General features: G+C 37.5%; 1 protein-coding gene across 4 annotated transcripts; it reads right to left on the bottom strand.

Moving 5' to 3' along the window:
* Positions 1 to 132,043: 132,043 nt before the first annotated feature.
* CCDC91 (coiled-coil domain containing 91) lies at positions 132,044 to 504,025 on the bottom strand. Of its 4 annotated transcripts, none has more exons than XM_043880595.1 (14): positions 503,834 to 504,025; positions 503,052 to 503,142; positions 417,734 to 417,776; positions 414,463 to 414,541; positions 373,621 to 373,781; positions 372,152 to 372,355; positions 369,331 to 369,435; positions 311,098 to 311,175; positions 283,991 to 284,098; positions 241,964 to 242,056; positions 241,807 to 241,875; positions 230,962 to 231,138; positions 204,604 to 204,717; positions 132,044 to 133,161 (listed from the first exon to the last, which is right to left on the bottom strand). In XM_043880595.1, the coding sequence occupies exons 3-14, from the start codon at positions 417,761 to 417,763 to the stop codon at positions 133,051 to 133,053; spliced, it is 1,329 nt and encodes a 442-aa protein (XP_043736530.1). In that variant the 5' UTR covers positions 417,764 to 417,776; positions 503,052 to 503,142; positions 503,834 to 504,025; the 3' UTR covers positions 132,044 to 133,050. The 4 variants fall into 4 exon arrangements, with proteins under 4 accessions (XP_043736530.1, XP_043736532.1, XP_043736529.1 ...); XM_043880597.1 differs by having other exon boundaries at positions 372,152 to 372,287; XM_043880594.1 differs by lacking the exon at positions 503,052 to 503,142.
* Positions 504,026 to 576,716: the final 72,691 nt, after the last annotated feature.

The following is a 576,716-nucleotide window of genomic DNA, read 5'->3' as shown; positions in this document are numbered from 1 at the left end:
CATTTAAGAAAATATTTATATGCAACACTGCCACTTGAACAGTAATGTTATATATAAACTTTGAGAACATAAGGAAAATATCAAGTTTGAGGGATAAGATAATGTGTTGTATGTTGGAGAAAGTATATTTAAGGTGTTAGTCCTTCATTCAAAGGAGATGCTAATAGGGATTTTTAAATCTGAGTTGGATCTCTGTAGGGAGATCAATGCTGAAGACATAATTTGAGAAGTCAGCAATATTAAAAAGGGGTAGTAAAAAAGCTTGAAAAAGATGAGATAACAATAGAAAGCAAAGAACGACATTGTCCAGTTCACATTGTTCAGAAGGAAATATGTTTTCAATGCCTCTTAAAAATGGAGTCAAGACAAAAAATGTAGCTGGCCCCCAAAAGACAATAAATTATTAAAGAAGAGCTTGAATCCTATAAATTTTGCTATTTCCACCACGAATTTGTTGTTCAATTGCTAAGTCGTGTCTGACTCTTTGTGACCCCATGAACTGCTGCAGGCCAGTCTTCCCCATCTTTCACCATCTCCTGGAGTTTGCTCAAATAATAAATAATAATAACAATATAGTTGAGTAAACTATAGGTTATGTGGGCAACTAAAATGCAGAAGCAACTCTGATAGACAGTCAATATTTAAACTATCACTCAACTGTTATTTTTGTTCAAATGTTAGTTTCTAAAACCATACTCCCCCCACCACCCAAAAAAAGAAAAAATTTCCAGAAACCTTTAGGCAAAATCATTGTTAAATTTACTTCAACAATAAGAATATTGTCTTTTTGGAGAGTAAAAACTCAGAACCACACAAGTAGGGGTTCATTATCAAGTGAATGATCTAAAAATCATGACTTGTTATGAAGAAAGAAAATTCCAACAAGACAGACACTTCAGAAATCCAGCCAGCGGCATTCCAGGATTTTTTTTCTTTAACAATTTAAATTTTATTACAACAAACAAGAGTTAGTCCCATTTAATTCAATATCATGAAATGTTCCAGCCTTGAAATTTAAAACAAAACTGAGAGATTTAAAATACCAGGAAGAAAGAACTAAAATATTCACTATTTGGAGACAATATTTAAAAACTAAGAAAATTCTATCATATTAACTATTCTAATTCTTACTGCCTATTGCTTAGCAAGTTTATTTTTATAAGCTAATCTTTGTTCCAATTACATTGCTAAAAATCTGTTACCAGTTTTTTGTTTTGTTTTCTATCAAAGTATAGCTAATTTGCAATACTATATTAGTTCCAGGTGTACAAACTAGAGATCCAACTATTTTTATAGGTTATAGTCTATTAAAAGTTACTTTAAAAATAAGGTTATATTTGCCGGTGCTATACACTACATCCTTCTTTATTTTATACATAGAAGTATGTCTTGCCGCCTCCTCCTCTCCCCCCACGAGCAAGCACTAGTTTGTTTTCTGTCTGCAAGTCTGCTTCTATTCTGTAATATGCATCTATTTTATTTTTTAAATTGCACATGTAAGTGATAATCATATGAGCTTCCCTAGTGGCTCAGACGGTAAAGGATCTGCCTGCCATATGTGAGACCTGGGTTCAATCCCTGGATTGCACAGATCCCCGGAGGAGGGCATGGCAACCCACTCCAGTATCTTTGCCTGGAAAATCCCCATGGACAGAGGAGCCTGGTGGACTGCATGGGGTCACAAAAAGTTGGACACGACTGAGCAACTAAGCATACGTGCATGAAAGTGACAATATAGACTATCTGTCTTTGTCTGACATATTTCAGAATGCATGATACTTTTTAGGTCCACTTATGCTGTTGCAAATAGCAGAATTTCATTCTTTTTTATGGCTGAGCAATATTCCATTGTGTGTATATATACATCTTTATCCATTCATCTGTCGATGGACACAGATTGCTTCTATGTCTTGACTATTGTGAATAATGCTGTAATGAACATTGGGTGCACATATCTTTTTGAAATAGTGTTTTTGTCTTCAAATATATACCCAGAAGCAAAATTGCTGGGCCATATGGTAATTCTATTTTTAGATTTTTGAGGAACCTGAATAATATTTTTCCACAGTGGCTATGTCAATTTACATTCCCACCATCAGTGTACAAAGGTTCCCTTTTTTCCTCATCCTTATCAATATGTGTTATTTGTGGTCTTTTTGAAAATACCCATTCTGACAGGTGTTAGGTGATATCTCATTGTGGTTTTGATTTGCATTTCTTTGATAATTAGCCATGTTGAGCATTTTTCATATGCTTGTTGGCCATCTGCATGTATTCTTTGGAAAAATGTCTATACAGGTTTTCATTGGGCTGTTAGTTTTTCTTGTTGTTGTCACTATTCAGTTGTATGAACTACTTTTATACCTTGAATATTAACCTTTTATTGGTCATATCATTTGCAAGTATTTTCTCCCATTCAGCAGGTTGTCTTTTCATTTTGTCAATGGTTTTCTTTGCTATGGAAAAGCTTTTAAGTTTAATTAGGTCCAATTTTTTATTCTGTTTTTGGCTACACTGTGCAGCATGTGGGATCTTAGTCTCTGACCAGAAATCAAACCCATGCCCCTTGAATTTGAAGCATGGAGTCTTAAACACTGGACTGCCAGAGAAGTTTCCATTTGTTTATTTTTGTTTTTATTTCTTTTGCCTTAGAAGACAAATCTAAAAAAAAAAAATTGCTGATTTATGTCAGACTGTTCTGCCTATGTTCTCTGTTAGGAATTTTATGTTTTCAGGTCTTATATTTAGGTCTTAATTCATTCTGAGTTTATTTTTATAGATAGAGTGAGGAAATGTTCCAATTTCATCTCTTTACATGAAGCAGTCAAGTTTTCCCAGCACAACTTTGTGAAGAGATTGTCTTTTCTCCACTGTTCTTGCCACCTTTGGCATAGATTAATTGACCATAAGTGTATATATTTACTTCTGGGCTCTCTATTCTGTTCCATTGATCTATATTTCTGTTTCTGTACCAGTACTATGCTGTTTTGATTACTGTAGCTTTGTGTTTTAGTCTGAAGTCAAGCAGCACAAAACCTCTAGCTTTGTTATTTTTTGCAAGATTACTTTTGCTCTTTAGGCTCTTTTGTGGTTCCCAATATGCCACAATAGGATTAGTTGCTCTAGTTCTCTGAAAAATGCCATGGGTATTTTGACAGAGATTGCTTAAAATCTGTAGATCACTGAGGGTAGTATAAATATTTTAACAGTTTAAAATATTCCAATGTATGAATATGGAATATCTTTACATGTCTTTGTAGAATTCTCAAATTCCTTCACCAATGTTTTGCAGTTTTCAGGGTATAGATATTTGATACCTAGGTATTTTTTGATGTGATTTTAAATGAGAATATTTTCTTGCTTTTTTTCCCTGATAATCCATTATTAGTGTATAGAAATGCAATAGATTTCTCTATATTAATCTTGTATTATAAAGCTTTACTGAATTCATTAGTTCTAATAGTATTTTGGTGGAAACTCTAGGGTTTATATATGGTATCATGTCATCTGTAAATAGTGACAGTTTTACTTCTTCCCTTCCAATGTGGATGACTAATTTGTTTATCTTATCTAATTGTTGTGGCTAGGACTTCCAACATTGTACTGTATTAAATGGAAGTGGCAAAAGTGGACATCTTTGTCTTGGTCCTGATTTTAGAGGAAAGGTTTTCAGTTTCTCACCATTGTATATTATGTTAGCTATGCATTTATCATAAATTGCTCTTTATTATGCTGAGATATGTTCCCTCTATACCAACTTTGATGATAGTTTTCTTCATGAATGATGCTGAAACTTCAAATGCTTTTTCTGAGTCTATTGAGATGATCATTGATTTTTATCCTTTTTATTAATGTAGTGTATGACATTGATTGATTTGCAATTATTGAACAATCTTTGCATCCCTAGAATAAATCCCAGGTGATCACATTGTATGAGTCTTTTGATATATTGTTGGATTCATTTTGCTAATATTTTGTTGAGGATTTTTGTGTTAAGTATTCATCACAGTTATTGGCCTGTAATTTTATTAATTTGTAGTTTCTTTGTCTGATTTTGCTATCAGGATAATGCTGGCCTCTGTTTTCTGGAAATTTTTATGTTTTATTATGAATTATTTTGCTGGGAGGTTTTATATTTTATTATAAATTCAATTTCATTAGTAGTGATCAGTCTGTTTAGATTGTCTATTTCTTTCTGATTGAGTCTTAGAAGGTTGTATTTTTCTTGAAATTTGTCCATGTCTTTTAGTTTCTTTAATTTGTTGGCAGGTAACTATGGAGAAGGCAATGGCAACCTACTCCAGTACTCTCGCCTGGAGAATCCCATGGAAGGAGGAGCCTGGTAGCCTGCAGTCCATGGGGTCGCCAAGAGTCGGACACAACTGAAGTGACTTAGCAGCAGCAGCAGCAACTATTCATAGTATTATCTTATAACTTTTGTATCTCTGTGGTGTCAGTTATTTCTCTTCTTAAGTGTCCTCACTGTTTTTATTAGTGATTCTGGCTAAAAGCTTATCAATTTTATTTATCTTTTCATGAAACCAGCTTTTGATTTCATTAATCTTTTCTATTTGGAGGAGTCTCTATTTTATTTATTTCTTCTTTGATCCATATTACTTCCCTCTTTCTCTTAAGGGTTTGTTTGTCCTTCTTTTTATAACTCCTTTAGATGATAAGTTAGGTTGTTTATTGGAATTTTTCTTGTTTCTTGAGGTAGGCCTATATACTATAAACCCTCTTAGGACTCTATTTGTTGCATTTGATAAATTTTGGAAAGTCATTTTTCTATTTTCATCTATTTTGGTATTTTCTGCTTTCCTCTTCAATTTCTTCATTGACTCATTGATTTTTTTTAATAGCATGTTGTTTAGTTCACAGGTATTTGGGATTATTTCCCCATTTTTCTTCCTGTAATTGATTTCCAGTTTCATACTGTTGTTGTTGGGGAAAATGCTAGATATCATTTCTATCCTCTTAAATTTGTTAAGACATGTTTTGTCACATTGCATGTTATATATCCTGAAGAATGTTCCATGTGAACTTGAAAGGAATGTGTATTGTTTTAGGACGGAATGTTCTATAGATATCTAATTAGTCCAACTCATCTATTGTGTCATTTAAAACTACTGTTTTCTTATTGATTTTCTGTATGGATGATCTCTCCATTGGTGTAAGTGGAGTGTTCAAGTTCCTTACTTTTATTATGCTATTGTCAATTTCTCCTTTTATGTCTATGTTTGCTGCATATATTTTGGTGCTCTCTTCATTGATTGCATATATATGTTAACAAGTGTAATACCATCTTCTTACACTGATTCTTTTATATTATATAATACCTTTCTTTGTCTCTTGTTATTAAATTTGTTTTAAATTCTATTTTGTCTTATATGGGCATGGCTACCCCCACTTTCTTGTCATTTTTCTTTGTATGAAATATCTTTCTCAATACCCTCACTTTCAGTCTGAGTGTCTCTTTAGCTCTGAACTGAGTCTCTTGTAAGCAGCATGTTGAAATGTCTTATTTTTTAATTCCAATCAGCCATCTTATGACTTTGATTGGAGCATTTAGTTGACTGACATTTAAAGTATTGTACTTATTGATAATTATGTACTTATTGTCATTTGATTGCTGGTTTACCATTTGTTTTTGTATTTCTTCTCTGTTCCTTATTTATTTCTTCCCTTTTAGTTTTATGATAAACTCTTAGTTTTTCTAGTATTGATAAACTCTGTTTTTGCTTGTCTGAAAAGTTCTTTATCTTAAATTTTAAATAATAATTTTGCTGGATGGAGTGTCTTAGATTGCAGGCTCTTTCCTTTCAGCAGTTTGAATATATCATTCCACTTGCATCTGGACTGCAACATTTCTGCAGAAAAATCAGCTGATAGTCTCATGGGTGTTCCTTTGCATGACTTTTTTTTCCTTCTTGCTGCCTTTAGAATTCTCTCTTTAACTTTTGCCATTTAAGTTATGATCATGTCTTGGTTTGGGTCTGTTTGGGCCCATCTTGTTTGCAACTGTTCTTTCTGTGCTTAAATGTCTGTTTACTTATTCGTTTAGAGACTTTTTCAGCCAAAATGTCAACAAATACATACTTCTCTCTCTTTTCTCCTTTTGGGACTTCTATAATTTAAAAGTTGGTAAGCTTGATCCTGTCCCAGAGTTTCTTTAAGCTACTCTCTTTTCTTGTTTTTATTTTTATTTTTTTCTGTTCTGTTTGGGTGATTTCCATTATTCTATCTCCTTGATCACGTGTGCATTCTTTTGTGTCACATAATCGGTTAATAATTCCTCCAGTATGTCTTTTATCTCAGATGCTGTATTCTCAGTTCTGACTGGTTCTTTTTTATATCTACTAGTTAAAAAATTCTCAATGTTTTCATCTATTCTTTTCTCTCATTCAGTTATCATGCTTATTACTAAAGTTTTTAATTTTTATATTGTAAATTATTTATGTTTTCTTACTATTTTTCAGGAATGTTCTCTTGTTCTTTGAATTGAGACAAATTCAGGTCTTCTCACTTTGATTAACTTTCTCTCTATGAGATCAGGTGAAACCATTACCTTTTGCTGTCTTGAAAGGGTATCCTTATGTGGGAGCATTCCTATACAGTCTCCATGTACCCAGTGGCTTTGGTGGGAGGTATGGATCTGACATGAACACAGGTCATGTCTTTCTTCAGGGTTTACTGGCAGCTATCCTCTGAGTAGTAGATGGGCTGGAGATGGAGGGGCTATGTCCAAAACCAGGTATGAGCTGTGGCTTCCTCTCTGCTCAGTGACCTTTATGGTCCTGTTGGTGGCGTGGTCAGTTAGTAGAGCAAAAACCCTGAAGGTTGGATCTGAGCTGGCTCAGTTCCCATTAAGTGTGTGCTTCCCTCATATCCCCTGCTCCCAGCACTGACACTCTAGTCCCAGGGAGGAGAAGTGTAATAGCAACAGGATCTGGCAAGGGGTACCCGGCACAGGCCCAGGTATAGGCTATGGCTGTTCAGATAGGACCAGAGATCTGGGCTGTCCCTGATGCACTACCTGTGTAAGTGTCAGCAATGGCTGCCTCCACCTGCTCAGATTCTACTTTGTACCCTATAGCATATCTCTCCTCTAAACCCCTGCTGTCCTTACCCTGGTATGGAACTGCTCTGCAGGGCAGGTGGGGCCTCTGGCCACAGAGATCTGGGCTGCTTCTCCTGTGCTGCCCCTAAAGTGCCAGTAGTTGCTGCCCCATCCTGCTCAGCTGCCAGTTCAGGTCTGAGCCACCTCCATGTCTCACAGCGGAGCTCCCGAGCAGGGCTGAATAATTTACTTGGCTTGGAGTGGAGTGTATGGCAGTGTAGTCACGGGAAACCATCCAGCTACCCATATAATTTTCAACCCAACTTCTCCATCCTGCTTTGGGAACAAGAAAGCATGTGGTGTGCTCTTCATAAGCAGAGTCTAGGCTTCACATGCTGCTGCTGCTAAGTCACTTCAGTCGTGTCCGACTCTGTGTGACCCACCAGTCTCCCCTGTCCCTGGGATTCTCCAGGCAAGAACACTGAAGTGGGTTGCCATTTCCTTCTCCAATGCATGAAAGTGAAAAGTGAAAGTGAAGTCGCTCAGTTGTGTCTCACTCTTAGCGACCCCATGGACCGCAGCCTACCAGGGTCCTCCATCCATGGGATTTTCCAGGCAAGAGTACTGGAGTGGGGTGCCATTGCCTAGCCTCCTGTTAATCTCTCCTGTCCTACAACCAGCCAAGGGGGCTCATCTTCCTTGTGTCAGACCCTAGACCTGGGGCAGCCAATATATGGTTCTAACAATTCACTACCCAAGGAGTATCTCTATGTAATCTCCCTCATCCTCTGAGTCCCTTCCCAGAGACCCTGGTCCTGACCTGATTGCTTCTCTTCCCTTCCTACTCGATTCTGTGTGAATCTTTCTTACAGCCCTTGTAGTATGGGAGTCTGCCGCCAGTCTCCAGTTAGTTTTCAGTGAGAATTATTTCACATGTAGAAGTTTTCTTGAATGTTCATGTGAGCTGGTAAGTTCTGTGTCCTTCTAATCTGTCATCTTGGTCTCTTATCACTTACGAATTTGAATAGATTTTCAGTTGATTCTCTTGTACTTTCAAGCAAGTGGGGAGGCAACTTTATGAGATTGCCAAAATCATCTTATTTACCCCCTGGGCTCACATGGAGAATACTTTCCCTGCCTCACTTCCAGCAATGTGAGGCAATTGACCAGGTTTTGAATGTGACAATAGTTATGCACACCACTTCCAAGTTTCGTCATAAATCTCTCAAATTATCTCTCACATTCTTTCTTCTCTATTTGGCTATTGGATGATAAGACTCAGAGCAACCTTGGAATCTCTCATTGATGACACAGCACTTACGTCAGTCTAGGTTCCAAAATGACTGAATGAAGCAAAACACTACTTAACTTGGCCCGTGTTGTACAATGACATATGTAAGATCGGGGGGTTGTTTGTTGAGGCAGTTAAAGTAACTAACCTTCACCAACACATAAATTAACTTGACACATAGAAGATATTTATAGAGATAAAATTTTAAAAATTTACTCAAAAAGCTATACCCTATTAGAGATATAATGATTCTATATTTTAAAAAATATAAAATTAATAAAAGATTAATATATAAATCCATACAGTCTCAATCAAAATCTCAATATATTATGAAAATTTTAATGTTAAATAAGAAAGTCATATACGAGAATTAAATAGATAATTATGAAAAGACTGAGAAGGGGGAACATTTACCCTCCAGATATAAAACTGTACTTTAAAGCTATGCAAATTAATACAGGGCTGTGATTTTGTAGGATTATTCAGTGAAATAAAATATAAACCAAAGAAAATATGGCTGTGTATATAAAAGTTTAATTTATGATAATGTAGCATTTAAGTCAGCATGGACCAAAAGCTATTGGGGCAAAAGGCTAATTCTTTTAATAAAGAAATAAGGTTAGGTCACCTCACAACATTAAAACATTTATTTTAATTAAAAGTCAAAATGAAAAAGCAAAAGCTACAAAAATAAAATAAGAAAATACAGACAATGTTTATGACCTCAGGGTAGATAAAACCTGCTTAAATAAGTTATGAAACTTAAAAGGTATAAATAACTAATGTCCAGATTAAAAGCAAATTAAATCAAGGGAAAAAAGAAAGCCTTCCAACAAAAAATAGGTAGCAACAGATGTAAACTGGGAAAGTCATAGTAAAAGTAAAATATTAAATAAGCAAAAAGATGCTCAATCTCACATATGATCAGTAGTATACAAATTCAGGGGCTTCCTTGGTGACTCATATGGTAAATAACCTGCCTGCAATGCAGGAGATGTGGGTTCAGTCCCTGGGTTGGGAAGATCCCCTAGTGAAGGGAATAGCTACTCACTAGAGTAGAAGAGGAGCCTGGCGGGCTACAGTCTATGGGGTCACAAAGAGTTGAACACAACTTCAAACAAATTCAATCTATAAGGTGGAACATTTTACTCCTGAAACTAACAAGTTTTAACAAATTAATATATCAAGTGTTGGCAAGAATACATAAAATGTTGGTAAGGAAATAAAATCCCAAGAAACAGAATTACAAAATTTGTCTAGGCTTGCTAGATAGTATGGGTGAGAGAGTAAGTTGATATGGCAACTTAAGAAAGCCATTTAATAATCGAGTAGTATCTATTAAAACTAAAGATGAGCACTCTCTATGATTGCACTTGGTTGTTTTTATGTTGGGTAAAAGCTTTCAATATGCAATTGAGGTGGTCTGTACAAAGATGTTCATTTCAGTATTTTTTTATATTAAATAAAAAAAACAATCTAAATGTCTATCCATTCAGTTCAGTTCAGATGCTGAGTCGTGTCCAATTCTTTGTGACCCCATGGACTGCAGCACACCAGGCTTCCCTGTCTATTACCAACTCCCAGAGCTTGCTCAAACTCATGTCCATTGAGTCGGTGATACCATCCAACCATCTCATCCTCTGTTGTCCCCTTCTCTTCCCACATTCAATCTTCCCCAGCATCAGGGTCTTTTCCAATGAGTCAGTTCTTCACATCAGGTGGCCAAAGTATTGGAGTTTCAGCTTTAGCATCAGTCCTTTCAGTGAATATTCAGGACTGATTTCCTTTAGGATTGATTGACTGGATCTCTTTGCAGGCTAAGGGACTCTCAAGAGTCTTCTCCAATACCACAGTTCAAAAGCATCAATTCTTCAGTGCTCAGCTTTCTTTATAGTCCAACTCTCACATCCATACATGACTACTGGAAAAACCACAGCTTTGACTAGACGGACCTTTATTGGCCTTTGTCTGTCCTTTGGGACCTTTGTCTATCCTTTGGGCCTTTGTCTATCCTAGCAGACCTTTGTCTATCCAATGGGAGTAGTTAAATAAACTCTGCTCTATTGCTCCACATTGGTTGTAAAAAATGCCATTGGCCTAAATGTATTGCATAGACATAGGGCTAAAGTACCTTATTGAAAGGTAGAAGGTGGAAGTGAGATCCCACTTCTGCACCTGCAAGCACAAAGATATTTGCATTTTCTGCCCAGTGTCTGGTCACAGGGATTTATGCCTATTAAGAGGTGAATCAGGGCATCTGATTTTCTGGCATGGGCCATAGTTGCAGTGTTGAAATCCTGGAGCAACACTTGTAGCCGCAGATTTCTGATTTCCCAGCTAACCAACCACAATAGAAGCAACAACCTCCTTGGCAGGCCAATAGGGTAATGTTCTCCTGGGAATCCTTCATAGAAGCCCAGTTCATTGGCTTTTTCTAGATCATTCAGATATTTTGAAAGCATTTAATATTCTATATCTTTTTTCCCTTAAACTGGCTAGAGACATCTGTTATCTGCAGCTGGCCTTAACACATACAGTATTTGATACTAAAAAGTGGCTGTAAGAAACAGATTTTTAAGGTTGAGAATCTGTTTAGATTATTTATGTCTCACCTTTTGATTTTGAGCAGTGACAATCTGGGTAGTATTAAAGGATAAGATAGAGATAATCTAAGGAAATTTAAAGTATTACCTGTGTTCACCTGGAATAAAATGCTAATTAAAAGTGTGGTATTGGCAGGTCAAGTGGTGATGGCCTTTACATAATACATATGGCATGTGGAGTATAAGGACTATGAGAGATGGAGTGGTCACTTCCAAAACCCCCAGTGAAACTTTTTAAATTGCAGAATTGGGGTTTTAAATTCTTAGTAACAAGAATGATCAGAAAATGAGGAAGCTTTTATGACTGTCCAGAAAAATCTCTCTTTAATGACCCAGTATTAGAGTAATAAAAAATCAGAGGCATAACATTTGCAACAACACAAATGGACCTAGAGATTGTCATACTGAGTGAGGTAAGTCAGACAGAGATGGAGAAACACCATTTGACTTCCCTTATGAGTGGAATCTATACAGAAATGATACAAATGAACTTACCTGCAAAACAGAAACAGAATCACAGACAAGGAACGCATGGTTTCTAGGGGGAAGAAAGTGGGGAAGGAATACTTTGGGAGTTTGGAATGGACATGTACACACTGCTATATTTAAAATGGATAAACAACAAGGACCTACTGTGTAGCACATGAAACTCTGTTCAATGTTACGTGACAGCCTTGATTGGAGGGCTGTTTGAGGGAGAATAGATACATGTATATATATGGTTCGGGCTTCCCAGGGGCTCTAGTGATAAAGAATCTGCCTTCCAGTGCAGGAGACCTAAGAAACTCGAATTCAATCCCTAGGTTAGGAAGATCCCCATGAGTAGGAAATGGCAACTGCCCCAGTATTCTTACCTGGAAAATTCCACAGAGGAGCTTTGCAGGCTACAGTCCATGAGGTCACAAAGAGTCAGACACTGAGTGACCGAGCACACACATATGTATGATTAAAGCCCAATCACTCTTGGCCTGAAACTATCACAACACTGTTAACTGGCCATACCCCAGTACAAAATAAAAAGTTTAAAGAAAATCAGTCAGAAACAAATTTTCAAATACCTAACTTACAGTGAAGATTTAATCAGCTGAAAATTGTGAAAATTATGACACCAGGGAAAAAAATGAAACCCCAAGAAATAGAATTACAAATATTGCCAGATATGGAAGACAGAGAGTATCTTCAATTCCTAAATCCACGGAGTCTCCCTGGTGCTGTCTGACAAAACAAGTCCTTCCCAACTGGAAGACACAGACTAATCCTACTGGAGATTATTACTTCCAAGGAAATGCCACTTCTCCAGTACCTCATCCTTCCACCTGTCACCTCCACATCTAGGCTAAGAGTCAGACCTCAGCATTCCTCAGAGGATCAATCTGAAAGTCAAATGTGGGAGGAAAGGTTCAGACTCTAAAGGAATTTACTCTAAAGGATTTACTCATTCATATCAGAGGAGAAACTGGAGAATGTGTGCAGAAATGAATTCCAAGGATTTTGAGAACAGGGGTGGAATTTTTGCTTAAAGCTGAAGGTATCAACATTATGAGGGTGAAAGATGTTCAATGCCATCAGCTAACTTAAGAAGCTAGGGATATCTCTGTACACACAATTAAAACCTGGCTGCATGGTGAATATACGCTTTACATATGCTGACTTATTTATCTTTCTCAATAATCCAAATGATAATCACTAATATCATCTGCAGGATAGAGGTTAGATAATCTAAGCTGTAACAATACAGCCAGAAACCAGCAGAGACAGGACTTACCTAGAAAGAACACACCAATTCTACCCAGGGTTGTTTTACCCACGTTATTCACAGAATACCATTCTATAGAAACTGTCTAGGAAGACACATATTGCAAACATTAATGAAAATCAAAGAATACTTTTCACCTTTTTTTCCAAAGGAAAATTCACCCAAATAGACAATAAAAGGAGAACAATAATGAGAAAGCATTAAAATGGGGACAAAAAGTAGTAAAGAGAGGAACAGATATGAAAAACAGAAGCCAAAATAATAGAAAACTATAAGAAGATAATAAATGTAAAGCAGATGAACAGAAAAGATTATTCAATGTATTGGGTTTTTGGCCAAAAATTTTGTTTGACTTTTTCCATAATATCTTACAGAGAAACCCAAATGAACTTTTTGGTCAACCAAATACTTTCTTTTAAAATAATAATGTGACTGTATAAATTAAAAGCTCAGTCACCCAGCAGATAAATGATACTATGATGACCTCCAACCTTTCCCTTTGAGAATAAATTGGTGTTTACTACCTGTTAGAACCCTAAAATCTATGAGTAAGAGAGGACTTCATCTAATCCTTTGATGGTTTATATACAAAAGTGTTAAATAACCAGCTTTCTAACTCATTTTTAATAATCTGCTTTCAGGGTGGTTCAGGGAATTCTTGTAGACTATGAGCAAAGTTGGTACCATGTACTCCCAGATAGTATATAAGGGCTGAAATAATTGAAATTATTTTATGGTTAGGAATCTTGATGAAGAGGAAGAGATTGCCCTGTCTCAATGTTGGAAGAAAATAGTAGCCTAGAAATTATCTTCTTAAACAATGTGGACAATGGTATAAAATGTCTAAGAAAAAATAAACATATCATTGTTATGAGAACATTTGAATCATAAATATTTGGGGATCAAAGAAAGGAAACAACATCCCTTTTGGCCAAGGAGCAAATTGTTTAAATGTCTGCTTACTTAGTCATATTGGTTTATAGTGATTTTTCATCAAAACAGATTCCAGGGTTAATTTTGACATGTTTATTTCTGGTAATGGAATATTAATCAAGAAGATGTCATTTTTTCTTAAGACTGTTCATTTTGTTTACATACCCAGCTGGCACTTAGCTTTGCCTTACCACTTCATCTTTCATTTTCCAGATCTTGTCTCACTTCCATGTTTACAGTCCAATTAACTATAACTAACTGATTGGCTGGAAACTTTTATGAGAATGTGATTGTATAGTGTGATAGCAATACTGTCTAAATTTGACAAGAATATATTACTCAGTTAAAGAAATTCTGTTTAATGTATAAAAGTATGATTACCATAAAGCCCCATTTAATGTAAATCATCCAAGTTGCACTCAGTCTTTCTTGTAGACATGTCAATCAGAAGACAAAATGATTAAATAAGAATTTTGACCTGGATTGCAAAATAATGAGGAAAATGGGTAGTTGCACTGAGTGATGTATATTTGGGACACATATTAGCCCAAATAAATGGAGATGTAAGCTATGGTCCTACTTGATAATTTAAGGATGTAAATGTTCTCCCAAGCTAGTCTATAAAATCAATGCAATTCTAGTAAACTATCATTATTTTGTGTAAAATCTGACAAGATGATCCAAAAATTCATGTGGAAAGACCTAAACTAAAATACCTAAAAACATATTTTTAAGAACAAAGATGAAAAGACTTTGCAGATATGAAAAACTATTATAGATGCCTAGTAATTAAGACAGTGTATAAAGGGCAGAGGGATAGACATAAAGGCCAAGGCAACAGAATATGGAGTTCCAGATTTATGCATAAATTAAACAATGTTTACAGAGGTGCAATCATTATAAATGGAAAAAGATAGATTATTCAAAGTTATTAAAAGTGATTAATTATATTCAAAAGCATCTTAAATCACACAATATGCAAAAATAAATTCTAGGCAAATTTTAGACAGAATTAAAAGCAAACTTTAAAATGTTAGAAAAGCAAATAGCCATACATATACGACAATAAAGGAAGAAGGTCCTAAATGAGATACAGAAAACACAAACCATGAAGGAAAATTTAAATAAGTTAAATAGATTGAAATATAATTTAAAAAAAATAAGAGGCATCTTAAGAAAAGTTAAAATGAATCATGGTTTGGAAGAAAGCTAATTTATAGTACATATATGGCAAGACCAGAAATCCACAGCCACCAATTTCATTAAAAATTGAAGGTCTTAACTAGTTCAAAGAAGAATATAAGAAGATGCTTTTAAGAACAAGAGGTTGGAAAATAATTAGTAAAGCTGCTATTCACAGATGATATAACTGTGTGTATGAAAAGTTCAAAATAATTTACAAGCAATTAGAAATCATGAATATTTAGGAAGAAGGCTGGATACAAGGTGACTATATCCTGCTTTGTGTTCACCTCAGAGAGGCAGGATGTAACCCTTCCCAATGAACAGATAGGATGTTGAGGGAGATGACATTCCATATACCTAGGGAATTTGAGAGTGCATTACTCACACAAGCGACGGGAGTGAAGAGCAGGTAGGGCACAAACAGTCCAAGCGCGCTTAAGCATCGCAGAGAGAGTGGGTGGGCCTTTCTAGGGGCAAGGGAACAAAAGAGAGGCCTGGGGATTGGCCACATGTGCTGAAAGAAGGTGCTGCCCTGGGCTTTCTATCAGTTCTGTGCTGATGTGAAACAGAAGGGGAAGAGGCAATTGGGGCTTATAAGAAGTCAGGAGGCAAACATCAAAACATGGAGTCAGACTCCCTTAAGTAACCCAAATCAATCATATTTCTGTACACTGCTGCTGTGTGGTGCTCAATCGTGTCTGACTCTTTGCGACCTCATGGACTGCAGACCACCAGTCTCCTCTGTCCTTGGGATTTTCCAGGCAAGGTTGATTACTGGAGTGGGTTGATATTTCCTCCTCCAGGGCATCTTCCTGACTCAGGGATTGAACCTGCATCTCCTGAGTCTCCTGCATTGGCAGGCTAATTCTTTACCACTGAGCCCCCTGGAAAGCCCCATATTTCTGTACATCAGTAAAACAAACAGACAAACAAAACACATACAAATGAAATGTAAAAGGACTGCTAGTTTTAAGAGCATCAAAATGCATCAAAACATAGAATTAATCCAATGAAGAAAATGGAAAGATCTTTATATTGTGCAAGTTGTGTGTGTGTGTGTGTGTATGTGTTGTGTGTTGCTTCAGTCATGTCTAACTCTGTTATCCCAAGGACTGTAGCCCACCAGACTCCTCTGTCCATGGGATTCTCCAGGCAAGAATACTGGAATGGGTTGCCATGCCCTCCTCCAAGGCATCTTCCTTGGAGATTAGAAAAGCTCAACATTTCTAATCATCAGGGAAATGCAAATCAAAACCACAATGAAATATCTATCACCTCATGCCTGGGACTCTGGGACTGAACCCATGTCTCCTGCATTAGCAGGCAGGTTCTTTACCACTAGCACCACTGTGTAAGCTGCTGAACATTACTGGGGAAAATGAATGAAACTGCTATGCTACATGTTAATAGCTATTCAATGTTGTTAAGATGTACTTATGGTTAGTTAATCCACAACAAAAGAAGCGAGTATATACAACAGGGGAGAAAAGACTGTCTCTTCAGTAAATGGTTCAGGAAAAACTGGAAAGCTCCATATAAAAAGAATGTAATTAAAACATTCTCTAACATTATATACAAAACAAACTCAAAATGCAAAAGACCTAAATGTAAGACCAGAACCCATAGCATTCCTAGAGAAAAAGATAGGCAGAATACACTTTGATATAAATCATAGCAATTTTGGGGGGTGGGGTGGGGTGGGAATCTTTCTCCTAAAGCAAAGGAAATAAAAGCAAAACTATATAGTTCAATTCGGTTCAGTTCAGTCACTCAGTTGTGTCTGACTCTTTGCAACCCCATGGACTGCAGCATGCCAGGTCTCCCCATCCATCACCAACTCCCGAAGTTTACTAAAACTCATGTCCATTGAGTCGGTGATGCCATCCAACCATCTCATCCTCTGTTGTCCCCTTCTCCTCCCGCATTTAATCTTTCTTAGCATCAGGGTCTTTTCCAGTGAGTCAGTTCTTCACATCAGGTGGCCAAAGTACTGGAGTTTCAGCTTCAGCATCAGTCCTTCCAATGAATATTCAGGACTGATTTCCTTTAGGATTGACTAGTTGGATCGCTTTGCAGTCCATAAGACTCTCTCCAACACCACAGTTCAAAAGCATCAATTCTTCGGTGTTCAGCTTTCTCTATAGTCCAACTGTCACATCCATACATGACTACTGAAAAAACCATAGCTTTGACTAGACCGACCTTTGTTGGCAAAGTAATGTCTCTGCTCCTTAATATGCTGTCTAGGTTGGTCATAACTTTTCTTCCAAAGAGCAAGTGTCTTAATTTCATGGCTGCAGTCACCATTTGCAGTGACTTTGGAGCCCAAAAAAATAAAGTCTGTCATTGTTTCCACTGTTTCCCCATCTATTTGCCATGAAGTGATGGAACCAGATGCCAAGATCTTAGTTTTCTGAATGTTGAGTTTTAAGTCAACTTCTTCCCTAATTAAACCTAAAAACCTTTGTACAGCAAAGGAAACCATCAACAATGCAGAAAGACAGTTTACTTAATGGGCAAAAATATTTGCAAGTGATATGACAAATAGGGAGCTAATATCAGGATACAACACAACACCAAAAAAACCAAACAACCTAGTTGAAACGGGAGCATAAGACCTGAATAGACATTTTTCCAAAGAGGACTGCAGATGGCCAACAGGCACATGAAAAAATGCTCAACATTTGTAATCATCAGGGAAATGCAAATCAAAACCACAGTGAGATATCACCTCATGCCTGTCAGGGTGACTATCACTGAAGTCATTCAGTCGTGTCCAACTCTTTGGGATCCCATGGACTATAGCGCACCAGGCTCCTCCGTCCATGGGATTCTCCAGGCAAGAATACTGGAGTGGGTTGCCATTTCCTTCTCCAGGGGATCTTCCCAACCCAGGGATCAAACCCAGGTCTCCTGCATTGCAGACAGACGCTTTAACCTCTGAGCCACCAGGGGAGGCTGACTATCATTGAAGAGAACACAAATAACAAATGTTGGCAAGGATGTGGAGAAAAGGGAACCCTCATACACACTTGGTGGAAATGTAAATTGGTGCAACCACTGTGGAAAACAGTATTCAGATTTCTCAAAAAGCTAAAAATAGAACTGCCATATAACCCAGAAATTCCACTCCTGGGTGTATATTTGAAAAAAGCAAAAACACTAATTCAAAAAGATAATACACTCCAATGTTCAGAGCAGCATTATTTACAATTGACAAGATATGGAATCAAACTAGGTGTCCAACAACAGATGAATAGATGAAGAAGATGTGAGATATATATATGTATATGTGTTACACACACACACACAATGAAATTCTACTCAGTGATAAAAATCAATGGACTTGGAGGGTATTCTGCTAAATGAAATAAGTCAGAAAGAGAAAGGCAAATACTGTGCGATATCTCTGATATGTACACTCTAAAAACATTTCAAATGTAGAGAACAAACTAGTGGTTACCACTGGGGAAGGGGAAGAAGAGAAGGGCAATATAGGGACAGGGAATTAAGAAGAAGTACAAACAATTATGTAGCTTACAAAATAATCTACAAGGATATATTGTACAATACAAGGTATATTTTTTATAGCTTATAATTTATAGTTACCACTAAATATAGTTACATTTTGTGGTAACTACAAATGGAGTATAAGTTTGGAGACTGTGAATTGCTATGTTGTAAACTTGTGGTCATGTATGGATGTGAGAGTTGGACTGTGAGGAAAGCTGAGTGCCGAAAAATTGATGCTTTTGAACTGTGGTGTTGGAGAAGACTCTTGAGAGTCCCTTGGACTGCAAGGAGATCCAACCAGTCCATCGTAAAGGAGATCAGTCCTGGGTGTTCACTGGAAGGACTGATGCTGAAGCTGAAACTCCAATACTTTGGCCACCTCATGCGAAGAGTTGACTCATTGGAAAAGACCCTGGTGCTGGGAGGGATTGGGGTCAGGAGGAGAAGGGAATGACAGAGGATGAGATGGCTGGATGGCATCACTGACTCGAAGGGCATGAGTTTGAGTAAACTCCAGGAGTTGGTGACGGACAGGGAGGCCTGGCGTGCTGCGATTCATGGGGGTCACAAAGAGTCAGACATGACTGAGCAACTGAACTGAACTGAACTGAAACTTGTAGTTTATGTGATATTGTACCTCAACTATACTTCAATAAGAAAGAAAAAAAGACATAGATTACCATCAAATTGCTCTATGTGTTCATGTGTGCTCAGTCACTCCTGTCGTGTCTGACTCTTTGCAACCCTCTGGATTGTAGCCTGTCAGGCTCCTCTGTCCATGGGATTCTCCAGGCAAGAATACTAGAGTGGGTAGCCATACCCTTCTCCAGGGGATCTTCCTAACCCAGGGATCGAACCTATGCCTCCTGCATCTAATACACTGAAGGCAAATTCTTTATCCACTGAGACACCAGGGAAGCCCAAACTAATATACAGGTTTAATGTAATTCCAATAAAAAAACAATCTCAGCAAGCCCTTTAAGGAGACTGGCAAAACTGCTGATGAGTCTGCACTCTGAGTCAGAGGGTAGAACTGGGTTATCAAAATGGCAGGCATAATTAATCTGAAATTACCTGATGACTTTATCTTACATTGGGAAAAGCATTTCCAGAAAGGACAAATACTGTTACTTGTAGATCAGGTCACACTTTCTTCTACAGATACCACTGAAGATGCTATGCTCATGTTTGCTTCTCTATTCTTTTCTTCCATGGCAACTAATCTCCCATCTGATTGACATGTTGATCCCTTCCAAATTTGAATGCTATGCTCTGCAAACTCGGGGTGCAAACAAGGCCACATTGAATTCCAACTAATAATTCAACTTATTGCCCCCAACCACAATCTTATTAGCAGGAAGTCATTCTTCCAAGACTTTTCTTCTTCCTACTCATTTGCAAACTATCTAAGAATTTAAGACCTTTGGGGCTCACTCCATGCAACTAATTTGCTTCCAAAAACAATGCAAGCCATCAAAAGAACTAGAGGTCATCACTGCTGTCATTTCTGGCTGCCTTGTGATGCCCTACTTCAAAAGCAGTCCTGCAGTCAATATGCCCATAATTGCTGCATACTCAAGGGAAGGTTCACACCCAGGCTGCATAAGAGCCCATGAAGGGTGAAGACTATTTAAATTCACAGTCCAGATCTCAACAAAGTATTCCCCAAGCACAGTCATTGTGGAGGACAATTTGGAGAGTCTTCCAGCCTCAGACACACGTTGTGCTAAAATTGGGCCCCTCTGTTAAATCTTCGTGTCATGGTGTGAGCTTGAGTTACATTCCCAAACAAACACTGTAGTCCACCAGACTCCTCTGTCCACAGGGTTATCCAGGCAAGAATACTGGAGTGGGTAGACGTTCCCTTCTCCAGGGGATCTTTCCAACCCAGGATAGAACCCAGGTCTCCTGCATTGCATACAGATTCTTTATCATCTGAGTCACTAGGGAAGCCCAAAACAAATACTACTTAACCCCAACTGTTGATCTATCACCACTCCATTTCACCTCCTTCTTTCATTTTCTTGAACAAAAGCATTTTAAAGACACACTATTAAGATTGTGGTCCAAAAAAAAAAAAAAAGAGTGTGGTCCAAGTACCCACAGCATGTTAGTTTTTACCTAGGAGCCTATAGAAAATTCTCTTGCTTAACTAGTAACCTTTTTATTAAAAAAATTATTTTTATTTATTTATTTGGCTGCACTGGGTCTTAGTTGCAGCATATGAGATCTACTTCCCCAACCAGGGATTGAACCCAGGCCCCTTGCATTGTGAGTTCTGAGTCTCAGCCACTGGACCACAAGGAAGTGCTGCTAACCTTTGCAACTGCTAACCTTCTGACTGAAAAGCTCAAGAATAGAACTAAGAATCTATGTTGAACATGCTTTCCAAATGATTCTTAGGCACATTAGAGTTAGACTTGCTGTTTTAAGTTGTTTTAATATCTTTGCCTATAACAAGAACAGATGTTAGTATTTTCAAATAGGTTACAGTTCTCACTCGGCCGAGGAGCTATTCTGTTTCTTTAAGAGCCCATTTGTACTCTGTAATTCCTTAATTATGCTCTTAGCAGCAGGAAGATTGGAAAAGTGTAGCGATTTTCTGAAAGAAAATTTCACCCTTGGACAAACATGTATACACATGAAAATCCAAGAGATCGCACCAGAGAAAATTCACTTTTCCCTTGAGTCATTTATCAGTTTTCATTTCATCATTTCCTGGAGAAGGGAAAGGCTACCCACTCCAGTATTCTGGGCTGGAGAATTCCATGGACTGTGTAGTCCATGGGGTCACAAAGAGTCGGACACCACTGAGTGACTTTGACTTTCACTTGATTGCATCATTTGAGCATAAGTAATGGAAGCCATTACTCTTGATTGGACTGCCATCTTCCATTCTTTGCTGGAATCCTCTCAAGTCATTTTTTTTTTAAATCCTCACTTCTTCTGCCATGTATGCCCTGCCCTCTTATTGTCATCCTATATATATTGAGCATAAGTAATGGAAGCCATTACTCTTGATTGGACTGCCATCTTCCATTCTTTGCTGGAATCCTCTCAAGTCATTTTTTTTTAAATCCTCACTTCTTCTGCCATGTATGCCCTGCCCTCTTATTGTCATCCTATATATATTTAAAACAAAGAATATTTTGTGTAATACAATCTACCCCCTCCAGGAACCCAACAGAGCTTGATAAACCATAAATTTGGCATTTCTAACTCTCTCCATATTGTGCTCTTGGCTATTAGAACACAGCATTTTGGACAGCAATATGCATTTTAAAAGAGTTAGGGAAGGGATTTAAGCAGTTATAAAGATGTTCAGTCTTTGAGCATTCAGTACAAACAGATCATCTAAAAAACTGCAGGCTGCTGGGGGTACTGGGGGTTGTGAAGAGAGGGGCAGGAGCACTCCCTATCCTTAGCCATAAAAGCTAACAAAAGGCATGTCCTTGTGACATCCTTTGGAACAGATCTCCTTCTCTGGGAAGCACCAAATCCCTCCCTCCTCCACACTCATTTTGCTTTCCTAATGCAACTGAATCCATGAAAAAGTCCCAAATCCAGGCACCAAAAAAATGTCACTATGCCTCCACATGAAGTTAAAAACTGACTACCTCATTTTTCATAGACTTAAAGTGTTTTCCAAGGTGTCCTCATTTATCTCCTAATCCCAAGTCGAGAAGCCATGTGAGTGGCTACTGCATTTCAGACACATCCTCAAGTAAATCCCTCACTCCCCCAACCTCCACCCCTGCATCTTACTCTGCTCTCCACCAGAAAGCTGTTTGGCAAATTACAAAGAATAATGTGGTCTTTTCTGACAGTTTGGCTTGGGAGCCCCAAATGTAAACTCACATCACTGCTACCAATGAATGATTTTATTCATTTTTAGGTACTTCTTTTCTTTTTTTTATTCAAATACACTTTTTAAGACATGCAGTGCCCCAAGAGGAAGTGGAAGAGGTTTAATTTCAGGAGGCAGACTTACATGACGACCTTGACATGAAAAATATTAAAAATTACTCTGTCGAAAACTCCCATTGAGAACTGCATTCATTTGTTGCATATGCAGCCCCTCGAACATCAAGGTGTATGTGGGTGTGGGTGTGTTTGTGGTTGCGTGGGCCTGGTTTGTTTAGGGAGAGGTTCCACTTCACCATTGCCACCCACTCTGTCTCAAAACCCAAGGTATTTTGAGGTGCCCCTGGGTTACCTGGAAGTGAATTCACCATACTTTAGTACCAGCACGTCTCTCTTCAAAATGTGGCCCGGGAGTCACTAAAGGAAACCACACAGTGTTAAGACTAAACATTCTTGAGTAAGCCTCAGTTATGGCAAGTTCAACAGCCTGGCCGTTCAGAGAGCAGTTACCGAAATTTTCCAAATAAATAAAGCAAACAAGTTACTTCAGGAAGAAGTTCTCATCTATATGATTTATAATACTGGGAGTTGGCCCACTGAGGCAGAAGGAACCCAGTGAACCAGCAGTAAACCAGAGGCCACCCAGGCACTCGGGGCGGCCTCCAAGGTTTTAGTTCACGTTCAATCACCTACTGAATCCTCACCAGGAGGTGCTCTGTCTAGGGAGCTGATGGTGTCTTACAACATCCTGTGAGACTTATTGGCTTGAACTTTATCGTCCAGCCTTTAAATGGGTTAATATTAACAGGAAAAAAAATAGGGATCCTATTTAGAGGCTCCTGGCAGCAAGCAAATACAGAAAAAAAACTGCTCCTCCAAAATCAATGTTTGCTTTGCTGAGGGCCTCCTTAGGTGTACATTGGAAACAATTCTGTCTGTCTCCCACAGTTAAGTCACCCTGCAGCCTCCTATGCCAGCCAGGAGTACTTAGCAGTCCAGAATCAACAGGTTGCTGCTGTTGAGCAGAACCAGAACACAGAGGCAAAAAGAATGGAAAATGTCATATGTGACACAGTGGTCTTGATGGATAACGATGATAAAAGATGAGACGCACGTTGAAGTTCCTACCTCTTATGACCCCTGACCACCAACATCCCACTAGGCGCCGTCTTCAGTAATCATTCTGGCCATGAGGGCAATAACTGCTTCTCTGTAACTGGTCTCCATCTGTCATCCTCAGGCATTTCCAAATTCACACACACACACAGAGCATACTATGTATATTGCTATGCAGGAGGACATTATGCTATGATGGAGCTATTAACCCATGCTCAACATTCTTGCAATCACATCTACTTATCTCTCTGCCTTGGTGTATAGAATTATACAATAAAGCACATAAAGGGCATAAATTGTGTTTGATTAAATTACCCCACATGTGTTCTTCAGCAGAAGGCCTAAACTCCTTCTAGTGGACTGGAAATAAATTCAAAACACCTTTCAGTTGTTCAGTCTTAATATCTTATTCATATTATAAAGCATGTATTAAATGAAAAATAAATATTAGCTACATATATATATATATCTGAAAATAGCCAAGTGATCTATATTATTCTAATATAACTTTTTAATCAGCAAATTATAGCAGCAACATATCTTCCTGTCATTGGCCTGTTTCAGTTTCCAGGCAGGGATGTTCTGTCTTTGGTTCACGACTATATAATTAATACATTGATGCCATTTCTACAAAAAAATGCACATAATCAAACTGTAAGTTCTACTTTATTGAGAACTGAAAGTGTAAGTAGAGACAATGACCAGGAGAAGGACTATTTATAAACATTTTAAATATCACCCCAAATATTTATCTGAGTGAACCATTCTCAGAACACGTCAGGTACATGTGCATACCTTTGAGAATATCAAGATAAGTATTTATGTATTTATGCACACTGTGCTGTGCTTAGATGTTCAGTCATGTCCAACTCTTTGCAATCCCATGGACTGTAGCCCATCAGGCTTCTCTGTCCATTGGCATTCTCCAGGCAAGAATACTGGAGTGGGTTGCCATGACCTCCTCCAGGGGATCCTCCCAAAGCAGGGATCAAACCCAGGTCTCTTGCATTGCAGGCAATTTCTTACCATATGAGCTACAGGGAAGCCCATATTTATGCACACATAGCACTTATTATACATCATTCTGTTTATGACACTATGACAGTCTATAGTTGGAAAGAAACACCATTGGCTACAAAGAAGGAATCATTTCTAAAACAAGAAAAATTAATGATCATGAAGAAAGAACTAGGAACAAGCAATGATACCAAGAAATGGAAGCCATTATTTCATGAGGAAAAAGTCTAAGTATCAAAAAAGATTTTAGACTAACTGAATATTCTTCAATGGCACAATATTCAGGACATAAGAAAAATTTGTTCCAATTAGAACAAGAAGGTGGAAAAATAAAATAAAACATGTATCCTCATAAGGGTATAAATAATGAGAAAGTATTTATGCACAAAAGGATTGAAAAGCAAAAATTGTGATAATGTCAAAATATTTCATGACTTTAATAAACCAGATAGAGAAGAATATGGAAAGACCTTAAAAGAGAGACAAGGAAACATTTAAGATTCTAACAAAGCAAGACTGGAGTTTTTGTTTTCTTTTATAGCTGTATTTACATTATGAGAAAAGGTTAATAAAATGACTGCTGAATGAGGGAATCCTAAGGGATAGGGTGTAGGAAACAACTTTTGCAAAGGTAAGATTATATAAGCTATTTGCAAATTTAAACACAAGATCTCCAACAAGAATCACCACAGCAGTGCTCATTCTACTCCTTTTAGGTAAAATTATCACAACCAAAGCAGGTGTTTGGAGAGCTAGTGGATAATAGGAAGATTTCCTCAGATAATGTTGAGCAGAGCCCCTACATGGTCCTACATAGACATGCAGCATGAGCAAGAGAGAAACCTTTGTTTCTCTGAGCCTCTGAGACACAGGGGTTGCAACATCACTACAACAAAACTGGGCCTATCCTCACTGATACAACAAGAGTGAAGAATAATCTCTTTCCTATGAAGTGTTCTCACAGGAAGTAATTATATAGCGAAGAGAAAATATATGGCCACAGCTTCCGAATGCTGTTTACACTACAAAGTGAACAATTGGTTTCATTTTCTCTGGAGATTGTACGGTTTTGAAGAGACAAAGCAATGGGGGACGTTACCACTGTGTAGACAGCAGTGTTTATTGGCCTCATATTAAAACTTAGATTCTGCAATTGTAAAGAAAGGCACAGGAAGGGTCACAAAGTACAAGACATGAATACTGGAGTGGGTAGCCATTTCCTTTTCCTAGGGATCTTCCCCACCCAGGAACTGAACCCGGGTCTCCCACATTTAAAGTAGGCAGATTCTTTATCATATGAGCCAGCAGGGAAGCTCTAACAAGACATGAGTTCAAATACAATTCAAGCGAGGGTGTGCATGGTTGGGGACATGAACAGAGGAGGGCTCAGAGTAAAGACAAGAATAAACAAGAAAGTACAGCAGCAAAGGTGGAGATGAAGGCTGATCATGATTTTCTAATACAGAGACTATTCTATTTGAAAACTGAAGAACATCCCTTCAGAAGCCTGCCCACCATTTTCTGAAAGGCATAGGTCTCCAACTATAGCATCCAACCCGCAGACATTGGTAATCAGTTGTGGTGAGACAGGATCAGAGAGATAACCAAGGATGAGTCTGGAAAAAGTGTGTCCTAGAATTTCCAGAAGGAGCAGCAAAAGCAGACTTTTTAAAACCAAAAGTAAAGAAGCTCAACAAGTGGTCAAAGATGACATTACTGGTTTCTCATTTAATAGGTGAATAAAACAGCTCTGGAGGCCCCTCAAATCTCTTGTGGTTAGTTTTGATTGGAAAGTTCAAATGGAGTATTTGCTGTTTGTTTATTCCCTACTCATTTCCACAAATAATTTGAGGGCATAGAAAAATGATCCCTGTGAAACTACATGGGTACCCAAGTTGGTGAAGAAGGACTTCATGTTTTCCTTCCTTTTGCCTCGATGTTATTTGAAATTTGTACAAAGGGCATGTACTCATGTACTACTTTGGAATTTTAATTTTTAAAAACTTTAAAAGGCTACAAAGTAGACTTTTCTCCCTGTATTTGATTTTTCTCCTCATTTCTGAGAACAAGATGAGACATCGAATTGAACTAATTGGTAAAGTGAACAATTAGGAATCAAAGAAAGATAATAAGAGAAAAATGCAGCCAAGTAAAAACCTACACAATAGCAGAGAGAATACAGTTGGATTCACTCAAGTGTCTGTGGAAAGGTCAGAGGGTCACCACTGAACTTCAGGGGAAGAGTTTGCTTATAAACATTTCTGGTTGCACACGAGTCTTATCCGTTACAAGTGCACAGAAGCAGAGACTGGGGGTGGGCAGGTCTGGCTGTGACCCCCACTGCACTGCATTCTAGCCAGGAATCTTGGTAAGTATTTTGAGCATTCTGAACACATTTCTTCTCCTACAAAATAGCTATATTTAATATATATCTTGAGGAATGGCTGTGAGGAGCAAATATGGTGGTAAATACAAAACACAGAGATCATCAGTAAATGGTGTGTGTGTTACTCACTCAGTCGTATCCAACTCTTTGCAATCCCATGAACTCAAGCTTGCCAGGCTCCTCTGTCCATGGACTTCTCCAGACAAGAATACTGTAGTGGGTTGCCATGCACTTCTCCAGGGGAATCTTCCTGACCCAGAGATCGAACCCAGGTGTCCCGTATTACAGGTATATTCTTTACCATTTGAGCTACCCAAGAAGCCCTTAAATATAAAAACAGAGAAGATAATCAGTAAATGGCAACAATCCCCATAGAGAACCTCTTTGAGAAAGAAGGAGGAAGATTTAAAAAATCAAGTGGGCGTATATCCAGAGAAAACCACGATTTGAAAACATTCATGCACCCCAGTACAGCACTATTTATAATAGCCAAGACATGGAAGCAACATAAGTGTCCACTGAGAAAGGAATGGATAAAGATAAAGATATATATATATATATATATATCTTCCACACAATGGAATATTAGCCATAAAAAAGAATGAAATAATGCCATTTACAGCAATGTGGATGGCCTAGAGATTATCATACTAAGGGAAGTAAGTCAGATCAATAAAGGCAAATATATGATATCACTTGTATGTTGAATCTTTTTTTAAAAAAGATAAAAATGAACTTATTTACAAAATAGAACAGACTTCAAAAACAAAGTTACGGTTACAAAGGGGAAAAGGTAGGGGGAGGGATAAATTAAGAGTTTGGGATTGGCAGATATACACTACTTTATACAAAATAATCAACAAGGATCTATTGTGTAAGTACAGGGAACTGTACTTTATATTCTGTAATAACCTATATGGGAAAAGAATCTGAAAGAGTGGATATATGTATCATACCTGAAACCAACACAACACTGGAAATCAACTCTACTGAAACATAAAATAAAAATTACACTTAAAAGATCAAGTGAGATACAACCCTTTATTTTCAACACCTGTCTAGATTCTCTAAATATACACTATACAGTTTGAAACAGGAAATAAATTATGTGGCAAAAGGAAAAAAAAATGGAATCATCCTATGTGAAAAAGGCTAATTAAGAACTCTAATCACTCTCAAAATTTATAAATGGTATGGGAAAAGGAATGAAAAACCATTCCATGAATCTTTATGAGAAAATAGATTTAAGCTTAGGAAGAACACCTGAGTTTCTGAATATGAGAAGCTCTCATCATATGAATGAGTGATGCCTTGCAATCATTCTCTCAGGAACTTTTGAAATACTGAATAGACTGACATCTCTAGTCTTGATGGCATGGAGTTTGCAGAGTTCTATGCTAAAACAGCTCAAGTCCCAAGATAATCATGCAATTGAATTAGGGTGATTTTGAACAGCCTTGGGAGGAAGTGAAAAGAGAAAAGAAAGGAAGTCAGAATCAGGAGACCAAGGAAGGCATTCAAAGGGGAAGGAAAGAGGTCACAAACCACAAACCCAGAGGGGTAATGGTCATGATTCAGACAAATATCCCCTTATATCAAATTTATCTGGACATTTTAGTGACCATAAATGCATTTCAGTAGGTATAAGTTGAGGTGGAGAGAGATTTGAAAGTTAGGTTTAAGACAGAGCATTGAGGCAGTGACCACCATCCCACCCCACCCCCGCCAAGGGGACTCCTAGCAAGGGGACCAAGTCTCAAAGAGAAATGAATACTAAGGTCAATTGACAGCAGAAATTCCACCCTGAACGGCTCTGTATCATTCCCCCTCCTTCATGAGATAGAAAATTATGTTTTCTTCTTTTTGGTTGTTTTTAATTGACCCCCATCAGCGCACTTTCAAGAGCCGAGGGCTGTCGGGGTCATAACTCAACTTGAGAACCGTGTGAAGCAAGGTGAAAGTTTTCTCAACACTGGAAAATCTAAGAATTTGTCTCAAACACAGAACTTAGAGTGCCTGACTCTATGAAGAAATTGACGTTTTTACCTAAAATAACTGCTCAAACTGTACATTTGCTACGTTTTATAAACATCAGAAGGGCACCACTGACACCCAAGTGAAAAATCTCCACCTTGGCCAAAATGGTTTCACATAAAAACAACTTACCTACCAAGGAAAACTTTCTGCACTCCCTGTGCCCAAGGGGGTTGGGGGCAGGAGAGCCTGTGCAAAGATTTTAACCCCAGATGGGAAAGATGGGTTTAGGTTGCAAGGCAGCTAGCATTAGCATCTCTCCTTTTCTCCTGGGAGCTCAGTAGGTATCTCCCGAATTCACCCTTCCAGCAGCCCCACACAGCGATTTGTCTGCTCTCCACCTTTTAACTTGCTCTGTATAAACATTTCCCCTCCACCCTCAGACAGCCGCCCACCTCTGCCTGCCTCCCTGCCTGCTGGCCTCCCCTCCCCAGTTAAAGCTGGAGGAGCGCCTCAAAAACAACTCTCGCTTTGGGGCTCAGTGTTCTCCAAGCCTGCCAGTTCTTTCAGGAGGTCGTTTACACGCCTGGCTCTTACTTCAATGAGCTACTCTGGAACATCCAGTGAAAAGTGCTTTTGCTCCTGAAAAATATTGGAGTGCTTTGTTGCAAATGGTGGGTGAATCCACGGCCCCCAGTCATTAAAGATAAGAGCCAACCTAACCTGATCGAAGTGGTGGCTGCTTAGGGGTTGATTGCCTTTCCCTAAAGTGCAATATGACAATCTCAGCTCCCAGATTGTTTTGTCAATAACTTGTCATTTTCTCCTGATTCATCAAACTTCTGTTGGCTCTGCTTACCTGGTCACCCTCTTGTTTGTAAATTGCCATGGTGCATAACTCTTAATGGGCCAAACTAAGACACAAAGCTAACATTTACTCATTACATCCACATAGAGTGAGTGAAGAAAAACACCCCCTCGCACACACCCTTTAGAAAAGACATAAATTTTGACAGGGAAAATATTTCCAGGGGAGCTCTGTGTATTTCTTTGCTCAGTGTAATGGCAATATTATCGAATGAGTTTTCATTGCCTCCAACTTAATATTTTCATTTGGTTCTTTTTCCTCTTAATTGTACTGTAAAATGATGATTAATCAAAAAGGGAGGGTTACCTTTGATTAAGGAAGCTAATTATGAGTGGCTGACTTGATGTGGGTGGGCAGTTCCCCTCTGCCATTCTATTTTCCTCTCCATGGGAGAGCTAGAAAAAGGGGCCATAGGAAATACCACAAAGAAGGAACCACTGAAGAACCTTTAAAGTAAGAAAGTTTAAAGGAAATTTCAACTTCCACTGCCATCATCAATAAGCAATTTGAAAATGTTTCTTTGTCTACACTTTATAGCACATTTAATGGGCCTCCAAGTGCTATACCAGCATTAAATATGTTTCCAAAACTCCCATGATGGATTATATATAATATTATATATTATATATAATGTAACCACCCATGATGGTGATTATATTATGTATAATATATACCCATTTTAGGAAGGGGAAACTGAGTCAAACCTGAATTATAAGAAAGGAAACTGTCTTCATTATTGTTGTGTAAAAGTATTTAAGAAGAGGCAGTGTCCACAGCTTTGGAAACTGGATGCCTGGATTAGATTCTTCCTTCACATTAGATGAGTAAACACAAGAGAGTATTTAACTGCTTTATGCCTCAGTTTTCTCATTTGCAAAATGGGGATTATAATGATACTGTCAATAATTCATTTTGAAGATTGTGTTAATTTGTGAAAACTGCTTAGAAACCTTCCTTATGCAGTAAGTGTAGTATAGTAGCAGCTGTTGTTGTTATTTGTTATTATTATCATACTAACATTGTAATGTATAAACACTAAATGGAAAAAACAATGTTGAACAGAGAAAGCTCCCATGAGGCAGATACTTAGTCTCCTCAGCTCCTCTGCTTGTCTGTATCTGACTGGTCTTCAAGGGCCAGAGTGTGCTTCAGCTGGAACCCATCTTAAATTTTATCCCGAGATCCTCAGCTCCTGGGTATCCCTTTTTGGGTTTGCTCAAGGAAAGTTTTGGTATCAACCACTCTCTGCTTCCCCTAAAGAGCGAATCTAGCTGTCCTTCTACAAGGCCAGTCTAAAGAGCTGGAATTTCCATGACTCTTGGCCACAACTGTTTTCTCCTTGGTCAGGACTGAGGAGAAAAACCTAATGTTACAATTGGTTGATGGCCTTGTGGTAATTTTCTTGAGCTCCAAAATCACTCTGAATGGTGACTGCAGCCATGATAGTAAAAGATGCTTGCTCCTTGGAAGAAAAGCTATGACAAACCTAGACAGCATCTTAAAAAGCAGAGACATTACTTTGCCAACAAAGGTCCATCTAGTCAAAGCTATGGTTTTTCCAGTAGTCATGTATGGATGGGAGAGTTGGACCATAAGGAAGGCTGAGCACCAAAAAATTGATGCCTTCAAACAGTGGAGATGGAGAAGACTCTTGAGAGTCTTGTGGACTGCAAGGAGATCAAACCAGTCAATCCTAAAGGAGATCAACCCTGACTATACATTGGAAGGACTGATGCTGAAGCTGAAGCTCCAATACTCAGGCCACCTGATGTGAAGAGCCAACTCAATGGAAAAGACTCTGATGCTGGGAAAGATTGAGGGCAGGAGGAGAAGGGGCAACAGAAGATGACTTTGTTGAATGGCATCACCAACTCAATGGACATGAATTTGAGTAAACTCCAGGAGATAGTGAAGGGCAGGGAAGCTCGGCATGCTGCAGTCCATGGGGTCGCAAAGAGTCGGACATGACTTAGTGACTGAAAAACAGCAACAGCTTGTGAACTGACCCAGAAGACTGAAACACATTTCTGTTTTTAATGGTTGGAACTTTGCCCCCATGCCAGGCTCTGTGTCCTTCACACTCAGTGACCTCTCCTCATAACCTTGCCAGCGAGGGTGAAATGAACTAGCAAATACCATGTGGACACGTTTTCTCAGCCAAGTTACCCTGATGTGTCCAGCCAGCTCCTCAGAGACCCCCGAAGTTCTCCATCTGCCTGCATCCTTTGAAATATGATCTGTAAGTTTAGTAAAGCTATTCTTCAAATGTGCCCTGATTCACCTGTCCACATGTGGATCACTTAGAGGTAATTTTTATATTTTTTATAAGAATGGCCACAGGACCCACTGTCTCCAGCCTCACTTCTCCCATTTGTAAAATAGCTATAATAAACAGCATCCATCTCAGTTGCTGTGGGGATTAAGGAAGATAGAGCATCTTCTATACTTAAGACTATATATATTTTTGTTTGTGTCCTGATTTACTGTTTTGCAGCAGAGTGCCTGACATAAAACACAACTACACATATTCAACTGTGCAAAAGAGAAAGGACAATATTTTTAAATGCTTAGTAAATGCCTAACAAATGTTAGCTGTTATGTCTGTGTGCTTGTGCATTCTGAAATCAGATTACACAGTTGGTAACAACAGAACTCATATTTTCTAGCTTCTTTGTTTTCAACCAAAGTAGTCTATATACTGTGCTCTCATGAGATAATGTCCATTCCATTAAGCCTCTCTGCTTAAAAACATGCAGTTTTCTCTTTTCTCTTCCTGTAATGAAATTTCTTAGATTGTTTTTCTGTCTGTAAACACCTAGCCATTCTTCCATTCAGTCATCACTTTCTATATGGGTCAGTTCACTTGGTGTCCTCTCTTTAGGTCCTCTTAGTGCAGTTAACATTACGGTAGTTCCTGTGATTACTATTTATATATCCTATATAAATATATATATATGAAGCTCTTTTGCTTTTCTTGAATTTCTTTTCTACATGTGAATGATGGAATACAACTATTTTCCGACCTCCTGAGAAGACTTGAAAAATCAGCCCTCCTTACCCTAGAGTAAAGCGAAGCAGGTTTCCATTGGCCCCAGATGTGGCTCAGGGTTGGGGCAGGCTTCAAATCTTTTGTGAAAGATTCAGAAGATAAAGGAAGGTTTGCAAGGAGGAAGCAGGGCAGGCTGGGGGAATTTTTCCCTAATATCAGAGGAAAGGAAAAGAATTGAGGAGATGACAGAGGATTCCAGCAGAGCCCAGGAGGTTGCCCAAGAAGGAAGAGAGCTGTGCCCAGAAGAAAGGAAGTGGGAGGCATCCTTGGAGGACCCAGGAGCCTACGGTGCCCCATATCACCCAGCAAGGACTGGCGGGAGGTGGCGTCCATCCTGAGCCCAGGCTCTGCTCCAGATGAGCCTACCCCAGCAGCAGAGAGAAGGGCCTGGCTCCACATCCCCTCTTCTTGCCAGGTCAGTGGCCATGACTGCCAGACAGGCATCTAAAATCCACACAGAGCTCATCAGATGATATATCCTTTATAGGCCTTCCCACCTATAAAGGCCTTCCCACCAGGACTCTCACCTCAATCCCAGAGCCATATGCCTAAGGGAAGGGCAACCCCCCCAGGGCAGGGGAGCTTCACACTTAAGAAGGTGGGGGAACTGAATGACAGAGCTCCTGACACTTTGGTCACTTCATTATATTTATGGCCTTGTCACCTGTCCTCTGCCTCCTCATTCACTGGCCTGTAAGCAGGTAGGGGTGGGGTGAGGGGTAAGCAAGAAGATTGCCTTCCCCTCCCCTCACTCCTAGAACACTTCCTGGCCAATAGTAGGGGATTCTAGTTAACCGTTTGCTTTGGCAGAACAAATCACTTAAGCTAAATCAAATAAAGTATGGGAAGTTATACAGCTTCAGATGAGGCAACACAAGAAAAAGAAATCCCATGAGATTCCAAGAGCAGGAATCCTATATATCTCCGGTATTCCCATCCAGTCTGTGGACTGACTGAGACCACTACCAGTGCTGAATCCTGGTACCAGTAGTCATGATTAATGGGCAAGGTTATATGGGACTGGGCTTCCCTGGTGGCTCAGATGATAAAGAATCTGCCTGCAATGCAGGAGGTTTGGGTTTGATCCTTGGGTCAGGAAGATCCCCTGGAGAAGGGAATGGCAACCCACTCCAGCAATCTTGTCTGAAGAATTCCATGGATAGAGGAGCCTGGTGGGCTACAGTTCATGGGGTTGCAAAAAGTCAGACATGACTGAGTGACAAACACTTGATATGGGTGGCTAAAGGGCATTGACAGTTGTCATAGCTAGCTCCGTGCCACTTACCGCCCCCGATGGATGTTACCATCCCGACTGTCTCCATAGAGAATCTCCCATCCCTACTTCTTCGTGTCATTAGTTCCAGGTTCAAAACCCTAGGTGGACACATCTAATTAGCTGATGCTTATAGGAGAGGGAGAAATGAAAAACTGAGGTTTGGGGATTTCTTTGCACCCCACCAAAGCTCCTAGAGAAGGAATTTCCAAAATATGGTAAGTAAGTTCATAAAATGTCTTGGGGAGGGAGATAGAGAATGAGGAAGGAAGGAAGGTAAGGAAAGGAAAGGAAACAAGAAAGGAGAAGAAAAGTCTGGATGTGTTATTTTTTAAATAGCTCCTATAAAGGTGACACGTGAGTTAAAGGAAGGAAGAGGTTGCATTTTATTGCCCACACCACGATCTGAGAAGATACCCCTCCCTCCTAGATACTTGGTGATGGTATAGTCAGGAAACCAGGATGGAGCAGTAGCTATGCTGTCATATGCTTTCTAACTCCCTGTCTTTTGTAGGATTATGTTTGACTGCATAGGTCAACAAAACCCAAATAGGGAAACCAGATAAAAGTGTCCCTCCCATTTACTGGTGGTTTTACTAGCACCCTGTTCCTTTTTACTTGCTTCTCCATCATTCTTAGCATCCTTGGACGTTAAGGTGCAGGAGTGTATCCTTGTGATCCTCACCTTCTAATTTTTATATTCATATTTCAGGAAGGAGAAAGGAGATGATCAAGGAGTTCTCATGCTCTTTTTCCTTTCAAGAAAACTTCCTGGAACCCCCACACAACATGACCTGGTATTTCTTATTGGGTCCACAAATGGGGAGAACGATGCTGGGAAATCTAGGCTTTCAACTGGGCAAAATATCAAAAGGAATGGGAAATGAATGTTAGAGTAGCACATACCACTCCTGGCCACAACTCGTTTAACACTTTTCAGAGTATTTTAATGAGCAAACATACATGAAATGCAGTAACACAACTACTGGAAAAAATCTTATCACCTTCAGAAACATATACACCAAATTGCCTCAGCCAGCTCCCTGAGATGGTTTAGTCACTACTCTCAGATTCACCAGTAAGCTATAAACTGGATCTTTAAGCCTGCTGTTAACCTTTTTCTTGTTTTTCTAGATTCTGTTTTCCCAGAACTGAAGGAGGTGACAATGTTAAGTCTGACTCCTTGCAACCCAATCAAGAAGGATAAAAAAGAGTTTGTTTTTCTAAAGATGAAAGTGAAATTAGCAAAAATTAAACATGTTTATTTCATTTCAGTTTCTGCCAAGATGTACATTTGCTGTGGTATACATAAATGGTTCTCAAATTGTGATCTCAGGGCCACTGGTGGTCCTCTGTGTCCTAGGTGGTCCTGTGGCCAATTACAGATACATTCTAAAAATCAGCCTAAACTTGTGTTTCAAATTTATTTTAGTTTACTTGTTGTTTTTAAATCAAAATGTAAGAATCAATATTTTTAAATTGTAACCTCAGCAATGATTATTAATTTGAGAAAAGATATCTCAAGATTTGTGTGTGTGTGTGTGGTGGTAGAGTAGGTGGTCCAGTGGGCCTTTGCCCAATCTTCATGCTCTATGCTTGGAAAAAATTGAAAGCAGAGAGTTTATCCTCTTCAGCTTAGGGTGATCCAGGGCTATAAGACTAAAACTATCAGTTACAGAGGACTCAACAGTGAGCTTTATGTCAAAATTTGCGGCAAGATACAAAAGCCCAAGTAGGGTCTATAGGATGAGCTTTCTGCAGGAATGGACCGACAGACAGGCCATCTTGTACTGTGGCTTGGAGTCACCTAATGATGCAATATGCTGTACTTAGTTGCCCAGTCATGTCTGACTCTTTGCAACCCCATAGACTGTATAGAGGCCAACAGAGATGTCCTTTAAATGTAGCCAAGGTTAAGGAAGGTCAATTTATGCTTGAAAATTTTGATAGTACTACCACTGGGTAGCAGAAACACATGATTGGTTGATGGAGTTGTGAAATAGAAAAAAAACAAAAAAGAGCATTTGAGAGTAAGAAAATTTTAGATTGATATAGTTTTTTCCAGAGAAGAGGCCCAGAATGAGTCATACTGTGCATGTCAGATTGCTTGGTCTGTTAGTTAGCTTTTGTTTCACAGGCTTATTTCTTATATTAGCTAACTCTCTTCTAATTCTGGATTCACCAAATAATTTTCTAATTTTATTTGGTTTCACTAGTAGATACCAATTCTGATTGAAATATATGTGTTGGTGTTAGCTTGGCCCTTAGGTTTTAAAATTGGCTGCTTTAAATTCATTCTTTTATTCATTCCTGGTGCTTTACTGAGCATCTGCTTTGTGTTAAATAATATATTAGGTCCTGGAGATATACTATGTCAAGTGCAATAAATTCCCATGGATCAAATTTGCAATAGTTAAATAAATAAAAATACATTTCTGAACCATGAATGATCAACCTAGGTAGTGTCATTCTGTAAAGCCCCTCTTTAAACAGCTTTCCTGGCCTTAACCAGGTTCCCTTAAAAACTGAATCTAAAACAAAGGCTTATGATCAGGTATTAAATTATGGGATGTGATCCTAGGCTGTAGCAATAAAAAGCAGGAATAAAGGAGAGCAAGGAAGGAGAAAAAAAATCAGCTGAAGGATGTATTATTGAGTTGGCCTCCAGTGTGGGAAAATGGAACTTGATTCTGTGGAATTCTCTGAAGGAGCTTCATGAAATACATATCTGGGTGGCTTGCCCAAGAAGCAAAGTTAGAAAGCATTTATCCCATCAGTTTATATCCCCTTTTGATCAAGGATCACTCCATGGACGGTAACTTCCTTGCATTTCTGGAGTCTACACACAGAAGTACTAAGCCTAGGTCAATAAGCATCCCATGTGGCAGCATCAGAGAAGCCTCAGGACAGGAAGTCAAAGTAGGCAGGAAGATCCTATACAAAGTACTCTTGAATTACATCAAGTTATACTTGTAGGGTGTTAAAGCCTCCACGGAACTTATTGCTACAACAGTGGCTGGTTGCAGTAAAGAAGTTAACTCTGAGAGAGGATTTGAAAAGGTACATATGAAATAGCCTTGAAATGGTATTTCAAGGTATATGAAAAGGTAAATATGAAATAGTAACGAGAATATCTTCACCATCTCTAGCCACCACCTCCACCACTACCAGCCAGCCTTACCAGTCCTTCACCACCATCTATCTTTCTCACAACCACCTCCATCATCTCCCTTACCACTTCCACCACCTCTGCCGCTACCACCGCCTTCCAGCACCACCTCCACACCCCCAGTGAGGACCACCATCAGTGTCTTTGCCTCCACCAGCAATGCTACCACCACTACTGTTAGACTACACCACCATCTTCATCCCCCACCACCGTATGTAGCTGCACAGACATTGATAATGTCTCAAAACTCTCCTTTCTGAATGTTGCCTCTGAGTGTTTATACTTCTTAATAAACAGAGTCTTTAGTCCTGGACTAAAAGTTCTTGTGGTAACTTAAATTAGGGAAGACTTATTCATATCCTAAGTAACTGGAAAGTGTCTAAAAGGTTTTTATGCTTTGCTGCCTAATAACTTTAAACTGAAGAGAAAAAAAAAAAAAAGAAACCTTAAAGCTAGACTGTAAATTTCATATCATCAGCACCATAAGATAACAGGAAACTGTTAGAGGTTTAGATAAATTTTTATATAAGAATGTTAATTGCAGCATAAAACAAAGAATAACCTAATTGTCCAACAACTGGGGAATAGTAGTATGATAAATTACGGTGCATATTTGCAGGGAATGAATAATGATATGGGAAAATATTCATGTTACATTATCAATGAAAAGAGTGTGATATAAAGAGCTAACCACCCAATATGTATCTTCTCATTCCCCCTTCTTTCATATAAAAAAAGCCTTGACTTCATCAGGAATGGCAGTTCAGCACTCTCTATCTTCTGTTGTGGTGACTAGAGCTTTGGTAGCTAAATCAGTCTGGGTCCCAGAGACACAGACTCATGATAGAGCACAGATTCTAGCTGATCTAAGATGAATATGTACCATGAGTAAAAAATAAATCTTTGCTTATTTTTTGCTTACTGAGAATTTAAGATTGTTTTCTCATAGCAATATCACCTAGCCCATCCTGCCTGAAATGATATTACAAACTACAGCTATATCTTCATTTATTCAATCAAATTCATGTTGATTATCATTTTGTCTAGCTTTAGTTTTTCATATAATAAATGATACTAAACAGGATATTCTAGTATATTTATCTTTATGCATATTTCAATATTTTTTAGAATAGTCTTAGAGATAGAATTTCAAAATCAATGGACACACACACTTTATATTCTAATAGATATTATCTACTTGCTTCTTGGGGAAAAAGAAGACACTTGTTCCTCAGAAGAAAAGTTATGACAAATCTAGACAGTGTGTTAAAAAGCAGAGACATCACTATGCTGACAAACATCCATAAAGTCAAAGGTTTTTCCAGTAGTCATGTATGGATGTGAGATTTGGACTCTAAAGAAGGCCAACTGCTGAAAAATTCATGCTTTCAAACTGTAGTGCTGGAGAAGACTCTTGAGAGTCCCTTGGATGTCAAGGAAATCAAACTTGTCAATCCTAAAGGAAATCAACCCTGAATATTCATTGGAAGGACTGGTGCTGAAACTGAAGCTCTAATACTTTGGCCATTTGATGTAAAGGGCTGACTCATTGGAAAAGACCCTGATGCTGGGAAAGACTGTGGGCAAGAGAATGGGTTGACAGAGGATGAAATGGTTGGATGGCATCACTGACTCAATGGACATGAGTTTGCGCAAATTTTGGGAGATAGTGAAGGAGAAGGAAGCCTGGCGTGCTGCAGTCCATGGGGTCACAAATAGTCAGACACAGCAACTGAACAACAACAACTTACTTCCAAGGAAAGATTGTGAATATTCTCTCCGACAAGCAGAGAGTGCCTGTATCCAGCCATAAAAGCAATAATAGATAGCATTATTATCTTTACTTTTGATAATCTGATAGATAAAATATTTTATTGTGCTTAATAAGCTTCTCTGATTGATAATGAAATAGGGCATATCCGTATGCTGGGCAATTGAATGTCTTCTTTGTGAATTACTTGTTTCACTGAGAAGTGCTTACTTTGACCTTATGTTTTACCTCTTGGATTATTTATCTTTTCTTCCTGATTCAGAGGGGCTTTTACTGTGGTATGAATATTAACCTTTATATTATGTGATGCAGATTTTTTTTCAACTTAATCTGGCATTTTAAGTATAAGTACAGTGCTCTTAAAATATTTTGTAATTAAATCTATTATTTTATTTTACAAATTCTGAATTCTCTGTGTGGTAAGAATGCCTTTCCCCCACATGATTTAAAATTTTTTTCCATCTACTTTTAATTCTTCTATATTTTCATTTTTCACAGTGCTCATTTATAATTCATTTGGGTTTTTTAATAAGTGATGTGAGCTAGTTAAGATATCTTAATGTAGTGCTTTCCAAATAGACTATCAGTTTTTCCCATAGAATTATTAATCCTACAGATCCAAAATACCACCTTTGTCATAATCAAAATTAGTATGTGTAAAAATATTGATTATAAACATTGTTTTGTTTCAATGATCAATTTTCCTATTGCTATACCAGTACTCCCTGTTTTAATTAAGGAAGGCCTCCATAACTGTTCTACTTTTAAGTTTTTTTCTGTTAATTATTCTTGCACATATTCTCTTTCAGATAAATCTGAGAAACAACTCATAAAGCTCCATAAACTATTTGTTAGAATTTTGAGATTGTGTACAATTTACAGATTACTTTGGAGTCATTGAACATCTTTACAGTATTTGCATCTAAGAACACAACATGTCCCTCCACTAACTCAAGTCTTCTTAGTTCCCTTCCTATAGGTCTTGTACATTTTGATTGGCTTTTTTAATGGATTATTTTTGACATCTTATTTCCCCAGGTTACAAGACAAAATGAAGTCATTAGACTGAAGCAATTGCTTCAGTTCAAAAACTTTGGTTCCATTCTGGCATTTAACATTTGGAAAAACGTCTACTTATTTCTTCCTCTCTACTCAAGCAAAGCATTATCTTTCTGTTGTGACAGTTTGGAACAACCCATAGCATTTGACCTGCACATTTCCTTTCATCTGATCCAGATTTATGTTCTGCTGCACGAATGATGACAGGATAGCTGATCCCAATTGGCTCCACTCTCTATATCCAAATGGTTTTTGCCTTCTTATGCTGTTTTAAATAATGATTCCCTCTGAGCATGTTAGTTATTAAATCACAGTGAAATTCTTTTTGCACAACACAATGTTACATTTATATTAAACCTTTGGGAGCAGCAATATAGAACACATTGCACACATGGACCTTCAGGCAAAATTTAGGGCCTAATCATGTATAGGAAGGATTTCTTCAATGGCTCAGCAGGTAAAGAATCCACCTGCAATGCAGGGGACACAGGAGATGTGGGTGCAGTCCCTAGGTTGGAAAGATTTCCTGGAGGAAAAAATGGCAGCCCACTCCAATATTCTTGTCTGAAAAATCTCACGGACAGAGGAGCTTGGCAAGTTACAGTCCAAAGGGTGGCGAAGAATTGAACAAGACTGAACACCTAAGTACTCACACACACATGTATAGGAAGTGGAAGGCTAGACTCATTTTAGAAGAGGCATCGGCATGATTTGTTCAGATCCAACAGGTAAACTAGTAATGGTGAAACAGCCGTGACTGGAACCAAGTCCCATTCATCATTGTCATCCTTTTAACTGTTGGGCTTTCAGAGAAAGCGAAAATTCTAAAACATGCTTTGAATTTCCTATTATAGCCCAGAGGACTTTTGAAATGGTTGCAATGATTTTTATTGAGGACTTTTCCATCTTCTTTGTTTCAAATGTGTATTCGTTCCTGTATTTTTGGAGTTCTGTAAATCCAAGTAGAATATTAAGATTTTATTGACTTAATACAATATCTATAGCAAGAAAGTGTTTTAGAAGTTTTCATCTTTCTTTACTTTCCATCTGTTTTTTCCTTTTCTCTCTCTATTTTGTTTGTTTCTTCTCCTTTCTTCATTTTTCAAGTATAAATAGTAGGAGACATATTGATTCAGTATATTGATTCAGCTCATTGGAGACTAGAACAGCTTGAGATTTAAATTATGGCTGCATGGATAGAAGTGTGTGTTTTCTTAACTGTTGGCTATGACACAACTTCCCAGAGGTTTCTGTGTTTACCACTGACCTTGTTTCATGAGTTGAATTGAATCCCCCCCAAAAGACATGTTGAAGTAATGTCACCTCAAAATGTGACATTATTTGGAAATAGGGTAATTACAGATGTAACTAGTTAAGATGAGGTCATATTAGAGTTGAGTGGACCTAATCCTGTGTGACTGATATCCTTATAAGAAGACCTCTATGTGAAGACACCCTGTGAAGATGGAGGCAGAAACTGGAATGATGCTTCTACAAGTCAATGTATGCCAAGTTTTGTCAGCTGTCATCAGAAACTAAGAGGAAAGAATGGAATAGTCTCCTTCAGTGTCCTCAAAAGCACAAAACACTCTTAGCATCTTGATTTTAAATGCCTGGCACCCAGAAATATGAAAGAATAAACTCCTATTGCTTTAAGCTACCAGAGTGTGGTACTTTATTATAGCACATTAGGCAACAACTATACCCTGTTTAAGAGTGTAAATTTTGATCTTTTCCCTAGTGCGCAGGTTTGGAGCCCAAGTTCAGTTCTTCCTTTCTCCTCTGCATGCCTTCTCTTCACAGATGCATATCAGCATACTCTAGAACCAGACATTTTGAATATGCATTGTACTTTACTGCAGTTGGGTGCTTGTTGTTCAGTCGCTAAGTTCATCTGACTCTTTGAGACCCCATGGACTGCAGTATGCCAGGCTTTCCTGTCCTTCATTATCTCCCGGAGTTTGCTCAAATTCATGTCCATTGAGTCCAGGATGCTATCTAACCATCTCATCCTCTGCTGTCTCCTTCTGCTTTTGCCTTCAATCTTCCCCAGCATCAGGGTATTTTTCAGTGAGTCAGCTCTTTGCATCAGGTAGCCAAAGTATTGAAGTTTCAGCTTCAGCATCAATCCTTCCAATGAATATTCAGAGTTGATTTCCTTTAGGATTGACTGGCTTGATCCTGCAGGATAAGGACAAAGATATTGTTTAGGGATAAAAATATAAACCAATAGATGAGCTACAAGTTCTCGGTTAGTCATAAATCTAACTTGATATTCAATGTTACCTTTTATAGTTTATATCCCAAGCCAATGGTTCCCTCCTAGAAAAAACCTAGTTCTCTTTATTTGCTCGAAGTCTCATCTTCAACTCTAGACTGAACTATCCAGTCCTTATCTGTGTGACCCACCCACTAGGTCGCCTAGATTCTGAGCTTAGAACACTGTGAAATCTCTTTCCTTAGGTACAACATCATGGAAGGAAATCCATTGGTCAGATCTCACACCTTGGGCCACTTCCTAAAAAACTCATCTTTGCTGCATCCAATCATGCTCACTGTCATCTTCCATACTACTAGCTTTCTAACTGCCTGCCGCTTGCCTTGTTATTACAATCTCTTTCCCAAGTGCATGCTCAGTCACTTCTGTCATGTCTGAGTCTTTGCATCCCCATGGACCAGAGCCTTCCAGGTTCCTCTATCCATGGGATTCTCCAGGCAAGAATACTTGGGTGCATTGCCATGCCCTCTTTCAGAAGATCTTCCCAACCCAGGGATCAAATCCACATACCTTTTATCTTCTGCACTGGCAGGCAGGTTCTCTACCACCGGCACCACCTGGGAAGCCCAAGTATGTATTTGCAAATATGTAATTTTTAACTTGTTTAAACTCAGCCCAACATCCCATGTTCCTCCTTGAAGTCTTTTAACTGACCTCATAGCACTGTGTTCAAAAAGTGCACCATTTCTGGATCACTATAAAATTGATACCTACAAATCCCCTGTTTTATTCAACATGCATGATATTTGAGTTGAGGGAAAGGGCATACAGTTATTCCCTCCAGCACACATAGGATTGGGAAGGATCTTCTGGATCCTACAACTGGAACATATAAATATTTCATGTGCAGGCTTCTTTGTGGAAACATTATTTTATGATCTATATAACTCCATGGGGTACCGTTTGATCTAAGACACATATGTGGCATTTTTAGTGAAGTCAGTGGAAATCTACATGGATCTCCTGATGGGAGGAATTAAATTCAGATAGGGTGAGATAATTTCACCAGATGCTATATATTTTCTATGCAAAACTGAAAATTGTAAAATAGGAAGATTGGCAAAAGGGAAAACTACTTGCATCATCTGATGTCCTTCACTAGGAGCCCTTCACAGATAAGCAATAGGCTTTCTTGTCAGTAGAACCTTTCACAGAAAGAGGGACAGTGTGAGCATTTTAGAGTTATTTAGAGGTTGTTTTACAAAAGTGCTTTCTGTCTCTAAGAACTCAGACTACCAATCTGTTAGTTTTCATGATTTCATAGACTCTAGAAAGCAGGAAAATCACCAAAGAGAAACAACCATCCTGAGATAGATTTCCAGAACTTACATAATCCAGTAAGAATTGTATTATTTCGTCAAGTAGAGCAACTGACACATGAGTGGGCACCCAGGCCTGAAGTTTAGGATGTAACTAACAAGATAGCATGAAGGAGACAAACTGTGTGTACCTCTTGCCCTAGGCTTCCAAAACAAAAGTGAAGCTGACCAAAGGTTCCTATGAGGCCCTGCCTCCAAATGACTATGCTCCTCCTGCTCTGTCTCTCATCTTCCCCAACTTCTCAGCTTCCCTAAGCCTTCTGACGACAAGACCCTGAGGAGCCATCCTAGTGCTCATTTCCACAGCTCACGTGTGAAAACATTCCTTCCTGACAGATCCTTTCTGTTGAACTCCCACTTCATCCAGGAAGGTTGGTGAGGACAGTGCTTACAGTTTGATTGTTCAAGACTGTTGGGTTAAGAGTCTGAAGAAATTGCACGTCAATGCCAACGTGAACTCCAGTGCCTCACCACACCTAACACTAAGTGTGGAAATGACTGGATTCTTAACCTCTGGAAAAAAGGAAGCCCTGCTAAAGTCACCTCAGATACAAGGGGATTACTGATGGAAATATAGGAGTATCACTACAATCTGGTTTTGTAAATATACAACAAAACTATTCTATACATAAGGCTTGCCCTCAGGAAGAGGTCCATACTCAGCCATGGAAAAGCCTCACCTGTCTTCCCAGCTCAGACCTGGCTTCTCTGGCCCCTCCCACTCTGCTCTTCTGCCACACTGACCACTCACAGTTGGCCAAAAGTGTAGCTTCAGCCCTTCCTTGTACCTCCCTCTCACTCTAAGTAATCCTCACTCTTCCTTGGAAGCCAGAATTCCAGTTGTACAGCCCTTTCATTCTAAAATGTCCTCCTTGAGCTCCCAGAACTCATAGGGAGGTTCTGTGTTAACTTCAAGTCAAGCACTTACTGCTTTGTATTTCTGTTCACTTGCCTGCATCTCCCACTAACCCAACACCTCCTCAAAGACAAGTGCTGAGTCCAGGTCACCCTGGTATCCCTAGTACCCTGCCCAGTATCTAGCAACAGGAGGTACCAATTATTATGTTTCAAATGAAGACTCTCTCCCTCCTCCCCTTGGAACATTCACACAAACAACATCATGAGGCCAATTTTCTCAGTGTATTATATTATATCTTCCCAGTTAAAGAATGTTGTGACTTCCTGGTGTCTATGAGTCACCATATTCAAACCAAAACTTGGACTGGAAGCCACAGAGGTGAGGGGAAGTTCAGATTAAAACAAAAAACTCAACCAAAACAAAAGACTCACAACTGTGATTTTATTGTCTGTTAAATGAAAATACTGTACATAAGCATTTTCCCTCATAGACTCTCAGTGAGGTTCAGTGAGATAACCCACATTTATCCCTCCAGTGGAACACCTGGGACAAAGTAAACAATCAATGTTAGTTCAAGGAAGGGTAGTATAATAGAGTCTTAGAGGTCATTTCACAGAGCCTTGTCCTCCTGCCCACTGCAGGAAGGGCTTTGGCTGAGGGTTGGGCACCCAGCCTCTGTTAGACCACCCAATAGGCTCAAAGCAACCCGTTCCCAGTGTGAACAGTCATCCTTATTAAAAAACTCCTTCCTCCAACTGAGGTGAAATCTGCCTCCTGCACATCCATCCTCTCATTCTCTATGTAGAAGAGTCAGATTCATTTTCTTTTTACTGGTTTTATTTTCTGCATAAGTAACATGCAAATACATTCCCTTTCTTAAAACCTTAAAGCAGTACAATTGAAGTTCTGTTCCCTGCATGCTTTTTATCCCCACAGTCCACTTCCTTTGTATGTGGCAATTTTCTAAAATCTATACCTCTGTTTCTCTCCCCCTTCTCTGCCCTCTCTCTCTCCAACCCTTCTAGTCCTTCAGCTAAACTCCCATTTCCTTCCTAATCTTATAAGATTTCTGTTATGGAAATCTCTACCAGCCTAGGGGCTTCCTCTGACCATATTCAAATTCAAATTGTCAATGCTCACCTTTGCCTTGCATCGTCTTTTCTTAAGGGTTGTTGTGAAATGTCTATCCCTCCCCAAACCCAGAAAAGGGAGAAATAAAATTACTCTTTAACACAATCAGACAATATTAACCAAAATCTAAAATGCATAAATCCTTTGACTTAGCAATTATATTCACATAGGTACACTAAAAATATACATAATTCATACACACAGGTACACACTATTACTGAAAAACTAGATTCACTTCTTGGTGGGTGTCAAACCAAAAAATGATTGTGAGCCAAAGATTGGGAGAAGGAAGGATTTATTACTTGCAGTAAGTATGGAGAACACTGAGGCTGTTTCCCAAAGCAGGGTCTCCCCAAACAACAACAACAACAAAAAAAACTGGGGAAGTTTTAAGTTAAGTGTAGCATATTTATGAAGGGGTTTGGGCAGTCCACAGAAACCAAGATTTAGTTGATTGAAGTCAGGAGGGTCAGAAAAGGTCAACTTCATCTTCTCTTACGTTCCAGTCGACCTGGCAGTTGAGTGCTTCAGGCTAATCTTCACCTTTGGAGTGCTTCAGGCTAATCTTCACCTTTGACACAGAATCTTTGCTATTGTTTCTTCTGCCTGATGGAAGTCTTTTGTCTCTGCATTCTTTTGCTCCCTTAAGGTCATTAGTTACTGAGAACTGTTCAAGAGCAAGCACTGTGGTCAGGCTTAGATCACAAAATGGCTTACCCAAGAATGGTTTCTTTTAAGTCAAGAAAGCCATGTCTAGTTCTCTTTCTCTGGGGACCCCATACTCTATCTACTTACAAAATAGGTGTGTAGGTTTGTTTAAGTACTTATTTCAGTGTATATTCAAATGTTAGAGTAAAACACATTTGATAAAATAATGAAGTTGATATGATTGAGCTTATTTGGAATAATAGCCAGTGTATTAACGGAATGAAGAAATTTGCATTTTTAGACTACTCCTGTTTCTGTTAAGATCTGAAGTTATATAGAAATATATTTACTTGCATTTGCTTAGAAAATGTCTAGAAGACTACACAGAAATAGCTAACAGTTGTTATATTTGGGAAGACAGAATGAGGTATGGCAAAAGTGGGGAAGAGATGAACTTTTCTTTCTCATTTAATAATATAGTGTTTAATCTTTTGCCATGAGCACATACTACTTTTACAGTTTAAATTTATGTAACTAAAAATTATTTCTTAATAATTAGAAATCAATACTTAAGAGATGTAAGCAAAATGGTGCATATTCCTCCTAGATTATTCCTCTGATTAAGTGGATTAACATTTCTAAAGGACTATCTGTCACTCAGGAAAGGAAGGAGAAGGGTCAGCCAAAGAAGTTCACAAAAGTATCAAGGAGACAAACAATTACAATAAAGATCCAAAAATAATCAAAAGGAAATGAAGCTTCACCAGTGGACTTCAAATATCTGCGCCCCGCCCCCCCCCACTGGTAAAGTCATCTGCATACAAGTGATGTAGTTGGTGCCATGGCTCATAGATTTCAAAGAGTTGGGTCCATTGTGTGCATACTAAGTCGCTTCAGTCAGGTCCAACTCTTTGCTACTTTATGGATTGTAACCCACCAGGCTCCTTTAGCCATGGGATTTTCCAGGCATGAATACTGCCATGCCCTCCCCCAGGGGATCTTCCTGACCTAGGAATCAAGCCCACTTCTCTTACATCTCCTGCATTGGCAGGTGGGTCTTTACCACTAGTGCCACTTGGGTCCAATAATAAGACATAATTGTATTAGACTACTTTTGTCTGATAACACAATGATTATGGAGATACTGTAACCAAGAAAAGAGAGCAAAAGTATTAAGAAGTGAAGTATGTATATTTATCTTGGAGAGGGATGAGTGGAAAATTGAGAGATGAAGCATCCAAAATGATAGCTGTTTGAGTTGTCATATTCCCTCTTGTTTTAAATTAACCTTAGTTTCATCTCTCAAGCCACAATGTATATTTCTTAAAAGAAGAGCTCATATGCCTGCTGGTTGTTTACACAATTTCTCCTTAATCCTTAAACTGAAAATGTCTCAACTGTAAAGTTTTATACTTACTGTTATGGTCTTTGATGGGTCTGACATTTTGCTCTATTGGCAAGCTGAGTTGGCTTATTACTGTTTCATGGATGCTGGCATAAGACATGAAATTCAGAGATCAGAGATAAAGGACTTTATTACTTACTGCACAGTAAGAATCTTAAGCTTTGTATTGGTTTACATTGATTACCTGATGTGTGGTACAAGTGGGATTAGATGGATATCTATAAATGCATTTTGTTGGGTTTTGATGTTGTTCAGTTGCTAAGTCATGTCCGACTGTTTGCGACCCCATGGACTACAGCACACCAGGCTTCTCTGTCCTTTACCATCTTTCTGGAGCTTGCTCAGATTCATGTACATTGAGACGGCAATGTTATCTAACCATCTCACCCTCTGCCTACCTCCTTCTCTTTTTTCCTTCAGTCTTTCCCAGCATCAGGGTCTTTTCCAATGAGTCAGCTCTTCACATCGGGCAGCCAAAGTATTGGAGCTTCAACTTCAGCATCAGTTCTTCCAGTGAATATTCAGGGTTGATTTCCTTTAGGATTGACTGGTTTGATCTCTTTGATATTCAAGGGACCCTCAAGAGTCATCAGCACCACAATTCAAAAGCATCAATTCTTTGACACTCAGTCTTCTCTATGGTCCGACTCTCACATCCATACATGACTACTGGAAAAACCATAGCTTTGACTATACAGACCTTTGTCAGCAAAGTGATGTCTGCTTTTTAATATGCTGCCTAGGTTTGTGATAGCTTTCCTACCAAGGAACAAGTATCTTTTAATTTCATGGCTTCTGACACTGTGTGCAGTGATTTTGAAGCCCAAGAAAGTAAATCTGACACTGCTTCCACTTTTTTTTCCTTCTATTTGTCAAGATATTATGGGAGAGGTGATTGATGAGCTTTAGGAGAGGAAAAAATGAGCATGGGCTATTTATTGCTTTTATAGATAAGTAAGCCTACTCTTTGCCTGAAGGGAGGTGTTATCTCCTCCTTCAAGGTTACCACTGCAAACACAATCTTGAGACTACGCTCAATGAAAACACAGCTACAACACTAGACTATGAGAAAGTTGAAAAGTGGCCCAGGGAAAGAATGGCCAAATCTTTGTATTCTTGGCATAACTGGTGAGAATGTTCAGGGAAGTCAGGGCTGATGCGAGATTGCCTCTCCCAATACTTTCTAGTTGGAGAGCAGGTAAGGAAGTGAAACTACAACCAGCAATGCTCTACTTGTAACTCAATATTATAAGAAGATGGGTATTTAAAAGAAAGGGGGAAGGAGGGAGGAAGGAAAGGGGGGAAAAAATTTACCACCAAAGAATACCAGAGGTTTTGTTTACACATTATGATGACAGTTCAACCATACTTCAAGTCTCTAGAGCACCTCCAACAGTATCTCTGGTAGGGATGTCATTTCAGGTATTCAGAATCAAGGGAAGAGCATAGGGAGAGTGAGAAGACTTACGCCGAACTCAGTCTAGTCTCTGCCCATTCCCTGAATTTAAGGGTCCTCTGATATGGAAGCTTCTGCTGGCTTTCTGCTGGTGAACACTTTCTGTGTTTTCTTAGAGCAGTTCCAGTTGTTCATTACAACAACTAATACATATATAAAGCTAGTTCTTTATCGTTTTTTCATTGTGCACCCATTGATACTTGCCCTGAACATGCTTCTAGTATAGTATCTCTAACAATAATTTTTTAAAATTAATACATGATTCTCGAATATGGACTTCATCCTCCCAGAATAGTGAATTCCTCCCAGTGCCCTGAAATAACTTAGACTATTATTCATAATAATAGTAACCATAAAAATAGCTGACATGATGCAATGTCTACTGAACACCAGATACTCTTCTATAAACTGCAATCTTCCCAGCAGCCAAATGATGTAGATATTATTTACATTCCCATTTTGCAGGTGAATAAACTTCAGGAGGTGAAATAACTCATAACCCAGAGTCAGAATTCAAGCTCAGGAAGTTGGGATCAGGATTTGATTTCTTACATCAAGCAAAATGAAGCAAAAATTTAATTATACTATTTCCTCGAATTCTTTGTTATCATTTTCCTTTCTTTTTTCTTTTTAACTGAAAAATAACAATTAGAAAACAAGATCAGTGAACATTTTGACTTTTGTATGTGTGTTAAGTTGAAACAACTTTTGAAAATCATGAGATGTTTCTGAACAGTATAGATGTCTTTAATCTCTACCTCCTGGTGTTTGTCAGGTTCCTGGCACAAAATGGAACCTTAAGAAAGGAAGGGAAAATTGTAAAGGGTAGTGAGAGGAGAGAAGGGGAGGAGCAGGAAAAGGGCAGAGTGCAGAGATGGAAAGTATGAGACAGTAATCACCATATATTGCAATTATTGTTGTTTTGACCTGGTATCTGCAACAAAATGACCACATACACAATCTCTGCTCAAGAAAGGAAGTACTTGGTTCTTAGAATCAATTTGGCCATGGGCCCTGGGGTCTTTCATTTCATTCGGATGTTTCAAGATATCTTTTCCATTTTCTTTTTCCAATACACATAAATAAAAGTAGATGAGAAGATAAGAATATGTTATCCCATAAGACTAATACTTTGAAGTCAGAATATTTTGAACAAAGTCAGAAGTAACTGAATACTACCCAGAAAACTGCTTTTTCTGGGAGAAATATCAATAACCACAGATACACAGATGAACCACCCTATGGCAGAAAGTGAAGAACTAAAGAGCCTCTTGATGAAAGTGAAAGAGGAGAGTCAAAAAGTTGGCTTAAAAACTCAACATTCAGAAAACAAAGATCATGACATCCTGTCCCATCACTTCATGGCAAATAGATGGGGAACCAATGGAAACAGTGACAGACTTTATTTTGGGGGGCTCCAAAATCACTGCAGATGGTGACTGCAGCCATGAAATTAAAAGACACTTCCTCCTCGGAAGAAAAGCTATGACCACCTAAACAGCATATTAAAAAGCAGAGACATTACTTTCCAACAAAGGTCTGCCTAGTCAAAGCTGTGGTTTTTCCAGTAATCATGTATGGATGTGAGAGTTCGACTATAAAGAAAGCTGAGGGCCAAAGAATTGATGTTTTTGAACTATGGTGTTCGAGAAGACTCTTGAGAGTCCCTTGGACTACAAAGCGATCCAACCAGTCTATCCTAATGGAAATCAGTTGTAAATATTCATTGGAAGGACTGATGCTGAAGCTGAAGCTCCAATACTTTGGCCATTTGAAGTGAACTGACTCATTGGAAAAGACCCAAACGCCAGGAAAGAGTGAAGGCAGGAGGAGAAGGGGAGGACAGAGGATGAGATGGTTGGATGGCATCATCGACTCAATGGATGTGAGTTTGAGCAAGCTCTGGTGGTTGGTGATGGATAGGGAAGCCTGGCCTGCTGCAGTCCATGGGGTCTCAAAAAGTCATACATGACTGAGTGACTCAGACCCAGCAAATGGGCTTCCCAGTGCTAGTGGCAAAAAAATCTGCCTGCCAATGCAGGAGATACAGAAGACTTGGGTTTGATCTCTGGGTGGGAAAGATCCCCTGGAGAAGGAAAAGGCAACCAGTATTCCAGTATTCTTGACTGGAAAAATCCTATGAACAGAGAAGTTTTGCTGGCTACAGTTCATGGGGTCACAAAGAGTTGGACATGACTGAACATACATGCAGCTACGCACCCAGCAAATCTAGAAAAGAGCTTTTCTTGGCATTATACTTTATCCAATAGAGCCCATGTTTTAAAATAGGAGAGTAAAGAGATCTTATTCTAGATATGCATTTTAAAACACAAATGACTCATGGCTCCCTTAAAACAAATAAATAAATAAACAATGCCAGTACCCTAGCATCCATGAACAGCCCTACAACAACAAACCAGTGTGGGCAAATTTTAAAAAAAATTATTTGCAAGGAAATTAATTCATTCCCAGAGTTTCCAAGAGGTTAGTATAAAAAACAGTGACTACATGTTTTGTTCAGACAAGAAAAAATTGCCTTACCATGTTTATAACTATTTTCTAAAGGAAGTTGCATGGCCTAATGAACTGCATCTTGGATTAGGAGTCAGAAATTTCAAATTCTGCTCTTTCTCAAACACTGTCTGGCTGTGTGGCCTTGAATAAATTACTTACCCTCTCTGTGTTTCCTCATTTTTTTTAAGTGAGGATTACATTGACTCACTGCACAGAAGAGGTATTGTGCTTACCAATGAATTAGGGACTAGAATGAATCATTCAAATATGAACAAAGAAGCGCTATGTTTAACCTGAAACACACATTTTAAAGTAGTTGGGAACAGTTCCCTCATTAGGTAAATAAGGCTGTCCCACTTGTTAATTTTTGAAATAAATTCCAATTTTAAAAAACCAATTATTCTGAAAGCCACATTTCTTTAAAACTACCCTAGAAAATTCATAATTTATTTTGATATTGAAACTGCATACCTTTTTGCATAGTTTCTTAAAGAAGATCACCTATTTTTAAAAACTATGTTTTCAGGAAGCAGGATGAGAAAGAAATTACTTTAGCATCCGTGCCCGCGTCTACTTCTAGCAAATCTTATTAATCTTTGGAATCCTGACTCTGACTTATTAACTGAGGTGAGGCGAGGTTTAGTCACTCAGTCACGTACAACTCTTTGAGACCCATAGACTGTAGCCTGCCAGGTTCCTCTGTCCATGAGATTCTCCAGGCAGAAATGCTGGAGTGGGTTGCCATTTCCTTCTCAAGGACTTATTAATGACCCACAGTAAATAGTCAAATACAAAAGAACATAGGAAACCATTCATGATACCCTATGAAAGCCCACTAGAATAAGCCCATCATGTTCTGTACATTCTTTCTGATATGTCTGTTGCTCTGGTAGGTTACAAAATAATCCAGGAGGAAGACCCCCTTATCCATCTCTACACACACAATACCTAGCATAATGCTTGGTGTATGGACACTGTTTTTAAATAAATATCTGTTGAGCACAACTGAAATTGGAGTGGGTAAGTTGGTTTATTCAGGAAAATTTGAGTCAAAGTAAATTTCTTGAATTGACAGTTTTCTAACAGAATCACAGGTAAGCTTCAGAAGTTTCTTCTGTCAATTGCTATATAGGAGAATGCAATGAGGCATAGCTAATTTAATAATTTCTGTAACCTCCATGAACTTTCCACTGCTTCACAGATAATCTAAATTTAGCATGATGTGTGGGGCCCATGGTAGCTCTATCGCCATCCTTTTTGGGTAAAAATTCTCTCCATCTTCATTTCAACACAGGCAATTCTGCCCAATGCACTTTGCTCTAGCTGATTAAATGCCTTGCTAATTTGTAAACACATCAAGCCTTTCTCCATCTTTCCAGTTTCATAAGGATTTTCAAAGGGAATGCCTTTCTATGTGCAAATCCTTGAAACTAGCATTTCTCACTTTTCTTATACATAAACACCCACTCATCAGTAAGACCATACTTTGTGAAGTTCTCCCAAATCTCCTCCCCCTTTGAGGGGGTACATACCTCTACAATAACATATTTTAATCATTCATGTATACAAAAATCAAAGGCAGACACTGCATCTTATTTTTTTTTATGATCCCAATATTATCATGACACACGGCTTTTATTATGTGGTCGATACATTTTTATATAATGATTTGATATTATAGGGTCCTATTTTTTCAAATTAATGTTCTTTCTACAACTACTTTTTTTCTGAAATTAGTAGGCACTTAAGCTTTGGGGATTAATAATATATTGTGGTGGGAGAATGGTCTCACATGAGCTTGGAGGGCTTTCAGGATCCCTGGTAGAGAAACCCTCTCACTAAGCCAGTTTTGGTGACATGGGATGTACTGGGTTGGCCAAAGTTTCACTCTGATTTTTCTGATACATCTTAGGGAAAATCCTAAATGAAATTTTTGGCCAATTCAATAGATAACACTTGCAGTAAGCCTTAGGGACATCAGAGACTAAGTTTTTGAGGGTAAGGTTAGTCACATAGGCTTGCGTGACAACAAAAATAGCGATATGACAAATCGCTTTACAAAACAGAGTGAGTATATTTTGTTGTTGTTTTTCAGTTGCTCAGTCATGTCCAGCTCTTTACAACCCCATGAACTGTAGCACGCCAGGCTTCCCTATCCTTCACAATCTCCCAGAGTTTGCTCAAACTCACATTCACCGAGTCAGCAATTTCATCCAACCATCTCATCATCTGTCACCCCTTTCTCCTCCTGCCCACCTGAAGCAAAGAGCCAACTCACTGGAAAAGACCCTGATTCTGGAAAGATTGAGGGCAGGAGGAGCACATTTTACTGGTTGTTAAAAACAAGTAATCTCTCTCCAAAATGTGATTGAGACTATAGGGATTAGTGTTTCCATGAAGAAATTCTTTCCCAGCACTTCTCAGGACATTTTATGTATTTTTCCAAATCCCAATTCTCACCAGAATCAGTGGAGAAATTGAGAAAATGCAGAAAAGTGTCCTATTTCTCCTGTGAGAATTAAAATGACATAGAGAAGTGGCTTATTTGAGGGAATCCACTTATGTCAACTCAAAGACCAGAGTAAAAAGGGCTGTCATGTCTAGTAGACTGGAATAGTGGTGTGTAAGATTGAGAGAAGATAGATGGAGCCTGAAAGGAATTCTTGGGATTAAAAAGTGTGCTGTCACTTGAGGAAATACCCTGCTTTGTTCTGTGATGTTAGGTAGTGCTCCAACACCACAATAGCTGCCCTGAAGAGGCCTGATAAAGAGGTCATTTGATCAAGAATATACCCTTTCCTAGAGTGTTAGGTCTCATGCAAAAATAAAAGGAATGGGACATAAAATTGCCAACGAGAATGAGAAAAGTATAGGGCTTTGAGGAGAAAACTCTTTTTCTTTTCTATCCCATAGTAATTTTAGCAAAGATAGGCTGTAAATGGCTGCAAGATACTTTTACTAAAAATAACATGCTTCATATCAATATATCATAGTTCCTACAACTGTGCGTTTCCAAAATCCAAACATTCTACAGCTTGACCGCATTGCTTTGGTCCCTCTCTTGTAAAACTGTTAATTCACAAATCAATGGTTTTCAAGCTGTTAGTGTTACTTATTTTTTAGTGGCCTGTGGTATAACAAGGTCTTGTGCTTTAGTATAAATGATATAAGTATATATATATATATATACATATATATATATTAAGTATAAATGATATAAGTATAAAGCCCACTAGGTGGGCTTTAGTAACCTATTAACAGGCAATAGGTTACATTTATTGAACAATTACTATGTGCCAGACTGGGCTTGGTACTTTACATGTAGTATCTTTTTCACCTTCCCTAGTGGCTCAGATGATAAAGAATCTGCCTGCAATGCGGGAGACCCAGGTTTGATCCCTGGGTCAGGAAGATCCCCTAGAGACGGAAATGATTATTCACTCCAGTATTCTTGCCTGGAGAATTCCATGGACAGAGGAGGCTGGTGGGTATGGCAAAGAGTCAGATAGACTGAGTGACTAACACTTTCACTTCACATAGTATCTTATTTCATGTTTACAATAATTCTTGAGGTATGAGCTGTTAAAAGATAAAATGAGGCACATTAAAAATTTTAAGAGTTTATTTAAACAAAACTCTATTAGAAGGGGTGATCAGTGCTACACCTACAGAAACCAGGGTGAGACTTTTGCACATGGAAGCAAAGCAAAGAAATTGGCTATAGCTAAAGAAGCTGCCTCTTTTGGAAAAACTGAGTTAGCTGTTTGTGATTGTTGGTCCTTAGGTTTTGATTTCTTAAACTCGAAGGCATTACAGGCTTAAGTTTTGGTTTGCTTAAATAGACTGCTAAGGCATTAGAATCACCTCAAATGGCCCCTTATTTAATTAGTTTAACAATACTCTTTAATTATCTTCAATTTGCAGTTCAAAACACTGAATTTCAAGGTTACAGCTAGTAGGCATCATTGTTGCAATTCAAGCCCAGGTTTATTTGATGTCACAACAGTCTCTTCCCTAACATGCTGTCTTGCTTTTGATCATTGTTGCTCATCATTAGAGATCTTGTCTTTCTGCAGTAAAATCGGATACACAGGATGCTGTTGAACATGTTTGGGAAGTCAGATGCAAATGCGTCTATGCTCGGTTTGATTCTCTGTGTATGCCAGTGAGCCATGCCAACAAACCCACACTGAAAATGCCTCTACTTTTCTTCTTATCTGATTCAAAATGATGAATTAAGGCTACTAACATAGAGAGAGCTTAGAGACCATCCATTTCTCAAATTTTAGCTGCATCGGAATCACCATGAGGGTTTGATCACACAAAATTGATGAGCCCCACCCAGTTCCAAGGTTTCTGATTCAGTAGTTCATTTGTGGGACCCTAATTTACATGTCTCTGAAGTTCCAGATTCTGTTGCTTATCTGGGGACCACACTTTGAGGATCACTGATTTAATACAACCTCAGTTAATCTTCAGGTGAGAAAATGGAGGCCTGGGGAGATGAAGAGTTCTTTCAAAGACTCTTGACAACCAAGAAGAGGAAGGCAGAATAGAATATAATAGAAATAATAGAATATAAATTCTTTTCTCCTCATTATGTGGCCTCTGAAAATAACTAACAGTAAAAATAGCATTGCCTGGAGGAAGTAAGCTCATATGCTGCCAGTGGAAGCATAAATTGGCACAAAGGCTTATTGAAAGTTATTAGGCACAATACACTAGGCACTTTTAAGTGGTCACACCATTTGACCCCATCATTTCAGTTTCAGCAGACTAGCATTGGAAACAACCAGAGGTGGCTAAATAGTTTTGCACAAAGTTATATATCTTTGTGCAATATACATACTGAATATACATAACATTTTTGAGGGGAGGGTGGAGAGTATTCATGCTAAGATTCAGTTTTCTCCCCTTCCAAAGCTCACAGCATCAAATACAACACACAAATAGTAATAAATGTACTGTTGATGACTGGGGCAATAGTGGTCACCACTCCCCTGCCTCTGTCTACACTCACTTTGGTCAGGGTGAGGGTTCTTTGTGCTCTCACTATCCTGAGTGTTCAAGCAACTCTCTCTCTACCGGGAGTCTACAACTGTCCTTAGCTGTTGACAAGACAAAGAGGCATTAATTCAGACTGCATTGGCACTGTCAACAAAGCGTGCCTGTCAATGTCTCATCCTCGTTTCATGTACCAGGGTCTCTGTCCCTCATCCTCTTCATCAATACCTCGGTGTTTTTCAATCTGCTCGCTAGAGATTTAAAAACCAATAACGAATCTTGTTCTGAAAATATCACCTTAGTTGCATTACATTTAGAAAAGTGCCTATTGAAATTAACAAAACAGTATTTGCAGCCTTTGTTTTCTGTGTCCCATGTGAGTGACTTTAAGTCTAGTTGTTTAGGATGGTGGATGTCAAATTTCAGGGAGGGCGATTGTGGAAGGCAAATGGGGAAGTGATGGATGCCGGGGTACCAAGAAGAATTACAAGGGGCACAGAAAGAGTGAAAGCATTCTAATGATTACGTCAACATAAATTAGACTGCCAAATAAGCAGTTTGCTTAAACGCGAACAAATACATGAACAAAAGTTTAAACAGTAATAATGAGCCATAGTAAAGGGCAAAATTTCTCACATCTCCCTCTCCCCAAATCTTTCCCCAGAAGTGAAGTGTTCCACCTTTCAGCTTGTCCTCTCCAGGGCCATATTTTGGTTTTGTGGGGCCTGAAATGTACTCACTCTATGGGACTCTTCTAAAGGAAAATAATTCAGCTTACAATGTGTGTACATTCCCAGGCTTTGGAAGGGGCCTGGAGGAGTACGGAGTTCTGACACTTAAGTTTCATTAGTTTCATGCTTAATCTGCCCTTGGTTATCTCAGTAACTCCAGGTAACCTCTACCTATTCCACAAGGTACAGACTTAGCTCGCCCAAGACAACCTCTCCCTCCCTCTCTCCTCCATGTGTATGCTCGTTGGTCAGTCATGTCCAACTGTTTGTGATCCTAAGACTGTAGCCTGACAGAGGACACACTCTTCTGTCCGTGGGATTTCCCAGGCAAGAATGCTAGAGTGGGTAGCCACTCCCTTCTCCAGGGGATCTTCCTAACCAAGGGATTGAACCCGGGTCTCCTGCATTGCAGGCAGATTCTTTACCATCTCTCCTCTATGTCTAGTTGTATTTTTAGTTCTTTGGAGATGTTTTTATCTTTAGGTTTCAGTATATTTCAGTTAATATACTGAAACCTATTTGTACTTCTTCAAGAAGAGTTAGATAAAAGATTAAGAAATGAATTTTCCTATACTTCTCTTTCTCTTTTCTCTCTGTCCAAACTCCACTATCTTTGAATTTCTGTAAGCTATACCAATACTCCAAAAATACCAATTTAACAAATATGTATATATTTGTACATATATATATATATATATATATATATATATATATTTTGCTCAGTTTCCATAATTGAGTGTTTTGTACTATGTCAACAAAATGATTTTAAAAGCTAAAAATTCCCAAATGTCATTAATAACATTATGATCATGCAAATATGAATGACTGCAGAAATACATAGTATGATTAGAACTTGGAAGAGAAAATGTAATCTCATGACACAAAATCTGGACTTTTAAAGGAAACAACCTCAAAGGTAAAGTTCAAGTAAGCTCTCTTTGATTGCATTTTATTATGTGCTCAAAATTTTGTGATTTTTAGTTTCCTTTATATTTATACCATAACTTTCTTATACAGATTTTTTCTTAGTTTTTCAAATTATCTTGCATTTTTCTTTCTTTTTCTTTTCTTTTTTTTTTTTTTTTACAGTTCTCAAGACAGTAGATAATAATGTGTTTCTAGTGACTACTAACCACACTCAGGTCTTTGAAGCTGCTGTCTATTACAAAAAACCTGTTTCCTTCTTAAAGTCATGCTACCTAACTTTGGTTTCCTATTCTCATTTTGAGTGATTGCTTCCTAACCCCACTGCACAGCAGTCATGCTAAGAATTGTTTTCATAATATTTCTGTTTAGAGCAACTGGTCCTTGACTGTCATGTCTTACTCTTTGTTGGATCCATTTTTGATTTTGCAGTTATACATACATAATGAACCATTTTTAGAAAAAAGGGAGGAACATTTTCTAAGGACTTACATGTCTAAATATGTCATTACTTTGTCTTCAGTCTTGATTGACAATTTCACTGTTATTCAGTCACTTAGTCGTGTCTGACTCTTTGCGACCCCATGGACTGCAGCACACCAGGCTTCCCCATCCTTTACTATCTCCCAGAGTTTGCTCAAACTCATGTCTATTGAGTCAGTGATGCCATCCAACCATCTCATCCTCTGTTGTCCCCTCCTCCTCCTGCCCTCAATCTTTCCCAGTAACAGAGTCTTTTCCAGTGAGTCAGCTCTTCGCATCAGGTGGCCAGAATATTGGAGCTTCAGCTTCAGCATCAGTCCTTCCAATGACTGTTCAGGGTTTATTACCTTTAGCATTGACTTGTTTGATTTCTCTGCAGTCCAAGGGACTTTCAAAAGTCTTCTCCAGTACCACAGCTTGAAAGTATCAATTCTTTGGTGCTCAGCCTTCTTTATGGTCCAACTCTCACATCCATACATGACTACTGGAAAAACTGTGTAAATTAGTTTTAATTTAACTGTATAGATTTCTAATTTCAACATTTTTTTTCTCAGAATGTGAAGGCATTGAATCATTAATTCTAGCATCCCATATTTCTGAAAAAAATTTGATGCAAATCAAATTCTTATTCTTTTCCATATTGCCTGCTTCATTTTTCCCCCACTCTATAGATTTTTTTCTTTTCTTTTTTTCTTTTTTATTTATTTTTATTAATTGGAGGTGTAGATTTTTTTCTATAACTTCTTTCTATCATCAGTGTTTAAAAGCTTCAGTACTCTATACACAAGTATGAGTGCCTTTTCTTTCATTTCAGTTTGATCTATACTACCTTTCAATTAAAAAAAATAATGTCTTTCTCCAGCGTAGGAGAATTTCCTTCAGAAAAGTTAAAAAATTATTTCCTCTCCTCTATTTTCTCTGTTCTTTGATTCTGGAATTTCTCTTAGATATTTAATCTCCTGAATTAATCTTGTATGTCTCTAAGTGTTTATATTACATTTTCTTCTCTTGTCTTTTGCTCTGAATTCTGGATAATTTCCATGAGTTTCTTTCCAGACTTCTATTGAAAAACTTGGCCATTAGAGTTTTAAATTCAAATAAATCTTTCTTGTCCTTGGATTTAATAAATTTCCCAATTTATTAAAAACTCCTCTTCAGTTTTCTGAATTGTCTCTATTTTCTTTAGGGTTAAGACATCTCTTATCAGGCCTTCTCTGTCTGCTGTTTGCTTTTCTCAACTGTCTTGATTTTCCATTCATGTTGGAAATAAAGGAATTTACTTGACTGATATTAATAACTTGTGCAGATTTCCTCCTTTAAAGTCTAGTGTTCTTTCAGCAGACCTCCCAGCTGAGTGGAGGGCTGTTCTTGTGTGCACTGATCAGAGTAAGTCTCATGTCACCGGGGACAACTGGATGATAACCACTGGATAACTGGCCATTATTGACTAAGATGAGGAAAGATTAGCTATGGAGCATGCAATTCACACCTAAAGCCTACTTATGTCCAGGCAACTTGTTTAACTTCTTAAGAGCATCTCTTTGGTTGTGGTTTGTGGATGGTTATTGCTCTCAGCTACTCTATACATGCAGAGGTGGGGCAAGATAAGGGAGAGAGAGGGGGCGGGAGGGTCAGGCCTTCTATAGCTGACCTGCCATTAGTATCCAGAGGTAGCCCCACTCTATACTCCTGCCTTTTTCCTCTCTAATATCAAGCATGGAGTTTATTTGAGTTTCAACTAGGGAGCTGGATTTGGCCTTCGCCAATTTCCTCTTGTGACTGAAGTTTCCCCACAGTCCACCTGTTTTCTGTATTCCAGAAATTCATCAGCATGTCCTGTCTGCTGATCCATTCCCTCCCAAAGAGTTAAGAAATTGCTTCATTTTGTATTTCTTCAGTGTCATTTTGTACTATTTTGGACTTAAGTATCAGTTCAATGATGTTAATAGAATCAAACAAAATCTGCCTTGGAAAGGCCCATTTTTTTCTACTTCAGCTTTAACCTTAAAAAACAGAGCTTTCCTTTATAAGAATCTAGATCCATGTACACACACACACACACACACACACACACACACACTGCATATAAGAGATTGGAATAAAATGATTCTGTGAGGCAGAAGGAAGGGGAAAATCAGTAAATGCTCAATAAATACTCGACTGATTGATTATAAAACCTTGTCCAATAGAATACAATAATTTTTGTAATAGTATATGAAAAGAGCAACCTGGAAAGCTGTTATCCAGTTGGACACTAACTATCTAAGGCATTTCAGTAGTGCTGACTAGTGATTTCAAAAGCAGCAGAATATGCCAGGTGATAAGTTAGAACACAGCAATGTGCTCCTGATACTTAAAATGGAACACCTATAACCACTTTGTAAGTTTATCCTATAGACATGGCCATGAAAAGTTTTGCAAGTTTTATTGCAAATATACCTTGTAAGTGAAGTTACATGAAGCAATAAAATGTAGTAGTCCCTGCTTTACTAGGACACTCTGGAATTTACCAAAATGCTCCTTTTCTTATACAACAGCCATTAAGCAGGGAGCTATGACTTTGTGTAATGTAATGAAAATAGTAACAAACTTTTAACATTTTTTATGGGCTTATGAAATATTACTCCCCTGCATCTTTGAAACCTGAAAGCAGCAGCACATTGGCAACTTACAGTACTGAACATTCTTTTAATTAAGCACATGGCTTTGAATGGAAAAAACATTAAAGAAAAATTTAAACAATCAAAACCTTTTGCATTGTTTTGTTAAAGCATTGATTACTTTAGACAAGCTATGTGAGAGAATGTTAGAAATTGTCACTTCTGTGACCACTTGTGAATCTTCCAAGGTCTCCTTGACATTCTGGGTTTAGGTTTCTGTGCCTGTGTCAGCTATGTAACCATAAAATACAGTAGCTGGAAATAGCCTCTCTTCCTGCCATGTTCCCCCTCCATTCACCCCTCTTGAATTTTTCTCTTATTTTCTCTTTCGGAAACTTGAAAGATACAAAGAATTAAAAGGCAGACATTCTTACTGTCACCATTGACAATTAAATGCTATTAATATTTTGCTTTATTTTATCTCAATTTTCTTCCTATGAATACATGTTCAAAGAAATTAAACTACTATATGACTACATTGTCTTCTCAAAAGAAAAAAAACTTACAGATTTAAATAGAAGTGCTCTTTAAACTCTTCCCCTTTTTCAAAACAGTTCCCATTTCTAAGAGGCAATCATTATTATAAGTTGATGTATAGCCTTTAAATTTTTTTAAATTTACATATGTATGTACATACTCATGGAATAACTATGGTATTGTTTTGTATACATTTTTAAATTATGCATAAATTATGTTCATTTGTTAGGCAACTTGTATTATTTACTAAATATTAAGTTTTGGGGATCTATCTTTATTGCTAACATAGCTGTAATTCACTTGTTTAAATAGCTCTATTACAGCCCAACATTAAATTCTGTCTTGATAGGTATCAGTTCAGTTCAGTTCAGTTCAGTAGCTCAGTCATGTCCAACTCTTTGCCACCCCATGAATCGCAGCACACCAGGCCTCGCTGTCCATCACCAACTCCTGGAGTTTACTCAAACTCATGCCCATCGAGTTGGTGATGCCATCCAGCCATCTCATCCTCTGTCATCCCCTTCTCCTCCTGCCCCCAATCCCTCCCAGCATCAGGGTCTTTTCCAGTGAGTCAACTCTTCACATGAGGTGGCCAAAGTGCTGGAGCTTAAGCTTCAACATCAGTCCTTCCAATGAACACCCAGGACTAATCTCCTTTAGGATGGACTGGTTGAATCTCCTTGCAGGCCAAGGGGCTCTCAAGAGTCTTCTCCAACACCACAATTCAAAAGCATCAATTTTTTGGCGCTCAGCTTTCTCCACAGTCCAACTCTCACATCCATACATGACCACTGGAAAAACCATAGCCTTGACTAGACGGACTTTGTTGGCAAAGTAATGTCTCTACTTTTTAATATGCTATCTAGATTGGTCATAACTTTCCTTCCAAGGAGTAAGCATCTGTAAATTTCATGGCTGCAATCACCATCTGCAGTGATTTTGAAGCCCAAAAAAATAAAGTCTGACACTGCTTCCACTGTTTCACCATCTATTTCCCATGAAGTGATGAGACCAGATGCCATGATCTTAGTTTTCTGAATGTTAAGCTTTAAGCCAACTTTTTCACTTTCATCAAGAGGCTTTTTAGTTCCTGTTCACTTTCTGCCATAAGGGTGGTGTCATCTGCATATCTGAGGTTATTGATATCTCTCCCGGCAATCTTGATTCCAGTTTGTGCTTCTTCCAGCCCAATGTTTCTCATGATGCACTCTGCATATAAGTTAAATAAGCAGGGTAACAATATACAACCTTAACGTACTCCTTTTCCTATTTGGAACCAGTCTGTTGATAGGTATAGATATTATTAACATCAGATTAGAGGGTAGGGGTGAGTACATCTGCTATATCCTTGTCCATTTTTTATTTCCCTTTAATCATCTTATCAATAAGCATAGATAAGTGTTTCTTATCAATAGCATAGAACTAGATTCTTTTTTTTTTTTTTTTGTACTCTCCCTGGTCAAAAAGAGAACGGGGTCCTTTACTTTTTTCTTTTTTTTCTTTGTATATTTATTTATTTATTTGGCTGCACCTGCTGTTAGTTGCAGCATGCAGTATTTTTAGTTGTAGCATATGAACTCTTAGTTGCAGCATGTGAGATCTAGTTCCCTGACCAAGGGTAGAACCTGGGCCCCCTGCACTGGGAGTGCAGGGTCTTAGCTATTGGATCACCAGGGAAGTCCCAAGAGTTTGCCTCTCTAAATAGATAAACTTACCTCTTTTGAATTTATTGTGATTTCCCCCCTGACTTTTGGTTTTTATTTACCATGCTCTCTTTGTTTCCTCTACTTTAAATCTTCCTCCTTCTCTCTTCTAGTGAAATGATCACGTTTTCTTTGACCTGTTCTCCCATTTGCTGGATCTGAACTTATAACTCTATTTCTTTTATTCAGTGATTACCCTTAAACATTGAACAGGTGGTATAACCAATGTTTTCTTAACAGTCTCATATTTACCACTGAACCTGTCTCCTATTTAATTAAGATCTGTTTTGATTGCCCCCTGCACTCACTTTCTACATCTGCTTTGCTTTTTATTATCAAAAATATAAGAGAAATATTGGGGTTGTTGCTGTCTAATTACTTTTCATGGCCAACACTTATTTTTGCCTGCTGCTTTGTGGTGTGGGTCAGGGAACAGATCATGTCTTCTCATTGTGTGTGTTCACACAGGGCCACCAGCTTCTTGTTGGCCCGGCAGGGACCAGGTCTACCTATGAAAACTAGACTGTGGAGCCAGACATTTCCATTCTAGGGGTTGTATTAATAATACAAGCACATATTTGGCTTCATGTTTCAGCTCAATTCTACCGTATTTCTACAGAGAACTCCATGCTGGGATTACACAGTACTAACCCAAATTAGGGTTTCCCACATGGCTCAGTCAGTAAAAAATCTACCTGCAATGCAGGAAGATGCAGATTTGATCCCTAAGTTGGGAAGATCCCCTAGAGGAGTAAATGGCAACTCATTCTAGTATGCTTGCCTGGAGAATTCCCATGGACAGAGGAGCCTGGTGGGCTACAGTCCAAAAGGTCACAAAGAGTCAAATACGACTGAGCAACTGAGCACACACACAACCTGAATTAATCAAATCGGTATTGGTTTGTTTATTTAATGGACAGTGGACAGATGCAGGGACAGACGCTCTACTGGAAATATGGTTATACAAAGAATTCTATATGAATTAAAGTTAAACAGAAAGCAGGAACTGATCAGAGGAACTGGAGTAACAGATTTCTTTTTCTTGGGGAGTCACAGACATCTTCCAGTGAGATAGATTTCAATTCGGCCCTTGAGGGATGATGGACCATGAACCAGGTCAGACAGTGAAGAATGATATAAATTTAAAGTCAAGGAGTAGGGCCCATTCAGAAAATGCCACAAAGCTCCACACGACTGGGGAGAATGACATGAGAAGAAGTATGGAAGGGAAGATGGGAGAAGCAAGGGCAGTGGGCCAGAGTCAGGTACTGACCATCCTCCTATGCTACTTTATGGTACTTAGCACGTTGACTCATCTCCCTTCTCATCCCTGGCAACACTGAATTAGTCATCTAGTTGCTTCCCTAGTGGTTCAGATGTAAAGAACCTGCCTACAATGCAGGAGATCTTAGTTTGATCCCTGGGCTGGAAAGATCCTCTGGAGAAGGGAATGGCAACCCAGTCCAGTGTTCTTGCCTGGAGAATTCCACAGAGAGGAGCCTGGTGGGCTACAGTTCATGGGGTCACAAAGAGTCAGATATGATTGCATGACTAACACTTGCACTTTGCTTTCTTTTCCCCACTGAGCCTGAGTGGGGCCTTAGAAACCCTTTCAGCAGGACACTCTCAAGAAAAGTTTTGATTGAAAAGAGTTGGCATCTCTATTTGTCATCAGCGATATTAACACATCACTAACTGGAGACACATTAACACCACAGGTGTTAGATTCTGCAAAAATCTCCCAGTCAGTAGTCTGTTAACCATGAAAAGCCTCAAATACCTGATTCAGACTTTAGAAAGACAGTTTTGGTGAGTAGATGAACACAAAAGATGAAGGAGGAAGTGATTGAAGACCAGAGAGGATGAAGTGCAATCAAATAGATTAACCGACATACAGTAGAAGTAGTCATACTAAATTTGAGAACAAATTCAGTAGGTGGGTTCAATCCAGATTTGGCACTAAGAGGAGGAGGACAGAAGAGGGTGGAAACCAAGGGAAAATCATGGACAGCTCTATTTAGGAGGCTTTACCACTGGACAACCGGGAGGTGAGTGGGTGGTGCCTAGTTCCACATCCCCCTGCCCACCTGCGACTTGGGCTGCAGCTGTGATGAACACTTCCTGTGCATGCTGTCAGCCTCCTCCTTCAAGGACCTCCTAGATGCCTCTGTTTTGTTTTTTTTTTTTTTTGCCTCATGACTGTGGAACTTCCTAGCACAGAAATAGCCCAGAAATGGCGAGACATTTATGATGTTAGAGGTGAGGGGAGGTGGTGGGTAACATCAACCCAGAAGGAAAGCAAATTGGTGGATAAATGTCCCAGCCTCCTGTCCTCCAAAGGGAAAAATCTGAGGCATATTCTATGTGGTTCCTGAGGGTCCCCAGTGAGATTGAACCTCAGCCACTACGGTAATAATCAGACCAGTAGCTCACTTCCTCGGCCCCTCCTCCTTTCCAGGCTTTTCTGAACTCCTCACTCTTACTTCTGAAATGATCCCTCAGATAAGCCACCTGCATCTTAGTCCTTGTTTCACTTTGGGGTTATCCATAAAGACTTGTGAAAATGCCTGCATTTGAAAGGGATGGAGACTTCAAGAGAAGGCTAGGGACCTCCCTGGTTGAGGATCAGTCTGCCAATGCAGGGCACATGGGTTCATTCCCTGGTCCAGGAAGATTCCACATGCCAGGAGGCAACTAAGCCCATGCATGACAATCATTAAGCCCCAACTCTAGAGTCCACAAACTGGAGCCCATGCATCTAAAACCTGTGCTCTGCAACAAGAGAAGCCACCACAATAAGAAGCCCGCGCACCACATCTAGAGAGTAGCCCCTGCTACCCACAACTAAGGAAAGCCAGGGCACAGCAACATAGACCCAGCACAGCCACAAATAAACAATTATTTAAAGCCTTAAAAAAAAAAAAAAAAGCAGAAAGCTAGGACTGGAGACTGTAGGAGGGAAAATAAAGCGGTCAGTTTGGGAAACAGGAAATGTGAAGTTCCTGTGGGGATTCCAAGCATTAAGGAACGAGAACAGCAGGTGGAGGCTGCCAGTCATGGTAAGATGGCAAGTTAGTGGATAAAAAGAAATTATATTTTACTAGTCAGTGTCATCTATGTTGTATTTGAGTTGCTTTTTTTCTGTTATGTGATGAAAGGGTAGTAGTTGAAATCTGGAAGTAGATGAAATCTTATGGCAAAAGTCAATTCATGCTTTAAAAAAAGACCAAAGGCATGAACCTAAACTCCAAGACAGGTTTTTGGAGCCTGATGCCCTGCACAGTCTGCACACCCTTTGGTAAATTAATGAGGTTGCCAAGATGCAAATTAATGGAGAAAAAGAGATTATATTTTACTAGTCAGTATCATCTGTGTTTTATTTGAGCTGCTGTGTGTGTGTTTTTTTTCCTTTGAAGAACGTTACATTGAAGAAAAAAAGCTAAAAATTACAGGAAATAATTTGCAGATTTTGATGGCATCGGTGGAGATTTTGGGAGACCAAGGGCATGGTGGTAGGATCAGCTTCCCTTCCTCCTGTTCAGTGACTGTCACTGATCACTTGGGCAAAGGAGTTTCTGTATTTTGTGAAGCTGATGTGAAGAGCAGCTGACGAGTAAGCACTTTGTTTATAAAGTTTTACTGTCAAATACGTTAGCTACTAGCCACATGTGGCTATTGGGGACTGGAAATGGTGGCTAGTGTAATTGAGAAGTTTCACTGTGCGTGGGTGCTAAGACACTTGAGCCATGTCAAACTCTTTGCAACCCCATGGACTGTAGCCTACCAGGCTCCTCTGTCCATGGGGATTCTCCAGGCAAATATACTGGAGCTGGTTGCCATGCCCTCCTCCAGGGAATCTTCTGGACCCAGGGATGAAACCTGAGTCTCTTACATCTCCTGCATTGGCAGATGGGTTCTTTACCACTAGCACCACCTGGGAAGCCTGAAGCTTCTTTACTATAGTTTAATTAATTTAAATAAAGAAGCTTAAGCATTGTAAACTGTTTTTCCATGAAACACAACTTAGTTTTAGTAGGACTATAATACACTTAGTTGAAAATTTTTCATCTGAATGTTTATTTCTTAGACCTAGTATGATACTTTGTCTCATTAATAATGTTTAACTTGGGCTTCCCTGTGGCTCAGACAGTAAAGAATCTGCCTACAATGCGGGTGACCTGGGTTTGATTCCGGGGTTGGGAAGAGCCTCTGGAGGAGGCCATGGCAACCCACTCCAGTATTCTTGCCTGGAGAATCCACATGGATTCTCATGGACAGAGGCTCCCATGGACAGAGGAGCCTGGAGGGCTACAGCCCATGGGGTTGCAAAGAGTCAAACAGGACTGAGCGACTAAGCACACACAGAGTATGATATTTTTGTCTCATTAATAATGCTTAACTACTTTGTTGAGGTATAAATATCATAGATAAGACTTCACATAGTTAATGTACACAGTCTGATGAGTTTGGGTATATGCATACACCCGAGAAACCATCACCATCATCAGGGGGAACAGACATAGCCATCACCTCCGGAAGTTTCCTGGTGTTCACCCTTTTCTGTGTTTGCCCTTACCATGAGTCCTACCATCTTAAAGTTTTAAGTGCATGATACGGTATTTATTGTTGACTGTAGCCGATCCCTAGAGCTAATTCTTCTTGCTAATTCTCATGTAGCATTTTACAATGAGAATGTTTTGGAGATGTTGATTTAAAATATATTCATTTTTGGAGGGAGGAGCCAAGATGGCGGAGGAGTAGGACGGGGAGACCACTTTCTCTCCTACAAATTCATTGAAAGACTAACTAAACGCAGAGCAAACTTCACAGAACAACTTCTGATCGCTAGCTGAGGTCATCAGGCGCCCAGAAAAGCAGCCCATTGTCTTCCAAAGGAGATTTTTACGATTTTTTTAATTAGGGGGAAAAAAAAAAATTTTTTTCTTCTTCTTTCTTTTTTTTTTTTCTTTTTCTTCTTTTTTTTTCTTTTTCTTTCCTTTTTCTCTTCTATTTTCTATTTTTCTTTTCCTCTTATTTCTTTTAAAGTCCTCTAGTACTCCTCTACTACTCCTTAATTTTCATTTTCAACACACTATAACCTTACAAAAAAAAAAAAGAAGAGAAACCCTATTTTTAAACCGAAGATTATTCTCTCCCAATCTTGACTCTCTGTTTTCTACCTCAGAACACCTCTATTTCCTCCTTTCCCCTTCTCTTCCCAATCCAATTCTGTGAATCTTTGTAGGTGACTGGGCTACGGAGAACACTCTGGGAACAGACAGCTGCATAGATCTGTCTCTCTCCTCTTGAGTCCCCCTTTTACTCCTCCTGCTCATCTCTATCTCCCTCCTCCCTCTCCTCTTCTTCATGTAACTCTGTGAACCTCTCTGGGTATGCCTAGCAGGGGAGAATCTTTTCGCCATTAACCTAGAAGTTTCTTATCAGTGCTGTATAGCTGGAGAAGTCCTGAGACTACAGGAAGAATAAAACTGAAATCCAGAGGCAGGAGACTTAAGCCCAAAACCTGAGAACACCAGAGAACTCCTGACTACATGGAACTGTAAATAATAATTGACCGTCCAAAAGCCTCCATACCTACACTGAAACCAACCACCACCCAAGAGCCAATAAGTTATAGAGCAAGACATACCACGCAAATTCTCCAGCAACGCAGGAACATAGCCCTGAACGTCAACATACAGGCTGCCCAAGGTCACACCTAACACATAGACACATCTCAAAACTCATTACTGGGCACTCCATTGCTCTCCAAAGAGAAGAAATCAAGTTCCACGCACCAGAACACTGACGCAAGCTTCCCTAACCAGGAAACCTTGACAAGCCAATCGTCTAACCCCATCCACTGGGTAAACCTTCCACAATAAAAAGGAACCACAGACCTCCAGAATACAGAAAGCCCACTCCAGACACAGCAATCTAAACGAGATGAAAAGGCAGAGAAATACCCAACAGGTAAAGGAACATGAAAAATGCCCACCAAGTCAAACAAAAGAGGAGGAGACAGGGAATCTACCTGAAAAAGAATTTAGAATAATGATAATAAAAATGATCCAAAATCTTGAAAACAAAATGGAGTTACAGATAAATAGCCTGGAAACAAAAATTGAAAAGATACAAGAAATGTTTAATAAAGACCTAGAAGAAATAAAAAAGAGTCAATTAAAAATGAATAATGCAATGAATGAGATCAAAAACACTTTGGAGGGAACCAAGAGTAGAATAACGGAGGCAGAAGATAGGATAAGTGAGGTAGAAGATAAAATGGTGGAAATAAATGAAGCAGAGAGGAAAAAAGAAAAAAGGATCAAAAGAAATGAGGACAACCTCAGGGACCTCTGGGACACTGTGAAACGCCCCAACATTCGAATCATAGGAGTCCCAGAAGAAGAAGACAAAAAGAAAGGCCATGAGAAAATACTCGAGGAGATAATAGCTGGAAACTTCCCTAAAATGGGGAAGGAAATAGCCACCCAAGTCCAAGAAACCCAGAGAGTCCCAAACAGGATAAACCCAAGGCGAAACACCCCAAGACACATATTAATCAAATTAACAAAGATCAAACACAAAGAACAAATATTAAAAGCAGCAAGGGAGAAACAACAAATAACACACAAAGGGATTCCCATAAGGATAACAGCTGATCTATCAATAGAAACCCTCCAGGCCAGAAGGGAATGGCAAGACATACTGAAAGTAATGAAAGAGAATAACCTACAACCTAGATTACTGTATCCAGCAAGGATCTCATTCAGATATGAAGGAGAATTTAAAAGCTTTACAGATAAGCAAAAGCTGAGAGAATTCAGCACCACCAAACCAGCTCTTCAACAAATGCTAAAGGATCTTCTCTAGACAGGAAATGCAGAAAGGTTGTATAAACGTGAACCCAAAACAACAAAGTAAATGGCAACGGGACCACACCTATCAATAATTACCCTAAATGTAAATGGGTTGAATGCCCCAACCAAAAGACAAAGATTGGCTGAATGGATACAAAAACAAGACCCCTATATATGCTGTCTACAAGAGACCCACCTCAAAACAAGAGACACATACAGACTGAAAGTGAAGGGCTGGAAAAAAATATTTCATGCAAACGGAGACCAAAAGAAAGCAGGAGTCGCAGTACTCATATCAGATAAAATAGACTTTCAAATAAAGGATGTGAAAAGACACAAAGAAGGACACTACATAATGATCAAAGGATCAATCCAAGAAGAAGATATAACAATTATAAATATATATGCGCCGAACATAGGAGCACCACAATATGTACGGCAAACACTAACGAGTATGAAAGAGGAAATTAATAGTAACACAATAATAGTGGGAGACTTTAATACCCCACTCACAACTATGGATAGATCAACTAAACAGAAAATTAACAAGGAAACACAAACCTTAAATGACACAATGGACCAGCTAGACCTAATTGATATCTATAGGACATTTCACCCCAAAACAATCAACTTCACCTTTTTCTCAAGTGCACACGGAACCTTCTCCAGAATAGATCACATCCTGGGCCATAAATCTGGTCTTGGAAAATTCAAAAAAATTGAAATCATTCCAGTCATCTTTTCTGACCACAGTGCAGTAAGATTAGATCTCAATTACAGGAAAAAAATTGTTAAAAATTCAAACATATGGAGGCTAAATAACACGCTTCTGAATAACCAACAAATCATAGAAGAAATCAAAAAGAAATCAAAATATGTATAGAAATGAATGAAAGTGAAAACATAACAACCCAAAACCTATGGGACACTGTAAAAGCAGTGCTTAGGGGAAGGTTCATAGCATTACAGGCTTATATCAAGAAACAAGAAAAAAAACCAAATAAATAACCTAACTCTACACCTAAAGCAATTAGAGAAGGAAGAAATGAAGAACCCCAGGGTTAGCAGAAGGAAAGAAATCTTAAAAATCAGGGCAGAAATAAATGCAAAAGAAACTAAAGAGACCATAGCAAAAATCAACAAAGCTAAAAGCTGGTTTTTTGAAAAAATAAACAAAATTGACAAACCATTAGCAAGACTCATTAAGAAGCAAAGAGAGAAGAACCAAATTAACAAAATTAGAAATGAAAATGGAGAGATCACAACAGACAACACTGAAATACAAAGGATCATAAGAGACTACTACCAGCAGCTCTATGCCAATAAAATGGACAACTTGGATGAAATGGACAAATTCTTAGAAAAGTATAACCTTCCAAAACTGAACCAGGAAGAAATAGAAGATCTTAACAGACCCATCACAAGCAAGGAAATCGAAACTGTAATCAAAAATCTTCCAGCAAACAAAAGCCCAGGACCAGATGGCTTCACAGCTGAATTCTACCAAAAATTTAGAGAAGAGCTAACACCTATCTTACTCAAACTCTTCCAGAAAATTGCAGATGAAGGTAAGCTTCCAAACTCATTCTATGAGGCCACCATCACCCTTATTCCAAAATCAGACAAAGATGCCACAAAAAAAGAAAACTACAGGCCAATATCACTGATGAACATAGATGCAAAAATCCTTAACAAAATTCTAGCAAACAGAATCCAACAACATATTAAAAAAATCATACACCATGACCAAGTGGGCTTTATCCCAGGAATGCAAGGATTCTTTAATATCCGCAAATCAATCAATGTAATACACCACATTAACAAATTGAAAGATAAAAACCATATGATTATCTCAATAGATGCAGAGAAAGCCTTTGACAAAATTCAACACTCATTTATGATTAAAACTCTCCAAAAAGCAGGAATAGAAGGAACATACCTCAACATAATAAAAGCTATGTATGACAAACCCACAGCAAGCATCACCCTCAATGGTGAAAAATTGAAGGCATTTCCCCTGAAATCAGGAACAAGACAAGGGTGCCCACTCTCACCACTACTATTCAACATAGTGTTGGAAGTGTTGGCCACAGCAATCAGAGCAGAAAAAGAAGTAAAAGGAATCCAGATAGGAAAAGAAGAAGTGAAACTCTCACTGTTTGCAGATGACATGATCCTCTATATAGAAAACCCTAAAGACTCTACCAGAAAATTACTAGAGCTAATCAACGAATATAGTAAAGTTGCAGGATATAAAATTAACACACAGAAATCCCTTGCATTCCTATATACTAACAATGAAAAAACAGAAAGAGAAATTAAGGAAACAATACCATTCACCATTGCAACAAAAAGAATAAAATACTTAGGAGTATATCTACCTAAAGAAACAAAAGACCTATACATAGAAAACTATAAAACACTGATGAAAGAAATCAAAGAGGACACAAACAGATGGAGAAACATACCGTGTTCATGGATTGGAAGAATCAATATTGTCAAAATGGCTATTCTACCCAAAGCAATCTATAGATTCAATGCAATCCCTATCAAGCTACCAATGGTATTTTTCACAGAACTAGACCAAAGAATTTCACAATTTGTATGGAAATACAAAAAACCTCGAATAGCCAAAGTAATCTTGAGAAAGAAGAATGGAACTGGAGGAATCAACCTGCCTGACTTCAGACTCTACTACAAAGCCACAGTCATCAAGACAGTATGGTACTGGCACAAAGACAGAAATATAGATCAATGGAACAGAATAGAAAGCCCAGAGATAAATCCATGAACCTATGGACACCTTATCTTTGACAAAGGAGGCAAGGATATACAATGGAAAAAAGACAACCTCTTTAACAAGTGGTGCTGGGATAACTGGTCAACCACTTGTAAAAGAATGAAACTAGAACACTTTCTAACACCATACACAAAAATAAACTCAAAATGGATTAAAGATCTAAATGTAAGACCAGAAACTATAAAACTCCTAGAGGAGAACATAGGCAAAACACTCTCCGACATAAATCACAGCAAGATCCTCTATGACCCACCTCCCAGAATATTGGAAATAAAAGCAAAAATAAACAAATGGGACCTAATGAAACTTAAAAGCTTTTGCACTACAAAGGAAACTATAAGTAAGGTGAAAAGACAGCCCTCAGATTGGGAGAAAATAATAGCAAATGAAGAAACAGACAAAGGATTAATCTCAAAAATATACAAGCAACTCCTGCAGCTCAATTCCAGAAAAATAAATGACCCAATTCAAAAATGGGCCAAAGAACTAAACAGACATTTCTCCAAAGAAGACATACAGATGGCTAACAAACACATGAAAAGATGCTCAACATCACTCATTATTAGAGAAATGCAAATCAAAACCACAATGAGGTACCATTACACGCCAGTCAGGATGGCTGCTATCCAAAAGTCTACAAGCAATAAATGCTGGAGAGGGTGTGGAGAAAAGGGAACCCTCTTACACTGTTGGTGGGAATGCAAGCTAGTACAGCCGCTATGGAAAACAGTGTGGAGATTTCTTAAAAAACTGGAAATAGAACTGCCATATGACCCAGCAATCCCACTTCTGGGCATACACACTGAGGAAACCAGATCTGAAAGAGACACGTGCACCCCAATGTTCATTGCAGCACTGTTTATAATAGCCAGGACATGGAAGCAACCTAGATGCCCATCAGCAGATGAATGGATAAGGAAGCTGTGGTACATATACACCATGGAATATTACTCAGCCGTTAAAAAGAATTCATTTGAACCAGTCCTAATGAGATGGATGAAACTGGAGCCCATTATACAGAGTGAAGTAAGCCAGAAAGATAAAGAACATTACAGCATACTAACGCATATATATGGAATTTAGAAAGATGGTAACGATAACCCTATATGCAAAACAGAAAAAGAGACACAGAAATACAGAACAGACTATTGAACTCTGTGGGAGAAGGTGAGGGTGGGATATTTCAAAAGAACAGCATGTATACTATCTATGGTGAAACAGATCCCCAGCCCAGGTGGGATGCATGAGACAAGTGCTCGGGCCTGGTGCACTGGGAAGACACAGAGGAATCGGGTGGAGAGGGAGGTGGGAGGGGGGATCGGGATGGGGAATACGTGTAAATCTATGGCTGATTCATATCAATGTATGACAAAACCCACTGAAATGTTGTGAAGTAGTTAACCTCCAACTAATAAAAAATTTAAAAAATATATATATATTCATTTTTGAAAATATCTTTTTGCTTTTTTAAATGAGGCTATCAAAAAATAAAATTGTATATGTGGCTAACATCATAATGTTATTGACAATATTGGTATAAACTGCCCTAAAAGTATAAGGCACAAGACCTCTGGTGAAAGGCAGCATTTTCTGGGTACAGGGATGACAGCCGGGGTGCCCTCTACAGACTCTCTTTTGACCTGATCCTTCTCAAGTACCTGCTATACTAATTGCCTCTTAATACTTTGGCACCTGGGAATAAAAGGCACCGGTCCCAGTTACAGTTTTTTTAAGAAATCTTCATACTGTTCTGCATAGTGGCTATACCAAACAACCCAGCTATCACACTCTTAGGCATATATCCAGAGAAAACCATAATTCAAAAAGATATCTGTGCCCCAATGTTCATAGCAGCACTGTTTACCATAGCCAGGACATGGAAGCAACCTAAATGTCCATCAAAAGACGAGTGGATAAAGAAGAAGTGTTACATACACACAATGGAATATTACTCAGTCATAAAAAGATGAAGTAATGCCAGTTGCAGCTACATGGACAGATTTGGAGATTTTCATACTGAGTAAAGTAAGTCAGACATAAAAAGACAAGTATCATATGATATCACCCATGTGTGGAATCTAAAAAATAAAGAGTACAAATAAATTTATCTACAGAACAGAAATAGAGTCACAGTCGAAGAAAACAAAATTATGGTTACCAGGGAATGTGGGAGAGGGATAAATTGGGAGATTGGGATTGGCATATACACACTACTATGTATAAAATAGATAAGTAATAATGACCTATGTATAGCACATAGAACTCAATACTCTGTAACAGCCTACCTGAGAAAAGGATCTAAAAAAGAGCGGATGTGTGTGTATGAGTAACTGGTTCACTTTACCGTCCACCAGAAACTAACACAGCACTGTAAATCAACTATACTCCCCCATTTTCTTTTTTTTAAGGGCACAGGTCCTATAAGAAAAGAAAAAAAAAAAATTGTTAGGATTTAATTTTGATTTGTTTTGATTTTTGACACAGACTTTGGCTCTTCAATGTATCTGCCAGTTTGTTTGTTTTATTGATGCCTAGAGCCCTGGATTTTCTTTCCAAATGGCAGGAAGAGGGTGAGATCTGAGGAGGAAGCAAAACCAAACCAAAACAAGCCCACTGGCCCTGCAGAGAACTGAGGGGAGGCAGGGTGTGGCTGGAGCTGCCCTGGCACCTGGAAACAAGGGATCAGGTAGAGGGCAGCCCGGGGAGAAGCCCCTGAGGATTGGTAGGGAGGATGCTCAGCTAGGGAAGCAGTGCTGTTCCTGGGGCCGGTCCAAGAGAGGAGGTGGAGCCAATAGTCGCTGGTGCTGGGAATCACAATAAAGGCCCAGACCAATCACAACGGAGAAAGTCTCATAAACAAGCTGCTGGGGAAAACACAAGGGAGGGGTGTGGTTCGCGGGGTCCTCCCATGGTCCGCGTCACTCCCACCAGTGGAGATGCTTCACTGCACATCCCTCGTCTGGGACACTCTGCTGCCCAGCTGTGGACACATGTGTTTACTTCTCGGCCCTCACGATCAAAGCATACTCTGCTGCTCTCTCTTCAGATTAGTTGGTATTGTTGAGTTATTTTGCCTGTTCCACATTTCTCACCCAAAAGTCTAACTTATTTGTTTGTTTCTCTACCCTACTCGACTGGAAACACCTTATCACTCTATCACCAGTGCCCAGCAAGCTACCAGCTATGGAATGGAGGGTGGTGGACGTGGAATTAGAATTAGGAAACAATATCACTCCAGGATTCGTAAATCCCAGGGCTTTAACAAAAATTCCTCACAGATTCCTTTCAGCACAACACGCAGATATTTAAATATTCACATTTGCACATATATTAAAGCCCCGTGTATGTGAAAATAATCACTTTGATGTTGCTGGAGGTGAGGGGCCCCCGCCTTTAGAAGGGGTTGAGGAGGTTGTTTTTAAGAGCTTTCTTTGCAGCTGGATTGTTCACTAGCTCAATAGGGCTAAAACTCTCCCAAAGAAATGCACTGTCCTTCCGGAAATAGCGGAAAGAAACACACCAAATTTCTTGGCATGACGCAGCAAGGCAGGCTGCAATAGATTAGCTCTGCCCTTAACAACAAGTTTCACTGGGCCGATGAGAGATGTTATGGAAACATATCAAGGGAAAGCAGACTCCAACTTCAGCTGGCCAGCAGAGCATCAGATAATCACTGCAAGGGAAACACTGAACCGGCACCAAGACTCACAAAGCAGCTTATTATAAGGATTTAATATACAATATTTTGGAGATTCTGGAGAGCTCTTGTAATGAGATACGGAGCCTCACTCTTCTCAGCCCCTGGGTCAGATTTGGACAGGGGTCCATTTCAACTCAATTTAGTTGCCATTTGAGACAATTTGGAAGCCTTGGCAAAACAAAGTGGTCATCTCATCCTAGTGACCAGGAGAGCTGATCTCCCCAAAGTCAAGAATCCAATGACACTCCCCATTGTCAGGCCATAGATTCCCTTTCACAGCAGAGATACACATCCACTAACGTTATTTTAAAGATGCTCTAATCACAACTCCAGCTCTGTGACCAGAAGGGCCAGGTTCCAGGGAGTCAAGATTGCAGAGGTTTTTTTCTTTTGCTTGTTTAAAAAAAGAAAGTTTTATTTTTTTAAAGAATTCTTCCAGGATTTCCCTGGTGGTGAGGTGGATAAGAATCTGCCTGCCAACGCAGGGGACACGGATTCAATCCCTGGTATGGGAAGATTCCACATGCCTCAGAAAAACTAAGCCTGTGCACCGCAGCTAGAGTCCGAGCTGCGACAAGAGAAGCCACCGCAATGAAAATGTAGCCCCCGCTCGCCATAACTAGAGAAAGCCCGTACAGAGTAAGGAAGACCCAGCACAGTGAAAATAATTTTTTTTTAAAGGAACTCTTCTATGGCAAGGTTAATTCTTCCTTCAAGAAAGAAAATGGTGGCTTGACAGTGGTCAGCTACTGCAGCCATCAAGGGGTTGTTTTTCAGGGGCCAAGTCCACCCTGCTGCTGAGGATTCCAAGGAAGGCATCTTCCAGGGCTTTCACGAATGCCCCATCTGCCTGGATCTTGCTCTGCCCTTGCTTGTCTAGCTGCTACCTATAAAATGGTTTTGTTCGCACAGAAACAAGAATTAAGTTAGGTAAGCAAAGTCTTGCTATCTCCGTTTCTGACAGCTACATTCTGTTCTGCCATACCCTTGTTTCACAGAAGGTTAGGAAATAAGAGGTTATCAGAAAAATGCCTGTGAACTTCATGGTGACTGAGGAGGCTGAATTCGTGGGGTGGAGGTCTGGGGGTTTTCTGAAGGACACTGAGGCCCCCTAAGGATCGTTGTTAAGTATACAATCCAGAACCTGCTACTGTTTCATTGATGCAGACAAGGCAAGGCAAGAGAGATCTTGCCTTGTCTCAGCCAGAAAAAGAGTTGCAGATAAAGCTGGAGAAAAGATTGATGTTCCTAAAGCTTGTGGGCTCCCTGTCCCTCCTTCCTGGATGTTCCTATCTTCGCTGCCACCGTTTGGCATCTGGGACCCTTTTCGTGGCTCTAACCCCACAGAATATACACTGGTAACATGAACTTTCTCTGAGTGCAGTGTTCCAGTAAGCCGAAATCTAGATTGACACATGCTTTCAGATTTGTGCCGCCTGAAAACTATACAGAGGTGGGCAATCATGCAGTCCACACCTCTTCAAGTCTCTGGGTTTCTTTTCAATCTGTCATCTTCTTGAGAAAGAGCCATTGAAACATGAAGAGAGACAATCCAGAAGCACCTCTACCCTTCCTAACAAAGTTTTATTTGGTGGGCAGAGCATCAAAGACATCATTAGACACCAGAGAGCAGGAATAGTACAGTTCTCTATTTGGTCCTTAAGACCTTGTTCACTCTCTTTCACAAATCAACCAGAAATGAAATTCACAAGCAAAATGACTTATGGTCATTTGTGGATGCAAAAGGTCAATATATCATCCTGATGTAATGGAGTATGAAAAAGAAAGTAATTTACAATTAAGCATCCATTTCAATACATCTCTGCGCTCCACCTTCATGACGGAGGTAGTTGGAAGCGTGACCTGACTGAGGTGTGCTTTATTGGCAGTGTCCATACTGGGGGTGACAGGCGGTACTTCTTTAATGAAATTGTGGACAGTGCTTGTAAGTTCTGAGCAAAACAAAATGTAGTCTTCCATATTAGATGCACTCCTTGAAGATTCAATATATCCTCAACCTGAGCAAAACATACTTCATATAGATCTAAAACACAGAGTTAGAGTTTAGGCTTGAGCAATCACAAATAGATTTTTCACCTTTGTGATTGTCCAGTGAGGACTCAAAGATCATGAAGGGTGTCGGGAAATTTTCTGCATTGTGGGGCTGGGGATTGCAGTACAAGACATCCAGAGACCTTGCATCCTGATTCCCAGAGGCCAGTAGCTTCCCCTCTTCCCAGCATTATAACACCCCATAATATCCTCACTACTTTCCAAACTACCCCTCTTAAGAACCATGAGCCAGAATATCAATCTAGGGGCTTGGTGCAGATTTTTGGTGTGTCCCCCATAATTTACTGTTAATGTTTGTTGAATATCTGTCACACCTACTAAATTATGAGTTCTGAGAGAGCCAGGGATATGCTTGTCTTGATCACCACTGTATCACCTGACATGGTCTAGGTGCTCAATAATATTGGTTGAATGAATCAATGGGGAAATGAATAAATGAATGGGTACCATATAATCCTCAAACTTGCATAGTATATAAGCATGGGCTAAGTCTTATGCTGGGAGGGATTGGGGGCAGGAGGAGAAGGGGATGACAGAGGATGAGATTGCTGGATGGCATCACCAACTCGATGGGCATGAGTTTGAGTAAACTCCAGGAGTTTGTGATGAATAGGGAGGCCTGGTGTGCTGCGATTCATGGGGTCGCAAAGAGTCGGACACGACTGAGCGACTGAACTGAACTGAAGTCTATATTGCAATGCCTAAATTTTCCTTTAAAGATTTAACTTTAGATTTATTTACTTACATTAGATTCAAATGTAGTAACTCCCATGGCATCCTTATGAGGACATAAGAACATTCCTAGCTCTGCAACTAGAGATTATCATACTAAGTGAGGTCAAAAAGAGAAAGACAAATACCATATGCTATCACTTATATGTGGAATCTAAACTATGACACAAATGAACCTACCTATGAAACCAAAACAGAATCACAGACATAGAGAACTGACTGGTGGCTGCCAAGGAGCTGGGGGTTGAGGGAGGCATGGAGTGGGAGGCTGGGGTTAGCAGATGTAAGCTTTTATATATAAGACAGATAAACATCAAGGTCCTACTATCTAGCATGGGGAACTATACATAATATCCTGTTAAAAACCATAATGGAAAAGAATATAAAAATAGAATGTATAAATGGATCACTTTGCTATAAAGTAGTAATCAACACAACATTGTAAATCAACTATACTTTGTTAAAAAAAGAAGGAAAGAAAGAACGTTCAATATCCAAAGAGGGTCAGGATGATTTCTCGAGTCAGAATAATGGGACTTTGTTCCAGAGAGCCAATACTGAGAGGAAGCAAAGACTAGGACGCGTGGCCTGGGAGATCTAAAACCTCCGTCTGGTCCCATGTGTTCCTTTTTGTGGCTGCATTTAGAGCCCTCAGCTCCTCACTGCAGGAGGCCTGCAGTCACTGCTCCCATCTCAGGGAAGGCCTCGTGTCATGGGTAACATGTGAGGCCTCTCAACTACAAATTGGCACTTGCCGAAAGCATTGCCAGTGACTGAACAACAACAAGGCCATTTGCCATCTGCCTCTGCAGAGACTGAACCCTGCGCTCCTGCAGCTTCTAACCTTCAATGCTCCCTGAGGGGATTTCAGGGTGGAGAGTGAGGCACTCTGTGCTCCAGGGAAACTGGTGGAACAGGTCTTTAGATGGATATTTTCAGGAACCGATTTCATGATCTCAATCCTTTTATCTCTTCATATCTAATAAAGCAATAAATCCCTTCATGGTGATATTAGCTCCTCATGTAAAGTAAGAACTTGATTGCACTGAACTGTCCCTTCACCAAAATCTTATATATTGCCCTTCCCCCACTGACTCTTTGAGTCTCTCAGAGCTATCTGAGGTGCCGCCTCCTCGGCTGCAGTCCTCATTTTGCCCCCAATAAGACTCCACTTGCAACTCTCAAGTTCTGTGTCTTTTTTAGTAGACAAGCCCACCTTTGTTGGACTGGGAGTCGGGAAGGCCGACTTTCCATGCCAATCTTGCCATTAGCCAGCTGTGTGACTTAGGAAAGTCACTTCCCTTCTCTAAGTCTCTGTTTCCTTGTTCATAAAATGAAAGGATGACACTGAACCTTTCAGCTTTAATATTTGACATTCCAGTGATATTTCACAACTGGAAATAAATAGGTAGACCCAAAGTTGTGGAAAAGTTAGAACACGGCTTATGAAAAAGGCAATGGTTGGAACCAGCTTTGCTTAGTTAAGTGACAAAATACCCTGGGAACTTCACAGAATAAGAAGGAAAATAAGTCTGTTTAGACTGCAGTTTCTGTAAAGTGAACTTAACTAATTTCACTCTCCGTCTAAAAAGGATTTATATTTCCTTCTGCATTAGCTGGCAAACCTGCTACATGATGTATTCTTATTTTTCTTTACTTTTAGTGTTCAAAGAGGTCTGAGCAGTAGGTGGTAAACTGTCCAAAAACAGACCCCGCATTATGTCGGCAACTAGTAATATTGTTGATTCTCTTCCTTGCAGGATCCTCGAAACTCTGAGCTTCAGCTTAAAGATCAAACTCTATCATATTTAGGCCTCAGCACATGCAAGAATAATGCTGTAATTTTAAAGAGCTTTCATTTGGAGATTCTAAGATCATTTTAGGATTAGCCCATGAAATCAGGGAATTGCTTTTTTCTGGAGAGAAAGAATTAGGTGGTGTACACGTGTCACCTGTCCAGTTCCACTGATACAGAAACATCTCAATGGCCCCTCCTTAGGCACCGGGCTGGGCCCATTCTCCAAAGCATCTCCAGGTATCTGCTGATTAGCTTTCCTCCAAGGTTAAGGAGCATGGGAGTGGAATGAGAACTGTGGGTCCATAGCAAGGAGGAAAGCTGAGCAAGAATGAATGGACTCTACATACAGTACAGCCTTACTCCTTGTGCTGAAGGAATCAAAGGAAGAACAGGAGGCATTGATTGTTCAACTCTCTATATCCACCTGCCATAGAATCTTGACATGAGCATATGGCAGAGAATTCTATTTGAGAGCTTGATCCACCTTTAGTGACCTGAGGTGAGATACCTCAGTACTGTGCATGTGTGTGCGTGTGTGTGTGTGTGTGTGTGCACTTTTACTACAGAGCAACCTTAAATGTGGAGCTCCCACCTCTGTGACTGCCCACTCATCATCAGAGACTTGAGCCACATCCATGCTAGGTTTTAAGCAGTCAGAGGAGGAGGGAACATCAAAAATCATATGGAATGTGCACGCTGCTGTTGTTCAGTTATTAAGTCGTGTGCAACTCTTTGTGACCCCATGGACTGCAGCATATCAGGCTTCCTTGTCCTTCACTGTCTCCTGGAGTTTGCTCAAATTCACCTCCATTGCGTCAGTGATGCTATCTAACCATCTCATCCTCTGCTGCCCCCTTCTTTTTCTGCCCTAAGTCTTTACCAGCATTCCATGAAATGTGTATCAAGTAGGTCTTTCCTCCAATTCCTCAGAAAAAACAATGGAGTGAACAGATGGCCAAGGCCACAGAAGGACAAAAGTAGCAGCTTTGTCTCTGCCCATTAAAGTCTTTAAAAACTTAACAGTTATTTTTTTCAGCATTCATTCAAATCTAAAAGTCATCACCTCCGGCTTGAATTGACTCCTCCAAGAGCACCTTCCCTGCTATTATTAGTGGATAATTGCTTAACATTTCCTAGGGGTAATTCACCTTGCGTTTGAAATGAAAGAAATCCCTAAATTGAGCAATAAGATGAAAGCCATTCTTTCAGGTAATTTAGTCTCATCAGCCAATACCAACCATTAAGTACATCAATTTCTAGCTCAAAGGCAGCGCTGCAAAATAAGCAGTGGCAGTAGTTTAAAGAAAAAACTCAAGGTCTTAAGACTGTCCATCTCAGTTTCTTCAGAACAGGGTTCCCAAAGTGGCCACCTGATGGCAAGAGGCTTGTGTTTCTGTTTAAGCCCCACACAGTGACCTTGACAGAGGGCATCCGTTAGAATGAGTGCCTGTCAAGCTGACAGCAGAATGCTAGGGGTTGCCAGTGTACCTGAAGCCTCTGGAGGTTTACAGAGGACTGAGAATTCTGTGTTAAAATTTAATTTTTCTTAACATTTTTAGAAAAACCAGTCTGCCCTATGGCAAAGAACTCTGATATTCTATTTGTCAATCCCACCAGTATTTGTGTGCCTGCTTGTTTCAGGACTAACTGGGTAAGCATCTCCTTTCAGTTCCTAGATTTGGGGTTGTGAGACCCCCACAGGCAGTATTTTTTGTCCCTGCCTCCACCGCAGGTTCTGTCCAACTGCTTTCAGGCTGAGGGGTATCAGAATTTTCCTCTCGCCAAGAGAAAGACTTCCAAGATGGAGACTAAACAACATCCCCTAGGATCTCGTTCCAAAGGTTGGGAAAGTTCTGTGCCAGGAAACCACTTTGTGGTTGCATTAGACGCTCTCCGCCGCCCTGCGGTTAAGGGAAGTCAAGTTACCGCAGGGCTTTTATCACCCAGCGACTGCATGTAAGCTTTCTGGGTGACCCTGGCCCACACCCCAAACCAGAGGAAGGCCCTGAGGAGCTTTTTAAGGACCATCTAGAAACCCTCAGAGATGCAGGGGGGTCCATGCCAGATCCCAATCTACAGAAATAATACTCTTTTTAAAAAAGGACAATAACAAAAAAATAGAAAAAGAAAAAAAAAGGCGTGACGATCACTTTGGCGCCCTCTAGGGGCAACTTTTTGCCATCTTGTGATTGTGAAATAGTAAGCTTGGGGGCTTTCAGGTCAGTATAGAGACAAACATCTTGTTAGCTATTTCCTCATATGGCTTACCAGTACCCTTTCCTGCATTCTTTTTGTTGATTATTTTACATGACCGCAGGATCCCTTTTCTCATGGAAACTTCATCATAAAATCCAGTACCAAAGGGGGGGAAAAAAAACCAACAACAACAAAATTAAAGCCAGAGATTTTGATTGTGTCTATCAGTTCTGTTTATTTTGATGCAAGCATTGAAGGCAGCTCTTCAGCCATTCTTTTTAAATGTTTCCCTTTCACAAACATGTGATTTGAGTTGGTTTTTATCCCCCTTTAACAAATGGGGACCTCTGGCACGATGTATAATATTTAAAAGCATGGCGGTTAGCATCTGACTGTAATTCCCAGCACCACTTCTTAACTCTCTCTGGGTTAGCTGCCTAACTTCTCTGTGCTTCATCTTCCTCAAGTGTAAAACCAGTCACATAAGAGTGTTCCCCCTTTTGATTGATGTGAAAATTAAATGAAATAAGGCTCATAAAGCAGTCATCACCCTTTACCTGTATCCAGCGTGTCCAGGTGCTCAGGGCAGGGGAGTAGAGGAGACTCAGGGACCACATAACAAAGGCACAGCCACCTCATAGGGTGGCTGAAGGTGTTAAATATAGTTAATGAAGTCGAAAGCCTGAAATAATGCTAGTGTCTGTGTGTGTATATGTGTGGGCTTCATTTCGCCCAACTCTTTGGGACCCCATGGACTGTGTAGCATGCCAGGCTCCTCTGTCCATGGAATTTGCCAGACAAGAATACTGGAGTAGGTTGCCATTTCCTTCTCCAGGGATCTTCCCAACCCAGGGATCAAACCCATGTTTCTTACCTCTCCTGAATTGACATGTGTGTTCTTTACCACTAGTGCCACCTGGGAAATAATGTTTAGCCTGTAGTAAATACTTGAAATTGTTTGCTGATGTTGTTTTCCTTATTAATATCTCCATTTTAGTGGAGCAAACTAAACACAGAGTTAAATAACTTGCTTAGGAGACAGACAGTAAGCAGTGGAGTCAGAAACCTGTCTGCCTCTATGGTCCATGCTCTTGACCATGATGCTCTCTCTGTGTATAGTAAGTGTTACTCTCAGTATTATTTTGACAGGAGATATACATTTCAAATAGGCCTGCTGTCATCTTAGTGAAGAGGAGTTTTAATCCATCAGCCCATGAAGTATACACCCTGCAGCGTGAACCTGCTTACACTAAGACACCAAAATGCTGCTGCTGCTCAGTCGCTTCAGTTGTGTCTGACTCTGTGCAATCCCATGGACAGCAGCCCACCAGGCTCCTCTCTGTCCACGGGATTCTCTAGGCAAGAATACTGGAGTGGGTTGCCATTTCCTTCTCCACAAAAAATGCTGCTGCTAAGTCACTTCAGTTGTGTCCAACTCTGTGCGACCCCATAGACGGCAGTCCACCAGGCTCTGCCGTCCCTGAGATTCTCCAGGCAAGAACACTGGAGTGGATTGCCATTTCCTTCTCTAATGCATGAAAGTGAAAAATGGAAGTGAAGTCGCTCAGTCATGACCGACTCTTTGTGACCCCACGGACTGCAGCCCACCAGGCTCCTCCATCCATGGGATTTCCCAGGCAAGAGTACTGGAGTGGGGTGCCACTGCCTTCTCCACTAAAAATGCTACCACCCATCAGCTAGTCTTATGATGGCATAAGGCAGAAATCTTTACCTTTTTTGTTTTATATCAAGAAGTTATTTTCCTCTTGCTAAAATCTTCAAGTCCATCTGGAAGAGGTGAGACAGTTGATAAGGAATTTAAAGAGGAAATAGCCAGAGGAAAGCAGGAAAGTGTTCTTAGGGAGCCTTTCCACTAAGGTGAGTGGAGTTAAGCACCCTGGTAACTTCTGGCTTTTCTCTCAAAAAGGTTCCAGGCCACTCTACTTTCTGCTTAGAAATTTCTAGCATGGAGGATGTTCTTATTCCCCGGAGAAGTGATTTGAGAATTTTCATAACTTCTGTTGAACTTGGATAGAGATATTCTGTGCTTACAATTATTAGAGTGTTTCTAATGTGGTTATGGTTTTCTCCTCCTCCTTCTCCCTGCCTTCTCCATTCTCCTTCTTCTCCCTCCTCTCCCTCTTCCACTTCCTCTTCTTCTCCTTTTCTGTTAAACATAATTGACATCAGTTCAGTCAGTTCAGTAGCTCAGTCATGTCCGACTCTTAGCGACCCCATGAATCGCAGCACGCCAGGCCTCCCTGTCCATCACCAACTCCCGGAGTTCACCCAAACCCATGTCTATTGAGTTGGTGATGCCATCCAACCATGTCACCCTCTGTCGTCCCCTTCTCCTCCTGCCCCCAATCTTTCCCAGCATGAGGGTCTTTTCAAATAATTGACATACAGCAGTATATAAGTTCAAGGTGTACAATATAATCACTTGACTTACATACATCATGAAATGATAACCACAATAAGTTTAGTGAACATCCTTCATTTTATATAGATAAAAATAAAGAAAAAGAAAAGTGTGTTTTTCCTTGTGATGAGAATTCCGGATTCACTTTAACAACTTTCATATATAAGACAGAAGTTTTAATTATGTTTATTGTCTGGTACATTGCATCCCTAATAGTTGTTTATTTTATAACTGGAAGTTTGTGCTTTTAACTACCTGTAACCAATACTCCCTCTTACCAACCCATGCCTCTAACCCCCAATCTGATCTCTTTTCCTACGAGTGTATCTGTTTGTTTTTGAAGTATAACTGACTTGTAACACTATGTTAGTTCCTGGTGCACAACATAGTGATTCAATATTTCTATACATTTCAAAATGATCACCATGATGTCTAGTTACCATCTGCCTGGTTTTCACCACTCTCTTTGTTACCATTTTACCACTCTGCTAGCTAAGCTGCTAAACCTCAGAGTCTTCTCAAGTCAAGGATCTCCCATTGATTTTAGCTTCTAAAATGGGGCAATGAAACATTTATCACTAGATCATTACCACTGGTGAGAAGTCTCCTGCTAGTCTGCTTATTATCTACAACTGCTGAAGCTGTGGAAACACAAGTCTCTGAGGCCATTTTATTTTGTCTGGGGGCAGAGATAGTTTGTTGTTTTAGGGAAGGCACTCACTCCTTAGACATTTTCTAGCTCTTGGGCAGGAAAAATAACTATTGGAAATGACTTTTTCTGATATTGAGGTGCAAAAATATGTATATAAAAGAGGTGCTTTTTTCAGAGAAATTGCCAAGACGTACACTTACCTTTAAGTTCACTTAGGCCATGAGATTTCTTAGAACATTTTTCTCCCTTATTTAGGCAAGATGATAAAATACCCAATAGGTTAGTTTAATCTTTTATTCACATGCTATATAAGAAGGAAAGAGGCCCATTTACACTAAAGTAAAATCAGTTGAAAAAATACTTTCCCTGGATGTGCTAATAAGCAAGAGGAGGAAATTTTCAGGTTTAATATTAGTTTTGAAGATTCTCAAAGACGTCATACTGCCTGAAAGTTATCACTCCTAGATAATCACTATTAATAGTACAAGCAGTAAGACAACAATGACAATTTCACTTGGCATTTATTTTTATATAGGTGTTTCCCTGATAGCTCAGTTGGTAAAGAATCCACCTGCAATGCAGGAGACCCCAGTTTGATTCCTGGGTCAGGAAGATCCACTGGAGAAGGGACAGGTTACCCACTCCAGTATTCTTGGGCGTCTCTGGTAGCTCAGCTGGTAAAGAATCTGCCTGCAATGTGGGAGACTTGGGTTTGATCCCTGGTTGGGAAGATCCCCTGGAGAAGGGAAAGGCTACTCACTCCAGTATTTTGGCCTGGAGAATCCCGTGGACTGTACAGTCGCAGACTTGGATGTGACTGCTCACCTTTTACTTTCACTTTTCATGGAAAGTTCAAGTGTATGTCAGGTTGTAGATGCACTCTCAGGCGTGTTATTGCTCCCGTTAACAGATGTAAAAACTGAAATTGTAAAGATGGACAGGGAGGCCTAACGTGCTGCAGTTCACGGGGTCGCAAGGAGTCGGACACGGCTGAGTGACTGAACTGAACTGAACTGAACTGAAAGGTGTCTGTCTCATTCAAGGGCTCAGAATAAATCATTCAGTGGAGACAGAAGAAAACACAAATTTCTCTCAGTATGCAGTACTGCACCTTCTAATATACACTATAATTCCAAGTATAGGGTTGATTAGTGAGGCAGAGATACATGATGTTAGTATATTAATGCATTAATTTGACATCAGTGATTATTCATTACATGCTAGGTACTGCTCCAGGTAGTAGCAAGCAGAGTCCTTAATCTCACAGAGTTTATATTCTGCTGAGGCAAGGCTGGTAATAAATCAAAATAAAATACCAGGTGAAGGTAAGTGCTGTGGGAAAAATAAAACAAAGGAAGGGGGCTAGGGAATGCTGAACTTCTCTCTGGGTGTTATTTTATACAGTGTAGTCAAAGAGCTTTCATAAGAAAGTGGCATTTTGAGCAAGTATTAGAAGGAAATTGGGATTCAATGAGAGTTATTAAAAGTAAAATTTTCAAATAGTCAAAAAGTGACTCTTGCATGATTAGGAACTGAGCATATGTCAAAGATTTATTCTATTCACTAAGTAATAAGGAAACAATAAGATACCAGGAGTGGTTCAGGTATTTCCTCAGCAGTCCAGTGGTTAGGACTCTGCGCTTCCACTGCCGGGGGTGAAAGTGTGATCCCTGATCAGGGAACTAAGATCCCTCATGCCATGGATGCAACCAAAAAAAAAAAAAAAGTGGTTCAAAAGGCATTCAAGTATCTGATATTTAAACAAAATTTAATAACACAATGTTCAACTAAGAAAGACCAAACTGGTAAATGTCCCACAGGATAATAAACTATGTTCTTTGGAGTCATCTTTCCTAGTGGACAAAAATTATTGGATCTCTCATTAAAAAAAAAAAAAACTTTGTAAAAAAAAACTTTAGTAACTTTGCTACATCTGGGACTTTTAATCAATAGTAAACAGTAAGTCAAATAAAGTACAAAAGTACATCCCTTAAGTAATGAATACTATCTTGAGCCTATTAGACAATGTACCCATAAGACATTGAAAGGGCACGCTGATCACATATTCCTCTGTTTTCAAGTTTTGCTTTTCTTTTTTCTTTTTAAAAGAGCCATGGAGAGATGATTGGGCAAAGAACATTCTAGGCAGAGAGAAATGTAAAGGAGTCGGCCCATTTCCCTCCACTCATTCTTCATTCTTCCTACAGCCAAGGAAAGCCCTCCTGACACCCCTCTGTGCCCAGCCCTCCCCCCCCCCGCCCCCTCTGCAGACTCACACACTCACCTGGACCATTTTATAGTTTGATGTAAGTAAAGAGCTGGGGGCAATCTGGACAAACTAGAAAATTTATATTGGAAGGAGAGTGGGAATTGAGGTTGGGAGTTAAGAGTAGGGGAGGGTTTTAAAAAATATTAGAGAGTGGTGACTATGCAAAGTAGTGAAAGTAGAGAAGAATGGATTTTCATGTTTTGCTATTTTTCTATGGCATAAAAATGTCCTTCCCCTACCTCAGTCCCCACCTTTGACTGTGTCCTGAGAGACTGAGTGAAAATATGAATTTGTTCAGATTATATGTCCGTTGCTTGTCAGATTGTGTTCTACGTGAGGTGGGAATCAGACTGCTTTCCTGGTCTCATGTTTGTCTGGTACAACCTTGGTCTGTCTCTGAAATGATTCCATGTGTGATATGGAAACTGAGGAGGAAAGGAAATGGGAACTTTCTTTGAGTCTGGAGGGTTAGAGGAGCTATCTGCTCAAGGGAAGAAGTGTGCAACCTCCCTCCTCCCACTCATTAGAATTGGTGCTCCTTTTTCTCCTTCCACTGCCCTTCCCTAGCCCTGTAGCCTCCACACTAGCTGAGGTTTTCAGAAGTTACACTCAACCCTTCCTGCACAAAGCCCACACCTCAGTCCCTGTCTCCTGTCTTGCTTTGCATGCTACAGGCTATAATCAACCTCTGACTTCCAAAATATCTCCTCTCCCCACTATCTGTGTTCCATAAAAGCTCCCATGCCCTTATACTATTTTTAAATACCTCCTAGAGAATCAAGTATCTCCAAATTTTTCACTTGGCCAACTAGGACCACTGTCAGAGGTCCTTCCAGGTAAGGGCTTCCCTTGTGGCTCAGCTGGTAAAGAATCCGCCCACAATACGGGAGACCTGGGTTTGATCCCTGGATTGGGAAGATCCCCTGGAGAAGGGAAAGGCTACCCACTCCAGTAGTCTGGCCTGGAGAATTCCATGGACTGTATATGTCCATGTTGTTGGGAAGAGTCAGACACGACTGAGCAACTTTCACTTTCCAGGTAAGGAAAAGATACTGGGTATAGGGAGTGAATTTTTCAGACTTGTAATTTATAGTTCCTCTGAGACATTTAAGAAGAACTGCTCTCCTGTTACAGTCCATTACTAAAAGATGAAGTTAAGACAGAACAGTCTGAGCTTCAGACACTAGACTCGGATGTGATGGAAGAGGAATACAGCAGCGACAATGGGCATCCCTTATCCCCAGCCAAGAAGGAGATGTGAAAGGAGGTGGGGTGGTTCAGGGAGAAAAGAGAGAAAATGATAATAAATAAAAATGTGATCCTATCCTCTTTAAGGAGAAATCCTTCCTCCCCAAACACTTTCTCCATGCTGCTTAAAAGTCTACCAATTAAATTCATTTGGTTAATATTTAAATATCTCAAAATGAGACCATCATTCTTTCATCTCTTCCTGTAAATTGGTTTCATAAACGCTTCCTTCCTTGTTACATCAAGGTTTCTAAGAGAAGAACAGAACCACGCTCTTGGAACACTAGATTATAAAATCAATGCAAAAATGGTGGACTGAACAGAAAAAGATGCTGATAACTTTTTTCTGGTATCAATCTACAGCCATGACACCAAATGAAGGCCAGGACACTGATGTGAACTTGCATCTGAGCCCTGTCTTCAGGCATTACCTCCAGGGTTTCCCAAGTTCCAGATTTGTGATCTCTTACTGTAGAGGCTCCCTGGCTATCAGCTCCAGTTAGTCCTAGAAGTTGGCAGAAACAATAGAAATGCCTATATGTGTCCCCCTATTTATCCTGGGGGCTGTTTCAAGTTTCATTCGGCTTACTGGCATCAGGAAACATTCTGTTCTCTCTCCTATTTTCAAGGTCAAGAATTTGATTCCTGATTGTTGAGAAAGGCCAGACTTCTCCTAGGAAGGAAGCATCTTTGTTAGAGAAGTCTGTGTCAGATTATTTCATCTGTTAACAGCAGAACCAGAAGATAAAGAGGGCTATTTGAAAGGAACTAGCATTGACAAATGGTATACATTTTTGAACTCATTTCAAAGTACGAACTCTTGTTTCATTTCATTTTCTAAGACTCTGAGTAACTTACAGACAATTTAATTGCCTGTATTTGGAATAGAGAATTCCTAAAATGCTGAGCATAATATTTGGATTTAAAGAAAAAGACACCATAATAGAGGCCATTGTTCAAATAAGTACAGACAGGTTCATGTATTTCGAACCTTGGATAAAATATAAAGAAGATCATTGAGCTCTAATTTGAAAGAATTCTATTGAAAGGCTCAGAAAACAATCCAGTACAAGAATATGAGACAGAATTATAATATTTACTGGACAATTGTTTGCTAAGAAGCATATATTTTATATCACTTTTTAACAAGACTGGACTGTCAAATTGTTTAAAATTCCATTGGAAAAATTTGGATTATCATAAAAGTGTTTACTTTTTTATCCTTCCATGTATATTGAATTACTCATGGAAGACAACCGAAAGAATCTGAGAAATTCTAGTTTTAGTAGCAACTCAGACTGCATTTCAGAAATATTACAGACTGTGTAAATGAATGTGACTTTTCAACATGTATTAACATAGCTGCAATACTATTTGGGTGCTTTGTAGGCACAAAGAAATGAAAAATTATAGCATTATCAGCAGGGATGATTATTTGGAAGATGATGGGACAAATTAAACATTCTTCTCATGTGTATAGTGACCATGCTTGTGTAGGAAAAAAAGGATCATCTTTATTTTGTTTTGCTAAATACCATTAACTCCAGCAGCTATGATTCATAACTAGTACAAAAATATATGCCTTTTTAAACCAGGTCTAGAATTATGGAGTTATCATCTATGAAGGTATTGTAGTCATATATATCCTAGATCATTCACTGAACATACATCCATGTAAAAGCATATTTAGAACAATGCTGAACTTCTCTTGGTATTAAAATCACATTTGATTATTCATTATAATACCAAACAGGCATTTCCACCTTCTTTTATATCTGAGTTAAAGAGACATAGATAACATATATTTTTTTAATTTAAACTTTTTATTTTCCACTGAGGTATAGTTGATTAATAATATTGTAATAGCTTCAGGTGAACAGTAAAGGGACTCATCCATACATATACATGTATCCATTCTCCCCTCAACTCCCCCTCGCCCCATCTAGGCTGCCACATAACAAATGAGCAGAATTCCATGTGCTGTACAGTCTGTCCATGCTGGTTATCAATTTTAAATATAGCAGTGTAGACATGTCAATCCCAAACTCCATAACTATGCCTTCTCGCCATTCTTGCCCTGGGCAACCATAAGTTCATTCTCCAAGTCTGTGAGTCTCTTTCTATTTTGTAAGTAAGTTCATTTGTATCATTTCTTTTAGATTCCACATATAAGGGATGTCATACAATATTTCTGAGTCAGTACAGCTGAGGTGGGACATAAAATGTGTTTTTAGCAAACTCCACATGACAATGATGCCGCATTCCTGGAAACCGCACTTTGAGAACCACAGCAATAAAGGAATCTGGGTTCAATTCAGTTCAGTCGCTCAGTTGTGTCCGACTATTTGCGACCCCATGAAAGGCAGCACGCCAGGCCTCCCTGTCCATCATCAACTCCCAGAGTTCATGCAAACTCATGTCCATTGAGTCAGTGATGCCATCCAACCGTCTCATCCTCTGTCGTCCCCTTCTCCTCCTTGCCCTCAATCTTTCCCAGCATCAGGATCTTTTCCAATGAGTCAGTTCTTCACATCAGCTGGACAAAGTATTGGAGTTTGAACTTCAACTTCAACATCAGTCCCTCCAATGAACACCCAGGACTGATCTCCTTTAGGATGGACTGGTTGGATCTCCTTGCAGTCCAAGGGACTCTCAAGAGTCTTCTCCAGCACCATAGTTCAAAAGCATCAATTCTTCGGTGCTCGGCTTTCTTTATAGTCCAACTCTCACATCCATACATTACAACTGGAAAAATCACAGCCTTGACTAGATGGAACTTTGTTGACAAAGCAATGTCTCTGCTTTTTAAAATGCTGTCTAGGTTGGTCATAACTTTCCTTCCGAGGAGTAACCATCTTTTAATTTCAAGGCTGCAATCACCATCTGCAGTGATTTTGGAGCCCAAAAAAATGAAGTCAGCCACTGTTTCCACGGTTTCCCCATCTATTTGCCATGAAGTGATGGGACCAGATGCCATGATCTTAGTTTTCTGAGTGTTGAGCTTTAAGGCAACTTTTTCACTGTCCTATTTCACTTTCATCAAGAAGCTCTTTAGTTCTTCTTCACTTTCTGCCATAAGGATGGTGTTATCTGCATATCAGGTTATTGATATTTCTCCCGGCAATCTTAATTCCAGCTTGTGCTTCTTCCAGCCCAGCATTTCTCATGATATACTCTGCATGTAAGTTAAATAAGCAGGGTGACAATATACAGCTCTTCCAACCACACAGGAGAAGACTCTACATATGGTCATCACCAGATGGCCAACACCGAAATCAGATTGAATATATTCTTTGCAGCCAAAGTGAAGAAGCTCTATACAGGCAACAAAAACAAGACTGGGAGCTGACTGTGGCTCAGATCATGAACTCTTTATTGCCAAATTCAGACTTAAATTGAAGAAAGTGGGGAAAACCACTAGACCATTCAGGTATGACCTAAATCAAATCCCTTATGATAATCAGTGGAAATGAGAAATAGATTTAAGGGACAAGATCTGATAGACAGAGTACCTGATGAACTATGGACGGAGGTTCGTGACATTGTACAGGAATCTGGGTATCAGGGGCTAAAAGCAATTTGAAGAAAAAATACATGTGGATCAGGTTGATATTGTGCAAAGTGAGAAGAAATCTAAGCTTTCCCCTGAAGAACCAGCCTCCCTGTGGCCTCCAATCTCCACAAAGAGCCCTCTGCCTCCTGATTCTCCCAATTCTCTTTTTCTTACCTCCAGTTCTCAAAAGTGCTTGGAGATCTCTCTCTCTTAATTTACCCTAAAGTGTAAATCAAGCACAGTAGATATTCCTCTCAGAGAGCTTTCTGTTTTGGATCAAAACTGTAACCTCAAGAAATGAAATTTGAACAATGAAAAGGCACTAAAAATTTTTACCTTCACTCTTGCCTTCATTACAACAGTGACTTAAAAGTCAAATCTCTTCATGGTAATTTCTTATTCAAAGTCTTCAGTAACTGTCCTTCTACAGGCAAATATTAAATGCTTAGCCAGACTTCCAGGCCTTTCATTTCAGTTATTGTATTATTCAACTCTGTTCTTTAAATTTTCTAGCTCTTTGGTATACATTTCTTTTATCCTCTCAGTCTTTTTCTGAGATCTTATCCTCCATTCTTTTTCTGAGATCTTTGATCTTCATTATCATTACTCTGAATTCTCTTTACTATCTCCATTTCATTTAGTTGTTCTTCTTGGATTTTATCTTGTTCCTTTCTATAGTACATATTTATCTGCTGTCTCATTTTGTATTCATGCATGCTAAATTGCTTCAGTCATGTCCAACTCTGTGAGGCCCTATGGACTGTAGCCCACCAGGCTCCTCTGTCCATGGGATTCTCCAGGAAAGAATACTGCAGTGGGTTGCCATGCCCTCCTCCAGAGGAACTTACCTACCCAGGGATCGAACCCATGTCTCTTGCATTGGCAGGTGGATTCTTTACCACTAGTGCCACCTGGGAAACCCCCTCATTTTGTGTAACTTTCTGCATTGGTGGTTTCCATGCCATAGGCTGTAGGATTGTAGCTCCTCTTTCTTCTAGTGTCTGCCCCCTGGTTAGTGAGGTTGGTCCAAAAAGTTGTGCAGGCTTCCTGGTGTATGGACTGGTGCCTGCCCACTGGTGGGGGGAGCTGGGTCTTACCCCTCTGGTGGGCAAGACTGTGTCAAGAGGTGTGTCTAGAGGTGACTGTGAGCCCCGGATGACTTTAGGCAGCCTGTCTGTTGATGAGTGAGGCTGTGTTTCTGCCCTGTGGGTTGTTTGGTCTGACATGTCCCAGCAATGGAGCCTGCAGGCTGTTGAGTTGGGCCAGGACTCAGTACCAAAATGGTGGCCTCTAAGAGAGTTCAAAATGATAAATATCCCTGGGGACTTCTCCCACTAATGTCCTTGTCCCCACAGCCAGCCACAGCCAACCCTTGTCTCCCAGGAGGCCCTCCAAGACCTGCAGGTGGGTCTGGCCCAGGCTCCTATGAAGTCACTGCTCTGCCTTGGGCTCCAGGGCACATGAAACCTTGGGTGAGCCCTCCAAGAGTGGAGTCACTGTTTCCCCCAGCCTTGCAGACCTCCTGCACTCAAGCGCCACTGGCCCCCAAAACCAAATGCTCTGGGGTCCCCTCTTCCTGATGCCAGAGCTCCAGGCTGGGGAGCCTGACATGGGGACCAGAACTCTCACTCCTGTGGGAGAACCTCTGCAATAGAATTATTTTCTAGTTTGTGGGTCACCCACCCAGTGGTTATGAGATTTGATTATATTGTGAAAGTACCCCTCCTACCATCTCACCATGGCTTCTTTTCTGTCTTTGGATGTCAGATAACATATTTGGTAGGTCCCAGTCTTTTTCATCAGTGGTTGTTTGGCAGTTAGTTGTGATTTTGGTGTCTTCATAAAAGGATATGAGCTTAAGCACTTCTACTTTACCGTCTTGTCCTTTTCTCCTCCCAGACCTTCCAATACATGCCATAACCTACCTGTGACTTCATCAGTCACTTCTCCCTCCCTCTACTTTGTATACAACAAAACTGAACTGTTTCAAATCCTGTGAAAATGTCCTATTCTCGGGATCAGCTACATAATTTCCAGGCCCCAGTGAAATATGAAAGTGCAGGACACTTTGAACAAAAAGCATTAAAGACTTTCAAGGCAGGAACAACAGAGCTTTTGTTCAAGTGTAGAAGTCTGAACGTGGGGTCCTGTCGACTGCAGGTCACACACCCATGACTAATCTAGAGATATAATCCCTAAGTCCCTGGGCATATGTGTTGAGGCATCACAAAGAAAGAGTGAAAAGTTTTTATTTCCTTTTGCTCTGAATTAGTATCTTTAGACTTGCTGAACTTCGAGTGTAAGAAAGCTAATAAGCATTGCCAAGCAGTTTTTCATTTTCCCGGAAAACTCTTGTGCAGTCAGGGAGTACCCCCTCTTACTTTGATCATGGCACCACTGACTGTCCTTATACACTGCTGTGGTCTTCCCCTTTTGGGTATGTTTGGTACTACTTCCTCATCCTGCAATGCCATTCATCTGCTTCTCATCTGATAATCCCCACTCACATATCAGCTGCTCAGCCCAGGCTGCTCCTGGGCTGTGAGGCTTCTCACAAAGCTCAGGACACACCAGGCACTTGGGGCAGGCTTGACTTGAGAGGTGGGTTTGCTGGGTTTTGACATTGTTCACATGAATATCTTATTCACTGGACTCTAGGCAATTTCAACAAGGCCTTCCTCTTTGTACCTGAAAAATCTAGTACAATATCTGGATTTTGAGAGGGACTCAAAAATGCTTTTAAATGAAAGGATAGGTGAGCATGCATCCTAACATTTTCCACTAATTCAAAAATAGCTTCTTGGAAGAAAAACATTTCTGAAGCTGAGTGACAGCTTAAATGTGATTCGGTCTTCTGGAACTAGTAGATGAGTTTGTCAATTTGCTGCTGGTTACCACAAAAGTAGGACACTCTGGGAAAAGAATGAAACTCCTTGGTCTCAAGCCTAATCTATGTGGGTGTGGCCCCCAAATCTGTGTTCAGTCTTGCTCAGTGGAGGAATCTAACACAAGAGAGAGTCTATGAGAATCATCAAGAATGCCTTTCCAAGACTGGTTTCATGTGGGGACTTATAGTTTTAATTAAAATATCAGCACTTATCTGAGACCTACATTCAGCTTTCCAGGGCTGATGATCTCATCTGCGGTTGACAAGTCATTTGCCTCTCTTTCTCCTTCATTATTTCTGACTATTCACTGTTGCTCTAACATGAGTGGGTGGAGAAAAACCTTTTTACACACTGAAATTCAAACCAATAAAGTCTGCTTTTTGTGAGTGTATGCTCATCTACAAATTTCAGGTACCCCAGGTCTTCATCCCTAGCTACATGTAAAATTTGAGTGTTGGCAGGATATCATACTTACTTAGGTATATTTCTCTGACTTGCATATATATATATATATACTCTTCTAGGCATGTTTTGAAAGATAATTAGAAAAGCTTTTTTTGTTTGTTTTTAATATAATCATTTTAGATATCTTTTAGTGACTGATATGTACTTTGTCCTTGGAAACAGTCTAGGATTGAAGGGGCATCTGGGGGGATTTTTCTGGCTGAGCCATAAAGAAAGAGAGCTGATTGTGCAGCTTCTCAGTCTTTCTCTTTTTACCACTGTTTCATCTCTTGAAGGTGATGGGCTTCCATCCCTCAAGGTGCCTCAGCCCTGTGGACATCACGGATGAGCTGGGTCAAGTGGGTCTGGATTTATATCTCAAAAGACAAGGACATCACCAGGTTATATCCATCTTCAGGCAGGTGTATCTGCTACATGCTCTGAGACCAAATCCTGACTGCCTACACTAAGCCATTAGTTATGGAATGGCAGAGAATACATGTGCAAGTCTGCATTGAACCAGAAACTTATCTCAATAAAATGGCTTAGATGTGAATTGTTTTAATTTGATCCTGTTAGGGTGGACTTTTCAATCCTTTGCTCTAAGCTTTGTCACTGACACCATGCATTCCCAATCTGAGCCCTGTTTTCTTGGACACTTGATTTGTTTAAAAGCCTTAGAAGTTGCTTTTCTAGACTTAGAATTTGGACTCCAAGGTCGGGAGGGAGTTCAAAACGTTCTATAGTCTATACTCATCTAACACTTGAACCTGCCCTGCCATTGTCATACGCAGGGTGTGTATTACCTTTCCCTAGACACTTCCAAGCATGGAAAATTAACTGCTGCTTGAGGTCACCCACTTGATCCTGAGTAGCTCTTTTAGAAATATCTTCCCTTCATAAACCAGATGTCAGCTAAAGTCAACTTGCCCTTTTAGATTTAAATGAAATTGTTTTGAGTTCTCATGCCTTATGAGGTAAGCCATTTAGCAACTCTTTCAAACTCTGTTAATCTTTGGCATGTGGGCAGGAGGTTGTTTACAATTGTCCTGGCTGCCTCTGGTTAAAGCCAGACAGCTCCATGTATGGCTCCTTGCTTGTCTATGCCTGGTCTCCCTTCTGTTTTCCCTGTGCTGCCACACCAAGCAGCCTCCTGGTTCCTGTTTTGACATTTCTTGTTTCGTCTTAAACACAAAGTTGTGTAAGTGTGTGCACCACACTGTTATAGGAGAATAGGGGCAACTGTTTAGGTTTATAGAGCAGCAACCAACTTATGATTAAATGACATTCCTGGGCTTCCAAACTTTGCAGCAAGCTCATCACCAGGGACCTTGTTCCCAGGTCACCTTTATCTGTAACTTTCACCTCCCACCACGCTTGGTCCCTTCTCTTAACTCTTCCTCTTTTCTGTCTAACATTTTGCTTATATCTCAGATTCCAGTTAACTTCCTCTGGGGAGAAACTTGATGTTGCTTTTGTTCTTCTTCTAGACCTTGCCCTTGGGACCTCCTGTCCCACACCCAGGTCAGTTTATCAATATGTTTTTCCAAAAAGAGCCTTCTCCCTAAAAGTCTTGTGTCAGATGTTACCCTGTCCCCATGTGATTGCATAAAGCCCAGGTCTGACTCCCTAAAATTACTTCTATCCAATTCATTACAGCCTGCCCTGTCTTGGCTGACCCCTTTCTCTGAAGTCATTGCTATTGACAGAAAGAACACAGGCTTCAGAATGAAATCGCTTTAAAACCTGGATGTACTCCTCATCAATTTTGTGACACCTTTTCTAGACCATGTTCCTTAGCTCTGAAATTTTGATAATTATACCTTCTAAAGGATTTGTGTGAGAATTTGACTAGGTAGTATACCACATCTGACAGATAGTAGGCATTCCAAATTTTTATTTCCTTTTCTTAAAACAAAATAAAATGGAGAAAAGGCTTGAAAATCTCCAAAATCAACAAAACCACTTAAGTTATGTAATCAAAATTAAATCTAGCTTGTTTTATGAACATAAGCACAGCTTAACTTTGGTTATTTCTTATAAATGCCGCAGATAATCATAAAAGAAATGTAATTCATCTTCCTTAAATGGTTTAAGATAATGACTTGTAACCAATTTTCTGCCATCTGGAAACCACCACAGAAATAACCCATCACTGTGATGGGGAACACCTTCCTCATTTTCACATTATAAGCTTCTTGTAATGTCATGAATCTGCACCTTCAAACAAGTTTGGGGTTTGAAGTACCCCTGATCATGAACAATTTGTTCACCTAATAAAATATTCATATCAAGTAAATCTCTCTAGGTTTTCTTTTAACACTCCCCTCAGCAACCCCACCCTAAAATGGTATGGATGAAACTTCCTCAGCCTGGTTGGATACCTGTTTGTTTTGACCTCTGACCCCTACCTACTTGACATGTCAGCTCCCTTGGATGTTGAAGCTGGTCCCTGCTTTTGTCATTAGTCAGCCACTCCATCTCCATGCTCCAGATTTCTGGAACTACTCACTGTTTCCAAAATCACTCTGCCTCATCTCTGGAGCCCTGTGATACTATTCTCTGTCTTTTCACATGGGCCACTTCTATTCAAGTCTCACCTAAACATCATCCTCTCTTCCAGAAAGCCATCCTTGATTCTTTAAGTCTGAGTTGGGTGTCACTACTACCTGCTCCTCTGGCACTCTGTAATCATCCTCTTGACATCCCAAGTCCAGAGTTTTAAAATCACTTTTTACTTAGCTACCCCATAGACTATAAGCTTCATGAGCTACAGGTAGATTCTTATCAAAGTTTTATCCCAAGGCAGAGGAACATGGAAACCTTTCAAGAATGTTTGCATTTTCTTTGCCCTAGAGATAGGTCCAAAAAAGTACTGCTGTGATTTATGTCAAAGAGTGCTCTACCTATGTTCTCTTCTAGGAGTTTTATGGTTTCAGGTCTTACAATTCAGTCTTTAATCCATTTGGAGCTATCTCTTTTTTTTAATATGATGAAAGTGAAAGCCACTCAGTCATATCCGACTCTTTGCAACCCCATGGATTATACAGTCCATGGAATTCTCTGGGCCAGAATACTGGAGTGGGTAGCCTTTTCCTTCTCTGGGGGATCTTCCCAACCCAGAAATCAAACCCAGTTCTCCCGCATTGCAGGCAGATTCTTTACCAGCTGAGCTACCAGGGAAGCCCAAGAATACTGGAGTAGGTAGCCTATCCCTTCTCCAGAGGATCTTCCTGACCCAGGAATTGAACCAGGGTTGAGCTCTCAGGGAAGCCCCTAAAGCTGTTCAGTCATGTCCGACTCTTTGTGACCCCATGGACTACACCGTCCATGGAATTCTCCAGGCCAGAATGCTGGAGTGGGTAGCCTTTGCCTTCTCCAGGGGATCTTCCCAATCCAGGGATCGAACCCAGGTCTCCCACATTGCAGGTAGATTCTTTACCAGCTGAGCCACAAGGGAAGCCCAAGAATACTGGAGTGGGTAGCCTATCCCTTCTCCAGTGGATCTTCCTGACCTGGGAATTGAATCCCAACCTAGGTCTCCTGCATTGCAGGTGGATTCTTTACCAACTGAGCTATCAGGGAAGCCCCATATGATTAAAGGACATGTTCTAACTTCATTCTTTTACATGTAGCTGGCTGACTTTCCCAGCACCACTTATTGAAGAGACTGTCTTTCCTCTATTGTATATTCTTGCCTTCTTTGTCATAGATTAATTGGCCATAACTGTGTGGGTTTATTTCTGAGTTCTCTATTCTGTTTTATTGATTTATGCATTTGTTTTTATGCTAGTACTATGCTGCTTTGATTACTGTATCTTTGTAGTATAGTCTTCAGTCAGGGTGCATGACACCTCCGGTTTTGTTCTTTTTTTCTCAAGATTGCTTTGACAATTCAGGGTCTATTGCAGCAGCAGCAGTGGTTCCATAGAAATTTTAATGTTATTTGTTCTAGTCCTCTGAAAATTGTCATGGGTATTTTGATAGGGATTGCATTAAAATCTGTAGATTTCTTTGAGTAATATGGAGAGTATTACACTTAGTGAAATAAGCCAGACAAAGAAAGACAAATATTTTGTTATCATGTACATGTGAAATCTAAAAAATAAGGGAAATGAATGTATATAACAAAACAGAAAAACAGACTCACAGATATAGAGAACAAACTAGTGATTACCAGTGGGGAGGCAGGAGTGGGGAGGGGCAAAGTAGGGGCAAAAGATTAAGAAATACAAACTACTGTGTACAAAATAAATAGGCTATGAGGATACATTGTACATCACAGAAAAATATAGCTATTATTTTGTCATAACTTTAAGTGGAGTACAATCTAAAAAATATCGTCACTATGTTGTACACCTGAAACTAATATTATAAATCAACTACACTTCAATTTTTTTAAAAAAAGAATATTTGTAGTTGAATAAATGTATCCTGTCTTGCTTCCAAGTTGTGTGACCGCTCACAGTCCTGACAAGACAGACAATAAGCCTTACCTTTTAATCAGTTGAAAATAATTTTTATTCCCCCTTACTATCACTGCCCCTCAACCACAAATATGTTGCCATAAGAATATATTTCTCTGAGCAATGAAGAACTGTTGAAGAAAAAGAAATATAAGATCTGTATTTCACTTACTGTTGATAAAGGAAGTTGTATAAAATGGGTGAGATCTCTAAATAAAGACAATAAACTTCAAAAAGTCTGGTGAATGAGAGCTCAGATGCTCTAACTAAGTGGCATTTGATAATTTATAGACAACACTGAGAGGAGTGAGAAACATTTAATGAGACATTTTTCAGTTCAGTTGCTCAGTCATGTCTGACTCTTTGCAACCCCATGGACTGCAGCACGCCAGGCTTCCCTGTCCATCACCAACTCCTGGATCTTGCTCAGACTCATGTCTATCGAGTCGGTGATGCCATCCAACCATCTCATCCTCTGTCATCCTCCTCTCCTCCTGCCTTCAACCTTTCCCAGCATCAGGGTCTTTTCTAATGAGTCAGTTCTTCACATCAGGTGACCAAAGTATTGGAGCTTCAGCTTCAGCATCAGTCTTTCTAATGAATATTCAGGTTTGATTTCCTTTAGGATTGACTGGTTTGATCTTGCTGTCCAAGGGACTCTCAAGAGTCTTCTCCAGCACCACAGTTCAAAAGCATCAATTCTTCAGTGCTCAGAAATGGCAAAAGTAAAAGCATAAGTTTCTAAACACAGTGTTGATGCAAGGGTTTTTCCAATAATACAGTCAACAAAACACCTGACTTTTGTTGCACTCTATGGCTAACCAGTGCTTGCATATGCAGAAGCAAAGAAATTTCTCTCTCTGACTGTCAGTTTGTCTGCTTATATGATCCCACCTAACTTGGAAATAGCTTCAGGAATGACTGACATTCAATTATGGCTCAAAGATATAACTGAGCTGTCCTGCAGCTCTGGACTTAGACCAAGTCCAGAAATTTCCTAGTGGCATTAGAAGCACTGAGGTCACCATGAAGGTGCGAGAAAGCTGGTCAGAGATAACCAAGGGAGTGCTACTGTTTTAGCATCTCATATGTAGCCTCTGAGGCCCCCTGGAAGGAAATATATTAGAGATGCCATGAGAGGTCTCACTAACATGCAATGTTAACATTTTTTAACAAGTGAACAAATAAAATATCTTGGAATGAATTCTCTATTTTGGTGCTAAACAATTTCATTTTAACTATATAAAATTCCAAACCAAAGCACTTAAATGTAAAGTGTTAGTAATGATATTGGTACAAAGTAGAGATGATTAGGATTATGATGTATGGAACTACCATATGGATTATCTTCATTGCAAACTAACTCATCCTCTGATGTGATTGGAGTCCCAGGATAGAGGTTAACAGAGAGCACTGTTGCCCACTCACCCAGGGAGATGTTCCAGAACACATCCTTGCTTCAGACTATGACATTCCTCTTGGTGTGGGGAGAGAGCTGTATAATTACATTGGCATTTCCGTATCAGAGATGACATCTAAGAGAAAGCATCACATTTGAGTTGCTTGGAGGGACTGTTCTATAAGTGATTTTAGGGAAGTTATTTGCCTCTGAGGCTCAGATGATTATTTGTACAAAGGATATAAAAACGAACGCAAGCATTAGTTAGAAAACAGATCTGGCTACTGTAACAAAAGTTATAATAATTGTGGCTCAATGGAGGCAGGAGTTTCTCTCTCATGATACTGTTTGACCATAACCTGTCCAAGCTGAGAGAGGAGAACCACTGTTTCAGGACCAGTCTCCTCTGATCCTGTTTTGCATCTTAAACACTCAACTTTCATCTCAGGACTAAATTGTCTGTTCCCATCTCTTACTTTCACGTTTATGCTACAGTCAGTGGGAGAGGAGAGGGGGAAGTGAGGCATAATCCTTCCCTTTTCAAGGGCGCAAGTCGTTTGTATCTCTTCTGCTCACATGCTATTGTCAGTCACGAGGCCCCATCAGTCTGTAAGCATGCTAGAAGATGGAGTCTTTAGCTGGGGTGCTGTGTGCCCAGCTAAACTTCAGGGCATTTTTAGTAAGGAAGAAAGGAACAACTCAAGGGCAGCTAGCAATTATCCTAAGCATTTCTTGTGACTTCTTCTAAAATACCATACATAAAACATTTGATACAAAGTCACTGTTAAGTAAAAATTTCAGTTCAGTTCAATTCAGTTGCTCAGTCATGTCCAACTCTTTGAGAACCCATGGACTGTAGCACGCCAGGCTTCTCTGTCCATCACCAACACCCAGAGGCTGCTCAAACTCAAGTCCATCGAGTCAGTGATGCCATCTAACCATCTTATCCTCTGTCGTCCCCTTCTCCTCCTGCCTTTAATCTTTCCCAGCATCAGGGTCTTTTCCAATGAGTCAGCTCTTTGCATCAGGTGGCCAAAGTATTGGAGTTTCAGCCTCAGCACCAGTCCTTCCAATGAACACCCAGGACTGATCTCCTTTAGCATGGACTGGTTGGATCTCCTTGCAGTCCAAGGGACTCTCAAGAGTCTTCTCCAACATCACAATTCAAAAACATCAATTCTTTGGTGCTAAGCTTTCTTTATAGTACAACTCTCACATTCATACATGACTACGGGATAAACTATAGCTTTGACTAGACGGACAAAGTAATGTTGGCAAAGTAACGTCTCTGCTTTTTAAATATGCTATCTAGGTTGGTCATAACTTTTCTTCCAAGGAGCAAGAGTCTTTTAATTTCATGGCTGCAGTCAACGTATGCAGTGATTTTGGAGCCTAATAAAATAAAGTAGTCTGTCACTGTTTCCCCATCTATTTGCCATGGAGTGATGGGGCCAGATGCCATGATCTTAGTTTTCTGAGTGTTGAGTTTTAAGCCAGCTTTTTCACTCTCCTCTTTCACTCTCATGAGGAGGCTCTTTAGTTTTTCTTCCCTTTCTCCCATAAGGGAGGTGTCATCTGAGTATCTGAGGTTATTGACATTCCTCCTAGAAACTTTGATTCCAGCTTGTGCTTCATCCAGCCCGGCATTTTGCATGATGTACTCTGCATATAATTTAAATAAGTAGGGTGACAATATGCAGCCTTGACATATCCTTTCCCAATTTGGAACCAGTCTGTTGTTCCATGTAGGTTCTAACTGTTGCTTTTTCACCCTGCATACAGATTTCTCAGAAGGCAGGTAAGGTGGTCTGGCATTCCCATCTCTTCAAGGGTTTTCCACAGTTTGTTGTGATCCACACAGTCAAAGGTTTTGGTGTAGTCAATGAAACAGAAGTAGATGTTTTTCTGGAATTTTCTTGCTTTTCAAATGATCCAGTGGCTGTTGGCAATTTGATCTCTGGTTCCTCTGCCCTTTCTAAGTCCAGCTTGAAGATCTGGAAGTTCATGTTTCATGTACTGTTGAAGACTCACTTGGAGAATTTTGAGCATTACTTTGCTAGCGAGTGAGATGAGTGCAATTGTGTGGTAATTTGAATGTTTTTTGTCCATTGCCTTTCTTTGGGATTAGAACGTAAACTGACATTTTCCAGTCCTGTGGCCACTGCTGAGTTTTCCAAATTTGCTGGCATACTGAATGCAGCACTTTCACAGCATCATCTTTCAGTATTTGAAATAGCTCAACTAGAATTCCATCACCTCCACTAGCTTTGTTCATAGTGATGCTTCCTAAGGTCCACTTGGCTTCACATTCCAGGATGTCTGGTTCTAGGTGAGCGATCACACCATTGCGGTTATCTGGGTTATGAAGATCTTTTTTGTATAATTCTTCTAAACTATTTTAAGTTTTAAGTAAAAACTTAAATCAATTTGATTTTGTTCTTAATAAAGAGACGTAAGGTATATGTACCTCCACACAGACACAGTGTGGGTCAGATTAAGCACGACTGAACTTTGGAGATAAAATGACTTGTGCTGCCCTGGATTACTGGCCGTGCTCAGTTTTAGACAGGGAAGGCTTTACCTATGGGCCCAGCCTTGCCCAGTTCCTCAACCAATCCTGATCAGGTTATCAGGTTATCAACCAATCCTGATCAGGTTATCTAGCCAGTTTTATAGCTAGAGCTAGGTTCAGAATCAGGTGTGTCTTGGGTGAATCCAAATTGCAGCCCACCATGAATGCCTGATTTGTCTTATTATTTCCTGCATCTCAGCTCTTATGCCTCTTCTCCTCCATCTCCACTTGTCCAGACACACTCATGATCAGATTGATCCAAAATATGACACAAAGGAGTGTTACCAACAATGCTTATATACACTCTGCTATGATCATTACCTCTCATGCAGTGATTCTTTCTTCCCCGAGTTCCAAGAAAAGAAAAGGGATGAGATGATCAGAAGCACAGATGTCAGGAAACTATACCAGAGAGAGATGTAGCCAGAATAGAAACTCAGATGATAAAAATACACATGTGGTGGTGAGTGGTCACACGGCAGTCCTCCATAAACTCCAAATCACAGTATAGAAGAACATATGACAAGTCCTACTACACTGGACAGGAGCATTGGGGGCGGAGAGAAGGGGGAAGAGAGTGACTCATGCATCATTCCATGCTCAAATGACCCTCAGTTCAGTGGGATGTCCAAGGAGGATATAGTCACAAACTGAAGGAACAACTATTACTAGAGCGGGTTGCCATGCCCTTCTCCAGCGGACTTTCCTGACCCAGGGATCAACACATTTCTTATGTCTCCTGCATTAGCAGTCAGGTTCTTTACCGGTAATGTCACCTGGGAAGCCCATGGCACCCTGAAGGTTTGTTAAAGAATTACATTTTAAAGCAGGTGTCTTTGGGGCTTTCTCTGTCAAAAATACAACAGATCAATTAGAACAAGACTTGATGGGGGAGAGATCTCACATGGACACTTTGACTAACAGATGAAACAAGAATATAAGTATCCACGTAAGAGCTTCAAAAGATCTTGTGACCACTCTCACACACAGCATTTTATAGTTGAGAAGGCTATGTACCTGCCCAGCCCATACCAACTGACAGGGTCAAAAGTAAAACCTAAGTATTGGAATCTCCTGACCCAACAAGCCTCATCATATACTTCCTGACATCAGAGGAATCTCTTATTCTGAAAAGAAAATATCTCTTATGAGAAATCATGAAATTGTCCTTAAAAACATTTTTATCAAAAGGACAAGACCTGTGATGGTGAAACAAGTTCTAAGTGTATAAATAACGTCATCTGACTGTTGTAGGTTGACCACATTCCTGAGGAGTTTGCAGAGTGACCAATGAGTTCAAATAAACATTTGAGTCTGGCTGCACATTGTGTAAATGGCTTTAGAGGAAATATTGCTTCAAGAGCACAGAAGAGGCTGATGATCTCAATCAGCTGGGAATGAGGACCATCCTTGCTGAAAGAGCAGAGAACAAGGTCAGTGTTTATGAAAGAGCCTTTCCCATTGAGTGAGACAGGGCAGGCAGCCTTCACTGGGAGGATGCTCCCATGAGTGAAGGGCTACTCCTCGTTCACGAGGGAGACCTGAGCAGGGATCAGTGTCCATGGGGGAGGGTGGTAAGGAGCCGACTTTTTAGGTCAGTAACTAAAGCTGTAGGTGCTGGCAGGCATGTGGGAGCCTGGGAGGCAACAAGCTGAGGTGAGAAGTGCATTGCAGAAGGATTCAGAAGTCTTGGGGTCCAGCCCTAGCTTTGCCCCTGGCCGTCCTGGTCCTGTCACTTTGAGCTAGTTACTCCACCTAAGAGGTGAGTTCCAGCTTCCTTCTCTGTAAAAGAAGAGGGTAGCACAATACCTTTTGGGACACTTAAAGTTCTGTTGTCCAGGGATTCCTGCTCAAATACTGACAGTCATGGTTCCCAACCAGAGGCAATGTGGCCCCCCCGGGGAACATTGGCAATATCACCACTGGTTGTCACACAGACACAAACATGCTACCACTACGGGCCCCTGGCGGGCACAGGCCTGGACAGCTAAACTCCACAGGACAGACCCCTACAAGCAAGAGTTATGCAGCCCCCAATCTCAACAGTGCCAGGGTTGGAAAACATGAACTGAAAGGACAATATAATGATGAACTTGTTTCAGCCACTGAATGCCACGATGCCAGAACTTTTGGCTTTTTAAGTGAATCTGAACATTTGATTTTTTATGTAAAATACTCCAAATTTAAAATATAACAACAAGAATTTTTTTTTTTTTTTTTTTTTTTTTGAAACACTAGGGCAGCCACATAACACAGGCCTTCAGGGCAAATCCTGTCTGCAGGCTGTCAGTTTGTGAGATCTCATTTAGCCACCTACTGTCCAAGTAATTAGAACGGCTTAGCTGAAAGCATGGATTCTTTCATCTGTATCTGGTTATTTGAGCCAGAGCCAAGCAGGTCAATATTGATCCACATATGTGCTTACACACGCGCGTGTGTGTGTGATACTGTGGCAAAAACACAAAGTGAAAGTATCCAGAGACATGTACCACCTGTGAACCTGGTGGTGGGAATTCTGAAGTTCTTTGAATAGCAGGGTGTCCAGGGTGGCTGGCTCTCCCGGTTGTCACAGTATCATAGCACCCTGGAGCTGGAAGGAGCTTTAGAAATCACCTGTTGAGCAGCCACACCCAGAGAAGTGGTGTGACTTCGCCTTTGAACTCACGGTTAATCAGTGGTGGGGAACGGGGCTTAAAGCCAGGGTGTCCGGACACCCTGCCCCGAGCTTTCTGAAGAAAGTGATAGGGAGGAAGGTGGGGAGAGGAGAGCGCAGATGTGTCTCTCTACCCCGACTCTTACAGATGTGGTCCACCCGCGCCTGGCCTTCCAGATGTGCCTGAGCAGCACCAGATGTGATCCGAGGATTCAGGGAGAGGGGATATGAAAGCACGTGGGAGCCCGTCTCTCAAATAAATATAAGATTGGTGCCAGCATTAATTTGTCTCTGATGTGTGACCGCAGGCAAGTCTCTGGCCACCAGCAAGTCGAGCGCCTGATGTTTGTCCCAGGGCAGCCTCAACCCATCATGACACTCTACCCTTCCTAGAAAAACCATGCAGAAACGGATCAGCACCATGAGTGTGGTGCCAAGAGGCAGCAGTTTTGCTGTGCCCTTAGGATGGAAAATGCAGGTAAGTTGATGCAACTTATTAAGGGGAGCTAATGGCATTAGAAGAGAACTATCCATGGTCAACCCTGGTTTCAGACACTCAAAGCCATTCCCAGGCCTTCTCCAAGCCACTGCCTGCTTTCCTGTCTGAGACCTTGTTCCCTTACCTTCCCATCTCCTGCTGGCGCCTTTTCCCTCTCCTGCTTATCTAAGCCTCCACCTCTCACAATAGAACCAGGGTTTTGTGACTGAGAATTTGCTCCAGTGCAGAATATGCCCTACTGTCCCACAGCTGAATCTCCCATCTCATGCCAGGTCAGGGTCCAACCACCCCTTCTGCTCTGATGCTGTCCAAGCCAACTGTGGTCCAGCTCTAAGTTCTTAGCATCTGTTCCATCTTTGCTGAGCACGCTCTCTGCAATTCCACGGGAGAGAGGCCCAGGTTTGTTCATCAACATTCAGAGTTCTTTCCCTCCTTACATATTGTGCTTATTTAGGGCTGAAATGTCTCCCAAGACCACTGTGCATATGGCTCTCGGTTGAGCTGTCTGTGTGGGTGAGTCAGAACATGCTGGGGTGGCAGCTGCTGCTCCGCCAGGTTTTACGTTTTTAGTGTAATGATAGAGTTTCCAGTTACCACTAAGGCAGCAGCATTAGAAAGTTTGCAGCTGAGTTAGCTCTCACTGTTTTTTTTTTTCTTTTAATAAAAGACTTCTTTTTTTAAAGACAGTTTTAAATACAGAGCAAAATTGACAGGAAGGTACAGTTTCCCATATACTGCCTGCGTCCACACACACACGGCCTCTCCTGTAATCAACATTCCCCACCAGAGTGCTCCATTTGTTACAGCTGATGAACCTATATTGACACAACATCAACACCCAAGTCCTCGGTTTACAATAAGTTTCACTCTCTATGTTGTACACTCTACAAATTTGGACAAAGGTATCCACCACAGTAGTATCATTCAGAATATTTCTACTGCCCTAAAAATCCTCTGTGCTCCACTCATTTATCCCTCCTTCCACCCTAGATCCTGGTAACCACTATTATTTTTACTATATTCATAGTTTCACCTTTTCCAGAATGTAACATAGTTGGAATCAAACTATATGTAGCCATTTCAGCTTGGCTTTTTTCACTTAATAACATGCTTTTAAGTTTCCTTCCTGTCTTTTCATGATCAGATAGTTTATCTCCTTTTAGTGTTAAATAATATTCCATTGTTTGGATGTACCACAGTTTTTTTTTTTTTCCCATTGTTTCACCTTTTTTTTTTTTTTCATTTATATTTATTAGTTGGAGGCTAATTACTTTATAATATTGGAGTGGTTTTTGTCATACATTGACATGAATCAGCCATGGATTTCCATTATTTATCCATTCATCTATTGGAGGATATCTAGGTTGCTTCTAAGTTTGGGCAATTATAAATAAAGCTACCATAAACATCCATGTGCAAATTTTTGTGTGAATATAAGTTTTCAGCTTCTTTGGGTAAATACCAAGGAGTGGATTCACTGAACCATATAATAAGGGTTTGTCCAGTTTTGTAAGAAACCACTAAATTGTTTTCCACTAATTGCCATTTTGAATTTCCACTATTTAATATTTCCACCAGGAATAACTGAGAATTCCTATTGTTCCACATCTTCACCAGCATTTGGTATTGTCTATGTTCTACACTTTGGCTATTCTAAAAACGGTGTAGTGGTATCTTCTTGTTTTGATATGCATCTTTCTAATGACATATAAAGTGAAGCATCTTTTTATATGCTTATTTGTCATCTATATATGTTAAGGTGTTTAGACCATTTTTTTTTTTTTTTTACATTGGGTAGTTTGCTTCTGGTTAAGTTTTAAGAATTCTTTTTATATTTTGGATAAATGTCCTTTATCAGATGTTTCTTTTGTAAGTCTGTGGCTTGTCTTCTCATTTTCTTGACATAATTTTGGTTGGAATTACATTGAATCTATAGATCAAGTTGGGGAGAACTGATATCTTGACAATATTGAGTATTCCTATTCATGGGCATGGAATATCTATATTTATTTAGTTTTTTATTTTATTCATCAGAGTCTTACAGTTTGTTTATCCAGGTCTTGTGTATACTTGTTATATTTACACCTAAATATTTCATTTGGGGGGTGCTAATGTAGATGGTATTGTGCTTTTAACTTCAAATTCCATTTGTTCATTGCTGTTATATAGGAAAGCATTTGACTTTTGTATATTAACTTTGCATATTGCAACTTTGCTATGATTGGTTATTAGTTTCAAGATTTCTTTGCTGATTATTTCAGATTATCTACATAAAATATCATATCATCTGTGAATGAGGATGCTTTTGTTCTTGTTCCCAATAAGTATACCTTTTATTCCCTTTTCTTGTTTTATTGCATTAGCAAGGACTTCCAGTATGATGTTGAAAAGGAGATGTTGAAAGAGGAGACATCCTTACCTTATCCTGGTCAGAAAGATTTGAGTTTCTTGCTACTAAGTGTGATGTTAACTTTATGTTTATTATATACATTCTTTATCAAGTTGAATATCCTCTCTACACCAAGTTTGCTAAGAGTTTTCATTAAAAATGGGTGTTGGATTTTATCAAAGACTTATGCTATTGATATGATTAATGTTGATATCAACAACCTGTTGACTAATTTTTAAAATATTAAACCTGTTTACATACTTGGGGTAAATCCCACCTAGTGGTTGTGTTTAATTCTCTTCATACCTTTTTGGATTTGATTTGCTAAATTTTTGAGGATTTTTTCATCTATGCCATGAAAGATGTATGTAGATTTCTCTTATTGTCTTTGGTTTTGGTATCAGGGTAATGTTGGCATCATGAATGAATTAGGAAGCATTCCTTCTATTTCTATTCTCTGAAAGAGAGAGTAGAAAACTGGCATTATTTCTTCCCTGAATATATGGTAGGATTTACTAGTGAACCCATCTGGGCCTGGTGCTTTTTGTTTTGAAAGATCATTAGTTATTGATTCAATTTCTTAAATAAAGAGAGGACTATTCAGATTGCCTATTTCTTCTTGTGTTAGTTTTGGCAAATTGTGTCTTTCAGGGAATTGGACCATTTCATATATGCTATCATATTTGTGGATATAGACCTGTTCATATTAATAGGATTCTTTTATTGTCCTTTTAATATCCGCAGGATTGGTAATGATATCCCTATTTTCATTTCAGATATTAGCAGGTTGTATCCTCCCTTTTTCAAAGCCTGACTAGAAAAATTGATTTTATTGATCTTATCAAAGAACCATATTATTTGATTTTATTAATATTCTCTATTGGTTCTCTTTTCATTTTAATTGATTTCTGCTATAATTCTTATTAGTTCTTTACCTTTGATTATCTTGGATTTAATTATTTTATTTTTATTAGAGAATAGCTGTTGTACAATGTTGTGTTGGTTTCTGTTATACAACAATGTGAATCAGCTCTAAGAATACATATATCCCCTCCTTCTTTCAGTTTTCATTCCAATCCCAAAGAAGGGCAATGCCAAACGATGTTCAAACTACTGCACAATTGCACTCATTTCATGTGCTAGCAAAGTAATGCTCAAAATCCTCTAAGCTAGGCTTCAAACAGTACATGAACCAAGAACTTCCAGATGTATAAGCTGGATTTAGAAGAGGCAGAGGAACCAGAGATCAACTTGCCAACATCCATTGGATCATAGTAAAAAGCAAGACAATTCCAGAAAAACATCTACTTCTGCAAAAGCCTTTGACTGTGTGAATCACAACAAACTGGAAAATTCTCCAAGAGATGGGAATACCAGATCATCTTACCTGTCTCCTGCAAAACCTGTATGCAGGTCAAGAAGCAACAATTAGAACTGGACATGGAACAATGGACTGGTTCCAAATTGGGGTAGGGGGTGCATCAAAGCTGTATATTGTCATCCTGCTTATTTAACTTATATGCAAAGTACCTCATGCAAAATGCTGAGCTGGATGAAGCACAAGCTGGAATCAAAATTGCCAGGAGGAATATCAATAACCTCAGATACTCAGATGATACCTCCCTTATGGCAGAAAGGGAAGAAGAACCAAAGAATCTCTTGATGAAAGTGAAAGAGGAGAGTGAAAAGAGCGGGCTTAAAACTTGACATTCAAAAAATGAAGATCATGGCATTTGGTCCCATCACTTCATGGAAAGTAGATGGGGAAACAGTGGAAACAGTGGCTGACTTTATTTTTTTGGGCTTCAAAATCACTGCAGATGGTGACTGCAGCCATGAAGTTAAAAGATTCCTTGGGAAAAAAAGCTATGACCAACCTAGACAGAGTTATAAAAAGCAGAGACATCACTTTGCCAATGAAAGTCCATATAATAAAAGCTATGGTTTTTCTAGTAGTCATGTATGGATGTGAAAGTTGGACCATAACGAAGGCTGAGTGCGAAAGAACTGATGCTTTTGAACTGTGGTGTTGGAGAAGACTCTTTAGAGTCCCTTGGACTGCAAAAACATCAAACCAATTAATCCTAAAGGAGATCAGCCTTGAATATTCATTGGAAGGACAGATGCTGAAGCTGAAGCTCCAATGCTTTGGCCACCTGATGCGAAGAACTGACTCATTAGAAAAGACCCTGATGCTGGGAAAGATTGAGGGTGGAAGGAGAAAGGGATGACAGAGGACTAGATGGTTGGATGGCATCACTGACTCAATGGACATGAGTTTGAGCAAATTCCAGGAGATGGTGAAGGACAGGAAATCCTAGCATGCTGCAGTCCATAGTCTCGCAAAGAGTGGGACACAACTGAGCAACTGAACAACAAAGGTGAGAACTTCGGGGTCCCAGGTGGCTCAGTGGTAGAGAACCCACTTGCCAAGCAGGAGACGCAGGTTTAATCCCTGGGTCAGGAAGATTCCCTGGAGAAGGAAATGGCAACTTACTCTAGTATTCTTGCCTGTGATATCCCATGAACAGAGGAGCCTTGTGGGCTACCGTCCTTGGGGTCACAAAAGAGTTGGACATCAGTTCTAAAAACTTCCCTCTAAGCACTGCTTTTGCCGAAACCCATAAATTTTGCTATGTTTAGTTTCTTCTTCTTGTTTTTTTAGCAGTCAAGAGAAAACCTTAGACTTCAGGAAAGTACTGCTAAGGAGTTGAGTCCTGAGATGATAAACCTTTTGGATAATGACTGAAACTTTCCCAAAAGTAGGTTTTGTATTCAAATGGTAGAGGAATAAAAAAAATGGTGTTATAGCTTGGACAGAAAAGTGAGACTTGGGACAAGAAGTGAGGAGGTTAGGAACTCCTATAAGTGGCTATGCTGGTAAAGAATCTGGCTGCAATGCAGGAGACCTCAGTTCAATCCTTGGGTTGGAAAGATCCTCTGGAGGAGGACATGGCAACCCACTCCTGTATTCTTGTCTGGAGAAGCCCATGGACAGAAGAGCCTGGTGGGCTACAACCCATGGGGTTGCAAAGAGTCAGACACGACTGAGTGTAAGCACAGCACAAGGCATTGGTGGCTATATGATACTGGGTATAAGGAATTAAATTTGGGGATTTTAGATTATGGAAATACTAAGTGCTTGGTCAAAATTTTTTCTGCAAGAATTACAATTCTCTTTTGTTCTTTGTAGTGCTTAAGAACAGCCAGCAACATGTCCATAATCGTGAGATGGCAGTGATGAAGGCCATGACACAATCAAAGATAGAACTATCATATGATAACCCAGAAACCCCCCTTCTGGGTATTTATCCAAAAGATCTGAAATAAGGATCTCAAAGAGATACTTGTACTCCCATGTTCATTGCAGCATTATTCACGGTAACCAAGATATTGTGACAACCTAAATGTCCATTGACAAATGAATGGATAAAGAAAATGTGATAAAATAAATAAGAGTATTCAGCCTTGTAAAAGAAGGATATCTTACCATTTACAGCAACCCAGATAGATCTGGAGGAGACTATACTAAGTGAAGTAAGTCTAACACAGAAAGACAAATACTGTATGATCTCACTTATATTTATCGGTAAGTCACTTAGTTGTATCCAACTCTTTGTGACCCCATGGATTATAGAGTCCATGGAATTCTCCAGGCCAGAATACTGGAGTGGGTAGCCGTTCCCTTCTCCAGGGGATCTTCCCAATCCAGGGATCGAATCCAGGTCTCCTGCATTGCAGGTGGATTCTTTACCAGCTGAGCTACTATTGGTTTGGCCAAAAAGTTCATTCAACTTTTTCTGTAACATCTTACAGAAAAGTCCGAAAGAACTTTTTGGTTAACCCAATATAATCTAAAACAGTGAAACTCACAGAAGCACAGGGCACACTGGTGATTGCCAGGTGTAACTATGGGGATGTGGGGAATATTACAAAGTGTACAAAGTTGCAGTTATATACCATAAATTAGTTCAGGAGATCTGCTACACAGCATAGTGCCTATAGATTGCAATACTGTACTGTATACTTAAAATTCTCTAAGAGGGTAGAACTTATGTTATACGTTCTATAACAAAAATAATAAATTACTATTATTATTATAAAAAGGGAATGGGAGAAAACTTTGGGAGGTTATGGATATGTGTCTATTGGTGATGGTGCTGGTTTCATGGTGAATAGTTATCCTCAAACTCAGAAAGTTGCATATTACTAAATATGTGTAGCTTTTACACATCAATCATACCACAACAAAGTGGTTTTTTAAAAAAAGACTGAAATGACAAAACCATCAATAGAATTCAGGGCTATCTCATGCTCAGCCACCACTTGCTTGAGCATCTCCTGTTCTGTGGAATCCCTTGAAGAGCTGGCAGTGACACATCAAGAAGGAGAGATGAGAACCATATACCTCAAGTGAGTAGCAATCAGTGATGATTCAGAAATAAATATAAACTGTCATTTCTTTCCTAAATATACTGCAGGAAGGTGATTCTTTTTGTTTGTTTGTTTGTTTTTTTGATTTATTAAAATTTTATTTATTTTATTTTTTATTTATTTATTTTTTTTAAGGTGATTCTTAATGGGTAGAAAAGCCTGATTATTTGTGGGAAGGGCACTGCTACCTTCAAAATACAATTACCTATTTTATTTGCACATTATAGTTGGAGACATTCTATTCAATTTGCAGTTTTTTAAATAAACAAACATATATCTTAACTATCAGCCAAGTAAGGGATGCTTGGTGACTCTTTAATCATAGCATATTGCAGAATTACTTCTTTCCCCTAATTTCTGTTTCTATGAACAATTTGCAGAGTTGTGCAATGTGCAGATGACACATGGAAATCAGAATTATTACTTTTATGTAGACCATGTTGTTTGTTGCCTGTAAATTGTCTCCAAATGACTTGGAGCAAGAGTATTCTTTTACACTGTTTTCAACCAGGAAGAGCTACCTGAAATCATTTCCACTGACTATTCAGTGGAGCTTATTTTGTGTCCTCCTCCACCCTGTTACTCAGGTGGACTATATCAGTTTAGTGTTTCTTCTTAAGGAAAAATTCCACTGGGATACAGAAGAGTTTAGAAATCTTATGATGAAAGGTAGAGGAAGAAAATATAAAAGCACTTTGGAAGAAATCTGGAGCATCTTAAAAATCACTGTAATTAAAACACAACAGTTTTTAATTATTCCAAAGGGAGAAAAATTGCAAGAAATGCTCAAAAATGCTAAGTGCTTACCAGTGCTCTTCCATATTAGTTCAAATTGACTCGGACAGATACAATATCTTCAGATGAACTGAAAATTATTTGGAAGGCTTAAAACAAAAGAAAATGCAACATAATTGGGTGGAAAAGCAGTGGGTTTGGAGTCACTGGAGTATGGTTGGTTCTGCCATTGACTAACCGATTGAACTTTGGCAATTCATGGAACTCTGTGACTCAAATTTTGAAACTGCAAAACAGGATACCACCACTTAACCCTGGGTTAAAAGAATTTGTGTAAAGACAGTGTTTTGTTCTCAAATGCTACTCTCCACACCCTCTACTTGTCTCTGTTTCTCTTCTCTCCACCCAGGGGTAGACAACTGCTTGACTAACTACACTACACCACTCCCAGCCACCTGTTTCATTTTCATTTTTTATATTCCAATTCTTCCTTAGCATAAGTCTCCAAATTTATACATTTTGGCTTTTTTAATATTTCCTAAAGATAGCATTCAATGTCATATTTAAGATTAACCCATTAGTATACTTATGTTAAGTGTTTCTTCAAATTATTCTGCAAATTAAGAAAAAGTATTGGAGAAGGGGATGGCAACCCACTCCAGTATTCTTGCCTGGAGAATCCCCGTGGACAGAGGAGCCTGGTGGGCTGCAGTCCACAGCGTTGCAACAGTCGGACACTACTGAGCGACTAACACACATTCCTCTTGTTACCACTTACTCTTTGGTTACCACTGCATCTCTTTGGCCCCTACTACTAGCTAAACTGCATTCACTGTTCAGATTCTTGACACAGGTGAAGTGGTCAAACATAGGCAGCTTATTGAGGTGTTCTCATGATAAAATCAGTCACTTCTGTAAGGGTTGAGAGAGTCTCCCAGTTGTTTGGGAATGATTAAGTATGTCTCAGCAGTTCTCAAACTTTACTGTGTATTAGAGTCATCTGGAAAACAAGTAAAAAATGAAAATTTATGAAACCTTCTTTAGAAGATTTTGACTCATCAAGTTTAGGTAGGGGACTAGGAATCTGCATTATTAGCAAGTACCTCGGCTGACTCTGATGCAGGTGACCCATCATTAGTGCTCTAGAAATGCTGTTAGAGATTATTTAGGCACTTCTAGAGCAAACTGGAGTCTACCCTTGTGGCTTAGATGGTAAAGAGTCCACCCGCAATGTAGGAGACCTGGGTTCAATCCCTGGGTGGGGAAAATCCCCTGGAGGAGGGCATGGCAGTCCACTCCAGTATTCTTGCCTGGAGAATCCCATGGAAGAGAAGCCTAGTGGGCTACAGACCATGGGGTTGCAAGGAGTCAGACATGGCTTGAGCATGCCTGCACATTTGCAAATAGGATTTTTTATATTAAAAAATGTGATGACATATGTTAGCAGAGTACTGATCCAAGTTTGGATGATAGTTTGTTCACTTGATACCTGTGTGTCTTAAGATAGGTTAGTTAGTCCTACTTTTCTAATATGTGACATGAGAACACCATCAGCCACTCAAAGGAGGTACTGTAGGGTTGAAATACATGTTTTTAAAAACACTTAGTCATGAAAAGGATGATCAGTTCAGTTCAGTTGCTCAGTCATGTCTGACTCTTTGTGACCCCATGAACCTCAGCACGCCAGGCCTCCCTGTCCATCACCAACTCCTGGAGTCCACCCAAACCCATGTCCATCGAGTCAGTGATGCCATCCAACCATCTCATCCTCTGTCGTCCCCTTCTCCTTCTGCCCTCAATCTTTCCCAGCATCAGCGTCTTTTCAGATGAGTCAGCTCTTCACATCAGGTGGCCAAAGTATTGGAGTTTCAGCTTTAGCAACAGTCCTTCCAATGAACACTAAGGACTGATCTCCTTTAGGATGGACTGGTTGAATCTCCTTGCAGTCCAAGTGACTCTCAAGAGTCTTCTCCAACACCACGGTTCAAAAGCATCAATTCTTTGGTGCTCAGCTTTCTTTATAGTCCAACTCTCACAGCCATACATGACCACAGGAAAAACCATAGCCTTGACTAGACGGACCTTTGTTGACAAAGTAATGTCTCTGCTTTTTAATATGCTGTCTAGGTTGGTCATAACTTTCCTTCCAAGGAGTAAGCATCTTTCAATTTCATGGCTGCAATCATCATCTGCAGTGATTTTGGAGCCCAGAAAAATAAAGTCAGCCACTGTTTCCACTGTTTCTCCATCTATTTGCCATGAAGTGATGGGACCGGATGCCAGAAAAGGATGATAGAAATGTTAATAATAATCTCTTCATCGTTGATCATTTCAATAACTAGATTATTCAACTAAATAAAGAAAAGCTAAGGCCAGATTTTCCATAAGTTTCTTTCCCACAAATTAGTATTTTTACTTATGTGAATATGATGGGTATGTCACTGCCCAGTGGCATAGGTAATAGGTCAGAGGCAAGGTAAGGTGCAACTATGAAATGGTTATGTGACTGAACAGCAGTTCTTTGGCATTAATAGCAATTCAATAAAATCTACATTTAATTTAGGACAAAAAACTGCAACTAAGTGTACATACAATGTAATAATATGTACATAATATATACACTGGTTTCCCTGGTGGCTCAAGATGGTAAAGAATCTGCCTGCAATGAGGGAGACCTGGATTTGATCCCTGTGTTGGGAAGTTCTCCACTCCGGATTCATGCCTGGAGAATCCCATGGACAGATGAGCCTGGTGGGCTATAGTCCATGGGGTTGCAAAGAGTTGGACATGACTGAGTGACTAAGCACTCACAATGTAATAGTAAAAAATTATATATATATATATATTTATTTATTTATTGCACTAATTCATTTCAGACAATTTCAACCTGTTCTACAAAATAAAGAAAAAACAAACGAAATGACCAGTTAGACACTGGCTGGAAATAAAATATGTGATTTCCATGTTATCAGGGAACCATTTTTATTCTGTGCAAGACAGTGTCAAGTAGATCACAATTATACTGATTACAAATTTCTTCTGTCTGGCTTTTGGAATTTAGCAAAAGACCAAGTGAAGAATGTGGTGCCTTGTATCTTTCTCTCTCTCCCCTCTACTCCTTCAAATATATACATACACCTATGTTTAAAACATTCATGCAGACTGAGTGCATTAAGGATGTATGATGTGTACACACAATGTGTGTATGCACCATTTTCAGATAAACAAATTTCTTTTGGTAATAAAAAAAATGTTTTCAGTAAAGTTTCCCAACACTGAATGGCTCAACAAAACCCTAGGAAGTACTTCTATATGATCTAAAGTCAAGGGGTTGTATCCTCACAATCTTTCTCTCACAGGTATCTTGTGTAGTGTCTAGAAATATTAGATACTGAACCAACACTTGTTGTGGAAGTTGACTGATCTCTTTGAGACAAGGTCTAAATAGGTTATTAGTAAGAATCCCAAGGAAGTTAGTTTATCCTGAGATTTGTTTTATCTCTTTCTAGTTATATTAAGATAGATCAAGTTCTCCTGCAATAATAGAAAGCTCCCAGATCTCCAACTTAACATACAAAAAAAAAAAAAAGTTCATTTCTCATTCAGTTAAAACCAAGTGTGGACATAGGTCTCCTCCAACAACTGTCCTTCTTGAGGCAACTCAGTGATGTAGGCTGTTTTGATCTCGTGTCTCTACAATTTCAACACAAGGTTTCTTCCGTTGTCACTCAGCAGGGGAAGAGAGCTTTGGGCTGGTGGGTCTGGCAGCGGTAACTGAATGTTTTGGCTTGGACATGATACACTTCAGTTCTGTTCATCGTTCTTTAGTACCTCAGCAGTGCCTCACTGAACTGCCATGGCTTAGGGAAATACAACCCATCCTCTGTCTCAGAAACAGAGAACAATTGGAGAGAAGAAGAACAGAAGTCTCCACATACAGCTTGAATGGTTCCCAAGAAAACACACAACACAGCAATTCGTTTCTTTTGAGGGGAAAATGACTTTAGAAAATAAATAGATTGATGAAAAGACTATTTAATCATAAATGAAATGAACAGCTATTAGATGCTGATTATGAAGTATTCTACAATTTGAATACATTAAAAAAATGTAACTAAAGCGAAGTTTAAAATCAATGTGATTTTAAAATGTCATATATTTAATATTTTAAAGCAACATATCTTTGTCAACTTATAACTGAAAAATAATTCTAAATAATAATAGAAACTAGGAGGATAGAAGGTCCAATGGTTTTGAGGTAAATCTTCACTGTTATTGAATATATGCTATTCAATCATTGGGGCATTGATTAAAGCAAACTTTCCTTCCTTTGACCACATAAATTTTTTTTTCTTATGTAATTCTCACAAAAACATTAGAAAGTAATGTAGTTATAATTTAAATTCCTGTTGGGCCAAAGCTTCAGGTATTATGCTGGTAGAGTTTCTGGTCATTTCAAAATCCCTATAAAAGGACTGCCAGGATTGAGTTGATTATCTGAGAGTTCTTCAGAGTAGCTTTTCTCTGGGACTTTTCCAACACTGGATCCCTGATGGATTAACAAAAATTGACCAGTCCCAAACCTGACACATAAAGCTGACACAAAAATTTATAACTAAATTGTTAACATAATTTATGATATTTTGTTTCCTCCTTAGTCACAAAATGGTGATTAAACTTACTGGTCCAGACACTGGAATTGGCTAGAGATCCTTAAACAAGAAGACAAAATTACATGAATTTATAAGAAATGGAAGCCAAACTTAATGTTAACCTTTGTGAGAAAGTCTTTAATAATACAATTAATATTCTTATATGGATGTCATTTAGCATAGTTTGAGATACCATCTGTTATAAGAAAGTTCAAATGCAGTGTTTTCTGGATGTGCTGGACCAGGTCAAGTCTGAATTCCCCTCCAGACGTAGGATTTGATGTGTAGACAGAGCATGAAATTTTGCAATCTGCCGAGCCAGAAGAGGATTTAATACTGAGTTCAAAGCTGTATTCAAATTGTCAAAAAATGTTCAATAAAATAACATTGCAAATCATACTCAGTTAAACTAGCTGGCAAAGGTAGCATAACAAAATTGAGAATTAAAGCATATGAGACGTAGTGTTATTTACATGTTTTCAGGGCTTACGCACTGGGTGGCTCGCTATTTACAAGACAGCAGTTTCCACCCTTCCCCTCTGCTTTAAGGTTTGGTGTGAGGCCAAGTCCTCCATCTGACTTCATCTAAATGTGGTCTAGTTCAGATTAGGGTTTGTCACCACTCTTCACAGCAAACAGGAATTCAGCAGGCTGGGGGGGAGGAGGAGGAGAAGGAGGAGGAGGGGCTAAGTCTGTTGAAGGTAAACATACCTGAGACAATCATAGCAGTGAAATTTGGAGGTTGCATGGTGGTCAGATGTGCATGGCTTAATTTTAGATAACTGTTGAAGGAAAGAGTGTTTTAGAATTCTCAAAATTTTTGCTGCCACTGGAAAAAAAATCATTTGGGGAAGCATTATTTTCACCCTCTCTGAAGACAAAGTTTTACAGGATTCTAAGCTTCTTACTTGGAATCTAATGGGACATGTGGCTGAAAGATGACAGATCATAAATCTGTTTCAAATAAATAAAGACATGGTTTGACAGAAGAGAAAAACCATGAATCAGAACAAATGGGTCAAAATAATGCAAGTATTTTTAAAAGCTAAAAAATGACATTCAATCAATATGAAAAACATTAGCAAAAATAATAACAAAAAATTTTAAAGATAATAAAAATAGCAATTTTATTATTTATGAATACAGAAGATAAACTCTGAAATATGGGTCAGACAATATTTTAATGGCTTTACACATTAACCTAACAGGCTTATGAAATGAATTCTAGTCTAAAACTGAGGCAGAAAACAGGTTAAATATTAAGTTGGTAAATGATAGACCTGAGACTTGAACCCACACATCCAGGCTCCATCCTGCACAACCTGTGCTAAGTTACGAAAGGGAAGAATACAAACCTTCTCATTAAAGTTTTGCAATGGAAACAATACTCTCTTGCCTATTTCCAAATTACTTAATATGTGATGTAATTTCTGATGTTAATATCACTGGAGAGCTGTATCAATTTCAAATAATAGGTAAAATTGGAGAAAAGGAGCTAGTGGTTCTTGGCTCTGTGTTATGTGCTCTATGACTAAGATTTAGAAGAGAATTAAATTACTTTATTCAAACCTTTTCTATTTCCTTCTCCAAAAATGTAAGGTTATAATGCTCATCATACCATCAAGTTCTTATTGATTTGGACTGACAATTTCCCTTAAGAATTGATTAGAGCTTGGGAGAAGATTAGTCTTTTGGCAGACTCTTTACTGTTACATTATCTTAGCCAATACTGTAGAAGTTGATCTCTTGACTTTATATTCTTGTCATTTAGCTAATGTAACTCCAGGCTAAATCACAGTATTGATTTGCTTGAGCTGTGGAATGTAAATCTTTTCCCACCAGGTAAACAAGAGCAATTAAATGGAATTTGGCTTAGAAGGGAAATGATTTTCCCATAACTTTGCCCCATTAGCAGAAACCCTGGCACTCCAATAAGCTACAGGGTTTAGTGCCAGGTGTGATGACGCATCAGTCAGCATAGTCTGGTTGCCAAGAATCTAAGCCTGGAACTTGTAAATTCTTTAAGATCATCAGCATCCTTTGGTGGGAGATACATCACAAAAGTGAACCCAAACAAACTGAGTAGCTTGGTTAAATAAAATAGGTGAATGTAACTGGCAGAAGGAAATGTTTTGCCTTCTGATAAGCATGGACTTGTCATCAGGTAGACATGAGCTGGAATCTGGCTTTACACCTTATGAAGTGGTGCTTGTCAAGCCATGATCACTGGTGAGTTACTGACCTATTCTCAGCCTTATTTTCCTCTTCTAAAAAACAGCATAAATTAGCTGTATTTGCCAAACACAATGCATGACACACAGTAGGAGCTCAGTACATTTATTTTTTAAATGACAAGCTATTTCTCAACAAATTCAATTACTGGGAAAAAAGTGTACATAAAATATTTCTGAAAGACATAACTAATTAGACATTATTTTTATTAATTAAAAATCTATTTTGGAAGTCTGAATCCTTAGTATTCAATTCTGAACGATGAATAAATTGAATTATTCTAAATTGATTGAATAATAACATTATTCAATTTCTGCTTAATTTTAAAAATTAAAGTTATATTGATTCTCCACGTCCCTCTCAACAGCAAACCAAGACTGAATTTAAAGTACTTCCTCAAATCTAGAAGGTGAGTTTCTGATTTTTCAGATTATCTTGGCCAAAGATAAATGGCTCTTCTTTGCAGGCACTAAACTAGAAATGCTCCTAGCTCTGAGAGTCATAATAAGTCAGAGGGTTATTCTGACTTAGTAGGTCTTTTACTCTTTAGTCATGATAAAATTAAATGTATCAACAGCACTGCCTTCTCAGCCTTCTGCTGGTGAGATATCTTTCCTTAAAGAATTCCACACGCATTTGAACTCTTGACCTGTTCAGTCCCCAGACTAATCTTAAGAAGGGTGGAAGTGAACAAATTTGACTGTGTTGAAGATCAAGGGTAACAAACCTCATCACTGCTTCTTCCCTGGCAAGAAAATCTCTAGATTCATAGTGCACAGTATGGTGGCTACTAGTCACATGTGGCTGTATAAATTTAAACTAAATTAAATTTAAAAATTAGTTTCCTCAGTCACACAAACCAAATTTTAAGTGTTCAGTACTGACCTACAGCTAGTAGTTTACCAAATGGCATAATGCATATATATAAAGTTTCTTTCATCTCTGAAAGTTCTATCCAGAGGCACTGCTACACGATTAATGGTAAAAGCCCCAGATTATTTTTCTTTCACATTGAGCATAATAAGTTATTATCTTCCTCTTATTTTCTCTTATTTTTTAAGAGAAAGAAATATGCAAAAATACTTACAGCACAAAACGTAAAATTGAAGACCATCTCATGCTTTTATTCCCAGTCCTTGTTTTGACTATTTCGTGGAGTTGCTCCAACCTTGGGGTCTTATGTGGTCCCATGTCTTCTATTTCATAGAGGAAAGAAGCATGGCCATCCGACGGTGATCTCAGCATGCTGAAGCAAGCTTAATTGCCCAGAGGGTACCTGATACATTCTACTTCTCAAGTATTTCTGTTAGTCGATTGAATAGATAATAATTAGAACAGGTAATTAGAAAAGGACAGGGTGCTCCTGTTTGGAATTTCTTGAATTTTGTTATTTTCCCCATTCTTACAACCCCAGGTCCCCATCTTATTTGAGCTTCCTACCTTGTTACTTGTTTACCATAATGGCAGGATTGGTGGTGCCACATGGCAAGAAGAGAAAGTGAACTTTTCATGAGGCCTGAGAAGCCTCTGTCTCTCATCCCCAGAAGGTAGCTAAGAAAGGTTGAGAAAATGTTGGTCCTTCATGCTGCAAGCCAGGGCTAACTTAGAAAATGCCCAGAATGGCCTGAAACTGCATGTTCCTTTGTAGTACACGTAATATTGGATGAAAAGATTCACCCTTGGGGGTGGGGGTGGGGGTGGGGGGAAGGAATATATTTTGCTTACACTTTTCCCACCACTGTGAATAAAATCCTTAACCAATCTTGAAAAGGATTATATAAGACAGGGGTCCCCAACCTCCAGGATCTAATGTCTGATGATCTGAGATAGAGCTGGTGTAATAATAAAGTGCACAATAAATGTAATGTGCTTGAACCACCCCCAAACCATCTCCCCTGCCAAACAGGTTGGAGACTGCTAAGAGATCACAGATATTTTAATGTTGAATTCTATTCCATTGCAAACCTTTTAAGGAGAAACATTTTGGTATAGAAAAGTTAATAATTGTAGAGTTCTGTGGAATCAGAAGAGAAACAGAGAGAGAATAAAGTCATTGCACACTTGCAAGTCTCAACCATTCATTTACCACTTTCTCTTTTTTTTTTTCATTTATTTTTATTAGTTGGAGGCTAATTACTTTACAATATTGTAGTGGTTTTTGTCATACATTGACATGAATCAGCCATGGATTTACATGTATTCCCCATCCCGATCCCCACTCCCACCTCCCCACTTTCTCCTTTCTTCAGCCCAATCATACTTTCACCACCTACACTTGATCCTGTTAGTATCCCTGCCCTGGTGATTGAAACCACTGCCGATGATTTGAAACTATTTACTACTTTGTATATGTTCCTAGCATTCCGAGTAAAATTATGAATGTATTTTTCCATAGACACATTAGTTGGTTCAATACATTTAGGCTTTAGGAAATCATTAGCTGTAATGTGGAGAACTGATGATTTGAGAGCAAGAATGAAAATAAGGACTCACTTAGCAGGCTATTTCAAAAGCAGTGTGAAGGACAGGGGAGCCTGGAGTGCTGCAGTCCATGGGGTTGCCAAGAGTGGGACACGACTAAGCGACTGAACAACAAGGCAGGAGATGACAAAGGCTTTGGTTACCAAGATAGTTGTGAGAATGAATGGAAAAAAGTAGATGAATTCAGGAAAAGTCTTGGGGTACAGCTGACAGGACTAAATTTGAATTAGGGAGTGAGTATGAGATAAAAGAGAGAAATGGGGAAGGATGATATATTTGTTGAGATGGGAAATATTACAAAAGACAGAGAAAGACCTCTGGTTGGCAGGGGTGAGGTGGTGAGGAAGAGACCTGTTTTTGACATGTTGGGTACCACATTAATCGGGCAGATGGATATAAGATTGGGCTTAAAAGTCAATGGTCTTTTAGCCTATGGCAAGTATGCAAAACTGTGGAATCAGAAGAGAAACAGAGAGAGAATAAAGAAATGAGGGCATCAGCCCCATTACATTTAAGATTAAGGTCTATATAACACTGCATTATGGGTTATAGAGAATTTTTAGGCTTTATGTTACTTAACATGAGAATATGCCTTTCAATTTCTAAGGAATAAAGATAAAGACATTTCTGAGCACAAGAATTCGTGTGGGGAACTGCCAGCATTACCAAGGTAGAATCCCTGTGACACTCTGAATTTAATTCATATAAAAGAGAACGTGTCTCTCTCTCATCAATAACTGTAGCTGGTTATCTGGATTTCTTGGCAGCTAGGACTGGAGTTCTCTAAAGAATTTTGATTTGATATTTCTACCTAGCTTATGTCATTTTATAAAACTGCTGCCAATGTCAGCTTTGATTTGATACAAAGTGTAAAAGTCTATGGCTTCCTTTATGAGAAAAAAGAAAAATTATAAGAAAAATAAAGTATTATTTTTAGCTACATAAAAAGCCATGAACAAAAAAACATATGGCTTGCCTGTAAAATTATAATGTAGAATTACTTCCAAAAAATAGCTCAGAGACAATTACTGTAAGTGTACTACTTGCATCCCTGTTATATTTTTTAAAATAAATCTATAAATCTTTACATTTTTAGAAGTTATGGAAAGCAGACAAAAAGAAAGATACAGAAAATTACAGAAAAGTATGTTTCATAAAAGTAGCATGTTTCACAGTATTTGGTGAACATTTGTATTTGGTTCTAACATTTTTAGAAAAGAATACCTACACAAAACAGCAAAAACTCAAAATTCATTACTATACATCTTGCCACAAGACATTTTCTATAATCCACTTCAGTATGTGAACTTGTTGTCAATGATTTGTTCATTCTGTAGCTTCAGTTATTTCTTTTTAAATCAGCTTCCAGATTTTTGAGACCTGAATCTTTGCCAGGACTGAGTCAAGTTTTCCTATCTTTTGAATGACTTTGTTCCTTGATCTCTGTGTAGTTCTCAAAAATAAAAGACTAGTTTGCACCACAATTGTCAGTCAGAGTGGGAGTCTAAAAGCCTATTAGCTATCCTTCAGCATCCATTAACACCAAGACTCACACCACATTGTTCTGAATATTTCCACTTCTGACCCGATCCCTAACCCTCCCTTCTCTTCACCTGTCCCTGTCCCCATCCCCATCCCTTACCCAGCTCCTGCTGGGTCCTCTGGATCTCCTATTTATTCTTGACTCTAAAATCCTGTGCATACAATCCCTTCTCTACCTTTTCTTCCTCCCTCCTATTGTAGCTGAAACCTGATGGACCAGGACCAGTGAGTCTAGTATTTATAGCTCACTCCCAATACTGGGAGGCCAGGTATAGCTTGGTACTGTAAGAAATTATTTGACATATAATTTTTCATATGGCTTCCCTGGTAGCTCAGCTGGTAAAGAATCAGCCTGCAATGTAGGAGATCCCATTTCAATTCCTGGATTGGGAAGATCCCCTGGAGAAGGGACAGTGGGAAGGCTACCCACTCCAGTATTCTTGGGCTTCCCTGTGGCTCAGACCATAAAGAATCCACCTACAATGCAGGAGACCTGGGCTCGATCCCTGGGTTGGGAAGATCCTTGGAGGAGGGCATGGCAACCCACTCCAGTATTCTTGCCTGGAGAATCCCCATGGACAGAGGAGCCTGGTGGGTTACAGTCCATGATGTCACAAAGAGTCAGTCATGACTAAGCAACTAAGCATAGCACACAGACCCTACTTACACTCTTAGGGGATCTTGTAAATTTGGGTAGAATATCAATTTAGTAGCATTCTAGTAGCTGTGATTTAGTTATCCCATGTAGCATTTGGAAATGCAGGTTCATGTTAAAGGGTTCAAAAAGCAGGTTACTGTTTTATGACAGTTCTATAACTTTCTCATAGGACCTCATTTCTTATTGTAACCACAGCAATTTTAGCTATTCCTTTAAATTAGCACTCAGACTCTATTAGCTCAAGTTTAATTTATTACTAGTGGAATTACTGATCAGTTATTTATGAACTCACTACTATATACCAAGTTCACACACAGGCTAAGTACAAGGAAATTCCTTCAGGATATAATAAACAAGACAGATGTGGGCTCTTCCTTCAGAAAGATATGTATAAAGCAAATAAGAACACATATTATTAATTATAAGTGGCAACTAACACAAAATATTATTTAATTCTGTATGTACTCCATGGGCTTCCCTGGTGGCTCAGCAGTATAAGAATCCACCTGCCAATGCAGGAGATGTGAGTTCAACTCTGGGTCGGGAAGATCCCCTGGAAAAGGAAACTGCAATCCACTCCAGTATTCTTGCCTGGAAAACTTCATGGACAGAGGGGCCTGGCGGGTTACAGTCCATGGGGTCGCAAAGAGTCAGACATGAATTAGCGACTAAACAACAACAAACACAAATTATTATTTCATTCTATATGTACTCCATAGGAAATTACAATTTCATTAGAGATTAATTTTTGACAAAATTATATTTTCATTGTGATCACATAAATCCAATTCCCAATCTAAGAATTATTAATTTATTTTGGCTTCTTGCTCCTCTGAGTAGTCTGGAGTTGTTTACTTGTATGTAAACAGAAGACTAGGGGCTAAGTGCTTAGATCCAGTAACTCCAGTTTTTCTCTTGTAGTTTTATAAATGTCTTCCAGGTATGTACATATTTTTTTTTCTTATGCAGGATTTATTATGCAAAGACTTCTTTTAATTTAGCAAATGCGTAATTCTTTTGTCATTCTTTAAAGCATATTAAGCATTTCCTGATTCCAGTCAGTATCACTGTCAGAAAAAAGTTTTAACTGTAGATACCTGACTCAGTGCAGAATCATATCAATCATAGGGACACTGTTCTGGTTTTGATTTCAAAGCAGTTACTGAGTAAGGCTTCACTGAACTGCAACATGAATCAGCATTTATCGAGGCTGAGTTTAAACCTCTATTCCAGATTCTGAGTGACAGAGAACTTCTAAATAGGGCACTGTTTGTTCACAGTTTTAGGTATCTGTGATTTACTTGGCTTTATTAGACAATAGGGGCTTTGGTTCAGTTATATTTTTAACATTCCTTAAAATAAATCAAAGAATGTTCCCATTTTGGATGAGGATTAGCATGGTGGAGGAAATGAAGAATTTACAAGTGCCAGGTATCCAGGGATTGAGAGCTGGGCTCTGTGCTGAACTGCTTTGGTTAATACTTTATTGGTTGCATGTAATAGAAACTGGCTCTGGCTAGCTTAAGGGAAAAAAGTAAGTGGTGCTGGCATATTGGAAGAATATTTGGGTAGCTCAAAGAATCCAAGACTCAGGAAAGACAGTGATCAGGGGACTTCTGCCCTCAGAAGTAGAGTTCATGTCTTGCTCCCTAGAGTAAAATAGTTGAAGAATCTCAGCACATGACTCTTCACAAGAGGCCCAGTTTGGGTCTTCACCTGTGGACCAGCCAGTCAGTCAGAGGGGCAGAATAATATTGTTTAGCCAGTTGCTTGTGGGCAACTGCACCTGTGTTTTGTGGGCGGTTCCCAGAAAAAGGGGGCTTATTGTGAACTGGAGGCCATACCAATGAGGTCTACTCTATGGGGCATTTTACAAGCTTAATTTTTTTTTTTTAAAGTCTATTAAAATCACTATTTTCACCTCACAAATGAGAAAACAGAGACTCCATTTGGCTAGGCAACTTGTCCAATGTTCCACAGTTAGAATGATGCAGGGCTTGAATTCTAACTAGGCTTATAAAAGGGGGCTAGTCTCCTTCTTTAAAGTAATGTGATGACTATTTGGATAAATATTTACAGATAATTTCTCATGGAGAGATGTTAGGTATCTGCAATTTTATACTAGAAAGAATAAAACTACCTGTTGAAAGATCTAGGGTTGAATCCCACCCAACTCTACCTGGTCCTCATGGGCAATTAAATACCTAATCTTCTATACTAATCAATGTGGACATACCATCTCCTGCACAGGGTTATTTCAACTTCACAGGGGTGTTGAGATAATAATGTGAAAATACTTGGTTCAAAGCAGATACTCATTTGTTTTTTGAGGAAATAACTCTTCTAATAATGAACCCTCAAGCATGTTACTAAAAATGGAGTCACAATTTGACAGTGCTTTGTCACTCAAAAAGTCTAATTACTGTCTTACCCACAGTCTTTCAAGATGGTGCTTTATTCACCTAGACATAAAGGTAGGAAATGCTATAAAAAGTGGTAAGAAAATCACACAATAGAAGGGGAGTTTTAGACACAAAACATTTGACTCCTTTGAGACTTTCAGCTCATATTTCAGGGAGAATCTATCTTTGGTCACAGTGTTGCAGGCAGGGGGACCCCCTTCAAGGGCCCTAAACTGGGCTCTTGTCTAACACTCAGAAATGAATTGTCTGGGGAGATATATGTGCTGACAAAGCAAGATATTTTATTGGGAATAAAATCCCCAATTTTATTGGGGGCCTGGGCAGAGAGCAGTAGGATAAGAGAACCTAGGAGAACTGCTCTGCCACATAGCAGTCTTATGTTTTGTGGGGATGGGATTAGTTTCTGGGTTGTCTTTAGCCAATCATTCTGACTCAGAGTCCTTCCTGGTGCTGCATGCCTTGTTCAGTCTATATGGATGCCAGTGAGAAGGATTCTGGGAGGTGGTCTGACATGTGGTGTCTCCTTTTGACCTTTCCAGAACTTTTCTGGTTGATGGTTTGTTAGTTCATTGTTCCTTACCAGGACCTCCTGTCAAAACAACTCAAGCAAATGGTTACTATGGTGCCTGGCCAGGATGGGCGGTTTCAGTCCACTAACAACTGTGCTTCCCCTAACAACAGCACAATGCTTAAATTGTGAGAAATTAAATTCTAAGCATTAGGTTTAAATGTTTAAGTCTAATTCTCTTAGTGAATGCTACCTGACATGGTTTATGTCCTTGTGATAACCAGAACAAAAAGAGAATACAGTTCTAAATGTGGAAACCTGTAATTGAATATCACTGAAACAGATTATTAGCTAATTCAGTTTGGAAGGATAAATGTATTAAACAGTTCTATGTCCAGATGATTATTCTCAGTTATCTTTAAGGACAACTCCATGGGATAAAAATATTGTAGCAATCTAAGAATTTATTATTGTGCATGGTGGGTGTTCTGCAAATATTCATAGACGGCTCAGTATCAATTTGTTCCAAATTACTTCAGACAATAATTAGTCTACATCAAGAGCAAAACTAGAACTCCAAATAGAAGAACAAAAAAATCATCCTGTGCTAGTTGGGATAGAAAGAGAGGTGGAGATGATTATATTCTCCTGATACTTCCTCTATCTCTGGGTCTTAGTTTCAGTGACCTTCTGTGCTTCATTTTCATTGAACTCATACCCGAGTAACTTGTAAAATATCCTATCATTTTAAATTTGATGACAGAGTCAACTGATTTTAAACATGACCATAACATTGTTTTATTAACTTGTTTCTGGATTAAAAGCCCTTTCTCCCCTTTTTAACTATGCTGCATTTCAAATCAGTGGCCTGCTTGTTTTAATTTCTTATTTAAATTTGTAAGATAAAACAACTAAGTAGTCATTAACAATTTAAAGATCCTTGAAGTGAAGTAAAAGTCGCTCAGTCGTGTCTGACTCTGCATTCCCATGGACTGCAGCCCCCCAGGCTCCTCTGTCCATGGGATTCTCCAGGCAAGAATACTGGAGTGGGCTGCCATGCTCTCCTCCAGGGGATCTTCCCAACCCAGGGATCAAACCCAGGTCTCCCACATTGTAGGTGGATTCTTTACCACCTGAGCCATCAGGGAAGCCCTTGGTAAAATAAGCACTTGTTAAAAGATTCTTGGTGGGGAGGTATAACTTAAAAACATCATCATCCATAGATACAGAAGTTAGAAAAAAAAATTTAAAGAAAAAACTTTAAAGTATTAAAAATAACAATAACCAAATAAGATTTGAAGCTCTCTTTATTACACTGAGAAATCCCAGAAAAGCACAAAGCCAATGAAAGTAGGAGCATTTCAGGAAACAAAACAAAAATGTTTGCAAACATTTTAAATGATATTTTAGTTTTGATGTTAAAAGAGAAAACAAACACCTCATGATTTTGCACTGAAGCACACTGCTCATGAATTAAGTACATCCTGAAGTACTAGGAAAGGATTTCGCATCACATATTTGGACCTGATTCCATTATATTTATATATAACAGGGAATATAAATCTCCTAAGTTATATTTGCTTTCTAGAGATTAAGTTCATGGTGTGATTTGTAAGAAAAAAGATTTTATTGATTCATAGTGACTGTGAAGAAAAGAAATAGGAGATAAGTACATTATACATATATATTCCTTTAGGTGGTACATAAGATCAAAGTTGAATTAATTTAATAATCTTCAGTGTTTTTAATTGCTACCAATGACAACATATGGATCCCACTATAGAAGAGGCTGGTAATATCAGAATGATTCTCTGGCATATCCATGCTTTATAGCTAAGTTACACAGATAAAAAGGTGACGTTGAAAACCATGCTATTTATAGCCTCAAAATCAAATAAATGTATGATGACATTTTAGAATCTCATCCGGAGTCACTGTGAAATGATAAGTAAAGATATTTACTATTTTTGCCAAATACAATGTAACCGGCCACCAGAAGCTATAAAGTTTATTTAATTAAATTTTGGTAATTTTCAATGGCTTTGAGGGCACATCATACTGTCTGTAGATGCTACTATTGCTACTAATAAAATAACATTAAACGTAAAGGAGAAAATAAAAGAAAATAAATTATATCTCTTGTTCTTCTAAATATTGCTTTAGTTTATCCTTGAAGTGGAAACCAATATTCCAAGGTTTGGAAAGAAAACAAAAACATCTTTATAATTCAGAGCATGTATTTTAGAGGTCTAATGATTTATCCATTGCCAGTGTGGGTTAGCTTGTCACGTTTTCTTTATTCAATGTCAACTGGTTCTGTAGCTATTAAAGCACTTAACTGTTTCTGAGCACAGGAAAGGAACAGTTCCAAACTGGACAGGCTTCTTTGGCGGATGACTTGGTCAAGCTGTTGATTTTTTTTTAAAGAGAGAGAGAGAAAGAAAAAAGAATATACTTAGTTGAGGGATAAAGAACAGTATGCCACTGAAGCCCACTAGACAAAACTTTTCAGATGCTGATTTAGAAAATCAAACAGTGCTTTAAACTCAGAGATAGTGCAGTCACTATTTTTGGTCTATCATCTAAGATGAAATGATAATTGTTACAAGTTTATAAATGATGTTGATATTCAGCTACTGGAAAATACCATAAATTTGATCAGAGTGATTTCAGAAAATATAAAATAGTATTTAAAATACCATTTTCGTAATGAATATACAGACAAGACATCCACAAATATCATAAAAACATAACAGATGCAAAAGACAAAAGAATAACATAGTAGGGAAAAACAGTATAATTACAACAGGCCTAAGTTTACCTGGGACAAAGGATAAGTGAGGACACACACAATATCCTAAAATTAGAGAAAGTTCCTGGAAAAGGAGTATTTTAAGGAATATTTGATACTGTTGAAACTTAAATTTGACTTGGTCTATCTGCTGAGTCAGAGATTTTTTTATTAGGATAATTTTAGTGTGTTAATAACAAAGGCAGTGAACAAAATCCTAGAGGTTTAGTAACAAAAGTCATATAAAAACTTTCATGATGTTAAGGATTATTAACTACATCAAAAAAACTTTCTAATTCTTCTGCCTTAAAAAATTGCTCATGGTATAAAAATAACCAACAACAACATATTAGTTACAGGTTATAGAAGAATGGATAAATGCAAAAGAAAGCCAAATAAATTCCATTTCACAATACACACCTGTCATATTTATGTAAAAGTTGACATATCCCTCCCATAAGCTTCCTCAACATAAAGGTCAAATCCAAACAAAAATTCTCTAGTAAATTACACATCCATAATCCACTAATTTCTAAAATGACTGAAAAAATGGAAGATTAAAATGTTGATGTATCCTAAGAATTAATAAAAAAGAATACAGTATATTTATCAAAATCCTCATGTAAAAGATTTAAAACTACTAAGACTCCCTCTAATATTAGGGATTTTAATGTACATACAGAAACAGATTCTTGCTTATCCTTTTTCCTCATGGTTGTTTTTTTTTTCCCATTCCTTCGATAACTTTAGGTAAATATATACCCTCTGTTTACAAGTCTTTATTAAGTAAGACAGTTCTTTACAAGGTAAACCCCAAGTGAGCAGAGAGCTTCTCTGTCTTGATGACTATTGTACCTCAGCATTAGAAGAAGGTCTGGTCACATGTTAGGCATCCCATAAATATTTTCTAAGACTGAATGAATCAATAAATACTTAACCCAAATAGAGCAAAGCAATCTACTAGGAAATGACAGGTACACTTTTAATTCTAAAAGTAAAAACATGCCTAACAATCTAAAAGCTATGTAGTAGACATTTGAAATTTTTTAAAGTTTCATTTTAATACACATAAAGCATACTGAAAGCTAATTATTTGAAGTTTTAAAAAATTATTTTACACTTGGTCCAAATTCAAATAGCACAGAAGGGTATACCAACACCCAGGTCGAGTACATTCCTAGTGGTTTCTATCTACTTTGGATGTTTCCAGGCATTTAAAGATGGGTTTTAAAACATATTTGGTCCAGATGCTGTAATTGTTAACCATGGGAGGGTTTACATAATCACTTTGTTCCACTGCCATTACTGGAAATTTTTCCTATCTCATTTTTTAAGAAATTGCTTGACTGTATTCCATGATTTATTTAGCCACTCTCCCATTGATAGACATGTAAGTTTATTTCAATTTAACCTTATTTTTGCAGCAACAAAGAAATTTCAACCAGGGTGCATTTGCTTCAGATGTTCAAGGGTTTCTAGAGGGATTCTAATACATGGATTTTCTACATCATATGATTTGGATAGCTTATTTCTAGATGCAAAATACTATGATGATATATGCTATAATATATAATGTAATTGTGGGTGAACACGTTAGCATGTTCACATGGGCACTGTGTGAAGAACAGGCTATGAGAGGAGCAAGACAAAAAAAACCAAGAGATGCAATATACAAGGCAGTCAGTAAATGTGTGAAAAATAAACACAATTAACAAAAAATCTCATTAATAGAGGAAAGGTAATACTTCTGATACTTGTAGGTAATTGACCAAAAATATCACAGCCAATGGTGATCAGGCACACACTTCTCTTTTAGATGCCAAAGTACTTATAATTCATTTTTTGTCTACTGTCAGCGCAGTTGCTGTTTTCAGTGCTCCAGAGTCCAGAGTAGCTGGCAGCATTCTTCATGGGGAATGCCAGTGTTCTGATTAGACACCTAGCCAGTTACTTCTGTTCAGCCGTTCATATCCAGTCCTTTTTAAAAAATATTTATTTTTTATTGAATAGAAGATTCTTTAAATTCTGTAATGCTTTGTAATTTTCAGTTTTTTTATTTTTTATTTTTTTGTGTAATAAAGTTTTATTAAAGTATAAAGGAGATAGAAAGCTTCTGACATACATGGACGATTTCATATAATCTCATAATAACCCTGTTTTTTTCTTCTACCCTTACATTGTCTCTTTTCCCTTCCCTTTCCGCAGAGGTAACCAGTAGTGTGTTCTTATATATGTGAATCTGCATCTTTTTTGTTTTATTCACAAGTTTATTGTATTTTTTAGATTTCACATATAAGTGATACCATATAGTATTTCTCTTTCTGACTTATTTCACTTAATATGCCCTCCAAGTCCATCCATGCTGCTGCAGATGGAAAAGTTGCATTCTTTTTTTATTGCTGAGCAATATTCCATTGTGTGTGTCTATATATACATCTTCTTTACTATTCATCTGTTGATGGACGCTGATGTTGCTTCTATACCTTGGCTAGTATAAATAATGCTGGGATGAACATTTGGGAACATGTATCTTTTCAAATTAGTGTTTCTGTTTTTAACTATATACCCAGGAGTGGAATTGCTGGGTGATATCGTACTCCATTTTTAGTTTTTTGCGAAATCTCCATATTGTTTTCCACAGTGGCTGCACAAGTTTACATTCCCACCAACAGCGTATGAGAGTTCAGTGTTCTCCACATCCTCACCAATACTTGTAATTTCTGTTCTTTTCAATGATAGTCATTCTGGCAGGTGTGAGGTGATATCTCATCATGGCTTTGATTTGCACTTCCCTGAGGATTAGCAATGTTGATCATCTTTTCATGTGTTTGTCTGCCGTCTGCACTTCCTCTTTGAAAAAAATCTCTATTCAGTTCTTCCACCCATTTTTAATCAGGTTGTTTGATAGGATCTGCATATTGTAAACTGTGATAGTTATTACCAAATTGCTTTCCAGAGCAAGTGACAGTGAAACTTGCTCAGTCGTGTCTGACTCTTTGCAACCAGAACAGAATCCTGGAGTGGATAGCCTTTTCCTTCTCCAGGGAATGTTCCCAAACCAGGGACTGAACCCAGGTCTCCCGCACTGCAGGTGGATTCTTCACCATCTGAGCCACCTATTAGTCCCAGATGTAGCGTATGAAAGGACTGGTTTTTCCTGTTTTGTCTAAACCATTGTATAATTTTCCACTTTATAGTTATAATTTAATATATATAAGGGATTATTTTATTACTTAGTTAAAAATTATACTATTGACAGACATTTGGATTGTTCCTAATCTTTTGCTTTTATACTAGCAAAATGCTGTTGTGAACACCTATCACACAGACCTCTGTATGCTACGATATCTTACAGAAATTGCTTGAGCTGAAAAACATGTCATCTGCAATGCTACTTCTATCGTAAATCAGATTTCCATATATGCCTGAATCTTTCTTCAGGCTCCCTATTGAGCTTCCACAGAGAGTTCACCCTATCCCTATGTAAATATCAGTCCTCTGTCACTTAAGTAGGGTGAGACTCTTTGTGATCCCATGAACTGTTGTAGCTCAAAAGGCTCCTCTCTCTGTCCATGGGATTCTCCAGGCAAGAATACTGGAGTGTGTCCCCATGCCCTTCTCCAGGGGATCTTCCTGACCCAAGGATTGAACACAAGTCTCCCACATCTCCTGCACTGCAAGCGGATTCTTTACCACTGGTGGACTTCTTGGTCACATAGATGGTAAAGAATCTGCCTGCCATGCATGAGGCCTGAGTTTAATTGCTGGGTCAGGAAGATACCCTGGAGAAAGGAATGGCAACCCATTCCATATTCTTGCCTTGAAAATTTCATGGACGGAGGAGCCTGGTGGGCTACAGTCCATAGGTTCACAGAGTCAGACATAACTGAGAGACTAACACTTTCATTCTCTTTATCACTGGGGAAGCCCATGGAAATAGGCTATTTTAATTACTACAACTGTGTAAATAAATTTTAGCATATCACATATACCTACCATTTTACCAACCATACCATCTAATAATTTAGAAGGATATAAATTAGTTTAGTTCAGTTCAGTCGCTCAGTTGTGTCCGACTCTTTGCAAGCCTGTGAACCACAGCACGCCAGGCCTCCCTATCCATCACCAACTGCCAGGGTCTACCCAAACCGATGTTCATTGAGTCGGTGATGCCATCCAACCATCTCATCCTCTGTCATACCCTTCTCCTCCTGATCTAAATCTTTCCCAGCAACGGGGTCTTTTCAAATGAGTCAGCTCTTTGCATCAGGTGGCCAAAGTATTGGAGTTTCAGCTTCAGCAACAGTCCTTCCAATGAACAAGGACTGATCTCCTTTAGGATGGACTGTATGGATCTTCCTGCAGTCCAAGAGACTCTCAAGGGTCTTCTCCAACACCACAGCTCAAAAGCAGCAATTCTTCAGTGCTCAGCCTTCTTTATAGTCCAACTCTCACATCCATATATGACTACTGGAAAAACCATAGCCTTGACTAGACGGACCTTTGTTCACAAAGTAATGTCTCTGCTTTTTAATATGCTGTCTAGGTTGGTCATAACTTTCCTTCCAAGGAGTAAGCGTCTGTAAATTTCATGGCTGCAATCACCATCTGTAGTGATTTTGAGCCCCCCAAAATAAAGTCAGACACGGTTTCCACTGTTTCTCCATCTATTTGCCATGAAGTGGTGGGACCGGATGCCATGATCTTAGTTTTTTGAATGTTGAGCTTTAAGCCAACTTTTTCACTCTCTCACTTTCATCAACAGGCTCTTTAGTTCTTCTTCACTTTTTGCCATAAGGGTGGTGTCATGTGCATATCTGAGGTTAATGATATTTCTCCCGGCAATCTTGATTCCAGCTTGTGCTTCTTCCAGCCCAGCGTTTCTCATGATGTACTCTGCACCTAAGTTACATAAGCAGGGTGACAATATACAGCCTTGACATACTCCTTTTCCTATTTGGAACCAGTCTGTTGTTCCATGTCCAGTTCTAACTGTTGCTTCCTGACCTACATACAGGTTTCTCAAGACGCAGTAAACACTTTCAATAAAATTGAATTTAAAAAGGAAAAAAATCAGACTACAGATAGTCTGATACTCTTTTTTTTTTTCCCATAAAGTGCAAAAACTAAGCAAAATTTAAAAGTATATTGCCTTGAATTACATTAATAAGCAATATAACATTATTTTTTTTATGAGTACAAAACAAGAAAGCAAATTTATTTAAATCACTAAAATAGCTTTTAAAATCATTTACAAATCAGCTGCTACAATTACTTTTCCTGATATAGTGTTACTCACTCAGTTGTGTCCGACTCTTTGTGACCCCATGGACTATAGCCCACCAGGCTCCTCTGTCCATGGAATTCTCTAGGCAAGAATATTGGAGTGGGTTGCTATTCCCTTCTCCAGGGTATCTTCCTGACCCAGGGATTGAATCTGCATCTCCTGCATTGCAGGCAGATTAATTACTTTAAGATTTTGGTCAATGAAACATTTAATAGAAACATTAGTTCCTTCACATAACACACATATATAAGATAAGCCTTTTCAGAAACTTATTTTAGAATCCTCTATAAATCACGATATCTGACTTCTGATATTCAGGAACAAACTACAATGAAGAGTATAAATTTATGAATACTGATAGTCCTAGTGGGAAGAAATGAGACCATACTCTACCATTAGATATGGGATCCTCAAAAGGTAAATGATGAGGGCACTGACAGGCTCTAGTATTCTAAAGACAATATTGTCATTTAAAGGTTTATAGACAATAAAAAATAAAAACTAAATTGGATCTAGAATTTTAAGATTCTAAGAAAAATAAAGCAGTTGACAGATGAGAAAGCTGTTAGAGATGCAACGCTAGAACTGAAATTCCACAATAATGCACAGCAGTGTATTTTCACATCCTTCATGTATGGCAAACTTTCCTTTCTTTTTGGCTGGAGGTACTCTGTAGAATTTATCACATGCACAGTAAATCTTTATACTTTGTTCAAGAGTGTCATTAAAGGATTCAGACTGCAACAAGTGGACATGTAGAAAATTAAATCCTTCTTCAACAGCCCAGGAGATCTGGTTAACAAATGGTTTGCCAATTCCTGAAACTATATTTCTTAACAAAACTTTCAGGATACGACCAAAACAAACTGCCTGAATTTACCCATTCTTAAAAGCCAAATAAGCAAATACACTAACGCTCATCAGGTATATGCTTCAAAATCTTTGGGAGGACTAAAAATTTCTTAAAGGAAGAAAAAAAGAAAGGACATGTGAGAAGGAAGTGCTAACAGACTTCGCTAAGAATGAGTTCACATAACTATGTTTGACTAATCTTAGGCCTCACTGACCATTTTTTTCCTGGTTGTGCAGGACAGCTTGTGGGATTTTAGTTCCCTGACCAAGGATGGAACCCGGCTCTCGGCAGTGGAAGCTAAGCTGGGAGTCCTAACCACTGGACTGTCAGGCTTATTTTAACTTAGTAGCTTACTTTAGTGGCTTATTTTAACTTTTCATCTTGAAGACGCCCCCCAACTTTTCCTTCCCATTCCACAACTTTTCCCTTGTTTCCTTCTCCCTGCCCTCCAAAACCAGAAAAACAAAAACAAAACAAACACACACTCAGATGGCCTTTCATTATTTCTGTTCCTATAAGCAGAAGCTAAGTAATTTACATCTAAATGATGTAAAAGAGGAAACCCACATTTGTTTTTAGGGAGCTTAATAACTCAACAAAACCTAAAAGGAAATGATACAAATGACTCACAGACTTAGAAGACAAACTGATGGTTGCCAGGGGAAAGGATAGCTAGGGAGTTTGGGATGGCTATGTACACACTGCTATATTCAAAATGGATAATCAACAAGGACCAACTGTATAGCACATGGAACTCTACTCAATGCTGTGTGCCAGCCTGGATGGGAGGGGGATTTGGGGGAGAATGGATACATGCATATACACGGCTGAGTCCCTTCCTGCTTACCTGAAACCACAACATTGTTAATCATTTAAAGCTCAATACAAAAAAAGTTTAAAGTTTGAAAAAAAAACTAAGCTAAAAACTTGGGAGGATTCATTGGAAGGAGCCTGATCCCTCCCACTCATCATACCATAGCAATAATGATTCAACCTGGAATCTAAGTAGATCCTCTATGTGACTGCATAGAATTTAGTTCTCAGATATCATTAACACAGATATCAGAGAAAACAGGGAAACAGTTCTCTCAAATAACAGATAATTAGGCTGAATATATGATTTAGATGTTCCATAGTTACCTAAGAACTTAACCTCCTTTAAAAAGAAATCTTAGACAGGTGGGATAGGGTGAAGGGTGGGGAGAGGTTCAGGAGGGAGGGGACATATACGTACTTGTGGCTGATGCACATTATTGCAAGGCAGAAGCCAACACAATATTCTAAAGCAAATATCCTCCAGTGAAAAATAATTTTTAAAAAAGAAACCAGTTCTTTCAAAAAAAAAAAAGCTCTGAATCCTGTTTCTAGTTAGAAAATTTGAAAAATTCTCAGAACTTGATGATTTTCTGTCATCAGGTTTTACACAGCAGGACTAAGTAAGAACTACTGCTCCAGAGCCCACTCTATTTGTCTGGGTAAGGAAATCAAACCAGTCAGTCCATCCTAAAGAAAATCAATTCTGAATATTCATTGGAAGGACTGATGCTGAAGCTGAACCTCTAATACTGTGGCCACCTGATGTGAAGAGTCGATTAATTAGAAAAGACCCTGATGCTGGGAAAGATTGAAGGCAGGAGGAGAAGGGAGCAGTGGAGTATTAGATGGTTAGATAGCATCGCCGACTCAATGGACATGGATTTGAGCAAACTCTAGGAGACAGTGGACAGAAGAGTCTGATGTACCATGCTCCATGGTCGCATAGAGTTGCACATGACTTAGCGTCAGAACAGCAACAAATATGTTTGTAGGAGTTGGGTGTGTCACAGTTGCTGAACTTGACTTTGAGGAAAGCCCTTACTTTTTCTTCGATTTTCTTTAGGACTAGATTGGTTCCAAGTGTCTCCTCTCCAACAAGACAATCAGGACTAAGGCTACATCTTTGAAAGTTGCATTGTCATGGTCACAATACTTATAGAAGGTCAAAGTAGACCCTGCAGGCAGTGACTCAAAGTTGTGGACCACAACTGTATTCTGGCCATTTCAGAATCCATTGCTCAGTTCCTGATCTACCTTTTGTTTGACAATATCACTGTCTTAAGTTGCTTTGCCTGATCCATCAATCTGGATGAATAGGCATCGGTGATTTGTTCAGACACCTGAGTGCTTCTTCAGCATCTTGGTCAGCAGTGAGCAGCAAGATAGAAGGGTGAGACCATGGTTGGGAGCTATTAAGATGTTTTTCTAGGAATGTTAGGTTCCTTTTTCACAGCTTCTCATCTTGATCTTGGTAATTATTTATCTGTTGTTTCATCTAGTTCTGGAACCCTTGAATAGTGATAGTTTCTGCTTCAGGAGGACAAATGTACCAGAAACTCCCAATGAGAAGAGCAACTGTCAGAACAAGGGGCCAACACCACTTCATCTTGGCAAAAGATGTACTTTAGGGTTGTCCAGTCACTTGCTTGCTGGAGGTTAACGGAGACTGATTTTCAAGCTCTGATTTCTGAACATTGTCATCACCTGAAAAACTGCCATCTACTGAATACTTGCATGATGATGATGTCTGCATCCTAGCCCTTATCCTCATGGTTTGTTCAATCCATTCCTGAGGCTTTTTTTTTTTTTTTTTCCATATGCCAAGCTTGGTACTAATGATTGCTTATCAAAAGCTGTGAGATCTCGGCTTTGTGATGACTGCCAAAGTGATTCTTGGCAGAGTAGACCGCCAAGAATGTTGACTTGATTGATGATCTGGTGGTTTGGTCTCCAGACCCAACAGAATCCCCGGACCTGACCTTAACAACAGTAACATCACTGTCAGAGCTGTCTTGTTTTCCTCAGTTTCCCCTTCTTTCAAGAAATTAACCTTTTGTTGGACACTATCTGCTAAGCTGCTTCAGTCATGTCCAACTCCTTGCAATCCTATGGACCACAGCCTGCCAAGTGCCTCTGTCTAAGGGATTCTCCAGGCAAGAATACTGGAGTGGGTTGTCATGCCCTTCTCCAGGGGATCTTCCCGACCCAGGGATTGAACCCACATCTCTTCTGTCTCCTGCATTGACAGAAAAATTCTTTACCACTGAGAAGCACTCAGTTCAGTTCAGTTCAGTTGCTCAGTTGTGTCCGACTCTTTGCAACCCCATTGACTGCAGCACACCAGGCTTTCCTGTCCATCACCAACTCCTGGAGCTTACTCAAACTCATGTCCATTGAGTTGGTGATGCCATCCAACCATCTCATCCTCCGTTATCCCCTTCTCCTCCCACCTTCAATCTTTCCCAGAATCAGGGTCTTTTCCAATGAGTCAGCTCTTCGCATTAGGTGGCCAAAGTATTGGAGTTTCAGCTTCAGCATCAGTACTGCCAATACATAATCATGACTGATTTCCTTTAGGATGGACTGGTTGGATCTCCTTGCTGTCTAAGGGACTCTCAAGAGTCTTCTCCAACACCTCAGTTCAAAAGCATCAATTCTTTGGCGCTCAGCTTTCTTTACAGTCCAACTCTCACAACCAAACATGACTACTGGAAAAACCATAGCTTTGATTAGACGGACCTTTGTAGGCAAAGTAATGTCTGCTTTTTAATATGCTGTCCAGATTGGTCATAGCTTTTCTTCTAAGGAGTAAGCATCTTTTAATTTCATGACTGCAGTCACCATTTGCAGTGATTTTGGAGCCCAAAAATATAAAGTCTATCACTGTTTCCCCAACTATTTGCCATGAAGTAATGGGAACAGATGCCATGATCTTAGTTTCCTGAATGTTGAGTTTTATGCTAACTTTTTGACTCTCCTCTTTCACTTTTATCAAGAGGCACTTTAGTTCTTCTTCACTTTCTGCCATAAGGCTGGTGCCATCTGCATATCTGAGTTTATTGATATTTCTCCCAGCAATCTTGATTCCTGTCCAGTATTTCTCATGATGTACTCTGCATATAAGTTAAATAAGCAGGGTGACAATATACAGCCCTGACGTATTCCTTTTCCTATTTGGAACCAGTCTGTTGTTCCATGTTCAGTTCTAACTGTTGCTTCCTGACCTGCATACAGGTTTCTCAAGAGGCAGGTCAGGTGGTCTGGTATTCCCATCTCTTTCAGAATTTTCCAGTTTATTGTGATCCACACAGTCAAAGGCTTTGGTGTAGTCAGTAAAGCAGAAGTAGATGTTCTTCTGGAACTCTCCTGCTTTTTTGATGATCCACTGGTGACTTCTAATTCACTCATTTTAGTATTTCCATTTGTTTTATATGCCAAATCAGATATTAAGATTCTTAGAGGGGGTCTACACAGGCTGATTACAGGATCTTCATTCATGACTGGAATCCTTCTGTGTTCTCCCGATACTTTTCTTTGAAACGGTTTGGCTTAAAACAATTTGTGGAGGTGGTTTGTCCTCTCTAGATGAATGGGAATCCCATTATCTTCTCCGGGTCATAATCAGAGACAGTTTAGCAGAGGCAGCTGTGAATGTTCCTGCTGCTGGAGGTGGGGAGCTCTTTGCTTCTTGATCTCCTTGGCTTCATGGAGTTGCCAACATTTCAAGACAAGAAACTTATGCAACCAAAACTGATGACACTTGTATTCAGAAGGGAGAGTCAGAATGAAATATGTAGATTTATTTTGGAGTTGGCTTTTCTTTTATTACTATGGTTCATTACATATATATGTTAGATTTAATATGGCTGATTCATATCAATGTATGACAAAACCCACTGAAATGTTGTGAAGTAATTAGCCTCCAACTAATAAAAATAAATAAATAAATAAATAAATAAATAAATAAATAAATTGGGAAAAAAAAATTCAAAATCTTTTATAAGCCCCCCATGTCCCCAAAACATCAGGAGTTCTATTAAAAGCCAAACTGATTTAATATCTGAGAATAATTTTTCCTTTTGAGACCATATAGCACAAACTCATAATTGCACAAACTAGCAATCAACCTACGACTGTAATAATCCTCTAAATAACAATCCTCTAGATTATGCATCAGAATGAATATCCTGTAATTTTGTAAAAAGCAGGGATATGCACAAGGACAAAAAAGTTTGAGAGACTTCTATTTAAACTTTCCAAGCACTCCTTTCTCTTGCCTGTGTTAAAAGTCACCCTGGAAGTAGTCACCGTAAGATGACAGATGTACTGACTTTGGGTTTAGGTTGCTAAACTTCACATCTTTCCTGAGTCTCCCCAGAACTGTTTGAAGGCAAGAATCCATTCAATTAATAGGAGTTCAGCACTTTAACGAGCAAACAAGGTAACAAAGATACTCTGAGGAAGAAGATGAATTGGGCCATCTCAAATCTAAGCTTCCAATTTGGCAGTGTTTTCTGCATTTGGTACTTAAGACCATGTCCATGAGGGGGACACTTGAGGCCTTTCTCTTACAGTTCAGGGACAATTCCTTTTTCTAAAACAAGTACATCAAACTGAAAATTCTTGAATTTCAACAGTTTCTATTTTATTGGAATAAGGCATGACCTTATTATCCTTTATTGAAACAAGGAGAATTGTGGCAAAATATTGAATTCTTTTTGCCCCCTTGAAGAGTGAGGCTTAGTTCTGTTTTTGTGGCTTTCATCTCAAAGTGAATCAAAAATCTGTATTCTGTGAATTCATACTGACAATATTATGTCCAGAGTATGGTGGCAAACATATTTGGCTCTGGGTTTACAATCTTTTTATATATTGTAGCTTTAACTGTACTGTTTTCCCTTCTACTTACTGCTGCTTCAGCTATTGTTCAGCTCTTTCAGAAACCTGAAAAAACAACCCTGGAAATTCTGAGATGTCTGAAATGGACACCAAGACTTTAAAAATCTTTTTTTCCCTCCTTTGTCATCTCTTCAGTTTGCTAGCATACTGCTGAAAACCATTTAGAAGCATACATATGGCTTGTAAAAAGTTAATATTAAGGTTAGAGGGTAAGAAGACATGGTTTTTCAATAACTCCCTATATTAGATTTACTTTTCATTAGTATTTCATGCTACAGCAAAAGAAAAAGAAAAACAACACAGCTCTAGACTTTAGCTTTTATTTCCTATCACCAAAACATAATAGGATGCATAGTCAACTTATTCTGGTCAAAAAAGCAAAATTCAGATTTAGTTAAAAACAAACATAGCTTATTTTAATGGGACTGTTAAGAACACTGTTTACATCCCAGAAAATCTGACACTTGTTTTTGAATATATATGTATATAAAATATATGAATGTATATAATTAATATATATGGAATTTAAAATACAGAGTATTAATTGTGATTTCAGTATTTTCTGGGCTTTCACCAACAACAAGATATACCAGAAGATGTGAAAATAGGTCTACTTTTATCAGTTACTTTTCCAAACTTCCCTTCTGCATATTTTAAACTTATGCTTTTAAAAAGCAATATCCAGCAAATCTACTGATAGAAAATTACTCATAAACATATGTTTTAAGTTTAGTAATATGTTTAATGGATTCTGTTTGCACAGTCACTAATAAGTTCTTTCTTTCATGGGCATTGAAGAAAGGTCAAGTATGATGATCTGGAACTGTACTCAGGCAGGTTTTCCAGTTGGTTACATCATATCAGGTAAGAAGGACTGTTTACCTTCTGATAAATGAAACAGTTCTTCAGTTTTTGAATGCTGCCCTTTTAACAATGTTAGTTGGATATGAATGCCTCTCTTTTTCTGACTTTATTTACACCCACCACACACACACACACATCATACACACATGCCTTCAAGCTGTTGTTTCATTTATATACATGCTTGACATGGAGCTAATCCATTAATTACTTGGTCAATCAGCTAATCAATAAAAAAGTTAAGACTGCTACTATTTGTGCGTTTTATATATATATATATATGTATATATATATATATATATATGTATATGTATATGTATACTTCCCAAAAGTATACAGATAGTGGCCTTGTCCTTAAGAAGTTTATAATGTTTTTGAAGAGACACACACAACCATTAAAGAACAACTAGGTAATGACAATTAGGTAAAGATTAGTCCAACGGAAGGTCAGAATTGGGGAGAGATCATTGCGGGAGAGTGTAGCAGAGACACCTTCATAGAGGTTGAGGAGGATTTGAAGAGACTGAAAGAGAATATCAAGACTGTTTTCTTAAAGAGAAACAAGATGTGGGGAAAAAAATCTAGGAAAGCAGATGAGCAGAAACAAAGACAGACTGTTTAGTGACACCGAGGAAGGAAGTGACACTTGAGTTTAGTGGAGCTTAGGAGTAGTCATATAGTCTTTCATTCACTCATTTATTCAATATTTATTCTGTACCTACTATGTGCCAAGCACTGCTTCAGGCACTAGAGAAATAGAGTGGTAAAGAAGACTATTCTCTGCTACTGTACACTTCATATTTTAGCTTGAGTAGACAACAAATTAATATTCTTCAGGTGAAGATCAACACTATAAAACATAACAAAGTAGAGCAGAGGATTTGACAGAGGCAGAGAGGAGATCTTTCTGGAGGGATGGTTAGAGAATACCACTTGGAAAAGGTGGTAATTAAGAGACTTAAAAGAAGTGGTGGTCCAGTGGCTAAGACTCTATGCTCCCAATGCAGGGGTCACGGGTTCAATCCTTGATCAGGGAAATAGATCCCACATGCTGCAATAAAGAGTTCGCCTGTCACAATGAAATGATCCCTTGTGCCACACTTAAGGCTTGGCTCAGCCAAATAAATAAATAAATTTAAAAAGATGTTAACAAAAGAGAAGTGAGGGAGGAAAGGAACCATGCAAAAACATCAGGAAAGTAAGTCAAAAGCAGATGAAAACACAAGAGAAAAGTCCAAAATGTGTGTTCAGACTTGGTTTCAGTGAGGAGTGGCAGTAAGTATAAGATAGGCACAAAATGAGCAAGGGGGGACTGGTAGGATAGGAGAGCATCAGAGAAGTAGACAGTGATTAGAGTAGGAGGGTGTGTGTTACAGGGCATGGGGAAAATCTGGAGAGCTTTGAGCGAAAGTGTGGCCATACTCTATGTTTGAAGAATGTCACACTTGTAGGGAGTTCCCTGGTTCCGAGCTTTCACTGCTCTGGCCCTGGTTCAATCCCACATCAGAGAATTGAGATCCCATAAGCCATGTGGCATTGTCAAACAATGACAACAACAACAAAATCACAACTCGTTACTGGGAACAAGAGATTGTAGAGGGGGCAAGAGTGGAAGAAGAAAATCCAATCAGAATTTTTGGCCTGGGAAAAAACGTAAAGTTAATCAGACTATTGGTAGTAGAGGCTTAAGAGTTGGTCCTATTTTTAAATAAGACCGACTGGAGTTACTGATGGATAGGAAGTGTGTGGATGAAAGGAAAAGAGAAATAAAAGCTGATTCTTAGAAAGGTGCTGGCATTTCTAAGATATGATGAACTGGAGGGAACTGGGGAAATGAAAGATAAAAAAGGGTTCCTTTTATATAAAAATTCTCAGAGCCTTAGTGCTAATAAGAAGCATTGTGAGCTGCCAAAATGGCTAGGGCATAAGTAATGTTTCTCAAACTTTTAGACCTTGGAATCATGTGTGTGTATAAAGCATACTTTGGAAAATGCCCCCCAAATCAATTTTTCTTGAGAACTCCCCTAGATTCAAAACAAAATGTGTATATAGAGAGAAGGTTGCACTGATTCAGTTTCTCCTTAGTCCCCCATAATCTTGGAATTTTAATGTTAAGAGACTTTGAGGCTGCTTAGTCTAACATTTACATTTTACAATTTTGGAAAACTGACATGTTGAATTGCTAACAGACCAGTTCCACAAACCTAGTATCACTTTGCTGACAAAGGTCCATATAGTCAAAGCTATGGTTTTTCTAGTAGTCACATATGGATGTGAGAGGTGCATCATAAAGAAGGGTGATCACTAAAGAACTGATGCTTTCAAACTGGCACTGGGAATCACAGCACCACTCTTGAGTCCCTTGGACTGCAAGGAGATCAAATCAGTCAATAACAAAGGAAATCAACCCTGAATATTGGAAAGTTCGATGCTGAAGCTGAAGCTGTGATATTTTGGCCACTTGGTGTGAAGAGCTGATTCATTGGGAAAGACCCTGATGCTGGGTAAGATTGAGGGCAGGAGAAGAAGAGTGTAAAAGAGGATGAGATAATTGGATGGCATCACCAACACAATTAACATGAGTCTGAGCAAACTACAGGAGATACAGAAGGACAGGGAAACCTGGTGTGCTATAGTTAATGGTGTTGCAAAGAGTCAGACACAACTTAGTGACTGAAGGACAATAATATGTTGTCTTACACTTAAAAAATACACTTCTTCAAAATATATTTACAAGTATTAGCTTGAGTTTATCTTTACTTAAGAAACTCTACTATGGCCTCACTACATTTTGACAATGAACTTGAGTACCAGCACTAGGACCAGAAAGGTGCTGACAATCATTCTGGGGGAACGATATAAATATCCTGTCTCTTGTATCAGTTTTAAAACTTAATGTGCACACATACTCATAGTTCGTTTCATGAAATTATCCCATTAGGGGCTGATAGACTTGAATATGATTGTTACTCTTTAGCGATAATTATTTTTATTGTGACATCTAAACATTTTTGCTTTAAATACCACCAATATCCTATATCCTCAATTTCTGCATTTCAGCTTAAGAAAAATTTAGACTTACCTGTAATATTATCATAGCATTAATGGAGTCTCAATAGTAAATGTCTTATTACTGATGTTATAATCATAATGAGTTTCTCTTTTAAAATCATCTACATATTTTAGATAAGTAATAATCTTTTCTTTATATTTTCAGATAAGTAAATTGAACTGCAAGAAATATATACTGTATGTAAAGCTGAAGTTGACATAGAAAACTCCCTCTCTGGGAATACAACTATTGTTGTTCAGTTGCTAAGTCGTATCTGACTCTTTGCGACCCAACGGACTGCAGCACACCAGGCTTCCCTGTCCTTCACCATCTCTTGGAGCTTGCTCAAACTCATGTCCATTGAGTCGATGACGCCATCCAACCAGCTCATCCTCTGTCACTCCCTTCTCCTCATGCCCTCAATCTTTCCCAGCATCAGGGTCTTTTCCAATGAGTCAGCTCTTTACATCAGGTGGCCAAAGTATTGCAGCTTCAGCTTTACGTCATTATTATAAATCATGTTGAAAGAGATTCTGAACCAACTTCAGGATAATAGTGATATAGAAATATATGTTTAGAATGACTCTGACTCTAAAAGATTCAATATGATCAGAAGAGTGATTTGATCTAAGGCAATGCCAGGTGCCTTGACCTGAACTTCTGAAATGTAGGCCTGATCTTTATCAGAACATTCAAAGAACTTTCATGTCTATTGAATACTCAATCCAGAGTTCACATCTCCTTTCCTCTTTGATAAACTTTTCAACTTTAAAGTATATTTCAAATCTAATCTATTTAGTAAAAATCTATCAACATATAAAGAAGTTGTGTAACTTGCCAGCAAGCACAAGATGAATTACAGATGCTCTTTTAGAGTAAGTGAAAAACGGGTATAAAAGAGTCTTAAATCCTATTGGCCACAACTAAAGAACTGTGAGTTTTGATTTGTTTTGCTTTTGTTTTTAAGATGTCTTAGGGTAAGTAAATTCTCTTTTTTTGAGTCATCTATAGCTCTACATACTTGGGCAGTTCTGCCTTTTTATCCCAAACTACCACAGAATCCATGTGGGAATGGGAACACTCATTTTTGTTCTTCACTAAATCATCTGGGCAGCATAAACCAATATGTATTCCAGACTTTAATGTGCAGGCACATTATTCAGTCTTGTAAGTTAAAGCAAGACCACTAGGCCAGAAAAGGATGCACTGGGGGAGTGAGTGAATGTTTTACCTTTGTTTCCCTGATAACAGGCACTAGACTTTCTAGTAGAAGGTTCCATGTGTAAAGCTTAATAAATTTGAAAAGAAAATAATTCTGGTAACAACTGCTTTACTTCTAATTCAGACAATTTCCAAAACATCTGAAAAAAGCCACAGATTTAGGAAAATCTTACAACAAAAGTAAAGGTAATTAAAACTGTAAGTGTTATGTACCCTAAGTTGCTTCAGTTGTGTCCAGCTTTTTGCAACCCTATGGACTGTAACCTGCCAGACTCTTCTGTCCCTGGAATTTTCCAGGCAAGAATACTAGAATGGGTTATCATGCCTTTTCCAGGGGATCTTCCTGACCCATGGATCAAACCTGGGACTCTTATGTCTCCTGCGTTGGCAGGTGGGTTCTTTACCACTAGCACCATGTGGAAAATTGTATAGTAAAGTAGTAATTGCATAGAAATTCTACCTTAGGGCTCTGACCCATAAGGTTGTATTTACCTATTAAGTTCCATATCCTACTTTCCAGAGTTCAATGGTAAGAGTTTATCTCAAATAAAAAAATGGATTGATTCTGGCAAGACAGACTAACCAATTTTAATATGACATTTCCACATAAAGTGTTAAATACAATTTATTACATGTTCCCAAGCCATGAACAACCTTTTTCTACATATTTTCAAATCATGGTTAGTGCAAAAGCATTGCAAAGCTCACTGATCTTTTGTAAATTAAACAACACAAAAATCCTGAACAAATATTGTTAAGTAACAAATTGGTCAAGCACAACAAACATAAACTCATATTTTCATCAATTTAAGTTAATATTTTAGCAATTCTTTTGTGCTAATCTAAGGAACAATATTTTAAAATTACTTTCTATATCCTTTTTTGTTTTGATTTTTTGGCAATTTAAATTTCATCTTATTTTCAAGAAAAGAAAGAATTACATGACTTCTGGGTGTTCTTGTCTTCCTGTGCTATCTTAAAATTCTCAAATGACTGATACATTTTGTCTTTTATGTTTCAACTTACAAAGGCAGACAAAGGACTGTCCACAAACCTACTTCTTTTTTTTTGGCCACACCTCACAACTTGTGGGATCTTAGTTGCCTGACCAGGGAATGAACCCCGGGCCTTGGCAGTGAAAGCTCATAGTCCTAACCACTGGACTACCAGGAAGTTCCCCAAAAGGCTTTATTGCAAGCTCTCTGCACACATATATTAAAAAAGTTGATTTACAGCGCAAAATGAATAGTCCGTAATGCTGGATCAAGTCTAATCTTCTCTTGTTCTGAGGACAGTGTGACTATCACTACCTGCTGTGCACTGGTGAACTTGCCTCTGTGTGATATTTGTTATCCATTTGTTGTTGCTGTTGAGTCACTAAGTAGAGTCTGACTCTGCGATCTGGACTATAGCTACTCTAGACTGTAGCTTGCCAGGCTCCTCTGTCCATGGGATTTCCCAGGCAAGAATACTAGAGTCGGTTGCCATTTCCTTCTCCAGAGAATATTCCCAACTCAGGGATAGAACCTGTCTCCTGCATTGGCAGGTGGATTCTTACCACTGGGCCACCTGGGAAGCCCTTGGTTATTGATTACTGTGTAACAAATCACCCTAATAATGGTTTAAAACAAAACAAGAAACTGTGATATTAATCATCTCCCTGTTTTTGTGTGTCAGGAAACTGGGTGCAGACTAACTGAGTGCCTCTCATGCATGGTCTCTACTGAGGGGTTGCAATCAAGGCATCATTGGGGCTGCAGTCAACTCAAAGTTCAGCTGGGAAAGACGCTGATTCCAAGCTCACTGAGTGGTTGATGATAGACCTCAAAACATCCACTTTCAACAGAGCTCATGTGAGCTTCTCCGCAAGGCTGTTTAGTAACATGAGAGCTGACTTCTCCCAAAGCGAGGAACCCAGGGGAGAATTAGACATAGCAGGAGCTCCCTGAGAGAGCAAGATAGCACCCATGACAGAGGCCACAATCTTCCTAAAAGTCAGCTTCACTTCATCCAGCCCAGGCTCAAGGGGAGGTAATTACATAAGTGCAGGGCATCTACTATCTACTATGCATTATCTCATTTTTATTCTACTGAAACTCTGAATGAGGCCATTGAGGCTTAGGACTGTTATGACTTGCCTGAGTGGTAGGGACAGGATTCAAATCCAGGTGTGTATGACACCAAGCTATTCTCTCAACCACAATGCCCCAGTGCCTTTTCAGATAAGAACTTCAGTTATGGCTGGGGGCCTTGGCACAGTATCTGTTTTGCTATAAATATGTAGGGGTTTCTTGCACTGTGTACACTTGTGCAAAAACTTGTCAAGATGCCATAAGCCCTATAGATACAGTTATTAAAACATGTAATTTTCTTCTCTTCCTAAACAGCAGGTTCAGGAAGCTTTCTGTTATATTAACATACAAATGATTCCCTGAAAATACAACAGAAGCATCTGAAGAAAAACTGGCACATTAAATACATCACACATGCCTTAAAGGATCTGTAAACCTCAGTGGCTGTATATAAAAACAATAGATTACTTCTTCCTAGATCCACAATGAAAGAAAGGGGAAATACTCAAAAAGGCACTGTGTGGGGTGGACCTCACCTTGGGGGTACCTCTGAGGTTTTGACAATTTTTGCTTGCTTATCTTCTTTTCCACTAGTGATAGAAGGGGCTACGTGCACAGGGTGAGCTACCCCACACCTGCGACACACATCTGATTCCCATTAGGAAATCCTCAGGATCCAAAATAGAACCAATGGAACAAAGAAACATTTAATCAGATGGAAGTCAGTGAGAGTAGATGTTTTCCCGCTTATTTTCAATAAATAGGGCTGCTCTTCTTCTCCATTCAGGATTTTACAGTGTGTACTTGACCGCTAAAGCCTTGAAAAAACACAATGCCGTACGTCTGGCACATTTTAAAACACATTTATCCAACTGAAGGAATCAAGTGGGAAAACACTCTGTCGGTCCTCCTAAAATCCCAGCTGGATTGAGAAACGTAAGAAAACCATAACCTCCCTCCTTGTAAACAAGTAAAGGAGGTTTGGTTTCAATTAACAAAGCTAAATTTGGATATTATTGTCTAAAACTGGCAATAGCACCTGCTCAAAGAGAAAATGTTGAAAAAACTTAACACTGGAACCTACCAAGCAGAAGATACGAGAAGTCAGGGATTACGACAAAACTTGAGAGTTCTCTCTGCAACATCCACTCATCTTTCTTACCAATAAAATTTCAGTTTAGTCCTAGGAAAAATGTGACCTTCCTCATGGTATCATTCCCAAGATCTCCTTCCAGCTGGCTGCAAGGGGTAACTAAAGAGATGTTACTGCAAGTTATTGGGGAGGATCTCCAGAAGAGCTCCTTAAAAGTGAGACAGACACCTGTCTCGATTTTCTTTTCCCTTTTTTGATTCTTGCATCCTTCCCTTTTCCACTACCTCAAATGTGTTTACTGGAGCTCCAGATGCCATTCTATAGCCTTAATCATGTAAGCCAGTGCTAAGGAGTTAAAAAGTACAGAGTGAGTGTGTGTGTGTGAAAGTCGCTTAGTCGTGTCTGACTTTACGAGCCCGTGGACTAAATACACAGTGCATGAAATTCTTCAGGCCAGGATACTGGAGTGGGTAGCCTTTCCCTTCTCCAGGGGATCTACCCAACTCCGGGATTGAACCCAGATCTCCCACACTGCAGGCAGATTCTTTACCAGCTGAGCCACAAGGGATGCCCAAGAATACTGGAGTGGGTAGCCTATCCCTTCTTCAGCAGATCCTCCCAACCCAAGGAATCGAACCAGAGTCTCCTGCACTGCAAGCGGATTCTTTACCAACTGAGCTATCAGGGAAGCCCTACAAAATCAGAAGGATCCTGATTTTTTTATGACTTTGCTAAGCTTTTGTACCTTTAAACTACTCACCTCTGACTTGCATATGCCATTGCTATTTCTACCTTCTGTTACTAGGAGGAAAATATAAGTTTCAGTGATAAAGGTACCAAGTGTACACTGTATGTGTCTACTACGATAATAGAAACAAAAATTTACTTTGAGGATAAGCTCAAAATGTTGGGAGTGAGACTGAAATTTCCACTGAGTTAGAAATTTTAATTTGGGGGCTGAAAAACAACTAGTGGAATATAACGTCCTGTAATAGCTTAAGAGCATATGAATGGTAATAAAAATCATAGTAATCAGGTTATGCCAATCACCTGAACATATACACCTCCAAGTTGCACTGACAAGTATCTTTTCTTTTCTTGTTCTTTGCTAGAGTATCTCATTTACAAACTTTAGAGTAAAAAACACCTAAAAATGTTAAAAAATAAATAAAGAGGATGAATTTGAAACTAAAGCAGTGAAATTTTGCCCAGGCAAACAAGTTAATATATGGAAAGAAACAAAATTATTAATCAATTTGAAACTTATATTATGGATAAAATATGATACTTTTGTCCCCAGGAAATTCCAAGTAATTTTGCAAATTAACTTTGGTAAGTAGAGAGGACATTGTGGCATAAATATATATTTATATTGACTTTCCATCAGTTTCACACTCATTATTTGGTGTTCGTTTTCCATTCAACATGAAATTTAATAGTGCATATATTTTATGCACTTCTGGAACAAAAAATATTTAACAAATATTTAAAAACGAAGACAGAATGAGTAGAACCAAACACAATCTGATCTCAACCATACAGTTAACGGACTCATCTCAACAATAAAATAATAGCACCAGTAGCTAACACCAAAAGTGAATGTTTATGTGCCAAGTAATGTAAACACTACACATGCTAACTAATTAAATTCTCATAATAATCCTATGTGAGGTAGGGACTATTTTAATCTCCATTTTACAGATGAACAAAATGTGGCAAGAGGTTAAAGTACTTGCCTAAATTTACACATCTAATAAATTGCAAAGGTCAGTTTTAATCCAGGAAATCTGATTCAAAACCACACATTCCTAATGGTATACTATTCTTACTGAGATGAAAAGTAGACCCATGCCATGCTACAATGTTAAAGTTAAAAGACTTTCCAATAAAATGGGACAATCCAGTAATGGTAAACAAAACAAGAAAAGACCAAGAATCTTCTCTTTCTTTCTTTAACTATTTGTAGGGAATTTCCAAATCAGAATTGGTGTTGTTTTGGGTAGAAATTTCATAAATTGATGGTTCATAGCCCAGAGATATTTGTGAGGCTGGTATAAAAGCTATTATATGACTTGTTTCTATTTCAACCACTTACTTTTCTTGTCAAATAAATAACAATGACCATCTGTAGTTGCTTTTTATACATCCAAAAGAAGCAAATGGTTGTAAACTAGAATTCTTACAGAAATAGCCATGTTAATTAATAAAAGTTCCCATTTAAAATTCTTATTTCTCATCTATACTTGTAATTTTATATTTATATTGACAAGTGAGAAAAGTTCAGAAGAAAACCTGGCAAAGTGTCTTAAGTGTAATTCACCTTCCCCAAGCATCTTTACAAATGCATTACAACTGGGAAGTAAGATTAACAAAGGTGGGAGGATAATTTTATTTCTTAAAAAAGCTATCCATAAGTGCATATTGCACTTGAGATGAACCTGAAACGTCATATAAAGTATCATACAGTCCCAAGACATCTGCTCTTTCTCCATTACAGTGTACTATCTGAGGACCCCATTAATTAAGGCAATGCAGCCAATACATTAAAACTTTTTTCTTTTTGTTTTAATGTGAACAAATTCAGTCAATACACTGAAACTCTTTCTTCTTGTGTTCTAATATAAACAAATGACATTATGCAAGGAAATAGAAGGATCAAGTAATCTAAATGGTGTGTGGTAAAACAAATGCAGACTATTATCATAGAGAAATTCCATAGGTATGACCTACTCAAATGACTTACCACCTCATTTACTATATAGGTATCACTAAGCTTGGATGAAAAATGATAGTTTTGCTGATGTATATCTAGACTTCTGTAAGTAAAAGACACTATGGAGTTTAAAGTCTCCAGGAAATGCCAAGATAGTGACTCTGAATATAACCATGTATATTCAATATATGTTAAATGTTAAGTATGCTAAACTAAAAATCAAATCATATTCTCTGAGCAGAAGTTGGTCTTACTAAATTTTCTATGAAAATCCAGCAGTCAAAAACTATATGGAATCAAAGGAAAGAAGCAGAGAGAATGTTTCCTAATTCATTCTATGTGGCCAACATCACTCTAATACCAACACCAAACAAAGACATGAACAGAAAACTACAGACATCTCTCATGAACACAGATGAAAAAAATCCTTGATAAAATATTAGCAAATCAACCCAAAAAAGTATAAAAAGAATTATATACAATGACAAACTAGGTTTTATCTCAAGCATGCAAGGCTAGTTCAACATTCAAAAATTAAGTAATCATCACATCAACAAGCTAAATAAGAAAAACCACATGATCATATCAATAGATGCAGAAAATGATTTGACAAAATCTAACACACACGATAAAATCCCTCAGCAAACTAGGAAGGAGGGAAACTTTCTTAACTTCATAGAGACTATTCACAAAAAACCTTGAGCTAACATTATACTTTAGGTGATAAATTCAAAGCTTTCCCACTAAGATCAGGTACAAGGCAAGGATGTCCTCTTTTAACCATCCTTTCAACATCATAACAGAAGTCCTTGCTAATGCAATATGCCAAGAAAGCAAAATAAAAGGTATACAGATTTGAAAGGAAGATAAAAATCTTTGTTTTACAATAAAGATGGAATGATAAATAGATGGCAAACATACATATAAAAAGATGCTTCAACATCATATGCCTTCAGAGGAATACATATTAAAATGACATACCCCTACACACCTATTAGAATGACCAAAATCTGGAAAATTTACATCTCTAAATGCTAGTGAGGATATGGAGCAACTCTCATTCATTGCTGGTGGGAATGCAAAATGGTCTAGCCACTTTGAAAAACAATTTGGTGGTTTCTTATGAAACTAAACATATTCTTATTATATGTTCAGAAATTGTGCTCCCTGGTATTTACCCAAAGGAGTTGAAAATTTATGTCCATACATAAAAACCTAAATGTGAATGTTTATAGCAGATTTCTTCATAACTGCTCAAATTTGGGAACAACTATGATGTCCTGCAACAGGTGAATGGGTAAACTGTAGTATATCCAGACAATGAAATATTATTCAGCACAAAAAAGAAATGAGTGATCAAACCATGAAAACCCATGGAGGAAAGGTAAGTGCCTGTGCTGCGTGCTAAGTAGTTTTAGTCATGTCTGACTCTTTGCAACCCCATGACTGTCTGCCAAGTTCCTCTGTCCATGGGGTTCTACAGGCAAGAATACTGGAGTGGTTTGCCATTCCCTTCTGCAGGGGATCTTCCTGACCCAGGGATTGAACCTGCACCTCTCGTGTCTCTTGCATTGGTAGGCAAAGTTCTTTACCACTAGCGGCACCTGGGAAGCCATAAATGCCTAATAATAAGAGAAAGAAGCCAATCTGAAGAGGTTACATATGATTCCAATTGTATGACATTTTGGAAAAGGAAAAACCATGGGCAGTAAAAAGATCACTGGTTGTTGGGTGGAGTAGGAGGTGTTGGATAGGCAGAGCACAAAGGATTTTTAGGACAGTAAACATAAATTGTATGATGTTATATGATGTTATAATGCAGGGATGCAGGTTTGATCCCTGGGTCAGGAAGATCCCCTGGAGGAGGGCATGGCAACTCAGTATTCTTGCCTGGAGAATCACCAGAGACAGAGGAGCCTGGTGGGCTAAAGGGTGTCCATAGGGTCACAAAGAGTCAGACACGACTGAAGTGACTTAGCATGCACATATCGTTATATATTTTTCTAAACCCATGAAATGTACAATACAAAGAATGAATTCTAGTCTAGATTGTGGATTCTGAGTGACTGCAACGTGTTAATGTGTGTTCACCAGTTGTAACAAATGTACTCACCTGTGGGGGATGCTGATAACAGGGGAGACTGTGCATCTCTGGGCACAGAGTGTATACGGCAGAGAGTATATGGTAAATCTCTGTATCTTCCTCTCAATTTTGTTATAAAACTAAAACTACTAAAAAAATAAATCTATACAGTTCTTCATTTATTCAAAGAAAACACTGAAGTATATTTTAAAATTTATGTTGAGTGTGTGTGTATATATATATATATATATATATATATATATATATATATATATACACATATGTACAATTTTTAACAAAAAAGTAGACCTTTCAGTGATCGGAGAGCTTTACATAAAAATGAATTATGTGTCCAGCATTACCTACGTTGTGAGCTGAGAGAGAAATGAGAAAATGTAGGGATAATGTTTATGGAGGAAGACAACTACATAATGCAGACATCAGAGACCTCTGCAGAAGCAGTCTTCCTCAAAGGTGGCATTAAAGCTGGGATTGTCACTCCCAAATTGCCAACCTAGTATTCATATTTTAAGGAATACTGAACCACAGTTAAGGAAAGACATGTTTGGAGTCTGGCTCAGTTAAAGTCAGCAGAAGAATTGAGTTCTTTGGGGGAGTGTTACCAATAGATTTTACATGTATCCTGTAGATACGAAACAAAGTCACAGCTGATTGGTTTGAATCAGGGACCACATGGAGCAATCATCAAAAAGAAGGATGAAGTCCTGGAAAGCAAAGAAAGCTCACTGGCATTTCATTTCCTTGAGGGACTTCATCCCACTATTTGATGATCACTCCACAAGGTTCCTTGTACTAAAACTGTTGTTATGCAAAAAGAACTGCACAAAGTTGTACAAAATATTGATTTCATCAAGTAAATTTAGTAGTTTCAAAGGAAATCTCAAGAGTAGAATGGAAACTAAGTACTGACAATTCTGATTGTCACTCTTATTTTACAGATGAGGAAATTAGAACATCAAAAAGTTCTGCATCTGAGGACTGACTGGCAGTAAACTATATTCAGAACATACAAGTTCTTGGCTCCAGAGTCTAAACTCATACTGTCGTGCTGAATTAATGTCCAATACTTTGTGATAGAAGATGAATATTTAATGAAAACAGTATTTGTGGGGAGGTTATCTTTTTAAATCAACTTTAGTAAATTGTATAGGGAGAATAAATAATAGTGCAAAGGACTATTCAGATTCTAAAATACAAGAAAGTGAAGTCACTCAGTTGTGTCTGACTCTTTGCAACCCCATGGACTGTAGTTGGCCAGGATCCTCCATCCATGGATTTTTCCAGGCAAGGATACTGGAGTGGGTTGCTATTTCTTTCTCCAAGGGAATCTTCCCAACCCAAGGATCGAACCAGGTCTCCTGCACTGCAGGCAGACTCTTTACCATCTGAGCCACCAGGGATGCATTGTTGCTAACATACATGAAAGTACAGGTAAAATGAAGAAAACATTTAATTAGAAGATTATTACAAGATATCCACATGTGCTAAAGACTACAAAGTACTTCTGTTGTCCAAACCAAATAGTGAAGCTGTTGGGAGGGCTAAGGAAACACCTTTCAAATAAAGTTTGGCCAAAAAAAAAAAAAATCACAGCAAAGCAATATTTCAAAATCTGGTTCTCATTACTTGGCTATTTAATCTAAAAAAGGTAACTGGGTTGGGGGGAGGGAGGGAGAGCACTATGAATAAATAAATAAATAAATAAATTTTAAGGATCACTTCAGTGGCTAAATTTTCTGTATTCTTGAGTCATTACAAAGGGAACCACACAATTTTTAGTTACATCCATCTCAAAATAGTCTTTGGTAATGCAAAAAGGGAAAGTATTAAGAGAATTGAGAAGTGTGTTTATCAGATAATCAAAGTATCAAAATAATAGTTATCAATAACTACCACTTAAAGTGTGACTTACTAGAAAAGTGACATAAATTACTTGATTAAAGGATAAAACCACAAAAATTAATCTTGAAGAAAATATTTAAAACACAGTTTATATTTTATAGGCAAGCAAACTATTGACAGAAAACTAAGTGAACAAATTTAATGTAAAAATAAGGATTATTTGTTTTGGAAACTTGCTCCTAATTAAGAGATTGCAGGTGCCTGATTTTGAGTATGAATAAGCCAGGTGCAATTTCACAACTCTTAAAATGTGGAAAAGAGACTCAATGAAAATATTTTAAAATAGAATTTCACTATAATTAAAAGCTCATTTAAAAAATATATAAGCATACTCTTCTCTAAAATCTGGAAATTTTACATTGTTCCTCCTCTCTCTTTAAACTTTTATATTTACCCAGTGTTCCCTACCATTTTTATCCTAGCAATATATCTTATGCTCAACAGTGATCACTCCATTTTACTTCTCTGAAAAATATGCGTTTAAAAATTAAAATTCATTGAGCCTTTTCAGAGTTTAAATTATAATTTCTGAAGTCCTTTCATTGTTAGGTCATCAGAGATAACATCAATTAAGGACTGCTCAATTACAAGTCCATGATAGCATTTGATAGAGATCAGTTACACCTCAATGTAAATCACTTTTTCAATTTTCTTTTGGGCAAACATTTCAGACTTCACTTCCTAACCATCTTCCTGTTGTGCATGTTGCTTCAAGCATCCTATCTTTCCTGCATCTTCTCAAATACAACCAAGCGGTCTTCTATATCAGCCCACTGCTCTTGGTGTGTTATCTGGAATGCTCTTCTCCTAGACAGTTGCATGACTTGATCACTCTCTATACTCATGTCTATTCTTCAATGCCAACTCAGTTCATCACTGAGGGCTGCTCTCACTCACTTTAAAAGAGCACCCCTACTCTTCATCTGCATCAATAACTCCTGATTCTTCATGACATTTATCATCCCCAAATATTATCAGTTCAGTTGCTCAAGTCCTGCCCAGCTCTTTATGCCCCATGAACTGCAGCACACCAGACTCCCCTGTTCATCACCAACTGCAGAAGCCTGCTCAAACTCATATCCAATGAGTCAGTGAAGCAATCCAACCATCTAATCCTCTGTCATCCCCTTCTCCCTCCTGCTTTCAATCTTTCCCAGCATCAGGGTCTTTTCCAATGAGTCAGCTCTTTGCATCAAGTGGCCAAAGTATTGGAGCTTCAGCTTCAACATCAGTCCTTCCAATGAATATTCAGGGTTGATCTCCTTTAGGATTGACTGGTTTGATCTCCTTGCTGTCTGAGGGGCTCTCAAGAGTTGTCCCCAACACCACATTTCAAAAGCATCAATTCTTCGGTGCTCAGTTTTCTTTATAGTCCAACTCTCACATCCATACATGACTGCTAGAAAAACCATAGCTTTGACTAGATGGACCTTTGTCAGCAAAGTAATATCTCTGCTTTTTAATATGCTGTCTAGATTGGTCATAGTTTTTCTTCCAAGGAGCAAATGTCTTTTAATCTCATGGCTGCAGTCACCATCTGCAATGATTTTGGAGCCCCCAAAAAGTCTCTTACTGTTTCCATTGCTTCCCCATCTATTTGCCATGAAGTGATGGGACCAGATGCCATGATCTTAGTTTTTTGAATGTTGAGTTTTAAGCCCATTCTGCTCTTTCACTTTCATTAAGAGGCTCTTTAGTTCTTCCTTGCTTTCTGCCATAAGGGTGGTATCATCTGTGTGTCTGGGGTTATTGATATTTTTCCCAGCAATCTTGATTCCAGCTTGATTCCACCAAAATATTATACAGGTACTTATTGTCAGTCTCATACCCCATTAAAATGTAAGCTCCCTAGAAAATCCTAAGGAAAATAGGGATTCTGATATATTTACTTTTGTATCTACAAGGTCTTAAATAGTACCTGGTATACAGGGGTGTTGACTAAATGTTTGATAAATTTATTGAATAAAGAACAAAAAGAGAAAAAATAATTACTAATTTATTTTAGCAGTTATACTTTAGAAAAAAAGTCATACATTTTCAAAATTTTCAAGATTTTAATATTTTTACCTTCAAATAGATGTATAAATTATTTTAAATGATTTTAAAAGCCTGCAAACCATTTTAAAAAATAGTACACTAGTGATAGGGCTTCCCTTGTAGCTCAGTCAGTAAAGAATCTGCCTGCAATGCAGGAGACCCAGGTTCGATTCCTGGGTTGGGAAGATTCCCTAGAGAAGGAAATGGTGACCCACTCCAATATTCTTGCATGGAGAATCCCATGGGCAGAGGCACCTATAGTCTATGGGGTCACAAGAGTCAGACACAATTTAGCAACTAAACCACCACACTAGTGATGGCTATTCTTTAAAATTACATAATCTATTAATAAAATACAATATCACATGTAATAGATTGCATTCTAAATAATGGATAACTGATTGTTTTTATTTTTATGGGAGGTGTGTGTGTGTGTGTGTGTGTGTGTGTGTGTGTGTGCGTGCACACGCTCAGTTGCATCTGACTCTTTGTGACCCCATGGACTGTAGACTGCCACGCTCCTCTGTGCATAGATATAATCAGGATGAATGGGAGAATAAAAGAATTAGTAACAGTAATTTATAAAATTATTTGAAAATCATATACATTTTGAAGTTTATAACAAATCAATAAAATGAACAAATTGTCAAGTTTCTTCATTTGTCACTGAAAATTGTTATTGGAAACTCTCATTTTCTAAATTTTGTTAGATCTATTAATACAGGGAGGGTTCCAATCTAATTTCTTTGACACTGACAATTTTAGGCTTTTAAAACTAGAAGAATTAATTAATGATGTTGAAGTCTCTCTGAAAACGTAGTATTCTGGAATGCTCCATGAGTCAAGATAACACTGTGAGTCCTCAAACATCCTGGAATCTCAAGGAGTGCTTAGCTGGACCTAAAGGAAACTCCTTCCAGTGGTCTTTGGATACACAAGCTCTGCTTGCTTCAGTTGACTTCAAAAACCAATCCTCTTGTCACTATCTCTGTGCATGTCAAATGTAATATTAGCTACATACATCTTTTAAAATTAATATTTGAATCCAGGCCACACTGTAGATACAAGGTATCACTCAAAAAGAATTTTGTCCTTGTCTACAGATACTGCCTTATCCATCTCTGAGTGGAGAAGTGGCCCAGTACCAGTTATTAATATCATCACTATAAAACAAATTATCATAACACTTAGTGGTGCAAAACAACCATTGATCATGCTCATAACTTCTGTGAGTTAGGAATTAGAATATGGTGCAGCTGGACAGCTTATTTTCCCTTGATGTTTGGGACCTCAGCTGGAAGACTTGAAGGCCAGGAGCTAGCACATCTGAGGATTCATTCACTCTCATATCTGATGGTTGATGCTGGTTCTCTCACTTCAGCTACTTTCAATTTTGTCACTGCTAAGTGGCCAGATTTCACAAGTTAGTGTTTCAAGAAAGAAAAAGATGTAGGTGGAAGCCTTATTGCTTTAACTAGCCTTGAAATCACATACTGTCATATCCATCACGGGCTTCCCAGGTGGCACCAGTGGTAAAGAATCCACCTGCCAAATGCAAGAGATATAAGAGATGTGGGTTTGATCCCTGGGTCGGGAAGATCCCCTGGAGGAAGGCATGGCAACCCACTCTAGTATTCTTGCCTGGGAAATCCCATGGACAGAGGAGCCTGGTGGGCTACAGTCCATAGAATCACAAGGAGTCAGACACAACTGAAGCAATTTAAGATGCATGGATGCATATCCACTACATTCTATTTGTTGAGGCATTCGCAAAGTTCAGCCCCAGACTGAGGGGAGTGACAGGAGAATGTTGGCCTGGAAACACTACTGTGACCTTTTTTGAAGAATATAACCCAACACAGGTCCTACCTGGATGCTATTTATCATGCTCAATTTCTTGAGGGTATTACTTCTACCTCCCATTCAGATGACTGTTGGAGGAAGTAAACATTCACTTAAATTACAAGAGGTAATGTAGGTCTCTGAACTGTGTTCGGGAAGAATAACTTCAATCTTTATTGGACTAAAAACACAAGAAAAATCAAGGTCAAGAAATAAATATGGAGGATTAAGCAAATAGTGATGGGATAATATATTCAAGAGACAAATTATTTTCCTCATTGGTTTATTTCCACAAATCACTTGCAATTGAACTTGGCTTTCTTCTTAAAATGTTTTAACAACATCCTCAAAACATATACCATATCTCCTTGAAAACTATGCCCTTGCCTACACATGTTTCTGTCCCCACTATCTACTTGCCTTCCTTAGCAAATAGAAAACAAGAAGGGAACCAGGTGCTTGCACTCATCTTACCCTATTAACTTCACAGAAAGCCCATTCTTAGTCCTGTGGATTTATATTGCTCTGTGAGTTGAGCAGCATGAAAATGCTCCTGAAGCCTCAGTGTAAATTTTTTCTAATCCTATAAAAACCGCAAAACACACCCAGATAAAGGGTAGGAAACTGAGCTGAAGAACTCTCTACGGCCCCAATACCACTGTCAGTTTTGGTACTGACTTCATTGGTCAGCATCTTTCCCTAAGTATGATATGGATCAAATGGGAAACCACAACTCCAGCCTTCTCCTGCTGGACACGCAAGTCAAACTCGTTTTAACCAAAGAGGATTCTGAATAAACTTTTAAAATGTAAAGAACAAGGGTTGAAATAATGGACATATAAAAAACAGACAACAGTCTACTTAAACTTGTTTTCTCTTTTCAAAACTAAGATATAATCAATATATCATGTATTTAAACAAAGCAAGATAGAGCAGGAAGCAAAATCTCTCCTAACACACCTCCCAGAGAAGATCATCAATCACTTTTTCCTTTCGTTTATTAAAATATATTTTCTAGTACAATACTCAGACAGAGCCATACAGCAAAATATGTTTATAGATACAGGATCATATGACTCAGGAGGTTTTACAACCATATCAACAAATGTCGATTTGCTTTAGCAGACACACGATATTCCATCATAATATAATTCATTTAATCAGTCCCCTGTGGATGGACATTTAGGTTGATTCTAACTTTGAAACTATCAAAAAATACAACTCTACTTGGGTGCCTATGTGCCAAGGGATATTTAACAAAACACATTTTCAAATGTGGTAGGGACTGAGTGTTAAACTTTCTGTAGTAGCTTACAGGGCAGTTGAAAGGGAAGAGAAGCTTGTTTAAAGATGTATACATGTAAGATGATACTCTACTTCACAAATCAGAAAAGTTAACCTGTTAAGATATGCTGGTAGTAACAGGGCTTAGGGCTTGACTCTTGTTAATGAGGCCCTTGGGAAAATATAAACACTCTGCCGAATTCAAATCATGTCTGTGCACCACATTCGTGTCTTCAGCTCAAGCTTCTGGCGCTCCAGCCTGCAATTGAGGCCTTGCATCAGATGCCAAACTAAACATTTGGGAACAAGAATTGTAATGACCTTCTGTTTGTGTTTGTTTGTTCTAAGTAATTTAAAAACATATAACATGAGGCAAAACACAGAAAAATTAGAGGATAGGGAAATAACTCGAAGAAATAGAAAACTGGATATCTTTCAAAACATTTTCTTGGATAGGATATTCATACATTATTCAGAGCACCGAATTAATTGTCAGTGTTGATCAGCATGGTCTCTCAAACAAAGAGGAGGGGGATATATGAATTCTATTCAGACATTAGTGAAAAACACAAAAAGTTTAAATTATCTGAATGCATAAGATAACAGCAGAACAGAGACTCTTTCCAATTCACTTTCCATATCTCCGTGTCTAGTGAAGTTTGCATGACTGACTAATAGCCATTCTAGTGAAGCCACAACAGACTGATTATTGCTATTGTTTTTTCAATCATGAACTTTTTTATACAATTAAACCCTTCCTCCTTCTCAATTTTAAGAAGGGAAAATAACTGTCTACCCCTGAAGGCTTTCATATGAAACATGCCAAAGCACATTGCTGATATGTAAAAAGGACTTTGACATATTTAGCGTGAAATACTTCAGTGTCTGAAGACTATTCTCTTCTTAAAATGTCAGGTTATTCTCAAAGGGCCTAGATGAGTCTGCGGACTTATTAAAAGAATGTGCAAACACCTCCTCCATTTATCTTTACAATTTAAGTTCCTAAGGAAGAAGATTCCCTTTGGGGGAGGAGCAGTGACTGAAACGAGGCTGGAGGTGTTTGAGATGCTGGCAGTTTTCTGCTTGACTAATGTTCTGGTTACACAAGTGTGTTTCCTTTGTGAAAATTCACTGAGTGGTAGCCTTAGAATTTACATTAAACTAAAATAAATGGTTTTTTATAAAGAGAAGCAGCTGAGTAGATACAGCTTCATCTATTCTAGTTAATTTCTCTTGATATTTAAAAAATATTAACGGGCTATTATTGATAATCAGCACAACCAAATCAAAAGAGAATGTCTACACTGATGAAACAGCTAACTTTACATTACTGTGAATCACTTTGTCATGCACTTCCTAAGTACAAATGTTTTCTTAACTGAGAGGGTGATGCAATCAAGGGCTAACATACGCTTTCCTTACTTTCATCAGCATAATTATCATAGTACTGTCTGAAATAAAATATTCAATTCACTCTAAGTATTGACAGTAAAGACTAACTAAGCACTTGTAAAGTGCCAGGTGTCAGGCTCTGAGCTAAGTGGGTTAATGCCCACTACCATTTAATCACTAAAAAAGTAGGAGCTTTCTTGTTGAGAAACACCATTCTAAGGTGTCACATTCTGAAGAGTCAATAAGATTAGCTATTACTTGCACAGAATTTACCTTCCTTTATCACTTGCAGGTTCTTTCACCTTTTCAAGCATAGCTGAGGATCTATGATATGCCAGGCAAGGGTCTAAACAATGCTGCAGCCTTAAGATTCCTATTTCTCCAACTCACCTCCTTGGGGTACTTATGGAAGACATACTTCTGGGAGAAGTTTTGACAATGATGCTGTGAATATGTTTGAATGTTATAGCATATCTGGGACTCGACAAAGAAAAGCACAGAGTAACAGGGTAAAGTAATTACAAGGAAGCTGTCCATACTTCAGCATGCTTAAATAACCGTTTCACTATAGAGGAGATTTATCTGCCAACCAATAACCATTCTGTGGTACCTATTCTCCTCAGTATCACTCAATTTGTCATTTATTGATTTGCCAATTACTCCATGTGATAACAATTAACCCAATCAGTTCATAAAGTCTATGAGAATGGGGGGGGGGTGTCAACTGGACCACCAGGGAATTCCCTCTTTATATACCAGGGGCTGGCAAATATTTTTTGCAGAAGTCCAGACAGTAAATATTTCAGGCTTTTCAGGCCATATGTCTCAGTCATAATTATTCAACTCTGCTCTTGTATCACACAAATAGCCATAGATAATATGCAAACAAATGGATGTAGCTATGTTCCAATAAAACTTTATTTAAAAATAGGCAGCAAGCTGATCCATTAGTCATGTTTGGCAAACCCCTGCTTTATCCCACAGTATCTTGTAGAGTGCTGGATAGCTAGCTGGCCTCAGTAAATACATCTGGCTTGACAGAACCAAGGGTAGTGAAAAAGGGAATGCAGGAAATGGGGAGGGAACTGGGGTTAATTCTGAGTTCTCTAAATCTACATTCCTTCTGCTGCTATTCTGTATTATACTTCTCCCTCTTTGAAATCAGATTCTAGAGCTTTTGAGGATATTATTTCTTCTGATTTAAGAAAATCATTTAGGAAAAGAAAAAAAATCTGACAAGAAATTCAAATTGATCCGGGAATATAAACTTGCTCAGTGTAGTATCTTTTCCCTTGCAAGTAGAAAACAGTCATTTGTCAATAGGTAGGAAAATCCAATAGGGACAAAAAGGCCCTATTCATAAAAGAATGCATCATAGAAACTCAAATATGGGTGGTCCAACCAGGCCAAAGCGGTTGGCAGTGCAATTTAAAAAACAAGATTGACACAAGATGTTAAGTACTGAGATCCATCTAGTCACAAACTCTGGATTTTTAATGACATTCAGAGCTATTTCCATAAAATGAAAGAATGGAGGTAACTGCACTGAAAACACTATGAAAAATCTTAGAATGCCCTAGAACTAAGAACCCTTTATTATTTTCGCACGGCAGAAAAGCATCTTCTTCTGCCAGTAACAAGTAACGCTCATGGCTGGGTGGAGACAGGAGACTGACGGCGACGTAAAATGACAGCAAGGGACCACAGCACCTTTTCTTTCCCACAAAAAACCGACATGTGAGATGCAGACACAGTGAAGGGGCCCTTCATGAAGCAAAGTTAGCAAAATAAGTATGGGTTTTTCTCAGACCTTACTGAACAGAACAACTACTTCACTAAGAGGAATCACCGCTGGCTCAGTCCCTGCTGTGACCATCACTCATTTATTCAGTAAATATTTACTGAATCCCTACAAACTGGGGTATGTACTGGAACATTTGGCTTTTTTTCTTCTAAAGCACATCATTATTCTTTGGGGGAAATAGGATCATTTAAAACAGTAGGATCATTTCAGTTACTGTTAAGTGCTAAGAGAAAAAAATAAGTCCTGGGTGGTGGTGTGGGGGGTAAGGCATGGCAGGTGTGGAGAAGAATGTATGGCGTGATTTTAGCTAGAATGGCAAAGGGATGGCCTTTCTGAAGAGATAACACTTAGGAGGACTTTGGAAGATTCCAAGTGTTATAAAGTGATGCTCAGATTTACACTTTGAGAGGACAGATCACGGGATGCTGGATGGACAATACAGTGCAGCAAGGAAGGGGCCAGGAACAGAAGCAGGCTTGGTCTTATGACACAGTTGTGGAGATGGAGGAGGTACTCTGCAGCATGTCTGACCTGCTGAAAGATGCTATCAGCTTGGGTTAGAGAGGATGAAATGGAGAGGTGGTGAAAAGTTGATGAAATCAGCATTATCTTGGAGTTGTGGAAAACTATGTGAATTTGGGGAAAGAGGATGACTTCCAGGATTTTGGTTTGAGTGACTGTGTCATTTACTAAGATAAGAAAGACCTCTGAAGGAGAAAACCTTGTAGAGGACAGGTGGTAGAAATCAAGAATCCCTTCCATTTTAGACATATTAAGGTTTTCTTCCCAGCCCGTGTCCTAAGGTAGACTTCACAAGAGAGGCAGTCTGCGTGTTGTGTTCCTCTGGGGTAAAAAATAATTACCTCATCTTTCTTTACATTATCCAAAGAATTATGCACATAACACAGGTTCAGTAAATTTATGAAACAAGTCATCATCCAACTAGTTATCAAAGTTTAATTTTTTGAATGGAATTAGAAATTTGTTAAGCATGACAAGCTTTCACAGAAACTGTTTATTTCTATTTCCTGTCTAAACACCAACTTCATCCTCTCAGATTTCAAGATTCAACCCATGGTGGGAATCAGACTGCAAGAATGAGGACTGATGCACGGCAAGAGTTTGCAAAACCATTACTGGCCCAGAAATAGAAGAAGACTTCTTTTATCAAGACATAAAAATTTTACAACTAAGTGAAAACAATACACTTTCACTGAACATTTTAGACTACAAGTAGCCTGAAACAAGAGAATACTATATAACATCTACTTATAAGAAATACTTTTGCCACCTGATGCAAAGAGGTGACTCACTGGAAAAGACCCTGATGCTGGGAAAGATCAAGGGCAGGAGAAGGGGATGACAGAGGATGAGATGGCTGACTCAATGGACATGAGTTTGAGCAAACTCTGGGAGATAGTGAAGGACAGGGAAGCCTGGCCTGTAGCAGTTGCAAAGAGTGCACCATGACTTAGTGACTGAACGATAAAAACATAGCAAATAGAAATTCTGTAACCAGGTGCTTTGAAGCCTTACTTTTTCTTCTTTCTTGATCCCGTAATTATCACTTTTGAAAAGCAACCCAAATATTTTCATTTGGATAATACCAAGCTACTTACTCTTTTATATAAGTAAGCTACTTATATTTATATGGATGGCATCACTGACTCAATGGACATGAGTTTGAGCAAGCTCCAGGAGTTGGTGATGGACAGGGAAGCCTGGCAGGCTGCAGTCCACGGGGTCGCAAAGAGTCAGACACGACTGAGTGACTGAACTGCACTGAACTGAACTGATAGCCTATAAATGGGCTTCCCAGGTTACTCAGTGGTAAAGAAACCACCTGACAAGCAGGAGATGTGAGCTCAATCTCTGGGTTGGGAAGAATCCTTGAAGGAAGAAATGGCAACCCACTCCAGTATTCTTGTTGAGAAACTCCCATCGACAGAAAAGCCTGGCAGGTTATAGTCCATGGGCTCACAGAGTCGACACAACTTACTGACTAAACAGAAACAGCAACAGAGCCTGTAATTAGCTCTTTAAATGTCATGTATGTTGAATTAAATGATGATTATAAAGTTTTATTTTCAAAAATAACTTAATAACATAAAATGATACAAAAGAACACATAAGTCACTCATGTCATCATCCAGAACTAAGTTCTATTAAACTGTGACATGTATTATACTTCTACCTAGAGTCTAGTACTCTCTTATTGCTTGAAGACAATAAACAGCCCTCCACCTTGTAAGATGACACGCACCTCTACCCCCACTCCCCTGCCACTCTTCCACTAAGATTTACACCTCTTGTCTCTAAGACCTGGCTCTCAGACCAATGCCACTATTTGAGCTACATCATAAACCAGCCTGGGAGGTGCTGTGCCTGCTAAGGAAAGAAAGGGACTCAACAGGCCTTTAGAACCTAGCCAACAGGAGACTGTATGCAGGAGGGTTGGATCAAGAAGAGACGGAACATAAGCTTGGATGAGGGAGAGTTTACTGACATGGGAGCATTCTCTCACAGGATTTAATACCCTAGTGAGAAAACATAAGATGATGCTAAGACAATGCTCTGATGTTTCCTGGAACCATACAGAAAGCAATGATGGTAGAAATCCTCTCACTATTTATACCACTCAGAAGCTGCTGGTCTAATAGAGATGGAGTAATCTATGGAAGGCACGGTTGAAACCCTACCTTCAAGATGCTATCCTATACTATACTCACTAGATTACAAAATACACCCTAGATCAACAACAATTATAAGGAGCTGTGTTCCCAAGAAGCAGAATCCATAGGTCCAGAAAATAAGAGGTGGCAATAAGAGCATCCCTACTTAATCATCATTGACTAGAAGACTGTGTGAGCAAACTATAGAATTTTAGAGATACTGACTTTTTTATTATCCCATCAAAGGACACAGTATAAGCCCCATTAAACTTTACTACTTTCACTTGGTCACTTCATACCAACAACTATAGGCAAGGTAAAGAAGGTGGGGCTAACTGATCCTAATCAACAAGAGGAGATAGGGCTGTTACACAATGGGGTAAGGCTATGTCTGACATTCAGGTGATGCACAGGTCATCTCTTAGAACTCTTTATTTTTTTTTTTTTTTTTTCTCTTAGAACTCTTTAAATTGTTAAAAAGATAAGATCAGCATCCGGTCCCATCACTTCATGGCAAATAGATGCGGAAACAATGGAAACAGTGACAGACTTTATTTTCTTGGGCTCCAAAATCACTGCAGATGGTGGCTGCAGCCATGACATTAAAAGATGCTTTCTCCCTGGAAGAAAAGCTATGATAAACCTAGACAGCATATTAAAAAGCAGAGACATTATTTTGCCAGCAAAGGTCCATCTAGTCAAACCTATGGGTTTTCCAGCAGTCATGTATGGATGGGAGAGCTGAAATATGAAGAGTTGAGCAATGAAGATGCTCTTGAATGCTCTTAATGCTTTTGAACTGTGGTGTTGGAGAAGACTTTTGAGAGTCCCTTGGACAGCAAGGAGATCAAACCAGTCCATCATAAAGGAAATCAGTCCTCAATATTCATTGGAAGGACTGATGCTGAAGCTGAACCTCCAATACTTTGGTCACCTGATGTGAAGAACTGACTCACTGGAAAAGACCCTGATGATGGGAAAGACTGAAGGCAGGAGGAGAGGGGATGACAGAGGACGAGATGGTTGGGTGGCACCATGAGTTTGATTGTTGGTTGATTATGAGGTTGACTGATGGTTGGATGGACATACGTTTGAGCAGGCTTCAGGAGTTGGTGATGGATAGGGAAGCCTGGCGTGCTGCAGTCCATGGGTCACAGAGTCACACTTGACTTAGTGACTGAACTGAACTGAAGATCAGCAGCCACAGCCTGAGAAACACAAGGCAACAGAGCCTTAGAGGTCTTATGAGAGTGGATCTGGGTTATCTCATCAGGTAAGCCCCTGGAATAGCAGAGTTCAGCCAAGGTAAAAAAAGGAGTGGATAGGGAGAAGAGAATCACTTGTAGTCTTGAGACCAGGGAAAGCAGTAGAAATTACAGCTCAGCCCCTCAACTTTCCTCTTTTCTTTCCCTACAAAAGAAAACCAGAAGGCCAAACAGAATCCAAGAGGAACTGTTATAAGAACACACACAAAGTAAGTAGCAGTAAAAGGAATGAACTAGTACACCACTTCAGAACTAATTCTAAAAGTTGATGCGGGGCTCAGCTGAATTCCTCTCCAAGAATCGCTGCCTCAGACAAGATCATGCCCTCTTCCTGAGCTCAGTGAAGGAAAGTGACTTTACAAAGGTCAAAAAGAAAGCTACCAGTAAAAATGGATCTAGTAATTCATTCCACTTAATGCAATATTTTTCTGGTCCAGATGGCTGTCTCTAACTGGAGAACACTGGAAACTGTTTACTCCCCTCGATCTCTTTCCTACAAACCAGGCCTATTTATAAAGTTCCATCTGTAGGCTCAAGACTTTTATTCACTAGTAGATTCAAACCCTTCACTATATCAAGAAGCTAAACCTCAATTTCCATCAGAGGAAAAAAGTCATTTGTAAACGTACGCATTGTGCCTTTACATAACATTTATTCCCCAAATTAGATTCTAATAAAGCACATCTACACTGTACAAGACTACTGGTGGATTTAATATATTTATGTACATCATTTGTTGAAAAGTCTTTTTTGGTGTCTTCTACCTCTGAGACATTTCATTTGAGTATTAATTCTTCCCCATGGGGTATAGTCTGATGGGCTGTAATAAGGAATCTTGCCGTTCCCTAGCCAGAGGGCTGGCATGTAAGCCAAACTAATCTAGTCAGATGCTTCTTCCCTGTAATTTATACACACACAAACACACCCACACACAGAGACAGAATATAGTTAATTTTGTCCTCATCTAGTAATGGTACACTACCCAGTTTGCTTTTCATAAATAGTGACACCACTGTTAATGTTGTGGCCTCTGAATTTCCAAAGATGACTTGTTTCTTTCGCCCATTTCTAAGTCTAAGGTACAGCCTTTCAACAATTCTCCAAGCTTTGGATATCCTTTCAACAGAATCCCTTATGCCAAAGTTAGCCTAATTCAGTTGTATTGCTTATAACCAAAGAACTGTGCAGATATATAGGTGCTATATGTCACACCAGCACCAAACACCAAGCAGATAATCTAATTAATATGTGATTATTAGATACAAATATGATTTAGTAAATCCTCTCTGCCTTCAGAAATATGTTTAATCATTGATTTGCCTTTTGGTTTTAGCCTTATTGCATATCTATGCACAGTGAAATCTATATAAGTCTTGAAGATTATTTACCTAAAGAAAATTTTCCTGTGGAGCAAAGGTGCTGTTTAAGCAGTCATCTCTGTTTGCTCTCCATTGGAGCACTTCTTGGTAACACTTCAAGAAATACAAGGCAAATGAAAAGAAACTGCATGTCTGATTAATGTCTGATTGCCTGCGTCCATAACTCTATAGGCTCACCTGAGATCTTAAATAAGAATCTTTTCAGATATAGAGCCTTTCTTATTTTTGGCTTTCCTTCTGTGTCTTGGATGTGGTTGCTCTTTGGGTATAGCTCTTGGTCAGACTCTGTTGTGGTAAATCTGAATCTGCAATTACTGGCATTGGGGTTGGAGGCGAGGACTGCAGCAGGAGTGTACAGCATGTTTCTTAAACAAGGAAAGAAATGAATAACCACTTTGGTTTTTGCTTTACAGATGCTTTGATCCATTTCATTTTTCATTGTGGGAAGATAGAATGGCAATTCTCTGAGTTGCTATCGTGTTTGCTACAGAATAACTCTTCCAAGGCCATGCTTCCATCAGCTGTGTTGCTATACAAAGAAGCCAATAAAATGGCACTTCAGTGCAGGGCACAAAAATATGTTCTTTTCCATAATCTGGTATATAAAGTTCAGTGCTCCATTAGCGTTTCCCACATCCCAGATCATCTGATTCAGTAACAATTCTTTAAGCAAAGAAATCTAGAAAAACTAAATACATGCATAAGAAAATCAAAGACTCTTTGATCCTTGCTGAATAATTAAGCCAAATGTCATCTTTTTTGTTTAAGGATAAAACGAGGAAAGAAGCCCATTAGCAGATGCTGCAATGGGTAACACTTCTTATTTTCAGTATCACTGAAGCAGCTTTTACCAGTTATGATGCCTATAATTTAGGTTGTCCTATGGCACAGTGGTAAAGAACTCACCTGCTAAAGCAGGAGATGTGGGTTCGATCCCTGTTCTAGGAAGATCTCCGGGAGTAGGAAATGGCAACCCACTGTATGTTCTTGCCGAAAAAGTTCCATGGATAGAGGAGCCTGGTGGGCTACACTCCATGGGGTTGCAAAGAGTGGGACATGACTGAGTGACTAAACACACATACTCGGTACTACTACCCATCTGTCATCTTGCAAGTTTCTAAAATAGAAACGGCAACTCCAAAACGATCTCTGCAGATTAAGTTATAGCTACAGAGGAGCTGTTTTTCTGGCAAACTTCATTTGTCAGTTATTGGCCAGACAGTAATTTTTCTTGACCTATAAATGATGAGTGAAAGATATGCATAAGAATCTTTTAAGTGACATAAGCATTTCATCACATACAGTTAATAACTGGCTCAAAACTTTCTTGTGGGAAAAAACCTTACAGAAGGCATGGAAATATTTCATGATTATATAATTTATCTCTTTTTCTAGGAAATATTTTATCCCTTGTAATAGGGAAGCAATTGATTCGGCGTGGTTTTTTGGTTATTCTTTCTTCTCTCCTGTATACCTTTCCTTCCTCAACCTACTAGCTGGCAATTCCAAGTTCTGAGAGAAGTATAAGGACCATAGTTGTAAGAGATTTCATCGTATCATGGCTTATACTGAATGTATATACATAATAGAACGTATCAATCAATAATCTTTTCAATTCCTAAAGTGACATTTTCAATACCATTTCTTATCGTAATAACCTTGCTCATAATAAGAATTCAGGTGTCATCAATTATTTCAGCAGGTACTTTTAAATCACAATAAAAGTTTGCAATTTATACCCTAGTTCAAAACATGCTACGAGATTTAGAATACATGAATTTCAGCCATGAAAGCAGAGGAAATGTTCTTCAGTGTATGGCTGCACCTATTTATTCTTTCCCTCCTCCCAAGGGGATCAGAAAAAGAGGGGTTTCAGTGACTCCCACTTTTCTCTACATGAAACTCTACTAGTTCCTTCTCACCAGAGATGCACTGAATGCTAACTACTCTTATTAAACTACATGATTTTAAGCCTTTCTCCTTAAAGAGATTGACATTTTTCAGTTTGAATATAATTAAGCTATACTCACTGCCTTATATACTTTACTACTTTTGAGAATTTTCCTTGTCCTTAGCTTAAATCAGAGATTACTGGATTGCAGCTAAGAAAACAAGCAATATGATTTCTTTGAAATAATGCTGGATGTGTCAATCCTTTACGGGAAGTGGCCCTTCATCTCAACGCTGCTGACAAATGATGTCCAGTTCAGGTGACAAATTGTTGTCTGAGTAGAGCATTTCTATGGTGTAAACTTGTTGGAAAAACATGAAAAATTACTGAAATAGCTTATCCTTCATGATAGTTTAAGGTCTCTAATGGGGAAAGCTCAAAGAAGTCTACAACTGACTGATGGACTATTGAATACTTTTAAATATAGGGATCTATTTAAGAAAAATGGACAGAAGAATGCCAAGTTTTTTTCTGATAATTCATAAATGATAACAAAGAAAATAATTTAAAAAATTTTCCTAAAATAGTTTTAGCAATTTGTATATACAATTGTATATACAAATAGCAATTTGTATATTTAAATATAGTGAGTCAATATAAACTCCATTCTAGTGGCCTTCAGTCTCTTCACTGTACTCTCATATTAGTGATTTAACTGTGATTTGATGCCTTTTTTTCCTTTACTTTTTTACTTACTCCAACCTCAAACATTCTTTTTCGTCCTTCAGACTGTGTGCAACAGACATCTGAAAAAGAGTGGCTTAAACAAGAATTTATTATTTAATGCACTAAGGCCTGGGGATATACAGGGCAGAGCTGGTAGAGTCCAGAAACCAGACTATTTTTCTCCACAGCTATCTTCAGTTCAGTTCAGTTGCTTTATCATGCCCAACTCTTTGCGACCCCATGGACTGCAGCATACCAGGCTTCCCTCTCTATCACCAACTCCCGGACCTTGCTCAAACTCATATCCATCAAGTCGGTGGTGCCATCCAACCATCTCATCCTCTGTCGTCCCCTTCTCCTCTTGCCTTCAGTCTTTCCCAGCATCAGAGTCTTTTCAAATGAGTCAGTTCTTCACATCAGGTGGCCAAAGTATTGGAGCTTCAGCTTCAGCATCAGTCCTGCTAATGAATACTCAGGACTGATTTCCTTTAGGATGGACTGGCTGGATCCCCTTGCAGTCCAAGGGACTCTCAAGGGTCTTCTCCAACACCACAGTTCAAAAGCATCAATGCTTTGGCACTCAGCTTTCTTTATGTTTCAGCTGTCACATCCATACGTGACTACTGGAAAAACCATAGCTTCGACTATATGGACCTTGTTGGTACAGTAATATCTCTGCTTTTTATTAAGCTGTCTATCTTCAGCATATATTCTTTTTCCTTTTGTTATAAGATGGCTATTGCACCTTCAGGCGTTAGCCTATGCTCTACGTGGGAAAAAAAAAAGAGGAAGGACATGCAAAACACACACTTGCCAAAGGGGTCTGTCCCTTTTTACCAGGAAAACAATAGCTCGCTTAAAACTCTCACACAATAGACTCTCTTTGGCACCACAGTGCCTAGAATTAGGTTACATGGCCATTCAAAGCTTGTAGGGGAATCTGAGGAGTTGTGTGTTTGTCACAAATTATTAAAGTGCTACCTTAAATAACCTTGGCATTCTATTAGTAGGCAGAAGGGGAGATTTTATATTATATGGGGTATTGGTACTGTTGGTCACAGTTCTTCAAGGTTAGATGAAGAACTACAGTCTCTCATAGTCTTTTCTGCTACATTTCAGTCTTTCCTGATGGTCCTTTTTCTGAAGGCTCAGAGCAATGACAGGCAGAGTTAAGTATTACAACAATCCTGTACTGCCTCATCTAATGCATTAATTTTTAAATATATCTTTTGACTGATCATTTCATAAGCCCTTGAAAATAAGGACAAATTTTATATTACTTGTGCATTATATAAATATGGTATTTAATTTATTGATGAATTTACTCATGAGTTCTACCTCAGTCCTGTTTTCTAGAAAACTAAGTTATAGTTCATCATTGTTGCTTAGCAGTTATTTCATTTGCAATAACATGGATGGACTTGGAAAACATTATGCTAGGTGAAATAAGTCAGGCAAAGAAAGACATTTGTACAGAAATAGAAAAAACCTCAAATAGTCAAAGCAACCTTGAGAAAGAAAAGAAGAGCTGGAGTAATCAGGCTCCCTGACATAAGACTATATAATAAAGCTATAATCAAGACAGTATACTGGCACAAAAACAGAAATATAGATCAATGCAACAGAATAGAAGGCCCAGAGATAAAATCACACACCTATGGTCACTGAATCTATGACAAAGATGACAAGAATATACAATGGAGAAAAGACAGTCTCTTCAATAAGTGGTACTGGGAAAACCACATGGCTACATGTAATGGAATGAAATTAGAACACTTCCTAACAACATATACAAAAATAAATTCAAAATGGATTAAGTATTTAATTGTAAGGCTGGACACAATAAAACTCTTAGAGGAAAACATAGGCAGAACACTCTTTGATATAAACAACCCTTTGATAGCAACACGATCTTTTTTTTTTTGGCCCACCTCCTAGAGTAATGACAATAAAAACGAAAGTAAACAAGTGGGATCTATTTAAACTTAAAAGTTCTTGCACAACAAAACTATAAACAAAAAGACATTCCTTAGTATAGGAGAAAATATTTGTAAAAAATGAGCAACTACAAGGGTTTAATCTTCAAAATATACAAACAGCTCATATAGCTTAATATATAATAATAATAATAATAACCCAATCAAAAAATGGGCAAAAGTTCTAAATAGACATTTCTGCAAAGAAGACTACAGATGGCTAAAAACCACATGAAAAGATGCTCAACATTACTAATTATTCAGTTCAGTTCAGTTCAGTTCAGTCGCTCAGTCGTGTCTGACTCTTTGAGACCCCATAAATCGCAGCACGCCAGGCCTCCCTGTCCATCACAAACTCCCGGAGTTTACTCAAACTCATGCCCATCGAGTCAGTGATGCCATCCAGCCAATCTCATCGAACTAATTATTAGAGAAATGCAAATCGAAATGACATACAATGAGGTATCTCACACTGATCAGAATAGCCATCATCAAAAAAACTACAAACAAAAAATGCTGGAGAGGGTGGGGAGAAAAGAGAAGTCTCCTACACCTTTTGGTGGGAACGGAAACTAGTACACACTCTATGGAGAACAGTTCTTTAAAATAACCTAGGAGGTTCCTTAAAAAACTAAAATAAGTCAGAAAGAGACAGATAAATATCATATTCTAGCACATAAATACAGTAATCTAGAAAAATGGTACTGAAGAATTTATTTACAGGGCAGCAATGGAGAAAAAGGCATAGACTTATGGACATGGGGAGAGGGGAAGAAAGGGTGAGATGTATAGAAAGAGTAACATGGAAACATATTACCATATGTAAATTAGACAGCCAAAGGGAATTGGCTCTATGGCTCAGGAAACTCAAACAAGGGCTCTGTATCAATCTAGAGGGGTGGTATGGGGCGGGAGATGGGAGAGAGGTTCAAAAGGGCGGGCATATATGTATATCTATGGCTGAAGTCTGACAGAAAACAACAAAATTCTGTAATGCAATTATTTGTCAATAAAAAAAATTTTTAAAAACATTAAGAAAAAAAAAACAAACTAAAATAGAACTACCATATGACTCAACAATCCAACTTCTTGGCATATACCTGGAGAAAACCATAATTCAAAAAGATAATGCACCCCGATGTTCACTTTAGTACTATTTACAATAGTCAGGACATGGAAGAAATCTAAATGTCCATCAACAGAGGAATGGATAAAGAAAATGTGGTATACATATACAATGAAATTTATACCCTGCCAAAAAACAAAACAAACAAACAAAAAATGCCATTTGTAGCAACAGGGATGGACCTAGAGATTGTCATACTCAGTGAAGTCAGTCAGACACAGAAAGACATACATTATATATCATTGCTTATACATGGAACCTAAAACATGGGTGCTAAGTTGCTTCAGTTGTATCTGATTCTTTGCAACCCTATGGGCTGTAGCCCACCAGGCTCCTCTGTCCATGGATTCTCCAGGCAAGAATACTGGAGTGGGTTGCCATACCCTTCTCCAGGGGGATTTTCCTGACCTAGGGATCAAATCCACGTTTTTCACATCTCTTGCACTGGCAAGTGGGTTCTTTACCACAAGCACCACCTGAGAAGGGTAAAATGAACTTATTTACAAAATAGAAGTAAAGTCATGGATGTACAAAACCAAGTCATGGTTAGCAGAGGATAGGAGGCAGAGGGATTAATTGGGAGACTGGGATTGACGTATGTACACTGCTTTATATAAAACAGATTAACTAATACAAACTCGCTTCATGGCACAAGGAACTCTACTCAATATTCCATATCAGTGGGCTACAGTCCTTGGGTTGCAAAGAGTTGCACACAACTGAGTGACTAACACACACATACACACACACACACACACACACACACACACACATAAAAGGAATATAACTTAGAATTCTGAATCACTATGCTGGATACCTGAAACATAATTTTGTCCATCAACTATACCTCAATAAAAAAAATTTCATTCTTGACTACTCCACAAGCAATCTAGCTATTTTCTGAAATGCTATAAGTCTCATTGATTCTCTACTCTTCCTTAAGCTCCTAGTTTCCCCATCAACATTACAGCAATTAAACAAACAAGTGTAACAAATATTCTCTTTTACACTGAAGCTCTTAGGGAGCAAAGTATATTTTAAAATAACTTTAAATATAGCACTAAAATAATGGTTGCACAAATAAATTGTGACATCTGTGTTGCATCTCTTTCCATCTTGTTTCTCCCTGTCAAATATTCTCTTCCAATATGAAATGAGAGAACAAACTGAATAGCTAACTTTCTCAACAAAAGCATGAGAGTGCTTTTCTCACTACACGACCTAGTTAAAAAAGTTTTTATGGGAATCTTGTCCTAGACATGGGTGTGGAGAAAACCACTGATCTAAAAGAGAAACATTTTACCCCTAAGAAATGCTTTTTATTATTTATGAACATATATTGTATTTCTTACTAACATATTATGCATAATATGAAATACACAATTTTTTAAAAAGTGAGACTAATGCAATTCAACAATGTTTCATTATACATGAAAATCTTGGTTTAGTATACTGCAATACAGCAATTTGGCTCTAGATATCATATATTTTTGCCCTTGGTTTTAATGGCTGTCATAGCTGAAAAAGATGCCTCAAAATGATATGTAGGTCAAATCTGAAACAATGCATAGTTAACTGTACTTACTATATCAAGATTCTCAGTTTTCAATTTCACCCATGGGTTCAATTTAGTAACATTTTGAAAACACTGAATGGAGTATTAGATGACACCAAAAACCTATGAGAAAGTTGCAATATTTCTCTGTTCTGTTTGGTGTTTTTAAGAGGTAAGAAAAGAAACAGGGGGCCAGGTCACAAGGGTCATAGAATGCTGCAATGACAGACTTTTAGAGTGAGATGGAAAATTTGATCTTGGAGAACAAAATGAAGCAGGGCAAAGGCTACCAGAGTTTTGACAAGAGAACACACTGGTTACAGCAAACACCCTCTTCCAACAACATAAGAGACAACTCTTATGAACGACTCTTATGAACGTCACCAGATGGTCAATACTGAAATCAGACTGATTATATTCTTTGCACCAAAGATGGAGAGGCTCTATACAGTCAGCCAAAACAAGACTGGGAGCTGACTGAGGCTCAGATCACGAACTCCTTATTGCCAAATTCAGACTTAAACTGAAGAAAGTAGGGAAAACTACTAGACCATTCAGGTATGACCTAAATCAAATCCTTTATGATTATACAGTGGAAGTGACAAATAGATTCAAGGAATTCGATTTGATAGACAGAATGCTTGAAGAACTGTGGACAGAGGTTTGTGACACTGTACATGAGGCTGTGATCAAGACAATCCATAAGAAAAAGAAACTCAAAAAAGACAAAATGGTTGTCCAAGGAGGTTTTACTAACAGCTGGAAAAAAAAAGAAGATAAAGGCAAAGGAGACAAGGAAAGATATATCCATTTGAATGCAGAGTTCCAAAGAAAGCAAGGAAAGATAACAAAGCCTTCCTCAGTGATCAATGTGAAGAAATAGAGGAAAACAATAAATGGTAAAGACTAGAGATCTCTTCAAGAAAATTAGAGATACTAAGGGAACATTTCATGCAAAGATGGGCACAATAAAGGACAGAAATGGTATGGACCTAATAGAAACAGAAGACATTAAGAAGAGGTGGCAAGAATACACAGAACTATACAAAAAAGATCTTCATGACCCAGGTAACCATGATGGTGTGATCACCCACCTAGACCCAGACACCCTGGAATGTCAAGTCAAGTGGGCCTTAGGAAGCATCACTACAGCAAAGCCAGTGAAGGTGATGGAATTCCAGCTGAGATATTTCAAGTCCTAAAAGATGACGCTATTAAAGTGATGAACTCAATAAGCCAGCAAATTTGGAAAACTCAGCCATGGCCACAGGACTGGAAAAGGCCAGTTTTCATTCCAATCCCAAAGAAAGGCAATGCCAAAGAATGCTCAAACTACCGTACAATTGCACTCATCTCACACGCTAGCAAAGTAAGGCTCAAAATTCTCCAAGTCAGGCTTCTACAGTACATGAACCGTGAACTTCCAGATGTTTTAGATGGATTTAGAAAATGTAGAGAAACCAGAGATTAAATTGCCAACATCCACTGGATCATAGAAAAAGCAAGAAAGTTCCAGAAAAAACATCTCCTTCTGCTTCATTGACTATGCCAAAGCCTTTGACTATGTGGATCCCAACAAACTATGGAAAATTCTTTGAGATGGGAATACCAGACCACCTGACATGCCTCCTGAGAAATCTGCATGCAGGTCAAGAAGCAACAGTTAGAACTGGACATGAAACAACAGACTGGTTCCAATTGGGAAAACTCTACATCAAGGCTGTATATTGTTACCCTGCTTATTTAACTTATATGCAGAGTATGTCATGCGAAATGCCAGGCTGGGTGAATCACAAGCTGGAATCAAGACTGTCAGGAGGAATATCAATAACCTCAGATACATAGATGACACCACCCTTATGGCAGAAAGTGAAAAGGAACTAAAGATCCTCTGATGAAAATGAAAGAGCAGAGAGTGAAAAAGTTGGCGTAAAACTCAACATTCAGAAAACTAAGATAACAGCATCTGGTCCCATCACCTCAGGGCATATAACTGGGGAAACAATGGAAACAGTGACAGACATTATTTTTTTGGGCCCCAAATTCACCGCAGATGGTAACTGCAGCCATGAAATTAAAAGACACTTGTTCCTTGGAAGAACAGCTATGACAAACTTGGACAGCATATTAAAAAGCAGAGACATTACTTTGCCAACAATGGCTCATCGAGTCAAAGCTATGGTTTTTCCAGTAGTCATGTATGGATGTGAGAGCTGGACTGTAAAGAAAACTAAGTGCAGAAGAACTGATCCTTTTGAACTGTGGTGTTGGAGAAAATTCACAAGTCCCTTGGAGTGCAAGGTTATCATACCAGTCAATCCTAAAGGAAATCAGTCCTGAATATTCATTGGAAGGACTGATGCAGAAGCTGAAACTCCCATACTTTGGCCACCTGATGTGATGAACTGACTCACTGAAAAAGACCCTAATGCCAAGAAAGTTTGAAGGCAGGAGAAAGGGACAATAGAGAATGAGATGGCATCACTGGGTGGTTGGATGACATCACTGACTAGATGGACATGAGTTTGAGAAAGCTCTGGGAGCTGGTGATGGCCAGGGAAGCCTGGCATGCTGCAGTCCATTGGGTCACAAAGAGTCGGACACGACTGAGCAACTGAACTGAACTGAACTGAAGCTGTTTCAAGGATTTGTGCAGAGAAGTGACTAATATGACTTAAGTTTCAAAAAATGACTCTGCCTACTGTGTTAAGAGCAGACTTTGGAGGGCAACAGTTAGAAGTAAAGATACCAATTAGGAGGCTTTTGTAGAATTCCAGGCAGAAGACTTAGTGGCTTAGACAGTGGTGACCATAGTTGTGATGGTCAGAATCTGGATATACTCCAAGGACAGACTTCCCTACGTGTTGGACATATGGAGAGACAAGTAATTCTTGAAGTTTAAGCTTAGACTATCAACCTAGGAAGCCTTCTCTGATCCATGAGGGTTTCCTTAACTCCCCATCTCATGGGCTTCTACAACTCCACCTGTTCCATTTCCCTTGCAGCACTGTCACATGTGTGGCAATTTATCTTGTTTGTAGTATACAGGTAACATTTTCTTGGTATACAATTGTATAAAACCTTACTTCTCACTTTTCAACAGTGCTATATCACTAATTCTATATAAATAGTTAATGATCACTTACACTTTACTATGAACTACTATAATTAGATAATAGTATATTCTTTAGCAAATGGTGGTAGCTCTTGGATGATTATATCAAGGGCATCTAATACTATTTCAAAGCTGCGTGCATGAAAATGTTTAAAGACCTAAAGTATAAATGAGAATTGCTATGACTGGTCTCATTTGAATGTGAGACTGGCCATACCATATATACTATAAGACATTAATAAGTTGACTGTAAAAATAAAACAACTAAAGCTTCAGAGATGGGGGTTGGAAACATTCCTGTGATAACTGTTGAATTATGCAGTTCAGACTTCTATAAACAGATCTATTCTGATATTCTCTTGTCAAGTTTTTGCTTGGTTTGGTACCGTATGTACATACTCTGAGACAAAGTTCTTGAAACAGAACTTTAAAAACCCAAAGTAAATGAGTAGCATGGCTACTCATGACTCAAAACTTGATATCAGTATCAACTAACTTCGCCCTTCAACACATCCTGTGTGCTTGCCATATATGAGCCTAACAAGAAGGGGCAAACTCTTTATTATTAAAATTATTTTCAGTGGGGCCCTGAAGCAAAGAAGATAAAGTATCTACAGTGAACAGAATTCTCATGAGATATTGAGTATAACATACTCCATGTAAAAAATTCCTTTGTATTATCTTTAATGCTATTCCTGTTTGGAAGGGAATTAAATATATACTTAGGCAATGATGTCCATCCCTTAAGAAGTCCCTCAAGGTGGTTTTACCCTGGTGAGGTTACTACATTCAAGGATTGGCTTTCAGCTGCTTTGAGGTATAAATTCTGGACTTACAAATATACTAAGCACAGATCCTTTTCTAAGCAGAATTATTGGAGTATCTTAAATTCACAAGGCTAACTATAAAAACATCTCCAAGACTGTCTTATATGCATGGAATCTGAGCAAATGAACTTAGATAACATACATGTTTAATGGCATTCATGAAACACAATTTTTTAATTTATTTTAATTGGAGGCTAATTATTTTACAATAATCTAGTGGTTCTGCCACACATTGACATGAATCAGCCATGGGTGTACATGTGTTCCCCATCCTGATCCCCCCTTCCACCTCCCTCTCCATCGCATCCCTCAGGGTCATCCCAGTGCACCAGCCCTGAGCACCCTGTCTCATGCATCAAACCTGGACTGGCGATCTGTTTCACATATGATAATAAACATGCATGAAATGAAATTTTATTGAACATCTGCAATGTGTTAGGCTTATTCTAGACACTGAGAACATGAAATAGACAAAGTCTTTTCTTCCTCAGAGCTTATATTTTATCAGGGGAGATAGATACTTAACATGAATTTGTATCTGTTTTATTTACTGATGTATCCTTAGTACTTGAGCACTGCCTGGTACCTATTAAGTATTTGATAATATTGCTTGACTGAATGAACATTAATAAGATAATTTCAGATAATGTGCACTATGAAGAAAACAAAACAACATGGTGATTTGATGGAGTATACTTTGAAAGAGTGTAGCTAACCTAGATTGGATAGTGTGGTACATCGAATTATTGTTTGGCAAATATTCATCCACTATTTCCCTCCACCTCCATGAGAAAAAAGAATTTTTCCAAGCCATCAGTGTTGAATATGACCGTGCAACATACTTGGCTTCGTGATGGGTGAAATGTACTTTATAGCCTTTTGACTATGGGCTTGGCCAGTGACTTGCTTTGGCCAACAAGATGTCAGAGATGTGACAAAATCAGAAACTTCCAGTGTTAACATGTTTTGGGTTTTCAGTACTTCTACCCCTGACATGAGAAGAGCATGCCCATCATAGATTTCTTCTGAGCTTTGGAAACTCAGTTCAAGTGGTTTAGTTCCTTTCACTAAATTTAGTGAATTAACATCTTGCCTATTGATGCTACTTTCACTAATCTCTTGACTACTGCCGTGAGAGTCCTAAATATAAAAGAAGTATGAGCAGACGAGCTGTATTTTGGGTAAGAGCTGTGAGAGGAAGGGATCTGTGCTGTGAAAGGACTCAATGAAAAAAGGTAGATGTAAAGCTTTTTTTTTTTTTTTATTAACAGGATTTTTAGTAATTTAACCACTAAAATCAACAAAATGCAGAAGGAGAGCATGTTTGTTTAGTCCCATGGCTAAGCTCCACCCTAGACAAGATATTTTCATTTTTAACACATGATACATAAGAAAAGGAAAATGTGAACCACAGGAATGGAATAAATATTGAGGACAAAAGCAAAGTGTTGAATATATTATAGTCACACCAAATCTTAAATGAATAAGCACTCTAAACTATAAAGGAAAAACAAAGCAACAAGGTTATTTCATATGCCAAATGTCCCCACAGATGAATAAAAAGCAAATATTAAAATTTTTGTAAAGTGGCAAAGAAACTATGATTAATATGTTCCTGGTGCAAGGTAATAATCACATTATACATGCAAAAAATATGAAAAACCATGGTGACAGGACAGGAATATTGGGATTACTTAATGAATCAATCCCAATGTACACTGAATGCCAGATATAGGATTTATCCTAAAATACTGTACTTCAAATCAAATGTTCAGAAAGTCATCTATGCTGGAAAACAACATTCAGAAAAAACTCAAATTGGAGCGATCTAACTTTCAGACTTACTAGGATAAGAATGTTCTGACTGGCAGCCAGGTTTTGAACATAATCTTCTGTAACAACCCAGAAGCTCAAACAATGATAGAAGCAACAAGGGCCAGTCAAAAGAGATACAACAAAACCGATATATTTATCACATATTATAGAACTGAAGGCTCTCCTTTATCAGGCTTAGAATGTTACTTAATTTGATAAACAGTACTTTGCTGCCCAGTTTCTTACCATTTTCTTCAGTTTTACACTTTAATCAGAGTTGAAAAAAATATCAGAAGCCATGGATAACAGGTTTGATTGCAAGAAAACGGAAAGGAGGATAGAAGAAAGAGGTCCCCTTGTCAGAGTGTGAAGTAAATACAGAGAACAAAGATGGTGCCAAGGGCGCAGAGGCAATTAACTCAATCCAGGTGAATTCAGTAGAAAGACAAGTCAATCAAGCTCTCTTTAGTAACCTTTGTGGCCATCACTCTATGAAAAGAAGTTCTATAACTTATGCAAACAAAAATGTCCCAGAATTACCAGGGAGTGAAACTGTTGGTTAATTCAAAGACAAGTTTAATCACTAAAACTTAAAAAATTAAAAAAAAATCTCTTTATACCTTCTAAAATTATCAGTATTTAGCATAAGTAAGTACATGGAAACAAAAACCTTATCTATCCAAAGTATTGCATATCTTCTGAACAGTGTCACATACTTTAGGCATAACTGTAGAAACCTCAGACTATTGAAAAAGAATGAAGTGGTAGTGGCCAGGTGACAAACTTTCTACAAGATATCTGATGAACCTAGCAATTGCTAATGTTCTGTTTTAGTAAGAATGAAACCCATCTAGTTTGACTTCAAAGGATCAGTTTTAGAATTAGCCAAGAGACTAAAAAGCTGGAAAAATATTTCTACTATAACCATAGCAACTTGGAAAAAATTCCCCAAATATGTAGTGACCATTTGTAATGTTCTCTGGTTTTTGATACCCTTCCTATGTTTGATGAATTTCTAGTCTTATGAAGTATGACTCCCTTAGGTAAAACCCAGAAGATTTAGTTATCTAGCCTGCCCTACCCTGAAGGCTCTGATAATCAGAGTCAACTGTGAAAGACTTCGATTCAGAAGTGAGCAATTAGGGGAAGGAGGCTCTGTATAGCACTCATTTGCTCATAAGGATAAGAATCATTCAACTGTTGAGTATTGCAATGACTAAATTAAGCAATGGGTTCCCACAGTGCCTGATGAGAATGTTGCGACAAAGAAGGACTCATCTTCAAGCAAGTTTTGTGGTGTAGTTTTTGGTATTGTTTCTGGAAGCTTTATCTTGACCCTGGTTCTCCAGCTCTCAACAACTTGGTCAATTACTCAATATCCTTTTAATAAAACTGCTGCTGCTTAACAGGCTGGAGGCAGTTTTCTTCTACTTAAAATAAGAACCCTTGTTGTTATTAAATGGCAACTAGAAGCAGCTGAAGGCAATACATCCCTAGGAAAATCAAAAGGAAGATCTATGAATGGTTATCTGATGCTATAAACGTTGACGGCTCCAAAAATCCAGCTAATTTTCTGGGGGGAAAAAAAAAAGTCTGGCAGCACATAGCCCACAGTAGCAAGGAAACAAATTAATTATAGTCACTTGAAATGAAGTGACAAATTAAGGCAAGACTTTGGGAGATCCAGTGGCTTGTAACACTGAATAATATAAAGAGTATGAAAAATTCAAGCAAAAAGTTAGTTGCTTCTCATTCCACAGTACGGCTTTGAAAAAAGATATGGAAGTGCTCACAATCCTAATGATGCTACAAATTCTCAGTTCAAAGCAAGAATCAGAGCCACCACAGCCATGAGCTACTCCTTCACCCTGTTCCCTGGGAGGGAAAAGCCAGCATTAGTGACAAGCATTGTCTTCTATGACCCAAGAGAGGTGATGGGTACCACTGCTTTCAACCGAGACCACGGGGTGTGGAGGTGGAAGACCTCAGCCAGAAGCATGTAACTAGAAGGGGCAGGAGGAAACGGTTACTGTGATTATTAGAAGGGCTGAATTAAAATGCTTTGACCTGCAGTAACCATTAGCTCTGGCTACCTGATCAGATGATCTGTATGGATCAAACAGATAGGGATACCAAAAAAAAAAAAAAACCAACTTAATAAAATGATTAAGGTGTCTTGATTTAGTGAGAGAGGTCTGACTTGAGCCACTGCAACAAAAATTTGTAATGTCTTTTCCAATTTCTAGTCCTAGGTCAATTCACAGACCCAGAGTTTTTTTTTTTTTTTTTTCTTTTTTATTTATTTATTTATTTATTTTTGTCATACATTGATATGAATCAGCCATAGATTTACACGTATTCCCCATCCCAATCCCCCCTCCCACCTCCCTCTCCACCCGATTCCTCTGGGTCTTCCCAGTGCACCAGGCCCGAGCACTTGTCTCATGCATCCCACCTGGGCTGGTGATCTGTTTCACCATAGATAGTATACATGCTGTTCTTTTGAAATATCCCACCCTCACATTCTCCCACAGAGTTCAAAAGTCTGTTCTGTATTTCTGTGTCTCTTTTTCCGTTTTGCATATAGGGTTATCGTTACCATCTTTCTAAATTCCATATATATGTGTTAGTATGCTGTAATGTTCTTTATCTTTCTGGCTTACTTCACTCTGTATAAGGGGTTCCAGTTTCATCCATCTCATTAGGACTGATTCAAATGAATTCTTTTTAACGGCTGAGTAATATTCCATGGTGTATATGTACCACAGCTTCCTTATCCATTCATCTGCTGATGGGCATCTAGGTTGCTTCCATGTCCTGGCTATTATAAACAGTGCTGCGATGAACATTGGGGTGCACGTGTCTCTTTCAGATCTGGTTTCCTCAGTGTGTATGCCCAGAAGTGGGATTGCTGGGTCATATGGCAGTTCTATTTCCAGTTTTTTAAGAAATCTCCACACTGTTTTCCATAGTGGCTGTACTAGTTTGCATTCCCACCAACAGTGTAAGAGGGTTCCCTTTTCTCCACACCCTCCCCAGCATTTGTTGCTTGTAGACTTTTGGATAGCAGCCATCCTGACTGGCGAGTAATGGTACCTCATTGTGGTTTTGATTTGCATTTATCTGATAATGAGTGATGTTGAGCATCTTTTCATGTGTTTGTTAGCCATCTGTATGTCTTCTTTGGAGAAATGTCTGTTTAGTTCTTTGGCCCATTTTTTGATTGGGTCATTTATTTTTCTGGAATTGAGCTGCAGGAGTTGCTTGTATATTTTTGAGATTAATCCTTTGTCTGTTTCTTCATTTACTATTATTTTCTCCCAATCTGAGGGCTGTCCTTTCACCTTACTTATAGTTTCCTTTGTAGTGCAAAAGCTTTTAAGTTTCATTAGGTCCCATTTGTTTATTTTTGCTTTTATTTCCAATATTCTGGGAGGTGGGTCATAGAGGATCTTGCTGTGATTTATGTCGGAGAGTGTTTTGCCTATGTTCTCCTCTAGGAGTTTTATAGTTTCTGGTCTTACATTTAGATCTTTAATCCATTTTGAGTTTATTTTTGTGTATGGTGTTAGAAAGTGTTCTAGTTTCATTCTTTTACAAGTGGTTGACCAGTTATCCCAGCACCACTTGTTAAAGAGGTTGTCTTTTTTCCATTGTATATCCTTGCCTCCTTTGTCAAAGATAAGGTGTCCATAGGTTCGTGGATTTATCTCTGGGCTTTCTATTCTGTTCCATTGATCTGTATTTCTGTCTTTGTGCCAGTACCATACTGTCTTGATGACTGTGGCTTTGTAGTAGAGTCTGAAGTCAGGCAGGTTGATTCCTCCAGTTCCATTCTTCTTTCTCAGGATTACTTTGGCTATTCGAGGTTTTTGGTATTTCCATACAAATTGTGAAATTCTTTGGTCTAGTTCTGTGAAAAATACCGTTGGTAGCTTGATAGGGATTGCATTGAATCTATAGATTGCTTTAGGTAGAATAGCCATTTTGACAATATTGATTCTTCCAATCCATGAACACGGTATGTTTCTCCATCTGTTTGTGTCCTCTTTGATTTCTTTCATCAGTGTTTTATAGTTTTCTATGTATAGGTCTTTTGTTTCTTTAGGTAGATAAACTCCTAAGTATTTTACTCTTTTTGTTGCAATGGTGAATGGTATTGTTTCCTTAATTTCTCTTTCTGTTTTTTCATTGTTAGTATATAGGAATGCAAGGGACTTTGTGTGTTAATTTTATATCCTGCAACTTTACTATATTCATTGATTAGCTCTAGTAATTTTCTGGTAGAGTCTTTAGGGTTTTCTATGTAGAGGATCATGTCATCTGCAAACAGTGAGAGTTTCACTTCTTCTTTTCCTATCTGGATTCCTTTTACTTCTTTTTCTGCTCTGATTGCTGTGGCCAACACTTCCAACACTATGTTGAATAGTAGTGGTGAGAGTGGGCACCCTTGTCTTGTTCCTGATTTCAGGGGAAATGCTTTCAATTTTTCACCATTGAGGGTGATGCTTGCTGTGGGTTTGTCATATATAGCTTTTATTATGTTGAGGTATGTTCCTTCTATTCCTGCTTTTTGGAGAGTTTTAATCATAAATGAGTGTTGAATTTTGTCAAAGGCTTTCTCTGCATCTATTGAGATAATCATATGATTTTTATCTTTCAATTTGTTAATGTGGTGTATTACATTGATTGATTTGCGGATATTAAAGAATCCTTGCATTCCTGGGATAAAGCCCACTTGGTCATGGTGTATGATCTTTTTAATATGTTGTTGGATTCTGTTTGCTAGAATTTTGTTAAGGATTTTTGCATCTATGTTCATTAGTGATATTGGCCTGTAGTTTTCTTTTTTTGTGGCATCTTTGTCTGGTTTTGGAATTAGGGTGATGGTGGCCTCATAGAATGAGTTTGGAAGCTTACCTTCATCTGCAATTTTCTGGAAGAGTTTGAGTAAGATAGGTGTTAGCTCTTAGTTTTCTGAGTGAAGGCGAGAATGCAAGTCCTTGGAGACATATACTGCAGGTGTACACTGTGAACTGTCAGCTTGGCCTTCCTCATAAAGGCAACTGCACTGAAGAAAGGGAAATGCCTGGCCTTTTGGGTACTACTATCTAATCTATCTAACTGCTCCGAATGAGAACTAAAACTGGGGGCCTAGAATACCACTGTGGACTAGTGGTCAGAAAGGATGCTCGTGGGAATTAAATGATGAGTGGACTTTTAATATGAATCTGCCTCCTATCTAGGCCAGCGGGGCCCTTAACACATAGAGTATGCAGTTAGAATTGGTGGAAGATATACATTACTAAGCCTAATCAGATAGTCATTTCTACAAAGCTGCTTGGGCAGACATGTATTCTTTACCCGAACTCAGCACCACATACACAAGTATAATCTGGAAAATGCTTTTCTCCCTCTATTACAATAGATGCAGAAACACTTACCATAGCTATTTTTCATATGACAGGTAGGGCAATAATCCATTTTATTTTAGGCTTATATACATTATTGGGCTCTGAACCACAGTATACTTACTTCACTAAGACCATTACTGTCTCACTATTGCACAGGACAACTGCACTGATGGTATGTCTCTAGGACTTACAGTAATACATACTCAAGATTCTTTGTAAAGAACAGGTATGTAAAAAATACCTGTGAGTCTAATACGAGTGCAGTACGGTGAGAGATACACCAAACAAAAATATAAGAGCTACACCTCTGAAGTTTCTGAGAGTCCAGTGATCTTCAGCATATCAGGACAGCTTCTTCAAAGTTCAAGATAACTTACTGTGCCTTCTGCCCCTAAAAGAGCAGCACAGAGCTAGATGGGACTCTTGAAGGTAATATATATATACTCTAAAGCTTGGGAATCTTGTTTTGATCTATTTATGAAGTGACCTGAAATCCTCTACTTGTGAGTGGACCCTGGAGGAAAAAGGAGGCTTCCTAGTTAGTCCAGGCTGCAGTGCATCTACCTGGACTTAATGACCAATAGACTCAACAGATGTTACAACTGTCAACAGTTTATTAAGGGCCTGTGGGGAGTTCTGATAGAGGAATGAGAAATAAGAAATAAGCAACTGAAACAGTGAAACTTGATGTGGAATCTTCCCTGCTGGTGAGAGTGGTGGCAGATGCTGTGAAATGGTTTTAGTGATACACACATGGCATAAATAGGAAAGCAGAAGCAATCGTAGTCTTCTTTAATACTTGGTGGGAGAGCAGTAGCTGCAGAATTTCCTCCTTAGGCCAGTTCTCTGTCATGGTTTTACGCTTTAATTTTGGAAACTGAACTGTTTCTCTCATCCAAATAACCTCTTAATAAACCAATTCCTTTTTTTTTTTCTGCTGAATCAATCATAGAAAACTGTTGCTTAAAATTAGGAGTTCAATCTGAATATAAAAACACATAATTTTCAAACAGACCAACAAACGATCAAATATTTATAGGATATTAATATTAGGTTACTCTCAAATTCTCTGATCAAGGGATACAAAGATAAAAAGTAGTTCTTAGGTGGTAAACTGATGTGAATGTTGGAGCTTTACATATAGAACTGAGGATTATGAAGTCTCAAGTACAGAATCTCAGTTGCACTAATCAATAATGAGGGAATGAATGAAAAATTACTAGAAACAATACAGGGCAATGAATATCTTTAAAGAAGAAAGAACAAGAAGAGACGTACAGTGGTACATCAATCTCAGAGAAGGAAAAGAAGTGCTAATAAAATTACTGTCCTGACTATTCATTTAGTATTCCATTTAGTATTATTCCATGGAGTATTACCATTTAAAAAAAAAATAACAAAAACAGCCCAACAATTTAGTCAGACATGATTCACCTATAATATAATGGTTTCATAAAAAAAAAATAATGTGATGGTCATAAATGACATATCTTTTACTTCTCTGTTGCTGACTGGACTTCACATATATTAAATAATTGGGCTCCCTTCACAGAGTGAGCACGAAGTTTTCAGAGCAAGACAGGAGCACAGAGAGGTCATGTCAGTGCATATGAATCAGCGAGGAACAGAACATCAAGGAGGTTTTCTCTGTTTTCATACGAGAAGAAAAATACCGCATCTCTTAGAAAATGATTTTTTCATGCTGTTTCCAAGGCACTATTAGTTACAAACCAAATTGTTATTTTTGCTGTTTTTTTTTTAAAGGAAAGAACTGATGGCTGAAAAGATACATATGATGGAAAATAACTATACAATAAATCAAATAGAGTAAATTTTAAAATTACCAAATATTCTTTAGTAATAATACCATCTCCTTTCTACTGGAAGTTGGAGATTTTGATAGTGGGAGGAAATAAGAAAATAGTCACTTCAGGAATTTCTTTTAAAAAGCAGCACATAAAAAATAATTCATTTCTTAACTATTTATATATTTGAAAAAGAAATCAAAGAATCAGAACTAGCAGGTATTCATAAATATTCAGGATAGTTAAAAGACTATTAACCTATTATGGAGAAGTCTACAATCCAAGAGATATAATTTCTATAGTCCAATTGTTTAAAGTATACAAGAGGAAGGTAGTTATTTTTAAATGTTTTACAAGAAACTTTTGTAGATATTAGTGCAAAGCCTGAATTGATATTGTTAAATCATTGTATCTTTTTGTAATAACAATGATTTCTTCTTTCTACATCACAAAATAGAATTAGGAACTGAGGGAATTTCCTGGCTGTCCAGTGGTTAGGACTTAGCACTTTCACTGCTGTGGTACAGGCTCCATCCCTGGTTAGGGAACTAAGCTCCTGCAAGTCATGCAGAAAGAATGAAAAACTGAGAGCCACTGAAGAGAAGTGTCAGACTGGAGGAGAAAACAGTCAATCCTAAAGGAAATCAACCCTGAACATCACTGGAAGAATTAATGCTGAAACTGTAGTTCCAATAGTTTGCCACCTGATTCACTGGAAAAGACCGTGATGCTGGGAAAGATTGAGGGCAGGAGGAGAAGAGGGTGACAGAGGATGAGATAGTGGGATGGCATCATCGACTCAATGGACATGAGTTGGAACAAATTCCGGGAAATAATGAAAGACAGGGAAGCCTGGAGTGCTGCAGTCTGTGGGGTCGGGTCCCAAAGAGTTGGACACGACTTAGTGACTGAACAACACCACCAACCTTATGGCAGAAAGTAAAGAAGAACTAAAGAGCCTCTTGGTGAAAGTGAAAGAGGATAGTGAAGACGTTGGCTTAAAGTTCAACATTCAGAAAACTAAAATCATGGCATCTGGTCCCATCACTTCATGGCAAATAGATGGGGAAACAGTGGAAACAGTGGCTGAGTTCATGTTTTGGGGCTCCAAAATCACTGCAGATGGTGATTGCAGTCATGAAATTAAAAGACACTTACTTCTTGGAAGGAAAGTTACAACCAATCTAGACAGCATATTAAAAAGCAGAGACATTCCTTGGTCAATAAAGGTCAGTCTACTCAAGGTTATGGTTTTTCCAGTAGTCATGTATGGATGTGAGAGTTGGACTATAAAGAATGCTGAGTGCTGAAGAACTGATGCTCTTGAACTGCAAGGAGATCCAACCAGTCCATCCTAAAGGAGATCAGTCCTGGGTGTTCATTGGAAGGACTGATGTTGAAGCTGAAACTCCAATATTTTGGCCACCTGATGTGAAAAGCTGACTCATTTGAAAAGACCCTGATGTTGGGAAGGGGAGGAGGAGAAGGGGATGGTAGAGGATGAGATGGTTAGATGGCATCACCGACTCAATGGACAAGAGTTTGGGTAAACTTTGGGAGTTGGTGATGGACAGGGAGGCCTGGCATTCTGTGGTTCATGGGGTCACAAGGAGTCGTACATGACTGAGTGACTGAACTGAACTAAGAATCAAATAACATATGTAAAAATCTTTATATATTTTAGCTGTTAAACAAACATGCATTGCTATTATGGATATCAAGGTAAAAGCTCCCTTTCTTGATTATCTATTTAGCCTTGTGTCCTTAGCACAGCAGAACATTATTAAAGATGATTAACATTTCTTTATAGAATGGGAAAAAAATTAAAACTGAAACTTCTCAGTACACAGCTCAGGTTGGAAGATGGAAGTGTATATAAAGACATATGTTGTATAGATATAAGGATCTATATTGTATAGATCAAGATACTAGCAATCTGAAATACCACTTCTTATTCATTTCTTTCTAAACAGTTTAATAGCAGCATGGTAAAGGCAACTGTGACTCTTAATAAATAGTTCACGAATAAATGAAGTTATATATGCAAGCTTTTTAACTTCTAACGTTGGCTAAAGGGTAAGTAAAACAACATCTTAAAAAAAAGAAAACAAAAAACCTCCATCTCCACTGTCCTCAATAATAAGAGCTTCATGAACTAGTACATTATAGAACTGCAACCAAAAGTTATATCAAGAATCTAGAAACAGGCTTTTTAATAAAAATGTTTATAAATTAAGTTGCCTATTCCTATAGGAGACCAAACCCTTTGGTTTCTCATATAACATTGTCCATCCTACATTTACTATGTAGTCTAGTCCATATTTGGAGAAGGAAATGGCAACCCACTCCAGCATTCTTGCCTGGAGAATCCCGTGGACAGAGGAGCCTGGTGGGCTGCCGTCTATGGGGTCGCACAGAGTCAGACACTACTGAAGCGACTTAGCTGCAGCAGCAGCAGCTAGTCCATATTTTAGTTTCTATTTGACTGAAATGAAAAAGCCCACTCTTATCATTGTATTCTGAAATGATCTTCTGGAGTTCTATTGCTAATTATTATCAGCATAATGTTTTTGACCTTTTTTCTAGCAGTATATTATGTTATGGTATTTACTATTGCTTCAAGCCATTGTTTGAACTTATATAATTACTTAAGATAATATACTCTTAACTTCCCTTCTAAAGCAAAACTTAAAGCTTTTTAAAGAAATGGTGGTTCTGGTCTTTCACAGGAGCTTTCATCTGGTAGACACCATGTAGTTCCATGCAACTAATAAAACATAAACATGGATCTCTGTTAACCTCTTACTCTTCTTGGCTTTTAATTTGAAACTTTCACTCTGACCTATTCACAAAATTCTTCCCTGTTCTTCATTGCTGCATCTTGCCCACAGAAATGGTTTGCCCAGCAGTTAATAGCTCAGGCTCCAGAGCCAGACTGTCACTTTCTAGCTTTGTGATCTGGTGGCTAATAACATTATTGTGAGTAATGAATATATACACACTCACACATGTAATAATATCCTTAGACTAGTGCCTGAAACCTAGTAAATGCTATATAAGTATTAGCTTCTACTGTTGTTGTCATCATCATTATTTCAATTCGGGGGCCTTTGGTAGCCACCAGTTCCTCTAGATCTGACCTCTGTCTTTCCTTCTATATCAGTGGCTCACTGTTTACATCACAAGTTATCTAGCTATTCTTCATCTCAAGAAGCTATGCCCAACTACAGGCCTTTAAGATAGCATACCCATCAGGTGTGTCAACTCTTCACTTCTGTGGCCTATGACTCAAAGGTGACACTTTGATTTTGTTGATTTGACTATGATTTGAATCAATTCTTATCACCATCTGAATTTTAAGAGCTTTAATGTTGTACAATAATGGAAAAATCAACTGAATATTTAAGAAAAAGCTAAAACCTTTTAATGAAGAATAAAGCTAATCGTCACTATAATGATTCAAGAAGTGATTGAATTATTTAGATGAACATTTAAGTTACACAAAAACAGAATGGGCATTTTTAGATACTGATTCCAACTAAAGTATTTATACTTACTATACTCTGATTTAGAAGTTTGCTTTGCCTTAAACAAAAATGTTATCACAAAGAACAAAGAAGAGTACTAAATTAATTGCTGGGCCAAACCAGTTAAGTGCAAATGCATACATTTTAATTTTAAGTTGGAACATATTTATGTCTTATCCCTGAAACAGGAATTATAGTACTTAATCTAAGCATTGTTATGTCTATAGTATCTTCTTAATAACCCCACTGTTGAAATGGAAATGGTCAATAGATTTGCCTTACCAAAGTCCATGATTGTTAACATGTCAGCAAGTTCTTTCAAGATTATTCTCACATAAGTGAATACAGGAGAATAAGAAAGAGGATCAAGAAGATTGTTAAAATATAAAGTGAAAAACAGCAATAAATTTGATTTTAAGGTATACTGTATGAAATAAGCTTTCAGAGTATAAGATAGAAAAATAGTAACCTTTTAGACCATACCTATACAAATCTTTAAAATTCCCTTTGACATAAAAAATGAGGTACAGCTGAAAGTATTTTAATATGATCTGGTCAGATAAAAGCCTTTTCTAATATGAGACCCAAAGCAAAAGTTAGAAGGGCAGATGTTGAATTCCTACTGAGTTGCTTCTTGTGCAAGTAACAATATAGCCTGCCACAAGATAGCAGAAGCAAGGCCAACTGATTAGGGATGAAAAGGGGCAAGAGGCTGGGGAATGTCAGGAAAGTGTCATTTCCCTACATTGATGTATAAATAATACACAAAATAAATATAAATGACGCAAGGGATTTATACCAAGAATTAAAAACCCGTGGAGAGATTCATCAGTTGTCAAGGAAAATGTTACTCATAGTCTTAACAGATTTCAGAGCTGTAAGACCCACACTAGAGACCAGCTGGTCTGATTCCCAAATTATTAACAGGAGAAACGTAAGGGAACACAAGTTATTAAAGAACTTGTCTTGAAATCATGTTTAATTCAAGTAACTATATAAAAGATCAGAAATTCAAGAGAGTTCATTTTGGCCAAATATTGCCTTTTATTAAACAGTTTGAGATGCAAACACTCAAGAATACTGTAGAAAACCTGGATCAAATGAGTCTTTTTATAATTAAAAAATTATAACAATGCTTTGACCACAGAAACTTTGAAGTAAAGGTAATTGCTCCTTACTCCTCTCTGAAGATCTAAATTAAAAGAATCCTCTAAAGTGCAGATTATTTTCCTGGAGGTGATTTAGAAAATACAGGCCATAATTCTGGTTCTTAAGAGGAAAAAAAAATAATCTTTTATTACATTTGGATGGGATTTTATTTTTTAGGAATCACTGCTTGGCTGTGAGTAGTTGTTGCTTGCTGAATATTATTCACACTTCCTCCCTCATAGCAAGCTCATGTGTAACAGTCTTAACTTGTGGGATGAGTTAGAACACTTCATTCTAATCCAAAGGCCATAGGTCATTTTCAACCACAAATTCTTCCTCCCTGGGGAAGTGTCAAGGGATGTGGTCTTTCCCATCTCGTTTTTCTACAATCTCCTTTAGTTTAAAATAAAGTTTATGTCACTAATGACCAGGTCTGCAATACTGTAATGCTTTATCTGGTACTTAATATCAAGAGAGAAAAAAAAATCTTTCCCAGCACCTTAGGAATTTCAATTGTCTAGTTTTAATGAGGCATAATGAAAGAATAAATATCTTGAAGGGCTGACAGGAAGAAATTTTATCATCAAGATTATTTTGATAGCCTAGAACAGGAGTTGACAAATGTTTTTCTGTAAAGGGCCAGACAGTAAATATTTTAGGTTATGTGGGTCCCATGATCTCTCTGAACTACTCAACTCTGTGGTTGCAGCATGAACACATAAGTGAATGGATGTGGTTGTGTGTTTCAATAAAACTTTATAAAAACAGGCAGAAAATCAAATTTGACCCATGGGCTGTAGTCTGCTATCCCTTAATTCAGAATTTGTAATGATTCAAGAGAGTTTAAAATTAAAAAAAAAACAATTTTAATAAAGTATAGTATGGCTGTTATAAATCACTACACTTAGGGATACCTAGCTGATTCCCAGATAAATTGAGTGTGTGTTAAAATCTTTTCAGGTTTTCTTGTTTACTTTTCCCTCTCTATTATATAAATTATAATGAAAATTTCTAAATTCATTAAAAATTTAGACAACTTCTATCAGTTAATATGAAAAAATTTATAAGTGAGATTGCAAAACTTTGGCTTTTCAATTTCATACTGTATTTGTGAACTCAATATAATAATTTTCTCAGTTTAACAAGATAGAATTTATAGAGGATTCTTTAGTACTATCTTTTAAAATACTTACAAAAAAGCGCAAGATAGTCACTGAAACAGAATCATTATTAATTTGAATTATTTTTCTGGTTGATCATATTAAAAGCTTTCTTTGAATAGTTTGATTACACACAAAGTTTTGATTATTATTATGAATTGGACTAACAGTGTAAGTATTATGTATTCAACTTAGTAAATAACTCAGGGTGTAACTTCAGTGTAAATTTTGATTCACATAGTTAGTACATAGGTAGTATAGGTATAGGTAATCCCTTCATCCGATCTAAGATGTTTAGATGTTTTAAACATCTAAGATGTTTAGATCAGATGATGGTGAGTAATTTATAAAGTTTAGTGACATCTCTTTTGATAACAAAAAACCCTGGTAAATGACATTCAAAAGTAAAACATTTTCTCAATTTTAATTTAATCCTAGTATAATTCTAATTCTAATTCTGAGTATAACTGTAATACTCAAAAGGGCTGGATCACTGATTAAAAACTTGTTGAGTCCAGATACCCAGAAAAAAGGAATATTATCCTCTATAGTGATTTGTAATTCTACTGCACTTAATATTGTAGGGTAAATTATAAGCTATTTGAAAAGATTATCATTTCAGATATTTCATTCTGTTTCTCTTTTAAAACACTGAACTTCTAACTTTATTGAGACTTAAAGGCTAAGTCAAAGATCTCTCTTGATAAATATCACATTGCATGTGAAAATAGGTAGTTATTTTTAACTATCTTTTGATATTGATTTCTAACATAATTCCACAGTGATAAGAGAATAGACTGTGTATGACTTCAATACCTTTAGACCACGAAATTTTTGTACCTTGTTTTAAAAGTCCCTGGATATGTTCCACTGTCTCCTGGTTTATACTCTACAGAACTTGAGTAAAATTTGTATCTTGCTGTTGTGTGAAAATTGTATAAATCTTAATTATGTTGAATTGGTTCATAGTGCTTTTCAGGTCTACTATATCCTCCTACTTTTCTGTCTATTCACTCTATTAATTTTTGAGACTTTGAAACTCCAACTAAAAATCTTAATTTATTTACTTAAAAATAATTGTAAAAAACAAAAAAAGAATAGAAAATGCCACAGTACACTGTTCATAGCAAGGGTAGGTACTGTCTTGTAAAATTTTTTTCCTAATTTTTATTTTTGTTTATAGATTCACTGAGAACTGGGTTACAGTGTAAACTGCATTTCTTACTCTGCATCACAGAAAAAAAGGCCACTCCTATACACAATGATTCAAACTGTGGCTTTTGCTTAACAACGTATGTTGAAGATTATTATACCACAGTTTTAAAAAAAGTTAAAGACTGGTTAGGACAAAAGACATATAAAGACAGAAACTAACACGGGGTTAGACTTCTTCTTTCAAAGATTTTGGAAAACTTCAAGGGGGGACGATTACTTCACAGACTGGAATGTAAGCCCAGTTGGAATCAAGGTCTACAGGGCTTTTGAGGTGTCTAATGTTGAAAATCTCAAGTTGACTCTAGTTAAAAAAGCTGGAGACGAGAAAGGAAAATTTTTGTTCTGGAAAAGTGTTCTTCTCTGATGCAAAAAGAAATTCATCTTACAAAGGAAGAAGGAGAGATGAGCTGCTCTAATTTAGTCTTTTGGAAACAGACAAAAAGATTATGAATTCGCTACAAAAACCTTTTGTTTCTTCTAAGTATTACTTTATAAGCTAAAAGATGTCCTTTTTGTGTGCATGTGAAAAATTTCCAAGCTTCCAAAATTCATAAAAATTAACTTGAAACACTGAAATCCATTTCAGAAAGAATCAGAGTATAGAGAATCTTAATTTTTAAAAAGTTATATATATAAGAAATCTCATAGTGGGTATTTTAATTTTAGATATTCTATCCACTTTCCTTTTTTACAGCTTTTCTATTTGGAAAGGTGGAAACATTCAAATGTTAAAAGTATTAAACAATGTGTGTTATTTAAAAAATTCTCAAGGCCCGAAGTGAAAGTAATAAACTTCCTATTAATATATTAATTAAATTAGTTTTTATCATCTATGAATCTAGTAACAAGAGTCGAATAAACTATTAGAATCATGTTATAAATGTCAGAGGAAATAGAATACCAAACATTAATCCAAAAAACACATTTTTAATTAATAAAAAATAATGTAACTAGGCCTTTCTTATTTTTTAATAATGCACATATATACTAATTCCATACTCTGTTCTATTTCATTACATGTATTAACTGGCAGTTGCTTTGTATTAAATTTATTGTTCTTACTATATAAGGGAAGAAGGATAGAGAAGTGGAACTTTGGTGCAAATAGAATCTAATATTGTCATGACTGTTGTGATTTAATGAACACTTCTAAAGTTGATAACTAGTTTATCTAACATAAAGAGATACTAATCTTTTAAACTAAAGGCAAAGGAGAAAAGGAAAGATATACCCATCTGAATGCAGAGTTCCAAAGAATAGCAAGAAGAGATAAAAGAGCCTTCCTCAGTGATCAGTGCAAAGAAAAGGAGGAAAACAATACAATGGGAAAGACTAGAGATCTCTTCAAGAAAATCAGAGATACTGAGGGAACTTCTCATGCAAAGATGGGCACAAAAAGGACATAAATGGTATAGGTCTAACAGAAGCTGAATATATTAAGAAGAGGTGGCAAGAATATGAAGAAGAACTATACAAAGAAGATCTTTATGACCCAGATAATCACCATGGTGTGATCACTCACCTAGAGCCAGACATCCTGGAATGTAAAGTCAAGTGGGTCTTAGGAAGTATCCCTATGAACACAGCTAGTGGAGGTGATGGCATTCCAACTGAGCTATTTCAAAACCTCAAAGATGATGCTGTGAAAGTGCTGCACTCAATATGCCAGCAAATTTGGAAAACTCAGCAGTGGCCACAGAAAAGGCCAGTTTTCATTCCAATCTCAAAGAAAGGCAGTGCGAAACAATGTTCAACTACCACACAACTGCACTCATCTCACATGCAAGCAAACACTCAAAACTCCCCGAGCCAGGCTTCAACAGAATGTGAACCGAGAACTTGCATATGTTCAGGTTGGATTTAGAAAAAGCAGAGGAACTAGGGATCAAATTGCTAACATCCACTGGATCCAGGCCAGAATACTGGAGTGGGTAGCCTTTCCCTTCTCCAGGGGATCTACCCAACCCAGGAATCGAACCTAGGTCTCCCGCATTGCAGGCGGATTCTTTAGCAGCTAAGTCACTCTTGTGAAGGGTTATGTATCTATTAGAAATTTTTGGGGGGTTAAACTACTTTTAAAAACATCTTGAGATAAGTTGCACAGAGATTTAATCCCACATGAAATGCTTCTGTGAGTCATTAAATAATCTAGAAAGCTTACTTAGCTTTTTTTTTTTTTGCTCTGCTGACAAACTCTTTGTTGAAACTATTGAGGGGTAAGAATTTTCTTTATATCATACCAAAATTGATTTTAAATTAAGAGTATGGAACTAAAGTGATATCATGAGTTCTTATGAAACTCCTAGGAGTGTCATTACTCTTCCATTTAACTGCCAACTGAAGAGTAATCTTTTATTTCTATGTTTTATGCTTTATTTATAATTTTATTATTTTATATAATACTATATATTGTGTAATATATAGTCTTTTAATACTTTATGTTATACTAAACACATAAATAAGACATAAAATAGTGTGTGAGAATTCACCATATAATTTATTATATAATATACTGTAATTTAACATGCTTATTACAGAGATTACCATTAAACAACTCATCCTAAGTGTTTCTTATCCTGGATACTAAAAAAATTAAAGATTTGTTGAAAAGTCTACAAATTAAGCTATTATTAAATACATTATTTTCAGCCACTGCTCAGACTTACAAATTAATAAAACCACACTGTACCAAAATGACATTTATTTTGTAAAGCTTCAATATGCATTATAAATTCTGACAAGCATATTCTGAATTTTGTTCTCAAAATAGAACTATGGCAGAAGAGCCCTAATTTGATAACTGTAATAAAATCTATTAGAACCACAGTGGTGTTAACCTAGTCCAAAGGCCTAAAGAGTGCATACAAATTTCGACAACCATTACACAAGAAATAACAAACTTATGGCAAAAACTTAAAAAATCTATACCTGTCTACTTTCTTTTTAAATGTAAAGTCAAATTGAAAATAGGTCATTTCTGGGAATCCAGCAGGAAATTATTCAGTGCTTTTTTTGTTAACAAATGGAATTTATGTTTACAGATGTAACTATTAGAATATATACTTATACCAGAAAAAAAATATTAGATGAAAATTCCTAAATTAGATGAAAAAGGATGTTTTAAATATTTTATAATTTCATGTCATTGTATGGAAGCCAATGCTTCAGTTTAAGGAAGAACAAATTAAAACCCTTCAGGGGATACTTACCCTTTTCTGTTCCTTTACATACTCTATCAGTTCATCTCTTGTTCTCTTCACTGCCTCTTCCACAGCCTTTTCACTTCGTTTTTGCTCTTCTATTATTGCTGCCTTAACTGTTTCCTGTTTGTGGGAGGATGAGAAAAAGTCAGGGAGGTATGTGCTATGATATGTTTGTGTCCATTTAACATAAACTAAAAACGTTCAATGGGTTGAACTTATTCTGTTCAAAGCATATCTTGAAACAGGAATAAGAACTTACAGAATCTCTTGGGTTCTGTGTAGAGATTCCACAGAATTCACTTTTCCAAAGTGAGTGAAAGGGAAAAAAAAAAAAAAGGAGTAAGCCATTTATTGCAGGGAGAGCCTAAAAGACTCCAACAGCTTCCTTACCAACCTTTCATTTGATGTTTACATGATTGATTGCCTTCCTTTACTTTGCACTATTCACATAAGACTTCCAACTTGTATTTATTCTTCCAAGAACACCCTAATGTTCTAGGCTGTTTTATTCACATTTAGTTTTCCCATCACACAATAATCAAGCATGGTCTGGGTGGTAAGATCTACAGCTAGTTTAGTCCTCCTGCCAGGTTAAGATGTTGAGAACTGGACACCATGAATGAAAGGTAAAAATTTCACTCTGTGTCCTAATATCTGAAATGAGAAATCTAGGGAGAAAAGTGGTACTACACATTTCACTGAAAAAGTAATCAAGGACCCTAAGAGATTTCAAATTTTCAGGTAAAGAGAAAGAAGGCTAAAATTCTGAAGAAGAAATATAACACTTCTCAAAAACTAAGAAATATTTTGTGCTAAGACAGCATTTCATAGATTGGAAACATGCTACAAACTCTAACTTCCTTTTGTCTACACAGGTAGTATCTTTCTTTGAACAGGCAATCAATTAGAAAATGCTGTGATATTTCTCAATAGTATTTCCCTCATGTTGCTATTCTTGAAGACCCTTCACTTTGTTGTGTATACATGTCTTGGTTTAGTTTTTCCCAATTTTATACACACACACACACACACACACACACACACACACACACACACACACATCCTTAAGTTGGGTCTGACTCTTTTGTGACCCCGTGGACTGTAGCCCACCAGGCTCCTCTGTCCATGGGATTTCCCAGGCAAGAATACTGGAGTGGGTTGCCATTTCCTTCTCCAGAGGATCTTCCTGACCCAGGGATTGAACTCATGTCTCCTGAATTGGCAGGCAGATTCTCTACCACTGAGCCACCCAAGAAGCCCTATCTGTTAATCCCAAATTCTAAATTGATGCCTCCTCCTATAAGTTTAGTTTCTGTATCTGTGAGTCTATTTCTGTTTTGCTAATAAGTTCATCTGTATCATGAACAGATTCCACATATAAGCGATATCATATGGTATCTGTCCTTCTCTGACTGACTTCACTCACTGTGACAATCTCTAGGTCCATCCATGTTGCTACAAATGCCATTCATTTGCTCTTTTTATGGCTGAATAGCATCCCATTGTGTGTGTGTGTGTGTGTACATAGCACATTTACTCATTCATGTTGACAGATATTTAAGTTGCTTCCAAGTTTTGGCTATTGTAAATAGTGCTGCTATGAACACTGGGGTGCATGCATCTTCTCAAATTAGAGTTTTCTCTGTATATAAGCCCAGGAATGTGATTTCTGGGTCATATGATAAGTCTTTTAGTTTTTTCAGGAACCTGCATACTGTTATCCATAGCAGATGTACCAATTTACATTTCCCCAACAGTATAAGACTGTTCCCTTTCTTCATACGCTCTCCAGCATTTATTATACGTAGACTTTTAAATCATGGCCATTCTAACCAGTATGAGGTAATACCTCATTATGAAAAACTACAGTAATTTTTGAAAAAAAAAAAAGACAAAGAGATTATTTCAAATAAAAGCACTTACTATTACAATTTGTGTTGGTTTCACACATACTAATATGAAATTTGAAACTTTTCAGATTTTATAAAGGCAAAAATAATACATCTGCTACTAAGCCCCCTGAAATAAAACACAATAATAGTTCTGTGATGAAGGGTGTGAATATTCACAGTACGTGGATAAATTAAAAGTGTAAATAGTTTCACATTATTTCAGAACAGGATTTGCAAATAGCCATGTTTCAAAAAGCCTTGGTTTTCAACGGTTTTATAATTTTAAAACTACTGTAAACCTAGACTAGTTGAATATAGAAGATAAATCCACATCATATGGAATATCAAACAGAATTTCTATCTAGTAAGGGTCAAATTTGACTAGAAATGTTTGAAGACAAAAACATCAACTTAAATAAAAGGAATATATCCAGGAAAAAAATGAAGAGAGTTAGCTACTATGTTCTTCAGTTAACATTTTTTTTATTTTTTTTTTTAGGGTGGATGGGCCTGAGAGTTTATACTGTCTGCTCCTTTTTTTTTTTTGAGGATCCTTCTTTTTAAATTTTGAGTTGAAGAAGAACATTTACAAAGAAAGACTCCCTTGAATCTCTCCTCCCCAGCTGGCAGTTAGGTGACAGTCAACATTGTAAAATCTATATATACATAGCTATATTTAAAACAGATAACCAACAAATGGTTAGGATCCCTTAGGAAGCATCACGATAAACAAAGCTAGTGTAGGTGATGGAATTCCAGTTGAGCTATTTCAAATCCTCAAAGATGATGCTGTTAATGTGCTGCACTCAACATGCCAGCATATTTGGAAAACTCAGCAGTGGCCACAGGATTGGAAAAAGGTCAGTTTTCATTCCAATCCCAAAGAAAGGCAATGCCAAAGAATGCTCAAACTACCGCACAGCTGTACTCATCTCACACGCAAAGTAATGCTCAAAATTCTTGAAGCCAGGCTTTATTAGTACATTAACCGAGAATTACCAGATGTACAAGCTGGATTTAGAAAAGCCAGATGAATCAGGGATCAAATTACCAACATCTGCTGAATCACTGAAAAAGCAAGAGAGTTCCAGAAATACATCTACTTCTGCTTCACTGACTATGCTAAAGCATTTCACTGTGTGGATCACAACCAACTTTGGAAAATTCTTCAAGAGATGGGAATACTAGACCACTTTACCTGCCTTCTGAGAAACCTATATGCAGGTCAAGGAGAAGCAGTTAGAACTGGACATGGAACAATGCACTGGTTCCAAATGGGGAAAGGAGTACATCAAGGCTGTATATTGTCACCCTGCTTATTTAACTTCTATGAAGAGCATGTCATGCAAAATACCGGGCTGGATGAAGCATAAGCTGGAATCAAGATTGCCAGGAGAAATATTAGTAGCCTGAGACATGCAGATGGCATCACCCTCATGGAAGAAAGCGAAGAGGATCTAAGAGCCTCTTGATGAAAGTGAAAGAGGAGAATGAAAAAGCTGGCTCAAAACTCAACATTCAAAAAACAAAGATCATGCCATCAGGTCCCATCACTTCATGGCAAATAGATGGGGAAACAATGGAAACAGTGACAGACTTTATTTTTTGGGGGGGGCTCCAAAATCACTGAAGATGGTGAATGCAGTCATGAAATTAAAAAGATGCTTGCTTCATGGAAGAAAATTTGTGACCAACCTAGACAGCATATTTACAAAGTAGAGACATTCCTTTGCTGACAAAGGCCTCTCTAGTCAAAACTATGGTTTTTCCAGTAGTCATGTATGGATGTGAGAGTTGGACCATAAAGAAGGCTGTGCACTGACGAATTGATGTTTTTGAACTGTGGTGTTGGAGAAGGCTCTTGAGAGTCCCTTGGAAAGCAAGGAGATCAAGACAGTCAATCCTAAAGGAAATCAATCCTGAATATTCATTGGAAGGACTGATGCTAAAGCTGAAGCTCCAGTACTTTGGTCACCTGATGCAAAGAAGGGACTCATTAGAAAAGACCTTGATGCTGGATAGATTGAAGGCAGGAGAAGAAAGGGATGAGAGAGGATAAGATGGTTGGATGGCATCACCAATCAATGGATATGAGTTTGATCAAGCTCCAGGAGATTGTGAAGGACAGGGAAGCCTGGCGTGCTGCAGTCCATGGGGTTGCAAAGAACTGGAAACAACTAAGCAATATAACAACAACCACCAATAAATACCTACTGTATAGCACATGCAACCCAGATCCATATTATATAACACCCTAAATGGGAAAAGAACTTGAAAAAGAATAGATAAATGTATGTGTGTAACTGAATCACTGTGCTGTACATCTGAAACTAACACAACATTGTTAATCATCTATACTCCAATATAAAATATAAATGAAAAAATGAAAAAAAAACTTTATTACTTCATTTATTTCAATAAATAAATATCTTCGAGTATGACCTAAAAAGCTTAAACCTTTCGTTTTCTAACCAAATTCTGAACTAGAAACAATCAGTGAATTTTCTGTGCATGTTCATGTGTCTGTGAATATCTGCCTGAGTGTTTTGCTGAATTCCATGAATGAACTATATTGTCCCCATGAGTCATGAGACTTAGTCTAAAATAAAATATACCTCACAAGGGATGAAAATTTGCCACTAATGAATACATTCAAACAAGGCAATTCTGAAAGAATACTTTTCAGAATATTTTAGTAATGGTCACACCCTGGAACACGATATATTCTCGAAGGCATGATTTATTTTCCAGCCTTGTCACTACTGACAATTCCTTGCTGGGGGTGGAGATGGAAGTATTGTTACAAGTAGTATACTTGGTTTTTGCTTACTAGATCATCTTCAGTTGAAAAGCACTGCTCTAAAAGTAACATACATTTGCGTATGTATTTTGGTGAGCTTGTTAAAATATATTTTAACACTTCTCATCATAAATATTTTTTGTTAAAAATAAAATCTGTGTATCCTAGAGGAGAACATAGGCAAAACACTCTCTGACATAAATCACAGCAGGATCCTCTATGACCCACCTCCCAGAATATTGGAAATAAAAGCAAAAATAAACAAATGGGACCTAATGAAACTTAAAAACTTTTGCACAACAAAGGAAACTATAAGCAAGGTGAAAAGACAGCCCTCAGAATGGGAAAAAATAATAGCAAACGAAGCAACAGACAAAGGATTAATCTCAAAAATATACAAGCAACTCCTGCAGCTCAATTCGAGAAAAGTAAATGACCCAATCAAAAAATGGGCCCAAGATCTAAACGGACATTTCTCCAAAGAAGACATTTCTCCAGTGTGGACATTCCTTAAAAAACTGGAAATAGAACTGCCATATGACCCAGCAATCCCACTCCTGGGCATACACACCAAGGAAACTAGATCTGAAAGAGACACGTGTACCCCAATGTTCATCACAGCACTGTTTACAATAGCCAGGACATGGAAGCAACCTAGATGCCCGTCAGCAGACGAATGGATAAGAAAGCTATGGTACATATACACCATGGAATATTACTCAGCCATTAAAAAGAATTCATTTGAATCAGTTCTAATGAGATGGATGAAACTGGAGCCCATTATACAGAGTGAAGTAAGCCAGAAAGATAAACACCAATACAGTATAATAACGCATATATATGGAATTTAAAAAGATGGTAACGATAACCATATATGCAAAACAGAAAAAGAGACACAGATGTACAGAACAGACTCTGTAGGAGTAGGCGAGGGTGGGATGTTCTGAGAGAACAGCATCAAAACGAGTATACTGTCAAGGGTGAAACAGATCACCAGCCCAGGTTGGATGCATGAGACAAGTTCTCAGGGCTGGTGCACTGGGAAGACCCAGAGGGATGGGATGAGGAGGGAGGCGGGAGGGGGGATCGGGATGGGGAACACATGTAAATCCATGGCTGATTCATGTCAATGTATGGCAAAAACCACTACAATATTGTAAAGTAATTAGCTTTCAACTAACAAAAATAAATGAAAAAATAAAATAAAATCTGTGTAAAAAATCATATCCACATTATTATATAACTAGTTTTTTAAGTGTGGAAGAAAGAGTTCTACTTATTAATTTTTCCAGTACTCCTTACTAGAATCACTTTCTATAATGCTAAAATTAAATAGGTCATGGTGAAGGTCATCTCCTTTACTGGCTTCTGAGATGAGTGTAATTGTGCGGTAGTATGAGCATTCTTTGGCATTGCCTTTCCTTGGGATTGGAATGAAAACTGACCTTTCCCAGTCCTGTGGCCACTGCTGAGTTTTCCACATTTGCTGACATATTGAGTGTAGCACTTTCACAGCATCATCTTCTAGGATTTGAAGCTCAACTGGAATTCCATCACCTCCACTAGCTGTGTTTGTAGTGATGCTTCCTAAGACCCACTTGACTTCACATTCCAGGATGTCTGGTTCTAGGTGAGTGATCACACCATCAATGTTATCTGGGTGGTGAAGACCTGTTTTGTACTATTCTTCTGTGTATTCTTGCCACCTCTTCTTAATATCTTCTGCTTCTGTTAGGTCCCTACCATTTCTGTCCTTTATTGAGCCCATCTTTGCATGAAATGTTCCCTTGGTATCTCTAATTTTCTTGAAGAGATCTCTAGTCTTTCCCATTCTATTGTTTTCCTCTATTTCTTTGCACTGATCACTGAGGAAGGCTTTCTTAACTCTCCCTGCTATTCTTTGGAACTCTGCATTCAAATGGGTATATCTTTCCTTTTCTTCTTTGCTATTGGCTTCTCTTCTTTTCACAGCTATTTGTAAAGCCTCCTCAGACAGCCATTTTGCTTTTTTTGCATTTCTTTTTCTTGGGGATGGTCTTGATCCCTGTATCCTGTACAATGTTTTAGAAAAGGCAGAGGAACCAGAGATTAAATTGCCAACATTCGCTGGATCATCGAAAAAGCAAGCGAGTTCCAGAAAAACATCTATTTCTGATTTATTGACTATCCCAAAGTCTTTGACCGTGAGGATCACAATAAACTGTGGAAAATTCTGAAAGAGATGGGAATACCAGACCACCTGACCTGCCTCTTGAGAAACCTGTATTCAGGTCAGGAAGCAACAGTTAGAACTGGACATGGAACATCAGACTGGTTCCAAATAGGAAAACGGGTATATCAAGGCTGTACACTGTCACCCTGCTTATTTAACTTATATGCAGAGTACATCATGAGAAATGCTGGGCTGGATGAAGCACAAGCTGGATTCAAGATTGCTGGGAGAAATATCAATAACCTGAGATATGCACATGACACCACCCATATGATAGAAAGTGAAGAGGAACTAAAGATCCTCTGATGAAAGTGAAAGAGGAGAGTGAAAAAGTTGGCTTAAAGCTCAACATTCAGAAAACTAAGATCATGGCATCCGGTCCCATCACATCATGGCAAATAGAGAGGGAAACAGTGGAAATAGTGGCAGACTTTATTTTTTGGGGGCTCCAAAATCACTGCAGATGGTGACTGCAGCCGTGAAATTAAAAGATGCTTACTCCTTGGAAGGAAAATTATGACCAACCTAGAAAGCATATTAAAAAGCAGAGACATTACTTTGTCAACAAAAGTCCAACTAGTCAAGGCTATGGCTTTTCCAGTGGTCATGTATGGATGTGAGAGTTGGACTATAAGGAAAGCTGAGTGCCAAAGAATTGATGCTTTTGAACTGAGGTTTTGGAGAAGACTCTTGAGTGTCCCTTGGACTGCAAGGAGATCCAACCAGTTCATCCTAAAGGAGATCAGTCCTGGGTGTTCACTGGAAGGACTGATGTTGAAGCTGAAACTGCAATACTTTGGCCACCTGATGCAAAGAGCTGACCCTGATGCTGGGAAAGATTGAGGCCAGGAGGAGAAGGGGACGACAGAAGGTGAGATAGTTGGATGGCATCATCGACCAAATGGACATGAATTTGGGTGGACTCCAGGAGTTGGTGATGGACAGGGAGGCTTGGCGTGCTGCGGTTCATGGGGTCGCAAAGAGTCAGACACAACTGAGTGACTGAACTGAACCTATGAAGGTCCTTTAGGGCTAAAAACTTTATCATTTTTATAAGATTTAAATGTTGCTCTTCATTGCTTAAAAATATAGTTATTCTTTAATATTCATTAAATCCACCATACATTTCAGTAAAAACAGGATCATGAACTAGTAAATGTTCTGTGGTTGTTCTTTATCAATGCTATTCAGTTAAGGATTGTAAGCACAGTTAAATTATTTATTGAAGACAAATCGTAGCAATCAATTCAATTCTGGTTTGTGGGCCAGTATCAAATATTTTCTAGAGCAACAACGTGCTTTACTTTTGTTTCTATACATGATATATATTGCTGTTGTCGTTCTATCACCCAGTCATGTCTGACTCTTTGCAATTCTGTGGACTGCAGTATGCCAGGCCTCTCTGTCCCTCACCGTCTCCTGAAGTTTGCCCAGGTCCATTGCATTGGTGATGCCATCCTGCCATCTCATCTGAATCCCTCTTCTCCTTCTGCCCTCATTCTTTCCTAGCATCAGGGACTTTTCCAAAGAGTCAGCTGTTCACATCAGATGACCAAAATACTGGAGTTTCAGCTTCAGCCTCAGTCCCTCCATTGAGTATTTGGGATTGATATCCCTTAAGATTGACTGGTTTGATCTTGCTATTTGAGGGACTCTCAGGAGTGTTCTCCAGCGCTATAGTTTGAAGGCATCAATTCTTCAGCACTCTGCCTTCTTTATGGGTTAGCTCTTAAAACTGTGTGTGACCACTGGGAAAACCATAGTCTTGACTACACGGACTTTTGCCAGCAGAGTAGTGTCTCTACTATTCATAATTATTTAACTATGTATTACTTTAAAAGTTGCATGTGGTTGTGGAATTGCACCTCAGAAAATGAATGTCTGAATCATAAGTAAAGCTAACCTACTTTATGCACTTCCTTTGCATCAATAGTAAGGAAGTGGGACTTCAATTCCTACATAAATTTATGAGCTCACATTCCAGTTCCATCAGTGCTTTTCATATACTGACCTAACTGCAAATGAAATTTCCATATTTCAAAATTCATCTGCCAGGTAACTGAGGAGCTTTCATCTAATTTTCAATTGGAAATAATCAATCTGCACTGTAATGATATGCAAAAACGAGAAGAATTTAATTCTGCAAATGCTTCTCAAGTAATGAATATGCTCAATTAAAATTATATACTCTTTGACTGATACTAATATTTTCCAGTACTTATTCCTGTGAAAGATATTCTTAAAGATGAAATACGTAGAGTTCCATTAGATCTTGGCATTAATAAATAAGTATTTGTAGCCATTTTTGATGATAGGAATACTTAATGGAACCACAATTAAGCAAAATGTTATTCTTCCCAAAAATTCTATTCTTCTCACTAGTAGTGAAGGACAGGGAAGCCTGGTGTGTTGCAGTCCAAGGCGTTGCAAAGAGTCAGACACAACTTAGCGAAGAACACAAGTAGATGTACATTATGAAAAATTAATACTACTATATTTTGAATTTCATCAACAAAAATTTGTGAATATTTGCTATTTCTTGTGTAAACATAAGCTCCTACATAATATTTTCAATTAAGCCTCTTGGCCCGTTAAGTTTCTAAAATATTTACTAACTGGCTCTTTACAGAAAAAGCTTGCCAATCCCTGATTTAGCTCATAATTCTGTAAGCTGGCAACCTGAGCTGGGCTCAGCTGGACAGTTCTTTCGGTCTTGGCTAGGTTCTCCCATGTATCTGCCATCAACTGGTGGGTCCCCATGTGGCCTCTGCTACCACGATGGCCTACAGTAGGCTGGCTTGTTTCTCCTTCCTGTGGGCTCCTGTCTCCTGCAGACTAGTTTGGGATTTTTCACAGAGCAGCTGGACAGAATTATAAAAGAAAGAGTAGAATGTCTCTTAAGATACGGGCTCAGAAATGATCCAGTGTTACTGCAGCCACATTATACTGGCTTAAGCAAATATGTATTAAACATTAATTCCAAAATTCTTATCTAATTGTCTATATGTCTTTTCAATACATTCAAAGGTATCAAGCAGTCTGTTTACCTCCTTAGAGATATATCTCCTGGACATATCTCCAACCAGGATTGGTCGTTCTCTAGGTCAGCTATTCTGGGATTTCCATTATTTTTCTAGGGGTTTGGCTACATCACTCTGGAGCTTATCTTCAGCTTTCTAGATACCACTGGATTCTTTTTTCTTTCTTCACTTCTTTGTTTTGATAGAGTACCTCCTCCAGGAGATTCCTCAGAAAAGGTACGTTCTTCTTTCTTCCTTTTGATAGAGTACATCTTTCAGGAGATTCTTCAGAAAAAGGTACATGAGAAGCGTAAAGTTTTGGTATCTGCTGTGTTCTGAAAACGCTTTCATTCTACCCTCACACTTAAATTATAGTTTGGCTGAGTGTAGCTTTCTAGGGAAAATTTGTACAGTTTTCAAGGTTATTGAGGAGTCTGCTTACGTTCTGATTCACTATCATTTGCATAAATGTTTCCCTCTTATGAGAACTTTTGTGTATTTTCTTTACCTTTGCTTCTCAAAAATTTAATGACAAACTTAGTAACAGACCTACCTAGAAACTTGTATCTTACAATTTAGAAACTTGTGTCTGTCAATTTTCCAAGATTTACTTTAATACTATTATTATTTTTACTGCATTTTATTTTCTGCTTTTTATTTCCCCTCAAGATCCTGTGATTTAGCAAGAGAATCTCCTGAACTGATTGCCTAATTTTCTCATCTTTTCACTTCTATTTTCTATTTCTTCATATTTTTATAAAATGTTCTCTGGAAGACTCCTAACACTTTTATCTTCTGACTCTTGCTGTTGTTGTTTAAACCTTCTATTGTATTTTAAATTTCTAATCTTTTCATTTGACTTTTAAAAAGGCACCCACTTCCTGTTTCATAGGTGCAAAATCTCTTACTTTTAAGGAAATTAATGATAGTGTTTTTTTTTTTAACTTTTCATGTCTCCATAGAACCTTTTTAATCTCTGCTTTTCATAAGAAGTATTCTATTTATACTTGACTATTTGCTCATGTTTAAAGAGTAGAGCACTAAAATGCTGAGTAACATATCTGTGCTTGCAGTTGTGGTTTATGGACTGTGATCTTAAGAGCCGAGTAATCTGGCTGAGTTGTTTCCTTGGGGAGATTTCTGATACCAATACAGTTAAGTCTTTTATCCTGGGCTGCCTAGATGCCTCAGTTAAAGAATCTTCTAATTTCCTGTTTGGTTGTCAGCATTCTGAGAGCTGTGATGGGAAAAATTGGTTAAGTTGCTCAATAAGCAGCTTAAAACTTTTCACCTTGCTGTCCTCCCAATCCCATTTCATTATAGCATTTATACCTTCAAGTATGCTTGGTGATCCCTGGTCCAGACACCTTCCACTTTCTTTTTTTTTTTTTCTCTCAGAGAACTAATCCCAGGTTTCTGATAGAATTTGCAGAGGATGAATGGGGATCTGTTTATTACACAAACTTCCAAACTTCCCTTCAAACTGAAGCTTCATCTTCATTTTCACTTCTAGAGATACCTGGTTCCACCAACTAGGAAGCCTTTGGGAGTTTCCCCAGAGTACACTGCATGTTGTATATTGGTCTTCTCAGTCATCTCCACTTCTAATTTAGGGCTCCATTTCAGAGTTTTCATTCCAGTGAGGTTTTAGAAGGGAGTTAATAAAACTGCTCTTTTATCTGGATAAGTGTTAGAAAAAAATGTATGAAACTTTTTATTTGAAATAATTTTAGACGTACAGAAAACTCACAAAGACAGTACAAGGGTTCTCATATGCCCTTAATACAGTTTCTTCTAATGTTAACATCTTACATAACTATGGTACATTTATCAAGGTAACAAATTAATATATGGTAATATTAAATAGATTACACTCAATAGACTATTCTGTTGAGCGTATACATCAGCTTTTCTAATAATGCCTTTTTTCTGTTCCAGGATTAAACTAGGGTAAGACATTGCACTCAGACATCATGTCTCATTAGTCTCCTCCAATTTGTGGCAGTTCCTCAGTCTTTCCTTATTATACTGACACTGTTGAAAAGTACTTTTCATTTTGAAGAAATTTGGATTGGTGTTTTTTTCTCTTACAATTAGACGGGGGTTATGAATTTTTGAGAATGCCACAGAAGTGAATAATGCTTTTCACTGGAATCAGGGATTATAACTATTACAGTTCATGTTCTCATCCTCTCTCACCCCCTTCTCCTCCTGCTGTCACTCTTTTGCATCATTAGGGTCTTTCCCAATGAGTCGGCTCTTCCCGTCAGGTGGCCAAATTATTAGGGCTTCAGTCTCGGCATCATCTCATCCTCTGACACCCTCTTCTCCTTTTGCCTTCAAGCTTTCCTAGCATCAGGGTCTTTTCCAATGAGTCAGCTCTTCACATCAGGTGACCAAAGTATTGGTGCTTCAGCTTCAGCATCAGTCCTTTCAATGAATATTCAGGGTTGATTTCCTTTATATGTGATTGGTTTGATCTCCTTGCTGTCCAAGGGACTCTCAGGAGTCTTCTCCAGCACCACAGTTCAGAAGCATCAGTTCTTTGCTGCTCAGCTTTCTTTATGGTCCAACTCTCACATCTGTACATGACTACTGGAAAAACCCTAGCTTTGACTATACAAAACTCTGTTGGCAAAATGAGTACCTGGTACACAGCAGAAATGCCTAATTCATTTTCAACAAACGAGTGAATCTGTTTCCTCAATTCAAAGAAACCTACTTAAGGGTAGGGACTATAACTTACATCTCTTATGGACCCCACAAGAGATGTGTATCTTGTGGATATACCTAGGTTAAAGCTTCCCTGGCTTTTTCAGTTCATGATTTGTTGCTGTCTCAGTGATTTTGTTCACGGTGCCCTCTAGGCCAGAAGAAATACCCAATTGTCCCATTTATTAATGGAACATACCTTAGCAGTCATTTGAAAAGATACAAAAAATGGAAAGAAAAATACTTTTAATTCATTCTTAACCATAGTTATGTATGGGAATTTTGTACATGTCAGGCATCGTACAACTTCTTAAATCTTGACTTAAGGCTGGACTTCATTTCCTAGTCCACAATGATATTTGCATGGTACTTATTTTTTATCATAGCAACATCTAAAACCCAAGTTCACTAAGATATGATAATAATTGAAAGGAATGTAAGACTGTCATCAGTATTGACAAACTAGTCAATAGATCTCAAGTGTCTTCTCTGTGTTGTCCTCTAATACTTAAAATACCAGGCAGTATCCTTGTGAAGTCACTGCAGCGCAGGGCATCCTGATTCAGTTTAGAAACTACAGCCTGATGTAATCACAGCAATTAGCCACTCATTCACTGTTTATTATACATGGTACTATTCTAGGTGTCAAAACTACAAAGGTGGTGGTAATAATGGTAAAATAAATAGCATCAAGAACAGCAGTGGTCCTCTCAGTTACAACAAATCTTATGTTTAAGGCAACATGCTAAGTAAGCTAAGTGAATTTATACTGGGCTATAAACTTATCAACAGTACTTAAAGATTCCGTGACCTAATAGAGGTCTGTGTGAAGTGTGGAGTTAAGCAAAATATACTGTGAGTGAGTGAAGTCGCTCAGTCGTGCATGACTCTTTGCAACCCCGTGGACTATAGCCTATCAGGCTCCTCTGTCCATGGGATTCTCCAGGCGAGGATACTGTAAACAGTATTAAAAACTAAAAAAAGCAAAGATATTTGGTATTTAAAGTAAGAAAACTAATGTGCATTTTTCACTTAATCTTCAGAACCATTTTGAAAGGCAGGTATACCCTAAGATTTAAAGCAGTAAAACTACTTAACTATGTTTAAAAAGTGGCAATGTAAAAATTTCAAACATATTTTAAAGAGATTTTACAGTAATTATTTCTGGAAGAATTTCCAATGATTATGTTAACACAATGGTAGATTTGGGGCATGTCAGTAACTGGGTACAAATATGCAGGGTTGGTAATTCCTATTGACACAGGAACAGAGAGATTCTAGAACAAAAAAAGGACAGTAGAAATGATATTCTCAAAATATATACATTCTTTGGTCTCCTACTTAATTCTTTCTTCAGAGTCCTGGATAAAAATTATATACCTGTTGCTAGATAACCTGTGATCTAATGATTTTTTATCATACTGAGCAATTTAAAATTGTTCACCTATTTCTTCTAATCTGTCCCTCTTCAAATAAATAAACAATATCCCTTCACTGCAGCCCTTCAAATATGTGAACAATGTTCTCATATCTTTATTCTCCTCTTCTCTGAGCTACGTACTCCAATTCCTTCAAAACTATATGGCAAAATTTCCAGCTCTGTCACTGACTTGACCACAATACCACATAATATCTACATGATATTTTATGGTGTCTAAAGCTGTTTTATAATCTATCAATGTTTTTATTCGACAATCTATCTATCTATATTTTTATTCTTTTTGAGAAACATGTTTCTAAAGGTGTCACAGCAACTCTATAAAGTGGGTATTATTAATTCCACTTTACAGTGGGATTGGAGGAAATGGGCCCTCATATATTTTTAAAAATTGGTCAAGGTAACACGAGTCACAAGCTAGGACTCAAATCTAACCCCATTTGCTACTTAGCACATTTATTTGGCAATCAGTTAGTTATTTCAATCACAGGTAACAGAAAATTCAGCACAAACTGTCTAAAAATAATTCATAGTCTCACATAGAAAAACATAAAAGAAATACAGGTTCCAGCAATGTGATGGGGATCTCTCTCCCTAGCTCTGCCTTTGATGTTGGCTCCATTTGCACAAAAAGTTCTACACATATGGTCCCAAGATGGCCACCTACGGTTCCAAAGACTTTCTCATTTTCTTCTGTGAATGAGAGTGTTTACATACTTGAGGATCCAAGTCCCAAATGTAGTCTTATAGGCTTGACTCAGAATATGTGTGAGTCCTTGGAACCTTCTAACATGGGATGGAATATAATCATTAGCCTGAGTAAATAAGGACTTATGCCTAGATTAGAAAGTAGGTTAAATCTCACCTAAACCACATGGCTAAGAAATAAAAAGTATCACTTCGGGACGAGAGGAATAGATGCTGAGGTAGCACTAATAAATGTCTTAAGTTAGTCCCATTCTGATTTGGAAATCTCTCTAAAAACATGGTATATGGAACTGAATGTGATGTTTCTGTCTGACCAGTGAGAGTGTGTGCTTTACTGTGACTAAAAATTCCTACTACTACTAATGCAGTAATTCATCACTACCATACAACAAATTGAAACTAGCTGTTCAAAGTAAACACTTTTCTGAAGCTGAAATTAATTATCCTTTTTTTGCCCAGATTTCTTTCTGAGTACTTTATTAAACTTCAATAGTAGTAAGAATCATCTCAGTTTGGCACCCAACAGACAATCTAATGCATACTTTTTAAAAAGGGATCATAATAGCCAAAGCATTAATTTAGGTGATCCTACTTTTAGTAATACGTTCCATTTAAAAGCAAGCAAAACTCTTAAGAGAGCCAAATTGTGTTATCAAAGATCAAGTTCATTTTTGAAAGATTAATGATTCTCCTAAAACAGTGCTGGTCCAGAACCATTTCACAATCTCTTGTAGCTTGTTCAAGACTCAGTTCCTACTTTTAAAGTGCTGATAATATAGTGAAGAAGACACAGAAGCAGATCCTTTTAATATAATATGGTTAGGCACTACAGAGTTAAATGCTGCCAATGAAGAGGAAAGAACCTTGATTTAATCTGAGAAATGGACAAAGAAATTTACTGAATTAAAAAAAAAAAACAACTAAGTTATTAACAAGAGAGGGTTTTGAAAGTTAGGAAAGCAATGGCATTCTAGGCTGAAGGCACAGTATTACTAAAGGCCCGGTACCATAAATGGGGCTTCCCTAGTGGCTCAGATGGTAAAAATCTGTCTGTAATGCAGAAGACCCAGTTTTGATATCCTGGAGATGGGAATGGCTACCCATTCCAGTATTCCTGCCTGGAGAATTCCGTGGAGATAAGAGTCTGATGGGGTCGCAAAGAGTCAGACATGACTGAGCGCCGAACACACATCATAAATAGGCTAGTAAGTGTACCAGTAGGATGGTACAAGAAGCATGAAGTGTGAAGCAGAGTAGCAGAATATGAGCTGGAAATGTGGAGACCAGGTCACTATAAGATTTATATTTTATGCTCTGAAAGATTTGTCGATCATTCTACGTATATTCTACAGGCTATGGGAGGCAATGACATTAGTCCAATTTGAAAAAGGACAAAACTGGAAACAAAGAAATGTATATAAGAGGTCAAGGTAAGCAATAAGAACCCTAATTAAGACAATGGTAGCAGGTAGGAAGGAAGTGTATATTTTTAAGGATTATTTAACAGGTAAATTGGGAAAACTTTAATGATTTAAAGGTAGTGAAATGGGGACAAGAGAGGAAAAAGGTTAGGAGGATTTCCTTCTCTGGACTGGCTAACTTGGTAGATGGCTATTTCACTATTTGAATAAAGTAGGAAATGTAACAGGAGGAAAAAGTCTTGAGAGATGAGAAGGCAAGTTGATGTGCTATTGTTCACTTGTCTCTAGATACAATACTGTTGACAATTAAAAATCTAATTAAGATTTTACCTATACCTAACTAGGTTACTATCAAAATTCAGTACATAAAAATTTTAAAACTAATGAATCAAAACAAAATAAGTCAATACTGAAAAATTATTTCAGTGTTGTGAAACTATCTGGCCTACTAAGTTAAAATAGAAACGTTATTTCCTTTTTAAAAAGAAGGGTCAGGTGGCAATGCTAAATTTTTTAAAGAAAATTTAACCACTGATTGTAATGTTTGTGGCTTCTGGGGAAAACATAACCCCAAATTACTGTGGCTGTGGTTATAAACTATTATGAAGCGCTTCCAACGTCAGACATAGTTTAAGTGTCTGTATGCACTGGAGTCTTTTTACAGGACTTTGCTAGAACAGCAAAATTAATGACTCTTCTTTTTGCCCACTTTGGTGTCAATAACAAATGTGCTTTAACAAAGATTTTTAAGAATCACAGAATTAATTTAATATGAACATCAAATAAGTCAGAGTCATAAGCTTTCTCCTTAATATACCAGAAAAAAAAAGTGCGAGTCTACAATCAACACTGTGACTTGCTCTTACTTTATGAACAAGGCCAAATCAAGTCAAGGCATCTTTCAAGTACATTTGGATAAAGATGTGCCACAATCCTCAGGTAGCGTGTTTTTGGTCATAGTTTAACATTTCTCTCCTCAGTTAAAGTCAGTATTAATATAGAGACAATCTATAAGTAAATTGGGAAGCAAAAGCTGTTTTTCCCCTTGAATTTCTCAGGAGTAAATGACGTTGCTTAAGTTAACCCTGATTGCTTTTTGCTTTGCCACATGCTATCCTCTCTACATTTGAGTAAAACTTAGTGGCCACGATGTTAAGTGCTGCTAATTACAAATTTTATTTTCTGAATTCTTTCCATTAAAGAAAGATATATTTGAGTGCTGTGGAGTGACCTAAATCTTGGAATTAGTGAAAACATTCCAGGCTTCACAAAGCCAGGCCCTTCAGTCAGTACTCAAGCAGTTTATAGTTCCCAGGACAGTAGTTCTTCAGGCTTGATGTTTCTCAACCAGCTGCCAAAGAACTAGCAGACAGAATGAGCGGTGGCCTCTGAAACCAGACAGGAGCTGGGCAGAGGGCGGCAGGAGCTGCCTTTGTGCTGCTGGCTCTGAGCTTCCCAGAAAATGTAGATGAAGGGGTGGCTGCTCAACCCTGGGTAATGGTGTGATGCAGAAAGCATCAGTAACTTTAATACCTTCCCAATTTCATCTGAAATACAGTAATCAGGAGTGTGAGACCATTTCTACTATTACACAGTTAATTTAAAGTGGATGTAGTTCTTTCTAGTTAGAAAATGGCCAAGTTCCATAAAAGAATGTCATGTAAAGTCTTGTCCAGATTTTATTTATTTGCTTTTAAATATCATTTATATACTTGTTAATCTCAAATGTTGGTCTCCAGCCCTGACAAGTCACCTGAACTCCAGGCTTATATTTATAACTGCCTACTCAATATTCCCTCTATGGTTAAGAATAGGTACCTCAAATTTAGTGTTCACAAATTAGATGTTATCTCCATAAAACTGAATCCTTTCTCACCATAGTACTGATAAATGAAGTTACCATCTGAAGTTGCTATCTATCCAATAATTTATTCTTGGTAGTCATTTGTTTTTTAAAAATTAGCTTCATTAAAATATTATTTACATATAGTAAAATTATCAGTATGAAATATATAATTTGATATGGTTCTATCAAATCAAATGTAAACACCACTACAATAATGATTGAAACATTTTCATCACCTTCAAATGTCCCCCTGCTGTAAATCTCCCTGTCAACTACTGATTTCTTTCCTCTCAGGCTAATTTTGCCTTCTCTAGGATTTTAAATACAGGCATATCTCAGAGATATTTTGGGTTTGGGTCCAGATCATGGCAATAAAGTGAATACTGGAATAAAACAAGGCACAAAATGTTTTGGTTTCTCAGAGCATATAAAAGTCATTAGGTTTACACTTTGCTACAGTCTATTGAGTGTGAACAGCATTATGTCTAAAGTAATATATGCCTTAGTTTAAAGCATTTTATTGTTAAAAAATGTTAAACATTATCTGAGCTTTCAGAGAGTCTTAATCTTTTTGTTGGTGGAGGGTCTCGCCTCAAGGTTGATGACTTCTGACTACCCAGGATGGCAGCTGCTGAAGTTTGGGTTGGCTGCAGTAGTTTCTTAAAATAAGACAGAACAATGAAGTTTGCTGCATTGATTGACTTCCTTTCATAGTCTCTGTAACATGGAATACTGTTTGATAACATTTTACCTGGAGTAGAACTTCTAACAAATTTGGAGTCAATCCTCACAAACCCTTGCCGCTGCTTTAGCCAAAAGTGCAGTTACTTCCTCCACTGAAGTCTTGAATACCTCAGTTATCCAGGAAGGTTGGAATCAACTTCTTCCAAACTCCTACATGTTGATATTTTGACCTCCTTCCATGAATCTGAATGTTCTTAATGGCATCTAGAATGGTGACATTTTCCCAGAAGTTTTCCATTTACTTTGCTCAGATCTATCAAAAGAATCAGTATCTATTGCAGCCTTACAAAATCTATTTCTCAAATTATAAGAGTTGAAAGTTGAAATTACTCCTTGACCCATAGGCTGCAGAATGGATATTCTGTTAAGCAGGCATGAAAACACCATTAACCTCTTTGTACATCAGCGCTCTTGGGTGGTCAGGTGTACTGTCAAAGAGCAGTAATATTTTGAAAGAATTTTTTTTTTATTTGAGTATTAGAAACAGTGAACTGAAAATATTTAGTAAATGATGTTGTCAGCAGATGTGCTGTAATCCTGGCTATATTGTTCCATTTATAAGAAACATAGGCAGAGTAAATTGGGAATAATTCTGAAGGGCCTGAGGACTTTCAGGGCCAAAGAGGAGCACTGGCTTCAACTTAACCAGCTGCATTAGCCTCTAATAAGAGAGTCACCTGTATGTTGAAGCTTTGAAGCCAGGCACTGACTTCTTCTCTATAGCTGTGAAAGTCCTAGATGATACCTTCTTCCAATACAAGGCTGTTTCATCTACATTAAAAATCTGTTATTTGGTGCAGTCACCTTCATTAATTATCTGAGCTAGATCTTCTGGATCACTCACTTCAGCTTCTACATCGGCACTTGCTGCTTCAGCTTGCACTTTTATGTTATGAAAAAGGCTTCTTTCCTTAAACCTCATGAACCAACCTCTGCTAGCTCCCAACTTTTCTTCTGCAGCTTCCTTGCCTCCTTTGGCCTTCACAGAACTGAACAGAGTCAGGGCCGTGCTTTGGATTAGGATTTGTTGTAAAGGAATGTTGTGGCTGGTTTTACATTTTATCCAGAAAAACGTTCTCCATATCAGCAATAAAGCTGTTTTGCTTTCTTATTCGTTTGTTCATTGGAGTAGCAGTTTTCATTTCCCTGAAGAACTTTTCCTTTGCATTCACAATCTGGTTAACTCTTTGGTGTTAGAGGCCTAGCTTTTACCCTGTCGCAGCTTCTGACATGCCTTCGATCCCTGGGTTGGGAAGATCCCCTGGGGGAGGGAATGGCAACCCATCCCAGTATTCTTACCTGGAGAATCTCATGGACAGAGGAGCCTGGCCGGCTACACTCCATAGGGTTGCAAAGAGCTGGACACCACTGAAGCAACTCAGCAAGAAGGCCCCTTACTAAGCTTAATCATTTTTAGCTTTTGATTTAAAGTAAGAGAAGTGTGACTCTTCCCTTGACTTAAACACTTAGAGACTATTTCAGAATTATCAATTGGCCTGATTTCAATCCTGTTGTGTCTCAGGGAATAGGGATGCCCAAGAAGAGAAAAAAGAACAGGGAAACAGCTTGTCGATGGAGCAGTCAGAATACATACAAAATTTACAGGCTAAGTTTGCTGACTTACATAGGTGCAGTTTGTGGTGCCCCCAAAACAACAATGATAGTAACAGCACAGATCACTGTTCACAGATGCCAACAAACAGAAACATAATGAAAAACTTTGAAATATTATAAGAATTACCAAATGTGACTCAGAGATATGAAGTGAACAAATGTTGCTGGAAAAATAGTGCCAACAGACTTGCTCAAGGCAGAGGTACTACAAACTTTCAGTTTGTAAAGAATGCAGCATCCACAAAGCCTAAGTAAAGTGAAGCACAATAAAACAGAGTACGCCTGTAAGTAGAATCATGCAGCACGCAAGTTTTGTTGAGTCTGGCTTCTTTCCTAACTTACATATCTAAAAGTTCCCCTACCACCTATCCTCACCCAAACACAAAACCTTGATTTTTTTTCTTCAAAGTCCGTATCACTATAATGAATTACTTTAATTATCATGGGTCATTCTCAACTTGAATATACACTCTATGAGTGCCCAGGGACCTTGGGTATCTTATTCAATGCTATATGCTCACAGCTTCCAAAAGTGCCAATACATGGCAATGGTCAATAAATATTAATGAATGAATAAAAACATAAAAAAAAATTTCCCTCACGTTTTCCTACTGAAATTACCTATACATTTAATTACAAATAAGATGTATTTGTATTTGTTCTAGGATGAGCACACTGGGAGAGAGAATAGTAGTAAGTTGCAAGGCCTCTAGAGTAAGGCTGCCTGATTTTGAACATGGCCTGTTGCCTCGTCCGAGTTACTATGGCCTTGAGCAAGTTAAATAATCTTCTTGAGGTTTAATTTCTGCATCGGTGAAAATGGGAGTGATAGTTTTTGCCTCATAAGTTGGTTTTAAGGCTTAAATGAGATCAAACATGTACAACAATTTAAAAAGTACCTCATACTTAGAATTAAATTAAAGATAGTCAATATCGTTAGAATTATCGCCATCTCTACCACCGACACTACTATCTTACTATTTTGTGCAAAGATGAAGAAAAAGTTCCATAAGAATAGTTTTTTAGCTAATGACCTAAAATAAATAGCAACAGACACATGCACAGAAGACAGATAAAGAACATCAAAGTCTTACAATGATACTCATGAATCACACAATCACCTTATTTGCCACATTAGTTGAGAAAAACTTTACATGTTGATGATAAACTCACTAGTGGTGAGCTTATTATGAAAAAGGCAAGGCAATATGAACACCAATCTAAATTCTATTTTTTTAATAGGATAATTAACTCTATTTCAAACCATTTATTTTGAAATATAGTGAAAACCATTGTTATCCCAATTGGAGTCCAGACCACTGAGAATCTGAAGCATTCTCTCAAGATAGAATAAAAATTTCCATAATTCTTTTGTGTTTGTGTTCAGTGAACCCCTAAAAGGCCAGTATTAAAGTTGCAATGCAATGTTTTCCAAACTTGGAGGCTGATGTGAATTTTCATCCTGTCAAAGGTAGAGAAAAAATGTACACACACCAAATCCAAGAATGTATGTACTGTGGTTTATTCTGTAATTTGGATACTCTTTTATGACAGTTGGGCTTCCCTGTGGCTCAGCTGGTAAAGAATCCTCCTGCAATGTGGGAGACCTGGGTTCGACCTCTGGGTTGGGAAGATCCCCTGGAGAAGGGAAAGGCTACCCACTCCAGTATTCTGGCCTGGAGAATTCCATGGACTATTCCAAGGGGTAGCAAAGTCAGACATGACTGAGTGACTTTCACTTTATGACAGTTAACCTACCTACCTAACTTCTCACCTACCTATATATCTATTATATTAATTTTTCTGATAATCCATATAAAGATTATCAGGTAGAAACTTATCAACACTAAGATTGAGGATTATTTTCAACAAGTGTGAGGAACAGGAAATTAATGGTTTCCTAAAGATGGAAGATTCATAAAATTTTGTGCTCTAGGATCAATTTTATTTTCCATTTGGATACTATTAGCAAAAGCCTTCAGTAAAAGAATGAAATCAGAACAAGCTTGACTACACTTTATATACTGATATGCCCAGAGGCCCTGACCATATCTTAGGCATATTAGTCACAAGAAGGAAGGCTAGGGTATGTGTGAGGGGAGGAGAAAAGCAGCAAACTTCATTAATGATGAAAGACTTCAGGGCTGGTGGGCATCAAATTTTGGCTAGTTTACAACGGCAAACCTCTTATCCAAAAAGAATTTGGTATGTGAAAAGCATACCAAGTTCCAGCTTTCACGGATCCAAGAATGAGAACAAAACCATGTTTTCTAATGGGCTTCAAAGACCATGGCCACATATGACAATTTCATTTAGACATGCTCAAGCCTGTCATTAAATTAGCATGCCTTTTCAAAGTTGAAGACCAAACCATGTACACTTTTCACCAAGAAATATCACCATTCTGTTTTTAAACTAATAAATAATTCAAAGCACTATATTTCTCATGTTTTTGCTTCTTTTTCCTTTGCATTATGATAAATATGGGATTTCAATTCTGCCTTATATGATTAACAGTGGATCTCCTATACTAGTGAATTAAAATAGCAGAAGAGAGTCTTTGTCTATGAAGTCCAACATTAATGTAGTTTCTGTAGACTATTAGCAGGACTGTAGTTCCTGTTTATAAGCACACCTTTCTGTTTCTTTGCATAACTCTCAATGTTGTGTTGACAGAAACTGGAGAATCAAAATAGATCTCCTGCATCCTCCAGGAATAATTTTTGTGCTTCTTGTCTATTTGGGAACTTTCATTTTGTAACTTTTATCACAATTTTTGCTAGTATTCTCATTGCCTTTCTGGATGAAATACTTGGCAGAGACTAAGGATCTCAAGTCCTGCTTGAACTCTCCATTTCAAAGAGTATCGATATTTGCCCAATTTCTTTTTAACATATTAAATTTCTAGATTTAAATATTTAATTTATCTGAAATTCATATTAGTAGACAAAGCCCAGGAAGAAATTACAGCCAGCTGCAATTACAATTGTTCCTGATTAACCCAGCCTTAAACTGTGAGTTCACTTAAATGTATATTATTTTTTTCAGTAAACACATACATGATCATGACTGCTTGAATCTGCAGATGCAGAACTGTGGTAGTGAGGTCTGATTTTAGAACTTGAGAGCTGGCAGATTTTGGTATTAATGATGGGCCCCGGCATCACTCCCTCACAGATACTAAAAGATGACTGTATTTTTAATCTTGTCTGGGTTAATTAGTAATAAAATATTTTTGAGAATCTAATAAATGCTACAGAGTATCTCTGCAGAAAAATCTGCACATATACACAAATCTTGCATAATTTCCGTAAGTTCACAGACTGTCTAGGGTCCCTTTCTATGGAACCCAGACTAAAAATTTGTAAATTATAGAAAAAAATTGTGTCCCTTTCTATATTCTATCTTATTCCATCGGTCATTGTATCTGTCCATATCTATAGCAGTGCCATACAGTTTTAATTACACCAAGCATCTTTCCTTGGTAGCTCAGTTGGTAAAGAATCCACTTGTAATGCAGGACACCCCGGTTCCATTCCCGGGTTGGGAAGATCTGCTAGATGGAGGGATAGGCTACCCATCCAGTCATCTTGGGCTTCCCTCGTGGCCAAGTTGGTAAAGAATCGCCTGCAATGTGGGAGACCTGGGTTTGATCCCTGGGCTGAGGAGATCCCCTGGAGAGGGGGACAGCTACCCATTCCAGTATTCTGGCCTGAAGAATTTCACAGACTGTATGTATAGTCCATGGGGTTGCAAAGAGTCAGACATGACTAAGAAACTTTCACTTTCACAAGCATCTTTCTGCCTAAGCCTTTACACTTGCTATTCTCCATGCCTGAAACACTCTTTCCCCCTTGCTAGCCTCAAAGTAAACTCACTTCAATGCAGGTCTCGGCTCAAATGCTACCTCCTTAGAGTCCTTACCTGATTACACTATTTATACATTGGTTTCCTCACTTTTAGCTTCCTAGACAGTTTCATTTTTCTTCATGACCCTGATCACTACTTCACATTTTATTACACCTTTAATAGTTTCCTGTGAGTTTTCTTTACAAGAAGGAAGGGGATTTTTTTTTTCTCCCCACTACTGTATCCTCAGAAATAAGTACGGTCCCTGGAACATTTCAGGCGGTCTTTTCAATTATTAATGTAAAACACCAAAGTTTGAACATGGCAACTTACTGGCTTATCATGCTGGTCTAAGTAAGTAAAGTAGATAAAAGATATATAAGCTCCATCTGCTTCCCAAGAAAAGTAATTCGTCAACTTTCTACAATAGGATGGTGAAGCTTTAAGGGGCTAAGAGAATGCCAGTTGTTTCACTGTAGTATTTACTGCAACCATGTGAGAATAAAAGTAATGAGCTGTTTAAGGAAGACTTGGAATACATTTGATATAACCGCCTCACTTCTGAAAATCGGAGTTACCTGGCAACATTGTTTGTTCTTTCTGTTGTAGATCTTCTCTAGTCTGTCAGCCACTAGGCAATTATACACACATACACACACACTCACACAACACTTTTTTTTCTCTTTATCAAAATATGCATCTATTTGTAAGAAAATAAACACAATATATTTATTCATGACATGACTGGATTGTCCTCATGGTATCCTGAGCCTATAGAGAACAAATTTCAACATCTGTCATATACTATAACGTTTCTTATGGACAAGAATACTTACAAATTCACAGAGGAGGGTACTCTTCTATGTTTTTTAGTTTGGGTGATGAACATGTACTGATTTATTCATGCCCTCTTTCCCAATTTCACGGTGACTAACAGCCCACATCTTTGTGAGGTTAAAGGAGTGGTCTGTGGTCATAAAGAAATTTTAAGTAAACTCTCCCAAATTAGGATTTAACCAATGATCTTGACATTACTGGCATGGAATTCCAACCAACTGAACTGACAGACAATTAAACATATATACAATATAAATTTGTGACACTAACATAGGTTACAGAAAGAATTAGAAAATAATCATTACGCTAGTGGAAAAAAGAAAAGAAAAAAAGATAAAATTACTGTTACACTGTTTTCTTACCATAGATAGATATTACTTACAGATCTGTTTAATTTTCATAATAAATGGGTAATTGTGTGTTTCTGAGAACAACCTTAAGTGACATTAAAAAAAAAAAAACTATAACATTGATCCTAGATACTAGAAGCACTTGGTTTCCTAGGGCTTCATTAAAACTAATAAGTCATAAGAAAATCTGGGATTTTGTTCTCAAAAGCTGAAAAGAAAAGTCAATTCAGTCACATTTATAAAGCATGGTCAAATGAACAATCATGTAAAACAAAGACTTCTATGAATGTTATTTTTTGCTTTTTACACTTGTTGGAGGAAAGATTTATTCAGTTATCTCATACCTGAGAAGACTAAATGCAAGTATTAATAGAACCATGCAAATTCAATTACAGAAAATTAAACTAACAAATTTTTTAACTGTTCATTAATGTAATCAAAAGATATTTTGAATGTAGGCCATATTTGTTGATATGTGTATATTTCATGAGACTACCGGGGTTATTTGTGAGGTTCTACTTTTACTACCAACTACAGATATATAACTACACAAATTAGACACAGATGAATCTAATTAAACTGTTTTCAACACATATATATTATTTTCTTTGATTTTATATGCATATGTGTTTGTGAAAAAGGAAAACAAGCATCTCAAAGAGGAGGCAATGTAGTTACAGTGATTAAACATAAATTTGGATTCTGACTTCTTTGAAAATAGAGGAAAAAGGCAAAATTATCAGCATTAAAAAGTGAAAAGTACAGATATATTAAAAATTATTCAGTTAAAATATTAAACTCAAAAGTAAAATAATTATGCCCAATAAGGTGATTTTAAGTAAGATAATATAATAGTAAAGTTATTTATTTTGAGAAAATTTAGAAGAAATAAGATGTTCATAAAGAGCTAATTTTACTAACCTGACTAATTTCTCTCTGCTCTTGTATAGCTTTTTGAATTGCCTGAGACACTTCCTCTTGATCTTTTGCATGCTCGGTCTTCCATAGCTCCCTTTCTTCAGCATGAACATTTTCCAAGTGTTTTCTTTCTTCTTCTATAGCTTTTAAAACTGCATCCTTCACCACTTCTTTCTCAAGCTTCAAAACAAATAATGACCACAACAAAAACATCTGAGTGAGTGACCACAGTAATTCCTTGAATAAGACACACTGGAGTTAACCTAAAAAACACAAAACTTTGATCTTATTGGGTTTATTTCTGACTTTTTTTTTTTTTTTACTCATATGTAATAACTGCTGTAAAATAAAATCAATTATTTGGTTTTACACAAATAACCAACTTATTTCCATGGTATTTCTAAACTTCAGAGAAATCAAGCCTTAACTTAAAGTAGCAGTTTTCAAACTATTTTGCCTTAGGATCTCTTTACACTCTTAAAAACTATAGAGGACGTCTAAGATGTTTTGTTTACATGGGTTATACATATTAAGACTTTCCACCTTAGATATTTAAACCAGGAGAAGATAAACATATTAACTAATTAATTAAAATTAATAACATTAAATATATATCAATAATGAATTTTATGAAAATAACTAATTTTCCAAAGTTAAAAAGTTAGAAGAATATCTGCAAACCTCCTTACTATCTGACTTAATAGAAGAAAGCTTAGATTCTCATATCTGAGTTCTGTATTAAATCTGCCATGATTTTTTTTTTTTTTGCTGAAGTGTATAAGAACAACCCAGCCTCACAAAGATATGAAGTAGAAAATAAAATGTATTTTATACATACTAAATGTATCCAGTTGAGATCACTGTGGATATTCTTTCTGATTCCACACCAAAACTTAACAAGGAGTAGTTCTTAAAGGTAAGTTGCAATAAGGAAAATAAAATCACGTCAATGAACTTCTTGTACTGTTACATTACAATCTTTTCTTACCTTCTGAATGAATTCTTTACAGATGATTTTTTAAACATTTTTTATTTGGAAAATATTGATTCAATGAGTTATGCATCTCTTTCAGATGTTGACACATTTCTCAGTATTATAACCAAAACAGTTACATTTGTTCATACCACCATCAATCTCATTGTAACAGTCTTTAAGTATTAAAAAGTAGAAATAAATCTTCCAAATTTCTAATTTCTGTTTTAAATCTCTAATTTTATCATTGGCAACAAAAACTGTCAGTTTTTTTTTTTTTTTCTTAAGGTGTTGGGCTTACTCTGCTTATTTTGGAGAAAGTGTGTGCCACATACTAAAGTTTGTATAACCCTAGTAATTCAGTAAAATGGCGTTCCATGAAAAAAGAGCCCATTTTGAATGCAACTCAAACAGCTGCCTAAGAATTTTCAAGAAAATCACCATACTTCGGTACACAGTAAAGTCCATGGGCCTCCCACTCCTAAGAGAGTTACCATTTTTCTCTTGTTTTCAGCTCACAACCAAGTTTGACAAAAGCCATTAAAGCTGACAGTCATCATTTTTTTAACTCCTGCTTTATTTCACAATTCTTTCAAATCACTCCCTTTCTGTGTACACCAATGCCTTCCATGTTGTTTATACCAAATGCTATTTTTTGTTCTGTTTTAATCCTATTTTCATGACCTCAAGCAATGTTCTACATAGTTGATTATTTCTGATTTTGTAAAGCCCTCTCTTTTCCTTGTTTGCATGAGAGCATGCTGTATATATTTCTTCTATGCATCCTGCTGAGTGTTTTCAATTCTTCGGAACTTCTTCCTTTCTCTGGATCTGAATGAATACTCCGGGAGTTCACAACTTGGCCATCTCCTGTATCATCCATACCAAACATGTTGATTCCATCTTCTATTTCCAGAATTTGGCTATTTCATTATTTTCCTAGTTACTACCGCTACTCGAGTTCTTTCTGCCATTCACTATCTCTTACCCAGATTTCAGATACATTCTGTTAATTCCTTCTCAGGCTTTGGCCTTCCTTGCTACTGCTACTGCTAAGTCACTTCAGTCGTGTCCGACTCTGTGCGATCGCATCCCTGGGATTCTCCAGGCAAGAACACTGGAGTGGGTTGCCATTTCCTTCTCCAATGAATAAAAGTGAAAAGTGAAAGTGAAGTCGCTCAGTCATGTCTGACTCTTCGCGACCCCATGGACTGCAGCCTACCAGGCTCCTCCGTTCATGGGATTTTCCAGGCAAGAGTACTGGAGTGGGGGGCCATTGTAGTTTCTTGCTACAGTTTCCCCCAAATTAATATCAGTTATCATCATGACCCGCCTATACTTGGAAATTTCAATGTGTCTCTACTTTTCTATGGAATAAAATTCCAGCTCACTATTCAGAATGTTAGTCATACTTCAAGGCTCAGTTCAAAAGAAATTTACTATTAAAAACTACTACAACATGGAAACACAATCTGTGCACTCGTAATAATTTAATCCGATCCTTTTTACCTTATTAGTACATAAGGAAGGTTTTTTATTTTGATTGTAAATTTTTTAAGAAAAAGACAAAATCATAGTCATTCTTGAACTTCCACCCCAGCATAGTGATTTGTACATGGGAGACTTTCAACATTTATTTGCTAAATTTAAATATAAATCCCAAATGAAACACTCAGTGCTTTATTTGCATTAAAAAAATTAGTAAACAGAAACTTCAATTAAATAGTATCAGGAGACTGTAAAATAGAACATGCTGTGACATGGAAGAGCCCAGCAGGAAGAAGTAAGACTCCTCTACTTTCCCAGTGAGAACTCAGCCAATGAAATGCCATGGACTCTGTTGACCATGGCCCTCCCAACTTCCCTTTCTTCTTCCTTCCTTCCCATATGGGAACTTGCTCACAGTATGGTTGCAGACCTTGAATTGCAATTCCCTGACAATCCTGAACAGATGCATCATTGCTGGAGAAATATCTGGCATTCTATTTATTTTAGGTCAACATTTTGGTGGCCTGCATAGGGATCAGAGAAGACGCCTGAAGACTCCAGGGCTACTGAACAGATGTGGTACTCACTGTCACTCACTACTTTCTTGTTGATTGGAGTTTTGCAGGTACACCTTTCTCCTAGATCCCAAGTTCATGCCCTCTTTGTGTTTGAGGCTCTCCAGGTTTTATTCAGACTCTGTTTTAAGGTTTTGCATTTCTGCTAAAGGTCTTGTTCTGCATGCATTTGGCACTCCAGTCTGATTTTAAGTTCAGACTGTTTCCATCGAAGCTGGCTAGAAATGCCTTCAGTCTGTTCCTCTGGGAATAGTGACTTCTCCACTGAAACTGTATCTGTTTTCACCCTTCGGCCAATTCTTTGGAAAGGACTATTCTCTGGAAATTGACTGAAAAGGCCTTTGGCCTGGCTCTTCCAGGGCCACGCTGTCTCCTTAGAACTGACTGGTGATAGCTTGCAAGCTGTTTGAGCTGTAAGCTGTTACACTGTTTGAAATTGTCCTTTTAATCTAGAGAAAAACCTCTGAGAAATGAGATCCCACTTACCTAAGTATTTTGAGGTCACTCCCCCTACAGGGACTCCTGCTAAACTGATCTTTAAAAACGACAGTTCTAATCCTCCTGATGCTCATTTTTTTAAAAAAGAAAAGAAAAAAAGAAAAACTGACCTGACTAAAGACAAGTTAGAATATCAGTGGCCATTATGGGAAACTTTTGAAATTTCTAAACTTAATTTCCTTAAAACTGAATTAGATCACAACAGTTCAAAAACCTTTCAGAACAGAGTGGTATGCCTGTTTTGACTGGTATCTGAAGACTTGTCACCATTATCCAAGAAGCTGAAAATAGCCTCTCTGCAAAATAAGATTTTAAGATTAACTGAGGCAAACAAACAATTAAAGAAAGATGAAATGGTTCCGAAAGCCTCAGGCTCTTCTTCCTTGGTTTCCTCAGCACCATCTTTCTCATCCTTGGATCTTTTTGGCCAGACTCTGCCTCTGGCACCATCTTCCTCCCACCTTTCTGTGCCCTTGATGCCTCCTCTATATCCCATAGTAATTATCCTATCAAACTTACCCTCTCTAAAACTCTCCCCACCCCATTTTCCTCTGGAATATTCAGAACTTTTATTGTAAAACGCCTTCTGAGGGTCCGGAAGTTAAATCTTTAATTTCTTATATTCTCTGAACTAAACCTGAACTGCAAGTCATAATAAAATATTTTCTCAAAGTAAACTGAAGATCCTCATACGTTTGCTGAGGAATTTAATACAGTCATTTGAACTTATCAACAGTGTTCCTCTGACTCATGTCAGCTAGTTCATATGCTTGTTGGTTAAGGCCAGGCCCAGCACAGGATAAAAACTGCTAACTGGGAAAATCCTGAAAGGTCAGGCAATCATTAGATGACTTCATTGAGCAATTTCTGGGGCTTTTTCAAAACCTGTCGATTGAAACAGAATTCAGGATTGCACACAAAAATTGGATGACCCTTTTTATGACTACTATAATGAACTTCAGAATGCTTTTAAAGAAAATTCTGGTCTTCCTTCAGATGTTGATTCCACCCAGGCAGCTTTGAATTCTGTATTATTAATAGGCTGGACTGGGACCTCTTTCTTCCCGTTTAGTAAAAACGACGAGGACGGAATGGAAAACTATGTCTACTTCAGACTTAATTAATCTAGCAAACCAGCTCTCTCACACTCTAGATGAGTCACTGGAAAAGAAGAATACCAGGTTTCCTAATCTTCAAATCCAGCAAATGAAGACTTCTAAAGGAAACCAAAACCTTCCCAGTTTCTACTATAATTGCAAAGAGCCAGGCCACTGGAAAAGACTGTTACAGATTTAAGTACTTTGAGTGTTTTCGATCCTCTACTCAGCCTTTCCCTTGTCCTTTCAATTCTCAGTTGCAGGGTTTTGAGCAACTACAGGGTCTCTTCCCAGTCCTCCCTCTCAGTTGGCTTGAAGAAATATTTTTCGTGATTGAGGATGAATCTCTTCCTGTCTTAACCAACAACAAAGGCACAGTCTCAGGGTTCCATCTCATTACTATAATGCAGCTCCTTCAGTTCAGTTCAGTTCCGTCGCTCAGTTGTGTCCGACTCCTTGTGACCCCACGAACAGGTATGCCAGGCCTCCCTGTCCATTACCAACTCCCGGAGTCCACCCAAACCCATGTCCATCGAGTCAGTGATGCCATCCAACCATCTCATCCTCTGTCGTCCCCTTCTCCTCCTGACCTCAATCTTTCCCAGCATCAGGGTCTTTTCAAATGAGTCAGCTCTTCTCATCAGGTGGCCAAAGTATTGGAGTTTCAACATCAACATCAGTCCTTCCAAAGAACACCCAGGACTGATCTCCTTTAGGATGGACTGGCTAGATCTCTTTGCAGTCCAAGGGATTCTGAAGAGTCTTCTCTAACACCACAGTTCAAAAGCAGCAATTCTTCAGCACTCAGCTTTCTTTACAGTCCAACTCTTACATCCATACATGACTACTGGAAAAACCATAGCCTTGACTAGATGAACCTTTGTTGGCAAAGTAATGTCTCTGCTTTTTAATATGCTATCTAGATTGGTCATAACTTTCCTTCTAAGGAGTAAGCGTCTTTTAATTTCATGACTGCAATCACCATCTGCAGTGATTCTGGAGCCCAGAAAAATAAAATCAGTCACTGTTTCCACTGTTTCCCCATCTATTTGCCATGAAGTGATGGGACCAGATGCCATGATCTTAGTTTTCTGAATGTTGAGTTTTAAGCCAACTTTTTCACTCTCCTCTTTCACTTTCAAGAGGCTCTTTAGTTCTTCACTTTCTGCCATAAGGGTGGTATCATCTGCATATCTGAGGTTATTGATATTTCTCCCGGCAATCTTGATTCCAGCTTGTGCTTCATCCAGCCCAGCGTTTCTCATGATGTACTCTGCATATAAGTTAAATAAGCAGGGTGACAATATACAGCCTTGACGTACTCCTTTTCCTATTTGGAACCAATCTGTTGTTCCATGTCCAGTTCTAACTGTTAGATTCCTGACCTACATACAGGTTTCTCAAGAGGCAGGTCAGGTGGTCTGGTATTCCCATCTCTTTCAGAATTTTCCACAGTTTTTTGTGATCCACACAGTCAAATGCAGCTCCTGCTGTGGTTCAAATAGTGAGGATCTCTAATGAACTTCTTTTATTCATGGTCTATAGATTTCATAGTGAACTGAAAGAAGCCTCCCCTCACATACAGGATATTCTCTCTTCTGTGGCTAGGATACTTATAGAAAAGTTTGTCCCTACCTGAGGAGCTTGTTTCAAACATCATAGTGATCTAGAAATCCATTTTACTGGCTATGCACTTCAACAAGTTTGTGCTGTTTGGCTGGTTTTAAAACATTTTCACTGTGCTTGTTGTTTGTTGCTGCTTAGTCACTAAGCCATGTCCAATCCTTTGCAACTCCATGGACTACAGCATGCCAGGCTTTTCTGTCCTTCACTATATGCTGGAATTTGCCCAAACTCATGTCCACTGAGTCTATCATCTCATTCTCTGCTGACACCTTCTCCTTTTGCCTTCAATCTTTCCCAGCATCAGGGTATTTTCCAATGAGTTGGCTCTTTACATCAAGTGGCCAAAGTATTGGAGCTTAAGCTTCAGAATCAGTCTTTCCAGTGATTTTTTTTTTTTTGTGTGTGTGTGTGTGTGTATTTACCAGAAAATCCAGTGAATATTTAGGATTCATTTCCTTTAGGATTGACTGGTTTGATCTCCTTGCAGTCCAAGAGACTCTCAAGAATCTTCTCCAGCACCATAATCGAAAGCATCAATTCTTCAACCCTCAGCTTTCTTTATGTATGGTCCGCCTCTCAAATCCACATATGACTACTAGAAAAACCATAGCTTTGATTATATGGACTTTTGTCAGTAAAGTGATGTCCTTGCTTTTTAATATGCTGTCTAGGTTTGTCATAGCTTTCTTCCAAGGAGCAAGTGTCTTAATTTCATGGCTGCAGTCACTGTATGCAGAGATTTTAGAGTCCAAGAAAAGAAAATCTGTCACTGTTTCCACTTTTTCCCCTTCTTTTTGCCATGAAGTGATGGGACTGGATGCCATGATCTTAGATTTTCCATGCTGAGTTTCAAGCCAGCTTTTTAACTCTGTTTCCCCCTCATCAAGAGTCTCTTTAGTTCCTCCTCACTTTCTCCCATTAGAGTAGCATCATCTGCATAACTGGAGGTTGTTGCTATTTCTCCCAGTAATCTTGAATCCAGCTTGTGCTTCATCTACCCTGGCATTTTGCATGATGTACTCTGCATATAAGTTAAATAAGCAAGATGACAATATATAGCCTTGTGTTCTCCTTTTTCAATTATGAACCAGTCAGTTGTACCATGTCCAGGTCCATTGTTTCTTGACCTGCATACAGGTTTCTCAGGAGACAGGTAAAGTGGTCTGCTATTCTCATCTCTTTAAGAATTTTCTAGTTTGGTGTGATCCACACAGTCAAAGACTTTAGTGTAGTCAGTGAAAAGAAGTAGATGTTTTTCTGGAATTCATCTGCTTTCTATATCATCCAACAAATGGATCACAGCCTTGTTGTGGTGAAGGGGCTTGTGTAACTCAATGAAGTTCACGACCACCAAAGACGGATGGGTCATAGTGAAGAGTTTTGAAAAAATGTCGTCCACTGGAGGAGGGAATGGCAAACCACTCCAGTATTCTTGCTGTGAGAACCCCATGAACAGTATGAAAAGATAAAAGATAGGACACCAGAAGATAAATCCCCCAGGTTGGAAGGTGTCCAATATGATACTGCGGGAGAGTGAAGGGCAATTATTAATAGTTCCAGAAAGAATGAAGAGGTTGGGCCAAAAGAGGAATGATACTCAGCTGTGGATGTTCCTGGTGGTGAAAGCAAATCTGAAGCTGTTAAAAAAAAAAAAGAATATCACATAGGAACCTGGAATGTCAGGTCTGTGAATCAAGGTAAATTAGATGTGGTCAAGCAGGAGATGGCAAGAGTGAACATCAGCATATTAGGAATCAGTGAACTAAAATGGATGAGAATGGTGAATTTAATTCAGAGCACCATTATATCTACTATTGTGGGTAAGAATCCTTTAGAAGAAATGGAGTAGCTGTCATAGTCAACAAAAAGTCCAAAATGCAGTACTTGGGTGCAATCTCAAAAATGACAGAATGATCTTGGTTCATTTCCAAGGCAAACCATTCAACATCATAGTAATGCAAGTCTATGCCCTGATCACTAATGCTGAAGCTGAAGTTGACCAGTTTTAAGAAGATCTACAAGACATTCTAGAGCTAATACCAAAAAAAGAAATCCTTTTCATCACAGGGGACTGGAATATAAAAGTAAGAACTTAAGAGATACTTGGAGTAACAGGTAAATGTGGCCTTGGAGTACAAAATGAAGCAGGGCAAAGGCTAAGAGTTTTTCAAGAGAACACACTGGTCATAGCAAACAGCCTTTTGCAACAACACAAGAAACAACTCAACACATGCACACCAAAGTGTTAGTCCCTCAGTCATCTACAACTCTTTGCAACCCCTTGGACTCTAACCCACCAGGCTCCTCTGTCCATGGAATTCTCCAGGCAAGAATGGGGTAGGGAGCCATTCCTTTCTCCAGGGAATCTTCCTGACCCAGGGATCAAAGTCAGGTCTCCTGACTGCAGATGTATTCTTTACTGTTTGAGCCACCAGGGAAACTCCTACACATGGACATCACCAGATGATCAATGCCAAAATCAGACTGATTATATTCTTTGCAGCCAAAGATGGAGACGCTCTATATAATCAGCAAACTCAACACCTGGAGCTGACTGCAGCTTAGACCATGAGCTCCTTATTGCAAAATTCAGGTTTTACTGCTTTCTTCAATCTAAGCAAGGTAGGGAAAGTAGGCCATTCACTGTGCTTACCACCCTCAATCCCTCTGGCTTAGTTGAATACACTCATAGCACACTGAGATTCAGTTAGCAAAATTTCTTTCTAAATCCCAGGTCTACCCCTTTTGGAACTCATATAATGCTCATCCCTCTTAAAAAATATTTATTTACTTTACCGTACCTGGTCTAAGTTACAGCATGTAAGGCCTTTGATCTTGTTGTGGCATACGGGATCTTCAGTTATGGCATGCAGGACCAAAGAGTTTGCATGCCACAATTAAATCATTCCAAATGTCACAACTAAACTCTCACCCACCAAGACAGTCACAAGACATCCAATGCACCTGGTTACTGCCTCTTTGGACCCAAAACTAACAAAAGGAGAGATACTCCAATCTTGCAAAGGCCTAGTTGTTTCCATTAAGAACAACCATGAAGAACATGTTTCCATGAAGAACAACTATGCCTTGGTAGAGGAAACCTTCTTACAACATACCCTTGAGAGGTGATGACCTTAAGCATCATACCTTGCACCTGGAGATTTGCCTACTGGAAGATATACTTCCAGAAGAATGCTCTTTCACCTCACTGGAGAGGCCCCTATCGGGCACTGATAACTAGCCCCTACACTATCAAACTCCAAGGAATAGACTCTTGAATTCACGGTACACAGCTTAAGAAAGCATGGAACCCCAACTAGTGATGCACATCATCTGGTGACCTGAAAGTAAAGACTTCCTGGAAATGAAGTCGATGACATCTGATGAGATAGCTTTCACTAGATACCTAGACCAGGCTTGTTAGAAGTTTGTCACCAAACCTTTGATGATAGTGATACAACACTTCAGATGATCTCTGATGTCTACAATCTTGATAACATGTGGACTTTACATAAAAACTGCCTAAGATGTCTCCCTCCTACCCCTCCTTCTTACTTGAATGCAATTGCAATATTTCTCCGACCTGCACCACTTTCCTTCTGACAATGATGGACAAAAACTGCTGAAACCAGAAACCCTGATTCTTAATCTGTGATGTTTTCAGAGAAAGATCTTAATCAAAGGGGAAAATGTAAAAAAAATTCAGAAACAGAAACATCAATTAAATACTGTCAGGAGACCCCTTTAAGGGGGAGCTGTCACATCCTGCAACTATAGTAGAGCCCAAGAGGAAGAAGAAAGGCCCCTCTTCTTTCCTGCCAGGGACTTAGCCAATGACAAGCCATGAACCCTGTATTTCCTGCAACCCTTACAACTTACTTTCCTCTCTATTGAAGTGTTCTTATTGCCACATGGGAATTTGTATGTGGCCTGCCATGCTAGCAGACCCCAAATTGAAATTCTCTCATAATACTGAAAAAACGTACTTTTGTCGGACAAATATCTGATGGTGTATTTCAGGTCAACATATGTATACATTAGCATACATATATTTAAAATCTATGCATATACTACCCAGATGATTTATTTCAAAGTTTGCTTTAAAAATCATACACCTTTATAAACACATATGTACATACAAATAAACAGTATACTCAATACTTGTGGGATACCTGTTAAATACCAAGTGGATATTGGTGCTCCTATGTAGATGTATTGCTTTAAACATATGATTGATAATCTAAATGTAAAGCATTTCAATATCATTATCTTGTGTAATGTATGTTTAGTAAGAATAAAAACAGCAGAAGAGGAAAAAAATTCTTGAATTTTCTGGAATGAAATATTTTAAAAGTAGACTGACTATACCATTAATGAACTCAGTTTATTAATTCCACTTACTTACAAAGAAATTTATGACTGATGGGTCTATACCAGGTAAATACTTAGGCATAAATATAACAAAAACAATTCTTACATGAGACCAACAACATTCAGTTTAGGCTTTGAGGTGGGGGTAAACATAAAAACAATTGAACTAATAAAAAGTATTAGAATTAAACTTCACAATAAACTTTTCAGATAGAAATACCTTTGCAGCAGATATTAATGCTTCTTTATTTTTTTGCCTTTCTTCCTCCAAACATTTTTCCAATATTTCCTGTAAATGATAAGACAGTTAGACATTACAGTATTATTTGGGGCAACAGAACATTCTTTCCACATTCTAAGCAAAATTAAAATATTACCTTCTGTTCTTGAGATTGCTGAGTCAAAGCTTCCTTTATTTTTTCTTTTAATAGTTCCTTCTCTGTGTCAAGCATTTCAAGGAGCCTCTGATGCTACAAGGAAAGTTAACTGCATTAAGATTATGGCTCTGAGATAGATAACCTATCAACACAGAGAACAGTTGGCAGAATTTATTTGAAGTAGTTACCAGGGGAAATAAGAAAGCTGGCTAAAATAAGGACTTAGGAGCCAAAAAATCTGAATTCCCATATCTTTCATCAGTCAAGACATACTCTTTTCATCCCCAAATTTAGTATAGCAGATGACGTGAAATCTAATTTGAAAGATATTCCAACTATGAAGTGAATCAGAAAATGATAAAATGTCCTTTTCCAAAATTAAACTTGGAAAATATATTCATTAAAATTATTATTATTAGCTTGCAGTGACAGCAATCAGATTATAACTGATGTCTGCCTGATGAAAAATTATCCTAACAGAATATTTGTGTTTCTAGTAAAGTACTATTAAAGAAATCAAAAGATCATTAGTCTCACTCTAAAATTTTACTACAGATTCAAAAATAAATAGATAAATCTATGAAAGTAGTCAAAGGAATATTATTGTGATAGCTAATGTTAAAGAATACAGAGTTCATGTATTCATTTTTATTCAACCATAGTAGTAAAAAAGCACACAGAGTCATCATCAAATTATCATTATTCAAACTTGGGAGTTTGAATGAAGTTTTGTTGAGAAAATTTGACCTCTATGACCTCAACACCTTCAATATAGATAAGCCAGATACTTGTTCTGAACAGCACTCTCAGGGAAAGCAAAACATATGTATTCCCATTCACACAGATTTCTCCTCAGTTACTAAAGGCAAATAAGATATTTTCTCAGATTTAGAATGCTATTTACATAAAAGCCTCCTTTAAATATGAACCAATTTCTAATACCCAGTATTTTAAAACAGATCTATGTCATTCAAAGTTGTTCTGATTTAAAATTGCTTTTAGGCAGGTAATCTAAGTTGAGAGTAAGTGACCAAATAGTTAAGATAATCTATGATTCCTATTTTTAATTGTAATGCTTTTATCTTAATTTTTCAAGACAATAAGAAAAATTACAAGAAAAATGTGATTTTTCTTTAAAAACAAATCTAAACTGTGAGATAAATCATGACACCATGATGAAAAATTGTTGGTATCTTATGAATTTGTGGAAATCATTTGATTAATAAATCATTAGGCCTAGAATATGATATATAATGATTAAGACTTTAACATTATATTCTTTGAAAGTCTAAATGCACACAGAATTTCATAAAGTCAGAAACAACATCTAATACTCTTTACAAAACACACATGATAAAATGTTTAACCAGGAAAATAATTAGACACAAAAATGGTAAATACAATTCTCACTTGAGACTGAAAATATTCATTTTAGGCTTTGAGATGAGGGTAAACATAGCAAAAATGGAACAAGTAAAAATTACCAGAATTAAACTACAGAAGAAAATTTTAAGTCCTCAATAATATTGAAAGTGATTTCTCCTTAAAATGAACAGTTAAGTTAATAAATCAGACTAATGGAAATCAGTAAGTAATTAACTATAAGTAGGCCACATTTCTCTGATGCTTCTCTTGTGGCACAGTAATAAGGAATCCACCTGCCAATACAGGAGATGTGGGTCCAATCCCTGAGTCGGGAAGATTCCCTAGAGAAGGAAATGCCAGTCCTCTCCAGTACTCTTGCCTGAGAAACTCCATGAAAAGGGATGCCTAGTGGGCTACAGTCCATGGGGTCACAAAGAATTGGACAAGACTTAGCGACTAAACAACAAAGAAGCCACATTTCTCCAAGGATCCAACAAGAACTAGTAAAAGACGATATAGTAGCTAAAAATGACAATGCAAGGATTAGAAAATTCATTTATGAACTTCATTTCTTAACTTTGAAGTACACTATAATAAAACATTATTTTTGAGTTCGTTTGGGCCAAAATAAACACAGGATAATCATTTGAAGAAGCACCCTACATAAAATACACCATAAGTAAAATTATAGACCTACTGGAGAAAATACAAAGTAACTACCATATATATAAACATATGTGTGTGCATGTGTGTACGTATACACATACACAAACATATAAAATAATAGCTAACATTTTTGAGCACTTTACAGTTTCAGACACTGTTATGAGTGTTTTACATGTAACTGTACCATAAAAAACACAAGAACCTGCTAAACTGAACAACAGTCTTCCTCATTTTCAGACTGAGTTATATAAGACACAGAGAGGCTAACAAATTTTCAGGTCTTGAAGGAAGAGCTTCAGCAATAATTATATCTATATACACAATTTCAGCAGTAATAATCATTTAATAGCTAAAAGCAGTGTCAGTATTACCTAGTTACTAAATCTACATGATGTAAGTCTTATAACTGGTAAGACCTCACTTCCATTTGGCTTTACAAGGATTTGAAAAATCTGCTTTTGATTTTGTTTTTTTCAGAATAATATTAAAAAGATTCTTTGAACAAATATCCCTTGTATTAGGAAAGATGATTGAAAAAGATATTGAATAGTATGGGAGAAGGTCAGTTTTCATTCCAATCCCAAAGAAAGGAAATGCCAAACAATGTTCAAACTACAGGACAGCTGCACTTATTTCACACGCTAGCAAAGTAATACTGGAGATCAGTGCAGAAATAACACCAGAAAGAATGAAGGGATGGAACCAAAGGAAAAACAATACCCAGTTGTGGATGTGACTGGTGATAGAAGTAAGGTCCAATGCTGTAAAGAGCAATATTGCATAGGAACCTGGAATTTTAGGTTCATGAAACAAGGCAAATTGGAAGTGGTCAAACAGGAGATGGCAAGAGTGAATGTCGACATTCTAGGAATCAGTGAACTAAGATGGACTGGAATGGGTGAATTTAACTCAGATGACCATTATATCTACTACAGTGGGCAGGAATCCCTTAGAAGAAATGGAGTAGCCATCAAGGTCAACAAAAGAGCCCGAAATGCAGTACTTGGATGCAATCACAAAAACGACAGAATGATCTCGGTTCATGTCCAAGGCAAACCATTCAATATCACGGTAATCCAAGCCTATGCCCCGACCAGTAATGCTGAAGAAGCTGAAGTTGAACGGTTCTATGAAGACCTACAAGACCTTTTAGAACTAACACCCCAAAAAGATGTCCTTTTCATTATAGGGGACTGGAATGCAAAAGTAGGAAGTTAAGAAACACCTGGAGTAACAGGCAAATTTGGCCTTGGAGTATGGAATGAAGCTGCGCTAAGGCTAATAGAGTTTTGCCAAGAGAACTCACTGGTCATAGCAAACACCCTCTTCCAACAACACAAGAGAAGACTCTACACATGGACATCAGTAGATGGTCTACACCAAAATCAGACTGACTATATTCTCTGCAGCCAAAGATGGAGATGGTCTATACAGTCAGCAAAAACAAGACCGGGACCTGACTGTGGCTCAGATCATGAACTCCTTATTGCCATATTCTGACTTAAATTGAAGAAAGCAGGGAAAACCATTAGACCATTCAGGTATGACCTAAATCAAACCCCTTATGACTATACAGTGGAAGTGAGAAATAGATTTAAGGGACTAGATCTGACGGACAGAGTGCCTGATGAAAAACTATGGATGGAGGTTCATGACACTGTACAGGAGACAAGGAGCAAGACCATCCCCATGGAAAAGAAATGCAAAAAGGCAAAATGGTTGTCTGAGGAGGCCTTACAAATAGCTGTGAAAAGAAGAGAAGCAAAAAGCAAAGGAGAAAAGGAAAGATATTCCCATCTGAATGCAGAGTTCCAAAGAATAGCCAGGAGAGATAATAAAGCCTTCCTTAGTGATCAATGCAAAGAAATAGAGGAAAACAACAGAATGGGAAAGACTAGAGATCTCTTCAAGAAAATTCGAGATACCAAGGGAACATTACATGCAAAGATGGGTTTGATAAAGGACAGAAATGGTATGGACCTAACAGAAGCAGAAGATATTAAGAAGAGATGGCAAGAATACACAGAAGGACTGTACAAAAAAGATCTTCACGACCCAGATAATCACAATGGTGTGATCACTCACCTAGAGCCAGACATCCTGGAATGTGAAGTCAAGTGGGCCTTAGGATTTATCACTACAAACAAAGCTAGTGGAGGTGATGGAATTCCAGTTGAGCTATTTCAAACCCTAATAGATGATGCTGTGAAAGTGCTGCACTCAATATGTCAGCAAATTTGGAAAACTCAGCAGGGGCCACACGACTGGAAAAGGTCAGTTTTCATTCCAATCCCTAAGAAAGGCAATCCCAAAGAATGCTCAAACTACCGCACAATTGCACTCATCTCCCATGCTAATAAAGTAATGCTCAAAATTCTCGAAACCAGACTTCAACAATAGGTGAACTGTGAACTTCCAGATGTTCAAGCTGGTTTTAGAAAAGGCACAGGAACCAGAGATCAAATGGTCAACATCTGCTGGATCATCAAAAAAGCAAGAGAGTTCCAGAAAAACATCTATTTCTGTTTTATTGACTATGCCAATGCCTTTTACTCTGTGGATCACAATAAACTGTGGAAAATTCTGAAAAAGATGGGAATACCAGACGACCTGACCTGCTTCTTTGGAAACCTATATGCAGGTCAGGAAGCAACAGTTAGAACTGGACATGGAACAATAGACTGGTTCCAAATAGGAAAGGAGTATGTCAAGACTGTATATTGTCACCCTACTTATTTAACTTATATGCAGAGTACATCATGAGAAATGCTGGACTGGAGGAAGCACAAGCTGAAATCAAGATTGCAGGGAGAGATATAAATAACCTCAGATATGCAGATGACACCACCCTTATGGCAGAAAGCAAAGAAGAACTAAAGAGCCTCTTGAAAGTAAAAGAGGAGAGTGAAAAAGTTGGCTGAAAACTCAATATTCAGAAAACTAAGATCACAGCATCCAGTCCCATCTTCATGGCAAATAGATGGGAAAAGAGTGGAAACAGTGAGAGACTTTATTTTGGGGGGCTCCAAAATCACTGCAGATGGTGACTGCTGCTATGAAATTAAAAGACGCTTACTTCGTGGAAGGAAAGTGATGACCAATCTAGACAGCATATTAAAAAGCAGAGACACTGCTTTGCTGACAAAGGTCCATCTAGTTGAAGCTACGTTTTTTCCAGTAGTCATGTATGGATGTGAGAGTTGGACCACAAAGCCGAGCAGTGAAGAATTGATACTATTGAACTGTGGTGTTGGAGAAGACTCTTGAGAGGCTCTTGGACTGCAAGGGGATCCAATCAGTCAATCCTAAAGGAAATCAGTCCTGAATATTCATTTGAAGGACTGATGCTGAAGCTGAGACTCCAATACTTTGGCCACCTGATGGGAAGAACTGACTCACTGGAAAAGACCCTGATGCTGGGATAGATTGAAGGCAGCAGAAGGGGATGATAGAGGATGAGATGGATGGCATCACTGACTCAATGCACATGAGTTTGAGCAAGCTCCAGGAGTTGGTGCTGGACAGGGAACCTGGTGTGCTACAGTCCATGGGGTTGCATAGAGTTGGACTGAGCAACTTAACTGAATTGATAGTCATTTTAGCAATCTCACTGTGGCCTTTACTTGCATTTTTCTAATAATTAAGCATTTGAACATCTTTAAAAATGCTACTTCTACTTCTGATACTATACTTTAACTACTCCTTTTCAACTATTACTATTCATAGTATTATCTGTATAAGAAGAAAAATCATTGGAGCTCTTTTTTCAACTTTTGTAGGAGAGTGTAGTAAGTAGAAGGTGCATTGGATTTGAGGTTTTTCACTGACAGGTTCTTCAAATGTAGGAATACCTTTCCTCTCTGGGCCAGAGATTATTTTCATTATTTAATCATATTAAGGTAGAAATTAAAAAGTATTGAGAGATAATTTGGCCAAAAAGCTTTCAGACTCTCTTTATTAAATCTAAAATACAATATAAAGCATATCTGGAGATTGCCTGTATTACTTCTGTTGCCTGCCTCAAGAGAGAATTCCCTACTTGTCTAAATTAAAGTTTAGCACCATGGAAGTAGAACATGGATTTTGATGATATAAGGGATAATCAGTACAGTCTTTGTACCTTACTAGCAGACCATTCCAAGGTGAGGATGTTCTGAACACCTCTTGTTACATACCTCAGAGCCAGAATTGAATCAATGAAAATATTTAATCATATGACTCTTCAAATATTTACAGTTTTGAAACAAAGAGGTCCTTTCTACAGAATTTGCAAGACATAGCCTTACAAACTTTGAAAGGCATTATGAAAATTAATTGAAATCTAAACCAGTAAATCTCATTTAGAAACACTGAAGAACTTACTATACTCTGATTATCTAAAATATCCTATTGATTGCTTCTTAAAACTATACTGAAATTTTAGTCATTTTTAAAGCAAATTAAAGAAATAAATACAAACTACAGAGTCCCGTTAATCTTACAGAATAGGTGCTTAGTGTAACAATACCAAGAACAGCCCTTTGAAATTCAGCCTAAAACAAAAGGCATTCAGAGGTGGGTTATTCTTTTCCCCTCTTATGGAAGAAATTTTTCCAAGAGAAAAATTTTTGATATAGACTCAAATATAAATATAGAGGTTATGTGGTTTTCACATGATTTTTGCAAAAAAAGAAAAGAAAAAAATTCCTCTTTCCTGTAATGTGACTCATAGGAGACACTGTAAACAGATTTAATCACAATCATACTTAGATTTTGAACATCAAATTTTTAACTAAGGACTCAGAGAAGCTCATGCTCAGGTATACAGTTATCAATTTATCACAGGTCCACAAACTTCACATTATTTTACATGTATATATATTCTGTACAGCAAATTCAAAAGGTATCTTCTTTCACATTCCAATAAGTATAAACATTGAAAAAAGATCAAGAGGTCTGGTGAAAGTGAAAGTCTCTCAGTCATGTCTGACACTTTGTGATGGCACAGACTATTCAGTCCATGGAATTATCCAGGTCAGAATGCTGGAATGGGTAGCCTTTCCCTTCTCCAGGGGATCTTTCCAACCCAAGGATCGAACCCAGGTCTCCCGCATTGTAGGAGGATTCTTTACCAGCAGAGCCACAAGGGAAGCCTGAAGGGTGGTCTTAAAGCACATGTTCATATTAACATGATTTGATGGATACTAAATAAATTCAAAAAAATGTCTTAATATAACATGAGTTACAGCTGCTTCATCTCTTCATGGGCTAACACATTAAATATTATTTGAAAAGAAACATAAATAAGATGAACTATAAGATCTACTTAAAACAGTTTTACCACAAACTCAGTAATATCAATAAACTTCTTAAAGTGAATAAAATAAGACCAAAGATGTGTGTGTGTTAAGTTCCTCAGTCGTGTCTGATTGTTTGCAACTCAATGGACTATAGATGGCCAGGTTCCTCTGTCCATGGAACTTTTCAGGCAAGAATACTAAAGTGGGTAGCCATTCGCTTTCTCCAGGGTATCTTCGCAACAAAGGGATTGAACCAAAGTCTCCTGCATTGCAGGCAGGTTCCTTACCATCTGAGCCATCAGGGAAGCCCAAGACTAAAGATAGATTATACTAAATGTATTTCACCAAATAGACATAATTTCTAATATGCATAAAGAATGGAAGTAATCAGGTTATTCCTCCAACTTAAACAGGTGTTTGATCTGAGGAAGTAATATGAATTGATGAAGCAAAAACTGAGGAAGAAGGCAAAGATGATGCCTCTCACCTCTGCTTTTCATCACTGAACTAGATGTCTTAGCTAATGAAACACAGTAAAAATCGGAGATAAAAAGGGAGAAGATATTAGGCTGTCTTTCTTCACAGATAGCATGATCATCTTTGTAGAAAATCTGGAAGAAATAACTAAAAAATTCCTGGAACTGATAAACAATTATAACACTGTAGTATATAAGATTAATACACAAAAGCCAATCCCTTTCCTATACAGCAAAAAACTTTGAAATCAAAGTCACAATCAGTTCAGTTCAGTTGCTCGGTTGTGTTTGACTCTTTGCGACCCCACTGCCTGCAGCATGCCAGGCTTCCCTGTCCATCACCAACTTCCAGAGCTTGCTCAAACTCATGTCCATCAAGTTAGTGATGCCATCCAGCCATCTCATCCTCTGTCATCCCCCTCTCCTCTTGCCTTCAATCTTTCCCAACATCAGAATCTTTTCCAATGAGTCAGTCCTTCGCATCAGGTGGCCAAAGCATTGGAGTTTCAGCTTCAGCATCAGTCTTTCCAGTGAATATTCAGGACTGATTTCCTTTAGGATTGACTGATTGGATCTCCTTGCTGTCCAAGGGACTCTCAAGAGTCTTCTCCAACACCACAGTTCAAAAGCATCAATTCTTCAGTGCTCAGCTTCATTTATGGTCCAACTCTCACATCCGTACATGACTACTGGAAAACTAACAGGGCCACCCAAAATGGATGGGTCATGGTAGAGAGTTCTGACAAAACGTAGTACACCAGAGAAGAAAATGGCAAACCACTTCAGTATTCTTGCATTGAGAACCCCATGAACAGTATGAAAAGGCAAAGTCACAGTACATTTTACATTATCACCCACAAAATGAAAAAGTTAGGCATAAATCCACCATGATCTGTATAAGAGCTATATGAGAAAGACTACAAATTCTGATGAAAGATATCAAAGAACAATTAAACAAATCAAAATATATTTTCTGTGTTCATCAAAGGAAGACTGAATGCTGTCAATATGTCAGTTCTTCCCAACTTGATGTATAAACACAATGTAATCTCAGTCAACATCCCAGCAAGGTATTTTGTGGATATGGACAAAGAGATTTTTAAAGATATGGAAAGAAAGAAAAAAAAAAACAAACCAGAATGACCAATACAGCATTAAAGAAGAACAAAGTTGGAGTGCTCATACTCTCTGACTTCAAGATGTACTATAAAGCCACCATAATCAAGATAGTGTGGTAATGGCAAAAAATAGACAAAGAGATAAATGGAACATAACAGTTCAGAAATAGACCCCTATGAATGCAGTCAACTGATCTTTGACAGAGATGCAAAATCAATACAGTGTTACAGTCTTTACAAGTGTTGCTAGAATGATTGGACATCTGCATGCAAAAATATGAATCTAGACACAGATCTCACTCTATTCACAAAAATTAACTCAAAGTGGATCATAGACCTAAATTTAAAACACAGAATTTACAAAACTCCTAGATGATAACTTAGGAAAAAACCTAGATGGCCTTGGGTAAGGCAATGTTTTTTTGATATAACACTATAAGGACAATCCATGAAAGAAATAATGTATAAGTTGACTTTCCCCACAAAAATTCTACTACAAATACATGTATATACTGACTATAAATGAAGATGAAAGGGTTCTGGAAGGGTAATGGAAATGTTTTATTTTATTCTTGTTTTAAGTGCTAGTTGTAAAAATGTTCATGTCTGTCAAAAGCCAAAGAACTGTACATCTAAAAGGGTACATATTTTATTGATGTGAATTATATTTCAATAAATTTGAAGAAAAAAGTATACATACATTTTAAATTAATTTTTAACTCATACTAGTTTTGTCCCTTTGAGATAGCTTGACTTTCCTATTCCAGTCAAAAACAAATCTTCTCCCTATTAAAACGTTACCTCTTTTAAATTCTTTCTTGAAGACTCAGACAGAATTTCCTACTCTCTTATCTACAATCTTAGAGCATTTTGTTTCTATAATTAATGCACTGTTTATTTTATTGTAATTCATTTTACAGCTGTCCCTCATAATAAGGCTATTACTTTCTCAAAGGCAGAGAATGTTCTTATACTTTTAAAAAACCTTTATAGTACAGTGCTTGATATATTAAAAACTTTCAATTCAAGTTGACAACACCATTATAGATACTAGTATTCAAAGGAAGATCTAACAGTTATTATAATGCCTGCCTAAATATAAACTAATAGGAAAAAATGTACTGGATTAATATCTGACTCTGATAACAACAAGCAACTGAGTTTTTCCTATGATGAAAGGAAAAAAAATAGTGGTCACCTAAAAACTGTACACAAATATTATTGGCAAACTAATTAAATAGCTCTAAGTGCAACCTGACCAATGCTTTAACAAGGTTACGGTTTGAACCACACCAATCATCTGGTTTGCAAGATTTCCTGCTGGACATCAACACCAACCACTCGTTAGACCCCAAACCACCTTGGGAAATAGCTGTGGCTAAGATTTACACAGACCAGTAATGGACTAAATTACTAGTTCAGTTGAAAAACAGGTCAGAAGCATATATAACATGACAGAAATTGGAAAGTCAATAAAAAGAATTATATATCAGACTCCCAGCCCCACTCCTCAAAATTTAGCTGAAAGTTTTAAGACTCTGAAGTTGGAAGACTTAAAAAAGGTCTGGCAATTTTCTCATACAAACTTTATAATTATTATGAAATGCAGATTTGAGAAACCTTGAGAACACCTTGGGAAAGATTATCACATATTTAGTATCTTTTAGATGGGAAATGAGACAATCACATCAAATACCTTTGCCATATTTTTTAAAAAGATTACACATAGAGAAAGAATATAGAAAATAAAAAGACAGTGCCTCTTTCTTTTCCATATGAAAGAAAAACATATTCTCCAGATAACAGGGGAAATTCTTTAAGCAGAATATTTTATTTTCTACAGTTTTATACAATACATATTTTAAAATAAAACATATTCCATTATTTCCCCCCAAATAAACTATGTATCTATGAAGTATATGAGGATATACAGTCAATACTGTGAATGATAATGAATCAGCATATTATAAAAAATACACCATTAACTCCTAACAGAGACAGAATGATTGACAAAAATCAGTAAAATATTCAGAAGAGTTCAGACCTGGTCTTGATTAGTTTATAGTAAGGACTGGGGGTTTTCAAATTCTGCCCAACAGAGCACTAGACATCCCCATCTCTATTTCAACTAGAGTCAACTATGTTTTTATTGGTCTTATTTGTAGGAATAAGCTTCAGTAGAAGCTTAAATCTAAGAAAAAGTATAATGGATAAGACACTTGCTAAAATAGATAATGAAATTGTATATTCACACGTTTGGTTTCAGCTTTGATGTGTAAAGAGCCTGGAAGATCAACGTGATCCTTGAACAAGAAAAAAGCTGAAACAAACTAAAGATCAATGACATGCTTAGATCTATCAGAGAACCAGGATAAAGCAAATCATCCCATCCCCACCATCAAGATCAATTTACAACTAGGCAAATCCAGAGTCACAACCAAGATCATCTTACCAAGAGCAGAAGCTACTGGATATATATAAACTGGTAGGCACTTAGATGGCAAATTTGAGGAACTGCTTGAGGCTGAGTGAGGATGAGTATGAGAGTGAGAACTCTGCCAGCTGATGGTTTAGGGGGTTGCACACAGTCTAATGGGTTCTCCCCACAGAAACGGCATCAGAATCTCAGTATGAAAAGCCAAGAAATTTCCCTGCATGTTCTGTTGAAGGGAGTAGAAAAAGTAACCACTGTGAATTATTCTGAGAGCATGAAATGAAATGAAAGTCGCTGAGTTGTGTTTGACTCTTTGCGACCCCATGGACTGTCTCCTCTGTCCATGGAATTCTCCAGGCAAGAATACTGGAGTGGGTAGCCATTCCCTTCATTCTCCATAACAAAAGTCTATGCTTTAGGTGAAAAGACTTTATCAAAACCTTATAAAACCTTAAGCCTGGGCAAAGGGCCTTACCAAGATTCCAGCTCCCTCAACCCTTCTTGACTCACATAAAAGAGAGGGGAAAGCCAATAAACAGAAGGTCACAGGCTCATTAAAGGATGAAAATTTAATCAATTACAGAATACTTTCGCTCTCAAATGCCTTGTATCACCAAACCAATAGGTGAGTGAGTGACAGTCGCCCAGTTGTGTCCGACTCTTTGCGAACCCATGGACTGTAGCCAGCCAGGCTCCTCTGTTCATGGAATTCTCCAGGCAAGAATACTGAACTGGGTTGCCACTTCTTTCTCCAAAACCAATAAGGTTCTAGTAAATCATAGTGGATAACAGTTGAAAGAGCAGTAAGACACAAACTCTTCTTAAGGAGGGGGTCTTAGAGAAGCGAAACACAAGAGGGGAGACAGACAAACAAAAACTCAGGAATCTGAACCCTCTAGCAAAAAATCTACAGCAACAAAAAACATTAAACACAGCTACTCATTCCTAGACAAATTAAGAAAACCTCCCTTTAAATTTGTTAGCTGCTCAGTTGTCTCTGACTCTTTGCAACCCTATGGACTGTATTCCATCAGGCTCCTCGGTCCAAGAAAGTCTCCAGGCAAGTATACTGGAGTGGGTAGCCAATCCCTTCTCCAGGGGATCTTCCTGACCCAGGGATTAAACCCGGGACTCTCGCAGTTCAGGCAGATTCTTTATCGTCTGAGACACCGATGAGGCCCCTTAAGAGTCTACCTCAATTCTGATTACATGATATAACATGTTCATCTTTTTTTTTAAATTGAAGTATAACTGACATATAACACTATATTAATTTCAGGTATTCAGTATATTGATTTGATACCTGTATATACTCAGAAATTTTCACTATAATAAATCTAACATCAGTCACCATGCATAGATAAAAAATCATTTTTTAACAAAAAATTAAGGCATACTGAAAGGCTAAAAAGTCTGAAGGAACAAAAAAAAAGCATCAGAACCAGTTTCAGATGTGTCAGAGGTTTCTGAATTATCAGACTGGAAATTTAAAATAAAAATGATTAAATATGTTGAGGAAGCTAATGGAAAAAGAAAATAACATGCAAGAACAGGTGAATAAAGTACAGATAGAAACTCCAAGGAAGAAACAAAGGGAAATACTAGAAATAAAAACAGAAAGAAAGAATGCCTTTGATGGGTTCATCAGCAGAGTCAACCTAACCAAAGAAAGAAGATAGGCCAATGAAAACTTCCTAGACTTAAGTACAAAGGGGGGGGGGGGGGAAAGAAAAGGAAAACAAAAACACAGAGTAGAACAGTCGAGAATTATGAGACCACTTTAAACAACATAACAGATGTGTAACTGCAATACCAAAAGGAGAAGAATAAAGCAGAATATTTGAAGAAATAATAGCCAAAATTTTTCTAAAGTTAATGACAAATACCAAACCATGGATCCAGGAAGCATAGAGGACACCAAGCAAGATAAGTACCAAAAAAATTCTACAAAACCCCTATACCTATGTGTATTATATTCAGATGGCAAGGGAAAAAAAAGAGAGAGAAATCATGAAAGAAGCCAGGGTAGGAAGAGGGGAAAGGGGAAAAGGGAAATACTTTATTTACAAGAGGAAAAGGGTGAGAATGATAGTAGATTTCAGAAACCATGCAGCTATAAGACAGCAGTTAAATATTTAAAATGTTGAAAAAAAATCATCAAAAGGAAAGAGCAGAAATTTGCCATACCACATCCTGGGAAATACCACACTGTGCAGTAATAAAATATCATGATATTTATGCAAAAAAAAGAAAGATTAATGCAACAGAATAAAAAGCTCAGAGACAGACCATGTATCCCTGGGAACTTAATCCCAGGTGGCACTAGTGGTAAAGAATTTGCCTGCCAATACAGGAGAAACAAGAGACGCAAGTTCGATCCCTGAGATTGGGAAGATTTACTGGAGTAGGAAGTGGCAACCAACGCCAGTATTCTTGTCTGGAAAATTCCATGGACAGAGGAGCATGGCAGGTTACGGTCCATGGGGTCAAAAAAGAGTCAGACGTGACTGAGCACTATAGGATAGTGGCAGCAGGACCGAAAGGAGTACCACAAAAAACAATGTATAAAGGGTAACAGGTTTTGTCAGTGGACTTATGCATGTATCAGAATCACGTGAAGACTTTGTTATGAGCTTGATCAACCCAAGAGCAGAGTTTTGGATTCAGCAGTCTGCAGTAGCACTAGGGAACTTCCATTTCCAACTGCTCCCAAGTGATGCTGACAGTGAAGCTGCTGATTGAAGAACTAGTTTGAGATCCTTGATCTTAGTGTTCCCGAGAGCTCAGGTGAGCTGAAGTGAGCAAACTCTCAAGTGTCAGACTTGCTGATTAAGCAACCAACAGTGAGCCAAAATGACAGTAATGAAGAAGCCTTTAATCACTTACTGGTGTAGTATAAGCAAGCGGCTAAAACCCACTGCCTCCCCCTACCCTACCCCGCACCATGGAACGGCACTGAAGGGGAAGCTCATGTGAATCAGTGCAGAAGTGGGAGTCATCTCACTGCTGCAGGTGCTCCCAACAAAAGTCACTGGGTGTTGTATGAACCCTCAGGTGGAAGGGAGGGAAAAACCAGGCAGGGAAGGAGAGGAAACGTAATGAAGACTGAGTTAGAGTAGGGAAGAGTGTCTTTAAGTTTCTCTCTCCTCCTCCCAGTAAGAAGGTCTTAGCAGAATCACCTGAGGAAGACTTCTGCCCAGGGCACAGATAAAGAGCCCTAGGAATGAAGGCACCTGAGGTGGAAATGAGCAGTGAAAGTGTTAGTTGCTCGGTCATGTCGGGCTCTTTGCCACCCCATGGACTGTAGCCCACCAGGCTCCCCTGTTCATGGAATTCTACAGGCAAGAATACTGGAGTAGGTAGCCATTCCCTTTCTGACCCAGGAATCGAACCCGGGTCTCTTGCACTGTAGGTGGATTCTTTTACTGTCTGAGCCACCAGGGAAGCCCAAAGCAACTATGTAAAGAGCATGACCAGCAGTGGGGCCTGAGGACTTGAGTGCCAAGGCTACAGGGCCCCGGGTTTGTAGCAAGTCTACTGAGGGGAGTTGTTTTCTCTCTGAGGCCTGCCAGTTACAGCCTTTGTAATACCCTAGAGTCAGACCTGAAAAAAAAAAAATCACATGCAGGTTTTTAACCAGGAATCAGACTCCTCAAGTATATGCTACTAGGAAAAGTGGCTCATTTTAGGGAGAAACCTAAAAATGGATACTAATCTTTATCTAAGATGATAAACAAAGCAAGACTATAGGGATACAATACAAAAATGTGAAAGGTAAAATAATAAAGTTAATAAGAAAAACATATACCAATATGCCTTTGGCTATAAGGACAATAAAGAAATTCTTAAAGAAAGTTAATACAAACCACAAGGTAAAAAAGATTAATTGGATTACATCAAAATAAGGGATTTGCTTTTAGCAATAGATACTAAGAACAAAGTTAGTATTCCAATTACAGATGAAAGAAATCTGTTTAATCTAAAAGCCTTTAGGGATTAATATTTCAATTTACAAAGAACCCCTGCAAACTGACAAGAAAAATATATCAACTTCAGTTTAAAAAAAAAGGTTAATGAATAGGCAACTTACTGAAAAGTTAATCTCCAAAGTAAATAAACTTACAAGAAATTTAAGTTAAGAGTGAGGTTTCTATAGTTTATTATAAAAAGTTAAAATTTGGGGAATTCCCTGGACTCAGTGCTTCCGCAGCTAAGGTCACAGGTTCAAGCCCTGGTCAGGAAACAGGGCTGAGACCCTGAAAGCCACACAGCGTGGATGGATTGATATTAAAACACAGGATTTACATGCACACATAACATCAGTTGCAGATTTTAAAAGCAAAATATTCAGTGGATTTCTCTTAGAAGCATAGGAAACAGAATGCATTCTATACATAATAACATTTTTGTAAAACAAAAAAATATGCACATCAAAAAACACAGAGTTTGCAAGAGCACATTCAAATAAGTACATATATTAAAATGGTTCCCCCAATTAGAGGGAAGGCACTGGGAGTAGGGAAGAATGATAAAAATTGTATAATTGTATAAATGTACACATATATGCACTTACACATGCACAGACACACACATAAGGAAGGATCTTGTAAGACACAACAGGGAAGGGCCATGTAAGCCAAGAACTGAGGAGTATGATTAACTTTCTTCACCTAAGTTTAATGAAAATATTACAATTATATCGATAAAGCAGAAAATAGTATTACTGACAGCTAGTCCAATAGGGAGAACTGTGAATGAAAACAAAACCATATTTTTCAAAACATACTTAAGTCACAAAATAAACTGTGCCAGACCTAACCATGATGCACATAACAGACTATCTAAGCTCAAATCTTCTAATGACATTTCACTCACACCCATCCTTCCCAAGAGCACAGAAAAACTAACCTAATAGTAACTCTAGAAAGATTCATGTATTCTAAAGATCACAGATTGTTACAGCAACTTTTAAAATACATTTGATCTTAGCCAACAGCCAAGAAGTGATGAGCAAGTTTCTTTTTTAAAAAATTAATTTATTTTAATTAGAAGCCAATTACTTTACAATATTGTGGTGGTTTTTGCCATACATCAACATGAATCTGCCATGGATGTACATGTGTTCCACGATCCTGAACCCCCCTCCTAACACCCTCCCCACCCCACCCCTCTGCATTGACCTAGAGCACCAGCTTTGGGTGCCCTCCTCTATGCATTGAATTTGCACTGTTCATCTATTTTACATATGGCAATATACATGTTTCAGTGCTATACTATCATATTGTCCCACCCTTGCCTTCTCCCACAGAGTCCAAAAGTCTGTTATTTACATCTGTGTCTCTTTTGCTGTCTTGCATATAGGATTGTCATTACCATCTTTCTAAATTCCACACATATGCATTAATATACTGTACTGCTGTTTCTCTTTCTGGCTTAATTCACTCTGTATAATAGTCTCCAGTTTCATCCACCTCATTAGAACTGACTCAAGTATGTTCTTTTGAATAGCTGAGTAATATTCCATCCTGTATATGTACCACAACTTCCTTATCCATTCATCTGCGGATGGACATCTAGGTTGCTTCCACATCCTAGCTATTGTAAACCGTGCTTCAGTGAACTCTGGGGTACATGTGTCTCTTTCAATTCTGGTTTCCTCAGTGTGTATGCCCAGCAATGGGATACCTGGGTTGTATGGCAGTTCTATTTCCAGTATTTTTTTTTCTTTTCTTTTTTAATTTCTTTTAATTGGAGGCTAGTTACTTTACAATATTGTAGTGGTTTTTGCCATACATTGACAGGAATCAGCCATGGGTGTACATGTGTCTCCCATCCTGACCCCTTCTCCTACCTCCCTCCCCATCCCCCTATTTCCAGTTTTTTTAAGGAATCTCCACACTGTTCTCCATGGCAGCTGCACTAGTTTGCATTCTCACCAACAGTGTGAGAGGGTTCCATTTTCTCCACACCCTCTCCAGCATTTATTGTTTGTGGACTTTATGATGGCAACCATTCCGACCAGCATGAGATGGTATGTCATTGTGGTTTTAATTTCCATTTCTCTGATAATGAGTGATGTTGAGCATCTTTTCATGTGTTTGTTAGCCATCTGTATGTCTTCTTTGGAGAAATGTCTGTTTAGTTCTTTGGCCCATTTTTTTATTGGGTCCTTTATTTTTCTGGTATTAAGCTGTATGAGTTTCTTATATATTTTGGAGATTAGTTCTTTGTCAGTTGCTTCATTTGCTATTACTTTCTTCCATTCTCAAGGCTGTCTTTGCACCTCATAGTTTCCTTCATTGTGCAAAAGCTTTTAAGTTTAATTAGGTCCCATTTATTTTTGCCTTTATTTCCATTACTCTGGGAGGTGGATCAGAGGATCTTGCTGTGATTTATGTCAGAGAGTATTCCGCCTATGTTTTCCTCTAAAAGTTTTATAGTTTCTAGTCTTACATTTAGATCTCTAATCCATTTTGAGTTTATTTTTGTGTATGGTGTGAGAAAGTGTTCTAGTTGCATTCTTTTACAGGTAGCTGACCAGTTTTCCCAGCACCACTTGTTAAAGAGATTGTCTTTTCTCCATTGTATAGTTTTGCCTCCTTTGTCAAAGATAAGGTGTCCACAGGGGTGTGGATTTATCTCTGGGCTTTCTATTTTGTTCTATTGATCTATATTTCTGTCTTTGTGCCAGTACCACACTGTCTTGATGACTGGAGCTTTGAAGTATAGTCTGAAGTCAGGCAGGTTAATTCCTCCAGTTCCATTCTTCTTTCTCAAGATTGCTTTCGCTATTTGAGGATTTTGTTATTTCCATACAAATTGTGAGATTATTTGTTCTAGTTCTGTGAAAAATACCATTGGTAGCTTCATAGTGATTGCACTGAATCTATAGATTGCTTTGAGTAGTATACTCATTTTAACTATATTGATTCTTCCAACCCATGAACATGGTATATTTCTCCATCTATTTGTGTCATCTTTGATTTCTTTCATCAGTGTTTTATAGTTTTCTATATACAGGTCTTTGTTTCTTTGGGTAAATTTATTCCAAAGTATTTCATTCTTTTCATTGCAATGGTGAATGTGATTGTTTCCTTAATTTCTCTTTCTGTTTTCTCATTGTTAGTGTATGGGAATTCAAGGGATTTCTGTGGGTTAATTTTATATCCTGCAACTTTACTATATTCATTGATTAGCTCTAGTAATTTTCTGGTGGTGTCTTTAGGACTTTCTATGTAGAGGATCATGTCATCTGCAGACAGTGAGAGTTTTACTTCTTTTCCAATCTGATTCCTCTCAACTCTTTTTCTTCTCTGATTGCTGTGGCTAGGACTTCCAAAACTATGTTGAAAATAGTGGTGAGAGTGGGCACCCTTGTTTGTTCCTGATTTTAGAGGAAATGCTTTCAGTTATTTGCCATTGAGGATAATGTTTGCTATGGGTTTGTCGTACATGGCTTTTATTATGTTGAGGTATGTTCCTTCTATGCCCACTTTCTGGAGAGTTTTTATCTTTAAAAGCTTCTGCACAACAAAGGAAACTATAAGCAAAGTGAAAAGACAGCCTCCAGAATGGGAGAAAGTAATAGCAAACGAAGCAATGGACAAAGAATTAACCTCAAAAATATACAAGCAACTCATACAGCTCAATTCCAGAAAAATAAAGGACCCAATCAAAAAGTGGGCCAAAGAACTAAACAGACATTTCTCTAAAAAAGACATATAGATGGCTACCAAACACATGAAAAGATGCTCAACATCACTCATTATCAGAGAAATGCAAATCAAAACCACAATGAGGTACCATTACACGCCAGTCAGGATGGCTGCTATCCAAAAGTCTATAAGCAATAAATGCTGGAGAGGGTGTGGAGAAAAGGGAACCCTCTTACACTGTTGGTGGGAAACAGTGGTTTGGCTGTACACAAACCAGTACAGCCACTATGGAGAACAGTGTGGAGATTCCTTAAAAAAACTGGAAATAGAACTGCCATATGACCCAGCAACTCCCCTGCTGGGCATACACACTGAGGAAACCAGAATTGAAAGAGACACATGTACCCCAATGTTCATCGCAGCACTGCTTACAATAGCCAGGACATGGAAGCAACCTAGATGTCCATCAGCAGATGAATGGATAAGAAAGTTGTGGTACATATACACAATGGAATATTACTCAGCCATTAAAAATAATACATTTGAATCAGTTTTAATAAAGTGGATGAAACTGGAGCCTCTTATACAGAGTGAAGTAAGCCAGAAAGAAAAACACCAATACATTATACTAACGCATATATATGGCATTCAGTAAGATGGTAATGATAACCCTGTATGCAAGACAGCAAAAGAGACACAGATGTATTGAACAGTCTTTTGGACTCTGTGGGAGAGGGCAAGATGATATCAGAGAATGGCATTGAAACATGTAAATTATCATATGTGAAACAAATCACCAGTCCAGGTTTGATGCATGAGACAGGGTGCTCAGGGCTGGTGCACTGGGATCACCCAGAGGGATGAGATGGGGAGGCAGGTGGGAGGGGGGTTCAGGATGGGGAACACATGTACACCCATGGAGGATTCAAATCAATGTATGGCAAAACCAGTACAATATTGTAAAGTAAAATAATAAATAAACTTAAAAAATAAAAAAAATAAATAAATGGGTATTGAATTTTCTCAAAGCTGTCTCTGAATCTATTGAGATAATCATATGGCTTTCATATTTTAATTTGTTAATATGGTGTATCACATTGATTAATTTGTGAATATTGAAGGATCCTTGTAACCCCTGGGGTAAAGCACTCGGTAATGATTTATGATCTTTTTAATATGTTGTTGGATTCTGTTTGCTGGAATTTTGTTGAGAATTTTTTCAACTATGTTCATCAGTGATACTGACCTGTAGTTTTCTTTTTTTGTGGCATCTTTGATTTTGGTAGTAGGGAGGTGGTGGCCTCACAGAATGAGTTTGAGAGTTTGCCTTCCTCTGCAATTTTCTGGAAGAGTTTGAGTAGAACAGGTGTTAGCTCTTCCCTAAATTTTTGGTAGAATTCACCTGTGAAGCCATCTGGTCCTGGGCTTTTGTTCCTTGGAAGACTTTTGATTGCAGTTTCAATTTCTGTGCTTGTGATGGGTCTGTTAAGATTTTCTATTTCTTCCTGGTTCAGTTTTGGAAGGTTGTATTTTTCTAGGAATTTGTCCATTTTTTTCAAGTTGTCCATTTTATCGGCATATAATTGCTCACAGTAGTCTCTTAGGATCTTTTGTATTTCTTTGTTGTCTGTTGTGATTTCTCCATTTTCATTTCTAATTTTATTGATTTGATTCTTCTCCCTTTTTTTCTTGATGAGTCTGGCTAATGGTTTCTCTATTATATTCATCTTCTCAAAGAACCAGCTTTTAGTCTTATTGATTTTTTGCTATAGTTTCCTTCATTTACTTTTCATTTATTTCTGTTCTGATTTTTATGATTTCTTTCCTTCTAACTTTGGGATTCTTCTTTTTCTAGTTGCTTTAGATGTAAAGTTAGGTTGTTTATTTGATGTTTCTCTTTGTTTCTTGAGGTAGGCTTGTTTTGCTATGAATCTCCCTCTTAGCACTGTTTTTACTGAATCCCATAGGTTTGGGGTTGTTGTGTTTGTTGTTATGTTTTCATTTTCATTTGTTTGTATGTAATGAGCAACTTTTAAAATACATTCTGACAAATCTTTGCAAGACCATTCAATGACCAATTATAACCCTCCCATTCTATCATAATTTGTTCCTAATCCCAAGACATACATGGTCCCCTTTGTATGTATCATGCTTTGCTGCAGCAAGCTTTAAACCACATTCACACTGGAGGTGAGTTCCCAGCAGACTTTGGTGCATGGGTTTTAGTAGGAAGGCACAATAGGGTAAACAGAATTGACTAATCTCAAACAGCTATTCCAGGTCCTTCTGGTCTGAGGAGAGCCTATAGGGTCACTATTTTGGGCATAACGGCAAAAACTTCATGTATGTTCTGTGCCAGGTTGTCTAATTCTTTGTTCCACTCATTTTAACATAAATGAAACATACCAAATTTAGTTAATAGAGTACAATGTTTAGAGCATGTACATATTTAGTTTAATTGCACATGCTTTTTTGGACATGTTACTTATGGTAAATCTGATAGTTGTATAATCTGAACTTTAATCATCATTTTACCTATTTATTTCTTCTTTGACTGCTGCTCATACTACCAAAGTGTTAAAAGTTTTACAGTGGTTAGAACATGATACGGACAAATGGAAAATTCTTAAGTATCTATGAAAAATATTTTTGAGATACTCTACTGGGTCACAAGTTCTTGCTGCCTTCTTCTACTCATGAAACAGAGAACACAAAGTTTGATCCACTAATGGCCAGGTGTGCAGCTGGGAGTTTTGATAGACTGTTTCTCTTACACCCATTCCTTTGCATGTTAATTTCCAAAGAGAAGCTGTGACTTGTGCCAGCTTTTGAAATGGGTGGCGGGGGGGGGCCCTGGAATTTTCTTACTTATACAAATTTTACACATTTGTATGTGACATAAGGTAGTACTTAATTTTCTTTTAAATGCTGGAGTAGTGGGGCTATATCCAAAATTGAAATTCAAAAGTAATGGCTTTTACTTAAAACTTCATTATTAGTAGATGATTAGGAACCAACCTCGGCCACACAACATGGTATTTAACATTTATGTGCCTGCTTGGTCAGAAAGTTGTGTCTGACTCTTTGTGATGCCGTGGACTGTGGTGCACCAGGCTCCTCTGTCCATGGGACTTCCCAAGCAAAAATACTGGAATGGGTTGTCATTTCCTTCTCTAGGGGATTTACCCAACCCAGGGATCAAACCCGCATCTCCTGTGTTGGCAGATGGATTCTTGCCACTGAACCACCTGGGAAGCCTTTTATTTAACACTATGTTTTAAAGGTTAGTTTTTAAAATGAATGTCATTTTAGTCTGATGTAATTGCAATTAATTTTCAAAAAAACAATAGGAAGAGGGAAGTCACACTCTTTTTCAACTTCTATCACATAATTCCCTTTAGTACTCAGTATCATACTTTTAAAAGGTTGTATTCAAGTAGGAAGATATTTAATGGACAGTGGATACAGGGTTGAAGGGACATAAAGACATACAGTATGAAGAACAACTGATGGTACTTGAAATAAGTTTCCTATTTGCAAGACTTTTATATGAAGAAAGAACAGACTTATTCTGGATCCTTAAAGAACTAGGGTCAATGTATTAAAACTAGAAAGAAACAGTTTAACTCATCAAAATACAAAGGTACTAGGTTTCATCTAACTATATTGTGTTGATATGAAATCAGCTATATTAGACCATTTTTACCTATAAAAATAACTATTTCATATACTTCAACCCAATATATAAAGGGATAGTGAGTGAACAGTGTTCCCTTCATGGGCTTCCCAGATGGCTCAGTGGTAAAGAATCTGCCTGCTAATGCAGGAGATGCGGATTCAATCCTTGTGTTGGGAAGATCCACTAGAGTAGGAAATGGCAACCCAGTGTAGTATTCTTGCCTAGAACAACCTATGAACAGAGAGTAGCCTTGCAGGGCTACAGTCCTTGGGGTTGCAAAAGAGTCAGACACAACTCAGAGACTAAACAACAAGTGTTCCTTCAGGTAGCAAATTTATTTTTACTCGAGTAACTTCCTCATAATATGGACAATCATTTAATGAGTAATTTACAGAGGGGTTTCAAGCATTGGATGAGTAGTCAGAATATTTCCCTTAAGTTAATTCCTGATCCAAAGATTCTGTGATTCAAGAAACTGAATTCAATTTGGATTCACTGTGCATTTGCTGGAGATCTAGATACACAGGGGAGTGAGTAGATTTGACATTATCTTTGCTGATTTAGAATATTCTCATTTGTCTAGATTCATAAATATCTGTTGCTAAATTTAAGGATATGATATGAGAATATTTTATATAGCAATAGATTGTTTACTCCAACCCTTAATGTGGATATTTTAAAAACCACTTCACATTTATAACTTTTTTGAAAAATATCTTATTTTTGTAAACTAATATCTTGGGTATTTTCCTTTAGAAATATTAATATTTTCTTTAAAATAACCACTCTGGATAAAATTAATTCTTTGATTAGAAATAATTTCTTATGAAATACTTTTATTAACTTTTAGAAAACAAAGTATTAAAAGTAGAAATAATAATAAATAACTTTAATCTAGAAAAGTTATTCTGAAAACTAGTTTCTACCCATTAAACTTATTTTCTTTGTTCAGAGATTTTAAAAATGTGTTCTATGTAACAATTTTGACAAAAAATGGATACATAAGAAAGATCTTTATATTCATTGGATTCTCTATCATATAAACAATTTAATAATTTAGACTGCAGAGCTAATCATTATTTTTGATACCTTAAGATTAAAACTCATGAATCAGAAATTTGATGTAAGATGAAATATATTACCTGGATACTCAAAGCATTGTTTCACCCTAAGGATTGTCTGAATCTAGCTTAGAAGTAACATTCTGAATTTAAACTCAAATTTCAATTCCTTGCAGGGCCTGTTTCAAGAAATGGTGACCCATTAGGGCAACACTGTGGCATCCCACTATAGATCATTCTTCTAAGTGGATATTAACCTAAATATTTATATATCTGGCAAGGCCATTTAGCCAACTTTTATCTATTGCCCTTGCCCTCATGTATTTAATACTTTTGTTCACAATGAATTTGTGAGAAACTTAATTTGTTAAATTTGAGACAATCTATTCTGTCCCATTTTCCTGTCTAATCTAGTAAATCTGACCTCCAAAAGGATAAGTTTAGCAGGACTTTATTTTATTAGGAAATCAATCTTGGTTCCAGATGTTAACAATCTTTAACAATCCATTATACAATCATGCTAGGAAACATCATAACAATCACCAGTTTATGAAATAATCTTTTTGAAAGTTATTACAAAGGGTGACTTTTGAAAGTTACTACAAAAAGTAACCTTTGAAAGTTACTACAAATTCTTTTGCATTTGTAGTCTAGAGTAGAAGCCCCCAACCTTTTTGGCACCAGGGACCGGTTTCATGGAAGACAATTTTTCCACAGACTGCAGGGTGGAGGGTCATTTCTGGATGATAACATTTATTGTGCACTTTATTTTTTTTTAATAATTATTACACTGTGATATACGATGAACGAATTATACAGCACACCATAATGAACAATCAGTGGAAGCCCTGAGCTTGTCTTCCTGAGCTCAGGCAGTAATGTGAGCAAAAGGGAGCAGCTGTTAAACACAGGTGAAGTTTCATCCACTCACCTGCCATTCACCTATGGCTCTGTGGTCAGGTTTCTAACAGATCACAGATCATTTCCAGTCTGTGGCCCAGGGGTTGGGAACCCCTGATCTAGAGTATTTAGCACATTCTTTTAAAATTCAAAAGATAACAGGCAATGTTTCATCCCTTTCATTTACCAAGTTCCTTGATCACAATTCACCTGGACAGGCAATTATGAACATATCAGCAAAGACTGGTGCACAATAGCAATCTTCTCACTGTTCCAGGGCTTCTGTTCTCCTTTACCAATGTCCTCTGTGAAAAAGTAATTTTTGTACCGAGAGAGAGTAATAAAAGTAAAAACAAAATACAACACAGGACTTAAGAAAATTAACCAGTAATTAAGAAGTTCTACCTTCTGCTTTTGAGCACTACAAATTCCCCCACAAGTAATGAGAAGGACTATTCTTTCCATGGCTTTCTTCTTTTGTAAACATTACTTGTATGTGCATGCATGCTCAGTCCATCTGACTCTCTGCGACCCGATGGACTGTAACCCTTCAGGCTCCTCTGTCCATGGGGTTTTCCTGGTAAGAATACTTAAGAAGGTTGCTATTTCCTTCCCGAGGGGATCTTCAGGACCCAGGGATCCAATCTGAGACTCTTGTGTCTCCTGCATTGGCAGGTGGATTCTTTACCACTGCTGCTGCTGCTGCTAAGTCGCTTCAGTCGTGTCCGACACTGTGCGACCCCATAGAGAGCAGCCCACCAGGCTCTGCCGTCCCTGGGATTCTCCAGGCAAGAACACTGGAGTGGGTTGCCATTTCCTTCTCCAATGCATGAAAGTGAAAAGTGAAAGTGAAGTTGCTCAGTCGTGTCCGACTCAGTGACCCCATGGCCTGCAGCCCACCAGACTCCTCCGTCCATGGGATCTTCCAAGCAAGAGTACTGGAGTGGGTTGCCATTGCCTTCTCAGTCTTTACCACTGAGTCACCTGGAAAGCCCAAACATTACTTACAGTATTTTGATGTTGATTGGCCTATTCTCTCAAATAATATATTCAGAAAAAGAGGAAGTAAGCTTCTTATTTTCTGCGTAGTAGATTTCAATTTAAAATTTCACCTCTTTATTCACTCTCTTAAATTTACTACACATAGAGAATAAAGAAAAGAGAAGTATGTGGTAAAAGAGAAAAATAATTTTATGGCTAGCCACAACCTGATCGTATCACTTATATACATTTGGGACAATAATTAGCAGGTAATAAAATGTGTTTTTCCTGGCAGGTAAATGGTCTCAAAGCACACTTTTTCTGCCTGTTTTATGATAATGAGATTCAAGTGATCCTGATGACATGCTAAGAAGGGATTAGAATAGTAACACCATAACTCATATAAAAGTATTAAAATTTAATGTTTTATATATGAAATAAAGTTTAAAAATTAGTAATATCTGCAACTAATAAATTCTTGTGAAATTTGAAACCTACAGTTTTACTCATACAAACAGCAGTATGAAAAAATAATTACCAAAAAATTGATGAATTAGCATAACTAAATGAATTTGAATTTATGACAAAACTAAACTTTGATTATTTCAATGTAATTATAGTACTCTCACACAATAAAGGTGACGACCAAAAATCTTGAATAATTTCCTAAATAATCATATGATTTACAATAAGCATTTGACATGCCCTAAAATGATAGAGGTGCTAAGAGTGACAGATGCAAATGAAGGGTTTCCAGCACTTTCACTGAGATTATATAAATAGCTAAACATACATATACACCATGGAATATTACTCAGCCGTTAAAAAGAATTAATTTGAACCAGTTCTAATGAGATGGATGAAACTGGAGCCCATTATACAGAGTGAAGTAAGCCAGAAAGATAAAGAACATTACAGCATACTAACACATATATATGGAATTTAGAAAGATGGTAACGACAACCCTATATGCAAAACAGGAAAAGAGACACAGAAGTACAGAACAGACTTTTGAACTCTGTGGGAGAAGGTGAGTGTGGGATGTTTCGAAAGAACAGCATGTATATTATCTATGGTGAAACAGATCACCAGCCCAGGTGGGATGCATGAGACAAGTGCTCGGGCCTGGTGCACTGGGAAGACCCAGAGGAATCGGGTGGAGAGGGAGGTGGGAGCGGGGATCGGGATGGGGAATACATGTAAATCTATGGCTGATTCATATCAATGTATGACAAAACCCACTGAAAAAAATAAATAAATAAATAAAGGAAAAAAAACTAAAAAAAATTTTTTTTAAAATAGCTAAACAAAACTCCAATAGACAAATAGAACAGAGTATGTATAGAAAAGCATAACAAAGTACTTAAGCATCCTTACAAAGTCATGGTAATCTCAAAGACAGGCAAATAAATACAAAGTACCCACTGTATTAGTCCATAAAAGGACCCACACACATATGTGCAATTAATTTTCAGCAAAAGTGCAAAGGCAATTCAATGGAGAAAAGGATTTTCATAAACGGTGCTAGAACAATTGGATACTCACATAAAAAAAAAATTTGATCTATACCTCATGCCATACACAAAAATGACTCAAATGTAAAGCCTACAACTTCTAGATGAAAATATAATCTTTGACTTGGGATAGGTAAGAAGTTCTTCTGTGTAACACCAAGAGTATATATAATTCATGAGTAAGAAAACTGATGAAATGAACTTCATCAGTATTACAAACTCCTGCTCTTCCTAAAGACACTGTTAAAAGAATATAAAGTAAATATTTACAAATGACAAATCTGATAAAAGACTTAAGTATATAAAATGTCTTCAAAACAAAATAAGGAAATTAAGAATCCAAAATAAAAAATAAGCATAAGAACAGATGTTTCATTAAATAAAATGTACAGGTGGTAAATAAGAACAGGGAGATAGCTAAAATTATTAGTCAAATGCGAACTGAATATAACTTACATGCATATTAAATGCAAGTCAATGCAAATTAAAACCACATAGGGAATCCTAAAAAGTAATATAAATGAACCTATTTATGGGCCAGAAACAGAGTTTATATAGAAAATAAACTTATCGTTACTAAGGGGAAAGGAAGACAAGGCATAAGTTGGGAGATTGGAATTGACATACATACTATTATATATTAAATAGATAACTAATAAGAATCTACTGTATAGCACAAGAAACTCTATGCAATACTCCGTAATGACCTATATGGGAACAGAATCTTAAAGAGTGGCTATATTAACATATAATATGTATGACTGATTCACTGTGCTGTGTAGCAACTATACTCCAGTAAAAATTAATTTAAAAACATAAGCTACCACTACACAACTACTGGAATGGCTTAACTTACAAAAAACGAACATTGTGCCAAGAGCTGATAAGATAATATGAAACGCTCTTAGATTGCCGGTAGGTGTACACACGGTAGAACCACTTTTGAAAAACAGTTTGATAGCTGACATCAAGTCAAGCAGGTACTACCTAACAACCCAGAAACTAAAAGTTCTTAAATGAAAACTTTGTTTATTCCAAAATTGCACATAAATATTTCACAGCAGCTTTATTCATAATCACTGAGAACTGAAAATGACCCAAATTTTCATTAACTAGTAAATGGTAAATGGAGAAACAAATTGTGGCACATTCATACAATGGAATGCTACATAGCAATGGAAAGAATACGCTAATGGTAAATATACAACATGGAGGCATCTGAAATGAATTAGAGCAAGTGAAAGAAATCAGTCTCGAAAGTCAACATACTACCAGGTTCCATTTACATGATACTATGTAGAAAAGGCAAAACTATAGGGATATAAAATTTTCCATCCACCAATCTTGTGGCTCAGCTGGAAAAGAATCCACCTGCAATACAGGAGACCTGGGTTCAATCCCTGGGTTGGGAAGATCCCCTGGAGAAGGGAAAGGCTACCCACTTCAGTATTCTGGTCTGGAGAATTCCGTGAACTGTATAGTCCATGGGGTAGCAAAGAGTCGAACACGATTGAGCAACTGAACTGAACTGAACCTTGCAAAAATAATGTGTTTTAAAAAATAAACCTGCCAAATGCTAATAGAAATTACAGCTAGATTGAAAATCTAAATATTTGTTCAAAAAGGAAACCAAAAATAAAAAAGACACAACAATGGATGAGTGAACTATTTCTTGTTTCAGAAGAATGAACTTCCTCTACATAAAAGTAATCACAACAGAGCTGATCAAGATATTTTTCCATGTAACTACAGCTACTGATTATTGAGCAGTACTATATTCTAGGCACTGTGCTTCATTTATCTTTACATAGCCCTGTTGAGAGTATAATTAACTCTAATTTAGAGATTTTAAAAAGAGGCACAAAGAAATTACATAGTTGCCTCAATTTAAACTACAAATAAAGAATAAAAAACACCATAAGTGGCTTCTAAGGTCACAAAGACAGTAAAAATCTACATGTCCTTTCTTCTTCCATATCCTTTTTTGCATTTATTTATTTTTATTTGCCAGGAAAATTGCTTTACAATATTGCCATGGTTTCTATCATATATTAACATGAATTAGCCATAGGTATACATATATCCCAACGTTCCTGAACCTCCCTCCCATTCCCCATCTTTTCCCACCCCTCTAGAATTTTACAGAGCCCCATTTTCAGTTTCCTGAAAATTTCCATTGGCTATCTATTTTACATATGGTAGTGTATACGCTTTCATGCTGCTCTCTGATGTCCATCTAAATAAAATGGAGGAATAAAATTCCCTCATCTAAATTTATGAAACTTAAAGGGCAAAGAATTAAGCATCAGTTCAGTTCAATTCAGTCACTCAGTCATTTCCAACTCTTTGCGACCCCATGGACTGCAGCATAATACGCCTTCTTGTCCATCACCAACACCAGGAGATACTCAAACTCATGTGCATTGAGTTGGTGATGCCATTCAACCATCTCATCCTCTGTCACCCCCTTCTCCTCCTGACCTCAATCTTTCCCAGCATCAGCATCTTTTCCAATAAGTCAGCTCTTTGCATCAGGTGGCCAAAGTATTGGAGTTTCAGCTTCAACATCAGTCCCTACAATGAAAACTCAGGACTGATTTCCTTTAGGATGGACTGGCTGGATCTCCTTGCAGTCCAAGGAACTCTCAAGAGTCTTCTCCAAAACCACAGTCCAAAAGCATCAATTCTTCAGCACTCAGCTTTCTTTATAGTTCAAGTCTCACATCCATACATGACTGGAAAAACCATAGCCTCTACTAGACGGACCTTTGTTGGCAAAGTAATGTCTCTGCTTTTTAATATGCTGTCTAGGTTGGTCATGACTTTCCTTCCCAGGAGCAAGCATCTTTTAATTTCATCTGCAGTGATGTTGGAGCCCCCCAAAATAAAGTCAGCCACTGTTTCCACTGTTTCCCCATCTATATGCCATGAAATGATGGGACTAGATGCCATGATATTTGTTTTCCAAATGTTGAGCTTTAAGGCAACTTGTTTACTCACTTCTTTTACTTTCATCAAGAGGCTCTTTAGTTCTTCTTCACTTTCTGCCATAAGGGTGGTGTCATCTGCATATCTGTGGTTATTGATATTTCTCCCAGCAATCTTGATGCCAGCTTGTGCTTCATCCAGCCCAGCATTTCTTCTGATATACTCTGCATATAAGTTAAATAAGCAGGGTGACAATATACAGCCTTGATGTACTCCTTTTCCTCTTTGGAACCAGTCTGTTGTTCCATGTCCAGTTCTAACTCTTGCTTCCTGACCTGCACACAGGTTTCTCAAGAGGCAGGTCAGGTGGTCTGGTATTCCCATCTCCTTCAGAATTTTCCACAGCTTATTGTGATCTACACAGTCAAAGGCTTTGGCATAGTCAATAAAGGAGAAATAGATATTTTTCTGGAACTCTCTTGCTTTTTCAATGATCTAGCAGATGTTGGCAATTTGATCACTGGTTCCTCTGCCTTTTCTAAAACCAGCTTGAACATCTGGAATTTCACAGTTCACATATTGCTGAAGTCTGGTTGGAGAACTCTGAGCATTCCTTTACTAGAATGGGGTTTCCCTGGTGGCTCAGATGGTAAAGCGTCTGCCTGCAATGCAGGAGACCCGGGTTTGATCCCTGGGTCAGGAAGATCCCCTAGAGAAGGAAATGGCAACCTTCTCCAGTACTCTTACCTGGAAAATCCCATGGATGGAGAAGCTTGGTAGGCTACAGTCCATGGGGTCACAAAGAGTCGGACACGACTGAGCGACTTCACTTTCACTTTCTTTCACTTTACTAGTGTGTGAGATGAGTGCAATTGTGCGGTAGTTTGAGCATTCTTTGGCATTGCCTTTCTTTGGTATTGGAATGAAAACTGACCTTTTCCAGTCCTGTGGCCACTGCTGAGTTTTCCAAATGTGGTGACATATTGAGTACAGCACTTTCACAGCATCATCTTTTAGGATTTGAAATAGCTCAACTGGAATTCCATCATCTCCACTAGCTTTGTTCATAGGTATGCTTCCTAAGGCCCATTTGACTTGACATTCCAGGATGTCTGGCTCTAAGTGGCTCTAAGTGATGGGCTCTAGTGATCACACCATCGTGATTATCTGGGTTGTGAAGATCTTTTTTTGTACAGTTCTTCTGTGTATTCTTGCTACCTCTTCTTAATATCTTCTGCTTCTGTTAGGTCCCTACCATTTCTGTCCTTTATTGAGCCCATGTTTTCATGAAATATTCCCTTGGTATCTCTTAATTTTCTTGAAGAGATTCTAGTGTTTCCATTCTATTGTTTTCCTCTATTTCTTTGCACTGATCACTGAGGAAGGCTTTCTTATCTCTTCTTGCAATTCTCTGGAACTCTGCATTCAAATGGGTATATCTTTCCTTTTCTCCTTTGTGTTTTGCAGCCCTTCCTTTCACAGCTATTGGTAAGGCCTCCCCTTACAGCCATTTTGCTTTTTTGCATTTATTTTTCTTAGGGATGGTCCTGATCACTGTCTCCTGTACAATGTCATGAACCTATGTCCATAGTTTATCAGGCACTCCATAAGATCAGGTCCCTTAAATCTATTTCTCATTTCCACTGTATAATTGCAAGGGATTTATTTTAGGTCATATCTGAATGGTTTATTGGCTTTCCCTACTTTCTTTAATTTCAATCTGAATTTGGCAATGAGTTCATGATCTGACCAAAGAGCACTGAAAGATGAACTCCCCAGGTCGGTAGGTGCCCAATATGCTACTGGTGATCAGTGGAGAAATAACTCCAGAGAGAATGAAGAGATGGAGCCAAAGCAAAAACAACACCCAGTTTTGGATGTGACTGGTGATAGAAGCAAAGTCCGATGTTGTAAAGAGCAATATTGCATAGGAACCTGGAATGTTAGATTCATGAAACAAGGCAAATTGGAAGTGGTCAAACAGGAGATGGCAAGAATTAAGCATAGTAAGTGTTGAAGATGAGCAATACAGAGGCAATACTAAGTTCTCGGATAAGTATTACCTGATCAATCTATTAGAAATACATATACTTAGGCTCCAACTAAACTATTAAGAATAAAAATTAATGGCCAAGAAGCTTGTTAATCTGAACAAATATCTCCAGCAGTCTCATTGGAAAACACTATCCAAAATGATGTTTCCCAATAATGTGGAAACAAACACTTTCCTGGTTTCCTGTTAAAACTACAACAGACTGAAGCACATTAAAATGCTGCTTTTGTAGACAAAAAACAGCTAAGTATTGCCAACTTCACAAGGTTCAGCTTCATATGTTTCTTTGCCCCATTGGATTTACTGCATCAGACTCTGTAGGAAAGAGAATGTTGTTAACAAATAAAGCAATCCAAGGAATTTTCATGATAAAGAAAATCTGAGAAAAAAAAATATCATCAGGAGGAAATTAAGAAATCAAAAAACTAAACTTCCCCAAGTTATACTAGTTCCTGTCCTAGATATGTGAGGCCAGCCCACCTCATTTCAAATCTAATCTAGAGCCTGATTTCTATTAAATTCTTATTGAAACACAGCAGTGCCCATTCACTACACAGTGTTAATAGGCACTTTCTCACTCTACCAACATAGTTAAACAGTTGCAACAGAGAGCCTAAAATACTTACTATTAATACCTATCCTTTTTGGAAAAGATCTGCCAAACTTCCCTTAAAGCAATATAAATGGCACAACAAAGATTTATAAATGATAAACCAACAGAGGCCATTAAATTATGTGAAGAAGACATAATAATCCTAAACACTTATGCACCAAATACAAATATGTCAGATAGACGGGGGAATGGAAAAAGTAGCATGGAAACATATACACCAGCATATATAAAACAGTCAACGGAAATTTGCTGTGTGTCTCAGGGAACTCAAACTGGGGCCCTGTAACAATCTAGAGGGGTGGGAAAGGGTGGGAGATGGGAGCGAGGTTCAAGAGGAAGGGGATATATGTACACCTATGGCTAATTCATTTTGATGTAAGGCAGAAATCAAACCAAAACTGTAAAGCAATTACCCTTAAACTAAAAGTAAATAAATTTTAAAAATACTGGAGGAAAAAAAAATAGAACTGCAAGGGGAACTCGTCAATGCATAAGTATAGTCAGATATTTTCACACCTGCCTCTCAATAATTGGTAGACAAGCAGAACAAAAATCTGTAACAACATGGAAGACTTAAACATGATAAAAACTTGATCCAACTAACACTTATTACAAAAAAAACTGCACCAACAGAAGAATGAACACTCTTTTCAAGTAGACAAAGGACATTTATCAAGAGAGATCATGTGAGCCATAAAAGAAATCTCGAAAAAGTACTTAAATCATATGAAGTATATTCTCTATTACAATGAGATCAGAAATCAGTAAAAGTAGTACATTTGGAAGACCACAGAATATTTAAAAACTAAGTGACACATTTCTAAATAATCCAAGGTTAAAAAAAGAAATCAAAAGAAAAAATTAAAAGTATTTTTTCTCACTGAAAATGAAAATATGACATTTGAAACTGTGAAACACATATCTAAAGTAGTACCTGAAAAGAAATTTACATTACTAAATAGGTTATTTATAAAGCAAGACTTCAATCAATGACCTAAGTGTCTACTTTAAGACAGTAGAATAAGTACAAATTAAATCTCAAATTAAAATTAAGCTAAAAAAATAAAATAATAAAGGTCAGAGTAGAAATCAGTGATGTAGAAGTCAGAAAAAAACAAAGAAAATCAACAAAATAAGCTGACTCTTTGAAAGAATAAAAAAAATGATAAACCTCTACAAAACTGTCACTTCCCTGATGGCTCAGATGGTAAGAATCTCCCTGCAGTGCAGGAGTTTGATCCCTGGGTCTGAGGATCCTCTGAAGAAGGGAACTGCAACCCACTCTAGTATTCTTGCCTGGAGAATTCCATGGACAGAGGAGCCTGGTGGGGTACAGTCCATGGGGTCACAAAGAGTTGGACATGACTGAGCAACTAACACTTTCGCTACAGAATTAATGAGGAAAAAAGAGGACACGGATCACTAATAACTGGAATAAAATAAGAGATGTCACCAAAGATTTATGAAAAAAATTACACCATAAACATATACAGAGATAAAATGATAACAAAATCCAACATCTATTACTGGAATAAAAACTTGGGAGTAGAAGAAAATACTTAACCTAAAAAATGCCTTTAGGGTATCTATAGCTAAGTTTGTATCTAATGATGAAAAATCGAATGTTTCCTTCCCATGGTCAAAAAAAGGCAAAGATACCCTTCTATATTAACATTTACTAGAGGTTCAGTTAGTTTAATAAGTTAAGAAAAAGAAATAAAAGGCATCAAGATTAAACAGAAAATGAAATGATGTCTCTGCTCTCAGACAACATGATCATCTATATAGAAAACCCTATAGACTCTACAAAAAGAGGTGCTTAAACTAGTAAGGGATTTTAGCGTCATTACAGAATACAAGGCCAATACACAACAATCAATTGTATTGACTGTTATGTACCAGCAACACGAACTGGGTAAGTAAAATTCTTAAAAATATATGTCAAACTAGCACTAAATAAATATAAAATATATCAGGATAAATTTGACCCCAAAACTGTGTTCAACTTGAATAGTGAAAAATTTTAAACTGAAAATTTTAAAAAGACCCAAGTAAGTGGAGCAATAAACCGTATTATTAGGTAAGAAGACTGAATACTGCAAAGTGGTCAACTGCATCTAAACAGAATCAACATAATCCAATTAGTATCTATGATACAATAAGAAATATATATTAGGTCTTTATCCCCAGTTCCCAGCAGAGACCTATGATAAAGTATTTGAGCACATATCTGAAGAAAGATTTATATCTAGAATATGTTAAAAAAAAACTCTGAATATTCAATTATGAGAAAAGAATAACAACAATTAGGGACAAATGTCACTTTCCCAATTAATATCTTTTAATAGCACCCAATTTCAGGTCAGACAATGTGGTAAACAAGGTCATTCTATTCAACAACAACAAACAATTTCTTGATCAGATTGTGACATGCAACAAAAACTAGATTTTATATGACAACTGGTGATAACCAGTTTAGTGGCTGGACAGAGAAGAAGCTCCAAAGCACTTTCCAAAGCCAAACTTGTACTAAAGAAAAGTCATGGTCACTGTTTGGTGGTCTGCTGCTGGTCTGATCCACCAGAGCTTTCTGAATGCCGGAGAACCCATTACATCTGAGATGTATGCTCAGCAAACCGATGCTGCTACTGCTAAGTTGTGTCAGTCGTGTCTGACTCTGTGCAACCCCACAGATGGCAGCCCACCAGGCTCCACCGTCCTTGGGATTCTCCAGGCAAGAACACTGGAGTGGGTTGCCATTTCCTTCTCCAGTGCATGAAAGTGAAAAGTGAAGTCACTCAGTTGTGTCCAACTCTTAGCAACAACCCCATGGACTGCAGCCCAGGCTCCTCCGTCCATGGGATTTTCCAGGCAAGAGTACTGAAGTGGGTTGCCATTGCCTTCTCCGCAGCAAACTGATGAGATGCAACCAAATCTGCAACTGCTGCAGCTGGCATTAGTCAATAAAAAGGGCAAATTATTCTCCATGACAACACCTGACTGCACATCACACAACCAACACTTCAAAAGTTGAACTAATTGGGCTTCAAACTTTTGCCTCCTCTATACCTGACTTCTCATCAACTGACTACTACTTCTTCAAGCATCTCGAAAACTTTTTGCAGGGAAAATATTTCCAGAACCAGCAGGAGGCAGAAAATGCTTTCCAAGAGTTTGTCAAATCCTGAAACATGGATTTTTACACTACAAGAATAAACCAACTTATTTTGCATTGGCAAAAACGTGTTGATTGCATAATGGTTCCTATTTTGATTAATAAAGATGTGTTTGAGCCTAGTTATAATGATTAAAACTCACGGTCTATAACCACAATTACATTTGCACCAACCTAATCCATTTAATAGATGAGGAAAAAAAACCACAGAGAGGTTAAAGGACATTCCACAGTAACACAGCTAAGTGACAAAGCCAGGGATAATGTAGCCTCTTTGATTCCGGAGCACGTGCTTCTAACTACTCTTATTAGTGTTAACTTGCTTTTCCCTTAAATTCTAAATTTGAGTAAAATAGAAAAAAAAAAACAAAACAGACTCATATACACATGAAAGGTTGAGCCAAATTATTCCTAAGGAACGATTCAGGTATTATTTTTATTAAAGTTACTTATTTCAAATTTCAAAAGACATCTCAAGAAATATAATTTGGAAAATATGTGCGAGATGCCATTTAAAAACTTTATATGACTTTTACCTAATGCTCATATCATATTATGTGCTTAATTTTTTCAATCCTATTTCATTACACTGAATTGCTTATGATCCTCTAAATGTCCCATGGTAGTCTTGAGTGCTCTTCACTAAATATTTCTCACGGAAATATTTCTGGTGATATTCCACTGATGAACATGGAATGTGTTTCCATATATTTAGGTTATTTTTAATTTCTTTCAGCAATGTTTTGCCGTTTTTTAGCTTATAAGTCGTTCCTCTCCTTGGTTCAGTTCAGTCGCTCAGTTGTGTCCGACTCTTTGCGACCCCATGAATCACAACACGCCAGGCCTCCCTGTCCATCAAAGACTCCCGGAGTTTACCCAAATTCATGCCCATCGAGTCGGTGATGCCACCCAGCCATCTCATCCTCTGTCGTCCCCTTCTCCTCCTGCCCCCAATCCCTCCCAGCATCAGGGTCTTTTCCAATGAGTCAACTCGTCGCATGAGGTGGCCAAAGTACTGGAGTTTCAGCTTCAGCATCAGTCCTTCAAATGAACACCCAGGACTGATCTCCTTCAGGGTGGACTGGTTGGATCTCCTTGCAGTCCAAGGGACTCTCAAGAGTCTTCTCCAACACCACAGTTCAAAAGCATCAATTCTTCACCGCTCAGTTTTCTTCACAGTCCAACTCTCACACCCATACATGACCACTGGAAAAACCATAGCCTTGAGCAGACGGACCTTTGTTGGCAAAGTAACGTCTCTGCTTTTTAATATGCTATCTAGGTTGGTCATGACTTTCCTTTCATGGAGTAAGCGTCTTCTAATTTCATAGCAGCAGTCACCATCTGCAGTGATTTGGGAGCCCCCAAAAATAAAGTCTGACACTGTTTCCACTGTCTCCCTATCTATTTCCCATGAGGTGATGGGACCAGATGCCATGATCTTAGTTTTCTGAATGTTGAGCTTCAAGCCAACTTTTTCACTCTCCTCTTTCACTTTCATCAAGAGGCTTTTTAGTTCCTCTTCACTTTCTGCCATAAGGGTGGTGTCATCTGCATATCTGAGGTTAATGATATTTCTCCCGGCAATCTTGATTCCAGCTTGTGCTTCTTCCAGCCCAGCGTTTCTCATGATGTACTCTGCATATAAGTTAAATAAGCAGGGTGACAATATACAGCCTTGACGTACTCCTTTTCCTATTTGGAACCAGTCTGTTGTTCCATGTCCAGTTCTAACTGTTGCTTCCTGACCTGCATACAGGTTTCTCAAGAGGCAGGTCAGGTGGTCTGGTATTCCCATCTCCTTCAGAATTTTCCACAGTTTATTGTGATCCACACAGTCAAAGGCTTTGGCATAGTCAATAATGCAGAAATAGATGTTTTTCTGGAGCTCTCTTGCTTTTTTGATGAACCAGCGGATGTTGGCAATTTGATCTCTGGTTCCTCAGCCTTTTCTAAAACCAGATTGAATATCTGGAAGTTCTCGGTTCATGTATTGCTGAAGCCTGACTTGGAGAATTTTGAGCATTACTTTACTAGCATGGGAGATGAGTGCAATTGTGCGGTAGTTTGAGCATTCTTTGGCATTGCCTTTCTTTGTGATTGGAATGAAAACTGACCTTTTCCAGTCCTGTGGCCACTGTTGAGTTTTCCAAATTTGCTGGCATATTGAGTGCAGCACTTTCACAGCATCATCATTCAGGATTTGAAATAGCTTTACTGGAATTCCATCACATCCACTAGCTTTGTTCATAGTGATGCTTTCTAAGGCCCACTTGACTTCACATTCCAGGATGTCTCCTTGGTTAATTATGTTTTAAAAAAATTAAATGCCTCCAGGACAGTTTATTCTTTAAAGTGCTCTTGCAAACAGTAAATAGGTGAACCCACTGTTAAAGATTCAATGGATTAAAGGATCCCCAAGAAAAGGCTCAATAAGTCTGTGATGGTCCTGTATATGCTTTCATTTAGGACCAAATGGTTTGAGAAAAAGAGAACACTGGGATTTCTTCAAACTGGGTTTTATAAACGAAGCCATCTTTAAGCAGAAGATGAGAGAGACATAGACAGACAGGAAAGCATGAACATATTTAACATATTAAATCTAGAACATGGGTCTCTAAAATAACTAGGGATTTGGATCTAACAAATGGAGCCAATTGTAACCACATAAAATGTCCAAAGAACTGTCATCCTGAATTGTGACTGTTTCCTACCCTAAATGACCCAGGACTCCCAAATTTTTATAGCGAGGGAGCAGGGTGAGAAACTAAACTATATAATCTCCAATACTCACATTAGATATAGCCAAAAAAAAAAAAAAAACTAAAAATTTAGACCCTATAGGATTCATAAAGAACAATGGACAAGAAACCCTGGCCCTAAACCCCGAAAAGTGAATCACGGTAAATTAAAAAGCAAACCCAGCCCCCACAGCAGAGATACTGAATCTACTCATTGAGATTTTGGAATTGCTACATAGTATGACAGCTGTGATCTCTGATTCATCGTTCTTTCTGACAGCACTCACAGCATTTACCCTGCCCTCTGTCTCACCACTATATACCAGGTCTGCTGGTGGTAAACAACACACATTTTAGTTTCTAGTTCTTCAGGTCAAAAGGGACCATATATCTAGACCTGATGATGTAGAGACTACAGCACATCATTTCCCACCTATCACTCAAATATTCTGGACTTTTGAGCTTGAGACTATCACTTACCAACAGCCAGACATCTGGGACTGTGATGTCAAGCATCACTGCAAACAAAGCTAGTGGAGCTGATGGAATTCCAGGTGAGCTATTATAAATCCTAAGAATTGATGCTGTTACAGTGATGCACTCAATATGCCAGCAAATTTGGAAGACTCAGCAGTGGCCACAGGACTGGAAAAAGGTCAGTTTCATTTCAATCCCAAAGAAGGGCAATGCCAAACAATGTTCAAATTACTATACAATTGCTGTCATTTCACATGCTAGCAAGATAATACTCAAAATACTTCAAACTAGGCTTCAACAATACATGAACAAAGAACTTCCAGATGTACAAACTGGATTTAGAAAAGGCAGAGGAACCCGGGATCAAATTACTAACATCCATTGGATCATAGAAAAAGCAAGGGAATTCTAGAAAAACATCTACTTCTGCTTGATTGACTACACTAAAGTCTTTGACTGTGCGGATCACAACAAACTGAAAATTCTTAAGGAGATGGAAATATCAGATCACCTTACCTGCCTCCTGAGAAACATGTATGCAGGCCATGCAGCAACAGTTAGAACTGGACACGGAACAGCAGGTTCAAAGTCGGGAAAGGACAATGTCAAGGCTGTACACTGTCTCCCCGCTTATGTAACTTACATGCGGAGCGCATCATGCAAAATGCTGCGCTGGATAAAGCACAAGTGAGAATAAAGATTGCTGGGACAAATGTCAGTGACCTCAGATATGCAGATGATACTACTTTAATGGCAGAAAGCAAAGAGAAACTAAAGAGCCTCTTGATGAAAGTGAAAGAAGAAAGTGAAAAAGCTGGCTTAAAACTCAACATTCAAAAAACTAAGATCATGGCATCCAGTCCCATCACTTCATGGCAAACAGATGAGAAATTAAGGTAAACAGTGACAAACTTTATTTTCTTGAGCTCCCAAATCAAAGCAGATGGTGACTGCAGCCATGATATTAAAAGATGATTGATCCTTAGAAGAAAATTTATGACCACCCTAGACAGCATATGAAAAAGCAGAGACATCACTTTGTCAGCAAAGGTCCACATAGTCAAAGCTGTGGTTTTTCCAGTAGTCATGTACAAATGTGAGAGGTGGACCATAAAGAAGGCCGAGCACCAAAGAATTGATGCTTTCAAACTGTAGTACTTGAGAATTCTCTTGAAAGTCCCTTGGACAGCAAGGAGATCAAACCAGTCAATCCTAAAGGAAATTGGTCCTGCATATTCAGCAGGACTGATTGATGCTGAAGCTGAACCTCCAATACTCTGGCCACCTGATAGGAAGATCTGATTCACTGGAAAAAACCCTGATGCTGGGAAATATTGAGAATAGGAGGAGAAATGGTGACAGAGGATGAGATGGTTGGATGTCATCATCGACTCAATGGACACGAGTTTGAGCAAACTCGGGGAGATAGTGAAGGACAGGTAATGAAGTCTGGCATGCTGCATCCATGGATCACCAGGAGACGGACACAACTGAGCAACTGAACAACAGCAATATCTGGACAGAACCTTCAGATTTTCTCCCATATGGGCAGGTTAAGAAATTTTACCTGAGAAATGAAGGCTGGAAATATCTGGCAACCCAAAGAGCAGACCATGGTATACCAGTGCTGCTTATCAAAGATTTCCTGCCCTCTCCCTCTGGATTCAGAATAGGGTCTCACTCACTGACCCCAAGATGACTGTGTGGGCACTGCAGATACAAGTTGGGAGTAGGTGTCATTTCCAGTCCAGAATGCTGAACTACCAGTAGGAAATCCGACTGAGATTTTTTTTTTAACTCTACCAGGTAACAGGTAACATTCCACAATTGAATTATTTTATCAGACTAGCTTCCATCATGAGGACATCATGACACTGAGCCCTCAAAGCAGCCTCAGTGATACAGAGAATTGGCTAAGACATAAATCTTCGCTGTCTGAAGTCAGGGAGTTTAAGGCATAACATGGCCTGGCCTGGCTAATATACGCCTTATGCTGTTTCACAGTTCTGTAACCTCCTCTTCTCTGTGATTTTTCTGTACATTTATAGACATATCCTTCTTATCTCTGACAACCTGGTATTCTACCAGCCAAGAGAGTGTAATTGTTTTTTACCAAATTTATAAAATTTTCCGTGCATTTCCTATTCCAAACCACTTGTTAAAAAGACTCTGAAAATACTGAACCAAACTGACCCCAATCCTGGGGACTAAGTGGCATGTTTATAAATCTTCATTTAAATTCTAGATCTAATTTTTCTATTAGTATATTTTCTTCCTGTAATATGAAATAGGTCTTTTACATAAGGTTGATTTTATTTTCACCCATCGAGCTTCACATTATTCAAAAGTGTAGTTGGGAACTTCTTGCACATATTATGAATACTATGACACATACATACAGGCTTTTCAATTGACTATTTCATGTAAATGTACTTATCATGTCTGCAATGCTTTCTAAGACATTAACCAAGAAGAAACAAAAAAAAATCACGAGAAAATATTAAAATAGAAATAAGTTTGTAAAGCAATGAAAGGTAAATCAAACACAAATAAGTACTTAAATTCAAATATTATTTTTAAATCTTATACCACAAATCATTTCACATGCCATAATACATTCATAGTCATCTCTTTTGCTTTTGCTATTTGATAAATAATATGATAGTCCAGAAATCAGATAAGAATTATCATTAATTTGAGTAATATTCACATATTTTAGGCCTTTGGTCCTATTTTTAGTCTATCATAGAATTCCCAAATTTTAACATTGATTTTACATCAGCAGATTTTTTTTCTCCAAAATACATCAAGGAAAGTAAATGACAGGAAAGTGAATAAACAGTTATAGAGCTCTCAGGGGAAGAGAGTCAGAAGGAAAGTATAAATATACAATGGATGTGCAATTTTATTACCTGAGTATTTAACAACTCTTCACACTTGTGAGCTTGTTTCTCAATTGCAGAAATGTACTGCTTTTCAATAGCTTCTACTTGTTGCTTAACTGAAGACTGTAGTAGTGCCTAAAAACAAGCAAAAATGTTATTTGGATCACAGACAAAACTTGGAATCTACTATTGGCATGAGAAATTTTTTTGACAGATGGACATGTCTGAAATATGATACTCTTCTGCATTACAAAATACACATTTGTGAATATTAAAGCACATTCATATATAACACTACTTTAAGCTTTTGGTTTTAGGTTTTGCTATTGCCAAAACTAGTTTTTTGGCTCAGATATTCCTTCCACACACCTTCTCATTAAAAAGGCCAAGTCATAGAAGATGATAAAGAGAGTGAGCAGTTCTGTTAAATATAAATTCAGTTTAGCAAAGACCACACAGGATGCGAAGCGTATGAAAGCTGCTGAAGAAAAAAAGAAAAGAGAAAAAAAACCAGACATATTTCACTGGCTGACAAAACTCCACATCCTCTCGGCACACTGTAATATCCCATGGGCCAAGCATGATCTTCAAGACCACAAGTCAAGTAAAAGCAGATGGAAACTCTGAGCAGTTTCAATCATGAAAAAAAACTGCCCCCCAGGAAGTGCACGCCCCTAATGTGAAAAGGTGTAAGGCGAAGTGTGGATGGCAGAATCTCAAGGCAGTATTCATAAGAAGTAATAAAACTTGGGAGACTAGACAAATGCAAGTGGACAGTGTAAACACTGGAACCTCAGTCACTTAAATATAAAGATGTTAACACTGATCTAAAGGAAGCCAAATCAGCATTGGAAGATGTTCCGCCCACTTACTTCCTTATTGGCGACGCTTAGAATATTATCATCTTTCCTTTTTTTTAAGGCATTATACATTACAGTTAATGTGCTCTCAATATTATCTTACATGCTATTTATAAATCCTGAATAATTCTAAAAACTTCACTTCACCATATGCATAAGAACTCTTCAGCAAATATTCTATTTTTGAAGGTCTATCTGGATAATAAACTACTCATAATCAAAATAGTAAGTTGAAACAGACACATGTCTTATAGAAAACAGACCTTTGGCACATTCACCAAGAAAAGAAAAATATGCCAAATCTCTTAAATAATCTCTGTTTTGAAAATAGACTTACTTGGTTGGAAACAACATGCATTAAGAGGCTAAATAAATATGCATGTATTTTTAAAAACTGAGACAAAAATATTTTTGAAACCTCTGGATAAGTCTCAAATCTTCAAATAATTAACTTTCTCTTGCAAATGTTAAACTGTCTCATGATGCTTCTATTCCTATAATTCAACAGTCGTCACTCTGAAGCTGCAGAATTACCAGTGAGTTAGTAAAGGAAAATAAAGCTCTGACTGCAGTTTGACCAACATAAAAAGAACCGCTTAACAGCACTGCTTCAGGTTTTCATTTATATATTATGTCTTCTAAAGAATCCATAATGATAATTTATAAAAAAGAAAAACATTAAAATTTAAACTGGCTAGATAATGTAAAGCTCCTATTTACCTTTGGTACAATATAATACTATTTTTGGACTTCAGAAAATTTAAAGGTTGGTAGATTTATGGCCAGTTCTCTTGGGTTACATTCATGGCATCTTTTGTAGAGAGAAAAATGTCATTCTCTGGAGGGACTTGGGTTATGGCAGAACTGTTTTGCTTAATGGAAAGGATTGTTTTCACTTCCATATTTGCCATGATACCAAATAATCCCAGTTTTAATACCAAGTTGTGATTTTTTAGTAAATTATATCCTTTAGAGAGACAGGTAAACTAATGAAATAAAATAATACTTCCTCATCATAATTAAGAAACACAAATGAACAGTACTTTCTCCTGTGGTGATTAATTTGTAAACTACATACTCATTTTCTTCCAAACTTCAAGGAAGTAAGCACCACGGGATAATGAATCATGTATAGGCCAAAACTGTAATTATGGAACATGGAAAAAAGCTTTGCACAAATGACCAGCTTTTCACATAGTTCAAGCCTCTTATATTAGCCCCATTTGTTTACTTAAATGTATCCATCTATAAAAAGGACATGAAGGTAGATAACAGGGACAGATTTAAAAAGTCAGTCCTCACTGAGTTCATTCTATTGTTGAAGAGAAACATTCTCTAGAAAACAGAAGGTGCAAGGTGCTTATCAGAGATAGAAAAGATGCCCAAGGCCTGCCTATAAGGCTCATTGCTATTCAACATTAAATAAAGAAGACAAGCTGGACTTAAGAGTGAAGGCAGACAGAATGGCAGAAAATGTAGAAAAGTAGGCAGGTGCCATATACTAAAAATCTTTGTACTGCCGTAACAAGATTTTTTTTTTAAGTGGGCCTATAATACTGAACTTCCTAGTTTTGCATTCAGTCCCCTATAATGAAACGAACATCTTTTTTGGGTGTTAGTTGTAAAAGGTCTTGTAGGTCCTCATAGAACCATTCAACTTCAGCTTCTTCACCGTTAATTGGTCAGGGCATAGACTTAGACTACTGTGATACTGAATGGTTTGCCTTGGAAACGTACACAGATCATTCTGTCATTCTTGAGATTGCATCCAAGTACTGCATTTCGGAATCTTTTCTTGACTATGATGGCTACTCCATTTCTCCTAAGGGATTCCTGCCCATAGTAGTAGATGTAATGGTCATCTGAGTTAAATTCATCCATTCCAGTCCATCTTAGTTCGCTGAATCCTAGAATGTTGATGTTCACTCTTGCCATCTCCTGTTTGACCACTTCCAATTTGCCTTGTTTCATGGACCTAACATTGCAGGTTCCTAGGCAATATCACTCTTTACAGCATCAGACCTTGCTTCTATCACCAGTCCCGTTCACAACTGGGTGTTGCTTTAGCTTTAGCTCCATCCCTTCATTCTTTGTGGAGTTATTTCTCCACTGATCTCCAATAACATATTGGGCACCTACTGACCTGGGGAGTTCATCATTCAGTGTCCTATCTTTTTGCTTTTTCATACTGTTCATGGGTTACTCAAGGCAAGAATACTGAAGTGGTTTGCCATTCCCTTCTCCAGTGGACCACATTCTGTCAGACCTCTCCACCATGACCCATCTGTCTTGGGTGGCCCCACATGGTGTGACTAATGCAAAAGTAGGAACTCAAGAAATACCTGGAGTAACAGGCAACTTTGGCCTTGGAGTACAGAATGAAGCAGGGCAAAGGTAAACAGAATCTTGCCAAGAGAATGCACTGGTCATAGCAAACACCCTCTTGCAACAACACAAGAGAAGACTCTACACATGGACATCACAAGATGGTCAGCATCAAAATCAGACTGATTATATTCTTTGTAGCCAAAGATGCTCTATACAGTCAGCAAAAACAAGACAGGGGGCTGATTATGACTCAGATCATGAATTCCTTATGCCAAATTCAGACTGAAATTGAAGAAAGTGGGGAAAACCACTAACCATTTAGGTATGACCTAAATCAAATCCCTTATGATTATACAGTGGATGTGACAAATAGATTTAAGGGACTAGATCTGATAAGAGTGCCTGATGAACTATTGACAGAGGTTCTTGACATTGTACAGGAGACATGGATCAAGACCATCCCCAAGAAAAAGAAATGCAAAAAAGCAAAGTGAGATTCTGAGGAGGCCTTACAAATAGATGTGAAAAGAAGAGAAGCGAAAAGCAAAGGAGAAAAGGAAAGATATACCCATTTGAATAGCAAGGAGAGATAAGAAAGCCTTCCTCAGTGATCAGTGCAAAGAAATAGAGGAAAACAATAGAATGGGAAAGACTAAAGATCTCTAAAAGACAATTTGAGATACCAAGGGAACATTTCATGCAAAGATGGGCTCAATAAAGGACAGAAATGGTAGGGACTTAATAGAAGCAGAAGATATTAAGAAGAGGTGGCAAGAATACACAGAAGAATAGTACAAAACAGGTCTTCACCACCCAGATAACCTCAATGGTGTGATCACTCACCTACAGCCAGACATCCTGGAATGTGAAGTCAAGTGGGCCTTAGGATTTATGACTACAAACACAGCTAGTGGAGGTGATGGAATTCCATTGAGCTATTTCAAATCCTAGAAGATGATGCTGTGAAAGTGCTGCACTCAATATGCCAGCAAATTTGCAAAACTCAGCAGTGGCCACAGGACTGGAAAAGGTCAGTTTTCATTCCAATCCCTAAGAAAGGCAATGCCAAAGAATGCTCAAACTACTGTACAATTGCACTCATCTCACACGCTAGTGAAGTAATGCTCAAAATTCTCCAAGTCAGGCTTCAGCAATACATGAACTGTGAACTTCCAGATGTTCAACTGGTTTTAGAAAAGGCTGAGGAACCAGAGATCAAATTGCCAACATCTGCTGGATCATCGAAACAGCATTTCTGCTTTATTGACTATGCCAAAGCCTTTGACTCTGTGGATCACAATAAACTGTGGAAAATTCTTCAAGAGATGGGAATACCAGACCATCTGACCTGCCTCTTGAGAAACCTGTATGTTGGTCAGGTAGCAACAGTTAGAACTGGACATGGAACAACAGACTGGTTCCAAACATAAAAGGAGTACATCAAGGCTGTATATTTTCACCCTCTTATTTAACTTATATGCAAAGAACATCGAGAGAAACACTGGGCTGGAAGAAGCACAAGCTGGAATCAAGATTGCCGGGAGAAATATCAGTAACTTCAGATATGCAGATGACACCAACCTTGTAGCAGAAACTGAAGAACTAAAAGTCTCTTGATGAAAGTGAGAGAGGAGAGTGAAAAAGTTGGCTTAGAGCTCAACATTCAGAAAACTAAGATCATGGTATCTGGTCCCATCATTTCATGGCAAATAGATTGGGAAACAGTGGAAACAGTGGCTGACTTTATTTTTCTGGGCTCCAAAATCACTGCAGATGGTGATTGCAGCCATGAAATTAAAAGATGCTTACTCCTTAGAAGGAAAGTTATGAGCAATCTAGACAGCATATTAAAAAGCAAAGACATTACTTTGCCAACAAAGGTCCAACTAGTCAAGGCTATGGTTTTTCCAGTAGTCATGTATGGATGTTGAGAGTTGGATTATCAAGAAAGCTGAGTGCCAAAGAATTGATGCTTTTGAACTGTGGTCTTGGAGAAGACTCTTGAGAGTCCCTTGGACTGCAAGGAGATCCAACCAGTCCATTCTAAAGGAGATCAGTTCTGGGTGTTCATTTGAAGGACTGATGTTGAAGCTGAAGCTCCAATATTTTGGCCACCTGATGCGAAGAGCTGACTCATTGGAAAAGACCCTGATGCTGGAAAAGATTGAGGGTAGGAGGAGAAGGGGACGTCAGAGGATGAGATGGTTGGATGGCATCACCAACTCAATGGACATGAGCTTGGGTAAACTCTGGGAGTTGGTGATGGACAGGGAGGCCTGGCGTGCTGCAGTCCATGGGGTCGCAAAGAGTCTGACACGACTGAGCTAGTGAACTGACTGACTGATAATACTGAACAGTGGAATTATTATTGTCACCGTCCAAACAAAGGATGTACTGTCTGAAAACAATCCTTAGAAGTAGAATATTAATTATCATGGACATACATAAAGATAAACAACGGTACTATCTACAAGTTTTTATAGCAAGTCTATATTATATAGCTGGATATTTATTCTCCTGTGTAATATACTATAATAACTGCCTTACAGCTTACTGTGCAGTTACATTAAAAAATGCACACTATCCTTAACATTTTCCTTTAATTGTTTTTTTCCTTTGTAATCGGCTCTAGAGATATCAAAGACACAAGTAACCCTTCCTTTGGGTTTACATAACACTACAAAAATGATTCATGAAAGAATTACTACCTTTATCAGTTATTTTTAACTACTCTCAACACAAATAAAGTACTAAGATTTTCATTATGTGTAGAGGCAGAAAAACAAAGATGTACACATTCTATTAAAAAAAATGATACCAAAAGCAGGGAATATTTTGTTAATTTTCAACATGTTTAGGTTTTACCTTCAATCCTACAAGATCCTCTGTATCATCCTAGGGGACAGGAAAACTACTGACCACACTTCTTCAAGAAGAATTTTAAAGGTGTGAACAAGATCATATATTTCTTTAGAACAGGAACTATGTCATCTTTATATTCAGCTTTATATATCACACACAGATTCTTACAGAGTTATCTGTACATAGCATACTCATGCAAATGCTATCTGGGGAGTGGCATTCCTTATACTGAGATTAATGTTTTAAAAATCATAGCTTTAATGATACCAATATTCATTAGAAAGTTCACTAAACTTCAAATTATAACTACCAAGTTCAGTTATCAACTTTGTTGCTGAATACATTTAATCCCCAACAGAGATCTGAATATTTTTTTATTATTATTATTTTTTTTTTATTATTTCAGACTAGAAATATTTATTCTTTCTACTCCACAAGCATAAATTTTGAATAAACAAAATAGAGCAGGTGAAGGATAATAAACTCCTTGAAAAAACTGTATGTTATAAATTCTTTAATGATTAGACTAGAAAATAGCGATATTAATCAAAAACTTTGCTGCACCAACCAGTACCCATAAGCAGTAGACAGACTGTTTTTAATGGAACTGAGTATACACTGGAATTTGAGTGGAGAAGTTACAGCTCAAGTGTACGACTGCAAACCAAACTACAATCCACTGTACCAACAAATCCACAGAATTTCTCTTTTCCCTTCAAACAGCCCAATTCTTACAGATCTCATTCCAGCCTCATCAAATTTAATTACTTGTCCAGATTCTCAGAGCAGATGTGTCTAAAGAACCAGATGGTCTCTGAAACACTAATATCATGTTGGCATTTAGCACATAACCTTAAAAGAATACTTCATAGCCAATTTTAGGCAATAGTTAATTAATTAAAATTACTTTAAAAGTTAATCCTCTAAGTCACAATTTACAAATAGGAATAAGCTAGAGGCAAAACACAAAATAAATATCCCCAATAAAAATTAAGCCCTAGGAAATAGGAATCTGTGATTAATTCACTGATGCATCCATTTTACCTACAATAGTACCTAATAGAAGACAAATAACTATTGAAGGAACTGAAGAAATGAATCATGATTTCAGTATATGCAATTTGTATTATTTGCCAATTCATAGAAAAACTATTAAAACACTGATGATAACTATGTCTGTATCTATATTCTTAGTTTAGCTTTTGCACTGCAGTAGTACACATAAATAAACTGCTGTCAAGGGTCATTTGAAATCAAATGCAATTTTGGTTTTCTTAGGAAACTATCACAGTTTGCTTTTCTTTTTTTAATTTTTTAACACCATAAACATTTTGTATTGGAGTACAGCCAATTAACGTGGCAGTTTCAGGTGAACAGTGAAGGGACTTAACCAGACAGTTTGCGTTTTTAAAAATCTATTTCAGATCTTTTCCAATTTAACTAAAAATAAAATAAGAAAACAACATGGCAACCCACTACAGTATTTCTTGCCTGGAGAATCCCATGGACAAAGGAGTCTGGAGGGATACTGTCCACAGGGTCGCAAAGAGTTGGATATAACTGAAGCGACTGAGCACGCAGAGCATAGAGCTGTTGTTCACAGTGGGCTTCACAGGTGGGGCGAGTGATAAAGAACTCGCCTGCTAATACAGGAGACATAAGAGATGGGGATTAGATTGCTGAGTCAGAAAGGAGTAGAAAATGGCAACCCACTGCAAGACAGCAGAGTCTGGCTGCTGCAGTCTACAGCATTACAAAGAACTGGATATAAATGAAGTGACTTAGCATCCATACAGTTGTTTATAGTATTCCTTATTTTTTTTTTTTTTTTGGTAAGGTAAGTACTGATATCCTCTCTTTCATTCCTGATTTTCTACTTTGAGTCTTTCCTCTGCTTTAGTGGATCAATTGGTCTAAAGGTAAGCTCATTTTGTTTGTGTTTTCAAAGAATTAACTATTGGTTTTGTTCATTTTCTCCCTTGCTTTTCCACTGTATAATTTATTCTACCTGACATTTTGCTTGCTTTTTACTTTAGTTTGTTATTTTTCTAAATTTTTAATATGGATAACTAAGTTATTGATTTGCTTTTTTTTCCTTTTCCCTAAAGACATTTATACTTAAAAATTTGCCTCTGATTCCAAACTTACTTAAGTTATACCTGAGATCTCTTACTTCCTGTCACTTTATACAGGAGGTTCCTAACACAGCTGTTCTTTAAGGATCTATTTCTTTTTGAACCAAAGTGATTCACCTTTTTTGCACAGGGTCTGGTCAAGAGTGAGCAAGATTTCTGGTATATGATAACCAAACAAAATTGTATATGTTCTTACAAAACACTGTTAATTATATATGCCAAAGAATGTTCAAGTTACCATACAATTGCTCTCATTTCACATGCCAGAAAGATTGTGCTCAAAATCCTTCTAGCTAGGCTTCAGCAGTACACGAACAAAGAACTTCCAGATGTACAAGTTGGATTTAGAAAAGGCAGAGGAACCAGAGATTGAACTGTTAACATATGCTGGATCATAGAAAAATAAAGGCAATTCAAAAAACATCTACTGCTTCATTGACTATGTTAAAGCCTTTGATTGTGTGGAATCACAACAAACTATGGAATATACTTAATGAGCTGGGAATACCAGAACACATTACCTGCCTCCTGAGAAACCTGTGTGCAGGTCAAGAAGCAGCAGTTAGAACTGGACATGGAACCACAGACTGGTTCAAAATTAGGAAAGGAGTACATCAAGGCTGTATATTGCCCCCTGCTTATTTAACTTATATGCAGAGCATGTGTTGCAAAATGCCAGGGTGGATGTATCACAAGCTGGAATCAAGATTAATATTCAAGAGAAATATCAATAACTTCAGATATGCAGATGAAACCACTTTAATGGCAGCAAGTGAAGAGGAACTGAAGAGCCTCTGATGAAGGTGAAAGAGGAGAGTGAAAAAGCTGGCTTAAAACTCAGCATCAAAAAATGAAGATTGTGGCATGAGGTCCCAATCACATCATGGCAAATAGACGAGGTAACAATGGAAACATTGACAGACTTCATTTTCTTGGTCTCCAAAATCACTGCACATGGTGACTGTGGCCACGAAATTAAAAGATGCTTGCTTCTTGGAAAAACAGTTATGACAAACCTAGACCGTATTAAAAAGCAGATACATCATTTTGCCGACAAAGGTTCCTATAGTCAAAGCTATGGTTTTTCTAGTAGTCACGTACGGATATGAGAGTTGGATCACAAAAAAGGCTGTGCACCAAAAAATTGATGTTTTACAACTGTGGCGCTGGAGAAAACTCTTGAAAGTTCCTTAGACGGCAAGATCAAACCAGTTAATCCTAAAGGAAATCAATCCTGAATATTCATTGGAAGGACTGATGCTGAAGCTTGAATCTCCAATCTTTTGGCTACCTGATGCAAAGAGCTGACTCACTGGAAAAGACCCTAATGCTGGAAAGATTGAGGGCAAGAGGAGAAGCGGGTAACAGTGGATGAGATAGCTGGATGGCCTCACCAACTCAAAGGACATGAGTTTGAGCAAATGCCGGAAGATAGTGAAGGACAGGGAAGCAAAGCATGTTGCAGTTCATGGGCTGAACACTACTTAGGGACTGAACAACAACAAAGAGATATTCAGATATAATAAGGTCTGTACATTGGGAAGAAAAAATAAATCAGGTAGTAAACATAAAATCTTTAATAAACTTTGCATGTTTTGGTATTGTTTTAGGAATGTTTTTTAATATCTGTTTGTTGGGTTGGGTTGGGCTTCCGAGGTGGCACAGTGGTAAAGAATCCACCTGCCAATGCAGGAGATGCAAGATATACAGGTTCAATCCCTGGGGCAGGAAGATGCCCTGGAGAAGGAAATTGCAACCCATTCCACTATTCTTGCCTGGGAAATCCCATGGACAGAGGAGCCTGGCAGGCTATAGTCCATGGGGTCACAAAGATTGGACATACTTAGCAACTGAACAACAACAATTATTTATTAAAGCTTCATTTATTCAACTAATATTTACTGAATGCATGCTTTATTTCAAACATTGTTCTAGGCACTGGGGATGCACACCCAACAAGAGAGATAAGAGCCTGACTCTCCTCAATTCACACTGTAGATAGGGAAAGTGGGTAAGACAAAGAAGATTGCAAGGTTGACAATAAACAAACATTTCTAATGGTGTTACATGCTGTAAAGAAAATTGAAAAGGGCAAAAGGAATAGAATAATGCGGGAGAACCTTTCAGAGGGGAAAGTCAAGAGCTCTCTTAGGAAGTCACAAATGAGGAAGAAAAAAACCTCAGTTTTATTTTGAATCTGAGGGAAGAACATTTCCAACAAAGAAAAATGTACAAAGTTTTATCTTGGGAATAAAGGCTGATGAATTGTAAAACTAGAAAAAAGGCCACTGTAGATCATATGAAACAGGGACTCCAACCAGATGCTATAGCAGCACCAGACTTCCAGATAAAGGGAACCACATAGAACCATGGAAAAGCATTTTATTTTTTACTCAAACAAGAAAGTTTCTATAATGTGACCTATAAAGTTTCTATACTTTCACTTTTCTCAAACAATGTTTCAAAGTACAAAAAACAGTCAAATGGTATAAAACAAATTCTTCATCAATAGACAATTTGTGAGAATGAAATATGTAGCACCAATTTTTGTTGGCTAGACACATACACACACACATATATATAAATGCATCATGCATATACCACTTTTTATTCAGTAAAATTAAGAGTAATGAAATAATCCTCTCTGGTAATGAAGGGGTTAATCCTAAAAAGAACAGTTGAATGATTTTCACAGTCTCACAGAAAAGTGCCATAGATATGCTACAAGTATATCTGCCAATTAATATCTACCTGAACTTCATCTGGACACTTTGTCTATTAGCATGAAGTTCTTCTATAATACTTACATTCTCCATTTTATACTAAATTAGACTGACAAGATAAGATTATGAAAATTAATGTATAGTGTCCAAATGATGGCAGCTCACTAACATGTCTTAAAAAGTTCAAAGACTCGGCTAATCAAAGATATCTTCTGCCAATGTTGGGATCTAAAATGTCAATCTACAGCTTTGTTGGCTTGTAGTTTGGTAAGAGAAACAGACAGACACACATATTTTAAGACCTCAGTGAGTCAGTAATTCAACTGTGGTACAGATGTAGTTGCATTAGAAGAGAAACATTAGGTTATCTCTGAAAACAATATTTAGACATTTTAGAAAATTTTGCTGGAATACAGAAAGAATTAATGTGATCAAAATCTATCACTGGTAAGTGATTTAAACATATAAGGTAAAAAGGACTAGGGAATACAACTCTCTTAAGGAAAAACTTCTATCTGAACTTAAGGCTTGGGTTTACTTAAAAAACCTGGATCTAAATCTGAGCTCAGGTTCATGGCCTGACTACCCAGACAGGCAGAAGTTAAGCAACATTTAGAATCTTTAAGTTCAACCCTTAGGGAAAATGAAGGTGCATGCGTCTCAAGAGTGTAAGCTCCAGATGTTTGAGGAGTTATAGTTATGGATTTGGTCATATTTATTTTTAGGAAGCAGGACAAAAACCAATTCCTAAAATTATGGATAAATGGATTAAAAAACAAATGACCCCACCCTTCCTTTTCCTTAACTTAAACAAACAGCAGTGTCAAGCTCATGGAGAAGCTGGTGAAAATTTACCTTGTCACAGATCTCAAGCATTTGGAATTGCAGAGATCCTAAATTTTTCTAGTATTTGAAGTGCTGTGCAGTGGCACTATACTAATTCAAAAAGAAAAATGTTAAATTATGGGTGTAGATCTAAACATGGAAATTCAATACAGTCTAGCCATGCTATAAAACGTTCTGCGGGCTATGAAAGCAAAAAAAAAAAAAATCTTTAGGACAGAAGAAATCATTCCTGTTGGCCCTGTTGTTAAGGGATTGTAGTAACATCAGAGTTGTTACCTCAAACACCACAAAAGTCTCCCAGTGAAAATTTCTTTTGTGCCATGGACAACACATTAAAATTAAGAAGTTTCTAAAATTAAGTTCAGCAGAGAGACGCTGCATGTCTGCCTTCCAGATACTTTAAACTTCTGAAAAGCTGCCAAATGGACATGCCTCTCCCTCAGATGCCACAATATTATTTCTTGTGACTTGCATAAGAGCTACAGTTTCAGTTAAAGAAAAGAAGAAAGAAAGGAAGGAATGAAAGAAAAGGGAAAAAAAATAACTGTGACTAAAATCTCTCCAGAATCTTTCAAAGGATTCAATGAAGCACCTAGTTATTAAACACTAAAGACATAACATTCCATTTTCTAAAATACCAGAAACCACGGAAAAAAGAAACCCATGTACATGTCAGGAATATCTGACTTAAATACACAATGATTAACCTTCCAAGGAGGCAGCATAACTTGCTAAATAGAGTTCTGGATCAAGCTTTGAATGATCTGACTATATTCACAACTCCTTCTCTGGTTGTACATGTTTGATCAGGGCACTGCGCTTCTCCATGTCTCAGATGTGTTATCTAATAAATAGGAAGAATAACAGAGCTTCTTCTCTGCCAGTAATAAAGGAATTCTGTGAAATTCTGACTGCTAACTTAATCCTTTATATTGATAAACTTTCAAAAGAGAATTGTTCAACCTTCTGCTAATTTTTGAAAACTAAACTCCTTATTTGCATGAAAAAGAAACTCAAGCTATTTGGATTCAAGTTGTATCAACAATATTTTTTAAGTTACCAGATTGAAGATCATTAAAGTAATTTTCCTCCAAATTAACAGACATCCATTTACCAAATATAGATCTCAAAAATTAGAAAAGAACTTTTATTCACATTGAAAAGTTGAGTGAGATTAGAGGTTTCATCTAAATCAATTTATCAGAAGATACACTGACAAAGTGTATCTTGAAGAAGGAAATGGCAGCGCACTCCAGTACTCTTGCCAGGAAAATCCCATGGACAGAGAAACCTAGTAGGCTACAGTCCATGGGGTCGCTAAGAGTCGGACATGACTGAGTGACTTCACTTTCACTTTCACACAGACAAAGATGAAATTTTCCTTTATGTCTTCTTTTTGATCACAAAGAAAAGAATGCTGTAAACTTAAATGACAATTTAAGGTACTTTAACCTGGTTCTTTTCCAGTTAAGTGTTAACCATATATTCAGTTCAGTTCAGTTGCTCAGTCGTGTCTGATTCTTTGTAACCCCATGGACTGCAGCACACCAGACTTCCCAATCCATCACCAACTCCTGGAGCTTGCTCAAACTCATATCCATCAAGTTAGTGATGCCATTCAACCATCTCATCCTCTGATCATCCCCTTCTCCTCCTGCCTTCAATATTTTCCAGCATGACAGTCTTTTCCAATGAGTCGGTTCTTCACATCAGGTGGCTGAAGTATTGGAGTTTCAACTCCAAAACCATGTATTACAGAAGTGATACGGCATGGGGAGATGTGTAAATTATTTAAAATCCATAAGACTGGGCACCTAAAAATTAGAAGTGTCATCCCAGCACTGGAGCAGGTGTCAGAGGTCCCTGCAGTGCTGATCTCTAGCTTGACTGTGAGGGGTTAGGATAAAGGGACAAAGTCACCAAAGTGTCTCAGAAGAATTGTTAATATACTAACTAGTATGGAAGTATTTCACCATTAAAATACAAAGTAGTGATTTATTGATAATCGATTTATCAAAAGCCACTCAGTCGTGTCTGATTCTTTGTGATCCCATGGACTATACAGTCCATGGAATTCTCCAGGCCAGAATACTGGAGTGGGAAGCCTTTCCCTTCTCCAGGGATCTTCCCCATCCAGAGATCAAACCCAGGTTTCCCGCACTGCAGGAGGATTCTTTACCAGCTGAGCCACAAGGGAAGACCTTCCTGGCACCCAAATTAGGTTGTTACAAGGAAGTAACTACCAAGAAACTTGGTTACATGAATATTCTGCTAAACTACCAAAACAGGATAACTTTGAACTTGGTGCTTCTAACCATATGGATAAAAATCAGACTCTATAAATTTTATTCCTCAAATGGAATTCCTTTCTCACTACTATAGAACAATTTGACAATCAATCTATTGCAAATCAGAGACATGAAAATCTTTAGCAAATTATCTCACTTCTGGAAGCAATAAAGCCTAAAGAATAGATGGGAATGATATTCTGACAGCAATGGGAGCAAAATTTAATTTTTACTATGCATTTTTCTGGGCTTCCCAGGTGGCACTAGCAGTAAAGAATCCGCCTGCCAATGCAGGAGACATAGTGATACGGGTTCAATCCCTGGATTGGGAAAATCTCCTGGAGGAAGGTATGGAAATCCACTCCAGTACCTTTGCCTGGAGAAACCCATGGACAGAGGAGTCAGGCAGCTACAGTCCATAGGGTCACAAAGAGTTGGACCAAATGAGGTAACTTAGCATACACACACACACACATGCATACTTCCATATCTTTTAAATTTTGTATTGCATGCATGTTTCCTTGGCAAAGAAATAAGATACTTTGAAGACAATAGGGCAAATCATTTATGCCCTAATAATTTATTCTTGATTGCTGTTCAGTCACTCACTCATGTCTGACTCTTTGCAACCCCATGGACTGCAGCATGCCAGGCTTCCCTGTCCTTCACCATCTCCTGGAGTTTGCTCAAACTCATGTCCATCCAACCAACTCATCCTCTGTTGTCCCCTTCTCCTCCTGCCTTCAATCTTTCCCAGCATCAGGGTCTTTTCTAATGAGTTGGCTCTTCATATCAGGTGGCCAAAGTATCGGAGCTTCAAGTTTCAGGATCAGTCCTTCCAATGAATATGCAGGATTGACTGGTTGGATCTCCTTGTAGTCCAAGGAACTCTCAAGAGTTTTTTCCAACACCACTTCAAAAGTATCAATTCTTTGGCACACAGCTTGCTTTATGATCCAACTCTCACATCCATTCAAGACTACTGGAAAAACCCATAGCTTTGATTCTATGGAATTTGTTGCCAGGCAAAGTGATGTCTCTGCTTTTTAATACACCACCTAAGTTTCTCAGAGTTTCTTCCAAGGAGCAAGCGTCTTTTAATTTCATGGCTGCAGTCACCACCTGCATTGATTTTGGAGCCCAAGAAAATAAAAGTCTATCACCATTTCCATTGTTCCTCCATCTATTTGCCATGAAGGGATGGAACTGGATGCCATTATCTTAGTTTTTCAATGTTGAGTTTTAAGCCAGCTCTTTCAGTCTCCTCTTTCACCTTCGTCAAGAGGCTATTTAGTTCCTCTTGGCTTTTGGCATAAGGGTGGTGTCATCTGCATATCTGAGGTTATTGATATTTCTTCCGACAATCCTGATTCCAGCTAGCGCTTCATCCATCCCAGCATTGTGCATGTTGTACTCATTTCGCATGATGGATGAAGTCTGTTGTTCGACCCAGGGATTGAACCTGTGTCTCTCATTCTCCTGCACTGGCAGGCAGGCTCTTTACCACTAGCACCACCTATGTACATATATACATGCATGTGTGTGTATATATATATATATATATATATATATATATGTATGTATACATACATATTTATGTGTATACACATAAATATGTGTATATATTTATATATGTGTATATATACATAAATATACATTTAAATATATTTATATACATTTATACAAATTGATACATTTATATACACATATACCTATATACATTTATATATAATCACATATATGTATATGTATATATAAAACTTATATACACATATATCTGTATATATAAAATTACATAAAACATAAATATATATATGTATAGACATACATATATGTGTGTGTATATATATATATATATTATATATATGTATATATAAAATTTCCCAAAAGCTAATTAACTAAAACTTAACAGATAAAATCAAAACCAGGTGTGTATTCTGATACTGGATTGCACACTAATGGTTTATAGTTCAGATTAAAGCATAAAGTTAACCATTCCTCTTTTATTACTTTTCAAGCAAGCAAGAAATTAGGAAAAAAAATCTTAAAAATAGTTTTTTATATACATATCTTCATTTGGACTTATAAGAATAATTTTAACCAGTTTATCTTTTTGCCTTTAAGAACTATGGTATGTAATTGTCCACTAACTGGATTATTAGTTTCCAATAAAAATAAATCTGTAACACATCAATTACATCTCTTCTAAAGTCTAGTAAACATGTAAGACTTCAACACTATCAAAAATTGAAAAAGGTTGATTACAGACAGACCTTACTGATAATTCAGTTCACTACAATAACAGAAGATCAAAAATCACATAACTGATACATCACATTGATTAGAATAGTTACAGAAATTATATTCTTTAGATACTACCATAAACTCACTCTTTCAGCATTCCTACTGGATGTAGAAACCTCCTGAATAACATTGTTAAAGGGAAGGTTTGATCCAACCCTATAAGAACAAAACAGATCCAACTTCATTCAACATAGAAAGATAATATTATTATGGATTAAAAGGTACTTATGTTAGAGCAGCTTGACTTTTCATGATAATAAGCAGAAGTCTGTAATTAATTAACAATGGACAGGACTCATACTGATACAATTTTCAAGTCTCATTAACATTAGTCACAAATATTAACCTGATGTGATATAAAATAAAAGTTACATTTAAATTTCATTTTGGAAGGTAAGCCAAAAATAACTAATGGAAAAAGGCAGGTCTTACATGTCTTAAGACACAACTAAATAAAACCTATTCATTAATTTTTTTGTTAATCTTTGGAGTTATTTTTCAAAGTCTTCTCTGCAGCAAAAATTTGAAATTTATATCCTCAATACTGAATGCAGTCTTCTCCTTCATTCCTTTGACTATCAGGCTGAAAATCCAGTCACAATATAAAGGAAAGCCTTAAATCTATATTAGAACAAGTTTTCTTGCAAGGTTTCCAATGCCTTTTGGTTTTGGCCTGGCTGGAAAACCACAAGAATAGCCTTGCATGCAAGATTCTGGCTTAGACCAGAAAACTCAGAGGCACATAAGAACAGTTCTCAACTACCAAACCTTTCTCAATCCTCTGCTGAGGTTAAGTTTGATGGGAGGGATAAGAATGGACAAGCCAAGTTGTGAGTTCCAAACCAATCACTAGTATCTAGCACACTGTTAGGCCAAACGCTATTGGCAACAGCAAGCATCTTTATTTGTCCAGGAAAAATCTGATCATATGATAAAAGCTGGAATTTATGAGGATCCTTGTTCAATCAAATAACTAAAACTATAAATTTATTTCATATCTTTGGGTTAACGAAAAGGTGTAATTTTTTTTAAAAAGATATATAACAGACCTCACATATCTTCATTTTTACTTATCCCTCTTTACACAAAAAGTTAGCAATCTCTAATCAACAGAAAACATCAAAAGAAGAGAAAATATCGTTTCCTCCTCCTTGGAGCAGAACTTTATACAATAAAAGTAATTCTACACCCTGGGAAAAATTGGTCTCCAAAATGTATTATGTTCTCCCTTATAAAACAGTACAAACAACTCAAGAGTTCAAACAAAATACTAGCAAGTAGATGCTTTTGAAAAATGGAATATAGCAGGCATGTGATATTCTAAGTTGGCATTTGACATATGTTACACTGCTGAAATTCAAAGCAGTCCATAGCAAAAGAGACTTAAGGCATACTAACCTTTGAAAAATGCACAATGAACTCTCAATAAAACTAAGGTTGATCAAATGGGAAATAAACAATTTTACTCAAGATAATTTCAGAACAATTTAAGTTTATGTAGCAATTCTGCCCCATCTTTCACTCTGAATAGCAGAAAATATATGTGTCTGATAAGCTAAAACTCTAGTGTATCTAGTTCAGTACTCTGGTACTTAAACATAAGAAAAATAAAATCAGGAAATTCTCTTCATAAAATGTTCTGAGACTTTAGAAAAGAATCAACTAATTCCTTGCCTGCTCATTTAAATGAGTAAAATATTCATAAGCACTAATCATGTGTCTAGCACTCAGTGACTTTTGGCATCTGGGATGTAATACACCAAGTTAAAGATCATCAATTCAGACAAGCTTTCAGAAACAAAGACTGAAAAATGAGTATATGTCTATATGCCTATCTGGTGGAAATATCTTGAGATATGTAAATAAACATAAATAAGCCTGAATTTTTTAAATGTACTCAACTTGGCCGAAAGCATGCACACAAAACACAAGGGTTAGAATAAAAAGCTCTAAAGTTTCAGAAGAGGGTATAAAAACTTCTAGTTTGAAGATGAACGTGATGACCAGGAACTAATTTTCATATCACCAAAAAACTGATACAGAAAATGTTTAGGTTAGGCACCCACAAGGGGGCCAAGAAACATGTAATAGACCTTAAATCACTACAGTTATAATTTATTGGTGTTTGCAATAAATATTAAACCAAAATACATTTTCTTTTTTGCCTTTTTTTGGCTAACTTTCCAGTCACCATTTTGACTCATCTATCAACTATATCAATGTTTCAACACTTCTATCTCCTATGATTTGAAAAATGTCTAAATTCCTTTAGTTTAAACAACAAAACAGCTGAGTGTAAGTCTATTTGAAAAATAAACAAGTTGAGTCTGAACAAAGAAAATAACTTTCAAATATAACTTCAGGATGAAATAAATTCTGAATACTAGAGTTTCAAAAGGAAACTCTTTTTTCCAACTAATCTATCTTAAAGCAAACAACACATTAAAAAGAAAGAAAGAAACTAGGCAGTCTTTTGTCACTGCCTTGAAAAAGAAGATTCAGTATATAGTAATAAAACAAAACTATTAACCAAAAAAAAATCCTGTTATCTTATACATGTCAACTTGGGATCATCAATGAACCAGACTTAAAGTAAAATAAAATAAAATAAAATAGAAACAACATGCTAAACTTAATTTCTTGAGTACTTCCCATTCACTGTTAAAGCATGTGATCAAAAGTTCTAGCTTTGAAGTTGAACACATTGAGTCAACTAGACCTTTCTTTGGAAAATTCTTCCCAAAAGTCATTTTGGATAAAAAGGAAAATTAATTTTAAGGATGTATTAACATCTAAAATAGTTTTACCCCAAGCACTTACATACAGTATATTAACTGAATAAATGTATACAGTATACAGAGATACTTTTGGAAAAAAAAAAAAAAAAGAACCAAACATCTGTGTGAGAAATAGAGATAGCAAGATATGTTCTTTTTAAAATTCAGGGCATCACATGCCTTAAGTTAGAGAACTACATTTATTTTAGCAAATATGCCTGTATTTTTTCTATATATGATTTTCTTTGACAGTCCTTCTGTGCTATTATAACAATACTCCACTGTAAAGAAATTTTTTCTTGCTCTGATCACTTATCCTACATAAAGGAAAATAAGATATAAGTTTAAAAAAATCTTCATGTAGGATAAATCTAGTTCCTTAGTTACAGCTAAAACTTTTGCTTCTTTTGTAACTTTTATAAACAGAAAGTGGTCCATTCAACTGTCATTTAAATCTGTCAGGGTATCTCTCATTTTCTCATAAGGAAAAATTTCCCTGTGATTTCAATCTAAACATGCACACAGACACACATACCCACCCACACACAATCTTGACAGGTTCAATTTAGATAATAAGAATGGGGAAAATAGCAACAGATAGGATACAATGATAGGCAAATAAACATGAAGGCTGATGGTTAACAACTTCCTTGGGATAGCAGAATGACTTCTAAAACTTCAAAGAAAATACAGATGCCTAAATCCCACCTATGTGAACTGATTTTAAATTTCCAGAGAAGAAAACTAGTATGATTTCTTAAAAGCAACCCAAGTAATTTATTATGTCCTGCAAAAAGTGAGAACCATGAGGTTAAGATACCCTAATCGATGACAACTGATGAGTACATCGTAAGCAAAATAGCAGCCCAGTAATACAACTACACATTACCTTAATAAAAAAAGGTGCTCTGCATCATGGATGCTTCCCAGGTGGCACTAGTGGTAAAGAACTCCCCTGCCAATGCAGGAGACTTCAGAGACACAGGTTTGATCTGGGTCAGAAAGATCCCCTGGAGGAGGGCATGGAAACCCACTCCAGTAATTTTGCTTGGAGAACCCCATGGACAAAGAAGTCTAGTGGACTATAGTCCATGGGATAACAAAGAGTCAGACACAACTGAAGTGACTTGGCATGTACACATATCATGGATAGTATTTAATAGAGAAAAGTACAGATATAAAGAACTGTGAAGTCTGAGCTAGTGTATATAACAGCAAATGACAATTTGAAGAAAAAAGCCCAGTTAAACAAGTAAAGGAAATTCTTGTTCCTTGTAGTAAACAATCTTAGATGTGGCATGCTCCTATGGCAAGCCTCCCAAGATCTACATTTATTTTACTGTTGTTAATTATCAGGATAACAGATTTTTAAAATCATGACATGAAAGAAAAAAAATAAATATAATGAAGTAAATATTATAGGAAAAGTTGGCATATGTAGCACATTAAGTTAGCATTAGCATTGTTTTCTTCTGCACTTCAGCAGAATTTCACATGGCCTTTCATTCATCATGGACTTCCCTGGTGGCTCAGAGGTTAAAGCGTCTGCCCACAATGTGGGAGACCCAGGTTTGATCCCTGGGTTGGGAAGATCCTCTGGAGAATGAAATGGCAACCCACTCCAGTACTCTTGCCTGGAAAATCCCATGGAAAGAGGAGCGTGGTAGGCTACAGTCCACGGGGTCACAAAGAGTCGGACACAACTGAGTGACTTCACTTTCTTTCTTTCATTCATTAATCTGAAGCAAGTCACTTACTTTCTTCTTTTTAATTAATTATTTTTATTGGAGAATAATAACTTTACTTTCTAAATGAATTAAAGAACACTGACTTTTTAGCAGAAGCCCAGGAATATGAAGGGCTGGACCATGATCGCTTTCTCCTAAATAGACATTTCTAAAACAAACTGAAACAAGCATCCACACTGTATAATTCTGAGAAGTAAGCTAATTAATAGTCAGCTGTAAGAAAATGATAAGACATTAAAATTGCTATACTAGAAAACTGATACATTGAATGTTATAATAACTAAATTGAGAAAATTTATTGACAGCATCATCATTGTTGTTTTTGTTGCTCAGTTGCTAAATCACATCCAACTCTTTGGGACCCCATGGACTGCAGCATACCAGGCTCCTCTACCGAATTTGCTCAAATTCATGTCCATTGAATCAGTGATACTATTATTATTAGCCATGATCAACATTCATTATCTCACCGGGCCCTCACAATACTTCTCTGAATAGGTTCTATGTTTTATTCCCTCATATACTTATGGGGAAATTAAAATTCATATATAATAAATTACCTGAGGTGACACTATTAGTAAGTACCAGAGCTAGCGCTTAGATCCAGGTTTATCTGACTCAAAATAATCAATCAGCTCTACTAGTAGAAGTTCTTAGCAGTCCTAAAGAAGAAATTTTTGCACAGATGCAAATTCCTTCAGGAATTTATAGAATATAAAAATGTATGCATTATGATATGCCATTATCAAAGGTAGCAAAAGATAAGGATATTAGTACATAATACATAATAATAGGGGCTTCCCCTGAAGCTCAGCAGTAAAGAATCTGCCTGCAATGCAGGAGACAAGTGGAACACATCACATAAAGGAAAAAAAAAAATTTTCAACAGAGATGTAGCATTGGATAATATCCTGCAGCCTTTCATGATTAAAAAAAAAAACAACTACAAATAAAAATGAAATTTCCTCAACCTAATAAAGGCCATCTATAAAAATCTCACTGATAACATCATACTTAATGGTTAATCAATATACATATATATTTTGCAGCTCTTATTAATATTATATTGGAAGTCTACCTGGAAAATCAGGTAAGAAAAAAGAAATGAAAAGCATCCAGATTGAAAAAGAGGAAGCAATCTCTAGCTGCAGATGGCATGGTCTTATATATAAAAAATCTTACAAAATCTAAACAACTATTAGAACTAATGACCATGTATAAGAACAACATGCAAAAACATGGCAGCACTGAACAATCTAAAAATAAATTAAGAAAAACAATTCAATTTAGAACATCATTAAAAAGAATAAAAGAATATTGAAAACTATAAAACACTGTTGAAAGCAATTAAAGAAGATAAACATAAAGCCATTTCATGACTATGGATCAGAAAACTTAATACAATTAAAATGGCAATACTCCCTAAATTGATCTACAATGAAAATACAATTAAAATCCAACTTGAACTTTTTAAATTTACATACTTATTCTAAAATTAATATAAAAATGAAAGTGACCCCATCCCAATGGGGCTTCCCTAGTAGCTCAGAAGGAAAAGCACCTGCTTGCAATGCAGGAGACCGGGGTTTGATCCTTGGGTCAGGAAGATCCCCTGGAGAAGCAAACGGCAACCCACTCCAGTATCCTTGCCTGGTAAATCCCATGGACAGAGGAGTCAGGCAGGCTACAGTCCATGGGGTCACAAAGAGTCCGACACAAGTGAGCAACTAACACACACACCACCCCAATGAGGATGAGAAAGGGCACCTAATTATGAACTGATAAAACGTCAAGTCTAGGCCCCCTTAACTAGCCTTTATTGGCAGGGCTTGGAGTCAGGCTACAGTTTACTCTCTGGTATTTGGTGGAATTAGAATGGTTATTATCTAGAGCAGGTAGAAGCTTTCCTGGTCTTCTGGATAGAAAGAGTAGGTTTTTTGGGGGGTCTATTGCCTGACCCCATTGATATTTCTGGGTTGGTTACTTCTCCAGTACCTTGTCTGGGGCAAATGAGGCAAAAAGAGAAGCAAAATAAAATAATTAGCACATGATCTTCTCATGCATGAATTCATGATGAAAAAAAACAAAATTGTTTCTTTTCTTGTTCCATAACGAGCCACAAATCGTCACCATTTACATTACAAAGACAACTAATCAACCAAGAAAACATTGATATTTTTCCTATCTAAATTACTTTAGTTTTTCCATAGTACTACGAAGTTGATTGTCAGTACCTTTCTAAGACACTTTGGTTTCTAAAATTTTATACAATAATTAATTATCAGATATATCCTTTGTAAGAATATTGTAGTATCTTTGTGCAAAATGTGAAGCTCACCAATAAAACAATACAGAAGGCTATATAAAAAGTATTTACACTAAAGTTTAATGCTATAAGAGAATTTATATACTTTATGTACTGACTACAAGTATAAAATGATAAATTAAATATAACTTTGTAGGTTACTTGATTTGATAGCTAATCCTTTTAAGCAAATTGAAATAAATACATAATGCCTAAACTTCTAAATTCTTTTTCTAAATGAGCATCCCATAATGATATGAGACAAAGAGGTGAAATGAGTAGCTCTCAACTAATTTTCTTTAAAATATAATTTACAAAATATATTTGCAAAGTTGTCACAAGTGCTTTTAAACTCATTATTTGCCAGTGTTGAAAGTAATACACAATAAACATATTTTTAGCAAAGGAAATATGTAGAGCCAGAACCAAAAAAATTTTAAATATCAAATACTAAGTTTTTTAGAACAACACAACAATTTAAGTACTTTCACAACATTTAATTTAGAATTCATAAATATAAATAAGTAAAACATAAATTCATCCAAGAATACACCACATAATATGCCAGGAGGATTATGTAAATTCCATTATTTTAATTCTTCCCACCCTTAGCCTTAGGACAAAAGAGAAGATGGTTTAAAATAGATCCTATATACTTTCCTCCAACTCAATAACTATAAAGCTGGTTTATATTAGCAGAACAAAAAATTCACAACATTATAAAGAAAAGAGCCAATAATCACAGCTATAAAAAGCAGACATTTTATTTTATTTTTTTTTTCAATTTCTATCAAAACTTTAATGGTTTTCTTTCAACAAAATGGGACAAATATCCTAAAATTTATATGGAAGCACAAAAAAACCCCAGATAATCCAAGTGATCTTGAGAAAGAACAACAAAGCTGGAGGCATCATATTCATTGATTTCAAATTATATTCCATAGCATCTGGTCCTATCACTTTATGGCAAATAGATGGGGAAACAATGGAAACAGTGACAGACTTTATTTTCTTGAACTCCCAAACCACTGCAGATGGTGACTGCAGCCATGAAGTTAAGAGATGCTTGCTCCTTGGAAGAAAAGCTATGACAAACCTAGACAGCATATTTAAAAGCAGAGACATCACTTTGTTGACAAACGTCCATCTAGCCAAAGCTATGGTTTTTCTAGTAGTCACATATAGATGTGAGAGTTGGACCATCATGAAGGCAGAATGTCAAAGATTTTGTGCTTTCGATCTGTGGTGCTAGAGAAGACTGTTCAGACTGTTTGATCTCCTTGAGTAGCCAAAGCTATGGTTTTTCTAGTAGTCACATATAGATGTGAGAGTTGGACCATCATGAAGGCAGAATGTCAAAGATTTGGTGCTTTCGATCTGTGGTGCTAGAGAAGACTGTTCAGACTGTTTGATCTCCTTGAGTCCCTTGGCCTGCAGGATCAAACCAATCAATCCTAAAGGGAATCAACCCTGACTGTTCATTGAAAGGGCTGATCCATGGCTGATTCATGTCAATGTATGACAAAAACCACTACAATATTGTAATGTAATCAGCCTCCAACCAACAAAAATAAATGAAAAAAAAAAAAAAAGGAAGGGCTGATGCTGAAGCTGAAACTCCAATACTTTAGCCACCTGATGTGAAGAGCTGACTCATTGGAAAAGACCTTGATGCTGGGAAAGATAGCGGGCAGGAGGAGAAGGGAGTAACAGAAAATGAGATGGTTGGATGTCACCATCAACTCAATAAACGTGAGTCTGAGCAAACTCCAGGTGATAGTGAAGGACAGGGAAGCCCGGCATGCCACAATCCATGGGGTCACAAAGAGTTGGGCACAACCGAGTGACTGAGCAACATACTAATTAAAACAGTATGACACTGGCATAAAAATAGACACTAATCAATGGAACAGAATTGAGAGGCCAGAAATAAACTCACATATATATGGCCAATTAATTTATGACAAAGGACTCAAGAATAAACAACGGGGAAAGGAGAGTCTCTTCAATAATGGTGTTGGGAAAACTGGACAGCCATATGCAAAAGAATGAAACTGTACCACAATCTGACCCCATACACAAAAATTAACTTCAAATGGATTGAATATTTATATCCAAAACCATAAAACTCCTAGAAGGAAGCCTTGGTGGTAAGCTCTTTGACATAGGTCTTGATGATTTTTTCTTTAATCTGAAATCAAAAATAATAGCAACTAAAGTAAAAAGAAATGTAGGGTCGCAGCATACCAAAAAGCTTCTACACAGCGAAGGAAACCATCAACAAAATGAAAAGCCAGCATACTGATCAGGAGAAAATATTTGCAAATCATACAACTGACAATACAACACAACAGTAAGTAACAAACAAGCAATCTAATTAATGAATGGACAGAAGATCTGAGTAGGTATTTTTCTAAAGAAGACATCATAGTGATGGCTAACATGTATATGAAAAGACTATTATCACCCTATATTATTAATCATCATTATTAATGAAAACTATGATGAGATGTCACTTCACACCTGTTAGAATGGCTGTTATAAAATAAAACAAGAAAAAGGAAGTGTTGATAGGTATGTGGAGAAAAAGGGATGCTTGGGCACTATTAAGTAAGTAAGTGAAGTCGCTCAGTTGTGTCCGACTCCCTGTGACCCCACGGACCGTAGCCCACCAGGCTTCCCAGTCCATGGGATTCAAAAGCAGACATTTTAAAACAGCCTTCTCAAGAATGGCACAAGTTTCTGTATTGGGTGTGGTCATAAAAATGACCTTCCGGGTCCCAAGACATATCTACCAGACTATTTTAATACCTTCAGTTTTTTAAAAAGTATCTTCAACTTAAATTCTGGATCTATTCCTTTTACTACTTTTATTCAAATGACTTGTTATGGGAAGCTTTTTAACATTAAACTGCTAGCTAATTAAAATGAAATGAACTTCTGTCTTGTCTAGGGATGAAGTTGAATCAACAAATAATGTCTACATTCCACAAATGATAGGATTTTTCAAAACAGTTATTGTAATAATTAACAATAAAAATAAACTAATGCCTATTTATATAGGTAGAATCAAGCCAATTATGGTGCATGTATATATATATATATATTTGTGTGTGTGTGTGTTTATGTGCATGTGTATAAATATAGAATGCAATAGTATAGAACAATGACAAAAATAGGATAGTTTATATATACTGACAAGAAAATATATACTGACAAGTAAGTATAGCAAGAAACAAAAGATTGAGTAGAAGAACATATTTCTAAAAGCAAATCAAAATTATATAGCATGATATGAGTAAATATGTGTGTGTATATATTTAAATATAAAGAGAAATCTCTAGAAGGATGGACATCAAACCATTCACACATGATTTCTGGGGAGAATTGTTGGAATTTGATTTCAACAAGAAAGTATTCCTTAATTACTACATGGGAAAAAATGATCTAAAATGAAATTTAGGAAGGAAAAGATTTTGCCATTAAACTCTGAATTTGCTTTAAATGTTTAAGTTTATGCAGGCTTAGCTTATCCAGAATACTACTGAATATATCACTGATACTGATACTTACTTAATGTCAAATCTATTTAACTTGTTTAAAAAAAAAAGTATGACAATAATTTTCAGATTTATATATCCTTTTTCCTATAAAAGTAGAATCACAGTAAAAACCAAAAAAGCTAATCTAGCAATTAATTTTATAGTATTTTGTCTTAAAACTTCAATCCTGTGTACTCAAATATTCCGTAAGTTCTCAAATGCAGAGCAACATCTAACATTACCTTTGTAACTTATCAAGTATGCTTTCAATGAGCACAATTGATCGACTGAAAGAAATTCCATATGAAAATATGATAACAATTCTATAATTTGTGAAGATTTGCATATACATAGTGTTTTTACTAAAATTTGCCAAACTTTAAAAGAATAAAGGAAACAGACTCTCAAATCACTACCTTATATTCATCCACAATAATGCTGAGGGCTTCATGTCCCGCTTTCCTCATATCTTCCAATTCTTGTTTATGCTTTTCCTGAAAGAAAATAAGAAACTAAGCTATGATTTGTTTTTGTTTTGTTGTTTTTGTTGCTGTTGTTTATAAAATAACACACCACTGACTTTTGCATTTATAAGTGATGTGAGTGATTTGTGGCACACCAATGTTGCAGCTGAAAACAAAGAGAAACCCATTCAAAAAAACTTTCTGTTTAAAAGCATTCTGAAGATAGCAGTGAGAGATTAAAGGGAAACCATAACTGGGAAAGGAAAACCAGGCTTACAGGTAAGATAACCGAAGGCAATGGTGTTATTCCTTGAGACATCTGGCAATTGTGGACCTGGATCCAGAGACAGGAGGCCCTGTGTCATCCAACAAGCCAGGACCTTTTTTTTTGTTATTGTTACTTCTCCAGTAATACACACATGTCAATAGTTCAATATGTAACAAAATTTGAGAACCACTAGATTAAGGAGAACAAACCCTCATTCTACCTTCCCAGCAAAGGAGAAGCTGAACTCTCTTTGGATGATGTTAACATCCTATAGAACCTTTCCAATTTTTCAAACACAATGTAAAGCTTTCGATGCAAAATTATCAGGAATGATAACAGATGAGACCAAAGAAACATAAAATAGAAAAGACAAAAGAAATAGACCAATGGGTGATTCAGATATTAGTTATCAAAAAGTTTCAATATTTATGAATAAATACACACAAGAAAATAGAGAAGTGGAGAAAGTGGATATTACAGAGAATTTCTTCAGAGAACTGGAATTCATAAAATAAATTATACAGCTCAATGCAATAGATGAGGTAAATAATAGATAAAACAGCAGAAAGCAGGATTAGAGGATCAAAAGGTAGTGGGAAAAAACCTATAAATGGTTGAAAATATATTTTCTAACAAAAACCCTTTAAAAAGACAAGAGACAAAGTAAAAAGGCAACTATTTGTGTAAAAGAATTGCTAAAAAAAATAATCCAAATAAAGAAGAAAAAAAAATATCTAGCAAGACAGGAACAATAAAGTGATGAAGAAAATAAAAGAAAATTTTCTAATATTATTCATGAACTCAAGATATTATGCAACCTATAGATTTTTCTAAACAAATAGTAAGATATTGCTAAATATTACAGCAATAAATAAGAAATTTTAGGTAAAATGAAAAAAACTCCCAGGGGAAAAAAACAAAACTGAAAGAAGATGAAATAAAAATTCTGAAAAATTTTGTATGTGTTAAAAAAAAAAAACTGAACCTATATTACGTTAAAAACAAAATAAAACTTCTGACCAAGAAACATATAAGTGCAGATTATTTAAAAGGTTACTTTTAATAAACAATTAATAAACAAATAACAGAACTCTTACACAAAATCTTCCAGAGAATGAAAAAAGAGGGAATATTGCCCCACATATTTTATTAAGAAAGCATATCCCTTATACTAAAATCTGCAAAGATAAAATTATGAACCAATCTCTTTTATGAAAACAAAAACTAAAATTCTACATAAAATATTAGTAAATGGAATCTAGCAATAAATAAATAATACATCTCAACCAAGTATGATTTATTTTAGGAATGTCAGGTAGGCAGCAGTGACGCACACCATTTCAGACCTGAACCACAAAACCTCCAAAAAATCCTCCACACATTTCCTTTGTCCACCGCTATTTGCTTACTGATGTCACTGCCCTGGATGACAATTAAAGACATGTGCTGCAAACAGCAGGAGGGCCTCTGTCAGCCTGGGACTCTGAATGACTACACCATCACCTCAGTGGACTTGGTGAGAAAATTAACGATATTTAGGATAAAAGACAAGAAAAACAGTTCTTGTTCATTTATTGTTATGAGAGTGTCTGCCAACTTGCCTTGGTCATGTACAGTTCTGTGTGACTGTATGGACTGTAGCCCTCCAGGCTCCTCTGTCCATGGGATTCTCTAGGCAAGAATACTGGAGTGGGTTGCCATGCCCTCCTCCAGGGGATCTTCCTGACCCAGGGATCGAATCCTCAGCTCTTATATCTTCTGCATTGGCAGGTGGGTTCTTTACCACTAGCGCCATCTGGGAATGTTACCAATTCCTCATTTATAAACTGTTTATACTTAACTTATTCAAGAATTTCTATTTCATTATCAAATTTTAATTGCCTTTTCTAGTATATAGCTTTATGTATCTTTCTGTAGCTAAATCACTCTTTACCAAAATAGCCTAAACATAAAGGACCAATAAGGGCCCTTGATATAAACACTGATTTCGGTTGGTATGATTATCAATCTATGGCTCATGGCAGCAATCTTTTTTTAAAGTCATTTTCCCATTTCTGTGAAAGTTGTTTTTACTTCAGTCGCTCAGTTGTGTCCGACTCTTTGCAACACCATGAACCGCAGCAAGCCAGACCTCCCTGTCCATCACCAACTCCCGGAGTCCACTCAAACTCATGTCCATTGTGTTGGTGATGCCATCCAGCCATCTCATCCTCTTTCATCCCCTTCTCCTCCTGCCCTCAATCTTTCCCAGCATCAGGGTCTTTTCGAATGAGTCAGCTCTTCGCATCAGGTGGCCAAAGTATTGGAGTTTCAGCTTCAGCATCAGTCCTTCCAATGAACACCCAGGACTGACCTCCTTTAAGATGGACTAAAGAGTTGTTTTAGTCATAACTAAATAACAAAGCAGCAAAATCCAAACACCTAGTAAAGCAAGCTCATACATTCTATTACACTAAAAACAAGCAAACACATGTGGGCAGCACCACCAACTCATCACTTTGGAATGCCCATTCATGTCAGGTCATCTCACTGATGGTTTGTGACTTTCATAGAGATACCTAGGAGGGCAAAGGTATCAATTTCTATGATGAATAATAACATAGATTTTGTTTTTCTTAGTTTTCAAGATTTAAAAAAATAAAGAGAAATAGGTATTCTGATATTTTCTTTTCACATCACAGTAGAACGTCTTAGGCAGTTCTTGAGATGCATATACTGTATCTTAAGACCACTGATTAATAACAAACTCATATAAAATAAGTTACATGGGCAAACAAAGTCTGGAAATTAACAATATATATTAAAATATAGAACCTCCTACAAACCCAGAAGTAAAGAAACAATTGAACTTTACTAAAACCAGATTTTTCAGACTTAACTAATTAAATGTTAATTTACTTTTTTCGCTCATTGATAATACCTACTACCAGCTAATCTCTTTAGTTCAAAATTCAAATTTAGAACCAAAAAGGTCCAAAAGCTTTTCAGTGTTTTACAATCTAAAGCAAAGCAAATTCATTTAGATCTGCTACATGAAATAGAATATATTCTACTTTTACATCATTATTTAGAAATTGAAGATGAATATGCACCATTTCAAAAATAAAGTTTGACCATTCAGCCACTATGGTTCTGAATAATGACATGAACCATTAAAAAGTATTGAGGTGCTATTAAAGACACACACAGAGTACAATATATTAAGCAATTCATATAACAGGTCTTTCAAACAGACATTTTATAAATGATAAAAATGTTCTATGACATATTTTATTGCAGTTGAAAATAAACACTAAACCGATGGCTACATCTTCTTACATTGAAGGAACAGCAATCTACTGCTTTGCACATGCCTTAGAATACAGCATGTGCTAAGTTGCTTCACTTGTGTCCAGCTCTGTGTGACCCCGTGGACTGTAGCCTGCCAGGCTCCTCTATCCATGGGATTCTCCAGGCAAGAATACTGGAGTGAGTTGAAACATCCTTCTCGAGGTGACCTTCCTAACCCAGGGACTGAACCCCAGTTTCTTAATCTCCTGCATTGGCAGGTGGGTTCTTTACAACTAGCGCCACCTGGAAAGCCCCTTAGAATACAGCAGCTATTGACAAATGCTTGTTGGATTATGCCGAAATTCTCATTATTGATATCAATTCAGTTCAGTCACTCAGTCGTGTCCAACTCTTTGCGACCCCATAAACTGCAGCACACCAAGCATCCCTGTCCATCACCACCTCCCTGAGTTTACCCAAACTCAGGTCTATTTAGCTGGTGATGCCATCTAACCATCTCATCCTCTATCTCCTCCCGCCTTCAATCTGTCCCAGCATCAGGGTCTTTTCCAGTGAGTCAGTTCTTTACAACTGGCCAAAGTATTGGAGTTTCAGCTTCAGCATCAGTCCTTCCAATGAATATTCAGGACTGATTTCCTTTAGGATGGACTGGATGCATCTCCTTGCAGTCCAAGGGACTCTCAAGAGTCTTCTCCAACACCACAGATCAAAAGCATCAATTCTTCTGCACTCAGCTTTCTTTATAGTCCAACTCTCACATCCATACATGACTACTGGAAAAAACATAGCCTTGACTAGATGGACCTTTGTTGACAAAGTAATGTCTCTGCTTTTTAATATGCTGTCTAGGTTGGTCATAACTTGCCTTCCAAGGAGTAAGCATTTGCCTTCCAAGGAGTAAGCGTATTTTAATTTCATGGTTGCAATCACCATCAACAGTAATTTTGGAGCCCAAAAAAATAAATGATAGAAGACTGAACAACACATACACCAACTATAAGAAATGACACTATAGAATACACCACTCGACAACAACAGAATACACATTAAACTCAAGTAGACATGAAACAATCTCCAGGATAGACTACATGGTAAACCACAAAACAAATCTTAATAAATTTTAAAATAATGAAGTCATACAAAGTATTCTCTTCAACTACAATGGAATGAAATTTGAGATAATAGTGAAAAAATGAGAAAATACACAAATTTGTAGACTTCAAACAACATATTCCTATATAATCAATTAGTCAAGAGGAAATCACAAGGGAAATTAAAAATCTATACTAAAAAAAGAAAAACATCAAACCAATAACCTAACCTTTCAACTTAAGGAACTAGAAAAAGAAGAATAAACTAAACACAAGGCAAGCATAATGAAGGAAACTAAAAGAATAAAAAGAAAAGAATAGAAAATCAATAGAGAAAATCAACTGGACCAAAGTTGGTTCTTTTTAAAAAATCAGCAATATGACAAACATTCATTGACTAAGGCAAGAAAAAAAAGAGAAAAGGGATGAGTCAAATTAGTAAAATTAATAACAAGGAAAGGGTTCATTACTGAACTTAAAGAAACAAAAAGGAACATACAAAAATATTCAGTTCAGTTCAGTGGCTCAGTCTTGACCAACTCTTTGTGACCCCATGAATCGCAGCACGCCAGGCCTCCCTGTCCATCAAAGACTCCCGGAGTTTATTCAAACTCATGTCAATCAAGTTGGTGATGCCATCCAGCCATCTCATCCTGTGTCGTCCCCTTCTCCTCCTGCCCCCAATCCCTCCAGGCATCAGGGTCTTTTCCAATGAGTCAACTCGTCGCATGAGGTGGCCAAAGTACTGGAGTTTCAGCTTCAGCATCAGTCCTTCCAATGAAAACCCAAGGACTAATCTCCTTCAGGACGGACTGATTGGATCTCCTTGCAGTCCAAGGGACTCTCAAGAGTCTTCTCCAACACCACAGTTCAAAAGCGTCAATTTTTCGGCGCTCAGCTTTCTTCACAGTCCAACTCAAAACATCCATACATGACCACTGGAAAAACCATAGACTTGAGCAGACGGACCTTTGTTGGCAAAGTAATGTCTCTGCTTTTTAATATGCTATCTAGGTTGGTCATAACTTTCCTTCCAAGGAGTAAGTGTCTTTTAATTTCATGGCTGCAATCACCATCCACAGTGATTTTGGAGCCCCCCAAAATAAAGTCTGACACTGTTTCCACTGTCTCCCCCTCTATTTCCCATGAGGTGATGGGACCAGATGCCATGATCTTAGTTTTCTGAATGTTAAGCTTTAAGCCAAATTTTTCACTCTCCTCTTTCACTTTCATCAAAAGGCTTTTCAGTTCCTCTTCACTCTCTGCCACAAGGGTGGTATCATCTGCATATCTTAGGTTATTGATATTTCTCCCAGCAATCTTGATGCCAGCTTGTGCTTCTTCCAGCCCAGCGTTTCTCATGATGTACTCTGCATATAAGTTAAATAAGCAGGGTGACAATATACAGCCTTGATGTACTCCTTTTCCTATTTGGAACCAGTCTGTTGTTCCATGTCCAGTTCTAACTGTTGCTTCCTGACCTGCATACAGGTTTCTCAAGAGGCAGGTCAGGTGGTCTGGTATGCCCATCTCCTTCAGAATTTTCCACAGTTTATTGTGATTCACACAGTCGAAGTCTTTGGCGTAGTCAATAAAGCAGAAATAGATGTTTTTCTGGAACTCTCTTGCTTTTTTGATGATCCAGCGTATATTGGCAATTTGATCTCTGGTTCCTCTGCCTTTTCTAAATCCAGCTTGAACATCTGGAAGTCCTTGGTTCACATATTGCTGAAGCCTGGCTTGGAGAATTTTGAGCATTACTTTACTAGCATGGGAGATGAGTGCAATTGTGCGGTAGTTTGAGCATTCTTTGGCATTGCCTTTCTTTGTGATTGGAATGAAAACTGACCTTTTCCAGTCCTGTGGCCACTGCTGAGTTTTCCAAATTTGCTGGCATATTAAGTGCAGCACGTTCACAGCATCATCTTTCAGGATTTGAAATAGCTCAACTGGAATTCCATCACGACCACTAGCTTTGTTCGTAGTGATGCTTTCTAAGGCCCACTTGACTTCACATTCCAGCATGTCTGGCTCTAGATGAGTGATCACACCATTGATTATCTGGGTCGTGGAGATCTTTTTTGTACAGTTCTTCTGTGTATTCTTGCCACCTCTTCTTAATATCTTCTGCTTCTGTTAGGTCCATACCATTTCTGTCCTTTATTGAGCCCATTTTTGCATGAAATGTTCCCTTGGTATCTCTAATTTTCTTGAAGAGATCTCTAGTCTTTCCCATTCTGTTGTTTTCCTCTATTTCTTTGCATTGATCACTAAGGAAGGCTTTCTTATCTCTCCTGGCTGTTCTTTGGAACTCTGCATTCAGATGGGAATATCTTTCCTTTTCTCCTTTGCTTTTTGCTTCTCTTCTTTTCACAGCTATTTGTAAGGCCTCCTCAGACAACCATTTTGCCTTTTTGCATTTCTTTTCTATGGGGATGGTCTTGATCCCTGTCTCCTGTACAGTGTCACGAATCTCTGTCCATAGTTCATCAGGCTCTCTGTCTATCAGATCTAGTCCCTTAAATCTACTTCTCACTTCCACTGTATAGTCATAAGGGATTTGATTTATGTCATACCTGAATGGTCTAGTGGTTTTCCTTACTTTCTTCAGTTTAAGTCTCAATTTGGCAAAAAGGAGTTCATGATCTGAGCCACAGTCAGCTCCTGGTCTTGTTTTTGCTGACTGTATAGAGCATCTCCATCTTTGGCTGCAAAGAATATAGTCAGTCTGATTTCAGTGTTGACCATCTGGTCATGTCCACATGTAGAGTCTTCTCTTGTGTTGTTGGAAGAGGGTGTTTGCTATGACGAGTGTGCTCTCTTGGCAAAACTCTATTAGCCTTTGCCCTGCTTCATTCTGTACTCCAAGGTCAAATTTGCCTGTTACTGCAGGTGTTTCTTGACTTCCTGCTTTTGCATTCCAGTCCCCTATAACGAAAGGGACATCTTTTTGGGGTGTTAGTTCTAAAAGGTCTTGTAGGTCTTCACAGAACCGTTCCACTTCAGCTTCTTCAGCATTACTGGTCAGGGCATAGGCTTGGATTACCGTGATATTGAATGGTTTGCCTTGGAAAAGAACAGAGATCATTCTGTTGTTTTTGAGATTGCATCAGGGTACTGCATTTCGGACTCTTTTGTTGACTATGATACCTACTCCATTTCTTCTAAGGGATTCCTGCCCACAGTAGTAGATATAATGGTCATCTGAGTTAAATTCACCCATTCCAGTCCATTTTAGTTTGCTGATTTCTAGAATGTCGACATTCACTATTGCCATCTCCTGTTTGACCATTTCCAATTCATGAACCTAACATTCCAGGTTCCTATGCAATATTGCTCTTTACAGCATCGGACCTTGCTTCTACACCAGTCTCATCCACAACTGGGTATTGTTTTTGCTTTGGCTCCATCCCTTCATTCTTTGCGGAGTTATTTCTCCACTGATCTCCAGTAGCATATTGGGCACCTACCGACCTGGGGAGTTCCTCTTTCAGTATCCTTTTGCCTTCTCATACTGTTCATGGGGTTCTCAAGGCAAGAATACTGAAGTGGTTTGCCATTCCCTTCTCCAGTGGACCACCTTCTGTCAGACCTCTCCACCATGACCCGACCATCTTGGATGGCCCCACACGACATGGCTTAGTTCTACTGAGTTAAACACAACTGTGGTCCTGTGATCAGACTGGCTAGTTTTCTGTGATTATGGTTTTAGTGTGTCTGCCCTCTGATGCCCTCTCGCAACACCTACCATCTTACTTGGGTTTCTCTTACCTTGGACGTGAGGTATCTCTTCACAGCTGCTTAACTGCCATCTATTTTCTTATTCACGATGTTATTTATGAACTTTTCTCCCTTAACTACTTTAGACTAGTTTTTTAAGAAAATATGAGAAGATTCAAAAATCATGTAGCCTCTGCTGCTGCCAATCACCAAGCCCAATCCACTCCTCTTCCTTCTTGAAATATTTTCTTCATTTGTTTCTTCTCCTTCTCAGTCCATCCCATTTGCTCTTCTTCACTGCCCCAATCTCAAATTGCAGGAGTTCCAGAGGATGAGAACTCTTCTTTAACTTGTTTAACTGATAAGGAAACTTAAATATCATCTTTGTACACTCCTTAAATTATATCTCCAATTCTGCCATAGCTAATCCTCAGATTTCTTAATCTAGCTGTCTATTAAAGTCTTTACATGTATATCTAAAATAAATCTCAAAATTAACATGTCCAATGTCAAACCTTTAATTTTCCTTTACCAATCTTCCCTTTGCTCAAAAAAATCCTGAAATCATTTTTAGTTTCTCTAACTTTTTTCCCATCACAATCCACATGTAATATACCACAAACCTTACTGGTTTGATGTTCATTTTTATTTCTTTAACAAAGTCTTTAACTTTGTTAACTTTAACAAAGTCTAAACATCTAAAACAAAAAAGTTAACTTCAACAAAGTCTAAAACATCTGATTAAAATTTCTTTAACAAAGTCTTTAACAATACAACTGTGTGCCAGGCACTGTTCTAAACCCTTTGCAAATACTGGGTCACTTATTTACTTATTTAAACCTCCTAATGTCTCCATCTCATGATCTACAATTTGGACAGTTGTCAACATCTCCACTGCTACTTCTCCAGTCCACACTATGATCATTTCCCAACATCCCTGCCTCTTTGATTCTACCCTTCCTCCAAGACTGCAGCCAAAATAGTCCTTTAAAACTTGAGGACAATCACAAAGAATGTAATTTCTATGATGGCAGGAATTGTTCACCACAGTATCCATAACACCTAAAATAGTACCAGGCATAGTGTGGGTACTCAATAAATATCTGTAAAGTAATAAAATATCACACACCTGACTAAAATTTCTAAGCTTCCACATTACTGTAAATAAACTCCATAATCCCTACCATAGCCCAAAGTTATACCCCTCTCTCCCTAAATCCTTCTATCTGTTGTCACTGGCCTTCCTCAAATCATTATAAGCACATTATTACCATAAGGCTACTGAAGTTATTTGCTGTGTTTGATATACTCTTCGCCCCACATATCACACACTCATTTCCTCTGGTACTATTCAAAAACCATCATACCAGAGGGATGCTCACTGACCACCCTATATAAAATAAAGTTTCACACACTCATCATTGTCCACTAATCATGCTTTATTTTTATTCACTGCACTTATCACTACTTACTGTTTTGTACTCTTCATTGCCCATCCCTCTCACACACTGGGGAAGATAATGATGGTACTCTTAATACTATGGCACTTGGGAAAGTGAGGAAAAACCAGACAGTAGGGAGATTTCAAAATCTGACATTAAGTTCAATTTAGGAAGGCGAAATTTCACTTGCCATTGAACATACATATCTCAAACAGCACCTTGTATATAATGCCTGCTCAATAAACAAGGACTGAATAAAGATGAGATTGAATGGACAGGATCTGAAGGCCAGATATATTAGGGAAGTAAGAAAGGTGTTTCATTCTTCATCAGAGAAAGTTATTTAAAATCATAATAAGAATTGTTGAAAATGTATTTAAAATTTGGTCTTCAAAAAGAAGGCTACTTGATAGATTCACATATCTGTTTGTTGAATGAATGAATGAGATTATGATCAATGCTCTTTTTCTGATATAAGCCCAGCATATAAATTGATGGGGAATACATGTAAATCCATGGCTGATTCATGTCAATGTATGACAAAACCCACTACAATATTGTAAAGTAATTAGCCTCCAACTAATAAAAATAAATGAAACAACAACAACAACAACAACAAAAGAAACGTCTTTGAGCAGGTTTCTTTACCTATTAAATCAGAGAGTTGGATGAAATCATTTCTAAAATATACTACCAACTCCTGATGGACAAGTGTTTGAGCAAACTCCAGAAGATAGTGAAGGACAAGGAAGCCTGGTATGCTACAGTCCATGGGGTTGCAAAGAGTCAGACACAACTTAGCACTTGAACAACAATGAATAACATTCTATGATATAATTCTATGATGCTGTATGTTAAAACTAGCTAGATAAATCAACCCACTTTGCTTACTTCAAAGTTACTGATGGTAATCATACAACCACACTGTAACAGACCAGGTTGCCCAGTCACCAAAAGAAAAACACAGGAATAACCAAATAGTCATGCATGGCCTGAAATTCTTTTTACAACCTATGTTCAAAGTAGTCAAAACCAAATTTGAGCACAATGATAGCTTTCTTTCAAAATGTCAAACCCAAAACCGTCATCAGAATGGGAAGATTCAGGAAAATGCCCTCACCTTAAATAAAGCCACAGAGTTTCTAACCAAGACTTCAAAGGTAAGCTTTTTCAATGCATCCATTTTACAAATGAGGAAACTAAGGCTGAGAGACCAAGAAGTCTGTTCAAGATCACTGAGTTATCAGTGAGGGCAGGGCAAAGGCTAAATCACATCTTCTGATCTGCCAGCCAAATGTTTATTGAAAAATATCATGACAAAGACTGAACTATCTGATATCTGAGTACATTCCAAACTGCTTTTCAACAGATTTCCTTTCTATAAAAACTCATTAATAAATAGACTAATCTGTCATAAGTCACTCCTTCTGAAGGACATGATTTTGAGCAAACTCCAGAAGATAGTGAAGGACAGGGAAGCCTGACATGCTACAGTCCATGAAGTCTCAGAGTCAGACACAACTTAGTGGCTGAACAACAATGAACAATATCTGATGAAAATAACACACAAACTGATCACTCTTGGTAAAAATGAAATAGTCATTCATCAGTTCATTACTGTCAGCCAGAACTACCAGTGTGACAAAAATGTGAAAGGTACTTTTCAAATGTTACCAGAAGCACATTAACCAATTCTCTGCTACCCACAATCACCCAGTATCAATCCTTTGTTGAAATTATTAAACATACATAGGTCTAGTATTTTAATATGCCTGCACGTGTTTGTTGCTGAAAAACTATCTTTGATTGAATACATGTGTAAATAGGAACCATAAAATTAACAAATATAGATGCTTCATGGGAAAATGAGAAATTAGCAACTTGAAAAAAAACTTTAAAATCTCATTGCTAATATGACGACAAAACTCTATTCAAATATTTGAATCACAATTCATGCAGAAAAATATTTTTAAGCCAAATCTAAAGGAAAAACTGATAAACACTTTACAACTCACATTATTATTGGCTATTAAAAAATCCAGTAGAACCCATACTGCGTGCTCAATCGCTTCAGTCATGTCCAACTCTGTGCAACCTTACAGACTACAGACTGCCAAGCTCCACTGTCCATGGATTCTGCAGGGAAGAATACTAGAGTGGGTTGCCATGTCCTCCTCCAGGGGCTCTTCCCAACTCAGGGATCAAGGCCATGTCTCTTATGTCTCCTGCATTGGCAGGCGGGTTCTTTATCACTAGTGCCACCTGGAAAGCCCATACTAATCATCTCTAATAAATTAACTGATGCATAGTAGCAGGATCCTCTCCATTAAAGACAGTAAAAGGCAACATTTGACTGATGTATTTAGAATGAATTATTACAGTAGCTTTAAAAAAAACTTGAGAAGGACAGAAGGTAGGAAGCAAGGAATGGAGAGAGGGAGTGAGGGACAGACGGAGAAAGGAAAATTCACAAGTCCAATCCACTATTCTACTTCACCTATTAGAAAACAGTTGCTTTTCACCTTCCAAATTCTTTAGCCAAGAACAAGTCTATAATTAGACTGAACCTAATTAGTAGAATATAATTAGCTAATATAGCCTGACTGAGAAAAGTTTTCTAATCCAGGTGCCATCACCACTCTCTCTGAAGCCACAAGATTATATCCCTTACAAAACAAGTAACCCACTATATTGGGTAAGGCAGTCATAAGCATCTCCAGATAGTCCAAAAGGAAATCTGCGGGGTAAGAAATCAAAGTAAAGATAATTGGATAACATCCATAATTGGATAACATCCAACCAATGCACTGGAAGATCTGGACTGAGAAATGGTATAAAATGCTCCCACCAAAATCTGAAGAATCCAACACATGACCCAATTATAAATGCCAGAGAAGCACGAAGATAAAATTATCCCCTAGGCACCCACTTTGTCAAAATAGAACAAAAACAACAAAACACCCCCTCTCCATCTCTTACTGACCCCACATTCAATAGCTGCAACAAGCCTAGCTGCAATCTATAATAAAGGAAAGTAGGTTTCCCTGGCATGATGCAGCAGTCTTTCCAATTGAATATATGTTTAATCTTTACCTCCATACCCCCTCATTTCTTAGTTTCCCTATACAACTAGTAAAAACAATACATGACAGAATTCTTCAAAATATTACCAAGTAAGTTTCACAGACTAATTCAAATACTTAGCTAAATATAAAATGGGAGAAAAAAATAACACAAGCATGAAAGAATCAGCCTAAAGGTAAAGTAATCTTACATATGGAAATAAAGCATTAGTGCCATAATCAACTGTATCCAGTACTGAAACAGACACCCTTAATATGTGTGTCCCATTAGCTTAAGATTTCCAAAATTTTTCAAAGAGTTCATTTTCATGTCTGGCCCTGACCCATTAATGGCCAACTTAACCCAACTGTATGGATTTCATCAGCACACAGACCCCAAACTATTGGCTTTGTGGCCCCCTCTCAGTCAAAAACAACATAATGAAACAAATTTCTTCTCGAACTCTTCTAACAGATACAATGGATGATGGTATGCAAAAAAAATCCCATGATGTCTTCACACCAGCACTGAGGTAACTGATTTTTCTACATGCCACCTTACAAAACCCAAATGTGACAATGTCAATCCATGTCTAAAGCAAACTTTTAGGAAAGAATTAATAGTTTCAAATGAGAAATGAGTAAGCAGGCCATAGCCAATTTATTGGTTAAAGATGAAAACAACTACTCAAGTGCAATTCATAACAGAAGATGATATGTTTATAGCAGTGCCATTATTGTTGTCACTATCATTGCTCGGTTAACACAACAGTTTCTCCACCAACTATAATCCGTTAAAGGATAAAGGCCAAATCCTTCAAAGGCTGAGAATCTGGCCCCTTGCATAACCATGGCTAAATTCTTAGCTGATTTGTTGACTGGACTGGAACTGCTCCTATTGCTACTTCAATGTCACCTTATTATTTGCTCCAAAGGGAAAGGCAGAAACTCCACTCTGTGCCACATTTAAAACAAATTACTATTTATTTTCAACTTTGTTAAAGTCTTCAAAGGCAAAGTGCTTTGAGAAGCAGATGCTCAAAGCTAATTCAAGCCAAGCAGAAAGAAAAGAAAGGAATGGAAAGGAGAAAGGGAGAGGAAAAGATGATGAAGGAAAAGAAGGGGGAAGGAAGGAAAAAAGGAGGATAAGGAGGGGGAAAGAAGAAAGAGCAGACAGCTTGCAACAGTTAATGGGAAAGACTGATGCCTTATGTATACATCTACAAACAAGACCCCATTCAGTGGGGATGTCAACATCATCAAATTCTAATTTCTTACAACTTTTATCATTTTAAGCCTGCTCTCCAAAGTTTGGCTGTATTTTAAATTCTGATAACAGAAAAGAACGTTCTAACAACACTGTCTCTCAAAATAGTTAATATTTTGATGGAGAAAAGAAAAATGGCTTAATAATAAAAGTCACTTTTCAATGTTTTGGTCATTTGTCTTCATATTCTGAGTGTTTCTATGCACATTATTATGATCTGCATTAACATTTTAAAAATACACTGAAATTCATCTTTGGTGCCTAAAGTGGGTTGAATTGTGACGCCCTCAAAAAAGATAATCTCCTAATTGCTGGTATCTGTGTATCTAATTTGGAACTAGGGTCTTTGATATCCCAAGATAAGATACCTTGAACACAGAGTGAACCCTAAGTCCTAAGATTAGTTTCCCTATAGGAAAGGGGAGCGAGACTAGTGGAGGAGGAGGCAGAAACTGACCTCAGCTCCTTCAAGACAAAGAATGCCAGCTCCAAGAACAGCACTGCCAACATGTTGATTTTAGACTTTATTTGAGAGAAAAAATTTTTGCTACCATACCTCATCAAGTTTGTGGAACCTTGTTACAGCTTTAGGAAATACAGGTTTCATGTGAAATGTCGGGCTGGATGAAGCACAAACTGGAAGCAAGATTGCTGGGAGAAATATCAGTAACCTCAGATATGCAGATGATACCACCCTCATGGCAGAAAGCCAAGAAGAACTAAAGAGCCTCTGGATGAAGGTAAAAGAAGAGCATAAAAAAGCTGGCTTAAAACTCAACATCGAAAAAACAAACATCCTGGCATCCGGTCACATCACTTCATGGCATAAAGGTAGGGAAACAGTGGCTGACTATTTTTTGGGGCTCCAAAATCACTGCAGATGGTGATTGCAACCATGAAATTAAAAGATGCTTGCTCCTTGGAAGAAAAGCAATGACAAACTTAGGCAGCGTATTAAAAAGCAGAGATATTACATTTCCAACAAAGGTCCATATAGTCAAAGCTATGGTTTTTCCAGTAGTCACATATGGATGTGAGTTCAGTTCAGTCTCTGAGTCGTGTGACTCTTTGCGACCCCATGAATCGCAGCACACTAGGCCTCCCTGTCCATCACAAACTCCTGGAGTTTACTCAAACTCATGCCCATCAAGTCGGTGATGCCATCCGGCCATCTCATCCTCTTGTCGTCCCCTTCTCCTCCTGCCCCCAATCCCTCCAGGCATCAGGGTCTTTTCCAATGAGTCAACTCGTCGCATGAGGTGGCCAAAGTACTGGAGTTTCAGCTTCAGCATCAGTCCTTCCAATGAACACCCAGGACTTATCTCCTTCAGGATGGACTAGTTAGATCTCCTTGCAGTCCAAGGGACTCTCAAGAGTCTTCTACAACATCACAGTTCTAAAGCATCAATTTTTCGGCACTCAGCTTTCTTCACAGTCCAACTCAAAACATCCATACATGACCACTGGAAAAAACATAGCCTTGACCAGATGGACCTTTGTTGGCAAAGTAATGCCTCTGCTTTTTAATATGCTATCTAGGTTGGTCATAACTTTCCTTCCAAGGAGTAAGTGTCTTTTAATTTCATGGCTGCAGTCACCATCTGCAGTGACTTTGGAGCCCAAAAAAATAAAGTTTGACACTGTTTCCACTGTCTCCCCATCTATTTCCCATGAGGTGATGGGACCAGATGCCATGATCTTAGTTTGCTGAATGTTGAGCTTCAAGCCAACATTTTCACTCTCCTTTTTCACTTTCTTCAAAAGGCTTCTTAGTTCCTCTTCACTTTCTGCCACAAGAGTGGTGTCATCTGCATATCTTAGGTTATTGATATTTCTCCCAGCAATCTTGAATCCAGCTTGTGCTTCTTCCAGCCCAGCGTTTCTCATAATGTACTCTGCATATAAGTTAAATAAGCAGGGTGACAATATACAGCCTTGATGTACTCCTTTTCCTATTTGGAACCAGTCTGTTGTTCCATGTCCAGTTCTAACTGTTGCTTCCTGACCTGCATACAGGTTTCTCAAGAGGCAGGTCAGGTGGTCTGGTATGCCCATCTCCTTCAGAATTTTCCACAGTTTATTGTGATCCACACAGTCAAAGGCTTTGGCATAGTCAATAAAGCAGAAATAGATGTTTTTCTGGAACTCTCTTGCTTTTTTGATGATCCAACAGATGTTGGCAATTTGATCTCTGGTTCCTCTGCCTTTTCTAAATCCAACTTGAACATCTGGAAGTTCTTGGTTCACAGATTGCTGAAGCCTGGCTTGGAGAATTTTGAGCATTACTTTACTAGCATGTGAGATGAGTGCAGTTGTGCAGTAGTTTGAGCATTCTTTGGCATTGCCTTTCTTTGTGATTGGAATGAAAACTGACCTTTTCCAGTCCTGTGGCCACTGCTGAGTTTTCCAAATTTGCTGGCATATTAAGTGCAGCACGTTCACAGCATCATCTTTCAGGATTTGAAATAGCTCAACTGGAATTCCATCACGACCACTAGCTTTGTTCGTAGTGATGCTTTCTAAGGCCCACTTGACTTCACATTCCAGCATGTCTGGCTGTAGGTGAGTGATCACACCATTGATCATCTGGGTCGTGAAGATCTTTTTTGTACAGTTCTTCTGTGTATTCTTGCCACCTCTTCTTAATATCTTCTGCTTCTGTTAGGTCCATACCATTTCTGTCCTTTATTGAGCCCATTTTTGCATGAAATGTTCCCTTGGTATCTCTAATTTTCTTGAAGAGATCTCTAGTCTTTCCCATTCTGTTGTTTTCCTCTATTTCTTTGCATTGATCGCTCAGGAAGGCTTTCTTATCTCTCCTGGCTATTCTTTGGAACTCTGCATTCAAATGGGACTATCTCTCCTTTTCTCCTTTGCTTTCTGCTTCTCTTCATTTCACAGCCTGAAATGAACTGAAGTTTCTGGGGATGTTAGAATAGGATAAATGTATTTTGTACTGTGGAAGGGCAGAAATTTGTGGAGTCTAGGGAGCAGGCTCTAATGCATTGAATTGTGTCCTTAAAAGATATATCAAGTTCCTAATTTCTGGTACCTATCAATTTAACATTTTTTATAAAACAGTTTTTAATTAAGTTAACAATTGTGACATGAGATCATCTTGGAGTTACTCTAAATCCAACGATTGGTTTCTCCCTCTCTTTTTAAATGTATAACTGACATATAATGTTATTCATACAGTCATGTCTGCCTCTTTGCAATCCCATGACTGTATCCTGCCAGACTCCTCTGTCCCTGGAATCCTCCATGTAAGAATACTGGCAGGGGTAGCCAATCCCTTCTCCAGGGGATCTTCCTGACCAAGGGATCAAACCCAGGTCTCCTGCACTGCAGAAAGATTCTTTACCACCTGAGCCACCCAGGAAGCCCAATAACTGAAATAACAACATTATGTTAATATCAGTATACAACACAATGATTCAATATTTATATATACTGCAAAATGATCACAATAACACATCTAGTCAACATTGGCTACCATATAGCTACAGAGTTTTTTTCTTATAATGAGAACTTTTAAGATCTGTTCTCTTAGGAACTTTCAAATATGCAGCATAGTATTTTTAACGATAGTTATTATGCTTCACATTACATCCCCAGAAGTCATTTATTTAGTAACTGAAAGTTTTTGCCCTTTGACCCACTTTACCCATTTTTCCCACTTCCCACTCCCTGCCTCTGGCAACTGCCAATCTGTTTTATTTCTAACCCTGGTTTGGTTTTCTTTTTATATAGTTCTATTTGCGTATTTTTGCTTTTGTTCTCTTTGTTTTTGGTGTCAGATCCTAAAAATCATCACCAAACCCAATGTCAAGGAGCTTACTGCCTGTGTTGTATTCTAGAAGTTTTATGATTTCAATGTTTAATACAGTTGGGGTTAATTTTTCTGTATGATATAAGACAGTGGTGTAGTTTCACTCTTTTACATGTGGCTATCCAGTTTTCTCAACACAATTTACTGAAGAGAGAATCTATTCTTTAGGGTATATATTTGACTCCTTTGTCATAAATAAATTGGCCACACATGTTGAGTTCTGGACTCCCTATGCTGTCCCAGTGATGAGTTTCTTTTTACGCCAATAACATACTGTTTTAATATTATAGCTTTGTAATAAAGTTGAAATTAGGGGTGTTGATGCATCCAGCTTTCTTCTTCTTTCTTAAGATTGCTTTAGCTATTCAGGGTCTTTTGTGGCTCCATGCAAATTTTAGGATAGTTTGTTTTATTTCTGTGAAAATAAGCCATTGGAATTTTGATAAGGATTGCACCGAATCCGTAGATTGCTTTGGGTAGTATGCACACTTTAACAATATTAACTCTTCCAATCCATGAACATAGAATATTTTTCCATTTATTTGTGTCTTCAATTTTTTTCATTAATTTCTTACAGTTTTCATTGTAAACGTCAATCACCTCCTTGGTTAACTTTATTCCTATGTATTTTATTCTGTTTGATTCAATTGTAAATGAGATTATTTTCTTAATTTCTCTTTCTGTTCATTGTATTAGTGTATAAAAATGAAACTGATTTTTATATATTGATCTCATATTCTATAACTTTAGTGACTTTATTAGTTCTAACAGTTTTTTTAGTTTTCTTTATATTATATCCTGTCTTCTGCAAATTCTAACAGCTTTACTTCTTCCCTTCCAATGTGCAATCCTTCATTTCTTTTTCTTGCCTATTTCTCTGTCTAGGGCTTCCAGTACTATGTTGAATAAAAGTGGCAAGAGTGGGCATCCTTATTTCTGGTTTTCAATGAAAAGCTTTCAGCTTTTCACCACTTAGCACTGACTGGTTTCCTTATTATAGAAAGGAGAAGGAGATTTGAGATACAGGGAAAAGGTCATGCGACAAAAGAAGAAAATGAAGTTTTGCTCCCAGAATCAAGTCAGGGGCCATCAAAAGCTGGAGGAGGAAAGACACTCCACTAGAACCTTCAGGGTGAGAATGGGCCTGCAGACATGTTAATTTCACACTTCTGACTTCTAGAACTTTGAGAGAATAATTTTTGTCATTTTAACCCACCTAGTTCATAACAATGTTATGGCAACCATAAGAAATCTATTACAATACTTCTAATGTCCCTCTTTGAAAGAATTTCTTCCTTTACTCACAAACAAACCTCAAGTACCTCAGTATTCTTTGTCTCAGGAGACTCAGTATTTATAGTAGATGCTCAGTTGCTAAGTCATGTCCCACTCCTTGTGATCCTATGGACTGTAGCATGCCAAACTTCCCTGTCCTTCACTATCTCCCAGAGTTTGCTCAGATTCATGTCCATTAAGTCGATGATGCTATCTAACCATCTCATCCTCTGCCACCTCCTTCTCCTTTTGCCTTCAATCTTTCCCAGCATCAGGGTCTTCTGCAATGAACCAGCTCATTGCATCAGATGGCCAAAGTACTGGAGCGTCAGCTTCTGCATCAGTCTATCCAATGAATACTCAGGATTGACTCCTTTAGGATTAACTGGTTTGATCTCCCTGCTGGCCAAAGGACTCTCAGGAGTCTTCTCCAGCACCACAATCCAAAAGCATCAACTGCGCATCAATGCTCAACCTTCTCTCACGCCCATACATGACGACTAGAAAAATCACAGCTTTGACTATATGGACCTTTGTCAGCAGTGATGTCTCTGCTTTTTAATACACTGTCTAGGTCTGCATAGCTTTCCTTCCAAGGAGCAAGTATCTTTTAATTTCATGGCTGCAGTCACAATCCATAGTTATTTTGGAGCCCAAGAAAATAAAAGTCAGTCACTGCTTCTACTTTTTACCCTTCTATTTGCCATGAAGTGATGGGACCAGATGCCATGATCTTATAGTTTTTTAAATGCTGATTTTAAGTCAACTCAGTATATTGATACAATATTTCCCCTAATGACGCCAAAACACAGCCTTTTCTGGAATTCTTCTTTATGTTCAAAATAGAAGAAAACAACAGAATGTGAAAGACTAGAGATCTCTTCAAGAAAATAAGAGATATCAAGGGATTATTTCATGCAAAGATGGGAACAATAAAGGATAGAAGTGGTATGGACCTAACAGAAGCAGAAGATATTAAGAAGAGGTGGCAAGAATATACAGAAGAACTGTACAAAAAAGATCTTCATGACCAAGATAATCACAACGGTATAGTCACTCTCCTAGAGCCAGGTATCCTGGAATGCGAAGTCAAGTGGGCCTTAAGAAGCATCACTACGAACAAAGCTAGTGGATGTGATGGAATTCCAGTTAGCTATTTCAATCCTGAAAGATGATACTGTGAAAGTGCTGCACTCAATATGCCAGCAAATTTGGAAAACTCAGCAGTGGCCACAGGATTGGAAAAGGTCAGTTTTCATTCCAATCACAAAGAAAGGCAATGCCAAAGAATGCTCAAACTACCACACAACTGCACTCATCTCACACGCTAGCAAAGTAATGCTCAAAATTCTCCAAGCCAGGCTTCAACAGTACATGAACCATGAACTTCCAGATGTTCAAGCTGGATTTATAAAAGGCAGAGGAACCAGAGATCAAATTGCCAACATCTGTTGGATCATCAAAAAAGCAAGAGAGTTCCAGAAAAACATCTATTTCTGCTTTATTGACTATGACAAAGCCTTTCACTGTGTGGACCACAACAAACTATGGGAAATTCTTTAAGTGATGGGAATACCAGAACCACCCGAGCTGCCTCCTAAAAAATCTGTATGCAGCTCAAGATGCAACAGTTAGAAGTGGTCATGGAACAACAGACTGGTTCCAAACAGGAAAAGGAGTACATCAAGGCTGTATATTGTCACCCTGCTTATTTAACTTATATGCAGAGTACATCATGAGACATGTTTGGCTGGATGAAGCACAAGCTGGAATCAAGATTGCTGGCAGAAATATCAATAACCTCAGATATGCAGATGACACCAACCTTATGGCAGAAAGTGAAGAAGAAGTAAAGAGCCTCTTGATGAAAGTGAAAGAGAAGAGTGAAAAAGTTAGCATAAAACTCAACATTCAGAATACCAAGATCATGGCATCCGGTCCCATCACTTCATGGGAAATAGATGGGGAAACGTGGAAACATTGACAGACTTTATTTCTTTGGGCTCCAAATCACTGTAGATGGTGACTACAGCCATGAAATTAAAAGACCCTTGCTCCTTGGAAGAAAAGTTATGACCAACCTAGACAGCATATTAAAAAGCAGAGACATTACTTTGCCAACAAAGGTCCGTCTAGTCAAAGCTATGGTTTTCCCAGTAGTCACGTATGGACATGAGAGTTGGACTATTAAAAAAAGCTGAGCACCAAAGAACTGATGCTTTTGAACTGTGGTGTTGTAGAAGACTCTTGAGAGTCCCTTGGACTGCAAGGAGTTCCAACCAGTCCATCCTAAAGGAAAACAGTCCTGAATATTCATTGGAAGGACTGATGCTGAAGCTGAAACTTCAATACTTTGGCCACCTGATGTGAAGAACTGACTCATTGGAAAAGACCCTGATGCTGGGAAAGATTGAAGGCAGGAGGAGAAGGGGATGACAGAGTATGAGATTCAATGGACATGAGTTTGAGTAAACTCCAGGAGTTGGCAGTGGACAGGGAGGCCTGGCATGCTGCACTCCATGGGGTCGCAAGGGGTCAGACACAACTGAGCAATTGAACTGTTTAAAATAATAATTATTATTTTAGAATATTGACATTTTAATACATGTTTAAATCATCATAACAACAACAGCAGATTTTTAAATGAAATGGCAGATTATACATCAATATTTACGACTTCTGCCACTCCAAATGCAACAAAAATACCTGAAAAGATTTTCAGCCTTCTTATTTTCTTTTCCTCTTTTTTGTTTTTTGGTGCTTGTAATAATACAAAACTAAAAAGCAAACAGTCAAAGAGCTGAGAAGACAAAAGATGGAAAGCAGATGGATGTACATCCCTCTCAGAAACCCAACTTCCTTGCTCTTTCTAAAAATATATCAAATACAACTTTACCTCTTTCATCGTGTTTCCTCTGTCTTACCCACTTCTCTCACACATACCCAGGGTCCAGAAGGCCTACCTATATCTGTCTTTCCAAAAGTTCTCTTGTCAAGACAGGCTTTCCACTACCACCTTATCATATCCTAACACTTTCCAGATCCTTTATTCTGTTATTTTTTTTTATAGTACTTATCATGGCATGACAAACTACAGATTTATCTGTTCATACACTGTCTATATATACCTCATTAAAAGTTGGACTCTAAATTCAGGACTTTGTGTCTAATGATGTCTGGTAAGTTGCTGCTCACTATTTATTAACCATCATCATTAAATGATTATTCTAGGAAAAATATTCACACACAAGAAAAATATTTAATACCCACAACAGAAAAAGTGTCTATAAAGTATATAAGAAGTACTGCAGTGACTTCCCCTGGTGGTCCAGTGGTTAAGACTCCCTACTTCCACTTAAGGGGGTGTGGGTTTGATCCTTGGTTGGGGAACTTAGACCCTGCATGCCACAGCCAAAAAGAAGAAATGTTGCAATCATAAAAGGAAAATGTTCACAATATGGGATAGATACTTCCTAAGGAAAAAAAGAAATATCTGATGGAAATATTTTTAAGTCCAACACAAAATATAATTTCAAAAAAATTAAATTTAAAGGTGATACCATTTTATGGGTTTCAAATTAACAAAACTCTCCTTAAAGTAATCTATATCACAAGGCAAGTATGAGACAACCACAGGGCTTCCCTGGTAGCTCAGAGGGTAAAGTGTCTGCCTGTAATGTAGGAGACCCAGGTTCAATCCCTGGGTTGGGAAGATCCCCTGGAGAAGGAAATGGCAACCCACTCCGGTACTCTTGCCTGGAAAATTCCATGGATGGAGAAGCCTGGTAGGCTACAGTCCATCCAGTCACAAAGAGTCAGACATGAGTGAGCAACTTCACTTTCTTTTATAAAACAAGCACTGGCAACATAACTTGGTTCAACCTTTCATGAAACTAACTTAATGTTAGTATTTTCACCCTGTGATCCAGTAATTCCTCTTCTGACAATTTACATTAAAAAGAAAATCATAAATCAAGATGGGCTTCCCTGATAGCTCAGTTGGTAAAGAATCTGCCTGCAATGTAGGAGACCCCAGTTTGATTCCTGGGTCGAGAAGATGTGCTAGAGAAGGGTTACTCACTCCAGTATTCTTGGGCTTCCCTTGTGGCTCAGCTGGAAAAGAATCCGCCTACAGTGGGGGAGACCTAGGTTAGATCCCTGGGTTGGGAAGATCCCCTGGAGAAGGGAAAGGCTACCCACTCCAGTATTCTGGCCTAGAGAATTCCATGGACTCTATAGTCCATGGGGTCACCAAGAGTCAGACATGCCAATTCCTCTTCTAACAAATTACATTAAAAAGCAAATCATAAATCAAGATAGGTTTGTCTACATAAAAATTTGGGGGGACAACATGATTTTAAAAGACTAAAAATATTTTTAAATAATAATAATCAATATGTACAATAACAAAAAGAGAAGATTCTGAAAATTATGGTTCATTCCAATGCATAATATTATGCAGTAATATTTGCAAAGAATTTATAGGAGTATGAGAAATGTGTAAGCTATGTCAGATGGATAATGGCATACAAATAGTTTGCATTTGACACATTCAGAATATCATTAAAAAGAAAAACATATCAAATGCATGATGTTGTTTGGTGGAAGTATTATAGATAATTTTATAATTCTTGGCATGAAAGACACTTATCTCCAAGGAACAATGATTAGCTTCAAAACTGTGCCGTAAATTGAAAGAAAACTAGGTAAAACTAAGCGTTTCAAATTGGTGACAACGGGCCTGGAAAACCTACTTGACAGCGGGGCTTTAACAAGTACTCAGTAACTTGAACCAAAAATGATGCTGGGAAAGTACTCTGCATATCATCCAGATAAAACATAGCACTATTAAGACAAAGAGCTTCTTACAGAAGGAATTAATTTGAATAAATATGTTGAAAAGTGGAAAATATCTTCTTCAGTTAGTAGCAACTGTTTTAAAAAGATGGAAAATTACATGTAGGAATCCATACAAATATCCAAAGTTAGAATAGTTACCAAATTTTACTTTAGAAAAAAAATTTTCACACAGGGCATTCTGGCAAGGACTATTTTTCATCTTCTTCTTCTTTAAGGTGATTCAACAATGTAGCCACAAAAGCATAAGAAATGACAGATCTTCCTATTCTTTTGTCTACTTTTATGTTTGTAATCATTTCCAAAATGTGTCCTAATTTTCTAGGAAAAAAAAATATATCACACATGCTAGAAATAATAATTCACTAGGATTTGAACAAAACTCTTCAAACTTTAGAAAATAAATTAGTCACCAATGAACTAAGCCTAACTCTGCCAAATCTTAGCCTAAAACAAAACTCTGAAGTTGAATTATTAAGCCCTTTACAAGTTTTCTTTAAGAGATAATGTAACACAACTACAAAAATCACCACACTGTTACCACTCCCACTATGTCCAATACGTGTAATAATATACAGTATAAACCTTGTTTGTTCCAACAGAACTTAAGGAACACTTTCAAAAATCACATTGAGCAATATAATATGGATATGTCCCAATTTTCCAATGATTATTATTCTGATTATCTAGTGTATCTATGAATCAGATTCTCTTCCTGCCCTGCCATAAATTACTAATTATTTCTGCTAACAGCTAACCAAGCTAGACAAGAATAAAATATTCCAACTAATTCCCTTCTGGGAGTATCCTATTCTTTTGAATGAGGGCCCCAGTGATTGGGAATTGCCTGTTTATTTTTTCCACTTATTACTAAGAAATTAGATAAAATGATCTACTTGTATTTTTTTAGGAAAGGGGATTGGAGTTAGAAAAAAGCAAGAAGAGCTGCTGTTTGCTTTTTTAATCTACCCCTCAGGATAGCTCAAACACTACACTCTGATAATAAAACACAGTCATCATTTCTGAGAAAATTAAAATTTGTGGCAAATACTTCTGCTATATATGAGATGAAGAGGAAAAATGTGATTTTTTTTTCTCAGTTTTCTTGCAGGGACACACAGTCTTGACTGCTCTACAGACCATGAGAGCAACAAGAGTTAACATGTCAGTATAAGAATCAGTGCTCACAAAGCCGTCCCTCTACCAAACAAATGGTAACAGATATTTAATATAATCTCTAAAAACAAAAAGAATAAAGAGAGACAGGGAGATGCTTGCTATATGTCAGAGTTCTGCTCAAAATAGTTAAGGTATTTAAATAAAATACTTTCGAAATTAAACTCTGAGCAAAATAAAAGCTAACATTCTTTATCTCCTCTAAGGAAATAATTACAACAAAATATCACCTCCAATACCATTCTAGTATGTTCAGGTCAATCCAATTTTAAACTGAGGGAATGAGTTTACTAGCAATGTGAACCCTGGACAAGCAACTTACTATTATCACTTTCTTAAACTGTAAATGGGACTAATAATGCCTATCAGACAGTCTGGAAGTGGGAATTAAGTGAAAGTAAGTATGTCAAGGGTTTATTAGCATGGTAATTAATATATCATAGACAACCAAACAGGAACAGAAGAGATACCTCATATAAAAATTGGGTTGTAGTCAGAACACATGGGAAAGTCAAAATTACTCCTGACAATTTCTTGAAAACAGACACCAGGAATCCAACATACTGTATCTTCTCTATTTATCTAATACAGTTTCTGTGACACTGCATAGATCACTCTCTCTGGTTAATCATCAGATACACTAATTGATTTCTATTAAGTGGTACTGTGTGAGTAAGGGCGAGAGAGGGGGTGGATGGATTTTAAATATTCGAGTTACACATATTATAGTGAAATGTTAACAGTAAAAGAGAGATACTTGGGATATCCTGACTGAGGGCATAGCACAACTCACTCTACCATTACACATTTTAGGGCGTAAGTCAATTTTGTTTGTCCATCTGGAGAGAAAGGTTTTTATGTCAGCTTGCTTAACTTAGGGCACAAATGTTTTTGCTTTTGCAAGGACATAAATTTCCTATAAGCTAAGAGTATATAAAGTCCATCACTGAATTGTCTTACCTTATTAAATGAACAAACCAAAAAAGCATTTTTGAAGTAAAAAATCAATGCATGCTAAAAAGTAAAAATAGTTGACAAAAAATTGTGCTCCAGAATTTCTCTGCTCTACGTAAAGAACTGCCTCAAAGTCTAATACAGTGGCCACGAATCCTTCTTCAAGCTCTTCCACCAAGGTTAGTAGCCCAGGTTCTAAGCTTTGAGCAGATCAGAGGCAGCGAGCGAAAGAAACACTGTGTGCAGGGATGTGTGCGCTGTGTGTGCTCACACAGTCGTGTCCAACTCTCTGTGACCCCATGGACTGTAGCATGACAAGCTCCTCTATCCAGGGATTTTTCAAGCAAGAATACTGGGATGGGTTGCCATTTCCTCCTCCACAGGATACTCCCAACCCAAGGATCGAACCCACATATCGTGTGACTCTTGCATTGCCAGTGGACTTTTTTCCCACTGAGTCACTGGAGAAGCCCCAAGGAAACTGGTTTCTTTAGAGAAAATGAACTTTTTTTTTTTAAATAATGCCAAGAAAATGATGAGCATTTTAAAAGTTGCTTTAGTATAATCTGCTTTCCTCTTCAAAAACCTATCTTTTAAATTCCTTGAAGCAATCAATCTTAGTAAAGAACAACAGAAATATGCCAACAAACTGACTCCCACACTAAATGTGGAAGAGCAACTATTCCAAACAGAAGAAAACTTACCTGCTGCTTTCAGTACCTCACACTCCTTATGCTATTAGATTCCTGAGAAAATAAACCTTTAAACACTTGAGGAAGGACTGATGCTGAAACTGAAACTCCAATACTTCGGCCACCTGATGTGAAGAACTGACTCGTTGGAAAAGACCCTGATGCTAGGAAAGATTGAAGGCAGGAAGAGAAGGGGACAACAGAGGATGAGATGATTGGATGGCATCACCGACTCAATGGACATGAGTTTGAGGCAAGCTCCAGAAGTTGGTGACGGACAGTCACCAACTGGCGTGCTGGGAAGCCTGGCGTGCTGCAGTCCTTTGGGTCGCAAGGAGTCAGACACGACTGAGTGACTGAACAAAACTGAACTGAAACACTCCTATTTGAGATTGTAACTAAAAGACATGCATGTATACACAAATGTTCCCAGAAACCATTTCAACTCCAAATAAAAGACAAGTATATAAGTCCATCTTAAAACAGGTATTGAAACAAACTTAAACATGAGCTATATTTTTAAACCCCTTCATGGATCACAACCTTGTCATGGCGAAGGGGCTTGCATAACTTAGTGAAGCTGTGAGTCATGCCGTACAGGGCAATCCAAGATGAATGGGTCACAGAGGAGAATTCTGACAAAAGGTGGTCCACTGCAAGAGGGAATGGCAAACCACTCCAGTATTACTGCTGCAAGAACATAATGAACAGTATGAAAAGGCAAAAAGATACGACACAAGAAGACGAGTCTGCCAGGCAGTCCAATATGCTACTGGGAAAGAATGGAAGGCAATTACTAATAGCTCCAGAAAGAATGAAACAGCTGGACCAAAGCGAAAATGATGTGCAGCTATGGATGTGTCTGGTGTTGATATTAAAGTCCAAAGCTGTAAAGAAAATATTGCATAGGAACCTGGAATGCTGGTTCCATGAATCAAGGTAAATTGGATATGGTCAAACAGGAGATGGCAAGAGAGAACATAGACATCTTAGGAATCAGTTAACTAAAACAGACAAGGATGGGCGAATTTAATTCAGATGACCATTATATCTACTACTGTGAGCAAGAATCCCTTAGAAGAAATGGAGTAGCCCTCACTGTCAACAGAATCTGAAATGCAGTACTTGGGTGCAGTCTCAAAAATGACAAGTGCTCCGGCCTGGTGCACTGGGAAGACCCAGAGGAATCGGGTGGAGAGGGAGGTGGGAGGGGGGATCGGGATTGGGAATACATGTAAATCCATGGCTGATTCATATCAATGTATGACAAACCCACTGGAAAAAAAAAATAATAATAAAAAAAAAAAAAAGGAAAAAAAAAAAAGAAGCTAATAAAAGGAAAAAAAAAAAAAAAAATGACTGAAGGATCCTGATTGATTCCTTTCCAAGGCAAACAATTCAACATCACAGTAATCTATGTGACATCTATAATCTAAGTCTACGTCCAACCACTGATGTTGAAGAGCTAAAGTTGAATAGGTCTATGAAGATCTACAACACCTTCTAGAACTAACACCAAAGAAATAAGATGTTCTTTTCATCACAGGGAATTGGAAAGCAGAAGTAGGAAGTCAAGAGATACCTGGAGTAATAGCAAAGTTTGGCCTTAAAGTGCAAAATGAAGCTTGGCAAAGCTAACAGAGCTTGTCAACAGAACACACTGGTCATAGGAAACATCCTCTTCCAACAACACAAGAAATGACTCTACACATGAACATCACCAATGGTCATACCGAAATCAGATTGATTATATTCTTTGCAGCCGAAGATGGAGAACCTCCATATAGAGGACAGATATATCCAACTGAATGCAGAGTTCCAGAGAAAAGGAAAGAAAAGTAAGAAGGTCTTCTTCCATGAACAATGCAAAGAAGTAGAGGAAAACAACAGTATGGAAAGACTAGAGATCTCTTCAAGAAAATTGAAGATACCAAGGGAATATTTCATGCAAGGATAGGCATGTAAAGCACAGAAATGTTAAGCACCTAAGAAAGGCAGAAGAGATTTTAAAAAGGTTGCAAGAACAGACAGACTATACAAAAAAAGGTCTTAATTACTTGGATCACCATGATGGTGTGGTCACTCACCTAGAGCCACACATTCTGAAGTATGAAGTCAAATGGGACTTATGAAGCATTACTACAAAGGTAGTGGAGGTGACAGAATTCAACCGGTGCTATTTCAAATCCTAAAAGATGATGCTGTTGAAGTGCCGCAATCAATATGTCAGCAAATCTGGAAAACTTCGCAGGAGCCACAGGACATCAATTCTTTGGCATTTAGCCTTCTTTATGGTCCAGCTCTCAAATCTGTACATGACTATTGGAAAAATAACAGCTTTGACTATACAGATTTGGAGGCAAAGTAATGTCTCTGCTTTTTAATACGCTATCTATATTTATCATAGCTTTTCTTCCAAGGAGCAAGCATCTTTTCATCTCATAGCTGCAGTCACCATTCACAGTGATTTTGGAGCCCAAGAAAATAAAGTCTGTCACTGTTTCCATTTATCCCCTATCTATTTGCGATGATCTTCATTTTTTGAATCTTGAGTTTTAAGCTAGCTTTTTCACTCTGCTCTTTCACATTTATTTAAGAGGCTCTATAGTTCCTCTTTGCTTGTCTTTAGCTACAAGTAACTAAAATTTACTTGTAACCCAATATCAATACTCTAGGTACTTCTGGAGACATCCTAGGATGGACAAAGAACATTGAAGAATTTGACTTACCCAACATACACATTCCCAGGTCAGGTCAAATAGGGCAATTCTCTCTGCCTTCTTGATTCAGCTGTCCTTCTATAAACAAATAACTTGGTCATTCTATTCACTACCATATTTTTTGCATTTTTGTGCTTATTGTTGGTGATTTCATTTTTTAAATGGTCCTCAGGCATGCTGCTGAAGTGCTGACTAGTGTCTCTAAAAGCAAGAAGGCTGTGATGTGACTCATGGAGAAAATAGCTGTGTTAGATATACTTCGTTCAAGCATAAGTTATAGTGTAGTTGGCCATGATATCAATATATCTACTAAATGGTGATTTTCATAAAAACACACATAAAACAAAGTTAACTATAGCTCAGTTGATAAAAGTATTATGATCAGAGGACTTCAGGAGCCTAACCCTGTATTTCCCTTCAGAGCAGCAATGGTTCAGCATTTGAGAATTCAGTGTTTTCAATGACTTTATTGGACACAACTATTTTATTGAACAATGGGAATCAACTGTATTAGAATAAGAATCTAGAGCAGGAAAGATAAAGAAATGTAAAAATTCTCCTGTACTGAAAAAACAGCTTAAAAGGGACCACCAAAGGGAGACCTTTTTCAAACATTAAAAAATAATAAACGGGAAGTAAGTCTGACAACATAAACAATGTAAAGTGTGTGTTTTGGCAATCACCGTCTCAACTGCTCACCTCAACCAGAAGCCAGGCTATTTGTAGGGCCTTCCCAAGCTGGCTCTCTGCTCATGGTCATGAGATCTACTGGGATCAATTGGGTGTTAGCAAATATCATGAAAGCAGAAACTGAAAAAGTGCTTGCATATTGGAACTTGCCCTCTTGATATTTTTGAAACTCTTTTCAGCCACCATAAGAAGACAAAACTAGCTTACTAGATGACAAGATATGCAGCCCATTTACTTGGTCACCATACCCAACAGCCAGTCAACCATCACACATGTAAATGAGGTCTATCCAGATGTGCCTGCCCAGGCCTACCCATCAGCTGACTGCAGATTTCTCAGAGAGCTTGACAGAAATCAGCTGAATCTGGACTACATCAGCAGAACCAGCTGATCCAAATACTCATGAACAGTAATAATAGATGATTACTGGTTTAATGTAGGAGTTTTGACGTAACTTGCTATTCAGCTATACCAAATTGATACATATATGGAGAAAAGCTATGACAAACCTAGACAGCATATTAAAAAGCAGAAACATCACTTTGCTGACAATGGTCCTATCATATAGTCAAAGCTATGCTTTTTCCAGCAGTCATGTGAGGATGTGAGAAGACTGAGTGCTGAAAAATAGATGCTTTCAATTTTTCAAACTGTGGTACTGGAGAAGACTCTTGAGAGCCCCTTGGACAGCAAGGAGATCAAACCAGTCCATCCTAAAGAAAATCAATTCTGAATATTCACTGGAAGGACTGATGCTGAAGCTGAAGCTCCAATATTTTGCCCACTTGATGCAAAGAGCCGATTCACTGGAAAAGACCCTGACACTGGGAAAGATTGAGGGCAGAAGGAGAAGAGGGTGGCAGAGGAAGAGATGGTTGGATGTCATCACTGATTCAATGGACATGAGTTTGAGCAGACTCTGTGGGATAGTGAGGAACAGTGAAGCCTGGCGTGCTGTAGTCCATGTGGTTGCAGAGAGTCAGACACAACTTATCGACTGAACAATAAATAAAATTTAAAAAATAACAAATTTTAGTATGGAAGAACAAACTACAGCACATTATCTTTTTCTTCCAATGTATAACAAGATTCGTTTTCAAACAGTATACCTTAACCTAGAAAATTAGCACATGAGAAACTCTGGAGGAAGAGAGAGCCATACCATGGCACGGCTCCACCCCTAATCACCTAAGCCCCACTCGGGACTTCTGGAAACGTCTCACTAACATTCTCAAGAGAAACAAGTTGAGAGGCTATCCACAGTTTTTCAGGCAGAATATGGATTGGCCAGAAGAAAAGACCCCTTTTAATTTCTTGGTCCAATAACCTCAGAAAAGATGACTTATTCAAACTGAGATGGCGATTTACAGGAGGAGCAGTTAAAGCATACTGCTTCCCTCACTCTTTAGTTCCATGCTAACATACACACTGTCCTACCAGGTCTATGAAAACATCTGACTACAATTCTTATTTTCAAGGCTATATTAAACATTCTGGAAGCATTTACATCAATAATCCATGAGCTTCCATCTAAAAGTATGCTTATATGCACTCAGTTCAGTTCAGTTCAGTCGCTCAGTCATGTCCGACTCTTTGTGACCCCATGAATCGCAGCACGCCAGGCCTCCCTGTCCATCACAAACTCCCGGAGTTTACTCAAACTCATGCCCATCGAGTCAGTGATGCCATCCAGCCATCTTACCCTCTGTTGTCACCTTCTCCTCCTGCCCCCAATCCCTCCCAGCATCAGGGTCTTTTCCAATGAGTCAACTCTTCGCATGAGGCGGCCAAGTATTGGAGTTTCAGCTTCAGCATCAGTCCTTCCAATGAACACCCAAGACGGATCTCCTTCAGGATGGACTGGTTGGATCTCCTTGCAGTCCAAGAGACTCTCAAGAGTCTTCTCCAACACCATAGTTCAAAAGCATCAATTCTTTGGCGCTCAGCTTTCTTCACAGTCCAACTCAAAACATCCATACATGACCACTGGAAAAACCATAGCCTTGACCAGAGAGACCTTTGTTGGCCAAATAATGTCTCTGCATGTTAATATGCTATCTAGGTTGGTCATGACTTTCCTTTCAAGGAGTAAGCGTCTTTTAATTTCATGGCTTAAGTCACCACCTGCAGTGATTTTGGAGCCCAAAAAAATAAAGTCTGACACTGTTTCACCATCTATTTCCCATGAGGTGATGGGACCAGATGCCATGATCTTAGTTTTCTGAATGTTAAGCTTTAAGCCAACTTTTTCACTCTTCCCTTACATGCACTGGAGTTTCCTAATTCCTAAACCAAACTCAGCATCATCTAGGCCACAAACGAGGTGGGTGGAGCTCGCGGAGAGGGACATAGTAGTGGCGTCTCTGCTTCCAGCTGTCCAATACCTTAAACAGTTTCTTCCCTGGAGTCAGTACTCTTCTTGCTTCTGAATGGTGAGCACATGGCTGCTATAAGAGGTAAATGGAAGTAATGTCTTCAGAACTACTGACTACAAGTGAGGAAAAGATCCAAAGCTCAAAAGTATTAATTGTAAAGAAAAGAAAAACAGGCACACTGCATCCTGATAGAAACCTGTGAAGCAGTTAGAGCCCAGATACTCTAACAAATCTAATCAACTCTTCAACTGAACACTCTGGGACTTAAACTACTGCCTCATGTGACAGAACTGTGAACAGGTTTCAAACTGTTCTGCACAGAAAAAAGGCACCTGATCTTACATAAAAGGGGAACAGAATCAAGATGTTACCCACAAATTTTTATATCACAGCAAATTCAATTTCTGGACAAAGCCACCCAAACATGAGCATTATAAAAAGAAACATGCTGACTATGCCAACACACAAACACTTCTCCCTCTACTATACACACATATATAAAGAATAGAAAGGAATAAGTTTGTGAAAGGATGTTGATAAGGACTTTTTCTGTTATCTCAGAACTGCAGTTAAGCTTCAAAACTCAAGTTGAGAGATACAACGTGCCCTCTTGCTCCCAGAGGTAACTAAAGGGTAGCAGAACTGGCCCTTACCACTTCCAAACGCCTGTGCCACCGCCACCATCAGCACCAGCGCTGGTGTACACAAAGAAAGCAGTAAGAGAAAAAAGAAGGAATAAGGAAAGCAGTCTTCATTTCCACGGAAATGGCACTGTTCCTGGAGAAGAGCTTCTCTTCCCCCTCCCAGAGGAATGTATTTACTTATGTATGATCAGACAGTAAAGAATCTGCCTGCAATGAAGGAGACCTGGGTTCAATCCCTGGGTCAGGAAGATCCCCTGGAAAAGGGAATGGCTACCCACTCAAGTGTTCTTGCCCAGAGAATTCCATGAACAGAGGAGCCCACAGCAGGCTATAGCCCACGGGATTGCAAAAAGTTGGACATAACTGAGCAACTAACACTTTCACTTTTTTTCTATTTTCTTTGGGTAACAAAATCGAGTCAGTCTCTCGTAACATCTTAGAAGGTCCTCCTTACTCTTGACTCTCTTGACTTGCATCAGCAGCTCTGAACTAGATGAGAAGTCACACCACCAAGAGAATGACCTTGTCCTAGACAACTGACACAGCCAGCAGGTAGCCACACTGAAGAAATCCTTAGCAAATACTACTGCTGAGGTAAATCTCAGCGCTACCCAATGAAAACCATGCATAATACATGTGGGGACCAAGAAATTATTAGGAGCACCATCAGTCAGTGAAATCAGATCTCACCCAGAGGAAGAACACGTATGCCTCACAACACCAATAATTAAGTATTAAGGTTCTTATGCATTCCTCCACTTCCTCTCCACTCACCAGGAGAGCTACACACTAGAAAGTCAGAGGAGAGGAGCAGACATGGATCTGGACTGGTGTACTATATACTAATCAAACATTGATACTCCTAATCTTTATTAACTATCACAAATGACAGAACACATTTTCCAAATGAAAAACCAAGATAAATAGTTTGAACAAAGATTGTTCCCCTCATTTCCTAATCTATTTCTTTGAAAGATAATATACTGGCATACAAAAGTAAGGGCTTCCCTGATAGTTCAGCTGGTAAAGAATCCACCTGCAATATAGGAGACTCCAATTCAATTCCTGGGTCAGGTGATACTCTAGAGAAGAGATAGGTTACCCACTCCAGTATTCTTGGGCTTCCCTGATGGCTCAGTCAGTAAAGAATCCGCCTGCAATGCAGAAGACCTAGGTTCAATCCCTGGGTTCGATCCCTGGATTGGGAAGATCCCCTGGAGGAGGGCATGGCAACCCACTCCAGTGTTCTTGCGTGAAGAATCCACATGGATAGAGGAGCATGATGGGCTGTAGTCCATGGGGTCGCAAAGAATCAGACACAACTGAGAGACTAAGCACGTGTATACAAAAGTAAGTATTTTTAAATCATTATTAATAAAAAGAAAATTTCCAAAAAATTCAAGTTAAAGTTCACCATACTTTCGGGTCATATTTTCCACTTAATTACTAAGGAGGCTCTTTTCTGAATCCACTCCAAGTTTTTTAATTGCTTCCTTAAAATATAAACTGCAAAAACTAGAAAAGTCATTCTTAAAATGCTCCAACAGGTGCCAAATTTACCTTAACCCAAGACTACGTATCATCATCTTACAACTTGGAATTTTTATTTACCAATTAGTCTTGTCACTGTGCTTTGCATGCTCAGTCGCTCAGTCCTGTCTGACTCTCTGCAACCCCATGAACTATAGCCAGCCAGGCCCCACCGTCCACAGGATTTTTCAGGCAAGAATACTGGAGTGGGCTACCATTTCCTCCTCCAGGGATCTTCCCAACACAGGGATCGAACCCGCATCTCCTGCATCTCCTGCATTGGCAGGCGGATTCTTTACCACTGAGTCAACTGGGAGAAAATTACTGAAAGAATAAATCCTATCTGATGTGACTATACCTCTGTCAATAATATTTTACTTAGAATATCTATATTACTTATATACCTTGTATTTATAATTTTCTAATAAGTATAATTTACTACCCTGAATTCTTTCTGAATAAAGGATATCAATAAATCTATATATTTTTCAAATTTTAATAAAACATTCAATTATACTGCTTTCTAATTATCAAAGAAATAAATCCTTTAAGGAAGCACGGAGACTTAAAAATGCAACCCTTGTCTAAAATAATTACTAAATTCAATACCTATCTTATAAATTTATCACATATTGACTTGTCTTATATGTGTATATATAATCTCCAATATTATATTTTAAGAATAGGTATCATTTCTTATATATTTTAGTAATCCTTAAAAACTCATTCCTAGAACAAAAAAGGAGTTAGTTGGTAAGAAATTTTTTCACGTCCTAAAATATCTGTTCCCAAAGATACATACTTCAAAAGTTATAATTTCTAACAATGATCTTGAAGGCATTTCACAAATGAAAAATATTTAACTTCTGATTTAGTAAAATGAACATTTGATTCTATTTTTACCTCTTGTGCTTATTAAATAAATGGATGAGGGCAAATATAATTGCATAAAAACAGTGAACTGTCTCCTAACTCAGGGTGAAGAACTGTGGCATACAAAGTAATCTTTCCAAAAATAGACTAACTTGTTATGACTATCATCCCTAAATCCTAGGCTTCAAAACAAGGGGAAAAAATTATATTTCAAAATCTGTGGCATTTCCACAGTATTTCAAAAATGATTTTCCAAAAGGGCTTGTGGCAAAAACTACAACACCATCACCATTTTCATAGAATACAATACTTTTGCTTCTCTTTTGTCCTGTAATTTTACCCCCGTCTGACTTTCTTTCCTCACATGAACCTCTGTCAGGAGGATGCTGTGTTGGCAGCAAATAACCAGTCCACAGTATTCATCCTGGAGATTACTGACAACTCAGAAGCCACAAGCATGGAGTTAAGATAGCATTTAAGCATGCCTTTGGGGTTAGAAAGTGGTATTTAGCTTGCAGTTCATCAGTTTTTATATGACCAAGGTGAAATAAATAAAAGGAGAAATCTACGAATGATTCTCTCTGCCTCAGAACATTTCCTGATTTTTTAAAAAGTTTAAAACTACCAGATCACAGCTTTGACAGATGACTTTGACTTGGATACGTAATTGAAAGCTCAAAAATAAATTCTAATCCGGGAACATGAGCTTTTATTGCTGAAATTAAAAACATAATCAAAAAGAAGAGGCTAAAGTCCATTTTATGATGCTTACTAGTGATGACTAATACTCTCTTCTCAAGGCTTTCTTACATGACTAAGTTGTTTTCTTTAAAAAAAAAAGAAGAAGGCAACACTTGGAAGCATTAAGAAGTGGTAGTAGCTAAATATGTATAACCCTGCAGATTGCAATAAGCTCAACACAAAGCAATAACCTTGGCTATCTTCCAATCTGGCTGCAACACCTATCAGAGTGCCCATTAAGTGTGATATTAAATCGTGTGAGCAACTATCTCAGTATTGGCCAAAATGGTCTTTAAAATGTCTAATAATTTACATTATATATATACATATATAATTTACACACATACAGAGTCTATAACTGTCATTTGGACACAATTACTGATTGAGCTCCCATAAAATTAAAAAGTGTGCCAAGCATATGGGAACTCAAATGCTATAAAATATAATACACTTAGGAATACACAACAGGGTTTACAGCATACGGAAAAACAATTTATTTACCATATGGATTAGATTTAGATCTACATCCACATTTGTGCTAGGGATAGGAAAGGAAACATTTAGAGGGAACAAAATAAATGCCACAATATGATAAACAAGTACTTCAAAATAAAAAAAAAAAACTGAAAGGAAGTCAACCAAAGGACACTGATTTTAAAATCCAACCCAAACACCTTGCTTTAGTAATACTTTCATAAAAATTATTGGCCCCTGAAGTCCAACACTGAACTGAATCATTATTTGCATAACAGGGAACTGAGTCACATTTTAATTTTCTTTCTTCAGTATTATTTCAGAAAGACTCCTTTATTTTCCATTCAATACCATATGAAGAGTCCAGGTATGAAAATGCATCTCTATTTTCAAAAAGACCAATTTTATGAGCTTAGTAGAAACTAAATGGATTACAATATTTTTTCCCCAAACATCATCATTTCTCTTTTCCATTGTCTAAAGTCTATCATTTGTCTCTGCTATCAAGCTACCAGCTGAAGGAAAATTTCCTATTTTAAGTATCTATTTTCAATAAAATTTTCCAACAGCTAAGAGGCCTAAAAATGAAAATTAAGAATATATTTTTCTGGTATTCACATATGAAATTCCACTACCTTGTTTATAAATTTAAAGGAGGTTTAAAAATTGACCTCTATTTACTTCATATCTAAAACCTTCACAAAAAACAGAAATAATAATTCTTGGTATTACTGGTATATCGCAACTGTGATGCCTCTTCAAGAAAATGAACAACAGAACACGATTATGGGTAGAGGGAAATGCTCTGTCATCTCTCTATACTTTTTATTTTCTGCAACTATACTGCTTTGAAGTACAAGTCCTTCATCCAAATTTTTAGGCCTTATTACGACAAATTCTACTAAAAGTTTATGCAAACTTTCACTTAAGTTTTTCTTTACAAGTTACAATGCTGGCCTGTTTAGCAAAATTAGTCATCTGAGAGTAAAACCTGTAGCTCAGTGCTAAAAAAAATGTTTAGAAATAATTATACATGCCCTGTTTTTCTCTTGGCCTTAATATTCCATTCTATCTATTCCCTGATTCTGAGTTTCTTCAGAATCATCAGAACATGACTCTGATGTTCTTCAAACATCTACTTTGATGTTTCAAATCAAACAAGACACTCAAAACTTTTGTAGAAGGGCTTCCCTGGTTGTCCAGTGATCATGAATCCATCTGCCCATGCAGGGGACACATGCTTGATCCCTGGTCTGGGAAGATTCCACATGCTGCAGGGCAAGTAAGCCTGTGCACCACAACTTCTGAGCGTGTGCTCTAGATCCCGTGAGCCGCAGCTACTGAACTGGCGTGCTGCTATGTAACTAAGGCCCGTGGACAACAACAAGGGAAGCCACCACAATGACAAGCCTGCATGCCACAACTAGAGAGTAGCCCCCTCGCCACTACTAGAGGAAAATTTGCATACAGCAATTTGCAGTCAAAACTAAATAAACAATTTTTTTTAAAAAAGGAAACTTTTGTGAAAAGAAATGAGTTGCAAATACGTAAATATAAATCTACAGCATTTTTCTTTTTTTTTTGCTTACAAAAAACAACCAAAGCTAAAAATACCTAAAATGGAAATTTGGGTTGAAGTATCATCTAGATATCTTTCTCGAGATAATGATGTAAGGTAGACGGAAGTATCTGTGATTCAATTTTCCTGTAGTTTTGAAAGGCTGATAGCAATGCAAGACATCAATTAAATTTGTGGTACTTCTGAAAAGCACAGAAGTTTAAAAATCTACAAAATGCAAATGAGCAAAGTACTAATTTGTCAAAGCATATTATCAAGAACATATGATACAAGGGAATCCTTTTAATTTCATATACAATAAAATCTGCTTCATTAGTTTCTTTAAAAAATTAGCTGTCAAGTTTTCTATGAGTACAGTGGAGATTTAAAATTGTCTTAAATAGTTTTAAAAAATCACTAAAATACTAAAGCTGCGAGAGTCTACCAAAGATATATAAGAAATACGCCAAATGGTCCATCAAGTTCAATCTTGCTTAAAAATTAATCCTATTTGAAGTTCCAGCCAGATCTCACAACTGCAGAGAAACAAAGATAGATTTATATTTTAATTCTAAAGCAGATCATATGTTTGCAATGACACAGAAAAAAAAAAAGAGAAATCCACTGGAGGAAAAAAATTGGAGTGCCACAAAAATATTTTAGACAAAAAAAGCTGAAATAAAGAGTGTGCTGAGCCATGTCTGAGTCTCCGATGAAGGAAGAAAGCTGGCTGCTGACAAGGCTTTACTTGCAAAGAAGAATATATATGCTCTGGAATGACAACAGACAGCCTGCTTTGCAGAAAATATAGTCTGTTACTGCCTACAGTACCTCTTACTGTGGCATACTCTTTCAACAAAATGCATTGATATTCATACATTTTTAAAGTGTAAAATTGAACACTTTCATAAAAATATTTTTTCCTAAAATAAAATTCAGTTTTTATGCCCTTCCCATCCCTTTCTCCACCTCCACTGTGAGGTGACTTCATTTCCTACATTCCCTCATTCATTCTGCTCCAGACACACTGCTCTTGTAGGTTCCGATTTCAGAGTATTTTCATTTGTCTTCTCTCTAGACTTACAATCTTCACTTCTCACCATCTCCAAGTCTCTGCTCAAAAGTCATGTTTTAACTGAAACCTTCATCATTTCACTTAAAATTGTGATCTACTCTTCCTTCCCCTAGGACTCCCAATTCCCTTATCCTGCTCTGTTTCCTTCATCTAAGTGAAATAAACTTCTATTTAGCTTATTGTAAAGTTATTACTCTCTTTCATATACTAAAAAGGAGGTCCCATGATCAGCAATTTGCTGCTGCTGGTTTTTTTCCACTAATATACCAAGCACCCAACTAATACCTAGCAAAATAATACCTAGTCATTCAATCATACCTGACTTTTTTGTGACTCCATGGACTGTAGCCTGCCAGGTTCCTCTGTCCATGAGATTTCCCAAGCAAGAATACGGGAGGTCTCCCTAACCTCATCTCATCTTCCTCCAACTCATACCTATCAACTGCAAGGACATCCTTCTAAAACACCAAAAACGTCAGTGTCACACAACTACCAAAAGCTTTTGACAGACCATAGCAACCTTTTCAGATTTTGCAACTTTCATGTCCTGTGCTAATAATCCAAACCAGACACACTCACTACTGAATCTCTAGTACTAGCTGTCTTTCAAACCAGTCACACTACTTTATACCTGGAGGACTCTGCACATGTTCTTCCCTCTACAATCCATCCCCTCCCCACTGACTACTACAAAGACCAGCCAACCTTCTGAGTTGAAATTGTAATGGCTTTTCCTCCTTCGTGATCTTGCATACTTAGCATACTATCAGACTGCATGACAATGCTTGCATTTATTCTTTCATTCATTCACCCAATCAAATTACATTTCTACCTGCATGGTGTGATACAGTTTCTGGGAGAGTATATATGTATTCTAGTTTATTGCACTGAATTCAGGAGTAAAATCTATAGCAATACTAGGTGTTAAAAGGCTTTTAACTGTCAAGATTGAAAGCCAAGATGAGATTATAAGAAATCTGATTCTAAATAACAAGTATATTGCTATACCTGTTCTTTAGAATTATAAAGTATAAATTCACAATACAAGTATAATTATAAATTTATTGTGAAACAAAAACTCTTAACATGTTTAGGAAAAACTTAACAGTAAATGTCCAGGAGTTATAAGAAGAAAACTATAAAACTCAACTGAGGGAAATTTTAAAAGTCTGGATTAAACTGAGAAACACGTCCCCTAAAGAACAATTTAATACACGGAATCACAGAATTTATGACACAGATAACCATGATGGTGTGATCACTCATCTAGAGCCAGACATCCTGGAACATGAAATCAAATGAGCCTTAGGAAGCATCACCATGAACAAAGCTAGTGGAGGGGATGGAATTCCAGTTGAGCTATTTCAAATCCTAAAAGATGATGCTGTGAAAGTGCTGCACTCAATATACCTTCAAAATTTGGGAAACTCAGCAGTGACCACAGGACTGGAAAAGGTCAGTTTTCATTCTAATGCCAAAGAAAGGGAATACCAAAGAATGTTCAAACTACCGCACAATTGCACTCATCTTACACGCTAGAAAAATAATGCCCAAAATTCTCCAAGCCAGGTTTCAACAGTACATGAACCATGAGCTTGCAGACGTTCAAGCTGGATTTAGAAAAGGCAGAGGAACCAGAGATCAAATTGCCATCATCTGCTGGATCATCGGAAAAGCAAGAGAGTTGCAGGAAAACATCTATTTCTGCTCTATTGACTATGCCAAAGCCTTTACTGTGTGGATCACAACAAACTGTGGAAAGTTCTTACAGAGATGGGAATACCAGACCGCCTGATCTGCCTCCTGAGAAATCTGTATGGAGGTCAAGAAGCAGAAGTTAGAACTGGACATGGAACAACAGACTGGTTCCAAATCAGGAAAAGAGTACATCAAGGCTGTATGTTGTCACCCTGACTATTTAACTTATATGCAGAGTACATCATGCAAAATGCCAGGCTGGATGAAGCACAAGCTGGAATCAAGATTGCCAGGAGAAATATCAGTAACCTCAGATGTGTAGATGACACCACCCTTATAGCACAAAGCAAAGAACTAAATGGCCTCTTGATGAAAATGAGAGGAGAGTGAAAAAGCTGGCATAAAGCTCAACATTCATAAAACTAAGATCATGGCATCTGGTCCCATCACTTCATGGCAAACAGATGGGGAAACAGTGGAAACAGTGACAGACTTTAATTTTCTGGGCTCCAAAATCACTTCAGATGGTGACTGCAGCTTTGAAATTAAAAGACACTTGCTCCTTGGAAGAAAAGCTATGACCAAGAAAAGCATATTAAAAAGCAGAGACAGTACTTTGCCAACAAAGGTCTGTCTAGTCAAAGCTTTGGTTTTTCCAGTAGTCATGTATGGTTCTGAGAGTTGAACAATGAAGAAAGCTGAGTGCCAAAGAATTGCTTTTCAACTGTGGTGTTGGAGAAGATTCTTGAGAGCCCCTTGGATGGCAAGGAGATCCAACAAGTCAATGCTAAAGGAAATCAGTCATGAATATTCACTGGAAGGACTGATGCTGAAGCTGAAACTCCAATACCTTGGCCACCTGATGCAAAATACTGACTCACTGGAAAAGACCCTGATGCTAGGAAAGATTGAAGGCAGGAGGAGAAGGGGTTGAGAGAGGATGAGATGGTTGGATGGCATCACCGACCCAATGGACATGAGTTTGAGCAAGGTCCAGGAGTTGATGATGAGCAGGGAGGTCTGGCGTGCTGCAGTCCTCGGGGTCACAGAGTCGCACATGACTGAGCGACTGAACAGAACTGAATACACGGAAAAATGTCAATTTTCTACACGTAAATCTAAAAATTTAATGAAATTTCTATCAGAATCTCGAGTGTTCTTTTTAAATTTAACATGTTAAATGATTTTAAAATCTAACTGGAAGATTAGTAGTTAAGATTAGCTAAGAAAAAGAAGTATAACCATATAGATAACTAAATGGTCAATCAAATAGAAAATAATCCTCATAATATTTGGCAAAGTGTAAATAACCCTCATGTATAATGGTTTTCTATAAGTCATTAAAAATTAGATGAACAGATTTTTTTAATGGACAAAAAAAAATATAAAATTCAGGGATGAAATGAAAATGGTTAACAGCACAAGGAAAATTCATACATACCAATAAGAAAATAAAAATTAAAAAACAAGAGATATATTTTACTTTTCTAATTGGCAAAAAGACTTGTAATACACAGTGTAGGCAAGGATGTGGCAAAATAGGCACATTCATTTATTTCTTGGTAAAGGTGTAAATTTATACAATATTCTAGAGGAGAAATTGATAGTATCTATCTTAATGTTATCTGTAAGGTATGAAATTATAAGCAACTGTCACAGTTACAGGTTTCTAAACTAGAATTCTTCCTAGACTGTGTTGCTAGAAAGATTATGCTTTAAGAAAAAGAGCTAAAGAAAATGTATAAGACAGAAGAAATAATATGGAAGGCAGAGAAAGTATATTTAGACATATATAAAATGTACACATACTGAAAAATAAGAAAAAGAAACTTTCCAGGAAGCATATTACCTGTATAAAAGAAACTGTGACAAAATGGGGGAAGAGTTCAAAGGCCAAGTGAAATAACAGACGAAAAAGTCTCATGAAACTGAAAGCAAAAGAGGGGTCAATGATTTTAAACTGTGTGACGTCCTTGATTAAGTCTTTTTTTTTCTTGATTAAGTCTTAAAGCAGAAGCAGGACCTGAGCTGTTGCCACATCTATAATTCCTATGCAGTAAAGAGCAAGTTAGTGTTTGCTATGAAAGCTGCCTTTTTCAGATTCTAGAGGTTTCAGGCTGTTCTGTGATTTCAGACACTGCCGTAACTTGTGACACTCCCTGGCTGTTAGTCTGTAATTTTAGAAGTAGAAGGAGTACGTAGCATATTTATATCTATTTTTCATTACTAAATTGCCCTCCACTCTGTATCTACAGCTGAAACCAAATATTTTTTTATAAGATGTTATGTAACAAAATACAAGGGTAATATATGTATTAGCTCAAAAGAAAATACACATTTCCTAATATTTTTATCACAAAATCTTCCTTTAAATACCATAAATTCATTAAGCAGTTTTTTTTAATTAAATCAAAAGTATTTTACCTATATCTTTTAAATAATTGAATCCAACTAAGTTTTAGCATAGAGATGGCTCACAAGAGGAAACATTAAAGGGATGATGAAGAACACTACAGCCTTAAATATAAAACACCTATTTGTTGTTGTTCAGTCTCTAAGTCATGTCTGACTCTTTGCAACCCCAGGGACTGCAGGGCACCAAGCTTCCCTGTCCTTCACTATCTCCTGGAGTTTGCTCAAATTCATGTCCAGTGAGTCAGTGATGTTATCTAACCATTTCTCCCTTTGCGGCCCTCTTTTCCTTTTGTCTTCAATCTTTCCCTACATCAGGGTCTTTCCAACAAGAAGGCTCTTCACATCAGGTGGCCAAAGTATTGGAGATTCAGTTGCCACCTCAGTCCTTCCAGTGAATATTCAGTACTGATTTCCTTTAGTATTGACTGGCTTCATCTCCTTGCTCTCCAAGGGACTTTCAAGAGTCTTCTCCAGCACCTCAATTCAAAAGCATCAAAAACACCTATATTCTATGTCTTAGTGTGCTCAGGATACTTTGACAAAATATCATATACTAGGTGATAAACAACAGACATTTATTTTCTCACAGCTCTGAAGGCTAGAAATCCAAGATCAAGGTGCCAAGATGAATGATTTCTGGGGCTTCCCAGATGATGCTAGTGATAAAGAACCTGCTTGCTAGTACAGGAGATCTTAGTGATGCAGGGTCGATCCCTAGGTTAGGAAGATTCCCTGGTGGAAGGCAGGGCAACTCACTCCAGTATTTTTGGCTAAAGGATCCCATGGGCCAATGAGCCTGGAGGGTTACAGTCCATGGGTCTCAAAGAGTCAGACATGACTGAAGCAACTTAGGATGAATGATTTCTAGAGAGGACTTTCTTTCTAGCTTATAGCTTAGAGAAAGCTACCTTCAAGTTCTATCTTCACATCCCTGGGGGAGAGAGTGACCAAGCTCTCTGGTTTCTCTTAAAAGAGCACTAATCCTTTCCTTTCCTTCTGACCTTACTGAAATGTAAGGATCTGCCAAAGGCACCACCTCTAGATACGATCACACTGGGGGGTTAGGGCTTCAACATATGAATTTAGCAAGGGGAAGTAGGGAGAGACACGAAGTTCAGAGAACTTCACAAGCTATTAACCATTTCAGTCAACCAACCAACATTTTTTTATGTGTCAAGCACTATTTTGGGAGTTGATAATACAATGATTAAAAAGGACAGAAAATGCCTCACCTTCCTGGAACTTATATTCTGAGAAAAGAGAGGAACAGTCAAACAATAAACACATAAGCAACATTCTTCTAAGTACTCTGAGGAAAACACAACAAGAGTGGGGTTAGGGGAAGCAGAAACTACTTTAGCCAGATAAATCTGAAGAAGGTTATTTCAAGAAGTGGCCTTTCAGTTAAAAGCTAAATCATGAGGTAACAATGAACTAGTTAAGCCAATCACAAAATTCTCAGAAAGCATTTATTCTACATAATCATCCTTCCAAAGCTAACAAATTTTGGCCACTATTCTCTGTACTGTGAAAAGGTTTTAGATAGTAAATTCCTGACTCTTCCCTTAAAAATCACAACATTCAGAAAGAATACGTAAAAAGCAAATAAACTTTCAAAGAGAAAAGGAGACAGCACACTTGAAAGCAAATCTCTGTAGGAAACGTGCCTTACAATACCACTCTCCTAAACGCTTTTACCTGAGTAAAGTCTAAAGTTTTAGGTCCATCAAAGAAATATACAGAAAACATAAAGACCCTGGGAGCCACCTCACCCTGCCTCAAAATTTCTCAGATTTTCAAGCTTTGGGTGTGTTTTCTCCTTCAACATTCATTTTTGGTTGCTGTGAGTGTAAACATCTTTTCTCCATTACTTTGTACTCAACCATCTGGTTGAAAGAGAAAAAGACTCCATGACTTACCTACCAAATAAAGTACATGGATTTTTAAAGAATTTGCTCAAACCATTCTCTTCATTTACTGGTGAGGTCTGTGGCTTTGTTCTAGAATGGTTGAGGTCACAGTGTGACCTCAGATAAGTAGGAAAATATAGTAAATATATCCCTTGAGATTGTAAACTAGAGTATTCAAAAATAACAGGTTTTGCCTCACCACTGGATGAAAATAAGGCTTAGCCACATTGTAAGTCCATGTTTTCCTATGTTTTGGCAGTACCATTACACACACACACACACACACACACACACAAATCTATCACTAAGCCCTGCTCAAAAACACTGGGTACCAAAAAATCCACGTGCACTCTAAGAATTTTCCTTGGGTGATTAACAATCTCATAAAGAAGGTAAAACATGAACTCTTAAAGTGAGAAAGGTACTTATAAATATCCTGATAGCAAATAGGATTACTGTAAATAAACATTTAAATTATATTTTACCAATTTATGTGATCCTGAAATGAAAATTTTAAGTTATTTAAATTTATAAGACAAGTTAAAGATCAAATTCAATATCATAAAAAAAGGGGGAGAGCAGAATGTTAGTCTTATAAGAGGCATCTAGGGCAGAGAGGAGCCCCATGTTTTTTCCAAGATAGAGTCAAAATGGGAGGATTTATCTCACTGGGAAAAGTGACATTGTTTAGACAGTAAGGAGCAATCAAACCTGGGCTGAATGTAGGGGATCTTAAAGAGTTAGTGCTCATTTTATAAAGTCTTTATGAGTTAGAGATGCATATTGAAGTATTTATGTGAAAGGTGATAGGTCGTTTCCAGGAAACATTTCTAGGTGTGATAAATGAAGAAACAAAATTATGGACACTCTGTAAAAGAGAAGAACAAATGTGACTCCATATTGAATCTTTAACCTTCGTATTCTATTGCTTTTGCTACAAGTTAAGAATGTTGCCTATAGCTTGAGATATACTGGATAGCCCTTTCTGAAGGCTGTGACCTTTAAAGTTGTAACAGTTGTCCATTCACAGAGATAAAACACTGCATAATAGAAAATTACATTTCTCTTGCTGGCTGTTAGGCTGTGCTATGCTGGGTCATGTCTGACTCTTTGTGACCCTATGGACTGTACCCCGACAGGCTCCCCTGTCCATGGAATTTTCCAGGCAAGAATACTGGAGTGGGTTGCTGTTTCCTCCAGAGCATCATTCCAACCTACAGATCAAACCCAAGTCTCTTGCATCTCCTGCACTGGCAGATGGATTCTTTAACACTGTGCCAGCTAGGAAGTCCCTGTCTGTTGGAGGTTTATATGAATATGGTGACCTGCCTGTGTAGACAGCTGCAGGAACAAAATTTAGGCACTAAGAAGTTTGCAGCAAACAACCACACCTCACCCCTTTCAGTATTAAAAAAGCCGGAATCTTAACTTAGGGTAGATGATTTTTTGGGATGCTATCCAATCATCTTCTCCATTTGCTGACTTTCCAAATAAAGTTGCTTGCTCAGAAAAAAAAAAAAAATTCAGTGTCACAGAATAAGAATTATAACGATGATTCTATACCATCTCTGACATGTGTTCATATAAACCTTGGCATTAGTATAGCTCACAAGGGGTCATGTACTATCTAACTTGAAAAGAAATCATGACTATGAAATTAGCATCCAGCCTTGAATCACTCAATAAAAAATGAGCAAAACTTTTAAGACCAAATGAACATATAAAAGTAGTATACACTTGCTGCTAAAATTTTATGCAGAATCATACTATGAGAATATAAGTAATTAAATTTAAGGTAGACTCTTAATCCAGTTTTTGGTATAAAAACTTTTTGCAGAAAATCTTCTTTAATGAAGGCTATTCATTAAAACTGAGATAACTAGCTTTAAATTTAAAAGCAGGTTAAAAAAAACTTGATTTTAAAATTATTTTTTAATTTCCCTTTTAAATGAAAGATAATTGCTTTACAATGCTGTACCAGCCTCCACCTTACAATAGCAAGAATCAGCCATAATTACACATATATGCCCTCCCATCCTGAGCCTCCTACCCTGCTAGGTTGTCACAGAACACCAAGCTGGGCTCCCTGCCTATATAGCAACCTCCCACCAGCCATCTATTTTACACAAGATGGTGTATATACGTCAATACTACTTTCTTAATTTGTTCCACCCTCTCCTTCCCCCATTATGTTCACAAGTCCATTCTCTATGTCTGTGTCCCTATTCCTTCCCTGAAAGAAGGTTCATTAGTACTATTTTTCTAGATTCTATATATATGCAGTAATATACATTATTTGTTTTCCTTTCTTACTTGACTCTTTTTAATAGGCTCTAGGTTCAACCACTTCACTACAATTGACTCAAATTCATTCTTTATTGTGGTCAAGTAATATTTCATTGTATAGATATGCCACATTGATGGACATCTAGGTTGCTTTCATGTCCTGTAAACAGCTGCTGTAAATACTGCTATAATGAACACTGGGGTACATATGTCTTTTTGAATTGTGGTTTAAAAAACCTTTATTTTCTATTTACTATAATATATGCAGGTTCAATCAAACTAGCCAAAACAGTGTACTTGAATCTTTATCTTTAAATATGTTACATTTCCAACTACTTACAAATTCTAAATATATGGAAACTGACTTGAGACAAAAAGTCATTTTACATAGTGAATCAAACCTAAGATTGATATTGCATCACACTTTAATAAGAGTTCTGAAGTTAGGAAATGTTACTTTTTCTGTCCCCTCAAAATTTATTATCAAATTCATGCTGTGTCTATGTTATCTTAGATAATCTGTGTAATCTATGTTATCTTAGATTTGTGAAGTGGTAGCAAACATTTTAATTTTCTACTGCTGTGTAAGTGAGAAAAAACATTTTCACAATGGTCAATTAGCCTATAGAATTGAAGATGGTATTCTTCTAATGAACTCAATAAAACTCAATTAAGTTTTGATAAAGGGACAACTTGATTTTCAGAATTATTAGAACAGGAATGAGAAAAATCACATGATACCTTCAAATATTAACCAGTATAAAATTTCAGAAATGTATGCCTATAATGTCAGTTCTCCAAAATGTTTAGAATCTTGGAATTCTTTGAAATTAAAAGGTCAATTTTCTTGTTACTACAGCTATTTAGTAACAAATAATCCATCTGGTCAATTATACGTCTTTACCATTGGTAAAACTAAAAATATTGTTTTTGTTTTGCTCTCTAAAAACTGCATATTTAAAAGGGGAAAGGGTGCTTTCCTAAAGTATTTATAATTTTGTTACTGTTTAAAATGCTTTGAAAAACCTAGTCTTTTTAAAAGAGTTTATTGTTTTCATTTTCAAAAAGCATATCATTTGTAGGTGCTAAAAAATGATCCTCATTTAAAAGAAAAAGTTGCTAACTCCTAAGCTAAGGAAAGGCTGTTAACACCTAAGTTAGGGAATAATGAATAAGGAGAAATAGTATAAAACCTGTGTTTATTCTCAAGATATAGTTAACACTTTGTAGGGGTGGGGGGTGACTTAACAAAGTCCTTATTAGGAACACCAATCATGATCTTAGTGATCTGGATTCTAAAGATACAGGTAAAAAGGTACAAATACAAGTTATAATTTACAGGAGAAAAAAATCAAATGAGTAGTAGCCATTTAGATGTGCTTGCAAATACCCTCCTAGTCAAATTAATTTTTTTACTTTCATTTAAAAAATGGAATGAAGCACATGAAATTCAGTAACTATCACGAAAATGTAATATAAGTGACTTTCTATAAAATTGAAGATGAAACAATGCATAAAGTAGTAGCCTTCCCAAGTAGTTTTTCTTTATTCTCTTGACATTTCTTTTTTATTTTAATAATTCTCACAGGCACCTACAAGGACCAAGCAATAGTATATAAAAATGAACAAAAGATGGTTTTTAAAAATTGTATTAAGCAATTTAGAAACCTATGACTCCCTGCAATCTAGTACTAATTCCATAAACAGTTAAGCATTCTTGGGGAAAGCATATGTTTTACCTTCACCATTCCAGACAACTCCCTTTAATAACCATTAACAGTGAGAGCATGGATGTGAGATTTGGACCATAAAGAAAGGTAAGAAGAGAAAAGCAGAAAAAAAGAAAGCTGAGTGCTGAAAAATTGATGCTTTCAAACTGTGGTGCTGGAGAAGACTCTTGAGAATCCCTTGGAGAGCAAGGAGATCAAACCAGTCAATTCTAAAAGAAATCAACCCTTAATATTCATTGGAAGGACTGGTGCTGAAGCTGAAGCTCCAATATTTTAGCCACCTAATGCAAAGAGCTGATTGGAAAAGACCCTGATGCTGGGAAAGATTGAGGGAAAGAGAAGAGGCTGACAGAGGATGAGTGGTTGGATGGCATCACTGACTCAATAGACATGAGTTTGAGCAAACTCAGGGAGATAGTGAAGGATAGGGAAGCCCGGCATGCTGCTGTTCATGGGGTGCAAAACGTTGGACATGACTTAGCAACTGAACAACAACAACGAGAGAATACTGGGTCTCTGGCAGTAGTGATGGTATAGTTTTTAGATCTCCCAAAATTCCTTCACAAAAACACATAGAGCACATAACACATAAACACATAACACATAGAGTATTAAAAAATACAAACCAATAAGAACCAAAAGTTCATATACAATGTGTATCATAAAAACACAAAGGAAATCAATCCTGAACATGCATTGGAAGGACTGATGCTGAAGCTGAAGCTGCAATATTTTGGCCACCTGATGCAAAGAACTGATTCCTTAGAAAGACCCTGATGCTAGGAAAGATTGAAAGCAGGAGGAGAAGGGGATGACAGCGGATGAGGTGATTGGATGGCATCACCGACTCGACCAACACGACTTTCAGCAAGCTCCAGGTGATGGTGAAGGACAGGGAAGCCTGGCGTGCTGCATTTCATGGGCTGCAGAGTCGGATGTGACTGAGCGAATGAACAACTCAGCAGAGAGGTCAGCAGGCCAGTGTGAGGACAGCAGGTAAGACGGAGGGGCCTACCATTCCAGGAAGGACGAGTGGCCCTAGTGTTAATGGCCTGGATAAACTAGATCCAGTAAACTCTAAGTACGTCAAGAGAAAGCCAGCCCCATATTGAGCAGAAAAAACCAAGAACGGAATCCACACTGACCAAGCCAGAGACAACAACGACAAAAAAAAAAAGGAAGGAAAAGAATATCAAGTCAAAGTGAAAGAAAGAAAGGAGCAGCATCAGAAAAATCTACAAATTTTGCCACATCCTTTTAATCTGACAAAAATACAAGAGCACCATACAATTGTGAGGGGGAAAAAACAGCTGTAAGTCACTCCTCCAGTTAAAAAGATCAAGAAAACTAATTTTGCATAAAAACAAAATAAAAAAATTATTAAGTCAAATGCTAGGCAATGTTTTATTTATATACTTATGGAATAGCATGATAGCCCTACAGAAAATAAAGGCATAGCAGAAATATATATTTCAAAAAGAAATTTCAAATTCTATCCTTGTACTTCAAGGTAAGTTAAAAGATATTATGAAAGTAATAAAGTATATTATAGAATAATATGAATTATTATTAGAAAAATTCAGAAATGATGTAAAAATTTTTAAAAATTATAACAATAAATTATTTCAGAAATGATGACTAAATTAAAAAGAACATAATATCAAATGAGCTGAATGGACAATACCTTAAGAGAACACATTTATGAACACATTTAAGAACAGTTATTCTCTTAACACCTTAAGAGAATAAGAGGAAATACATTTTAGGTCAAAAGTAAATGAAAAAAGAGATGAAAAGGATTCAAGAATAAAGGGCAATATGGAAGACAAAAGTAACCAATACACCAATACACACACAATTAGTCACCAGAATGAATAAAACATAGTGAGAAAATAATACAGGTATTAAGTCTATAATTAATAAAAACTCCTTGACATTTAGAAAGAAGAATTGAAACTATATATGTATACTAAAGCACACACTGGAAATCTAGGAAAATCAACCCAGAATGACCAATGCCAAGACATATTATAGTAAAATTATTTGACTTTAAAGAGTAAGAAATTGAAAGAATAGACTGAAAATAAGCAATACTTTATAATAAAAGAAACAGAATAATATATTCAGATACTCATAAAATGAAAACAATAAGGAATCTCTTAATGAGCCACTATGCATGGGCATCTAAGAAATATTCTTAAAAAAGGAAAAGGAGGAGAATATTTTCTCAAATAAAAGTATATTTATTTAGTACACTACCATCTGTACGTAGGCATGCCTCAGAGATATTGTGGGTTTGAGTCCAAACCACCACAATAAAATGATACTGAAATAAAGCAAGTCACACAAATATTTTGGCAAGTGTGGCATAAAAGTTATGTTTACAGCATGCTTTCATCTATCAAGTGTGCAAATAGCATTATGTGTAAAAAAACAATGTACTGACCTTAGTCAAAAAATATTTTTACTGCCATAAAATACCAGTAATCATTTGAGTCTTCAGTGAATTCTACTCATTTTGCTGGTGGAGGGTTTTGCCTCAGTGTTGATGGCTTCTGACTGATCAAGGTGGTGGCTGCTGAAGGCTATGGTAGTATGGCAATTTCTTGAAATAAGGCTAGCAATGAAGTTGGCTACAACGACTAACTCTTCCTTTCACAAACACTCTTGGTAGCATGCAATGCTGCTTGACAGCACTGGACCCACAGTAGAACTTTTCCAAAACTGGAGTCAGTCCTTTCGAACCCTGCCATTTACCCTCTAAGTTTACATAATATTCTAAACCCTGGTTGTCATTCGACCACTTTCACAGCATTTTCACCTAGAGCAGATTCCATCTCAAGAAACCACTCTTTCTGCTAAACCAAAAGAAGCAACTCTTAAATTTCAGTAACGTCTCCAGGCTCTACTTTTAATTCTACTTCTCTTGCTATTTCTACCATCAACTAAATTTTGGTTTACTTATGCAGAACTGATTAATTCCTCACAAGTTATCAAGTTAAATGCTCAAAGATATCAAAGCCATTGCTCTAATGCCATAAAGCATAATTATTAATATTATAGTGGTCTCTGGCTAAGCACCCAACTTCCCAACAGCTGACTAGTATTCACTTTAAAACTATGCAAAAATATTAAGAATAATATCTATTCTTATTGAAGTAATGTAACCTTTGAAATCAGCAACAGAACACAGGTAAAAATCCATTTAAGAGATCAACTGAAAGTCCTCTGAAACACTGGATTTTCACAATATTTTTTTAAATTAAATTCTCAAACAGAATACTCAACATACTATATAACTAAGCAACATTTCAAGGCGGAGTGGCATTTGGAGGAATAGACTCAATCTTTAAAGAGTTTGTATAGAAAATTCCCAAATCTAGCTATAGGTACCAATACTGACAACTATCAGAGATAATTTAACAATCAGCTAAGATCTATTAGTTAAACCTGTTAAAATGTGGTCACACTATGAGATGTACAATTTGATAAGCTTCCAAATTTCCTCACTGCCTGTCACAGGTGTGATGTACTGGCTATGAGAGTCAAAGAAATAAAACAGAAGACACTGGAATCCAAATTATAGTAAGATAAGTTCTCTATTCATGTTTCATGAGAAGTCCTTTAAATAGCTACCTCAGACAAACGCAGCATGACTCACTTTTCTTCCTCTGCTTGGGCTACACACCCTGGACTGAACAGGAAAGGAGAGGTAGTGCACACCCCCATTGTGCTTCAGGCTTCATGTTCTTTGTAATTTCCTTCTGTTACCGGCACATTCACACCCCTCCACCTAGCCTAGCAATTAGACGATATCACAAAAATCAACACTGTCAGAATTCTCTGCAACAGTTAATCTTTTTGTTTTTTTTCCAAAGTTTAAGGGTTTTACAAACATTCCATTTATTAATTACTCCATCTCTGGTTAGACTAAAATCATGACAAAAGTACACCCAACACTGGTCTAAGTGGAGGCAGATTTCTTTACAAGATTGAAAATTCAAGCACTACATTTTCAGATCACTTGAAAATACCTAGATTTTTCATGGTGATGAGAAGGTGTGAATTTTGTTCTCTTTTTCTGTATTGTACACCTCTACACATAAACTTTTCAGTCAATTTAATCCAGTCTTGCCAGGATTATCTTTGTGTACTCCTGGATATTTTGCTTTATTTAGGATACCACAGACAGGCAAGCACCAATATATTATCCCTATCATCAAAAATAGCAGAGAAGAAAACTTTTTCTATTTCATTGAGCTCCACACACATTTAGAAACCTTGTATGTAACATATGGCTTAATATAAAAATTATATGGATTACCATAGCCTGAAGAAAATATACAATAAATACATTAACTTTCAAATATCTGAGGGATGACTGATAGGCCACAAATTCAAGCAAAAAACTTTATATTCATGATTCCAAAACTCACTTTTGCTAAAATTTCATCCTACTTATATTTAGTATAGAGTATTCTCCTTTGATATTCACAAATTTAATCACATCTTCTAGTTCTTAAAAAGTATTAGATAAAACAAACTTTGTACCAGTTTTCAAAAAGGGCTATATTCCCAGAAAAAAAAATTAATTACGCAAAGTAGGTCATAGAGCAAAGCTCAAGATTTTCTCAATGCTTAATAATCAGGTACAATTAATTTAAAAATATTTATTAAAAATATACTTCCAAAAAGTCTAACACATAACCTATTTATGCATAAACTTATAAGTATAATGCAGATATAGAGATTTATGAATTATCTCACAAAGTGAGCTACACATATTTTTATTTACCTCTCCTCTACCTACAATGACTCTATGAGCTGATTATTTACACTAATTTCCTTAAAAAAAATTCACTCAAAATACTTGCTTTAAATTAATGTATTTTAAGGTGGAATTGATTTCCTGTAGTAGCTATAATACATAATATTTAAAATTTAAAATATTCCTTCTTATTTCACTTCCAGACTAAGATGAGGTAGATGCACATCTCCCTAGGTTTCTCAGTAAGTACAGCTGAAAGGCCTGGACAGTATCTTTAAAACAAATCTAAGAAGACTATGGAAGGGGACAAGAAAAACAGACCGCCTGGGAATCTGAGGACCCAAGGAATGACATAGTAGCAAATTTTGTCAGCTTGCTTTTAGTCTCCCTCATAAATTCCAAACTGGATAATGGAATGACCAGCAATGAGGACGTGCCAATGAGCACAAACATAACAAGCCCAAAGAAAAGCTATCCTTCTCTATCCCAAGGTTCACAAAAGAGGCAACCTAGCAGAACAGGCAACTCTTAGATAATAAACACCCCTCTGAGAGTCAAACCCCTTGGAAAAAAACATGATTCCCTTCTCCAGGTCTATGAGCTAAGACCAAAATGATAAGTCCAGACTTCTTCCATCACCCAGCAGTGATATAGAAACTAAACAGAATGCCTGTCTTTGAGTTCAATTTGACTATTAGACTTCCTAGTACACTTTTCTATCACTTATTTAGCCAAGGTGATAAAATACTCCCTAAGTTTGTTTACTCTTTTCTTACACATAGTAAGAAAAGGAGAGAGGTCCTTTTTGGTACTGAATGAAAATCACCTAAAAAGTGTTTTCTTGGGAAGTATTGTTTCTAGTAAAAAGAAAGTATTTTTAATATTGAATATTAGTTTTAATACTGAATATTAGTTTTGAAAACTTTTAATACTGAATATCCGCTTTGAAAACTGAAGTTGTTACTCCTAGATTATCACTACTGACAGTAATAGCAGTAAGTCAGCATTATGTTGTCACTGTTGGCCTTCACTACGGAAAGCTCAAAGTGTTATGATGTCAGGGGCTGGTCTCTCAAGTATGTTACTGTTCCCATTCACAGACTGAGAAATGGAATTTCAAAGGTATCTGTCTCACGAGCAGGCCCAGGATAAGTCACTCAATGTAGAGAAAAGAAAACACGAAGTTCCAGTATTCAGTACTGAACCTACTAATAAGCACTATAATTCTGTGTATGAGACTATAAATGTGGACGTACACACCGTAATTAGCCCTCGGGGAGCAAGGTGCATTAATGAATTCTTTCATTCAAGAGTATTAACTGAGCCATATTATAAGCCAATATTGCTCCAGGCATTGGAAAGGAAAGTTCCTAATCTCATGGAGCTTACACTCTGGTGGGGGAAAACAAAAAATAAACAAATCAAAATGAAATAACAGGTTTTATGACGAGACGGGGGAAAAAGCAAAGAAATGGGGATAGGAAATGCTGACCATGTTCTTATTTTCTACAGAATAGTCAAAGAAAGCTTCCAGAAGAAGGTAGCATTTGAGCAAGTTTCTAAAGGAAGCAAGGGTTCATGAGAGTTGTTAAGGAGTACAATTTTCAAACAGTTGAAATGTGATTCACATAAATATAAAGGAAACACATCACAGACTTAATCTATTCTTCATTAATGAACCATTTATGTTAACAGGATGAATGAATCAGATGTTAAGACCGTTGCAAAGAGCATTTCAATTGGCATACCTATAAAAGGGCATCACAGGTGGCGTTAGTGGTAAAGAACCTGCCTGTCAACACAGGAGACATAAAAGACACCGGTTCGATCCCTGAGTTAGGAAGATCCCCTGGAGGAGGGGATGGCAATCCACTCCAATATTCTTACCTGGAGAATCCCAAGGACAGGGGAGCCTAGCAGGCTACAGTCCATAGTGTCAAAAAGAGTCAGACACAACTGAAGCAACTTAGCACACATGGATAGAAAATTTAAATACCAGAGTATTAGACTAAGCAAGAGTGCTAGTTAGAAACAAAAATGATGACTGTCCTATAAGTTAATATGAACAGTATTTTTTGAAATTCTAACAGGCCAGTATTGATTGTATCTTTTCTGTCGAAAAAAATTGACATGTAACGTCTATACAACTGAGACTTCTAATCAACAGTAAACAGTGAGCACTGTTTAACAGCATTGCTACATTTCTCCTAAATAATCTGTGAGCAGGTCGAGTGAGTAATGTCCTCCCAGGGCACTCAAAGAACACGCTGTTAATGCTTTTCCTTATTTTCAAGTTTTGACCTTTTTGAAACAAAAACCATGCAGATATCTGAAGGAAGAGCATTCCAGTCAGAGAAAATGTGAATGAATCCCAAATACGTTCCCTCCATTCACGACCCCAACAGGCAGGGAACACTCTCAGTAACACAGACTCACACATTCACCTGGATCTCTTAGGAGCTCAGTGTAAGTAAGCAGCTGAGGGGAGGCCAGGCAAGGGTCAGTGGGGGGGAGGGGGGGACAGGGGGGTGGCGGTGAGTTGGAGAGAAGTCAGAAGATTTACACTGAAAGGAGGGGAATGATAATTGAGGTTGGGTAATGAAGTGATGCACATTTTTAAAAACATTATTTCACCTGCTGAAACCAAGACTCATTAGGGGCAAAGAGCAAGGGTAGAAGCTAGAAGACCACTCGGAAGACTACTAAAATGATCTATGCAAATAAACAAGTAAATACACAGTTTGTCAGATGTAAAAAGTGCTATGGAGAAAAATAAAGGAGACTATGAGAAGGCTGGTAGGGGATGTCAGCACTGTCTAAAAGATTTCCCTTGGTAAGGGGAGACTGGCATGGAGACCAGGATGATATCAAAAAGTAAACCATGCAGAAAAGTGAGGGCGGTGTATTCTAGACAGAGGGGTAAAGTAAAACAAGTGAGGAGAAAGAGTCGGGGAAAAGGAGGGGGAAGGGACACATGAAAATGAAGGGCCTTGCAAACTGCTTTAAGGACTTACTTGACTTTTAGTTTCGGGGAGATGAGAAGCCACCGAGGGTTTCAGAGCAGAGAAATGACATGAGCAGCTTTAACTATTAAACAGATCACAGTGGCTGCCATGCAGAGAATGATCTGTAAGTGGGCAATGACAGAAGCAGAAAGGTAAGTTAGAACAGAAGATACTTCAGTATTCCAGGGAAGAAATAAGGCTGGCTTAGAACAGGTTGGCAGCAGTGACCATAATGATAAACAGTCAAAACCTGGATATTGTGAAGGTAGAGGCAATAGCTAAAGGAACAGACTTGGACTAAGTACAAAAGGAGTAAATGTGGCTTTCAGCTTTAGCATCTGGAAAGATAGAATTGCTATTTACGGAGAAGGATAAGACTGCAGAAGAAATAAATTTGTTAAGGAAATGTGAGGAGAAGAGGAGACTGATTACATTTATGAAAAAGGTTAAATATCTCAGTTCTTTTGAAATGTAATCACAATATGAAAAACTGGAATGTGCAATTTCCAAATTGAGAAAATCATCAGAAACAGAATATTTTAGGCCAGCTTGAGATTCAAGCAACTAACCTTCACAGCTTCTCAGAGATCTCTACTTTTCAAAATGGCATTTATCATTGATTTCATCAATATTAGTCAGTATTTTACAATTTAAGCAAGTATCTGATCCCTCACTCATAAAGCATTTATTGAGCACTTTCTGAAATTATATATGACATGCATCATCAAAAGGCCTACATATTAAATTTTTAATTCGGTGTGTTTACCTGAAGTTCTTTGTATCTATCTTGAAAAGAAATGGCCTCTTGCTCTTTTTCTTTAAGGAAATCTTTTTCTAAGATACTATGTTTCTCCATCAATGATTCCACATCCTAAAAGACAAAAAACAAGCATAAATTGTGTAATATTTATGGCAAAAAAAATAGACTCTGATTTTTCAATGACACAATAGAAAATATTTGGTAACGAAAGAACCCACAGGAAATATGGTTTTTAAAGTTCAAGAATATAAAATGTACACTTCACTCTCATTTCCAGACCAATACCAAACACTAACATTAACACTAACCTTGATATAATACTAAAAGCATTCATGCTAAATAAATACATAAAAGCATGTAAGCTAACTATAAACAACATCCTGCTTCAACATATTGTACAGGAGGCAGGGATCAAGACCATCCTCAAGCAAAAGAAAAGCAAAAAGGCAAAATGGCTGTCTGAGGAGGCCTTACATATAGCTGAGAAAAGAAGAGAAGCTAAAAGCAAAGGTGAAAAAGAAAGATATACCCATCTGAATGCAGAGTTCCAAAGAAAGGCAAGGAGACATAAGAAAGCCTTCCTCAGCAACCAATGAAAAGAAACAGAGGAAAACAATAGAATGGGAAAGACTAGAGATCTCTTCAAGAAAATTAGAGATACCAAAGGAACATTTCATGCAAAGATGGGCTCAATAAAGGACAGAAATGGTATGGACCTAACAGAAGCAGAAGATATTAAGAAGAGGTGGCAACAATACACAAAGAACTATACAAAAAAGATCTTCACAACCCGGATAATCATGATGGTGTGATCACTCATCTAGAGCCAGCCATGCTGGAATGTGAAGTCAAGTGGGCCTTAGGAAGCATCACTACGAACAAAGCTAGTGGAGGTGACAGAATTCCAGTTGAGCAATTTCAAATCTTAAAAGAAGATGCTGTGAAAGTGCTACACTCAATAAGCCAGCAAATTTGGAAAACTCAGCAGTGGCCACAGGACGGGAGAAGGTCAGTTTTCATTCAATTTCATTTCATTCAATCCCAAAGAAAAGCAATGGCAAATGCTCAAACTACCGCACAATTGCACTCATCTCACACACTAGTAAAGTAATGCTCTAAGTTCTCTAAGCCAGGTTTCAACAGTACATAAACTGTGAACTTCCAGATGTTCAAGCTGGATTTAGAAAAGGCAGAGGAATGAGAGATCAAGTTGCTAACATCCGTTGGATCATCGAAAAAGCAAGAGAGTTCCAGAAAAACATCTACTTCTGCTTTTTTGACTATGCCAAAACCTTTGACTGTGTGGACCACAACAAACTGTGGAAAATTCTTACAGAGATGGGAACACCAGACCACCTGACCTGCCTCTTGAGAAATCTGTATGCAGGTCTGGAAGCAACAGGTAGAACTGTACATGAAATAGCAGCCTGGTTCCAAATCAGGAAAGGAGTACATCAAGGCTGTATACTGTCACCCTGCTTATTTAACTTATATGCAGAGTACATCATGCAAAACACTGGACTGGATGAAGCACAAGCTGGAATCAAGACTGCCGGGAGAAATATCAATAACCTCAGATATGCAGATGACACCACCCTTATGGCAGAAAGCGAAGAAGAACTAAAGAGCCTCTTGATGAAAGTGAAGGAGGAGAATGAAAAAGTTGGCTTAAAGCTCAACATTCAGAAGACTAAGATCATGGCATCTGGTCCCATCACTTCATGGCAAATAGATGGGGAAACAGTGGGAATAGTGACAGACTTCATTTTGGAAGGCTCCAAAATCACTGCAGATGGTGACTGCAGCATAAAAAGACGCTTGCTCCTTGGAAGAAAAGTTATGACCAACCTAGACAGTATATTAAAAAGCAGAGACATTGCTTTGCCAACAAAGGTCCGTCTAGTTAAAGCTATGGCTTTTCCAGTAGTCATGTATGGATGTGAAAGTTGGGCTATAAAGAAAGCTGAGCAGTGAAGAATTGATTCTTTTGAACTGTGGTGTTGGAGAAGACTCTTGAGAGTCCTTTGGACTGCAAGGAGATCCAACCAGTCAATCCTAAAGGAAATCAGTCCTGAATATTCATTGGAAGGACTGATGCTGAAGCTGAAACTCCAATACTTTGGCTACCTGATGCAGAGAACTAACTTACTGGAAAAGACCCTGATGCTGGGAAAGACTGAAGGCAGGAGGAGAAGGAGACAACAGAGGATGAGATGGTTGGATGGCATCACCGATTCAATGGACATGAGTTTAAGTAAACTCCAGGAGTTGGCAATGGACAGGGATGCCTGGTGTACTACAGTCCATGAGGTCGCAAAGAATCGGACATGACTGACCCTCTGAACTGAACTGACCCCAACACATACTTTCCCTAAGCTTGCTAAAGCCTTTTTATAGAGACATTTGTAGAAAACTGAAATAAGAACACACATAAATAATTTACTAGAACAGCTGTATTTCTAAGTATTCTGTCAAATATCACATGATGCCTGACTTCTCATAAAAACAAACGAATAGTACAAATCTTCTAATCTACATAAAATTGCAACACTATGTGCTTTCAAAATAAAGAAACCCAAAGGAAAGCATTCATTGGGGAAAAAAAAATCTAGTAAAAGCCATTCATATCTTTAAAAGTGTATATTTATGGCTAGAAACTTCTTATCAAAGGCTTTTGTAAGTGATAGACTCATCTAACTGATTTAAGCCTGTCACAAAGAGCATAACAGCTTTTCCACTGATGAATTTTCAATCAGAGGTTGGGATTATATTGTATTTCCAGAATATGCAATTCAAACACTTATTTTTTAGACAAATGTAAATATACCTTTTTAATTCTCTGTTTTTCTTCTTCAGAAACTTTGAGTTTCATCTCCAGAGTGGAAATTTTCTGCTGAAGCTGTATGTTTGATACATTGGCTCCAGGATCCTCAGAATCATCCACAAGAGCAATTGTTCCATTACTTTTCTCATCAGTTAAACCCAATGGAAAAAGTGAGATATCCAGATGAGTGTGTGTTGATTGCTGAATCTAAACCACATTAAAAAAAACACACACACACACACACACACAAGAGAGGAAAGTTTACACTTTACCAAGAAAGAAATCACCCAAAGGGCACTAGAAACCACATTGGAAATTAAGTTGTAGCAAAGTTCTGAAATTATTTCACCCTTTAAGTAAATCAACAGAAGACCTCAAACTGTTACAACAATCTGATCTAAGAAACAAAATTTTCTCTAAACTTAAGAGTTTACGGTATTTATTATTTTCCAAACGAAGCACTAAAAATCTTAAAAAACTTTTTTCTTATGCTGAGGGTGTATAATAAGTATAAACAATTCTGACACTCACAGTTCTTAAATTTACACACACATTTCAGAATTTGCTTATCTATTAAATTATAAATCAGAATTTGAAATTTATCAATAATCTTTAATTGATCATCACTTTCTAGTAAAGATCACAGGTGAGTCAAGATTGTATATAGCACTTTGGAAATCTGGACTAACTCCAGCATCTAGCACAAGGCCTGGATCAATAAATAGTTGAAAGAATAAACGTTATAACTGCTATATTTTTGTTTTTATTCTAAAATTGAAATGAATATTCTAATACCTGAAAATATATTTTAAGTTCCCCTTAAAGAGAAATTTTTTTTTATTTTGTAAGATTTATTACTTTATGTATGTATTTATTTTATTATATTTTTGGATGCACTGGATCATCACTGCTACATGTGGGCTTTCTCTAGTTGTCATGAATGGGGGCTACTTTCCATTGTGATGTGTAGGCTTCTCATTGCAGTAGCTGCTCTTGTTGCAGAGCATGACTCTAGAGATGCAGGCTTCAGAAGTTGTGGCTCTTGATCTCCAGAGCACTTAGTACTTGTGGTACATGGGCTTAGTTGCTCTGAGGCATGTGGGATCTTTCCAGACTAGATCAAACCAGTATCCCCTGCATCAGCGGGCAGATTCTTAACCACTGGACCACAATGGAAGCCCCAAGAAAAAGTTTTTTGTAATTATTTTCCTTTTTGAAATTCACGATTTCCAATGCAAAATTAAGTCTATTTTAATAAAAAAGATAGTCAATCATATTTTAGTAACTAAAGCTATTTGGACACCTTGAAATTATGTCACAAAACAAACATTGTTCAGTTTTTTTAATTCTAAATATTAACCTCAAAGAGTATCAACAGGAAAAAAAAAAAAGGAAATCAAGAAAACTTCAATTAAATCAGTATGCAATTTTTTAAGTAGGAAAACTTCCTATAAAAATTTGCTTGTTGTTACCTGTGCTTTAGGAAGAGTCTGACTGCCAATGCTGTTATCTGCATGTGTATTCTCTGGTGATGCAATAATGGGCTCAGAAGAGAGGCAGCCAACTGAAGGGGAAGTGTGGTCATGGTCCAATACAATCTCAGGAGAAGCTGGAGAAAGATGGACTCCAGATACTGAAGGAAAACAAATAAACCAAAAAAAGTATTAGTAAAGGGAAAATAAAAAGCAGATTGAGGGGAAGAAACAGAGTAGAGGGAAGGGAAGGAAACAGGACAAGGAAAGTAAAAGCAAAGGACAGAAAATGAGGATTCTATGATTCCTTTTCAGGGATTGTTATCTAAGATCTAAAACTAGTGTTTCTAAATTTAACATGACATTTCCATGTGAGACCCAGGCAAACAAAACAATTTAATAGTGTCTTAATGTTTACATACTAATACATTACCACAGGGGTGCATTTGCAACTCAGAAATTATTCACCTGTATTTTTTACCTATTCAGTTAGTTACAAGAAAGCACTAGAATCTCTACCAGTGCCAGACACAGGCACCAGGCACGGAGAAGACAGCAATGAGCAGGACACGCATCTGTGTATTCAGTGACCTTATGACCCAAGAGGCAAATCAGATGAATTAGTTACTACCAGGGCTAAGGGGAAAAACAATGACATTACAACAGTTAATCTACTGTCTCTGGGCTAATTTCTTCTTTTACAACAACAGAAGATTTTTTTTCATATTAAGGTCAATTTTAGTATGTTTCCACAGACAAATAATGGTGAAATGCAACTCTGTAGTTAGTTTCACAACAAAACATTATTAGATTGTAGAGTTCAAACACAAAGGTCACAAAAGGAAAGCCAATTCCAAACATGAAATGAGACAAAAATATTGATGACAGCAAAATAAACAGATTATTTTCAAATGTCCCTTCTAAAAATTCAAATACATTTGTATGTGTGTTTTAATGTTTAAGAGGAGGAACTAAATCACTTTTAAGAGTAATTCATTTATCCATTTTGACTGTTTAAATTATAAAGACCTTTATTCCACATTGGCATCAGTAGCAACGTCAGCGAAGCTCTAGCATAAATTCTGGAAGGCAGATCACAATGGCAATTGCATTTTTCCCTGAAGAAAGACATTTATAAGGTCATTAGGTATTAACAAACTAAAGACTGTATCAATTTTTTATTGGTACCATACAGGACTACTTAATTATCTTATATATGCTTTTATTGTATAGTTATATTGTATTTTTCAAATACCGTGTGCCATACTGGGTAAGGTATCCTAATTTCTCCAACAACCATTTCACTATTTTAACTAAAATACAAAAAAAAAAAAAAAAACTGTACTTTAATTCACATTTCTACTTGATATATCTTTTTCAGAAATTATTTTTTCTATTCTTCATTATTCTATATGCTAACAGACTTCCATAAAATGTCAAAATATTCTAACTTCTAATTCTAAATTAAAATTGTACTAAAAATATTACTAGCTTTTTAAAGGGATGACAATACTGAAGGTACTGAAGTATAGTAAAAAGGAATACAACCTCATGATTAAGAGCATAGACCTTGAAATTATATTGCCAAAGTAAGTACAAAACAATTGGCAAGTATTTACTTAACTTCCTTCAGTTTCCTCATTTGTAAAACTGACATAGAGGTGATGATGAGGTTTTAATTGACTAAAATATGTAAAGCTTTTAGCACTTCATCATTACTTCAAAGATTGTTAAAATTTGTTGGACAAGTATGTTTACTTTCAGGTATAAAAGGTACAAAGTGGATGGATAGGTTTTCCCAGTGGCTCAGCGGTAAAGTATTGAGGAACCCAAGGCTCCTGCATCTCCTGGACTGGCAGGCAGATTCCTTACCATTACGCCACCTTGTTGTCAGGAGATTGTCTGCAATCAAGGGACTTGGGTTTGATCTCTATGTAGGGAAGATCCCCCAGAGAAGGAAATGGCAACTAACTCCAGTATAACTTGCCTGGAAAATCCTATGGACAGAGAAGGCTGGCAGACTACAGTCCACGGGGTCACAAGTCAGACACAACTTAGCGACTAAACCACCATACCACCATGCATGTTATTCATATTTATATCGATAATGTAAGACAAAATGTCACGTTGTCATGAGTTAAATTCTCACTCTGTAACATTATATGTTTACGTACACCATGTTAAGAAAAGAAAGAGGGTAGAATAAAGGAAGAGAAAGGAACGAGATAAATAAAGGAAAAGGGAGTTCGAGCGAGCAAAGTACGGAGGGCGAAGAAGCACCCTCACACTCAAACTCCAATAGTTACCACCACCCTCTCACACTTTCTCTTCACGACCAAATCTCCTTTTTCTTTCAAATCCCATCACTCCACTAGACTCATCATTTATGATATTAATTTTCCTTTAAGCTATTATTAAGTTAAATGAACATTTCTTATTTTATCCTTCTTTTACTCCAGAGCACATAACACTAATGACTTCCCCTTTTCCTTGAAATTCTTCCTTTGGCACCTACAAGCCACTTTATCCTAAATTCCTGGAGGAGGGCATGGCAACCCACTCCAATATTCTTATCTGGAGAATCCCATGGACAGAGGAGCCTGACAGGCTACAGAGTCAGACATGACTGAAGTAACTTAGCACACACATCCTAAATTCCTTCTAGTATTTTGACTTTTTGTCTTGTTTTTCAGGCTCTTTCCCACTTAATCTTAATTTCACTGTTTTCTACACCCTCTAATCGTCTCAGTATTCACAATATTCTTACCAGGTTCAGAAGTCCTTATTTAAATTATCATCTATAAGCTAATGACAAATGATTCACATCTCTAGTACAAACCATTCTACAGACCTCCTGATCCAGAGGCTCACCTAACCACCAGACAGTTGCATTTAGCTGTCTGGTACATGCATCACACTTACCCATCATCTTACATAAACCCGCTTTATTTCATGTTAATGGTATCCCAAAGAACTATTTGCCCAACACAGAAATGATACTACTAAGTGCCAATTTCACTCCAGTCACACTGTGCTACTTACTGTTCCCTGATTAAGCCACACTGTTCAGTCCCTCTGTGACCTCACAATACTATTGCTTAAGTAAAAGCCACAGCTGTGGAATCAGAATGCGTTCAAATTTGAACCATAACAACTTATTGTTATGTAGCCTTGGGCAAATTACACAAATCTCTCTAAGTCACAGTTTCCTCTTCTAAAAATGTTAAAATAATACCAACAAGCTTTTCCTGGACTCTTTTCACCTACTCCATTATCCATCCAATCACAGTACAATTTAAATTTTCCACTGTAAAGACATTACACATTTCTAAGAAATAAAGAAAACATTACATATCTATGGTATACATTTAAAGCAGTGTTTCGAAAAAAACATGTAGAGCCTTGAACACTTCAATCAATTTTAAAATGAATTAACTTTCCATCTCATGAACTAAAATAGAAACAACACAGAAAACTTTAAAAGCACATAAAAAAATAATAAAGACAATGCAGATGTCAAAGGTTAAAAAAGCAGATCGAATGAATCAAAACCCTGACATTCTAAGAAAAGTAAGTGAACAGTAATTAACTTATTAACTTATAAAAGGAGAAAAGTACAAATATAAAAATTAAGTCACAAATGTAACCTAATAATTAAAACAAGAGTTTTTTTAAATCCTAAAATTCCTCTAAGACTTCTAAGCAAATAAATTTGAAAAATCTGGATATAATAGCAAGTCTCCATAGAAATATAGTCTATAAAAGATGACTGGATTAAAGCGAAAAAATACTTTGAAAACATATTTCCTTGGGGAAAAAACAAAATTATAAGCCAACCACCTTATAGATAAGGGCTTCCCTGCTGGCTCAGACTAGTAAGAATCCTCCTGCAATGTGGGAGACCTGGGTTCGATCCCTGGGTTGGGAAGATCCCCTGGAGGAGGGCATGGCAACACACTCCAGTATTCTTGCCTGGAGAATCCCCACGGACAAAGGAGTTTGGTGGGCTACAGTCCATGGGATCACAAAGAGTTGGACATGACTGAGTGACTAAGCACACCCTATAAAATATTTCAAGAGAATTTCTAACAAAAATTCAAAAAATGAATTATCCCAATACTCTAAAATTATTACAGAGCATTGAAAATGAAGGAAAACTTCACTAGAGTGATATAATATTAATATAACATTGATAGCCAAGACAGATAATAATAAAAATTTAAAAAAAAACAGAACAACAAAGATCTTTAGAGTATTTAATTAAAATAATTAGGTAAAAGTTTTAAAAAAAATATTACTAAATATAATCTAACACCATATTGAGAAAATGATATGCAATGAATGAGTTTGATTTGTTCAGGTATGCAAGGTTAGAGAATTCATTACTATAACACTATATTAATAGACTTATAGAGAAAAATGGCAAAACTAACACTGAAAAAAAACCACTGAAGAAATAAAAATCGATGCATAATTTCTTATGGTAAAACATACAGACCTCAGTCCTAAAGTAGGCATGTTAATTAAAGGAAAAAAACGATTTAGCAACTAAACCACCACCACTAACAACCCACTTCTGCAAGGCACATAAACAAGTAAAACTATATACACACACACACACACACACACACACACACATATATAAATGTCATATATGTGTAATATATATAAAAAGTTTTCTTTTTTACAAAAGCAAGTAAATTATAACAAAAATTTAAGCCAGAGGTCCCTCTGGGGAAAAGTACAGGGACAGGGCAGGGGTGTTACAATTGGTCATGTTCTATTTCTTAAGTTAAACAGCTAGATTCATGAAGCAAAATTTTAAATATACATATGCTTAAAAATATAATTCTGAAGATCTCTTGTTTCATTGTCCTTCCTGGTTGCAGTCCTCAAAGTCCATGAGCTGAACCATCTCACTGATCAAAATTTGCTCTGGGTAAGTAAGAGAAGAAAAACCTCTAATCCAAATTAAAGACTAATAACACCCAATTAGCCTGCCCCAATGGCTCAGCAGTAAAAAAAAATCTGCCCACAATGCAAGAGATGCAGGTTCGATCCCTGGGTCTGGAAGAACCCCTGGAGAAGGAAATGTCTACCTTCTCCTGAAAAATCCCACAGACAGAGGAGGCATGGGGTCACATAGATTCAGACACCACTGAGCGACTGAGAACCGCATGCAGGGTACTCAAAGAAATGATGCTGTAGTGAAAAGATACCAAGAGTCAGTAAAAGACCAATAAATATTAGATTTGGAGGTGAAAATCCTTCTAGCATCCTCCTAATCACATCAAAACTTTTTGCAGACGTCAGTAAAGTTGAACCTAAAATTCCTAGAATTTACATGTGCATTCAACTTATGAATCATTAGGAAAATTTTAGGAATATTTTTAATTTGATAATATAAATGTTCACTGAACTTATCATAATTCACATCCTAGTTTAAAAATTAAATGAGAAAACAAATGAATAGTGATGTGAAAGAAAAGAGAATATAGAAATGTTACCCTTTAACCAGAAACTAGATTTTTCAGTTAGGCCTCCTATGCTAGAAGTCATATATTTTCATTGAATTTTAGGTGACTATGCAAAAACAGCAATTCATCCTAAAAAAAAAAGTCCACATTTATAAATACTGTATACATAAACATACTCTAAATGTAATACAATAATATAGATGATATACGTATTTATACATGTCTGTTCAATGGGAATTTTTAAACAATGAAAAAATATGAATTTCAATATGTGAAATATAATTATCTTCTCATCTAGCTAAGAAGTTATAATTTTTAGTGTTTCAAATTGCTGTAGTATTCTTTGGTCTATTAAAAGTTGATTGCTGTAAGTCTATGCCCAGAATCTTTAAATTCCAATCAAGTGTACCCAACAGCAACAATTTCCATAAAAATTCAGCCAACACTTTTCAAGAAGCAGAAATCTACAAAATTTTCTTCAGGTATTTTGTCTGTTTGCTTGCTTTTAAGTCTTAAGCAAGACTCAGTTCAGTGCAATTCAGTTCAGTCGAATCTGACTGTTTGAGACTCTATGGACTGCAGCACGCCAGGCTTCCCCGTCCATCACCAACTCCCGGAGCTTACTCAAACTCGTATCCATCGAGTTGGTGATGCCATCCAACAATCTCATCCTCTGCCATCCCCTTCTCCTCCCACCTTCAATCTTTCCTAGCATCAGGGTCTTTTCCAATGAGTCAGTTCTTCACATCAGGCGGCCAAAGTAAGCAAGACTGCAGACAACAAATTGCGTCATTTCAAATGAGAACTTCTTATTTTTCTAAGAGTTAAAGGATACAAGGTCATCATATATTCCTTTAAAGTAATAAAGTTAATTAGAAGTGCAGTAAATGACAGTTCCTCATCTTTAACTTTGTAACAGTAATTAGCATAGTCATTGAGCATATCATTTTTCATTTACAGACCTCTTCTAAAACACAAAAATAAAGCACATTAAGTCATAACACCACATAAGCAAAGAAGCACTAAGTTTTCAAATAGTATGCATTTTTTTCCCAGTAATTCTGCCTGTGGTCAACTATATTTTGTTTACACAAGCATAATAACTCTTGCAAAGTCTAAACAAGAAACAGGTGGAACTATCTATGCACTTTTAACTATACTCAAAGAAATCTGTTTATATCTGTTAATAGTTAATTCAAGAGTAGAATACCAATACAATGATAATGATTTTTACAACTTTTAACATAGAAAGAATTTTTGATCTTTAATTTCCATTTAAAGATGCTCTTACCCAGTCAAGGGCCCATTTTTCAACATTCTTTCATTTATATGAAAATATAATACAAAGGATATGTAAAAAGTGAAGAAATACGGGAAATATTGAGGTCAGGAGGAGAAGGAGGCAACAGAGGATGAGACAGGTGGATGGCGTCACCGACTCAACGAACATGAGCTTGAGCAAACTCTGGAAGATAGTAAAGGACAGGGAAGCCTGGCATGCTTGCAGTTCATGGAGTTACAGAGCATTGGAGACAACTCAGCAACAGAACAACAAAAACAGACGTAAGAACTGAAGAAAATCTAAACAGTATATCTAAATAAGAAGATGGCAGTAAGTACAAATAAGTAGATAATTTTTTTTAACTGACCAAAAAAAAAAAAAAAAAAAAAACACGGTAAATTTTGCTAGTCAGAAAAGTATTTCCTCTCTATAAGAAAGATTCCCTATAGGAAATACCTCTTGATTAAAAATCTAATGGGTAAACATAATTAAATAGATTCAAGATGTACCTAAGATATCTGTTAGAGATTTAAAGAGAAATATCAGTTCAGTTCAGTCACTCAGCCATGTCCTCTTTGCGACCCCATGGACTATAGTCCACCAGGCTGCCCTATCCATCACCAACTCCGAGAACTTGCTCAAACTCATGTCCATCGAGTCAGTGATGCCATCCAACCATCCCATCCTCTGTTGCCCCTTTCTCCTCCTGCCTTCAATCTTTCCCAGCATCAGGGTCTTTTCCAATAAGTCAGTTCTTTGCATCAGGTGGCCAAAGTACTGGAATTTCAGCTTCAGCATCAGTCTTTCCAATGAATATTCAGGACTGATTTCCTTCAGGATGGACTAGTTGGATCTCCTTGCAGTCCAAGGGACTCTCAAGAGTCTTCTCCAACACCACAGTTCAAAAGCATCAATTCTTCGGTGCTCAGCTTTCTTTTTAGTCCAACTTTTGCATCCATACATGACTACTGAAAAAACCATAGCTTTGACTAGACAGACCTTTGTTGGCAAAGTACTGTCTTTGCTTTTTAATATGCTGTCTAGGTTGGTCATAACCTTCCTTCCAAGGAGCAAGCATCTTTTAATTTCATGGCTGCAGTCACCATCTGCAGTGATTTTGGAGCCCAAGAAAAGAGAAACATATAACACCTTTAAAAAGCTTGAGGTCAAATCATAAGAAACAGACATGTTACTTTACTAATAAAAGGGGGAGCACATACATGATTAAATTTCCATCATTTTAGTTATTTTCTATTACCCTTCAAAGTGTTCTATATATAAATGCTCCATCTCTACTTGATTAATTGAAGAATAATAGTACTAATTTCTCTAAGGGCGGTTTAGGAAACACTAATAGATACCAAAAATTTCAGTGAGTACTTTTTAGAATTACACAGATGACTAAAGAAACTATGTTATAATTTCTAAAAGAGAGAGAGGTAAAGTCTTTATAATCCATTGCTAGCATGGTCAACAAAAATTCCTATCATATAAATATAACTTTTGAACAGGCAAGTGGAAAACTGTGCTACTTACATCACCACTGCTTCTTTATTATCACAGAAGGAAGAAAACCCTACAGCAACTACGAAAGAAATTAAAACAGAAACTAACAAGATACAGAGAGCATTGTCTGAGTCTTATAAGTTGGAAGAATATGGAAGAAATATTTTAAAATCACACATCTTTAGACCAAGTTACATTCCAAAATCTGAGATTTCTTTTTATTTTATCTCTTGCTCATAGGCAGACACATTCAAATTCTAAGCAATTTCCCAACAGAAAGAAAAAAACTGCTGTTGCAACTTAAAGCAATATGTTAAGGTGTTATGCTAAGATAGTTTTTTGCTCCTCAGTCTATGGAAATTGGCTACTTAAGGCTTTCTTTTAGATACCAAAAGTAAAGGGAACAAAAGCAAAAATGACAAAGCAAACTAAACTACAACAAACTAAAAACTATTAAATAAGGGAAAATATTTCCAAACCATATATCTCAAAAGGGGTTATATTCGAAATATATAAACAACTCAATAGCCAAAAAAAAATTGATTAAAAAATAAGCAGAAGTTCTCAATAGATATTTTTCCAAAGAAGTCATATAGATGGCCAATAAGTACACGAAAAGGTGTTTAGCATCATTAATCATCGAGGAAATGCAAACCAAAACCACAAGTGAGATACCATTTGTTAGAAAAGCTATTATCAAAAATGGAAGAAATAACAAGTGTTGGTAAGGATATGGAGAAAAGCAGCCCCTTCTGAACTACTGGTAGAATGTAAATTGATGAAGATGCTATGGAATACCATATGGAAGCTTCTCAAAAAATTAAGACTAGAATTACTGTATGATGCAGCAATTCTACTTCTGGATTTTATCCAAAGAAAACAAAAATAATAACTCAAATAGACATGTGCATCCATGTTCAGGGCAGCATCATTTCTAATATTGAAAATATGAAATCAACCTCAGTGTCCATCAATGGATGAATGGATAAAGAAAACATAATATACACACACACACACACACAAGAATATTATTTGTTCATAAAAAAGAAGAAAAGCTTGCCATTTGCAACAACATGGATAGATCTTGAGGGCATTATACTATGTGAAATAAGTCAAACAAAGACAAATACCTTATGCTATCACTACATAAGGAATCTAAAGACAAACAAAGGAGCACATGGATAGAGAGAGCAAACCAGTGGTTTATAGAAGCAGAGGGTAGGGGAAGACAAAATGGGAGACCAGGTACAAAAGGGACAAATTTCAAGCTGTAAAATAAACATTCATGGGGATAATTTAATATATATGTTAAATATATACAAATAATCTATATACGATGACCATAGTTAATAATACTGTATGGTATATTTGAAAGTTGCTAGGACATGAGATTTTACAAGTTCCTTACCACAAGAAAAAAAAACATCTATAGCTACATATGAGCAAAAATGTTAGCTTGATTTTATTGTGATCATTTTTGCAATATATATAAGCATTACATCATTATAAACATAAAACTGATATAATGTTACATGTCAATTATACCTAAATAAAAAAGAAATTTTAAATCTCATTACAACATGATAAGAAACTTGAGGGGAAAAAAATGGTAGTCTTTCAGGGACTCCTTTATCCATTCACTCATTGAAAACACAACTACAGAATATCACTATATTCAAGACACTATGCAATGAAAGATACAACACAAATCCTTTAAATTAGAAATTTCACCCTGAGAATATCACATTGGTATTAAAATAATACACAAATAATAATTATAATAAAAATATTATATTTACCTTAAGAATATCACACCAGTATTAAAATAATAAATATTAAACCTAAGTGGTTAAATATTTATAGTGAGTGAGACTTGCCATTGTTTGTAAAGTTGATATCACTGTTGGAACATCTCAAATAACAAATGAGTAAAATAAAATATTAGTATACCAAGCTACGACAAACCTAGACAAGGTATTAGAAAGCAGAGACACTACTTTGCCGACAAAGATCTGTATGGTCAAAGCTATGGTTTGTCCAGTAGTTATATATGGATGTGAGAGCTGAACCATAAAGAAGGCTGAGCGCCAAAGCAAATGCAAGAGACAGGAGTTGGATCCCTGGGTCAGGAAGATCCCCTGCAGTAGAAAATGGCAAGTCACTTCAGTATCCTTGCCTGGGAATTTTCCATGGACAAAGGAGTTTGGAGGGCTACAGTCCATCAGGTTGATGAGTCAGTAGTGACTGAGCAGCTGAGCCCAGGCACACACATGCTGCTCACGGTAGGTGTTTAATAAACTAATCTCCTCTGGAGGATTTATTTAGACATTCTGTGGAAACAGTGTATGCTAATATTTAAATATAGTAAAGAAAGATAATCATTCCAAGACAAAGGGTAAAATTTGACTCTCATAGAGATACAAAATGAACACATGTGAAAGATTCTATTCTGCTCATACAATGAGGGAACCAGGCAAATGTTACAACCAGTTCAAAGGAAAAGTTAAACTAGTAGGAATTGATAGGGAGTAGGGAGTAAGAACGACTGAGCGACTGGGCTGAACTGAACTGAAAAGAATGCTAAAATGAACTGCAACCAAAGAGGAAAAGGAAGACAACTGAAACTCTACCCAACATGACAGAACTAACCTGTGTAACAGTTACCTATAACATATAAATAGCTGTAAAATATAAAATAGTCCAAAGACAAGGAACAGGGCTAGAATCAGATAATTCTTAAATTTATGCTGAATGTAGACAATGCACAGTTCCACTAAAAACCATTTTTTTTCCCTACATGACCAAAAACAGTAGCTCAAATTTCTGTTAAACTAGTGAAATGAAGAAAGGGGAGACAGCTGTCATTGACTGAGTACATAGCTAATGCCAGGCATTGTGCAAAATATTCTATGTGTTAGCTGATTGTGTCTGTGTTAGTCACTCAGTCGTGTCCAACTCTTTCCAACCCCATGGACTGTAGCCCGCCAGACTCCTCTGTCCATGGAACTGTCCAGGCAAGAATACTAGAGTGGGTTGCCATTTCTTTCTCCAGGGGGTCTTCCCAACCCAGGGATCAAACCTGGGTTTCCTGCATTGCAGACAGATACTTTACCATTGAACTACTTGGAAGCCAGATGATTAGATACTTAACAATAATAGCCATTTTATAAATGAAGAACCTAAGGTTGCAGTTTTAACTATTATGCCCCTGACCTCATGGCCAAAAGACTGTCAGGATCAGAATGTCTATTTGCTTCAAAGGCTCAGTCTGTAAGCTAGAATGATCAAAAATACAAGTTAAAATCATACAGGATTTTAGCTTCATGTGTACATAAACAATGAGAGATACAGGACAAGGAAATGAAAACATAGACCACCTAACAGTAAAAGCATAAAGTAAAAAAGAGATGAAAATTTAAGAATTTAATAAAATTCTTATTATCCTCAATAAAGTATATATTTACATGACAGTAACAACAGAAGCTACTATTGTGTTATTAAAAATCTGGCTATCATATGTACAGTAATTTAACAATGCCAATTAAAAGAAAAAAGAAAAAACAGCAGTCCTCAAATAAACTCTTAACTACATACTATTGACAATGAAAAGCAAAACTAATAAAGTAAAACTAAACATCACTCTGCCCTCTGAGTTAATCAAATGGCCAAGCTAATCTAGTTACGAAATGTGAATGTCAGAAAAATGCAATTCACAATTCTTTCTTTCCTCTTTCTTTAAACCTTCAATATAAACTCTGCCACTATTTCCTTTCTCGATACAGTGTGGAGATTATTTGCTATTCTTTTTGTTTCTGATGTGTACTATTCTCTCATCAATAGCAAATTTCTTCTTTTATTCTCTGAAAGAGGCTTTACTATTCTCTTCCTATATGCCACTTCTGCCACAAATCTTTTTAAAAAATACGTTAATACTTTTGCTTTAATCATTGTTTCTTGAAGTCAAAATAGTTTTTCTTTTCTTGGTTATCTAAATCATAAAACAGAAATATCAATTTAATATTTCCCATAGCAACATACTGACTGGTTTCAGTAGATTACAGCATGATTCCTATTTGCAAGAAGCTAGCTCAGCCTCCTAAGATGAAATAAATGGCCCCAGAATAATTCTCAGAGTTTATCCAAAATGAACCATCATTGTATACAAATGGAACTGCTCACTTTATAGAGACTGGGTGGTATTTTTCCTGTATTCAAGTCTGAAGCATCTATACTATTCTAAGCAGTATAGTGTATTTAAGTATCCCCATTAAAGTAATGTAGTATCTACATGATTATGTGTATAATACCTGTATGCGACTTTCATAAACTTTATAAACACCAAAATTTTTAACAGCAGCAGACTAGTCTACTTTTTATCAATACGATGAATACACTATTAAAAAAAAAAAAAAACTTACCACACCAACATATTCTTTAGAGACAGATATCTAAAGCTATATGTCCTCAACCCAAAGTGGAGCTCGTTATATCCTCTTTGCTGCTGCTGCTGCTAAGTCACTTCAGTCGTGTCTGACTCTGTGTGATCCCATAGACAGCAGTCCACCAGGCTCCCCCATCCCTGGGATTCTCCAGGCAAGAACACTGGAGTGGGTTGCCATTGCCTTCTCCGTATATCCTCTTTATTAGAAATTTAAATACAATAGGAGCTATTAGACACCAAAACTCTTAGAATTACCTTCAAGAAATTTTAGAGGCCCAAATCTAAATGAAATATGTAGCTGAGGAATCGGGTGGAGAGGGAGGTGGGAGGGGGGATCGGGATTGGGAATACATGTAAATCCATGGCTGATTCATATCAATGTATGACAAAACCCACTGGAAAAAAAAAATAATAAAAAAAAAATTCTATCCCCAGTTTACCCATTAAAATTAATGAACCATGTGGTTAAAATAAATTGAAAATAGTGTACATCTTGCAATAGTTCTCAAAACAAAAATTAAAAGAAAAGGAATAAACTTCATCTAAGTAATGTCTGTCACAAGACTGCAATGAAACATCTAACTAATATTTCTTAGTAAGCATAAAAGACAAAAAATGAAATTTTTAATAAGAAACAGTGCTGAAAAATCTTATACTTAAAAAAAAACCCGCATAGAATGGATGTGAACCCTTATAATTGTTCATTTAAGAGAAACAACAATCTAAGGTTTAGAATATTCAGTATTTAACTCACCAAAAAATAAATAAATTTAATTAACTGCAATAAGAACTTACATCTACAATTAACAAAAATAAAATACAATTGGCTTATACTGCCTTGATGAAAGTTCACTTTACTATGAATGAATAATTTGGGGAAAAAAAACAAAATCTGAGATCAGAGGTACATCAATGTTTTTAATGCATATTTCCTAGTCTCAGTGTTCTTAATGGAACTCAAGCCACTCTCCAGAGTATCTAAGAATAGCCAACATTTAGGCTGCAAAGAACAAAGGCCTTTATTTGGTGTCTGATGAACTACAACTCATGAGACTCAGATTCAGGTAAAGACCAAAACAGTGTTCTGTGGAAGAAAACAGTCAAGGTCTTATAAAGGCAAAAGGCTATACTCTTGACACAAAAAAAGAAATATTTGTCCTTAATGAGTAGGCTGTAACAAGCTGTTTTAGGTTAAAACTCCAATACATATCTTGGGTTTCTGGCAGATGTTCTAGATGCTGTTAGGACAATAAGTGCTCAAGAGGGCAGATTTCACCTGGGCTGAAATACGCATCAGCCACACTTCTTCAGTGGCCTCCCTGCTCCATTTTAGAGAGCAATCCAACTCCATTTAGATTTTCCTTTCACAAGAGAAACATAGAACAGAGAAGAAAAAATGAACCTTAAGACCTAGATTTATATCCCAGTTCCACACTGGGATGTAGGGTGTAGAATTCAGTACAAGGCAAACAGTGGGGCCTTGATTTCTTCATTTATAAAAGGAAAAAAACAAAACCAGCCTCTTTTTCAAAAAACAAACAAAAAAAATTTATGATAATCAAATAATATAATGACTGGGGAACTGCTTTAAAAACTCAAGTTATCAGAAGAATCATCAACTAAGTGATCAAAACACACAAATATGCACAATCTTCTAAATAAGAGAGAACTACTCCCAAGCCAGAAAGAGTGAAATACAAAATATTAATTTATCTAGTTAATATATTTAAAGAAATAAAACAAGCAACCAGAAAGAAGATAGGTTTTAGTCAGGAACTTAAAAGGAAAGATAGAGACATTAGCAAAATTCATGTATTATCCAGAGAAAAGGACACTTAAATCAACATTTTAAATTATTCCATTCCTCTTGCCAGAACCATTTCTATAAAGTGAAACAAACATGCTACCTCACCATAATATCATTAAACTCAATTTATTCAACTCCTTTTATTCTAGTTCCATGTTCACCACACACTGTATAATCATAATGTGATTTACCGTTTGTTCTGCCTGAGGGAGACAATAGACTCTGAGCATTCCATCCTCTGACAGAGAAGTTTTACATTGTAAATTAATAAATCTGCAATCTGGTTTTATATTTAAGTTTCATGAGTTTAGTTCGTCTCTGAGATAAATCAACTCTCAATATATTGACAAAATTAGATAACTGAGTCCACAAGGGCCAGTTTCCAAGCCGGAGTAGGGGCAAATTCAACAGGAAAATAACCATCCATCTCTAAAGCCTCTTAGGCAAAAGTGTGTCAAGCTTTTCACATGGGTACAATGTCACAGTGTCTGTAACCAAGACAACATATAGAAAAAAAATTTCATATTATAGGCAATTAAGTCTAAAAAGTTCAAGTGTCTCATCTAAATTATCTTGCTAAACAGTAAAAGATTCAGACTATAACGCATGCATGAATGCTAAGTCGCTCAGTTCCGTCCAGTTCTATGCGACCCCATGGACGACAGCCCACCAGGCTCCTCTGTCCATGGGATTCTCCAGGCAAGAATACCAGAGGGGGTTGTTATGCCCTCCTCTGGGAGATCTTCAAACCATGCCTCCTGTGTCTCCTGTACTGGCAGGTGGGTTCTTTAGCACTAGCTCCACCTGTACCTTTCCCAATTTCTAGTGGCAGTTCTTCCCACCCATTCTCCCTAATACAGTAACATTTGGGAGAATATTCCATGAAATTTTTAAAGTTCATGAAAACAAAGTTATGTTTCGAAGACAAAAAACCTTGCTTCATTAGAGGCTACTTATAGCAGAAGACAATTAATATGTGGAATCTCACAGGGAGTAGTGCAAAGGCTAGAACAAAAAAAAAAAGGAAGGAAGAACACCTTATTTTCAGAATAAACAAACTACTTCTACTTTTATTTAATCCTCATTGCCTGACCATGGGTCAAATTGTGCTACTTTCATTTCAGCATATATACAATTCACAAATACTCAGTAAATACTGGCCATGTTCATGGAGATGATGAGGGACTGGTTGGCAAACATCATTTCTATAGACAGACATTAAATACAAAAGGTATAATCACAAAGGGAGACAGCAGGGATGTTAGAAAATCCAGAAAATCTAATTTGCATCAGCTATCAATACCTCTGTGCACTAAATTTTTATCAAGAAGGCAAAGTTTATTAGTATTTTACATATGACAACAAACATGTGCCTAGAAAGTACTTTGAGATCCCCTACAAATTTTGGAGAAATGCCTGTCTCAGATTTTTGGCCACCAAAAAAAAAAAAACAAAAACAGCTTCAGACAATCCTGTTATCCAATTTAGAATTCTGAGCAGAGATGTATTAAAGGCATCACTGTGGTGGCTGTGCTGGGAACAGATTGCTGTGGGTTAGAAGAAACCAGATCTACTTAGTAGATCTTTTCAATAACCTAGTCAAAAGATGATGGTAACTCAAACTATTAATAGTAGATAAGAGTGACAAAATACTGCATATATTCTTGAGAGTATAAGCAATAAGATTCCCTGGTGAATTAGATGGATGGTGTAAGAGAAAAAAAAAAAGAGTAAAGATGACTTGAGCATTTTAAGTGATTGAAAGGATGGAATTGCCAACAGCTAAGTTGGGGAAAGTTGCTGGGGTTTAGGTCAGGGACAGAAAAGGAGTTCAAATCTGGACTGCACAATACCCCTAAGTGAGTCTTTTATTTCCAACTAGACAGCTGGATTCAAAACCATCAGATCATAAGAGTCATCAGATTCACTTCCAAGATTTAGGATAGAAACAGCATATGCCTCAAACCAAGTCAAAGCTCATAATCAAGTAAGTATGGTGACAGTGAGACTCACCTCAGCTGAGAAGCCATCCATATGCTCCCCAAGAGTCAGTATCTTTTGAAACAACTTTGTAGGCACAGCTATCAGGGTCTCAACACAGACATGTTTGGTTACAAGAATTAACACGCAGTCCCAAACTATGGCTTCCAAACAGGTATATACTGCTTATTTACAAAACACAGAATTTACTTACCAAGTTCATTTTTCATCCATAAGCACCACTGCCTGGTAACAAGTATGACCTTCTACTTCATCATGTTTTCAGAGGAAGAGAGCCAGAAAGTTAACATAAACTATGTATTTAGAAAAGAACATATTGACTTAGAATGTCTAATAGACATCTAAGTAAGCTATCAATAGATCATATGAATCTAAAGAGACTAGAGACTGAAATCTACTTACAATAGTAATTCTAGAAACAAAGAAAAAATTGAAATAACATGCAGCTTGACTACTTCCAAAAAAGAAATTATCAAAATGCACCTCTAAAGTGTCCCCATCTTGCTTACAATAAAAAGTTAATTTTGCACTACAGAGACATATCTTTACAATAAAAAATTATAATTTTCATGAAATGAAAAAATGTGCCATATAAATTAATTTTAGACTTAAAGCAAAATTGGCAATAAAATAAATATGATATTCTGGAATTAAAATCAAGTTTCAGAGTTATAAACAACTTAAAATAATATTAATATGATTGGTAAAATTATCAATGATTTCATAATTTTCATTCTTTCAGCTTCTATGATAAATAGTACCATTATGCTATAGAACTCCTTAAATCACATAATTAGATTTAAATTGGAATTTTAAAACCTGTTTGTATTGACAGGATGATGAAAAATATCAAAGGTAAGAAAAAATTACCAACCATATAATAGAGTACAAGGTTTTATTTTATTCATTATAAATATTCTGAATAAAGATTTTTTCATTGTTTAGCTTTCTCTTATTGGTGCTATATATACATTTTGACCTTTAAATTATTATAATTAAAAGATTCCTGCTATCTCATAAAATATATCTTTCAATTAAAACATTTACAACTCTTTTCCATACACGGTGCATAGACTAAGAAATAGAAGAAACAATTTAAACACACTACCCCATTTTTTTCATTAAATCTAGGATTCTATGGGATAAATCAAACCAAAGTATATCCTTTCAGCAGTAATAGTCAGCAACTTTGAGAAATTTACATACTGCAGTAACAGAAACAAGATGAATGGATTAAGATAAAACAGTTCATTTTACAACTTCAACTACTGAATACTTCCTAAATACTATTGTGACTGACCACTGCCTCTAATGGCAAAACAAAACAGAAATAACATGATCATACTAAAATTTACATTTAAATAGATACACAATCATACACTGTGTGTAATGCCAGGCTGGATGAAGTACAGCCTGGAATCAAGATTGCTGGGGAAAAGATCAATAACCTCAGATACACAGATGATACCACCCTTATGGCAGAAAGTGAAGAACTAAAGAGCCTCTTGATGAAAGTGAAAGAGGAGGGTGAAAAAGTTGGCCTGAAACTCAACATACAAAAAACTAAGATCATGGAACCCAGTCCCATGGGAAACAGACAGGGAAACAATGGAAACAGTAAGAGACTTTATCTTGAGGGGCTCCAAAATCACTGCAGATAGGGACTGCAGCCATGAAATTAAAAGACGTTTGCTCCTTGGAAGAAAAACTATGACCAACCTATACAGCATATTAAAAAGCAGAGACATTACTGTGCCAACAAAGGTCCGTCCAGTCAAAGCTACGGTTTTTCCAGTAGTCACATATGGATATGAGAGTTGAACTATAAAGAAAGCTGAGTACCAAAGAATTGATGCCTTTGAGCTGTGGTGTTGGAGAAGACTCTTGAGAGTCCCTTGGGCTGCAAGGAGATCAAACCAGTCAATCCTAAAGGAAATCAGCCCTGAATATTCACTGGAAGGACTGATGCTAAAGCTGAACTTACAGCACTTTGGCCCCCTGATGCGAAAAACTGACTCATTGGAAAAGAGCCTGATGCTGGGAAAGATTGAAGGCAGGAGGAGAAAGGGAGAACAGAGTATAAGAAGGTTGGATGGCATCACTGACTTGATGGACATGAGTGTGAGCAAGCTCGGAAGTTGGTAATGGACAGGGAAGTCTGGGATGCTACAGTCCATGGGATTGCAAAGGGTTGAACATGACTAAGTGACTGAACTGAACTGACCATCATACACAAAAGAAAGTAAGAATACTGTGACAGTCTTTTACTATGTCAATTTGGATATGCTATCATCACCAGTTTTCAAATGCAACAGTAATCTAGGTATTGCTGTGAAGATATTCTGATTAAAGCTCAATATCAATTGACTTAAGCAAGGGAGACTATTCTAAATAATTTGTATAGACTTGATGCAGTCACTTGAGATAGCCTAAAAGGAGAGCTGAGGTTTTCTGCTTGTGATCTGCAGCTTCAAACTGTGCCTAATAATTCAAACCTGCTCTCCCTGATGACCTGTCTTGTGGATTTCAGACTTACCTGAGCCAACTCCTAAAACCATGCAAACCAATTACTTGCAATATGTCTCTTTATACATACACCCACAGCCACACTCAAACCCACACCCAGACACATATTTCCTACTGGTTCTGCTTCTCTGGTAGAACTATGGATGATACAAATGACATGTCCACATAACAAACAATACTCAAATATCTCCCACAAATGCTTAATGGATAAAAATCTTTCAATTTATTTAGATCTAATAAACATTGCCAACAAACCTATCAATGCATTAAGCCCTTTCTAGAACAAAGTAGATAAAATATGAAAAAAAAATCCACACAGACAGAAAAATGAACAGTACAAATCCTCATATTGCACAGAATTGTCACCTGGGAAGCCCATGGGATTAACATACACGCTACAGCACAGTTATAGTTCAGTCGTTCAGTCATGTCCAACTCTTTGCGACCCCATAGACTTCAGCACACCAGCTTCCCTGTCCATCAGGGCTTCCCTGTCCATCACCAACTCCCGGAGCTTGCTCAAACTCATGTCCACCAAGTCAGTGATGCCATCCAACCATCTCACCTTCTGTCGTCCCTTTCTCCTCCTGCCTTCAATCTTTCCCAGCATCAGGGTCTTTTCCAATGAGTCAGTTCTTTACATCAGGTGGCCAAAGTGCTGTAAGTTCAGCTTTAGCATCAGTCCTTCCAGTGAATATTCAGGACTGATTTCCTTTAAGATTGACTGGTTTGATCTCCTTGCAGTTCAAAGGACTCTCAAGAGTCTTCTCCAACACCACAGTTCAAAAGCACCAATTCTTTGGTGCTCAGCTTTCTTTATGTTCCAACTCTCACATCCATATATGACTACTGGAAAAACCATAGCTTGACTAGACAGACCTTTGTTGACAAAGTAATGTCTCTGCTTTTTAATATGCTGTCTAGATTTGTCATAGCTTTTCTTCCAAGGAGCAAGTGTCTTTTAATTTCATGGCTGAAGTCACCATCTGCAGTGATTTTTGAAGCTTGATTCCAGCTTTTTCATCCAGCCCACATAATATACTCTGCACATGTGCATCATGTTAAATAAGCAAGGTGACAATATACAGACTCATCATACTCCCTTTCCAATGGAACCAGTCCGTTGTTCCACATCCGGTCCTAACTATTGCTTCTTGACCTGCATACAGATTTCTCAGGAAGCAGGTCAGGTGTTCTGGTATTCCCGTCTCTTTAAGAATTTCCCACAGTTTGCTGTGATCCACAGTCAAAGGCTTTAGTGTAGTCAATAAGGCAGATGTTTTCTGGAATTCTCTTAGCTTATCTATGATCCAAAGGATGTTGGCAACTTGATCTCTGGTTTCTCTGTCTTTTCTATACAAAATATATAAACAACTAGTATTTACCATAGAAGGGCCTCCCTGGTGGCTCAGTGGTAAGAATCTGCCTACCAAAGCAAGAGATGAGTTCAGTCCCTGGGTCAGGAAGATCCCCTGGAGGAGGAAATCACAGCCCACTCCAGCATTCTTGCCTGGAGAACCCCATGGACACAGGAGCCTGGTGGGCTACAGTCCACGGGGTCACAAAGAGTCAGACACGGCTGAGCGACTAGAACAACAGCACACTAATCCCACACTCCTAGTTTATTCCCCCTCCCCCTTTGGTGTCCACACATTTGCTTTCTATGTCTGTGAGTATGTTTCTGTTTGTAAATGAGCTCATTTGTATTCTTTTAGAGATTCCACATATAAGTGATATCATATATTCATTTTTCCTCTGTCTTAAGGTCATTTTTTATGATAATCTCTAGAACCATCCACTCACTCATTTTTATGAGTCTTTTGCTGGTGGCAGAGCTTGCATCAATTTTGATGGCTGATGAAATATCAGCCTGGTAGCTGGTAAAGGTTGGAGTGACTGTAGCAATTTCTTAAAATAAGACAGCAGTGAACTTTGACACATCATGTGACTCTTCCTTTAACAAACTGTTTCTATGCAGCATGCCATGCCTTTTGACAGCATTCTACCCATAGAAGAACTTCTTTCAAAAGTAGAGCCCATCCTCTCAAACATTGTTGCTGCTTTATCAACTCAATTTATGTAATTCTAACTGCTCTGTTGTCATTTCAATAATCTTCACAGGATCTTCTTCACCAGGAGCAGACTCCATCTACAGAAACCATCTTCTTTGCTCATTCATAAGTTATTCCTCATTCCTTCAAGTTTTATCATGAGACTGCAACAATTCAGTCACATCTTCGGGCTCTATTTGAATTCTACTTCTCTTGCTATTTCCACCACATCTGCAGTGATTTCCCCCACTGAAGTTTTAAACCCTCGAAGTCATCCATGAGGGTTGGAGTCAGCTTCTTCCAAATTCCTAAGAATGCGGATATTCTGACCTCTTCCCATGTAAACTACGTTGTAAACAAATGTGTGTCATCCAGGTTGTGTTGTTCTATTTATAAAATATGGGCATAATTCTGAAGGACTCCAGAATTTTCAGAATGGAAATTGAACATTAGCTTGTACTTAAAGTCACCAGCTTCCACTTAAAGCCACCAGCTGCAATAGCCCCTTAACAAGAAAAGTCAGCCTGTCCTTTGAAGCTCTGAAGTTTCTCCTCTTTAGTTATGAAAGTCCTACACGGCATCTCTTCCAATAGAAAGCTGTTTTGTCTATCGCAAAAATCTGTTTCTTAGTGTAGCCACCTTCATTAATTATCTGAGCTAGACCTTCTGAATAACTTGCTGAAGCTTCTACATCAGTACTTGCTGCTTTACCTTATTTATGTACTTATTTATGTTATTAAAAAGGCTTCTTTCTTTAAACCTCATGAACCAACCTCCGCTATCTTCAAATATTTCTTCAGCAGTGTCCTCACCTCTCTCTGCCTATATAGGAATTGAAGAGAGTTAATTAAGGCCATGCTCTGGACTAGGATTTGGCTTGGAGGAATGCTGTAGCTAATTTGATCTTCTATTGAGACTACTATAACTTTCTCCATATCAGCAGTAAGGCTCTTTCACTTTCTTACCATGTCTGTGTTCACTGGAGTAGCACTTTTCACTTCAAGAACTTTTCGTTTGCATTAACAACTTGGCTAACTCATTCAAGAGGCTTTCAACATGTATTCCTCACTAAGTTTAATTATTTCTAGCCTTTGGTTTAAAGTGAGAGATATGTGACTTATACTTTCACTTGAAGATCTAGAGGCCATCGTAGGGTTATTAACTGGCCTATTTTCAATATTGCCTTCAATACTGTTTGTCTCAGGGGTTAGGAAGGCCAGAGGAGAGGGAGAGAGATGGGGGACTGGCCGGGTGGTGCTGCTGTCAGAACATACACCATATTTATGAATTTTTGCCATCTTATATGGGTATGGTTCATGGTGCCCCAAAACAATTACAATAATAACAAAGATCACTATTCACAAATCACCATGACAAATACGATAATGAAAACATCTGAAATACTACAAGAATTATCAAACTGTGACAGAAAGACAGAAAGTGAACAAATGCTGCTAAAAAAAAACTGTGCTGACAGATTTGCATGACACAGGGTTCCCATGAAAGACACAGTACCTACAAAATGCAATAAAAAAACAACATATACCTGTATATGTGAAAGTGTGTGTATGTACTATCACTTGATCTTCATAATATCTCTTCTGAGCATGTATTATTAAAATTCTATAGATAAGTAAACGGGTACTTGAAAGTATACTTAACTTAGCCAAGGTCATGGGGCTTTTAATTGTGAAGCTGAGACTCACACCTACGTCTGTATAATTCTTACTTTAGGACTTTCTAGGCAAATGGAACAGCATATAAAAAGGTACACAAAAAATGTATAGAATCATGAATTCACATAATATGTTTAGGGTACAGCAAGTTTTTCAGCATAATTGAGAAGAAAAAAGCTCAAAAGAATTATGGAAATTACAGAGGGCCCAATCAACTAACTTTAACAAATTTTTAAAATAAGAAGGGAATAGCATAATTACCTGACCTATATACATGAATGAATGGTGATTTCATTAAGTGGAAAAAATATATATAAAGAGTACAAGCCTGAAGCAGTAATAGGAGACACAGGTTATGTTATAAACATGTAGACTTTTTGGTACATATGGAGACAGCTAGATCAGAGAGACCAACCTAGAACTCTAAAGAAGGGCATGAGTAAAGGTATGATGAACCTAGAGCCTTTTACACAGAATGAAGTAAGTCAAACAGAGAAAAAAAATTAATTAAAATTATTTTTTAATTTTTATTAATTAAAATTATTTTTTAATTTTTATTAATTAAAATTAAGTTTTAAAAAATTAAGTATTTTAATTAATCATATATTAATACATATATATGCAATCTAGAAAAACAGTAATGATGAACCTATTTACAGGGAAGAAATGGAGATGCAGACATATAAAACAGACTTGTGGACATAGAAGGGGAAGGAAAGAGTAGGATAAATTGAGAAATATACAGACTGACATATATACATGATCCTGTGTAAAACAGATAGCTAGCAGGAAGCTGCTATATAACACAGGGAGTCCAGCCTGGCGCTCTGTGATGACCTAAAAGGGCAGGATGGAGGCAGGGGGGCTCAAAATGGAGGGGATATATATTTTATATATATAGATATATATGTATATATATAAAATTATGATTGATTGCGGATGTTGTATGGCAAAAATCAACACAACATTGTAAAGCAGTTATCCTCCAGCTTAAAAAAAAATTAATTTAAAACAAAAGAGTAAAGGCACAAACTTGGATGTGCTGTCTGCTAAGTAAGGAGGCAAAAATATACAATGGAGAAAAGACAATCTCTTCAACAAGTGGTGCTGGTCAACCACCTGTAAAAGAATGAAACTAGAACACTTTCTAACACCATCACAAAAATGAACTCAAAATGAATTGAAGATCTAAATGTAAGACCAGAAACTATAAAACTCTTAGAGGAAAACAAAGGCAGAACACTCTCTGATATAAATTACAGCAAGATCCTCTATGATCCACCTCCCAGAGTAATGGAAATAAAAACAAAAATAAACAAATGGGATCTAATTAAACTTAAAAGCTTTTGCACAATGAAGGAAACTATAAGCAAGCTGAAAAGGCAGACTTCAGAATAAGAGAAAATAATAGCAAACAAAGCAACTGACAAAGAATTAAACTACAAAATATACAAGCAACTCATGCAGCTCAATACCAGAAAAATAAACAACCCAATTAAAAAATGTGCCAAAGAACTAAAGAGACATTTCTCCAAAGAAGACATACAGATGGCTAACAAACACGTGAAACGATGCTCAACATGACTCATTATCAGAGAAATGCAACTCAAAACCACAATGAGGTACCCATCTCATGCTGGTCAGAATGGCTGCCATCACAAAGTCTACAAACAATAAATGCTGGAGAGGGTGAATGCTGTTGGTGTGAATGCAAACTAGTACAGCCACTATGGAGAACAGTGTGGAGATTCCTTAAAAAACTGGAAATAGAACTGCCATATGACCCAGATATCCCACTGCTGAGCATATACACCAAGGAAACCAGAATTGAAAGAGACACATGTACCCCAATGTTCATCGCAGCACTGTTTACAATAGCTAGGACATGGAAGCAACCTAGATGTCCATCGACAGATGAACAGATAAGGAAGTTGTGGTACATATACACAATGGAATATTACTCAGCTATAAGAAAGAATGCATTTGAGTCAGTTCTAATGAGGTGGATGAAACTGGAGCCTATCATACAGAGTGAAGTAAGCCAGAAAGAGAAATACCAACACAGTGTCTTAACGCATATATATGGAATTTAGAAAGACAGTAACGATGACCCTATATGCAAGATAGCAAAAGAGACACAGATATAAAGAACAGACTTTTGGACTATGTGGGAGAAGGTGAGGGTGGGACAAGATGAGACAATAGCATTGAAACACGTATATTACCATACGTAAAACAGATGACCAGTGCAAATTCGATGCATGAAGCAGGGCATCCAAAGTTGGTGCTCTGGGACAACCCAGGGGGATGGGGTGAGGAGAGAGATGGGAGGAGGATTCAGGATGGTGGGACACATGTACACCATGGCTGATTCATGTCGATGTATGACAAAAACCACCACAATATTGTAAAGTAATTAGCCTCCAATTAAATAAATGTTTTAAAAATTTTAATTTAAAACAAAAGAGTAAAGGCACAAACTTGGATTGCTGTATGCTAAGTAACTTCAGTAGTATTCAACTCTTTGCAACTCTATGGACCATAGCCAACCAGGCTCCTCTGTCCATGGGATTCTCCAGGCAAGAATACTGGAGTGGGTTGCCATGCCCTTCACCAGGGGATCTTCCCAACCCAGGGAACAAACCCACGTCTCTTACATCTCCTGCACTGACAGGCGGGTTCTTTACCACAAGTGCCACCTGGGAAGTCCCCATTTAAAAGGTTCCATCACTGAAAAAATGAAAAGGTCAAGAACAAAACCCTACCAAACAACACTTTTTAAGAGGAAGGGAGAAAGAAAATAATAAAGTGAAGAAGCCAAGAGGAAAGTTTAGAGAAGTAGGAAAGAACCAGGGTTACATGGCATCATAACCATCGATCTTAAAGGGAATATTAACAGAAAAATGGCACAGATAAAACAAAACAGTAATTAATAGAAAAAGGTCACTTTCAGATTTGGGAAGAACTGAGGCGGGCTGAAAACGCTGAGTGAGGAAAACTCAGTGGAGAAAAAGAGATTTAAACCAGGCCTTGAAGGTAGGATGTGATTTGAACATGCAGAGATGAAGAAGAATATTTCAGCTGGAAAGCAAAACTAAAACACAGAACTGAAGCAAGAATATACTGGGAAAATGTGCCGAGAAGAGCAAGTAATTTCTGTTTTACTGAACCATTGGTATGTCAAGGGTAACAGTGAGTGAAAAGTCAGCAGAGTTAGGTCATTACCAGTGGACCTTGAAAGTCAGACAGAAGAACTTAGGGGTTCTGAATGCCACTATATAAAAACTTCTGGAAATCATATATAAGACGAATTATAAGACAAAGGGGCCACCTAAGACAATATTTATAACAGTTCATATGAAATGCTGTATAAATTCAAGCTATTGTGACAGAAGTGAAAACAACAAAGGGGCTGATGCATAAAACAGAAGAACTTAGCCAACAGCACTTAGCAATGCAGCTCTGTTCAGGTTTTGCTAAAGTTAAGTAACTGGATTAACCAACAGGCAATGTTATTTCAAGACAAAGCTAAAATAAAGAGCATCTGTCATACCAGAAACAGATTACTCCATTAAAAAAAAATTTGAACCTAGCTGACAAAGTAGTATTTATAGCACTCATGATGAATATTAGAAATTCCCTTTATTATAGTAAGTCACTTATAAATCTTTAAAATTTTCAATTACTATGAAGAAAGTGAGTTTGTGGCATCTTCTTGTAAAAATATATTTGAACATAAAGCTTTTTTAGTTCTAAAACATTTATTAATTTTAATGTACACTTTACATGGTCTTAAATAGAAAGGTTTATATTACTTACTAAATCTGTAAATATATCAGTATATGTTATGAGCTTATGAAATATGGCTTCAATTAGCCTTTAGGAAAACTAATAGCATATCTTTGAAATTCAATTTCCTGTAAATCTTGGCAGGTAAGTAAAACATAATTATAAAATTAAAAATCTAAAAACAAAAAGCTGAAATTTCTCTAAATTACACATGAACTATATATTAACCTATAAAAATATACATATAAATTTCTACAGACAAATGATAAAAGTTTATAGTATGGACTCTGTCATGTCAGATTTGTTTTAATCCACAAAGAAGTCTTAGCCAATAATTTCAATAAACAAAACAATGAAGACCTTTTCTAAACCAAATTTGACCAGTTAAACTTCTATATTTCTTTCTAAAAACACTGCCCTTCTGTGAAAACTTTAAAATCCAATTGCCCCAAGAAGACTGATTCAGACTCAGAAACCTAAGAGAATAAAGCAAATAAAGCAAAAATCACAATCTATCCCTCAGCCCAGCTGTTTAACATTTTATGAGCTACATTAAAAAACTATACAAATGGTACAATAGAAACATGAAAATGTGAATCACTTTTCAGAAGTAAAAAATTCACAGATTCATATCCATCTCCTCAAGAGAAAGAACACACTATTTATTTTCATTGCATGTGCATGTTAGTCGCTCAGTTGTGTCCAACTCTTTATGACCCCACGACTGTAGCTTGCCAGGCTCCTCCGTCCATGGGATTCTCCAGAAAGAAGACTAGAGCGGATTGCCATTCCCTTCTCCAGAGGATCCTCCCAACCCAGAGACTGAACCCAGGTCTCCTGCACGGCAGGCTGATTCTTTACCATTTGAGCTACAAGGAAGCTCCAGTTATTTTCATCAAACACTTGGTAAAAATGATTGTATATTTAGTTCACTTTAAACATAAGAAAACCCAGGAAACATATTATCTCTTTGGTTTACACCCAATTAATCCAAAATGACATCAGGTAAATCCATGGCTGATTCATGTCAATGTATGGCAAAAACCACTACAATATTGTAAAGTAATTAGCCTCCAGCTAATAAAAATAAATGGAAAAAAAAAAAAACCAAACCTCTAAACAGGACTTTCTTGACCAATAACAATGCCTTCTCTTTCTAAAGAAACATAACTCAAAAATTTTAAGAATCATGTATCTATATATGTATATATAAAATATTCAATTAATAAAAACATACCAAATGTTCCTATATAATCAAGGGACATAAATTATGATTTACATAGTATATGGGCGTAAGAAAAGGCAATACCAGCACATCTGACATTATCATATTTAATTAGGCCATATTACGGTGATGATACAGGACTCCAAAATATATTAAACATACAATTATATACTCTAATTGCTAGAATCTAGCAAACAAAAATCCATTTCCCTAATTTTTCATGTCAATTTTTTTTTTTTTTTTGCTTTCAGGGAAATTAGCAACGACCAGGCATCAAGTAGTAGAATACATGGGTAAAGAATTCATCAAAAAAGTCCTAGAACTAACCACTATTTCCAAAATTATTGGAAAGTAGGTATCTGAAAAACCTGTTTGTGGGTCAAAAAGCAACAGTTAAAACCTTACATGGAAAAACTGACTAGTTCAAAATTGGGAAAAGAGTAGAGCAAGACTGCATATTGTCACTCAGTTTATTTAATGTATAGGCAGAGTACATCATGAAAAACGTCAGGCTGGATGACTCACAAGCTGGGATCAAGATTGCCAGGAGAAATATCAACAACCCCAGACATGCAGATAACACTACTCTAAGGGCAAGTGAAGAGGAACTAAAGAGCCTTTTGAAGAGGGTGAAAAAAAAAGAGTGAAAAAGCTGGCTTAAAACTCAACATTCAAAAAGCTAAGATCATGGCATCCAATTCCATCACTTCATGGCAAATAGAAGGGGAAAAAGTGAAAGCATTGACAGATTTTCCTTTCCTGGGCTCCAAAATTACTGTGAATGGTGAGTGCGGCCATGAAATTAAAAGATGCTTTTTCCTTGGAAGGACAGCTATGACAAACCTAGACAATGTATTAAGAAGCAAAGACATCACTTTGCCAACAACATATAGTCAAAGCTATGGTTTTTCCAGTAATCATGTATGAATGTGACAGCTGGACTGTAAAGAAGGCTAAGTGCCAAAGAATTTATGCCTTCAAATTGTGGTGCTGGAGGAGATTCGAGACTCTTGGACTGCCAGGAGATCAAACCAGTTAATCCTGATAGAAAGCAACCCTGAATATTCATTGGAAGAACTGTTGCTAAAGTTGAGAGTCCAATACTTTGGCCACCTAATGCAAAGAGCTAACTCACTGGAAAAGACCCTGATACTCAGAAAGATTGAGGGCAAAAGGGAAAGAGGGTGGCGGAGGATGAGATGGTTAGATAGCATCACCAACTCAATGGACATGAATCTAACCAAACTTAGGGAGACAGTCAAGGACAGGGAAACCTGGCGTGCTGCAGTCAATGGGGTTGCAAAGATCAGACATGACTTAGAAACTGAACAGCAACAGCAATAATTCAGGAATCCACAAAGATTAAAAAAAAACCCAAACATTTCTAAACTTTAAAATCAAATTCCACATATAGCCAAGATTTACTTACGAGTATTCACTGGAGCCCATACCTCTGGGTGCCACTTAAAAGTGGTGAGAGATTTAAGAGTGGGAAAAAAAACTCCTGAAGTCATCTCAGAAAGACAGGATGGGACCTTTGACTGGGGCAGTAACTAGGAAAATGGGCTTCCCCAGTGGCTCAACGGTAAAGAATCTGCCTGCAATGCAGGAAACCCAGGTTCAATCCCTAGGTCAGGAAGAGACCCTGGAGAAAGGCATGGCAACCCCCTTCAGCATTCTTGCCTGGAGAATCCCATGGACAGAGGAGCCTTTTGGGCTACAGTCCGTAGGGTCACAAAGAGTCAGACATGACTCAAGCGACTTCGCACACAACTAGGGAAGTAGAGAGAAGTGTAAAGATACCCGAGTTTAATTAAACATAGAACCTACAGTATTTGATGATGGGTGGGATGCAGATCATAAAACCACAAGGAGGGAACAGGAATAGAGTAAGATCGGAAGACTCAAAGATCTCAAGAAATCATGATACTCCTCAAAGAAGATCCCCAGAAATGCAGCATCTATAGAACAGCACAGAGGGTTGGAGACTCTATTTGAGAAGATCAAATACCCAACCTTCAAAAAGAGGAAGAAGTACTTGAAAACTCAACCTGAGTGAGCACAAAGAAACACTGAAGCAACAGTGTTCATGAGAAGACCTCAGTCCAAAGACATCGAGTCAGGTGTGAGCAGGCACAGCAGCAGAACCTCTGGCTATGCTGGTCCAATCATCCTGTCAAGTGTCAGGATCCCATGGGCCCCTCAAACTTCAGTTTGGCCACTTGAATTTTCCCACAGTAGAAAATTGCATTGTTTTCAGCTTGAGGTAGGCCTTAGAGTCTAAAACAAGAATCCCAGGGGGAAAGGCATAGAAGGGATGAGAGACACAGGCAGTTCTGTTAGCTTCACGTTTGGTCTTTGCCTCTGACCTTCATCCAGAGAATTTAAGCCAGAAGTATTTCCTAGTTTCATATTACCCCATTCATCCACAGTTCCCTTTTATCTGAAATCTACTCCCCACTCCCTACTGCACGCTGTCCTGAGTGAGTAAAAAGATGATGACTTCCACCCTTTGGCAGATTCAGACATGGGGCCCACCATGAACCGGTCTTGAGCCTAGCTCTCTGGCCAAAACACAGAACCCTCAACTTCATGAAGAACAAGAATTCCAGGACTCCAAACGGAGGCTGACACTGTAGACTTCAGATTTTCGCACTAGGATGTGAATTACAGAACAGTTGAGGCTTCTGACTGATCCCTTAAAGACACTGAGGAAACAGTGCCTGTGTTTAGGGTACTCTTTCCTGTTTTTATGTACAGTGGTGGTTTGCTAACTCTCCAGGTGTGTGGTTGTCTGTCAAATAAATTTATCCCCAAATATTAAGCTTTCTCCTTGTGATTGACATGTGGGTTGTTTCCTGTTCTTGTTTAGTCATAAGTCCTGTCTGACTCTTTGAGACCCCATGGACTGTAGCTCACCAGGCTCCAATATTCATGGAATTCCCCATGCAAGAATACTAGGGTGGGTTCCATCTCCTTGTCCAGAGGATCTTCCCAAACCAGGGATCCAACCTGTGATTTCTGCACTGCAGGGGAATTTTAGTGACTGTTTAGAATTCCAAAGAAAACTGGCTTTGTTGTTGTTTAACGTCACTAAGTTGTATCTGACTCTTTGTGACCCCATGCACTACAGTCCACCAGGGTCCTCTTTCCGTAGAATTTCCCAGGCAAGAATAGGTTAAGCTATTATAAACAGTGTTGCAATAAACATTATTTGACACATTAAAAAATACTGCCACCCCCCAGGTGGCTCAGGTGGTAAAGAATCCGCCTGTAGTGTAGGAGACCTGGGTTCGATCTCTGGGTCAGGAAGCTCCCCGGGAGAAGGCAATGGCTACCCACTCCAGTATTCTTGCCTGGAGAATCCCATGGACAGAGGAGACTGGCAGGCTACAGTCCATGGAGTGGCAAAGAGTTGGACACAACTGGGCGACTAAGCACATACTCATAAAATTACCATGAGTGTGGTCATTTTATGTAACCACTGTGACCAACATTTTCTTAGGTATAGCCACATAAGTATAAAATTTGACATTATTTAGAGTAAGAGAATGTTTGCCTTCTGCTCATATTAGTAAAATTAACAAATGAAATGTTAATTTTAATTAATATTTCCATTAAGACACATGAACAATATAATATTATCAGCTAAATTAAAACAGCTTCAGCGAAAATACATACAAGAAAATTCACTCCAGGGCTACTTGTAACAGCAAAAAACTGACAGTAAAATAACTGGTTATGTTTATAATGCCACATCCATGCAAAAGCGTGTTATGCAACTACTAACAAGAATCTGGAAGATCAACAAGTACTCCTGTAGCAAAATTTCCTGGTGTGGGGAAAAAAGCAGGAGGTGTTAGCATGTACATACAGTATGTACAGTATGCTATGCCTATCTCAAGAGAGAAGGATACATTCACATTTTATATGCCTGGCAGATACCTGGAGGGTTTCAAAAGAAAGTATAAATAAGTTATATCAAGGGCGTGGAACTAGGGGACTAGCAAAAAAGAAATGCTCACTGTGTATCTTTAACATTATTTCCCTTTTATTTCATGCATTTTGTACCACATATGTGTATGTCTCCCTATCTGTCACAAACAATTAAAGTTTACTTTCTGAGTCAATGAGTGTAATGTAGAAGAGCTATAAGGAAATGTACATATTCGTGTAAGAACATTTGACAAGGACTTCTAGTGTTACTGAGCCAGACAGAGCCTAAGTTTTGGTTGCTATTGCTGTTGGCCAATTCAGCACTGTCATCAAGAGTCAGAACACTACCTTTATCTTACAGAGAAGAGAGTCACTACCAAGCCTTCATCATTTTTAATAATGTGGAAAAAATTTCTACAAAGCTATATTAAAAACATTTTTACGTGTATTCTATAATACTCTAAAAATCAAACCATTATTTTTTCTTCTTTTTCTTCATTTTTTTTTTAATTGGAGGTAATTGCTTTATACACAGCATGACTCTTGAGAGTTCCTTGGATTTCAAGAAGATCCAACCAGTCCATCCTAAAGGAAATCAGTCCTCAATATTTATTGGAAGGACTGATTCCAAAGCTGAAACTCCAATAATTTGGCCACCTGATGGGAAGAACTGACTGACTGGAAAAGACCATGATGCTGGGAAAGATTGAATTCAGGAAGAGAAGAGGACGACAGAGGATGAGATGGTTGGATGGCATTACCGACTCAATGGACATGAGTTTGAGTAAACTCCGGGTGTTGGTGATGGACAGGGAGGCCTGGTGTGCTGCAATCCATGGAGTCGCAAAGAGTCAGACACGACTGAGCAACTGAATTGAACTGAACTGGACTGCTTTACAATATTGTGATGGTTTCTGCCATTCATCAACATGAATCAGCCACAGGTATACATATGTCCCCTCCCACTAGAACCTTCTCCCACCCCATCCCACCCCTCCAGGCTATGGCAGGGCACCACACCGAGCCCCCTGCATGTCCTACGGCAAGTATGCACTGGCTAATTCTACGCACGGTAGGTATGTTTCAATGGGACACTCAACACGTCCTGACCTCTCCAGACTCCACTGTGTCCACAAGTCTGGTCTCTGTGTCTGTGTCTTCACTGCTGCCCCACAAAGATTAGTACTATTTTTTAGATTCCACATGTGTGTGTTAATATACAATATTTGTTCTTTATTTTCTGACTTACTTCACTCTATATAACATGCGAGAGGTTCATCTACCTCACTGGAACTGACTCAAATTTGGTTTTTTATGGCTGAGCAATATTTCATTGTATATATGCACCACAACTTCTTTATCCCTTCATCTGTCAATGGACATCTAGGTTGCTTCCATGTCCTGGCTATTGTAAATAGTGCTGCAGTGAACACCAGGGTACATGTGTCTTTCAGAACTGTGGTTTTCTCAGGGTGCTGCTGTCCATGGGGTCGCAAAGAGTCGGACACGACTGAGCGAGTGAACGGAACAGGGTACATGCCCAGCACTGGGACTGCTGCATCACACTGCTAGTTTTTTAAGGAATCCCCATGCTGCTCTCCATCGTGGTTATATCAGTTAACATTCCCATCAACTGTACAAGAGGATCCCCCCACCACTGTTTTCTCCACATTCGCACCAGCATTTATTGTTTAGATTTTTTGATGATGGAGAATCTGACCAGAGGTAACACCTCATTGCAGTTTTGATTTGTTTTTCTCTAATAATAAGAAATTTTGAGCATTTTTTCATGGGTTTATTAGCCACCTGCATAGCTTCTTTGGAGAAATGTCTGTTGACATCTTCTGCCCATTTTTTGGTTGGGTTGTTTGTTTTTCTGTTATTGAGCTGTATGAGCTGCTTTTATATTTTGGAGATTAATCCTCTGTCAGTTGCTTCAATTGCAATTAATTTCTCCCATTCTGAGAGTTGTCTTTTCATCTTCCTTACAGTTTCCTTTGCTGAAACCACTGTCTTTTTAATAAGCAAGCTCAGAATCAGATAGAAGAGATACAGCCTGTACCATAAAATCCAGAAAATAAATCAGCTTAAACAATAACTGATAATAATTAAAATGCACAGAAAAGTTTCTCTTCAGTATTATAGTTCTTTACATTGACACCTGTGTTCTAGGTTTACAGCTGTGTTTTTAGATTCAGTGTAATTAGATCAGCACTGTGTCAGTGGGACCACACAGGTAAAATGAGCTATCATGATTCAGCCACTGGAGGCTACTCATATCACAGACACTATAATCAGAAAAAATTTAGAAATAAACTTAGAGTGCAAACTCTGGAAGAACATTTAGATATCATCTAGCCCTTCAATTTATAGATTAAATAAGTGACTTTCAGAGAAGTTACACAGTTGGCTAAAGGCAAAAACCAGAACTCCTCATTCAGTGTCAGAGATAATGGATTCTAAAGCACATTACAAACCTAATCTTCAAGGTCATAATAAATATCACTATTATATTCTCTATTATATGCATTAATGAAGACAAAAGCATAAACTACTGAAAATCCACATAAGGCCTAATATATGTACAGGAATAATTCATACCTTTATAGAAGCTAATCATTTTAGTCCTCATTTATAAGGTTGACTTCAGACAAAATAAAGGTGAGTTAAAAATCTAGGAGTTAAGAAAAAAAAAGTAGCAAAAAGAAGCTAACTGGCAACCTTCCATTTAAACACCCAGTGTAACAATATTAGAAAATTACTACACTACAATTGAAATCCAGTTGATGTCCTGGCAAAAAATGTCCAATGTGGATATAAAGCAGAAGCAATGGAAAGTTTTCAAACATCACCAATACTGCCTATTATAATACAGTATGTGAACATGTAAAGTTACCTTCAAATTTTACCTCAAAGATAGATCAGACCAATGAATTCAGTTAATATTTACTATCCCTGTGTGCAAACCACAAATTAATCTGAAGGAAAATATCACAACTTTTTCTCAAACAAAAAATGTGTGGACTCAGGTTCTGAGTTCTTATAGATGTGTAACACAGATTCTACTGGAAAAACAGGGTTAGCAAGGAGAGTAATGGGATATTAATAAAAGGATCGATTTGTTGTCCTAGGTTTTCCTGGCCAGGAGAATGGAGAACGGAAAAACTGAACCATGAAATCAAAAAGGCATCTGTCTTCCAGGTTTCTTTCTGCCAATGTCTTGAGAAAAATGCTTGAACTTTCCTGTTGGCTTTGTATGCAAATAGCTCCAGATGCAAAGTGAACCACATCTAAGTTACTCGGTTCAACATCTGCTGATCCAACTCCCATTACTCCTTATAAAGGGTCGGCTTGTGAAAGACAGTTTAGTTGTTTCCTATATAAGCTGTTTTGAAGGAGCTAATTTGGATTAAAGTATCTATCTGGACCATGTGCTTTTACCTTTGATGGTCAGTGCATTCTAATGTGGTCTGTGTAGTGCTGTAAGGAACTTGGAAATATATTGGAAAGGACAGTATTCAAGGTTTTGCCTTGGACCTTGCCTTCTATGCAATTTACATTTATACGGTTAAAAGTAAAAAAGCGCTGCCTTTAAAACAGCACCACCCACACTGAATACAATGGCATCATGATGATACTTTCTGACTTAATATACTTTTCATGCAACCTCTATCATAGATTTGAAGCTAAAGTTATTGATAAAAGCACTTGCCAGTACTAACATTACATTTCATGGAACATCTCGTCATTTGAGATGACTCTTTTCATATGGTATCACTGAAAGTGGCATAAGTTGGTCCACGGCACATGGCACTTTGTGTCAGATATACAGTATATTTTCAAACATGTGATAAATAAGTGTATTAGCGAATGAATGAACAAGTTAAATAATTAACTTAAATAAACATGGATTCTGTAACTTTGAGTATGCTGAATTCAGAAAACATAATCAAAAATATACAAAAGCCAAACTAAGACTAACAGTCTAATGTTCTCAGAATTTGCAAGGTCAAGTAAAGATAGAATCCTTCCTTCAGAAGACTATGGTAGGAAAGATAATTTGTAATGAAGGTAAAAGTGGAGTATATGTCTACGTGTGTGTGTGTGTGTGTGTGTGTGTGTGTGTGTGCATTTGCATTTGTATTTGTATAAAGGAACACACATTTGCATGTGTATAAAGGAACACAAACATATGTACATCAAAAGATAGACATTCATTTCAAAAAGTTACTTTTCTAAAAAGCAGTGTTACCAGTCTTATAAAAATTTACAAAAGACAGTTAATTGCTCAAAAATGATTCTGAAACAATAGATTTCTCAGCCAAAAAAACTGTTTTTCTAAAAATATAGTTCTTAAAAGAAGACAACTAAAAAAAAAAAAAAAAAGAAGCCAATTCAAAAACTTACTGGTATCTTATGATATGCAAAATCTGGAATGACTTTTCTTTGGGAAAATGTTAGAAAAAATAATATTTTTAAAAGGAGGTAAAAGAACTGGATACTGTTATTATTGTTTCTATACTCCTACTATTTTGAACTAAAATTTAGCCTAACTGCTGCTGTCCTCTACTGTTACCTGCCAACACACTGTAGGACCGGGGGAAAAAATCAGAATAAAAAACAACTAAATAGCTGTTCACTTTCTGAGAATCTGTGGCTACTCTTGTTAATCATTATCCCCAGGTTATCTGTCTAAACAGGAAATAACCAGGAAAGTTAGCTGAGCTCCAGACGAAACAGCTTGTTAGCCATCCTTGAATAATTATCTAAGATTTCCAGGTGTTTTTTTCTAGATTACTGTAATTTTTAAGGAAAACTTAAGTTTGCCTTCCTTTAACTTGTGATTGACAGGCTATTTAAATACTCTCAAAGAATTAAAAAAGTCAAAAAGAGTTACTTGAAAGTAAATCTGCTCTACTCATTATCAAGAAACAATTACCAAGCACTGTACATTAGCAAGGCACAATGCTACACTAGGTACTTAGGATTCAAAAAAACTTTAACACATAATCCCTGCCCTCCAAGGCTTAGACTAAAGTAGACATGCAGAGATGAATGTCATATTGAATAACTAATACTTTTAAAAGTACAAATTAGTACACCAATGTCTAAGGCAGCATTATTTACAATAGCCAAAGGAAGCAACTTAAGTGTCCATGGACAAATGAACACATAAACAAAATGTAGTCTGTACATACACTGGAATATTATTTAGGCTTAGAAAGGCGGGAAATTCTGATGCATGCTACTACATGGATGAAACTTGAGAATGTATCATGCTAAAGTAAAATAAACTGGTCACAAAAAGGAAAATACTGGATGATTCTATTTATATGAGATATCCAGAGTAGTCAAATCCATAGAGATAGAAAGTAGAATGGGAGTTCACAGAGGCTGTGGGGAGGGGAAATTGGGTAGTTACTGTTTAATGGCTAAAGAGTTTCAGTTTTACAAGTGAAAAAGTTCTAGAGATTAGTTGCACAACAATATGAATATAACTAAAAATACTAAGTTGGACACAAAACTCATTAATATGGTGGGGGAAGGGACAAATTGGGAAACTGGGATTGACATATATGCACTACTATACATAAACCAGGTAAGTAATAAGAACCTACTGTATACCACAGGAAGCTCTCTTCACTACTCTGCAATGACTTCTATGGGAACAGAATCTCAGAGAGTGGATATATCAACATGTACATGTATAACTGATGTGCTTTGCTGTCCAGCAGACACTAACACAACACTGTAGATCAAATATATTCCGATAAATCATTAATTCAGTTCAGTTCAGCCGCTCAGTCGTGTCTGACTCTTTGCGATCCCCTGGACTGCAGCATGCCAGGCCTCCCTGTCCATCACCAACTCCTGGAGTTTACTCAAACTCATGTCCATTGAGTCAGTGATGTCCTCCAACCATCTCATCCTCTGTCATCCCCTTCTCCTCCTGCCTTCAATCTTTCCCAGCATCAGTCTTTTCAAAGGAGTCAGTTCTTTTTTAAAATTGTGGTTAAATGCATATAATGTCAAATTTACCATATTTATTATTTATTAAATTTTTATTATTTATAAATTTTAAAAGGCACAAATTGGTATATGCCAAGGGCCAAGGAAATAAGAGAAAAAAAATGATACAGCTCAGACCAAAAAGCAATTATGAGAAATGGAACAAATTCAGTGAGAAATGTATTTATTTTACAAGAAAAATAAGACTCAAGTGAGCAGACAGGGGATGAAGGCAGGTATGACAACCAGAAGCAATGGCAAACAGTAGCAGACATCATCTAGAAACATAATGTAGATCACAGTTTGATTCGTAGGCTTCAAACAACAGCCAGGGAGATGAGCTAGAGGGTAAGGCTACAAAGGAGAGAGGAAAATGTTTGAGGCAATTCTCACTGAATAGCAGAATGGTACCAGTCGCTCAGTCATGTCTGACTTTTGCGACCCCGTGGACTATAGCCTGCCAGGCTCCTCTGTCCATGGGATTCTCTAGGCAAAAATACTGGAGTGGGTTGCCATTTCCCCCTCCAGGGGACCTTCCCAACTGTACATAAAGGAGACTTCATTAATGTGCATTAAAGGACACCCCAGGTTAACCTGTTATAGAAAACTCTCTTGAGTCTTTAAATTCTATACCAATTCTCACTGAATAGCTTTTACTGAAATGAAGCAATATTCATCACAGTTTTACTAAAAGTAAAGGCAAGAAGAAAAAACGAGATTCATAATTTCATATTCATTCACATCTTACACTCTCCAACTCCTATGATTAAGGAAGTGCATAGACACATATCATTAATTAGATGCCTCACCATAAGGAGGGATGGGCCTAGAGATAATAATCTGTGTGAAGAAGCAACATGTGCATTTCATTTACTCTGCAATTTTTAAATTTCATTATCAGCACTGCATATAATCCAATATTTTAAAAGATCCCACTAAGTAAATGATGCTAATACTACAGAAAAATGCAAGTCCCTAGGTACCTCCTTTCACTGACAGTATTGAAGGCTAAAACAGATAGTCTCAGAGGCAAATTATCACAGTTGCTATAAGGAAATCATCCTCTAACTGACTGCCAGCCCTACAGCAGACTAATCTCTAGGCACACTAAGCCAACTCACTCTTTATTTACAAAACATTTGAAATGTTCTATGTCTGAGGTCTGTGTTGCACTATTCCATACTCTCCTTACTTCTCAGGTCCCTTTTTTCCCTCCTGTTCCCTAATTATGGGCATCCAAATTTCTCTACTTAACTCTATTCTTTCTATACGCAGCTTCCCACTGTGATCTCCTACAACTTCAACTGTCATATCAGTGGGAAAACTCCCAAACCAAGACCTCCAGTCCACCTTTCTCCTGAACTCTAGGTACTTGAAATACACATGTCTAAGACAAATTAATTAAGGCCTCATACTGTCCCAAACCAACTCTTTTAAATTCTCTATTTCTTTTCATGGTAATACCATCCTTTTTAGAACCAAGTCTTGTAACCTTAAAAATCAATTCTGACTCATCCTTCGCCCGTACATGCAATCAGACAGTCCTGCTGATGCTTTTCTCAAAAAACAGAGTTACTGACAATAAACTGAAATAAGAACCTGAAAGTCTAGATTTCATTCCTAAACATATTTATCTGTATCAAACTCCAAAACTTTCATAAGCTATCATTTCATCATCTGAACAATGGGAAGAATGCAGTTGCCCTACCTATTTCACAATAAACAAATACATAATGTCACCCTGAAAATCCTCAACCATTATGTAAATATATTATCTCGTCTTCCTACCCCCTCCGCTGTCACCCTAGTCTAGTCATCTATTCAGTTACTTATTCATTCATTCACTCATTTTTTTCTTTAATTATAGGACCAAGTACAAGCCAGGTACTATGTTCAGCATTTAAAACATAACAACAGAACAAACAGATATACCCTTACATAACTTACAGTCTAACATGAAAGTCAGAAAACAGGTACATGTAGATGGGAGAAGGTTCTCTGGGAAAACTTCCCAGAAAAAGAAATATTAAAGTAAAAAACAATACATAAAACAAACATGAGTCTATATGTTAAGGGTGTGGGGGAGAGCAGCAGTAGGAAAAAGATGAGCAATTTGAGGCGAAGGAAACAACACTTATACCCCTCAAACAAGAATGAGCATCCTAACAGTGCCATCCTCTTTTCCACATTTACACCTTTACTCCATGCATTTTTCTCCCTTCAAAATCTTTCTCCATTCTTATCTCTGCCTATTGAAATTAAATTCATCCTTCAAAGCCCAGATAGATGATATATAACCAGTTTCAAGGATAATACTTGACTCACGTGAGGCATGAAGTAACATTTGCTAAAGGAATGGATGACAAAATCATCATTCTTCCAAAATCACAAATCTGCTTCATATTACATATACACATACACTTGCCTTATCTTTCCTTGAAGTAAAGACATGTCCACATAGTGTCTCATGCATAAAAGGTACTAAAAAATATTTGTAAAATGAATAATTCTAATAATCTGAGACAGACCTGTTAAAGAATATTTTCATCTTCGACTCCTGACTTTACAATAATTTGGCAGAAAAAAAAGAAAACACAAAATAATATTTAGACATGAATTATATTAATACTGAACAGTAGGTCTTCCACAAAATACTTCTCAATAATGGAATTTATTTTTGTATTTCATTTCTTAAATGGCTTAATTCTTAATATTTTTGAATGACTTTCCTATAGAAATATTTCTAAATTTAAATACTGTGGGGGGATAACAAATAATTTTTAGAATATTAAGAAAAAGAAGTCTTTAATTAATGAACTGGACACTCTAAAAAAATTACTTGGCATTTCACCTTTCTAAAACTAAAACAAATTTGGAAATGCAAATTGTACTTTAATCCCATTCAATGCTGATGGTATCATTTTTAGAATCATGCCTCAAGCCACCATTTTCAGAATTTGTTATGCAATTCATATTAGTTATGCAAAAAACTAGGTTAAATTTGGGTCATTCCATTTATCAGATTAAAGAAGGCAAAGTGCAAAGGTAGAAAGGTGCTTTCAAAAGAAAGACAAAAATACTGAATAAGAAAAACATTCATAGTTACTCTATAGTACCTGCAGGAAAAGCAGCCCAAGGAATGGCAGGAGATGTAGTTTGGGTTTCCCCATTTCCATCATCAAAAATCTCTGCAGCCTATAAAACAAAGGCAAAATTATTTTAGAAAATCTGAAAAGTAGAAATGTTATTTAAGCAATTAAGCCTCCCAATTCTACAAGTATAATTCTCTGTAATACACTACACATTTTCAAATTTCCTCTGAATACTAAATTGTTTTTCAGTCTTCAGTGCTACCACCTCCAACTACTAGTCACTGCCCCCAGTGCTTGTGCTCTGTCCTTGAGTAAAGTTTTCCTTCCTTACTCAGATATATTTCCTGTCAATGAAATTTTATTTTACATATCCTCACAGTTTCATTTCTGAACCTGCAATATTTACCTATGTATATAAGAAAAATACATTATTTTTCTTCAAAAATTTAGACACTACATCTTTTTATTTAATTATCACAAGATCAAAATGAGATTAAAGAAACAAGATTTACCCATATGCTTTAATAATATACCAGGCTTCCCTTGTGGCTCAGCTGGTAAAGAATTCGTTTGCAATGCAGGAGACCTGGATTGGATCCCTGGGTTGGGAAGATCCCCTGGAGAAGGGAAAGGCTACCCACTCCAGTATTCTGGCCTGGAGAATTCCCTGTATAGTCCATAGGGTTGCAAAGAGTCGGACACGACTGAGCATCTTTCACTTTCACTTTAATAATATGCCAGCTGGGCTTACCAGCATTCAACATTTAGAAAATTCTTAAACCTGACATTTAAATTAAACCCTCATTTTAAACAGTTTTAAACTATGAGACAGTCAATTACTGAATGTTGAGTTTGTGGGTAAGAGTGCAGAGTTTTCTCTCTCTTTAAGTGTTCAGGTCACAGAAAAATTACTATTGGGAAAAAAGGGCCAGAATTTCAATTTGGATTCTGCATTGAGTTGTCGGCCAAAAAGACAGTCAATTGGGCAATTGACAAGCAATTGAGGGAATCTGCCACAGGAGTTAAGTGATGTTGAATACAGAAGCTACTCTCTACAAACTATGAAAAATGTGCTAAGTCACTTCAGTCATGTCCGACTCTGTGATCCAATGGACTGTAGCCTGCTAGGCTCCTCTGTCCATGGGATTCTCCAGGCAAGAATACTAGAGTGAGTTGCCATGCCCTTCTCCAGGAAATCTTCCCAACCCAGGGACTGAACCCACTTCTCTTAGTCTTCTGCATTGGCAGGTGGATTATTTACCAATACTACCACCTAGGAAGCCCCACAATTCATGAGGGAAGGCCAAAAAAATAAAATAAAATAAAAATACTGCATATTACCTGACCTAGCCATTCCATTTCTAAGAATTCATCCTAAACATATAATTGTAAAAATTTACCCAAAAGGATGTATACCAAAAGGTTACTTATACTAGACAATTACTGGATACAATCTAAACATTTACCAGAAACCTGATTAAATAAATCATCTTTTACTCATATACTGGAATTCTCTAGAGCCATTAAAAATGTTTTAGAAAAAAATCTTAATAACATCTAAAATATGTTCACATAAAATACAGATAGTGCTTGTCTAGTAAAAAACTATATATTTATCTAGAAAAAAGGTAAGAAAGACAAAAAACAAATTAAAAACAAGGTTTTCTAGTGGCAATTTTTATTCATTTGGCTATTAGTTGTTTTTCAATTTTTCTGCTTTAAAAATACTTCTAAAAGTAGAATACAATTATTTTTTAACTGTATTAAAAATAATTTCAGAATATTCTATCAATGCTTAATTCACTGACATTGATAACTGTACTGTTGTTAAGCAAAAGAATATCCTTATTCTTAGGAAATAGTAACACACACTGAAGTATCTAGGAGTAAAGAATCATAATGTATTTAACTGATCTTCAAATGTCTCCTCCCAGAAAAGTTTATATACCCAAGGATAGAAACCTTTCATATTTCTACAAGCAAAAGAATATCCTTATTCTTAGGAAATAGTAACACACACTGAAGTATCTAGGAGTAAAGAATCATAATGTATTTAACCGATCTTCAAATGTCTCCTCCCAGAAAAGTTTATATACCCAAGGATAGAAACCTTTCATATTTCTACAACAGAATGTATAAAGAAAGAATCCCAGCAACCATAATTAAATTGGAATGGTTGGTTAGCATTGTACCTGTATAATATTCAAAGGAATAGTTCCATTGAATATACACTGAAGTATAACTGTTACTCTAGAGAATACTATCCACTCTTAGTTCTCTGATAAAACAAATCAAGAAACATAATAAGATTCAATCACCCAACAACCCAAAATACTAAGGCAAATGCAGAAAGCATATCAATGTGCTAAGCAAAAAGTTTTAGATGAAATGCAGAAAATAGGTAAGTTCATATTCTAATTATTTCCATATTAACAGATACTAAAGAGCAACAGGAGAGAAACTGATCCTAACCTAAAATAAACTCATACCATTCTTTCATGACATTCAGAACACTGAATATATACTAATGTCTCATTTCTCCTACTGTAATGTCATCAATTACAGTCACTATCTTTAACAATCTCCTTTTCTCCAAGTTCCAAACTAGATAAAAGTCTTTCTTAAAAAAAAAAAAAAATCACAGAGCTCACTTGATGGTAGTTCCAGGACTTGAGCTCAGGCATCCTGACTCCTAATCCAGAGATTTTCCTGCAAGACTATACTGGCTCCATAAAAATAACAGGGTTACAAAATATTTCAATAAAACGAACACACACTGAAAAGGATTAAGGAAAAGACAGGACTTCTTCAGTTAACAATTTCCTTACAAAGCATCCCTCTAAAACCTGAGAGAATAACAACACAAACACACTAATTAGCTCTGTAAGCCACAAAAAGACGATGTACTTCATACACTAAATCAACTCATTACAGGCATAAACATGAAAATATGTCACAGGTCTTCAACACTCATCCCTCATCTCACAAGTATTTCCTAACAGATATGTATCCCAACAGAACCATCTGCTGACAATTTCTCACATCTCTTCTTCAGTGCTTCCACCAGTAGCACTGAATTACCTCAATTTAAAACATTCCTATGGGTATGATCAAGTGTTCAATAATAATAAATCAATTTTAACTTGCAGAGGGAATATATTTTAATTTTTCTGCATTTCATTTTTTTATTCCAGAGTTACATTGAAAATGATCAAGAAAGGATCATGAACATCAATGATTAATAATACATTTAAAACAATTACACAAGTAAAATAAGGTAAATAATAGCACATACCTCAAAACCACCAAAATCATCATCATCCATTCTTTAAGTGCACCTGAAAAACAGAAGACATTGAAACAAGCCCACACACATAGTCATTTATGTCAAAACACTTCTCTCACTTAAGGGTATATACATTTTGATTTGGTTTTTTGATTTGTAAATTAGAACTATTTCATTTGGGTTAAGAAAATGATTTAACTAAATGCATATGCATTTTTAGCATAAAAAGACTGAGATTTTGTTTGACAAAATTAGCCATTCTGGCAATATTAACAATTTCTGTGACTTTTTCAGCAACCATGTATTTTGCCATTTTGTGTTGAGACGCCAGGAGTGGAAAAATATTCTTTTACATTTTAATTTGCTTTTCCCAAATTGGCACTAGGGCTCAATTCAATAATGCTTCCTGCTTTTTGCATCTATTCCTCAGTTGTCTGGCAACATCAGCACAAACTCCAGCTAAGAACAGGACTGTGGTGAATTTTTGGAAATCTGTCCCACACCACAAAGGTTCTTCCCTTGGTTTCATGGCCGAGGTTGATTTAGATTTTCAAAATTGATCAGCATTTTTGAGCTGTGGCCACAACTTCTGGAGCATTTTGATATGTGTATTTTTAGCTGAAACTGCTTTGCACTTTTGGAAAAATGTGGAGCAAGTTACTAGGCTGATCAAGATAAATCAAGTCATGTATTCATGGAGACCAGGGAAGAGAAAAACACAAGCAAATATCCAGAATACCTCTCTTCTTTACCCTTAAAATATGTAAGCGAGACAGGCAGTGGGATAATACATGCTTTATTCTGTCCTAAATGCATACTACAAAAATAAGAGGGTAAAACTATGAGTGCCTGGGCTTTAAAAAAAAAAGAAAAAGGAGATGCTTTCATCGAACAAACCGTGAAAGAACTAAAAAACCTAGAAAGGTAAAACAAGTAATAAGTGATATATATCCAAACAAAACTAAATTTACAATAAATTGTTAATTGGTGGACAGAAGTCACACTCTGGTCAATAACTGGTTTTTCTTTTCTATCTTTCAAAAGTGGACATGTTCAAATATTAATTACAGCTTTCTTGACTCAATAATACAAGATGGACTTCATTACAGAAAACCTTCTCCAACTTCTAAAAAAAGAACAAAAACAGCTGAGCAAATTAAACTATATATGCTAAGCAATAATTCTCAAGGTATTTTCTAAGGCATTTTACTGACAAAGCAGCTGTCACGCTTTACCTCATCACCAAAACTACTACTGTTTGTGCACATGCTCAGTCATGTCCAGCTCTTTGCAACCCCAGGGACCACAGCCTGCCAGGCTCCACTGTCCATGGGATTAATTAACACTAATGCCTTGAAAAATAAAACTCAAAAATAGTCAAAGAAAAGTAAACAGTAAAAAGCAATCTCAGGATCGTTTTAATAGACAAAGAAAATTTATTTTCACAGAAACTCAGTAGGCAATGACACTATAAGAAATATACAGATAGAAATATTCAATACATTATAAAAATGGACATACCAAATTATAATACCAGTATTGTCATCATTACCCACAATTTAACAATCTGTTGAAAAATTTTCAAAAGATGTACTTCTCCAAAAATCAAAACGAAGCAAATCATCCACATACACTTAAAAAATATGAACCAGACTTTCAGAAACTTTTGATGGTGGTTAGTTTGAAATGGAATTCACAATTCTGATGCAAGTGAGTAGAAATCTGTGTGTGCTTACATTTTTCATGAAGAAATTATGAAAGAAGAGTGATATGGATACAGAGAATTAACCAAGTCAAACTATAAACACCAAGTTTGTCTTTTCCATGTGTCCCACAAATCTCAGGAGACAATTAAAAGCTATTTTTAGCATCTGCAAACACTGTACGCAAATAATTTGGTTTCAAAAGAATGCAATTTTTAAAGTAATGCATCTATGTGTTTTCATATGACACAGTCCAATAAGTTATTTGTTAAGATACCAGAAAATTTGAAAACAAGAACAAATACCCATGCCTAAGAATCATTCCAGCCTGTTTGCCTGTGGTAATCAACCAAATACCATCAGCTTCTTAAGTACTGATTTAGCTCTACAAAAGAAGATGTTAGTGACCACAGATGCTTTCCATATCCCAGCAATTATTACATATTAAAATGCAGATGAGTCTTTCGGTATTTTATTTTCAAAGAAATATTAATATATTTTAAGAGGCAAATGTGTCCTGAGTTTCTTAAAATACAGTACTAGAGAAATAAAGATTATTTTAAAGTAACAGTCTTTCTCTGAATAATTTAGCTTCAAATTCTGAAATAGTTTCTGTTCCCTTCTGAACATTTTAAAGAGGAGGAGGAAGCAAAATTAACAGCACTGATTTGTCAAAATCAACTTTACAAAATACAAAAACTAAAAATTAGTTTTTAAAGGAAATATTACAAGTGTGGGCTTCTTTATGGATTTAGTTATTCCAATACATTTAGAACAATTCTTCATCTACAGTGCATTTATTAACCTTTTAGAAGACTTCCAGCACTTAACATTATCTGCCTGAAGAACAAATAAAATAAAGCAACACCAAATATTTCTGTCATATAAGTTATAGGATCATGAGCCTGGCCAAAAAATTGGCATATCCGTATCATGGCAAGTGGAGAGATGAACACTTTGTTATGATTAGCTATCTTTCTGTTGAAAGATTTCATAAAATCCAGGTTTAACAATGGACATGACTTAGTGACTGAGCAACGACAATTCTCAGACTTCTTTATATCAGAATTTAATCTCTTTTTTGCATTATTGTATTAATTCTCTCCTAAATTACCCTCAGTATTTAATATATTGCTGATATTTCACAAGAAAAACATAGACACAACACTTAGAAAAGAAAAATGTGTTAGTCGCTAAGCAGTGTGCGACTCTTTGTGACCCCATGGACTCTAACCCACCAGGCTCCTCTATCCATGCACAACGCTTCATGTAACATTTTTACTGAGCAACTCTACAGAAGGGATCACTCAAGGTCCGAAGTTACAGTCTGCTGTAGACCAGAGGGCAAGGTGTAAGAAGAGCATGCAAATATAAATAACACAAAATATAAAAGGGTCTTAGAAAAGAAGAAGAACATCTAAGGTGGGAAAAATTTTTCAGAAGTTGGAGCATCATGAAATCCTTCAGGTAAAAGGAGACAACTGAAATTTATTTCAAGAGAATTTAAAATGACACATGGATTATACTCAAGTCTTTTCCTAAAATCTTCTCCTAAAAGATAGCAAGGAAGGATTGGATTGTTTGCTTCCACATAAACAAAGGTCAAAGAGTAGGTAAAAAGAAAAAAAAACTGGAAAAAAAAAAAACGGAATGCAAGTACAAGGAAGACGAATCTTACGCTATCAGAGGGGAAAATGAGAATCAGTCACGTTTGTATCAGGGAAACCACAAAAGGCTCAGGAATGGGCAGCACTGAAAGACGAGTAAAGATGAGACTCAACCTAAGAACCACAGATATATCCCAAGATCCCCTCCCAGAATCGGCACAACTGGGCAATTAACAATTCCTCATCACAGAAGACTGAAGGTTTAATCTTTGGACAGTATAAAAGCAAGAATCTCCACACTGGAAGATCAGAGACAGGTGAATAAATCAAAATTGTATTAAATTTTGAGACCCAGTCCCCCATCTTCTTTCACCACTCAGCAACCAAACTGCCAGTTGCAGGTCTTCAACTTCTAAACAGTAGATTATAAAATTCTTCTCTGATCTAATCTAATCACTCCCTGACAAAGGACCTCACCAGACATTCCACAAAGATACAGCTCACTCAGGTAACACTACGTTGACAAATCCTACCCATATACGGGTCAAGAAGCAACAGTTAGAACCCTGTATGGAACAACTGATTGGTTCAACATCAAGAAAGGTGTTCGAAAGGGCTGTCGGCTGTCATCCTGTTTGTTTAATCTACATGCTGAACACATCATAAGAAATGCCAGGCTAGATGAATTACAAGCTGGAATCAAGATTAGCGGGAGAAATATCAACAACCTCAGATATGCAGATGATACCACTCTAATGGCAGAAAGCAAAGAGGACTAAAGAGCCTCTTGATGAAGGTGAAGGAGGAAAGTGAAAGAGCCAGCTTAAGACTAAATATTAAAAAAAAAATAAGATCATGGCATCTGGTCCCATAACTTCGTGGCAAATAGCAGGGGAAAAGGTGGAAGTAGTGACAGATTTCCTCTTCTTGGGATCCAAAATCACTGCAGACAATGTCTGCAGCCATGAAATCAGAAAACGATTGGTTCTTGGCAGAATAGTGATGACAAACCTAGACAGTGTGTTGAAAAGCAGAGACATTACTCTGCCGACAAAGGTCTGTATACTTAAGGCTATGATCTTCCCAGTGGTCCCATATGGTTGTGAGAGTGAAAAGTGAAAGTCACTCAGTTGTGTACAACTCTTTGCAACCCCATGTACTGTAGACTGCCAGGCTCCTCTGTCCATGGAATTCTCTAGGAAGAATACTGGAGTGCGTAACTGTTCCCTTCTCCAGGGGATCTTTCTAACCCAGGGATAGAACCCAGGTCTTCCGCACTGCAGGTGGATTCCTCACCATCTGAGCCACCAGGGAAGCCCACAGTTGTGAAAGCTGGACCATAAAGAAGGCAGAATGCCAAAGAATTGATGCCGTCAAAGTGTGGTGGGGGAGAAGACTTCTGAGAGTCCCTTGGACAGCAAGGAGATTAAACCAGTCAATCTTGAGAGAGATCAACCATGAATACTCACTGGAAGGACTGATGCTGAAGCTGAAGTTCCAGTATTTTGGTCATCTGAAGCAAACAGATGACTCATTGGAAAAGTCCCTGATGCTGGGAAAGACTGAAGGCAGAAGGAGAAGGCATCAAAAGGATGAGATGGCTAGACAGCATCACCGATGCAATGAACATGAACTTTGGGCAAACTCCAGGAGATGGTGAGGGACAGGGAGGCCTGGTGCGCTGCAGTCCACGGGGTCGCAAAGAGTCGGACATGACTGGGCTACTGAACAGCAACCCACATACATGGAATTTCTAATTTGCTCCTTATTTCATTAAGAGACAAAATAAGTGTAACTGTTACAAGAAGGAAATACAGAATTCGGCTGCCTGGATTCAGATTCTAGCTCTGCCACTTACCAAACTGTGTAAAACTGGGCAACTTATTTATCATTTTATGACTCAGTTTTCTCATCTGTCAAATAGGAATAATAATAATGGTAACCAATTCCTAAAGTCCTTGTAAGGATTAACTAAGTTAAAATAGACGAAGCACTTAGAACAATGTCTGACACACTTTAATCCTTACATAAGCATAAGCTACCTTATTATTAGTGTCTCATTTATATCTGAAAAGAGCCAAGGACAATCACAGATATGTAGAAATGAAATTACGGTTGCCAGGGGGCGGCGGAGAGATAATTTGGCTGCCTTTGAGAAGGCCATGTACACACTGCTATATTTAAAATAGATAATCAACAAGGACCTATTGTACAGCACATGGACTCTGCTCAATGTTATGTGCCAACCTGGACAGGAGAGGGGAGTGGGGAAGAACGGATACATGTATATGTATGTCTGAGTCCATTTACTGTTTACTTGAAATTACCACAACATTGCTAATCAGCTACATCCTAATAAAAATAAAAAGTTTAAAATACGGAGGAAAAAACAATAAGAGTATTCAAATGACAAAAAAAAAAATAGCTAATATGAAAAGAGCAGAGGTCAATTACTAATAGCTCCAGAAAGGATGAAGTGACAGAGCCAAAGCAGAAATGATGCTCAGTTGTGGATGTGTCTGGTGTGAAAGTAAAGTTCAACGCTGTAAAGAACAATACTTCATAGGAACCTGGAATGTTAGGTCCATGAATCAAGATCAAGGGGACATGGTCAAGCAGGAGATGGCAAGAGTGAACATTAACATCTTAGGAATCAGTGAACTAAATTGGAGGGGAATGGGCAAAGTTAATATTCAGAATACTATTATATCTACTATTGTGGGCAGGAAACCCTTACTAAAAAAAATGGAGTAGCCCTCATAGTCAACAGATGAGTCTGAAATGCAATATCTGAGTAAAACCTCAAAAAATGACAGAATGATCTCGGTTCATTTCCAACGCTAACTATTCAACATCACAGTAACCCAAGTCTATGCCCCAACCACTGATGCCAAAGAAGCTGAAGTTGAACAGTTCTATAAAGACCTACAAGACCGTCTAAAACTAACACCAAAAAGAGACATTTGGTTCATCACAGGGAGCTGAAATACAAAAGGAGGAAACAAGAGATATCTAGAGTAACAGGCAAGTTTGGCCTTAAAGCACAAAATGAAGCAGGGCAAAGGCTTACAGAGTTTTGTCAGGAGAACACATTTGGTCATTGGTCATAGCAAACACCCTTTTCCAAGAATACAAGAGACGACTCCACACATGGACATCACCAAATGGTCAATACCAAAATCAGATCGATTACATTATTTGCAGCCAAAGATGAGAAGCTCTACACAGTTAGCAAAAACAAGACCTGAAGCTGACTGTGGCTCAGATCATCAGCTCCTTACTGAAAAATTCAGGCTTAAATTGAAGAAAATAGGGAAAACCACTAGGCCATTCAGGTATGACCTAAATTAAATCCGTTATGATTATACAGTAAAGTGATGAATAGATTCAAGAGATTAGATCTGGTAGATGGAGTGCTTGAAGAACTATGGACAGTTTCATAACACTATACAGGAGTCAGTGAACAAAATCATCCAAAAGGAAAAAAAAAAAAAGGCAAGCTGTCAAAGTGGCAGTCTGAGGAGGCTTTACAAATACCTGAAGAAAGAAGAGAAGTGAAAAGCAAGAGAGAAAGGGAAAGATATATCCAAATGAATGCAGAATTCTACAGAATAGCAAGGAGAGATAAGAAGGCCTTCTTCAATGAACAATGCAATGAAGCAAAGGAAAACAACAGAATGGGAAAAACTAGGGATCTCTTCAGAAAATTGGAGAGATCAAGGGAATATTTCATGCAAGGATAGGCACAATAAAGGACAGAAATGGCAAGGACCTAACAGAGGCAGAAGATATTAAGAGGTGGCAAGAATACACAGAAGAACTATATTTTAAAAATGTCTTAATGACCAGGATAACCATAGTTGGTGCGGTAACTTACCTAGAGCCAGACATTCTGGAGTGTGAAGTCAAGTGGGCCTTAAGAAGCATTACTAGGAACAAAGCTAGTGGAGGTGACAGAATTCCAGCTGAGCTATTTAAAACACTAAAAGTGAATGTTTTTAAAGTGCTGTGCTCATTATGCCAGCAAATTTGGAAAACTCAGAAGTAGCCATAAGACTGGAAAAGGTCAATTTTCATTCCAGTCCCAAATAAGGGCAATGCCAAAGAGTGTCCACAGGAGAATTGTGCTCATTCTGCATACTCATTAAGATTACACTCAAAATCCTTCAAGTTCGGCTTCAGCAGTGCATGAACTGAGAACTTCAGGATGTACAAGCTGGGTTTAGAAAAAGCAGAGGAACCAGAGATCAAATTGCCAACATTTGTTGGATAAGAGAGAAAGCAAAGAAATTCCAGAAGAACATCTACTCCTGCTTCACTGACAATGTGAAAGCCATTGTCAAAGACAATTTACATTGTCTATGTAAATCACAACAAACTATAGAAAATTCTTAAGGAGATGAGAGTATCAGACCACCTTACCTGTCTCCTAAGAAACCTGTACGTGGATCAAGAAGCAACAGTTATAATCTTACATGGAACAACAGACTGGTTCAAAATTGGGAAAGGAGTATGACAAAGTGTATAGTGTCATCCTGCTTACTTAACTTATAATCAGGGTACATCATGCAAAATGCCAGGCTGGATGACTCACAAGCTGGATTCAAGATAGCAGGAAAAATATCAACAACATCAGATATGCAGATAATACCATTCTAATGGCAGAAAGGGAAGAGGAACTAAAGATCCTCTGTGAGTGGTAGCTGCCCAGTCATGCCTGACTCTTGGCAACCCCATGGACTGTAGCCTGTCAGGCTCCTATGTTCATGGATTTCTCCAGGCAACATTACTGGAGTGGGTCCTCTAGAGATCCTCTAGATAAGGGTAAAAGAGGAGGGTGAAAATGCTGGCTTAAAACTCAACATTCAGATTTACACGTATTCCCCATCCCGATCCCCCCTCCCACCTCCCTCTCCACCCGATTCCTCTGGGTCTTCCCAGTGTAAATCTGTGGCTGATTCATATCAATGTATGACAAAACCCACTGAAATGTTGTGAAGTAATTAGCCTCCAACTAATAAAAAAATAATAAAAAAAAAAAAACTCAACATTCAAAAAACTAAGATCATGGCACTCTGGTCCCATCACTTCATGGCAAATAGAAGGGGAAAAAGCAGAAGCAATGACAGATTTTATTTCTTGGGGCTCCAAAAATCATTGCAGATGGTGACTGCAGCCATGAAACAAAGATGCCTGCTGCTTGGAAGGAAAGCTATGACAAACCCAAAGAGCATATTAAAAAGCAAAGACATCATTTTGTGAACAATGGTCTGTATAACCAAAGCTATGGTTTTTCCAGTAGTCATGTATGGATGTAAGAATTGGACCACAAAGAAGGCTGAGTGCTGAAGAATTGATTATTTTGAATTGTGGTGCTGGAGATGACTATTGAGGGTACCTTGGAATGCAAGGAAATTAAACTAGTCAATCCTAAAGAAAATCAACCCTGAACATTCATTGGAAGGACTTATGAAGAAGCTAAAGCTCCAATACTTTGGCCACCTGATGCAAAGAGCTGATTCACTGAAAAAGAATGTGAAGCTGGGAAAGACTGAAAGCAAAGGGGAAGACAACAGCAAAAGATGAGAAGGTTAGATAGCATCACTGACTCAATCTGAGCAAACTCCAGGAGACAGTGAAGGATGGGAAGCCTGGTATGCTGCAGTCCATGAGGCTGTATAGAGTCAGATATAACTTAGAGACTGAACAAAAACAACAATATGAAAAACAGAAATGAACCCCCCCAAAAAAAGGAAAAAAGATGGAAGAAACAGAGACTACATATGAGAGAAATATTTGCTAAAAAATAAAAACTATAATGAATACCTTCAGAGAGTTGAGATCAGAAGAGAGTGCATTCATGAAATAAGAACAAGAAGCTTTAATTTGGGAGGGAAGTTGGGTGGTATATAACCAGACTAAGGTCTTGAAAATATAAATGATTACAGAAATGAAACACTTCAGGTTGGGTAATAAAGCTAAGAAAATCTCCTTTAAGAAGCAGAGTATAAAAGAAAAAGAAATGAGATATCAGAGTAAAAATATAAGAAATTATAAGATCCAGTCTAGAATATGCAATATTTAACTTTAGGAATTCTAGAAAGAATAGAGAAAACAAAAGATAAATCATGAGCCAAATAATAAAAGAAAATTTTTAAAACTAAAGGATATAATTTGCAGATTTAATGGTTGCTCACATGTCTAAGAAAATAGAAGTAAAAAGCCACACTAGGAGTGCAGTGTCTTACATCCTACAAAAAAGGAGAAGATCCTACAAGCTTATAAAGAGATAAAATAGGTTTTGTACAATGGATAGAGAATATATGTAATGGTATTAGACTTTACAAGAGCATCACTGAAAGGCAAAAAACAATGAAGCGATGATGCTAAGATTTTGAGGGAAAATTCCACAACATAGAACTTTATAATCAGCCAATTCAACAAGTGATCAAGTAGAAGGAAAATAAGTCATATTCACACCTGACAGTCTCAAAAAAAGAGTTATTTCCCAACAATTCTATGAAATAAACCAAAGGAATAAGACATGAGGGAGACAGGATTAAGAAAAAGGAGATCCAACTAAAGTGAAAAACAAAAGGAATTATCCCAGAAAAATGAAGTGAGTAGCAAGAGGAGACAGCAACAAGTCTAAATTGGAGTAGAGAAGAAAGCTCCTGGGAGATGTATTCTAGGAAATGAAATTAATAGACTGTCTCTGTTTTACCATAATAAGAGTAATTTTAAACAACTGGAGAAAAATTTAGGCTTGAATAAGTGATTAGAAAATTAGCTAAATGAAAACAGTGAGAAAACAATGTGTTAGACAGGAAAAGCAAACATAATGTACTACATTTTTCAGCTGTGAGTAGTATTTACACGGTCATAATAACGTTAACAGTGAATAACTACTTGTACCAAAATTATAATATAACCATATTGGGAAGGTAAGAGAAAGATGATGAAGGATGTGGTATGAGCCAGAGGTAAAAGACAGTTTAGGTCTGATCTTCCATATTGGAAAGACAATGGGTATGAAATTTAAAAATCAAGACATAGCAATAATAAATGTTATTTTGTGATTAACTGCTAAACACTAAAGATTCAGCTATATATGCTGTTAAACATCTTGCTTCTAGAAAGCAAGAAATGGACAGGCTGGAAGAGAGGGCATCATAAGATGGACTTAGGCCATAACAAGCCTTTTACAACTTTGAACTGTGAGCTCTCATAATTGACTTTTTTAATGACAGCATAAAAAAAATCACGGCACAATGAATCAAGTACTCTTTATTTGCGTTGAAATACTACTCTGAAAAGAAAACTCAAGGCAAGTTTTATTTTTCAAAACAAACGGTAAGAGAAGGCTTAAATATTTTAAACTAGCCTTTAATCAGTGAATAAATGGAAAATGTTTCATGTTAGTCTTCTTTATGACATGTTCCCGTATTATAAATATTTATACAAAATGTAAAAGTGTATCTCAGACACCAAAGTTGCTCAAAATAAAATGCAAACAAACACCAAATAGAAAAGTAGACAATTTAAGTAACTGACTTCAAAAATTACCATCTCCAGAGATTATCCAGAGTATTCAGTCATCCCAAAGTGCCTTATACTGTCCACTCAGCATTTAAGTCAATCTCTATCCCATCTGGAAAATTACTGGCTAACCAACATCCAAATTTTTTTCTATTTGAGACTATTTCATGCCATGTTTCCTAAAAGTAACAGACAGGTGATTTTTTTTCAGACAATCCAAAGCAAATATAAATGGGTAAGAGGAAACATAACAAAGGAAACACACAGAAACACAGACAGACACACACACCCTTAGCCAAGGTAAAAGTGAACAGCCATTAGTTAAGGCTGAACTAAATGGAAGAGTCTAATCAAAACACAAAATCAGAATTTCAAGCTTATCTTGTCAAGGAAATTATTTACCTGAATTTCCATAAGGTCTTCCAAAGTAATTTATGGACCACTTCTTAAACTTTTTTTACTCCCTAGAACCTTGAACTATGCAGTTCCTAGCACACAGTAGGAACTCCAAAAAGTAGTTTTGAATCAATGCTTTTGGAATAAATGACTGAATGAAAGCAAATGAGTTACTAATAGTTCCTCCATAACTCTGCTTTTCCTCTTATTTCTCCAAGAAAAATACACTGGAGTTTGAGCACAAAAAGTCTACATCTTAGAAGAAATTATAGTGCCACACTCACTCTCTTATTCAATTATTATTGTGGCTAATGGTAATTTTGAAACTTCCTGTCGTTATTGTTTTTCAGTCACTAAGTTGTGTCCTACTCTTTGCGACCACATGGACTGCAGCACATCAGGCTTCCCTGTCCTTCACTATCTCCCGGAGTTTGCTCAAATTCATGTTCATTGAGTGGGTGATGCTATCTAACCATCTCATCCTCTGCCATCTTCTTCTGCTCACTGTGTAGAGGTCAGTATACATGCACAGAGCAAGTTCTTTGGATTCCTCACTGGGAACTTTATGCCCATAAACAATATAATCTTCCTCTGATCCAGCTCTCAAGAGGGAAATTCACCAGAGAAAAACTTCATTTTCTTAGCCTGGATTCACATTTTTTAGCCAATGGATAAATTTAATTCAGGAGAGAAATTGCGGGAGACCTCATTTCAGCCTCAATCCAAGTCACATTTACATTAAACTTTTAAGACTAGAGACACTTTTCTGGTTCTTATAACTCTTGGTTCTATTTCTCAATAGTTTCAGAACCTGGAGTTCTTACAAGGCACGAGATAATAGCTCTCATACAGAACCACCAACAATATCCAATTGCCTGTCTTCTGCTTAGAAGGATCATAAAATTCATGTTTCCCATCTTCAACTGAGTCCACAGTGCTGCCAACCACATACATTTTTTCTTTAATTAGGCCTCTTGCTCCCCTTCTCCAGAAGCTATTTCAAAGATTCTCAGCTCTCCTCAAACTTTCCAACCTATTACTTTCAGTAATCGAAGTACATGATCAAGCCTCCTGCTAAACAAAGAAGGCATCTTAAGGGAAGGTCCTTTACTTTTTTCCACCAAAACTATAGTTACTAGCACGTGTACCCAACTATGATGTGCTTAGTCACTTCAGTCGCGTCCGACTCTTTGTGACCCCATGGACTGTAGCCTGCCAGGTTCCTCTGTCCATAGGGATTCTCCAGACAAGCATACTGGAGTGGGTTGCCATGCCCTCTTCCCGGGGATCTTCCCAACCCAGGGATCGAACCCAGGTCTCCTGCGGATTCTTTACTATATGAGCCACCAAGGAAGCCCAACTACTCCACTTCATTCTGCTCATAAGGAAAAAGAACTCCTCCACCCACTTGAGACTAATTCCTCCATCTGTGCTCTGAGACCTGACTCTCTCAATTATTCCTTCTCTTTATTAAACATTCAACTTTCCCCTTTTATTTGGCTCCTTCCTATTCACACTGAAACATGTTCCACGTCCTACATCTTTAAAAATGAAACAAAACAAAAACAAAAGCAAAACCATCCTTAACTGCACATTCTTCTCCAACCACAGCCCTCTCCTTTTCACAACTCAACATCATAGATGCTCTATTCTTAAAGACCTACAGACCGTGCCTGCAACCAATTACCTCCTTTTCACCAAATGCAAAAAGACACTTTCAATTCCTTGTCATATTTGAACACTAACAGCATTTGACCAGTCTTTCCTTCTCAAAACACTCTCAATCTCCGGCTTGCAAAACAACCATACTTGTTCCCTCTTTTTTCCTGTTTCTCCGACTGCTTCTTCCCAGTCTCCCTTACAGGTCCTTCTTCTACCTACCCTTTAAATGCTGGCATTTTTATCTCACTTCAAATAAAGTCTCTGGGTTATTCATTCCTTCAGATTCACTTTATTTACAAACAATCTAAGGGATCTCTAGTTCAGATCCACCTCCTGAGCTTCAGATCCATAAACTCAACAGACAACTGACTAGTTTCTTTTTCATCTAACAGGTACTTCAAATTCAATACAATCAAACCTGAACCTAAGATCTCTCCCACCGACCTAAAATTGACTCTTCCTCTAGGATTCGTTCACAGTTGGCCAAGAACAAAAGCTGGAGTCATCCTTGCCTCCTCCTTCTCTCACCAAATTCTATGTCTTAAATACTTCTAGAATTTATCTACTCAACTGCTAATATTTTTACCCTAGTTAAAGCACCTTTATGTTATCTGGTTCATAGTATCAGCCTTCAAAATAGTTTTCTGCTTCCAGTTTGCTCCTTTCTATTCCATCCTCCACTCTGCTACACAGGTGATTTCTTCTAAAGACTCATGCCTCTATAGAACACAAACTCAAGCCTCACCACTAAGCAAAGCAAACATGAAGACAAAGTTGTAAATTGAGACTAACTAATGATTAGAAGAAAAAATGTATTCTGCAAAAAGCCTACAATTACATCACAATATTAAGACAATATTATGAGGGTACTCTATATAAGGAGCAATAGAGAAAATTGTTAGTTAACAATACAGGACAGTGTTGACAACTTTATACAGTGCTTCATATCTTTCATAGTGTTATATGCATTTTTTTTATCTTTTTCTATTTATAGTGAATTTTCATTTATCTGGACAGATCTATTTAATAACCTCATCTATCTGGAACATGGCTGTTCTGCTATAATAAGCATAAAACTCTAAGGTAAATTGTTGTTGTTGTTGGGTAAAAGTAAAATTAAAACACAATGTCTCAGTGTTCAGTTATTTAACCACAGACAGCTTTAAACCCTTGTTAAGAATGTGTTTACTCTTCTCCTAGACATAATGAGAGCGCCCAGTGCCTCTCTGATCTAAACTATAACTCCCTCTGACTCACTCTGTTCTAGCTACATAGCCTCCCTAACAATCATATTCCTGCCTCAAGGCATTTGGTCTTTTTTTTAATTGTTTATTCCATTTTTTTAAATAAAATTAAGATATGGAAACCCACCACCTGGCATAAAACTGAAGATCCTAACAAATTACATGTAACCCCTCCTTGGCTCTCTCTGGACTCACAATCCTAAATTTATTTTTCATCATTCCTTTGTTTTCAAGTTAATGAAATTCCATTTTATATCTACCACCAAAAGGTATATTTTAGCTATTTTTATAGGGCATCCTATGACATAAATTTAGGGGATTTAATTTTTTCACATTATGTTGCTAATATTATTTTAGCTGCTGTTCATTCTTTTTTACTACTTTAATATACCATAGTTTATTCAGTTACTTTCTTTTCAACAAACATTTGTGTGGCTTACAATATTTTGTTACTGAAAAGATGTAACATAATTAATCTTTCTTAATGCCTATTAATAAAATCTTATAATTTTCACTGAAGAAGTCTTATATATCTCCTACTGGATTTATCCCTAGATAAAAACATTGATACATTAATATCTTCTTTTAAATTGTATTTTCTAGTTGTCTGATGCTGTTGTGTAACAATACAACTAACTTTTAACTTTTGTATATTAATCTTATATCCATTCATCTTTGCTAAACTGACATCTAATAATTCATATCTTTTGATTTTATATATAGATGAACATATTATCTCCAGATAACAATTTTACTTCTTTCCAATTCTATCTCTCTAATTTATTTTTCTTATCTTCAAGCACAGGCTATGTCCTCCAATAACGTGCTAAGTATAAGAGGTAATGTGGTGACTGTAATCTTCAAAGACATTATCAAAAATATCTCCTAACTCACATGTTCTCCTCAGAATGAAACACTGATACTCATTCCAAAGAGTCATAATGTCTCTGTTTTCTCCTTTTGAAACCGCGGGATATTAATCATTAAACTTCCAAAACCAATATTGTACAGTAGAATTAACATGTGTGACTTTCCCAGTTAGGTCATAAAACTGTAATTTCTGATTGTGTCCTTGTATTGCCTGACTAGTAACCTAGCTGCCATGTTGTGAGAAAAGCCAAGCCAGGCCACATGGAGAGATGACGTGGAGAAGTCACCTGCAAGTTTTTCAACTGATTACCTGAGTCCCCAGCCAGCAACTGGAATCGAATCACAAGATATATGAAAATACTTTCAGATGATTCCAGCTTCCAGCTATCCAGCCACAGCGGGGAGCAGTAACAAACCTTCCTATTTTGCACTGTTCAAGTTCCTGACCCTCAGAATCTATAGGAATAATAAAATAGTTGTTTAATGCCCTTAAGTTTAGGATGATTTGTTATGTACCTATAAAATCACTAGAATGGGTGATAACATTCATGTCTGTAACATTCCTGTTTTTAAAGGGAATGTTTTCAATATTTCCCCATTTAAAAACATGTCTGTTGATTATTGTTGGTTTTTTTAGTCCCAACAGGTTAAACAATTTCCAACTTCCCTAATTTACTAAGCATTTTAATCATGAATTTACATTGATAATTAGATGCTTTTTTCTACCTTACTGACATTACCATATGATTTTTCTCTTTTAATCTATTAATATCATTTACATTTATAGATCATATAATAGTTATCTATCCTTGCATACTTGAAATAAACAGAACTTGGTGATAGCATTTTTCTTCTTTTACAATGTACGTTTCAAAAGTAAATATCTTGTTTGAGATTTCTTCATCTACACTCATGAGTGAAATAACCTGTAATTTTCATTGCTTGTAATGCCTTCATCTGGTTTAGATATCAGGGTTACATAGGGCTTTCTGAACTAGGTGGGGCAACATCCTCTTTTTCTATTAATTAAAAGAGATTGCATCAGATTGGAATAACCTATTTCTTAAAATTTTGGTAGAAACTTGCTCAGCAAATCATCTGGACTTGTTGCTTTCTTTGTGGTAAGATTCAATTTCTTGTAATTATAGGATGATTCAGACTTTTAATTTCTCCCTCATTTTTTGTAAGTAATATTTTTCTAGAAATGTGTCTATTTCTTCTAAGTTTCTAAAAAACAGCTGGCATAAAGTTGTTAATAATATCATCATGGTTGATTTTTTTATTGTGGTAAAATAAATACCACATAAAATTTACCATCTTAACCATGTTTAAGTGTAGAGTTCAGTGGTATTAAGCATATTCATATTATTATGAAGTCACCATTATCTGTCTTTTCATTTTTCTTTGCAAAACTAAAACTCTGTCCCCATTAAATGCTAATTCCCCATTCTCATCTCCCTAGTCCCTGACAACCATCATTCTATGTTCTGTCTATCTGATTTTGACTACATTAAGTACCTTATATAAGTGAAATTATACAGTAATTGTCTCTTTGTGAGTGGTTTACTTCACACAGTATAATGTCCTCAAAGTTCTTCCATGCTGTAGCATATATCAGAAGTCCCTTCCTTTTTAACTGAATAATATTCCATTATGCCACATTTTGTTTACCCATGTATGTCAAGATACTTAGGTTGTTTCATATGTCTCAGCTTTTGTGAAGAACACTGCTATGAATCAGTATCTTGTACTCTGCTTTTAATTATTCTGAGTATCTATCCTGATGTGGAATTGTCAGAGTATATGGTAATTCTAGTTTTAATTTCTGGAGGAACTGCCATACAGTTGTTTCCCACAACAGCAGTACCACTTTGCATTCCCACCAACAGTGCTCAAGAGTTCCAATTTCTCTATATCGTCATCAAAACTTATTATTTGGGTTTTTTGTCTGTCTGTTGTTGGGGTTTTTTTGGTAAGAGTAGCCATCCTAATGAGTGTGAGGTAGTATCTCATTACAACTGACTTTGCATTTCCCTAAGGATGAATGATGCTGAGCAAGTGTGCAGCATGTGCACTTCTTTAGAGAAACGTCTATTCAAGACCTTTCAGTTCAGTGCAGTCGTTCAGTCACGTCTGACCCTTTGTGAGTCCATGGACTGTAGCATCCAGGCTTTCCTGCCCATCACCAATTCCTGGAGCTTGCTCAAACTGATGTCAGTTGAGTCTGTTAGCCATTTTTTAATCTACTTTGTTTTTTAGTGTTGAGTTTTGTTGTTGCTGTTATTATTTAGTTCCTAAGTCGTGTTCAGCTCTTTTGTGACCCCATGGGCTATAGACTGCCAGGCTCCTCTGTCCATGAAATTTTCCAAACAAGAACACTGGAGTAGATTGCCATTTCCTCCTCCGAGGGATCTTCCCAACCCAGGGATCAAACTCACATCTCCTGCACTGGCAAGCGAATTGTTTACCCCTGACCCACCAGAAAAGCCCTGTTGAGTTTTAGGAGCTCTCTGTATATTCTAGAATATTAATTCCTTATCAGATATATGGTTTGCAAATATTTTCTTCCATTCTGTGGAGAAGCTAGATCTTTTAAACACTAGTGGAGATGTAAAATGGCACAGTCATTTCCGTTACTCTGGAAAATAATTTGTCAGTGTCTTTAAAAGTTAAATATACACTTACAAAAATATCTAGCAATTATACTCTGGGTATTTCTCCCAAAGAAATGAAAACTTATGTCTATACAAAAATCTGTACATGATTGTTCATACCTTTGTTTTTACCAGTCAAAAAACAGAAACAACCAAAAAGTTCTAAAATAAGTGAACAGTTAAAACTGTGCCACATCCATGCTACTATAATATTAGTCAGTATTACAAAGAAAAGAACTACTGATACATGCAAAAAGTTAGATGAATCTCAAGGGCATTAACTGAGTGAAAAAAAAATCTACTCTCAAAAGGTCAAAAACTGTATGATTCCATTTATATAACACTGTCAGAATGATAAAACTGTAAAAATGGAGAACACATTAGCAGTTGCCGGGGGCTGGGGATGGTAGGAAGGGGAGGAATAAGGCTGACTATAGAAAGGTGACACAAGGAGATCTCACTGGTGACAGAATAGTTCTGTGTTTTGATGTGACATTGGTTACACAAATCTACAGATGTGGTAAAATGACAGAACTGTACACACATACTGTACCAACATCAATTTCCTAGTTTCAACATTGTACTATGCATACAAAATCGCTTCAATTGTGCCTGACTCTTTGCCACCCACTCCTCTGTCCATGGGATTTTCCAGGCAAGAATACTAAAGTGGGCTATTATGCCCTTCTCTTGGGGATCTTCCTGACCCAGGGATCAAACCCGCATCTCTTATGTCTCCTGCAGGTGGGTTCGTTACCACTAGTGCCACCTGGGGGGAGATTATTGTACCATAGTTACATGAAATATAACCATTTAGGAAACTGAACAAAACAGGACTTCTCTGTACTATCTTTGCAACTTCTTATGAGTCTACAAACATTTCTAAATGAAGTTTTTTTAAGCCATGTATCTTGAAAAAGTTAAATTATGTACTTCATTAAAACAAAATTTAAATGTCTCTTTACATTTTTGACTTACACAGCATTTTCCTTTAAATTTGCTAACCAATTTATCACATAATTGTCTTAGCTTCATAAAGCATTAACTTACCATTATGGTGCTAAAGATTTCTCATTAACAAATCATGAAGAGAATGAAATTTTTAGGATAAGATACTGATAAAGATGCTCAGTTGACTCCAAATTTACACAGTCTGCAAATGCCTTAAGGATACTTTAAAATTATTTTACCACAAAGAAAACTTATTATAAGGCTAGATATTAGCATGTTGATGTTTCAACACCAATGACTTAAAAGAGATGTGCCCCTTTTTATTCATAAATACAATTCACCTCCATCTTCTACAAACAGCAGCAAAAATTATGAGACAAGTAAAAGAGAAAGAAAACTGTCAAGAGACAAAGAAATCAAAACCAGGCTAGGCAATAATCCAGATGACAGGAATTAAAAAAGAAAAAAAAAAAAAAAGCAGCTGTGATAGAAGAATACAATGGAAAAGTAGAAAATATGCATACATGGCTATCAACAGATAGATGGAAACTATTAAAAAGAGTAAAATGGAAATGCTGGTAATGTATCAGGGAGGAAAATATATTTTATGGGTTTATCATCAAAATGTACTGAATAGAAAAAAAAAAAGCAGTGACCTTGAAAATAGATCAACAGATATTATTCAAACTGGAACACACACAAACACACATTGGCTAAAAAAAGAGAGAGAGAGAAGAATCCATCCATAAATTGTAGGACAGTCTCAGAAGGTCTATCATTATGTGTAATTAAAATCACCAAAAAAAAAAAAAAAGAGAGAGAAAGAGAGAGAAGAGAGAATATTTAAAGAGATATTGGCTAAAAGTTTTTCAAATCAATTAAAGACAACAAACACAAACCAAGAAAATTAAAAGAACCCACACCAGATAAATACAAAGTACACAAACTCTCATAAAATCTAATGTGAGGTAAGATGCACACAAGTATACAAAAAGTAAAGTGTATAAGAGATGTGGAAAGATCCACCAAAAATAGAATAGGCAATTAAAATCAAATTCTCTTTCTCCTCTAATATGTAATGAACAAATCAGCTACATAATTGTTCAACTCTGAAAATAGCTAAGTTTTTGTTTGTTTGTTTGTTTTTTAATAGCTAAGTTTTTAATCATCAAATAATTGAATAACATACAACAGCTAAGTTGTTACAGAACTGGCTATCTGAATTTGTACCAACACTGTAACTATAAAAGCATGAAATCATGCTAATTATTTCCAGATACTCAACAATTTTCTCATAGTAAGAAATGTGGCACATGAAACTAAAGATTTCTCATTAATAAATCATGAAGAGACTGAAATTTTTAGGATAAGATCCTGATAAAGAGACTCAGTTGACTCCAAATTTACAGTCTGCAAATGCCTAAAGCATACCTTAAAATTGTTTCACCACAAAGAAAATTATATATCATAAGGCTACATATTAATTTTTAATAAGTATTTCTTCTAAATTTTGTTTTGCAATATTTGAACTGTACTTTTATTGAGAATTTTATTGTCAAAACAACATAAAAACAATTTGCTATGATGTCATCCTAGCCTATTCATTTCCACTATTCACATGCATACATATATGTTTCAACTGCACATGAAATTATAAATTCCTTTTTCATATATTACACTATTAATATACTTCTAAGTCATTACGGGCTTTGTAACTGTACTCTTCATGACTGTATTATTTACATCTGCATAATATACCATCAGCATGACAATCTAATCATTATTCTACTTTTAAACATTACAGTTTATCCAATATATTCCCTACTATAGAGTCAACGTCACAATGACTTCACTATGCATTAACTTTAATATTATTTTAGGTCATAGTATAAACTTTCAGGTACAGAATGATTAGGTCAAAGACTTTGAACATGGCTTGATGAAGTTTGTTAGACCACTTTCCAAAGGAGCTATACTGATTAATAACATAAATTCAATCTTTTTAATTCTTTAAATATAGATACATAAATATATAACTAACTTTAAAGCATAAGTATGATTTTGCTATCATAAAAGTATTATTTTTAATGCAATCTTTCTTTTTCCTTTGTGGGCATCGTTCCTTGTCTCACAATATACCTTCCTTTCTTGCACCCATTTGCCCACCCCGATGGCCCAAGTAAAGAACCCAATATGGAAACAATCAAATATCTATCTAGCTTGTACTTCTATTCTCATATAGTCATATCCAATTACATATCTTCACGTAGACATCTGTATATATAAAATGGTACTGTTACCGCATTTTCTTTAAAATAAAGGATGTCACACACATTTTTCATTACCTTATTTTTTCTCACAGCATAATACCCAACAGAAATCCCTACTAATCTACTGGTGTATATCTGATTCATTCTTTTTAACTGCTACTAAGATTCCATGCTGTAGATATATATTCAATAATAAATACATATTTATTCAGTCAGTCACTCTACCAATAAACCTATACCTTGTTTCTGTCTTGTACACTTTGTTTCTGTCTTTTTGCCACTATTTGTGTAATGAATGAATAAACAGAAATCAGTCCTGAATATTCATTGGAAAGACTGATGCTGATGCTGAAACTCCAATACTTTGGCCACCTGATGCAAAGAACTGACACTAAAAAAGACCCTGACACTGGGAATGATTGAAGGCGGAAGGAGAAGGGGATGACAGACGATGAGATGGTTGGATGGCATCACCGACTCAATGGACATGAGTTTGAGTAGGCTCCGGGAGTTTGTGATGGACAGGGAGGCCTGGCGTGCTGCAGCCCACTGGGTTGCAAAGAGTCAGACACAACTGAGTGACTAAACTGAACTGAAACAAATGTTTGTACAGAAACCTTTACATGCAGAGGTATGTTTCAATGGGCTGGATGCCAAAGAATGGGTTTGCTAGGTCAACTACTGTACACAGAATACTTTTTACTTTAATAGATGTCGTCAGATCATCTTCCTAAAAGACTCCATTAATTCGTCTTTCTACCAGCAAAATATAAAAATAGCTTTTTCCTTTAGTCTACTGCCAGCAAAAGATTATTGTTTCCCCTTTTTTCTTTTTCAAGAAGGGTAGGGGCTGAGAAGGCAGTCTCAAAAATACAAAGTTAAAATATATTGTTACCTTAATTTGCATTACTCTTCTACTAACTATGAACATCTCTTTATATATTGTGAGACATTTGGATTTGCTTCCTCATATCTTGCACTTATTTTCCTGTATTGTTGCTGCTCCCTTTTTGTCAATATTTTTGTTATTTCATGTAAGAGATATCCATTTGTCCTTTCTTTGCAATGTAAATATTTTTATCAAATACACTGTTCATATGCTATCTTTTCTCATCCAAAGCTGTTTCATAAATTCAAATACAGCCTTCTTTCTTTATAGTTTATAGACTTATAGTGATGATTCATGTCACCCTCATCACAAGAACGCACATGTAATCTCCCAAATTTAGTGCAGAATTTTTATTATTCGTTCCACACGGAATTAATTTTTAGATATTGTATTAGATAGAGATCCAATTTATTTCCTGCAAAGGGGATGGCCAGATATGCCAGAACTAGTTATTAAATAACCTACCCTCATTCTTCTAAATTGAATTTTCATATATAACACTGGTATATGTATAGAGATCTACTTCCAGATTCTCTATTTTGTTGATATAAATTATTTTAATTCAAAGCTTTTCAATACTTTTCATCAAATATCCTTCTGTTTGCCTTTATCATATCCCCATCAACAATGGTTCACATGCTATTAATTGCTCCATTGTTAGTTGCTGAATGCATCAACTTTAAACCTGAATGTTTTAATGCAGCCACTTATCAACAGCACCTTCTCTATTTTCGACCTAAGTTTATGTCTTGCTCCCATTTCTAGTCCCCACACACAGCAGAATATCAGTTCAGTTCAATCACTCAGTTGTGTCCGACTCTTTGCAACCCCATGAATCACAGCACACCAGGCCTCGCTGTCCATCACCAACTCCCAGAGTCTACCCAAACCCATGTCCATCGAGTCGGTGATGCCATCTAGCCATCTCATCCTCTGCTGTCCCCTTCTCCTCCTGCCCCCAATCCATCCCAGCTTTAGGGTCTTTTCCAATGAGTCAACTCTTAGCATGAGGTGGCAAAAGATTTGGAATTTCAGCTTCAACATCAGTCCTTCCAATGAACACCCATGACTGATCTCCTTTAGAATGGACTGGATGGATCATCTTGCAGTCCAAGGGACTCTCAAGAGTCTTCTCCAAAACCACAGTTCAAAAGCATCAATTCTTTGGTGCTCAGCTTTCTTCACCATCTAACTCTCACATCCATACATGACTACTGAAAAAACCATAGCCTTGACTAGGCAGACCTTTATTAGCAAAGAAATGTCTCTGCTTTTTAATATGCTATCTAGGCTGGTCATAACTTTCCTTCCAAGGAGTAAGCGTCTTTTAATTTCATGGCTGCAATCACCATCTGCAGTGATTCTGGAGCCCCCCAAAATAAAGTCTGACACTGTTTCCACTGTTTCCCCATCTATTTGCCATGAAGTGATGGGACCAGATGCCATGATCTTAGTTTTCTGAATGTTGAGCTTTAACGCAACTTTTTCACTCTCCTCCTTCACGTTCATCAAAAGGCTTTTTAGTTCCTCTTCACTTTCTGCCATAAGGGTGGTGTTGTCTGCATTTCTGAGGTTATTGACATTTCTCCCAGCAATCTTGATTCCAGCTTGTGCTTCTTCCAGCCAAGCATTTCTCATGATGTACTCTGCATATAAGTTAAATAAGCAGGGTGACAATATACAGCCCTGACGTACTCCTTTTCCTATTTGGAACCAGTCTGTTGTTCCATGTCCAGTTCTAACTGTTGCTTCCTGACCTGCATACATGTTTCTCAAGAGACAGGTCAGATGGCCTGGTATTTCCATCTCTTTAAGAATTTTCCACAGTTTACTGTGATCCACACAGTCAAAGAACAGAATGTGGTCCACTGGAGAAGGGAATGGCAAACCACTTCAGTATTCTTGCCTTGAGAACCCCATGAACAGTATAAAAAGGCAAAAAGATAGGACACTGAAGATGAACTCCCCAGGTCGGTAGGTGCCCAATACGCTACTGGAGATCAGTGGAGAAATAACTCCAGAAAGAATGAAGGGATGGAGCCAAAGCAAAAACAATACCCAGTTGTGGATGTGACCTGTGATAGAAGCAAGGTCTGATACTGTAAAGAGCAATATTGCATAGGAACCTGGAATGTTAGGTTCATGAATCAAGGCAAATTGGAAGTGGTCAAACAGGAGATGGCAAGAGTGAACGTCGACATTCTAGGAATCAGCGAACTAAGATGGACTGGAATGGGTGAATTTAGCTCAGATGACCATTATATCTACTACTCTGGGCAGGAATCCCTTAGAAAGAAATGGAGTAACTATCATGGTCAACAAAAGAGTCTGAAATGCAGTACTTAGATGCAATCTCAAAAATCACAGAATGATCTCTGTTAATTTCCAAGGTAAACCATTCAATATCACGGTAATCCAAGCCTGTGCCCCAACCAGTAACGCTGAAGAAGCTCAAGTTGAACGGTTCTATGAAGATCTACAAGAACTTTTAGAACTAACACCCAAAAAAGATGTCCTTTTCATTACAGCGCACTGGAATGCAATAGTAGGTAGTCAGGAAACACTTGGAGTAACAAGCAAATTTGGCCTTGGATTACAGCAGGAATATAAATATTTCATAATTAAACAAATAATAATAAAGTTGATTCTGATTGGACCCCAGTAAGAAACTGCTTTGTTTCCTAAAGTTCATTAACCCTACTGAATCACTAGAGTCCAAATGGGTACTCCCCTTAGGGTTAATGGAGTCTTACTACCATGTCACTATAAATTTTTTCTATAAATTATATTTACTCATAACACCAAAGTTATCAATTAACAGTTAATTATGAATAACCAAATATTATAGAAGCCTGTCTATGTACAGTATGTGAATGGTTCTATTATAAACATTAAAACTAAAACCAATTTATTTTTCAAAACTATATCCTCAGTATAGGATCAGGTCTAAGTAAAACCTTAATACATTATTGATGCACAGTAGAACATGGACTCTAAATCATTAAAAATAATTTGTATGGAAATACAAAAAACATAGCCAATAGCCAAATTTCAAATAGCCAAAGCAAACTTGAGAAAGAAGAATGGAACTGGAGGAATCAACCTGCCTGACTTCAGGCTCTACTACAAAGTCACAGTCATCAAGACAGTATGGTACTGGCACAAAGACAGAAATATAGATCAATGGAACAGAATAGAAAGCCCAGAGATAAATCCACGAACCTATGGACACCTTATCTTCAACAAAGGAGGCAAGGATATACAATAGAAAAAAGACAACCTCTTTAACAAGTGGTGCTGGGAAAACTGGTCAACCACTTGTAAAAGAATGAAACTAGAACACTTTCTAACACCATACACAAAAATAAACTCAAAATGGATTAAAGATCTAAATGTAAGACCAGAAACTATAAAACGCCTAGAGGAGAACATAGGCAAAACACTCTCCGACATAAATCACAGCAGGATCCTCTATGACCTACCTCCCAGAATATTGGAAATAAAAGCAAAAATAAACAAATGGGACCTAATGAAACTTAAAAGCTTTTGCACAACAAAGGAAACTATAAGCAAGGTGAAAAGACAGCCCTCAGAATGGGAGAAAATAATAGCAAATGAAGAAACAGACAAAGGATTAATCTCAAAAATATACAAGCAACTCCTGAAGCTCAATTCCAGAAAAATAAATGACCCAATCAAAAAATGGGCCAAAGAACTAAACAGACATTTCTCCAAAGAAGACATACAGATGGCTAACAAACACATGAAAAGATGCTCAACATCACTCATTATCAGAGAAATGCAAATCAAAACCACAGTGGGGTACCATCTCACACAGGTCAGAATGGCTGCTCTCCAAAAGTGTACAAACAATAAATGCTGGAGAGGGTGTGGAGAAAAGGGAACCCTCTTACACTGTTGGTGGGAATGCAAACTAGTACAGCCACTATGGAGAACAGTGCGGAGATTTCTTAAAAAACTGGAAATAGAACTGCCATATGACCCAGCAATCCCACTTCTGGGCATACACACTGAGGAAACCAGATCTGAAAGAGACACGTGCACCCCAATGTTCATTGCAGCACTGTTTATAATAGCCAGGACATGGAAGCAACCTAGATGCCCATCAGCAGATGAATGGATAAGGAAGCTGTGGTACATATACACCACGGAATATTACTCAGCCCTTAAAAAGAATTCATTTGAATCAGTTCTAATGAGATGGGTGAAACTGGAGCCCATTATACAGAGTGAAGTAAGCCAGAAAGATAAACACCAATACAGTATACTAACGCATATATATGGAATTTAGAAAGATGGTAATGATAACCCTATATGCAAAACAGAAAAAGAGGCACAGTACAGAACAGACTTTTGGACTCTGTGGGAGAAGGCGAGGGTGGAATGTTTTGAGAGAACAGCATCGAAACATGTATATTATCAAGTGTGAAACAGATCACCAGCCCAGGTTGGATGCATGAGACAAGTGCTCAGGGCTGGTGCACTGGGAAGACTCGGAGGGATGGGATGGGGAGGGAGGCAGGAGGGGGGATCAGGATGGGGAACACATGTAAATCCATGGCTGATTCATATCAATGTATGGCAAAAACCACTACAATATTGTAAAGTAATTAGCCTCCAACTAATAAAAATAAATGGAAAAAAATAATAATAACTAGATATATACAGAAAAACCTGCAGGAGAATGTTCATAGCTTTATTCACAATCACTAAAAATTGGAAGCAACCAGAAAGTCCTCCAATATGAAAAAAGAATAAACAAACTGAGATACATCCACACAATGAAATACTTTGCAGTGGTAACAAGAAATGAGCCATCAAGCCACAAAAAGACATGGATGAATCTTTAATGAAGAGAAGTAAGTGAAAGAAACCAGTCTGAAAAAGCTCTATACTATATAATTACAATTATACGACACTCTGAATAAAGGCAAAACTAGAGACATGGTTATTAGACTAATGGTTGCTAGGGGCTACAGGTGGGGAATGTTGAATAGGTAAAGCATAGGAGATTTTCATAAGGAAATAAAACTATTTTTGCATGATACTGTAACAGTGCATACATGACAATATGTATTGTAACACAGAATGAACCTTACTATGTGTAAATTTTTTAAATAGTTTAGAAATTGAGGAAATCTCAGAATAGAAAATTGAATGTGACCAAATAATTTAACAGTATTACAAATGTGTGAAATATGCTCACTGAGAGAAGAAAGGAGTTAAACATCTTTGGAAATAAGCAGTCCATAACACTAAAAACAAAGAGAACTGTACACAAGTACTGTAGTCAAGTATCAGTTCTGAAACGATGCTACACATGTATACACTGAAATTAAACAATACAATACAATATAGTAAAATACAAAAAAAATATAAAATGAATGGCAGATGGTGGGAGCCAGATTTCTCACTGTTGGAGAAAAAGTTTCAAATCAGCAAGGGAGAAAGCAGGAATGATGCTGGCTTAATGGGTTAGAGATGAAGACATCAATATGAAGTATGTTTAGTATACTTTAGTTCAGAGATAAATTTGATTACAGAGAAAAATATTTATAAATATGTGTATATACTCACATATACTTTCTTTCTCTGTCAGCTGAGAAAGTCTACAAGCATCCATACCCTGATAGCAATGAGAACACCTATCAACCAAACTTTCATTTCTAACACCATTCTCTAAAAGAAAAATCCTGAGCTCTCTGAGAAAACAGTTGGTTCTAAGACTTGGTCAGGAAGCATAAACATGAGCCTGGAAAATCTTATAATTTCAGAAAGTCATTACTAACACACACACACAACTCACAAAATAATGATTAAACAGCCTCAACTGAAAGAGCTCCCACTGGCCAAGGCTAGAATAATTTATGCAAACAGAATTAAGTAATTGGATTATAATTAAAAGTTTAAAATAAGAATCCATGAGTCCATAGTGATATAAATACTTGAATGAATAAATAAGGAAAAACAGACAAACCTCCTATATAGAAACATTTCAAATAACTTATGTGTATATGCTACCCTCAGATATGCAGAGCATAACTCTACTATATTTAAAGAACAGTATAAAGGAAGAATAATTCTATAGTGGAAAAATCGAACAAACACCAGTTCTGCCAAATGATCACCATTCAATATGAACAGTGGTAAATCAGACTGACAATATGTATCCTTAACATGATGTGATGAAAATTAATTTTACCTCTGTGGTCTTCCTCCCCAAAACCTGTAACTCCAGTCTAATCACGAGTAACACATCTGACAAATGCCAAGTGAAGGACAATCTAAAAAATAACTACCCACATGCCTCAAAACTATCATGGTCATCAAAAACATGCGAAGTTTAAGGAACCATCACAATTAAAAGGAGCCTAGGGAGACATGACCAGTAAATGCAGTGTGTATCATGAATAGGACTGTAAAATAGAAAAGGGACAGTAGGTAGAAACTATGGAAATCTATACCATATCAGTATAAAAAGATAACAATAAAAAAATGGATGTGGGATATAAAATAATTCTCTGTACCATCTTGAAGTATTTATGTGAATCTAAAACTATTTTAAAACAAAAGTTTATTTAAAAACCAAATAACATTTAATGTATACAGTGTACATGCTATCTTCTTACACACATCTCCCTCCTAGAATGCCCTTTCTTGAGGACATTATCTATCTGATAAACTCACATTCATCCTTCAAGAACAAGACTAAGAAAGTGGGTGGAAGGGAGGACAGACAGGCAGGCCAATCCAAAAATACACTTTACAAAAATGTCCATATTTACTAATACAACGGTCATATCATGCATCTCTCTCCTATGTCATATACCTAAAAGAAAAAAACTGGAATTATCTAGCCACAAGAAAACCTCTCCCTTATACTGACCTTAAAAACCAAGATGGCAGTGTAAGGCATAATTTTAAAATAAAATCCCATTTGAACTAACCAAAAGAAATATGACTGAATGCAGCTTAATATTCAAATGTGTGTATGCTAGTTGCTCAGTCATACACAACTCTTTGCAATCCCATGTAGCACACCAGGCTCCTCTGTCCATGGAATTCTCCAGGCAAGAACACTGGAGTGCATAGCCATTACCTTCTCCAGGGGATATTCCCAACCTAGGGATCAAACCCAGGTCTCCTACACTATAGGCAAATTCTTCACCATCCAAGCCACAAGGAAGCCCATAATATTCAAATAATCATGCCTTATACAATTGTTAAGCTTACAAATTTTTTTTACAATCTTTATTTTCCCCACTCATCCTCTCCTTTAGCCAAAAACCAACATGCACACGTGCTAAGCTGCTTCAGTCGTGTTTGACTCTTTGCGACCCCCTGGACTGTAGCCTGCCAGGCTCCTCTGCACAAGGGATTCTCCAGGCAAGAATACTGGAGTGGGATGCCATACTCTCCTCCAGGGGATCTTCCTGACCCAGGAATCGAATCTGCCTCCCTTATGTCTCCTGCGTTGACAGGCAGGTTACTCACCACTAGTGCTAAGCATAGCTACCAGAGTTGACTTCTCTGAAGTAATATAACATTTTTTTCCCAACCACACAGTAACATCTCCCTTAAAATGTATTATACTTGTCTAACTTTCCCTAATGGACTATATAGCTCCCATGAGGATAGAGCCTATCCTTCAACCCTGTCATTATATATCCTCATATAACACAATACATTGCTCTGCAAGTAGAGAGTTTGACAGACAGAAAATATAAACAAGAGTCAAATGGAATTGAAAAACACAATAACAGAATTTTAAAATACAATAGAAGGCATCAACAATAGGTTGGATCATACAGAGGAAGAGACCAGAAAACTGGAAAGCAGAGTATAGGAAGTAACTCAAACTGAACTAAAAAGGGGAGAGTTTTTTTTTTTAATGAAGATAGTTTAAGAGGCCAGTGAGCAGTTAAAGGACACACACACACAAAAAAGATGTAAAACATGATGTCAAAAAAATTAAATGTGTGGAAATGAGGGAGTAAAAATGCGGGGTTATTAGAATGCATTCAAACTTAAATTATCAACTTTAAAAAATCATATGCATGGATGTATGTGTATACATATTCTTGTATACAAAATTCACAATAACCACAAACCAAAAATCTAAAAATGATACATGCTAAAAAAAGAGAAATGAATTCAAACATAACACTAAAGATACTCATTAAATCATTAAGGAATAGAGCAAACAAGGGAACAGAAAAAACTACAAAAATAACCAGAAAACAATCAACACAACAGCAGTAAGTACATACCTATCAATAATTACTCTAAATGTAAATGACTTAAATGATCCAGTCAAAAGACACAGACTGGCTGAACTGATACAAAAACAAGACCCATACATATGCTGCCAACAAGAGATTCACTTCAAACACATACAGGCTGAAAGTGAGGAGATGGAAAAAAGTATTTCATGCAAATGTAAAAAAGAGAACTGGAGTAGCAATGCTTATATCAGGCAAAATAGATTTCAAAATAAAGACTGTAACAAGAGACAAAGGACATTATATAATGATAAAAGGATCAAGTGGCTTCTCTGATAGCTCAGCTGGTAAAGAATCCACCTGCAAAGCAGGAGAACCCAGGTCAATCCCTGGGTCGGGAAGATCTGCTGGAGAAGGGATAAGTTATCCAGTCCAGTATTCTTGAGCTTCCCTGGTGGCTCAGATGGCAAAGAATCTGCCTGCAATGCAGGAGACCTAGGTTTGATCCCTCGGTTGGGAAGATCCCCTGAAGAAGGGAACGGCTACCCACTCCAGTATTCTGGCCTGCAGAATTCCATGGACTGTATAGTCCATGGGGTCACAAAGAGTCGGACACGACTAAGCAACTTTCACTTTCATGTCACAAAAGGATCAATCCAACAATAACATAACAACTGAAAATATATAAATATATATACACCCAACACAAAAGCACCCAATTAAATATAGCAAATATTACAAACATAAAAGAAGAAACTGACAGTAACACAGTAGTAGCCGAAGACTTAAACAGTCCACTTAACCAATGGACAGATTATGCAAACAGAAAATGAGGAAACACAGGCATTAAACAAGACATTAGACCACACAGACTGAATAGAGATAACATTCCATCCAAAAGCAGCAGAATACACATTCTTTTAACTGCACATGGAACATTCTCTAGGACAGACCATATGCAAGGCCACAAAATAAAAGGGCTGAAATCATATCAAGAATCTTTTCTGACTGTAATACCATGATACTAGGAGTCAACTACAAGAAAAAAATGGCAAAAAACACAAACATGTAGAGGCTACTAACCAACCAACTTGTCACTAAATAAATCACAGAGGAAATCAGAAAACATCTGCACACAAACGAAAATGGAAACATAATAATACAAAATCATTAAGACACAGCAAAAGCAGTTCTAAGAGAGAAGTTTACAGCAATGCAAACCTACCACAGAAAACATGAAAAACTGCAATTAACCTACACTTACACCAAAGGAAACTACAAAAAGAAGAATAAACAAGACTCAACGTTAGAAGAGGAAAATAAACAAGACTCAATGTTAGAAGAGGAAAATAAATATAAAGATCAGAGTAGGAATAAAAGAACTAGAGACTAGAACAATGAAAAAGATCAATGAAACTAACAGTTGATTATTGTTATATGCTTTTACATAGTAACAATAAAATGAACAAATATGAGCAAACCAAATTCAACAATACATTAAAAGGACCATGTACCATGATCAAGTTAAATTTATCCCATGGAGGCAAGGAGAGTTCAATCCAGAAATCAATGAATGTGATAAACTTCATTAACATACTACAGAATGAATTAAAATCATATAAACATCTCAACAGACACACAAATCAATATACACTTAGGATAAGAACTCTCAATAAAGTAGGTATAGAGGGATCACACCCCACATAATAAAGGCCATATATAACAAACTCCCAGCCAACATGAAACTCAAACAAGAAAAGAAGAAATTATTTCTTCTTAGATCAGGTACAAGACAAGGAGGTCCACTCTCCCAACTTTTTTTTTTTTACCTTAAGTCATAGATATTTATTTATTTTTTTTTCTTTTCTTTTTTTTTATTTTTTTTTGTCATACATTGATATGAATCAGCCATAGATATAGAACTGAAAGTCCTAGACACAACATCAGACAAGAAAAAGAAACAAAGGGAATCTAAATTACAAAGAAAGAAGCAAAACTGTCACTGTGCGCAGATGACATGACAGCGTACATAGAAAATTCTTAGCCGCCACTAAGTAAAGCACCAGAGCTGACCAATGAGTTTGGTAAAACTGCAGGACAGAAAACTAATACACGGACATGTGCTGCACTTCTGTACACTAACAGTGAACTATCAGAGAGAGAAATTAAGAAAACAACTCCATTTACACTCACATCATAAAAGATAAAACACCTACGAATAAATCTAACAGGAGGTAAAAGACCTAGACTCAGAGGATTAAAAGATACTGAAAAGAAATTAAAATACGATGCTAACAAAGGAAAAGATATACCATATTCATGGGTTGTACGAACTAATGTTGTAAAATGACCATACGAGCCAAAGAAATCTGTGGAATCGACACAATCCCTACCAAGGTATCAATAGCACTTTTCTCAGAACTAAAACAAAAATTTCCATGGAAACACAAATGACCATAGGTAGCCAAAAAAAAAAGAAGAAATAAGCTGGACGCATCACATTACCTGATCTCAAATTATGTTACAAAACTACAGTAATCAAAACAGTGCAGTATAAGCAGACACATAGATCAATGGAACAGAAATAAAACCATGCTTAAACTGTCAACTAATCTACTCAAAGTAGGCCAAAATATACAATGAGACAGTCTCTTCAATAAATGGTGTTGGGAAAACTGGACAGCTACATGCAAAAGAGTCAACTGGATTACTTTCTTATATCATATACAAAAACAAACTCAAAATGGATTAAATATCTAAATGTAAGACCTGAAACCATAAACTCCTAGAACAAAACATACGTAGTTAACCTCTTAGACATTAGTTTTAGCACTGTTTTTAGATATGTCTCATCAGGCAAGCAACAAAAGCAAAAACAAACAAACAGGACTACATCAAGTAAAAGCTTTTGTACCATAAAAGAAACTATCAACAAAATATAAAGGCAGCCTACTGAAAGGTATAAGGCATTTGCAAACAATATATCTGGTACTGCTTAATATCCAAAATATACAAAGGACTCATACAACTCAACATCAAAAAATAAGTAATCTGATTAAAAAATCGGTAGAGGACCTGAACATTTTTCCAAAGAGGACATACAGATGGCCATCAGACACATGAAAAGATGCTCACATCACTAATCATCAGGAAAATGCAGATTAACCATAATGAGGTATGACCTCACACCTGCCATGGTGACTATTATCAAAAAAACAAAAATAACAAGTGTTGACAAGGAAAAGAAAAGGGAACTCTTGGATAATTTTCACAGTGAAAACTGGTGCATCTGCTATGAAAAACAATGTGAAGTTTCCTCAAAAAATTAAATATAAAACGATCATAGGACCCAGTGATTCTACTTCTGGGTATTTTTCCAAATGAAATAAAAACACTAACTCAAAAAGGTATTTGTGGCACCTTTATGTTCACTGCAACATTATTTACAATAGCCAAGAAATAGAAGCAACCTAAGTGACCATCAACAGATGAACAGATAAAGAAGATGTGGTATAGATAGTCAATGGCATACTATTATTCAGCCATAAAAAAGACCTAGAGAGTATTGTGCTAAGTAAAATAAGTCACCCCATGAAAGACAAATATATGCGCTATCTAAAAAACTAAATTAACAAACACAACATACCAAAACAGAGTCATAGACACAGAAAACAAAATGGTATTTGTCAGAGGGGAAAAGAATCAGGGGACAAGTGAAATAGGTGAGAGAGATTAAGAGGTACAAATTTCCATTTATAAAACAAATGTAATGTACAACACAGAACAGAGTCAAGAGTACTGTTATGATTTGCATGGTGACAAATGATAATCAGACTTATCACAGTGATCATGTTGTAATGCATAAAAATATCAGATATATCAGGTGCCGTACACCTGAAACTAATATAACACTGTAGGTCAATTGTACTTAGGTAAAAAATAAATGAACAAAATTTTTTTAATTTTAGAAATAAAATAATTTATTGGAATAAAACAGTTCAAGCCACAAAAAGATTGAATGGAAGAGAGGAAGGCATATTAAAATAAAACAGTGACATTAAAGTTAAAAACATAATCTTATACTGCTATTCAGAATATATATATTATATATAAAGTATCATAAAACCAAACAGAAATATTCTTTCATAGAAAACTGCCTCTACCTTCTAATACATAATATTTATATAAAATAAGGAAACAAAGTTAATGGTTATAAAAATTAATTACTATAAATTATGCAACAGAACCAAAGTATGTAAGAAGTTTAATGAGTCATTACTAATAACACTGCTTTACAAGTCACTGAAAATAACCAATCTTTGTCTAAAGAGAAGAAATGATTTAATTAAAATCTGAAAGTAATTCTTCTTGACACCATCATGGAAACAGGTGCCACAGTCACAAGGGAACAAAGAGAACATTTCCACTCTTGCTTTATTCAAAAAATAATTCAACACCAGTATTAATTACATCAATTTGATACCATTATATAAGAATATATAGATCCAATTTCCTTGATCTATGTTTTCTCAGCATCCAACTAAATATAACACACATTCAAATGCTGGCTGATCATAATAAAAGTGATATTACTTCCAACAGCAAAGTATAACAAAATCTAGTGAAATAAATTATTTCTAAAGACCATTTTAGAAATTTTTCACCATTTCCTCACTGTGATGACCATGGGTCATCAAAAAAGATCACACTAAGTGTGTCACGGAAATACACATTACTCACAAGATCTGATTGTCCTTTATTGCTAACAGGTGATAAAAGATTATTACATTTAAAAACAAAGGTAAATTTTACCAAGTTATATACAAAAATGACACTGCATCCAGCTTACGTCACAAACAAGAAAAAAATATTTATAAATGTTAAATTCATTTTTAAAATGCTGCCTTCTAAAACATGAAACTCAGAGCTGGTCCACTTAAAACTAACTCACAGCGTTGTCTAAAATGTCTGTTGCGAGGATACCAAATGGGATTTACAGCCTGCCAAGAAATTAAGACTTAAATTCATTTATATATCCTTTATTAAGCATTGTTTTCCTCCACTTTTAAAATGTGATGTGGCACTTTAACTCAAACCTAATGGTAGGACAGGAGCTGGATAGATAAATAAGAACCTTACAATAACCATTGTTATAATGAAGTTGTCACCAGCATTCTAGTCACCATCAGTTTTACTCTTTCCAAATGTTTCATTTATAATTCAAATCAGTTAAATATAAACCCATATTTTCTTCCATAGGCCTCAATGTTGACACCCAACAGAAATATACTCAAGCTTTTTAAAGCAAAAATGTCATTAAATACACACCATTTAATCCTATGGCAGATTAAAAACGACCACAAATTCTTTGACATGCCTCCTACAGAGAGAAGAATCTCTATCTTCTCCTCTTAAATATGAATGGGCTCTGTGATTGATTGCTTTGACCAGCAGTATATAGTAGAAATGACATTGTATTATTTTCTGGGCCTATACTTTATGAAAGTAATAGGTTCCACCTCCTATCTTTTGGAACACTTGTTCTGGAGGAAATCACCCTCCACAGAAGAAATTTGACTATTCTGAGACCACCACACTGAAAGGTAACCCAAAACAGACATTTGGAGAGCCCACATGAACAGAAAAACACCTACTCAATCTCTCACTCTTCAAGTAAAGGTTGCTTCCATGCTAGATATGTAAATGAAGAGGCCTTCAGATGTCCCCAGCACTTAGCCACCACCTGAGTAGAACAATGTAAGACCAGCAAAACCCTACCCAAATTCCCTGACCTGCAAAATCATGAGGAAATTAATTAAATTGTGATGTTTCCTGCACAATAGAAAAACAAAAACTATAATTTCATCATACGGCATGTAAACACTCACTATAGCAACAGAAAAGAAAGCAGAGACTCTTTTCCTTACACTGCCAATTTATAGGGTTAAGGCAATAAAATTTTTACAAACTTTTAAATTATCAACTTACTACCTGCAGAAGTTCTCTTAATTGTCTTCCATTAACTAATTCATGAGTAAATTAGGAGATAAACCAATATTCCTAACTACTTTTGATTCTCACAGTGTGAAGGAAAGCGTCAAGGTTACAAGGACATGACCCTGAACTTGTACATGACCCCCATCAGCTGAACTGTACACTATCAAGAATGAGTTGCTTTTGTATTAAACATTTTTATGAGCTGTATCTGTTAATATAATTATATAATTTGGTTAACTATTTTAAAAAATCTATGAGAACTAGAAGTACTTGTTTCCATGAATAAACTGGATACTTTATAACAAATTTATAAAGGCTAGTTGCTTTAAAAATAAACACTGTCAAGTGGCAAGACTATTTATAAACACTTAGTACAATAGCCACTGAGACAATTTTTAACTGTCTCAGAACACAAAAAAAATTGAAACTAGAAATTGAAGATAATAGATAAAAGTTTGATTTAAGGAAGTTCACGATGAACTCCAATCAGATCCATGCTCATAGAAGAGATGTGGACCCAACATCAAAAGACTGAACTATAAATATATATTATGTTTTAAGGTATATACAGATAATCTTTATGACTACCCACTCTGGCCAAAAAAAATTTTTATAAACTTAACAATCACCAGTCCAACTGAGTTGGATTACAGAAGCTTGTACTGTAAGTTAAGGGTGAAGTTTCAGTTTTACAATTAAAAGAGGATGAATAGTAATGGTGATGGCAGCACAACAATGTGATCACACTTAATGCCACTAAACTGTACACTTTGAAATGATAAAGATGGTAAATTTTATGTTTTGCATCAAAAAGACTGAAGAGAATAGATGTCATTAATAGTCAAAATCAAAAGTATTACATTGGGCAAATTAAGCCAGTAACAAACAATACGTAATTCCATTTATATGAAGTTAGAAACATGTAAGACTAATCTATGTAAACAGAAATCAGAAGAGTGAAACAGGGCGTGGGAACAGAGTGGCATAGAAAGAGACTACATGGAGTATTAAAGAATTTTCTAGAGAAATGCAAATGTGTTGTATCTTTATCAGCGTATTGTTACACAGTTGTGTATTTGTCAGAACACAAGGCAAACATTTCTGATCTCTACCTTTCACAATCTATGAAAATTACACTTTTTTACCCTAAATGCTTTTTTTTAATGGTTTATATTTAAATGGTATTAGAAAAGGCAGAGGAACCAGAGATCAAATTGCCAACATCCGCTGGATCATCAAAAAAGAGAGTTCCAGAAAAACATCTATTTCTCCTTTATTTACTATGCCAAAGTCTTTGGCTGTGTGGATCACAATAAACTGTGAAAAATTCTTCAAAAGATCGAAATACCAGACCACCTGACCTGCCTCTTGAGAAATCTGTATGCAGGTCAGGAAGCAACAGTTAGAACTGGACATGGAACAACAGACTGGTTCCAGATAGGAAAAGGAGTACGTCAAGGCTGTATATTGTCACCCTGTTTATTTAACTTATATGCAGAGTACATCATGAGAAACGCTGGGCTGGAAGAAGCACAAGCTGGAATCAAGATTGCTGGGAGAAATGTCAATAACCTCAGAAATGCAGACAACACCACCCTTATGGCAGAAAGTGAAGAGGAACGAAAAAGCCTTTTGATGAAAGTGAAGGAGGAGAGTGAAAAAGTTGGCTTAAAGCTCAACATTCAGAAAACTAAGATCATGGCATCTGGTCCCATCACCTCATGGGAAATAGATGGGGAGACAGTGGAAATAGTGGCTGACTTTATTTTTCTGGGCTCCAAAATCACTGCAGATGGTGACTGCAGCCATGAAATTAAAAGACGCTTACTCCTTGGAAGGAAAGTTATGACCAACCTAGATAGCATATTAAAAAGCAGAGACATTACTTTGCCAACAGAGGTCCATCTGGTCAAGGCTATGGTTTTTCCAGTGGTCGTGTATGGATGTGAGAGTTGGACTATAAAAAAAGCTGCGTGCAGAAGAATTGATGCTTTTGAACTGTGGTGTTGGAGAAGACTCTTCAGAGTCCCTTGGACTGCAAGGAGACCCAACCAATCCATCCTGAAGGAGAGAAGTCCTGGGTGTTCATTGGAAGGACTGATGTTGAAAGCTGAAACTCCAATACTTTGGCCACCTAATATGAAGAGCTGACTCACTGGAAAAGACCCTGATGCTGGGAAATATTGAGGGCAGGAGGAGAAGGGGATGACAGAGGATGAGATGGTTGGATGCCGTCACCGACTCAATGGACATGGGTTTGGGTGAACTCCGGGAATTGGTGATGGACAGGGAGGCCTGGTGTGCTGCAGTTCATTGGGTCGCAAAGAGTCGGACATGACTGAGCGACTGAACTGAACGGAACTGAACTGAACAGAGGATGCAAAAAGACTAAAGAAATTAAGTCTAGAAATTAATTCATAAGAGCTATCTCCTGAAACAAAATAATGGTATTTTTAACCACCAAAATTATTATACAGAGCAGCTTAATGAAAAGTAAATCTCTAGCTGATACAGAACAAAGACATGCTACAACTTCTGAATAGTCCATCATAAAGGTTTTTAAATGTAAATATAATATCATCATCTTTGATTCCTTAAAATAAAACAATAAGATATCTAGAAAGACTTTAAGACTCTGCTTTCTTTAGGTTAGCCCAGTTTTTCCATCTGCCTAATTCCTCCCTTCTATTTCAAGTCAATACTATTTAAGTTAACAAATGTCTTATACCTACCCTGCATAACACATTATGTGAGGAGCTAAGTATAATGTAATACAAAATTGAATATATAGTAAACTTGACCCCCAAGGCATTTATAATCCAGTACATGGCAGTTATACAATAGATAATAGCTACAGGAAAAGACTTCATGATACCTGCAATATTCTAATTGAAACTCTGTGCAATTCAGACCAATATTTTAGAGGTGAATTTTTGTTGTAAGTAAGGCAAGAAAGCACTAAGTTACTCGTCCTCTAGATCTATCCTTAGATCAAAAAAGAGGTGCAATCCCTTTATATTATCAGTGCAGGAAAATTCCATAAAAGTATGTGTTCCCAAGAAATTTATGAATGCAAATATAAAGGTCTCCTATATTTTCATACATAAAAGATAGAAAATTCATGGTTACAATTCAATGAGTGGGTGAGTAAAAGGTTCCACCAAATTTCTAATAAAAGATATTCAGTTTGATTCAAACCATTGACCATCAATGTTCCTAGCAATGTATGGAAAATCACAGATTATGAACTTTTCTGGAGTAAATTATTCTGCTTTAAAAACTAAAACTCCAAAGTTAGAATTATGAAGTGACAGACAACATCACAATCTGAGTTCTACTCACACAAAATCACAGTTTTCAATGCTAAGGTCCTAATGGGAAAATCACCATCGAAGATTGCTGAGCTTGGAACAGATTCACTTAATATAAAACCAGATGCAGACCTCAAACTACCTATCTCTAGCCAATCATACAAATAAGAATGATGCAAGGTGAAAGACAATAAATTCACCTAGACATTCCCAAATTTGGTCACCCTAACAGTACCTAATAGTACTACAATGTTTTCCTAAAGAAATGTTTTCTCATACAAAGAGAAAGAAAAGAAGAAAATGTGTATCTTCTTCAAGTACAACTAAAAACCTACAATTACCCATTTCAACTCTTTCAGATTATTTTAAACAAATCAAGAAATTCTGCATCTTGAAATACACCTGTCATTTTTAAAATATAAAGAAAAAACCTTACTAGACTTTTAGGACAGTAAGCCTTGGCATGTCACCTCAGAACTCTTTCCCAAACAATTTGTCTCAAGTGCACAGGAATAAATTGTACTAAGGATGGACAGATATATTTCTTTAGTTGTTTGTATAATCAGCTACTGATTCCCCACTATAAGATAAAAAAATCAAATGTAAGTCAACAGGAGTCTGTCTACAACTGTAAAATCGCTGGCTTCAAAAGTTTGTACCCTATGGAAAGTCCATTTAAAATTTTACCTGGCATATACATGCTACTAAATAAAACATTTTGTTTGCTGCTTGAAGCCACACTAGATTCCAACCACAGAGACAGGATTTCCAGTTTATTTCTCACAACCTGCATGTACAAAACCCAAAATCACAACATAGAAAAGCATTGCTAAAAGTCTGTAATGACAATAAAGCAAAATAATTCACCACAGAGTTCTTCTCTTGCAAATTTTTAAAGTCTCTGTATGCATAATACACAACATTTCAACATCTAAATTAAGCATTCAAATACACAAAGTTCACACTGGAACTCTAACCTAAGTTAGAGTTCTTTTAGCTCAAACACTGAGAACTGAATAAATAATGGCATGATTGCTTAAAAAGGATATGATATCAAAGTCTATAATTATTTCATCATTTATTAACACCATATTTCATATGCAATCCTAAATGGAAATTAGTCTCATGCTTCTTTATAGGCACCTACTCCATGTGAGTTCGAGAATTAAGACTGTCGTGCTGCATCAGAGAGCTGACATGTTGCAGCTGCATCACTTCAAAAATACCAGACCCTAGTACCGATCTTTCTCAGTAATAGTGAATACCACGATGAGTCAGTATTATGGCCCCTCACTGCCATACAGAATTCAAACCATTCAACCCTCACTGCCATACTGATCAGTCTTCAATATTACCAAAAACCAATAAGCAAAAATATTAATCAAAAAACACTTGGGATATTTGGAAGATGAAACAAAATGTATTAAAGCTTTCTCAGGTAGGAAGACATATTTGAAAACTTCTTTTGTTTTCAATTTATGTGCTCTGTCACTCAGTCATGTCTGACTCTTTGCAACACCATGGACTGTAGACAGCCAGGCGCCCCTCTGTCCATGGGATTTTTCCAGGCAAGAATACTGGAGTGTATTGCCATTTCCTTCTCCAGGGATTCATCTCAACTCAGGGATCGAACCTAAGTCTCTTATGTCTCTTGCATTGAGAGGTGGAGTGTTTACCCCCTGTGCCACATAGGAAACCCTTTCAACTTAAGAAATACTTTATAAAATACACTGGCCAATCTCCCTGCCTTAGGAAATAAAGTACATATATCCTTTACATACAAACTATTCAGGGAATGAAGATATATTAAGAATACTACAGTGCACCAGCCCTGAGCACTTGTCTCATGCATCCAACCTGGGAGGGATGGGGAACACATGTAAATCCATGGCTGATTCATGTCAATGTATGGCAAAAACCACTACAATATTGTAAAGTAATTAGCCTCCAACTAGTAAAAATAAAAAAAAAAATACTACAAAAGTTTAGCCTTGATAAAAAGTCAAACAACAGGTATCTTCAAATATGTTACAACAGAACTCTTAGCTAATGAAATGAAATGCTCTTGACCAACAAGGTTCATAGTCATTTTGCTAACCCACACCCCTTCCTTCCATGCTTCTTCTAGCCATAAGGGTAGACAATTAACCAACACCAAGCTACACATCTCAGCCATAATAATTAGTCCTAAGGATAAAAACTATGGTGGAGGTAATGAAGGTAACTGGGGACCTCCTTCAAAACATCCCATGCACACACTGCTACACTCAGTGCCCCCAACCCTGCAGCAGGCCACCGCCGACCCATGCCTCTGCCGAAGACTCCTGGACACTCACGGGCAAGGCTGGGTCAGTCTTTTGTGGGGTCACTGCTCCTTTCTCCTGGGGCACATAAGGTTCTGTTTGTGCCCTCCAAGAGTCTGTTTCCCCAGTCCTGTGTTAAGTTCTGGCAGCTCTATGGAGAGTCCCTTGAACTGCAAGGAGATCTAACCAGTCCATCCTAAAGGAAATCTGTCCTGAGTATTCATTGGAAGGACTGATGCTGAAGCTGAAACTCCAATACTTTGGCCACCTGATGCAAAGAACTGACTCACTGGAAAAGACCCTGACGCTGGGAAAGAATAAAGGCGGGAGGAGAAGGGGATGACAGAGAATGAGATGGTTGGGTGGCATCACTGACTCAGTGGACATGAGTGTGAGTAAACTCCAGGAGCTGGTGATGGACAGGGAGGCCTGCTATGCTGCAGTCCATGGGGTAGCCAAGAGTCAGACATGACTGAGCAACTGAACTGAACTGAAGGATAAAAAACTGACTCCAGCTGGATCAGTCATTCCTAGGGATACTTCCAGCTAGAGATAGAAGGGAAAATCCCATATATCACAAAACTCTCATCTTCTAAGTTCTAAATCCAATGCCTTAATTTACTCCTCAGCATGCAAGTTCAGTCCCACTGAATTTGCCTGAGCTATTCCCCAGAGTACTCTTCCTTCTGATATGTGCATGGCTGGCTTTTCTTCTGATTCAGATCTCAGTTTTAATGCCCCCTGTGGAGAAAGGCCTTCATAAGCAGCCACTTAATCACTATCGTATCACTTTAATTCTCTGCAATAGAATCTACCACTTAGTATCTTTCTTTTAATACTCTCTACTGTATCTCTAACACCTAAAATAGTACCTGACACAAACTATATACTCCATTCATAATTTGTTGAATAAGTGAAGAAATGAGTCCAAAGTCAACAGCCATGGTCTTAGCTCCAAGAAGAAGCCAGTGTGAAAGAGTGACACCATTAAGGAAAGATTCAAAAAGAAAAAGCAGAATTTCTTGAGGCATCTGAGTCTGTTCAGTCATCCCGAAGGCCAGCTCCAATCCTTCCCATACCACAGTTTGATTATATATGTTTATTCAGTTCAGTTCAGTTCAGTCGCTCAGTCATGTCTGACTTTTTGTGAGCCCATGAATCGCAGCACGTCAGGCCTCCCTGTCCATCACCAACTCCCGGAGTTTACTCAAACTCATGCCCATTGAGTCGCTGATGCCATCCGGCCATCTCGTCCTCTGTCGTCCCCTTCTCCTCCTGCCCTCAATCCCTCCCAACATCAGGGTCTTTTCAAATGAGTCAGCTCTTCATATTAGGTGGCCAAAGTATTGGAGTTTCAGCTTCAGCATCAGTCCTTCCAATGAACACCCAGGACTGATCTCCTTCAGGATGGACTGGTTGGGTCTCCTTGCAGTCCAAGGGACTCTGAAGAGGCTTTTCCAACACCATAGTTCAAAAGCATCAATTTTTCAGCGCTCAGCTTTCTTCACAGTCCAACTCTCACATCCATACACGACCACTGGAAAAACCATAGCCTTGACCAAATGGACCTTTGTTGGCAAAGTAATGTCTCTGCATGTTAATATGCTATCTAGGTTGGTCATAACTTTCCTTCCAAGGAGTAAGCGTCTTTTAATTTCATGGCTGCAATCACCATCTGCAGTGATTTTGAAGCCCCAAATAATAAAGTCTGACACTGTTTCCACTGTCTCCCCATCTATTTCCCATGAGGTGATGGGACCAGATGCCATGATCTTAGTTTTCTGAATGTTGAGCTTTAAGCCAACTTTTTCACTCTCCTCTTTCACTTTCATCAAGAGGCTTTTTAGTTCTTCTTCACTTTCTGCCATAAGGGTGGTGTCATCTGCATATCTGAGGTTATTGATATTTCTCCCAGCAATCTTGAATCCAGCTTGTGCTTCTGCCAGCCCAGCATTTCTCATGATGTACCCTGCATATAAGTTAAATAAGCAGGGTGACAATTTACAACCTTGACGTTCTCCTTTTCCTATTTGGAACCAGTCTGTTGTTCTATGTCAGTTAGAACTGTTGCTTCCTGACCTGCATACAGATTTCTCAAGAGGCAGGTCAAGTGGTCTGGTATTCCCATCTCCTTCAGATTTTCCACAGTTTATTGTGATCCACACAGTCAAAGTCTTTGGCGTAGGCAATAAAGCAGAAATAGATGCTTTTCTGGAACTCTCTTGCTTTTTTGATGATCCAGTGGATGTTGGCAATTTGATCTCTGGTTCCTCTGCCTTTTCTAAAACCAGCCTGAACATCTGGAAGTTCTCAGTTAACGTGTTGCTGAAGCCTATATTAGAGGACTTTAAAGTGGTATGCATATATCAACCTGAGGAGAACTAAGGGGTACATAAGATGATCCATCAGAAAGTGAAAAGAAATACTACATCTAAAATGGATTTTCTATTATTCTTTGTTTTATACTGTACAAAAAAAACTATTATAGTCATTGTATATATACAATGTACAGATAGATATACCCATACTGGATGTACGTCTACTACTTAATAGAGGGAAACAACTGAAAAAGTCAGGAGACTATTACTGTCAATGAGCAAATTTGTTTTTCTTAAGCTAGAGTGTTTCAGGTTTTTTCTCATTTCTAACCAAGAGACTTCTGAAATATACTTAACACATATTTGATGGTAAAATGCTTGTAAAATGCTGAATGTTCACATTGTTTATCACTCCAGAGAACAAATAAAAACTAATGGTAAACAGATTTCAAACATACATTAAAAATAATTTTCTAAAACTTAGGCCTGTCCAAAAGTAATCAATAACTCTCCAATTATACATTTTTTCCTACTAGACAGCTTCAGGTGGAAGCCAGATAACCACTAGTAAAGGACGCTTAATGATAATGTGGCCACTTAATGATAAGCACCCTATGGTTAGAGAGTATCCACAAATGAAGCTGCTAGAGAAGTGGCCAGGAAACAAAACATGAAAGGTCATGATAAGGAATGTGGAAGGAATCATAGAATAATAAAAATGACTGTCAGAGTTGTATGATTTTGTTCCAGACAGATACCTAAATTCTTTAGACACTCTAGCAGTTTTAGTCTTCAGAAGATCCCTATCATTATCTACACTGTTTAAAGACAGAAACTTAGACTAGAGACAGATCAAGTAATTAGACTAATATCACAATTAAATTAGTCTCAGAAATAGAATTTATTTAAGAATTCTGAGAAGGGATGTGTAATACAGAGTATTTTGAATGAATTATATGCATTTTAGGAAAACAGCTAGGGGTCAATGAGGAAAATTCTATAGAAGTAGCACACGCCAGCAACAAACAAATATAATCCAAATGAGAGCTAATGAGGGAGAGGGGATAAGGGGAAAATACTGTGGGATTTCAGGTATATCTAACTTGAGCAAGCAGGTGGAAAACTAAGTTTGGGTGGAAGAAATGAAGCAAAAAATGAAGAGATGAGGTATAAAATGAGTAGGCTGAGCCTAGGCAATATGGACATGTTTATTTGAGATTTCAGTTAAAAAAAAAAAAAGATAAAGGTCCAATAGGAAGTTAACAAGAAAGAGTTCTTTCTAAAATAAAGGTGGGAAGACTGGCTAAGACAAACATTTATAAATTATCAATATACAAGGAGCAATTAAAAAATTAGGCCAAGGAAGGTAGAAAATATCCACAAGTCCATACTGTTATTAAATAAATAAATGTCAGTAGTGAATGCTCAGTTGTGTCTGACTCTGCGACCGCATGGACTACAGCCCGCCAGCTCCTGTGTCCATGGAATTCTCCATACAAGAATACTGGAGTGGGTTGCCATTCCCTTCTCCAGAAATCCTCCCGACCAAGGGATCAAACCCACAACTTGTGCATCTCTTGTATTGGCAGGTGGATTTTTTTACCACTAGCGCCACCTAGGAAGCCCCAAATAAATAAGTAGGGGAAACTGATCAATTTTCCATGCAGAACTCCAAACAATTTATATAGATACTGTATCCTCACAGAGGTAGAACTCCTCACCCCTTAAGTGCGGGCTGCAGATAGTGACTTCCTTCTGGAGAGTACAATATGGAAAAGGGGGGTGAAGAAGAATAACTTTAAAACATAGAACCCTGATAAAAACCACCTCAGCCAGATGATCCAAGTCAGTATCAACAATAAGTCATGATGACAGTTTGTTACCCTTGATATGATGTGATGAAAATGGCACTCTACACCTGTAGTCTTTCTCCCCAAAACCCATAACTTTATTCTAAACATGAGAAAAGCATCAGACCAAAACCAATAGTGGGACAATCTACAAAATATGTGACTACTGCACCTCAAAATAAACTGTCAAGGTCATCAAAAACAAGTTAAAAATAAACAACCATCAGCCAAGAGGAACGATGACCATTAAATGTAACATGGTGTGGGATGTGTGGAGAGAGTAACATGGAAACTTAATCATCATACGTAAGATAGACAGCCAATGGGAATTTGCTGCATGATTCAGGGAACTAAAACCAGGGCTCTGTACCAACCTAGATGGCAGGATGAGGAGAGAGGTGGGAGGGAGTTTCCAGAGGGAGGAGATGTATGTATACCAATGGCTAATTCATGCTAATAACTGGCGAAAAAAAAATTCTGTAAAGTAATTATCCTTTGATTAAAAAACTAAATTTTAAAAAAATGTAATATAGTATTGACCTCGAGGAGACAGCAGTGAGCAGTGACTTGAAGTGAGATCTTTAGTTCCCTGACCAGGAACTGAAGCTCTTCCTTGAATTCACATCAGTTTAATCACCAAAACTTAATTCATATGAAATCTTTATTCACAGTGAAAAGTACAATGAGATGCATCAGATACCATGCTTTACTCTGGAAGTAAGAAAAAATTCCAAAAGCAAATTGACTTAAACAATAAGCAAATGTATAACCATGATCTCATATAACAAGTCCATAGGCAGAGCAGGCTCCAATCACTACAAATCAGAGCTTCAGATACTCTCTGTAACTCCCTTGGATCTGCCTTCCTATGTATAACTTCATCCATAGGCTGGAGATAAGAGCAAACTAGTCTGAGACTAGGATCTGCTCATCTTTGAACCTGTTACTAACAAAGAAAAGGAATCACCATGTTTCACTTACACTTACTAAAACCAATCCTGGAACTAGGAATGAGGACACCTCTCTCTAAGTCAAGTGAAGGAGGGTTAGAGACATGAACAAATAGGTTCTGTTAGAAAGGCAGATAGGAGAATAATAAGGCCAAATATGCAATAAACAGTTAGCCAATACAGGAGCTTCTTATTTGCATGATTTCCTACCATCAAGGAAGTTTTTAAAATTCCTTTAATGCAATGAAAATAGGCTCAAATAAAATAAGAGCCAAATAATTTCCTTCTTCAAATAAGCAAGTGATAGACAGCATTTTATAGATCAAGAGGGAAAAAGTGTTATGAATTTGTAAATTTTCTCTTATCACTCAAATTCATATCACAAAGATAAATTGGGTTTGGGTATTTTAAAACCAGAACCTTGATTTCATTTTACTCTTCAAAATAACTGTGCTGGAGATAAAATGGTAAGAGATCCCAAGGCAGCAGAAAGAGCATGAAGGGCCCTGGACTTAACTCTTCCACTAAATCACAGTGTTTTCTCAGATGGTCACCTTGTCTGTGTAGTTTCAGTTATCTGTGTTTCAGTTTCCTTTTCTGTTAAATTAGAAAGTCCAGAGAGGTCCTCTTCAAATATTCTTTCTAGTTCATTCCAAGTTATAAATAACACTCATTCATTAATGAAATTATTTTATACAAACTATTTCAAGTTGTAAGTCTGGGCTAGCCAAATCCTAAAGATGCCTTCCAGGACTACCTACAAGCTGATGACATGAAGCTTCTCCTACAAAATTTCACTTTTATGAAAACCTTCACCATGGCCAGATGTTAACAGCTTGATGTTACAATTCTGAAATAGCTCAAAACTCCACTTAGTTCAGTTCAGTTCAGTCACTCAGTCGTGTCCACTTAACTTCTCTTTAAATCCAAATCCACCACTGAAAGGTTGCAGTATACCTACAGAAGCAAACCCTCATTGATGGACAGGGAATGGAAAATGACAAAAATGTAACCACTTTGAAATTCAATGACAGACAAGATATTTAGCCAATAAGCCAAAATGGAGAAGATGAAAATCAAAGCACAATGAGAAAGTTGGAATTCAACCCTTAATCAGAAATAGGAATTCTATACAGAAAAGGACATAGTGGGGAAATAACCTCCAAGGGGATTTGATTTACGTCATACCTGAATAGTCCAGTTGTTTTCCCTACTTTCTTCAATTTAGGTCTGAATTTTATAATAAAGAGTTCATGATCTGAGCCACAGTCAGCTCCCAGTCTTGTTTTACCTGACTGTATAGAGCATCTCCATCTTTGGTTGCAAAGAATATAATTAATCTGATTTTGGTACTGACAATGTATCTGGTGATGTCCATGTGTAGGGTCTCTTGTGTTGTTGGAAGAGGGAGTTTAGTATGACCAGGGCGTTCTCTTGGCAAAACTCTTGTTGGCCTTTGCCCTGCTTCATTTTGAATTCCAAGGCCAAACCTGCCTATTACTCCAACTATCTCTTGGCTTCCTACTTTTGCATTCCAGTTTCCTATGCTGAAAAAGACATCTTTTGGGATTGTTAGTTACAGAAGGTCTTACAGGTCTTCACAGAAACACTCAACTTCAGATTCTTTGGCATTAGTGGCTGGGGCATAGACTTGAATTACTGTGATACTGAATGGTTTGCCTTGGAAGAGAACAGAGATCATTCTGTTGTTTTTGAGGCTGTATCCAAGTACTGCATTTTGGACTTTTTTGTTGACTATGATGGCTATTCCATTTCTTCTAAAGGATTCTTGCCCACAGTATCAGATATAATGGTCATGTGAATTAAATTCACCCATTCCAGTCCATTTTAGTTCACTGATTCCTAAAATGTCGACGTTCACTCTTGCCATCTCCTGTTTGACCATTTCTAATTTACCTTGATTCATGGACCTAACATTCCAGGTTCCTATGTAATATTGTTCTTTATAGCATCAGATTTTACTTTCATCACCAGTAACATCCACAACTGGGTGATGTTTTCACTTTGGCGCCATCTTTTCATTCTTTCTGGAGTTATTTCTCCACTCTTCTCCAGTAGCATATTGGGCACCTACCGACCTGGGGAGTTCATCTTTCAGTGTCCTATCTTTTTGCCTTTTCATAGCGTTCATGGAGTTCTCAAGACAGGAATACTGAAGTGGTTTGCCATTCCCTTCTCCAGTGGACCACATTCTGTCAGACCTCTCCACCATGACCCGTCGTCTTGGGTGGCCCCACACGGCATGGCTTAGTTTCACTGAGTCAGGCAAGGCTGTGGTTCAAGTGATCAGTTTGCTTTAGTTTTCTGTGACTGTGGTTTTCATTCTGTCTGCCCTCTGAGGAAAAAGGGTAAGAGGCTTATGAAAGCTTCCCGATGGGAGAGACTGACTGTGGGGGAAACAGGGTCTTGTTCTGATGGTCAGGGACATGCTCAGTAAATCTTTAATCTGATTTTCTGAGCATGGGTGGGGCTGTGTTCCCTCCCTGCTGTTTTTCTGTGGCCTGAGGCCAAACTGTCAATGCACATCTCCACCAGAAAGCCCTGGACACTCACAGGCAAGTCTAACTCGGTCTCCTGTGGGGACACCGCTCTTTTCTCCTGGCTCCTGGTGTGCACAAGGTTTTGTCTGTGCCCTCCAAGAGTCTGCTTCCCTAGTCCTGTGGAAGTTCTGTCAGTAAACCCCACTGGCCTCCAAAGTCAAACTCCCTGGGGGTTCTCCGTCCCTTTGCCAGATCCAGGCTAGGAAATCTGTTGTGGGTCCTAGAACTTTCCTAGCAGTGTGAGAATTTCTTTGGTATAACACATATGCAGTTTGTGGGTCGTCTGCTCAGCGGCTCTCTGGTGGATAACACTGCGTGATCCAGGACCGCTAGAGTCAGAGGCCCTGCCACTGTGGCAAGCCACTGCTGGCCTGTGCTTAGCAGGAGACACTCAAACACTCAAAGGCACGTCTGGCTCAATCTCTGTGGGGCCACTGGGTCCTGGTGCACAAAAGGTTTTGTTTGAGCCCTCCGAGCGTCTCTGGCAGGTATGCAGTTGGACTCTAAACACGATTTGCCCCTTCTAACGTCTTGCTGGGGCTTCTCGTTTGCCCTTGGACATAAGGTATCTTTCTTTGGTGCGATCCAACATTCTTCTAGGTTATGACAAACATAGACATCGTATTAAAAAGTAGAGACATTATTTTGCCAACAAAGGTCTGTCTAGTGAAGGTTATGGATGTTTTAGTAGTCACATATGGATATGAGAGGTGGACCATAAAGAGCTGAGTCCCGAAGAATTGATGCTTTTGAGCTGTAGTGCTGGAGAAGACTCTTGAGAGTCCCCTGGACTGCAAAGAGATCCAACCAGTCCACCCTAAAGGAAATCAGTCCTGAATATTCATTAGAAGGACTGATGCTGAAGCTGAAGCTCCAATACTTTGGCCACCTGATGTGAAGAACTGACTCACTGGAAAAGACTCTGATGCTGGGAAAGAGTGAAGGTGAGAGGAGAAGGGGACGACAGAGGATGAGATGGTTGGATGGCATCACTGACTCAATGGACATGAGTTTGAGTAAACTCCAGGAGTTGGTGATGGACAAGGAGGCCTGGCGTGCTGCAGTCCATGGGGTCGCAAAGAGTCAGACACGACTGAGCAACTGAACTGAACATTCTCCTGCTGACGATTGTTCAGCAGCAAGTTGCAATTTTGGAGTTTTCACAGGAGAAGATGAGTGCACGCCCTGCTACTCTGCTATCTTCTTGCCGGGCTTGAAGAAAGTAGTGAAAGCCACTAGACCATTCAGGTATGACCTAAATCAAATCCCTTACAATTATACAGTGGAAGTGAGAAATAGATTCAAAGGATTAGATCTGATAGAGTACCTGAAGAACTATGGACAGAGGTTCGTGACACTGTCCAGGAGGGAGTGATCAAAACCATCCCCAAGAAAAGAAGAGAAGCTAAAGGCAAAGGAGAAAAGGAAAGACATACCCATCATAATACAGAATTCCAGAGAAGAGCAAGGAGAGACAAGAAAGCCTTCCTCCATGATCAACGGAAAAGGCAATGGCTACCCACTCCAGTTCTCTTGCCTGGAAAATCCCATGGACGGAGGAGCCTGGTAGGCTGCCATCCATGGGGTCGCACAGAGTCGGACACAACTGAAGCAACTTAGCAGCAGCAGCAACAGCTCCGTAATCAATGCAAATAAACAGAGGAAAACAACAGAATGGAAAAGACTAGAGATCTCTTCAAGAAAATTAGAGATACCAAGGGAACATTTCATGCAGAGATGGGCCCAATAAAGGACAGAAATGGTACAGACCTAACAGAAGCAGAAAATATTAAGAAAAGGTTGCAAGAATACACAGAAGAACTACACAAAAAAGATCTTCATGACCCAGATAACCACGACGGTGTGAACACTCACCTAGAGCCAGACAACCTGGAATGTGAAGTCTGGTGGGCCTTAGAAAGCATCCCTACGAACAAAGCTAGTGGAAGTGATCAAATTCCAGTTGAGCTATTTCAAATCCTAAAAGATGATGCTGTGAAAGTGCTACACTCAATATGTCAGCAAATTTGGAAAACGCAGAAATGGCCACAGGACTGGAAAAGGTCATTTTTCATTATAATCCCAAAGAAAGGCAATGCCAAAGAATGTTCAAACTACCACACAGTTGCACTCATCTCACATGCTAGCAAAGTAATGCTCAAAATTAACCAAGCAAGGCTTCAACAGTATGTGAATCAAGAATTTCCAGATGTTCAAGCTGGATTTAGAAAAGATAGAGGAACCATAGATAAAACTGCCAACATCCACTGAATCATAGAAAAAGCAAGAGTGTTCCAGAAAAACATCTACTTCTGCTTTATTGACTATGCCAAAGCTTTTGACTGTGTGGATCACAACAAACTGTGGAAAATTCTTCAAGAGATGGGAATACCAGACCACCTGACCTACCTCTTGAGAAATTGCATGCAGGTCAAAAGCAGCAGTTAGAACTGGACATGGAACAACAGACTGGCTCCAAATAGAGAAAGGAGTATGTTTAGACTGTATATTGTCACCCTGCTTATTTAACTTATATGCAGAGTACATCATGCAACATGCTGGGCTGGATGAAGCACAAGCTGGAATCAAGATTTCCAGGAGAAATATCAATAACCTCAGATATGCAGATGAAACCACACTTATGGCAGAAAGCGAAGAAGAACTAAAGAGCCTCTTGATGAAAGTGAAAGAGGAGAGTGAAAAAGTTGGCTTAAAATGCAACATTCAAAAAACTAAGTTCATGGCATCCAGTCCCATTACTTCATGGCAAATAAATGGAGAAACAGTGGAAACAGTGACTGACTTTATATTTTGGGGCTCCAAAATCACTGCAGATGGTGACTGTAGCCATGAAATTAAAAGATGCTTGCTCCTTGGAACAAAAGCTATGACAAACCTAAACAGCATATTCAAAAGCAGAGACATTACTTTGCCAACAAAGGTCCATCTAGTCAAAGCTTTTTCCAGAAGTCACGTATAGATGTGAGAGTTGGACCATAAAGAAAGCTGAGCACCAAAGAATTGACGGTTTTGAACTGTGGTGTTGGAGAAGACTCTTGAGAGTCCCTTGGACTGCATGGAGATCCAACCAGTCCATCCTAAAGGAGATCAGTCCTGAACATTCATTAGAAAGACTGATGCTGAAGCTGAGTGCCAATACTCTGGCTTCCTAATGTGAAGAACTGATTCATTAGAAAAGACCCTGATGCTGGGAAAGATTGAAGGCAGGAAGACAAGGGGATGACAGAGGATGAGATGGTTGGATGGCATCACCGACTCGATGGACAAGTTTGAGCAAACCTCGGGAGCTGGTGATGAACAGGGAAACCTGGCGTGCTGCAGTCCATGGGATTGCAGAGTTGGACACAACTGAGCAACTGAACTGAACTGAACCTCCAAAAGTAAACCAATATATAAACATAGAAGAAACTTAATGTCTCATGAATTTCTCTTAAAGATTATTATTTACATAAAATTGAGAGAAATAGTTTCCAAAAACAAGTTGGTGACAGTGAGACACAGGAAAGGAAACCATGACCTTATCCTTTGGGAAGTTCAAATTAATGAATCTTGGCAAACCAGATAAAAATCATATGCGATGACTCGATAAAACCTCATGATTTAAGCCAACTGCATTATGACTTGGAGATGGTTCTTCTCAAAATCATTAATAATGAAAAATACTTACACAGGATATACATGTTTGCCAGGAAAAAAAAAAAGTACTTCTTTGAAACAGTTTTTAAAACAACAAACCACCCACAGAAACCACATGGGCACAAAATGAAATGATTCTGGTCACTGATTTGTGGAAGAGCACTTAAGTACTCCCCAAATGAAATATTCACTTTAGTCTCTCTTTCTGGGACAAGCAGATCATCCATGAAAATACCTGATTGGACCTACCAAGAAAACAGTGCAAACATACTTGCACCAGCCTGAGTTTCAACAGAAAAAACTTTCCCCAACAAGAGCATAACAGTTTTCAAAGACCACTTCCTTTAAGAAGACATTTTTTTTCCATAGTAAGACTTTATACAAAGCTTAAAAATACCTCAAAATAAAATAAATCTCACTCAAGAGTAATTAATTATAATATTAAAGACACATTAATTAAAAATCTCCTGGAATTACCATTCTCTGCTGCTGCTGCTAAGTCACTTCAGTCGTGTCCAACTCTGTGCGACCCCATAGATGGCAGCCCACCAGGCCCCCCGTCCCTAGGATTCTCCAGGCAAGAACACTGCAGTGGGCTGCCATTTCCTTCTCCAATGCATGAAAGTGAAAAGCAAAAGTAAAGTCACTCAGTCATTGTCTGATTCCTAGCGACCCCACGGACTGCAACCTACCAGGCTCCTCTGTCCATGGGATTTTCCAGGCAAGAGTACTGGAGTGGGTTACCACTGCCTTCTCCTTATCATTCTCTATCAGTAGCAATATCATTAATATGTGAGAATTACTCAATTTATCAAATTATGTGATATCCTAGTGAAATAGTATACTAGAGAGGTAAGTTTCAAAAGCAGAAGGAATAAATATAAAGGAAGGGATACTGGCTCAGGAGACAGGCAAACTATAGAGGTGGCATATAGTTGCACTGGACACTAGAAGCAAGGCTGGGTACATTCAATGGGTAAAAGGTACAGAAAATGAAGCCAAATGAAACCAGAGTCAAACACAGTCTAGCACACAGCATTGCCTAGGGTAAAATGCAAAGACTACAAAAAATTCCACTTACGTATAGAAATATCAGATAAGTACTAAATATATCACCAGAAAGCAGACAGTTAACCTTGACCCTCAACATCACTAAAAATTCACACATTCCTTTAAATAAGTAGGAAAAAAGGGGGGCAGGGGATTTTCAGGGCTATATTATATAACCTGCACAGAACATACGGAGAAGGCAATCCCTGCCTGGAGAATCCCAGGGATTGGGGAGCCTGGTGGGCTGCCGTCTATGGGGTCGCACAGAGTCGGACACGACTGAAGTGACTTAGCAGCAGCAGCAGCAGCAGAGAACATAAAAAGAACACAATAAAAACCAAGAAGCAATGCAAGAGCTACAAGTTTACATACATCTGCACATATACTTTTCACCAAGTTTTCGATTTCCTGATACAATGCCATAAAAATTAGGGATTTTTTCCCTCTACTTTGGCTCTATGTAAGGTGCTGACTTTTCCCTTGGATAGGCTGGCAAAACTCAGTTTGTCAAAGCTTGCATAACCTTGAGGTACACATATAATTTCCAGAAGAAATAAAGAAAGAATGGAAAAATAGATAAGTTTCCAAAAGAAATAATTTTAAATTGTATATATCTATAGTCTTTATGCCTTGGAAAAGATGTCACTGGTGGTATTTGCTACCACATGCATGAATCCTAAAAAATCCAAAGCACTGAATCCGTCCAAATGCAACTGTAGGTATCTTAATATAGTTTGAAAATAATGAAAAAATAATAATGTCAAAGATGGAAAGCCCTGGGATTGTCACCTAGTCAGAAAGAATACAGATTGGAAGACAGATTAGATTAGACTCATTTCAGAAAATGAACAGAGAACTCCTATAACTATATTGAGGATCTCTACATGAACAAAATAAAATTTATAGACCAAAATTCTTCACGTTGTAGTAAAGTAACTCAGTATTTTCTAAATAGCTGCTGAGTAAAATGATCTTTTATGGATGCAGGAATGAGAAATGTCTGGTTCCTTAAGGTTTACTTAAAGTAGAAAGTGATGTTTTAAGATACAGGAAGTAGCAAAAAATATGGTGCATATTCCTAGCGGATAAATTTTATACAAAGACTTAGTAATTAAGAGGAGAAATTTCACTTTTCTGAGTAATTTACAAAGTATACTTTATAAAATATAACACAGAATATAAGATAATAGAAATAAATTTTTTTTAAATACATTTTCTAAATACCACCAGTAGCTAATTCGTAAACATCTTTACTACTACACACCACCGGAGTGTCTATTATTTCTGTACTAGGGATGCTTCAAAATGAAAGGAAGATAAAGGTTGGAGAAAAGTTTAAACTACAATATACAGACAGCATTCTACTTCAAATCAAAACGGAGACACACAGACCATGTCCCAACTAAAAGAACTGGAAAACTGAACAAGATACATGAAACTACTGTGTATCAGACAACAGAGGGCATCAGATTGTGATTTCTGAGGGAAAGGAAACAAACACGTTTACAACCTGAAGTCAGTTTACAGGCTGGTTAAATGGCAGGGAAACCCAAGCCTCCCACTGAATTAAGGGGACAGAGTTAAAAGTGTACAAGATAGGCAGAATTTCCAGGGCCAAGTACTTGAGAAGACAGAACTACACCGGATAAGAACCCTAAGAGTTAGAAAGAGCTGTTCAAGGCTTGGGCTGAGTAATAACCTCTACACACATGAGAAAACTCCACAACGATAGGAAAAGTAAAATAAAAGTAAGCAGAACAACATCTGAAGCTTGCACAAGCTGGCAATAGTTTGTATTCCTATCAGTCAGATTAGATAAACCTCTTAATACATAGAGTATTCAGCAAATCCTCAGAAGGGCATCTCCTTAGCAGTGAGGCTAAATTAGGCCCACAACAAAAGGATTTTCTGGACACTAACTAAAAATCTTGAAATGTGCCTCAAAATAATCCAACTGAATCCACATAATATAACTTAGAGCCAGAATAAAATACAGCACTATTTGAAATACAACAAAATTCAGCAATCAATGAGATAAAATTCAAAATGTCTTAATCCAATCAAAAATTAACACGAATATTAAAAATAATCAGGAAAATATGACTTATAACCAGAAGAAAAATCATCAGACAGAAACTACCAAGATGAGAGAATAAGCAAAGACATGAAAACAGCCATTATAAACGTTTCATGTTTAAGAAAACAGAAGAAAAAATGATCATGGTGATAAGAAACATGGAAGATGTAAAAAAGACTCAAATGGACCTTCTAGAGAACTTCTAAAACAAAAACATACAGAGCATGAGATTAACAACAGATTAAACATTATAGAAGACAATATCAAGATATGTCTCAACTGATTAAAAAATAGAGAAATCATTCAAAGTATCTTCTCTAGGTGTGGAATAAATATATTAAAAACCAATGTAAGAAAGAAATCTGGAAATTCTCCCAAATATCTGAAAATTAAACAACACAATTCTAAATAACCCATGAGGAATATTTTGAAGTAAATATAACCAAAAATAATATGTATCAAAATCTGTGGGATACAGTTAGAACAGTGCTTTAACAGAAATTTATAAACATTATATACTTACATTTACAGAACAAAAAACCAGTCAAATAATTGATCTAAGGTTATCTCACTAAGCATCTGAAAATGCAGAACATATTAAACTCAAAAGAAAGAATGGCAATTAATAAAACAGAAAATATAAAAACAGACAAAATTACAAAAAACAAAAGATGATTCTTCCCAAATATCAGTGAAATTGATAATAAAAACAAAGAAATGACACAAATTACCAATATCAGGAATGTAAGAATTTCAACATTAGGACATCTCTAGAAACATACAGATATTAAAAGAATAACAAGGGGAAGTTATATTTTAAAAAATTTTCTTGCCAATAATTTCAAATATTTACATAAAATGGACAAATTTGTTAAAATACGAAAAACTTCCTAAAGTCACTCCAGATAAATAGATTAGACTGACCAAAGCTGGATTATTAAAGAAGTTAATTTCACAGTTAAAATCTTTCTACAAAGAAACTTTTAGGTGCAGGCGGCTTTACTGGAGAAGTCTATGAAATTCAAGAAACAAATAAAATTTTTCACAAACTCTTTAACAAAACAGAGAAGTAAACTGGTATTTGGTATCACTCCAATACCAAAACCAGACAAAGATCAGAGAATAAAAGATTATATAACATCCAATATCAAAATAGATGAATAAAAACATTTTAACAAAGTTTAAACAACTTTCTAGCAATATATGAAATTAATATAACATGAAAAATAAGGCAGATGAGATGGTTAGACAGCATCACTGACTCAAGGGACATGAATCTAAGCACGCTCCAGAAGACAGTGCAGTGAAGGACAGGGAAGCCTGGCATGCTGCAGTCCATGGGGTCGCAAAGACTTGGACATGAGGGAGCAACTGAACAGCAGCAGCAGCAGGAATACAAGTTTGGTTGAGTGTCCAAAACTAAATAAACTTAATTCACATGAAGGCAAATCATATGATCACATCAATAAATGCAGAAAACATTTTGACAGAACTGAAAACCCATTCAATATACAAAGAACAGAAGAAAGTGTATTCAGCCTGATGAAGGCTATTTACAAAAACAAGAAACTCACAGCTAACATATTTAAAGGTCAAAGACTGAATGTGAATGCCTTCATCTTAAGATCCCAAGGAACTCATAGATGCATGATCTCACTGGAGGTCGTAGCTAGTGTAATAAGACAATAAACTGAAATTAAAAACATATAGACTGGAAAAGATGTAAAACTATCTTCATTCACAGGAAACACTCTTGTCTATAAAGAAAATCCTAAGGAATTTTTATATTGACTTTGTGTTAAAGGTCAAAGACTGAAAAACACAGTCAATATAAAAAAATCAACTGTATTTTATAGTCTAGAAACTAATAATTGAAAATTAAATAAGCAATACCAATAGTATCATCAAACATCTGAAACAATGACAAATTTAACAAAATGTGTACAAAACATATATATGAACCAGATTAATTCAGCATTGTTATTACTTCTCTTCAAATTGAGATATAAATATTTTCCTAATCAAAGCCCAGTAGGCTTTACTTTAAAAACTGTCAAGCTATTTCCAAGATATGCATGAAAATGTAAAGAACCTAAATAACCAATACAGTTTGAAAATGAGGAACAAATCTGAAAGACTCACACTATATGATTATGATTCTTACCTGAAAGCTACAGTAAGTCAACATAGTGTCATAAGCATAGAGTTCAGAAACAGATACACATATATGCCACAAAGTTCCCAAGGTAATACAACAGAGAAAGAACAGTCTTTTGACCACGTGGATATCAATATGCAAAATAATTAACCTTGACATTTACAGTGTATCTGCAAAGAAAATACTAACTTGAAACTGATAATATACCTAAACCCAAAACCTAAAACTATGTAACTTCTACAGGAAAAGACTGAAGAGAATCTTTCAGACCACAGGTTAGGTAGAGATTTCTTAAATAAAACAAAAAGTACAAACCACAGAAGAAACAAAAGAGACAATCAAAATTAAACACGTCTGTTCAAAACACATGTTTGTCTGCTCTTACTTCCAGAGAGTCTGAATCAGAGTGACATTCAAGAATCTGAATATATAACAAGTTATTTTTGATGCCAGTGGTTGCTGAACCACTTTCAGAGAAACATTTAGCTTTCAGATCAGTGCATTAACACAAGTAATGGCTTTTATGGAAATAAGCGAGAAAGCATGCAAACCTGCAGATTCTTTGGCTACTATTCTTCCTGTACTAATAGCTGTTTCCCAATGGTTCATTGTCTACAATGACGAAGCACACTCACTGAACCAAGGCAGAAAGGAAACAGACTTTAAAAATGCAAAAAAAAACTAAAAAAATAAATAAATAAATAAAAATAAAAATGCAGCATGTCTTGGAAACGAGAATGGTGGGTCCTCAAAAGATTAAGCATAGAATTACCATATGATCCAGCATTCCATTTGTGGGTATATACACAAAAGAACTTAAAGCAGAGACTCACACACTAATACACTCACAATTGTCTGAAAGCAGATAATCATATGCTCAACTTTATAGCAGTATTATTCACAATAGCCAAAAAGTGAAAACAACCCAAATGTCTATCTGTAGATGAACAGATAAACAAAATGTAGTATATACATAGAATGAAATACAATTCAGCCTTAAAAAGGAATGAAATTCTGATACATGACACAATATAGATGAACCCAAAGACATTATATTAAGTGAAATAAGACAAAAACCAAAGAGCAAATTTTATATGATCCCACTTATATAAGGCACTGATATAGTCAAATTCTTAGAGACAGCAGAATGGTGTTTACCAAGGACTAGGGTGGGAGATTGTGGGGAATTACTATTTAATAGGTATAGAGTTGCAATTAAGGATGACAAAAAAGTGGTGATAGACAGTGGTGATGGTTGCATAACAATATCAATGTACTTAATGCCACTGAACATTAGAATGACAAATTTTATGTTATACATATTTTACCACAATTTTAAAATTTTTTAAAATATAAGTATTGTCATGAATATGAAAAGGCAAGCCACTGATTGGGACAAAATATTTGAAAAATATATCTGGTAAAGGTCTTAGATCCAGAATATAAACATAACCCTTACAACTAAATAAGATGAACAATTCTATGTTTTAAATGACCAAAAAAATGAATACATATTTCATAAAAGAAAGTATAAGAACAGCACATGAAAAGATGTTTAACCATCATTAGTCTTTAGAAAAATGAAAATTAAATCCAAAATGCAGGTACTGATCACATCTACTAAAGTGGCTAAAATTAAAAAGACTTAAAACAGACACAACTAAAATGCCTATCAACTAGTAAACAGAAGAATTGTGGTACGTCCATAGAGTGGGCTACTACTCAGCAATAAAAATGAGTAACACATGGGCAACATGGATGAATCTTTATTATATCAAGTGAAAGAAGCCGATCACACACAAATACAAAAAAAAAAAGACATCTATAATGTTCCTTTTATATTAAATTCCTAAGAAGGCAAAACCTTAGTAACCAAAAGCAAGTCAATAGTTTCCAGGGACCAAGGATCAACTGTAAAGAGACTCAGGGAAGTATTTCAGAGTGATGGAAATGTTCTATATCATGAATGTAATATTCACAAATACATGAATATTTGTCAATGTGATTTGGTATTTCCCTGGTGGCTCAGGTAGTAAAGAAACTGCCTGCAATGCAAGAGACCCAGGTTCGATCCCTGGGTCAGGAATATCCCCTGGAGAAAGAAATGGCAACCCACTCCAGGATTCTTGCCTGGGAAATCCCATGGACAGAGGAGCCTGGCGGGCTACAGTCCATGGGGTCGCAAGAGTCAGACACAGCTTAGTGACTAAACCACCACCACCACGGTGTCATTTTAGTTTATTTTTTAAGATTTTAATATTATTATATTATTGGTTATTTAAATTGTATAAATGTTACATCTCAATAAAACTGAGTTTTTAAATCACCACAGAATATAGAATAAATAGTGGAAAAGAATACTCTGAGCCTTTTATCACAATCCCACTGCTTATCACTAGTGCTAAGTCCCTTCCTCCAGCAGGGGTGGGAGCAGAAACAGCAAGCTGGGGAAACAGTCCAGCTAATGGTCATTTCTTGAAATTAAGGTCAGAGAAAAGATTCTCTCTTAGGCAGAACTATAGTTGCTAGCAAAATCAAAGAGGGGAGGGAGTGAGACAGAGAAAAAAGATATGCAGTGTGTAAAGTACCTCAGGATGTGTAATATGGGTAAGCTTGAAATAGAATATCCAAGGACAGAGGAAGTGAGAACAGATCATGGAGTCACCAAGCTAGAAAACCAAAGAGACTAGAGTAGAAGGGGATAGATGTATTAGGAACACAGGAAGATAGGCTCAGACGTTAAATGAAATATGGGGTGTTTTTAAACCTTTCTACAGTAAGCTAGGCTTCCCTGGTGGCTCAGTGGTAAGAAATCCAGCTGCCAAAGCAGGAGACACAGATTCAATCCCTAGGTTGGAAAGATCTCCTGGAGAAGGAAATGACAACACATTCCAGTATTCTTTGCTGGAAAATCCCACGGACAGAGGTCCCTGATGGGCTACAGTCCTATAGTTCATGCGATTACAAAAGAGTCAGACAGGACTTAGTGACTAAACAACTGTAAGCTAGGCTGCCTGAGACTGGAGAAGCTATCAGGCATGCTCAAACTGTAATCAGCTTTCTGATACTCTATCTCGCTTTTAAACTATCTGTCATATCACCACCCTTTGTCCCCAGAAAAGCCTTATTTTTTAAGATTGCTAAATAAATATGATTACATAATTTTTTTGTTGGTTTTTTTTTCCCCAAGCAATCAACAAGTAAGAGCATTACCCCAGCCTGCCCAGGGAGGACTTCATCATGCCCATGATGAAGCTTATACATTCCACTATACTGCTACCGGTAATCTATCCTTAGAGATCCTAGAGTCCCTTAATGATCTGGTTCAAATTTACGTTTCTAGTCTCATCTTCTGCCTCTTTCAGCCATTCTGAAGTTTGCAACTTTTTTTTCCTGCACAGAACAACAGTTCATTAATAAACACATTATTTTTTATTGACTTTACTGACTTCTACTTCTCAAGTGAGAAAAAATCCAAAGCATGCCTGTAACTATTAATATAAGACTAAGTAGTCAGTTCAAAATTGCTATCTCAGAAATTTCCTTTAAAATTGTCCAAGAGCTTTATACAACTCAAATATGTACAAACTTGACATATGTGCAAACAACTCTACTAGAATATTTAAAGAATACAGTGAGTTGAAGGATTTCAATATTCCCAGGCAATTTAAGGTGAAGCATATAAATACGGGCATATGTGTTAACATACACATATATTCAACTATGTGTCCTAGTCTGTGCTAGCATCTCTGCTGTCAGTACCATAATACAACCATCTAGTTCATTTTCCCATAGCCCCTGAAAATATGCTAAGAGCTCACACTAGGCCAAAATCTTCTTATGGGAGAAACGTATACATGCACTATGGTAACATAAAAGCAATGGTAGTGATGTGAACAAAAGTGCAATTCTCCTAAGCCCTGACTCCTTCACTGTCATTCAACTGATTCCCTGATACTTATGATATTCCCTGATATCTTTATGATATTCTGAAAGGTCAAAACAAACAATATCTTAAAATGAAAGCAATATTATTTATATGCCTCACAATGACTTTCTTTCTCAACACAGGCACATATAACTTGGTCATCAACAAATTTCAGTTTCAATTTCAAAGATGAAGAAACAGCATTTCCTGTTTAACAAGATTACTCTGAACAATTCTCATTATGTTATTTTAAGAATGGATAAGAGCAGATAATTACATGAAAGAATGTTACAGTTCCTACACATAGAAACATATGCCCCAGCTTTCACATATAAAACCAATTAGTGGTGTTTTATTCAGTTGCTATGGTTTCCTTCCTCCCTGAAGGTTGACAATGTCCATAAATTATTACACAGAAACTCCCAAAAAAGATGTACACATTTCTTGATTAGAATAACTAGTTCTGTGATATTTTTGAGGCACAATATATATTTTCTTTTAATTAATGACACAAAGTAACTGAACTGCAGAGGAATGAAGATTTGCTTAGAAAACCACTATACATTTTCCAAGCCTGAGAACCAACAAAAGTTTGCTATGAAATCCAACATCAGAGACACAGAGAACATGTCTACTGAGAGTCAAATTAAAAAAGAAAAAACAAAAATGTTTTTTGCCTGATTCTGGACCTCAGCTCCGCTACATAATCACAATGGAAAGAATGTGTGGTAATTAACCACCTTTAAATGCTGAAAATATCCAAACAATTTTTCCCTAAAAACTTTTCAGAAAGGGGAAAATCCTATAGACTTCATGACTGTGCCTTCATTTACTTTTGAAAAATGAAAACAAAGTACTGAGTACTGCTATTCACAGATTTTTTTTCTCTCTTTTTAAGTAGTACCTTATCAGACATATGATTTCATTTTATTATATTCACTAAATCTCTCTACAGTATATGTGATTAACTTCTTAGCATAATGACTAGTTTCCATAATCTAATGAGACTATGATAAAAATAAAAGCTCAAAGAACAACAGTAACAGTAACTGAGTTTTACTAGATACATTTAAATCAAAAGTAGACATCTGTCAGTAATCATTACAGACAGTTGTTAAATGTCAATACACTGAATGTGTCTGAGGCTAATTAATTCTGAGAACTTAGTCATGATTTCTAAGAGCTTCACTATAAATTATCCTTATAGTAGTAGGACTCAGCATCTTATAATAATTTCTTTATCATGTGAGATTTGGAATACAGTAAGGAATGAATTGGGAAATGAGTAGATCAAGGCTGCATATCGTCACCCTGCTTACGTACTTATGTGCAGAGTACATCATGCAAAACGCCAGGCTGGATGAAGCACAAGATGGAATCAAGATTGCTGGGAGAAATACCAATAACCTCGGATGTGCAGACAGCATGGCAGAAAGCGAAGAGGAACTGAAGAGCCTCTTGATGAAAGTGAAAGAGGAGAGTGAAAAAGCTGGCATAAAACTCAACATTCAAAAAACTAAGATCAGGGCATCCGGTCCCATCACTTCATGACAAATAGATGGGGAAAAAATGGAAACAGTGAGAGACTGTTTTTCTTGGGCTCCAAAATCACTGCAGATGGTAACTATAGCCATGAAATTAAGAGACGCTTGCTCCTTGGAAGAAAAACTGTAACCAACCTAGACAGCATATTAAAAAGCAGAGATATCACTTTGCCAACAAAGTCCTATCTAGTCAAAGCTATGGTTTTTCCAGTAGTCATGTATGGATGTGAGAGTTGGACTATAAAGAAAGCTGAGTGCTGAAGAACTGATGCTTTTGAACTGTGGTGTTGGAGAAGACTCTTAAGAGTCTGTTGAAAAAATAAATAAATACATAAATAAATAATTTAAAAAAAAAAAAGAGTCTGTTGGACTGCAAGATCAAACTAGTCCATCCTAAAGGAAATTAGTCCTCAATATTCATTGGAAGGACTGATGCTGAAGCTCCAGTACTTTGGCCACCTGATGTGAAGAACTGACTCATTGGAAGAGACCCTGATGCTGGGAAAGATTGAAGGCAGAAGAAGAAGGGGATGATAGAGGATTAGATGGTTGGATGGCATCACCGAATCAATGGACATGAGTTTGAGCAAGCTCTGGGTGTTGGTAATGGACACGGAAGCCTGGAGGGCTGCAGTCCATGGGGTCACAGAGTTGAACACCACTGAGCGAATGAACTGAAGGAACGAAAGCAATTTATAAAGTAAACTGCAAGGTCACTCTTCTTGATACAGTGGTAAGATGACCACATATTCTTTAAAACTTTTATTAGCTCCATATTTGACATTCCACTTTGCCAAAATAATCAATTATTTTCTGTCCCCAGTGAGTGTATTATTCAGGATCCTCCAGATTAGTGCAGCTGACCCGTGAACAACAATGGGACTGAACTGCATGGGCCCATTTATATGCAAATTTTTTTCAAATAAATACATACTGCAATACTACATGATTTATGGTTGGTAGAAGCAATGGATGCAGAACCACAGATACAGCAGGCCAACTAGAAAGTTATACTCAGATATTAGACTACATGAGGTTCAGCATCCAACCCCTACATTGTTCTAGGATCAGCTGTACAAAAAATAATAACTATATATAACTGTTATGGCGACCCACTCCAGTATTCTTGCCTGGGAAATCTCATGGACAGAGAAGCCTGGCAGGCTACAGTCCAAGGGGTAACAAAAAGTCAGACATGACTTAGCAACAACAACAACAACAAAATGTTATTTGTATATAATATATAATTTTATTTGTAATATTTAGATTTTATTTTATATTGAACTATATTTAATATACAATGTGGTGTTAGTTTCAGATGTATGGCAAAATGATTCAGTTACACACACACATCCATACATTCTTTGCAGATTCTTTTCTCATATAAGTTATTACAGAAGATTGAGTAGTTTCCTGTGCTATACAGTAGCCCCTTATTATCTATTTTATATTAGCAATGTGCATGTTAATCCCAAACTTGTAATTTTTCCCTCCTCCTACCACCCTTCCCCTTTGTTAACCATAAGTTTGTTTGCAACATCTAGGAGTCTGTTTCTGTTTTATAAATAAAGTCGTTTGTATCATATTTTTTAGATTCCACATATAAGCAATTATCATGTGATATTTGTCTTTTTTTTACTTACTTCACTTAGTATGATAATCTCTAAGCCACATGTTGCTACAAACAACATTATTTCACTCTTCTCTATGGCTGAGTAATATTCCATTGTGTGTGTGTGCCACACCTATATCAGTTCCACTACTGATGGTCATTGAGGTTGCTTCCATGTCCTAGTTATTGTAAATGGTGCTGCAATGAATACTGGGTGCATGTATCTTTTCAAATTATGGTTTTCTCCAGATATGTGCCCAGGAGCAGGATTGTTAGATCATATGGTAGTTCTATTTTTAGTTTTTTACGGAATCTCAATACCATCCTCCGTAGTGGTTGTACCAATATACATTCCCACCAACAGTGTAGGAGAGTTCTCTTTCTCCACACCCTCTCCAGAAGTTACCATTTGTAGACTTCTTGATGATGGCCATTCTGAACCATGTGAGATAATACTTCATTGTAGTTTTGATTTCAACTTCTCTACTAATTAGTGAAATTGAGCATCTTTTCATGTGCTTTTTGGCCACCTGTATGTCTACTTTGCAGAAATGTTTACTCAGATCTTCTGCCCATTTTTAGATTGGGTTGTTTATTTTTTTTATATTAAGCTGCATGAGCTGTTTGTATATTTTGAAGATTAATCCCTTGTCGGTCACATGGTTTGCAATAGTTTTTTCCCATGATGTGGGCTGTCTTTTTGTTTATGGTTTGCTTTATTGTTCAAAAGCTTTTAAGCAGGTTTGTTTATTTTTATTTTCATTACTTTAGGAGGTGAATCCAAAAAGACATTACTGAGATTTATGTCAAAGAGTGTTCTGCCTATGTTTTCCTCTAAGAGTTTTCTAGTATCCAGTCTTAAATTTAGGTATTTAATCCAATTTGAGTTTATCTTTGTATATGGTGTTAAAGAATGTTCTAATTTCATTCTTTTCCATGCAGTTTTATAATTTTCCCAGCACCACTTGTTAAAGAGACTGTCTCTTCTCCATTGTATATTCTTGCCTCCTTTGTCACAGATTAACTGACCACTGGTGCATGGGTTTATTTCTGGACTTTCCATCGTATTCCACTGATTTATATTTCTGTCTTTATGCCAGTACCATACTGTTTGGTTACTGCAGCTTTGTAATTATTATTTTTATAATAATATATAATTTTAATATATTTTATATTTTATACATGTACACACACACACATAAAAGAGACAGAGACAGAGAACTAGATTAAGAGGAACTGGCTCATAAGATTATGGAAGCTAAGAAGTCCCAAGATCCACAGCTGACAAGCTGGAAACCCAGGAGAACAGATGGTGCAGTTCCAGTCTGCATCCAAAGTGTCCAAGAGTAAGAGAAGACCAATTTCCCAGTTCAGGCAATTGGGCAGAAGTTCTGTCTTACTCAGCTTTTTGTTCTTTTGGGCAATCAGCTTTACTCTGTCTAGTAATTCTAATGTTAACCTCACAAACACACTCAGAATAAAGTTTGATCAAATATCTTCAGCAAGCACTTCAGCTGATCATGGTTCTTTACATGGTGGGGTGATCCAAACCGTCATTCCTGAGAGGCCTGGGCCATTAGAAGACCTCCCTGAATTGGGTTGTTTTAGTTTTCCATTGACCTTAATCACAAGGCATGATAATACTAAAAGATGCCTTAAAAAACCTCCTGTATTTCGGCCATAGAGTTCCTTACCTCCACTGTGGAATATAAGTCTAATATCCCTTTGGTAGTCAGGATCAATCACCCTAGCCAACACAATAACCCCTTCTTTGCCTGTTGATTCAGAGGCATGAGAAGCCCAAAGTAGCTAGGCAGCATTCTTAATTTCCAATTCAATGGAATCACTTCAAGTGAAAGCCCTCCTCTTTTTGGAACTAGGACCTATAAACTGGCAGAGCATAAAGTCATAGAAACAGAAACCAAAAATTTTGCTAATGGGTCACTAGGTGTAATAGGCAATAGTGCTGCTCCCATTTCCACCCCTTGATTCCTGGACCTGTGACCCTGGCTATGGGAAAAATAGCAACATATACTGTACGCTAATTCAAAGTATATACAACTTCTGGAGAACCTTGTCCAGTCCTACAGGGTACTGACACCATAATAAGTTAATAACAAGTCTTCTGGAACCATAACTTGGTCTTCAAAAGGCCATTCCACCATTCTGTCAAGCCAGTTGCTTCAGGATGGTAGGAAACAAGGTGTGCAGTGCTGGGCTGGGCTGTGCCAAGTCACTTCAGTCGTGTCAGGCTCTTTGCGACCCTTCTGACCACAGCCCACAAGGAGCCTCTGTCCACAGGATTCTCCAGGCAAGAGTACTGGAGTGGGTTGCCGTGCCCTCCTCCAAAGGATCTTCCTGACCCAGGGATCAAACCAGTATCTCTTATGTCTCCTGCACTGGCCGGCAAGTTCTTTCCCACAAGCACTACCTGGAAAGCCCAGGAAATAAGGTAAGACCAGTGAATTCCATGAGCGTGGGCTCACTGCTACACTTCTTTTGCTGTGAAGTGAGTTCCTTAACAGAAGAAACACTATGTGGAATACCATGGAGTGAATGAAGCATTCTATAATTCTAGAGATGACAGTTTTGGCAGAAGCACTGCATGTAGGGAAGGCAAATCCATATACAAACTAAGCATCTATTCCAGTAAGAACAAATCGCTGCCACTTCCATGATGGGAGCAGTTCAGTATAACCAACCTGCCTCCGGTTAGCTGGCTAATCACCCACTAAGAATGGTGCTATATCAAGGATTCAGGGTTAGTCTCTGCTGATGACAGACTGGGCATTCAGCAGTGGCCATAGCCAGGCTGGCCTTGATGAGGAGAAGTCTATGTTGCTATGTCTATTTGTAACGTCCACCCTTGCCAGCACGGCCACTTTGCTTATAAGCCCACTAGACAATGACACAGATGACAGGGAAGAGGCTGACTGGTACCCAGAGAATGAGACAGTCATCCTATCCACTTGATTATGAAAATCCTCCTCTGCTGAGATCACTCTTTGGTCAGCATTCACATGAAATTCAAATATCTTCACTTTCCCCCCACCCCATTCAAAGAAGTCTATCCACACTTCTTCCCCAAATTTCCTTGTCACCAACATTCCAATGTTTCTCCCAAGTTCCTGACCATCCAGCCAACGGCTGGCCATAGGCCATGAATCAGTGCACATCTGCATGTCTGGTCATTTATCCTTTCAAGCAAAGTGAACAACCAGGTGCCATGCCTGAAGTTCTATCCACAGGGAGGATTTCCCTTCACTACTGTCCTCCAGGGATGTCCCAGAAGTGGGCTGTACTACTGCAGTCAACCGCTTTCCTGGGCTGCGTGCATATCATGCAAAACCATCTATACACCAGGCTTTAATCTTCTCTTCTGTGGACGGATCTTAGCAAACTTTCCACGAGGCCACAGGTGTATGTACTCTGGAAAAAGAAGACACTGTAGCAGAGCAGGGACCATGGACATTTGGGCCACTTCTTCCACTTGTCTGTGCCTTGAAGGCCTGCGCAGGCCTGATCAGATATATACCACTTCCATTTGATAATGAAGTACTGCTATACACGCCCAACTTTATGAGTTGGTGGGTCAGATAACACTCATTTTATGATGAGCGGCTAAGGTGACATGGTAACTTGGTGGCCCATGATTATGCAATCAGTCTCTAAGGCCCAAATGTAGAACAACAGCTATTTCCAAGAAGCACAGTTATCCACAGAGGATGGCAGGGCATTGGTTCAAAATCCAAAGGGCCTCCCCTATGATTCTCTGGTAGAAATCTGCCAAAGCTTCCAAACAGCATCACTATCCACCATTTACATTTGAAGGACCACTAGGTCTCCCGGATCCTATGGGCCAAGTGACAGAGCAGCTTGCACAGCAGCCTGGACCGTTGTCAGAGTCTTGGTCTTATCCTGGGTACCACTCAAAACTAGCAGCTTTTTGAGTCAGGAAACGGGCCAGAGCAAAATACCCCAAATGAGGACTATGCTGTCTCTAAAGTCCAGAGATCCACTGAATGTTGTGCCTCTTTCTTGATTGTAGGAGTGCCCAGATGCAGTAACTTATCCTTGTCTTAACCTTAGAAGTGATATCTCAAGATACCTCACACCACTGGACCCCTAGAAATTTCACTGAAGTAGGAGGCCCCTGAACTTCTATCAGATTTGTTTCTTACTCTCTGACACTAAAATGTTTTACTAACAAGTCTAATGTAGTTGGTGCTTCTTATTCACAAGGCCCAGTCAACATAATGTCCTCAATTTAATGGACCAGTGTGAACCAGGTGATTCAGAGCCACACAAACTAAATTATGATGTAGGGTTGGAGAGCTGATATACCCCTGAGGTAGGACAGTAAAGGTGTATTGCTGGCCTTGCCAGCTGACAGCAAACTTTTTCAGCTAGACCTTATTGACAGAGATGGAGACAAAGGTATTTGCCAGATCAACAGCTATACACAAGTCACCTGGGGATGTAGTAAACTGCTCCAGCAATAAAACCATATCTGGTATATCAGCTGCAACTGCAATCACCACATGGCTAAGCTTATAATAATTCACTGTCATTCTCCAAGATCCATCTGTTTATGCACAGGCCAAACAGATCAGATGAATGGGGGAGTGGTGGGAATCACCACCCTGCATGTTTCATGTCCTTGATGATGGCACTAATATCTGCAATTCCTCCAGAAATGAGAAACTGTTTTAGGTTTACTATGTTGTTAGGTTGAGGCAATTATACTGTCTTCCATTTAGCCTTTCTCACCATAATCACCTTCATTCCACTGGTCAGGGAACCAATGTGGAGACTGCAACGGCTGCTGAGTATATCTATTCCAATTATGCATTCTGGAATTGGACAAAGAACCACAGGATGGACTTGGGGACCCACTAAGCCCACTGTGAGACAGATCTGAACTAAAACTTCAGTGATTACTTGACCTCCATAAGCCACTATGCGGACTGATAGACCAAAGGGACAATTTGGGTCTCTTGGAATTAGCATCAGTCCAGAGCCAATATCCACTAGTCTTTGGAAGGTCTGATTATTTCCTTTTCTCCAATGAACAATTACCCTGGTAAAAGGCTGTAGGTCCCTTGGGGGAGGGCTGGGAGAAAGATTACTGGTATACACTTTGGCAGTGTACCAGAGTCCTTCTTCAAGGAGACCTTGCCTCCTCTTCACTCAAAGGATTCTAGGTCTGCAAAAATTCAAGTCTTAGAATTGACTGATGGGTCATGACTCTGTTTTTATGATTCAGGCTAGACTTCTGTTCACCTGACCTAGAACTTTTCTGCTTATACAGATCAAGTAAGAATTTAGTAGGCTCCCTATCTTTTCACTTCTAGGATCACCATAATCTATGAGCCAACACCACTGTTCTGCGTGAGCCAGACTATCATAACTGTCACTTTGACTCTGCTATCCAAACCTGGTTCACCTTGCCTTTGACAGTTAGATGTCACAACTGGGCCCCTGTTACCCTGGAATTTATTTCCTCCCATTGCATTTAGGTTTCCCGATTCAGTGATTGCATTCACATTGAAGCAATCACAGAACTCTTCAAGGATGCCAGGACTCCCCTCACAATTTATCTCTCATAATATTAGTAAAAGGTATGTCCTCCAGACCCTCCCAGTTTGGGTGAGGGTCTTCTTAAATGACAAATCCACTCTAATATTCCTATCTCCCTAAGCCTTTGAATCCCTTCCTTGACACTGAACCAAAATAGGTAGATCCTGTGTTTCCAGCTCACTCACTGTGCGCCACGTTTGGGTGCATATTTCAGTCAAACAGCCACACTAAATGCAGGAGCTCTGATTAGTGAGAGCTGACCAAATTCTGCCTGGTCCAGCTTTATGTTCTTTTCATGATTATGCCATACCTCTAGTATCATTCTCACACATGTTCCCTGGATTTCTGTCTGTATAAATTAGAAAGCTCAGGTAGTTCTTTTGGAGTGTAGTACATTTCCCCATAAGTCACACTTTGTACCTCATCTTTAGAAACCTGCTGGGATTTGAGTCTAGTCATAGATCTAGAAGAGTATAGGGGCAGGTCTTAAGGAGATCAGCACTGCCTTTTTTGGCAACTGCCTCTGGAGTAGCCATTAATGCAGAATTAATCCCCTCAGATCTCAGACAGTGGTGGAGAGCTACTCCCACAGGAGTGAGGCAGAGCCCCCAGTGAGGATGAGAAAGCCACTATCACTGAGCATGGGAAGGATGCTTCCACTGGCAAAGGTACTCATCAGCATTCAGGGGTTCAATGTGTCCAGCTTCACCAGGGTCTTCCCTTGCATTGCTAGTCTAACTTTCAGGACCCCATTACTTTTCAATCAGTGCTCTCTCTCTAATGCATCATTTACATTACTCTCCCCCACTTGACTAGGGTCCTTGAAAATCAAGTGACATTTATTTCTGTATCTTCCAATGCCTAGTACAGAACCCTGAAATTATAGTCAGGGCTCAATAAAGATTTCTGTTGAGTTGAATTTTGCTTCTCACCATAGCTCAGTAGTCCATTATTTCGCTTTCATAAACTCAGTTTGACAGTCATTAAATCCTTGTTCATGCACCTACCAAAGGTCTTCATCTGCTAGTAGTGTCCTTTAACAGAAAACAGACCTGTTTACCAAAGAAACACATAAAGGACTTGCTTGCTCACATTTTTCTAAGATAATATAAAACTCTTCTAATCACGGATTTTCATTTCTTCCTGAATTAAGGTACCAGTATCCTTGGCAGGATCATTTTTTTCCATCTGATTTTAACTTGTAATTTATTTTTTTCACTTTCATATGTAATAAGTAACTGAGTACCAAATTTATCTTAAAGACTTCTAAAATATACAGACACTAGCTCATCCAAAACAGAATTAAATGTGCATGTGGAAACAAAAATGTCTGAAGCACACAAAGCCTCTATAATTGGGTATATTCCTGACAAATCTGACATCATCTGAGCAGCGTTTGAAAAACTTTTCCTCTGTACCATTATGAAGATTAACTGAGCCATTAGCTAAAACTCCAGAGTTTTCTCACAAGGCAATCTAGGTACTCCCAATGTTTTTTTATATATATGCAATAGTGTCAAGATCCTACAGAAATGTCAACTGACAATATCTCTCCACTGAGTAAATATATAACCAAATCCAAACAATGCTAGCTATTAGGTGCTGGCACTGACACCAGTAAGTTTTATTCACTTAAGTTCCATTCATTGTGTATAAGTATTTCTACATCTTAACCCCATGTTCTTATCAACTGTTTGAAGGCAACAATCAACCAAATCTCTTCTAAAACACTGAAAATAACATTAATTATGACTCTCAGGTAGTACAAGATGACAAGATGCTAAGTCAGTGAGTTAAACGCTAGGGAAAAAATAATAAGTTCAGCTACCTTTAATTACTAAGGCATTAAAACTCCACAAGCACAAGTCTAAAGACTTTTCACCAAATTGAAAAAAAAAAAAAACAAAACCTGAGCTTCTACTTATCTTTCTTTACTAGAAAATCCCATTAACCAAGCACTATGTGCAGGCATAGCATACTGTAAGCATTCAAAAAATGTTTTCTTACTTTTTGTAATCATTTTGATAATTATATTAATTTTTTAAGCATAATTCACAAGCCCTAACAAAATACTTCCTCTATTTAAATTGACCCAATTATATAAGACAGAATGAAATAACTCCAAGTGTACACACAAGACAAAGAACACAGAGTTTACACAAAGAGTTCACCAAAACAGAAAAACAGCAAGAAAAATAGTAACAATAAAAATATTAAAAACCTGGAGAGGAGAGAAAAAAATCTGATATCTGGAGTTGCCACACTACATATATATAATGTATTTTAAAATATATATACACAACAGACATATATTTATAAATGTCTAGTTTTCAACAAAAATTATCATACATGCCAAGAAACAAGAACATAGAGCCCCTACACAGAGGGAAAAAAATGCAGTCAACAGAAATTTACTTGTGAGGAAACTCAGACATTAAACTTATTAGACAAAAATATTAAAATTCACAACTCTAATATGTTCAAATATAATGTCTCAAATCACTAAAGGAAACTGTGCCTAAATAAAGGAAAAATAATAACAATGTTTCACAAAATAAAGAATATTAATGAAAAGACAGGAGTTATAAAAGTAAAACATATAAAATCCGGAGTTTATTTACAGGTCAGCAATGGAGAGACAGACATAGAGAATAGACTTAAGGACACAGGGAGAGGGGAGGAGAGGGTGAGATTGAAACAGTAACATGGAAACTTATATTACCATATGTAAAATAGACAGCCAACGGTCTGGCTCAGGAAACTCAAACAGGGGCTCTGTATCAACCTAGAGGGGTGGGATGGGGAGGGCGATGGGAGGGAGATTCAAAAGGGAGGGGATATATGTATACCTATGAATGATTCATGTTTAGGTTGACAGAAAACAACAAAATTCTGTAAAGCAAGTATCCTTCAATAAAAAAATAAATTAAAAAAAAAATCTAGAGTTGAAAGTACACTGACTGAAATTTTAAAAAATCCACTTGAAGACCTCAACAGCAAATTATGAACTGATAGAAGAAAGAATCGGTGAATGTGAAGATAGGTCGATTGAGATTAACCAGACTGAGCAAAAGGAAAAAGGATAAAGAAAAATTAACAAAGTATCAAAGACCTGTGGATAACCACCAAAAATACTAACGTATGCATAAGCATAATCAGAATTCCAGAAAACAAGGAGAGAAAGAAAGGGGCAGAAAGACTACTTAAGGAAATAATGCTAGAAAATTTCACAAATTTGATGAAAAACATTAATCTACATATCCAAGAAGTTCAACAAATTGCAAGTAGGATAAAATTAAAGAGACCCACACTTTAAGGTGTCATAATCAAACTTTCAAATGCCAAAAACAAAGAGAGACTCTTGTAATCAGCAAAATGGAAGCAACTCATCATGTACAAGCAATCAGTGATAAGATTTTTAACCTGACTTTTCATAAACAACCATGGAGGCCAGAAGGCAATGGGATGGCCCAAAGTGCTGAAAGAGAGACTTTCAACCAAGAATTCTACATGCAGCAAAACTAATACTAAAAAAAGAAGAAAGAAAGAAAAAAATGAAGGAGAAATTAACTTACTCGAAGCAAAAACAAAGAGAATTTATCACCAGGAGGTCTTATCTATGAGGAAGTCTAAAAGGAGTAATCAGGCTGAAATGAAAGAACCATACAAAGCGACTGAATCCTCACAAAGAAATAAAGAGCACCAGTAAAGACAACTACATAGGCAAATATAAAAGACACAGGTAAATATAAAAATTGTCTTTTATATTTACCTATGTAAATATAAAGGTATATTTTGGGCTTCCCTGGTGGCTCAGACAGTAAAGAATCCGCCTGCAATGTGGAAGACCTGGGTTTGATCCCTAGGTTGGGAAGATCCCCTGGAGAAGAGAATGGCTACCCACTCCAGTATTCTGGCCTGGAGAATTCCAAGGGCAGAGGAGCCTGGCAGGCTACAGTCCATGGGGTCAAAGAGTCAGAGACACCTGAGCGACTTTCACAAAAGGTGTATTTGTAATTCTTTTTTCACCTATACAATTTACAAGACAACTGCATAGAGAAAGACTGCAAATCTGTGTTGATGGGCATCAACGTAGAAAGATGTAATTTATGCAATAGTTGCACAACAAAGGAGAAGAAATGGAACTACATAGGAGCAAACTTTTTAAAAATTTGAGATTAAGTTGGTGCTAATTCAAAATGGACACCAAACAGACTGTTATAAAGTCATTAGTTGTAATCCCCAGGGCAATCACTAAAAAAGTAACTTAAACACAGTGAGAGAAGCAATAAAAGAATTCAAATGGCACACTAGAAAATATCTATTTAATACAACACAAAGCAGTAATGGGATTAAGGAACAGCAACAACAAAAACACTTAAAAATATACAGAAAACAAATACTAGGTTGGTGCAAATGTAATTGCAGTTTTTGCTTGTAGAAATTTGCCATTTGATATTGGAATACATCCTTAAAGAAACGTGGTTATATTAAACATCATTTTAATGTGCACTTCTTTATTTTTTTTTCTACTGACTTATTACTTGCTGTTTATTTTATATTTACTTTAGACTAGGGAACTGATGTTAGACAAAAAGTAAATTCAAGAAATTTTCTTATCTGAGTTCAAAATGGGAGGTAAAATAGCAGAGACAACTCACAATATCAACAATGTATTTGGCCCAGGAACTTCTAACAAACATACGGTGCAGTGTTGGTTCGAGAAGTTGTGCAAAGGAGATGAGAGCCTTGAAGATGAAGAGTGTAGTGGCCAGCCACTGGAAGTTGACAACAACCAACTGAGAGACATCATCAAAGCTGATACTCTTACAACTACAGGAGAAGTTGCCCAGGAACACATCAGCCACTGAGTTGAGTCCTTTGGCATTTGAAGCAAATTGGAAAGGTAAAACGGCTCGGTAAACAGGTGCCTTGTGAACTGACGGCAAATCAAAAAAATCATCCTTCTGAAGAGTCATCTTCTCTTATTCTACACAACAACAATGAACCATTCCTTGATTGGACGGTGGCATGCAAAGAAAAGTGGATTTTATACAACAACCAGCACCAACCAGCTCAGTGGCTACACTGAGAAGAAGCTCCAAAACACTTCCCAAAGCCAAACTTGCACCAAAAAAAAGGTCACAGTCACTATTTGGTGATCTGCTGCCAGTCTGAACAACTATAGCTTTTTGAATCCCAGAGAAACCATTACATTTGAAAAGTATGCTCAGCAAATCATTGAGATGCACCAAAAACTGCAATGTCTGCAGCACGCACTGGTCAACAAAAAGGGCCCAATTCTTATCCATGACAACACCTGACCACACACGCACAACCAACGCTTCACGAGTTGAATGAATTGGGCTACAAAATTTTGCCTCATCTACCATATTCACCTGACCTCTCATTAACCAACTACCACTTCTTCAAACATCTGGATAACTTTTTGCAGGGCAAAATGCTTCCACAACCAGCAGGAGGCAGAAAATTCTTTCCAAGAGTTCATCAAATGCCAAAGCACAGATTTTTATGCTACAGGGATAAACAAATCTATTTCTCATTGGCAAGAATGTGTTGGTTGTAATGGCTCCTATTTTGATTTAAAAAGATGTACCTAAGCCTAGTTATAATGATTTAAAATTCATGATTCGAAACTGCAGTTACATATGTACCAACTTGACAGTAAAATGGCAAGTATAATCCCTATCTTATCAGCAATTATCTTAAATACACATGTGTTAAACAACCTGATCAAAAGGCAGAAATTTGCAGAATGAAGAAAAAGCATGATCCAACTACGTACTGACTACAAGATGCCCTAGATTCAAAGACACAAGTACAATGTTGCACACCAGTAGCACATGAAGTATAACTGAATACTTTATAATCAATATGCAGAATAATATACTATAACAATCCACAGTTTGGAGCATCCATTTCTTAAGAGTCTGTAAGTCAAACAAAAATCTGATTTTCATTCATCCAACATGTAGTTTTTTAGTAATATTCATGTAAACCCCTAAGTCTATCAGAGAAGCACACACATAATGAATCTTGCATAACATAGCACTGTCTTTCTACAATTGCAGAAGTTTTGAATTCTTATAATACAAAAGTAAAACATCTTGAAATGATCATGTAGACCCTCCTCTATCACAAAATTGGACACAACATTAAAGGCAATTTGGCTGGCTTCTTCACTATCTATGCCTGCTTTTGGTAGGAGGTGCACATGGTCTATGTTAGCAAGGCTGGCAAAGGGGGAAGAAAGACAGTCTTCCCTGAATACCACTTCATGGAAAAAGTGATTTCACACTTTACAAAACAGTGGTTTCTTCATTGATATAATTAGTCTATATGAATATATGTGTTCAACAGCATTATGTAAATGCCAAAATGTTCATACACTTCTAAGGATAAAAGGTTTACTAGAATTATAACATGCTGCATTTTAAAGTAGCTAACATTACTTCTGATTTTCATCTAATAAACCTGTGACTTAAAAATAATCTTCTCCTTTCAAAATTTTAAAATTATTATATTCTATACTAGTGACAATAAATGTATCTCTAATTCTTTAAGTAAAACTACAGCATATAGCTAACAACAGTCTTTCTACTCCTTATTGGAGACTTGACAGGGAAGGGAAGAGGATACAGGGCAAGAAATGTCTAAAATAATTTAAAATTAGACAATATAAAAGGAAATAAATATAAATTCCTATTTGGACATTTTAGAATTAACTGAAACTGTCTCATGTTGACTTATTAAATTGCTTAATGAGCTTATTCTACAAATTAAAATAAGACGAATCCAGAACAAACAGAATATATACAAAATGCTCACATGAACTCCATATTCGTATTGGAGTCTACAAATAAAAACAGTATAAAAAAAAGACTTGTGATCAATCCAACTCTACCATTCACTGTTGATACAATCTTAAATAACATTGTTCACCTTTCTGAAACTCAGCTTCCTCACCTATTAAATGGGGAAAATACTACTTACCTACAACAAAAGGTTCTGGTTGGAACTCAATAAAACAACATACATAAAGGGTTTCTGCATGATATTGAACACAAGATTTCTACAATCCTTATCAAAAGAACTTGAGCGTTTACATTACACAAAATGCATCAGGAATTTTATCTAAATCACTGGCAGCAAAATAATAATGTGGAAGGAAAAGTCATTTACTTATTGCACATGCTAAACCTATAAAATAAATGATATAAACTAGATAAATCAAATAAACTGAGTTTCTGAAATCCTAGCAGTCTATCTTGAAACAATGCTCAAAAAACTCAACAATATTAACTGCCACCTTTCGCTCCAAAATTTATTGCAAATAAAGATCCAGGCAGATAAATTCTGGGAATATAAAATTAAACAAGGGGGCAGTGTATATTAAGAATTTGAAAAAAGTTTATGCATTTTGAGTAATAATCACTTTTTTAAAAATCAACTAAAAGAATTTTATCAGAATTATGCACATAGACTTACTATTAATTCCAATGGGGAAAACAATCATCCAAATGGCAAATCAAGAACATACAAGTCAAATTTTCAAGAAATTCATGATGTAGTAAACAATGAGTGTAATGTTTAGTGAAAAGGAAAAAATATGACAATATTTACAACTTTGTTTTTTAAATGTTTTCAAAATAAAAACAAACAAACAAACAAAAAAATGCCAGCAAAACACAGCAAGAATTATGTCATACTAATAGAAATGGATTAATTCTTTTCTTTACAGGCTTATTTCTCAATTTTCCATTCTAATCAACTACAATTTCCACAATCAAAAAAATACAAAATTCACTTATGATTTTTAAAAAATTTTCACTAGAAGTTAAAGAAAATTTCCTCAATTTGATGAGAATTGTATTTACAAAAAACCAATACTAACTACTTTGTGGTAAAAGATAACATACTTTCCCCACTAAGATGAGAATTAAGGCAAGGATGTCAGCTCTTACTTGTTCTGTTTAGCCTCATCATGAAGGTCCTAGCCAGTATAATGAAAAAATAAAATAAATAAAATAAAAGGAAAATAGGAAAATATGAACTAACTAAAACTGTCTCTACTGACAGACAAGATTGTTAACACAGAAAATTCCAAAGAGTCTACAAAACCTACTAGTGTAAGTGAATTTATTAACAAGGTTGAGAATTCAGGGTCAAAATAAAGTATCAATTTATTTATATAAATAATTGTAAATTGAAATTTTTAAAAAGAATACCATTTACAACAGCACCAAATAACATGAAACAGTTAGACACATTTTTTTTAAATGTGTGTTAAAGTTTTATGCTAAGAGCTTAAAATAGTAATGAGAAAAATCAAGGCTTTATTAATGGATTAGAAACCATTCAGATGTCAATTCTTTTCAAGCAAAATTATAACTTCAATGTGTCCAGAATCAAAATTCCAGGATGCTTTTTTATAGAAATAGAAATGTTTTATACAAACATATATGGAAAGAAAGAGCTAGGATACCCAAAACAATTAAAAAGAAAAAAAAAATGGGAAGACTCAGACTTCCTAATTTCAAAACAAAACCATGAAGTTACATTAATGAAGACAGTGTAGTTTTGGCCAAAGGAAAGACACATGGAATGACAGAACAGAACTGAGTCCAGGAACATATCTATACATAGAGTCAATTGATTTCTGACAAAGGTGCTAAGAAATTTTACTGAAGAAAGGATAGTAAGGATAGTCTTTTCAACAAGTGTTACTGGACAAATTAGGTGTCCACATATAAAAAAAAAAGAGAGAGAGAGAAAGAACTTTGACACATATCTTGTACTACATAGAGAAATGAATAAAAGGCTGATCAAAACAGATCACAGACCTAAAGGTAAAATCTAAAACTATAAAAGTTCTAACAGAAAACACAGGAAAAAAAAAATCACTGTATCTCTGGGTTAGTCAAAATTTTCTAGATAGGACACAAAAGAACAAATCACAAAAGAAAAAAAATGATAATGTGGACTTCTTCAAAATGTACAACTTCAACTCTTTGAAAGACACAATCAAGAAAATAAAAGGACAAACCACAGACTGAAAGAAAATATCTGTCAACATATATATGATAAAGGAATTGTATCCAGACTTCTTACAACTCAGAAAACAGACCAAAGATTTTAATAGATACTTCACCAAAGAAAACAGACAAGATAGCAAATGACAGCAAACGAGCACATGAAAAGATGCTCAACGTATCGCTGTGCTTAGTCGCTCAGTCGTGTACAACTCTTTGGAACCCCATGGACTGCAGCCCGCCAGTCTCCTCTGTCCATGAGGATGCTCCAGGCAAGCATACTGGAGTGAGTTATCATGCCCTCCTCCAGGGGATGTTCCCAACTCAGGGATCGAACCCAGGTCTCCCACATTGTAGGCAGATTCTTTACCATCTGAGGCACCAGGGAAGCTCAACATATTAGCTGATAGGAAAATTCAAACTAAAATATCATTGAGATAGCACTAAACATCTATTAGAATAGCTGAAATTAAAAGTAAAATGAAAAATGCTGACCAGCACGTGGAGAAAATGGAAGCATCAAACAATGCTGGTAATTTCTTATCTTTGGTAATTTGTTTTAAAGTGAACATTTGCCACAGGATCAGAGAATCATACTCTTAGAAATTTAACCAAAAGATGTGAAAGCATATATATACACAAAGACCCACAGAAGAATATACAAAGAAATGTACATGAACGTTTATAGCGGCTTCACTCCTAAATGATATACACTGGAAACAGCCTAAATATCCATCAACTGGTGAAAAAATAGACTGTGATGTAGACATAAAATGAAACAGGCAGTCAGTTGAGTCACTCAGTCGTGTCCAACACTTTGCAATCCCAAGGACTGCATCATGCCAGGCTTCCCTGTCCATCACCAACTCCCAGAGTTTGCTCAAGCTCATGTCCATAGTTGGTGACTATGGACAACCATCCATCTCATCCTCTGTCGTCTCCTTCTCTTCCTGCCCTCAATCTTTCCCAGCATCAGGGTTTTTTTCAAATGAGTCAGTTCTTCACATCAGATAACCAAAGTATTAGAGTTTCAGCTTCAACATCAGTCCTTCCAATGAACACCCAGGACTGATTTCCTTTAGGATTGACTGGTTGGATCTCCTTGCAGTCCAAGGGACTCTCAAGCGGCTTCTCCAATACCACAGTTCAAAAGCATCAATTCTTCTGTGCTCAGCTTTCTTTACAGTCCAATTCTCATATCCATACATGACTACTGGAAAGACCATAGCTTTGACTAGACAGACCTTTGTCAGCAAAGTAATGTCTCTTTTTTAATATGTTGTCTAGGTCATAACTTTTCTTCCAAGGAGCGTCCTTTAATTCCATGGCTGCAGTCACCATCTGCAGTGATTTTGAAGCCCAGAAAAATAAAGTCTGTCACTGTTTCCATTGTTTCTGCATCTATCTGCCATGAAGTGATGGGACCGGATGCCATGAACTTCGTTTTTTGAATGTTGAGTTTTAAACCAGCTTTTTCATTCTCCTCTTTCACTTTCTTCAAAAGACTCTTCAGTTCTCCTTCACTTTCTGCCAAAACAGGGGTATCATCTGCGTATCTGAGGTTATTGATATTTTTCCCAGCAATCTTGATTCCAGCTTGTGCTTCATCCAGCCCTGCATTTCTCATATGTACTCTGCATAGAAGCTAAATAAGCAGGGTGAGAATATACAGCCTTGACATACTCCTTTCCTGATTTGGAACCAGTCCATTGTTCAATGTGTTCAATGTCTGGTTCTAACTGTTGCTTCTTGACCTGCATACAAATTTCTCAGAAGGCAGGTCAGGTGATCTGATATTCCCATCTCCTGAAAAATTTTCCACAGTTTGTTGTGATCTACACAGTCAAAGGCTTTGGTATAATCAATAAAGCAGAAGTAGATGTTTCTCTGGAACTCTCTTGCTTTTTTGATGATCCAACAGATGTTGGCAATTAGATCTCTGGTCCTCTGCCTTTTCTAAATCCAGCTTGAACATCTGGAAGTTCACAGTTCACGTAATGTTGAAGCCTGGCTTGGAGAATTTTGAGCATTACTTTACTAGCGTGTGAGACGATTGCAATTGTGCAGTAGTTTGAGCATTCTTTGGCATTGCCTTTCTTTGGGACTGGAATGAAAACTGACCTTTGCCAGTCCTGTGGCCACTGCTGACCAAACTTACTGGCATATTGAGTGCAGCACTTTCACAGCATCATCTTTTAGGATTTGAAATAGCTCAACTGGCATTCCATCACCTCCACTAGCTTTGTTTGTAGGGATGCTTCCTAAGGCCCACTTGACTTCGCATCCCAGGATGTCTGGGTCTAGATGAGTGATCACACATCATGGTTATCTGGGTCATGAAGACCTTTTTTGTATAGTTTTTCTGTGCATTCTTGCTACCTCTTCTTAATATCTTCTGCTTCTGTTAGGTCCATACCATTTTTGTCCTTTATTGTGCCCATCTTTGCATGAAATGTTCCCTTGGTATCACTAATTTTCTTGAAGAGATCTCTAGTCTTTCCCATTCTACCATTCAATATCACAATAATCCAAGTTTATGCCCCAACTAGTTATACTGAAGAAGCTGAAGTTAAACAGTTCTATGAAGACCTATAAGACCTTCTAGAACAAACAGCCAAAAGAGATATCCCTTTCATCATCCCTTTCAACTGGAATGCAAAAGTAGGAAGTCAAGAGATACCTGGAGTAACAGGCAAATTTGGCCTTGGAGTACAAAATAAAGCAGGTCAAAGGCTAACAGAGTTTTGCCAAGAGAATGCACTGGTCATAGGAAACACCCTCTTCCAACACCACAAGAGAAGACTCTACACATGGACATCACCAGATGGTCAATACCAAAATCAGACTAATTATTTTCTTTGCAGCCAAAAATGGAAAAGCTCTATACAGTCAGCAAAAACAAGACTGGGAGCCGACTGTAGCTCAGATCATGAACTCCTTATTGCCAAATTCAGACTTAAATTGAAGAAAGTAGGGAAAACCACTAGACCATTCAGGAATGACCTAAATCAAATCCCTTATGATTATACAGTGGAAGTGACAAATAGATTCAAGGAATTAGATCTGACAGACAGAGTGCCTGAAGAACTATGGATGAAGGTTCATGACATTGTACAGGAGGCAGTGATCAAGAAAAACAAAAAAAAAGAAAAACAAAAAAAAAGGCAAAATGGTTGTCTGAGGAGGCCTTACAAATAGGTGAGAAAAGAAGAGAAGCTAAAGGCAAAGGAGAAAAGGAAAGATATACCCATTTAAATACAGAGTTCCAAAGAATAGCAAGGAGAGATAAGAAAGCCTTCCTCAGTGATCAAGGCAAAGAAATGAAATAGTTACTCAGCAATAAAGCAAAAAAGGGCAAAGCACTGATACATGCACCAAAATGGGTGAATCACAAAAGCCTTAACTGAAAGACACCAGAAAAAAAATTTTATTTGTTGTATGAGTCTGTTAATATAACACTCCAGAAAAGATAAAGCTATACGGATAGGGAACAGATCAGTGGTTGCCTGATTTACCACTGAGGGTAGGAAACCAACTACAAAGGAGCATGAGGGAACTTTTTGGAATGATAGAAATGTTCTATGTCTGGATTGTGGTGGTGGTTATATGAATATTGTGCATGTGTCCGTTTAAAGAACAAGATACTAAGGGATTGTTTTTACCTATAAACAATACCTCAATAAGCCCACATTTTAAAAGACAGAGGACATGCTCTTTTGAGAACTATGTTGTTGTTCTTCTTTAATTGCTCAGTCATGTCTGACTCTTTGCAATGCATGGACTGTAGCCCACCAGACTCCTCTGTCCAAGGAATTTTCTAGGCAAGAATACAGAAATGGGATGCCATTTCCTTCTCCAGGCAATATTTGCCACCCAGAGACCAAGTCCCAGTCTCCTACATTAGAAGGTGGGTCCTTTACCACTGAGCCACCAGCGAAGCTTTGAAAAATATGTTTCAAATTAAATGACAACCCATCTAAATGGGTATTGGGGTGGAGGAGAAACAAAGGGGGAAACAAAAAACTCTCAGAAATATTACAAATCAAAAAACTGATTTATCATTAGTAAGAAGAAACACATTGATACAAAAAGTTACTCCAGTGTGTCCTTTTTATTGTTCTCATTGTTTAGACAGAAAATAAGATTTGATGAGTTTCAAGAAAGACCAAAAGTCACAAGTAACAGATTGATAAAGGAGGCACAGTGATTACAAGCTAAAATTTGGAAACACTCACCTAAACATGCCCTTCCCAAGTTATTGATAAAAACGACCTCATCCAACCGAATGCACTGCCACCCCAATTTCTACTATGAAGAACAAGACAATAAACATAGTTTTCTTTATTCATAACCATCCTATATACTTTACAATCGTATATCTATAGCTAGGAATACAAGATAAAATGCCTCTAACTAGGCAAATTCCTATTTGTCCTTTTAAGCTTCAGACTAGCTACTTGGTAACCATCTATCTTCTTTTTTTCCCCATTGCCACCAAAAAAAAAAAAAAAATGCTGTCTAAGATGACTTTCTGCAGTTTCTAATAAAACAGGAGTTTTGAGCTGATCACTCCAATAAGAAGATACATTTTTCCATTTAATAAAAGTTAGGTAAATTGTAACTTTCACCACTTTGTTTTCTTTATGTTTATTCCATTTGGCGTGTACTGTTGCTGGGAAACCAGTTAATAAGATTTCCCAACTCACTGAACAACCTCCTAGCCAGCCTGCAGGATACCAAACTTTGTAACCAGGGCAGTTCTCTACCACACAGTTTACTCACTCGCCAGCACTATACAGGTGCACTCTCTGGCATCCTCCAGCTCCATTAACCTTACAGGTACAGTAGTGCTAATCCCTCAAAGCAACAGAAACTGTAGCAGAAAGCACATGAGATAAAGGATACAGGTCTCCGATGGCAGAGAACAACGCGAATTTATTGCCAGTCCCCGTCATCCCACCCAACTAAATATTCTGGGAATTAAATTGTAGGGTGAAATGTTAACCCATCCCCCTGTGACAAGATGAAACGTCAGACCACCCCCAATCACCAGCACGAATGCAACATCCAAAACGCCGTCCAAAAGCCTTCGTCCAACGACCGCCCAGATAAATATTTAACGAGTAAGGTGGGCATCAGTTCCTGTACAGTTCAGAAGAGGAGATAAGGAGAAAAAGAGTCCTAATTCCTAAGTCGCCGCTGAATCACCTACAGCTGTGGTCAGTACTCGACCCTGCAGGAAATCAGGCTGTGCCCCAACTCTCATCAGGGAAGCAGTTCCTGTACAGTTCAGAAGAGGAGATAAGGAGAAAAAGAGTCCTAATTCCTAAGTCGCCGCTGAATCACCTACAGCTGTGGTCAGTACTCGACCCTGCAGGAAATCAGGCTGTGCCCCAACTCTCATCAGGGAAGCAAGTCAGAGTAGCAGCAGCAACATCATCCTACCAAAAAAAAAAAAAAAACCCACTCAGCGCTGCTTTATTTAATAGAGTTCCCATTCCTTCAAGTGAAGCCAAACATAGGTTTTACGTCCAAAGCTTTGCTCCGCAGTACGCAACAAGGGCAGATGGAAGAAACATCTTTATTGTGGGAGAAGGGGCGCACTGAGGGGATGAAGGACGCCTCACCACTTGGAAAGTTACCAGCCACTGCCTTCACCCTGAAATGCTACTTTTATTGCAGCCTGTGGCCCAAAGTAACGACAAGGAAATGTGACTGACTGACGGATCCTGTTGTGCTTAAGTCAAAGGGAAAACAGAAACCAGGCGCGATGGGTGAAAACTCGGCAAGGATCAAAGTCACCGTTCAAGGGAGATTTGGTGACAGTAATCACGTGTACTTGTGCGTAGACTTCCGAAAACAGTAGGTTCTGGAACATGCAGGGGCAGAAATTTGCCGGCGAGGGCAAGCACGGGTAGACACCGCCCGCTGGGGAGCGAGGCTCAGCTCCAGCCCGCGGCGGGTCACGCCCCGTGACTCCCCGGCCGAGACCTCCCCGGGCCGCGGCCGTACCCGCCGGTGGCGGAAGCCCGGCCGCGCTCCCCGCCCTTGCCCAGGCCGCCTCAGGGCGCGCCGCCGGCCTCGTGCGGCCCGGGCCCCAGACCCAGGCCCAGAAGGCGAGCGTCCGTTTACCTGCGCCCCAGCTCTCGCCGCTGCCGCCTGCCGCCACTGCCACCACGGCCGCGCTGCTCCCCCCACAGCGCAGGTGAGCCACCCCCAGCACACAGCCGCGCACGCGCACCCAGGCGCGACCCAGACCCCGGGGACTGCGGCCCCGGCACACGCGCTGGGACCGCGCACTCACCACCCGGCTTCCAGAGCCTCTGCCCCCGGAAGTTGATTTCCGCCAAGGCCCGCCCAACTCCGCGCCTGTCACTCAACGCCCACAGGCGCGTCACGTCTGCCCAGGCCATGAGCGAGCCCCAGGCCCCATCTTCCGAGGCCCGCCACTCTTGGCTCCCTGTGGTCGTCAGAGCGCTTCCGTGTGAAACAGGTTGACTCAGGCGCTACCTCCTGTTGGTTACAGCTTCTTGTTCACTTGAATGACAGACCCTGTTTCTCTGCCTAACCCATACAAGTCAAACCATCCCTGTAATGGCACTCCTGTCTAGGACTTTGTAGGACTGGTCCTGAGAAGAGCGGGCCCTGATTTCTTAACCAACTCCAAGCAGAGTACCCTAAATACTGGAACTGTGTTAAGTGCTCAAGAAAAGAGTGGATTAGACAGCGTCTCCTCTTGATCATCAGAACTCTGAAAACACCGGGTTGCAGTCAAGCCCAGAGCCTCTCCAGACCACTGCTGCATGACTCCAGCCAAAGAGCTCTCCTCTAGAATTAACGTCTGTTCTTGTCTTTATCTCCACACCACAGCGATCTGTACATGCCATCTCTGTTCAAAGGAAAATCTGTTTTCACCTGCCAAGGTACCCCCTATTTTCCAAACCTTCAAATAGTTTCTCCTAAAGAAAACAGAGAATGACAAAACTGACCATTTTATTTGAAAACAAGCATGGTTATATAAAGTTGTTTTGTTGTTGTTGTTCCATTTCAGATCTAACCTAGGTCTCCCACATTGCCAACAGATTCTTCACCATCTGAGCCGCTAGGGAAGACACCCACAGTTATATAGATTTTTTTTTTTTAATAAAGATTCTTCCAATTTTGACATAATAAGGATTTGTTGATGTTTAGCCACTGAGTCGTGTCTGACTCTTTGCAACCCCATGGATTGTAGCCCACCAGGTACCTCTGTCCATGGGCTTTCCCACCAAGATAACTGGAGTGGGTGGCCATTACTTTCTCCAGTGGATCTTCCCCATCCAGAGATGAAACCTGTGACTCTTGCATTGACAGGTGAATCCTTTACCACCGAGCCACTGGGAAAGCCAAGAGGGGTTTGGGAAACACTTATTTAATAATTTTTTAATGTTACTACTGAGCCAGGTTGGAACAACCCAGAAGAGGACAAGAAACACTCAAGATTTTTGCCTTCAAGGAGTCAACAGCCAAATAAGAAAGACATGTAGCCTGGGAATTTGATCATTAGTGTCTGGAATATTGATGATCATTGTATAACAGGCATTCTTTAACGTTTTAAAGTTTAACATTTTGGAGATAATTTTTCTCATCTTTCCATTGAAGAAAAGTGGATCAAGCCTGTAATCATCTGTGCTTTTTATTGGAGGTGGAAAATGTCAGCAAAGAATCCTAACAATCAGTTTTCCAGTAATTGCAGGCTCAAGGGGTTAACAAACAGTTTCAATATCGAGCACGGATGTTACCCCTTATGTACCCTTCTTTTCCTGTCCACCATCCTAGGTGTGTGCAAAGCCAACATTTCTATTATAAGAAATAGGATACTTTCTTACGCATTATTTGTTTACCTGTGTACTGGACCACCAAGTCAAGAACCACTTCTCATTTGAACATCTTTTAGTCTACTTTTCCTTTATCTTTTATATTTTGCAGTATAGCACAATGTCTAGTGATTAGAAGAAAGAATTTAATGAATGTTTCTTAAGCTGAATACATACAATTATCTTTGTATTATTTTCTGCCTCAAATTTCTTTCTGCTACAAACGTCAAATGAGTTTCTGAGAGTTTTCACTGATATAACATGCTCCTTCTGTCCCACCTAATCCAGTATTCAATATTGAACAGATTTATAATAATAATAGAAACTAATATTTATTGAACACTCGTTTTGTTCTCGGCTAAATATTTTCATCTGTTATATAATTTGTCATCACACTAATCCTCTGAAATAAGTATGATATATTCTTATTGTATAAGATATAAGTAGGATATAAATATTATAAGTATGATAATACTTATAATATTTATAATATTATTCTACTTATATATAAGTATAATATATAATATATACTTATATACTTACATATATAATAATATTATAATACTTATAATAAGTATGATAATACTGATATACCCACTTTTTAGATGAGGATACAGGCTTAGGAAAGGTAACTTGACCAAGTGGCAGAGCAGATTCAGATCAAGTCTGCCAAACAAAAAGATTTGTTAATTTACTACAACATGCTATCTCTGCTTTTCACATCATTCATTGGTGTATCCAGATTTCTCCAGCTCCAGGAAATCTTTCTCTCCTTTTATTAAGTACAGTTCAGTGGTTGTTGGTATAGTCACAAAGTTGTGCCATGATCACAACAATCAACTTCAGATCATTTTCATCACCCCCAAGAGAAACCTCTTAACCTTTGTCGGTCACTCCCCATTCCTCTTGTTCCCTTCCCCCTGACGCCCTAGACAGGTACTAATCTACTTTTTGTCTCTATAGGTTTGTCTATTCAGGACATGGCCTGTGAACAGAATCATGCAATAGGCAGTCTTTTGTGACTGGCTTCTTTCACTTCAAGCCGTGTTGACAAACTTTGTTTATCCATTCTTCAATTGGTAGACATTTGGATTGTTTCCACTTTTAGGCTATTATAAGTAATGCTTCTGTAAACGTTGATATACAAGTTTTTGTATCAACATATGTTTTCATTTCTCTTGAGTATATATATATATATATAGCAGTGGAATTGCTGAGTCACATAGTAACTCTATGTTTAACCTTTTGAGGAAGTTGAACTGTTTTCCAAAGTGGCTGCTATTTTTTCATTCCCATTTGCAATATACTAAGGCCCTAATTTCTCCACAGTGAGCCTTTTTATCTCCTCTAGAACTTATGACTCTATTACTTACTTTCCATAAATCATCTTTTTTATTGTTAGTTACCTTTGTTATTCATGTATCTGCAGACTTACCACCCTAATAGATTGTAACCTTCCGAGACAAGAAACATAGTTCCTGCCCTCAAGAAGATCAAATTCAGAGAAAGATGTAGAGGATCAAATCAACTAGAATGATAGTAAGCGCTGAAATCAAGTTTGTTGTTGAAATGTGGAGGAACATCTCACTCACTCTACACTAAACAGGAAGTACTTCTCATAAAATGTAAAGCACAAGATGAATCTTGAAGAATCAATTAGAATTGGCCAAGCTAAGAAGAGATGAAAATGTGCTCCAGACAAAGAAGCATGTACCTTTATATGAACTGTTGCATATAAACAGTTCCTTGCATATGAACTGTTGACTTAAATGTTGTGTAGTGTGTGTAGGTATAATAGAAGCAAAGGTGATGATGAGTGTAAATGTGGCAGAGGAAATGGAAAAATGTAGATAGGGCAAGATGAATAGTTTTGCTAACTTCTAAGGGGTTTGAAATCTAATGGAAATCTAATGGATTGTTTAGGCAAGTTTGGGGGAGAATTACTTCAGGAGCAGTGTGGAAGATGGAGATATTAGAAAATAAATGGCCAAGACTAGGAAAACAAACCAATTATTATAATAGAAGACTGATGAAATAATTAGAATGAGAAATTTTGAAAGTCTGAGTTGAGGTAGTAGCCATGAAGTTGGCAAAGAGGATTTGAAAGGCGTGGTGGGCAGGAAAAAAAAGAAAAATTAAGAGAGAACAAAAGATATATCCAAAGTTTCTGGTAATTTTCAAAGTAGGGGATTCAAGAGGAAGATGATACACTTGTTGATAAGAATAGTGAAACACTACAACTTATTGCTCTTATAGTGTTTATGCTATTGCAATCACCCACAGAAGTGAAATGGACACAACACCTGAAATTTGGTTCAGATTTCAACCACACATGTATCAAGGGATATATGAAAGTTATTGCTCACATAATGAGACTTTCTAGAAAGAGCAGGGCAAGACTTCCAAGCAAATCTAAAGTGTCTTTGTAGTGGAGTTGGAGAAGACTGGCCTTCGGCATTTTATGGTGGCTAGGCTGTGGCTCTAAGATGAAAATTCTCATGCGGCCCCCAGGGCTTCTACAGCTTGAATTTCTCTAGGGCACCAGAGAAGGAACATCGGGGCTTTCATATCAGCCTGCCCAGATGCAGGTCAAGAGAGAATGGGTGAGGCTTGAAAGTTGTCAGTAGTCAAACATCATAAATAGAGTCAGGATCTTTATTACATATGCTTAGAGTAAGGTTTTTTTTTTTTTTTTTTCACTTCAACAGGCAGAATTATATCATTGTTATATATTTACATGCTTTGAAAGTGATTGTAGTCAATGCTTGCCTGACATTTATTTTATTCTTCCTACGTTGTGTAGCACATACCTAAGAAATTTAGGTGGAACTAACCTCACCCTTATCCCAAAATAAATCCAATTTGGATCAGTCCTGACCTATGGTGTTCCCCTGGCCATAACAAATGGTTTGAGAATGAGCAGCAACCACAGAACTTTGCCCAAGGTTGTGAGACGTGGCACCATCTCCCCTCCTACCCCACCCTTGATTTGAATGAGAAAGCATGTGGTCCTTGTTGTTGAAGGTATTCATCTTGTGACCAAAAATTGAAGGAGACATGGAGCTGGAATGCTGATCAAATAAACAAAGATCTGTAGCATTGCAAATAGACGAAAGCATATAAGGAACAAGCTGCAAAAAACAAGCTGTATAAGTTTTAAACAGGTCCTCCTCTGGCCCCTTGCTTTTCCTGTATTCACTGTTCATTTATGTGAGCCTTCAAATCAAATCAACATAGTTTGACTTTTCTGCTACTCATCTTCAATATTCAGTGTTGAATATTGCGTGGAATGTTAAGTCAGTTTGCATTTGCTTGTTATGTGCACGCATGTTATGGACTGCACTGTGCCCAGCTCCTCTATCCATGGGGTTCTCCAGACAAGAATACAAGAATATGGAATGGGTTGTCATACCCTCCTCCAGGGGAATCTTCCTGATCCAGGGAATGAATCTGCATCTCTTGTGTCTCCTACATTGGCAAGCAGGCTCTTTACCACTAGTTTGTTATACCTTACCTCAAAATACTTTAGTGTAGGTAATATGATATGCATTCATATATGTTACTTAATTTACTTTATCGTCTAATGATTGTCAGTTGCCATAATCTAGAGTTCACACTAGAAGTATTCGGATGGTGTTTAATCAGAAAGACTGTTTTCCAAACACAGCAAGGATAAGTGCTTCAGCTATCACTGTCTTCCATTAACACTTCAGACTTTGCTAATCAATAAAATGAATGCTATAAATGGGTTTTCATGTCTAAAATTAAGTTTTTTGGTTAGTATGATGGATATCATATCATCGCACACGCTAGTAAAGGAATGCTTAAAATTCTCCAAGCCAGGCTTCAGCAATACGTGAACCGTGAACTTCCAGATGTTCAAGCTGGTTTTAGAAAAGGCAGAGGAACCAGAGATCAAATTGCCAATATCCGCTGGATCATCGAAAAAGCAAGAGAGTTCCAGAAAAACATATATTTCTCCTTTATTGACTATGCCAAAGCCTTTGACTGTGTGGATCACAATAAACTGTGGAAAGTTCTTCAAGAGATGGGAATACCAGACCACCTGACCTGCCTCTTGAGAAATCTGTATGCAGGTCAGGAAGAAACAGTTAGAACTGGACATGGAACAACAGACTGGTTCCAAATACAGAAAGGAGTGTGTCAAGGCTGTATATTGTCACCCTGCTTATTTAACTTATATGCAGAGTACATCATGAGAAATGTTGGGCCTGAGGACGCACAAGCTAGAATCAAGATTGCCAGGAGAAATATCAATAACCTCAGATATGCAGATGATACCACTCTTATGGCAGAAAGTGAGGAAGAACTAAAGAGCCTTTTGATGAAAGTGAGAGTAAAAAAGTTGGCTTAAAGCTCAGCATTCAGAAAACTAAGATCACGGCATCTGGTCCCATCACTTCATGGCAAATAGATGGGGAAACAGTGGACACAGTGGCTGACTTTATTTTTCAGGGCTCCAAAATCACTGAGATGGTGATTGCAGCCATGAAATTAAAAGACGCTTACTCCTTGGAAGGAAAGTGATGACCAAAAAGCAGAGACATTACTTTGCCAACAAAAGTCCATCTAGTCAAGGCTATGGTTTTTCCAGTGGTCATGTATGGATGTGAGAGTTGGACTATGAAGAAAGCTGAGCGCCGAAGAATTGATGGTTTTGAACTGTGGTGTTGGAGAAGACTCTTGAGAGTCCCTTGGACTGCAAGGAGATCCAACCAGACCATCCTGAAGGAGATCAGTCCTGGGTGTTCATTGGAAGGACTGATGTTGAAGCTGAAACTTCCATACTTTGGCCACCTGATGTGAAGAGCTGACTCATTGGAAAAGACCCTGATGCTGGGAAAGATTGAGGGCAGGAGGAGAAGGGGAAAACAGAGGATGAGATGGTTGGATGGCATCACCAACTCGATGGACATGGGTTTGGGTGGACTCCGGGAGTTGGTGATGAACAGGGAGGCCTGGTGTGCTGCAGTTCATGGGGTCACAAAGAGTCGGACACAACTGAGCGAATGAACTGACTGACTGACTGATGATGATAAGAAACACGGTAGTCACAGCTCTGTAGGTAAAACAGCCTTCAGACCTCCAACTTAAATGTCTGAAATCCTAACAATCTTAAGCATGTCAAAGGTGGAGCAGTTTAATTTCAATTTAACTAAAGGAAGAATCACTCTCATTACAGAAATGACTGCAGACATGATGCTTATTATGGAGACAAAGAATAAATCATTGGTGCCTTGCCCTTTTCTCCCCCTGTTCATCTTTGGAATATCTTCAATAATGCAATGGTCTTTAAACTGAGATCTCAGGATTAGGTCATTAAACTTTATAAAAACATTAAAAATGTTGAATTTTTTAATATTCTGAGTTAATTCTAACTCCAAAATTATTCACATAATTCCAAATCCTTAATTAAATGTTGTATGTGTGGCTGCTAATGCAACTTTTTGTGATGCATGTTGAAAAATCCAAACATGACCTAGGGTTTACATCTATATTAAACTATCACATTGCTTCCTTAGAACTTACTCTACCACTTTTGCAGATGGAACAGGCAATACTCTGGGCAGAAAGCCATGCAAGAGCTGCTACAACTAAGATAAATTGAGTTTGAATTAAACTTTTTCCAAAATTTTGGTCCACCACAGAATTAACACATCATGAGAAAACTCTGAAGTTTGAAAAATGGGGTTTGTAAGATCATGGTGGAACTCCAAGCAGCATTCCCCTAAGAGTCTGATCACTCTTTTAAGGTGACCAGAAAAAGCAAAGTATTACATATGAACAGTGGAAGGGCCTTCCATTTATTTCTTTAAGTTTGGATATTAAGTGATTCTAATGATAAAAAGAGTTCTTTGTCATTATGTCACACCTCACATAGGAAAAAATCATCCAAATATCTGAGAATTATTACTGTTGGAGACAGTTCTGCCTGCATATTTGTTAAGCTGTCATCCAGGAATACCTGGATTAAATTATAAATAAAACACTAATTAATTTTTTCTTTGATGACAATTTCTAAGTTTGAAAGCATAGTTATAAAAATATAAAGGCACAAAGTGTATCAAACCTGCAGTGTCTAAATCTGTTTCTGGCAATAAGCGACAAACAAACAAACAAAAAAAGCTTTTTTGGGAGGATGGAGGAGTCTACTAACAAACAGCTAAGGCATTGTTTTAACTTATTCATGTTATAAGTTATTACATTATTTTAATACACTTATCAGAATCTTTGCTAGATGTGTATCTTAAACCCCAACATTGTATAGTACTTTGCCTACTTTCTCTACCAACTTAACAAATGCCAATCATACCTTTTGAAAATAGAGGTTAAGTGACAATAAAATTAGCTTTTACATTAATGAAGTTACTTTTAAGTAAAGTTAGATTTATATGTAGCGTATCTGTATAGATTTATGAGATACCCCAAATGTAGGATTTTATAGAAATATTTGATAACAAACTTCTGAGTTAAAAATGGATTATATGAGTCCTGTTGTAAGGAGTATAAATAATTCTGTGCTCTTTGTTTTCTAGTACTTTGCTATGAATCCTTGATCACCATATGACTGAGGTGCATAGGCAACATTTCGAACAATTAGCATAAAGTCTCATTGTTAATACTCTTTAGTGACCTGAATATATGTTTTACAATCACTGTATCTAAGACATATGTGTGTATGTTTATTATCTCCCAATTAGATTTACTCCCTAAAATATACAAGCATCTGAGACTGAGTTGGTCTCTTTACAGAAATTCACTCCCCCATCAACCTTAACAAAATTCTATATCAATTCTCTGACTTTTCAGACTATTCTTCATCCAATTCAAAAAGTCCCTCTACTTCAATGTAGCTGATCTGTGAGTGTTTGTTCTTTGTTTTCTTCTTGATCAGGTTTAGCCATTCTCTGTGGGTAATTTTTCTTCTAGCCACAGGAGAAATTTATCCCCTTTCTACAGATGACTCTGGAACCTACAGGAGTCTTCCATATAAAATCTTCTCTCTTAACCTACATTAAGATACATGGCCCCTTCATGGAACCACAGTCTTGTGGCGAAGTTGCTTGTGTAACTCAATGAAGCTATAAGCCATGCTGTGTAGGGCCACCCAAGATGGACAGGTCAGAGTGGAGAGTGATCCACAGGAGGAGGGAAGAGCCAGCCATGAGAACCTCATGGAGAAGGAGAAAAGGGCGTCAGAGAATGAGATGTCTGGATGGAATCACCGATGTGATGGACATGAACTTCGGCAAACTCTGGGAGGTGGTGAGAGACAGGGAGGCCTGGCAGGCTGCAGTCCATGGGATCGCAGAGAGGCAGACACGACTGAACAACAGCAAGAAGATACCTGCTCCAACTTAGCCATCACATCCACATTCTAACTAGCAGAACAAAGGAAAGGGGGAAGGGAAGGAAATGACTCTTTTTAAGGTTAGGGCACAGAAGGTACACATATCACTTCAATTCACATCCCACTGGCCAAAGCTTTGCCACTTAGCCATGCCTAGCTACAAGAAAAGCTGGGAAATGGCCTCTTCAGCTGCAGTTCTGTGGCCACTGAGACTCAGAGATTCCACCACAAAGAAGGAAGGAGATAATATACACTGGAGAACAAGTGTTGATCCCTCTCACATTCACTATCTGATATTTCACTCCTGCTACTGCCTTGTTAAATATATATTCTTTTCATGTGAATGTATACTGAAAGGTTTTTGATCCCGTACTCTGAGTTGGATGGAAAAGAATGCTTTCATCAAACCAATTGCTACATATCTTGTTCCTAAGGCTAAATTAGTTCACTATAAGAGTTGGACATGACTTAGCGACTGAACAGCAACAACAAATTTCGATTAACAAAGATACCACATCTGGCACAGTAGCTATGATCAGGGATACCTTGGTTGAGCTTGAGACAGTCTATAGTCGTCTCCCAGGATCCATCCAGTTCCTTCAGGAGCCAGATGAGTGAATCAAATGGAGATATGATAGTATGATAGCAGTAACTACTCTGGCATCCTTTAGATCTGAAGCCAGCAAACTTACTCTATAAAGGGCTAGATAATATTTCAGGCTGTGCAGGCCAGGTAGTTTTGGTTCTGACCAGTGGACCCATTGTAAACCTTGGACAGAACTCCATTTTTCAACTACCCTAAATATTCTCTCACTCTAACTGAGGTCTTAATGATATGTTAGGTTTCCTGGTTTTAGCGGTAACTAAAGCTTAGTGCCCAACTATTTTTAAAATGTGCATGGCCTTTGGTCTCTTTTGAGAAAGACTGTAGGAGTCATACACCTATGCTTGCCATGGTCATAACAGGGTCCATCCCCATGGGGACCTACAACTACAATGAATGGGTTCTATGGTCTGAAAATTGGCTTAGATCCATAAATTGGACAAAGATCATAGCACATTTATTATGGCAGCCACACTCAGCCTCCCAGTTATCCATCCTTGCGTTCTTCTGCTGGTAGATGCTGAGTGATTACATTTATCACTGCCCATCAATTTTGCCCATAAGGCTGTTACATTTTCCTAACTTTTTTGGTAACACTGTAAGTCTTGGCATTCATACCGAACTTGTCAGTCATTATAATAATTGAAAACCCTTGCCTCCTGGTAGTTAAGTGCCTCCACCCAACATCGAGTGTTTCAGGGTCCTATCTTCTCCTTTGCTATTAATGAGATGAGGCCTATAAAGACCTCTCTTACTGTAATTTCACCCTAAAGAGGAGCACTACCAAGCTACTGTTCAGTGGCTGTGCTTATTTCACCAGCACTTCCTTATGGTCTTGGTAAACTGAATCCTCTTGGCCTGCCCATGGAACATATTGATCTCACCGTCTGGCAGCCATACTTGTGTGTATGTGTGTGTGTGTAACATGCCTATTTTCTTAAGCTTTTACTCCCTTCCCTAAACTTTTGTGTGTTTGGTCTCTTGTTAGGAAAGATCCCCTGGAGGAGGAAAGGACAACTCACTCCAGTATTCCTGCCTGGGAAGTCCCATGGACAGAGGAGCCTGGCAGGCCACAGTCCATGGGCTCACAAGAGTCAAACATGACTGAGCAACTGAGCACGCAAGCACACATGCATGCAAGCATTTTGTCATGGCCATCCTACCATTTCACCTTTACATACCATTGACCATGTATCTTTGTTGAAATTTAGTCATCTTTAAAATTCAGTCACTCTGACCATAAAGTCTTGTCTTGGCCCTCAGCTTTCTCTACCCTCCCCTTGCAGGAAATGAGAACATGCTGGAATGCAAAACAGGGGCCCATTTAACTTCCCACATGGCTTTAAGTGTCCTGTTATTCACTCTTAATTGTTCATTATCCTACGGTAGAGCATCCATGCTGCTTAGCAATAACAATCCTGTCCCACAATCTTTCAGTTCAGTTCAGTTCAGTTCAGTTGCTCAGTCGTGTCCGACTTTTTGCGACCCGATGGACTGCAGCACGCCAGGCCTCTCTGTGCATCACCAACTCTCAGAGTTAACTCAAACTCATGTCCATTGAGTTAGTGATACCATCCAACCATCTCATCATCTGTCATCCCCTTCTCCTGCCCTCAATCTTCCCCAGCATCAGGGTCTTTTCCAATGAGTCAGCTCTTCACATCAGGTGGCCAAAGTATTGGAGTTTCAGCTTCAACATCAGTCCTTCCAATGAACACCCAGGACTGATCTCCTTTAGGATAGACTGGTTGGATCTCCTTGCAGTCCAAGGGACTCTCAAGAGGCTTCTCCAACACCACAGTTCAAAACTATCAATTCTTCGGTGTCAGCTTTCTTTACAGTCCAACTCTCACATCCATACATCACCACTGGAAAAACCATAGCCTTGACTAAATGGACCTCTGTTGGCAAAGTAATGTCTCTGCTTTTTAATATGCTATCTAGGTTGGTCATCACTTTCCTTCCAAGGAGTAAGCATCTTTTAATTTCATGGCTGCTATCACCATCTGCAGTGAATTTGTAACCCCAAAAATAAAGTCAGCCACTGTATTCACTGTTTACCCATCTATTTGCCATGAAGTGATGGAACCGGATGCCATGATCTTAGTTTTCTGAATGCTGAGCTTTAAGCCAACTTTTTCACTCTCCTCTTTCACTTTCGTCAAGAGGCTTTTTAGTTCTTTTGCCTTAAGGGTGGTGTTATCTGCATATCTGAGGTTACTCATGTTTCTCCCAGAAATCTTGATTCTAGCTTGTTCTTCATCCAGCCCTGCGTTTTTCATGATATACTCTGCATAGAAATTAAATAAGCAGGGTGACAAAGTACAGCATTGACGTACTCCTTTTCCTATTTGGAACCAGTCTGTTGGTCCATGTCCAGTTCTAACTGTTTCTTCCTGACCTGCATACAGATTTCTCAAGAGGCAGGTCAGGTGGTCTGGTATTCCCATCTCTTTAAGAATTTTCCACAGTTTATTGTGATCCACACTGTCAAAGGCTTTGGCATAGTCAATAAAGCAGAAATAGATGTTTTTCTGGAACTCTCTTGCGTTTTCGATGATCCAGGGGATGTTGGCAATTAGATCTCTGGTTCCTCTGCCTTTTCTAAATCCAGCTTGAACATCTGGAAGTTCATGGTTCACGTATTTCTGAAACCTGGCTTGGAGAATTTTGAGCATTACTTTGCTAGCATGTGAGATGAGTGCAATCGTGCGGTAGTTTGAGCATTCTTTGGCATTGCTTTTCTTTGGGATTGGAATGAAAACTGACCTTTTCCAGTCCTGTGGCCACTGCTGAGTGTTCCAATTTGCTGGCATATTGAGTGCAGTACTTTCACAGTATCATCTTCTGGGATTTGAAAGAGCTCAACTGGAATTCCATCACCTCCACTAACTTTGTTTGTAGTGATGCTTCCTAAGGCCCACTTGACTTCACATTCCAGGATGTCTGGCTCTAGATGAGTGATCACACCATCGTGATTATCTGGGTCGTGAAGATCTTTTTTGTACAATTCTTCTGTGTATTCTTGCCACCTCTTCCCACTATCTTTAGAGCTACTGTACTCTCCATATATCTCAAATATCTGACTCCTTTGACCAATTCACCAGGCTTTTCTCTAGCTGTGAAAAATAGAGGCTACTCTCTAGTTGTGGTACACAAGCTTCTTATTGCAGTGGCCTCTCTCTTTTGAAGCACGTGCTCTAGAGTGTTCAGTCTTCAGTAGTTGTGGCACATGGGCTCACTAGTCACAGTTCCTGGGCTCTAGAGCAAAGCTCAGTAGTTGTGGCGAACAGGTCCAGCTGCCCTACTGCATGTAGCATCCTCCCAGATAAGGAATCAAACCTGTGTCCCCCACTGGCAGTTAGACTTCCACTAATGAGACTCCCTCAGGTAGGAAAGCCTCCAGAGTCATTTTAAAACAAGCTATTTAGAGGAGTGGCCAAGATGGCAGAGTAGGAAGACCCTGGGATGATTAATTCAGATGGACACACCAAAACTGTCACTATTTATGGAGAAACTGTTTTTTCAATAGTTTGAAAAATAGTATTGAAAAGAAATAGTTTCTCAGTATTGGCGAGAACATTTATTTGCGGGGGCTCCCAAATCACTGCAGATAGTGACTTCAGTCATGAAATTAAAAGACATTTGCTCTTTCGAAGAAAAGCTATGATCAACCTAGACAGCATATTACAAAGCAGAGACATTACTTTCCCAACAAAGGTCCAACTAGTCAAAGCTATGGTTTTTCCAGTAGTCATGTATGGATATGAGAGTCGGACTATAAAGGAAGCTGAGCGCCAAAGAATTGATGCTTTTGAACTGTGGTGTTGGAGAAGCCTCTTGAGAGTCCTTTGGACTGCAAGGAAATCCAACCAGTCCATCCTAAAGGAGATCAGTCCTGAATATTCACTGGAAGTGCTGATGCTGAAGCTTAAACCCCAATACCTGAAGGGAAGAACCGACTCATTGGAGAAGCCCCTGATGCTGGGAAAGATTGAAGGTGGGAGAAGGGAAGGACAGGGGATGAGATGGTTTGATGGTATCACCAATGTGATCGACATGAGTTTGAGTAGGCTCCAGGGGTTGGTGATGGACAGGGAAGTCTGAAGTGGTGCAGTCCATGGGGTCTCAAAGAGTCAGACACAGCTGAGTGACTGAACTGACTGATTGATGAGAAAGACTGGAAAACTAGCAGAAAAGATCTTCTACAACCCAAGATATAAAGAATAGACAATGAGATCCAGGACAGTAAAAGCCCATTCAATCTAATGCAGGATTGAACCTGAGTCTCCTATATTGGAAGGCAGATTCTTTACCACCGAGCCACGAGGAAAGCACACAAAATTTTTCATCTTTCAGGACCCAGGGCAGAAGTGGTAATTTGAAAGGAGCTCTGTCAGCCCCGCTGCTGATCTTGGAGAGCCTCCTGGAGATATAGGAGGCAACTGGAGCTCATGCTGGAGACATAGACACTGGAGACAGTCATTCTGGGAACTTGTTGCACCAGGAGGACACTGGTGTTGACACGCATCACTTTGGAACTCATCCTCTAGCACGGGGCCTTGGCATTGCCCACCAGTATGTCAGTAGCAGTAATGGGAGGCCTTATGCCAAGAACCAGCAAACCAGCTGCCTTAAGACACCCTGAATCCACAGCCACACTGGGCACCAGCTTGTCCACCAGAGGGCTCAAGACCAGTCCACGCACACCAGTATACTGGTGGCATTAGTCCTGAAATGCCCTGGGGCCCCACAGCCAGGTTTCAGGACTCAGTCTCGCTCACCAGTGCACTGACACCAATTCCAAGGTTCCCAACACCCTGAAGCCAGAGACCATGAGTGGGCCAGCACTTCCCTGGAAGCAGGATCACCCACCACTGGACAGGTGCTAGCCCTAGGACAACCTGAACTTCAGCCTCACCCACCAGCAAGCTAATACGAATTCCACGACCCCTGTGCCCTGCAGCCAGAGACTCCAGCTGTCCCTGTTCTCTAATGGATAACCAGACCCAGGACCTGGCCTTACCCACCAGTAAATGGACACCAGCCCAAGGACCACTGCCTCCCCACAGACTGCTGTGTCAGGAACCAGTCTACCTACCAACAGGCCAGCACCAACCCTAGGACCAACCTAAACTCTTACCCCTAGCCTGCAGCAGGCCAACACTAGCTCCAAGACACCTTAAACTCCACAGCCAGCCATCCCAGGATCCAGCCCCACTCACCTGTGAATGGACGCCAGCTTTGGGACACCCCCACGCTGCAGTCAACCATATCAAGAACCAGTCCAATTCATAAATAGGCTGACACTATATATGGGACCTTTGGCAGCACAACCACCTACCACAGAACATGACTCTGCCCACCTGTGGGCCAGCACTAGCCCGATTACCCCCTGGGCTCTGCAACTAGCTGCTTTGTGATCTAGTCCTCCCCACCAGGAGCCAGGAGACTCCACTCAGGGCGGGATCTAGCAACCAACCACACTGGGGACCAGACACACCTACCAGATTACCCACAGTGGTCAGGCCACCACAAGAGAAGGACCCACACAGCCCACATTGAGGGTGCCTCTGATGACCAGAAAGAAGTGTACTTATAGAAAATATAGGACAGATGTCCTACAAAAAGCTAGTTATACAAGCTTGGGAAATGTAACCAACCTACTCAACACATAGAAATAAAAGCATCAAGTTAAGCAAAATAAGTGACAGAGGAATATATTTCAAACAAACAAACAAACAAAACAAGAAAAAATCTCCAAAGAAGAGCTAAGTGAAGATAAGAAATCTACCTGATAAAGAGTTCACAATAATGGTCATAAAGATACTCAAAGAACCTGAGAGAAGATTAATGAGCAGAATGAAAAATTAATTTTTAGTGAAAGGTTAGAAAATATAAAGAAGAACCAAAGATGAAGAATACAACTGAAGTGAAAGATACAATAGAAGAAGTCAATACTACATTAGATGATGTAGAGGAATGGATCAGCAAACTGAAAAACAGAGTAGTGGAAATCACCCAAGCTTAACAGTGAAAAAATAAAAAAGAAGCAAAAGGAAATGAGAACAGTTTGGATGACATGAAGTATACTAACATTTGCACTATAGGGTTCCCATAAAGAGAAAAGAGAGAAAGAGGCAGAGAATATATATGAAGATGTAATAGCTAAAATCTTCCCTAACCTGAGAAAGAAAACAGATATCCAGGTCCAGAAAGCACTGAGAGTCCCAAGCAGGATGAACCCAAAGAAAGCCATACCAAAGTACACTTATTATAATTAAAATGCCAAAAATTAAAGATAGAGAATATTAAAGTAAAAAAATAAAACCAATAACTTACATACAAGAGAACTACCATTAAGTGATAAGCTGACTTTTCAGTAAAAACTTTAAAGACCAGAAGGAAGTGGTACTGCATATTTAAAATGATGGAAGAGAAAAACTACAACCAAGAATTCTCTACTTAGACTTTCATTCAGATTTGAAGGAGAGGGCAAAAGTTTTACAGAAAAGAAAAAACTAAAAGTTAAGACCATGAAAAGAGCTTTACTAAGAGGACTTCTCTAAGAGGAAAGGAAATCATCACAACTAGAAATGTGAGAATTATGAAAGGAAAAATCTCATCACTAAAGGCAAATGCACAGAAAAGGTGGTAAATCAACTATGCATAAAGCTAGTAGGGATGTTAAAAGACAAAAGTAGTAAACCACCTGTATCTTTAATAAGTAGTTAGAGGATACACAAAACAAAAAGATTTAAAATATGATGTCAATGTAGTAGTAATTTTGGTAAATGTGTGTGTGTATGGTAAAAATACAGGGTTTTAAGAATTCATTTGAATTTAGGAGATCAGCAACTTAAATAATCATGTACATATATAGGTTGCTATATATAAACCTCATGGTAACAACAAAAAAAAAATCTATAATAGATATGTACACACAAGAGAGAAAGGAATCCAAGTATAATACTAAAGATAACCAACAAATCACAAGGGACAAAAGCAAAAATGGAGACAGGGGAAAAAAAAACTACGGAAAACTATAGAAACTACCTACAAATAATTAGCAAAATGACAATATGTACATACCCACAGATAATAACTTTAAATGTAAATGGACCAAATGCTCCAATCAAAAGACAGAGTGGCTGAATGGATACAAAAACAAAATCCATATATACACATATATGTATGTCTCTTGCTTGCAAGAGACTCACTTCAGATCTAAAGACACAGACAGACTGAAAGTGAGACGATTGTAAAAGATATTAAAATCAAATGGAAATGAAAGCAAATCTGTGGTAGCAATACACATATCAGACAACATAGCCTTTAAAAACAAAGGTTGTCACAAGAGACAAAGAAGGACATTACATAATTATCAAGAATATATAAAAATTAAAAATATATATACCCCCAGCATGATGCTGCTGCTAAGTCGCTTCAGTCGTGTCTGACTCTGTGCGACCCCATAAACAGCAACCCACCAGACTCCTTCGTCCCTGGGATTCTCCAGGCAAGAACTCTGGAGTGGGTTGCCATTTCCTTCTCCAATGCATGAAAGTGAAAAGTGAAAGTGAAGTTGCTCAGTCATGTCCGACTCTTGGCAACCCCATGGACTGCAGCCTACCAGGCTCCTCTGTCCATGGGGTTTTTCAGGCAAGAGTACTGGAGTGGGGTGCCATTGCCTTCTCCAACACCCAGCATAGGAGTACCTAATGACAAAAAGCATGTGTTAACAGATATGAGGGGGAAAATTCACAGTAACACCATAATATCAAGACACTTTAACACAAACAAGCACAAAGTTAGCAGCAGGGAAGAAATCATAAAGATCTGAACAAAAATAAATAAAATAGGCTAAGAAGAAACAACAGAAAAGTCAATTACACTAAAAACTGGTTATTTGAAAAGATAAACAAAGTGAATAAACCTTTAGCCAGACTCATAAAGAATAAAAAAGGAGGGTACTCAACTCAATAAAATCAGAAATGAAAAAGAAATTACAACTGACACCACAAAAATTCAAAGGATCGTAAGAGGACACTATGAGCAATTAAAGGCCAATAAGATAGATACCTAGAAAAAATGGACAAATTCTTGGAAAGATATAATCTCCCGGAAGAAATAACAAATATAAACAGACCAACTAGCAGTACTGAAATTGAATTAGTAATTTAAAAACTCCCAAGAAACAAAAGTCAAGGATCAGATGGGGTCATAGGCAAATTCTGCCAGACATTAGCAACTTTCTTTCTGAACCTATTCCAAAAAGTTATGGAAGAAGGAACACATTCAAACTCATTCTATGAGGCCAAAATCACCTTGATATCAAAATGGACAAAGATATCACAGACACACACAAAATTACAGACCAATATCACGGATGAATATAGAACAAAAATCTTCAACAAAATGCTAGCAAAGCAAATCCAACAATATATTCAAAGAGTAATTCACCATGATCAAGTGGGATTTAACAGGGATGCAAGAAGTTTCAGTATCCACAAATCAGTCAGTGTGATACACCACATTAACAAATTGAAGGATAAATCCATATGATTATCTCTGTAGATGAAGTAAAGGTTTTGATAAAATTGTATATCCATTTATGATAAAAATCTCTTCAGAATGTGGCATAAACTAAACATACTTCAATATGATAAAGATCGTCTATGACAGACCCATAGCTAGCATCATACTCAATTGTGAAAAGCTTAAAGCACTTCCTAGAAGATCAAGAACAAGATGAGGATGCCCACCCTCACCACTTTTATTCAACATAGTTTTGGACGTTCTAGCCACAGCAATTAGAGAAGAAAAAAAAAATCCAAATTGGAAAAGAAGTAAAACTGCTATTGTTTGCAGACAATAGAGAACCCTAAAGATGATACAAGAAAACTACTAGAGTTCATTAATGAATTTGGTAAAGCTGCAGGATACAAAAATAATATACAGAAATCTGTTGCATTTCTATACAACAACAATGAAATATCAGAAAGAAAGTAAAGGAAATAATGACAGATTTGCAGATGACATAATGCTATGCATAGAAAATCCTAAACACAACACCAAAAATCTACTATACACCAACAATGAACTACCAGAAAGAGAAATTAAGAAAACAATCTTTACAATCACATCAAAAAAGATAAAATACCTATTAATAATTCTAACCAGTTCTCTGGACTTGGAGAACTAAAAAACATTAAAAGAAATTGAAGATAACAAAGATATGCTGGTTTCATGGATTGGAAGAATTAATACAGTTAAAACAACCATACTACCCAAGGAAATCTATGGATTCAATGCAATCCCTATCAACATACCAACAGCATTTTTCACAGAACTAGAACAAATTAAAAATTTGTGTAGGCACACAAAATACCATAAATAGTCAAAACAACCTTGAGAAAAGAGATCAAAGCTAGAGATATCATGTGCCCTGATTTCAAACTATACTACAAAGCTACGAAAATCAAAACAGTATGGTACTGGTACAAAAACAGACATATAGATCAATGGTACAGGATAGAGAGCCCCCAAATAAACCCACACTTACATGGACAATTAATCTATGACAAGGTAATTAAGAATCTATAATGGGGAAAGACAGCACTTTCAATAAATTGGGTTGGGAAAACTAGTCAGCTCTATACAGAAGCCTGAAACTAGACTAGTCTCTCACACCAAACACAAAATAAATTTAAATTCAAAATGAATTGAAAACTTACATATAAGACTTGAAACAATAAAACTTCTATAAGAAAACATAGGCAGTACCTCTCTGATACAGGTCTTAGTAATTTTTTTTTTTTTTTGACTAGGTCTTCTCAGTCAAAGGAAGTAAAGGAAAAAATTAACAAATAGGACTACATCAAGCTAAAAAGATTTCGCACAACAATGGAAACTTTCAACAAAACAAAAAGGCCACCTAGTGAATGGAGAAAATATTTGAAAATGATCTATCCAGTAAGTGCTAATATCCAAAATATTGAAAGAACTCACACAATTCAATATAAAAAAAATGAACAGTTCTATTAAACAGTGGGCAGACGATCTGAATAGACATTTTTCCAAAGAAGCCATGCAGATGGCTAACAGACACATGAAAAGATGCTCAACATCACTCATTATCTGGGATATGCAAATCAAAACCATAATGAGACATCCCTTCACATTTGTCAGAATGGATTTAATCAAAAAGACAAACAAATAGCAAATGTTGTTGAGGAATTTTGAGAGAAGTGAAACCTCTTACACTATTAGTGGAAATGTAAATTGGTGCAGCCTCTATGGAAAACAGTATGGATATTATATTTCTGAAAAAAATAAAAGTAGAACTACCATGACATGAAAGAAAGTAAAAGCGTTAGTCACTCAGTCATGTCCAACTCTTGTGACCCCATGGACTAGAGCCCACCAGGCTCCTCTACCCATAGAATTCTCCAGGCAAGAATACTGGAGTGGGTAGCCAATCCTTTCTCCAGGGGATCTTCCCAACCCAGGGATCGAACCCATGTCTCCTGCATTGCACACAGATTCTTTACTATCTGAACCACCAAGGAAGTCTCATTTTGCTCCAGGGCATTTATCCAAGGAAAAAGAAAACACTAATTAGCAAAGATATATGTGCTCCTATATTCCCTGCAGCATTACTCACAATAACCAAAATACGGAAGTAACCTAAGTTCACATCAACAGACAAATGAATATAGAAAATATGAAATACACACACACACACACACACACACACACACTATGGAATATTATTTAGTCATAAAAAAGAATGGAATCTTTCCATTTGCAGCAATGTGGATGAACTTGATGGTATTATGCTAAGTGAAATAAGTCGAGAAAGGTGAAAATTCCACTTACATATAGAATCTTAAAAACAAATGAACAAACATAAAACAGAAACAGAGTTACGGATGCAGAGAACAACAGGTGTTTGTCAGAGGTGAGGGGAGTGGGAAAAGAAAAGACATAGGCAAGATAGGTTAAGAGGTACAAGCTTCAGTTGCAAAATAAACATCATGGTTTAAAGTATACAGTGTGGGAATATAGTCCATGGTTATGTAGTTATCTTTGTATGATGACAGATTGCATTCAGACTCATCATGGTGATCATTTTCAAGTCAGATCAGATCACTTTGTTGTGGGCTTCTCCAGAGGCTCAGGGGTAAAGAATCAACCTGTAATGCTAGAGACCCAGCTTTGATTCCTGGGTCCAGAAGATCCCCTGGAGGAGGGCATGGCAACCCACTCCAGTGTTCTTGCCTGGAGAATCCTATAGACAGAGGAACCTGGTGGGCTAGAGTCTATAGGGTCACAAAGAGTTGGACATGACTGAAGTGATTGAGCACACATTGTGTTATACAGCAGAAACAAAAAGAGTGTTGTAGGTCAATTATACTTAAAAAGCAAACAAACTCATAGAAAAAGAAATCAGATTTGTGGTTACCTGAGGTGGGAGTTTTGGGGGTGTGGGCAGAAGAAAAAGGGACTGAATGAAGGCAATCAGAATGTATCAACTTCCAGTTATAAGGCAAACAAGTTCTACTGTTATAAGGTACAACATGATAAATATGATTAACACTGCTGTATGTTATATATTAAAATTAAGAGAAAAAATTAATAGAGTAAATCCTGAGTTCTTATCTCAAAAAAGTTTTTTCTATTTCTTTAATTTTATATTTGTATGAGATGAACTGTATTTATTAAGCGTATTATGATAATCAAATAGAGGGTAGATCTAATGTTAAATATTCTCACCACAATAATATTTTTTAAATTAAAGATTAAAAATAAATAAACCATTTAAATTCTATGACCTTGGTTATTGTCTTTTACTTTTTGATTCGTATCCATAAAAACAAGTTGGATATAAGAAAAAGGAAAAGAAAAATTTTATATAATATTCATCACATACAATGCTATTAATTTGCATATTTGTTTGATAAATATTTAGTTTATTGTAGAAGCATTTACTACAGAATACAGATGTATCCTATTTGAGTAAATGCTGAGTAGACATAGAATTGATATTTAATCAAGCCTGAATAATATTGAATAGCCAAAGAATCAATACTTTTGAACTGTGGTGTTGGAGAAGACTCTTGAGAGTCCCTTGGACTGCAAAAAGATCCAACCAGTCCATCCTAAAGGAAATCAGTCCTGAATATTCATTAGAAGGACTGATGCTGAATCTGAAACTCCCATACTTTGGACACCTGATGTGAAGAACTGACTCATTGGAAAAGACCCTGATGCTAGGAAAGATTGAAGGCGGGAGGAGAAGTAAATGACAGAGGATGAGATGGTTGGATGGCATCACCAACTCAATGGACATGAATTTGAGTAAACTCCAGGAGTTGGTGATGGACAGGGCAGCCTGGCATGCTGCAATCCATGGGGTCGCAAAGAATCAGACACAATTGAGCGACTGAACTGAACTGAACTGAACTGAATAACATTATTTCTGTGGTAAAAAAGACATTTCTACCATTTATCCTTGTGGTACTTTTATAGTTACATAATATACAGCAATATAAAGATTGAGTTTAAGTATGTATTACACACGTGGTTAATATTTGAAACTTTAAAATTATTATTCACCACTATATGACATCAGTAACAACACTGAATTTGAGAGTTTAAAGGACGTTAGATACTATTTTATCTAAATTTCTGTCTGAATTCAGGAATCTATTTACCCACATTTAAGTAACAATTCAACAGAAATCAGTATTAAACCTTCCACAGAAAGTTTTCTTACTTGAAAGTAAGATAAAATTAACAGTAAGTAAAAACTAATTTTCTGAGATTGAGAGCCAAATTTGCAGCTACTACGTAATGAAAATTTACATTTATAAAGCAGTATCAGTTCCTAAGAGTTTGAGGAAAGTCAAAATGTTGATAAAAGAGAACTTTTAAAAAAAACAAAATTAGCACTCCATTAAATAATAAGAAGGCACTTCTCTGATATTTCTGCAAATCTTTCTTCACTTTGGAAAGGAAATTTCCACTTATTTGAAGGTCATCCATTATTGGTATTACTCATAGCATGTAGTTTCCCAAGTTGGGAATAGAATAAGAAAACAACAAAATGTCCTTGTGTATGAACAGTAAATGGATCTTCCCTGTAGCTCAGATAGTAAAGAATCTGCCTGCAGGGCAGGAGACCTGGGTTCGATTCCTGGGTCAGGAAGATCCTCTGGAGAAGGGAATGGCAACCCTCTCCAGTATTCTTTCCTGGAGAATCCCATGGACAGAGGAGCCTGGCGGGCTCCAGTTTGTGGGGTCACAAAGAGTCGGACACGACTGGCTGACTAACACTGCTACACTACTGCTACAGAAGCCAATGAAACTCCTCTTTGGAAGTGGAGTTATATGTATCCTTCCTAGAATAACAGTTTTGAGTAGATCCGTGTCTATCCTGAAACTTTTAATTATTGATTTAGTCATGGATAGTATTTGGTCAGGTGGTAAATGAATAGATGAATAACATCACCCAGAAATATGACTGTTTTAATATGGTCAAAAGCCAGATATACTTGTGGTCTTTCCAAGCCAAACAGTGCTTCTAATGTCATTGGGTTGGTTATTTGGGCTTTGGCCTTCTCTTGAAGAATGAGAAAGCTCTATATTTTTATATATGAAATACAGTTCATTTATGTGGATATGAGTGTTCCACATGTCATTTTACTAAGAGTCTATTTTCCTTGCAAACTGAGAATATTTTTTACCATTATTTTCGTGCAATGCTTTGGGGATATTGGAAGATGCAGCAAAATGTCATGGTGGGAGTAATAGTAATATTTATTTTAAAGCTTGGGTTAGTAAAACTCATTACATCTATTCTGGATCCACTTTTGGCTTAGTGAAGAGGAAAGTTTTACCAACTGATGGCCGTTTGATGACCTGCGTGGAAAGAATCGGTAGACTCAAGAGAGCACAATAGAGAGAAGTGATCACGTCATAAAATGTGACATCATTCTTTGGCACCGGCTGGCATCTTGTGCATGGAGAGTGAGTTATCCTCTCAACCACGGATTTTCCCCTCTAGATTACCCTTGTGGCTCACCAGAGGGCAGTATGCAGTAATCAGCTCTACTGTGTCCTGCAATGGATGTCTCCTATGAAAAAGCCAAGGTCAAATCATCAGACCCAGACAACAGGAAAGACAATAGAGTATGGAAGTTGCTTTATTATATTTCCATTACCCCTACATGGCATTTTTAATACTTAGAAATTAACCAATCATATGAGATGTGATGAATTTTTATGAGTTTTTCAAAAATTCTGTGTAACAGTTTCAAATTTATGACAAAAGCTTTGGGATTACTAAACTCAATTCCCCTCTTTAGACTTACAGATGCATAATACTATTCAGAGGTAAGTAAATTCCCTTCCTTTATCTATCTCACACTTGAATTCTCAAGGGTTTTTAATTCTACACACAGATTAAATAACTAAGTGAATATTTATTGAACATTGGAGTGTAGAATATAACAAGATAAAGCACCTATTAACCTTGCTCAAAAGGAACTTGAACTATATCATGGCATTAAAGTGTAAATGAAAATTTAAATACATGATCAAAATTATACAAAATAGGTGATATATATAAAGTTCTATGAGAATTTGGAGAATGGAAAGATCAAGACTTTTGGGGAAAGTTCAGAGTCAGAACTTAGTCTTGGAAATGAGTCAAAATTCACTTAGATGTATTGAGAGTGATCAAAACACATCTTCTATAAAAGTAACATCATGTATACTAGGATCTTAGGGTATGTAAAAGGTAGTTGTGAGAAGTAATGCTAGAGGGCTGCATTGTGAATAGGCCCTTAAGAGCATTGCATATCAGACATGCTCCCAAAACTGAACTGACAATGGAAAATTATAGGAGCATAAGGTCAGCATTAGTATTGTTTACCAAGAAAATTGTGTAGTATGGTGGGGGTGGAATGGATAAGTGAGAATCTAACACATAGACATCACCAGATGGTCAATACTGAAGTCAGATTGATTATATTCTTTGCAGCCGAAGACGGAGAAACACTATACGGTCAGAAAAACAAGACCGGGAGCTGACAGTGGCTCAGATCATGAACTCCTTATTGCCAAAATCAGACTTAAATTGAAGAAAGTAGGGAAAACCATTAGACCATTCAGGTATGACCTAAATCAAATCCCTTATGATTATTCAGTGGAAGTAACAAATAAATTCAAGTGATTAGATCTGATAGACCATTTGCCTGAAGAACTATGGAATGAAATTCAGGACATTGTACAGGAGGCAGTGATCAAGACCATACCCAAGAAAAAGAAATGCAAAAAGGCAAAATGGCTGTCTGAGGCCTTACAAATAGTTGTGAAAAGAAGAGAAGTGAAAGGCAAATGAGAAAAGGAAAGATATATCCATTTGAATGCAGAGTTCCAAAGAATAGCAAGGAGATATAAGAAAGTCTTCCTAAGTGATCAATGCAAAGAAATAGAGGAAAACAATAGAATGGGAAAGACTAGAGATCTCTTCAAGAAAATTAGAAATACCAAGGGAACATTCCATGCAAAGATGGGCTCAATAAAGGACAGAAATTGTATGGACCTAACAGAAGCAGAAGATATTAAGAAGAGGTGGCAAGAATACACAGAAGAACTATACAAAAAAGATCTTCATGACCCAGAAAATCACGATGGTGTGATCACTCACCTAAAGCCAGACATCCTGGAATGTGAAGTCAAGTGGGCCTTAGGAAGCATCTCTGTGAACAAAGCTAGTGGAAGTGATCGAATTCCAGTTGAGCTATTTCAAATCCTAAAAGATGATGCTGTGAAAGTGCTGCACTCAATATGCCAGCAACTTTGGAAAACTCAGCCATGATCACAGGACTGGAAAAGGTCAGTTTTTATTTCAATCCCAAAGAAAGACAACGCCAAAGAATGCTTAAACTACCACACAATTGCACTCATCTCACACGCTAGTGAAGTAATGCTCAAAATTCTCCAAGCCAGGCTTCAACAGTATATGAAATGTGAACTTCCAGATGTTCAACCTGGATTTATAAAAGGCAGAGGAACCAGAGATCTAATTGCCAACATCCGTTGGATCATCGAAAAAGCAAGAGCATTCCAGAAAAACATCTACTTCTGCTTTATTGACTATGCCAAAGCCTTTTTGTGCAGATCACAACAAACTGTGGAAAATTCTGAAAGAGATGGGAATACCAGACCACCTGATCTGCCTCTTGAGAAACCTGTATGCAGGTCAGGAAGCAACAGTTAGAACTGGACATGGAACATCAGACTAGTTCCAAATAGGGAAAGGAGTACTTCAAGGCTGTATATTGTCACCCTGCTTACTTAACTTCTATGCTGAGTACATCATGAGAAATGCTGGGCTGGATGAAGCACAAGCTGGAATCAAGATTGCCGGGAGAAATATCAATAACCTCAGATATGCAGATGACACCACCCTTATGGCAGAAAGCAAAGAAGAACTAAAGAGCCTGCTGTTGAAAGTGAAAGAGGAGAGTGAAAAAGTTGGCTTAAAACTCAACATTCCGAAAACTAAGATCACGGCATCTGGTTCCATCACTTCATGGCAAATAGATGGGAAAGCAATGGAAACAGTGACAGACTTTATTTTGTGGGGCTCCAAAATTACTGCAGATGGTGACTGCAGCCATGAAATTAAAAGACACTTACTCCTTGGAAGGAAAGTTATGACAAACCTAGACAGCTTTTTAAAAAGCAGAGACATTACTTTCCCAAAAAAGGGCCATCTAGTCCAAGCTATAGCCTTTCCAGCAGTCTTGTATGGTTGTGAGAGTTGGACTATAAAGAAAGCTGAGCGCCAAAGAATTGATGCTTTTGAACTGTGGTGTTGGAGAAGACTCTTGAGAGTCTCTTGGACTACAAGGAGATCCTACTAGTCCATCCTATAGGAAATCAGTCCTGAATATTCATTGGAAGAACTGATGCTGAATCTGAAACTCCCATACTCTGGACACCTGATGTGAAGAACTGACTCATTGGAAGAGACCCTGTGCTGGGAAAGATTGAATGCAGGAGAAGGGGACGACAGTGGATGAGTTGGTTAGATGGCATCACTGAATCAGTGGATGTGAGTTTGAGTAAACTTTGGGAGCTGGTGATGGACAAGGAGGCCTGGTGTGCTGCTGTCCATGGAGTCGCAGAGTCAGACACAACTGAACTGAACTGAACTGAAAGGTAGGGAGTTGAGTCAAAAGGTTATTTCAATATCATGTGGATTTTGAGATTGAAAAGAAGGCCAAAAAAAGTTACATAAAAGTCAAAACTAAGTGAATGTGGGTGAAGTGAAAAGAGAACCTAGTTTGAGGTTGTGAGCCCAAGTAGAAGGATGACGACATTGAAATATAGGTCCCAGAAGAAGTAGGTTTGGGAAAGAAATGGATACATCCACCAAAAATCTTCAATAGAAAATCTTAGTCAAAATCTCTATGAAGCTAAATGTTGCTCTTTTTTTCCAAATTAATTCAGATGAATAACTCATTATTTTTGATACCCTCAAAAGTCTTCTCCAACAACAAACTTGTTTACTGAAATGTTTTGAAATTTTAAAATGTGGAAGTCTAAGAGGAGTTTATTTTACACTCAGGTTAACAGACTTTAATTATACCATCATGTCAAATGGAAGGAAATGCAAGATGTTCTCTCACCACTGAGGAAAATAAGATTCATAAAAATTTATTAAAAATTAAAAATATCCTAATTTTACCAGGTGGTGAATTTCTGCTTAATTAAAAGAAAAGAGCTGGAACTTTTCACCCATGCAAGAACCATGCTTTAAGTATTTTTTTCTTTCTAATAGAAAAATATATGATAGAACATTTGAAAAAAACAAAAGAAATATGACTTCCTTTAATATTTTCAAACATGTTTCTTATATTAACCTAAAAGTCTGTGATGGAGGCACAGTTGCTCAAACACATTGGAATATTTTTCCCTAATTTGGTTGACAGTTACAAAACCCAGAGACCAAGCTATGAAAGAAACTTTTCCAGTTAAAGCATCTGCTTTTGTGGCAAGTGTTTCAATCAATCATATAGGAAGTTTTGGAGTTGCCTGAGTTCGTCTGTTAGTTTTTCTACTCAAATTAAATAAATGACATCATAAGTGGAATAGACTCTTTCCTTGGCCACTAAAAAAAAAGAATCCATTATTAAATTTTCTCACTTAACTGAATTTTTATAATCCTACCTTTCACTCTTGACTCTTGAAATACCTGTTTATCAGATAACTTTTGTCCAGTCCTGTGGACTTAGAGCTCAAAATTTTTTCTGTGTAAACCACTTAGTCTTCTACATTTTAATCATTTTCTCTCCACTCTGCCCTCACAATCATATAATTATTTAGAACAAAATAAGCCTTTCATCTTAGTAGGCTATTATGCATATTTCTTAGTTAAATGTCTCATCAAATTAGAAATTTTATGCTTTATGCTACTATTAATACCACTTCTCTTGGTCCCCAACATGGTCTGAGGTACTATAGGAAGCCCCCTTGAGTTCAACACCATCAGGACTTTAGGTGAACTTCAGAAATTGACACCCCCACATTCTTCTGTGATCACCCCTTCTCTTGTTTATGTATCAATACAGGAATGTGAACCCTCTAAGGGGAAGGATGGTTTCTAATTTAAGAAGTTCTCTGAGTTCATCAACTTGAGAAAGCAAGAAAGGAGTGGAGATGTCAAATAGTTACAAGATTTCTGGAAGTGGAGAAGATTGTGATTTTGGCTGGTATTCCACTAAAGGGAAAAAAGGAGGTACCAGGAAATGAGATCATAATTATTATCCAAGGATCAAAAAACAGGAAAAAAAAACTCTGCTCTTCCCTTTAATAGATAATCTCTCCAATATACCTTTATTTGTGTATGTAATCAGTTAATTATTTGCAGTAAAATACACATAAAATTTACCATCTTAACCACTTCTAAGTGACATTATATTCAGTGACATTATATACATTCATGTTGTTGTGCACCCATCATGACCACCTGTCTCTAGAACTCTTCATCTTGCTACCCTATACCAGTTAACAAAAAAATCTCCTTTCCCTCCTCCCCCCAGCAGCTAGAAACCACCACTTTACTTTCTCTCTCTATGAATTCGATTACTTAAGGTAACTCATGGGTGAAATTAACTATTTGATTCTTTGTGACCGGTTCTACTTCATTTACATGTTTTAGCATGTGTCAGAATTTTCTTCAAGTCTGAAAAATACCTTTGTGTGTGTGTGTGTATGTGTGTGATCCGTCTTTAGCTCTTGGGTTGTTTCCATAATTTAGCTATTGTGAATAAGCTGCAGTGAACATGGATGTATAAATCTCTCTTCAGGCAGCTCTTTCCATTCTTTTGGGTGTATATTCAGAAGCAGAGTTACTAGATCATATGACGACTCTATTTTTAATTTTTTGAGGACACACCATGAAGTTTTAATTAGTATAACTTTATAGTAAGCTTTGGAATCAAGAAGTATGAGACATTTAACTTTGATCTTCCTTTTCAAAATTGTTTTGGACATTCGGGGTCCCTTGAGATTTTATATGAATTTTAAGATAGGTGTTTCTTATTCTACCAGAAAAAGTCTTTGGGATTTTTTGATAGGACCTTGATTGCATTGGATCAATTATTGATTCCTTTGTGTAGTATTGACATCTTAACTTATGTTGGAAGGTAACTCCAATAACATATTGGAAGATAAATCTGCCAATCTCCAATATTTCTATAAGACTGAAAACAAGGGCTGTTTTAAAAAGCTCATTTATTGGAGGAAAAGCACTTGAATCATTTTATTTAAGGCTCTCATGATGTCAAATTCCAAGCAGTTGGTAGGAGATTGAGGATTGGAGTTATCTACTAAAAAATTAAAACACAACCAGTGGAGGAGGCAGTAGAAAAATTTAAAAACACAGCTTTGTTATGATTCCCATGTATATTAGATTTTGTTCATATATTTTTATTATATTCTTACTGAGTTATATCTATGGTGATATGTCACCATATCACAGTTTTAATTATTATAATTTTATAATTTGCTCTAATGTTTAGTAGGTGGAATATCTGCATATTGTTCTTTCATTAATAAATTAATCTTGCTCATGATTCTTTTTGAGAAAACTTTATAAGAACTTTAGCAAATTTTAAAAACATTTTCATTAAAATCTTATTTAAATCACATTAAGTGTATAAATTAATTTGAAGGGACTGGATATTTTCATAGTACTGAAACTTCAACATCCAAGAATGAGGTATGTCTTTTCATTTATTCAAAATTTGTTTTAAAAAAGTTCTATTGACTTCTTCAAGCATTTTCTACTATTGTTAAGTTTGATATATATAATGATTGCAAAATTTCATCACCGTCTTTCCTAATTGAATAATGATTGTTATTGCTGGCATGGAAAATAAATCCACAAATTTCTATGATTTTAACATTCATTCAGAGAAGGCAATGGCAACCCACTCCAGTACTCTTGCCTGGAAAATCCCATGGACCAAGGAGCCTGGGAGGTTACAGTCCATGGGGTCTCAATGAGTTGGACATGACTGAGCGCCTTCACTTTCACTTTTCACTTTCATGCATTGGAGAAGGAAATGGCAACCCACTCCAGTGTTCTTGCCTGGAGAATCCCAGGGATGAGGGAGCCTGGTGGGCTGTCCTCTATGGGGTCGCACAGAGTCGGACACAACTGAAGCAACTTAGCAGCAGCAGCAGCATTAATTCATCTGAGTTTTGCAGAGTAAAAAGTGTTACATTCAACAATAATGAATATTTTGTTCTTCTCCTGCTCTGTAACTGCTCTTTGTTGTGCATGGACATATGTCAGTAAATAAGAGTGGTGTAAGCATGCACCATGTAGTGTTATTCATTTTTACTGGAATGCCTCTAACGTTTTACTATTAAACATGCTCAAACACAAGAAATTATCATGATTTAAAGGTATGGATTTATTTTTTATTAAGGATTGGATTTTGAAGCTTATCAAATATAATTTCTGTATTGTATCAGTCTGAGCTTGGCATTTCAAGTAATCCATGAACTAAGAGTTTAATGTGGGAATTATGGGTTTACACATCTTGTGGAAGAACTACAGAAACAAAAGTCAGGGAGTTCAAACCTGAAGATCTCAGTCTGAACTCAGAGTAGGCGGTTCACAAATCCCATGTTTGCAACCATCAGAGATAATGGCCTCTCCTTCTCTTGAATCCTAAAAATCTCATGTCAGTGCATCTTATTGGCAACTTCTGACTAGGATCTGTAGCCTGTGACTTCTTCTCTACAATAAAAGGGTAGAGAAGTGATGCCAAGTGAATAACTATCCAGTCCAATTTACGAAGATGAGCGTTACTACAAAGAGCATATAAGTTTCTTTTAATATGATGAACTGTATCACTTGTTATCACTAAATTGTGTCCGACTCACTGGTTTGAAATAAAACCTACCTCATCATGGTATATTTTTTAATATATCACCAAATTTAGTTTAAAATTCTATTTTATTTAGCTGTGTTTTTTTTTGTATTATATTTATGAAAGAGTTCTGCAGTTGTACTGTAGTATTTTTGTCCAATTTTGCTACAGGACAAAGATTATACTTGCTTTATAAAATGAAGGCTGTCATCTTTTTCTGTATTCTAAACGAATTTAAACTTATCATTTGTAATTATGTGTTACTAGATAATTAGAAATAGCCTACAAACATTTCTAGATCCAATACCCTTTTACCTCTCCCCATTTCCCCCCAATTTTATGAGTAAATATAGATCTGTGCTCTTCTCAATTTAACCAGTATTATAACAGGAAAACTAAGCTTTCTAAAGCTGAAGAAACATGTACACTTGTAATGAAAACAGTTCAATAACTGAATTGGGCTAAATTAATATAAAAGTACTAATACTTAGGTACATTAGGATGAAATTTTTAATTTCAAAGGAAAAGATTATTCTATAACATGGCAGCCAGTTAACACAGATTGCCTTTAAAGCAGTAAAACTCAGATCAGCCTTGGACCTGAATATAAATTTAAAGGAAAGAAAATGTTGCATTCTTTTGAAATAAAGTTTTTTTTTAACCCCCAAAATGCAACTAAATTGTTCTTTACATATGAAATCAACAGAAAGACATTCTCATATATGCAGAGACTCATATGTGCAGGAGGTATACCACTCAAATATTCTTAATTAAACATTTTCAAATATAAGTCTCTAGCCAAAGGGAAATGTCTCAAATAAACAATAAAAGAGATAATACCACAAAAGAGAGGAAAAATGATAACATAGAAGAATCAAGAGAAGCACCAAAGGCAGTTCAACATTGAATTAAATTAAACACTTAGCTTTAACTAGATGGACCTTTGTTGGCAAAGGAATGTCTCTACTTTTTAATAAGCTTCTAGGTTGGTCATAATTTTTCTTCCAAGGAGCAAGTGTCTCTTAATTTCATGGCTGCAGTCACCATCTGCAGTAATTTTGGAGCCCCACAAAATAAAGTCTGTCACTGTTTCCACTGTTTCCCCATCTATTTCCCCACTATCCCCATGAAGTGATGGGACCAGATCTTAGTTTTCTGAATGTTGAACTTTAAGCCAACTTTTTCACTCTCTTTCACTTTCATCAAGAGGCTCTTTAGTTCTTCCTCACTTTCTGCTATAAGAGTGGTATCATCTGCATATCTGAGGTTATTGATATTTCTCCTGGCAATCTTGATTCCAGCTAGTGCTTCCAGCCCAGCATTTCTCATGATGTACTCTGCAAATAAGTTAAATAAGCAGGGTTACAGTATACAGCCTTGACATACTCCTTTCACTATTTGGAACCAGTCTGATGTTCCATGTCCAGTTCTAACTGTTGCTTCCTGACCTGCATACAAGTTTCTCAAGAGGCAGGTCAGGTGGTCTGGTATTCCCATCTTTTTAAGAATTTTCCAGAGTTTGTTGTGGTCCACACAGTCAAAGGCTTTGGCATTTGTCAATAAATGACAATAAATATATAGTCAATAAAGCAGAAATAGATGTTTTTCTGGAACTCTCTTGCTTTTTCAATGACCCAATGGATATTGGCAATTAGATCTCTGGTTCCTCTGCTTTTTCTAAATCTAGCTTTAACACCTGGAAGTTCATGGTTCATGTAATATTGAAGCCTGGCTTGGAGAATTTTGAGTATTCCTTTGCTAGCATCTGAGATGGGTGCAATTGTGCGGTACTTTGAGCATTCTTTGGCATCAGATTTCTTTGGGATTGGAATGAAAATGGAACTTTTCCACTCCTGTGGCCATGGCTGAGTTTTCCAAATTTGCTGGCATATTGAGTGCAGCACTTTCACAGTATAATCTTTTAGGATTTGAAATACCTCAACTGGAATTCCATCACCTCCACTAGCTTTGGTTGTAGTGATGCTTTCTAAGGCCCACTTGACTTTGCATTCCAGGATGTCTGGCTCTAAGTGAGTGATCACACCATTGTGATTATCTGGGTCATGAAATCTTTTTTTATATAGTTCTTCTGTGTATTCCTGCCACCTCTTCTTAATATCTTCTGCTTCTGATGAATGGATAAGAAAGCTATGGTACATGTACACAATAGAATATTACTCAGCCATTAAAAAAGAATACATTTGAATCAGTTCTAATGAGATGGATGAAACTGGAGCCCATTATACAGAGTGAAGTAAGCCAGAAAGATAAACACCAATACAGTATACTAATGCATATATATGGAATTTAGAAAGATGGTAATGATAACCCTATATGCAAGACAGATAAAGAGACAGATATATAGAACAGACTTTTGGACTCTGAGGGAGAAAGCGAGGGTGGGATGATCTGAGAAAATAGCATTGAAACATGTATATTATCAAGTGTGAAACAGATCTCCAGTCCAGGTTGGATGCATGAGACAAGTGCTCAGGGCTTGTGCATTGGGATGACCCAGAGGGATGGGATGGGGAGGGAGGTGGGAGGGGGATTCAGGATGGGGAACACATGTAAATCCATGGTTGATTCATGTCAATGTATGGCAAAAACCACTACAATATTGTAAAGTAATTAGCCTCCAACTAATAAAAACAAATGGGAAAAAAAAAAAATCTTCTGCTTCTGTTAGGTCCATACCATATCTGTCCTTTATTTTGCCCATCTTTGCATGAAATGTTCCCTTGGTATCTCTACTTTTCTTGAAGAGATCTCTAGTCTTTCCCATTCTATTGTTTTCCTCTATTTCTTTGCACTGATCACTTAGGAAGGCTTTCTTATGTCTACTTGCCATTCTTTGGAACTTTGCATTCAAATGGATATGTCTTTCCTTTTCTCCTTGGCCTTTAGCTTCTCTTATTTTCACAGCTATTTGTAAAGTGTCTTCAGACAACCATTTTGCCTTTTTGCGTTTCTTTTTCTTGGGTATGGTGTTGATCACTGCCTCCTGTACAATGTCACAAACCTCCGTTCATAGTTCTTCAGGCACTCGGTCTATCAGATCTAATCCCTTGAATCTATTTGTCACTTCCACTGTATAATCATAAGGGATTTGATTTAGATCATACCTGCATGGTCTAGTGGTTTTCCCTCCTTTCTTCAATTTAAGTCCAAATTTGGCAATAAGGAGTTCATGGTCTGAGCCACTGTCAGCTCCCGGTCTTGTTTTTTCTGACTGTATAGAGCTTCTCCATCTTTGACTGCAAAGAGTATAATCAGTCTGATTTCAGTATTGACCATCTGGTGATATCCATGTGTAGAGTCTTTTCTTGTGTTGTTGGAAGAGGGTGTTTGCTATGAACAGTGCATTCTCTTGGCAAACTCTATTAGCCTTTGCCCTGCTTCATTTCATACTCCAAGGCCAAATTTGCCTGTTACTCAAGGTATTTCCTGACTTCTTTCTTTTGCATTCCAGTTGCATATAATTGAAAGGATATCTTTTTTTGGTTTTGCATTTTTTTGCATTGTGAGTGGGCTTAGGAAATGAGAATTTTGAACCTTGTTTTCTGTGCTTATGTTCAATGCAAGTTGGTAGGTACTGGAGTGACAGCTGCAAGGCGTTGGAGGGGCTCTAAGGAGATAACCCACGTTCAAGGGCAGAGAAGCCCCAGCAAGATGGTAGGCTCTGAAGTGGTGGCTGCACGGTGCTGGAGAGACTGTGAGGAGATACTCTACATTCAAGAGCAAAGGAGAAGCCCCAGCAAGATGGTAGGAGGGGTGAAATCACATTTAGAATCAAATCCCATACCCACCAGAAACGCTCAGAAGGCTCAAGCAAACCTGTGCACACCAGGACCCAGGGGCCCTACAGAGACTGAGATAGAACTGTGTTTGAGTGTCTCCTGAGAAGGTGTGGGTCAGCAGCAGCCTGCTGCAGGGGCAGGGGCTCTGGATGCATCAGACGGGCATGGCATAAGCCCTCTTGGTGGAGGTCTCCATTAACCCCACCATAGAGCCACCAGAACTTAGACAGGACTAGGGAAACAGACTCGTGGTGGGCACAAACAGAACCTTGTGTGCACCAGGACCCAGGAGAAAGGAGCAGTGACCCCACAAGAGACTGACCCAGACTTGCCAGTAAGTGTCCAGGAGATTCCGGCAGAGGCGTGGGTCAGCCGTGGCCTGCTGCAGCGCTGGCGGCATTGAGTGTAGCAGTGCATGCATGGGACCTTTTGAAGAAGGTCACCATTATCTTAATTACCTCCCCATAGTTTGGCCCCACGTAAATGACAGGGAGGGAACACAGCCCCACCTATCAACAGAAAATTGGATTAAAGATTTACTGAGCATGGTCCCTGTCCATCAGGGGACCAGGACCCAGTTTCCCCCTCAGTCAGTCTCTCCCATCAGGAAGCTTACATAAACCTCTTATCCTTCTCCATCACATGGCAGACAGACTGAAAACCACAATCACGGGAAACTAACCAATCTGATCACATGGACCACAGCCTTGTCTGGCTCAGTGAAACTATGAGCCATGCTGTGCAGGGCCACCTAAGACGGACGGGTCATGGTGGAGAGTTCTGACAAAATGTGGCTCACTGGAGAAGGGAATAACAAACCACTTCAGTATTCTTCCCTTGAGAACCCCATGAACAGTATGAAAAGGCAAAAAGATCGGACACTGAAAGATGAACTCCCCAGGTCGGTGCCCAATGTGCTATGGGAGATCAGGGGAGAAATAACTCCAGAAAGAATGAAGGGATGGAGCCAAAGCAAAAACAACACCCAGTTATGGATGTGACTGGTGATGGAAGTAAAGTCTGATGCTATAAAGAGCCATATTGCATAGGAATCTGGGATATTAGGTCCATGAATCAAGGCGAATTGGAAGTGGTCAAACAGGAGATGGCAAGAGTGAACATCAACATTTTAGGAATCAGCGAACTAAAATGGACTGGAATGGGTGAATTTAACTCAGATGACCATTATATCTACTACTGTGGGCAAGAATCCCTTAGAAGAAATGGAGTAGCCATCATAGTCAACAAAAGAGTCTGAAATGCCATACTTGGATGCAGTCTCAAAAACGACATTATTATCTCTGTTCGTTTCCAAAGCAAACCATTCAATATCACAGTAATCCAAGTCTATGCCCTGATCATAATGCTGAAGAAGCTGAAGTTGAATGGTTCTAATGAAGAACTACAAGACCTTCTAGAACTAACACCCCCCCCAAAAAAAAAGTATAGCAAAGAGAAAATTTTGAAGATAGAAAACCGAGGAGCATAAATATTTAAGGAACTGTTAGAAGAAAATCTAGTGAACTGGGCTGAGAAGAAACAAGTCAATAATTGAGTAAGAACCAGGAGAGTGTGGTGTCACAAAAGACAAATTAGAGGGGGGGGGGGAATTCAAGATATCCTAACTTACAGAAAGAATTTAAGGTAAAGAACAGAAAAAAGAATCAAGGGGCCAGAGCCACTACAGGAGGTAAAGATTGAAGAAAGACCTGAGGGATGGTGATCCTGTCTTTGACACTCTTGTAGAGCTGAATCTTGGAAATGTTATGTGGAGGCTAGTAGATGTAACAGATTGAATAGTAACAAAAAGCTGAGGCGGCTTTTTTGAAAAAGCAAAGGAAGACATAGCTTTTAAGTATGTATTCAACAGTTCCCTATCTTTTTTCCTCTTCAATTTTATGTAAATTTTTACTAAATTTTAAACTCAGGACAGTGCAAAAATCATGAGTATAGCTTAGTGAACATTCACAAAGTGAATATATGCATGTAAGCAACATGCAGACCAAGAAACAACCTAGCAGAAGCTCAAGGCTTCTTTTGTGTTCCCTTCTTTTTTCCACCCATCCTTCATTTCCAATCTTAACATTATCTTGACATCTAACACATCATAATTCAGATATGTTGTCTCTGTGCTTCTCTGTCTTTTAAAATAGAATGTGACTTTATTTAAAGTAAAAAGTAATGTCTAGTTGACAGATATTTTTAGCTTCTCCCTTCTTTTAGTATTTGTATCACATCATGTTCATTACAATAAGTCCCCTACTTATGAACAAGTACCATTCTGAGTGTGCATTCTTAAGTCTGATGTGTCCTTAAATCCAACAAAGTTAGCCTAGATACCCAACTAACAAGGCTGGCTATATACTACTGCACTGTAATAGGTTTATAATGCTTTTCACACAAATGATACATAAAAAACAAACACAAAAAAATAAAGAAAACATACTTAATCTTACAGCACAGTGCCTTGAAAAGGACAGTAGCACAATCCAACAGATAGCATACAGGGGCTGACATCCAGTGAACAGGCCAGAAGAGTTACTGACTGGAGAAGGGAAAGGAGGTGAGAGATGGTAGAACTGAAAGGTCATCAGCAATAGGAGATGGAGGACAAACTGCAATTTTGCCTATGCCTGACATTAACGGCACAGGTTCTGGCTCCTGGTTGGATTAAATTCTTTCTACACTCTTGAAAAAACAAACTAGTGATGTCTGGTTAGTAGCTCTTTTTCTTCTCATCATAAATGACATGGTAACCTGGATTGCATTCTTTTTTAAAAAATGTATTTATTTTTAATTGGAGAATAATTGCTTTACAATATTGTGTTGGTTTCTGCCCTACATCAACATGAATCAGCCATAGGTATAAATATGTCCCCTCTCTCCTGAACTGCCGTCCCACTTCCCACCCCATCTCACCCCAACCCTGTGACAGGTTGTCATAGAGTACCAGTTTGAGCTCCTTGAGCCATACAGCAAATCCCCACTGGCTACCTATTTTACACATGGTAATATAATTGTTTCCATACTACTCTCTCAATTCATCCCACCCTCTTCTTCCCCCACTGTGTCCACAAGTCTATTCTTTTCTTTTTTTTTCCATTTATTTTTATGAGTTGGAGGCTAATTATTTTTCAGTATTGTAGTGGTTTTTGTCATACATTGACATGAATCAGCCATGGATTTACATGTATTCCCCATCCCTATCCCCCCGCGCACCTCCCTCTCCACCCAATCCCTCTGGGTCTTCCCAGTGCACCAGGCCTGAGCACTTATCTCATGCATCCAACCTGGGCTGGTGATCTGTTTCACCCTAGATAATATACATCTTTCGATGCTGTTCTCTCGAAACATCCCACCCTCGCCTTCTCCCATAGAGTCCAAAAGTCTGTTCTATACATCTGTGACTCTTTTTCTGTCTTGCATATAGGGTTATCATTACCATCTTTCTAAATTCCATATATATGTGTTAGTATACTGTATTGGTGTTTATCTTTCTGGCTTACTTCACTCTGTATAATGGGCTCCAGTTTCATCCATCTCATTAGAACTGATTCAAATGAATTCTTTTTAATGGCTGAGTAATATTCCATGGTGTATATGTACCACAGCTTCCTTATCCATTCATCTGCTGATGGGCATCTAGGTTGCTTCCATGTCCTGTCTATTATAAACAGTGCTGCGATGAACATTGGGGTGCATGTGTCTCTTTCATATCTGGTTTCCTCAGTGTGTATGCCCAGAAGTGGGATTGCTGGGTCATATGGCAGTTCTATTTCCAGTTCTTTAAGAAATCTCCACACTGTTCTCCATAGTGGCTGTACTAGTTTGCATTCCCACCAACAGTGTAAGAGAGTTCCCTTTTCTCCACACCCTCTCCAGCATTTATTGCTTGTAGACTTTTGGATAGCAGCAATCCTGACTGGTGTGTAATGGTACCTCATTGTGGATTTGATATGCATTTCTCTGATAATGAGTGATGTTGAGCATCTTTTCATATGTTTGTTAGCCATCTGTATGTCTTCTTTGGAGAAATGTCTGTTTAGTTCTTTGGCCCATTTTTTGATTGGGTCATTTATTTTTCTGGAATTGAGCTGCAGGAGTTGCTTATATATTTTTGAGATTAATCCTTTGTCTGTTTCTTCATTTGCTATTATTTTCTCCCAATCTGAGGGCTGTCTTTTCACCTTGCTTATAGTTTCCTTTGTTGTGCAAAAGCTTTTAAGTTTCATTAGGCCCCATTTGTTTATTTTTGCTTTTATTTCCAATATTCTGGGAGGTGGGTCATAGAGGATCCTGCTGTGATTTATGTCAGAGAGTGTGTTGCCTATGTTCTCCTCTAGGAGGTTTATAGTTTCTAGTCTTACATTTAGATCTTTAATCCATTTTGAGTTTATTTTTGTGTATGGTGTTAGAAAGTGTTCTAGTTTCATTCTTTTACAAGTGGTTGACCAGTTTTCCCAGCACCACTTGTTAAAAAGGTTGTCTTTTTTCCATTGAATATTCTTGCCTCCTTTGTCGAAGATAACCTGTCCATAGGTTCGTGGATTTATCTCTGGGCTTTCTATTCTGTTCCATTGATCTATATTTCTGTCTTTGTGCCAGTACCATACTGTCTTGATGACTGTGGTTTTGTAGTATAGTCTGAAGTCAGGCAGGTTGATTCCTCCAGTTCCATTCTTCTTTCTCAAGATTACTTTAGCTATTCAAGGTTTTATGTATTTCCATACAAATTGTGAAATTATTTGTTCTAGTTCTGTGAAAAATACCATTGGTAGCTTGATAGGGATTGCATTGAATCTATAGATTGCTTTGGGTAGTATAGTAATTTTGACAATATTGATTCTTCCAACCCATGAACATGGTATATTTCTCCATCTGTTTGTGTCCTCTTTGATTTCTTTCATCAGTGTTTTATAGTTTTCTATGTGTAGGTCTTTTGTTTCTTTAGGTAGATATACTCCTAAGTATTTTATTCTTTTTGTTGCAATGGTGAATGGTATTGTTTCCTTAATTTCTCTTTCTGTTTTCTCATTGTTAGTGTATAGGGATGCAAGGGATTTCTGTGTGTTAATTTTATATCCTGCAACTTTACTACATTTGTTGATTAGCTCTAGTAATTTTCTGGTAGAGTCTTTAGGGTTTTCTATGGATTGCTTTTACTTCTTTTTCTGCTCTGATTACTGTGGCCAAAACTTCCCAAACTATGTTAAATAGTAGTGGTGAGAGTGGGCACCCTTGTCTTGTTCCTGATTTCAGGGGAAATGCTTTCAATTTTTCACCATTGAGGGTAATGCTTGCTGTGGGATTGTCATATATAGCTTTTATAATGTTGAGGTATGTTCCTTCTATGCCTGCTTTCTGGAGAGTTTTCATCATAAATGGATGTTGAATTTTGTCAAAGGCTTCTTCTGCATCTATTGAGATAATCATATGGTTTTTATCTTTCAATTTGTTAATGTGGTGTATTACATTGATTGATTTGTGGCTATTAAAGAATCCTTGCATTCCTGGGATAAAGCCCACTTGGTCATGATGTATGATTTTTTTAATATGTTGTTGCATTCTATTTGCTAGAATTTTGTTAAGGATTTTTGCATCTATGTTCATCGGTGATATTGGCCTGTAGTTTTCTTTTTTGTGGCATCTTTGTCTGGTTTTGGAATTAGGGTGATGGTGGCCTCATAGAATGAGTTTGGAAGTTAACCTTCATCTGCAATTTTCTGGAAGAGTTTGAGTAAGATAGGTGTTAGCTCTTCTCTAAATTTTTGGTAAAATTCAGCTGTGAAGCCATCTGGTCCTGGGCTTTTGTTTGCTGGAAGATTTCTGATTACAATTTCGATTTCTGTGCTTGTGATGGGTCTGTTAAGATCTTCTATTTCTTCCTGGTTCAGTTTTGGAAAGTTATACTTTTCTAGGAATTTGTCCATTTCTTCCAAGTTGTCCATTTTATTGGCATAGAGCTGCTGGTAGTAGTCTCTTGTGATCCTTTGTATTTCAGTGTTGTCTGTTGTGATCTCTCCATTTTCATTTCTAATTTTGTTGATTTGGTTCTTCTCCCCCTGTTTCTTATTGAGTCTTGCTAACGGTTTGTCAATTTTGTTTATCTTTTCAAAAAACCAGCTTTTAGCTTTGTTGATTTTTGCTATGGTCTCTTTAGTTTCTTTTGCATTTATTTCTGCCCTAATTTTTAAGATTTCTTTCCTTCTACTAACCCTGAGGTTCGTCATTTCTTCCTTCTCTAGTTGCTTTAGATGTAGAGTTAGGTTATTCATTTGACTTTTTTCTTGTTTCTTGAGGTAAACCTGTAACGCTATGAACCTTCCCCTTAGCACTGCTTTTACAGTGTCCCATAGGTTTTGGGTTGTTGTGTTTTCATTTTCATTCATTTCTATGCATATTTTTATTTCTTTTTTTATTTCTTCTGTGATTTTTTGGTTATTCAGAAGCATGTTATTTAGCCTCCATATGTTTGAATTTTTAATAATTTTTTTCCTGTAATTGAGATCTAATCTTACTGCACTGTGGTCAGAAAAGATGACTGGAATGATTTCCATATTTTGAATTTCCCAAGGCTAGATTTATGGCCCAGGATATGATCTATTCTGGAGAAGGTTCTGTGTGCTCTTGAGAAAAAGGTGAAATTAATTGTTTTGGGGTGAAATGTCCTATAGATATCCATTAGGTCTAGCTGGTCCATTGTGTCATTTAAAGTTTGTGTTTCCTTGTTCATTTTCTGTTTAGTTGATCTATCCATAGTTGTGAGTGGGGTATTAAAGTCTCCCACTATTATTGTGTTACTATTAATTTCCTCTTTCATACTCTTTAGCATTTGCCTTACATATTGCGGTGCTCCTATGTTGGGTGCATATATATTTATAATTGTTATATCTTCTTCTTGGATTGATCCTTTGATCATTATGTAGTGTCCTTCTTTGTCTCTTTTCACAGCCTTTATTTTAAAGTCTATTTTATCTGATATGAGTATTGCGACTCCTGCTTTCTTTTTGTCTCCGTTTGCTTGGAATATTTTTTTCCAGCCCTTCACTTTCAGTCTCTATGTGTCCCTTGTTTTGAGGTGGGTCTCTTGTAGACAGCATATATAGGGGTCTTGTTTTTGTATCCATTCAGCCAGTCTTTGTCTTTTGGTTGGGGCATTCAATCCATTTACATTTAAGGTAATTATTGATAGGTATGGTCCCATTGCCATTTACTTTGTTGTTTTGGGTTTTTATTTATACAACCTTTCTGTGTTTCCTGTCCAGAGAAGATCCTTTAGCATTTGTTGAAGAGCTGGTTTGGTGGTGCTGAATTCTCTCAGCTTTTGCTTGTCTGTAAAGCTTTTGAATTCTCCTTCATATCTGAATGAGGTCCTTGCTGGGTACAGTAATCTAGGTTGTAGGTTATTCTCTTTCATTACTTTAAGTATGTCCTGCCATTCCCTTCTGACCTGAAGGGTTTCTATTGATAGATCAGCTGTTATCCTTATGGGAATCCTTTTGTGTGTTATTTGTTGTTTGTCCCTTGCTGCATTTAATATTTGTTCTTTGTGTTTGATCTTTGTTAATTTGATTAACAAATTAATTTGTTTAATTTATTTAATTTATTAAATTAAATTAAATTAAATTGATTAATATTAAAATATGGGGTGTTTCACCTTGGGTTTATCCTGTTTGGGACTCTCCAGGTTTCTTGGACCTGTGTAACTATTTCCTTCCCCGTTTTAAGGAAGTTTTCAGCTATTATCTCCTCGAATATTTTCTCATGGCCTTTCTTTTTGTCTTCTTCTTCTGGGACTCCTATGATTCAAATGTTTGGGTGTTTCATATATACTCAGGGGTCCCTGAGGTTTTCCTCATTTCTTTTGATTCTTTTTTCTTTTTTCCTCTCTGCTTCATTTATTTCCACCATTTTATCTTCTACTTCACTTATCCTATCTTCTGTCTCCGTTATTCTACTGTTGGTTCCCTCCAGAGTGTTTTTGATCTCATTTATTGCATTTTTCGTTTTTAATTGACTCTTTTTTATTTCTTCTAGGTCCTTATTAAACAGTTCTTGCATCTTCTCAATCTTGTCTCCAGGCTATTTATCTGTAAGTCCATTTTGTTTTCAAGATTTTGGATCATTTTTATTATCATTATTCTAAATTCTTTTTCAGGTAGATTCCCTATCTCCTCCTCTTTTGTTTGACTTGGTGGGAATTTTTCATGTTCCTTTACCTGTTGGGTATTTCTCTGCCTTTTCATCTTGTTTAGATTGCTGTGTCTGGAGTGGGATTTCTGTATTCTGGTGGGCTGTGGTTCCTTTTTATTGTGGATGTTTCACCCGGTGGGTGGGGTTGGACAATTAGCTTGTGAACATTTCCTGGTTAGGGAAGCTTGCGTTGGTGGTTTGGTGCATGGAACTGGATTTCTTCTCTCTGGAGTGCAATGGAGTGTCCAGTAATGAATTTTGAGGTGGGTCTATGTGTTAGGTGTGACTTTGGGCAGCCTGTATGTTGACACTCAAGGCTATGTTCCTGCGTTGCTGGAGAATTTGCATGGTTTGTCTTGCTCTGGAACTTACTGGCTCTTGGGTGGTGATTGGTTTCAGTGTAGGTATGCAGGCTTTTGGATGGTCTCTTATTACTTAATGTTCCATGTAGTCAGGAGTTTTCTGGTGTTCTCAGGTTTGGGGCTTAAGTCTCCTGCCTCTGGATTTCAGTTTTATTCTTCTAGTAGTATCAAGACTTCTCCAACTATACAGCACTGATAATAAAACTTCTAGGTTAATGGTGAAAAGATTCTCCACTGTGAGGGACACCCAGAGAGTTTCACAGAGTTACATGAAGAAGAGGAGAGGGAGGAGGGAGATAGAGATGAGCAGGAGAAGAAAACGGGGGTCTCAAGAGGAGAGAGACAGAACTACACAGTTCTCTATTCCCAAAGTGTTCTCTGTAGCCCAGACACCCACAGAGATTCACAGAATTGGATTGGGAAGAGAAGGGGAAGGGAGGAAATAGAGGTGTTGTGAGGTAGAAAATGGAGAGTCAAAAGTGAGATAGAGTAATCAACACACTCCTGAGTAAAAATGGGTACTGAATATTGGATTCTTAAATGTCCAAAATGGATGTCAAAAACTGAAAAACAAAGATTAAAAATTTAGAGTAGAGGTTAGACTCTTGAAAATTCAATATTAAAAACAAAAACAAAAACACAAAAATTTTAGAAATATATATGAAGTTTGGCTTAAAAGTAGGGCTTCTCCTTTTTTTTTTTTATGCAAGGTTATAGTGAAATGAAAATGAAAATTAAGGAGTAATAGAAGAGTAATAGAGGATTTTAAAAGAGAATAAGAGAAAAAAATAAGAAAAAAATTGTTTTCCTTATTAAAAAAAATAGTAAAAATATATGAAAATGAAAATGAAAGTTAAGAAGTAATGGGGGAGTAATAGGGAATTTTAAAAGAAAATAAAAGAGAAAAAATAAAAAAGAAAAGAAAAGAAAAAAAAAGTAAAAATATATCTAGGAATTTCTCTGGAGTGTTGCAGTCAGTGTGGGTTCGGTTCAGTTTCAGATAGCTCCTCATTCCAGCTTACACTTCTCAATATCTATAGGCCCCTTCCGGTGTAGTTGGTGTTATCTACAGGGATTTTAATCTGTTGCACCGGTCACTTCTGAAGTGGTTCCCTTTGTTTATTTGGCTTCTGTTTGCTGGTCTCTTCAGTGTCTAATTTCCGCCCTGACACAGGCGGGCGGAGGTGGTCTCTTGTTTAGGTTCGCTGGTTCAGTCGTGCTCCTTTCGAAGACAATGGGCTGCTTTTCTGGGCGCCTGATGTCTTCTGCTAGCGATCAGAAGTTGTTTTGTGAAGTTTGCTCAGCGTTCAAATGTTTTTTCGATGAATTTGTAGGGGAGAAAATGGTCTCCCCATCCTATTCCTCCACCATCTTGGCTCCTCCCCTCCACAAGTCTATTCTTTATGTCCATGTCTCTATTGCTGTCCTGCAAGTTGTTTCATCAGTACCACCTTTCTAGATTTCATATATGCATTGATATAGTATATTTGTTTTTCTGACTTACTTCACTCTGTATAATAGGCTCTAGGTTCATTCACCTCATTAGAATGGACTCAAATGCATTCTTTTTAATGACAAGTAATACTTCATTGTATATATGTACCACATCTTTATCCATTCATCTGTTGGTGGACGTCTAGGTTGCTTCCATGTCCTAGCTATTATAATTAATGTTGCAGTGAACACTGGGTTACCTGTTTCTTTTTCAATAATGGTTTTCTCAGGGTGTATGCCCAGAAGTGGGACTGCTGAGTCATATGTTAGTTTTGTTCATTGTTTTTTAAGGACTCTCGGTACTGTTCTCCATAGTGGCTGTATCATTTTACATTCCCTCCAACAGTGAAAGACGATTTCCTTTTTCTCCACACTCTCTCCAGCATTTATTGTTTGTAGACTTTTTTGATGAGCTATTCAACTGGTATGAGATGATACCTGATTGTAGTTATAATTTGCATTTCTCTAATAATAAGCAATGTTGAATATATTTTCATGTGTTTATTAGCCATCTGCCTGTCTTCTTTGGAGAAATGTCTGTTTAGGTCTTCTGCCCACTTTTTGACTGAGTTGTTTTTCTGGTATTCAGTTGATTAAGCTGCTTGTATACTTTGGAAATTAATCCTTTGCCAGTTTTTCATTTTCTATTATTTTCTCTTATTCTGAGGGTTGTCTTTTCACCTTATTTATGGTTTCCTTTGTTGTGCAAAAGCTTTTAAGTTTAATGAGGTCCCACTTGTTTGTTTTTGTTTTTATTTCCATTACTCTAGAAGGTGGATCATAGAGGATTTTGAGTGATTTATGTCAGAGTGTTCTGCCTATGTTGTCCTCTAAGAGTTTTATAGTTTCCTGTCTTATATTTAGGTCTTTTATCCATTTTGAAAGTTTACCTTTTTGTATGGTGTTAGGAAGTGTTCTAATTTCATTCTTTTACACATAGCTGTCCAGTTTTCCCAACACCACTTATTGAAGAGACTATCTTTTCTCCATTGTATATTCTTGACTCCTCTGTCAAAGATAAGGTGCCCATGGGTTTATGGATTTATTTCTGGGCTTTCTATCTTATTCCATTGGCCTATATTTCTGTGTTTGGCCAGTGGCATACTGTCTTGATGACTATATCATTATAGTATTGTATGAAGTCAAGAAAGTTGATTCCTCCAGCGATGATTGCTTTGGCCATTCAGGGTTTTTTGTGGTTCCATCTGAATTGTGAAAATTTTTGTTCTAGTCCTGTGAAAAATGCCATTGGTAATTTGATAGGGATTGCTTTGAATCTATAGATTGCTTTTGGTAATATAGTCATTTTCACAATATTGATTCTTCCAACTAGATTGCCTTCTGAATGGCTGCTGCAACCTTCATGTACAGTTCTATGTTTGGGTCCTTTGCCTCAAAATCTAATAGAGCCCTCTCATGTAAAGAAAATTCCCTTGCCATTTCCTGTGTCATGAATCTCTTGGTCCTTCAATTACTTCTTCTTCCTCTAGTGTCTCTTCATCCTTTCTGTGAGCCTCCAATTCCAACAGGTCTTCATTATAAAGCTCCTCTTGTTGCACAGCAAGGAGTTCAATGTTTTAAGACAGAGGGATGTTTACCATCTTTTCACTTAGCTTTTCACTCTCAATTATTTTCACTTTTGTTTCCATCTTTATCGCTTAGTGCTTCTTAGCAGTACCAGCTACATCACTGCTGCTGTATGCTTGCTTTCAGACATCCTGGGCTTGAAATAAAGATACTATACTAAGGTACTCTATACAGTACTGTATAGTAAAGTATGCAAAACAACAATCACTTGTAGAGAATGCACATATGTGACAATGTAGGCCAGACATGTGAACTAACTTACCTGATTGGATATTCAAATGCACGTTCACATCTTTGAAAGTTGGCAAATAAAAGGTTCTCATGTATGGGGACTTGCTGTATTTCTAGTGCTATTCAGTACTGCATCCTAACAACCTTTCAATGTCTCTCAATTCTGCAACACCTTAGCAAAACCCCAGGCTCAGTTTTTCTGCTTCTGACTCTTTTATAGCTTTACTAAATGTAGCTGTTATTAAGAGCAAGACCCTTAAGAGAAAACTTTTAAAATTCCTTAAATTATAAAGTTATATCCTAAAATCATACAGCTCTACCTAGAACTTCAAATACTTATATATTTGTATTATAAAATACATTTATTTGTAGTGAAAAACAGCTGAGTGTAAATCTGATTAAAAAGCAACTATCATTGATTTTGTATGGCTCTGTTAATTGCCTGCCGTTTCTTTTATGTACTTTTTATTTAATTTGATCTGATACCATTAAAATATTAACCTCAGGAAACTTACGGGATTCAAACATTTAAGATTAAAACCATAAGTTAAAGCTGCTTCTTTGCCCATACTCTCCACGCTTGTTTCTAACAAAAGCAAAGATGAAATGGATTCCTTTCTTATGTTTGGGTAGTACATTTAACTCACTTTGCCTGAACTATATGTCTGTTATACAAAGCACCAGGATTACTTTTGTGAATGAATATAGAGATACATTCTTTTTTTTTTTCCAGTTCAGGAAAAGAATTCAAACCCTTTATTGTAATAGCTAGGTTGTATTCCTATGTCAAAAGCTCATTTGTGGACATAAGGGCTTCTGTTCTCAAAAACAAAGCAGCACACTGCTGTTATAAAGTATTATCTCACTATAGTGGGAGAAAAAAATCAGATATAAAATACCCATAGCTCTAGGAAGAATAAATAGACTTTTGCAAGTATTTTATACGAAAGAATACCAAATAATGGCTGTAGATATTCTAAAGCATTTATTATTTAAATCCCACCTACTCTAGTCTGCACAGAAAGCACAGATACAATTGATTATTGAAACAAGTATAAAAGCACAAAAGCCAAGAAATGTAATGGGTAAAGAGAGGAGAAGCAATTTGGTTGTACCAGAAAGCCTGAACTCAGGATAGCTACTGATTCAACCAAAAAATTATCTTTAACCTTCTTGATAGTCAAGCCATAACTATATATATATATATATACACACACACATTGAAGTATGAAGATTCTTCATACTTCACAGTTATATTTTTAAGATTTTTTGATATGAACCATTTAAAAAATCTTTCTTGAATTTGTAACAGTATTGCTTCTGCTTTCTGTTTCTGTATTTTTTATTTTGGCCATGAAGCATGTAGGATCTTAGTTCCCTAAACAGGTATTGAACCCATACCCCCTGCATTAGACGGCAAAGTTTTAACCACTGGACAGCCAGGGAAGTTATTTTTAAAAATAGACATTTCACAAACATTTTGAAATATTGTGCTCATTATGAGAGTTTATATTGCACTGTGTAAAAATGAGTTGTGACACTTTCAAGGAAAGTATAAACTTAAGTTTATTAATTGGATTTTCATGTCAGTTTTAAACAATCAACAGAATATTTTTAAACATCTCTGTATTTGCAAAACCTTTTTAAAAAGAGAAAAATTCAAAGGTAAGAGTATCCAAGAAGGAAAGAAGCAAAGAGTTGACATTAAAATTTGTTGATTACAACATCCTGGTAATTTTTTGGTTCAGTTCAGTTCAGTTCAGTCGCTCAGTCATGTCCAACTCTTTGCAACCCCATGGACTGCAGCACACCAGGCCTCCCTGTGCATCACCAACGCCCAGAGTTTACCCAAACTCATGTCCATTGAGTCGGTGATGCCATCCAACCAGCTCATTCTCTGTCGTCCCCTTCTCCTCCTGCCTTGGATCTTTCCCCGCATCAGGGTCTCTTCCAATGAGTCAGTTCTTCGCATCAGGTAGCCAAAGTATTGGAGTTTCAGCTTTCAACATCAGTCCTTCCAATTAACACTCGAGACTGATCTCCTTTAGGATGGACTGGTTGGATCTCCTTGCAATCGAAGGGACCCTCAAGAGTCTTCTCCAACACCACTGTTCAATAGCATCAATTCTTCGGCACTCAGTTTTATTTATAGTCAAACTCACATCCATACATGACACTGGAAAAACCATAGCCTTGACTAGATGGACCTTTGTTGGCAAAGTAATGTCTCTGCTTTCTAATATGCTGTCTAAGTTGGTCATAACTTTCCTTCCAAGGAGCAAGCGTCTTTTAATTTCATGGCTGCAATCACCATCTGCAGTGATTTTGGAGCCCCACAAAATAAAATCAGTCACTGTTTCCACTGTTTCCCCATCTATTTGCCATGAAGTGATGTGACCAGATGCCATGATCTTAGTTTTCTGAATGTTGAATTTTAAGCCAACTTTTTCATTCTCCTCTTTCATTTTCATCAAGAGACTGTTTAGTTCTTCTTTGCTTTCTGCCATAAAGGTGGTGTCATCTGCATATCTGAGGTTATTGATGTTTCTCCTGGCAATCTTGATTCCAGCTTGTGGTTCATCCAGCCCAGCATTTCTCATGATGTACTCTGCATATAAGTTAAATAAGCAGATCCTTTCCCAATCTGGAATGAGTCTGCTGTTCCATATCCAGTTCTAACTGTTGCTCCCTGACCTGCATACAGATTTCTCAAGAGGCAGGTCAGGCGGTCTGGTATCCCCATCTCTTTCAGAATTTTCCAGTTTGTTGTGATCCACAGAGTCAAAGGCTTTGGCATAGTCAATAAAGCAGAAATAGATGTTGTTCTGGAACTCTCTTGCTTTTTCAATGATCCAGTGGATGTTGGCAATTGATCTCTGGTTCCTCTGCTTTTCCTAAATACAGCTTGAACATCTGGAAGTTCACAGTTCATGTACTGTTGAAGCCTGGCTTGGAGAATTTTGAGCATTCCTTTGCTCGCATGTGAGGTGAGTGCAATTGTGGGGTAGTTTGAACATTCTTTGGCATTGCCTTTCTTTGGGATTGGAATGAAAACATATTTTCCTGTCCTGTGGCCACTGCTGAGTTTTCCAAATTTGCTGGCATATTGAGTGCAGCACTTTCACAGCATCATCTTTTAGGATTTGAAATAGCTCAACTGGAATTTGATCACTTCCACTAGCTTTGTTCATAGAGATGCTTCCTAAGGCCCACTTGACTTCACATTCCAGGATGTCTGGCTCTACGTTTACCTAATTATGATGCATGAAGCTGTGACCAACTTAGCATATTAAAAAGCAGACATGTTACTTTGCCAACAAAGGTCCACCTAGTCAAAGCTATGGTTTTTCCAGTAGTCATGTATGATTGAGAGTTGGACCATAAAGAGAGTTGGACCATAAAGAAAGGTAAGTGCTGAAGAATTTCTGCTTTTGAACTGTGGTGTTGGAGAAGACTCTTGAGAACCCCTTGTTCTGCAAGGAGATCCAACCAGTCAATCCTAAAGGAAATCAGTCCTGAATATTCACTGGAAGGACTGATGTTGAAGCTGAAGCTGCAATACTTTGGTCACGTGATGCAAAGAATTGACTTATTTGAAAAGACCATGATGCTGGGAAAGATTGGAGGCAGGAGGACAAGGGGTTGACAGAGGATGAGCTAGTTGGATGGCATCACTGACTCAATGGAAAGAGTTTGAGTAATCACCTGGAGTTGATGATGGACAGGGAAGCCTGGTGTGCTGCAGTCCATGGGGTTGCAAAGAGTTGGATATGACTGAGCGACTGAACTGAACTGATGCATGAAACTGTGAGTAAATCAGAAAAGTATTTGGAGTTGTGCTTTAGAATCTATACAGCAAAAGTGGGACCCAGATTTTTCTATTCAGTCTCCCCATTTTTATGTAGAACAACCCCTTAATCTTTTCAAATATGTGATCTCCTAGTCTACAATAATTTCAAGTATTTTTATCAACACAGTAAGCATTTGATATTTACAACATGAACTAAATACTAAATATTTCTTTCTGGAGAAATAGAGACCCAACTCCAATTATTCAACTATCTTCTTTTGCCAAACTGCTTTAGATACAATAATTTTTAAATTATTTCTGTGAGGTAAATATTTTGTACATTAAAATAAATATAGGAGATAGTAATATTTTCTTCCTTATATATAAATAGCATTTTCATTTCCCTGTGGTCCTGCTATTTACTTATAAGTTTTCTACACTTTTCAATTTCATCACAAGCTGCTGCCACAGAATCTGACAACACAAGATCCTTAAGCCCGAAAACATTGCGGTAGAATAAGAAGTGGTACTTATAAACTACCTAGGGTACTGCAAACTCCTGGCAATTAATTTCAATTAAGTTATTTACAAGGTGTGCCACGACTAACTTGTGCCCAGATGTTTCAGTTGGCAAAATGTGATGGCCACCAATGTAGTCAATTTCAGGAACAATCACTCATTGATGGAATTTTCACACTGAATTCACAACACCTTCGAAACATTCGTACATGATGTCATCACCTTTTGCCTCATCATAACCGTAAAAATGCCAATACGAGTTGCAACAAATTACTGCAGGCAATTGCTGAGTTCTAGAGATGCTGTAGAGAACACCTGGGCTGGCTCAGAATCTAGCAACTTTCAAAATTTCGTTACAGATGTTTGTGGAACAACTTATGCATGTATGGAAAACATACACTTTTTTTTTCATTTATATGAACGATTACCAGATCTTTGGAAGCAGTAGAAACACGTTTCATGAAAAAACAAAGTTAGCCAATAGCAATTTTTTAGGGAAATATTTTTATGAAAATCAGCATGGCTAGTCTGAAACACTCTGAATTGAATCTGCATAACCATGTGTGTATCCAATTATTTGTTTACATAATAAAACACATCTTTAACAAACTAGATAAGCGGTTAGTGGATTATATTGTCCTTTGGTGAAGCAAAAAGAATTTAGGAAAATTACATTAATATTTAAATAAAAATCATCAATTTATGTCTGATTTTAATATTTTTGTATGTTTAGAACAATATCTATTTAATAATTGCCCTCCTTTTCTTAAATATCCTATGCCTTCCTAGAAAAAGATAGAGACTGCTTAAATTTTACTGTATTTTGTTTACTTTTGCCACTAATATAAGATAATATTAACTTTCAGTGCATTTTAGGAAAATTGCACTTTGCTGTTCAATAATAAATATTCTTAGAAAAACTTTTCTGTGTCATTTCAAGATATATTTTCCACCCATAATGAGAATAAGAATAGAAAATTATTACTAATTTTTATGGGTCTATTTATTAGAGGACTCTCATTTTTAATGCAAAGAAAGTGAAGATATTTAATTTTTTAACTGAAATACTAGTCCTATTAAAATCAACAGGTCTCCCCTTTATTAACGCTAAATTATTGTTCCCATCATAATTCACTATTTTATATAAGGACCTGAAATAGAGCACATTTTCCTCCCTCTGGGCAACTGCAAGAAGTTGTTAAAACTATTAACAGCTGTCTGGTAACTGCTAGATTCTCAGTGATTTCATTTAGTTCAAAAGACCTCTAAATTTATCCAGGTGTTAAATATAGTAAGTCCTGGATAAAATCAAAGTACATTCTATTAGGCATGCATTTCAAGATTTGATGAATACATTGTGTCTAGAAAGGCCAAAGTAAAAGAAAATACATTTCTGCTACTCACTGAACAGGCAGGTAAGTGAATGTCAAAACAACAACAGAAAAATCTCCTGTCTTGTTTAAGGAACAAACATTTCAACAAATTACTGAGAGAGGAGAACTACACATACCATTAAAACAGACCTGTTCACCATTGGGGTATAAACTGGATGAAGTGCCAGAAGCAAACATACATTAATGCGCTGGATAGTAAATTTGAAATGAAAAAACCCCTTTGCAGTTTTAACACTTAGGAGATGAATACACATCACTCTGTGCACTGCTGTGAAGTTCACGGTGGTCCTGGGGTGCTGCCCTGATGACTTCGTTTGCCTTTCCTTCTTGTATGTCCAGGAATCCCTCCCCATCTCCCGGGAGTCATTATGAGCTGCGGGGTGGTACTGCAAGCAGGCGCCTTCCGGGCATCTCTAGGGAGGCGCAGACCAGAGATACACTGAAAGTCACTGTGGAGCCCACGTTTTCTCATTCCTTGTTTGTTGTCAGACTTGGGCCCAAGGGGGTGTGCAAGAATGCCACGTGAATATAGTCCCCTATGTTTTGTTAAGAAAATGTAAATGTCTCACTGTTGCGTTTTTAACCCAAAATGATCCTGAAAGTTTAATCTTGACCCATAGGCAAAATAACAGAGAACCTCTTAATGCCTGTGTTAAAAATAAGCTGCAATTTGTTTTTAGTCCTTGGGACATTTTTACACTCCCATTAAATAAAAGAAATAATCACAAAGGAAATTAAACCGCAAAGAAAATATGTTAAACCCATGTTTAGTGTCTGACCTAAATATATAAAACAAAGGAAATGCATGACTGTGGTTAATACTTGGTCTTTAACTGGTCTATTGCATTTACAGCACGTGGTAACATGGCAACAATATGTCAAAAGGATCCTTAAGCTGTATTTACTCAAAATAACATATTTGGAAGAAGAGTGAAAAATTCACTGAATTATTCCAGTATTTATACACTTGAAGTAAAACTTCCAGTTTTTATAAGTATCGATTGTATTGGAAAGATCAGAATTGATGATTTGGGAATGTTTACTATTTATATTTTCCCCATATGCAAATATATTTGCCAATAAAACAGCTGAACATTCATGGGTAGTACAAGTCACCCATGTCAGCAGACCATGAAACTCGAGTCTCCATGGGCATTCTGGACAAAATGATTCTCAGTCCAACTCTCCTAGCCCTATATTCCCCAAAGATTGAAGCAGGTAAAGGAATTCAGCAGTAGTACCCAAATGCCTTTCAGTAGTCTGACTTCTCTTTGAATGTTAGAGGTAATATAACACATTTATCCTCTGCTTCGTTTGATATCCATAAGCCCGTGTACTAATGAAGGCAAGCAAACATGTGCAATACTCAGAATCTTTGCTTTATCCTAAAGGGTCATCCTGACATTGCTTGGTCTGAGACCTAGGCTTTGCCCACTGCATGATTTGATCACTTATAATTAAATTAGATATATATTAAATATATAATATATTATATATATATAATATATATTAGACCATATGATAAAGCAGAAATTCGTTTTTGTTTAGTCACCAGGTCTTGTCTGACTCTTTTGCGACCCCATGGACTATAGCCCACCAGGCTCCTCTGTTCATGGGATTTTCCAGGCAAGAATACTGAAGTGGGTAGCCATGTCCTTCTCTAGGGGATCTTCCCATCTTAGGGACTGAACCTGCATCTCCTGCATTGGCAGACAGATTCTTTACCACTGACCTACCAGGGAAGGCCAAAAGTAGAAATTATTGTTATCCAGTTGCTCAGTTGTGTCCAACTCTTTGTGACCCCATGGACTGCAGCATACCAGATATCCCTGTCCATTGCTATCTTTCAGAGTTGGCTCAAACTCATGTCCATTGAGTCAATGATGCTATCCAACCATCTCATCCTCTGTCCTCCGCTTTGCCTCCTGCCCTCAATCTTTCCCAGCATCAGGGTCTTTTCCAAATGAGTTAATTCTTTGCACCATGAAGTAGAAATTACTCATTGGTAATTAAGTTTTCCACATAATGAAAAGATGAACACCATATTTTTATTATTGCTAGAGGCATTACACAGTAGTTATGTTTAAACTGCTCAGCAGCACATATTGGATTGCTAAATATCCAGTATGTTCTATATAATGTAAGCCAATCAGATGGTTAAGAATCCTTGTCATGCATTGGAGACTGGTTGAAGAAATCCACTCTGGTGGGAAGGATATACTCCTGTCTAAGACAGCACATTGGGCCTACTCCAAGGAGCTAATGTAGGAAGAGGAGCTCTGCTATCCTCTTAGCATGAATCTTACAGAAATTTATACTGTGTCTTTGGGAAATTTGTTTTTGTTGAAATGGCATTTAATAATATCTCAAGTTTTCCTCTTTGTAGAGATCTTTTTTAAATGTATTTGCTTAATTGCCTTTTGGTTTTCCCCACTAGATGAGCTGATTATTTGGGGAGTATTTTGTATCAAAAACAACAGGAAATTTATAACTGGAATAGAAGAAAGAAAAATTGAGTTCTTTGTTGAAATATTTTTATCATGATTACATTTGGCCCTTATTTGAAGGTGCCCTTAAAAACTGCATGAACAAAATAGTGTATATAAGATGGATAAACAACAAAGTCTTACTGTACAGCACAGGAAACTGTATTCAATACCCTGTGATAAACCAGAATGGAAAAGAATATTAAAAAGAATACATGTGTGTGTATGTATGTGTATATATATACCTAAAACTGTCACTTTGCTATAAAGCAGAAATTAACACAACATTGCAAGTCAACTATCCTTCCATAAAATTTTTTCAAAAATTAAAAAAAATTGCATCAATACAAGTAGGAGTCTGACAGCTAAACACAATGTGTCCACATAGATGGAGAGTTAGCTGCCTAGAAAGGAGCCATTGTGCTGCATCGTAATGGAGAAGTGCCTCACCAGGGTAGGCTTTATTTAGCATCTGCGCCAAAAACCTTCACTCACCAGCTGTTGAAGTTCTGCGAGACAACCCACAGAGAGCTCGGGGACAAAATTAGATGGGAGTTTCCTGCCCCTTAATTAAATTTCAACTTCTTTCTGCAGTGACAAGGCACCAATTAGAGGAGAGTTCAAAGAAAGTTAGTTACCTGTGGCTGTATCTTAAGCTTTAATGCAGTCCAGGGTTTGGAGAATACAACCTTAGGTGAGCCTTCTATAACTGTCTGAACAGTGACAAATTTAACTCGGATAAATCATGAAGCCCGGAGGGAAAGTTCCTTTTCTTTGTTGAGTTTTTTCCTAAGTGGTCTAATCCACATATATGAATCACACATAAATACAGTTCTTGGGAGATGATTTTTCCTTTGTTCCACATGAAGTATATTTCCCACAAAAGCCATCTACAAAATCTGGGTCTAAGGTTGTCACACACCCCAACAAATACTAACACCAAATAATGCTGGCATGCTATCAGCATTTCCTATACAAATATATGTATGTATATAATATTTTCAAATAATAATAAAGATACTAGAAAAGAGTGGCAGTGCACTTTGTAATGATCTTTATGAGACTTCCAAATTCTCAATGTCACAAACATTCTCAAAGCAGAAGATATAATGCTTTCTTCAAAATGTCATTTAAAATTTGTTCCCCCTTCTGTCTATTTAAAATGAGTAGGACCTATCCATTTTAAGCCAGCATTTTCAAAAGGAATCAACTGAAATTTGAACGGGCAGAAGGAAAAATGTTTCCACTTCTACCAGACTTAAAAGAAGTTGGGCATCTTTTCACATTTTTCTTGTTAGAATTGTAATACAAAACATCTGTAATAATTTAGTAAATTAAATACATTAAAACAACAAATAAAAGGAGCTGTAATGAATAAAATACAGAAGACCCCTTGCAGCTGCTTGTTCTTTTCTTGACAAGCTGCATGGTTAAGTAGCTAGAGCCACAAGTAACTGTGTGGGCAGAAAATACACCAGCCATCAGGATGGAGAGCTGCCCTGTGCTCACATGAAAACCAGCACTGGCTGATTTCATCACCTTTGTAACAGAATGCCACATTCTGCCATTTCTCTCCATTTCTCTTTGCCTCTGTGGAAACAGCAGTCTCATAAATTCTTTTGTCATTCTTGTCTAAACCCATTCTGTTACCCTCTTTTCTATGTCTTTCCATCATCAGCACCACCACCTTTATTAAAACTGTTATCTCCTACCTGGATTAAATGAAAAACTTTTGAGCTCATATCTTTCTTTTCATTAAACTTTAACCATTATACAGAAGTTAAGTACCTTGTCTGCAGTAACTCCAAAAACTCTCAAACAAGAATTTTAAGTGACAGACAACTGCTTCATGGAGAAAATCTAAAATTTTTGAGCTTATTACTTATGGGCCTCTATCACCAATTCCTTCTGAAGCTCTCCCTTGTCATCTATTAGAATTCTACCAATAGAGTCACCTAATTTCATTCAGACCAACTTCTATGGCATCCCTGTTTCACTTACACACATCCATGGCTCACATCTTATGAGCTGATCTGCCAAGAATGAATGGGAGCCTCCTTCTTTCATCATGACAGTCAACATCTAGGGAGTACAAAGTCACATGTCTTCAGGGCTAGGGCAGGCAGCACAGGCACGATCCAGTAAATGACAGAACAAAACACGAAGGAGTACTTCAGAGTATAGCTAAATTGGAAAGAGCAGGTCTCATGAAAAAACATTCAAATTTACATTGGTTTTCAAAATACCATGCTGTCCCAACAGAACACAAGGAAAACTAATTCGTCTGAGGGCCACAAATTTGCAACCTCTGAGGTATAATTACCATTATCTTCTCTAAGAGCTATTATGAATTTCCTTAAAAGTCTCTCTGAAGATTTCCATTTGTAGTCTTTATTTTCTATTCCTTCAGTGATTTCTAGGTAGTTTGGCTGCATTGCTATACATTTACTTTTGCTATCATTTATGGCTACTTTATTCTCTCAATTATTTAGGAAAGTTAGTTTGGGGGAAAAAAGAGGTCTTGAGTTTTGATTCTTTTGTTCTCATACCCTAGAGTTAACTTCCCTCCACTTGTATGCATAAAAACATGCTGGTTGAGCATAAAAAATAACTGACAAGTCAATATACTACCCAGGGTAAGAGTTTCTGAAAAAAAAAAATCATCTAACAGCATTTTCTCTAACTTCTTAGAAAGAAACAAATAGAAAAGCAGGAGAAAGGACTGTGGGATTCAGAGTGAAATAAAGAGAAGCAAACCAGTGTTTTAATACAGCTTGAGCGTGCTAAGTTGCTTCAGTCATGTGCTGCCAGGCTCCTCTGTCCATGGGATTCTCCAGGCAAGAATTCTGAAGTGGGTTGCCATGCCCTCCTCCAGGGAATCTTCCCCACCCAGAGATCAAAGCCCCATCTTTTACCTCTCCTACATTGGCAGGCAGATTCTTTACCACAAGTGCCAACTGGGAAGCTAAATCATATGTAAAAATTACACTAGATGGGAAACTTTCACTTTATGGCCTTGGCCAAGTAATTTACTATTTGAGGGAATGTTTCCTTCTGTTAAAATGATGTGTTTGGGGTAGGGATAGTGGGTGCAAGGTGGGAGTAGCCTTTCTGCAGGACAAATTTTGGAATATCTGCTTAGCCTACAATGATCCCCTTAACTACCTCCTTTCTCCACCCCAAACTCAGGGATATATTCCTATAGCTTGATGAGGTACAATCATAGTTGATTGGACCATGAGTAGCACCAATCAGTATTTCTCCCTCAAGGTATGGAACTGTGGTGGAGAGAAGGAGATTCAGTATTTAATATTGCTGAACATATTTCATGTTGCAGTGTATAAACTTGAGCCATGTTAGGTAGAATATGTTAACTAGAATATGTTAACTAGAAGACAGAGAAATATAGAAGGAAAAGGCAGAGACATGAGATAAATAATAGAATCTGACTGGGTTCAAGACATCCTTCCTGTTACCTGTTCCAGTCATCCTGTTTGTAGTTATTAACAATCAACAGTCTAGTGATCCCTCTCTACCCTTTAATTCTGTGATGCTATACATGTAAGTTTTCTCATCTGTAAAATAGAGGCTCTGAGTGGAAAAACAGTTAACAGGATAGTTCATTTTATTGAGACTCAAAAGCCATGCAGTCAGCCAAAACTGTCTGTACAGCTGTATTTCCTGGGATAGAAGACAGAGTTTCTCATAATGACACATCTCTTACTTTCTACCTAAGGCAATGATGTGGAGTTTAGGGGAAAAAAAGCGTAAAAAGCTGTGAGGATTACTAAGGTAATATCTGAAAGGGGTTTTAAGTTTCCCAAATATAAGAACCATATGGATTTTAAGAACTTTATTTCTTTTTATATGTGTAAAGAGGGCTGAATGCTGAAGAATTGATGCTTTTGAACTGTGGTGTCGGAGAAGACTCTTGAGAGTCCTTTGGACTGCAAGGAGATCAAAACAGTGAATCTTAAAGGAAATCAACCCTGAATATTCATTGGAAGGACTGATGCTGAGCTCCAATAATTTGGCAACCTGATGTGAAGAACTGACTCATTGGAAAAGACCCTAATGCTAGGAAAGATTGAAGGCAGGGGGAGAAGGTGACAACTGAGGATAAGATGGCTGGTTGGCATCACTGATTCGATGGACATGAGTTTGTGCAAGCTCTGGAGTTGGTGATGGACAGGGAAGCCTGGCGTGCTGCAGTCCATGGGGTTGCAAAGAGTTGGACACAACTGAGTGGCTGAACTGAACTGAAGCAACCCAAGGAGAGAAATTCAAGAATATTAGTACACAATGGTCATAAAATGACCTATAACTCTTTTGATTTTGTACAAAATAAATGCTTACTGAGTAGCTTTTTAAATTGTCTGATCTATCTAATGGACTTAATAAAGAGAAAATAATTCAAAGTGCTGTGCATGGTATTACACCATTACACACTGGGCTAAAAGGACTTCATTTTGCTGAGTGATTCTTAGTATTCTCAGAATTTCTGGCTAGTGGCTTCACTCCATGTGCTCTTCCGTGTGAGTGCAGTTGAATCTTGCCGCAGGACAAAGGGTTATAAATGTAAAAGTTGGTCTGTCACAGGTCAGATGGTGTTCCTGGAAACCTAACTGTAGATGAAAAAAATTAAAGGATATGAAGACTTGTCCCCAAAAGCAAATGTTTGTATTAACAGTACCCTCCAAAATCAGGGCATCTCTTTGAAATAGTGTCTTTTTATTTTAGCCTAAAAAAATCTTTCTTTTCTTAGAGAGAGAAAGAAAAGAACAAAGAAGAGAAAGAAGAGGAGAGGGAGAGAACAAAGAAGAAAAAAGAGACCAGAAGAGAAAGAAAGAAAAAGAGAAGAGGAAGAGAGGAGGAGAGAGAGAAAGCTGGCTTTCTTCCACCCCTGTTCACACTCAAACCTCTGGCAAGAGTCATCCTTCTGATATTTTTTGCCACTTCCCCTCCTCTTCACTCTTGAATCTCTTGCAATTTGGCTTTTTCCTCCTTCACACTCAGAAAATTATTTTTGTGATAGTCTCCAAAAGCCTTATAGCGGCAAAATTTGATGGGAACTTAATTATCATTGCAGTAGATTTTTAACAGAGTTTAAAATATTTACCAACTCCCTTTGAAATGCTTGCCTTTCTTACTTTACGTGGCAATTACTTGATCCTCTTCTACCTTTATTTGTTCTATCTCCTTCTTCCTTGGTTTCTTTTTTCTACAATTGGCCCTGTTTACACTCTGGTTTACTTCCAAGATTCTGTCCTTGCACTTGCCTATTATCTACACACTCTCCATGACAGTCTTGGCCAATTCTGTACTCTCAGGTGCCAGATATTTATGACTCTTGATTTTTATCTTTAGTACAGACCCTTCTGTTGAACCTCAGTTTTGTATTTCTAGGCTTGTGTGCTTCCCAGTGGTCACTAGTGGTAAAGAACCCACCTGCCAGTGCAGGAGACATAAGAGACAGCGGGTTCGATCCCTGACTACGTGAAGATCCCCTGGAGGAGGGCATGGCAACCCACACCAGTATTCTTGCCTGAGAAATCCCTTGGATAGGAGAGCTTGGTGGGCTACAGTCCATAAGGTCACAAAGAGCCAGACAACGGCCGAAGCAACTCAACAATAGACCTCTATACTAGATATATCACACACATCTTAAACTTAGCAAATCCAAAATTAAACTGTCTTATTTTCTCTTTCTGATTTTGCTCCACTTCATTTCATTAGATCTTAGTATCTGAGTCCGAAACCTCAGAATCACTTCCTCCTCATTACTCCTGTATATAAAAATTCATTATGTCTGATTGAGTCTATGGACATCTCTGGGATCCACTCCAGGCCCACCACTTCTGTCTGACTTCAGACTCAGCATTTCTTGCCTGCTTTGCTGCAGCAGCTTCTGACCAGATCTCCTTGCCTGCAGGCTTTCCCATGCTTCCTGGCTCCTGAATCTGGGTTCTACTTTGTTGCTGCTGGTCTCTAAAGCACAAAACCAGTCTTGACACTTCTCAGCTTAATACCTTTCAATGAATTTTCATCACCTATTTTTAAAAAATCAGCTCTTTTCCTTGATGAACATAAAAGGCCCTTCATGATCTGACTCCTTCCTCCTTGTTATTGTATCTCCCCGCTTTCCCCTATTCACTCCTTGTGGTTCAGCCTTAACTGTCTCAAAGTTTCACAGACATGCCCATCTATTTCACATCGCCAAGTTTTTGGACAGACTGATGCGTTTGCCTGGAATGGTCTTTCCTTCTGAGGCCCCTAACAAATTTCTGCTCAGTATCTGAAAATTTCATAAACATCACCCTGTATATGTATCTTCCTACAGCCATTCCCACCCAAAGCACAGAGGTACCAATCATGCCTGCCTTAACATTTTTCTCTTCTTGCAGTAGTTTACAACATGGGGGCCCCCATCAATCCTCTGGTTCTCTGAGAGATGTCTTAGTCATCTTTATTTCAGTGTTTTAAGGATGCTTGGTGCAAAATACGTGCTCAATGTATGTTGGTTGAATGCATGACAAGGCACTAAATAGTAAAAAAAAAAAAAAAAAACAAAAACCTGAGGGAGAGACAGAGTAACTTGTTGAAGGTGTTTGGCATTCCTTTCCTGTATGTATCTGGACTATATATAATGCTAAACAAAAATTGTCTTAAATCTCTTGAAATCTAAGTTTCAGAGAAGCAGAGAACTGCAAAATCAAGCAAAAGTATGAAAATGAAGCTCCTTTGTAACAAAAGTATTTTCTTAAAGCAAAGTATCTGGACTAATTTAAGGGAGGGACTTCTGCCTGTTGTTACTAACTGATAAAATAAAAGAAATGCGGCCTCATTATTTCTCACTGTTCATTCTTCTAATAGAAATATTTGAAAAAGAAAAACCAATCTTACAGCCTGTGGGGTCAATTCCACCCAGGGAACAAAACCTGGACAAGTGCGTCACCATCTACCTTGCAAAATCCTCTCACAGACCTGCATCTACATGCACGTCTCTGATTTTATAAGATTCCGTACGTGACAATAAGCACATCAACAGTGTGTCTAGACTACAAGGTCATATGCAGACACTTATGACTTCAACAAGGGTGGAGACTGTGGGGGAACAGAGCGTAGATCAGGTGAGCTTCGAAACAGAAAAGGTATTTGTGTGTTCATGTGAAAAGGAAACAAGGAAAGAAGCACGTTAACAAAAGAATGACTTGTGGTAATTCTGGGAACTATTGGAGTAAAGAATTACAAACTTAACCCAATGCTTGGATAATTATAATGATGAACAGAGCTTTTCAGGAGGAAGATTTCTACTAACTTTTTGGGTGAGAAGAGGGTGAAGAATAGCAATCAAGAGTGTAGATTAAGATTAGTTTGCAAAAGACATTTCCATTTAAATTAAGAAATTGCTTTCTTTGGTTGGTAGGTGATGTCAGGTTGAAAACACAGTGATAAGCCAAAAGCATATTTCTCTGAATAGGAAATAGAAATAAAGGAACTTCCACGAACCACATGCCTGGCTGGAATCTTTTCCTCTTAAATAATTTTTACACTCTTTCGTTTTCCTGCTTTGGCACACCTTGGCAAACCCTATATCTTTCCCTATCTACATCTGTACTAACTGCTCATGTCTTCCCTAATAGTTTTTCTCTTTTCATTTGGATGAGGGATGACTTTACTATTTCTAGAACCCAGAAGTCTCAGGACAAGCGTAGACAAATTCTGCTTGACCACAAGTCCAGCGTGAACTGACAAGTGCATAGGAGACAAAAAACAGAGCAGCCTCCCCTCTGTGTTGTTTTGAATCTTCTCAGTGAGGCTATAAAGATCCATTTCATTAGTATTCTCACTTAAATCTTTGAATTGCCAATTCTGAATGCAAGTAATAGATGGTAAGCTTATCATTATTTGTATTCCATTAATTGGAATTTATAATGGAAAAAAAGTTGTTGCGGTCAGACCCAGATTCATGCAATTCTGGTCTCTGTCTCTGATTAGAGATGATTTATGGGGAAATCAGTGGGCTTTCCTAATGTCAGACTAGAGTGTTTAGAATTACACTCCTCAGTTCTCTGTGTCCTTTCCTTGATCTAAGGTTAATTTTATTTTTCAGTAATTTATCTCTTCAGCCTATTTATCTATGCTATTCTCATTCATTTCTAGAGGTAATGAATTTCAAGTGTTCTGTCCATTATATAAAATGTATGTTTTCTTCTAAATTCCTGTTTAACAAACTTTATGGGGATGTTCCTCATTTTAATAGGATTATCAGTGTACTTCACAATTTTAGAAACTTAGATGGTCTTTTTTTTTTTTTTTTTTGACACCATCCTTTACCAAAGTTGCAATTTCTGTTGCTCTCCAAGTCATTTATGTTGCACACTTGACTTTATCTAGCTTCTTGGGTAAAACACGTAACTGTGGTTTAGTACAAAAGGCATCTATTGTTATGTACTTTTCCAGCTTGTTATGATTGTGGTTACGAATTGCACTGCGGTCACTTGATTTCTCCAGCAGTGGTTTTCAAGGATTTCAAGGTTCTTGTTTTATTCTTTAATGCAAGTAATGTTAATATTAATTAAAATTCAACAAATGAAAAATTCCAAAAAATATAAAAATGAAAATATGAATCACCAGACTATCTTCCTTACAAAGATCATTGCAGTTAATATACTTCCAGATACTTGTTCTGTGCTTATATTCATATACATTATTTTTCTAAAAGGAAAAATAACAGCCCTGATTCTTAACTTGGGAAGAGTATGGGAGGAAAAGCATGGTGTGGCTGGTGATTTGGAACCATGTGGGGCTCTTTCTAAGTGTACGCGTGGCTAGCTACCTTACTCAAACATGGCTCCTGCAAAGACAAAGAGAGAGAGGAGAGAAGAGTGAATGATTCGCCACCTTTTTCATACCTCTCCATTTTTCCCACCTCTCCATTTGAGAATCATTGTTCTAATGCCATTTTCTGTACCAGTGGCCAAGTATCAACTTCTCAGTTTGAGTAAGCTCCGGGAGTGGGTGATGAACAGGGAGGCCTGGCGTGCTACAGTCCTTGGGGTCACAAAGAGTTGGACATGACTGAGCGACTGAACTGAACTGAATATGGGAATGTACTGTATGTAGAATATTTGAAATCTGTTGAAACCTGTATTTCAAATTACTATCTGAAAAAAATCAATAATTTGTTTCCTCCAATAAACGTGCCCAATTTCTCACAACTTTATCAACATTCAGTTCAGTTCAGTTCAGTCGCTCAGTTGTGTCCGACTCTGCAACACAATGGACTGCAGCATGCCAGGCCTCCCTGTCCATCACCCACTCCCGGAGCTTACTCAAACTTATGTCCATTGAGTCAGTGATGAATCTCATCCTCTGTTTTCCCCTTCTCCTCCTGCCCTCAATCTTTCCCAGCATCAGGATCTTTTCCAATGAGTCAGTTCTTCACATCAGGTGGCCAAAGTACTGGAGTTTCAGCTTCAGCATCAGGCCTTCCAATGAACACTCAAGACTGATCTCCTTTGGGATGGACTGGTTGGATCTCCTTGCAGTCCAAGGGACTCTCAAGAGTCTTCTCCAACACCACAGTTCAAAAGCATCAATTCTTCAGCACTCAGCTTTCTTTATAGTCCAACTCTCACATCCATACACGACTACTGGAAAAACCATAACTTTGACTAGACAGACCTTTGTTGACAAAGTAAAGTTTCTGCTTTTTAATAAGCTGTCTAGGTTGGTCATAATTTTTCTTCCAAGGAGCAAGTGTCTTTTAATTTCATGACTACAGTTACCATCTGCAGTGATTTTGGAGCCCTCCAAAATAAAGTCAGCTACTGTTTCTACTGTTTCCCCCTCTATTTGCCATGAAGTGATGGGACCAGATGCCATGATCTTAGTTTTCTGAATGTTGAGTTTTAAGCCAACTTTTCACTTTCCTCTTTCACTTTCAACAAGAGACTCTTTAGTTCTTCGCTTTCTGCCACAAAGGTGGTGTCATCTGCATATCTAAGGTTACAGCTAATTCTCCCAGTAATTTCGATTCCAGCTTGTGCTTCATCCAGTCCAGCATTTCTCATGGTGTACTCTGCATATAAGTTAAATAACCAGGGTGACAATATACAGCGTTGACATACTCCTTTTCCTATTTGGAACCAGTCTGTTTTCCATGTCCAGTTCTAACTGTTGCTTCCTGGCCTGCATACAGATTTCTCAAGAGGCAGGTCAGGTGGTCTGGAACTCACATCTCTTTAAGAATTTTCCACAGTTTGTTGTGATCCACACAGTCAAAAGCTTTGGCGTAGTCAATAAAGCAGAAGTGGATGTTTTTCTGGAACACTCTTGCTTTTTCAGTGATCCAAATGATGTTGGCAATTTAACCTCTGGTTCCTTTGCCACTTCTAAATCCAGCTTGAACATCTGGAAGTTCATGGTTCACGTATTGCTGAAGCCTGGCTTGGAGAATTTTGAGCATTCCTTTGCTAGCGTGTGAGATGAGTGCAATTGTGTGGTTGAACATTCTTTGGCATTTCCTTCCTTGGGATTGGTATGAAAATGGACCTTTTCCAGTCCTGTGGTCAAATTTTAGTTTTCCAAATTTGCTGGCATATTTAGTGCAGCACTTTCACAGCATCATCTTTTAGGATTTGAAATAGCTCAACTGGAATTCGATCACTTCCACTAGCTTTGTTTGTAGTGATGCTTCCTAAGGCCCACTTGACTTCACATTCCAGGATGTCTGGCTCTAGGTGAGTGATCACACCATCGTGATTATCTGGGTTGTGAAGATCGTTTTTTGTACAGTTCTGTGTATTCTTGCCACCTCTTCTTAATATCTTCTGCTTCTGTTAGCCCCATACCATTTCTGTCCTTTATTGTACCCATCTTTGCATGAAAAGTTCCCTTGGTGTCTCTAATTTTCTTGAAGAGATCTCTAGCTTTTCCCTTTCTATTGTTTTCCTCTATTTCTTTGCACAGATCACTGAGGAAGTCTTTCTTATCTCTCCTTGCTATTCTTTGGAACTCTGCATTCAAATGGGTATATCTTTCCTTTTCTCCTTTGCCTTTCCCTTCTCTTCTTCTCATAGCTGTTTGTAAGCTATGTAATGTTATCAACATTCGGCATTTTCAATTCTTTTCATCTTTGGAAATCTAATATGTATGTAAAAATCTCATTGATGTTTGCATTTCTTTGATTACAAATGAGGGAGAATATACATTCATACATTTATTGATCATACACATTTCATCTTTGGTGAGTTGCCTGTTTAGGGTCTTTACTCACCTTGCTATTGGTGTATATTATTTTATTATTAATTTGTAAATACTTCTCAGGGTCTTCTCTGGTGACTCAGTGGTAAAGAATTTACTTTCCAATGAAGGAGACATGGGTTTGATCCCTGGCTCAAGAGGATCCCTTGGAGAAGGAAATAGCAACTCACTCTGGTATTCTTGTCTGGGAAATCCCATGGACAGAGGAGCCTGATGGGCTATAGTCCATCGGGTTGTAGATGGTCAAACATAACTTAGGGACTAAATAACAACAAATGCTTCTCATATCTTCAGCATATTAATAATTGCCATATATTATGCCATCATGAAACTTGTGTGCAGCTTGCCACAGTTTGTATACATTTTCTTTTGATTATACAAACTTATAATGCTTATCCACTTATTCATTCTTTCCTTTATGTTTGCCTTTCTCTATGTAAAATTATAAGACAATTCATTTTTATTAGTATTATGATTTCTTATATGCATTGAAATCTTTAACCTATCTGGAATATATTTAGGTTTTCTTGTTCCCGTTTAAGGCAAACATTATTCTGCAATAGTTTGGCCTTAATATCTGAGTATTCAACAAAGTTCAAATGGCATTACATTAATACTGTAATAAGCCATATTGTATTTATTCTTATTTGTTTAATGCTATTAAAATATAGTTTTCTACCTCATTCTTTCTAACACTCCTTTCCTTTTCTTCTTGTCAGTTTTAAGCAAGTGCTATTAATTATACATACAGGATAGATTTTTTAAAAATACAGAGGTAATAAATTATTCTGTTTCCCTATATTCCACATATGAAATGTAGAGATTAATAGTTTTTTTCAAAAGTGATTTAATACATGGCATAAACCACCTCTTGGTTTCACATTCTGTGACACATTTCAGATTTTTTACAAGGGTTTTTGGAAAGGCTAGATGTACAAATCAAAAAAAATATTTAAATCATAGTCAATAAATGACACTAAAATGTCACAAATAATGTGATATTTGTACCGATGTTCAGCACAGGCTTTTTTAACTGTTCATTTATTCACATTGTTGAATAAAGAAAGCAATATTGATAAGCAATTTATTTAACACCTTGGACTTTCTGATCTCCGTTTGTCATGGAGATTTTTACTCACTTCTTCACAAGATTGTTGGAGGAGTAATAAGGTATAATTCTGAAAATATTTTGAAAGAAAACTTTTCACATGAAAAAATGCTGTCATATAAACAAATAGCAATGGCCATTGGATGGCCTGTTGTTGTTATAAAAACAAATAAAAGCATGATAGACCATCAGCATATTTCCCGCTGGTCAATAAGGGTTTGTGATTTCCATTCTGTGATAAAAATGAATTCCCCACACAAAAATTCATGAAGACAGGTATCACCTGTCCTGCCAGACCACAGTGAGGAGGAGATTGATTGTGAATTAGGTATTTCCTGTGGGCTCAGCTGTATCTGTGATCACAAGCAGTGAGTGTTCATTCTTCAGAGTTGATGTGTGTTGATGACAAGGTCTGCCCTCTGTGGCTCGCCTCCAAGGCCCTCCACACCACAGACAAGCCATGATAGGAAGAATTGCATTTTATGTAATAAAGACTTACCTCACCTTCTTCTTACATAACATTTCATACTCTCATGGGGCTTTGTAATCATATGGCAATTATTCCTCACAGAGTTTCAAGGAAGAAGATAAGTTCCACTACTATATGTGAGTTACAGTAAAATGTGCCATACTAATATTTTATTTAAAAAGCTAATTCACAGAAGATTGATTTGATCAAAGTAAAGATGTATGCTCCACAAGCACCACCTCTTATGACAAAATCAGTATCAGAACTCAGATTTACCTACAAGCATTTATTTAGAAATTACTATGTGTCCACGACTGTGAGGAAAGTAAGAGCCACATGTTTTTCTTTAAGAAGCTTGTAATCTGATTCAGGGTAAAGATAATACTCAAAGACAGGTGAAATTTAACCACCTTAAGCATTGTGGATACCCTCATGTGTAAATCAATATGCTTGAGGAACCTGATACTTAGAGCCAAACTCAGGCATCCCAGACTCACTCTCATCCTCACATAATGGAGAGACTTGGGAGTCTTGGATTCCCTTTTCAGGAGAGACTTAAAGCTGTTTCTCAATGGGCATGCTATTGGATTACTGGATAGGATAATTCTTTGTGGCACAACAGTGGCAGAGAGAAGGGGGAATCCTCAACATGAAACTATAGCATCCCCACACCTTCTCAATGACCCTTTGGGCTGAATGGGTACATTTCCAAATGCCCCCTTTAGGGGTGGGTTCCACCCCAGGTGAGAACTGCTAGACTGTGGGATAGTCCAAGAGTGTACCTTGTCTCATTAGCTCATTTTACTTTAAATTAATTTTTAACTCAGTTTTTTACAATGCTGTGTTAGTTTCTACCATACAGCAAAGTGAATCAGATGTTTGCATACATATAGTCTTTCTTTTTTGCATTTCCTTCCCATTTATGTCACCACAGAGAATTGAGTACAATAAGTTCTCATTAATTACCTTTTAATGAAAGTAAAGATGAAACTGAAAGTTAGTAGCTCAGTCATGCATGACTTGTTGCGACTCTGTGGAATATAGCCTGCCAGGCTCCTCTGTCCATGGAATTTGCCAGGAGTGGGTAGCCATCTCCCTGACCCAGGGATCGAACCTGGGTCTCTCACATTGCGGGTAGATTCTTTACCATCTGAGTCACCAGGGAAGCCTTATCTATTTTACACATAGTATCAAATAATGTATACATTTTAATCCCAGTCTCCCAATCCATCCCAACCTTAAAGCCCATTAGCTCATTTTAGCTGTGAAAATCCACAGGGAGAAAACAAAATTTTATTTGATTGATAGAGACTGTGATTATCCATCCATGTTTCTTGCCTTCACAGCAGGTCATTTCATTTTTTGAGACAACTCCAACTGTTAGAAAATTTCTTAAAATAAGAAAGCTATGACTTCTGGTCAGACACACGGTTTGAACTCTGACGCACTGTAACCAAACCTTACACAAAACACAGTAAACAGATAAAAAAAACTCACAAGGACCACTAAAATGGGAGAGGAGACAACACTGGGTGTAAATTTAACCCTGATCATATCACTACTAACTCAAAACTCATCTACATCTTCCCATCTTGCTCAAAGTCCACGGTCCTTGCCAGGCTACATAGCCCCTGCACAAATACTACATTACTTCTATTCTCTGACATTACTTCCTCCTTTCCCCTCACTGGTCTCCTTGCTGTTCCTTACAAGCTAGTTCTACTGCTTCAAGTCCTTTGCATTTGAACTTCTCCATATCTGCACATCTCCTTCTCTAACTTTCTTCAGGCTTCTCTCCAAAGGCTACTTTTTGGAAGAGGCCTTTGGTACACATGCCACGTGAGCTAGCACTCCTGTCAGTCCTATCTCTCTCATCCTAATTTACTTTTCTTTACAGCGTTTATTGCCATTTATTGCCATTGTACCTTTTAAGTTTTTGCTTATTATCTGTATCTTCCCCTAAAACATAAGCTCTAGAAGGGCAGGGGGAAAATGATGTCAATGAACTATCAATTGGTGAGTCAAGGAACATCAAAATTTTTTTTTCAAAAATGGAAAACACATAGATGAGACGTAACTGACACAATCAAGCTGAAACCTAAGTATCCATAGATAGAATGGCTGCAGGAATCAAACAAGTCATACTGCAGAGCCTTGAAAAGTCTCAGAAATTGGAGGCACCAGAGAGCCCAGAAGAGACTGTATAGTTGATTTGAAAAAATAAGATGATGAGGTGAAATTCTTATAAAAGAAATTAGATCCCTGGTCCACTCTCTAACTTCTTGTAACCAGGCAATAAGCTTTCTTCAAGACTGACGAAAGACTAGAAACTGAACAGACGCTCAGGATGAGATGAGGCCAGGTGGTGGTCAGGGATGAGGCATCCCATCTAAAACAGGAGATGTAAGCACAGATCTACATTATGAGTATGAGAAACCCCTCTCCCTCTTACACGCATGCAGGCTTTCCAATCTGATTTTTTGTACATTGTTCTTAAATATGAACATATGGAAAAATACAATATATATTGGAAGAAAGTTCCAGCATGAAAGACATGGAACAAAACAAAGATAAAAAGAAATTCAAAAAAAAAAAAAAAGAAAGAAAGAAATTCAGGAGGTGAGAGTTAATCAAACTGAAAAGCTTTTTGCATAATAAAGGAAACCATCAATACAATGGAAAAAACCTACAGGAATGAGGGAAAATATTTGCAAACAATGTGACCAAAAAGAGGTTAATATCCAAAGTATAGAGACAGCTCATGCAACTCAATACCAAAAGAGAAAAAAAAAACAACCAACCCAATTAAAAAATAGGCAGAAAACCTAAATAGACTTTTATCCAAAGAAGACATATAGACGGCCAACAGGCACATGAAGAGATGTTCAACATCGTTAATTACCAGAGAAATGCAAATCAAAACTGCAATGAGATATCACTTCACATTGATCATCAAAAAGTTTACAAATGATTAATGCCGGAGAAAGTGTAGAGAAAAGGAAACCCTCCTACATTATTGATGGGAATGTAATTTGGTGCAGTCACCATGGAAGACACGATGCATGTTCAGTAGCTAAGTCACGTCCAACTTTTTTGCAACCCCATGAAATGTAGCACTCCTCTCTCAATGGGATTTTCCAGGTAAGAATAATGGAGTGGGTTTCCATTTCCTCCTCCAGGGTATCAAGACAGTATAGAGGTTCCTTAAAAAACCAGATAACTCTGCAGATCTTCCCCTGTTTCACTGGTGGTAAAGAACTTGCCTGCCAGAATTATATGTAACTTTGTTCTGTATTTTCCAAGTCTCCTGTAAATGTGTTATCATATTTTCATAATTTAAAAAAATTAAATAGAAACAGAAAAAAATAAACACAAGAAAAAAATTTTAAACAACAACAACAAAAAACCCCAGGCCATCAGGAGAGCTGGTTTACCAACTACAGGAAGTCTCACTGTAATGTATTCATTGACCTAGGTGCCAATGTAAAATTTACTCCTGCTAATAAATGTTCATTTTTATCCTTAAAAAAAAAAAAGAACTTGCCTGCCAATGCAGGAGACATAAGAGAAGCAAGTCTGATCCCTGGATCAGGAAGAGCCTCTGGAAGAGGGCATGAACCCACTCCAGTATTTATGCCTGGAGAATCCCATGGACAGAGGAGATTGGCAGTCTACAGTCTATAGGAGTACAAAGTGTTGGACACGACTAAGCGACTTAGCATGCACACATGACTGCAATCCCACTCTTGGGAAAATATCCAGAAGAGATGAAAACTCTAGCTGGAAAAGATATGTGCATCCCAATGTTCATAACAGCACTATTTATAATAGCCAAGACATGGAAACAACACAAGTGCCCAACAGCAGAAACAAATTACTATATATAAAATAGACAAGCAGCAAGGATTTACTGTATGTTTGTGCTAAGTCACATCAGTGGTGTCTGACTCTTTGCAACCCTGTATAGCACATTTATTGTATAGCACAGGGAATTGTACCTAATACCCTAACCTGTGAAAGTGAAAGTTTGCTCAGTTGGGTCCAACTGTTTGCAACCCTGTGGACTATACAACCCATGGAATTCTCCAGGCCAGAATACTGGAGTGGGTAGCATTTCCCTTCTCCAGGGGATCTTCCCAACCCAGGGATAGAACCCAGGTCTCCTGCATTGCAGGCGGATTTTTTACCAGCTGAGCCACAGGGGAAGCCCCAAAGTACCCTGGGCTCTGGGCATGGGACCAAGTGTGCATATTGAACAGGTGGGCTTTCCCTATAGGTGTGTATACATGCTCAGTTGTGTCCGACTCTTTGTGACCCCAGAGACTGTAGCCTGCCAGGCTCCTCTCTTATAGAATTCTCCAGGCAAGAATACTGGAGTGGGTAGCCATTCCCTTCTCCAGGGAATCTTCCTGACCCAGGGATCAAACTTGGGTCTCTTGCACTGTAGGTAGATTCTTTACAGTCTGAGCAACCAGGCATCTCTAATAACCTGTAATAGAAAACAATTTGAAAAAAATACGTATACAACTGAGTCACTTTATTGTTTACCTGAAACTAACACAATGTTGTAAATCAATTATAATTTTAATAAAAAGAAATTCAGAGGGAATCGGTGTTTCAGAGAGAAGAAAAAATGCACTAAAAATTATTAATATGCATAGAGAAATATGAGACAAAGTAGACTGCTATTTTAAAAGGATACACTTAGAGGATAACAAAAATGTCTTGTGATGAAAAGTGTTATAGAAGAAATAAAACTTTGACATGAGTTGCATGTGAGAATACAGATTTGCAAAAGATAGGTAAAAAGATGAAAAATATCAAAGAATATAGAATAAATTTAAAATAATGATCTAAACAATCCAGGTAATAGGAGTTCCAGAAATAGATACAGAATGGAGACAAAATTCTTCAAGAAATAAATTAAGAACATTTCCTAGTACTGAGATATATCAGTTTCCATTTTGAAGAGGCCCCTCAAATTGTTTCCACAAGGAATGAAAAATGATCCACATCAA

The sequence above is a fragment of the Cervus elaphus genome, chromosome 22, assembly GCF_910594005.1.
Source record: "Cervus elaphus chromosome 22, mCerEla1.1, whole genome shotgun sequence".
NCBI classification, from domain to species: Eukaryota; Metazoa; Chordata; class Mammalia; order Artiodactyla; family Cervidae; genus Cervus; species Cervus elaphus.
Note: the sequence above shows the minus strand (reverse complement) of the source record. Positions and strands in the feature narration are given on the sequence as shown.

Bases quoted from the DNA above. Each gene is read 5' to 3' on its own strand.
- CCDC91 (XM_043880595.1), bottom strand. From the start codon at position 417,763: ATGGATGATGATGATTTTGGTGGTTTTGAG. The intron at 284,099-311,097 runs GTAGTGATTTGA...GCTTGTTTTTAG, and splicing joins TTATTGTGGATGAATATAAG to GCACTACTACAGTCTTCAGT. The intron at 242,057-283,990 runs GTAATAAAATTG...CTTTCCTTGTAG, and splicing joins AAGAGTTGTTAAATACTCAG to CATCAGAGGCTCCTTGAAAT.